The following is a 523,945-nucleotide window of genomic DNA, read 5'->3' as shown; positions in this document are numbered from 1 at the left end:
GCAAATACTACACTTAAAAATTACGTACACTGGATTGCATGTAGAACAGGTTTTTTCACTCTTCTGGAGAATGGACAAATATATGGCTATACCTCTTTGCAGCAATATCTGAGTGCCATTAAGAGCTTCTACCCTCATACCACTCCTCTGGCCAGGGCGACAAGATGCTGCCCCACAGACGGGGAGCTGAGTCGCAGGGAGCGTGGAGCAACCAGCCCACAGATCATGTAAACATAGAATCATAGAATGGTTTGGGTTGGAAGGGACCTTTAAAGGTCACCTCGTCCAACCCTCCCTGCAATGAGCAGGGACATCTTCAACTGGATCACGTTGCTTAGAGCCCCGTTCAACCTGACCTTGAATGTTTCCAGGGATGGGGCATCAACCACCTCCCTGGGTGACCTGTTCCACTGTTTCACCACCCTCATTGTAAAAAATTTCTTCTTTATATCTAGTCTGAATCTACCCTCCTTTAGTTTAAAACCATTACCCCTTGTCCTATCGCTACAGGCCCTGCTAAAAAGTCTGTCCCCATCTTTCTTATAAGTCCCGTCTAAGTACTGGAAGGCTGCTATAAGGTCTGCCTGGAGCCTTCTCTTCTCCAGGCTGAACAACCCCGACTCTTTCAGCCTTTTCTCATAGCAGAGGTGTTCCATCCCTCTGATCATTTTCATGACCCTCCTCTGGACCCGCTCCAACAGTTCCATGTCCTTCTTATGTTGGGGGCCCCAGAGCTGGATGCAGTACCGCAGGTGGGTTCCCATGAGAGCAGAGGGGCAGAATCACCTCCCTCGACGTGTTGGCCACACTTCTTTTGATGTCCCAGGATACAGTTGGCTTTCTGGGCTGCAAGAACAAATACATAAGAGCAGAAAGCAAGTCCTGATTGCAGTCGCAGCAAGCTGCAAGACTATCCTTCTCCATACTCTGCGATTGAACCGATCACCTACCAATCATTACCCATTATCAAGCCTGTGGGGAGCACTCAGGGAACAAGGAATCTCTACAGAGATATCCAGTGGGCTTCTGGAGGTAAAAGGATGCAGATCCCCAAAAGTTCAGGCTACTTATGGAGGGTATCCAAGGAGCACATGTTGTAGCTCAAGTTTTAGGAATCACCTTGGATTCTGAACTGAATATAGCTCAAATTAAAAAAAAATCCTCCATGCATGAGTTAGAGAGGAAACAACACAAATGTCATTTAATTTACATGACAAAGTGCTGCCATTATTTCAGAATGACAGAATGCCACTAAGGGCAATTTCTGAAAATTATTTAAACAATGTAATGAGTTAAATGTCAACGTTAGCTAATTATGTTTATGCTAATTGTTAATTAGCCCCATAATGGAGACAGTCTTAATTAACAATAGTTATGTGTGTGTGTATATGTGTGTGTGAAGAAGAGTGTGTATTGAGAGTGAGAGGCTGCAAAAAAAAAAATATTGTAAGTAATTTAATTTCCTGTAATCATAAGTATTTCATTTCAGACATTAACGAGAATTTTTCAATATACTTTAGAAAAGATGTGATTAACTTACAATGTATCTGTAAGCAATCCTTTCTATATAACATCTGTTCTGTCACAATAATAGCAGCATCTTTTTTTTTTTTTTTTTTTTTTAAACTGTAAATACTGGAAAGCTGGTTCCGTCTCTGTTGCTACAGATTTCTTCTGTGACAGAGAAAAACATACACTTTGGAAATATAGGCATGGTTATGACAGAGAGGTCAGTATAGCTAAATCTCAGACTAAAGAAGATCACTAATTTCCAAGATAGCGGGAAATTCTTGTTATATTTGTCAGAGGAAAAGTCATTAACAGATTGATGGTCTTATCTATGTATAGAGTTGACACTTTTTTAACAACAAACCTCCTACAATGTGGCCTAATTCTAACAATGGTCTAAATTTAAAAAGCAGTAACTTTTTTCTTTTTTTACTTATCATATAACGTGGGAAAAAACCCACACTACGATGCAGGCTGCATACTCACAGTCCATGGGCTTAGAGCACACACTGGTAAAGTAGTTAAATGCAGGTTTTGGCTTAAAGCAGATACTTCAGCCTATCCCTGGCCTGCAAAGCAATCTGGAGCATCTTAAAGGCTTTGCTGAGCTGAGACTTTCATCCCCAAGTTCTTGCTCCAGTTTCACCTGGGGAAGATCACATCAAAGTCTTAAAGAGCTGTGTGTGTTTAGGGCACTTTTAGACTAGCCCCAAAATACCTAAAAGAGGTCTTAAAGGAGAATGTATAAAGGCAAACTGGAAATACCCCTTCAGGAGTTTCATAGTCCCACTTGGAAGCAGCTCTGCACCTCCGCGGCAGCTCTGCCTGACCTTCGACAGGACTTTTGGAAAGGAATCACTCTGAACCAGAGAGGGGATGAGTACATTAGAGGAGAGCTTGAAAGAGCTTACAAGAGAAAATTAACACGTTAAAGACTGTTAGATTTCTGCAACCACACACACACACGTACGTAGTGAGATGCGTCGCATACCGGAGTGCCCCAGAGCAAGTACAGCCAGCCGCGGGCATCCGTCGTGGAATCATAGAACAGAGCAGGTTGGAAGGGACCTTGAAAGACCATCTGGTCCAAGTCCAACCTTTAATGGGAAAGGGAGCCTAGATGAGATCCCCAGCTGTCCTTTGGGATTGGTGTGAATTATAGGCTTTCTAATACCTATGAGGAGATCATCAAAATGATGGAGCCAGATGCTTCGTAGAATTTCGTGGTGGGAGGATGAGAGAAAATGGTCACAAGCTGAGACAAGACAGACTGGAAACAAGCAGGAGCTTTTTCACAGGGACAGTCAAGCAGGGGAACAGTTACCCAGGGAGGCTGTACAGGCTCCATCCTTGGATGTTTTCAAAGCAGGACTGGATAAAGCCGTGAGCAACCCGGTCTGATCTCAGACATGGCCTTGCTTTGAGCAGAAGGTTGGACTAGAGACCTCCTCAGGTCCCTTCTAACCTCAGTTGTCCTTTGGTCCTATAAGCCTACATTTTGGATGTGCAGTTTTAGTCCACAGGCCACAGTGCCCACTCCTGTCCCCTAACTTAAAGCTGACAGTGCTTTTTTTAAATCCAAGTTTGCTTGGAGCTGAATGGAAAGTCATCATTTGGACATATACTGGGCCAAATTCAGCTCTGAGAACCAGAACACAAACCCATCTATCCTAGCAGAGCTGCCAAGTTGTAACTGAGAAGAGAGGCTGGCCTGGAGTGTGTTTCTTAAATCCAATTAAATGTCCACGATGCTGTTAATAATGTCAGCGCTTTGATTTAAGTTACACCACTACTAAATATAGATGCAGCCAGTAGTTCAGTGGCTCGCCAAAAACTAACAGTGGGCTATTAATGACATTCCAGGTCTTCAGGGATGGGAGACCCTCTGGGAATAGCACCGGTACCTACAGCTAATCCCGCTGTGTAGTGCAAGCCTGTGTTTTTGACTGGCCTCGTGGCGACAGCAGCTCTTGGCTGCTGTATCGCTCCTCAAAATGAGAGTTAAAACCCTTTCTGAACTCTTTTGTGGCTTCTGTGGGGGAAAGCATTCTCACACAGCCATGAAGAATATGATGAGGTAAGAGCCCCCAGAACAAATACAGGACTCAAAGTGTCTGTGGAGCTGAGGAGAGCTTGTAAAGCCTAAGTCATCTACATAGATGATCTATCACTACAGCCATGGCTTTCTGTGCCCCTCTTCAACTTCCCTATGTCCAGCCCCGAGGAAGTCTCATAGAATTTGGCCTTGAGGAGTTCAAGAAGATATATTCACAAATGAACATGACATAAAACTGCATACAAAAAAAAAAAAAAAAAAAATTCCTATCCAACATGCCAAATTGTCTGCTTTGATGCCTTTATTCCATGAATGAGAACATGAGCAGATCCCATACTTTTAATAGGCTTAATTAGTATCTGAAAAAATTACTGTTGCCTTAGAAATACAGTTCTGCACTTCAGTTCTGCCATATTTATGCAGTAATGAGTATAAATGCAAATGATTAAACATAGAAGCCTGCAAAATTACCTTTGTAGCTAGTTGTATATAACATAAAAGCAGCTTTCACTCTCTGAAACATCAGTTTATAATTACATTCATAAAAATAAATTGCAAACATCAATTAATTCTACAGTGGTTACATAAAAGAAACCAGACTTCCCTTTCAGAATCACTTTTTCCGCTTTTTAGCCATTCCTTAAACAGTGCAAGTTATAAGTTTGTACACAAGCTTTTCTAACAGCAAACTCTCAGCCTGACCTGTTGCAAGGAAGTCAATGAGAAAATTCTTTATTTCTGTGCGAGATGAAGGCTGAAAGGTGGGAAGTGAAGGTGGTAACTGTATTATTAACTGATTAACACACATTGGGAGTCCCACCTTCTGCATGGCATTTCCAGCCAAAAAAGGTACAAAAAAAGGAGGTGCACATGCTACTGAAATGGATGTGCTGCTGGGTAATGGGGGAACTGAGTTCAACTCCTGCCTCGCCTGCTGACCTGCTCTGCAACTAGAGCTCTTAGGGAACGAAGTGTGGGAGATCAACATTCGCCTTCATTCAGATTGGGAACAAAACTTGAAGAACTGCAGTTCTCACTGGGGAAAAAAAAAAAAAACTCTGAGGGAAACAAGTGCTTTGGTTCAAATTAAACGTTTCATTGTAGTTCCCTCTGTTTTTATTTTATATAAGACAATATCAGCTTTTCAAAATGAAAAATCATTTTTAAAGTAAACTTACAAATTAAAAAGTTCTGTACAGAGATGGTATATTTCACCATTGCCAAGACATGGGTATCAGGAGATAACTCAAGCTGATACTGTTCTGAAAAGCAGTTCAGTGGCAGTCAGCAGACTCCATCAACAGAAAAATGGATGTTTCCCTTACCTGCGCTATATTTGCCCTTCAACACATCCATTAGCCTATGGATCAGTCTACTCCCAGCTGAAAATCATGGTACTCAGCTGGTTTTTTAAGCTTCACTTATAGGACCTTCTGCAGTTCTTGGGCAACAGGAGCTCCTTAAGACTAAACCTAAAGGCATCTAATTAATTTGTGGATGGCCAACTCTCTTTGAGACTCAGGTTCTTCAATACAGTTAAGAATTGGGACATTGGTGGCTTCATTGTGGAAATTTTGCCTGTGTTAGGACTGAACCCATGCTGCCTGTTCAGATACTCAACCAATTTATTCTAGTAAAGTTCCATTATGGTGCATATAGCTATTCTGATTTCTGACCCTTTGGGATCTGGCCCTTAACTTTGTAGAGAACTTGAGATGCTCGGGTAAGACATGCTATTTCAATTTAAATTCTTGTTTAAAATATGTCATGACTACACAGTCTGTAGATTATAAACTAAACCTATTTGCAAACAACAAGGAAATAAAGACACTTCTCAGTTTTTCCGTGTCTGCCCTGTGTCATGACACCTAGGTGCAGAAAGGACATGCCACACACCCAGTTTGTCCTCTTTCTGCAGTGGCTGTGCTGGGGAACAGATAACTAGGATGTACATGCTCTTCTCCATGAATTTCATCAAGAGCTATTGAGCAAATGCAGTGTGCCTACTCCAGTCCTGCCAGGCTGCTATTACAGACTCCAGGACCTCATCCCCATGCTGCTATGGAGCAAGGGAGAAGCAACAAAGTTATGTCTACAGCAGCCGTGTCAAGACCGCAAAGAGATAAGTAGGCTTGGAAGCGAGTGTGGGTGTCTGACTCTCACAGCAGAGGCGATACCACATCTGGCTTTGAGGCTGGATCTGAGGGCTAGCAGCCATCCACACCGCTCCCTACCAAGGGCAAAACTTGCCTATACCACACAGGCCACATATTCACAGAGCAAGCAGCTCCTACTTGAGCCATGTCCAATTAGCCATGGACAAATAAGGCAAAAAGTCCAAATCAGGAAATAAAATAGTATGATAATACACTACTGGTATCCAACCATCCTTAGTTTTGGCCAGGAGAGCTATGACTTGCTGCTCTTCTCACGGGGTCTGACACAGCTTTTTATTGCTAGGCAGCTTTATTGCTCCTGGCAGGGGAACACCTTGCTTGGGAAGGCCAGTGAGCCCAGTGGACTTTGTGTTTGGAGTTGAGAATGCACTGGTCCCCATGGCTCTCTGTTGATGAGCCCCCTGCCTTGCCTTGGCCACCGGCAGAGGTTCTGAAGAAGCCCACCATGCACCGAGTGCAAGGGAGCTGCACGTGGGGCAGTGGTGTAATACGTGGAGCCTTGCAGGCTCTGTACCTGTGGGGTCACTCCAAGGGGTGAGGAAATTCAGATTTCACGAGGGCACGTCCTGGAAGGCAGGGTAGGGACTGAGCATCCTTCCTTCCCCTCTGTAAAGCATCCTTCAAGCACAGGCCCAGGCACTACGGAAAGCCCAGGAAGTTGGCTTCAAGGATCGGAGAAATGCAGCTGAAGCGCCCACGCTGAGCCAAGAAAAGGACAAGTCCAGGACACACGTCCCTGTGGTGGGAGCCAAGTCCCTGTCATGTGTCACCCAAGCGTGACCCACTGGCCACAGTCTATCCGGATTATGGAAAGGCAGATCCTGGGCCTAGGCTATGGCCTCAAAATTCTCCCTTTCCAGCCCAAGGTGGTGCCTGAGCATCAATTTGTGTGCAACTACGTGGCAGTCGATGATGCGGGACAACTGAGGCACGTCGGTATTTACCCAAGGCTGCAATCGTATCTGCTGTGGCTGCTGCAGGAGGAGTTCATCGTGCACCGCTCCGGGTCAGGGCTGCTCACAGAACACGTGTGCCATCACATCGCTCCTGAAAGAAAATAGCGGCCTTTTCTATTCCGACATAGATTTAGTCACAACTCGAGGTACCTGGGGCAGATAGGAGAAATTGGTCTTAATTAGCTAAACATACTATATGTGCTATTGCTCCACATTTATGTGGTTAAGGGAACATATGTCCAAGGAAACAATTTTGTTGTCGTTTCCTTTGTACGTTAGTTTCTAAACAAGTGGGTTATTGTTTTATTAAGGTGGCGAATTCCCTGATTGATGGCCGCATTCGCAGGATGACCTTGTCATTGTTTTCTCAAGTACTTGTAATTGTTACAGTGGAGAACATTGGGCTTTAATTATCTGTGCTAAAAACTCATACACTCTGGTTACACTCTGCTGATTGTATTGGATACACTATGATATTTATTTGCCGAAGAGGGAAAAATGGCAATGGCAAGTCAGTCTAAGGACTCTCACAAGAGAAAGTAATGGTGGATATTACAGGTTCCTAAAATACTGTAATAGCATATAGTAATTCAAGCAAGCCTGGTAATCAGTTGACGCTCGGGTTCAGTACAGATTACCTGCTATTATATCAGGCGGTCTCTCAATCTTGAGAAAATATCTGTTAAGGTATAAACATTTAAGCGAAAGAAGTATAGAATGTAAATACCATGGATTGGCAAACAGTGCATGCTGCACAAACATTATGACTTCTTCCCCTTATTTGAATATAATGTATTCATTTCACACACGCAGCCAGTGGCTAGCATTACAAGGCTTCAATTGCCATGCATGCTCATTATAAATAATTTAATTCAGATAGCCTTTCTACAAAGTTCAGTCCCCATGAGGATTTCCCACCAGCAGCCTGAGCCCAAACTTCAGAACCAAAGTCTGTCAGCAACTACATGGGGGCGAAGCAAAGAGCAGGGCTACGAATCGAGGTTCAAAGACACTAAAAACTTACAAACGTACATGAAGAACATCACATCATCACAGAAAGACTTTGAAGAAAAAAAAAGCATAGATGTACATGTGTGTACGTATATATGTGTGTGTGCGTAAATCAGAGAGTTCTATGCCATGCCAGATCCTCACTGTTATAACAATACTAAAGCCTTAGGGTTTCTGTTGTCAACCTACTATAGAAAATAGCCAGATAGTATGCTGAAACAATAATGCTATATAAAATACGTCATAAAAGTAGAGCTATGAAGTATTTCCCCAACATGGATATATAAGAACAGATCACTCGGAATGCAAATAACTTGTGCATTCCAGAGTCCCTGAATGTAAAATGCCCAATGACTTTGACAGAATATATATTTTCCCCATGCTATATTGCTTCAGATACAAGCAGAGGGATGAGTAAATGAGAAGAGGATATCAACAGGTTGTTTTCTGGGAAAGGCCCTCATCTATGGCATCCTCTCTCCTGCCTTGGACTAAAACACCTTTGTTTATCCTCAAGAAATGGCATGAGACCCATCTATTTTCACTGGCTTTGGAAGAAGGAGAAAAGTGGCAATGATTAATTCTCTGAAGGACAGTCAGGTAGTTGTACATGTATAAGTTGTGGTTAGTAAGTAAAGTTGAAAGAAAACTGTCAGATGCCTAAGACCCGTTTAGTCTAACGAAGAAAAACAGAACCTGAGCCACTAGTCAGAACTGAGGCCAAAAAAAATTCAAGTTAGAAATAAGGCTGACTTTCCCTCCTCCTCTTCCAATGAAGGGTTGGTAACCCTTGGAGGGAACTGCTACTTTAAGGCAGAACTCAGGTGCCATCCTCAGACACAGGCTTTAATCAAGCCCTAAAATCTGTCATTTATTCAGGGACCATTTTTCACAGAAAGTGGCATGCAGGAGACTAAAAAGAAGGTGGTCTAATAACTCTATCTTGCTTTCATGACTTTGAATTAATAAAGAGGATGAATTTCTTAAGAGGGTTGTGGCTGAGAGCTGGTGACTATCTTTTAGAAAACCTGTATTTGTAACACCAGAACATAGCTTTTTTTCCAGAAATCCAAAGAAATATAATCCCTAAATCCAAAGAAATATAATAGGTAGAACCAACTGAGAAACATGGAGCTGTCCATTATAATCACTGTTATTACCGAACTCGTGCTGGAGGGAAGTATGGAAATATTTCCACACAGAGATACAGAATACGGAAAGATACAGAGCATGTTAAAAAACACATTAGCTGACATTCAAACTCTGAAGAAGGTACCGTAAAATGTATCTCGTGAAGGCAGGTGTATACATAAAGAGATAAATGCCGCAGCTGCATGTTCCCTCCCTGATGCCTCGTTATAGGTGTAGTCGCTACCGTAATAGTACTGATGCTCTTGCTTACCATTGTAATATAACTTTGAAGTCCATTTTGGCCATATTCCCCTGCTTTTCCTCACAGTCGGTAGTGTTTTGCTCTATAAGCAGCCCAACTGATTTCACAGAGAGAAAGAAGAGTGGTCTCATCCGGTATTATTTAAAATGCAGAGGGACATTACAGACCAAATTAATCCAAGTGCTACAGAGATGTTGTATGGGAGCAGGAAACATGCAACATATTTTGGAGGAATCTAACTCCTGTTTGAATTTCATTACTGAGTTCATTTTTATTCTGATTCCTGCATGTCTTCTACCTCTAGAAGGCCATTTTCAAGTTCATGTCCCAAATGAATGTATTATGTAAAAGCCTATTATTATTTATAACGTAAACATCGCATTTATTACAAACAAAATATTTTACAAGGCTATTTTAAAGTTGCTTCAGTCCTTAATTAATCCAGTTAAACTTGTGTATATCTACTAGGAATGACTTATGAGCCATCATTTCAGCATTGTAGTAAGGAGAGAAATGTTTGACATGCAAAAACACTGATGCAAAGTGACTTCATAGTTAATTCATTTCAGTTCACAAAACACACATCCAATAGTGAGAAGTGATTTGGGAATATTTTCATTTGTTATTAAGTTTAACATAATGTGGCAGTATTAAATAGAGTGCATATATTCAAGCCAATTCTTGTCATTTTAATTCTTTCAAGTAAACTGAGAATGTATTACAGTGTGAACTGAGCAAAGCCACAGCGAGATACTTGTGCCAAATTCTGACCTAAAGCCCACGGAAAGATGCTGCTTTCATTTTGCACACCTACCTGTACCAGCCTGCCACCTCCAATTCCGGAAAGGAAAGAACAGCTGAAAGTTATTTAAAATGAAAAATGGGCATAGTCATTGCCAGTGTACACACTTCGGAGTGATCTGTATTTTTCTACTAATGTGACAGACACTTAAATGAAAGAAGTGAATTCACAGCTACAATAAAACAGTGGCCAAGTCTCCCTTACCCTTATTTTATTTCTAGCAACAGTAATAAAATGGCTGTTTATTGAGCTTTTCTTCACTCTTTCTTTCCACTTTGTTTCACAATCAAACAAAAATGTTATTTTTTGAGGAAGTAAAATAACTTATGTTATTAAATTCTTTTTCCTGTTGTTCCACAGTAAACGATGGCAAGATTTTATATATTAGCTGGTGCTGATGACAACATTTTCTGCTTTGAGAAATGCTTGGACTCACCTAAAGGGCTGAGGTTTTACTCAAGCATTAAGGAAAAAACAGCTAAGGATGAAAAGTAAAACTGTGAAAACTCCATAATCACTGAGCACGTGGTAATGATAACGAGGCTATGCTAGTTAGTTTAAAATACCCACGAAATCTGAAACACTAACAAAATAAATACAGTGTGTGCCTATGCGTGGCATATGGGTTTACCGTTGTCCCTCCATCCTCGTGAAGCCATGTAAACAGTCTCAAATGAAAAACCAGTATATGTGCACACAGAGCGTATCTGTGCACACGTTAATTCCCTGAGGGCTGCCAGAACTTGCGTGTCACTGAGCACCCACAACCCCCCCTGAAGTCAGCGGTGGACACAGACGATCAACACTTTGCCTTGAAGGTCATCCCAGAGCAGCCAATGCTCCTCAGAGCTCCCGGCCACGGCGAACAACCAGCGGCAGCCCCTCGGTACACCGGATAGAGTCATCCAAGGACAAGCGGAGAAGCCGGGCGTTAGAGGAGTCAGATCTCCGGCATTTGCGGAGTCATTCCAGCAGATACATCCCGGTTCCTTAGACCTCTGTGCATGTTCCTCGGTTGGACCAGACAGCCTTGTTGAGCCCAGCACGCCCTGACACTGGACCAAACGTTGCTCATCTACTTCTCTCGCTCACGTGTGAATTAACCCGACTGGGTTCTTATATGAACCAGCCATGTAGAATTTGACTCATTTCCACAACAACCCTCTTCATTTAATCCTTCTGCAGAAAGTGTCACCTCAGATATTTGTTTCAGTAAAGTTATTGATTTCATATCTTCACTACTTTTGCTACAGTATTTTAGGTCAGTAGGTCATGTGGCCCTGCCTCATCCAATAGCTGGCTGGTCGATACCTTAAAAAACCTCAGTATTGACTGCTGGAAGAATGATCATGCAAAGAAATGGACTCGACATCAGTCAAACAGAATGTGTTTGGCAACCCAAGGGGGTACAAAGTGAACCTAGACTGATAACTGGGTCAGTCTAATAAAGATACATGTGTCATCAGCTTTAAAGCAATTGATTCTCTTAAAAATGAAATGAAGATGTGACCGAAACAGTCTTTGGGGCTGAGCCAGTGTCCACTAAGACCAAGATTCCCTTCAGTTTCAGTGAGGCTTAGAATCAGGGCATAGGACTCAATTGATGGATGAACTAAGAGGCACATGTATCTGATCGGAACGCGTCATCTCGGTATTGCAGTTTGGAAATAAAAACAGGTTTAAGGCAAAAAGAAAAGGTCAGAACCACCAATTTCAGCAAGGCTTTTGCCCTTCACTCAGTCTCCCAAAACACTTGGGAAACAGTTATGTGCATTTCTATGTTTAAACAGCAAAGTTGTAACCAGGAACCTAGGCTGGTTTCTCTGCCTGAAAAGGCAGAAGGAATAGTGCTTGTTATCACCTGCATGATTTTTCTGTGTGCCTTAGATCCTAAGGCATCCAAGACACGTGGAATGAAATGCACCATGGAAACATTTTCTTCTATACAATAGTTAAGGTGCCAGCCTAGACAACTAAGGCAGAGTAGACAGCAGAATTTTGACATGAAGCTTGTAATTTGGGAAACTTTGTCCAATGACTTTTGGACAGCAGAATTAAGACATGAAACTTGTAATTTGGGAATCTTTTCCCCCTTCATCTATGTTTCATAACTGTTCTGATCTATTTTTCAAACAAAGTTTATCATCAGAAATAACAGCTAGAATCTGGCAGTTGGGAGTTTTGTTCCCATTCCTGGTTCAACCACAGGTACAGATTATTCTTGTTGCCTGTATCTGCAGTTGTTTCAATAGCCAGAAAATGGGAGTCACATTTATGAGAAAGAACCATTGTTACAGACAAACTTCTATTTATGACTTTTTTTCCTTCAATTTATGATATGCTTATCAAAGCAACTTTATATATACAGCTCTTCTTAAATTCCCATCATCCCATGATAAAAACACGAGTAAATGCTGCTTTCCATGAACAAATGTTAAGCTTGAGCAAGGGCTCCAGGTTTGACACACAGCTCTGCTTGGTAGAGAACGATATTGTTTACAGATGATACTATTTTCAAAGCAAAGTCCAGTACACTTCAGTTATAAATAGCTGAGGGTGTAGTTTTGTTTGTTATTTCTGTAACTGCAATTACTATACTGGCTGACACGTGTTTTTAATGTTCTGGCTGTTGATAATTTGCTACAAAGGCCAATAAACATTATCCTTTTAACTACTCTTTTTTTATATGTAGGGACAGGACAGGATTCTTCGCTGCTTTGGACTTTAAGCTCAATTACTTTTATGTCTTATCCACAAGTCTTTCCCTAGTTTTCCCCAATCTTCACAAACTGATGTCCCACTGATATCAAAAAGGGTAGTCTTCCAAATGTCACAGTATTATCAGCCATTGACTTACCACACTTCATGATGTTTTTCCATCACATTTAAGATTCCTGGCCGATGGAGTTCACAAGCCTTTCGTCCTGTTGTATTGGCTGGCCATGCAGTTATCAGCTGCCAGGTGCCCCATAGATTTCCCTGCAAATACACATCAGCCTATATTGCTTGGAACTTTTGCAGCAATCAGTCAATCTGCTTGATGAATATTCCTGTTGTTAATTTAAATAATTTTGAAATTATAAATCAGTCTAATTCAGAATCCAAGGTGCCTGGCTGAGAGTTCAGGTCCAGACTTTCGTGTTGAATATATAGCTAAAAAGGGACTCCTAACAGGCATTTGAAAGGCAAATCCACAAATTAAGAAACATTTCTCTCTAGCACTGAGACATACAGCATTTCTATTGCTTCTTGCCTGATGCAGTTTTTTGCATCTATTCTAAGTGCACAGCAAATGGTTGCAAAATGCTCTAGTATACCCACATTGTTGGGCTATAAATAGGAGGACATGCTTTCAATCTGCATTTAGGCAGCCTAAAAAATTACCTTCCCTCCTCCTCAGTCTGGAACTGAATAGTGAATTGCCACATCTCAGCTGGGACCATAGTATTAAGGAGAGGAGTAACTGCATGCCAGGCATGCCTTAAAACACTCCAACCTGGTTACAAAAGCACGTTGGGCAGTGCCGTCAATATGCTTATTTGAATATGCAGGAAGTTGCTCGGTACTGACAAGACTGGGATTTCAAGTATCAACAAGGTCTTGCAATAAAGCATCAGGCAATTTTTGCATTAGATCCCCTCCCGGTGTAAATCAGCTGAGGGAGCTAGCCTAATTTGCACCAGTTTGTAGAGCTGGCCCTTTGACTTAACTCTCTAGATTAGATCTAGAAGGATAGCCTTTTTATTTTCAGCATGTCTTACATCTCTATCACCTTCATTTCTAAATGCTTAAATAACAAAATCACGATAGAGGAGTATTGCTCCCCCATCTGAGATTGTCTTTGACAAGAGTGATTCATAACTATATGGGCAACCTGTGTGCCTCCTCCAAATCAAATTAATCACAAATAGTGTTGCAGGGACTTCAGTGAAGTTCTGCAGTGGAGGGCAGAAATCTGGGATGTAGCAGAAGTTGGTCAAGTTCGAAAAACTGGGACGTGACTATGGGAACACCTGGGCACCATTTTCTGTAGCTCAGAGTATCGGCAACACGAGCAGCCCGGAGCAGCCTGTCAATATGGGCAAATTAGGGATGTGGCAGCCTTTATTGAATTCACCAGGTTTATTCTACTGAACAATTAAGCTAATAGGGCTGGTGTTTTGGCTTCTAGCTTTGCTCCTGAACTGAAAAACTTGGAGGCTCAGTTCCACCTCCCACCAGCTGCCCCACACACACTCATGCTTCCCCAGTTCTGCCAGCATTTTAAAATCACACAACCATCCACACAAGTTGGGGACATTTTCACTAATCCGTCACAACTGCTAAGTCCCGGCAGTATGGTTAACCTCTTGTCTAAATATGAAGAGTAAATCATTTAGATCTTCTTGATAATTTACTCCTTTACGTATAAAAACAATGAAAGAAACAGAAGAATCTCTTTTTCTCCCTTCCTCCTGGGCTGGTGGGAGAAGGACCTTCATTTGCTTATAGGGTTGCTCCTGCCTAAGAAGGTGCTGTGAGCAGTGCCTGCAGAAGTTGTGTCTCCCATGTCCATCTAGCAACTTCTCAGGTTTGCCTTCAATTAGCACCTCATCGCCTTACTAACGGCCTTGGTTAGGCACTGGCTGGGGAAGAAGAGGGAAATATCCGTGTTGGATGCAAAGGAGACATAGGGCAGGGTAACGTCAGCCTATTGCTGGCGTCTTCTGCAGACTCTGCTTTGGGTTCCAAATAATGACAGAGAATAGTTGAGGAAGGACTGAATCCCAACAAACTATAACAAACAGTTTCCCAGAAGGATCTCTGCCATTGCAAGCATTTTTTTAATACTTCTGTGGTTTCCAGATCTGAACAAGGACTATCTTATAGGTAGAGTGCTGAGAGAAGTACGACCAAGAGAGGCCTATTGAAAATGATGGAATTAAGATGTTACTTGGGAAAAGAAAGGATTAATACCCTGGCTAATCTAAGCATAACTAGAAAATGTGGTTTTCATCATTCTGTACGAAAGGATGTTGTTCAACACACCCTCCTGTAAGTAATAAGGGTAGAACTAATATGATAAATAATATACCCCTAGAAAAAGGATTATGGTAGCAGTAGAAGCGGCGATGTTTATAATCGATGTAAAATAGGTAAAGCCCTGAGTGTCACACCTAGAATATTGGTTAGTAACGCTGAGCAAGAAGAGAGTTTATAATTCACAGGGTCTGACTTGAAGTTCATTTGCAGGGAAGGGAATAAAGCCATTTTATGTGGCTGATATATGCAATGCACACAAACATTTTAAGATAGATAAATAGATATATTTACATACGTGCATTACAATGCAGTTAGTTTTTATTCTTTCACGTGTGTATTTTGTGCACATTCCTTATCTAAATGTGTGTATCCACAGAAAGAAGTATCCGTATATAAGGTATTCATAGACATTGATATTTACGCTCATATGCATGTGCCATTAGTGCATGGATGTAGGCATACATCTTAAATAACGGCACAACCCCGGGCACCGCCAAAGCTGTTCAGATGCCACGGCCAATGTCAGAAACTGTACCCGCAAGGAGGAGCTTAGCATTATTTGGAGGGAGGATTGAACTTCATAACTGCCTGAAAAGTCCCCACATCCCAATAATAACAGAAACTTGCTCCTGGGGTGGGGGGAATGACGGGAGATGGACGACTTACCACGGTTTATTTGTTTTTTTCCTTTTTTTTAGCGTGAATTTCTTAATACAAGTCAAATCTTTTTTTCCTTCACTAGCTTCCCGGGGACCGTAGCACCTCAGCGAGAGCCAGGCCTCTGCCACAAGTGATAGGTGCCCGCATAAAGGAGCAGGGGGAGATGCTATCGCGGGCAGCCCCTCTGCCTGGGAGATGAGAAGAGCAGAGGTGTGTGCACTGAGTCTGCAATAGCCCCTCTCCTTCCCTCTCGCTCTATCTGAAGTCTGTTGTATATTTGTTCCTTCACGGCTCCTCGTCCTTAGATTAGATTTCTCCTTTCTCATTACCAACCTTAATAGACCCTTCAGACCTCATTCCAGCCCCAGATATTATCTGACCCGTATAATTAATTAATTATAGCCCAAATATTATAGATTATTAAAAATAGCATAACTAATAGTGTAATATCTCAAGCTGTCGACTTTAATAGTCAACATTGTCTTGGTCTCTCTTATCAGGCTGGGACACCCGGTGAGAATATTGATTTCTGGTAATTTTAACCATCATCTGCCATCCTGATGGGTAATTGTCAGATTTTCACCAGAGTCAGAGCTCATTTGAAATCGTTAAACCGTCGGCAAGGCTCACAGTTGATCTTAATGTTTCCTTTTTCTCCCCCTTCAATATGTTTCAGCAACAGAGAGGAAAATAAATAGAAAGAGAAAGAGAGAGCAAGCGAGAGCTGCCTGCGTGCTGGCCATCTGATTTCTCTTTTATTTTATTTTTTCCTTTACACGTATGGCCCCCGCGACGCAGAAGGGCTGAGTGTGCCCCCTCCAGCACCGCTTCCACCCCTCTTTCAACCTTTCGTTAGAAATAAAAATAATAATAATTTAAAAATAAATGAGCCGCTTGTCCCTGAAGCACATGTGTGTCCCCGGTGCCTCGCAACCGGGACGGTGCAGCTCTCGGTGCAGCACCCCAGCTCGGGAAATGGGGGGCAGAAGGCAGGGGGGGTTCTGCTCCCCCAGCCAGGCTGGCCCCCCCACCCCCAGGCTGCTTCCCACGCGTGTCTCGGCCCTGCCGGGGGCTGGAGCCGCGGGCAGGGGAGCTGAGGGTTGGTACCCAGGGAAGAGGGGGGGTCCTCCCCGCTGTCCCGTCCCCCCTCCACCTTGCCCAGCATCCCGGCGGGTGGCCGGGGGATGCTCTCGGCGGAGCTCCTCCAGCCTCCTGCCAGCAAAACGGATCGGCTTTCGCGAGGTGTGTGAAAAAGCCCCCGCAGAGGCGATCCCAGGCGCGATAAGTGACAACCAGGCACTTTATTAGTATTTTATATAAACTCCCGGGTGCTGGGAGATAAACGCCCAAATTAGGGGGGGGGGGGGGGCGGCTGTTTAAACGGGGAACAGCCGAGCTGAGGCTTGAAGGCGACAAGGGACCGTGGGTGCCCCTGCCCCTCTCTCTGCCCCCCACCCATCCCAGGTGACACTCGGGGCCATCTCTCCCTCCCTCCGTTGTCCCCGTGTCCGCCCCCCCAGCAGCACCCATCCCCGGCCGCCCCCGGGGCTCCCCTCGGGCTGCCGGGGAGCTGGGAGGGAGCCGGCGAGAGGGAAGGGAACTGTTTAATAGATCCTCCGAGGATTCCCCTAGAGCATTATTTAAACTTCTAATTATGATTCATGTGTGTGATAATATTAATTTAATAATCAAGGAGCTGTGCAGGAAGCATTAACCTCAATTAAGCTCATTACTACCCTAACCTGGAATCCCCAGGGCTTTTAAATCTTCTACTATGAGGACCTGACACTGCATTGATAGAGGGCGAGATCCGCTTCAGAATCTTTTTTTTTTTTTTTCCCCTAAATCATTTGCCTTCGTGGGTAGAGTTAATTAATTCCCTGATTTTGGCTCGGAGGGGGGAGGTAGGGGCTGTCCCACCTCCCCAGGGAGAGCCGGGCATCCCGGGGTGACCGCCTGTCCCCGCTCCTCAGCTCTGTCCTGAGCCGAGACACTCGCGGGGCACAAAACCGGGATGAGACCAAGAACCATGTGCGAGGCAGGGGCTGGTGGGACGCTGCCAGGGGCGCAAAATAATAATAATAATAATAATAATAATAATAATAATAATAATAATAATAATAATAATAATAATAATAATAATACGAGAGGAACCCACTCAAAGCAGGACTAGATGAATTTTGGAGCCCGACTGCGTTTGGCAACAAAATGGGGAAGGCGAGAAGCCCAAGGGACCTCCCGGCCCCCCCCAGCCGGGCAGAGGCGGCCGCGGAAAGCGCCGCGCCGGCGGGAGCTCGCTGTGCCGGGGCTGCGGGCAGCGCGGAGGGACGCGGAGGCTCTGCGCCTGGTGCAGCCACCGGAGTGACCTTCTCGACGCAGCGAGGGCTGCTAAATTGTTTTACCGCGGCGATAAATGCCCTTAATTACCCGGAGCTCCACACTCCCCAGGGACGGGAATGAATGGTGAACCGTCAAAAAAAAAAAAAAAAACCAACAAAAAACCACGAAGAAGGGGAAGAAAAAAAAAAAGGATAGTTCGTTGATCCGGAGTTTGCTGAAACCTAATTTGAAATTCGGTATTAACTAATTAAGTTCGAGGTGGAAAACCGCTCGTAGCTGTAGGAGAGAGGGGGACACCCCCCCTCCGACCCTGGCACCCCCTCCGAACCGCCCCAGGCCTCGGCTTCGGAGGCTGCCAGGGGCTGGAGAGCAGCGGGGGCACCCCCGGTCCCCGCAGGGTGCCCGGCCTGCCTCCCCCGTGGGGCGGGGGGGTGCCCTGGCACCGGTGGGATTTGGGGCACAGCCCTCTGGGGGGGGGGGGGGTGTCCTCCCTGCCCTGTCCTTGCAAAACCAGGGTATGGGAGCTCGTCCTTAAACTCGACATCCCCAGGATGTCCCGGCGGGGCAGAGGCCTCCCCCGGTCCCCCGGGGGGGCACACGGGGCTCGGTGGGGACCGCCCGGGCTGGCGGAGGGACCGGCGGTTCCCGGGAGATGCTCTGGCCACCGGTGCCTCCAGGCTTTGGAAATATCACCTCCCCGCAGGTATAATTCAGCTTAACTACAGAGATAACTATCGCTGCGGCGGGGAGGCTTGTAAAAACGCGAGGGTCTTCCGTGTGTTTCTCTATTTATTTCGGAGAAGGAAACGTTTCCGTGGGAGTTTGCCCCAGCGAGGCAAGGGGTCCGGGCCCAAAATATGGGGACCTGGCTCTGCACGGCTTCCATGCCACCCTTCTGGGGGTTCCCCTGCCAGCCCCTCACCCCCCAGCACCCCTTCCAGCTAGTCCCGAAAGGCAGCGTCTCCCCGAATCGCTCGCCCGGGCGAGGCTGTTGCTCGTCCCTCCCGCAAGGAAAATAGAAAGGACTGTCTTCACCGGAGAGAGAAACGGGACCGGTCAGCCGGCCCGATCACGAGAGAGATATTACATGTCACAACTCATCTAGGGCTCCATAATCAGCGCTAACTTTCTGGTGAACAGATAACCAGAGATGGCAGATGGATGGAGATTGCACAAATGAGGCTCTAATTGACAATCAATTGTGATTAGGAGCAATAGAACATCTTTATAACACTCGCTTTAAACCGCCAACAAACAAAAGCGCCGGGCGGGCTGGGGGTCCCGTCGGGATGGGGCCCGGTATTGCCTCCCCAGTATAACTGCTGTGTCCCCCCAACTCTCCCCCCCCCCCCGGGGGGGGTGTCTCTCGGTGCCCATGGGGCCGGTGGTGCCTGCGAGCACTTCGGGGTGACCAGGAGGTGTCCCGGTTTGGGGGTGCTCCCTGGGGATGTGGCTCCTTCTCCCCCAAACCCCCCGGCGCAACCCCGGGAATTTGTGCTAATTTAGCCGCTCTGGACTCCGCACTCTTGAGAACTGTCCCTGCCCGAGCAACCGGGCACAGAGATTTAATTAGAATTAGGATAAATTTTTTTCTAAGATGTACTGACCCGGGGAATAAAAAATATCCCTACCGCCGCCACCCCCCAAAAACCCCATTTTCTCCGAAAAAGGTGGAAATGCAGGCGACTACCGCAGCAAATCTGATGAAGCCAAGTCAGTGGCATCTACCTAAACTACCACCTACTTTTCATAAATAATATCGTGGAACCGCGGACAGAAGTAACGGGAGGCAAATTTATCTGAAAGAAGAGATGAGATCAGAGGCACGGCCGGAGGAGGAGAAGGAGGGAAAGGGGAGCTGCTAGCACCCAAACAAACAGATGGGTGTGTGTTTGTGTAAGTGTGTGGACACGCAGATTAAAACTTCGCTCTCGCCGTGTGTTCGTGGCAGCCCTGTCGGTAAGGTCAGGGAAAGGGGGAGAGGTAATTACCTACACATGATCAGAGATTATACATACCATTTCAACCCAGGAGGTGATTTATAATTTAAAGATAAAGCATAATAAAGTCATAAAAGGGAAAGGACACTGTTGTGGTGTCTGATTAAAATCTAAGGGCTGGTGTATAATATATGAGCGGGGGCTGTTGTGGGCTCCCGCTCAGCGGGACTCCCCTGGGCCCAGCCCGCTGATGGACTAATCATGTCCAAGCCCTACCAAAATTACAAGCTGATTGTTTTACCCATTATTTCTCCCAACTTTTAATTTCTGCTTTCTAAAGGATCATTGCCCGCGGTAATTGCAAAGGACCTGTCCTTGTATGTGTCACCAGCCTCAAAGACAAAAAAAATCTAATTTTCCTTTTATGCTTTCTCTATTTTCCTACCCCCCCCCTTTTTTTTTTCCTGGCAGCTAATTCAAACTGAGTAGCGACTGAAGCGTCCAAAACAAGAATGAAATTGATATGATCAAAGCACACACGGCTATACACGAAAGGGAAGGAAATTAGGTAGGGGAAGAAATTCGGGGTTTTATAATTGGCAGATAACTTTTATTCCTATCTCTTAATTTTCCATAATTAAAACCACTTTTAATAAGAGAGTATTTTTTTCGGAAGTGGAAGTTGGGTCTGGTTATTGCTTTACTCCTGCACGGGAGGGAACAGACCTTTTCTCCCAGTTACTCAGAATTTATTGATCGTCGTGTTTTGTCTTGTGCCGTTTAAACGTATTAATTTTCTTCCAGCACTTTCCTGGCACTTACATTTGATATTTAATTTTAATTAATTAGCTAAGGGAGAGAGAGAGAGAAGCGCGTGTGTATCTGCGAACACAAGCCCCGCTCCAACCACTAAACCTCCGTCTATAATTTTCTCCTTTTGTTCTAATTTAATAAAACCAGCAGGGAAGGGAAACAGGTGCTGGGGGCTGACACCTCTGGGCCCACACACACACACACACATAATCCCCTTTTGATCATCTAAGTCCACTATTAGGGATGGAAGACCTTAAGTTCCCATTTTCTGTGTATAATATCTTTTTTATATTGATCCCGCAATTATTTAAAAGAAAGCGTCATCCCCTCCCACTTCTCCAAATAAGGCTATTTAGATGCTTTCCAGATGAGTGGAGGTGTGCTGAAACAGAGCTGACAGCCAAGTATATCACAGCCAACACCATCCTTCATTCGCTCTCTCCCTCTCTGCCCCCCTCCCCCCGGCACACACTTTCACCGTGTCTCTCCTCCAGTGATGAAGATTACAGACTATTATGGGCAAGGGATTAATTTGTAGCCAATTACAATCCAGTGCTAAATATGAATGCATAAATAAGATACAGCCTTGCCTCTGTGTGTATGTGTGCGGGGGTGGGGGGGGGGTCGGCGGAGGGGGGGGCCAGGATCGCCTGGGCAGCCTGGTGAGGATGATGAGAAGGAAGAAGGAGCAGCTGAGCGGAGGCTCTGAGCCGAGCATCACCTTGTGACTCCCTGCCTCCCCCGGAGGCTCCCGGCCGGCTGGACCCAGCGCAGCCCCGGGGAGCTGAAGGCAGCGGCTCGCCCCTGAGCCGGAGCGGGGGCCGGGGAGGAGTTTCCAGCTCAACTTCGCCGGAGGAAGGAGGGGGGGGGAAGAGAGAGCAAGGAGGGGGGGGGGGGGGAGAAGTTGCAACGGAGAGGGGCTCTGCAAAGAGTCATGAATGTGAGCAGAGACAAGGTCGGTGACATCTCCATCCCGGCAGCGGCAGCCGCGGCGGTGACAGCCCCCGCAGCCGCGGCTGGCATCGGCGGGGAGCCCTGCGGCTTGCACGGGGAAGGCATGGACAGCCATGGGGAGCAGCGGCTGTCGGCCGGCGGCGAGCTGCCCCTTTTCTCCTGCCCTGGAAATAGGGACAGGCAAGGGGACAACCAGAGCAACACCCCCGGACAAGAGGGGGCAGTGGCCGCGCTGCCCATGGTGCACAGAACCACCTCCTTCTCCGTCCTCGACATCCTGGACCCTAACAAATTCAACAGCAAACGGCGGCAGTGCGCGGTCTTGTACAAATCGGTGGGCTCCGAGTTCCCGCTGGGGGCGGAGGATAAGCCCGAGGACTCAGGGACGGAGCTGGCCCAGCAAAAGGCTCTCGCCGAAGATTTCGACGCGTGCAAGAAGTCCGCTGACCTGATCAGTAAGTAGGTCTGGGGGGGGGGTCCCAGACCCCCACCCCCGGGATGGGGAGGGAGGAGGAGGGGGGCTGCACCCGGCTCCCCGAGGAATGCATGCTTGGAAAGACCGTCCTTCCCCCGCGGGCAGCCCCGGGAGCTGGATGTAAAGAGGTGGAAAACGGTGTTCGGTTGGGGGACGGCAGGGAGCGGGGGGGACGGGCCCGTCACCCCGGGACAGGCCGGGGCTGGCGGCGTGCCCCCCCCCCCCCCCCCGCACCGGGCCCGGCACCGGCGGGGCTCCGCTCCCTGCGCTCAGCCCCGCTTGTCCCGGGCTCTTCGACCTGTGCATCCCCCGGGAGCGGCAGGATCAGTCCCGGGGGTGCCGGGCCGGCTGGGATGGGGACACGTCCCGCCATCCTCTTCCTCCTGCCGGGAAGAGGCAGCCCGGGGGTGTGAGCTCCGGCTCCGGCAAACTTGGAAGCGGCTCCTGGAACTGGGGCTTCGGAGGGCCGGGGATGCGAAAGCCTCTCTCCGTACCCCCACCTCGCCTCGCTCTCCCCAGGCATTTATGACTTTTATGTATCTTCTCCCCAGCCTCCAGACCCGCTCCCCGCCCCCCCGCAGCCTGCCGACCGTTGCTCTGGGCGACAGATTCAATTTTCTCTCTCCCCTTGGCTTTTTTAGGACAAATCAGACTAATTGTGACAAAATGCTGGTTATCTCTGGAAAAACAATTAAATTCCTTCGATTACATTTAAGGTAAAATGTGCTTAGCAGCGTAAAGAGGCTGGATAATGGGGGAAATCGCCCCAGAGTGGCATGTAGGACTGCCTGGATCGATATCCTATTATCGAATTGTGCATATCTCTTTCAAGCACCTTGCAAACTCTTCCCTAACATCTAAATTATAGGGTCAAAATTCGGATAATTACTCGATTAAAACCTATTACACTTATTAGGGCTCGCTATTGATCGGGAATTGCATTCGACCCAGGCTCTAGATTGCTTTTTCTTTCTGGGTCCAAATATCCCAACTTTCTCACCTCTAAACACCGCGACTCTGGGGACAGCGGAGGGTTTCCAGGAAAAGACGGTAGTTGTGAAAAATATCTACAGCTCTTCTGTGTTCTGAGAGGGGAGAGAAGGGGCGGCCAGCGGCGGGGGATAAACTTCTCGGCGAGGGAAAAATAATTTCTCGGTGTCTGGGGCGGGAGAGGAGGACTCGGAGCTTTCTAATCCCGCTATAGCACGACTCTTTCCATTAAAATTAGGCAGCGAAAAAGGTCTGGAATCTGCTCCAGCCCCGGCCTTTTACGCATTTCTAATCTCAAAAGCAAAAGCAGGAACGGGACATTAATAGAATTCAAAGGAGATTTTTTAAAAGCAGCGCGTAGCTGGGGTAATTATTCGTCTAAACTCATCTGACTTTTGTCATACTAAATAGACCTGGGCGATCAGAAAGACTGACGAGGTCAGCCTGTCGCTAATCTCACACTTTTATCTCCAGACAAGGAGAGAAATGCGACCCTATCACTGCTCTAAAAATAAATATATTTGGAGGCATCACGAAAAGGTTTGCTTCCCCTGCTGACAAGTTCCCCGGACACTTGGCACATTTAGCCCTTCGGTCCTACCGCCTTAATGGTATGGCAACAGATCTGGGACTGCTCGAAAAATCATGAAATTTAATTCCTCCCTTTCCCCATCGTAATTAATATTAGCTCAAGCCGTGGTTTAATTTAGGAGAAGTGTTCCGAAAAGTGGCTCTGGCCAGAGAAGTACCAACACCCGGAAAATGCAAAGGCTTTCTGGCAAACAGAGTGAAGACAGCGCTTGTCGCACACCGCTCGTTAATGTAACTCATTTAATGTTAAAAATAACGGTTAAAACTCCGTATTAAAATAACATTTAACGTCTTGCAGAAACCAAGTCGCAACTCCAGCGTCAATCTCCTTCGCCAGTTGTATTCGCGCTGCATTTTTCTGTTTAAAGACAATTTTAGCTGAGCCGCGGCTGGGATTTTCTAGAGTTTACTGGAAAAAATAAACTCTAAAATACCAACGACGCGTCCCCTGACCAGTACGTGCGAAAGCGATGTGCGCTGGCGTTGCGCTCAGTCCCCAGATCTGCCCCGCAGGCGTATCTACACAATCTATAAATTGTTGTTGCAAAAAAAAAAAAAAATTACGCGCTGCAATTTATAACAGATCCTACAGGTTGCAGGATGCTCGTCCGCACGCACTGTGTCAGATTGGGGAAAATATCACCAGGTTCACAGGGGTGTACGGCGGCCGTCACCTGCTTTTTCTGCGCGCCGGTTTGACCAGAGAGCTGGAAAGGACTCTTGATGAACCCCGAATTATCAAGGCATATTTTCCTGGTGAAGAGGATTCCAATAAAGTTCTCTGCCCCTTTTTCTCCTAACGAGCCAGCCCTACCCGACGTTAGTCGAAATCAGCTCGTCGAACAAACCGCACTTTTTGAAAACACCCCTCATCTCGTATACGGGCTTTAGGGTGTCCGGCGTTAGGGTATGGACCAAGTTTGGGGTGCAACAGCGCGTTCAGATTTTTGAGGAAGAAAAAAGTACGCACGGGCTAAGGGTGACAGATGAGCCATTCACTTTCTCTTTGCATATCCCGGTTGAGCAAGTTAAAGGAGCCCGGGTTTAGGGGGTTCCCGGAGCTGCACCCCCGTTGCAGCTCCGAGCGGAGGGAAGTTTAGGAGTGGCTGGAAGCACCGGCTGAAAAAGAGGGTATTTGTGGGCCTCTGCCCCCCCCCCCCCCCGACCTGGCCCCGGTGCCTCCCACGATCCCCGTCCCCGCGGCGGGGGACCGCGGAGAGGATTTGCCCCCCGGAGGAGTCCGAGCCCCCGATCGGGGTCAGGAGGAGCCGGCTCTCTGGAAAATGCGATTTGCTTTCAGGCTTCGTAATGACAGAACCGTCAGCAGAAGTCCAATAGCCTTAAATATCGGATAATTACCCTGTTCTCCGATGGAGACCCGTTAATTGGAGCGTAATATAAACCCAAATAAATTAAATGACCGTTAACTAGTTTGTACATTACACAAAATGAGTTTAATTAAGTTTGTATCTGCTCTGCTAATCAATACAAGTATTTACTCCACTTTAATACTTCCATCTCGGGAAGTGACAAGAGGTCAAACCAGGCGGAGAAAGGGTTAAAAACGCCAGAGCGAAAAAAACCAGCGGATCTCCCATCGATGCGGAGATTTCCGCCGCCAAAACCGTTAAAAGCGATGTGACATCTTTGCTGCCCGCTGCCAAAGCCGGGCTGGCTCGGCCCGGGCGGGGACGGCGGGGGACCCCCCCCCACTGCCTTCCCAAAGGCCTTTCCGGCCCCTGAGTGTTTTGTGGGCGCACTGGCGGCGCTGGGAAAGCGGGGGGGGGGTGCGGGATGTGCATCCCCTGCCCTGGCCACGTCTCGGTGCCGGCTCCTGCCGAAGATAGGGAGCTGCCAAGGGGCAGCGCTGGCAAGGCCTCCCCGGGCTGGACGGCCCTTTCCCGGCGCCCCCCCACCCCGGGACGGTCTCGGCGGCTGCCCCGACCCCCATCCCGGCCGTTTCCGAGCAGCTCTTCGCCTCGTCCCCCCCCCAACCCATCCCCGGCGCAGGGCAGCAGCCATCGGCCGAGCGGCCGGCCGTTCACTCGGCGGGGGGCACGGACCGGCCGCATCCCCCCCACACACACACCTCTCCGCGGGCGGAGGGTCCCGGGGGAGCCGGGCAGGGCAGAGGGTCCCGCTCCCCCCAGCACCCCTCTCCCTACGGCAGCGGGGGTGGCGGCGGCGGGCGGGTCAACCCGAGCCCCGCGGGGCCGGTTCCTCGCCGCTGCTCGTTCACCCCGTCGGGACCGGGGAGGGGGGGGGGGGACACCACACACGCACATACAGGGGGGTCCGGGGTCGGCGAGGCCTAACGGCGGCTGTCGGTTGTCCGCAGAGGACGGCGAGCTCTACAAGGCCGAAGAGTGCGACCTCGACTACGGCAGCCGGCCGAGCCGCAGCCCCGACAGCGAGCCGCCGGACGACGAGGAGCTGTGCAGCGAGGAGAGCACCAGCACCAGCAGCACCGGCAGCACCGGCAGCAGCTCGGCGGTCCCCGGCGAGCCCGAGCCGGGCCACCTCCACGCCGAAGCGGCCGAGGCCGGCGGCGTCCCACCTCCCGCCGCCCCCCCCGCAGCCGCCGCCGCCGCCGCCGCCGCCCCCTCCGCCGCCGCCCCAGCCGCCGGCTCCGGTGGCCGGGCAGCAGGGCCAGCAGGCCAAGCCGAAGAGAAAGCGGACGGGCTCGGACTCCAAGTCGGGGAAGCCCCGGCGGGCGCGGACAGCTTTCACCTACGAGCAGCTGGTGGCGCTGGAGAACAAGTTCAAGTCCACCCGGTACCTGTCGGTGTGCGAGCGCCTCAACCTGGCCCTCTCGCTCAGCCTCACCGAGACGCAGGTGAAGATCTGGTTCCAGAACCGCCGCACCAAGTGGAAGAAGCAGAACCCGGGCGCCGACACCAGCGCGCCCACCGGCGGCGGGGGCGGGGGCGGCGGGGCCGGGGGCGGGCTGGGCGGCGGGGCTCTGCCGGGGGGGCTCAGCCCCCTCAGCCACTCGCCGCCCATGGGCAACCCGCTCTCCATGCACGGCCCCGGCAGCTACGCCGGGCACCCCGCCGGCGGGCTGGTGTGCGCAGCCCAGCTGCCCTTCCTGCCCAGCCCCGCCGTCCTCTCGCCCTTCGTCCTGGGCTCGCAGACTTACGGCGCTCCGGCTTTCTACACCCCGCACCTATAAGCCCGACGCCCCTTCCTCCTCCTCCTCCTCCTCCTCCTCGGCCCCTTCCCGCTGCGCCCCGCCGGGGACGCCCGCCTGGGCCACCGGTCGCCCCGCCGCTTCCTTCCCCCGAAGGGTGGAAGCAACAACCGCCTGGCAGCGGCACCGGGGGGGCACGGGGGGGCACAGGGGCGGCCAGGGGCTCCCGTCCCCCCCCAGCGCCCACCATCGTTTCTACGACCCTTTTTATACGGGATGTGTCCGGACTGCGCTTCCGAGGGGGAGGAGGAGGAGGAGGAGGAGGAAGAAGAAGAAGAAGAAGAAGATGAAAACCTCCCTCCCCCGTGTACATACAAGTAGATGTAAATCATCGTTACCTGTATTTTTATTTTCACCGTCCCCCGTTGCTATGTGGGTTTGGTTATTTTCATTATTTTTGGTTTGGTTTTTGCCTTCGGTTTTATTCTGGTCTGGCCACTCGTAAAAGACTTTTGGAAAAAAAAAAAAAAAAAAAAGATTACGTACCCATTTGACTCTCAGGGTAAAACAGAGAACTATCGGTCCTGTCCCTCGACATTGCTGAGGCAACGACGCGCCGCTCCCTCCCGTGACCTCACGGTGACGAAGGGTGTTTTTTTACATACGTCACTCTTCAACGAACCCCGAACCTGGACGAGCCGCTGCGGACACGCGGGGAAGGGGCGGCCGCTGGGGCGCGGGGTTGGTTTTTTACGTTAATCATTTCTGTATATTTCTGGTTGTTACAAAAAAAAAAAAAGTTTTAACTTTATAATTAATGTATAAGGTATGGGAGTAATGAGCAAGAGATGATACAGAAAGCACTTTGTTTGCTAAACACTTTAAATCAATCAATAAACTTTAAGGAAACGGCGGCTTTCCGTGGTGGCGAGTCCCTGGTTTTCGGCGGAATTTTTGTAAGACAAGTTTCCTCTGGAAAACGCCTGGCTCCTGAGGCGTTTCGAGGGATGTCTTCCCTCATCCTTTTTTCGTTCCGTTTACTCTGAGAGCGTATTTCTTATACGCAAATAAACTTTATTATTCTTGTACGAGAGAGGGTATAACCCTTCTTAGTTCCCTTGTTTGCATTTTCTTAATTGGCTTTGCCGATTGCTGTTGGGCAATAGTAAGGAAAAAAAAAAAAAGCAACCACCCCAAACCAAAAGCCAAACCCTCGTCTTTTTTTTCTCTCGTAGAGAATCTGAGACCTCTCCTGGGTTTCCGCAGACGGGGAGTCCGATATTTTGGATTTATGTAAATTTAATAAATCGGCTCTTTCATTCAGATTCCGCCACTTTAAAAAATAAAGTAATCTTTCCATCGCCTTTCCGCTGATTACTTTTGAACTAGTATCAAAGTCGGTCTTGTATAATCCTTATTGCATTTTTTGCTTAATTTCAAAGAAAAAGCCTGTAACTGCTTTGACCACCCCGAGCTGGCTACAGCTATAACACCAGCTTCTAGCCCCATGCCGAAGGGACGCTTTTATCCCGTTTCCACACTCCCTGCGTGATCCCAAAGTCCACGCCGGGGAAGAGCTCTCTCTTTCCACTAGTTTTTGGTGAGTTTGGATTTTTTTGTGTCTTTGTTGGGTTGGTTGGTTTGGTTTGTTTTGTTTTTAAACTTTCAGCCCAGAAACCTGACGACTGCCTTCGCAGGGACAATTTTAAGAAACCAGCGTTTTCCGGAGCGATTTTGGGGAGCAAAGAGAGGGGACGCACCCTCCCCAAAACCCTTCCCCGCGGGGCCGGCTGCGGGTCCCCCTTCTCCGCATCGCTGCCCGACCACCGGGGTGCTCGGGCTCCGGTCCCCCCCCCCCATCCCCATCCCCGGCTCCTTCCTCCCAGTCCCGTCCCTGCTGTCCCCAGCCTGGGACAGATCCAGCAGCAGCGGAGGGGGGGGAGAGGGACCGCGCTCCGCAACCGCATCCCCCCTCTCGCACACCCGCTGCAGAAAGAAAGAAAAAGTGTTTCAGCCCTCCCGCGGAAATAAAAATCTGTCGCTATCTCTGATGTTCCAGGCAAGGGGCGAGTGGAACCGGCTCCGCGGTGCGGAGCCCCGAGGGGACGGTGATTGCCATAGCCCGGGGCGGGGGGGGGGATGCTGGAGGACGGCAGCTTGCAGCGAGGATGCGGGTACCCCCAGCTCCGCTCCGGGTCTTCATCTCCCCTCCTTCAGGAGGGTGCAAGCGGCAGAAGTCTCGGACCAGGCTCATTTTGCATTTGTGAAAAGAAGGACTTTTTTAGGATAAAAGATGTTCTGAGGTAATTTTTCAGGGAAAACATTGCAAGTGGTGCTGCTGGGAGTACAGCTCTGCACAGTTTTTACTGGTAGGAGAAAACCAGCTAAACTGGGAAAAGGATACTCGGAAGACTCTTCCCCACTGTAAAACTAACCCGATGCTGACCAGGTTTGAGCAAGTGCTACTAGCAGTCGAACGGTTAGCTCAGCTGGGACGTGACCCAGCTTAATTAAGAGATAATTCAAACCCTGTCTACACACCGGGAACTCCGAACAATTCCCCCAGGTGGAAAATAATTCAACTCCAACAGGGAGCTGCTCAGAGCTTCGGAGTAGATGATTTTCCTACTCCAGGTCGGTTAGCGTCCTGCCAGTGAAACTTGTTCATGTGAGCGTTATTACTCACAGCTGTTGGATGAAGGAGTCAGTTAGCCTCAGATTCCTAGTCATTAAACTCGATTTAACAAGGCTTCTCACATTTTATAACAGTGCCGCAAACAGAGCCGCAGGTATCTTTCTCAGCATAGTTTCGGAAGTTATCAATAATCCTTGCTCGGATGCCTCATCCAGAGCTCTGATGTCAGAGAAGTCATGAGCGAAGCTGCAGAGCCCCAGCTCTAGCGCCCGTCCTCCCCGGTGTGAGACCGTGCAGCAGCACGGAGCACGCCGTATTAGACTATCGGCACCGGAGACCTCACTCTCGAACGCTCCCTGGACCACGGCTCTGCAGCTGGGTCGTGGCGTGAGATCAGACCGCACGGTCCCAGCCTCGCCGGTGAGAATTTGGTGACAGCAGCACAGGGCAGCTGCTGAGAAACATCCCCGGCGTGCTAAAGCTGGAAGTGCCTGAACGTCCTACGTCCGTCATCCGTGTTCCTGCCCGTCGATACTCTGGCTCGCTAAGAGAATGAAACAGGGCTTGGCGCAGAAGTTTGAGGTTATCGTAGTAGATAGTCACGAAAAGCCCCCAAAGCTCCCACCCTGACCCCCCAGCAAGGCCCAAAAGCTGATTCCCATACAGTACCCACCTGACGTACCTGCTGCACTCCACGCAACGGCCTGTGCTCCTGCACGCAGCTTTTTGGAGGGATGCAGCTTCTTTTCAGTGAGTCATCAATGAGAAACAGAGACCCTGGTACAGTGTGAGTAGAATCTACTGACTGAGGGAAAAAGGTGATTATGCACAAGCATAATCACAAGGTGTTTGCAAGCAAGGAGGTGTTTGCTCTGGTTCATTCTGTGAGTTAATTTTTTTTTTTAATTACTTTATTATTCATTCATAAAATTTAGCGTTAGGGGATTCAGAATGCGGAACCCATTCAAGAGGGCATTTAGCAAAGATTTTGCCAGAGGACAAATTCTCATCTCAGATACACCGAGCAGCGCATTCGGAGTCCAATTCAGTATTTTCAAGTGACGTCTTTGGCACGTACCAAAGAAGCTCTGGGGCATCAGCATATTTTTGAACTAATTCCAATGAAGTCAATGTTAAATCCAAGGCTGCAAGCCTGTATTAGTGAAAAATTATTTGGATATTAATTCCATCTTACCGTTGTTCACTACGTGACTGAATGAGGTAAAAAGAGAAGGAAACTGCATCTATTTTACTTCAAATATTTCAACTTAGACTGAACAAGTTTCAGTTGCTCACATTCATTGAATAAACAACAGTAAAATGTCTTATAATCAAAGTAACAGGAAAAAAAGCACATAAATACAGATATTTTCCAAGTGATTGGCAGATAACTGAAAACATTTTGAAATATTTTGCATCATTGCTTACACACAACAGTCAAAGGTGTTATACCAAATCATTGGAAACCAGTGTTCTATATTATCACACCCCCAAAATTTCTTGGTGTTATTTCCAGTTGAGCAGGGAATGTAGATTTAGTGAGTTACTTTTTTTTTAGATAGGGTTTTTTCACATGTATTGCAGACCTTCTCTTTCAGACTGAACTCACAGTCATGTTACGTGTTTCTATTCTTATATTACATAAGCAAAAAGTTAAAAATAAAGTTTTGCCTGTTTGAACTTAAATCCATTTCCCAAAAATAAACCATGATGTCTGCTTGTAGTCTGCTATGTTGGCAAATATCCATTAACTCCTGTATTACATGTATAAAATTGTTCTGCTCAAACGTAGATGTATTTAAATACTCAAAGGAACATTATTTTATGATGTCTGGGCAGTTCTGGTCTTCAGGTTCTGCCTCAGAGGGTAAGCAAGAAAATACGGTTGTCGTAGAGCCTTTCTTAAGAGCAAATAAAGATGTTTTATGATATTGGAAGATTTGCCAGACTCTGGGAGGTAAACCAATGCACAGATTCGAGTGGACACTGAAGGTGAAGGGGACAGGCGAGTACACAAATGGGATCCTAATCGGTTTGTCTCACAAAGTGGGTTTATATAAACCACATTCTTCTCTATCTGGTGCATTTCTGTAAACTTTTTTTTTTCCCCTTCTGCCCATACCGTTCTTTACCACATGCTCACATTACACAGACATCTCAGGCGGACAGAATGACGGTTGTCACAGTGAAAATAACCCTGACAGTAAGAGCTCTTTCTACTTTCCTGATGCTGTCTGGCAGAGATGTGAATTCATCATACAGAGTAAGCTTCAAAGAAGCTCGGGAGGTTATCATAGCATCGGAAATCTAGAGCTGCTAAGTCTGCAGTGCCCATTCAGGAGAAATTCTGCGGATGCTGGAAATCCTATGGATGCACCCTGTATCAATGAAGAAGGACCAAGGACACAGAGGGCATCTCAGGATGGGGACATGAAAAAGGCTGGGCATGCAGGGTCAGGCAATGTGGCAAACAACAGCTAAAGCCAAGATACTATTTACTAATTTAACCTCATTATATGACAAATCTTCATTTAGCTAAAACTGTCACTCCACCCAAAGTGCTAGACTTTATTTTAAAATAATCTTTTATATTTTCTTCTCTGTAATATCACAAACCAGAAACACTTTACGATGACAACAAAGGAGAGATGACACCACAGCGAAGAACTGCAAGTCACAGAAATATTTATGTGGGATGATGACTGACACAGTAAAGGTTCACCCCCTTCGGTAAACTGCTGCTTTTTCAAGAGAAGGAAAATAAACCCACTAACCTCAGTACAAATATCTCGATTATTGCTCATTTTCTTTCTTCCCCCCCACACCCCCAACACCACACTTACATTACAAGAACTTGCCCTGCACATAAAGGGACACTTTCCTGTCTTTCCACCCTTGACGCAGGCAGGGTGACAGGCTTTATTTCCTCTGCCTTGGTCCCCAGAGGCTGCACGAGGGGAAGAGAAGTGCGGGAGGAAAGCATTTGGATGAGCTGCTGATCGGGCTTTTTCAATTCCTTGTGTTGACCCGGAGTTTGTAGTACCAAGCTGCACTCTCTATGACCTGTTAAATATTTTGAGATTTGCAATTAAGAGTGCTCTTCGGGACTTAAAGCCCAGCGGTATGCCTTGTAGGGATGATTTGGAGTGAAATACTGTGTTTGCTTTGAGCACGCTCTGCAGCATACCTGTTCACGCTCTCGTTTGCCGCTTCTGTTTCAGCGTTGGGGAAAATAAAGGCTCATGCACATGTGGAAGCAACATCTAATTTCAGCCCTAGTAAAAGCGTGTGGCAGATTCTCCTCCTCCTGGTGCTGTTAGCCTTCAACTGCCAAGAATACTATTACAAAAATTCAAATATATCCAAAAGCAATTTCCAAACAAGCAGAATCATATATTTCCATATACCTTTTATAGTGCGCAAGGATAAGAGTGGCTCCATAATGGCATTATAAATATAGCAAATTAATGGTGGATGCAATGCCAACACCTTGTCATTATGCAAATTGGAATGTTGGCAGAAATGGTTATTCAACAATCCCTTTCAAAGTAACCAGACGCCTAATGCTGCTCATTACATCTAAACTAATTAGCACCACATTTAAACAATTTTAATAAGCTTTTTCCTTAACCCCTTGACAGAGGGGATTCCTGATGCTAATGCAAAAACATATGAGCGCTTGGCACAGGAGCGCTGGGGTTTCGCTCAGGGCACCGACAGGAGGAAAAGCAAGGGGAAGTCTACCCCAAAAGCCGAATGACAACGTTTACGTTACGGACATTTAAGGATGGAGAAACAGATTGCACTGGAGTAAAGTCTAGTTCCATTTGCCCAGGCTGTGGTGCAGCCTATCACTAGCACAACCACCAGCATGCCCTCCTCCCAGTACGTCAGAGCCTGCTCCCAGACCGCTCTCCTGAGCTGGTACTCCATTTGGGCTCTGTACTACCCAGACCTAGCTAATAGGAAAGGCTCAACAAGGACATGAATTCATTTCTTTCTCCACTCGATCAGCTTTGAAGGAGAGGAAGAGGAGGGAAAGCATCAACTCAGAAACACGAGTAACTAATAGCTCTCTCCCCTTCTTTTCCTTCAGGGGCAGCATCTGGCTCCCGCAGCAGCTGGTCACAAGTTGTCCAGCTGCCAGGCAGAGCCAGCTCTCATCCGCATGTATTTTCCAGGGGATGTGCTAAGTTTTGGGATCTCTAGCATCTCTCCCAGCTGAAGGGTTCACCAGTGCTGCTGGTTGGGAAGCAGCCAGACTGGTCTTGATCTAAGCTGCTGCTCTGAGGCCTTAGCCTCTGTTGGAGCTCCCCACCCTTTAAGTTCTTCAATTTCTGTAGAGGGTTTTGCGATAGAAAGGACCATCACCACGTCCGTTTAAGAGGGATGCTCCTAGGGCTCTGGATGTACCAACAGGCTCTAATTTCTCTCATTAGCCTTTCACCATCTTTCTCTCTTATCCTCATCCCACACCCTGCCAGGCGTTCAAGGTCTGCACTGATGCGGCACAGCTGCATCACCTTGAGTCAGGTGGCCATGAAACCAGCTAAACTGGGAGAGACCTAACTGGGGTCTCCACCCTGAACCCTCCAGCTGGTCGCAGGAGAACTGCGTGTAGGTAGAGTCCCTCGCCTGAGCTGTGGTGTAGGCGCTTTGTACCTTACTGACCCTCCCCTTGATCTTTCCTTGCTGACTTGGCTCCAGGCCTGCCTTTTATCTGGGTGGGCTTTCGGGTAATCGCTGACTGGTGGGTGGCTCTGTTACTGTCACCAGGCTTGGTTTTTGTCTTTGGGTGCTGTGGGATGGTGTCCCTTGTCAGGAAGGCCATGGCCTCTTTCTGTTTTCACCTTCTGCTCCTGGCTCACCTCTCCCTGACACCTAGAGTCTCTACCCTGTTTTTTCTTTCTCATCTTGCTACGGACTTGTCTTTGCTCCGCACTCTCAGCACTGCGGAGTTTTCCTCGGGCACCGCTTGGGGCAGAACTCTCTTTTATGTTTCCAGATGCAAATTCAAGTATTATTTCCACCCAGGAGCAGGATGTTGTTAATTGTTTTGGTTTTATTTAAATGTAGCTTGTCCCAGTGCATCCCAAAACAGACATACGGAGAAATTGCTCTCCAGTAGTTACCAGAGTAACACCCTTCTCTCAGGTTTGTGTCCAAGAGGTCCTAAGGGCTGATCTTCTAGCTGGTGACAATTGCTATGAGGGAGGTTTTTCCTGAAGCTGTGAAACTCAGTGGTGTTTTTAATGGTAGGTGTCTAGGGAATGAGGATCTGGATCCAGCCCTCCCTTGCCCCAGTCTGGGGCCTGTAATCTGGAAGGCTCTTTTTTACCTTCTGTCTCGTCTCCTACACAAAGCATTTTTGGCTCCACTGTGGTCCAGTTTCAGTTCCCACAGGAGAATGGGTAATGTGAACCATCTCCTTCCAGCTCCCTTGCATTTAAGTCGCCTGTGGTTTGGGCTCTCTCTTGAGACAGGACATGGGACTGTCACCTCTTCGGCTGAGAAGGGACCTGAAACTCCACCTCGCCTGAACGTGTGCTCCAGCATTGTAGCTGTTACGTGCACTACGATTGCCACTGCCTATTTAAAAACAGTGATGTTGTTAAAGGTATGTGTTTGGTGGGTGTTAGGCAAGGTGTGAAAATCCACGCTAGATCAAGCCTTCTCAAGTGCTCATACAATTCTCTCCCTGGGTCTTATTAGGCCTAAGCAAGAACTCCGGTCTAGGTGGGAAGGCCAGTGCAGCTGGCCATTAGGGGCCCAGGAAACCTAAGCATTTCTTGGGCTGCAGTTTTGGACAGTTTTTGGCACCTAGACCCGTCTCGGGCCAGTTTGCAGAAGGTCCCTTTCTATGCCTATTTGCTACTATCCGTGGTCAGACTATACTCTAAAGGCATGAAGTTTTCCTATATGGTAGTATCATTTGAAAAGGCATGGTTTTAAATGACCAGTTTTCATCACTTAAGTGCTGCTGTAACATCCAGATGACCTCACCTTTTCTGAGGCATAACCTACAGACACATTTATATCACCTCCATGATTAAAACCATTAATGTGTTTAATAGCACTGGACGAGCTACAAACACAGCCGCACAAACCGCCAGGTATTTGCACGAGTGTTAGAGACCACCAGATGGCTATCTCGGCTCAACTATTTTGATACATACTGAATTGAGGTTTTGCTGCCTGGGTTCCCAAGATTCAATACTTCTTCTTGCTTCTGGCTAGGCCACTTTAAGTGGAACAGGTTTCTTTTTTGTTTTTCACAAAAGAAAGATGTTTTTTTTCAATAATGTCCAATTTGAACTCACTGATGTCCTCCCCAACCTGCAAACTGTTTTACATGGCATGATGCATTGTCCATGGAGAACCACTTACAAACCATGTGTCTGTCTTGCTTCCAAAAAAGACCCAAACAAAACCCCCAAACCCAACCAATCCCCAATCAAATCTTTTAAACATAATTTTTAAGAGCTTTTAAGGGTTATGGTTTTCTAACAGAAATCTTCAGCCAGACCCGAACTGCTAAAGCCAAGCCTCAAGTAAGGTTAGAGAAAATGAAATTGCAAGGTATCATGCAAAAGATGAGTATGAACCCATCATTCTGCCTCAGTAACTTCAGAGGGGATGTGCTGAAGGATTGCTTTTATTCAGAAGCCCTGCTCACAAACTCCATACCAAGCCCACTTATGTCAGTAACTGCGTCGTGCTAGAGGGCCAGACCCTTCGTTCCAACCTTAAAGAGCACTAAATTGCTACACGCTGTAGCCTTTTCCTTCCAGGCTTTTACTTCCGAGATGCAACCGTATGCTCACGTAAGAATAACCGTGGACAAGTCTTTGCTTTCAGTCCTTGTTTCACCACTGAAACAGCACTAGTTATAAAAGGATGACTTATATGCATCAGCACTGCTCACTTCAGCTCAGAATTACCGTGTCCTTTTAGAAATACAGAATATTCAACCTATATTACAACTATTCACCTTAACAACGCTCCAAGGGCCAAATCAGCCAAGGTGTTTAGGTACCTGGAAATCATATGCAGTATCCCCAGTAAGAAGTATGTTATAGTACGATTGCAAAGGCATGAGTGAGTTATAAAAAAAAAAACCAAACAAAACAAAAAAAACACACAGCAGAGATGATGTGAATGATGCTTGTATTTATTTTTTTTCCCAGAATCCCTGAGGACAGGAATAGAAAAATTCCAGCAGAAATGTCACACAGTTTAGCAACTAACATGTTTGAATAGCTGGTGAGCTCAGAGACTTCAAATTTGTAAACTGCTTTAAGTAAAGTAAAGCACAAAGAGGTGTGATGTATCTAAGAAGTAGATTGATTTATTCTGAACTTAAAAGGATTTCTATCTAATGAAGGTATGCTGGATCTTTGGAGATAGGTGCCTTTTTAAAAATTTTCCTCTAGCAGAGCTACAGATAAACCCAGGAAAAGAAGAAAGCTCCCTGAATCCTCTAAATTATGTCTGACCAGGTCTACTGAGAATGCTTAATGTGGCAAAATTCAAGACCTGTTCTGTGTATATATGCTGAATTGCCCTTGTAGAGAAATCATTTGATTAAATGAGGCAATCATTAACACGGGACGGGAAGCACGGGTTTCTCAAACACTGGATGAGGGGAAGATGCATGCTGGTAAGAGGTCAGGCTAGCATAAAGGCAGTGCTACAGTGAATGGGTGTTTAACACATTCTCCTATGAAGAATCTATGGTCTTTCTTACTTCAAGGCAGAAAGAGGAACAAAAAAATTCATATCCAACTGGGTATATTCCCCACCTGACACAAAAAGTTACTGCAACAAGACCAGAAAAAAAGAAAAGTAGAAGAGCTCTAAAAAAGGTTATCACTAACCTGGTCCAAAGTCCATGCACCTGTGTCTGAGTTAGCCATCTCCAAGTCACTTGCTGGGAAACCTTAATTCTGCAAATTCTCCTTCTGCATGAAAGAGGCACTCTAGAAAAAACACCTTTTTGTATGCATGTGTGTTTTTAATAAAGAAAGGGGGGGAGCATATAGATCACACAATAGGATCAGGTGGATTGGACACTCAGGTCCAGATAGGAAGTTTCAGCTGATAATTCTAGAAGTGATGTGACTGAGTCATAATGGAGCATTACTTGCTAAGCACACTCTTTTCTCACAGATTTCTACAAATTCCCTTTCCAATCTTGGTCTTTGGGCTTTTTTTTTTTATTATTTTACTAAAGGCCCAAAATGGGAACTCCATGGGGTAAAGTGCACCTACTGTTTGCTGGAAATTTTCTAGTGCTGACATCTCACATCCACAGCAAAGAAGGGTTAAGTGCCACTGCACAATATAAATGCCCACTGTTTTTACAAGGAGAGAAAACATGTCTTATGAATGAACACCTTCAGTCTGTGCAGGCTCAAGAATCTCTGGAATAGTGGCACGATGACCTCTGCGGCTCTCTTGAATGTTAATCTCCAAGATCAAACAGTTTCATTTAGACTGTTCTGCGATCCCAGCATCCAATGATCTACCTTACATTCAAATATGCAGGGTTGTGGTGGTGTTGGTTTTGTTTTGGGGTTTTTTTTGTGTGTGTCTTTATCCTTGATAAGAAATAACATCAGTTTAGCAGTTGATTCAACTGACCTAGTGATGAACTTGGTTTGTCCTTGTCTACATTTTCACCTGAAGCCTTCACTACTAAGTTAGCTAGCCTGATAGTAGAAGTGGTTTTTCTTTCCAGTGCAGCAGATGATAGCTTTTGAAATTCTGGCTCTTTATTATTTTATTTCTGGTAGTTTAGAAGTACATCTTCTAAATACCTGTGTTGAAGAGGAAATTGTCCTCCAAACTGCAGAGCTCTCGCAAAATAAACTATCAAGATTCAGCATTAATTGCCTTCTAAGCAGTACTTGTGCAAGTCAAAAGGTATTTGGCAGAACTGTAAATTAGCTTTTGACTGAGGTGGTCAGAATCTACACTGAGGAGTTTAAATTTTCTCCTTTTTTAAAGTCTTATAGTCTCTTGATGCACGAGGAAAGACCTCCAACAGGTGAGTGACTAAGCACTCTCAGGCTTGATCCCGATGTAATTTTAACCGATTCAAGCCAGGCAGTTCAGTAGTGCAGTATGACACTTGAATGATTTTTAAAACCTCATACTTTCGCTTTGTACTGGAGCTTTTTAGCATCAGTTAAACTACAGCACATTCTGAGTATCTCTCCAAACTTTCACAGCATGCTGTCCAGATACAGTTCTGAAAGATACTGGGATACCATCTTGGGAAGACAAGCAGCAGACCAGGATGACCTTTGTCATTTCAGCTTCTCCACTAGTGCCACAGCTATCAAGTTTGAATTCATTCCTGGATTTCAGTTTGCTGAAATCAAACTCTACTCCATTCATTACCTGTAGGCATCAGTTGATTTGGATTTTTTTTTAGCGTGTACACAAAAAGTCTTTAGAGGTACTGCAGGAATCACTGTGCTGCTTGATGTGGTACACCTTCTAGAGTTGTAGGCTGAGCAAATACTCTGTGTGTTGCTATCTCTGGTAGAAATCTAAGTGTTTCTAAGGCATCTTTTTTCTGAAGGCATGAAAGTGGAGGCAAATTACAACACACATGTTGGCAAAGGAGGTATAAATTACAAGAGTCCCTTAGGAAGGAAAAAAAACCCCAAACTTGAACATATTACCCAGATTATGTACAAGTCATAAAACATGCTCTATTTCATCTACAGTTCAAATAATTATCAACTTGTTAAATGCATTTCATTCTATACCACCATATCTTTGCCAAAATTAATATTCATTATCAAATAAGTTAAAGTTGAAAACAAATTAAAAAATTACCCCAGTAAAAATGCACCTAGCACAGTATTTTAGTGTAAATATGAAGATCTGTGATAAAGGTTTTGTGCAGTTGCACTCTTGTACTAAAATGAAGGGTAAAGAAGATCAACAATTTAATTCAGTGCATAGTTAAACTGGTTGGCAAACTTCTCGTGCTTTCTTTGGTCCACTCGGTTCATTGCTTTCACCACCCGTTTCATAGCACCTCTGAAAGAGAAACAAAAAAATAATAAAAACAATTATGTTGATTCTACACAATCTCAGAGAATGTTTATGAATGCTGGGGACAAAAAAATGAACTATGATTAATCACTACCAGGCTTCTGAACACTGCACTGATGAGGCTGAACAAATTTGTCTTGTTAACCAAATTAGCTGCAGCAATACAAATAGTTTAATTCAGCAATGATTTTATTAACAGGAATAAACAAATTAAAGTCCTTCAGTTTAATGGCTGTGCATTCCACCCTCTTAGCATTATTTCTGACAGTCACACATAGCAAGTTTGATTTTCAAAAGCACCTAACTGCTCTCGGGGGAAAAAAATAACTAAAAGTATCTAACAGGATCTAAAAAAACTAACACTCAGAAACCCTTATGAAATCTGACTTGCAGAATCTAGAAAGTTTTTGTGAGGGAAGGGCTTGCTGTTTGGTTTATGTAACTATAACTCATTTAGCTACTTTCCTTTCACAGGTTACTAAAAACCCATTTCATCAGCTGTGGGCAGAGTAAGACTCTTTTGCTCACACCAGCAGCATTCCCATTCCTGAGCAGCAACTATTTAATCCACAAGGACAACACTACTTTAGGAAGACACTAGAGATTGTCATGTATCTCTGTGCAGAGAGGTAAATTACTGCTGCAGAACAGCTAAGTACTTAGAGTTTAGCACAGGTGGGACAGTATGTCCAATACCTTATTCTTACATAAAGTGGAATGGGATCTGTGCTACCTCATGATGGGCAAGCATTTTAGCCGACCCCTCTGCAGTGCCTGCTGTGCTTGAAGAAGGCTCTAGAGTGTTCTTTAGATTCAAAAAGGAAATAAAGGAATGAACTTGGGAGCTCTTAAGCTTTCTGGTGCTCCTCAATCTGGTGAGGGTTTGCCCCCATGTTGCTGCTTTTTATTTGCTGCCATTGTTTCCCCCCAGTAAAGACGGTACCCAGAGATTTCTCTTCTTTTGGGAGTGACTGCTCTGCTTTCGAATGGGTGAATGAAGACACCTGCATTTTTTTCCCTCCACAGACTTTTGAGTGAAGATCACACAGCCGAGATTTTGAGGGTGAGGAAAATGATGACTAGACAGCATGAATAGGAACTGGAGATTCTCATAAAAGGCATACTATATAACCTTTAACTGGTAAGGCAGATGAATGCGTTCGTGATTCCAGAGGGGTAAGAAAGCAGAAAAGAGGCAGTAGCAGAAGTCAAGAGAATGCTCTGTTGCACACATCTGCACCCACAGAAACTTACGGTAGCTGTTGTGCACAGCTGAGTGCCTCTTGCCTAGGTAATTTTGTTCTTTGCTGGATTCTAGCGTTCCCATTTTTATTGGTTACTGCAGGTACCTCTAGCACAAAAGGTCAGAAAACCTGAGGCTGGTATTTGCAGGTGTGCTCAGATGTCACCCTGCCTCTGTTTACGAAGAAGGAAGTTATCTCCTACCACATCTCTGTAAAGACCTGGATGCTCTGCCAACCTGGGAGGTATACCAGCTAAGGGCTTGGTTTGAGGGACTATGTCCCATTTAAGAACATGGCGCTGATTGATGTCTCCTTTGATTTCTACATCAGAAATGCAGTTGGGAAGCTCCATCACGCAAAGCAGATGGTTTCAAGTCTAGTGCTGTTACACGCTATGTTGTCACTGTCTGCCTTTATCACTGCTGAAGATGCTGCAGGCTGTGCAGTAAAATGAAGGCAAGACATCCACCTGGTAGTGTGCACCAGCCTTTTTCAGGATCAAGCCCTACACACTATTCCAGCTCTGCTCCTGTGGTTATCTCTGAGAGGCAAGTTGACTTCTGTTTTAGCTAACTGCTCTCTGTAACAGCTTCATTTCAAAAGCCATTTTGAAACATCTGAAAACAGAGGATACTTCTTAATAACGCTTCTAAATGGTGGGGTTAGAGATTTTCTCAGCAGCAACTGTAATGAAAACCAACATTCGAAAAAACACCTTGGAAGAGGTATACTTTTAACAAAATTCTGCCAATAAAGTTACCAGAGTAAGGAAAATGTGGTCATGGTTTTGCACTTCAAATATTGCCTAATTGGTAGGAGAAAAGTGAGCCTTTAGCAGTGCAGAGTGGCCTTGACACTTTCACGTCATGTAGGTTTTACATTAGCACCACTGGATTGTGCGATACTGTAAATGAAATGAGATCCCACTTTGATGATCTGTGTGCAATTTCACTTAACTTTATTGGCAGACTAGAGCCTGGGTTTATCACCTATACGTTTCAAGTAATTTGGGGTTGTTACAAGGAGCCAAGGTTATCATCTTGCTTAGTGCTGCAAAGCATGAAACCTATTAAAACATGACAGGTTTGATTCCCTATGCCTGGCACTAACACACACTCAAAATCATTAGCACAAACCACAGTAAACCAAAAACAGCTTTTTAAATTTATTTTGTTAAAGCTGATATGAAATTCTGACCATTAGAACTGTATGTCTTTGACTTCTAACTAAGATCAGGTGACATGAGAATTTCACAGAAAACGTGTTAGTTCTGTAACTAAAAGCAATGTGGATTTGGCTTTGTTATTGTAACAATTACATCAGAAAAGGGAAAATAGAGTTTAAACAAATATTGTGCTTTGGATGCTGTTCAACTCATCCAGTATGCTTAGAGAATAACCCACCATTAATGATTTTTATAATAATAATTTTGCTTTTTTGATTTGACAACTTTATACTTTTCACTCTCCTTGACTACTTCATTTTGACATGTGAAACTTTAAATATCTGCAGCTACTTCCCATTTGATAAAGACCAGAGCATGGCTAGGCAAATTTATGTTGCAGCCACATCTAGCAGAGACTAGATATCAGAAATGGCATAACAGAGTGGACATGTGGAGCTACTATACGTTCTAAAACCCATTTGGCTTGGTGGGTTGGTAGGCTCCCACTTCCATCTGAGCTAGCATGCCTGCTTTAAAAGTTAACTCATATATGTCTACATAAGTCACAGACACACCTTTGTTCGACATGTCTAAATGCCAATGCCATCCAAACAGTTTCTTCTCGAGCTAAAAGTAGGCCAAGAGCTACTGTTTGCACATGTGCTGAGAGGAAAGGGAGACATATAGAAACAGCACCATCACGGGAAGAATACTGTGTCCACATGCCTCTGGTACAGGGAATAATCATCTTCAAACTCTTACACTGAAAAGAGACCTGCAGCAGGTTCCAGTCCTTGACATTTACAAAAGACAGCAGGGGTTAAGTGAACAAGGACCGTAACACAAGGATCCAAATGTTTTTCTTAGCCAATTGAATGCATTCTCAGTAAAGGAGGAGAAAAATGCAATGGCAGTGTATCACTGAATAATTACACAGGAAGGGATCACTGTGTGTACATACTGGATTGGAAGGCACTGCATCAGGCCCAGCTAGCAATTTAGTATAGGCAAGAGTGAGAGAAAGTACAAAGGAAGCCCAGGCAGCAGTCAAAAGTTTGGGAAGGTCTCTGAGCATACACCAGAGGCTCAAGGGCAACTGTCAAGACAGTGTTACATGCCAAAAGCCAAGGGTCTGACAGATCCTTTTATTAATTCAAGTTCTGCTCAGGATAGCCCATCTCAGGCTTTCAAAAGGAAAAACTTCATTTTCACTCCATCTACAGTACTACAGTGTGTCTGATGCTGTAAGCTGTGTCACTCTGGACACATCACCTTCTTTCCAGATCCGGTACTATTTGTATGCATAAAGCAGCATCCATGTGATTAATAAATGATCATCCAGAGAAGCCACTACAGCAATTAAAGGATGAAAAAAAAAAAAAAATTGAGAAGGATGGAAAAAAAATCTTTCATAGGGAAATTTTGTAAATCAGCTGAAAATTACTCTCAAAGAAATAACTTTGGTCATCAGTACCTTCTACTCTTTACCCTCCAGAGATATGGAAGGTATTTGTGCTCTGCAGTTAGTGAAGGAAGTTGTTTAGTAAGTGCATGTTAATGTAGAAACAGAAAGTACCACTGAAACAAAGGGAAACAGCAATTTCACAGGCTTTAGAGAACATAAGCGTCTTACTTATTGAAGACTTTCTTCTCAAGCCGGGAACGAGAAGTGTTAGCCTGCTGCTTCAGGTCTGTCAGATTTGGATATTTTTTCTTCTTCCCTTTCTTTTTCCCTCCTTTTCCATTATTTTTAGAGGAACCAAGATCCACTCCTGTAGCTGCTTCAACTTCTCTCATGAATTCTGGGTCTCGCCACTCTGTGTAAAAGAAAAAAGCATGCACTTTGAAACTCCAAACCCAGGTAGAATTTGCAGTCTCCTAAGGTACAGGTTCTTGACACCACTAGGCAAGGGCAGACTCACTGTGCTGTAAGTTGCAAACACAAAGGAAGGGGAGGATAAAGCAGTTAGCCAAAATGACAGATCTTGATGAAAAAGCCCTGCCAGTCTGGGGTTAGTACCTATTATTAGCTGCTGTAGACAAAACTGTTCTGTAGGAAGACTTAAGTCAAGTTTTCGCAGTGGCACAGTAGCAAAATTCCAAGGAAACTATTCCATGTAGGAAAGATGACATAAACACAGTGATTATTATTTAGAAATTGAACAAAATGCCAACAACGTAGCTGAGGAACTTATTTCCCAAAATAAATTCTCAACAAGCTTAAAAAGAACCCCCCCAAAATGGAATATGTCAACTTTTGAACAGAGTAGGGGTGACGACATTGTAACTTTTCTGCATCAAAGAATCATATTTGCTTCAAAACATGAAGTGGTATCTGACACCTAAACAGCATTCTTGAATTAGACAACATGACCCTGTTGCCATGAGCCCAATTTTGCATCTGAAAAAGACACTACCTTTTAAGTATCCCACAATTCCTCAGTTTAATTATCTAAATCAATTTTATTCTCTTGACAGTAGCACAAGACTTAATTTATCTCATCAAAAGCTTGTTTTACAGTTTTATCAAAATCTTAATGCTTCAGAATCCAACCATACACTATAAATGAAATCTGTTCATAGATGCCACCACAAGAAAAAGCATGAACAATTTAGACCGTAAACTCTTTGAGGAAGCCGTGGTCTTTCACCTTTAGCATAGAGTCTTGCATATCAGAACAAGGTCACATAGTACAAAGTAGAAAGTAAAAATGTGGCTAGAGGATGGAGACCTTCAAGGGGAAATTTAGAAAAATGGCATTGCATTAGAAAGACTTTGAGCATACGGGTTGGAGAAAAATGTAGCAAGCACTACTTCAGAGCAACATGGTCCAAACTCAGCATAAATGCCAGAATCCTGTATTTTAACAACCAGTAATTGCCGGTCATTTGTCATATAGTTTCCCATATGTCAGTCTGCCTTTCTTGCCTACAGAAATTGTAACACCAAATGTCTACTACCCTTATTTAACATCTATGTAGACAGAGAAAAATAAACAGTCTTAAACGACTATAACAATTTCACTTATACACCAAGATGGTTACTGAGTGTGACAAATATTGGTAACAACATTTCAGGAAAGTCAGAGGCAATGTCCTCAACTTAAGAACACAGTGCTCAGGAATACGAGAGCAATTTTCCAAGGAAAGGTTAGATCTATCCTACTATGATACGTGAAAGCAAGGACTGATTAAAATCCAACACACCAAAAAGCATGAGGAAAAAAATGAAGCTGTGCAAGAACTGAGCAGGAGAAGCATAGAGAGAGAAAACAGAACACATATACTTGATAGATCATAAGACCTCACAGACTTTTTTTTTTTTTTTTTTTTTTTTGAAGTGAAGGAATACAGAACAGCACAATTCAGATACAGGAACGATTAATCCAAGATTAAGGAAAACTGTCTAAACAGTTTATCTCCCAGTAATAAGAAGGCGTCACAGTTTAGGAACCCAGTGAATGGAGCAATTGTTTAAACACAAGGAAAAAATGCCGGCATCCAGTAGAGATGAAATGAGCATTTGAGTAAAATGAAGGAGCAATTTAAAAGCCTTTGAGAAAAATCAATAGAATGCCAGGGAAGAGCAGCCTTTTTGAGCATTGATGGGCCCCTAAAGCTCTTCATACATTGTTACTGAGTTTAGCAGCAGGGAAAAGAAAATTACACAGTTTGCAAGGGTAGGCGGGAATCAATACTGTAGTTAGTAAAGAGATGCTATTTCACATCTGACTGGCCAGCGGCCTGCCTTCACCAGCCTGTCCTGATACCTGTTTGTTAACAAGTCACTAAGGGCTGAAAAACCAGATACTCTTCAGGGTTGACACAAAAAATAGGCACTTAATTTGCTCCTGTGTGCGAACTATTGGAAAAGGATGAACACTGCAGATTAGCAGGTCAGCGTAATCCCACCTGATTCATTGTTTCAGGACTGACGAGCCCAAAGCACCATTTTGTGGACATAAGCTAGAGTTTAAAATTGTACACTAAGTTAAAAAATGCTCCATAATAACAATGACAGTGTTGTCAAAACATAGTCATTATCACACAAACCTCCCCTTCAATCACACAAGGATGAAAATAAACCTACTATCCAATAGGAAAAAGATGTAGGAAGAATTTTGGTGCAATTTAACCATGCAACTGATCCCCAAATTTTAATGTTTTTTCAAAATTTTTCAAACAGTCACCATTAGCAAATGATGTTGTCAATTGGAAAACCAAAGTACTTACTGTACAGAGTGGGTTCCCACTTGTATGTTTTCCATAGCAGTGCTGCTTAGACTTGCTTCAAGTCCTTTGTAAAAAAAAAACCAAACAAACCCCACTGCAAACCAACCAAATGCCTACCCCAAACCACAAGCCCAAAATGAACAAACAAAAGACCATTTTAAAAGGTTGATGAAAATATTATAAAAGAAATATAAAAATAGTGAGTCACAGAAAAAAAGAAAGAACAAAAAGCAGCAGATAGAAGTATTTAGTGACATCTGGTATACGTATGGCTTTAGAAACCTGTAAGGCTTTGTCCAATAAATTAAGTGCCATAGCTTGTTCAGTATCTCCCCAGACAGACGGGATGGACCTTTGTATGACATCTCAGCTTAACAACGGCTCTCAATAATGCAATGCAGCAATGTCAAAACTGGTTTGGGACTAACATACACATCCTTGTGGGCCAGAGGTGAGAAGCCTCTAACAACACCAAGCTGACACTGTAATAAAAATAAATATTATGTCTAGCCTCAAGCAATGGCAATTTCACAGGGGGTGAAAAAAAAAAAAAAATCAATATTTTTTCAGTGCAAGTGTTTTATATACCAGAGTATTAGTTTCTAGTTTGAAACTAGTCCCTCAAGAACACCTGCTAGTTTAATTTGCTAGTTTTAGTTTGTCATAACTAAGTTGGGAACTGTCCTTTTTAGCACAACATCCACACCCCTGCCCTGGTTTCACTGTGACAGTCCAGCTGTGCCCATGCTGTTGGCTGGATGCCAGTTTAGAGCACTTCACTCCACCTGGACAAGGATGGAAACTGCCTACAAACATAGCACTTCTCGACACCTGCAAATACCAGAAGGTGTTCAGTAACTGCTGCATTTGTGTGGTGCTGGTAATCGCCAAGCAGTGTCACTCAAAGATAGCCAAATCAGTACTAAAGGAAACTGGGTTGGTTGGTCAATGGTATGTTTAAATGCACATTCATCTGACATAGACCTTTTTGGACAACAGATCAACAACTGTTCGTTATGCTCTGAAGGGGTTTCATGGAAGGTTTAGTAGCCTCGTTAACAATATATATGACTGTGAAACTGGTGAAATACTGAGTCAGAGCTTACAAAGAGAACTAACTCCTTAAAGGGAGTATGCTACAAGTTATCAAAATGATAAAGCCTATGGGTAAGTTTAATTAGAAAGCAGAATACTCACCTAGAATAAATAACTTAAACCAGAGAAAACTAAGACCTTCTGGAGGAAGGCAGATTAAATAAAAGCTTTGAAAAGCTTTGAAAACAAATCTGTCCCCTCTAATTATACACTATGTCTTTGCTGGATAGACCCCTCTCTCCCATCTTCCTTTGCAGTCCATCAACTTCCAGTAGCTTCCTGGTTGCAGTCACCCCAGCACTCTATGAACATCTACCTTCTGTCCATCACTAATGAGGTTTAGTTGCATTATTGCAAAAAAGTCTTTTATTTGCCTCTGTATTCATTGCTTGCTGCCTTTCTCATTGCCTGCATTCCTTACCTGGCAGTCCAGAGCTTTATCCTGGCTAAAAATGCCCAAATAATCTTGCGGAAGGATGAGCCTTCCCTCCACGCTTGAAAGCAGTGGCCAGGATGCAAGGAGAAGGCTATTAGTTTTGTTGCCCATCCCCATTGTTTAAAAACAAAAAACCAGAGTATTGCACAGTAACATGTAAACAACTAAATAGCACAGGTCTGCTTGTTCCCTTCCTCAAGCCTATCACAAACACCACACTTATTAGAACATCCAGACTAGTTATAATGCCAATAAAGTAAAGCCCAAGGTGAGGGCTTCCCTAGTTCAGAGTATTTTCTAGCGATGCTGCACAGATGCACAGCACAACAAGGCCAAGGATTCGCTTTCTAAAACACAAGTAGTAAGTGAGTAGATATAGGAAATATAGAATATGATAGATATGAATAGATATAGGAAAAACAAGTTCCTGCATCGTGACAAGAAATCCCCACTCTGTCAATATTCGCAGTAACACAGTGATACTAATAATATCATCATTACATTACATAAATCACAACTGCTAGGGACAAGCAAGATTAGATGACTTCTTTTCAGAAGCATGGGAACTGTTACTGTCAAGCATTTCCCAGGAAAGAGGTTTAATTGTCCTTAATAAACATGTTCCTTAAGATAAAGGCTATAATTCGTCTGTCTGAGAAGTGTTAGGAACATTGTGATAACTATTGGAAATAAAGAACAAAGGCAATGTTAACCTTATTCTGTGTACACATGCATCCATACCTACCACATAAGCAAGAATCACTGCAAATGATCTGCAAATTAAAATCAATGGGAATTTAATGAGAGGATGTGGTTAGGAGCAAAACAGAAATATGGTCGAGCCCTGTAGATCTCAACCTGTGCCTTTAGCAACAGAAGAATCGGCTCTCTTCCTCCATAAAGCCTGTCACATTTGCTGTCCAACTGCATACTGACATTGTTGCCCACCTTGTATCTACACTGTATCTAGATAGAGATATAATATATACAATATAGAGATACAATTGAGATACAATAGACTGTAGCTGCAATATGTGAAATATATAGATACAATATATACAATTATTGTATGGATTGTAAATACATTGTAGATATTGTAAATATTGTATACTATATATATACACAATAAAGATATCACACTTACATTTGAAGCTTATCTCCCACCTCTGTCTAGTTTTTTTGTTTTTTTTTTAAATGCCATGCAGACACAAACCTGGCTGAGCTGCTTGCTTCTCAAACCGCATCTTTTCTTCTCTGGCTCTGTCCTCCGCATTAACGGGAATCCCAGATTCATCCCGAGGAATTATCTTACCGTGGAAAGGGCACTTCAGAAAGAAAGACGAAAAAAACATCTCAAAACTTCTGAATGAAAAGAAAATGCTTACATGTTATTCAACATAGCTTAAAGCCAGACACTGGAATCAAGCAACGAAACTCTACACTTGATTCCCAGTCCCCCTTAGAAAGCACCAGGATCCCATAAACATCATGTGTTTAATATATTCAGAATCTCAAAGAAATAAGCTCTTTCTGGTAAGAATGTCCAATTTCAAGATGCCAGGTTGCACATCCTGTCAAGTCTGGAACAAGGGCACCAATGCTGTGTCATATGTTGTTTATACTATATCCCTATCCTGTAACAATCCCATTTAAAGTATTTTAGTGCATTCAGATCCTTCAATCTCAAATAATACAGGAAGAACAGGGATATTACAACAGAGTATTTAAGCAAAGTATTTCTGCTCAATAGGGCTCATAATTGAAGGCTGTGTAGGATTTAGCTTTCATAAAACCTAATTTGTAAATAAAATCTCTTTGCTCCTCAAACACCCAAGTTTCTAAAAACAGTTAATATCAAATATGCCTCTGAATGAGGAAAACTTTTCAGCAATCAACTAACTGTCTCTGCTTTACTGCCAGGTATTCATATATCACAGTAACAAATAAAATATAAATACCTATGATGAATGCCAAAGATATTTGAGAGTTCCTTAAATGTTTACAGCTTCCTTACCAAAAAGATGCTTCCCATATGAAGCACATATTAACAGCAAACTTCTCCAGACACAATTTTCTTCCAGTCCCTTGAGCTATATTTACAATGTGAAATACACTTTTATGGACATGTTTTAATGAGATCTTCTCCGTATAGCACATATCCTGGGTGTTATGTAACTTGGTGCCCACCTTAATCCGATCTTGTCTTTCACACAGACTTCCATCAGGCATTGGTGCTCGACATTTATGTTTCACTGGTTCAAATTTGCCAGCAAATGTTATGTATCTAGTTTTTAACATTTCAGTTATTTCTTTATTTTCCACCTCTTCCTCTACTTCACTGGGTGCCCAAAATCGATGCTCAGAAGTAAATCTGGGAAAACAACGAATGAAAATTATACACAGACAAAGTTGTAAGAAAGCACATAAAGATGCCAATATCATCCTGTGGTAAACTTACATGTAAAGGAAGGGAAAATTTACTAGTGAATTGGAAAAACCTAGGAATCTACCATTCTTTCTTATGACTCCTGTATTATGAAGATGTTTTTAAAATATCACCAAAGCCTGTCTAGTATTGATTTCTTGTTTAACCTGCTAACCCATTACAAGTCTTAGCTCTAGTTCATGATCTGACATTCAGAGTCAGTTATCCAATAGCCAGTTCCAGTGAGTAACTTTGTAATTCTGTAGTTAATGTTCTTCATAACAAAATACTTCTATGATTAAACACAGAAGATAAATCGGGGAGGAAACAGTTTGATCTTAACTTTTCTGATCTTATTCCTGGTAGCTGTACTCCTGTAGCAGCAGAGAAGCAGGAGCTGAAATCAGAGTATGTTGCAATATACTGAGACCAAGGAAGAGAGCAAACAATTAGCTGAACCTTAGAGAGATTCCTTCTTCCACGTTCTCCTATACAGTGTGCATAAGTCTGAGAAACTTATGGTGTGTTCCTCTAGGAAATTAAGCTAATCCATTGAAAATCTATTTTAAAATCAGAGATCTTACTTATATTTACAGACACATATAGGCAAATATACAAGAAAGATTAGTACCATGTCAGTGCACATGGGGAGTGGGAGAGAAGGGGAGCAAGGACCCTTGGGTGATGTAGTACTTTCAAATTTTCTCAACAATATTCATATAGTTTCATTTTAGCCAGCCTAGGCTGCCAATAGTCTATAATGAGGAACAGGCAACCCCAGAGAGTAATTACCTCACTCATTTTAGATGCTAATCTTAGGATGCAATGAATATCCCTCTGATGGTAAGTGTTTCTTTCTCCTAATCATGAAAAGAAATTAGGGTGACCAGCTTAAGCTTAGGTATCCAACTTCAAGACATCTGAAGTTAAACAACAACAATCCTATCCCAAATTTAAGGAAATACAAAGTTAACAAGAAAAAATACAGCTAACTAAGCAAAAAAAATTCCAGCCTGCATGTCTGCTGCTTATTACAAGCAAAATGGAGATATCTAGATGACAGATGTCTTGATAAGGACTTAAAATTCATAAAGGACACTTCACAATCCCTTTCTTCCACATAGCTCTTCCACCCAATCAGTCCCAGACTGATTTGAGAGGATTTTCTCTATCCATATCCAATTCCTCTCACTCATTAATATCCTTGGATGTCATTCCTACTTCTGAGACTTTGCCTTCTGTAGACTGCAGAGCCATATATACGTGAACACTGGCTTCACTAATCACAATGATCTCAATTCAGCAAAGCACATAAGCCAATACTTAAAGAATTACTTTAGTGGGCCTGAAGAGTTTTGATTAATTTTATCTAAGTAAGTTTTCAGCAGATGATGAGGAAAAAAAAAAAAGGAAGAAATTATCTGCCCTTAGCAACCTACAACATATATAGCTGCTGGTTTCACCACAATCGTTGACCATTTAAAACTACGTAAAGAGATTAGAACTAGGTTAAAAAAGGGATTAAGCAATTTTGAAGCCATTCTATGATTTGCCAAATCATCAGAAAAACATTCAACAAGTTAAATCCTTGTTAAAGAGATTCATGCTATCCAATAATTTCTTCATCGAATATACCTCACTAGTGCCAGAAAAATTCTAACCTGTCATAAAGTACAAATAAGTTTCTTCTGGTAAATTAGGGGATAAAAGCAAAAGAGTTAGAGTGGAGGCTAGTTCAACATTAAACATAGTACTATGTCTCCACAATTTTTGGTTTAAAAAAAAAAAAAAAAAAAAAAAAGAGTTTTCAATCACACGATTTTGCAAACTATAGCCTAAACAAAAAAGCTCTAAGAATCTTTATAATATACCAATATGACTTTAGTCAAACCTTTGAATGGTACAGTATTTTAGCTTCAGAAATTATGTGGCAAGATTATACAACAGTCAGTAAATAAAAGAATGAAATAAATTTCTTATTTGCTTAGTTTTAATACAATCGTGAAAACAAGACTGACTGCTAGCTCTGTGTTACTAACCTTGCAGACACAAGGAGGGGAAAGCATTCCTAAGAAGACACCATACAGGATGTCTATGTGCGAGGTAGCCTTATAGAATGTCTTAGTAAAATTCTAGCATCCTTTGGTGGTCTGAACTCCCCTCCCCCTCTAAATTATCAAATTACAGTTACATGAGAATGAAGAAGCATTTAACAGTTGTGCACGCCAACCCTTCCAATTAGGACAAAGTTCTATTTAGTATTTTTTCCACTCCCCCCGCTCCCCCACCCCCAAATCTGCATCCAACAAATCTCAAGGAAACTAAAATTATGTTTTATTCTATGTATCATTGATCAGTATTTGGGAACTGGACTTAAAATAGCCTGATTCCTACACAGATATTCATAAATATTATTGTTTACTACAAGCATATACCTTATTTTCTCCCAGCATGAATTACAAGCAGGTAAGAAAAGAACAAAGCAGTGCTAATTCCCAAAGTTTTCTGATTTCCTGCTGTTGTAATTTAAGCAACATTTAAAAAAGGCAGAGATCCTTGTTTGAAAAAAATGATGCATGTGACAAGTAAAACCTTTTTGTAAGAGAGATCAGAAGGGGAACACCCCACTCACACTCACAGAAGGAGTGTTACTGATTTAGACAAATAACAGAGGCTTTAGTGGAAATTACATAGCTATACATTAGGAGGAATAAAAGATAACTAATGGTTAACTGAAATCTAAAAGAAAGTCCAGGTCCTGGAGAAATGTCACACTCTTTAAAAAAATTTATATCAATTTCATTCCTCAGATGATGGGAAGCTTATAAAAAACTTAAATAAATATAAATTCTAAAACCAGTATGATGGATACAGAGATCCCGGAGCAAGCACCCAATGAGCTAATTCAAATACCCTAATCACAGTCATTAAAAATGTTGCACCAGCTAATTTACTCTGAACCTAAGAGTAAGCTAATTTAATTCAAGGAGGAGCGTAAATGAGTTTGAAAGGCCCATGCTATCCAAAATAGTTGGTTAAGCTGGGATAGCAGTATCTACACAGTACAGCACTGTGCAGTATACCCCCCTTCCTCCTCCCCCCCAAAAAAACCAAAGTACTACTACTACAGCTTTATAAACTCATTTTAAGAGTTCTTAAACTAGCTTAATGAGTTGTGTGAGTGAAGGCAGAAGTAGGGAAAATGGGTTGGCCCAAACTTTTCATGAAGCCCACAGTTACTGTCACCTTCTAGAGAAGGTGATGGTTCACCATTTACCAGCTAAACAAAACTTCTTTAGAAAATTGTCTTCCCAGTAGCTACATTCTCACTATCAAAATCTTAATTTATTGTAAATGCTGTAATTAAGTGTAGTGTTAAATAGGTGAAGAAGAAAGGTTTTTTCACTTCAGATTTTAAAAATTCAAATTCCATACACATTCCATATGTGTTGTCTGGTTTTGGGGTTTGATTATTTTTCCTAGGCATCTTACAGAGGCAGTATGTGTGCATATAGAAAAGTTAAAGGAGTTGGCCAATGACTACCTTAATTTTTCAATAAATATATTTTATACCCGGGGTCAATGGTATTGTGTGTGCAGAGTTGCTTAAATTATCTTTAGTTAGACTGGCATACCTGTAGTTATAGACTGTAAGGTTCAGAAGTGTGCCCTCTATTTTATTGGAAAGCATAAAAATAAAACAGTACAGCACAAGGCAGGCAGGCAGTGAAATATGCTTCTGATTTCACTTATGACTTGAATAACTCATTTGCAATGTAAAATAAAGCCTTACTACCTTTTTGGCATTATCACAGACAAATCCTTCTTAAAGCCCTGCTGAAAATCTTAACCATTTTATAGGCTTTGAAGAACTTACACCACATGAGACAGAACCCAAAGCTTGAAGTGACTGTTAAAGCACTATTATATATCAAATTTCACTGGCTTTCAGTGATTTAAAAGATATTCAGCATTTTATGCAATCAGGTACAGGGGCAAAGCTTTCCTCTTGTTTCTTTCTGCAAACACTGTCTTAATAATGTGATTATGGGTTGGGGTTTTTTGGTTTGTTTTGCTAAGAAAACAAGCTAAGTTAAAGTAATACTGCTCAGAATATAAGAGTTTGATTTGCAACCCAGCCAGTCAATGATTTTTGCCTTTTTCAAGCCAGGTATGGTACACACTGATACTAAAGTTCTGGTGGACTTAAATGAAATTTATACATAGCAGGAGGGTGGACTTTGCATCCCAACTTTCATATAAAAATACTAGTGCTAAAAAGGGGTTTTAAAAACTGACTGCTAGAAACAAGTTCCAATATATATCTACCATCTTTTCCCCCCAGCATGGCTAAAGCTTTCCCTAAGTCAGCAATGCTTCATGTCCAAGAAACACAAAACCTTCCCAGACAAGAATGGAAAGTAAAAGATCCAAATTCAAATCCTGTAACTGCCACCTATTTCTTGTGTGACTGAACAATCATATCAATTTCCCCAGTTACCACTCTGTAAAGTCAGGAAAAATACCCCGACACCTCCCTAGCCTTTCTCCTGCCTTGCCTGCTATTTATTTAGACTGTAAAGTCTCCAGCAGAGGGAACATCTATCATGCACTTGCATAGCACTTTGCATAATGAGATACCAATTTAAATCGGAGTAAGTGATGTCATACTGCCAATAATACACAAACATGAAAAGAGCAGAAAAAAATGTGCTTTGAAGCATCAAAGGATATTTAATTAGTACCACACCTTCTGAAAACAAATAACATTTAAAGGTAGAATTTCTGACTTTGTTTATGGGTCCTACAACACAAGGGAAAGAAGAAAAGTAATTATCAAAAGAAATAGCAGTTACCCCACTGCATGACCTCTGAGTACAAGTAAATCTATATATTTGTTTAATTAGTCTTAAAAGAAAAAGAGCATTACTTGAGAATCTTCCCAGCACTTGGCTGATCCTGTCCCCAGTAGTGAAGATCTAATCCAAAAGGCATGAGGGGAGCTTTAGCTCTTTCTTCTTCTAGTTTTCTTCTCTTACTGTCAGGCTCTTCCAAGGCTGCTGGCTCAGTAGTTGCACAGTCACTGGAGAAAATTGATGAAAAGTCAATATGGAACAGCAATGATCACAACAACTTTTTCTCTTTTTTCATTAGATTTTCACACCAATGCTAATATTGTCTTAGATCTAGGACTACAACTACCTTTACGGGATTGTGCCTTTTTTTTTTTTTTTTTTTCCAAAAAAAAAAAAAAAGGATACAGACCGTAATACTACACACTCTAAGTACAGCACATTGCACCATGAAGCTTAACTGCACATTCACCTAAAGCTAGATAAAATGTATTATACCATGGGTGTAGAAGCCTAGAGATCTAATGGGGGCAGTAGTGGATCACACGTGCTGTACTCTAACAGGAGCTACTGATGTGGTAAACCATTTTTAGGAAGATCTTGCTTCTGTAAAGTCATGCTCATGTTTGCATGGCAGTCACACAGATTGCAAAGTCTTTGTTTTTGTTGACAAAATTCCATCTTGCTGATTTAAAATACTCATTGTGCAACACTGCTACAGTATTCATTAGTCCTCAAAAACCACAGTAGTACTACAGAGACCTTGGTTATTCACTGATAGAGCTACAAATTGTCTAAGTCACCTTACTGTAACCTCAACTTTTTAAAGATTAAAAATAAAAACGTATGCCTGAATACTCCAGTGTTCTAATGAAGCAAACCCCTTTCTTTTTCTGACATTACATTCCAGTTTGCTAGGTTTGGGGGGCTTTGTGGCCAATGCAGAAGTCTCTTTTCAGGAACATGCCACTAAGTAGATTACTCCAGTCTTTTCCACAAATCACTGATAAATGCTAGACAAGGCTGGAGTTTCACCAAGCTTTGAATGGGATTGACAACAAATACCTCTCTGGAATCAGTATAACACATCTCCAGGCAGCACTGACAGCATAAGTCACTAGAAACCAAGAGATGGTTGAAACTACTTGCTAATTCAGTATTAGGATATGTTCTGTTTAGTTGCAACCCAAGAATTACCCTAACAAATGGGCATGGGTTTTTTTGTTAGGAGAGAAGGGAACACTTTATATTTTCATACAGGCCATTTGCACCAAATAAAACCTAAACCAAGTGAGTACTAAAAGGTTTCTTAAGATCCTGGTGCAGTCACTAACAAAATCTCAAATATTAAGCAGTGAATGTACATCTCAGTAAAAGAATTGTAACTTCGAAATGCAACCAAGACAGTCTTAACAGTTTATCTAATTCATGAGTGCTTTTCTGTGTGCTTTCATTACTAATAAATACAAGTAAGAGCAAGAGGTTTCTACAAGAACTAAAACAAAGATAACCTGGCATGTGGCGGTGGTAACTTTGGTAGCTTGTCTCTAATAAGTTTCAGTGTGGCAGCTGCACAGGTTGGATCAAGTTCGTCTTCATTCCCTTTCAGCTGGGTGCGGGAGCTCAGCGGAGCTGTCCCCATTGATGTCTTCCCCACTGGTGCTTTTGGAGGTGACTGCGGCTCTAGCCCTGCAAAAAACCTCAATGTTTAGGAGTGGTTCACTTCTCCCACCCTCAACACTTCACAGCGGGGCCAAACAGCTCAGGACACTGATTATGTGTCTTACTGCTTTCAGTTTGCATTAGACATCAATCCCACTCATAGACAAGAGTGATATTTCTGCCTGTAAAATTTTTTCTTATTTTGGGACAGAAACCTACTGAATAACTAACTACAGCAAATCAACTTTTAAATTTGTATGACATGGTGTGACAACAAAGAATGATGTTACTTCACCTTGGAAAGAAGGATTTTAACAATACATGTTTGCCTAAATTGCAATAATGCTTTTTGTATATCAGTTTCTAGAGTCACATCTGCTTGCTAGTATGTCATTTCTGTATTCAAGGTTACATCAAAGTAAAATAGAAGAAAGGAACTATTGGCACTACTGTATAACACCTAGAGTCCCAAAAGAAATCCAAGAGCAGTAGAAAGCAAAAGGAAAGGCATACATCCATATCCTCTTGTGTGCTAAGATTAATTCTTTGTGGTGTCTTAGCAAAAATTCCTGCTGAAACCCTTATAGCCTGGCAAAGAGAAACCAATTCTGGGTGGGGGATTCACTGCAACACATGACTGATGAGAAGAGGAACCATCATCACCCAGCATGGCTGGTGGGGAAGCACACGCAGTGAAAAAAAATTAAAAGTGTGTGTGAGGCACATCCCTGTTCTTTGATGATTCTCAGCTACCATAATGACCCCTCAGAGCTGAGAATATAAAACAAAATAACTTTTTTTTCTTCCTGATTTGTTAAGGGGCAGCACCACTGATAATAGCTGAGGTTTGATTCCTAAATATATCTGCAAACAAAATTATCTAGAGAACATTCTTCTTTCACAGATACTAAACCACACAATTTGTCAAGAAAAAATATCTTAAGTGCTGGCAGAAGCAATGAGTATACCCACAGAGTACGCTCAAGAGACAGTAAATGCCTGAGCTACACCTGAGGAACAAGCCCACTGCAAGGCAGTACCAGGCAGGCATTGATGTTCAGCACCAGCAGCTCAGTGGTGGGGCAACTTAATTACTTTATACAGCTAGATTAGACAGTCAGCACAGACTGTAATGATGCAATTAGAAAGGCTGAGTAGTTAGACAGCACATGCCTCTACCTGCTGAGCTAGAGAAGCAACTCTATTAGCTGGCAGTAGTAACAAGAACTTTGCAGCCAATGATAGCTAAAAATGGAAAGACGTGATCCCTCACACTAACGTAACAGACTACATTTTCCCCAACAGAAAGCCTTTTTATAAAAAAACTGATTGAAATGCAAGGCCCCACCCCCCAAAAAACCCTTAAATCAACACAAAAAAGTCATGGTTTCAAAAGACTAAAATTTTAAGCAAGTTATCTCAGCCTTCTTATGAAAAGCAACCTGAGTATACCTGACATGTTTTAGCCATTATTTAATTAGGACTTCTAGTCTCTTGCCCACTTCTAGCCAGCCCTGAAGCTGTATCCAGAAGTATTCTTGCTTTGCTAATTTGGTTTGCTAATCATTAAACATATCACAAGATGTCAACTAAAAAAGGAAAAGCTAACGTGGTATGACCTGCCCTCTGAGTGGGAAATTGCAGGACCCATAGCGGCAGATAGCTTTGGTACACAAAACATTTTCGTTTCAGAGAAAAACCTTTTTTTCCCAAACAAAATCAGAGCAACTTGCCCTGACCCCTTCTTTCTACCTTATAAGGTCTTGCAGTAATTCATTCTGACCTTGATTGATTTGTACCACACGTTCCCTGTAACCTTCAAGATCCACCGCCTAGATACATATGGGTCTAAACTTTCTGAGTACCTAGATCAGGAGCTGAGTCCTTGCGCAGGGAATGACCTCTCCTCCTCGTTTTCCAAGGCTCCAAGCTCAGGGCACTGAGAATTATGCTCTGTCAAGCCCCTGCTTAAGCTAGTTCCTGGAGATCCTCTCCCCGGAAGGAGCCAACAGTCCCAATTCAAAATCCACAAAGCTAGAGCCCCTCAGAAGGAGAGGGGAAACAAAAGCAGACATCCAGTTGGATCTGGCTTGCGTGCATGTAAATCCGTTACATTTTGCTGCATACGGTGAATGGTCACTTCAGTCATTCCTAGATCTTAATACAAGAGACTCCAGAGAGGAGAAAGAGCCCCAGAATACTCTCAAGGATGAGGACTCTTCTAGACCATCCGAGACCCCATGTCTCTCTCTAGTATGGCTTACACTGGTAACAATGAAGAAAAACGTTTTGAGGGCAAGGCAATTCAGGGCAGAGGCCAGTAACAATAACTGTGGCAGATGGCTTACCTGCCCCTTTCAAAACAAGAGAGGGAAGGAAACAGGATCTGGAGAAAGAAAGAGGATAAGAGCACTAGCCATCAGCAGTTAATAAGCATTCATGGAGACTTCTCTGTCTTCTCCTCACTTTCCCACAACAACTCAATACATTCCTTCTGCTTATCCAGTGTATGACAATGAGATACGTGCACAATTTTAACAAGACGGTTGAGGGGAGGCAAGTATATCCATGATTCACCTTGTGCGTGATAGTATTTTCCCATGTCCATAGAGAGACCAGACTCAGCTCTGGCAGGCTGATGCATTCCACCTTTCCTAAGAAAAGGCTACTTGAGCGTCATGTAGATACCCCGCAGGAATGAACACACATCTGAGAATGGGTATTTCGGTAGTGCCAGTCCTGAGGCTGTCCCAGAAAGACTTCAGCAAGTACCCAACTGGCCAAACGTTTGCAGGCAGCAAGCACTGCAGAGTGGGGAAAAAAGACATTCACCACAGTCTGAAGCCAGTGTCAAACCCAGCTCTTCCCCCACTCCCTGTTCTCCTCTCTGGAAAACACTCCAAAACCAAAGTCCACATTCCTAAGGCAGGGCATCTTGAAAGACAGTGCTGCTCGAGCTGTCCGGTGCTTCCTGGGAACTGAAGTTAGCATGGACTGTGATGCAAAGAAGGATCACCCTTTTTTAATTTTTACGTCCTCAGACTGGAGGTTAGAACCAGCTGTAGACAGACACAGGCCACCTTGCTGTTGGCTGGTGATGCTGCTGAGCGTGTCTGACACTATGACTCCCTTCCTCAGCCATGCCCACATCACATACTCTAATGAAAGTGATGAACATGCCACATTCACCTTGTTATCTAACTTCCTTTCCCAAAGTCAACAAGGCTTTAAAGAACATTGTTAAAAAGTCATTTAAAGGACTAATCTGTGCGTTGGAAAAGGGTCTCAAAATTAGCAGAAGAGCAGCAATAAGGGAAATGGTAATTGAGCATAATAGGATGGAACTAAGCAGAGAAGTATCTAGGCTAAATAGCAAAAGAAATGATCTCATGACATTTATTAGGCTGTGGACTTGCCATTCAAGAGAGATAATGGTGCTTCCACAAAAATGTGTTTTGTTTGTTGTTTTTTTTTTTTAAACAGCACTTCAGTTAAATATTAAGGGAGCAATGTTGAATTTATCTATCTGGAAAGGGGGCAGGACAGGAGTCCATCTCAGCTCCTATCATAGGCTAGAAAGGGAAGAAGCCCTCCTCAGGTGCTTTGTATCAAAGTGAAACAGAATTAACCCAAAAGATTCTGTTATAACCACACTTTAGAATCATCAGGATTTGGAAGAGTAAACTTCCTTTTACAATAGAAACAGCTACAAACAAACAGTCCCTTTGGCATGAACAAGGTTAGCTGAGAAAAATATGTGATAGACTGTTATCTGTAATGTAGAATTGCTTACACTGTATTTAGCATTTAAAAATTGCCTTTTCTCTCTCTTTTTTTTTTTTTTAAAGGGCAAGAATATCTTTGTGAAAAGCATTGTTTAAAGCAACAGTTTTGAGAGCACTTGTATGCGTACTATTTACAAACTGTCTTCAAGTCAGAAGGTAGCAGGTCTGTGTCTCACCTTTTTTCCTCTTCAGAGAGAATATGTGCATATGTGTTAAAAGTTCTCAGGAAACTTTAGTTTTATTCCCATTTTTTCCTATGATGTTTACAGAAAGCACGATTGCTCATTCACTACACTGATTTTGTTGAGGGGGAGAGGATGTGAACAGCAGAGACAAGCAGTCAGCAACACACAGAAAAAGGCAAGAGAGATAAATAGACAATGTGACATTTAGATAGATAAAATCACATCCAAAAGATCAATATAGGAATTCTCAAGAGTTACAAGAACAAAATATTTTCCCATTGATTTCTTATTTTAAACCATTAACAGAAAAAAATGGCTAAAGGTAAATACATGACACCAGTAACACCACCTCTACCATGGATTTTTTTAAAAGGTATTTGTTTATAAAATTAATTTTTGCTAACAAGATAAAGACAGCAGTCACCATGCAGACAGCTCTAGCTGAATGGTATCCAATGTCAGGGTGGGGTTTTTTTGTTTTGAAGACATAGATGGGATTAAGTGCAGTTTTAAAAGTAAAATTCCTCTTCAGAATTCTGCTGTTCTGTGTATTTTATTTAACACAAGTACGGTACCTGGGTTCAAATTGTTCCAATAGCAGCTTTTAGAAAGAATCATAAAAATGTTCAAATCCCCTTTTTTGTTTAAATTGACCAAATGGCACCTATTTGCCTGAAGCAATAAAGTAGACCGTGTTCACAAGATAAATCGATAGAAGGAAAGAGAGAGGCTGGGGTTTCAGCTGAAGTTAGGCTGCTGAATGCTGACATTATTGATTTTAGCTAGTTCAGCTGGCCTTGTAATTAAAATGTAAATTTGAGAAAGAGATTATGTCCTGACAGAAATGGTGGGATTAGGGGGAGATAAAAGCCCCTCAGTGAAAATTCAGAGAAAGAGCAAGCACAGGTTTCCTCAGCTGTGTGGATTTAGAAGAAATCTAGCTACTTCAGATTCACTTAAGTTTAATTGAAAAAACGGAGATAGAATATAAACAAGTATTATGGACTTCAACTTTTCTGAAAAGAAAATGTAATAATTTCTGTTTCCCATTTGCTGAATCTTAGTCAAGCTGAATGTATGTGATTTATATTGGTACAGACACTCTGCAAGACTGTCAGGAAAATCCAGCAGTTCAGGTACAGTATTTCCCCACTTACCCTCTACTGTGCTTATAATGAAAAAAGCTGCATGTATTTTACTCAGGAAGCACAATAAGCTTTACTGCAAAGTGAACAGAACTTTGCAAGGATTACTTCATACGGGCTTGCAGAGCAGAGGGTTCAAGGCAATGTCTGGGGCATTGCTTCCAAACAGCTTCAGTGTTTCAGGATCAGTTCTGGTATACCTCTCCATGCACAAATGTGTGTGGGAATAAAATTAACATAGGTGATCATACAGTAGGAAGACTTCATTATCTCTGAAGGTTCTGCTACTCATAAGGGATGGAGATTTGAATGATATGTCGTCCCTGACAGAGATCTGATCTTTATGAAACCATCACAAATTAAAGGAATATTCAGGGTTGGATTTTTTTTTTAATTAGGATCAAATTTCATGTCTCTCTACTTAAAAAAAAAAAAAAAAAAAATCAGGCTCTTTTCTTGTTAGTATCACTTCATCTACACAGAAGTCTAAAATAAGGAAAAAAAATAATAAAAATATCTGTTATGAACAAAACCTTACAAGCATTCAAACAAGGGTAACACTGATTAAAACACTTACCATTTATTGCGGTAGAAAACTTCCTCTTTTATTTTAGATAGACACAGTTTCTTATCTTACTCTTGAACGCCACTAAACAAATTGCTATCTGGAGCTGCTAGGGGAGGATGCTGAAATGCTAGAGGTGGCTTTAGCAAATATTCTCACAACACACATAAGCTGTGTGTGCACTCAAAGCAACTTACCACAAGGACAACTGCACAAATTAATATTTCTGTATAAATTACACTACTTTTAAAAAGTTGTCAAGGGGTCTTTTATAATCAGAGGTTTTAAGCAACAAAAAAGTATCCCCCCCAGCACCTTTGAATGCAGCTATGCTCATTTACATTTCTCTAAAAATTTTAGAATTCTACTTTGGAAATTCAAATTAAAGAAAAAAAAGATAACAACTACGTTTGTTAACTAGAAGAGTTCATTATCATTACATAAATACTTTGTTTGGCTTACTGGTGTTACAGAATATGTTATTTTGTTATATGTTAATTCTCATTAATTAACACTATTTATTGTTGGTTTACAATCATAGCTAAGAATCAGAATAAATCAAAGAAGCAGAGTTTAGATTAAAACCTTTCTACACCTTACATTTTGATCTTTTCAACTTCTTGCTTATCATTTTGCAGTCCCTGGCCATCACACAGTTCCTATGAGGTACACTACTATTGCAAACCACTTGGAAACATTATCAGCATCCTGTGCAGTGACTATTAATTTCTAAGAACTTTAGTAGGAATCAAATATATCCCATGTCCCGCCAGATTTTCTGGGAACCTTATTTACATAGAAGGACCTTGCCTGAGAGCGAGGAAGGGTCTTTGCATGACTAGGATCCACCAGAAGAAATATCTACAATCAATACTTCTACATGGATGCAGAAGCATTTTATTGAAGTGCTAATCATGTTTTTTCGTAAATGTGCAAATTTATCTTCATTCCAAATACTGTATTATAAGTTTTACTCAATTACTGTCCTAAGTATAGCTATATAGAAAATGTGTTTGTCCATATGCAGATATATTCAAGCATACTAACACAATGAGGCAATCTCACTTGTAAACTTATAATTATGTATACACAACAACAACAACAACAACAACAAAAATTGAGACCACACAACACATAATTGATTACAGCAGTTCAGGACTGGGGTCCTAACTTCAGTGCTGAATATCTTTTATCTATACATTTATGGTAAATCAATGCATGCTATCTCAATCATGTAACAACTGTCTGATTATTTTTTTTAAAGGATTTATGGTAATATTAATAGAAATCCTGTTCTAAATACTAGACTCTTGTCTAAGGAGAGGAACACAACTGTGTGTTAATTGCATTTTCCAAATCTGGAAAAAAGGAACCCAAATTTCACAGGGCAGTGAAAGGTAAGGAGGTAATTCTGCCTGTACTTCCCCCTGCAAAACCTGATTTGTTTCTTCCCCTTAAAGAAGTCAAGTAACACCCACAAGTCCTTATTTAGCCTAGATAGTGTAATTCTAAGTCTCAAATTCAGTTCCTGAGAACTGTGCTTCATACACTCTGAAGTCTGCAGGTTTGTTTTTGCTGTGGTCTCCATTAAGCTGTTTGTCCATGTTCTTCACATGCAGAAAGAATTCCCTCAGGAAATTCCTGAGGTATGGAGACCAGACAAACCAAACCAGACCAAAAAGCTATTACACTTTTAAAGCAGAACCAGACAAACTGAGAAATCACTGTAGTAAGGAAAGAAAAAGCTTAAGTATAATTTTTAATTTCCATTTAGCCAGCACATGTGTGTCTATTTAGTGATTCAACAGTCAGTAGAACCTCAGCAACTTCATTCCCAAATAATAATGTCATCAAAACCACTTATTTTCATTACAACTAAGGTAGGGCACAATCATTTGGTTAATCATGGTGATGCACATTTTTATGGCCTGTAGCTGATGAAAGCAATTGGCCAGACTGCTCTTCAGACTTATATCTTGCCCCAAATAAACCCACCTTACATTTTGTATGAAATGAAGCTACCTGTTAGCAACAGAAGCTGCTGTACCAATCCCACGCTTATTTGCATTGAGCCAGCCTTGAGTCAAGTCTACTTCATGATCATTGACATGATAATCAATCTCTCTATTGTGGAAGCCTAGACTTGATCAACACCCTATCATTTTAAAAGCTATTACAAAATGACTTTTAGTAAGTTTTTCAAATATGCCTGCCAACTGGGAACCCTAATCAATCCTAGTAACAGAAAACTAAACAAAGTATTTTCCTAAAAGACTAATAAACACTGAAAACAAGTCTTTCACTGAGTATTTCAGAGATGTTTAGATGTAGTTAGGGATGTAAACTCAACACTTAAGATTTGTGCTTTTCCCCTGTGATGTCCAGAAGATTTTCACGGGTACTGTTAAAAACCCCCACAGAATAGAGGAAAACCTAACTGTAGAATCAACAGATAATCACTCCATATCCACTAAATCTGTTAGATGATTCTATGGAAGAAAACAGACCAGCATGAAAGCCATCTCTTCTTCACAGCCCAAAGTAAGTCGTTTCTATTTCACCTTATCAACACTTGCATACGTGCTCTTTTTGCCATTTTTAGCTTTAAATCTGTTACATAAAACAGCGAAACGGTGTTTTTATGGGAGAAACTTCATTTAGATGTAGGATAAAAGAGCACATTACTATTGTACGCAGTAACTAGAAACACTGTTTTCCTACTTCCTACATAAAAAATGAAGGATATAAACAGAGCTAAGAAAGAGTCAGTATGGCAAAGCTACGCAGCAATACATGTGGTTAGATAACATGCAAGGCTTCATATTCAGTGCCATTGCTCTCGACGTGACATAGATGAAACATTAGTACTTGACCACAAAACCAAAAACATTTAAAAGCATTTATAAAATCTTTTCTGTAGGGAATAAAAGAATCAGATTCCAATAAATCAGTAATTAATTTCCCTATTTTCTTAATCCGTAATGATGATTCTATTATATTCCACATTTCCAAGGCGGTTTTGCTTTTAATCATTGTGTCGCCTCCATGTCTTGATGGATGCCAGTCAAGAGAATAAAGCTTTTAAAAACAACATGCATGGTAGTCTGTTGCCTAGGTACAGATTAAAGTATACCTAGTCAATACAAAACAAGTGCAATTTTCTGAATAAATGCCCCAAAATGCACGACTTTTACTGCTTCAAATCTGAAAATTCAATAATGCATTAGTCTATACAATATTTTATTGTTATTTCTAATACAGGCTCTTTAATGTTCAGAGAAAATGCAAAAGCTGTAAAACCCCCACACATTTAATGAATGGCCGCAATAGGAACTTTATGCATGTTTCTAAAATGCTCAGTGAGAGCTGCACTAGGGGAGTATCTTGTGTAGCCTGAAGCACTCCTAATTCTATGCAAAAAACAGATGGCAACTTCTCTACTAAGGAAACAGTTTGGTTTTGTACACCTTATTTGTTCAACTGGGGTATAAGCCTTCTTTCCTGTGTTGCTATGACATTTCATACAAAAAAAAAAAAAAAAGCTACTTAACACACAGAAAAGGCATGACCCAGACACCATCAGATTAGGAAAGGCAGCGTGGGGACATCTAACCAACAAAGGCACATCACTCTGTGATGCAAAGAGGGAAGAATTTCTGAATGAAATGGATAGAACTAACCCTTGGGATTTTAAAACTGCAGCTTTGATCCACATATGAAAGAAATCCCAAGCAGGCTTTAAGATGCAATGCGAACCACTGAAGTAGCTATCAGGGACCTAAAAACATTTTGGCTTAAGGCTCACATACAAGAAAAATAATCTGATTAATCAGATTTGAAATAATGGTTTGTGTTCTTGACTGTACAGTCATTTCTCATCTAATTTTGGATGAGGATGAAACTTGATAACCAGTAGCCTGCTTCCATGCTAATATTCTCAAATCAGATGGCTTCCTCATGTCACCACTTGTAAAACAAGCAATAGCACTTCCCTGTACCTCAAAGAGTGCTGCAGAAATAAGTTCATGAATGCATGCATTGAGACACAGACAAGAATTATGAATTGAGAAAATCCATTAGTAGACAACGGTTGCTGGAGGTGGATGCTTTGAACTAGATCCAAGAACTGTTCCATTTTTATGTGGCAAAGCACATCTCTCAAAATGGATCACCTCCCCATGCGGTTCAGAGCTCAGCTGCAAGCTATGCCAAGACCACCAAGGGCAGGAAGGAATCTCTTATCCTGGCATCAGCACCAAATTCTGTCTATGGCACGAGAACCACATCAGAATATGCACAGTTCCATCCCTTACCTTATCCACCTTAAGGCGTTAAGCCAATGCAACTGACAGCTGACCAGTAAAGGCTGGAATGTGGGAAATCTCAAGTGGAAGCAAGACTCTCTCTCTCCCAAGAGCTTTCTTTTAAATGAATAACACCTCAATTTTTAAGGGGTTAGCAATACCAGCCATACAAGAGCAACGAGTCTAAGCAACATCGGTGCAGAGTGCTGAGAACCAGAGTAACCCTAAGAAAATTATTTTCACAGTACTGTTTCTTTTTCAGCCCAATATTCCTCGTTTGCAACACAACGTATTTAAAATGGCTCTGTGGTACCACACAATAGCTAGTCTCTTGTCTGTTGCAGACATCAGGTGCAAGTGTAAATAAGGATTATACAAATGGGAGGTCGTTAAAAGTCTGGTAATGCTAATTTGGCATGACACCCCTAATGGGTTATGTCTTCACACTTCAGTTATCTAATCACCTAAATTCTTTTAACAAATTTACATTTCATCTTATACACGGAGATTCAAATTGACTTGTTTAATTCTCCCTCCACCCAAACTGCACCCATGCTCAGTTCATCTTTTATATTAAATATCATCATCAATTTTGAGATCATCATCAACTACATATACATACAGATAATACAACTGCATATGTCTATATACCTATGCATACAAAACTTCCCCTGTCTCTAAATATCTTTTCATTTTCCCCAAACTTTTCAGAATTCAGGAGAACCTCAAATACATGTATGAATCATCAGAAATAGCATCTCAGCTTGAAATTTACCTTGTTGGTAGGATAATTCCATTTTCCTGAGAGAGGTGAAAGGGAATAAAGTTACTTTTAAACCAGTAATTTAAATGTCACATTTCAATCCATTTCCACAGTCATGTTTTACAACTTTGTTTTCCTGTTTAGTATAAAAAGTTAATCTGAGGAGCTGTTCACTTTTCCTGGTTTCTTCAGGAAAAGTAACAAGACAAGGAAAAAAGCTTTAAATTGTTCACACCTTATAGATAGCACTGAGATTTTATTTTACATAGAAGGTTTAATGTTCCAGTTAGGACATTCCATTTGCAGAGACTTTCATTTTCTTAGCTCAGAGTCCTCATGAACTAAAGAAATGTAGCAAAACCCCACCTGGATTGTATTAAGATAAAGCTAAAGTCGCTGCTATGTAACTGCACTTGCACATGGAACAAAGAACCATATTTAATTAGAGAGGTGGCTGCCTAACACAGCCAGCTCTTGATGATAACATGCTACTATGAAATCAATATATTCTTGTGTATTTCAATATGATAATTCACTTTTCCAAACAAGATGTGCCAAAGGGATGCTTATTTTGGTTTTGCTTATTAAAAACACGTGCAGAACAGAATCTAGTAGAGCAAATAGAGTTCTCCATTTTCTTCATGTAGACCTGAAGTAATTACATAGAAGTCAGCTATTTATGCAATAGTTATATATCAGCTTCTGAAATAGATTTTGAACTAGTAACTGACCAGTTGGTCCAAGAAAGCACTTAAGTACATGAAGATAGAAGAAGGCACATGCTTAAAAGATTGGCTGAATTATTTTCAGGAATTCTGAATTCTTTTCAGACTTTCCTGAACTGGGAGTTTACATAATAACTTTAAATGGCAGCAAGAAAAGCTGAATGACTTCAGGAACATCAAGAATGGTTCATTTCTTTCAAAATGCTATTTTTAACAAACACATCAGATAAAGAACAGCCAGGTGTGACCATTAGCTCCTACATAACTACATGTATACAAAATGAGAGAGAGGTTTTGTTTTCTGATTGATCGGCTTCTTCACTATAATGTATTTTCCCATCAGCAATGGTTTAAATACAAATTGGGAATTTCTTAATCCATTTTATATAGATTTTTTTAAAATATCCTTGAGTAGCTAGTAGGCTATTCTTTTACTCTTTTCCATGAGGAAGAATTAAAATAGCAGTGAAGTATTGTGTTAATGTGATACAAAGGGTGGTAAGATGCTTTATTTTTTTAAAAATGTGTGTCCATGAAGAAGACAGGGGAGGAAAGGTAGAAAGGGAGAGAGGGAAGAGATGAGTACATTTCACTTCCAGTGGAAGTTGACAAGTATAAACAGAACTTTCAATGTTAGGATTCATCAGGCTGCTGTTAAAGATACAAAAAACAAGTTCCAGTGCCTGGAAGTATTAAGAAAATACCAGTTTGGGCACAAGGAATACTGCCAAAGGAAGGGAAAAAAAAACCCAAAAGAACCATAGCTGTGTAAAAGTTAACCTCATTTGCTCATTCATTTACTATCACTACCAATGTTTTTGGACTCTTTAATTAGCCGAGTGTACATAAGAAGCTTTTCACAACTGTCTGGAAGACTGCTACCCCTCTCTTCCACTATATTCCTTTTCTGAAAGTCCTACTGTTAGCAATAATTAGAACTTATTCAGTATTTATTGCAAGACTGAAAGCCAACATATGCTGGTATAATTTTATCAAAATATAACACTTTTTTCCATGAACAAAAAAATAAAAAGCTGCCCAGTTTCTAAGTTTGCGTCCTACAGTCCTTCACCGCTGTTCTGTGTTCTTGTCTTACGCACACATCCACTTCCCATTTTACTATCTCAGTACTCCCAGTTCCACTTCATCTTCCCCAACTCTTGCTTGGACAAAGCAAGTGCCTACAGACTGTTTCAAGCAACACATATGCTAAGGGTCATGTCAAACCACATTGCAGCTACCAGCTCACCACTGCACTAGTCTAATCTCAGTCCTCTATATAGTTGCTAATTTCCACAATTTTTTAAAGACATGGAGGAACAGAGACATCTACCTCCTTCAAACAAACTGGAACCAGCCAGTTGGGCTCGCTGCAAGTCCTTAGGTGGGGAACACGGACACTTAATAAGCCAGATGTACAAAGGACAAGGAATAACGCACTCAAATTTAATTACTTGAGATGAACTTTCCTCAGTAAACTCCCCTCTCAATTTCACAAAAACACAAGTATATACTTATTTTTAAAAAAATCTTTAGAACGCATTAAAAGAAGGCAAGGCCAAGATTGTATTTTGTCATCTGGTATGTGCTTAGTGACTATAATTCTGCACTTGAATGCTGAGCTCCGTTTAATGTCTTCTGATAGCAACACCCAATGAAAAAAGAAAAAACAAAAAGCTGCCTTTCTGAGCTGTAAGTTGGCCACCCTATGTGGCTGCAAATCTCCAACTGCTATTAATGCAGGTTATAGTACAAAACCTTATCCCATCTCATCAGACTGTTACCAGTATTTCTAATATTCAGGTTCATTTACAGCTTTACTTTGCAATCCCTTCACCCCCAGTAAGTGTGTGTTTAGCACACTTATAGGCATACACAGTGCTGCTTCTGGCTCTAAACTACAGTGGAACATGATGGAATGAAATAAGCTTCTCGTCTCAGTTGCTCTTGCTCATAGAAAGTATTTGTTTATCTAGAGCCAATCGCTGCTCCTGTATCTGTGTAATGACTTCCTCATAGCAGTCAGAGATTACCCACACGGCTGATCACTTTATTACTTCAGAATGGCTGTTTATTTACTTTAGTGCAGCAGTAACATGCAGGGATAAAGCTTGTCACAGCTGGGCAAACTCACCATATTCCTTACGCAGGTGGTCTGGAATGTGGGGCTCATAACCTTCCTTCTCAGGGACCTCCACAAATTCATCTTCATCCTCGTCATCGTCATCATCCAAGGCTTTCATCTACAGAGATATTTTTGTTGGTTTTTGTTGGTTTTTTTTTTTTTTTTTAAATGTGAAGACTGCTTTTCATTTCCCTTCACACTGAAAATATTTTACAGACATCTTGATAGCCCTACTGAGACTGCTCTATGTCAAAAGTATTTCCCTAATTATGTATTTAATCTTTATTTAAGATTAGGCCTTTGCTTAACATTTTATCTCTAAAGCCATACTCTATCCTAAGGGCTTCTTTAAAGCCCCTTATATCCATTAGAACACATGCAGTTGGTGAAGTCTGAGAAAGTGTGAAGCTATAAAATAAGACCAAAAAAATCTTAAAATAACATCAAGATTTTGACTTAATGAGCAAATTATAGCCTTATCTCTTCTCCTTTGGTTGATTTTACTCATTTAGCTGTACCCAAATAGTCTGTGGCGTGTTAAATAGTATCACAAATTGTTTAAGAGCTCAAAACCAGAGCAGGCAAACAGGAGGAGAAGCTGATGGACTGGCAAGGTAATACTGATGAAAGTAAGAATATTCAGATCTGTATACTACAGTGTTTCACTGTGTTTCTTCACAATAGCACTAAAAATAATTTGATACATTCTTTTCTTAACTAATTCGGTGCATCCTAACCATTCATACCATTAGACTGCACACATTACTGTGGTCAAGGCCAACAAAACGGGTTTTTAAAAATGTGCACTTGGTCTACATTGCTGTTTGAAATTGAATATCTATGACTAGCTAAAAAATAAAAATGGAGTTCCTGCCAACTAACCAGGGTAATTCATTCACATAAGTGGCTTCCTATACATCATTTCAGCTAGCTACTACTGTATATGTGCCAGCAAGTCTCTACTTTTTTTTTTCCTAAGCTTGTTCCATACCTGAAAATGAATTTTCCTTCTATACTACACATAAGCTAGAAGAATCTGTGCCACCTCAGACATGGCCTGTACTATCAGAACTTTAAAATAGCAAATGCTAACTACCCTAAAAAGGCAGCAATGATGGAGGTTTTATGCTTTATTTCCTCTGCCCACCTTGGGAGCCACCTAATTCTTAAAAACAACATAATTAGCATATTATTGTATGTTTGCCATGCACTTTTACAAGTCTAGGACATAATAATAAGGGTATCCACTAAAACCAACCTTACCACAGGCTATCACTTTTTTCAACTTCACGGCAGCAAGCCAAAGCAACGGATAAGGAATGGTATAATTTTTACTATTTTCAGCCACATTCTTTACTACTCTTACTGCGCCTGACTTACGTTGATATTCATATCAACTACTCATTGTTACAAGCACCGGAGGATACTGCAGGTTTTGCCTGCAGCAGAATTTTCCCAATTTAATTCACTACTCTAATCGTGTGTCACAGCTGCACAGCTGAGTTCCTTTAAATCACACACGTACTCTGAAGCCAAAAAACCTAGAAACCAGTCTTGGTTTGTTGAATGTCGTTAAAAATTTAAAATTAATAATTTTTAAAAAATAGCATTTCTCTTTGGTCAGTATTACTTGAAAGCTGGACTGAACTAATTTCTAATAAAGATCATTAATTGATATTACAACACATATTGATACACTTTAACATATAATGAATGGATGGCGCAAGTTAGAATTACAATTCTTCCCTCTGTTTAAAAAATGACTTTAAGAAAGCTGCAGTTCCAGTGAAAAAAAAAAAGACAAAAAAAAATATTTACTGTCCTGAAGAATAGAGTAGATTTACTACTGCTTTCTTACCAAAGAACACCTAACTAGTCTTCATTTTAAAATAAAGTCCCAGCATAATCATGTTTGAAAGTACCCTGCTGCCAAAGACATGTAACAACCACAATGTAGTCTCTTCAGCCTAATCATCACTACCTCGAGACTTGCCAACCTTTAGGCTATGCTGGAGGATCCTGCACGCTAGTTTACTTTTTGTCTCCCACTGCAATCATTTTTCCTCATCTAAAGGAAAGAAGAAATTCAGGCCCTACCTGGCATGGCCAAGACAGATGCACACTGAACCTGACCTCCACAGCAGAAACAAAAATAGAGTTCTAATGCAAAGACAGGGTCAAATATTCTACCACTAATCACAAAGTCACAAAGGTACTAGACATGAAAGAACATCTGTGTTAAACTGCAACTTTTAGAAGACCTTCCCAATGGCCTTTAGAAAGAAAAACATCATCAGGCTTTGTACTCTGTACAATAGAAGGCAGCTAGAGATTGAAGAGAAGTTTGTTTGTATTTTGGTTTCAAAATTCTGCTGGTGTTCTCATCCCCTTTTTATCTGTTAGGGACAATTTAATTAAGTTTGCAAATAACATCAACTCCTACTTCTCCAGCTAGAAACAGTGCAACATTGTATTTTCCATACTCAGGTTCCATTTCTCATTTAGCTATTAAAAAAGATTTCACCAAGCTAAAACTCGTCATGGATGACCTTAGTTTACCACTTTGTGCCATAATGTAAAAGCTGACTAACTTTCACATTATAGAACAGGGAAAGTAAATTCAGTGTATTTCCATAATTTTTTACTCAGACATAGTCTGTGAACAAATAAATAGCAACAGGTTTAAGGAATTGAGAAATAATGTCAAACTAGTAAGAGAAAGAAAACTCAGTTCAGAGTGATCATTGAACTTAAATCACCAGATCATACCTAAAATATCAGTGGGTATAATACAAGTACTCATGTGCATGGCATATCTGAGAGGACTGGAAAGAATTCAGAAGAGTACTATCTTTAATTGAAATTCCTCCTAATTTATTCACGTGCCGTTGCAGGCACATAGCACTCTGTACATTAATATACTAAAATTCAGTGGGCTTCACTAATCCTCAACTTGAAAACTGCATTAGAAGCAACTTTGCTGTATTACCTGCATGGTCTAAAACTTTAAAGCATGTGAAAAGCCTGACGGAGAAAAGGCATAATCAGATGCAAATTCACTTTGTTTAGGTACAATCCATGAACTGTGCATTCAAGTACTATAGAAAACATTAATCATAGGAAACTGTAATTTTTGTTATCAGTCTAACACTAATCAAAAGGGAAACCTGTCACTACCGCTGACCTGTGAAACGTCCCAATTATACTCTTCGGAAATGACAGGAGCACTTAACTTCCTCACTGAGTAAATGACGACGATCAATCAAGTTTGAATAACAATGAGCCACGGAGCTGAAAATTATTTTTTGTATAGAATCTACCCAGGAATTTATGAAAGGTGAAAAGCAACCCAAGGTTTTAGGGGCATTATGGCTTTCAGCTAGTGCAGCGCATATCAAACACTAAACAGAATTTATGTGTTTTAATTTTCTAAAAGGTAGATGTGGACTTGGTGCTACAATGCATAACATATAATGCCAGATTTTAAATATGGGGGTCATTTTCATAAAATATTATGCTTATTGTTCACACCCTTGAATTTCCCTGGGGTCTTCTATTAAATTTAGATTTCCTGTAAAAAAATTAACTGCTTAGCTAACTATAAGGAATTAAGCCCCCTTTTCCCTTCAAACAGACATAAAGTCTTTATTTTGATATAATCTTTAACAAGATAACTTATTTATCTTTTTACTTTAAAATATTAAAGTCATCACTGGTGGAAATTTAAGAAGTTGCATGGTAGTAGTGGGTAGTTATGTCTCAATTTACTTCTTTCTAGTGGTACTTCATCAGAACCATCCCATTTATGCTGTTTTGTTCTATTCCCTTTCTACAGGAAGGGGGAGAGCTCATGGGCAACATTGTTAGTCAGGAAAGTATCTTTTTATTTCTAATTTTACTTTTCAAACATGAAGAAAGCTCCAAAGCAACCTCTACAGATGCAGTATGGAAGTTCAGCCACCCACCATCTACTTTTCCATTATAGGTAAACTTTTTCAGTCACTTAAAAAAAAAATAAAAAAAAAAAAATCAACAATCCACAATCAAATCAGAAGAAATAAATATTTAAGACAACATTTTGAGTAGCAGAATTAGTAAATTATAATCCTTTAGGAATGAGTGGTTAGGTACTTGCAAACAAGAAAAACAAGACTATGATAAAAACAAGCAATATGCCATTTCTAGTGTGCCATATCTGAAGGGAAATAAAGTATAAGCTCAAGTGATAAATACTACAACGTAAAGCTTTTCTTGTAGTGTATAAAATAATATACCTCTAAGATAAGTAGTCACGCAACTGCTTGTTTCTCAACAACCTGTCGAAGAACATGGGAAAAAATGTCCCGTTCTCAAATCCATTCTCATTACCAGGTAACACGAGGAAAGTCACTAATGCAGTTTGCAGTCCTAGCAGAGACGAAAGGTGAACTACCTTCTCTCTGTCACTAGAGGCTGGTCCATCTGAAGGGAGACCAAACAGAATCCCAGACATCAGAAGCTACTTGCACCATCATTGCTCTTCAAGTTGCGTGGAGAAGGGAATTTTTTCTGCTCGGTGTTAATCTGCTCTATAATGCTGACATTTATTTATTTATTCATTTATCTAAACGAATCATGCTTTTGCAAAACTATGTGGTGTTTTTGTTTGGTTTTTTTAATGTGGTAGTATTCCTGACTAGATATCTCACTGTGAGAGGAAATAGGATTTAGCTAGACAATTTCCAGATTCTTGGGCTGAACTTATTTGCATATGAGAATACAGTAAAAAGATGCAGAAAATATACATGTATTATTTTCATTGTAATCGGAGTTAGAACAATGGCTCTTCAATTCTCCTAATTCTCATTAAAACTTAAAATAGTGCTGACTTTTCCAGCTAGACAAGTGCAATCAAACCATTTGCTCCCTAACTCATTAAAAAAACCTTGAAAAAAACAGATGTTTCCTTATCAGTCTCCATCTTATTAAAATACTGAAAACAAATATTGGATGCCAGTAGAAATGCAATCGTATCTTTTATTTTGGAGTCAACACTCCAAGAGCCTCCAGCTGTTAGTGTAGCTCAGCACAACCACAGCTCCAGTTAAATGCCCTGCTCATCCATCCCAACCAGTAATCAATGCAAAAAAAACCTCCACCCACCACACAACACTTGCAAAGATGTAAAGAAAAGCCTTTGGTCCTTTTCCCAGTTTTATACAAATTGATTGCTACATTCTGTTAAGAGGATTTAAAAACCTTAGCCTCTGCAATCATAATTAAAGCAAGCAATAAAATGACTGAGATATACAATGCAATCAGTTTATAGGACTAGATGTACAGCGTTTACTAATTATTTTAGAAAAAGAAGGAAGAGAAAAAGATAGCACATGAAGAAGTCATATCTACTTACTAAAACACCACTCGCAAACTACAGCTGGGACCATTAAATAAATTTTGCATGGTCTAATTAACTTGGTTTGCAATCTCAATTACTTTTCACCCAAGAAATCACTTTTGTTCAGTTTTATGCATGTCTGTTTCCCTTTTAAAAAAAAAAAAATGATGTAAGGCATCCTCAGACAAGTGAACTCTAAACTTCATTTGTCTTTCAGCAGGCTTGATGGCTATGCATTTAAAAACCCATTCTATCTTATAAACTAAAAATTAAATGTACTCAGCTGTGATGGTCGTCATTGCATCTGCTATTTATATGCTAATATCCTCACTGGAAGATCTTGCAAATTATTCCACCATGCCAATATCTCATGTGCATCTACTCAAAGCCAACTAAATATTTTTCTAGAGGCAGAAGATTTTGGTTAGGGAACCAGAATATTTATCGCCATAGAACCTAGTTAAAGGGGCAACCTTAAGCAAATACATTTTTTTTATTCGACCGCAACACAAAACATGCTTCAGTCATCTTAAATGAAATTTGGGGATATCTATGTAAGCAAACACTGACTGGATAAAAATAATTTCTTCAGTGCCAGTAATAGAAACTGAATAGTCAAACAGTGACTTACATGTAAGGACTTCTACAAGTTCCTCCTTTTCCATCCTTTTATATTATCCAACACAGGATGAAAAGGAAATAAATGCTGGCATTTTGACAGATTTCAGAACCGTGTTTGAATTTTCCTGTGTGCAAACACGAGGAAAACAAACTACTAAAAGAGCTGTATTTATAGGGACCTCCCACACACACTCCCTCCCCTTTGCTCCGTGATTGGAGCATAAATTCAAACCTAGATGACTGCAAATTAGATATGTGGTCCAGGCAAATCACATTTTATGTTTACCAGTAAAAGTATCACTGTTCATTCTATTTGTAGTTGCTCAACAGCACATAGGCTACTTGGCCACTCTGACTTTTATTGAGGAACGCACTTTTCACAGTATTTCATCATTTCCAGAAGTTAGTAAAAATGCTTAAAGGGTTCCAGCCCAACAGTTAGCCTAAGTACAATGCTAGAGAACCAGTGTATCTTGCTCCAAATTGCTTTAGCAATATAAGCCACCCAATGAACCAGTTTTTCTTTAAAGCAATGTACACCAGCCAGAGCCTGCGAGTACTGTTGCAGTCCTGGAAATGCAAGCTTGAGGCTCACCCAGGACTTGTGCCAAAGCCCTCTCCATCCCACCCAGCAATAAAGAGAGCTTGGATATGTACCTTGGAAGGTCAATAGTGATGAGGCGCATTGCACAAAACCTGTATCACTCTGTGTTACTAGCTACTGCATCTCTGCACCCTAGCAGGCTCAAGGTCCCACATAAGCTTAGGAAGGATTTTAATAAAAAGCAGCAAAAATTTACTGAAAAAGACCAGTAGGTCTCAAGGTGCAAGGCAGTTCAAAAAGCTCTGGATCTTAATGAATCATTGTTCAGAAGAAATTAGTATGTCCAATATGCCCAATGGACAGACTAGCACGTGCATTTACAGTCTCATAGAGGACAGCAAATAAAGGTAGTCTGGAAAATTGGCACATTTAACAAAACTATTACCTCAGGAAGATATTGCAAGGCAAGTTTAGTACTTCTTTAGCAGTCACCACTCAAGATATATCCTCAGATGTATTTTCATACCTCGCTACTTGGGCTCCTACCACCCACCAAAATCAACAGTAGTTGGTTGCATATATATATTCTTAAACCTTAAGAAAGTACATGAAAAAGGCAAAGTTCTCTTGCATAATCCAAATCGTTCATAACATAAATACCACATTCAGGGGAGGTGTAACAGTTTTATTTAAACTACCAAAGATCTCCAAGTCTAACAATGCCCTTCCTTTCCATACATTCCAGAGAGCTAAACCAGAAGTCTGCTACCCTTCATTATTAAAGCTAATAAAGTTCCCCAACATAAAAAAAAAAAATTGACTCCTACAAAATTTATGCTGACCACCTACATTTGATATCAATATTTAATTTGTTTTATCAAAAGTGAATGTAGTGTTAGTCCCTTAAATGTCTTTGTGTAATATTTATAGAAAAATAAAGGTTACATCTTACTTTTAGAAGTATGGGAATGTACTTCTCCCATGCAGTTACTATACATACTTCAGGCACTACATCTTATTACACAGTAAAAAAGAATGTATTTTAACAGTAGTATCTGGCATGTTTTTTTCATCCAGTTTTTCATTCACACTGGGAGATGAGCTAATCATCTATCACTCCATCAATCCGAGTCCTCTGATTAAGTAAAGATTGACCTTCATAATCAGATCTGTATTACCTAGGTTTATTCAGTTACTGAAAGGGACAGTCTCACTAACTGAGCTTAATGGTGCTACAGAAATCTTCTCTGGATTAGGTGCCAGTCAGTTCAGGTCCCTGCTGCAACATGAGCTCTATCACTAGTACAAGGGAGGCACTGGGAATCATCAGGGGAGAAAATAGAGAGAGGACTATCCCTTTTGATTGCTGCTCCTGTTTAGATCATCTTTAAGCCAACCCTAGAATCACTACCAAAATATATAAGCCACTTCCCCGTTCAGCTCCCACAAGTAGTACAACAGCAACCTGTACAAAAAACCTGCCAAGAAGTAGATTTGGTAAGTACGTAACACACTAAGAAATACCTGGTAGAATTTCATTTTTAATGTTTCAGGAATTGTAGAATGGATTAAACAATTTTAACAAAAGAAGAGGCAAGCATAAAATAGTGTTGCACACATTACCTGTGCTTTAAAAACCAAACTTGGTTTCTTCTTAATTCATGGATAACCATGAGTAAGGAAACTCTCTAAAATGCCTACTCCGTTTACATCATCTTAACATAAAAGGAAAGGTTTGCAGGTTTGAAGACTGAGGTGTGATGAAGCCAGCAAAGCTATAAGCCAAGTGACATGAAATCACATTTAGAGTCCATGCTCAGACAGGAAGGTACCCAGAGCAGAGTTCCCAAGATGTTTCCCGTTCCTAAAAGCAGAAGAAAACCCCTCATTTTTGTCACTAAAGAAAGCAGCTGTCATACAGCCACCATCAAGGTTACAAGTGTTACCTTATGCTTCAACCACCCCTCCCTTCTTTCTGGACTAACCCTTCTCCTCTACACACTATTCCCTGCACACCAGTCCAGATGAAATTGTTTAAAGCCATTGTTTAAGGCTGTAGTGAGGTCCAGGACTGGCTACACCCATTCCTGGACCAAAAAATTGTTTTATGGTCTGAAAACTCAAAGGTCAACCAAAAATACCTCCTTCTTTCCCGCTCCACAGAGAAGTCTTTAGGTTTTCCAGCACTTTTCAGCTAGTCCAAGTTATTTACGAGATGAACAGTATTCCTATGACTCCTTGAAATATTTTGGGCAGCATTTTGAATTATTTAATTTCTTTATGATTCAGAGGCCTATACATGATAAAAACTGAGTTTTAGAGCTGAAGGGAAAAAAATATCCCATTACTAGTCATCATCTTTATGAAATTTTAGGAAATGTGATTTTCATTTAAAATGTGATGTAACAAGATTCCCATTAGCACTCATTCATGCAAAAAAGTCCTACTGTATTTGATGGATTACCACCTATCGCTTAGACCAGATCAAACTCATGCTACTAAAACTTTGTATCCACTGCCAATGTATATATGCCCCTGTCTCATGATATAGTCTGCACACACATACACTGTACAATCAGTAACTAAATTGCAGCTTACTTCAATGGTCACATTTATGAATGAATCTGAACTACGCATTTGTTAAAAATTATTCCAAATGCTATATTTTTAACAGATAACTATACATCTCAATTAACCTAATTTATTACAGGCAACAAGTCAACAAAATATCCTATGCAAGACACACATAAGCTTACATATATTCCTGATTGTGGATTTTAGGCACAAAGATATCATTAGAAGTGAATATATTTACTTTAATATTATTGCATTAACTAAATTCAAATAAGTTAGTGTGTGTTCCAAGCCTGAAAATTTTCTTCCTTTTCCATTTTTATAAATATACATTTAGCAATGAACCTTTACCGAACCTCACAAATACATACAATTCACTTCGATATACTGCTTTCCCCTGCAAGGTAGGATGAATAAAAAGCAGGAAGCAAATTTATATCTACTACTTACAGAGTACACACTGCTCAGTATTCATAGATGAATCAAGGGAGATGACCCTTCGGCCTGAAAAACTTAAATACTTAACATAAGGGTTAACCTGATGATAGAGACATCCTACTTTATTTTACACTCTATTAGAAGAGCTCCAAATTGCATTGTGCGACCTGCGAATCAGATAGGGATCAGAGGTCGTCACAGTGACAACTTTAAGAATTCATGGCTAGATCTGCATAACAAGATATTTTTAATAACTCTGTAACAGCAGCAGGCTGAATAGCCAGCGCAAAGCATAAAATATATCACAGCAACATTCAGCTCTAGAAAAGAAAAAACCAAAAAACATTACACTAGCCGATCAGACACTTTAACAAGAGAGTACTGTTTTGAGGGTTAATTTTACAGTCCTACATCCTAATAAGACTTACAAAACCTGAAAAGCTCTTTTAGCTGAAAAGTGATTACAAAAGAGACATTTCATGGATAGAAATAATTGTCATATGATGGTTAAAATGGGGGAGGAGAGAAGAGGAAGCATAAGCATCTGTATAACTTATTAAATATTTTGTGTTTACTTTTACAGTTATGGTTGACCTGGCTTTTTGATAAATATTAGCTAGACACAAGAAAAAATTTTAAATGTTGCCTGGGCTACTACTTTGACCATACAAACATGATTAAACTTTATTTATTCTGAACACATTACATGCTAATGATGTATACAATCTGATAAAGGACATCTTTAGCTGTAATGCTGATTTAATTATCAAATATTCCTATATTTCTCTTAAGTTTTAGAAAACATACCAACAATCAACATCAAGTTATTATTCAAATCTCAACATTAAACACTTCTAGTTTTCAAAGGGCAACTTTGTTAAGAGTTAGGGTTTTCATTTGTGTGCAATTTAAAAGCAACACCTGAGGAAAAGACTTCTTTTAGAAAGGTGTCTCTCTTGCTCCTTGGTCTGAGTATGTTTTAGCAGATGTGGGTTCAGGCATGGTGAGGGATCACTAAAGACAACTACTTACCCCCAGAAACAACTTCTCAAAAATGAAGAAAAGAGGAAAAAACTAGGATGCGAGTACAAGAAGCTGTTATAGAAAGCAGAAAGCAGTCAGCTGGACTGGATTCTCTATGGCTACAGAAAGAAGCAGAAAGAGAAAACAATATAGCCTTTGCTTTTAATCTAAAATTCAAGTGTGACTTTTTTTTTTTTTTTTTAAAGCAGGCACTAACTTAACTAAAAGACAGACTTAAAAAAGAGCTGGTTATAAAGCTACAAAATGATTAGGTAGAAATAACTCATTAGCATTGATAAAATGCCAAGCTGTAGTTGAAGATACAGGGAAAAAAAATCAGCAATAGTCTTGCAGCCAAGTAATTGGTAGAGCTCTTGGCTTAATTTATTACATATTAAAATTTTAATCCTTTTATGTACTAAAATATTTTAAGACTAAATTATGACCAGCAAATATTTAACTTGCAAACATAATTTGTAACAATTTTCTGACATTATTCTTTCAGAAAAAAATCTGACTTGTATTGCAGTAAGGTTTGGGGATCAGATCAGGTTCTGGACAACACAAGGACAGCCTCTCTCCAAATCTAATTATTAATGGCATTATTGAATTCAACCAGATGTTTCACATGGATAAAATTAAGTACATGAATAAATCAAGATCCAAGTGCACACTTAGATTTGACAGAAGATAAGGAAAGGTAAAACAAAAAGTAATGAAGACAGTTAATGAAGAACTATTTATCCTTGGTTGTTAATATAACTTGAAATTAAAAATTCAAAATGTAATAGGCCTGTTAAATGATCACTCTGCTGACAGACAAATGAGCTGGATGTTTCTCACATCATATTGCCTACTAGCTTCTATCTGGCCAAGTTATAGCCAGCCTGAATGGTAAACCTTTTTATGGCTTCCCAAAGGTAATTAAATAAGAGATAAACATACTCTCAGTGTACAAAATATAGCTAATGAACTACATTTCCATTAATAATGTAAGAACTTTAAATATTATCCTAATTGACAATCCTTTATGGAAATTATGTAAGTGAAAGGTAGCATGCATGATTTAAAATACGGTACACACTTGTCCTCTCGTAACTTTTAAAACTGCAATATCATTTGCATCTAATCAGCTGCAAATCAGACATTAAAGAAGAAAAATAATAGTATTTTAAGAAAAGAGGGAAGACATTAACAAATGAAACTATTTCTAACCAGGAAAAATTATTTTTAAAGGAACATTTCAACCGTAAGCAAGTTATTTCTACAAAAGAATTTCCTTTGGAAACAGGAATTTCTACTTAAATGCCAGTCTCAGCCAATAATTACAACGGTACTTCCATAATAATTCATCTAAATAGAGTCAAGAATTAACTCGAAGTGTCTCTGGTGTATTACTGTTGTAGTAAGTTTACCTGGAAACACAGACTGAGGTGATGGCTAGCTTTGGACAAAGGTGGCGTAGAGAAAAATGTCGAGCATGCAGTATGCACTCCCTCTACTGGGCACTGAGATTATCCTGAGCAGGCATTCAGAGAAAGAAAGGGCTATGTCCGGGCATCCAAGGTACCGTAAAATAAAACCCCTTTTACAGCTTCTGCTTCTTTCTCCAGATGCAGCTAAAACTCAGTTTCACAGAAAAATGGATTTCAAAACTCTTGTTTATACTTTCAAAATACATTTCCTGTCACAAGCTGACACCCGATTCACACCCCAAACAAGTATTTAACTACAGTGAACATAACTTGTGTAAGCACACAAAAACTCACTTGCCCTTGACCAACACAGTAAGACTGTCATTTTTCGTCCATCCCCCACCTCTCTGAAAAAAAACAACAGCTCAGGAAGAAATGTCTTGATGACTTCTGATCTGCTGGGGGCACAGCAATGGGAAGAAGGAATGTATAGTCTGGGCAGCGGGGACGTATTAACATTTATAACATTTATAAAATTTGCTGCAAGGGATTTGTTTCTAGACAGTCAAAGGGTAACCTTTGTCACTCTTTTTCTTCTCCTCCCTCAGCTCCTGAGAGGAAAGAGCAGAAAGGTGCCATAGCCTGCTTGTCTTGACAGGGTTTAAGCGTTATGTAAAAATGACAGCCCTCCTTATAATTAAGGCTTTCCGATGGTTTGAATTCTTCACTGTTACAGAGGAGAAAAGAAGCGGTTATATCTTATGTCACTATAAACCATTTCAAGTCAAAATGTTTCACTGTATAAAGCTCTGTGCTTTCCTTCAAGGGACTTCATTTAAGTTCTGTAAACCTACAGAAAGTTCTCCTATAGTTCGCAAAGCAGTGGGGCTTTTCCATTTTTCAGCAAAGATAAAGGCAAAAAAACTCCAGAGAAAATGACTTGTGCTAATTTTCTAACATGCTTTAATTGCATAAGGATTCTGCCTTGCAGTCCAGTGCTCCGTGATCTGCAAAATGAAGTGAGAAACAATAGAAAGCATGGAGGTAACAGTGAGGATTGCCAAAAGCAGACACCTTCCTGCACCAACCAAATGATTCTTCCGTGAAGGCAGCCCAGGTAACCACCAACTTCTTCCTCTCAATGTAGTTCACATCCAGCTACATTGCTGGTGTATTCATATCGAACCATAGCATCAAGAATTACTCCAAATATATATGCCTTATATATATATTGCACCTCAGCCATGTGCACGTGTAACTGCTCAGCTCAACAAGAGTAGCAATGACATGTAGCAATGGTAAGTGACTCCAGCACCTTCCCTCTTTTAAGTGGAAATTTAAATCTCTGCAGGACTGAGAGGTATAGTAGAGTTCATAGTAATAAATCTCCAGTTTCACTGTCTCTCACTAAACCCTCCCCTTTATCAACTTTCTTGATCTCAATTTAAGGATGGGTAAAGCCTTTACTCCCCCTGTCCCCAGGCAGAACAGAAACAAAGCACAGAATAGAACAGATGAAAAGGCAAGAAATTAGAGACCAGAGAAGCACGGAGAACGAGCACGAAGGAAAACTAGAAAGTCTGAGGAGACCGGGCAAGCCCAAGTCCCCAGCCAAGTTTCCAAGTGCCTATCGTTCTGGTTTGTATTTGCTGTTAAAATAAAACCACTTTCTCCCTGAAGGTAAGGCTTGCCTGTGGTGCAGGACCATAATTACACTCGAAATGAGCAAGTACACAAACAATTCTCCTTTGTGTTCTCCAGCTAACAATATAGGTACCTCAGATTGCAGTCACTAGTTGCCAGGAAAACTGCTATCATATCCAAATGTAGAGATGTCACAGACCAACTACAAGCTAGACAATTTACATGGGACCCTCCACACTCACACACTTCATTTACACACTCTTTCTCTCCCTGCTTACTAAATGCTCCCCTTCATTTCTAGGTGTGCTCATCTCTACACACGAGCAGGTAGCAGCACTCATTGACTCCATGCGCTAACAAATAACATCTGTAAAGCTGAGCTCTGTCGGGACAGGATGGCTGTGAGCCAGTGCTTTGAAGGACAGACTATCAGTACTTCTTCTCTTGGATCTAAAGATACAGAAGACAGCAAAACTTTGGCATGGCAAGAACTATAGCTCCAGTGACACAAGGACATACAGACAGAGGCAACAATACATAACATGAGCAGCACTGCTGAATTAAAGAGGAGCTACGTGTAGTGTTTCATATGCTGACATGTAAATATTTGACAGATGGGGATTTAATAATCATGGTCTCAGAGATGCTGTTTATTTTGTTCTATCAGACTCTCATTTTAGCATGTTTTTATGTTTCAACAAAGTCATCTGACATGCAAATAAAAGATAATTTATACAGTTTCCTTCTGCAGTGCAAAGCTCTCTATGTTCACCTTATAAATTCAAAGTAACTCAGCACTAACACTAAATTTGGGTATTTTCTACTGGAGAAAAACCCTAGGAATAATTATATACTGTTTTCAATGCTTAAGTTAACACCTCAGTCTGCATTGCTTCATTTTGAATGTATTCTTTGTGAGCACTGCTATGTATTTTCTTTTTTTTTTTTTTTTTCCCCTCCTTCTAACAATGGAATTTATTAGCTTTCAAACCTTATATAGATAGCATTGATCAATCTCCAGAAGTGGTAACAATACCACTTTAAACACATACACATGCATGCACTCACACACGAAAATCAAGGCTTCAATGTCCTTTATATCTTGCAAGAAATATAGCAACCAATATTCCATGCAGAGGTGCAGCAAATGAAGTCCTGTCAAGCAAATGGCAGGAATGACAGCAGATGTCTGGATTCCTTCATAGCTGGTTGCATAAAGGTAGCACACATATTTCACTGGAGGGAAAAAACCTCTGACAAGACAGTCTTTCAGTACTTTTCATTCAGAGTTGGCATTTTTGACTGGTGTGGTACATCAGTAGGTATTAAGATTATGAACCAGATTAATCTTGATAAAGCTTCATTTGCACAATGAAAGCAAAGTCTACAACACTCAGTCATGGCTAAACGAGGCTACCACAATTTAGTCCAAGGTATAATGTCCAGATCAAATTCTTACAATCCAGTCATAAACCAGACTCTACTCTGGACCCTGACCCAACACACTTATTTTCATGTCAAGCTATACAGTAATATTGGTTGATCGCAGCAGCCAACAGAAATTAGTATTATGCAGCTCTGCTTTTTAGCTACATAAAGAAGCCGCAGACTCCTTTTTGGATCTGAATAAACCATTTGATCTTTCAGCCTCCATTTATTTACAAGTTCTACCTATTTCACAAAACCTGGGTAGCTAATATTTGTGAACTATTTTGATGCTTTAAAGCTTTATATAACAACTAATTCTCTTCAGATATCCTCAATCATGTTACATGCTCACTAGAAAGAGTAAATGCTCCATAGAAGAGACACTACTTTCCTGAATTGTGAGACACTAGCATAGTTTGGCAAGTTATAAAAGAACATGAGTAATACAGTGTTTACTGAGAATTATGCACAAAAGAAGCTGAGGACATAACAGTGTTACACATGAACTAAGAGTAAATAAAATCTGAACTTAATCGCTTCTCTATCCTAAACAACAGTGCTGCCTTACGTGGTTTTGTCTAATAACCAGGCCCCTGGCATACTGTACAGGTGTTTAGTGAAACTTCCTTGAGTGAAGCTACAACCAGATGAATTAGTGTACTTTTCAATAAAACTTGTGTTGAAAAGTTTCCCAGATTAAGGCTTAAGAGAAAGTGCATTTTTTGTATACAAGCTAAGCACTACTAATGGTCCCCTCTAGTAAAATAGAATTTTAAGAAACTCACCACTTTTCTTTTTTTTGCTTTAAAGGAAATGTTCATTTCCTTGTATTTCTTCATAGCAGTCTCCAATTTATTCTTGAGATCAATGGCACATCTTAGGCGATCATCATCTATTCCTGCTCTGGTAAATAACTGCAAAGCAAGAAATCAACATTCTTGTTCTTTTTTCTAGGCATCTGAGCCAAAAAACATTTTCAGTTTTCCTTCATAATTAATGAAACAACATTGTCACAAATTCCTTTACTTTCCAAGTAACAATTAGTGAAGCCACTTCTTTTCCTATCTAGAATATAAAAGCTAATAGCAACTGCTAAAGACAAACAAAGAATGAACAGCTGGTATAAACATCTCCCGAGAGTGTCCTTCCATAGGCCAAATTCCACGCACGAGGCTCCTGAGCAGTAATATCAATTGACAGAAAGGACATACTGTTTTTCCGATACAGACATGTCTGACAAAAACAAGCTGTGTTTTACTTTAATCCTTTGTGAAGAAGTCCCATTTTACTATATCTTTAAAAAAAAAAAAAAAGTATGACTGTAGGTAGCATACCTAATGCTGAGAGCTATCAAACAAGTCATGTAGCTCCTGTAGTCTGCTTTTGTCCATGCCTACTGAACTAGAAATCTTTTCTATTTGCACCAATGTTTCTTCAACCTTAATTTCCTTTATGCTCACTCTTTGTCAAGACTTACTGTACCCCAGCCCTTGCTTCTCCATCTTTTTATAAAAAGAATGAAAAAAAATTGTCTCTTTATCCCACCTGAATCCAGGACTGCACAGAAGGCCAGAACTTATTTCTGAGAAGTTTGTGAGCATCCATGACATTGTTTATTATGGCAGTATTATCTTCATTCTCATGCACTTTTATTTCTGCTCAAAACAGGGGAAAAAAGAGTTAGTGCACAATGCTTATATTATCTTCACTGTAAGAGCTCAAGAAGGTAAGCAGAAGAAGTTGACATGAACTTTTCTACAATATTTGATGACTTCAGGAAAAGTTACAAACATCAGAATGTTTCTCTGTTCAGTATTAATTATTCTACCATCACCCACACATTCAAAAAAAATCAGAAGAAAAGATGAAAAGCTTTCAGTCCAGTGATAACAGAAAGAGTTGTTAAAACCATCACTACTAAGGAATCGCCAAATAAACCACAGACAAGTGCAGCCTTATTATTTACATTACATCTTGTCCTAAGTTCAAATGAACTGGGCCTTACTGTACCAGTTTCAGCATATTCAGTATAAAATAATCCCTGCCCCAACGGCAATAGGGACTTGATTGTCAAAGAAGCCAAGTATGACACTATCCAAGTAAAAATGGTACTTTTCACCCATTAGTCATTCATAAGCCGCACGGATACATTTCCAATTCTGTTGTCTGCAAGCACAGAAGTAGATACCTGCCTTACTGACTGTTTGCACATGAAATTGCATTAGGACAGTATTTGTAAGAGACTTCACTTAGACTACCAAAACACAACCATCCTAATTTTCTAGAGGTAACTCACATTAGCAAAGTTATATAAAAAAGGTATAATCATAATCCTTAGGAATTCCTAGCAAAACTAACTGCTTCTTGCAAGTTGTCAGTAGCAAGGAAAAAAAAAAGTTTAAGAAACACTCAATTGTAAGATTTTAAAACTAGCAGCTTATACCCCGGCTATAGAGAGCAAGAGGTGAGTAGTGAAGCGTATGAGAAAGAAAATTATACATGGTAACCAGATTTTTTTTTTTTTAACACAGGAAACTCATCTTATTTTAGGTACTATGTAGTGCTATAATGTGATTACAACTAATACAAAAGTTCAGTCTCAGAAGGTAATTAATAAAATCTGTTAATCACACACAAGGACACCCAGCCCTAAAAATGGTTACTAGATGAACCAGAAATAAAAAAGAACTCCAAAATAAATCAAAGTGGTGTCCAGGAACCCCAGCATTTAAGTCTTAGAAAAAAACTCAAACAACCAACCACAACTACAAAGCATTTCAGACAAAGGCTGCTTCCAGCTATAAGTGAAAAATTTTTCCAGGTACCTGTGGAGATTTCAAGGTCTAGAGTATACTTATGTGAAATAAGCCCATGGTTCCTAACAAAAGTCTGGTAATCGTCATCACTGAGAGCTGGGACACTAGATTGAGCTTCTGAGCACGAGCCTCCATCTAATTCTTCTTGCTCAGGCTTCTCCTGTTTCTCTTCTAACTCTTTGGTTCTATCGGTTCTAACACACTGAGAAACAAGAAGAACGTCCTTGCTGCAGCATGGCTGTTCATCATCCATGCATCCAAAACAGGACTGGTTAACTTCCATCCGGGAAGACAACGGGGATGCAGGTCTGTCCTCATTAGCAGACATTTGTTTGTTAGGTTCCAGTTCCGTGTCATTTGCAGTGAAGTCAAAAGGATCTGGCATCAGAAGCCGGAAACAGTTTTCCATCTCTGTCAGTGCGTTGGCAATCTCTTGGGACATTTCTATCAAGACACAATTGTTTTAGAATATTGTTATATACTGTAAAAAAGTTAATGCCTCCAGAGCAGGCACAGATTTACAAAACAAATATGACTGCCAAAGGGGTAATCCACTTATCCAGTAATCAGTGGTAATTTAGCCATACAGATCTCTCCGCTGCAGAAATTGTGACAATACTTTTCTTAAGTAGGAATTTCCTGAGCAAATAATTTTGAATCAGTGTTCCTCCTTTCCCTATCCTCTCTAAAATTTCACTACGCAAAGGTGACACAAGTACTTCATAGAATTTGAAGGAGAACAAGGTTCAATGAGGATATTCTTAGTGATGTTGGTGCGTATTCATTCTACAGCCATGAATGTTATAGTTGCTTGTAGGTGTAGCCATGAATATATACTATTGCTCAAAAAGGTGCTACCAATAAAAGTGACATTAAGACGGTTAAATCTCTTTAAAATTCCACCCTCATGCATGAAAACGTTCTCAGCATGCAGAATAAATGCAGACACAATTGGATGCATTGCATATACTGAAGTAATTTAATTAAATAACCCTTTGTAACTGCAACATAATATACTTGCTATCTCTGTTCTTCTTTCGTATTACAGCAATATGTTTGCTAGGTACATATCACTTAGAGATTCAGCCCCCAGTTAGACACATTTTTTAGCAGCAGTATGACACTATTCATAGATAATCCTGCACCCAGGATTCCCGTGCAGACCATTGCCTATACTTCTGGAACAGGATGACTGTATATACAATGTAATTAAGGTCATGAGCCAACAAGGTGTTGAGAAGTCTCAAGTTGAGAAGTTGAGTGCCTAGTCAATGACACAGAACTTAAGGCACTAGCTCTGAAAAGTCTCATGATATGCTTGCTTGAGGTTGTAATTCAGAAAAGTATGAATGCATAGACCAGACCCTTACCAGCTACCTTTTTTTTTTTTTTAAAAAAAAGAAAAAAATCTCTCCACAGTACCTGAGCTCACAGGACTGTCACTTGTTTCCCCTGATATTCTTTAGGGGAGAGAGACAGAGGGTCAAGCTCTATGTCCTGGTTTCAGCTGGGATAGAGTTAATTGTCTTCCTAGTAGCTGGTATGGTGCTATGTTTTGAGGTCAGTATGCGAAGAATGTTGATAACACTGATGTTTTCAGTTGTTGCTAAGTAATGTTTAGTCTAAAGTCAAGGATTTTTCAGCTTCTCATGCCCAGCCAGTGAGAAAGCTGGAGGGGCACAAGAAGTTGGCACAGGACAGAGCCAGGGCAGCTGACCCAAAGTGGCCAACGGGGTATTCCATACCATGGGACATCATGTCTAGTATAGAAACTGGGGGGAGTGGGGGCAGGGGATCGCCACTCAGGGACTAACTGGGTGTCGATCGGTGGGTGGTGAGCAATTGCACTGTGCATCATTTGTACATTCCAATCCTTTTATTGTTACTATTATTTTATTAGTGTTATCATTATCATTATTACTTTCTTCTTTTCTGTTCTATTAAACCGTTCTTATCTCAACCCACGAGTTTCACTTCTTTTCCTGATTTTCTCCCCCATCCCACTGGGGGGGGGGGGGGGCGGGGAGCGAGTTAGCAGCTGCATGGTGCTTAGTTGCTGGCTGGGGTTAAACCACGACACTAACAAATGTAGTACTCCCACCCTCTCTGGTCAGCTATTATTTGAATAGCTCTTCTCTTAGAATTTGTTTTATATAACCTTAAAAAAGGTTGCTTTAAATACCAATAACAACAACAACAACAACAAAAAACCCTAAAAGAACCAAAGCAACTCACCTTCCATTTCTTTTTCAGCTCTTTTGGCTTTTTCTTTGTAAATGTTATCCAATCGTTTTTGCTTCTCCTCTTCCCTCCTCCTTTCAGCCACAGTTCTGGCATGCACATCTTGAAAATCCACCTAAGGAGGAAATGAAGAAAAGAGTGTAACATTCCTCCTAAGAAATATATAGAAAATCCATTTCCTAAGATCGTTATCTGTGGTGAAAAATCCTCTAATGTCAGCGATCAGCCAGAAGCTCAGCAGTACTACCTTTTATCTCTTCTCCTCCTAGAATCAATAACTACAGTAATTCTGAATGGAGTTTTTACTTCTACTAATAAGGGACTGCTGAGAATCAATGGCTTTCAGAAAGGAATCATAAGGTAGAAAACCAAAATGCTTAGATTTCCACATCTAAATTGCAAGAACAAACTAAGCTTTGGGAGACCTGTCACAGCATTGGAGACATGGGGTTAGGGGGAACCGGCAGGAAGAGACTACACAGGGTAAGTATTCAAATTACATGAAAACGTCACGCTAGGTCCACTATTAGTAAAGGAAATTTAGGAAATTTTATAAGCACTATTACCACAAATATACATATCACTTACTGAAGAACTTTGTAAGCAAGGGAAGTAGAAGAGAAGACATTCAAATTCATTAAAAAAGACCAAGTTTTGGATTTTACAATTACATTTGTTGGATTTGGGGATTGAGAGAAAGGTTATCATTCAGTCTCACTTTAATTTCTTACAACTAAAATATAATCATAAATCTGAGTGATTCAAAATGGTGTTTCTTAAAATATTTTCAATGGGATTTTTTTTTTAGTTTGCTCTTAGAAGGGCTTGAAAATATAAATATTTTTCACTTTTATTTTAAGGAAAGGAGTCTTGATTGTGTTACTGCATAAGGAAACCCCTTCAAAAAAGAAAAACACAGTATTTCCTTTTGATTGCTACCACATAACTTTCATTAACTTCAATACAGCTTACACCAAGTGCTGAGCAAGCCTGTACTTTTCTGCTAATAGAGTCCCCAGACTCTCTGGTGCTCTGCCTATATCACAAGCACCCATTGAACATTTGTTGCTATTGCCACTGTTAGATGATAAAGCTTGTCAACATACAGTAATGGTTCCCAGATACTGATATCCTACACCAATGTTTTGGAGCCACACAAGAGTAAAACAGTGAAGTTGAATCTCACTTACGAGGTACACGTCCAGACAACATTGAGATCACTCTAAGCAGGACAAGTAAGTCTCACTTTTCTGTCTAGTCCCAGAAGATCTCTCCTGTAACATGTACATGGACTTACTAGCCATGGGTCAAGCAAACCAAGTACATCCTACAACTGAAGTTTGCTTATTTTTGCACAATCAAGAATTTTGTTGGTGTCTCATCTCAAATTTACTGAAACTTCTGAATATTTGTTCAGCATTAAGCAAGTAGGTAACTGCATATACAAGTTAAAAAACAAATGCTTGAACTTGGGCTTAACCACGTGCTAAAGTAAAGTGTCTTGCTATATAAATGTTCCTACTGCTGAATAATCCCTTTTTTACAATACTTTTTACAAGTAGTATTTATGCAAACACTTTAAAGACAAATTGCTTTTATATAAAAGCCTCTAGGAGCAAAAGGATACTTCAGCTTTCACAAAACTGGCATGGAGAGTCTCCATCAGTTTAGGAAGAAAGGCACACTTACCGATCTCTTTTCTTATTGGGGAATGGGGGCTGCAGAGAGAAGGTGGGTAAAAGAGTTACTTTCACAACTTACAGCAGCACTTGGATCATCAGGGTGAGGTTTTTGATTTTTGAGATCTGACTTTTCTACCAAGTTTGCATAGCTCTCCACACAGTAGCAGGAGAAAACAGATCTTGCCAAAGAGCAACATCACCCACAAAAATGGAACAAAGACACAGAACCCAGGAACTACAGCTACTGTTTCTAGGCAGTCAGATTGGACTTGCACAGAAAACAAGAAATTAGCTAGAGTTTCCTAAATGACAACTTCTGCTGCATACCAGAATGCCTACAGTAGACTCATTTGCTCATTCTTTCCCCTTCTTTGTCCCAAAAGGACCAGCCATGTGCTGCTCTGCTGCATTGTTTTATGCTTTGGCACTTGTCGAGATGCCCCTCTTACAACTGCCAATCATCGTGGTTCGCCATTGATAGCAAGAGTGCACCTCACATACTAAATATATATCACCAACCAAGTCTACAGCATGCACAAAGCTTCGAGTTGCCCTTGCCCAAAACAGGGCACACTGGCCTCTTACAGAAGCCTCACGAGGTCAGAATAACTTGGGGCCTGAGTTACGGATGCGTGCACGGACTCGTTACCTGGGGTCAGCACTAACAGACTTGGTCAGAACCCATCCAACCTCATTTACGTGATATGGACTGAGACCAGAGTTGTTGTTCTACCCCTGTATTGGTGCAGACTATATGAAGCCTGTAACTATGGAACTGGATGTGACGAGGTGCAAACAATTGTTCTTGATTTAAATGGTGTAAGTAGTGGGCCTAGACAACTACTGCAACTTTTGGGAAAATACTGAAGTACAGCAGTAAGATACTCTATATTGAGCTGCTCAAAATCCTGTTCACTCCATAATTGCAGCTCACTCTCTAATTCCATCCATGCACTCCTCTAATGCAAAGATACTATAATATGACTCAGTTGCCTAAATGTGCAAATATTTGGAAATATTTGAAATCTTTGGGATTTTTTTTCCCCTTTCTTCTTTTTTTAAACTTTTAGACAGGAGTTTGAAAACAATTATTTTCAGATATACTGAAATATTGTTTGTTCTTAAAGTCAAACATCTATATAGGTACCTACTTGGTACCTACTAATATGGACCTACTAACATTAAAACAGTGGGTAGCTCTCCAGGTTTATACCCTAAAACGGCAACAGTTGTCATCTTCCAACCATTTATAAGGTGATTTCGTTGATTAAAAAAAAAACCCACACCAAAAACCTGCCAAAACCACAAACCACACACAGAGCTAACACTCCTCTCAAGTTGCCCTATACTACTGTGCCAAACCTGTAACACAGAACAGCAGATGTACTTTACTACTAGGAAGTACAAATGCCTCCTCAAATCTTTTTGTTGTTTCTCAAACTTCAAGTATTAAGCTGGCAAAAGGTCAGTTAGGTCAGTTGGCTCATCTCAATTCTAAGTACAAGAGTTAGCAAACTAGGTAAGATTGTTTCTATTGGTACTAAAGTTTCTAGAAGAAATATACAAAAAGTGATCACCCAGTCATAACTGGGGGCAGGAGCAGACAGACATGCCAAACTTAAGCAGACTTCTGGTACGCTTGTGTGCTCAATATGGTAAAACTGTATTATGTGCTAAAGCTCCCTCGTCTCAGTCTTGCATTTTTCCTTGTCACTTTTGTTTAGTTTTTTTTCTTTATTAAACAAGACAATAAGGGAGGATTCAAAGACAATCACCTTTTGAGAGCAGATGCCAAAAACTGTATAGAAAAAGAACACAAGATAATAAATAATACAAGTAAGGTACACTATTAGTTTAGTATGGAACTAGAACAACAGAAATTCATCATGTATCACAAAGGTTTTTCATCTACTGTTAAGAACACTGAACATTTGTCTTTCTGAAGACAAAGAGAATCAATGTTTATTGAAAGCCTGATATTATCATTGTAGACAGCGTAAATGCTGGAATATCATTCCCAATTTTATTGTTTGCACCTCAGAAGAGATACTAAAGCAGAAGAGTGCTCCAAACATAATAACTTGAAGCCTAGAAGGGAGATCTAAAAGCAAGTGTTTACATAAAAGAAATTTCTCTTTATTAAAACTTCTTGTATGACACACTAACGCTGCAGCTGAGGGGAGCTAGCACCTACACTGACCGTCTCTGTCGTACAGCAGGAGGACACTAGAACTGGACAGCTCAGTACAGAAATCAGGCTAGTTTAAACTGGCATAGAAAGACTTAATGGCTGATTATCCTCAGTTTAAGGTGTAACATTATTTCCCTTCTATAAAGGGCTAGACTTTGGGGCTTGGGGTAGGAATCAGTGGGTGATAACCTACTGGTGAGCAATACTTTTTGCACCCTGAGAAAAGGCTAGTTGAGCCCAGCTCTGAGTACAAGCCTGGGGTTTTTAATACTGCAAATTGAACAAAAAGTTTGGGGTTTGTTTTTCAAAGACCATGCTCAACAGGATGTCTCCTAAAGACAGTGTCATTTCCAACAGCTTTTCTTTTATATTTATTGGTTTCCTCACTTTAAACATCTCCTAGTGATCACCACCTAAAACACACATAGAAGTAAAAAATGCAGAGTACCTTCTTATTCTGCTTTAAGAAGTGGTATCCCAGAGAAAGCTTCTTGTAGGCCTCCCCGTATTTCTCATGCCAGTCTTGCACTGACTTAATGGCTGCTTTCCTCAGTTTCTGTGCCACCTCTTTGGGTGGGGGAAGAGGCTGCTCATGGTCTATCCCCACCGTGAGCTCCAAGAACTCTTGGAAGTTGGAAATAATTAGCATCCGGAATTGATGTGATCTGACGAACAACTCCTGCATGATCTGGAAAGCTGAGAAGCGCATCTCAGCGTGGTCCTCATTGAGCCGCGTCATCAGCAGGTGATAGGCATGGCTGATATGTTCATCTGAAGACCTGAGAAAGGAGAAAAAGGAAAAAAAAAAAAGGAGCGGGAGTTATTAAAAAAGAGGCTCGGCACATAAAAACACAACTTTTTTTTTTTTTTTTTTTAATGTATGTTAAATTTTAAACCAGCAGCTTCTCTGCTGGCAGCACCCAGCTCAGGCAGCAGGCCCCAGGACGGCCCTCGGGGGCAGCCTCCGCGGCTCTCCGGCCCGGGGAGAAGCGTCGCTTTCGGGGGGAGGCAGCGAGGCCCGGCTCCCACCCCGCGCCGGGCCGGGCCGGGCCGGGCCGGGCCGGGGGGCTCCGGGCGGCCGTACTTGCAGATGTTCTTCAGCTCCTTCAGCCTGCCGGGCTCCAGCCGCTGTTCCCCCGAGGTGGTGAGCTCCTCCACCAGCTCGGCGAGGCGCTGGTCCATCTCTGCCGGCAGCGAGACGCCGAGCTGACGGGACAACCGCCCCGCCGAGCCCTGTCAGGACGCCGGGCCGGGCCGGGCCGGGCCGCTGCCTCAGGGGAAGTCCCGCCCCTCAGGAGAAGCCCCGCCCCTCGAGGGGCTGCTCCCCCCGCCCCGCGGCGGGTGGTACCTTCCTCACCCCCCCCCCCCCCGGCGCCTACCACCTCCCCACCTCGCTTTACGCTCTTCCCCCCCCCCCCCCCCCGCCTCCCCGCGCTTCCGCGCTGTGACGCCCCCGTGACGTCACACCAGCCGGAAGCGCGAATAGGGGAAGGCGGGGAAAGCCTTAAAGGAACCGCGCCTCGTTCGCGGGGGTGGGGGTTAACCCCTTGTTGTCCGCAGGGGGCGCAGAGGCCCAGCCCAGGGCCCCCCCCCCCCCCCTCCGCCAGCAGCACCCCGTGATGACAAACCTACTTCGGCTATTCCCAAAGAATCGCTCAAAAAGGTTATTTTGGCAGCAACTGAGGCCAGGGCCCGGCCTGGAGGGCTGGCAGAGGCCTGGGGAGGGGCTGGGGCTGCGCAGGCCGCAGAGGCCGCGGGGAGGTCGGCGTCGCGGAGGGCTGGGTGCCGAGGCGGGGCGCTGAGGCGATGGCAGGCGCGCGAGGTGCTGCCCCTCGGAGACACCCCCCCCCCGGGGCGAAGGTGGTGACAGGTCAGGCGTGGGGGCCTCCCCCCCCCCCCGGCCTTCACGCCTTACAGCAGGGCTTCCTCGGAGCGGTGAGGGGAGCCAGACCTTCGGCCTCCCTCTTCTTCCCCCTGCCCGCCGCCCTCTCGCTTGCCAAGAAGCTAATCCAAGGCAGGGAAGGAAGCGAGGAAGGCAGGGAACCAGGCCCTCATTCGTGGCACCCTGTAACCCAGCCCCCCTCCTCACTTCTGCATCGGAAAGTGAATTTTCTTGAGGAGCTGCTGCTACCCAAAGCCTGGAGGGTCTACAGAGTTTTTCACAGTAGCTTGGATGCCATTCTCAGGTGGGGTCTGTATACACCATGTGAAACACAGTATGAGGTTCTTATCATGGATTTGTAGGTTGCGGATGCAAGGATATGGTGGCATGAGCAAATAAGCAAGCACAGTCCAGTGCTCACTAGCTGAAACTACAGTGTTTTCTTCCCAGCACTTTGTGACATTTGGCTTCCAGTGGTGTAAACTATGGATTTTTCTCTTTGGGAAAGATCCTCCACTTTGCAGCACTTGGAAATTACATTGGCTTTAGAAGATTACAGGGATGAGAGGATTGTTACTGTGTAGCCCTAGCTAAATGGTACTTCTAAAAAACTGGAAGGAAACACAATGGTGAATAGAGCCCAGTTGTCAGGACTTTCAAGGAGAGTATTAGAGCATAACTGTGTTTGTACAATACCTTCCACTTGAGAACATCAGACCGCTTGATGAATGTTACAGGTAACCCATCAGCATATGGAGAGAGAAGCTGATGAAGGATCACAGCAATAAGAGAGAAGCCGAGGTACTGAGCATAGCAGGGGAGTGTTACCTACCTAGGTCCCACCCTTAAAGCATGGTATGTACTCTGTTGCGGTCGGGTAATGTGGTTAACCAAAGTGCTCCCTTGCCTTTTCCCACATGCAGGAAAGCATCCAGCATTTTACTCTGCATGCAGCTGCACTCTGAGGGCATGTCCCTGGCATGTGTCCTGCTGCCCTTAGGGTCACCTATGGTGAGAGAGAGGTTAAAAGATTTGTCTGTATTCTGGTCTCCCGTTGCACCAGCCACACAAGCATGGTTCAGTTACTGGAGATTGTGAGACTGCCCTGGATTCGCTCGTGGTAGCGCCTGACCTGCTTTCGGTTTTGGGTGCTCAATTAGAAATGTCTGCAGACCCTCATCTCTGAAAGTGCTGATCAGCCACTGGGAAAGATCGAGCCCTTGCAGGTACCTGCTCTGAACATCCTGAAGAAGGGAGACATCTAAAATATCTATTCCTGTTTGAAAACGTTACCAGATAATTGAAAGGTATTTCCATTAAGCCACAGTTAAGGCATGTGTTGGAAGTAATGTACGTGAATTGGTGTTGCAGCTGTCTCTACTGGCTCCTGAGGTAGGGGAAGACGTCATTAAACACTTTTTACAAGAAATGAACTTGTATTTTCAACCAAATTTACTGCAGTAAATGAGTACATACGTTTTGCTGTGGTTCTGTTATTTCTGATTTGATATGTGAAACCAATGACATCTTACTTTTCAATAATGTTTCTCCTTTCCTCATTGCCTTCCATCGAGTAAAACGGATTTCCATGTGAAAGCCACACAGAATGGCACAGCTCATCTTTAAAGTTTAGATCAGTTTACTCTTTCAATATTTCTTATTTTTCTATTTCTTTTCTTAATTTGATTGAAAGTGCCTGAACAACTGCTTTCTATTAGGTTATTGCTTGCAAAATTAGCATTGCTGTACTATCTAGAAACAGTATTTCAAAATAAGCCTCAAGCAACTCAAGACTTAACATCTACAAAGGCACCAATTTCATATCCATGCATAATGTTTAAAGAAATCCCTGCAAGGAGCCATATGGTTTTGCAAAGAATCAGTTGATGAATGCTGAGTTGTGTAACTCATTCATGGTAGTCCCTTAGGCAAATCCCAGCAAGAGCTAAGCTTTTTTTTTTTTTTTTTTTTAAATCAAAGACAATTACATAAAATCGTGTTTGCTCAAGTTTCTGAGTTTCTTTCCCCTTCTGCTTTTTAATGAACATGGTAAATATCCACCATTCAAATATTTCCATACTCTCTTCATCTGGACCAAACTGATAAAAGTCTGAAGAGAGCCAGAACACCGAAGAATTAATTTAGCTGCCAAAGTCACAACCACTCTACACCTGTAATGATTTTCTGTTGACATGACTGTTCTGGGCCATTCAGCACAGGGGACCGCAGGACTCTGTGGAGTGCAGAGGCAGGACCAAACACCACCTGCTATCCCTTCAGAGCCTTAAGGTTGAACGTTACTATCAGTTTACACCTGATGTCAGCAAAGCCTGAGTCTGCAGCTTCATGTCATGTGGATTGTGACAGGTTGTTGATTCAAGAAGTTGCATTTCTTACCTCTGTGCTGACAGATCAGCAAGAGCAACACAGTTACACTTTGCGAGTTCTCCAAAGTGAGTGACACCTTGCAGAAGCAGAGACTCTTCCAGAAACACTGTCCTGTCCACCACCTCTTGAGGATAACCAACGTTATCAGCATTGGCAGGAGGCATTTGCAATGGGAATGTTCTACAAGATATCTCCAGGCATCACCAGTTGGTCCATCCAGAGATCACCTCCAGTTGGTCCAGTATCTTTGGCCAAACACATAGGCAAAGAAAACCCTAGAATTTTGTCCACTGACACCAATTATTTGGGTCTGGGTGTTCCATCACAAATTTAAAAGTCAAACTGATGGCTCTAGGAAGGATTGTTTCAGACTTTTTTGTAATACTAAATTTTATGGTATAGTCTTTTTATAAAAGAAGGTTAGGTAGGAGAGAGTTCCACCATTTTACTTGATGATTCTTTGCCTGGGATTGTTTTCCAACTTTGCAATAAAAGTGCATGTCAGGCAGAAAGAAACCCTACTGAACGTTTGAGATAGCTGTATTCAGCTTAATGATATGAAATTAAAAAGGAGGGTTTCTTTTCCTGCCAAAATGGAACTTGGGCAAAAAAGCTTCCCTTCAAATAATTTGGAGTTAAAATAACTTTGGTTTCAGGCCTGAACATGCAGAAACACGATAAACACTAATATTAAATTGTCACAGAGTTTGTGCCACTTGGGTTGCAAAGAAAATACTGACCTTCTATGTGAGATGAATAGATGCTTAACCACTGTTTTGATTCGAGCAAAAGGATGACAGTTATTTGAAAGCTCTGAACTACCTCATAAGGGGTACGGACTATATTTAAATAGATGTTCTCAAAGCAGGAATAGTCTATTCATTAAACCATCAATAATGCAAGGCCAAAGATACTTGGCGACCTCCTCTAATTATGTGAAATATTGACTGTGACAACACTGCAGCCTACTGTAACATTTTATAGTTCTGTCATAGGAGGAGATGAATGAACCTGCTCTGTATGGTCTAGATCACTAATTAAATAACCATTTGTAAGTTGGATGGGGCAGGAATAGCTGTAGGAGAACCATCACAAATCAAGGAGCACCTTCCTACACATAGCTTATATTCATGTCTAGAATAATTAAAAAAAATGATCCTACAGCGTTTCCTGAAACTGCATGCCCATGTTGACAAACTTGAATAGTATCAATGAGGGTAAATTGCTTTTTCATCTGTGGAAAGATCTATGCAGACTCTAAATGGAACCTAACGAGCATTTTTCTGTGTTAGACGATATATGTCCCACATCAGAAGTTAGTATTTCTACATGAATGCACCCAAAGAAGATCAAGGCATGCCCCATTGCACTGCATGCAGGTGTCTTTGGGGGTCTGGGGCATACCAGCCTGTAAGGCAGGACTCTGATCAGGTGGTTCAGAAAAGGAAGAGCTTAAAACTTGTTAACCTATAGAAGAGGAGAGTGCAGAGGAAGAGAAGAAGCCCAAGCTTCCAATAAGAGGAAATCCAGCCCAAATTCTGCTTGAAGACCCTCTGATGCTAAATCATACAGCGACAGAAATACCATTTTCACACATATGCAAATAGGACTGCTTTCAAACATACGATGTTAGCAGAAGTTTCTTAACTTACAGAGACTGGTTTGGGTGTCACTTTGACTCACTGGTGGTATGTTTTTGAAGCTCTTTCTGCCTGATGCCTGAGCTGTCCCATCCTTGGAAAGCCACAGCCTGTAATAGAACTGCGGTCGCTTGAGCTGGTTTCTCTGAATGAGAGACTGCACAGAGCTGTGGCTTCAGATACCCAAAGGAATTGTTTTTTAGTTCTTTTCCCAAGGATGTGGAAAAGGATAGAACTGCTCTGAAGCTGCTAAAAGCTGTAGCGCTGCCTCCAGTCACAATGGGAGTGATGAAGTCCATTCCTGATGTGAAACTGTTGTCATTGCTATCGGACCCAGACAGGCGATGGATCTGCATGTGTCATACAGCCATTGCACAAAACCTGCCCGATCAGTGGTTTTCCATTTCAGATGTCTCTGTCCTGTTCATGCACCAGGTAGCTTGAACCCACAGTGATACTGTGATCAATAAAAAAGGAGTGAGCCCTCAGTCATCCGTCAAAATCCACTGTGTTCCGTCAGCACCAGGAGAGTGCCCAAACGAGCATGCTCTCAGCCTTCAGGCAGTTTTGGTATATCCATCATCTTTTATAAGCAGTGACCAAGAAAGCCACATGGATCAAAACAAGCTTTTGTAGGGAGTTTCTTTTACTATTATGATAAAAGAATGCTTTGTTTTTATGAAGAGATTATTTATACAGGTCAGCTTTTGCAGGCTCCTCCCTAGCTTAGGAGATTACAAGGTAGTTGGGAGAAAAACAGAGTGCAAAGACCACAGTTTGAGAGAAAAGGAAATACTGAAGTATAACTAAAAGGAAGAAGGAAGTGTCTTGAAAAGAAGGTAGCAAGTCTTGTGAACTGTCTGGAGCCATTAATTTATTTATGCTTTTAAGGAGGTGTTTTGCACTTCTGTGGCTCGATATGTAGGTGGGAGTAGAATAGGAAAATATTTATTCATGTTTCATGTACTAGGTGCCCTTTGTGTGCCCTCAGTTTCTGCAGCAAGCGCATCATGACAGTCCCACTGACCAACATACAGCTATTCATTTATATTGTGCACTACTAAGACTCCCAAAATGTTTCACAAACTTTCAGGCAATTGAACCTCAATACAGCATGGAACAAGACTTGCAGATACAGTCAACGCATACGAAGAATAAGTTGATTTTAAGCAGACCATGTGCTAGCCTCCCAGAAAAGCTGAGTGCAGGATTTGGGCTGCTGACTCCATCCCTTGAGCTGCAGCACCTCCAACAACACGTCCCTGCCCCAGCGCGAGCTCAGCGGCGTTACTCATGCAGCCACCCATATTCTGTGTTTCTGCTTGTTTCATGCAAGCATTAAAAGGCCTCTTAAATGAATCACTGCTACTTTTCCTCTTTTCACAAGTCGTAACTGTAAAACTGATACAAAATACAGAAAAAGCAGTGGTGAATATGCCTCTGTAAACTATACACAAAGTTTTCTTGGCTTGCTATTAAGCGCGCCATAAAGGTCAACCGCTCCAAGAGGGACAGTAGATGAAAGACCAACCTTTTTGATCCCCTAATAATTTCCTCCATAAAAAAAATGGGTCAGTTATTCATACATCAGTAAAATGTAGCCAGGGTGAGACTTTTTTTTCTGGCAGAATCTGTGTGAATCTGTGATCTGTGGATATGCATGAGTCTGCTCTGGAGCAACTCCTTCAACAGCCTCCGGCAGGGGCTTGCAGAGCTCCGAACGTCCAGTTCTGCTCCAGATCATGTAACTTGAATTCTAGGAAACTGTTTGGGTTTTTTAAATCTAAACACAAAACTTGCACTCAGTAATTTCAAAGGGATAAGATAGATCTATAGGGATAGTAAAGGAAACTGCGCTGCCAGCAGCGGTCTGAGCTGGGTAACTGTGACAGCCTTCTTGCATCTTAAATCACAGAAAATACTCTAATGTTGCTTTTGTCACCGCATTCTTACATGGCCGCGGAAGAGGCACAGCCACTGAAAGCCACAGCTTCCTGATTGTTCAGGAAAAAAATTTTCTAAATTTATTTTGAAAATACTTTATTTGATCTAAAAAAAAAATTCTAAAGTTCTATCTTTTTGGGGGGAAAAAATTATATAACTGATTGCTCATGCTCGCAGAGCTCTGAGAAGTATCAAGCACCTTACATTTTCGGAGAAGAGCAAAAATGACCTTTATAAAGCTCTGAACTTCCTCGCCCTTCCCCCAAAGCGTGCCTACTTAACTACACGCACAAATTCTATTCCGTTTCCCCTCCATACGCAGCCGGCGCGGCATTTCGACCGCTTTTTAAAGCACACGCAGGAGGAACCCTGGAGACAGGGCTCACTGGAGGAGAGAGCATCCCCCATCCCCGCCGAGCCCCCTTGGCCGGGAGAGGACGGGCCGGCGGCCGGGGGGCGGCGGGGGGCGGCGGGGCTGCGCTTGGGCGCAGCTCCCAGCAGATGGCAATGCAGGAAAACCTCTAGCCCGTCCGGCAAGGCAAGAGCTGGATGGTCTCGGGGGGAAAAAAAGCACCGCCTTAGAAAGCCTGCTCGGTATTTGTAAGGTGTCCTGCAAGGGAGCACCTCGTTTTCACTATCAGCAAGTTATTTGCTTTTGTTTTCTTTTTAAAGTGTAGGATTTGAACTTACAGGCTTGGAGCGTTGATCTGGGGCAATGGGTTTGATGGCTCAGATCCAAAACCTTAGGGGTGACCCGTGAAGATCATAGAATCGTTTAGGTTGGAAAAGACCCTTAAGATCATCGAGTCCAACCGTTAACCTAGCACTGCCAAGCCCACCACTAAACCGTGTCCCTAAGCACCACATCTACACGTCTTTTAAATACCTCCAGGGATGGTGACTCCACCACTTCCCTGGGCAGCCTGTTCCAATGCCTGACAACCCTTTCAGTAAAGAAATTTTTCCTAATATCCGAGTTAAACCTCCCCTGGTGCAACCTGAGGCCATCTCCTCTCATCCTGTCACTAGTTACTTGGGAGAAGAGACCAGCACCCACCTCACTACAACCCCCTTTCAGGTATTTGTAGAGAGCGATAAGGTCTCCCCTCAGCCTCCTTTCCTCCAGGCTAAACAGACCCAGTTCCCTCAGCTGCTCCTCGTAAGACTTGTGTTCTAGACCTTCACCAGCTTCGTTGCCCTTCTCTGGACACGCTCCAGCACCTCAATGTCTTTCCTGTAGCGAGGGGCCCAAAACTGAACACGGTACTCGAGGTGCGGCCTCACCAGTGCCGAGTACAGGGGAACAATCACTTCTCTGCTCCTGCTGGCCACACTATTTCTGATACAGGCCAGTGCCCAGGGGTTTTCAGCAATCAAAGATGGAAATTAAAATTTTTGTATACACACACACATATAAAAAAATATATATGTATATGCCACATACTTATAAATACGGCATGCTATATTTGTATATACACATACACACACGCACGTTTACATATGTATATATAGAAAAAAAAATGTCGCTTAAGAACTCCACTCACAACACATTCTCACATATTCTCTTGTTGCGTCTTCTATGTGCAAGGCCATACTGTGTCCAGGCCAGGAATAAGTCTTTAAACAGATCAGAGTCTTTAGCGTGATCAGAGTCTTGCAATAAAATAGGCAAGGAAGATATTTAATTTGAAGAAGGCATTCCTGAGCATCACATCAAGCAAACTACTTTTAATGACAATTAAAAAGAGAATACTTCTCTCTGAGAAAGCACTGAAGACGGAGGTATTTTCCAAGCAGAATGACTCACGGCTTTCCCTGTGCTTGTAGAGGAAAATGGATGTAGTAAAACTTTCAGAAAAACATAGAAGCATTAAAAGTTTCTAGTGGCACACTTTGCCTTTTATCTACCCCTCCCCCCCAAAAAAACCCCAAACCCTAAAACAAACAAAACCACCACCCTCCAAACGAAAACCAAAACCAACAAAAAAAACCCCAAAACTTTTAAGCCAATACAAAAATGCATGGAAGATATGTGGGCTTATTAAGAAATTCATGAAAAAACTTGATAGCACCAAAAAGCTGGTGAAAAAAACTCTTTTTCCTTTTGTATTAGAACTAAAAGAAGTGCACCTGGCAGAGAAGTGGCTCGCTCTTGAAAGACCAACGATGGTGAACTGAAATCACAACTGAGTTGCCAAAGTGCTGCCATGGGCACCATAACCACAGGTTGGTTAAAGTGGCTCCAGAGGAAATGATGGAAACGCTGAGAAGTCCACTCACATGTGTGTAAAAGCAGTGTAAGTTTACTTACTACAAACAAGGAATCCAAATTATCTACAATCAATATGATTTCTCTCATCTCCATATGCTTATATCACTGCCTGGACTCTGTTTTAAACGGTGCAATAAAAACCTGTTTGTAGTGCTTAGCAAAACAAATGTATATGTTGCAAAAATACACTATGTTGTCTCTTCAAAAGTATCCTAGGTCACTGGCCTCAAACTGCACAGGAATACTTTAACATTGATCCATGTTCTGGATTTACTGCTTAGAAAAGCGGCAGTTCTTACTATTTCAGAACCACCAGCTTATTTCAAATATGTCTATATTATATTGAATCATACTATGGCAACAGCAGGGTTAAACAGTTTCAGAGCGATAACAAAAAGCTGTAAGTAGTGGACATTTACCTCTGTAAAAAGTGTAAACAGCAGAGCTAATACTAAAATAATATAAATTTTCCAAAGTTCTTTAAAAAAAATCAGTGACATACAGGAAGGGTACAAGAGCAAACCGCAGAAAAGAAATGGTTGCAGTAGTGCCTATAAGTAAAGATTTAAATAGTTTTGAGAGGTAACTGATTCATAAAATAAAAGGATCTTCAGGGAAAAATACCACATATTAAATGATCTTGAGTATAGCAGCGAAAAACACAAGAAACAAAAGATGAATTCAAACTGGAAACCAGGCACATATTTTACCAGTGAGGAAACAGATTCTCTGTCTCATGATGATGTTTTTCTGACAGATGTGCTCTAGCCAAACAACTCTGGATTGTAAATAGTTTTGAGACTCGACATCTAAAATCAGGACACTGGAGATCTATTGCTCCTGGCTCTTTTGGAAGGCATTAAGTTACGGAGACTTTTTACACAAAACAGAGGTGGCAGGATATAAAAAACCTAGTGACTCAGTTAGACAGTAAATGTTAAAGCAGGAGCCCCGACTACCCCTGCTATGAAGTTGTCAGTGGATCCTGGAGAGAGGACAGGCTGGAGGGAGAGTATTTTGCAAATAGAGCTTAAGAAAAAGGATATTAATGGCACTTCGAAGAGTCCTTGAGTTAAAAGCAACTACTGTAAGTTTCCGAGAATGTTCCCAATTTCAAGACTCAATTACCTAAGGACCGATACGGGTGATAGGAGGGTTCCTCTGAGGGTAGAAGCCGTCAGAGCAGCCCCTCTAACTGCCCACAGCAGGGAGGACTGCTTGGAGCAGATGGAGCTGTGAGGTTGCATTTTTAATCTTTGGGATTTTAAGAGACTTAATCCATACCGGTATATTTAAGGGGATTTGCACAAAGTTTTAGAACATTCAAGAAACAGTTGCTCTATGAGAATTTACGTTTTAGCCTACACAATTTAGTATCACTTCAATTGAGCGTGAGACTTTCTGGAGGAGCCCAAAGCTCTGTTTTGCTGCTTTCAATGTGCAGCCAGGCCATAATCTTTATCCTAGCTGCTAGAACAATTTTGATGTTTTGATTTTTTCTTATGGGGTGAAATAATGAAAATAATGATTCATTTTAAACTTGTCAGATTCTAGATGGAGGTATTATTTTGCATAATAATTTTTAAATAGACACCTGAACGTTCAGTGCTAGGTTTGTTGGCCCGAAGGTTCTTCTTGGCTTCCTCAGCCTGGATGACAAAAATGGTACCAGCACTCTGATTTCTTTTCATGCTGTGCCTGGAAATACAAGGTGTGGAGGGAAAGAATTCAGACAAATACCTTATTCAGATCAAAATTTAATCCAGCATCTCACATCCTCAAACACAGAAATCACAGGCTATGTTATTTATGGTTTCCTGATGCAAAAGAAACCAGTCATTATCCTTTGCTAATTGGTTTAGAATAAGAGAGGTATTTCTGGATGCGGCAACTGCTAATCTTACTTCAGTGAGGAATTCTTAATTTTACCTCCTCAGAGGAGGGCTCCAAACATAGAGATGGGGAATATGTTTTGGCCAAGAGTAGGATAATATCTCTCTTAACAGGGCAGGTGACATTTTTCCCAGTGATTATAAAAATTAAGACACTATAGCTGTTACGTCAAAGAAGGTCTGTTATTCACTGAAGGAGCAAAACACAGCGATTCAGCAGTAGCTACTGTGCTTTTTTGTATCCCTAGCAGTTAAGCTGAATAATTAGCTCTTCTGTAAAAACAGCGCCCTTTTTATTCACTGCTTTTAGAATTGGGATAATGCATCACTGAAGATAGATGGCTGGCAATGGATATGGCAGTGAAATTCAAAGTAAACAGATACCACAAAGTCTGGATCATCAGAGCATATGTATATCTGAGATCAACATTTACAAAGTGCTTCTGAAAAAAAAAAAACCCGCAACAGATTTTCATCAGCAACATCCGTTCCCCTCTATTCTTCACTGTCTGACCGTCTAACAAGATGAGATCACACACTTGATGGTATTCATCCCGCTCCAGGGCTGTTGCTCCTGGAGCTGGCTCTGTCTCGGTTTCCACACATGCAGGTGAGCAGCGTAGCTGCTCTAGGCACCCTCCGTACCCCGATGATGGTCAAGTTGCAGACGCTTTGAGGACAAGATCCATTTACAGACTCCAGGCACTTCAAGGCTGTTCTGCTCAAGCCTTATGCCAACTCCAGAAAAGAGTTGGAACCAGGTTGTAATACTCCTGAAATAGGAAAATTACACCAGACTAAGTTGATCAGAGCTGTGGGTTACCCTTCTCTACATAACATATATCCTCATACTGCTCAGGTGTCTCTCTGCACCTGGCAGAGAGACAGCACAAGCCAGTGCTGCTTCTTCGTTCGCTCCAGCAGCCGCCCACAGGGACACTCTCCTGGTGCATCACCTCACCGCCCGGCCTGAATTCTTCTCCGTTTCCTATGGAGGAAGTCAGCCCTATAAACTCGTGTTCTTTATGGCCACGAATAGGATCAAATAATTTCTGGTGGCCACGAGATCTTGTGCACAGACGAGCAGGAAAATCACGTCACAGTCCTCACGGAGAAACAGACTCTTCTCCCACACCATGCAGCAAAACAGCTTATACTGAGGAACCAGCCAGTCTTCCAAAATGAGGAGGGGCAGCAACAAGCAGGCGGTGGTTCAAAACCACCTGCCTGTTGGGTTTTCACCCTCCTGCACAGCAATTTTGTCAGCAGGGGATAGAGCTGGGGGAGCAGGCCTAGTTCCAGCTGAGAGGTTAGCTTAGCTGGGTATTACAGCACAACACCACGGTGATGGTCTACCAGGAAAGAATTAATGTAGAGCCCTATATAATGTTTTCCTTAATGACTGCATCCAGGCCAGCATGAGCTTTCCTAAGACCAATTCCCCCCTGACCCCCGTTCAATATTTAATAAAATATTTCTACGGTTTGAGTCCCTAAAGCTGCTACTTTAAACAGAGGAGACATCTCCATATGGGGTATGCATGTGCACCCTGGAGAACTTCCCACAGCTCTGGTCTTGGCTCTTCTGAGCCATTTGTCTTGCTGTGGTTTGCAAAGAAGGAAAAGGAAATTGTCTACTGATTTTATTATCTGTTTATTTCCTTTTGGGGAGTTTGTCTATATGATTGTGCTTAATCTCCATGGGTGGGGAACAAAATATTTAAGTTAGTTAATGATCTTTTTGTCCTGAAGTGAATAGACTTTATCATCTTTCCTCATTCTTCCTTCTGGCTCTGTCAGGAAAAAGTCCTGGCTGGGAACTCAGATGAGCTCCCTGGGAAAATCTGCTCCTCTGCTCTGTGGGGTAGATAAAACTGTTTCCTTGAGAAACACACAATATAAAAGTTAGTCTTATGGGATAGGAAATAGGGTCAAGGTGTAGGTACAGATGTAGGTTCCAGCCCCTCGTGTGTTATGCCCCACTTAACCAGCCTTGGTTTTCCATATTAATTTGGGAATAAAGGAAATGTCTTATCCCGAGCCAGCTGGGCTGGGAAGGGATTTCTAGTCCACTCCACTGCCCAGCTCAGTGCTCCCTCTGCTCCAGCTTCAGCGTTAAGAGATACGGACATGAGCAAGCAGGACTGCACTCTAGCTCCACCAAAGCAGCACCAGGCCCCTTTGCAGCCCTCGCTCCTTCATGCCGATGGTAGCACCATTTTAGGGTTGCATTTCTCTGTTTCAAAGGTGCAACACATGGGAGGCCCAAAGCCCTCCACGACCGTGGCGTATAATGAGACTCTTTCAAGTGAGATCCTAACCAACAGCTGCGTGACCTGTAATGCTAAAACAATCTCGGTTTTTTGTTAGTCTAGTCCTCAAGGTTACCTGTTTTTCTTCCTGATAATGTTCCAGCATCCTCTGGGCTGAGGCTATCTACTATTTTTATCCCATCAGCACATTCCTGCTTATTGTGGAACAACTAGCATCAGCTCCACGACAGATCCCTGAGGAACCCCATCAGCCACCCTGCCCTTCACGCTGCCTTTTATCCCATCTCCCTTAGCCAGATCCTCGTGCAATTTCTAATTCCCATCTTCTCCAGTTGTTAGCTAATGTCCTCACACGTAATACTGCACTGCAGCTGGATTTTGTTTGAGAAGACTCAACAACAGGGGTCATCAGGGTGGTATGGCATAATTATCTTCAGTAAACATCTCCCCTTCACGCTTACTTACAGTTATCCTTCAGGTTGATTTTTTATTCTCCCCTCCCCTTAAACACCAGCGACTACACTAGAGGCTCTCCATTCATGTGATACCATCCCCAGGCTCAATACTAGAACAGCTTCTTTCCCTTAGATCTGAACAATTAAGAATTCCGGGAGAGTGATCACTTGATTTCTGTGACTTGCACACACTTTTTTTCAGTTGCATGTTGCTAAGTTATTTCAGTTTTTCTCAGTGTTATCTCCCTTTCCACCCCACCCACCCACGCTGAACATTGCCATTTTTATTAGGAGCAAGCAGCAAGGTGCTGGGTGTAGTTTTGTAATCAAGGCTGGATGTCTACCACATAGTAGTTTAATGTTAATTTTTTCCTCTTACTTGCACTTTTAAAAACTCCTGTAGTTATTTTAATCTCTTTGAAAGATAGCTGGCTGATAGCATTTCTTAACTCTACCCTGACACTTGTTCTCATGTTTAATAAGTCAAAACAAACAGCTTTTCTTGTTCAGCAGCTTTTTTTATTTCTTCTTGTTCTGCTATTTCCTATTGTTCTTCTTGTGGTGCTAATTATCCTACAGCTGACTTCCTCTGGCTTAGGATACAGATCTCTGATAATTTTAACGTGGTCAAATAGCAGGATTTTATGGTGGAGTCTGAAATATCTTATTCAAAACTGTGAGCTCCTCAGTGAAATTAACTTGTCGCTAGCTAGCAATGATAAGGAATAATTGCATTTTTGAAATGAAGAACTTCTGTTTAGAGTCTTAGAATTCAGTTCAAACTGAAATCAGGACTAGATCTCTTCAGATGAGTTTTTTTCAATGACTTGCTCAGACACGTGTTGAACTTCTCACAAAAGCCAACTGCACCGTAGAACTACTTTGCATTGGCTCTACAGCTATTGTGCCAAAAACCTTTTCAGCCTTCACATCCAGCAATAACTGGGCTATAGCTTCTTGCTCCCTGTTGCTGGCCATGACTGCAGATTTTCTTCCCCTGACTGTGTGCCAGAGATACTTTATCCTACTTACAGAACCTACCTGGCTATAAGAAGATACGTTAGTAAAGAGATAAGAAGAGATTCTGCTGTCCACCTCTGCCCATCCTGTATCTCTTCTTAAAACAAGGAGAAAGTTAAGCTGCTGAAAAATTCTCAAAGCTTAGCTAACAGAGCCAATTCTTTAAAATAAATGAATAAATTTAAAAAATTGCTCCTTTTCAGCATGCCTGATGCTTATTGCAGAACCAGCCAGACACTGCATCTTTGGCAAACATAATGGCAGGGAGATCCTGGTGAGTATCTAACCACAGATGCCCCTCATCATCAAATAGAAACAAATAGTTACTATAGAATTCAATGACCAGAAGAAACTACTTGCAGTTTACCTGTTCAAAGATCAGATAAAGATCAGATTTGATCAACTATCCTGTTGATCTGGGCTGGGGTTTATTTGGTGCACTAATTCAGACACCATGGAGCGGACAGCATGTTGTCACTAAAGCCTTGTTTTGCCTTTAAAGATGCAGATTATTTGTACCAAATGCCAGAAAGTCACACCACAGAAAAACCACTCTTCACAGCCAGGTAAACAAAACAAAAAATAGCCTCGGGGTGGAGTACGCTGGAGAATACAACCCAAAACCCTGGCCTAAGGATTACAAGACTGAAACAGGGAAGCCCAAAAGACCCATTAGCCTGCCTCTGGGACAGAGTGTTAATTGTGCTGCAGACTTCGGGACATAGCAGGAAGAAACTACATGCTGAGCTGAATCTGATACCTCATTATAGAACATGGAAAAACAGGACAGAAGAGATTTAAATACTCATTTTGTTACACCAAGTGACCTCTGTATTGTGCTACAGGAGACAAAAGTGCACAAGAACACGGTGTAGTCATGGGTCTCAAAGCACGCCCTGATAAAAGTGTTTGGTGCGTCTCCCAACACACTCTGCTCAGGCTACCCGAAGCAGGAAAAAAGAAAGCCACGGTATTACTTTTTTTCTGAACGGTTGTCTATTAAGAATGTTCAAAGGCTTCCTTTTGGCTTATTACCAGCTGTACATAGTTTTGTCATTCTTCCTCTCCCAAATAATCTTTTTTTCCAAGAAGTAATCTTATTAATGAGTAGGAAAGGACATTCTTATAATATTAAAAAACCCCAGAACCATAGCAGCCCATCAGACTTTAAAGCTTCCTGCAAAATGCTTTGCCTGAGCATGGTATCAGCTTCACTACTTCCTGCCTTCAAAGTGTTGCCATCTCAGCATCTTGAACCCTCCTCAGCCTGGCACATAATGGAATACTTCAAGCTGAAACAGGTATCGAAGAAACCCACGGCATCGTGAACAGTCAAGATGGAACAGCTACCAATACAAACAGTTACCAATACCTCTCTCTCCTTTCTCAATATTGCAGAATCTTCAGCATTTAGGCTAGGGGTTTGGACCACATCAAATAGAAGGAAAGGTTAAAGGAAATTCTCAACCTCGGTGTTAACTGTGAAAATCAGAGGAACATGTCCTGGCCACAGCTGGAACAAACTGTCGCCTTCAAACAGCAACACCATAACCAAAATCCAGAGCCTCAAGTCTCATTTTGTTAAATTGCTTGGTAATACTGAAAACACATCACAGTAAAGGATATTGTTCATTTACAGCTCACCCGGATGTTGAGGAGATAGTCTTCACTTTACTAATCAACCTCTTCCATTTCGAAAGGATGTCCTTCATTGTACAAGCAGTAACTTGTACCCTTAAGGACATAAATGGATTGTCTTTTGTCTTCCACCTCAGCACACTGCAGGCATTTAGATGACGCAGGTTATCCATAAAAGAGATGAGGAATCTCACCTAAAGTAGCTGATGGCCACTTTCTGATTGATATGAAACAGAGGCATCGCTGGTAACACAAGATGTACAACTGGCAGAAAAGGCCTGGTTTCTAAATAGCAGGTTATGGCCGTATTTGCTGAAGTTTTGACATCAGGTTACAGTCAGGTTGTATAACTGATTCCCCGTCCTGTGTTTACAATCTTACTGCTATGCGAGACATTGCTAGAATGAGACAGGTTTAACAAGATCTTCACCCAAACTTTGAACTGTTGAGGAAAGCCTCTGTAAGCCTGCACATACTGCTCTTGGTTTGATGTCTGAAGCCACCTGTGATAGGAGCTATGAACTGACACCTCTGGATTCTGAGCTCAAGGCTGCATGGAATACAATCCAGAACTCCAAGCTGCACCAAAGCAATCCATCCCTGCCACCGATTCTGACCCTTATAAAGCCGGAAGGCTTCTTAAGTCATGCCAGAGCAAGTTTGAGAATGAAAGCCAGGCTATAGGTGCATGTCCTGGACACAGTCCACACGGGTCAGCCAGGAGCCAACAACTGCCTGTATCAAACGGGTCTTGCTGTAGTCAAAATAGGTTGGTTGATTAGAGATTTCTAAAGCAAGCAATCATGGCCAACAAAACAGCTGAAGCTCCCCCAGGCTCTTTCCAGAGCATCTTCTTTAAAACATACCACATCAGGGACTCAGACCTTATCTTGGCACCTGGCCCTCTGAAATGTCACTTCCCATAAAGAGAGGCCCCCTCCTGTTGTAGGACAGCTGCTCTCCTCCCCTCCCTTCCCAAACTAGTTTTTTTGGGAGCGTGGATTTCTCCACCACTCTGCTGAGGCCACAGAAAGCAAAAAGGGCTGAAATCTCAGGAAGCCACAGCTCTAAATAGTACTTAGAAAAGCAAAAGCAACAATTTCCATGCCCTACAATTGTTGTGCAGTCACCATGCATTTCCTCAGGGCTGATAAGAAATCTACCCCTTCCCCCCCTCCTTTGGCCTTTTATGCATTTCTATAAAGTAGGGAAAAGTGAGGTTGCCATTTTCAAAGTTAACCATGCCCTTCTGCTACAATGCTGTGAATAGTCTGCCAAAGAAAAACAGATGCAGTTCCACTTGGGTTTCAGCAACGCTGCTCCCCAGGGTGATGTCCTCCCCCCTTTTGAGTTGATGATGCTTCAACTTTTACCCCAGGAGGAAGGAAAAAATCAGTTCCTGCTTAAACTGAGAGCCAATTACTCCAGTTACTGATGCAAGTTCGCTCATTATCTGCCTCGACCTACTCTTGGCACATTGCTTTTGTTCTAAGGAATGGCTAAATCTGCCACTTCAGAAAAAGCTGAGGGAAACAGGCCCTTCCAGCAGTAAGTACAGGAACAGTGGTCTCTGCCAAGCTGGCAGCTCTGCAGTGTTCCAGATAGAGCTGTTCCAAAGCATCTGAACCTTTTCAGACATACCTCACTGGAAATCCCACTGTATTTACAGTTCCAGTGGCTGATACAATCAGTTTATATATTTGTGATCTCTGAGTATTGAACATGAATAGAAGGTGTAGTCCCTCCACTATTATTTGTAAGCATTCTTTAAAGCACTCAGTCACGCATCAAAAGCTCACACCTAGCATCTCCCACAAAATTTTATTAACAGAAAATCTCTAGGACATTAGGTAGTCTTCTAAGAAGTGACAGGAAAAAAAGTGACAGGAATGTAGATTAGAGTGTACTTTCATATATGAAAAGTTTAAACAAAAAAAGTAGGTATTTGACTGAGATGCTCTGATGTCGGAGCCTGAAGAACAACATTTATGGTTGTGGGGTGGTGGTGGTTTTTTTTGTTTTGTTGTTTTGGTTGTTTTTAATCTTACAGAACACTAGAAAACAACATTCTGAAGTGGCACTCCTTTCAAGAGAGACCCTTATAAAAGAGTTAATTATTTTACATTTAAATACAAAGCAGCTTTCTAATTTTATATAATCAAGAAATGGAAAACAATTTTTATTAACATGTTTTACATTTACAATCTTTTATTAGCTAATCAACATCAACATGCAAAAATAAGCGCTAAATACAAACCTCTACAATATGGTTTTGTTTAAACTACAATGGTTTAATTCTTCTGAAAAGTCATAAGGATGTGTTCTGTAGTTGTTAAAATTGAACTATTAGTTTCAGTAATGAATACTATTTAGACCCTAAAATTATGTAATCATCCTGCAAGGCATCTTCAGAAACTTCGCCCAACACTTAAGAATACCAGCTCATTTTCATGTGAGTACATTCTCAAAGCAAGAAATAAGGCAGTAGCACTAATGATTTCATATTGAACCCTATGCACATAACTAATAACTTTAGAAGGACTTTAACACTATGGTAGACTGGAAAAAGAACATTTAAACAAGCATTGGATTTTGCCTGAAATGTTCTCAGTTCCTCTTGATACTTATGCAACCTCCTTAAAATATTTGGGTTTGGAAAAAGACTTCATACTCCTTCAAACCAGTCCCTAGTTGATCCTCCAGAGAAGCCAGTCTTGTGTCAAAGACACCAATATCTTCCCATGGAAATAAGTTACATAGTTCACTTTCAGGATTACTTCACGAGAGGATCATAAAGAAGGCAAAGAGGAGATTAAAGGAGAACATATTGATAGTACTGAAATCTTTGATAACAAAAGGGTCTTGGACAATTGTGAAAAAGAGGGAAGAAAAATGGATTTAATTTCAAATCTGTTGTAACTTTTCCCCCAGTGCAAGTGTCCATCTTTAAAGAAAGTTATCCTTTAGAAGATGAAAGTACTTTTGAGAAGAGTCCAATTTTTGACCTTATGTTACAAAACCTTAACAATCAAAATTTGTTTTTGTTCAAGTACAAACTTAAGTCATAATTCCCCTCTTTTTTTTTTTTTTTTTTTTTTTAAAGAGTGTTTTTTGTTGCTCATTGATCTTTGGTCGCAAGAAACAATAATGCCACCGACAGGTCTGATCCCCAAGGTGGCAGGTTTTGCTTCTTTGCCACACATTAAGGCCCCCCCCTTTACAGGGTATGCCAATATACACTGTGTCAAAATTCCAGCGGCACTTCATCATGTGTTTTATGGACCTACATGATGTAGACTTTCTCAGCTTGTGAGAAGTTGAAGACTTCTTTGGTTCTTGGGCAAATTACTTTGTCATCTTGACGAATAGAAAGCAGAGACTGAAAAAGAATGAAATCAAAAGATAATATTCACAATAGTAACCCAAAGCATTATTTAACTGTTCAGCAAATAACCTTTTTTTATTAAAAAAAAAAAAAAAAGATGTTATAGTCTGAGGTCAAAATTTCTTTGCCCACAGAAGTTACTTATTTTACGTTTTCGCTCTCCAGAGGGAAAGATTTCTAATGCCATTTGATTTCTTGTTATAAATTCATATATTTGATCAGACATTAGCTTCGTTGAAGACCGATTTAATCACATAGATATACAGTCCTTTAGAAATTACTGCAAGAAGTTACTTTTCTTCTGTTAATATAGAAGATACTTCTAGCTTTCCGAATGAGTTTATAAGCTGTTATTTTGATATAGAAAGTTATTATAACCACTGCTATTTTAGACTTCAGTAAGTCATCGATTTCAACACTTACATTGTATCCATAGACATATCCATTTGGTAACATCATAGGAGGATTATTTTCGTTCATTACATCCCCCGAAATCTTGCAGACTAGTCGGGAGTTGGCACAATGTGCCATAGGCAGAGGCTGAGCCAGCTTGTTCAGGGATTTGCTACACACAGGGCAGTCTGGGTTTTTTGAGCTCCCATCCTCTTTATAACACTGTCTGTTTAACAGCAAGTTAAGGAACAACCACCACAGAATGCAAAACCAATTAGTTAATGACATACACTGGAAAAAAGATAGTAAACTGTGCAAATATAGCCTAGCTTATTAGAATGTACATGACCATTTAATTCAAGTTTAAATGTGTACATACAAGAATCAAGCACTTCCTTTGTTTCAAGGAACAAGAGTGAGCAACAACTGTCTGGCACCCTCTACAGGTAAAGTTTCTGATGTGGAACACTTTAGTAGTGCCAGTCATTCTCTAATACACCATAGTGTGTAGCAAATCCAACTAAGTTTCAAAAGATGCAGGATATATTTGAATATTCACATAAAATCAGACAGGGTAAATTTGTGTGTAAGTGCTTAAAAAAAATAATAATTCTGACCCAGCGCACTAACTTTTGCAGATATATTCACTAACTTAAGACATATGGAAAGACAGCCTAGTATGCAATGACAATGTAGATTTCACCTTAAATTTTGGTGGTTTTTTTTTTTTTTTAACCATAATGCCATTTATTATAATTGCCCCTTAATTTAATAGGGAGACCCATTCATACTCCATTTAAACAACTTATGAGCAAAAAATATTCAAGTGTCACATTTCCTCTTTGAGCTCTGAAAAGCAGCCATAGAACAAAAACAACCCACAATGCTTTTTTGCACTCGACAGTAGTATCTGTGTTAAAGGATACGGTGTTTTTATAGCTGAAAGGCCTGCCTGGAGTGTTATAGTAAAAACAGAATTGTTTCCCAGCTGATGTAGTCTGTAGTTATCATATCTAAACTGTTGGATCAGCATTCTCCATCGAGCAGGGTCCAAGAGATCCTGTTAAAAAACAACACAACTATAAGTTGTTTTCAATCTAATTGTCCCCAGGGGGGGAAAAGCCTGGGAGTGGTAAATTCTGCAAAACTCACTAGACTGAATCCATCACAACATAAAAGTATACATGCTAATGCATAGTATGAAAGTACTTGTTTAGAGAGTACCTTTTAACGCTACTTTAGTAGAAACATGATTTAAATCAAGTATTACTTAAAATAGCTGGCATAACAATATTCAATCTCCCTCTGCCATCTACCAAATGTTATAATTAAGGTATGTAAATCCTGGTAAGGCTATTTCTTGCATTTAGTTTTCTAGAACACCGGCCTACTTATGAAGCAACATTAGTATTGTGGAATGTTTACTCTATAGCCTCTGAACCATTTAACATCGAGAAGTCAGAAGCGTTTTTTACCTGAAGTCAGGCTAATTCTGCTGATACCTCTTTGTTTACAGAATTCTGTAAAAAGGTTTTAATTTGAAGAATTGGCACAACCCCAGATTAGAGAAAGCTTAGGTAAGCTATGCATTTAAGGACAAAGTTCTTTAATATCTATTTTAATGCTGTGCGTTACCTAAAAAACAGGGAACAGTAGTTAAAGTAGGGATGTTTTTTTCGTGGAGGCAAGAACTAAACCCACAGGTCAAGGATATAGTGAACCTTAAAAATAATGCTGTGAAAGAGTCACATAAGCAGCGAAGACCCTTTGAAAATACACTTGTTACCTATACAGGCAAAGACCTAATCCTGTCTTCTGCTAGTACCCCTTTTCCTTTGTATCCATAACCTGCATTTGGGTCATGAGAAGTGACAATGTTTAGTTACCTTAGAAATAAGTTCATATTATCAACTGTGCATGCTATACTTTGAGGCAACTAGGAGAAACAATAATATATTTTAGTATATTGTTGAGTTTATAGAACAGGCATTTAAAGAAAATCAAAGACTTAGTGACAGACAATACACTGAGTAGCAGCATCCAATTCAAAACGTTATACCAAAATTACTAGGCAGTGACTTTACGATGACGTAGACACTAGTCTTTATGCTTTGCTCTGTACTACTGTAGCCCACTCTGCCTCTCCTCAGTTCCATGTTCATTCAAGTTAAGACACTGGAGATGGAAGGACTGCAGCATTACTTTTTGTTGTAGCCTGTATCCTGGAATTCCCCCACCCCAAGAAGATCAGACTGGCCTGAGAACTTTTATCCAAATGATTTAATGGTACCATAGCACATTTTTCTGTTTAGTGTTCTATGAATAAATTTTTCATCATTACCCTAAAATTACATGTTAACAGAACTATGTTTCAGATATACTTGGGTAATACCTTGTAGAACTATAAGAGGCCAACATTTAAGGATGTGCTAAACTGGATTTGGCAGCAGTTGTTTGAGTAAGTGCAGAATTATTTCTCCATCCCTTCTCTCTAACTAAAGACTGACTACTTGCACTTCTCCCCACTGTTCAACTAGGAGATCTTAGCTGAGATTACGAAGTTGCAGGTCTCCATGAACACAGACAAAACAAGTGTTGGATTGGAGACAGGATCAACAGAGTTTTAATAGCTCCCATTAAACTGGGAACATCTTTGGATGAGGGAGGGAAGAGATGCAGCTCACGAACCAGTCCTGGTGTGTTTTTCTGACAAGCCTTTAGAAAGTGGAATTACACAGAAGCTGAAAAAGGGCACAAGTATAAGTGATGGATTTCAAGAGATTCAAAAAAGCCACCAGGAATACTAAGATGAGAGAGAAAAGGAAAAAGTCTTGCAGCAGAAACAGCTGGATCAACTGTGGGCCTATGGTTGAAGAGAAACAGCATGAAAGAAAGAATTCGTATAAGGAAGAGGCAGAAAGATTCAGAGGAAAATCCACAGGTAAGGAAAGAATCCTGGATATCAGCAATATTTGTCTGACTTCTAAATGCTCCAAACCAGCAAGCAGAACAAGCAGAACTGAGGCAGAGAACCCATACAGATGGGGGCAAAAGTAAATACATACATGTATCTTGCCTTAACTAAAGCAAACCGCACCGTTTCTGCCACCAGACTGCATGTCTGTTTTCTCTATCACCGGCCCCATCTAAGGCCAGAATGTTCCCAGAGTTCCAGGATGAAACTTTTGTTCTAGCTTTAAGGCAATTCTGGAGAAGACTGAACAGAGAGCGCCTAGGACAGATCCATAATAAAGAGACACACTACTACTCTATGATTAAGGGCCTATGTGATGGGACACAAAGTAGCAGCTTACAAAGCATCCAGTTGGAATAATTCCAGCCACAGTACACAAGCTTGTTCAAAGGATATCAAAAAAGAAAATAGTTTGTTTTGCCACATTTAATATGTTTTCCTTTAAGTCCTAAAAGATAGGACAACAAGCTGGAGAAAATTCTATTCATTGGTTATAGAAGATGCTTCTTCCCCTGGATTAATAAAAATCAATTGAGGAGAGATATTATGATCTGACAAACTTTCTCACAGATTTAAAAGTAATTTTACTTTAAGCCATTTTAAGAAGCCATTTATGCACAGAACTCTTGGTCAACATATTAAAGGTATCTCCAAACAAGTGTGCACTCTATGATTCTGTTTATCTAGGTAATTATTAGGGGACCCAAAACATAACCTCCATAAACTAGAATGTTTTAAGTCAGATCCATAAAAAGTAGTAGGGAATTTGTTCCAACTGTATGGTTGTATGTGAAACAATACTAGCTTTTCTCCTTGCTCTCCCTCATTGAAACATTCTGTCCAAACTAGCCCTTAGAACAAAATAAAGGATTTTTATTTCCTCCTATTTCTTTCTAACTACTAAGACAATGATAAGCTCTGTCTTACACCCAGTCTTCTAAAACTTCTATCATTTATGCTCTTAACTCACATCAGATGTAGAATCCAAAGTACCAGGATCCCTTCTAGGACTCCAGGATTAGCAAAGAAATTAACATTAATTCTGTGGCTTGTTTGTTTGGGGGTGGTGGTGGCGTTTGTTTTGTTAAACCATTGATTTTATTATCAACTGTTTAAAAAACATGTTTATATACTGGCATTGCCACATGTTGGCTTGGCATTTCACATGATTCTTGTCTTGCTTTGCCAGCTCAACTCTTGCCTACCTTCTGCCTCCCATGCCAAGTTAAAAAAAAAAAGAAAAAAAAAATGTGAAGAGAATTAGCACATGATCACAGAACAAACTCAAAATTGGTAGAAACAGTACCTACCTATGAATTTTGCTTGATTCAAATTTAGATGTAGATATTACCACTAATATCTACATTGATTTGTATAATACAAATAAATGAACACTTACTTTTAAGCATCAAAAATACTGCTTTCAGATCATTCAAATCATCTTTCCTTTCTTCATCCCAACCACCGCAAGAACAGTAATTTGAGAAGCAGAATTAAGGCCTGCTACTAGTGTATTAAGGCCACAGCCTAGAATGTTGAACTAAACTATCTCTTCCCGCCCCCCCCCCCCCCCCCTTTGTACTTCCCCATCTTCTGTCTCTTGCTGTATATTCGCATATCATGCTTCCGGTCCCACAGATCTTTAGTGCTGGGTTTGTGGCAAGCCCAGCTCAATGTGAATCTGCCTGTTACTGTTAAGATCCAACTGCAACAATACAAATACTACCTGGATTAATGTACAGGCAAGGACTGGTTATTAAAATTAAGGGCTATTATAAACGTGGATTTTAGAAAGTAAAATTAGAACAACATTTGATCTTCAGATTATCAATGCATTTTCTTGTAAGGAAAAAGAACTGCAACATGTATTTTATTATTCTGCTGTACCACTGAATTTCAAACAGAACATTACCTTATAGGGGGAGATATGAGTGTCTGAAGGAAAGGCCAACATTCCCATCACTTGTCGAACCTCATCCAGCTGGCTTCCCTCAGCCTGACTGAAATGCTTTCTTGCATGTCTGAAATACAGAATTTATACCTTTATAAGTTAGATAGCCTTGTTTCTAAATCAAAAAAATTTACATAATTATGTTAGATTTCAGAGAAAAACTTTAGATTCTGCTCTCAATACATGAACTCCAAAAGGTGATGCATTTAAAGGGCTTGAAAACATACATCCTGCAAATGTGAATGCAAGAATGACTAAGAATTAGCAATTTTACACCGTAATTTCTTAGGAACCAGAACTTCTTACTGTAGCATGAAGTCTCACCTCACCTACATATAGAATAACAGATCCATGATCATTAGAAGAAATGTCTCTGCTTACGCAAACTAAATATGTCAGACTCCTTTGGCATACACTCGCAAGTAAGACAAATGCAGTCTGATAATCAGCTATTCCAAACCATTAAACATCAAGAGTGTTCAAATACCTACCTTGTTTATACTGATATTTGAGAGAATGTTTACTTTTGAATAAATGTTTCGGGGGTTTTTTTGGTATAGGCTACAAGGCAATATCACTTTCTGTGCAGACTACAAGAAATTGCAGGGTAATGTAGTAGAAAACACCTTGTTAAGTGCAAGTGTTTTTGCCAGGGAAATAAAAAAAATTAAGTAGAACTTCAGTACAAGTTTTTGTACTTTAATGCGTACTGATTATAAGAGATACACACAAGGCTGAAAACTTGGATATTTGAAAGAATTGACAGAATTACCAGAAACGTAAGTAAAAATAGAAACTTTAATATTTTTTAGAAAATTAATACTAAGAAACCAGAGAATTCTTATCAGATTATAAGGAAATGCAACTACTATAAAAGCCTGTATGAAAGCCTCCACTACCTAGTCTTTCCAAGATCATAAATTTTCAAGTAAGAATTTAGGTGTGCAGGAAAACCCTCCAGCCTTTTAACTGGATGATTAGTTCAGCATTTCTGCTAAAAGCTCCTGTTTTCAGTGGTGCACAGATGTTGCATTGTAGACCGAGTACAGAATCAGCCCTATATTGAATTTCTCACATTGTGTAAGTGTAGAAAAGTCTTCCCTATGCCGTATTTTCTCCACGGTTTGTATTATGGGGAAGGTAGCAAGTCATCTCCGAAATACTCTGGTAAGTGTTTGCTCTTTTTAACTTTTAAAGAGTCTTGGTAAAATCTAGTTAAAGTTACAAATTACTTTTAGGAAGATACAGTATTTTCCAACTGCCTATTTAATGGGTTGAATTAAAAAAAACCCCAAAACACCAACAAAAAACCCTAGATAATTCCACCCCCCCACCCCCCAATTCTGTGTTCCACTAACTACACTTAGGTCATCAATACCATGAGAACAGTCTCTTTAGCAGTGTTTCAGTACTCCTACTTCCTCTCCCACCCAAACCAGGAAGCAATGGAAGTTATGCAGGACAGACTGTTTCCACACAACTTCCTATCTTGGGTGAGCAATTCAGGAATGTAAATATTGTTCCCCAGGTGATTACTGTTATGAGAGCAGAAGTACAAAACCCATGACCTGACAGAAGACTAGGCAGCCTGGACATACTGGAAGAAAGCTAAAAAAAAAGTACTAGTGCAGAGCCACAGATGAAAGCAACAGCTATTTAAAAGAAAGCTTAGGCAAAGCAAAAAATTGAGACCTACTAGTTAAGCTAAATTACTGTGTGTGCACGCATAAAGGAGAAGAGAAAAAAAATCCTCTTAAAAGAACTGATCACTGTGCACTTCATGTTCTCTGATGTTAAAACAGAAGTGGTACTTCAGTTTTGCCCCAGCTTCGTTATTATTGTGGTCCTACTCCCCATCAGGCCTTGACAATTTGCTCTTACAGACAGCATTTCAACAATACACGCCCCTTGCTTATAGGAAGACCCTGAGCTGCAACAGGCAAATACTGGCCGTGCTTACTGTATGTGTTCAAGAGCAGCTAGAATTAACACTTCAGTTTGTGTATGTACGATATATAACTGCTGTGTGTGCGCTAGCCATTCTAAGGAGAAGTGCTCAGCAATCCAACACTTCCATCATTTGCAAAGTACTGAACGTGCTGGGATGTGGTGGCCATTCCGGGTTCAGCCAGAAGGAATTAGGTTTTCTAACATGACCTTCTGTTAGTCTTCATCTCCCGACTTTCCCTTCTGCCTGTGCCCCTTAAGAAAACAAGAAAGTTTTCCCACAAAGCCTGCCATGCTAATGTCTGAACTTCATCCTCTGAGCGTCAACACAGAGAAATTAAATTGAAGCAAGATCTCCTTTAAAAGAGAAGCAAATTAGTTAAGTCATAGCACTCAAGTCTTTTTTAGATTGGGAAGCAAGAAACAGTAACAGTACTCAATGCACAACATTTAAATGACACCTTATTTGCCCTCATGCCATTATTCACCCTTTCCCTTTTCTTTCAGTTATTTCCATCTCTTCGTGCAAACATTATGCTCTTGGAGGTATATATGAACCTCACGATGCTTATTTGCAATGTTTTTACCACCATTAGCACACAACAGTCAGTATAGCTACAGCAGAGGGCTAAATATTTTTTTTTAAATTATTTTTTTAAATCATGACCAGTGGACCACCACTAAAACTATTAACTAAATTCTTGTGACAGATCAGAGTAATAGGTAGAAAATTTTGGTTTTTCAAATCCCAGAACAATTCTGTAAACTCTGCGGGGACAAAGTCCATCATCTTTTGTTTGCAATAGCTGTTTCTCTAGCCCACACAGGTACAGCAGATGTATTGTACTTGACAAATCCATGAATGAAAGGATATTTATGAAGACTTGAAGATTTACATTTTGCTGTCTACTAAGGGTACATTAAGTTGTTAAAAAAAGTATAAGCTATACAGTGTGTATGTGGATATCTACATATCCCTGAATATAAGAATGAACATATTTATCAGGAAGTAATAATAACTGAATACAAACATAAGGTGTTATCAAGAAAGGACTTGTTCTTTCTGCTCAGTCTGACCAACACCTGAATGCCTTTATCTCAGAGACCATGATGACTACTAGCAAAATTTATACTCAAAGTGCTCAAAAGTTTTATTATTATTTTTCTATGCCTGTTTCAACCCCATCCCCTCCCCACCCCGTAATAAAAATAAAGGAACAAACTGTGTTTATTCACCCTTATAGGAGAGAAGTTTACTAAAATGAATAGACTGTGACCACTTTCTCCTAACTGCCATCATCAGCTATTTTTATTTACTCCTTTTGTCCTTTATATCCCAAGAACAAGAAGTGCACAGAGTGTTTTGTTAAGCTTTTAGCTAAGAACTCTGTATCTCTAGCATCCCACAACAGCAAAGTAGCAGAATGCTCAGATTTCCCAGAATGAAATTAGTGAGAGCCCCAAAAGTGTGAAATTAGTGTCATCGGTCATTGTTACTGTAATGGTATGAGCTTCAAAAAAAACCAACCTAAAGAGACCGTGGGAGTTAAAGGCCAATGATACTAGGCAAAAAACTTTGTGATGTACTTAAGAGATTTACTCTTTGTATTCAAGAAATTTTTTGTACATTCTTGAAACTTACACTTTCAAAACGACTCTGGTAAGCTACCTTCAAGGAAGGTCCGTTTGTACTCATAGTCCAAAAAGCTACAGAAATTCAAACACTTACTTAATAAGATGTATAATTTTAAAGCTCACATCAATTTTAACCTAAAAGCAATATGTCACTTCAGAGGTTCTCAGCAGGCAGTAAGCAAAGCTTTCAAACTTATTTAAACACCAGCTGCGTTTCAACAAAATGTCAGTTCTCCGAGTTCCACTCATACAGGAAACTACTTGGTAAACAGCCTCTTTCTCTGCTTTCTAATGGATGCCTGACCTATTTATTGCACCACGGACACAATACTGAAAGAATCCTGCTGCAGGCACTTAACAGAGGCAAGCTAATAAAAACACAAGTTGCAACGGTTTGCTAGAAGCAATGAGATTTATGCTACACCTTCCCAAAATATATTTCCTTATTCATTACATGTTTATTTTGAAGCAAAGTAGAATGAAATGGTGAAAAGTAATATTTTTAAGCCACATTATTTAAGGACAGCATTGAGATGTTGAACTCCGAATATACAAAATTATCAAAAGTCACCCAGTTAAAAAGGAGTGAATTAAGATATAGAAGGACTTCTGTAGCTCCTTTCCATTTTACAAGAAGTTATGAAGTTAAAACAGCATTGTTATGACTGGCAAGTTATAATTGCTGAGTATAAAATATATGTCAACCCTGAATTTCAATCGATATATGGAATATACATGCTTCATCCCTAACAACATTCAGTGTGGATGCCTGTTTGCAATGTAGATAGGAGCTGGAAGTTTTAAACCTCAGAGGCTATGAGAGTACACGTTATTCCATGCCAAGAGTGCTGGGTCCTTTTGAGGCTTGACAACTTGCAAATTTTACCAGTTCTGATGTGGAAAAGGGATCAGAGGGAAACAAATATCCAGTAACAACAATAAAATACAGAATGACCTTATCTACTTTGTCCCAGTTCTCAGCCTATCTCCTTCTTTCAGCTTTATGCCTGCCCTCTGTTTTCCAAGCTACATAAGGAAGCTGCTGCTCAAATAAAATAGTTTTTAGAGCATGGACTACTTATTTTTAAGATGCATGACTGTACATTTGGCAAAGAAGCACACTTAGCAGACAATAAAGCTAAAGTCACAAAGGCACAGTATTCGTTGGATATAAAGAACACCATGGGCTCCTGAAGGCAGATAATGTAGTTGAGTCTCTTTCATCCTTTACATAAGTACCTGACAATTCCTTAGGATTTGAGAACTCTATCAAAGGATAAGTGCACGTATCTAAATGCTAGCATGTAGGTTGGGCATTGTGGTTTGTGGTTTTTTTTTTTTTTTTAAATTATTAACATTAAAATTAGCTGGACTTTATCAGATTGTACATTTGCATTGGCTGGGGTCAACACAACAATGATTTAGGCGCAAGCAGGGCAAAGTAGGAATGATATGAGTTAGCTCAAAGCAAGCAACACTTTTGAATGAAGTTAGAAATAACAACTGCAAATAACTAAAACTTAAGGTGAGTAACTTTGGGGGTGGTGTTAGTATTACACTGGCCTCACCACATACTTGTACTACCTTTTCCTTTACTCTTGTTTTTAACCAAGTCTTTCTCACCCATTCTACTCAAGAAAAGTTATGTGGTTTTCCCTGCAGGAGAATTTCTACATCTAAAACTTGGGAATGCACTAGAATGCTTTCAGTCTGTGCTTATGTTATGATACTTTGTGTGTTTTCTATAGCTCTGTGCTCCTCTGACCAAAAAGCAGCTTTGCCACAAACACAAGCCTCCTGCTGATTGCAATTTCTGGAACAGCTAGTATGGTTTTAAAGGCAGTATGACTTGCAACTTCCTTAACATAAAACTTGTCAGAAATGTTAAGTGGCAACAGTGTTATCACCAGAACGTATCAGCAAAGCTTCAAGTCTGGCCATAAATGTTGTCATCTCTCCCTAAGGTTTAAGAACAGAGCCTGCTGTGAGCTGCTCTCTCCCTCATCCATGTGTAAGCTCCAGTAGCTCTGCCACCTGTATCATACTTTATGGTGCTGGCAAGATCACTGCTTATCAGAATTATCAACATATTTTATAGTCCCAGTATTGAAATTCCACTCATTTCAGCAGAACTGGTTTCCTGTGTTATCCTGGAACCTTAAATATGCGTTATCCAACACCTTAAATGAAATCAGGACCACTAACTAAAAAGCGTAAATTGCTTCACGTGCTGATATTACAAGTATTGCCAGAAAGACTGTCTTGTGGTTGAAGTCAGACAGTGATTAGGTTTGACTCTATTTCTGTTACTGATTCACACTACCTTGGGCAGTGTTACTTTCTTCCCGAAGTAGTCCCCACTGAACTAGTTCAAAAGAGATGAAAATGGATATTGAGTTGGTTTCTTCATCTGGGGCCAGGGGAAGGGAGTGGAGGTAACACCACATAGCTCATTCTCACATACATAGCAATACAAAACTCCAAATTATGCATTCAATAGAAAAGTTGAACCTGGCCTAAAGCATAACTTGTAAAACAAAAGTTTAACAAAGATAGTAAAGCAGAAGAGAATTCAGTAAAAATTGACATGTTAAGCTTTAGATAGGTGTTTCATTAACCTTTTAGTACTTTTTGTGATTAAAACTCCAATAAATTCCTATGAGAAGCTAGCTGTACCTCTTGAAAATTAGTTAAGGGTAAATATGTTCATTACATTATATGCCACCAGAAAATACAATTGTTTTATAAAAACAGATTAATTTTCTAAACCTTGATTTTGAAGAGTAAGAAGATGCAGAATTTCAGTGACAACATTAAGTTTTTAAAAAGGTGCATCTGTGGAATGATGCCTTGCCTTTAAAAAAATAAAATTAAACCCCAGCTTAAATCCGAAGACTGATCACAACACTCGCAAGATCCTTTACAGCAGTGAGGCATCTGGGTGTTGCAATAATAGTCACATGTTTCTAATGAAGCATAATACCAGCTTATTAAGAAAATTGTTTGGTAAGCATCCTAATTTCATACCTCACAGCATCCAGTCTCTTGTTCTGTCGAATGAGTTCAATGAACTCCTGAATCCTTAGGCTGAACTCCAGACAGCTCTGAGATTAAAGACAAGACAAGGTCTTAGTTGGTGCCAAAACTGCACTGCACAGTATGTTAACTACTATGTATGCACAACAAAAAAGAGTGTTAATAACATGCAACCTTGTTTGCTTGCTTTTAGGCATTCATGCAAAAAAAAGTTGAAATGCTGACTTTATGGACAAGACATCAACACAGAATTCCCTAAAAGCAAACAAAAACCTCCTCTTCTTGCCTCCTTCAAAACTTCATTATTTAGCAGGGATGAACTTTTTCCTAATGACTGAAAGCATTGTTACCTGAGATGCAAGTGAGAGTAACAGGTGGTTTCTTTGTGCTTTCTTACAATTTAAAGTAGTAAATTCAACAGAAGTTTGGGGCTATGTGAAAATTTAGACAAGAGAGGTCTACCCAGAAGACTGCAAGGAAGAAACAAGTCTTTGAACACTATTTTGAAAGTCTTCAATATTAACAAAAAACAGCACAGAGTTAAATTGCTGCAATCCCCTCCCTCCCTCCCTTTCTTCAAACTTCTATCCCACTCTTCTTGTCAAACATCTAAAAGCCATGCTGGAAACAACTCTCAAACAAGAAAACCAAGTGGCATTTACCTGTTTTTGGAAAAAGGTAAAATTTGAAGCCTAATGAAGTTGACAGTGTCCCTTTAAATCAAATTCCATCACCAGTTCACAAAATCTATAAAAAAACTTTGAATATGTGGAATTAAAAAGAAAAAGATTCTCCCCCCATAAAAGAACAAGTCACTATGCTTCTTTACAGGGACACAGTCAACTGTTTTATTACCTTAACAATTACCTTATGAATAAAAACCCGAAGCCCTCTGAATCTTGAAAAGAACTGTATTCCTTGAGTTACCCTGTTCCATTTGGAAAGTGGTTTTTTTTTTTTTTTCTTCCCCATGCTTCTAATGAATAGTTGCCTTTTGTTTATTGTCTGTCAGCACAGTAATATCAAAATTCCTCAGTGACTTCAGTAGGAATTTGAGCAACTCCAAATTTGTATCAGTTAACTGCCTGGGGTGACTAATGCGTACATTGCAACAATTGCTTATTTTAAGATTTGAAATAAGCCATTTGAACATAAAAATGATGCATTCTGTCATATGTTAAAATATACTCATTTAAAGAATAGCAAATAAATTATTTTCCCACTATGCATTTTTCTGTACTCAAGCCCATGTTTAGCAGAGAATAAAAATTTCTTCTCTACTTTATTTGAAAATTTCAAATAGGACTATTTTAATATACCCTGTTATTCAAATCTGCACAAACACCTCAGATTTTTTAGCTAAGTTCATTTCTACTAAAAAATTGATCAAGCTTTTTAATTGTTAATGACACTAAATCCTAGGGCTTAGTATTTCATTAAAATGTTTCAACAGCAAAAAAACCACATCCCAAAACAATCTTCAGAGTTTCTGTTTTGTTTTTATGATTCTCCAAGTAAGCTGCAAGCCAATGGCTGTATGGGTTCTGCGGACAAGTGTAATTAGAAGAAAAGAGTCCTAGAGAATCAGATGATGCGTACATTTCAACTTTGTGTATCTCCACACAATTCCACAGTAGCTATTCACAAGAGTTTAGATAGCCCTATAGTCTTTGCAGATGTGAGCTATGTGCTTTCCCAGGCCAACATCCAGTTTAATTTTTAGGTTAGGCTTGCATTAAATTAAGGTGGTGGCTGGGATTTTAGAACATTAACACTGATGAGTAGCTAAGCAACCAGAAACAGAAGAAATGTTTATTTGTGTTTCAAAAAGAAGCATAGTGATTTCTCTTCTTCCAACTCTGATCTCTTGCAGCCTTAGCTTTGTTTTTTGTGTTTTAGGGTTTTTTTTGTGTTGGGTTTTTTTTTTTTTTAAAGCAAAAAAGAAAAAAAAAAAAAGAGAGTAGGGCTTGCAGAAATAGATTTTGTTGTTGTTGTTGTTTTCCAAAAAGAGGGATGGGGAAGATTTTTCCTTATTTATTGTTTGTTGAAGATTGGTGATGAAAGAGTAAGATGTTCAGATTTTATTTCTTATATTACTTAGCATATTAAGATTACGCATGGGGGATTTTTTAGCAGTATAATTATGCAACAGTGTTTACATACCAATTCTGGTTTTCCTTTAATGGTTTCCATAACAAGATCATCATTTTCTTTAGAGTAATCACTGGCCGATTTACTTTTGCGTCCCATCTTCGGTTCATTCTCATTTTGGCGCCCCTGAGTGACAGAGAACGTCACTCTTTGCTTATCATTAAGTGCACTCAAACATTTTTGGTTAAAGAAAGCGCTTAGTTTAAAAAATAAGACACAAACATCTTTGAGGGAGGCAGGGATTTTGGTTAATATCAGTTAAAAACAGATTTCTGCAAGCCCTATAAAAGATTACAGCATGTTTTGAAATGCAAAATTTAAGAAACAAGGAAATTTAAACCAAGTGCATAGGAACAAGTATACAGCATGTTCAGGTCATGGTATTCAATAGCTAGAAAAAGACTTACTTTGTTTATTACTTGTTTAGACTCAGCTTTTATTTAAAAAAGAAAATTTCAACAGTAGCTTCTCACAGAAAGTTAGTTCTTTGCTCAAGTTTTATTATATACAACAGTTAAAAAAATACTAAGGCAAAAATCTGTATGTAATTTCTCTCAGTGTTAAGTCTGAGGACATAGGTTTACCAATTAATCTCACTCTTAAGATACCTTCATATATAAACTGAGTTATATTCTCAGCAGGATGCAAAGAGTTACAAATGTAAGTTCACATGCATGAAAACACTACATACTTCTACATTTAGATGTAAATCACACTAAAACCAACTGAATATTATTATTTTATTGCGTGTAATTTGTTGAGACAACACTTGCATCTATAAGACGACCTATCACTCAGTTCCAGGTTTGGCATTTGTGTCAGCTAATTTAGCTCCAACTACCTATGCCTTCTTAAAAGAAGAGTTTTGTACTTACTGTCCTTACTTTTATACAAGGCCTCATTCAAGACCTGTAATTTAAACCAAATTGACCACATCAAATATCCAAGTAGTTTAGAAAACCAAAATTTAAGCAAAACATGACCATGTTACATTTTCGTACCTTCATTTTTCTGAGCCTGGATTTGTTATCATGACACCAAGCCAAACAAGTCATAGTCTCTTGTCTTTCCAATGACTCTTCCACTTCTTTAGCAGTCAAAAACATCTCAATATTTACCAAGTCCTTCAAAAACAAACAGGAAAACAGGTCTTGTTAAATTTTACTGATAATTTACACAGCAATCCGTTCTTCAACAGAGCTGGAATAGAGAGAAAAAAAAAGGCTCTGTTCTAGAGACCTTTGGTTTTTAGGATAGCACTTAACAAAAAGACATTACAGTATATTTTAAAGACTGCATTTCCATGCACTGAGATATTCTGATAGTGAGATAGTGACAATATTTTTCCGAGTCTACTTATACAACAGATCTAGAAAAAAAGGAGTAAAGATTAAACCTAGGAGCTTTGCCCAGGAAATGACCAGATCCCATGATCACTTCAGTGCAGTTCACACTTCTAGGAGTATTTGGTTTCCTTACAGCTTGGCCTACTACATCAATTGGACCATGAGAATGCCATAACATTTGCTAAAGTAAGGCAGAAGAGAATCTAAATCTACCTCACCTAGCCATCTGTAACTATTGAGTTTTAAGCAAAGTCCTACAATGGTCCAAGGTCTCCAATACATTTTCTCTCACTTGCTTAAAGTTGTAAGATCCAGACCTTCAATTGCTTACAATACTTCTTTCTACAACATCCGACACTGAGGTGATAAAACAAATATCTATAATACTATAATTATAATACTATATTAAAAACAGTTAGGCAACAGGAGGGTTGCAAGATTCCTCAAGTGCTTATTACAAACAGATGTTTTCGAAGAAAAAGCAGCAATCTACTATCAAATTTGCCTGGGGCAAACCTGTAATACGCCTATGCTACTTTGTAGTTACCAGCAACTTCACACATTCATACCAACCAAGGCAAACACGACCGAATACAATTTAAGATCTAGTAGCGTATCAAATAATTTCTTTTTTTCCATGTATTTCTGCTGAAAAAAAGGCTTGGGTAGATGTTCCCAAATGATATAAACTGGATCCATTTTGAACTGGCAGCACCAGAAGTTATTTCAGAGCTGCATAAATACATTATGCTGTGACAGTGCATACCTTGTGGAAGAAAATACACTGTGGGGAACCATAATTCACTACACAAACAGAAATCCAGTACTAACGTATTTGATTGATATGCACTCTAATTTTGAACAAGTTCATTTTTATGTAGACTTCACAGCAAAATGCTGAAAATTATACAACTGAAATGCTGAATATCACAAATATTACAGTAGCTCTAGTGAACAAAACCACTCTGAGAAATAGACGGCATTTATAGCTGTTAGAACAGCTGAATATACTTAGTCTTAGAATTTATACCTCCCCAAGACAAAGATAAAAAATAGAAGTAGCATCAGGCATATCACATTCACATCTTGCATTGCATTATCCAATTTTTCCTTATAAATACAATAAGTCTAATACTGTCGGAAAAATGGACCAGATCATGTTAGGTTTGTCAGAATGCTTATTTACAAAAATGCAAACAGGCCACATGTATTTCTGAAGTGCAACACAAGTTGCAGCTTTTACTAAAGCTTTCTCTCATGACTAGAACACAAGCTTAAAACCAAAATATTAAGGATAGTTGACATGCAACTACATTTTATAGATTGTATAAACACAGCAACAAAACCATTATACCATCAAAAGAATAAAGGGCCTCATGCAGCTCTAGTGGTATCAAATCCAGGCAAATCAGACTGAGGTCAGAGCTAAAGCAGTTACAAGTTTATAGAACCAAATTAAGATTGGACTTCGACTCCTCCCATCCCCTTAAGGATAAAAAAATAATGTGTTTTATCAACATGTTGGCAAATGGACTGAAAGAATTTCAACCTATTCCACAAATGGAATTTATTTACTTATTTTTAAAGTTTTCCTACAAGACCATGAGAGTAATCTTCCTTTTTGGTAGTCCGAAGTCTTTCTGATGATATTCTCAAGTGGAAAGAACAACTGCATTATTGCCCTGTGCGTGATAACGTGACCACAAAAAACCTCTTGCCCATGTAACTCATTTGTATAAGTAATTTGACATGTAATGCAACCATATTCATTATCTTGCTTGCATATTTTTCCTCATTGCTGCTGAATGGAAAGACCATTCAATTTGAGTTAAAAATAACAACATCTCCATATATCTCCTCAAGCTTATTTGAGCTATGTGCCCTCTTAACGAACAGCATTTGCTTTTACACCAGATTAAAACAAAAGCATTTTCTTCTACATTAAAAAAAGGACTAGATATGCTAGGCAGACAACAAATCACTGGTTTCAACTCATTTGTTAGCTTTTTATAGTTTAAGCCTCATCACAAAAAAGAAAAAATTAATTTCTAAAGCAGCATAAGGGCAGCATTTGTTTAAAGTCAATGAGCTGGTGAGAGAATCCCAACTATATGCATTTCTCAATCAGGTGTTAGTATAGCAACCCTCAACTATGAGCAAAAAGATTGTAGTAGCTGCAGAGGCAGACAAAACTCTTAAATAAAAGGAGAATTCCTACGTTCCTTTTGCAAATTTAAAATAAAAAAGGTTCTATTTGGTACAGAAATGCTAATTAGATTTGCAGTTGCCAAAAGAAGTCAGAGCTTGGCAGCCGTCTCTATTAAATAGACGGTATGTATCCAGAAAACAGAGAACATTTTTAATTAAAAGAGTTTCTTTCAGAACTAACAATCACATTTAAATTGCGCCAATAAATAGGATTTTCTTCTCTGCTGACTAGATAGAAAGTAAGGGAACAATATAAAAAAAGCATTAAGAAATCCATCTGTAGGAAAAGAACTAGCTTTAGCATTTGATAAAAAGTAGTTAGAAGTCTTAATCATGCAGATTGATAGAAGAAAAATACTAAGACACAATTAGGCAATAAACCTTTAAAAAACCCACACATGCTCATGTCACCCAAGTTTTCTTAATCTGATCATGCTTTCCTGCCTTCCTTTTTTGGTGGTGCCTACTCTTGATGGTTCTCCATGGTATATTTCATTAGCCAAGACCAAGGAAATAGAAGAAAGGAGTATCAGAGAATTACGTGGCTTTATCAAAAACAGCACAGCTCTTCTACACAGGCCAGTACTGGGGAAGTACTTGTCTGCCACATCATGTATGGATGGGAACCGGTTAACCGTGTTGGCAGTTGTAAGAAGTATCTCATGTCCGTCAGAAAAATCCCCATAAGACCCCAATCCTCAATAGTCTTCTGAAGGCATTCTGCAATTCAGAGTTGCATAGGCTGTAGACAATACAGAAACATTGTCTTTCTCAGTTCCCAAACCAGCATTAAGATTTAGCATGCTATTACAAAAGGAGTATCTTATATAATTTGTTTACACATAAAATTGAGTGAAAGTAAATATGCAGTTTTAGAGAAATATTGCCACCAGTTTTGCAGGTAGAGAAAAAGCTGAAGCAAGAAATCTGTTGCCACACACCCCCCCTCCAACTGACACAGCATTCAGCATCACAGCAAACGATTTCTGACTTGTATATAAATTAAAAAGCAATTCTAAAGTCTTTAATTACCATCTTTTGCAACACTGTAAGGTCTTCCTTCATTTCACAATTTCAGTCTTCACATTGTAAAAGCGATTGCAATACTTTAGTTCCAGTACTGCAGAAGTATAGGAGAACCCTGCACACAGATTATTTCAGTATTGTTATCAAACCATAACTCTTCGCACAGACTTTCCAGCCTCCTGTGCATCACCATGATAATTTTGCCTAAATTACCTTGCCTTAACTTGCTTACAAATGCAGAATACCTAACATTGGGTAGGAAGACTGATTAACATCAAACTTTCATTTAGTTAGGCTTCTACAATTGTACTGAAAAATAGTTTCAAATGGCTCAAGGAGAAGAATTCTGTCTGTAAGTATTACTGACAACTATCCAAACACTAGAGAGGGGGAACACAACATAAGCATTCTTCTTCCTTCCAGTACAAGCAAGAAAGTACCACCTAGATTTTATCATTTCTGCTTAAAAAACTATTGGACTAAAGTGAACTAACCTTCCCTTCTATTCAGCAGTCACTAACCAGGTATCAGAAGGGTAGCTATTAAAGCACTGGATGAACTTTATCATAAAAAGACTATTTCATTCCATTACAACAGTGCAAACTTTAGAGAAGAACATGTATTATGAGAGAAAGCTGCACATGTAGGCTGAATACACTTAAGTGAAATCAGAAAGACTTACTTAAACAAAGAATACATCTATCCATCACTCTGTGCTCTGCCTGATTTACATATAAATAGCTTTTAAAATATCACCACTTCTTTTTAAGCTGCAAGTGCCTCCAGGGAGGGAGGCTACCAACCCTATGATTCTGCACAGAACTACAATTATTAAGATATAAAATACTATGGAGAACAAGGATTCCTTTATGATGATTATTGCTACATATGTACTCCTGGCCAACATAAAAGCTATATCCCTATATGGCATTTCCATTTTCTGAGATGGGTTCTTATTAAGAACATCCCAAGCATGTATATGCACATCCCCTCCTTTGAACAGCTTTTGGACTCTCTGGTCAGTGTGAGCAGGAGTTGACAGGGGCCAAATTCTCTGGGGACCGCTCTCCTTGCCAGGTTGCTCTCCTTAGCAGTTTCTCGTTTTCAGGAGACTCCAGCACCTGCCCTCGCTGGAGGGAAAGGTTGCAGCAAACACATACTGTTGTCAGATACCAAGGAGTCAACACTGGAAAGATCTGCTGAAGTTTTTCTCCACAGAGGGGCCATTCAGAATATACCTTACATCAGCTATAGGACAAACCTGCAGGAAGACACGCTCCATGAGTTCTAGAAGTCATAGAATAACTGCTTTGTAATGAAAAATGATCACTACTTTAAACAGTAATTTCAGACACCAAAACTAAGAAGAAAACAAAAATGGGCCCAGAATTTTATAAATTCACATGGTTGTGCTACAGAAAGGAAAAATGATTCACAAAAATACAGTGAAGGTTATATGAAGAATAATAGCTGTGAAATAATGAGAAAGTGTGTATAAAGGTAGTAGGGTTAATTTGGTTTTAACTAGTGGATTATTTTAGCTTCACATGAATTTGAAATTAACACACACCTATGTCTATTACAAAGTTATGAACCAAGTGAGAAATTGGCAGCCATATAGCAAAGTGTGGACTACCTTTAATTTAAAGCCAAAGTTTAAGGTCATGCACAATTAATAGAATTCAGTGGTGAATTGGGAAAAAAGCCGTAGTGGTTCCACATATTTACAGGACCTAAGTAAACAGAAAAAAAGCAGAGTCTTGCTAAAAATAGTGAATGCCTATCAAACTTGTTTGCCTTTCTTCTTTGGTAGGACTTGTGCAACTACTGATAATAGGCTCAAGTATTTGCACAGAATTCCAAAAGACCTCAAGCAAACTTTATTCACTTCACTACAAACTAACTGATTCTCAGTAGTCAAATAAAGATATCAAAGTTCAACAACAGTAACTCCACCCAAGAGTTCTGTTTTAGTCACATAGTAGAAGTGACCTCTTCAAACACGGCAATTTAAGAGTGCCCCTAGGATGCGTTTAGAAAGCCCTGACTTTATTTAGAAAACAGCACATACACAGAGCCTTCATCCAACTTTTTTTTTTTAAAAAGTGAAACATCTTTACATTGTAACTACACCTCAAGCAAACTAAAATTTTTTGCTTGTTACAATCATTCATTAGTTTCACAGTCATAACTAAAAGACAGCAATATGCAGATTAGTATGAGAGGTAGAGTTTCTGTTTCACAGCAGGTAAAAATTTGAACTTCGCTACAAATGTTTTTTGAAGACTCAGTAATGATTTTGTCTCTTTAATATGTAAGACAGTGTTTTGATTTGTCCATTCTCAAATATAAAGCCTAAACTCCTCAATATGCAGTTTCAGATCTACACCTGTGACTAAATTCACCAATGAAACTGCTCATACATTTCAGCATCAGACACAAAAAATAGCAATTTGCATCTGATCCTATATAAAAAATGGCTTAAAAAGAACAAAAGCATCATTTCTCTAGCAGCAATATAGATTTTGCTCAAAATTTATGTAGTGTTCATGTGAGGGTTTTAATTTATGTAACATATTTTAAAATTTGGAGCAGTCAAGTCAAGTCATTCCTCTCCATCGGTCTCCACGCTGCACACGAGTTGAAGTACTTCTATTTTATGACATCTCCAGCCACAAGTATGGAAAGCTGTCAGAAGGAATGTATGATAAAATCCCTTATAATTCACATGAACATTTATGTATTAAAATAAAACCCAGAATATTTCACATACAAACTGTGAATCTTTATCAAGGCTCAAAACCAAATAGAAATGAGTACTAAAACATGCAGTACTTGGTATTTTCAAATCCCCTGTGAGCTATCATCAAAACAAGGTAATTCATCAAAAAAGAAAAGTTAGGCTTTAGACAAGATAAAAAAAAAAGACTTGATTTAGGTGGAAGAAGATGGCGTTTTATAGAAAAGAAAGCTTCCTTTGTGGAAAAAAACAACAGTCATAAAATAGGCTATTTGTTGTATAAAATAGGTGATTCATAATATCATAAGATGCTGTTTCTGTATTTTTTTGAACATGCAAATTGTTTATTTTTAATTGCTTACTAGCATCAATACGAAATTGAAAATAGGCCAGTATGCCTCAAGCTATCAGTGGCTTGTTACCAAGAGTATGTACCAATGACAGTTTTAATAAGATTGACTATCTATTGTACATATTACATGCATAAGAGCACTACCTTCATATTAAAAAAGGCTTTGCTGATGCACTTTAGCATTCAGTAGTACGGTAAGCATTCATTTAAACTACTTGTACATGAAACACAATAAACACTTAGACCACTAAAACAACAACATCAAAAAAGCTGTGTTAAGCTTTCAATGACTACTCACATACTGAACTACATACCCTCAACTTACAACATAACCTTCAATATAATTTAGTTCTATAGAAGTGAAATAGAAATGCAATATGAACAGTTACAAACAAAAAGGTCAAATTAGTCTTCTATATTAATTGGTTAAAATTTCCTCTGTGATGAATACACAGCAAATCCAGGGATCAGCTAGATGCCATGACTACCATTACACAACTTGGGAAGAAGGTGGACACGAGGAGCTACAAGATAGACAAAAGGACCATCTGGGGAAGAAGAAAGAGGTTAGCATATTTCAGCAGTGGGGAAACAGCAAAAAAGACATCAGTTGGCAGGAGCAGGAAGACTGGAACAAACCACAGTAACACTGCCTACTTGAAAATATGTGCAGAAATAAAAAATGAGGTGCAGGTGAAAAGTGGGACAGTGCAATAGGTTTTGATGGCAGTAACATGAATCGAGACCGCCACCCAATTCCTCTGCCTCTATACAAGGGGAGGAATAAAAGGCTGCTGGTTACAATTCCTTCAAAGTCAACGCAGAGTATGTATAAACTGCATTGAGATCAAAGGGAAACAAATTATTAAGAAAACAATGGCATAGGTGATGACAATAGAGCAACATCGCAGTTACTGAAGATCAGTTAAAATGAGGCGCAAATTAACATTAAGAGGCCACCTTACTCTCTGCTCATAAAATAATGTTGTCTGAAGTTCATTAAACTACTATTAAGTGTTATAATGCTACACACATTAACAGGATTACAGAGAAAATAAACAGAGTAATTGACGGAATGTCCTACTCAAAAGCCAGCTGCAGAGCTAGTTGTTAGAAAAAAGCAAAGGCAGACAGCCAAACCACAGATTCATCAACAGAAGAGCCAGAAAAGTTTTTGTCTACAAAGTAAACACAGTATCCCATGGTGTACAGTCGAACTTTCATATGATAGCATCTTCCATGACCTCCATACAGCACAGACCTTTTAATTGTACCTGGTTACTTTGGAAAGACCCCAGTAACTTACATTGACTGATTATCTGTCAGAAGATTATTGTCTTTAACTAACATTAGGAGATGCTGGTACTTGTTTTGGTAGTTGGTTCTAGTGATTAAATCATGTTCTAACCTTGTCTCCTGATCTCAAACTTGAATTTTTCTGACTTCTGATTCTGTGCACTGTTTCCTCCCTAAGCCTCTCTGTACTAGATTATAAAGTTCCTCGGCATGTAATTTTTGCTCTCACACCTAGGAAAAGCACCCACCCCCTTCCATTTTCCAGTCATCTTCCTCCAAATTTTCTAACAGGTTTCCTAAGGTGTGGTTACAAAAACTACACATATTCTGGTACTGACTGCTCCAGAGCCAAATAAAGAGAAATGTTTAATCCGCCTACTTATGCTCATGCATATAAGCCACTTCGGTAGAGCCTCACAGTTGCAGCTAGCACTTAGGCTGGTTATTAGCAAGCTGTTTTCCCAATGCATCCTTTACTCCTGCCTCAGCAATTTTTGTAGCTCAGCAAATGGCTGCACCTTATCCAGCAGTACATTATACCACGCTAAACGCAGTAATAAATGACTACGCTAGAGTAATGCGACAAAGCCTCTAGAGCTTAAGATGCATCATTGGGCAGGGAAAAAAAAAAAAAGCCTCTGGTCTTAGCTCTACCTTGGCCATTTTCTGTTGTAACCTCTTCTAGTGGAGGAAAGGCAACTAATCCTTTGCCAGTTGAGCAGGAGCTCTGCAGCTTTTGTCCAAGCAGGATCAGTCTGTATGAGCAAGCTACACACATTCACAAAAAGCAAACTCCTGTCATCTAGTACAGTAATAAGAGAAAGTGTTAAATGTAAAGTAATATTTACACTTTGAAGGAATGTCTGGCAGGAAGAATGTACAATAAGAAAAAAATCTCAGAGGCATAACTGAAACCAAACCTCTTCTATATCTAGGCAATCTACAGGTGATAACACCATTCTCCCTTTAGATAAAATTTCAATTCAAGAATCTTTCTTGAATCACTAGCCTTCCCGACTAAGCATTTTGTAATAAATTAGCTCTTATGATACACTATAGGTAACCCATTTTGCCTAAAAGGACTGAAAAAATAGACATTCAACATCACAGCACACTTCATGTTGTTGGCTTTTGAGGTGTCAAATGATTTGTAATGAGAAAGTTTGTTATTCTGCATCGATCTTGACTATTTCACATTTACATAATTCTAATTCCCAAAGATGCTTCAGAGAAACTGCAGATGTAAGGCTGTTCAGGAATTACAGCACTTTGAAATTCAGATGAACACACCCAGACATTCATTATACCAATCTACTGAAAGTTGCCATGCCTACGCTAAGAACAGCCAAAACACATTTAAAGGAGTTTGAGTTGCTCGTCTATAGCCTAGTGCTGTAAGGTAACTGAAAACAGCACAAGTTAACATCCCGGCACCTTTAAATACAAGCTCCAGTTTAGGAGCTCCTTCAGATGTAGCTTTCTCAAACATCTCTAGTGTGGGAACAGCAGCTCATGAGAGGGACACATATAGCTCCAGACAAAAGACACCTTTTGCCATTCAGCCCAAGTTTAAAAAGTCAGCTTGTCTACCTTCTGCATGACAGTGAAGCAAAGAATACACTCAAACATTATGCTGAATATTATCTACCTATTTAAAAACTGAAGTGTTATGAATATAAACTTGTTTTGATGAATTAATTTAATACATATTTGTATGTTTGCCTACAAGCCATTCTTGGACTATGTGTCTTAACAGGGAAGACTTCTAAGGGTATGCTGGTATGACTGTTAAGAGAAGTACTTATTTAGCTTTTAACTTTAAGATCATATGGCTTCCTTCACCCAAACTTAAGTTTTTCTAAATATTCGTATGACTTTCTTACTGAAGCAAACACATATTACTGACATCCATCCTGCTCAAGTATTAAAAATTTACTCATCCAATGCTCTTGAACTGTATTATGTAACTTATTTGTTATGACTACTTTAGATTTCAGTCTAGATTTAAGTTTCACCTTTTTTTTTCTTTTTTTTTAAAGTTTCTAGCTTTTTCAGTTTCACTCTAGACTTAAGTTTTCACTCGTACTTCACCTAACCATGGAAGTTAAATCTGAATAGCCATTTCAGGCTTTTGAGGAGAAGACTGGTAACAAAGCCGTATCAAACAAAGCACGTGCTTATTTCCTCCATGCATATATACTACTATCAGTCTGCTATGGTGATAGTCTATTCATTCACAGAGTGGAATGCAGCTCTAGCAGTGTTAAAAGACTCAGCGGAGCACAGATCAGTCTCCAAAACACAGAAGCCGTATCGTACTTGCACATCTGCCTGCAGTTGTGGACATTCACTGACCACAGAATGCCTTTATCCTGCACAACCCTCAGAGAAAGAACATGAACTTCACAGGCATAAGAAACTTACAGTCCAGTGGGACAGGCAAAGACAATCAGCTTCTTAAATGTGGAACTTCCCTTAAAAATCCAAGCAGCTATGGGTTCAATACCACCTGCTCTCCTCTGTCAACAACCAGGAGATGAGCTTCAGAGAGACCTAAGCAAACCTAAGCCTATCACATTTTGATTAGAATAGTACTCTTGGTGGGCATTTTTCATTCACTTTTTGAGTTAATACTGTTCCTGTCTGTGGTGCTCAAATGTGCAGGTCATTTGCCATCTCCCACTTTTTGAGAGAGTTATCAAGTAGGAACAGTTATTCAGGGAAAGGATGACTTTAAAAGTGGTAGCTTCAGTAAGATTTTTGCCCTGTAACAGACAAAGAAATCATTCAGCAGTACTCTACTGAGGTCTCAGCTGAAGGATCCATTTCACAGTGTTGAGGAATACTTTTATAAAGCAGGAAAAGAACTTGTAACTTTGGGGTTGAAAAAAGGAACAATGATGTAGATTAGTACAAAGTAGAGATCAAGTACTTGGTTAAAAGCCATGCAGCTTGACTTGAAGAATTCAAGTTTCTCTTATTCCAAAGGACATCAAATAAGATTTCATGACTTTCCATAACAAAATTAAGACGATAGAACACACCTGAATTTGTTGCAGGTATCTTACCGAATACTCAGGCTAATCCATTCAAAATGGCTTCTGAATTATGAGAACTGAAGCTGTGTTTAAGCAGTAGAAAAGAGGAAGAACTAGACCAAACTGGAGAGAGGGAAGAATGGAGGATACCTTTTCCTCCTTTTCAAGTGACTACTATTCCTTTTATTTATACTAATAAAAATTTATTTTAAAAGAATATATTTACTATACCAGTTTGAAAGATAATGAAAAGCTTTCAGACTGGCTTTGCAATATCTGCCCTGTTTTGATATTCTCCAGGGAATAACCACTACCACATATTTAGAAGTTCTGCTCAAGAAGGAAACCCTTGACAAAAACCAAAGATCTGAACTCTCACTTCAAGAAAACTGTTATCTTTTATAGGACTATTGTCAATTGGTTTAACACTGCTTGAAGTGTCAAGAAACCCTTCTAATACAGGCCAATGTTTAGAACAGTCACATGTCTAGACAAAACTTTTGAAGTCAATGGAATACTCAATTTTCCCCCCCTCACAATTCTCAAAATCAAAAAGCACAAAGCACACTTGGTATTAATGCAAATGGCTAGTTAAGTGTCTTTGAAGGATGATGCACCTACTGAATTACTGATCTAAGAACATTAATTTGCAAAACTTTGATTGGCATGCATAATCCGTGATGCAAGGTCAAGTTAACCAGTTTTAAGCTACTTAAAAGAGTCATTTCAACTCAAGCATTCTCTTATACCTGCAACCTTATGGTGTCACTGCCCACCCCCCTTGGGGGTGTAACAGTTCTTCTGTCCCTCAGTGGTTTATAGATGTCTAAATCATTTGTGCCCTACCCTAACACACAGGCTCTTGGTTTAAATTTATGCTGTTCTTCACAGAAAAAACATTGCCACTTGTACAACTTTTGTACAGTATAAGCATTAAGGCAAGGACATATATTCTTTTAATAAACTAAGCAAAGACGGAAAGAGGATTTACAGCATACGGTAAGAAAGACTGGCAGCTTCAGAATCTGCGTTTGTTTTCCATCACCTAGGCAAAAATCACTACGGCTGTTACATAATTAAGCAAAGAACATAAGGACATTATACATACATTTTTTCTTCCTAGCCTATTAAAAAAGGGGCTAGAAAAAGCATGAAATTTAAAAAACAACCACCCCTAGAAACTACATACCTAACCTAATTATAAAACTTACCTACAAACAACAACCAACTTCCTACTAGAACACCACATTTCCAAAACTAGATTTGCCTATCAATTGATGGCACAGAAATGAGATAGCATTTAATGTAGCAGAACACAGAATTGCAAAGTTTAAGTTGACAACCCTACCAGCTAGCTGAATATATGAATCTGGAGATGAAAATATGCATTTTTATATTGGTCTTGCACTCCAAGGTCATAATGGAGTCAAAATAAGATCATTATTAAGTGTAACAAGCTGATACCGATGAGCTTCATTTATATGCAATAACAAAAACTTAACATCTAGTTTATATCTTCAACCCAAACTGTTTTTCACATCATTAGGGAGCCAGAAGACATCAAGAAAAAAGTCTACAGTAGAATCTCCCCCCCATATTTACTTTGGCACAAACGTGACATTTCTGTCCTTGACTGTCAGCTCTTATTTTAATATTACTCACATTTTAGTTTACTTTCCCAAGCAGCATTACTCTTCTTTAAAGACATATCACACACATTACATGTCTGCAATTGATTTGTTATATTGCCATATAACATTATGCTTTATATGTGCCACATGCCAGAAGTTATTCCTAACTTGAGGTAGCTCATAACTCTAATATTAAACTTCCCTATAATTTTTCACATCCACCATTTCTTTTCACAGTTGTTTGCTTCCTAGTTTATAACCATGGCTTTTAAGTGCTTATCTTCCCTGACAAGGATTCAAGAATATGATTCCTGTGAAGGTAGTTTGATTTAGAAAGCAGACACGAATTTGTCAGCCCATCAATGATTACTAGAATCGGACACTATGGTGCATCGTCACTCTTTGAGCAAACCACCTGCTGTGTATTACTGGCAAACATATGAATGATTTAATGATTTGCTTTGGTCACTGAAACAGAATGCTTTCTAAACTGTTTCTACCCATGAAGTACCTTAACAGCTCTGCAGGCCTCCTAGCATTCAGAAGCCATGCAAGGAACTTGAAACAAGCAGGTTGAGACTTGCTCCCAAGACTGGTCTAACAGCTACTGAAAGACGCTTAATCTAGGATCCACAAGCTACAACTGAAGTGGAAAGAGCCATTTCCTTCAGCCTTTTCAAATAGCGGCAAAGGGCACTTTTAGCCATTTGGCCTGCAGTCACAAACAAATCACAGAATGGTTGAGATTTGGTCACAGAAACAGTCACAGAATGGTTGAGATTTTGACCTCTGGAGGTTGTATAGTCCGCTTGCTCGAAGCGGGGTCATCTACAACAGGTTACTTAGGACCTTGCCCAGTTCAATCTGGATTTTAATATCTCCAGGTACAAGGAGATCCCACACCCCAGTGTGTCTGCTGGGGAGCCCAGAACTAGATGCAGTACTCCAGACGGATCTAACCAGTGTTGAGTAGAGGGGCTGGATCACCACCCTTCCCCTGTTGGTGATGCTCATCCCAATACAATCCAGAGTGCTGTTGAGTCTTCTTTCCACAAGAGCGCATTGCTGGGTCACACTCAACTTGTCCATCAGCCTCACCTCTGGCTGGTGGACAAGCTGAGCAAAACACCCACCTTTTTTAAGGTTCCTACATAGGCTATAATGACTACCCAGTAGTAACAATATTGTCTTGATATTAAAAAAAAAAAAAAAAAAGTCGGGTAATACACATGACCAGGTTCACTATACAGCAATGTGCTTCTGAACCCTGCAGCGGTGGAGATATTTACCAAAATTACAGTTGAGACTACAGTAAACAGAAAGATTACTTTGGATGAAAGAAGAATATCATCATATTTTGTAATCTCTACAGCAAAGTTATATTATTAACCATTAAAGAACATTTCAATGCTCACACCCTTCAGCAAGAAAGGAACAAAAAGAAACAGAGAAGTTGTCTTATTAAACCAGAAAACCCACAAATTCTGTCTAACAATCAAGTCTCAGTATCTTACCGTTGTCAAAGCTGTTCACAATGAGAATCACCATACAGTAAGAAAGACTGAGTACAATGTTGAGAGACTGAGGGAAGCTTATCCTCATTTAGCCAAAATGTAAACTTTAATGTTGAGTAAATTGCATCATTTTAGCAAACTAGAAGAGAAATATGGCCTCAGTGCATTCAACAACATGCAACTAAGTTTTGTATTATTTAAGTTACTTTGATGTTATGCAAATAAAAATACTTAGGCTTGAAGGCAGAAGTTAAATAAGCTTATTTAAAACTTTTTTTTTTTTAAACACAAAAGTTTCTATTCAGCAAACAGAAAAAAAAGCTTTAAGGCTTCACAAGTGCAATGCTTCATACCACATGGTCTTGCAGTGTATCATGACTGACTTCCATGCTCATGTCTAAACCAAAGCGGAACATTACTGAAATCAGGCATAATAGAACTTGCTATGAAAGTGGAAATATTTCCATAGTGCTTTTTCAGCAGACCTAGTAGGTACAGTAGCATGATGATTCAGCAGGAGATGAGCTCCTGCTCGAAACAGAGGGAAACATCTACCAGAAGTAGAAGAGCTGCTGACCATTCAGCTGCAATTATCCCAGAATAATTGTCTTGGTTTTTTTTTTTTTTGATTCACATGCATGGGCTATCTTTAGTGAGGCATAGCAGCCTCTTCAGTGAATTTCTTCAGGACTATTTTGTATTAATAGTTTGTAATCCACTACCCTTCTCCTTTCCATTCAACCTCTACTTGCTGTTTCCTTTCTGGTATTTACTGAAATCACTGCTGGTTGAACAGGATCAGACTGGTAAAGCAGCCAAGGAGTAACAGAGACATGTGACAAATATGCTCGTTGTACAAGACAAAGAACAGGTATATATGCTGTAATTTGACACCAGTAACAAAAATCTCTTCCCCTCAACTAGCTCAGAGAGATGTGTTCAACTACGTCACCTAAGAAGGGCAAAGTACGTAAGTCACATAGCACAACTAAACTATCAACATCTTTACAGGAGAAAGATTTTAACCAGAAGAGTTGCATACCTTCTGTAATCAGGACTATCAAAAGAACTTAAGATTCAAGAATCACTGAGGATCACATAGCAAATGCTACCTAAAATTAGCAAAACATGATTGCTCTAAATAAACAGCAAATTCTTAAAGAATCAGTTTTAATATCCTTGTGGCTATGAGAGAACCACAGTATGGATTCGTTGCTCGGTATAAAGAGGCTATACCAAGGCACACAAACTCCAAACACTTCACAAGCCATTATGAGATGGAAGCAAAACCAACTAGATAACCAGTAAAAAGGAAAGTGAAAGCCACAGAATCATAAATGACAAAATAAGCAAAACAGCAAAAAGTTTCTATGGACCTTGCAAGATATACTGGCTACTAAGACCCCAAATTGTATCAAGATTTACTTTCCAAAGTATAAGCCAGCCTTTCTCTCCATGCATTAAATAGTAGAATGATACAATAAAACAGTTGTTCCTGCAATCAGCATATGCAATTCTGCTCAGTCTGGTCACCTACACATATCATTTAAGTGTGGCTAGACAGATGGGAAGCTCCACTAACTGCTTTATCAGCAGCCTAAAGGCCTCTAACAAGAAATTCTGTATGACATTTGAGACTTATTCTAAGTTTTAATAGGGCAAGGTGTTTATCTACAAGCATTTAATTCGTGACTAGAAGTTATGCCTTCAATTTTGACTTATTTAATACATTAAAATACAATTTATGTCAAGTAAGGAGAACAAACTCAGGCCTAAAAAGATTAACAGATAAACATAAGTAATAAAGGCATGCTAATACATAAAAATAGCTGCTACAGGGCTAAAGCAGCTTGTTCTTGTTTGCCAACTTCCTCTTTACTACCATTTTGTTACTAAGTTAGCGCACATTGCTACCAACCTCAATACCACTTTGTCTTGCTAGTTTTACAGCTGTATTATAGTAGCCACAGCGTAAAAGATGTTCCACCATCATACGATCCATACGTTTCTTCTTCCACATGTTCGCAGCAGCTGGCTGGTCACTACTATGTTCTTTCAGATGTTCAATCCTACGTTTGCAGAGTTTTGCACTTTCATCTTCAGCCTGGATTGATTCAACTGCCTAAAAAGTAAAAATTAATAGGAACAAATAAGAGCTATAAATTTTCAATTTGTTTTTAAAGCAAAACACAGTATGAATTGTTTGTAAGCATTCTTTACATACTATACAGTCACTCCCAATAGCATTTCTTTCATTTAGAAAGATGCTACCTATGGCAGTGTGTAAGTTCCAGTGTGGCTGGTCCAGTTCTGAGATATTCTTGCATATAAGTAAGTTTTGACTTATTTGACATTATGAGTACATGCCTTTTTCTGCTTAATGTGAGTTAGTCCAAAACCAGCAACATAACAACTACAGCAGCAACTGCTGTAATAGTCTGCAAAAACCTTTGTGAAGGTTTGCAGTCATCTGGTCCAAACAGTTGAAAAACATTAATTTCTACCTCTAACCTATGCACGGCTTCTTCCTCAAGCAGCTGTCCTACTGAATTAGTTCTACTGAGGAGTGATGCAGAGTAAACCCACATTACTTCTAATACACTGGAGCCATTTTAATCAGTCATGCAGTAACGAAAATTATATAAGCATTTGGCCTCTTGGCACCTTTTAATTCAAGGATCTTAGAGTAGTTTTAAAAAAATTACTAGCTTTCTTAAACTGGTATTATTTTACTTACCTCTGCTACTCTGGAAACATGGATGTACTGTTAGGAGCCTTACTTAGGAAAATAAATTTGTCCAGAGGAAGCAGAACGACTTTTTTTAAAGGAACATATTGGCATGCCTGGTGCAAAACACACACCCCAAAAATATCTCCACAACTTTTTTTTAATTAAACAAACACTCAGGTCATACTTTCCTTCAACCTTAAAGTTATATGGCTGATTAGTTATGTTGCAAATTTTACTAGGCAATTTTATTACAGACATATCATAATTCAAAGCTAGCTGACTCAGTATACAGCACGTGACAATTGTGGGTCATGCCAGGCTACAGAACACTAAGAAAGCTTGCAGTACTTTTATATGCTTGCTAAGGTAAAAGCAAACCAGAAGACGATGGAGGCTTAGTATCTTTCCCATCTGCAATACACCACCCAGTGATGCAATTTCAGGTTGGGTTGCCTTACTTGCGGTGACTTTAAACTCACTGGTTTGTGTTTGAATAACTGCACAGCTATGGCAACAGGGAAGCCCATGCAGGTTTGCCAACCAAGCACAGACCAAATAAGCTGGTTGGCTTATGGCAGCCCACTTTGCACTCCATGCTGGCACAGCTATCTTCCCTGCACTCAAGCTATCGAGACTGCAGTATCACCCTTAGATAACAGCTCCAGCTCTGGAAGCACTGGTTGGTTCTGACTGCTTGTACCACGCATGCTCATTTACAGATTTCTTCTGAAAGGGTCAATATTTGAAAAGCAAAGTGAAATAAATGAAAACTTGTGCAAGAAAAGCCTACTAAGCCTTTGCCCCAATTAAGCCTGACTCTGATCTGGTCCTTAATACCAAATTCAAGTATCTAAACCCCTAGTCACTATACAAGATACTATTTTACTAAAATTAATGTAAACATCTATAGCCTGAGTTATTTTTATTACTGCAGTCTGAGTTACTTCTATTACTGAATTTAGCTTTATTTTGTAACATATGGTTTGGAGATCAGTATTTTGTTTAAGTTATTAACTAAGCCTTTTCCTATTCAGCAAGCAAACACTAACTCAAGCCAAAACTCACTTTCACTTCTTAGATGTCCGCAGTATTATCAGACATGAAGGCAACCTCGAGAATTATTCTGAATACAGCTAGGAGAATTCAAGGCAGCCAGGCACAAAGGTTGAGCCCCTTCTCACTCCAAAGGGCTCTCCTTATATGGTTTTGTATCTGGACTTATACAGCTCTTGCTGTTTTTTTGATCCTTCTAGTGCGTTCAGAAAGGTTACAGATCCTTTTCAAAACCCTCTGAGGCAAGTCTATCTGGACTTGCCCTGCTGGACATTAACAGAATTGAGGGAACAAGCATACTAAACAAGATACAGAAGGGAAAACACAAAGGCCTAGGTTTCTGCAGGATCATTTCAGAACCCAAGAAACCTGCTGTGTTGAAAAGCTCTTTTTTAAGAGTGCGTAAGGTGTTAAATAAAGGAACCATCTAATTCTATTAGGGCCATCTCAGCAGTTCATCGGATCCTTGTCTAAACACAGGAGGAAACAGAGATTCCACATGGGTCCAACGGCCCTAAAGAAAACAATCATTTTGCTCGGGGCAGAGATTACAGACAAGACAGTTGGAGTTGAGAGTTTGGAGCCGAAACAAGACCTTTGTATTTCAGAAGACTCTTACTGTTGAACAGATTTTTTTGCCTTTTGTTCTTTCTGAGCAGCTACAAGATTCCCCACAGTCTTTCAGGCAGTCAAAAACAAATGAGCAATTACACTAAAATGGAGCCTTGCACCCAAAACATTCAGCAATGCCTTCAGACACACCCCCGCAGTCAGCAAAGATTTAACAAGTAAATAACTTACTCCTCCACATCATTACTACACACCTACAAGCAAAATCTAACACCTCTTTCAGAAATAGCAGTAATTTCTTTCTGTAAGTAGCAGAGAAGTGAAGAAAACATATCCTTCACGACCTGTTTAAGTCTCACGAACCAAAGATGAAAACAGCAATTAGATTTATGAAGTCTTTTGCAGAACAGCTTTTCAACACCTAGCTAACCTGTTCAAGCAGAAAACCCCAAATCAACATACAAGACAGCGTTATTTTCATGTTACAAACCTCCAAGGTATCTTGACGCTTCGCTTAATATAGTCTCAAGATTTATATCTGTTGGTTATTTCATTTAAGTTTTAATGAAATGACTCTGCTACCATTTGTTTCACCTATTTATTTTTGGAAAAGCACTGCTCTAAAGGCAGGCGACAGAGCTATTTTCATTTTTCTGCAAGATTTGTTTCAAGAAAGTGTTCTGATGAGTCTCAGGATGAGTAATATTCCCATCCAGAATAAGGATGGCTTATGCTATATAGTTTATGTTTTTAACTCATTCTTCTTGGAAAGATGTGGTAAAGGCATGAAAGTTTGGCTGTATTCCATACAAGCATTCAAGCTTAACAGCTAGAAGCAGGTTATCCTGCTAAACTTTGTTTAAAATGCTTTTAGTAATATTCCCTAGGAACTTTCCAGCCTGCAAGTTTAGTGTTTATAAAAAACGTTCAAGTAACAATCAAGGACAACTCACACTTTCTTCTGCAAAGAAACCTCAACACTGCGTACAGCTACCCCACCCCCACCCCGCCCAGGGGTTTAAACATTTTTCAAACTCATTTTCTACTGGTTTTCGCTCCTCAAGTGATCAGTTAATGCAAATGCACAAACCTTTCCATCAGACAAGCAGGAATTGATACAAATCAATTTATTTTGCTACTATTTCTTTTCTGTGGGTAGAGAAATTCCTTTTCAGGACTATAAATTCATATTAATTTTACCTCTCAACAGAGGTTTGTTATACTTAGTCATAGAACACCAAGTCACATTTCACAAGTGCAGTGAAGCAAGATACAGTAAGTTTTGGTGTTTTGCTGTGCATTCTAAGGCCTTTGTTCACAGTGCCAGTAATACCCATCTCTTGAAAAGCAAATCCAAGCAAACAGCATTGCAGAAAACTACTTCTGTTAACTTTGTAAAGACAAAGCAATCACAAGGTAGAACACCACGTACCTTTCGTTTCAGAACACTGAGTTTTTCAACTACTCCATCCAGGAGACTAACAACTGAATCCACAGCAGGACAACTGCTCAGCGTCTTCTCCAGCTCTGCCACAACCATTGTAACGTGGCTAGTCTCTCGATCAATGTTTTTCTGTGCAGCTCGAAACCGTTTGTTCAGTGTTTCATATGGCACCTAAATGAGAAATATCAAGTCATTAGAATTTCTAAACTAAAAAAGTCAGGTCTTTGAGAATTTAGAGACTGATGATTTTTTCTGATGCAGTCAGAAGAAAACCCAGGTTCCAGGACACTAGAGGTCATTAATTGAACTTGAGTTCTTATATCAAAGCCCTTATTTAAGCCCCTTTCAGCAAGGAGCTAACACTTTAAAGATTAAGAAAAAACAGTGAGAGGAAATAAAAACTGCTAGATTCTTTTCTGATACCAATTTCACCTATCCTGCTTTGACTGTAGTAAGCACTGATGGAAACAGTTCAGGAAGAACAGAAAGCAAAGACAAATGTGCATCTAAAGAAAATCTACAAGTTAACTACAACTAAGAGATCACCCTTCAGAACATGGCTTTTTAAGTTCACGTTTCTTTCCTTCAGGAAATGATAAAAGAAGAGAAGTTACCTTTGAGAAAGCATGTATAATGCGTATTGGCTACTGAAAAATTTATACATAGTACACCAATGGTTATTCAGGAAATCTAACAGGTCTCCTACCTACTTGCGCCCATGAAGGACTACTTTTTAATATTAATTCCAGTAGGACTAGAATGAATGCTAAGAGAAACTCTATGTAAGTTTTCTTTTAGTGAAAAAAGCCTACACTGTATGACTAAGTTTAAATTCCTCTAAGGCTCCATTCCTTAGCTTAGAGACTAATCAGCCTTGAAGGTCTCCTGTCCTACTTGTCCCACACCTTTATGGGACAGCTATATCAAAACTGCTACTGATGGCCATTAAGGGCACATATATGGGAGCAGTCTACAGCCTGGTCCAATTTTAGGGTACTGAATGATTTGGGGAAAGCTTACACCAAATGTTAAGCTGCTCCCATCATGTTGCTTCCATTACAGTGACAGCATAAGCAATTTAGACAGGAAGTTCTATTACTTCATGGAAACAGGAATTTTAGAATTAAAAACATTCCAGTGTTATACACTTAATTCACCCGTATCTTTTATCTTGAAAAAGTCCACGAGAAATTCTTTCAGGCAGTTATGATAATCTTGATTGCTTTTCCATTAATCAAAGGCATAATTTAGCTAGCAATCAGATTACATATATTAAAGGTAAAACAGGAAATGCAAATCAGTGTTCTGTTTGGTACGTATCACACATATGTTTGATTACAAATCTTTCAAGTATATCACTTCTAATCAATTATATCAAGATTGCCTCCATTTTCTTCCTTCTAATCATCTGCATGCAAGAAAGTATCCCCAGGGTCCACTCTCCTTTTGGGCTCTATTAGGAGAGACGTTACTACATAACCATCGCAATTCACAATTAGAAATGCACTGAGAAACAGTTTAGGTTCAGAGTGAGGAAGATGTGCCAAAGTACTTGCTTTCCAATACTTTTCATGACCTACAATAGGTTGTTCTTATTTGTAGTAAGAGTGTAACACAAGAATACTCCTGATAAGACATGAAAGGGCTCCTCTTCCTCTCAGAAAGACTGAAATGATCTATTTAATGTTTTTTTAGCATCTCAAACTAAGACCTAAACAAATGACAGAACAAGCCTTTACCACAGGAAGTATCAAACTAAAACGATTATTTTCCTTATACACCCACACCTAAAATCCCAGCACCACACACCCCCAAAACTCAAACTACATAAAACATCACAATTAATAGGCTTGATCACCTACTTGATTGGCTATATAACCATCTTTTATTCCATCTTTAGATCTTATTTCCCTTCTCCATTTCCACAAAAAAGATAAAAGGTTTTAAAGCCCCACAGACAAACTAGGTGTTTGGGGGGCGGGGGGCATTATTTTGATATCTCATGCTTTTGAAGATGGAAGCTTGTTTTCAACTCCAAAACAGCATTAAAACAACGTCTTCCCTTTTCCCCCTGCATTCTTCTTACTATTAATCGAATAACAGTTTCCTTCAGTTACTTGCGTCTACTGAATTTAATTTCTGCAAGTACTTTGCTAATCAGCTTTCCATACCATACTGAAAAGCTACATCAAGACTTTCAGAAGCTACTATTGATCTGAGGTATCTGTTTGACTACAAAAAGTGTTTTTGTTAAATTTAGATCTGTATATGCAGTTCAACTGACTGCTCAAGTCAGTTTGAAAAAAAAAAAAAAAATCTAGCTTTAATCTCCCTTTTCCCTACTTTCTTACCTGCACACAAGAGCAATAACAGTTCCTGTTTCCCATGCTCAGTTTCTTTAGCGTGCAAGTTTCTGGCACAGTCTGTGTTCATATGATGTTTAGAACAATTGGACTTTCAATTTCAGATCGTGTCATTATATATAATTTATAATGTGTCTAGGTGCAATAAGTTTTTAAATCTTGTTTTATCTCCCCCCCCCCCCCCCCCCCCCCCCCCCAAAATATCTGAATATCCTGTGTGGAAGAAGCCAGGAGTTCAACTGTTTTACTATATACTCTGAAAGTAAAAACAAATAAATACATTGCTAAACATAGTTTTAGTGTACCATAACAAGGGAAATGACTTTAAAGGTACAATGAAATCATTTGCACAACTGAAACTGACAGTAAATACTCTTTACCAGAGTTTTTAATAATTTGCACAAGCACTTGTTTCTTACCACAGAGCCAGCAGTTTTTTAGAGAATATTCGTAAACCATATCCAGGTGCAGCTTTTACACTTACTTTACAGGACTAGATTCAACAAATGCCAAAATTTAGGAATTGCAACCGCTATGTTCCTTACTGAGAAAGCATCTTATCCAGACTCTGCATCTTGATCCGCTGGTTCTTTTGGTACTTGTACTTTGGAGCTCCTATGCTCCAAAAGTGACTCCATTTCCCAGCACTGGTTTTTGCTTTGCCACAGAACTCTTCAAAAGTTACAGGTACTGTATCAATAAGTTTATTTTTTTTCTCCAATAATAAAAGTAAATGGAAGGAGAAAGTAAGAAAATAATGCTCTGGAAAAAGTAATTCTAAAATTTCTTAATTATGGTTCACTTTAATTTTCTGGTACCAGAGTTATAAAACAGAACACCAAACTTTTTGCACCAAGAGACAGCTGCAAAATTTACATATCACTAGCTGCCACAAGCCTATTAGAGACTTTCAATTTTTACTGCCAGTACCATTCTGTGACCAAGCCTGGATTACACAGTTATTCTGTAAGGACAGGAGTGACCTACAGAACTCAGCCTAAGGAAGCATTACCTTAAGGATAACCAGCTACTAAACACTGGAAAAAATTTGAAATAAAGCAGCAAGAACCAACCAGAATGTATTCTGTAAAAGCACAATACCAACTTGTCCTACTCATTAGAGCTAGAAAAACCACACCTCAGTTGGCTCACACCATAAGCATACAAGAGGATACACAGGAGAGATGTAAAATATTATTGGGCAGCACATTTAAATACAGTGTCACTAAATAGATTCTGCTTCTTTTGTTCATCAGCTTCCACAGCTGCAGACACATTATTCAACTTAAGCATGTACTAAACCAGGTCAAACTTAAACCTAATGAAAGGAATTTGACTTATGTTAGAACAGCCTACACAAGGGGTAAAATTATAGCAACACAGGTTTTTCAAAGATCAAAATTTTGCTACTGTGATGTGAAGGAAAGTCTGCTTGGCTGGAGGCTTCTACAAGTGTAGCATGACTGTTTCCAGGTGCTAAGTGCTAACAGAGAGGCAAGACAACTGAATAACCTGATCCAAGTATTTTCTTCATTTTAGGAGTTAGTACACTCTGGTTATAGAAAACCAGAAAACTCTGCTGTACTGTCCCAGAACATGTTCCAACAACCTCTAGCTGTGGAGACAAGACTTAGGAGGATCCTTCTGGGTCTAAAAGCTTGAACTGGTGGAAGAAAAGGACTGCCATGAGAGCTATACCTTGGTTATTCAGTTGAGTGGAGGAAGTAGAAAACAGCAGAGCTAAGAATGTCAGAAGCAGTGTTTAAGCTTACACTTAGGAACTCAACTGTGATGTTTACTACCTGGCCTTCAGCCCAAACACAGTCCTCTTCCAGCCCGTGAAAGCTAATAAAGTACCAAGGCAAGACTGACTTAAAGTAGCCATAACTGTTCAAATTGTGCAACTGTAGGTAATATTTCTTTTAATAAGCCACATCAAATTTAAGTTGAAATACCCTTCAATATAGTGAATTTAATAATAATACTAAATATATTTCCATCAAAATAAATTTTTCAATAAGCCATTCATTTACTAAGTGATAGTTTTCCTGATTTTTCTGAATACATATTAAAACTAGAAAAAGAACAGCATGTATTAAATGCTTGCATATACTGTATTCTGACGGTTAGCAAATTGTATATACTCAAAGCGCTTATTATCAGTCTGTAAAAAAATATTTAAAGAAATATAAATAATATCAAGTTAAACCAGTCAGTCTTCTACATAGGATCCTACAATGTGTATCTACCTTTGTTTTTACATTCGCTATCAACTTTTTAACGAGATTCTTAATTTTTCTTTTTTTAAGGTTTTCTAAATATACATATGTGCACACACTTAGTACTTCACCCATAAATCGAATATATAGAAACAGAGTGCCGATAAATACTCTCACCTTAGCTCACGCTTATCTTTACAGGCTCAGAGAAAATTTTCTTTAAAAAACATGCCATGAGAACATACCGTCAGTATACCTTTATACCTTTAACAATATCGAAAGTGAGAGCAGAATGCAAATCATTTTCCCCTCACAGAAGTTCATTAATTATAATGATCAAAGCTTAAAAAGCTCTGCTACCTCAACGGTATTTATGTTGGTGGGAGTCAGACAACCAGCCTGGACTTATGCTGGTTTTAGCACCTTGAATTCCACTAAGCAGCTTAATAGCATCTCGAGAATGTGGCAAAGTTTTAGCCTCGTCACACACTCACAGCTTCCATGACAGACACAGTCACTCACTCACTCAGCACCTGTGGTTTCCAAATAAAGGGAAGACATACACTGTTGAAGGGCTCTCTGATTAGGAGAAAGTACAAGATAACAAAAGAAATATGAATTGTGGCAAGATCTTTGTTGCAGAGGTGTTATAGTCCTCCAGCCATGATGGAGGAAAAGCATTTTGAGTCACAGCTAGAAATCCAGCATTCGTTACCATCACGGCCAACATGTACATCTACTTTATTCAACTAGAATTCAAACTAATAATCAATTGTAATTACAAGAGCTTTATAGACAGATGACCAACATAAGGAAGATGAAGAAAAGCATCTACAGAATTGAGTTTGAGACCTAGCAACAAAGGACAACAGAAAGTCTCAGTTCTAATTGCCTTCTTTGTCTTTACTGGTAAGGTCTTCTCCAAAGCCTTCCTGATGCGTGTGAGCAGGTGAGTCTGGGGAGAGAGGTACTATCTGCATGTGAAGTCTAAAGCAAGCTGAAGATATACAGGTACATGGGACCAGAAGGGAGGGAGGGAGCTCACCAATGACACTGTAAAGCTCCTATCATCTCTGAAATGTCATAGTGAACAAGGAACGTCCTCAATGACTGAAAACGCTAAGTTTCTTGTCTCTCTCAAAAAAAGAGAACCTGGAAGATCATGGAAGCTATAGGCTGGTCTGCCTCATCTTAGTTCTTGGGAAAGTTATGGGGAAAAAAAAAAAATTCAGATGGTAGCCATTTCCAAGCTCATAAAGGTGACTGGGAAGAGTCAGCCTAGATTTGCCATAAGCAAATCAAGCTTGACAACACTGTTCGCTTTCAGTGATGAAGTGACTACCTCTGAATGGCAGGAGTGCACTGGTAGTCTTTCATGCTAAGTTTAGCAAGGTTTTTGATATTGTCTCCCACAGTACCCTTGGAGCCAAACTGGTGAGATGTGGACTGAATGGCTAGAATACAACACAGGTTAGGGACTGACTGGACAGCCAGACTCAAAGAATAGTGGTCAGTGGTTCAAAAGCTATCTCGTGGCCAATAACAAGTATTACTTGACTCCAGAGGAATGTTATCAGCTCCAACATACATGTCGTCTTCAACCATCTGCACTATGGAACAGAACACACAATCAGAAAGCTCACAGAGGACAACAAATTGGCGGAGTGCTTGATAATGCTGGGTGGCAGAGCTGCCATTCAGAAGAAATGACAAACTGGAGAAACACACCAAAAACTTTACGAAATGCAATCAAGGCAAAAACCAGAGCCTTGCACCTGGCACAAAACCACCTCATCCATTAGCACAGGCTGTGGAATAACTGGCTAGGACCACTTCTGCAGAAAAAGATGTGGTGGCTCTGATAGACAGCAGGTTGGACGTGAATCAGCAACAGACTCTTGTGGCAATGAAAGTTAACCACACACTAGGCTGCATTAGCAAGATTAAAGGCAGTGGGTTGAGAGGAGTGATTGTTCTTTGTGCTCAGCGCTCACGCAGACTCCTCTGGAACACTGAGTCTGGTTTTAAGGTCACTTCCCACCCCCACCAAAGAAGACAAACCGGAAAGAGTCCAGAAGGCTGCCACCATGATGGTTAACTGGTTGGAGGATACAAAATCCAAAGAGAGGCTGAGAGGGGCAGGCTTGTTTCACTTGCAGAAGAGAAGGGAGATGGGAGTGGCACAATCTGATAGAAGTCTTCCACTAGCTAAAGGTGAAGGTCACAGATAAGAGCTAGCCAGATTTTTCTCAGAGTTACAGGGCAAAAAGGAAGGAGGCAGAATTGACAACTGGAAGCAAAGAAAATTCCAGCTGGACAAAGGCGAAAAAAAAATATTTTATCCAGGAGAGTTGGTAAGAACTGAAACAGCAGCCAAGAAAGGTGGAGGAATCTCTACCCTTGGAAACTTTCAGAACTAGGCAGGACCCTGAGCAACTCAAATCAGCTTTGAGGTTAGCCCAGATTCCAGGAGAAGCCTCAACTACACTGTCTGCAGAGGTCCTTTCCTACTTAATTTTATGAATTCATCTAGAAACAGACTGGATCATAGATCCCCACTGCTAATTTAGACACCAATTCATCTCCACATGAAGATATGAATGGCCATACCAGGTAAGACCAAAAGTCCTCCTCTGACAACATCCTTTCTCTGACAACATCCTTTCTCTGACAACATCCTTTCTCTGACAACATCCTTTCTCTGACAACATCCTTTCTCTGACAACATCCTTTCTCTGACAACATCCTTTCTCTGACAACATCCTTTCTCTGACAACATCCTTTCTCTGACAACATCCTTTCTCTGACAACATCCTTTCTCTGACAACATCCTTTCTCTGACAACATCCTTTCTCTGACAACATCCTTTCTCTGACAACATCCTTTCTCTGACAACATCCTTTCTCTGACAACATCCTTTCTCTGACAACATCCTTTCTCTGACAACATCCTTTCTCTGACAACATCCTTTCTCTGACAACATCCTTCTCTGACAACATCCTTTCTCTGACAACATCCTTTCTCTGACAACATCCTTTCTCTGACAACATCCTTTCTCTGACAACATCCTTTCTCTGACAACATCCTTTCTCTGACAACATCCTTTCTCTGACAACATCCTTTCTCTGACAACATCCAGAAAGGGGATGGCCCTTGAAAAAAAGGCAAGAACATAAAGTTACTAATCCAAGATAGTCTCTTTGGGCTTCTCGAGCCAGACGCGGGAGTTTTATAGTAGAAACACCACAGGGTGTTTCTCATCCATGAACTCTGCTGGTTGCTGTTGACCTGTAGAGTTTTAGCACTGCAACATCCTGTGGTGAGATATTTCACAGCTTCATGCATTGTGTGAAGAAACACTCCTTGGTTTTTACTTGTCAACTGCTAGCCTAATTTGAAACCCTTTTGTTCTTGTTTTGGAAGCAAAAAAGGGAACATTCACTCTCTCCTATGCCTCTCGTGTCTCTTGAGATTGAGGAGGCTCTTTCTAAACCATTCTTTGAGGAGAGCTGTTCCATATCTCTAATCATTCTTGCCCTTCTGTAGACATTTTCCAGTTCTACTACATCCTTTTTCAGGATGACGGAAGGGAGAAAATAAGAGTAACTCATACTACTTGAGAGAAGAAGAAACCATGGATTTTCATTGCTATGTAATGAAATTCTCCATTCTTCCCTTTCCAAACACTTCTGTCCTAAGTTTGTCAACGTTAACCTGATCATTCCCAGCAAACATTCACTACAGCCCCAAGATCCCACTAAGCAATGATGATCATTCACGTCTCAGTTACTGTGTATATAAGACTACGATTATTTTTCTTTCCACCATACCTAAAAACTGTATCACACTACACTTGTCTATATCGAATTTCATCTATTTTAATACCCATTCAGTCTTTCACTACTCTTCTCTAATGCTTCACACTTGGGTTGTATCTGTAATACATCTACTATCTTGGTATCATCAAGGTAACTGGATCATCTCAGCACTCACTCTCTCTTCCAGGCTGTTCAAACAGCTGAATATCAGCAGTACCGGCAGAGACACCAGCAGAACCCTAATGCTAACCTTCTTTCATTACAGAGGCTGGCTACTAAATCTTGATGTTTGTTTCTTATCTTGCCCAGTTCCCTATCCATGTAAGGAATTCTGTCTTCTTTCTTTCAAGAGTTCCTGGTAAGGGATATCTCCCAAAAAGCATTCAGTAACACAAATAAACTATCAGCCAAATCCACTGCCACCTCATCACCTCTTTTTTTTTTTTTTTAACATGTAAGTCCAATAAGTTTGCATGGCATGACTCTTTTTTTAAAGTCACATTAACTGATGTACATTATTCCATATTTGAATAGTCAGGATAGTATTTTTGCATCAATAACCCATTGGTTGGAAAGGAAAAATCAATTACATGTATTAAGAATCTCTCTAAGATTTTGCTTAAGAAAGTAGGAGCACTGAAATGAAGTCTTCTACTTTGTCTTTCTTCCACAGCTATTCAAAAAAATCCTCAGACTACTTCAGCATTTATCAGAGAACTTCCAGAGAATTAAGGGAAGGTCTGGACACAGGAGAAAAGGATTTTCCCTAAGCCAAATAAGCTTTTATTGATATATATAAAAAGTATTACATCCTGCATTTCTACTCCTTTAGAGGTGTAGGACGTTAGGCCAAAGCGTAATGGTTACTGTGTGAAACTTCAAATGCCAGCCTGATGTTGCCCACAAGTTTTCCCAACTGGTACATAGTAATACTGAAAGACTGACTTGCACATGTTTCTTTCATAATTAGAGTTTTGTGAAAAACACAAGCCTTTATCCTCCCACAAGTCTTTAGCCTTAATCTAGACCTTTCACACACCAGTTCTCAAACTGATCTGGTCACATCCTACAAAATCGACTAGATTCCTTCTTCACTTATGCAGATTCAAGCCTGAAGAATTCCAAATAAAAATGGAAACTAAAACCCAATCTCTTTCAGACCACAACCTTGATCAGAAAGTTTCTACCCCACAGTGACTGCATATAAGAAACTAGTTCAGATGTAGCAGAAAGGTATACAAACTGGTTTTTACTTTCTATCATTTGGTTGTTGGAAATTATAGACTGAGTGATACCTCACAAAAGTCATCACAATTGAAGGAAAAATTATTTGGTGGTGAAAGTAAGACCATTAATCATTCCCCAGCCTCCTGTTAACAGAACTTTCAAAGGTTTATTTTCTAAAAACTGACTTTCACAGAAGACAGTATAGGCAACAGAAACAAGCATCTTTAACATAGGTTTGCAATTCTGTAAAAGAACATCCAATTTCCTCCTGTATTTGAGAGAAAAGTTAATCCAGTCTAATTTGACAGCAGTACCAACTCATATGCAGGGAAGTTTTAACTATATATCCTGACTTTACTGATGTCTGTGTGAATCATCCTTCTTTAGTGTCACAGTCTCCTAGGTGAAAGCAACTCATTGCCACATAAAGCGTAGATTTCTTTAAAACACAAATACATACATTGTATATCTTCTCAAATGAACTGAAACATGGGCAGGAGGGAATTTGAAATGGATTTAAAAAAAAAAAATCTTTTCAGGTACATGAAGTCAGATAACTAGTGGGAAGAAAAAAAAGTTTGAAGAAAAATAAAATGAGTCCTACCAGATTAGGTGGGGGAAACCATTACAGAAGTATGCTCTCCTGTCAAGGGTCAGAAAAATAATGTACTTCCTCTCCTCAATTGTGTTAGTTTATAAAACCTGAAAAGCACCAGAGATTTGTATGAATCTAGAGGTCTGGAAGATAATGCAGTTGAAGACTGTGAGGTATAAATAAGCTTTTTCAAATGCCATATATTGTGCCCTTATATGAAATTAAGCCTAGTCACAGATAGGTAGAGAAAAGAAAGTGAGAAGTGCAGTGATGAAACTGCCTTTCAAAAAAATAGAAGCAAAGGCAACTTAGCTCTACTTTATGCTAGAGGAAAGAGGAAGAATGGGAATATGGAATAAAAATTAAGCATCTCCTAAATAGTTTTAATAAACAGTGTCAAGAAAAGGTAAACCCAGCAAGAAATACCTTTGAGCATTAAGCTGTTTCCTTGAGACTAAATTAGATCACCATGCTCACCTTGAACAAAACAGAAAAGTAGAGGACATCTAGTATACATGATGCCAATTGAAAAATGAGGCAAGGTACAATAAACTATTGCAAGTTTTCCCTCAAACCAATAACAATTAAGCTTTTCCATGCAGAATTACTGAAATTCTGTATTTTATACACTTTATTTCTTCCTCTATTAACTCTTGGATGATTTCAGAACCAAGTCAGCATCATTATTTGTCACTGAACTCATCCAAAATGTAAATATCACCACTTATGCACAAAATGAATTCTTCTGATGTGTAGCATTTATCAATCCCTTGAAATAGTAATATTTTTTCCTTGTTCTAGGAAAAAACAGAAAAGGAAAAGAAAGTTAAAAGAAAGGTGAAGTAGTATATTTCAGGAATGAGAGGCTTAGAATAATGGCTAGATTTAGATTTAATTAGGTACAAGGATTATATATATAATATAAATTCTTGAATACATACAGATCAAAACAGACAAAATAATTTCATAAGCCTAAATGCAGTTGCAGATCATTTAGATTTAAAAAAAAAGTCCTTTAAAAACAGTTTCAATGCTTTTGAAGCGTAAAGCCTAGTAGTTTCTGCTGGTTAAAAACATGGCAGTCTTACAACTCAAGACAGTACTGCATATTCTAGAGCAGCTGTGTCTAGAAAGAAAATATCAGTATAATATTCAAAGCTGCTACTTCAATACAGGAGAGAATTAGCAGCGAATATTCTTGGACTACCCATCTGCTACACACGTACTTACTCAACAGAAGCAATTATAATACTTCAAAATATTATACTTTTACACGAACTGCTAGTAAATTATTACTGAATACATTATGAACTTTTGAACAAGGCTTCCAACAACAAAATTAAGTTCTTTACAAAGCCATTTTACAGTTATATAAAACTGTCTTGCATCCTTATGTAAGCAAATTGACAGCCATTTTAGAGTCTTGTCTAGAGCCACATCTTATAGCTGCCATCTTGGACTCATGCCTCAAAAGAAATTTCTTTGCTTTTCTCCTTCTAGTAGAAATATCTGAGTACTAACAAAAACCTAAACATTCCTCCCTGCCCAAAGAAGCAGTCGAGTTGCCAAGCTAAGGTCACACAGCAGGTTTGTGTCCTGAGTAAGTCCCTTCATTTGTGTTGATCCTTCTTTTCCTCCAAATATTTGTTCATTTTAATTACAGTATCACCTCTTTTAAATGAAAGAGTTGTCATCCTCCTGTGTGTTTGCACAGTTCAGACACCATGATACTGGCTGAAGCCTTTAGGCTAGAGATCCCATTTCCAGTCAGATTGCTCCCAAAATAACCTATTCCAGCTGAAGTGACAGCATTTCTCCTAAGACAAATAATTAAGGATTATTGATTCAGCAGACCTGTATCAGAATATATGAACGACCAAAGTTCTACTCAATATATTATCTGTTTTACTTTAGTTCTCACTAGTTTACAACTCAAGGTAATCCACAGAGCACTCAAAAAAAGCTGAGATGAATCAAAAGTAGGTTGTGAAGCAGTTAAGTTACTGGCTATCAAATTTAAATAAGCAATAATGTATTGTAAATAATCAACTAATATAGTGTATTTCACATTCTGGGTTAGCAAATACTTCCTATATAGTGTATCTCCAGGCTGTAAACTATGGGAGGCCAAGTGTACAATGAAGGCAGTTTCTTAAGTTTACAAGGACTGATGGATTTTGCCAGCATGCCCTTATAGCAAAATACCTATCTGCCAAAACAGTACTTCGCTAAATCTATGGGCCCAAAAGGTGCACTACTATGCTGACTAATATAGGAACTACTGAATTGTAAGACCATGGGAAGAGGTTGAGAGAGATAAGAAAAATTGACACTGGGTGGTCCACACCATCCAGTAAGAGCTCCACTCCTATAACACAAAGTTGTGAAGCATTTTCCTCCTATTACAATTATCTAGCAAATGTTTGAAGCTCATCTTCACTCTTGTTTCCCAGCTCTTGAAAAACATTCACTATGCAAAGAATCAAAGATTTCACAGATATTCTTGCTTTACGTCAAGATTTAAAGACCCCAACATGTTAGCTACCACACAAACATATTAATTCTATACCAGAAAACATACACAAACCAAACTCACAAGATGACAGGGCACTGTCCTGTGAAACACTACAAATCAAGTGTGCTGCAACTGTGAATTGCAACATCAGGTAGGTATTCACTTTGAAGATACTAACAGGAAGTCTTCTGTAAAATGTATGAGAGTATTTTTCTTGAAGTATTTTCCTACAGCCACAATGGAGTACTAATAATCAAGGAACATCTCTAGCTCATGGCCACACACTGTTACTTACTGCCTTTTATTGTGTCTTCTTCCTTCGTTAATCCCTCTAAAATGTGTTTTATAGTGAGTGGGCATGGGTGGAAAAGTGACCAACTCCCACAGAAGCCAACTCCTACTTTTGCTACTTTCCAATGTCAAACTTCTTCCGAAATCCCACAGTATCAGATTTTTCTTAAAACAGTGGCACACAGAGCCCAGTGCAGAAGAACAGCAGCAGTACAAAAGACATCATGCTTGTTTGCTGACATGCACACATGATGTGTCCAAACAGGAAGTGCATTATTCAGCAACACACGAATGCTTGGTACGGACATTCAGTGTACACTTGGTGAGTCAGAGCACCCAGTTTGAAGATGGATTTAGCATGATACATGAACGTTCACAATGAGTTACTACAGCGCTGACTGTTATTAATATCCACGTTTAGCTTATTGTGTCAACCTTCTACTTGTAAAGCACTTTACAAATCAGGTAACTATCTAGTGCCATATATATATATATTTGTACACTGATGTACTGACAGTGCACTAGATGTTACAAGTTGTTAATTCTCTCCTTCTCAAGTTCTGTGTGAACCACTTTTACTGAACAACTTTTGCTGCTATATGTTCAAAGTTTTGTCAAAAGTACTCTGTGGCTCATAATATCAAAGTACAAAGCTATGTTCAAAACCAACTTATAGCAAACCTTATAAACAGGGGAAAAAAATAAAGTAGTGCAACCAATTATGCAAAAAATTGATCTTGCACCTTTTCTGCTTCAGCGGGAAAAGAAGTTGACCTGAACTGTTTGACATCTTCATCAGTGACCTAGATGATGGGTCAGAGTGCACCTCCCAAGTCTGCAGATGATATAAAACTGGGAAGAGTTGTTAATATGCCAGATGGTTGTGTTGCCATTCATAGGGACCTCAAAAGGCTGCAGACATGAGCAAACAAGAATCTCATGAAATTCAGCAAAGGGAAATGCCAAGTCCTGCACTTTGGAAGGAACAACCACATGCACCAGTACATGCTGGAGACCAACAGCTTGGGAAGCAGCTTTGTAGACTAGAACCTGGGAGTCCTGGTGGACAAGCTGCCCATGAGACAGCAATGTGCCCTTGCAGCAAAGGCAGCCAACATCACCCTGGGCTGCGTTCGGGAAAATTATTGCCAGCAGGTCAATGAAAGTGATCCTTCCCCTCTAGTCAGCATGAGCTAGACCCATCTGCAGTGCTGTGTCCGGTTCTGGGCCTCCAGTACAAGAGAGACATGGACATACCAGAGTGCGAAAAGCAGAAGGCCACAGAGATTACTAACAGATTGGAGCATCTGACATATGAAGAGAAGCCGAGAGAGCTGGGATCATTTAACCTTGAGAAGAAAAGGCTCGGGGGAAGTCTTATCAAGGGGTATAAAACCCTGATGGGGGGAATGAAGATGATGAAGCCAGACTACTCTCAGCAGTGCCCAGTAAAAGGATAATAGGCAGTGGGCACAAATTGAAATAAAGAAAATCCCATGTAAACAAAAAAATTTTTTTTTTTTTTTTTGTAATACCATAACAGCAGACAAACACTGGAATGGGTTTGCCTAGAGAGGCTGGAGTCTCCATCTTGGAGATAATGAAGAACAGTCTGGATGTGGCCCTGAGCAACCTGCTCTAGTTGACCCTGTTTTGAGGGGAGGCTATTGGACTAGACTGTCTCCAGAGGTCCTTTCTAACCTTAGCTATTCTGCAATTCCATGGACTCAGGATAGAAACAACGTACGCTTCGTATAATCCTATTCTCCTGTCTGTCCCCCTCTTTAGCAGTCAGGTAAACATGTATTTCCATGAGAAATTAATATCTTATTAAATCTGCTGCCAGTATTTCCCCTGCCACAGCTGCCAACACAAGAAGCCAAACAGCAGCTCTGAGAAAGTGCTCAAGTATTCTATGCTTCTACAGCTCTCCTTTTGATCAGCTGTTTTTTAAAGTGGTTGCAGCCCAGCTAACCCTAAACTGTTCCCAATGAACAGCCCAGATGAGAATATTTTCACAAGTGATCATCTCTGCTTTCAGGTCTTCCACCTTCCAGTTTTAGGGTCTTACTCCATATAGTTTGCTAGTTCAGTTTAATAATTATTCATACTTCCAAAGACATGGATGAATTACCTAGCTTCCTGTCATCACTTGTTTATTAGCGTTTCAGCAGAGAACTACGATAACAATGTTCGCATTCATTCATTTTTAAATTGCCAGCTTTCACATTACATGCTCTCAGATGAGACTAGCATAATTCTCTATCAGTAGGCTTTTTAAAAAAAAAAAAAAAAAAAGATTCCACAGCACTTTGGAGGAAGAATAGCTGGCAACCTTCTTGTCCTTGAGAAGGGACTGAAGTGGGGGGGGGGGGGGGGGGGGATATTCAAGTACTATTTTGTACACTTTAATAGCTTCCCTAAATTCAGCTGAAGAAGTCTATTTACTTCCCCTGAGCTGAACTGTTGAAGAATGGCTGAAACACTTCCACTCCTGCAGCAACCAGAATTTAGCTATGGAAAAGGGATTTCCCTTTGCAGTTTTAAGCATTCTTTCACATGAAAGGCACTCTGTGGAACATACTGTAAATGTAGAGCTATTACACAACTATTATCTAGTGATGTTGGCATGAGGAAGCTAGAGGGAGGAAACAGGAAGGATATAAATACAAATCTACAATCTTTTATATTTTACTCGCATCAGGGAAAATCACCAGTGTCCAGAACTCCAAGCGAAACATCTGAGCTACTGTGTTGGTTAAAAAACTAAAAGTGATATGCATTCATCTCACACAGTGTTTGAATAAACTGGAAATAAAAATTCACAGAGGCTCCGTCCCAGAGAAACTTGTAGGCACCTGCCTCCTAATGAACAAAATGGGATTTGATATCAACTTACTTCAGTAGACTTTAGCCTTAGTGTTCATTTCTCCCTGCTGCTTTTTCACCTCCACCATTAAAATTTTTTGATATATGACTCACAGTTAAGAACATTTAAGGGGATACTTTCAAAAGATTTGAGCAGACACTGTTCTGGCAGGTTTTTTAAACAATGAAAAACGCTATTAAAAGATTACAGGAACAACCCAGAAGTTGAACGGGTTCTGGGAAGAATCAATAAACAATTGTCTTTGCTAGGAAATTAAAGAGTTTCAGTGCAAGGGTGTCTCACCCTCTTGCTATTTAGCTTCCCAACTTTACAAACGACATTCCATTCTCTTATGTATATTTTTGTTAAGATATTTCAGGAAAAGAAGAATGCTTGTCGAAATAAAAGAATTAGTCCAAAATATTCTCTGCCTTTTAAATGACTGGCACCTTGACAATTCATCTTAAGCCATAAGCAACAAAACAAAAACTCACTGATCCCCACTGTCTGTAATTTTTCAGGATTGTTAACAAGCAAAGCTGTGATAACAACCGGAACACATCTCAAATGCAGTCTTAAAACGATCTTCTTAACTTTAAATGCCTTCACATTGTTCTGGCTGTGGAAAGTGCTAGAGCGCTCTTTCCAGCTATTTTAAAATTTAAGCCTGATGCTGTCAGCTTTAAAGTACTTCAGGATGATAGAAAGAAGCCTTCATACGTCAAATGGGAACCAACACTTCGTCCTTCTGCTCCTTGGATCTAAGCAAAATGAAGGTAGGAGAGTGGAAAAGGAGGACATGCACAAGAACATGGCTAGAAAGCCTGCAAAACAAACACTGCAAAGAGCACACAGTACTCAGCGTGTGAAAGCGCAGCATGATCTCAGCACAACAAAGTTTACTTTGCATAAACATCTTCTATAGATGAAAAAATGTTGATACGCTGACATGAGAAGTGTTTAAATAAGCATTTTGCAATAGAGATCCTTCTCCTAGTTCCCTTCCACAGCTATTGCTATTAATGTGGTAGACCTACTGTATATGCAACACAAGACTCCAAACAAAGGTTTCCATTGATTCCTATGAGCATCATCCTTCCAGTTCAACAATTCTTAGAGGCGATGACCTTAACGCTCAGTACCGAGTCCTTCATTTGCTTTACAATACCTAGTTAAAGCCAAAGACCAGCTATGCAGTCTTGGGAAACTACCATCCTTCAGACAGACCCAGTACCTTAACGAACGCTCCACGCTTTTACCAAACCGTAAGTATTTCGCTTATTCGTCTCGACAGGCCTCCAGCCTTTTCCAGTACGTTTGTCCCTGTTTGTATTTTAAGCTCATCTCCATCTTCGGGGGACCGAGACGCCAGGGAACCATATTCTACCACCTCCACTCCCTCCCCTTTAACACGTCTCCTAACAACGCCACGTAGATTCAGCTAATCAGCCGGGATGAGCACCGAAAGCGACCCTCCGTCCTCCCGAGCCATCCCTCATACGCCCCTGAGCCCCCTCTCTCCCCCGGCCTGACTCCGTCCCAGCCCTCTCCCCCCCCCCTCCGACCACAGCTCCGCCTCGCCACGGGGACCCGGCTTCTCCTCTCCCTCCTCGGCCAGCTCCTCCGGCTCTCAGCCGCCCTTTCCGTGTCCCTGGCGTGGCCCGGGGAGGGGGGGGGGGGGGCTCCCCGCTATCACCTCAGGGCACGGAGACACCCGGGGAGAGCGGCATATTCCAGGCACGTCCCTCACCCTCAGCCGAGGGGGAGGGGAGGAGGAGAAGCCGTAGCGGCATAAGCCGAGACGTCAAGGGGAGGAAAACGGGGGACGGGCGGGCAACTGCGTGGTGGGAATCCCTCCCCACCCCCACCCCGCAGCCCCGGGGGCTCCTGAGGCGAGGAGGGGGGAGGAAGGGAAGAGGGGGGGGGGGGAAAGACCGGGGCGCCCGGCTCGCCAAGCCCTCATCTCCCCCTCAGCGCTGCTCCGGCGGGACGCCAGCGGCTTTCCCCGTCTCCTCCGTGCCGGGGGGAGGAGGGGGAGGCTCGGCACCCACCTTGAGAGTGGGATACTCCTGCACCTTCAAAGTCATTGAGAGCTGAGCAGCTGATTCCTGCACCGCCATCTTGGATTAGGCACCAACCTCCTCCCTCCTCCTCCTCCTCCTCCTCCTCCCCCGCCCTCCCCCAGCCCGGACCGGAGGGAGCTACCTACAGCGCGCGCGGCATGACGGGCAATAAAGGCCTTCCTCCGCCCCATCCCTCATGGAGACGGGACGAACCAACGCCGCTCAGCTCCCGACCGCGGCCCGCCCCCTCCACCCCTAGCCGCCGCGGCGGCGTGGTACGCTCCGCGGGACGGTGGTGGCGGAAGAGCAACAAGCCGGGAGAGAAGGTGCCAGCCAATGAAGGCCGCCCTTTCGCACGTTCCGTTTGTGCGCGTTGACACCGCCTTAGAGCTTGAGAAGCCGCGTCTGATTGGGCAGCGGTCTGGAAATGGGCGGAGCCGCCCGGATGCGCGGACAAATGAAACGGCATGACGGCAGCGAGATAGGCGGGATTTTGGGGGGTTATGGACATCCGGCCATCCAGTCGCGGTAGAGTCGGCTTTCCCATCGCCCAATCAGAATCTCCGCTGGAGCTCAGTAGGCGGGACCTAAAAGTAAATTTTGATGGTGACTTAAAACGGCCGTTTTAACACCCCCCTGAGGTGTCCGGGAAGGGGAGGGGCGGGACGAGGGGCGGAGCCCGGAGGAGGCGGTGCGGAGCGCGCTTTGATGGGCAGCGTCCCCAGCCAACGCCGTTGCGCCGCCCCGCTGACGGGCAGGGAGCTGCGCGAATGGGTGGCGCGTCTGCGGAGGGCGGGCGGGGCAGCGGCGGCGGCGGCCCGGCGTGTGGCTGTGTGTATATTGGCCGGGGAGGGGAGGGGGCCGCCCCTAGTAAGTTCCGTGGGGAGGAGAGAGTGAGTGAGAGTCAGTGAGGCGGAGGCGGCGGGAAGAGGTTTAAATAGCGGAGACAGCGTGAGTCCCCTTCCCCTCAGGTCCCTCTCCCCGGCGCCGGGCCGCCCTCCCGCGCTCGCCGCCGCTTCTCCCTCAGGCGGGAGGCGCCCGGCGCGGCTTCCCTTCTTCCCTTCCCCAGCCCGCTGCCGAGCTGCCTGCCCTTACCGCTGAGGCGGGGCGGGGGGGGGGGGGGTGTGCGTGTGTCGGGGGGGGCGGCCCGGAGCCGCTTCCTCACGGCGGAGGGGAGGCCGCGGCCCCCCGCTCCCGGGCGGGCCGGCGCTATAAGTTTCCCCGGTGTAGACGAGGCGCGGGGCGGGAGCAGCTCCCTCAGCAGCCGGGCCGGTCTCGCCTTCCCCGCGGGGGAGGGGGGTGGGGAAGGGGGGGGGGGTGGTGGTGTGTTGGCTCCCGTTCGGCCCTTGAGGAGTGTGCCCGGCCGGCTGGCAGCTTCTCCCGCCGGCCCAGCGCCCTCCTTCCCTCTCCTCCCCTCCCCGGGCCGGGCGTGCGCGGGCGGCGCAGCCCTGCAGCTCCCTCACGGGGGGGAGACGTCAACCCCCGCTGCCCTCGCAGTCACGCCGGGGAGCGGAGCTGCCGCTGCGGCTACTGCTGCCCCCCCCCCCCCCCCCTCACCGCCCGCTGCCCGGAGTACCGGCGTGCGCTACAAGTTTAGAGCAGCGGTTTTCAACTTTGGGGGTTTTCCTCTCTCTTTTTTTTTTTTTTTTTGGTTGGTTGGGTTTGCGGGCTGCCAGCTGTATCTGGAGGGAGTTGTGGATCTCTCTGGCCGGTGTAAGGCTGCACTCAAAAGGCTCGCTTGTCTTGCTGACCTCTCTTCAGCCCCTGAGGGTGGTCCACGGGAGTTGGTGGGCCGTAAGGTGAAAAGCACTGGTTTAAATGAGCAGTAATTCCTCTGCTGAGCATACGTGAATGTTTCCATATAAAAGGGGGGGGCTGGTCCTGCAGACTGTCTCTACTTGTGGGTCTGAGGGAATAAAAACACTCCTGGAGTATTAATCCTCTGGCCGTTGACATAAAAGCTGCTTTCTTGATAATATGTAGGGTGCAGCGTCTGGAGACTCAGCTGTAACGTGTACCCTACATGAAGCTTCTCACTGTGATTTGAGCACCTTAGTGAGACGGAATGCACTTTGTCAGACTTTGAAGCTATTGGGTCTGCAACCTAACAGTAAGAAAGTGGAAACGCACTGATCAGGAGCTGTACGTGCAGTGATGTAAACTTTCTTTTGGTGTTGAAGCTGGTGGCAAAAGTTCTGTTTCTCGATGCAGGTGCTTGCCATTGTCAGCAGATATATTTCAGGTAGTGTGCTGTTGTGGTTTGAGGCTTTAAAGAGACCCCAAAACCTGTATCCATTAATAATCATCGTGGGTTTTGCTGTCCTTTCTAAACTTTGTGGTTATATTATTTCTGGTCTACAGAAGACTGTAGAAGAATAAACACAAATATTTCCAGGAAGATAAAACACATTTAACTTTCATGGTTTGAAAGAACAAGTCATATTTAACAAGTGTGTTTCTTAGAATAGTTGGTAACATTGTTTATTTTCCATGTGCATAGGCTCCCTGGCACTGAGAGCATTTTCTATCCATCACAAAGGGCTGGTGGTAAATAAAGGAAAATGTGTGAAGTCATGTAGTTGAGTGTTAGATTCTCTTCAGCTTTGGACTGCAAACTATTTACTTGTGTTTACTCTCAGCTGCCCTGACATTCAGTCTGATACTGACCATAATCAGCAAATGTATGCCTACACATAATTTGCCAAGCCCACACCAGGTGCGAAGCCTTTGTTTAAAAAGTATATTAGTAAAAATGTTTGTGTTAGTTACACCTGGGATTAACATTCATGTCTAGGCATGATCTTGGGGCCGGATTCTGCAAGAGGATTTGTGTAAGGAGGATTTTGACTCCATTGAGGCTCTGTGCAGGGAACGGTTCACCTGAGCTTGTCAAGTGGAGGACTGAAAACTTAGCTCAGTTTTTGCTGTATTTACAAACATAATTATGTGGCGTTGTAAATTCTTCCTGTTGTTCCCGTCTGCCTTAAATATTCCAGAAGCTAATATTTAAAAGGAAATTTGCTGTTCAATATACCATATCATTGATGTTACTGAGCAACTTGAACTTGGCATACTTTAACTCTTCAGGCCTGTGATGCTTATAGGGACTGAAGAAATGTGACTTTCCATGTAATTTACCAAGTCATATATGTATTTGTCCAAAACACTTACTTGCAACAGATTTTTTTTATATGTAATTTCTTAACGGTCCTTTCTGATAATACAGTAGCTAATTTAATGTAACACAAATATTCTATGGATACAGGTTATGTGCTCAAACTGTATCTGTCTTTAAACGGGAGAATTATTGGTGAGGGTTTGTCAGACGTTAGTAGCCAAAGTTAAAGGGTTTGCTTAATGGAACAGATGGCCAAGCAACCATCATGTCAGAGAAAACAGCATGTATTCCGTGTATTCTTAGTTTAACACAAGAGGGAGCATGTCTAATCTTTAACCTTTAAATATTGCAACTTCAGAGAGGAAGCTTTAAGTGTTGAGTGTCAACTAATTTATGTTCTAGGCTCCATGTGCAAATATTGATGCAACCTATGCTTATTTCTGGCATGTTTTCAACTTCAGGTTGCAGCTGTTGATTTATAATATAAATGTTGGCGTGATAAATGTGGAGATAAGAGCTATACTAATGATCTTTTGAACATGTTAAAATCTGTAGTTTCCTGCTGAATTTAACAAAATATTTATGGTTATTGTTATTCCTGGGTATGGTTATTCATATACAGAGGTTGTACTTTGTTCTTTAATATTAGGTTAATAAATGTCTTCTGCTTAACCTACCATACAAAGTTATAAAGCCGAGGCTTAATTTAATTAAATCTAGTTTAATTACCAATACAACTTTGCTTTTACAGTTCTTATAAATTCTACTGCTTTATTCTTAAATAGGGAATACAAACTTGGATCTGCTAAGAAGGTTTGTGTACTCTTATCTTGTTTATTTTTCCTTGTCCCCTAGTGGTGTAAAAGGAAGAATAAAAATCAGCTTCCATTTTGTATATCTTGGCATTGTCCAGTTGAATCATAATCTATTAATGTTTGTCTTCATTTAGTGTCTTATTAATGTGAATTAGCAATTAGTTAAAATTAAGCAGTGCATATAGAATACTCCAGACCTTTAGGAAAACCTTACTCATTTGACAGTGTCTTAAAAGTGTTTCTAATAGTCTTCCGCTTTGCTCCAGATTAATGATTAGAGAAAAACATCTGTCTACCATTAAGCATGGCATGCAAATTATGTATCTTTCGAAAACATAAATACTCTGTATGTTACTTGGTGGAGCAAAGCAAGAAACCTTAGTGCTCTGCTTCCATGTGCTGAAAGAAAATGCTGTGGATTTGAGATTTTACTACACTTACTACTCTGTCCTCTTTGAGGACATTATAACCTCTGTGCCAGGGTGGCAGAAGTGAATGTGTGTCACCATCGTTTCTCATTTATCAGATGAGACTGGCATAAGCCAGTGATATAAACTCCTATGTTGAATCAGGTTGGAGCACAGGTTGCCCCACTGGCCAGAAGGGCTCTCTTCCCCTGAGCGGATGGGTGGTGATTGTACTGTCCATCTTATGATGGAGAAGTAGAAACCTTCACTATATTCTTCTGGTGAGTTATGATGTTTGTGAAATATTTAGGATCTTACCTTCGGTCTGTGTTAATTTTTTCCTCTGAATAATGGGAGAAATTTTGGTATTTTTTCAACAACTGCTGTGTACAACATTGACAGAATAAGGTGTTAATATCAAAGCAGCTTGTATTCAAAATATGCCAGGCAGCTGCCTGTGTAAGATAGAAATGCGAGATGACCTGTAGTAATATCAGATACCTTGAGACAGATATTCAGTAAGTGTTATGACTTTTAGAAGATAATGAGGATGAGACAATTCCTACTGGGGAAATGGTTGCTTTACTGAGTTATTCACAGCAACTGAGTATTTCTAATGGATAGCTCCATTTTAATGGATGCTACTTGATTTTATGTAATAGATATGAAACAGTACTGCAGAGCCAGAAATTCCTGGAGAGCAGAGGGACACCTTTTGATAAACAAGTGTTGATATACTGAGTTTTGTAAGGATCAAATGAGCTGCCTGTTGTCTTGGCTATTCCATATCTGTCAAAAGGGGTAAAACTTACGCTTTGATTTTCTTGCCCAGCAGACTTAGGCCATTGCACAATTTTTACATTAAATGCATATTTTTACTTTAAAAGAAAGTAATTATATGACTGTATAGTTCTTTTCTTGGTATTGTAACTTTAAGCTTGTAACTGAAGAGTGTGCTAGTGTATCTGGCTTATGTAAATAGGCTGGAGAAGTTGGTGTTTTTATTTCTGTATCCGAGAGGAAATTACCAGGAGTGTAAAAAATCCAACAAACAAACAAAAACCCAAATCCCACCAACAAAACCCAGCGATCAACAACAGCAGGAGAGATTGCCCTGATGTGCCACAGCTTAGAGTATCGTTGTAAAGTAGTAATTGCAGATTGAACGCTTTGTTTCCTTATTTTAGCATGATTATAAGGACACTTTCCTTATCAGGGGAAAATGTAGATGCCCTCAGCAATTGAGGTTACAAAGTTGCCATAATGGATTAGAGTTGAGACCTCAGTAGCGGCCATTGTCTGTGCTGAATCAGCTGTGTGAGCAGACAATTTCATATCTCTGTTACTAATCTGGTACCTTTCAGGCAATGCATGTGTGTAAAAGTTATTTAGAAATTATTCCATGTTTACGCAAAGCGGTTTTCAGGTGTCAAAGTATTTATTAATTTGCTGTTATAAAAAAAGGGGGGGGGGGCAAAATTCACAGTGTAGATCAAATTCTTGTGAAATCTCATTTAAAAAAGAAGAGTTGTATTTGCATAAAAAATGGCATGTGGGGACTTAGTGATAAAGTGCCCAGACTCCTGTAACTTTCTGACTGGTCTAAATGGATGTTTTAAAATGAGAAGGGGAGGGGGTTTACCTGTGAGCAATTTTTTGGCCATGAGCAATTTTTTTTTTCTTTCCGAGTTACAGCCCCCTGAAAAATGGGGGGCTTTAGGAAGAAAGTGCTGACACAGCCTTAACTACAGAGCAGTGCCCTGCGTGCTGCTGCAATAATTGTCCAGGCAGTGTTTTCTGCTTTCCTGCCATTGTGCTTTACATTCCTTTAATCCATTCCGTTTTTAACTTTCTGAAAGTTTGATATTATTTAAAGCCCACGGTGTGCGTGCAAAAGGCAGAGGAGTAAGGTTGTCAGAGTAGCATGGACTTGTTAATCTCAGCCTGATCTTGTCAGTAACAGCAGAGCAGAGGGAGAGGAACTCCGGCTGGGGCAGCGCTCCAAAGGTTTGTCTGTTATTTTTATACCTAAATTACGTGTCAGTAGCAAACTATTCAGTATGCGGAGCGTTGTTCGCGATCTGTAGATTCCGTAGTTGCGAATATGTGTGCGTTTAGCCGTGTTGTTTGTTTGCAAGAGAGGAGGTTTGCCTCTGTGTGTGTCGGAGAGAGCGAGTGTGTGTTACGATCGGGGAAACGCTGAAGAAGAAGAAACCCTGTTGGTTCTCCATGCAAATGACCGCTTTGGTTGTAACAAAAGCCTTGATGTTGGGCTTGGAAAAATGATCTGACAGTGTAACAACCCCAGGCCACTTTCGCCATGTTTTTGTTTATTCATGTTTCATTCCGTTTTCCGTAGCTATCTCGCAGATGTTTCCAATTTCACTGTTTGTTTTTTTTTTTTTTTTTTACACCGTTGAGCCTTTTTGGAGTTAGCAAGAAAATGTGTGAAAGAATGTTAACAAAACAGAGAGGTGTTGCAGATGTTTATACTTTAGTTCTTGCGTTGTGCCTGACGATACTGGCAAAGGGATACAGTGCATATGAAGGAACGTAAGAAGCATCTGTTTTAACTACCGAGCTTGTAATTTCGAAATGTGCCCATTGTAACTTGAATATTAACATAAACAGATGAAGTGAGCACGTTCCCGGTACGATGTGGCTAGTCGAGATCTCATTTGTTTGCTACTGTTTCTGAAGAAGAAGAAAAAAAAAAAAAGGCGAGGAAGAGCAAGGAAAGGAATATCTGTGACACAACATGTATGCTCCTAGATAAACTCCTGCCATCTCGGAGTGCCTTTAAATATTTGAACAGCTTCTGTTAAGTCAAATAAAATTGGTTACCATGAGAAACAAAAAAGTCTAATAGAATAGTTGAGCATGCTAATGGAAATCTGAATGTAAAATTGTTTCAGAATCATTCAAAGAATTGAATTAGACAGAAAATCTTTTTAATAACAGTTGTAGTAACACATTTAAACATTTTAGCTTCTGAGATCCTGGAAAACAACACACACAGTACAGAAATAGCAGAGGTGGATGGTATGTTATCTTACGGTCGCATAAATGGAAATGTAATTGTGTACTAATGATATTAAAATCAGTCTGCTTTTAGGATTTTATGCTTGTTGACTGTATCGAGGCATATACAAATAAAATCTGAAATCTTAAAGGACAATGATTCAATGTCCGGAGCCAGTGGTTAAATCAGATGTGGTAACTATGGTGAGAGGTAAAGTTACTTAGCTTCTCACAGACCATGCATATGTGGATTTCTTTTCGTATAATGGAGATTAAGGAGAAAAGGATTAGAAAATCTAAAGAGAAATTTTGAGCAGAGGACCTGTAGCCTTGCTCTGGGAATTAACACTGAGGAGGCTTTTAGAACAGAGGCAGGGTGGAAGTAAACACTCCCTTGTAATATATATTGATGATAATTCTAGAAAGGAATCTTTCTGGTTGGGAATATCAACAGCAGCTCACGCATACAGGAATGAAATCAATCCTCTCCATATTAAAATAATCCTCCTACTCCAATGAAACAAAACCAGAACCCAGCATAGATTTTTTACAGTGCCAAGCGACGGCATAAAATCAGGTGAAGTCTGATATTCTGAATTAACTCATTTTAGGTTCTTGCAGAATTAAGCGATATTGATTTATTTGGATTGCATAGCATTCCTATTTTTAAGCATGCATATGATAGGTATTTAAGATTTTTTTTTTTTTAAACTTCAGAAATAGTGGTCACATGAAGTGGAAAATAAAATCAGAGCTTAGTGCTCTAGGTGGTAAATATTGGGGGAGTTTGAACTGCAGCCAGAGAGTCTTTGACCATGTTTCTGATTTTCCTTGAGTTGAGTTTCCTTGAGTTGAGAGGGTTCAGCGTTATCCTGAGCTTTTAAGGGAAGAACTTCAGATTATGCTGATCAGCTCAGAGGGATATGGGAGGATTGTCATGCTTGCACATAAAAGTCATATGTTCTGAGAGAACCACCAGAGATACTAATTAGTGATTAGCTGTTTGGCATATTTAGGAAACAGAAAGCGGAGAGGTCAGGTTTAATTTCCAGTATAGAGGGACCATTTCACTTTAATAGTGAAAAGTACATTCACTATGACAGTGCAGAGATATCTTGGAAGTATAAGGTATGTTCAGCTTTCTAGTAACAGAGGTTAAAATGTACTGGGGTTTTGGCAATGTATTAGAAACATCTTTAATAAAATATTTAAAAGTTTTGAGTTTCCCCTGTTCCCTGCCCCCCCACCCAACATAGTGGTTGAAAAACACTTGCCTTCTGAGAAGCCCACAGGGGAACTAGTAGTTCAGCATAGTCTAGACTCTTGGTGTTAAAAGTTTTAAGGTGTTTATGGATTTGCTAGGAAACACTTTTAGCTTTTTGTGGGTCATAATCTCACACTTCCCTTTCTCAAGTGTTTTAAGAGTGTGTTATCAGATACCTGTTCAAGAGACTGCGTTCACTACTACGGTGCAACAGTGTGGGTTAAACCTGTGAATGGAACGTACACTTTTGGATTTCAGGCAAAATCATAAATAGCAGACCCAACAGCAATGTAATTCACATTTGTTACAAATTGTTTTCACAATAGAAATTATCAACTCAAAATTTGTTGATTTTTGTTTTTAAATTGTCATTTCTTGAAAGGTATTAAAAACTCACTAATTGTATTCTGCCGTAAAAGGGAGGAAGAAGAGGAAAAGGAATTCCATTGCTGCTGTTAGTGGACAACATTTTGATTTTTTTCCTATTGTTGGAGTTGACATTTGTATGGCATGGTACATTGTTATTGCATTAATAATGGATTATTATTTCAGATGAAAATTTTTATTTATATAAAGATTGCTATTTTAGATTGAAGCAGAAAGCTTCCATAAACTAGAGCAAAATTCAGATACAGCTGTTGATGCGTGACAATTCATTTCATTGTTCAATGTATTTTGAAATTGTTTTATCATCCTCCTTTATTAGGATGTACTATATTTAAGAGCGATATACCTGATGTTTCAGGCACAGGATGCTGTACAACCTAATGGATAGAAATACTGGAATTGGAGCAAATAGTGTTTTCCTTGCTTTGCTATTGGATTAGGGCAAGTCAATTCACCTTTCTGTTTCTGCTTTCCATCTACGGAAGGGGTATAATGGTAATTCCTTTTTAAAGTACTCCAATATCTACTGATGAAATTTCGAGACAAGCAATATTTTGTCTTACAGCAGCACACGTGACCAATGGATGGTAGATACTCACATGATATTTGCATCAAAAGTCATAAAGGGAAAAAAAAATCAGATCACTAGTGATTTGATAGAAGAAAGCTCAGGGATAGTGCTGATGAGGTATTTCCAGACTGTTGTTGCTAATTTAGAAGTTTTTAAGGTAGCTGAGTATCAGCTGGCTGGTTAGTACCTTGATATTGAACATTGACAGATTATCAACCTCTGTTTTAAAATTTTGAACAAAAGATGGGCCTTCATTGACGTGTTTGGCTGTTCTGTTCCAGATTCAGCTGGAAGTGTAGTTTTAGCAGCATCTTGGGATGTTGAAAAAAAAAAAAAGAACCCTCCATTTCCCCAATGAGACTATTTACATTAGTATTGGAGAACCCTTGGCCTTCTTGATTAAATTTGTAGATTGCAAACCGAAGAAATGCAAGATTGAGAATTCCAGTGCAAACAGCTATGTTTGTGCTCAATCTCAAACAGCTGAATAGTTTCACTAAAGTCACAGGGTCTACTGAAGTGAATAAGGGTTTTCAGGATTAAGGTTTACGGTATTTATCTTGTTCTTTTTGTGCATAGTCATGGCAATTCTCCAATGCAATGTGAAGTCTGAAGTGTTCTAAGATCTTTGACAAATGATTCTTGCTCCATTTGCACATTGTATGAAGCTATGTAAATTGGTTTCAGGTGCAGTGTAGGGTATATGGGATAGCTTAATGCTGAAAAGGTGTGAAACAAAGTTTAGAAAGAATTAGATTGGACTATCAGCCTGTACAAGTTATTCATCACAGTTCATAGTAAAGCTTATCATTTATGACTTGCCAAGGACTGATTAGTTTAATCAGTTGCTGGAGAGGAGCAGTTAAATATTGATGGTAAAATTTAAGAAATCATAGTTTGAAGTACAAATAGCATCTTAAATTTCCACAGTGTCCTTCAGGTGTTGCTTCAATTATCTACTCGTATCTTTATATATAGCAGAGTCAGTATTTTGTTACCGAAGATGGCTATTTGCTGATTTCTATTCTTGGATATAGTTGAAACAGCCCCAAAATATACTGTTATTTTGTTGTTCAAAGAACAAGTTTTTAGAATAGAAAGAACTTTAGAATCTTAAAAACAAATTTCTCCAACGGTTTTCCATTTGACAGGAATATTTTTCTTCATCCAGAGAACAAGCCAATATGGCTTAGTTTGTAAAATTTGTTTGTACAATGGTATTTTTTGTCTACACAGTGCCTGGAATATGTCTTGGCATGTAAATAATAGGATAAATAAAAGGTTTTGTATCCAAACAGCTTCTGTTTATAATTCTCAGTAAGAAGTGTGCATGTGGAGAAGGATTCTTTTAGCTTTGAGAAACTGAGTGCATGCTCTATCTTGTAAATTGTCATTTGTTAGCTTGGTAAGTCTTAGAGCATCAACTACATGACAGCTTCCCTTTAGAACAGTAAAGATTAGATGGGATTTCTGTGGAAATCATTATAACTTATGCTATGTTGTTAATGTATTTCTCTACCTTTCTCAGATAACTGTGCTTGGGTTTTGTAGAGGAAAGTTAACCAGTGAGAATGGTGTGAACTGGTAATGCCTGTGCAAATAGGAATATCTTCCCTGCATTTTGCAAGGAAATAATGACAGTTTGAAAGCCTTTGCATGCCCTTTTTTGTAGATCTTTCATCATTTTCCTGCTTTGCTTCCTGATATGCCTCCAGAAAGAGTACGGCATGACATTTTCTTATATCTCCTCTTAAATCGTAAAATGTATGTGTGCGCCCTCTTCTTTTTTGTTACTTTGTTTATGCTACACTCTGACAGACAAGTAGAGATAGAAGTTGATATTTAAAGAATATATTATTCTAAGTATTTTTAAGCATAGTGTCCTTTTTTGAACATCCACTCTTCTTTCACCCTCCATTTCCTCAGTGAGGGAGTGATACCAGTGTCATAGTCATTCTGACTTTTCCGTGTAAGTGATGTGAATTTCGTCTAATGCAGTTAGTATATCATTCCTCAGGCCATCTGGTACAAATAGATACGAAAAACAAAGTCCATGATATCCTTCAATGTGAGTTGAGAGAGAACGTGACCAGTGGAGTTCAGACTGTGAGACACAGCTGAAGAGATCTGTTACACTTATGTTGTTGTGCACGGGTTGGTGAGTTTCCCCAAATGCTGGCATAGGAATTAAAGAAAAGATCCTGTTTACTTTTAGGGTCAAAGTATCTGGGAAAGATTCTCTGGAGAAAAAATTGCCATTTCCCATTCTACTCAATAACTGTGGGACAGAAAATTGATTTTGCAGGTTTTTACCTCCTAGGAAGTCAGCTTCAATAAAGTAAAGATTGTGGTAGAGTCATTGCACCATAAAAATTAAGCAGATAAAAAAACTTTAATCTATTTAATATATACTTTATTACTTTCAGCTCTACATTGTTACACTGGTGAAGATGTCAAAAACAAGCTGATGTATTCATCCCTGTAGGAACAATTAAAAATTTAACTTTTCTGATCCTGACGTGACTATATCGAAAGAAACACACTTGCATCCTGATTGTGTATCACGGTTTCTGGACCTTATTGATACTTATTCTGAATAAGACTTAATTAAATGTAGGTTAAAATTGTAAAAATTGCTTTTAACTTGAGCATCTCTGCCCGCCCAGTTAAGGGAAGACTTAACCTGCTAAAAACTTGTATGGAAAAGATTGCCTGCTCCTGCTGTGACTGGGGGGAAGCAGTATAAACCTATAGAGGACGAGAATTTAGTAGAGTACACAAGTTGTACGAATAGATAGTTTCAAGTTTCTAATTAGCATTGTACTGCAAAATTAGCACGTACATAGATAAGCATGGCAGCTATTTTAAGCACTCTTTAATGTCATTCTAACTTTCGAATGCTTGCATTTGATTTTAAGCTATTTTGTTCTGTATTTGTCTACATCTTTACCTCTGTTCCTCATTATTTTTTTCAGTGTTTATGGTTGGTTGACAGTGTTTTGCCTTGCACTAGTGTGTTCTAAATGTATATATACAATTTTTTTTCCTTGATTTAGAGCCCATTGGTGATAGCTTTGCCGGCTAGTCACAAGTTTCCTAGAAATGCTAGTAAGATTTTCTGTTCCTTTGGATGTGTTTCTAGACAGAGCAATGCCTGATTTAGGTAAGGAAAGGTACAGCAGTCTAGTCTTGAGGTGCTTCATAGATTGTGATGGTCCAGATGTATCTTGGGAGAAATGGATAGTCTGTTAGCAAGCCTGAAGATGTAAGCAGGTGTTTTCTGGGTGTAGAGGTATATATAGGATAAAATGCTAAACTGACCCTCCTCCTAGCATATGGGCAGCATGTTCTAATGAAAATGATGAGTACAGTCTTGAAAGCTCCTCAGTGTGTTTATGTTCACTTCTGTCTCAAGAAACAACTTTGTCACCTGTTTTCTATCCCCATGCTTCAATTGTTGTAGGCATTTTTCTATCTTCATAATATTGATGAATCGGAGTATTGTCAGCTGGAGATCCTCAGATTATATCGATGGGGGTAGAGCCATCTACCATCGAGCCATCGAGTGTCTTTTCTAGTGTTCTGAGAAGACGCAATGACATGCTGACACTTGAAAGGTAAGGTTGAAGTGTGCAGAGCATCATGCTATGTATTTCTGCTGTATGTTTTGGGAGTAGTGTGAACACTTGGGCTGGTGTCATTTTCAGGAAGCCACTTGTCTGAGTGACAGCCATTTCCATAATGTTAATTACTGTGAATTCTGACAATGTCCTAATTAGAAATTAATGTTTGAGAAGAAATGATCTGGACGTGGAACAGTAACTTGTTTAATATCCAGTGTCAATTTTTCAACTCTTCCTTAAAGTTAGAGTACGTCTCCTTCATAATACGTTTAATAGCTTTGTGTTATAAAAAGTGAGTGGTTTTGTATAATCTTAACTGTAACGTTCAGACTGGGATAACTTTGTATCCTGAAAGGTGTTGACTTAATTTCATCATTTGGCTTTAAACTTTAATTACTAAAACATGTTACCATTTGCCATCTTTGTTAGTGGATTCATAGGGGACTTTTTTAGAGGTGCAAGCATTAATTTCTAAGAGTATGCCTGCTGTAGTTTCAGCATTCTTTCCTGAATTTGTAATTGGTATAAAATTGGTCTTAGTTGGCAGTAATCAAGTTTGTGTCGTTCTGGAAGAAGTTCTTGTGTGCATGTGTTGAAGTCCATGAAGCCAAAGTATACCTAAAGTTGCTATGAAAGCTTTTTTTTGAGCCAACAGTTATTTATTGTAAGTATAGAAAGTCTTTTATGTTAGTAGGCTGTTACCCAATGCTAATTGAAAATGACAGTTACTATCGTTGCAAATAGTAACCACTGAATATGTAATAAAAACATCCAAAGCAGCCTATTAACTGCAAAGTGGCTAAAAATATGCAGTGCAGATATGAATTTGTCCTATCATCTTGAGAAGTTAGCCTACAGTAAGGAACCTATTTGGTGATGTGTTTTTCTCTGAAATTAGCTTTTTTGCTATTAGCAGTCCATGCATGTGCTTTAGAGCCTTGACATGAAAGGCATGATATAAACAATAGGTATTATAAAGATCAGATAATTTTAATATGATTTTTAAGAGGTATTTGTAGAGTTCTGGCATAGTGCGCTTTGACAATAAAAATGTTATATGTTTCATCAGCTTGGGTTTGTAGTAAAATTTTAATTTAGAAATAGTGTTATGCCCAGCTACTTGTCAAAATAATCCATTTCTCTTTATCCTAATGGCTGCATTATTTAGTTTCACTGCCATGAAAGTTTTACACAGTTTTCAGCCTGATTCAGTGTTTTTTCAAATTGGTGTTCACATTGATGTCAAGACTGACAATAAAAATAGGTCTCATAAAAAGAGTAGGATAAGGCACTAGATTATATTTCAACATTCCATTTTTGTTAGTTGTTCAACTTCTGGATACATACCTCTGGATAGGATAATTAACTCTAGCTTAAATTAAAACTGAATTCAGTTTAAATTCTAAATGAAATAAAATATTGGCACATTAACTATCACTATACAGTAACAAAGAAATTGTCTATTATTATGTGTGTGCTGATTCTCTAAGGAAGAATATAGATCTTTCATAAAACTATTATGAGTAATGAAACTGGTATATATACAAAGTGAGTAAAAATAAGTGATGTATCAAAGAAGGTGGTTTCCAGCAATATTGTCTTGTCAAGTGCTGTGTATCCCTTAAGCTTTATGGGTGCAGCTTGTCAGTAAAATAAACAAACATCTTGTCCCCCTAGTCTTGCTACCAAAATAAATAACATTACATTCAACCAAAAATAATGCACATAGTCAAAGACAAACATGCCATGGCAATTGGCAGTTGCGTGTCCCAGAGCTGACTTTGTGATGAAGGTTTCCCTCTTCAGCATTGACTCTTGAGTAATTAGGAAGGTTATGCTAAGTAAGCACCAGGGGGAATTTCTGCTACAGTTCTTGTGTGGGAAAAGAATTTGTGATATGGCCAATTGCAAACCCCAGATCCAACAAGAATCTGGAATTTGAATTGACAGGCCAAAAGCTTCCATTGTTTGAGTTTTCAGAGATCCTGGTACAATTCAAAAAGGGTCTTGAGTTTTCTGTTTTCAGAAATATGTGCTAAATCCTGTGTGAGACTAATCTATCCAGAATTTATATTTAGCCTAGTTATAGTGCCTTATTAAACCTAGTTATAGACCAGTTTTCTGTTCTATTGGACACTATGTCAATCTGAGAAAAAAAAAAAAGTGTGTCCCTGAAGAGTCTGTTAGAGTATGAAACAGGAAACAGAAGATGGATTCACACAAACAGTAGTTAAGTAACTGTGACAATTAACAGAAACTTCTCTGCAAGCCTGACGAGTGGTGCAGATGAACTACAGTGATGCTTGGAAGTACAGCAAATGTGCAATGGGTATGTTGAGCTGATTGGTAGTGAGAGGCTGTCTTTCATGGGCCCCCATGGACTAAAAGAGAGAGTGCAGGTAAGATGATGATAGGCTGTAGTCTCAAAAATATCTACCTTTCTTTTTGTCGTACTGGTAAGAGAGAAGGTTCAGCCGTGTCAATGTCTGTGTAGCCTGTAGAGGCTTAGAAAGGAATGTTTCAATGGATCTTTCTGCTCCTTAGCAGAAAGTGTCCTATAGCAAGTTGTGTAGTCACCTGATGATCTATATGTCTTCCTCTTCTCTAGAGAAAACATCTGGCATCTTTTCACCAACCGCTTTTAGTGCTAGAGCTCTAAACTTTACAGTTTTTGTCTTCTCCCTTCCATGTGGTGTGTGGATGGATTGCTTGCTGAGACTCAATACCTATTTAAGCAGAGCAGAAAATTCACTGTCTGAGCCTGGAAATACAGTTATGCATTTGAATAGCGAGAGTTGGTGCAACATATCCTCCCCAGTGAGAAGTCTTCCCTATTCATTCTCTGCATTACTTTTCTCTAGTTAGTGGTGGTTTTTTGATATTTGGAAGTCCCTTATCTAGGGAGCATGTGTTAGAGTTACTTAGATGAGAAAGCAGGAGTGAATGTGCCACCTTATTTTTGTGGCTGCTGTTTGTCAAACTAAGTATGATTCCCTTTTATTGTTCTTTTTGACTGTGGATTTACTATTGCAAGAAGATTTGAAATAAACTACTAATCATTTGTATTTGCCTATTTTTGCTTTCTAAACACAGGCTTATAAAGAAAGACTTCATGATATAGTTTGTTTGGAGATGTATGTTGTAAGATCAATGATGTACTAAAGCATTTTGGACACAGTCATGCTTAACGTGATGTTTTATGACAGGTGACTCACCATTCGGTGTTAAAGAATAAATTTGGTGTTGACCCAAACATTTTTTTTTAATATTCTTAATTTCGTGGGGGGGAGAGGAAAGGGGATAGAAAGAAGACCGAATTTAGTCAACTTTGTTAACCCTATAATATACTTCACATGTAAAAGCAGAATAACCAAAAAAGGGATGCTGTCAGTTTTCAATTCTCCATGTTTCAAATGTAAACCATCTTCATTGTGGGTCATTGCATCCATGTGGGTTGTATTAAGAATTATGCTATGATATTCAAATTATTAAGCAATGTAACTTTTTGCTTTAAGTGTTTGAGTGAGCTTTGAAACAGGGGGAGGAGAAAGGGAATTTGTTCCCTCCCCTGCCTGGTTTTGGAGGGTGAGGTTTGTATTTGATTTTATATCATTGAAACAACCATTACATTTAGTTCTAATTCTAGATAAAATTTAGGAAGATGGTTGATTGTGGGCATGTGTTTTAGGTGTATGCTTCTGGGGGGAAAACCATGCTTTTTTGGTGAGGAATTAATGGTGGAGATCTTTAGTTTTTTCTTTGATCACTGAAAAAAATCAGATGAACCCTCAGATGTTCCAAAAGTTTGTGTTAAAACAGGATTCTGATACCTTGGAAAAGGCTAGAAGCTCCTGGCTGAAGTGGTTGCTGCTTTTATGAGGTATAGATCTCTGTACTTCAAGATAGCAGTAAGAAAATGTGTGATTTAAAGATGACATAGAAGTTTTTTGTTCTAGATTCAGTTTGTCCTATAAAACTATTGTTGTATCTGATGCTGATCAAGTCATAGGTTAACTTGATAGTCACTTTTATATCGTGTTTCTAGCTTTCTGTATAGTTTGTATGGTTTTAATGGATTTGGATTATAGTTGATGAACTACAAAGATGACGTAGACCTGAAAGGGAAGGCAATAACTGCCACCTCTGTCTTACGTCTTAGTCAGCTTTACAGCACCGTGAAACACTGCCAAGCAATATAGAACATTGTTAACATCTGTTTGGTGTTAAAACATATCACTGGTACTGTAATGGCTCATTCCTCTTAAAGCTGAACATTGTTTCTTCCCTGTACTTCCACTGGAATCAGTAGGGGATAAGCTCAGTGATCTAAAAAGCTTGTATTGTAAGTCATGGTATGGCCAAGCAATCACTAGGTTGAAATTAAGATAAAGCTTTTAGGATTCCTTTGTATTCCTTCTCAGTTTAATTTTACTAGGTATTTTTTTTTAACAACCAGAAATAACTTGTGCACTTTGCCTTCTGATGGGTTTTCTGGTATTGCCTGTTACTGTCCAAAAATATAGGTCTGAATATTGGTGATATCAACTGAGGTGTTAAAGCAAGTTGTTTTTTAATAAAATCTGGCTGACACAAAGTCCTTTTCTCAGCTAGCACAGGAAATAATTAGACCTATTATTTAGAGACCAGATTTTCAATTTTGATAACCTAAGGTTTGCAAATTATCTACAGCAAAAGTTTTCACTTTTGCTTCAAAGAAACTTTGTAGCTTTTTCTATTTTTCTGTATGATGGTTACTGGAAGAATTACCTTAAAAAGTAACAGCTGCTTTTGGCTTTTATTTGGGTCAGGTGTTTTTGTAATACAGCATGTTTGATGTGGAGACAAAATCAAGGAAATTAATCTGTAATTGAAGAAATGTCTTTCTGTGAAGTGACATAGACTAATATGGCTAGTGAGAGGGACATGTGAGCTCCACACCAGACATGAATTGTGAAACTGAAGCAGTGTAGGTGGTTGGTCACTTGGGAAGAAACCATTCATAGTTACTTTTTTCCCCATCAATATGAGTACTTTAGGATAGGTGAGCAAGGAAAGTAAGAGGGTGCTTGCCAGTGTGATAGTTGTATGAGAAAAAGCATCTGGCTTGTCACTTTGCTCATGATTTTATCAGTGAAAGTTACTGATAAATTGTGACACATTAATTCACCTGTGATGATGTTGAGGTTGGCTAAAATACTGAGTCCAAAGAAACCCTTTAATGTCTCATTCGGCTTTTTAAAATGTTTGTTTGGCTTGGGATTGTTCTAGGATTCTTTCAAGATTTTATTTTTTGTTTCATGGTACTCCATTTTACTCTAGATTTCATTGCAAATAGCAAGATATAAAATTATATTAAATTGTATGAAATTTTATTAAATTTTAAATTAAATTGTATTAAATTGTCATGTAGACCTAAGTCTTGGAAAACCTGACTTGAAAGGGGGAATAAAAGGACTAATTGGAATTTAATCTGAAGAGAAAGTTACTAAGGGTAGATGTAATGGCTTTCAGGTGTGCAAGAAGTTTTTGTAGAGTCATGGTGGAGAGTACAGGAAGTAATGAACTTAGATCACAGCAAGAGAGAGTCAGGCAGGTTGAACTTTATTAAAATCAAACCAACAGATTTTTTTTTTTTTTTTTTTTAAAGCATAATGATACAGAAATTCTGGGATCAGCTGCCTGGAAATCCTACACAGTCTCTGTTATCTGAGATCTTTAGCTCCAGTTTAGACAACTTCTTTCAGGAATGAGAGAAGTATAGATGATCTGGGCTTGGGAAGGGAGCAGGCCAGATGACCTTTTGAGGTCTCTCTTCCACTTTCTTTTTCTATGAACCTAAGAATAGAATAGGACAGCCATGAAAAGTTTCAGTACCTCTCACTTTTTTTTTTTAATTGTGGTTTTTAATGAAAGGGATATAATTTCCAGTCAACATTCTGTTTGTTTGTTTGGCATATGTATTCTTGGGCAGTTAACTCAGCAATAACTAGCATGTTTAACTACTTTCCAGTATGAAGCTGCCAGTACTATATGCTATCGGTTAGTTTGCCAGGATTCAAGTTGTATGTTCATTTCAAAGTGTTCTTTAATACTTTCTAATGTATGCGAGGACATTAGTATGCAGCTGTTTAGGAGCACCAGTCAATGAGTTGGTGTGATCTGTGTTTCGTTTTTTGTTGCTTTTGAAAAATCTTTCTTCAGAACATGCCAGCTTTTCCTATTCTGCAGTTTGGCTTTAAAGATACAAGAGACAGCTCTGGAGCATTTTCATCCTGTAGGTTTTTTTTTAATCTGGTGCGGCCTGCTATTTTATGAACTCTCTAAGTGCATTTGTGTAAATGCTTATTCAGCCCTCATGAGTTTATTCATGACTATATCGCTAAAGCATTTGGGAGTTCATTATGTTCATGCTTCCACATGAATGAAGCTGTTTTCTCTGAAAGTGGAGTTTTTAAAGAATTTTCTTCTTAATTTCCAAAGCTGTTGACCTACTGTTATGTAATTGTGCAATTACTACTTATGCAATAAAAGCTCAGCATTTGCATACCTTCTCATTTGGCCGCATATACTGATTTAGATGGCTGAATCTCCAGGAGAGGTGGGTGGAAATTCAGGTGAATGGACCAGGTTCCAGTATCACTGTTTGCACCCGTTCACGGTCTGCACTTCTGGAAATGTTTCAGAGTCCCCTGTTTTTTATGTTTTTGGGTTTCTCCCCTCCCACCCCCCCCCAAAGATGAGAGATTTAATGAGAAAATCTTAGTGTCCTCCCAGCATAGTCTTAGTCACATGTAGTAAACCAAATGAGACTCTTCAGGAGAATGACTGTATTTACTGTTCCACCTGAAACCTGTGCCCAAAAATTTGATACATAGGTTTATCTGTATTTGATCCGTAAGGACAATTCTGCCTACAGTTTTAGGGCTGATGGATTTTTTTTTTTTTTCTTTTTTTTTTTTTGGGCGGATGGGGGAGGTGGTGGGATGTATCTCATGGTGTGTCTGGACAGACGACTCAAAGTTATGCTGGAGAAACAGTAAGTTTTCTCTCATTCTTCATGGCCTGAGTGTTTTGTGAGATCTAATTAAGTTGGATCTTGAGAGGCCCACCTGCAGAAATAGTCTGATGAAATTGTTCAAATGAACTTTTAATTAAAGCAGGCACCCACTAATGACTGTATTTTTTTATTTAAGGTTTTATCTACTGCAAATTTGTACTCAAAGGACCTTAATTTTTTTTTACAGCAGATTTGCTTCAAAAGTGTCTGGATGGAAACGCATTCGCTTGCTATTTTAAAAAAAAAATCAAACTTTTGATGTGGAAATACTTAAATGTTGTTTAGACTTTGCAGTTTGAACTGTTCATTAATCCAAAAGTTTAATAAGACTATTTCCCAGACTATTTGCAATGGCTGATTGGCAGCGAAATTCTTAAGTTTTACCATAGGAATGAAAAATTTTTTGTACTCTCAAACCTGGTTCTTTTTATCTGCCTCTTTCTCAGGGTCAAATTCTTGAAAACTTCCTTTTGGATGATTTGAAGAACTGTCTGCTATGTGTTGCCAAATTAGCCCATGGAAACATGGCAGTACTTCATGTGGTTCTGAAATCGAAAGCAAGGCTATGTGGAATGTGCTATGTTAGCATGGCAGGGACTGGGATTTGTTTGGTTGTTCCTAAACTAAAACTGATTTGTGCCCACAGAAGCAACTAAAACTTCTAAGATCTATCTGTCTTTCCCCCCCCCTTAATTTGAAATTTCCATAGAAGAAAGCATGTTTCTAGATATCCAAACAGGTGGAACCACTTACACAAGAAATTTTAAAGATAAATCAGTAGAATATCTGATCTCTTCCCCTAGAATCATGAGGGTTTTCTTAGCAGTCTGTTCAAGTTCAGAAATGAATCTGGGCTTTTTATCTTGTATTCTGTTGAGGGCTAGTGTGTCCTGTTATCTCACTCATTATTACAGACTGTTCTCTGGATTGATCTAAGTGGTACTGTTGCTTGAAATCTGAGTTCCCATTAAGTCCACTACGCTATATTTTGCATTCCTTTCTGGCATGTTCCAGACAATGGCTCTGTGTTGCAGTAGTAGATTTGTGATGCTCATTTACCTATTTTGTTTTCTACTTAATAATTCACAAAGAAATGATATGCAGAAATTCTTGTGCTACTTTTGAAGTAGTTTGTCCCCTAATAAATCATGTTAGGCTATTAGAATGATTCTGAAAATCTTCCCTGTAGAATGAATTGATATAAAATAACTTTAACCAAAATAATATGTAGGTGGTATTACTTCATTGTTCACTTTGTCTTTTTTGTTACTTTTTATGTTGCAGCTGAACCTCTTTAGTATATTAAAAATGAACCAAGAATATATATATGTAGTAACTAAATCTTAAATTATAGCTTATATTGTTTAATTCCTATTCTGGAGAAGCTGGAAGAGAGAATTCGCAGACTGTTTTATAAATGTTCTTGCATGTTGTAATTTAAAATAATGAGTATCTCATTGTATTACTAGAATTACTCATAAATTTACATTCCTTGTTTTTCATTCTCAGTGTGTACATTGCTACAGGGAAATTGCAGGACCAAGTATGCTGAGTCTCAGAAACATTTATTAAGTTTTCCTTTCTGTGATTAAAATTTGTCTAATTCCCAAGTGCTTGAAATTCAAGTTTGAACATATATTTTAATAAATATATATTTTTTAATAAATAAAGGATACTTTAAATAGTATACCAGAACCTTTTGTAGTTTAAGCATTTGTAGTATCTAAGTATTTGACACTAAGAAGCCTAAATAATTCGTTGTTTTTAAAGAGGAGGGGAAAGGAGGAATCTAAGAGAGTGCTTTCATTTCTTTTGAACTTTTCTCTCACTCCGAAATATTTAGAATGGCAACACTTTTATATGAGGATTATACATTTTTTGCTAAAAAGGAATTTAGAAAATAAACCTAAAGTATTCTAAAATGTCTGTCAAGCATTTTCGTGCTTGCTTAGTCTTCCAGGAAATAGAATTGTAGGAGCTCTGAAGAATGAGAATTGCTCTTTCATTGGTGGCTAGTAAGAGAGATGGTTAGAGTCAACTCAGCACAACTGTGAGTGAAAAGTAGGATAAACCAACTTGTGAAACTTTGCAATACGCTGCTGCTGCAGCTTTCTGGAAGTACCTAAAGTATATGAAAAGCATTTGGATGTTTAGGTGTGTGAAAAGCTGGCTAACAAGTTGTGTGTTTCAGTATTTACAATACTTAGATTACTATTTCGTTGCTAGTTATTTTAATTACAGCCTGTAAAGTAACAATAAACTGTCAAAAATTGTACAGAATTGAATATTGTTTATTGATTGCCCGACAACAGCATAGGAGCTGATCTGATTGACCATACCAAAGGTTGGACAAAGGGATGGAAACAGCAGACTAGAATTCTTTCCAGTATTTCAAACAAACATTTTTTGTTTGTAATATAGCTCTGTCAGGGATTTTGCTGTTAAAAAACAAGTAAATGAAAAAGCTTTAATTTGATTTAAAAAGAAATTTTGCAGCTTGGTCATTAATGTCACCTATAATATTGTTGGAACAAGCAGTTTGTGACTAACAAATCCATCATAAACATATTAGCCAAGTGTTAATTTTATGCTAGTGTGGGATGCTGCAAATAAAAAAAAAAGGAAATTTTTTTTTTTAAACAAGGCAACTTAAAAATTGGCATTAAAATGAAAGTGCGTGTGGAATTAGAAACATCTCAAGAATATTTTCGAGAATTCCATGGACAAAGTATTTCTCTATCTCAGAAGGTAGTAAGGAGAATGAAGCATATCTGCAACTGAGGCATGATTTTAAAAGCAGGAGAGTTGTTCAGACTCTCCAATGCTTGTCAGAAATTTGGGATGATTGCTTTTGGAATTGTATCTGGTTATTAGTTTACTGGAATTTGCCCCACGCACAAGTATTTTGATCAAAACCTGAAAAAAAAGAACTGCTTGCAAATACAAACCTCAAAAAATCAGTGAAGAGGTTCTAGCTATGAACCTGTAGTCCATTGAAATAACATTGCTGTCAAAATAAGAACAAAGGAGTTGAAAATAACAATAAAGTTTGGACTATTGTATCTTTCAGTTACTTAACCCTTCCCATTGTCAATGAGAAGGTCACATGTTGAATCGAGACCAGGGAAAAAGAAATACATGGTGGCATGACTAATGAAATAGTGTTCTGATGTTTCATATGTGAAAATAAAATTTGATGTTCCTTCCTCCCTTATCCTCTGCTGAAGTCTAATTCCTTTTGGCTGTATAAACTTTACTAATGAAGTAAATTGCTTCAAATGTTTTGGGGGGGGGGGAGTGTTGTTTGTGTGTTTTTTTTTTTTTTAATTAAAAAAAAAAAAACCCAACATTTCAGTATTGTGTTCCACCATGCATTCCTGCGAACAGTTGCATCAGCATAGCTGGGAGTATTTATGGAGTGAAGCCCTAAGGCCTGGTTTTGTTGCCCAGAGACAATTTATATCTGTTTGTTTTGTAGTCTCAGTCCGAAGCTGTCACTGTCCATGTGGCATAGCTACTATGGCAAGTATGGAACTTTGCACTATCAGTAATATTCCATGTGGCGGAATTTTTATTCCTTCATTTTAAAAAAGGGTGCGGAGAGGCTTGGTGGGTGCATAGTACGTATTAAAATAAGTTACCAAGTTTCCAAAGTAAAACCCTCAGAACTTGGTAAATGTTAGAATTCTGATTAAATAAATTGGATCTGCTTTTCACTATGATGACATCTTTTATTATTTATCTTTATATTCTGTTGTCAACAAGATTTCTGCTTTATTCAGTGCATGGGAGGTGTCATTGTTCTTGATTTCTGTGCAGCCTATTTGTGGAAGTCCAGCAGTGTGGTGTGTAGAAGGGTCAGCGCAAAACTATGGTAAAAAGTTAATATTATGAGCTCTCTTACCTTATGTTGCAAAAACTGGAATGTGTACAGTTTTCCAAGAAGTAGGTGGTTCTTGTGGATAGATCTGTTCCTTAGGAATACAGCAATGGTGGGTATTAGAGTTAAAATCAGAAAATCTGTTTCCTGGGGAAATGAGATGGATTTTTCTTCCTTTTCCTGATGCAATGCTAGAAAGGTTTGACTGCTGGTTTTTTTCCTGGGGTAGTTGCCAGCTTTGGCAGTCTGTTCTTGAGCCATTGCAGGCCTAGATGCAAAGAAGCCAGTCACTTAGCTGGGTGCAACGTGTGACCTGATCCAACAGATGATTGCCTCCAAGAGGGGAAATCCCATTCCCCGTCCTGTAGCTGTATCGCTTTTCTTCCTTTGCATCAAATCTGTGTGCCAGACTGCTTGACAAACTAGTTTAGCTCACTAAGTCAGCAGAAGCTCATAATTTTTTGTGGTTATCTTAGTTTTATTTTTGTTCTTTGGGATATATTGATTTGCCGACTAGTCAAATATGAAGCTGTACAAGTGAAGAGTGGAATCTCTTGTCTGGAAGAATGAAAGGGAGAAGAATGAACATTACCTTCTTTTAGCAGCAGCGAGCTATTAGGTTGACTTATTAGCTGACTGACCATACCTTTGGAATGGTATTGTGTACTTTAACAGAAAGCTTTAATATTTGACTATATGAATCTCTGCTCAATATCATGTCCTTTGAGAAATCAGATCTAGGAATCTTATATTGGCTATTTGAAGTCATTTAATACCTTTGATCTTAACCTTCTTGTGCCTTAGTTTCCTTATTTTGCAGATCGGAAAATACCCCTCCTTCACCATACACATTGTATGAAAATAAATGATTGTATGAGTATTCAGGTATTACAGTGAAAAATGCCAAAGAAAAGCACATTAGGAATTTCTTTCTTCAGAGCAGGATTTGAATAGTGTACAAGAAGCAAATTCTTGCTGAATAAGGCAGGATCTCTCTCATAATGTTTCTTCACATTTAGAAAAATGCAGAGCATGTTACTTTCTAATTTTAGTGTTTCCAAACTTTGGCATGCCTGATTTTGCACCCTTAATCGTGTTCATTTAATCTGATGTAATTGTGTCAAGTAAGTTTTCTGTGCAATAAAACATAATTGAGAAGAGACACTAAGAACAAGCCTTAAAAACAGAATTTGGGGTACATGTGCTAACCATGTTATTTTTACTAATCAGTAAGTTTAATGTCCCTTTTAATATAAGCTATGCAAAATACTGCTGGTTCTTTGGTTGAATATTATGTCTCTGTTGATTCTTTAATCACCTTAATCACTTATCTCCTTAATACATAGATGCTAAATATGAGAGTTTTCAAAAAAACCTAAACAATATATAACTAGAATTAAAATAACTAAAAAATTATGGTATAACCAGTGGTAAAGTGATTTCAAATAGAAGTTTCATTACTAGGGAGCTCTCTCTTGATTGCTTACAAAAATCAGTTTAAGAAGTTGTTGCAGGATTTTATACTTGATGACAAAATTGTGAAACAAAGCAGGAGAGAGTAAAACCATGCTCAGCTTTTCCGCTCTCTTGTTCGTTTAGCCCCCGTCTCCTCTTCCCTCGCCATAATTTTGGATTCTCATGCTCTTAAACCCACTGCTTCTGCTTCTTTTCTGTTCTGGGATTACTTACACTGAGCAAAGCTCACGGCTGTAGCAACTGCTTGGGATGTGTTCCTCTCATGACCAGCCTGGTGTGCAAGCTTCATGCCTTGGATTTCCAGTAATTTGAAAGGCAGAGATACTCAGAGCTATTGCTGCTTAGCAGATGTTTTGCCAACTTCTGTCTGTATGTTCTCTGGACAAGAAGTTTTCAGGAAGTTACCAATCCAGCTGCTGCTTCAAAAGTAACCCTAGACCACTTTTTTTTGGCCAAACTGCCTGGAGTGTTTTTGACCAACTGTAAGTCTACCAATAAATAGCCTAAAAATTGTAACTTCCTACTTAGAATTGATTAAACACATTTCCTATTGCAAACATTAAGTATATAGAAAAATTCATTTGAGCTCTTGACTTTCTGTAGTGTGTAACTACTGTAACTGGAGACTACCAAGAGACGTAGTAATAGAGAGAGGATTACAGCCAGAGGAAACAAATGCTGATTCTCAGTGTTGATTTTTTCAAAAATCTTCTGAAGACAAAACTGTGTTTTCAGAACCCAGATATCTGGACACTGGGAGTATGTTCGATCATGCTGAGAGGTTAAATTTAATTTTTACTTTATTCACTGGAGAAATTGTACAAGTCTGACATGAACTACAAAAACTTTTTTTTTGGATAGCATAACAGAGAGACTGATCCAGCAATTCAGGCATAACAGATGGCAGAGTTTCAGGAATGGAATGAAAATTAAAGTGAGATTATAAACTAGGTAAAGTACATCCAAAGATTTGCTGAGAGAGAAAATAGTAAGAAGTGCTTCAAGGGTCACTATTGGGCACATTTAAGAATTTGCTTTTTCAAGCTCTTTATAGTCCTATGATGATTATTCTATAATAGCGTTCTGTGGGATGAAACTGTATTGCTTTGTGTTCTGATCCTTGCTTTGATAACAGACAGATAATTTTGGGGGAGGATGGGACACCGATGTGGCTCCCCTGCTGAGAGAAACAAGGTTCTCTACCTTTAATTCTTCTCTAATGATATCAAGGAGTTACAATATACTGTAAATAGAAGTACAATAGAGAATAATAGAGTAGAAGAGTAGAGTAGAATAACAAAAGCCATGTTTACATGGGGAATACTTTGAAATAGCAGTCCTTGACTAGCAATCCCAATTATTTTCTGCACAGCTGCTCACATTCCAGAAAAAGAATGTCTTGTTTTGAATTAGCTTCATGCGCTTCAACGGGGAGTCTTATTTTTAGATCAAATGTATTTGCATGGATCTAATCAGGAATGATATAAATTAATGTCTCATCATAAACAAGGGCAAAGACTTGTAAAGTTTCTCTAATATTCCCTTTGCCAAGTTAGACAAGTAGTTTACAGCTACTACGCGTGGTACCAATAGAGACTTGTGCTACTCTTTCTACAGTGTGCTGTGAACAGTTGTTTCCCATTTCTAGCAGGTGGCAACATGTATTTGTTTACTGGTTTAGTGGGATACTTTTAGGAGAAATATTTCTGTAGCCTGAGAATAAGGCACTGGGAATGCTGGCTTTACAGTAATTGTCTGTATGCCATGAAGTTGGAAAATGAACACTGCCTCCTTACCTTTAACAGTATAATCTTCTTGAATAACCTGCTTTGGAAGTTGAACTGACAAATTTGCTTATTTTTGAATATCCTGAGTGCTTTCTGCAAGATGGTGAAATTATTTCAAAAGCAGATAACCAAACCTGAGGTCTCTGTCTTAGCTGGATGTCCTTTTTCTTACAGAATAGTCTTATACTTTCTCTCCCACCCCTTTCAGCTTTGAATTCTTACCTGTGCCATGCCTCAGATGTAACCAGATGGGTGGAAGATACCCTATTCTAGACTTCCTTTGCCCAGAGCACTTTTGGTAGGTGAGGCTGTGGGTTTTAATCCTTCAGCTAAAGTAAAGCATTTTGGTATGCTGTATATAAAATGTGGATGGTGCTAAATCTTTCTCTACCTTTTTCCTTGTGGAGCATCTGGTTTTATAGTTGATCTCTGAGGGTGCCTACTAGCCACTCAGGCATCGAGGTACTCTAGATTTTGTTTGGATTGGTACAAGGTTATGAATCACAATAGCTAAGTGAATTTGTTGATGTTTATGTCGGAGCTTTTCCCACGCGTGAAGGAGACATCTCACAGCAGAAAGCTCTGATGTGCTTGTTTGAAAATGCCACAGGTGTTGTTGGTGGAGTCTGGCTTCATAAGTCTGGGAAAACATAAGTTAATTCCATTTTATTGAGTGAGAGGCAGTAGTTGTCACTGGGGTATGCTACAGAAGTCTTCAGAGTGCAGTCTAATAGTTTGTGTTCAATGTAACGGAGAAGTGGTGGCATGCAGGAAAAGGGATGCAATTTTCAAAAGTTAAGCCAAGTAAACTGTATTGTAGCATGCTGGAGGCTATAAGAAGGGAAGGTCTGTATTTTCAGGTCAGAGAAAAACCCACACAACGAAATAATGAAAGTGTCTGTTAGTAGTAGCCTGGACTAGAATCTCAGTTACATACGAATTTCAAACCTTTGAATCAGCAATATTTAGACCTAGCTTGAATGTGAGCACCTGGAGAGACCTGAATCTAAAATTGGCTCCAGTGTTACAAGCCTAAGTCATAAACGTGATGTTGATGATGTCTGCTGTGACCAAGACTTAATTTTGCCTTTCCTACCACACAGATACATATTAATGTTCAGCTAAAATAAAAGAAAAACCCTAGTCAAGGTTTGTCCTCAAGAGACTGAGATATTTTGCTGTGCCACAAGCCAATAAATCAATTAATCTACGGTCAACCTTTCAGTTCGTGCTGAATGCTTCTCACAGACAGAAGCTTTGGGAGAGGATGAGGAGGCACATTTGCAGTTCCTTCTTTTGCTTGGACATAGCAACTGTCACAGACATTCCTTTCACCCAACAGCAATATTGCTTTTAGATTTAGGGAGATGTTACTGTACCGGTTACTGAACAGCTGAAATCTGGAGGCATTTTTCTCAGTAACAGTACTTGAAACAGTTAACAAGTCTAGCTTTAGCAGTTGATTGTGCTTGCATGAGAAAATCTCTTCTTACAGTAGGTAAATTTGATGTGAAAATAGATTTCTCTTGGCTAACATAGAGAACCTTGGTAAAGGAAAATGTCTTGTTAAGATATGGAAGAATTCTTGCAAACGGCTCTTGCAGATCAGAATCACACACCCGTGGTGTGTAAGGGACCTCTGTAGAATATCTCATCCAACCTCCCCATCAGAGCAGAGCTGTTGACCGCACAAGGTCATGCCAGCTCTGGCTTTGTCTGTCTCATTTTGGAGACCACCAGGGTACAGCTTCTACCATCTCTCTGGGCAACCTATTCCACCGCTGCACTGCCTACCCCCTGGGGAAAAAGTCGGGCCAGTTTGAACCTTCCAAGCTGCAAGTTTTCTTTTGACCCCTGTTCTGGTCTTTGCTGCTGAGAAGAGTTTGGCTCCATGATAGTTGTTGTTCCTCGAGATGACTCACATTCATCTTGCACCCACAGCAGTAACCTGCAGGACCTTTCCAGCAGGGCTGCAGTCTGTTCCCAGTCTGTACTGGTGTGTGGGGTCATTCTGGCCCAGGTGTGCAATTTTCTACTTCTTATGGGTGCCCTTCTGTTGGCCCAGTTCTCTGGTTTATCAAGGTTCCTTTGAGTTGTATCTCTACCATACAGCATATCAATCTCCCCCTTTCCAAGCTTGATATTGTCACTGTATTTGCTGTAAATGCATTCTGTCTTTTCCTCCAGTTTACTGATAAAGGGATCAAACAATAATAACTCCTGGGGTTGCTTGGCTTATTACATGCCACCAGCCAAGCCACTGATTTAATCTCTTTGGGCTTAGTGGTGCAGCCAGTTTACAACCCATCTAACCCCTTAACGCAGCTCGTGCTTCCTCACTTTCCAAACGAGACCGCTGTGAGATGTGGTGCTTTGTCCAAACCGCAGTCTTTTGCCCCAGGAGGGCATTTGGGTCAGTGAAGCATGATTTGTCCTTGGTGAATCCATGTTGACTGTACATAAATACCTTCTCCTTCATGTGTTTTTGTGCTTCTGTGTCTTTATACTTTAGTGTGAGATGATTGTCATATTAGTAAACACTCAAATAATCAGTGCGTGTATGTATGATCTCTGTGATACTAAATCCCTCCCTGCACCAATTCCCCTTCAGTACAAAGCAGCAGCAGGTTATTGCTTGGATTTTGTAGGGGAATTTAGAAAAATCACCTAGAACATATTTCTTTGTTGTTTTTATTATAAAGCAAAATGTTTATACAAACTAAACTGTAACTGAAATAAGCAGAATTCATATAGTAAGTCAAAATCTCATGCAGAAAACTGCATGTTAGTACTGAGTAGCTTCGTTACTGTAGTGGTGTAGCTTGTTATGGTTTGTAGAAGTTTTCCCTGAAAAAAGCCCACAACCAAACAAAGAATTGCCTCAAATTTTGCATTCTCAGGATTGGGAAGAAGATTTGGATGTATAAAATAAGTATTACTGTGTGGGGAAGCATTTCTGTAAAACTTAAAACACAGTGTTGTCTGGCTTGGCTGCCTATTGTCTTGTTCTTACTAAAGCAACCTTGAAAATTAGAGGAAAGCAGGAATTATATGAAAAGAGAAAGAACAGAATTTGCCTCTAGCAAAACATGTTTACAGTAACAGCTGCTCTCAGAGGAACTGCAGGATGTTCATAAAATAGTTTATTTTTATTTTTTATCTATATAGCTGGTAAAGAATCAAATCAATTGACTTAGATATATAGGAACCTAGTGTTAATGTTCTGATAAACAGCTACATTTTCCCACTTGAGGGTTTTTGAATAGTTTATGAATGCTTTTGAAGAGTGAAATGTAGCAATAGCTAACAGAAGTAATCAGGATGGTATTTCCCACATAGTTATGGGGAAGAAGGCTTATATTTTTTTGATGCGTCACAGGCAGGCACTTACTTTTTGGGGACATTTGCATGTTACATCTTATTTCGGTGACCTTTTTTCCTGTCTTACGGGACAGAAGGTAAGGTGTCATTGATTCAAAGTCAATTAAAATTTACTGATTTTTTTAATCAATTTTTTTTAAAGCCTCTGCTTTTTTTTGCTGCAAGATTTGTCTGTTGTGTCTATCTTGTATAAATGCCATCAGCAAAAAGCTAAATCACAAGCAAGTTTTTTATAATTCACGTATTCAGTACTGAAGCACTGGCTAGATATGGTTGTGACTGTGCTTCAGAATCAGAACAGAAAATAAACTGAATTGAGTTAAGTCCGGTTCTTTGAACTACATACAAAATGCTGAAGTTTAGCTAAAAGCATATCTAGTATAAAAAAACCAACCAAACAACAAACAAATGTGTGAAGACCTCCTGAATGCTGTAGTAGATACATGGGTGTCCTTGTGGTTATGTACGTCTCTTGAATTTTCAGTTCCAGCCTTCACACTACTGGTAAGTTCATAAAAGCTGTTCTATTACGTTAATCTTTGCCCGTTATTTTAAACTCAATAAAGCTGCATTACTTTGTCACAACACACTCTAGTATCTCTGAGAAGGCAAGGTAAAAAAAAGCTCCAAAAGATACAACAGCCTAGTAGCAGCTTAAGTTTTGGTTGTTCTTTCTTTTTTCAGTTTGTATCATCTGAACTTGTGTGCTGATGCAGCATGATAAAATTTGGCTTGTATTCATTCTGTTTATTTGCTGCTAGAGATTAAATTTGTGAATCCCAAACCTTTTGTCAACTATTGAATATGGGAAAAGCCAGTGCTTGAATATACGTTTAAAGTTCTCATTCATTTTACTCGGAAAACCCTGAAGAGGTTTCAGACTGACATGTATTGGGAGGATTTGCACATTATTTCTTGGTGACCTTTCATACTGTTTCCACAATTGCATTTAAAGGTGGCTTCATTTGTCCATCACTGTGTTTGAGAGTGCTTCACCCCATTTTCTGATCTTTTTCTGGACAAATAGGGTTTATCTGTAGAAGATTGCGGTGCATTCTTCACAAAGAATGTGTAGTACTAAGTTTGTTTTTTGACTGAATTTTTCTAATGCATGTGAGATTTTTTTCAGCAAAGTCCCACTCACTTTGGCAGCATTGAACACCTAATTTGGCAATTTTTTTTTTTTTTTAAAAAAATCTTGTACCCTGGACGGAATGTTCCAGGGGTGTGTTTATTCTATCAACTTACAAAAAAGAAACATATTACAACATCAGTCTTTGTTCTTCACATTGAAAACTGAATCTCATGCTTTCTACAGACATTATGTTGTTACACATTGCTATTGTATGTTGCAATGATGCATACTGACTGCTGTCTTTTAAAGCCTGTATATTTTTAGGTATGTATACAGAAAAACAACTTAGATGTTCTAAGTACTGTACTTCTTGAATGCAGTGTAAAAGCATATAATGGGTTGAGGAACAAAAAGCATGTGGATTAACATTTAACAGCTATTTAAATTAAGCTGTGGTAAACTGTATATGAAATATAAATAAGAACATTTTGAAGTGGAGAAATAAGGTGTAGCTCTCATACTACCTCCAGAGCTCTATGCTGAAAGTAAAATAGCTTAATCCACTGTGACTTAAAATATTTGTAAAATATATAATAGAAGTAAGGTATAGAGGTATTTCTTGTGTTTTATGCTGTATTTAACGCTGTATTAGGTTTTGGTGCTGCAATACTTTCCATTTTCTCTAATAAATCCAGAATGTACATTCAGTGCTATATTGCATATTTGTTGCTTCTGCTTATGACCCTTTTACTATCAGAGTCAATGAAATGAATCTCTTGCAGAAGACACCCTAGGGACAAGTTCTCTATTAAGATGACTTAACAGGTCCTTCATGTCTCTGGGTTGTACAATAAGAACAAGTCTACAGTCATCTTGGGTGGAATTTCTGAATGCAAAGGGTGTCTGAAATGTCTTTGGTAATTTTTTTCTTCTGAATTTAATGATTTAGTGTGTTGTAACTATGAGAGAGAGAAAAATATGTGTAATTATTCTAATAAACAGAATTGATGCCTATAACAGAAGCATGTGGATTAAATTAGTTTTATCTTCAAAGTGGTAGTGCATTATTAGGTGCGTATGTACAACTACATGTCTCCAGAACTGAGTTTTTTGTGCTCATGCATGAAAAATTGTATTTGTCTGAAATGGACACTATTAAGGTTTTTATCAGTGGTATACAGCTATAATAATTTTTTTCTGGGTCTCTCCTAATTGCACTGTTCTATAAATTTCCTGAATACATGAATATCTCACTTCCCCAAAAAAGTGTAATGACTTTATCTGCAGTATTTCCTTATAGAAGTAATCCATCCTTATGAAGTGATTTAATTGGAGTTGATTGAACAGGTCACAGAAGTTAGACATTGCTTTTAAAGACCTTAGCTAGTTTTAGACTAGCCTTGCAATATTTTGTTTTCTTGCAGCACATACCAAATATAAATTATATTTGGACAAGGAAGAGACAATAAATATGTGCTAGAAGTGCTTGAATCGGTAACTGTTATAGCTGGGATTTTTTTGGATTAAGAAAAACACATCTGTCTGTGTAGAGATACAGTTTACTTTGCCAAAAAGGAAGTACTACAGGCATTTCTGCAGTGTGATGCAGTTGTGAACAATATTCAGCATTATTACATTGTAGTTTATGGTGGGAAGTAATGAAGAAAATACCATTTTACAGTGCTTCACAGTTACAACTGATGTTTTCAGTTCTTTGTAGCTGAGAGGAACAGGACAGATGGGAAGGAAGATATAACAAAAGGTAAAAATGAAATGTGGTTAACTTTTTTCTGAAAGGGAGAAAAAAATCACTGAAAATATTACAAATACATTTCTGAGGTCTTTTCCTGGAAAAAAACTGCTCTAGCAGGCACAAGTCTATGACACGTTTGTCAATAGAGGACAGCTGAGTTAGTGTGGCTGTCAATAGAAGAGAAGACAGTATATATTTTATCTTCAAGAAGAAACACTGTCCTTTGGAACAACTGTAAGAGGATCGATATCAACAGTAAGGGTCTTTTTTTACTGCTTTACTCAATTTTTTTTTTTTTTTTTTGTACACTGAGTGAATTTATGTTGTGCGAGACCAAAGTTGTAATTATTGCAGAAATAGTAAACTGAGATTTTAAACTGGTGGCCTCCAAGTTTTTTCATGACTTGTAGATTCAGTTTTCCTTGTTGGCAATGTGAGTATTATGAGACTAATATTTGAACATAAATGTTTCTTTAAGGGTTTTTTAATGTATCATATATAGCAATCCGAAGTTCAAAGTTTCACCATCTTAAAAAAAAAAAAAAAAAAAAGTGAAATATCTCTCTAGGGATAATTATAGCTGAATAAAATGTCTTTGCTGCTTTTATGTAAATGCACTTAAAGGAAAGAAGTAAAAACTTCATGTTTGACTTTGCTGTGTTCAAATGAGCTTAAATCAGTTCTAGTAGATAGGCACTGATACAATGTTTATATTTTTTTATTATATATTTGATGTCTTGGGCCTTTATAAAGGGACTAGTTTTATTTTCATTTGTATTAGTCTCTTTAGGAACTTCCATATCTCACTCAAGGGCTGGGAAAAAGGTATCATCTTCAGCTTGTTACTGTCAAACTGGAGTAAATGCATTATAGTTGGAGCTGTACAAATGTATTTGAGATATGAAGACCATATAAATGTTGTCATAATGTTAAAAAGGAAGAATTCTGAAACTGGTCCATGCCTCTTTGGAAGACAGAGCGGATCTGAAGTAGTAGTTCACTTGGGGTACACAAAACTCCATAGGTTATTTTACAACATAAGGCAAATTACTTAAATGGCTTTCTGGAGTTTTCAGTGTTTGCCAACATGACGGGGTTATAGTCAGCTTAATTCTAGACGTTGTCTAAGCAAATTGTAGATTGTATTAAGTTATATTGGTCTGGGCTGTGCACTAGGAGTCCTGCAACTTCTGGTCAACCAGCAGTCCTTTTGCTTACCTGTAGCAATAAATGGGAAATTGTTTAATAGCTAAAAACTTGTCTCCGTTCTGTTGGAAAGGAGACAGTGTGTCACAGAGCAGGGTTTTTGAGCCATTTTGCCTTATGCTTATCTGCTAATTAATTCTTACAGCTCCTCCCTGGTTATCTCAGGTGCAACCTCAGAGCAATAAAGCTACTCTGCTTCTGATTCTGTTGGGTATAATTTTTATTGTAAGGATTGCAATAAGATTGCTTCAGATACCTTGATTGCCAAACTTATTTTAAGTCTTAAAACCATGCGACATCATTTCTTGTACATTTGTTGTTATATATTTGAGAATTAAACCAAAAAATGTTGTGTGTGGAGGAGGGGAGGCTGCTAGTTTGTAGCTATAGGAAATACTTTCTATTTTCTGATATATGTACTTATTTAGAATCTATATAATGTATTTTCTTTATTGCTGTTTTAAGAACAAAGGACCTTTGTATGAACTTTGTTTTACGACTTTAGTAAAAAGGTTGGCGCAGATAAATTAAATGAATGCCAATATTTTCTCATTGTAATTTTGTAACTGGTTGTTCCAAGTTATTTTGGAATCATGAATTGTTCATTCTAATTTAACTTTCAGAGTAAGCAGCAGGTATGATAAGTTCAAATCCAATATACGGTTCCTTCTTTCAAGCAAATATTTTCAGAGGAGAAAAGCCTTCTGTGCTTTATATTCCAATATTCAGTAATAACCAATATTCAGTATCCCCTGTAATTCTTTAAATCATTTTTCCATATTTATTGGTTTCTTCCTGAAGTTTTTCTAAAACAGTTGTGTTTATCCTGGTTATTTGGTCTTGCTATTTTCATCCTCTGAATGTTGAAAGTTGACTTTAGATATAAGCTTTTTTTAGAAGCATCATTTTTGCTGAATTTTTTCAGGTATGTTATATTTTAAAGAGTAGTTTTGAGTAGTGATTTGCAAAACCAGTAATAAGAACAGCTCTAGTCTTTAAAGCTTTAAACAAAAAGGGTTTTTTAAGGGCCGGAGTTTGATGGAAAGCCAAGCGTAATGCACAAACTAATAGTTGATATGATGCAGATGGTCTAAATTTCTTCTTGTTATAGGGTCTAGATTTCTAATCCTTGTAGTTAATCTATTGTCATCCACTTTCAGCTGTAGAAACTTCTGAGAAATTAATCTTTAACTTCTCTATTTCATGATCTCATTTTAACCTTGATAATCATAAAGTAGCATTAGAGTGAGAACTGTCTAGATTAATTGATGCACATTTCTTTTAATAACATAGGATTTTTACAGTTACATTTATGTTTTATATGGATGCTTTATTCTTATCTTTTGTCCATTTGAAAAACTTGAAGGCAATTAATGATCTTACTGTAGGAAAGTCCTTTTCTGAAATTCATTATAAGTTTGCCTTTGGTTTAAATTTAAATTTTGCAATGGAACTGGAGAACTTCCCCATTAAATCTGTATTCATTATTTAAGCCTTTCTATTAAGTGATGTGGTACCTCAAATGTTCACATATTTCCATAATGGTTGTCCAGATGTATTTCCAGGTTAATGTCTAGTTTAGAACTACACTGCCTAGTACTAAACAGATTATTAATTGTTCTTCATACCATTTCTGGAAGCTATATTTCTGCTCCAGAAAACAAACTTGGTTGAAAAAGTAAGCTTTTTAAGGGAATTGCTCATAGAAGGGAAACAATACTGTAAGTAGTACAAAATTAATATTGATGTGAAAAGCAGCCATGTAAGTTCTTTGCTTTTTGTTTTTAGATACTTTGGTTTCTGTCCCATCTTTGAGTAGCAGGTATGAATCTTGAAATGATCATATGTATGAATGACCATGCGAATCAGCTGGTCTAATGTCAAAATTAGAATGCCTCTGGATTTAAATAGCCAGTAAGTTTTTTAAAAGTGCCTATTGCATAAACCCACTAGAAAATTTATAATGAAGATATTTGAAGAGTTAGGCCCTTTATGCATATACATATATATATATATATATATATATATAAAAAATATAAACCCAGGTTATTTTTGATTAACATGTTAGCAGCTGATCAGTAATAAGTATCTTCAGCCTGCTTTTAGATCATGGCAAACATAAGGTGAGGTGAGTTAGTTGAGAATCTTATTTCCATTACTTCTCAATTTTTAATTGAATATTCCATCATTCAGGTCATACTTTGTCAGTTTAATTGCTTTTTAAAGTGATATTTGATTGACACGTGACAGTTATCCTTATTACTGCCTGATATCATCCACAAGCAGGATGTGTGCACAAACAGGATGTGATCTGAGCAAAGGCGGTTTGCAGAATTGGAATAGGGATATTTTATAATGCAGTTAAATAATAACCTTTTTTCACTTTGTATATATTACCTTTATTATATGCATCTTATCCAATTTTATTGGCAAATAGGATTTTAAAAAGTAATTTATTGTTTAAAAGTGATCAATTTTGACATGCGAGCATAAGTTTTTACAGTTAAGACATAATTATGTATTCCATCCTTCCATTATCTTCAGATAATAACTTCTGTTTCTGCAAAACTCAGGTATAAAGAGTATTACTTCTAAAAATGTTACTTAGAGAATAGCTAAATAGTGTTAGTTTAAAAAGTTTTGTTTTATCACAACCCCTTTGTTTTGCATACAGTATTTGTTACATTTGATGGAAATCAAGTTTGAAAGGGATTATTTTTTTGAAAATTACACTTTTAAGAATGTAAAATCTTAAGTTTATAGGATTTGCTTTAGTTTTCACACGCAGTATTAAATCATTATTGCTATTGATGTTCACTTAGCTATGATAATAGTAAGTTGCATATGGAAATAAATACTGCTGCAAAATGCTTGTTTTTTTTAATCATCCAGGAAGTTGAGCACAAAAGAGTTACAGTTAATTTTTTTATAAAATGTTAAAATATCAGTAGTTGCTATTGCTACTGAGATGCTGAAAAGATGCATTTAGTTTAATATTATCTACTTAATTTTGATGAAATGACAATTCGGGAAGGAAGTTTTTTTGTAATTGAGACTCCGAACAATAGTTCTTGTAATTGGTTTTAGGCATGGCTTTTAGTGTATAATAGGGGTCAGATATTGATCTCAGTAAAATAAAACTTTCTATGGGGATCATTAAATCATTTATTCTGTGCTGGCATCGGTGTAAGTTATTACTTAACTTGTCATTGTTATAGCCAAAATTTCCTTTGAAATAATTTACTGCTCTATGGGATTTTTAACTGTGCTAATTAATATGATTATTGGTTACTTCCTAGTAATTAAATATCAAGGATGACTTTTGGGATCTCATGCTTTTGTCCATTAATCTGTCATTTACAGTAATAATATCCAAGATGTCAGTATCAATTCAACCTTTATAGACTCCCTATTATTAATTTATGCTGTAGCTATTTCAGTCCTTAGGATATGCAGTAAAAAGTATCCTAACTCCTGTGATCAAAAACTGCATGCTGGATCTATAGGCATGCATTTTTGTTTTCAGGATTATAGGATGTTTTATTGATTCTTCATTTTCTGTTGTTTCTTCCTATGTTGTCAAATTTGGTATTTTTAATAAACAATAGAATATTTAGAACTAGAATGGAACGAGTGATTTGCTTTTGGAACAGTGGCAGATGCTTTGTTGCTTTCTGAACCCGTTGTGTTTCCACCATGCACTTCTCCCGTTTAACACACTGGGGCAAACAGAGCCCGTTACAAATGGCAGTCTAATGTCAAACAAAAAGCAAAGAAACAGCAATTTTATCCTTTACCACGTCTGACCAATATAACTTCTAGTATTGCATAGATAGCTTATGTTATAACATTAGATCACTGCTTGTACATGGATAGGAATCAAAATGAAATGTGTCAAGAAGGATTTATTTTAAAAGGACACATTTTTAAAAGTTGATTGTTGTAGTTATGTTTTATTTAAAGTGCCAATAAGTGTAACTTCTAAATGAAGTGAAATACTTTTTGAGGCTTATCTTAAAAGGTCTGAGGTTGCTGTGTTTGCCTTATACAGAAGTCAAAGATATCCCTAATATTTAAAAGTAAAGCAGTGCACTACAGTATTTCAGAGTGGTGTTTGGGTCTTTAGTTGTTGTAAAGTAAACAAATTATAACAGTTAGTGGATTGCCAAGCTTAATATTTCCATTTCCTTCAAATGCATCTTCTGGCTACTGTTAAGTCTATCATTGCATAGTAATACTTGAAAATCTTGTACTGATGTAAAATTTAATTTCCTTCTATTAAAAAAAAGTAATTGTCTTACATTTAAAGATATATTATCGAGGTTGATTACTGCCTAGTTGTATTTTTTGCAGGGAATGTACATCTAATGTAAAGTGAAAGTCTATTTAGTGGTAATTTTTTTTTTACTTTCTAAAATATGTTAATATTTTTAGAATTTATAAATACCCAGTCATATAACTGCCAACCGTTATGCATTCTTGCATATAGATTTCAAAGCATCAGGTAACAAACTGATGCCTCAGGAGGGAGCAAGCTTTAGCTTCAAGTTGTTTGAGGAATTGCTTCCAGTGGTAATTGATGGTGAAGTGTTCTTGTCACCAGTGCAAATGTAGACGAGTTGAGAGGAAGTGATTTGGGGGAATGTATTTCCACACAGAGGACACGGGATAAGAGAGGGATTTTTTATTGTTGTGTAGGAACTACGTGCCATTTGATTTTCCTCAGTTATAGGATAACTTGGATATAATCTAGGATGATCTTGGCTTTAATGAACAAGTGTACTGAATTTTGTCTCTTTCAGGTATTTCACTTTTCCTTAGTTGCTTCCAGTGCAATAATCTGTTTGTGTGTAGCCCATTTAAGTGTTACATATTTTTGAAGTCTGTGGCATGGCAATCCTTCAACTCCTTGTTGGGATAGTTCCCAAGTGAGGATGTGGGAGAGTGCGACAGGGACCTTTCTCTGGGTGGCCTAGCGCTGCTCTGAACAGCTTGGGGCAACTTATGGTGGTCTTGAAGTTAGAGAAGATCAGATGTTCTGTTTCCTGCTGCAAGAGGGAAGAGGAGATACGGCGATCCAGTGCCGGCATGCAGGGAGGCAGGCCCTATCTGAAGGAGGACAAACTCAGCTTTGTGATACAAATGATGAGTGAACTCCTAACCTAAGCTCCAGTCTGTGGTGGGGAAAGACTGACTCTGGATATCTCTTCTGCAAAGCAGAAGTAGTTGCCTCTTGTCACCCCTCTTCTGACTTGCTTTCCATATCCAGAGTGTGCCCTCTGGAAGAAAGAGACTGAGCATCTGAGATCTAGGCATCTTAAACTATAAAATATATTGGCATGTGAGGTGAAGTGGATAGGGTCAAGCATTTCTGCACTTGCATACTGCCAATATTTACTAAAGGCAAGATGTGGATTTTATTAAAACAACTGGAATTTTATTAATCAGCCAGAATGGAAATTCTTGCACAAATGGAGAGCAAGCTTTATAAAATCTTTAGCTGTGCATTTTCTAATATTTCTTTTTTCCTGATGGGCATTTTACAGCGAAATAATAGTTCAAAATTAAGGTCCTTAATTAACAAGTAAAGAACTGACCCAATGCCAGCAACAACTGAATCACTAATATTTTAGGCCATCTGTTGTAGAATTGTCAGATAAATCAGAATTTGACATTTTACTCCCTTTATACAGATAATTTTTGTCTAGATCTTGACACAGAGAAGCTAACAATCTCAATCCAGATATGCAACACTATCACATAAAACAAAAGCTCATGTTGTACTTTTGGTCTATTTTAAAACTTGAATTTTCAGAGGACAGTTTTTCATTTGTTTTTGAACTGTAATATAATTGCAGATATACTCCATTTGGAGTGTTGAACTCCTAATTTATTTGAGCAAAAGACATTTACGTTTTCAAATCTAATTATGTATAGGGAGACCCGTTCTTCAATTATATTGAAAATATTCAGGAAATGGTTGCAGGGTTTTTATCTTTGGTGGGCAGTCTTTGAACTACTTCTGGAGAAATAATACCAGCAGTCAAAGCAAGGTTAACGTTTACCTATCCTTGATAGAAATTAGTGCCCCAGTTCCCATGTTTTTCCATATATGCAGATTTCATAACTATTACATTAGTTTTACCTGGTTTAAAATGCCTTTATGTACAGTAAATTAAAACATAAAGATCATAGTGTTTATTATGAGACCATAAGATGTACTCTGCATTCTTGGATCTCTACATATGAAAATCCTATGGTCGTGTTGTAGACCACTATTTGCTTTTGGTTTAAGTCTGTTTGTTTTAAGAGGGTTTTAAAAACAAAGACTTATTCAGTTGGCTACTTGCTTTGTTTGTTGTCTCGCTCAGCGAAAAATAGTAATTGATCAAAACATAGATAAAGTTGTGATCAGGTGAATAAAAAGTGGCAGGGGCATGTGAGCGTACTGAAAATGGATTGGAAACAAGAAGCTTAACAATATCAATGGTGATAATGGTTAATTTATGAAATTATTATAAAATTGCATATACGTGCTAATATAGTGCTCAACAATTTTGCAAACTAAATCCATTAGAAAGTAGTAGAACAGCACATCATTTATTCCTTACTTTTGGGGAGGCAAAGATGGAAATGTATAATTTTTCAGCAGCTCAACTAACTGAAAAATAAAGTTGTAGCTGCATATATTTGTAAACCTTTCATTTGCTGCTTACAGTTTAAGTATACTTTGTTACCAACCTCCTAATCAGAGCAGATACGAAGATGAGAAAGTTAGTGAGGCAATGTCTCTAATGTTCCTTTATGAAACACCTGTAAAAATGTATTGGGCATCTTTGATAAAAGATGAAAAGAAAATTCAAATTTTGGTGGTATTGCTACTCTTGACATTGTAGGATTTATTGACTGTTATTTCACTTCTTGCTTCTAGGAGGTAAAAGCAGAATATGTCAGTGAAAGGCTTTGAGGGCTAAGCTTCCATTCTGATGTTTTTATGTTTTATTTAACATTCTTTTTTTGAATCAAGAGATCTCTTACAGGATTTTTTTGGCATCACTGCAGTTCTAACTAGTGAAGTTGCCTCAACCTACTCAGCCATGGATTCCTGTTACAATGGTCTTCATGCTTGGTCTGGTGGCTGTTGACCTCTTAATGTATTTGAGTTTCTTGTATTATTTTGCCCCAAATGACAGTTATTGAAAGTTGGGGTTAGGCAACTCAGAGATCTCTCTAAAGGGATGGCAGATACTCTTCCCCACATTGCATGAAGTGCTGACCCATTCTATGTAGAGTATATTTTCAGAGTTAGAAAGTAATTTTTTCCTTCTTCCTGTAGAGCATTACAATTAATTAGTATACAGACTGGGAAGGAAAATGTTTTGTTTCTCAGTAAAAGTGTAATACTAGCATCTCCTAGGCTTTGTTTTAGAAGGAGCATTGGGATTGTCTCCTCTGAAGTTTGTTTTGAATTTGGTATTTAGAAAAGCTGCTTTTGGTTTTTGTCTCCCTTTTTTTTTTTTTTTTTTTTCTGAAGACAGCACAGTATCATCGGGCTATTTAGATTCTAACATTAACCTTTGAAATAGTTCCAAGTATTTTAGTGGAGATGCTAATGCTATGAAGTGAAAGAGAAGAGGCAAATGGTAACCAGTTCTGAATCATGTCCATACAGGCTCCCATAGTTAAAAGGAGAATCAGAGTTTCACTCAGTTCTTACGTCTCCTTACAGAGAACTGAGTTGATAATTCAGGCATTCTGCCAGACTTAGGAGCTTTGTTTTCCTAGCAGTGTAGCTAAAACCCATGAAGGCGCAAGGAGGAGTAAGCAATAGCCTGTGTAGAGTTCAGGAGTCATCTTGAGGAAGAGGTGAGGAAGTTGTAGTGAGGAGAACAGAGGACAGCAAGTATTGTGAGGCTCAGGAAATAAGGAAAATGTGAAATACTAGGGTTTCCCAGCTATGAATGAAGATTCCAAGAGCAGTTTTTTGCACAGTGATCCCTGCAGATCTTCTGATGAACACTCTTTATGAGTAGTATTTTTGGAGTAGTTGGTCTGCAGAAGAGTTATGAACAACTTGGACTACTGATAATCAAAAGTAGCACAACGAGTCTTTCATGGAAGAAATCTGTGTTTTTTCTCCTGGATGCAGTACAGCAAAACTCTGTTTTTTCTCCAAGTACTCTGATTCCAGCCAACTGTCATTCTTTTGACATTACTGGAGGAGCTCTTACTACACCAGAAATCAATGGGATGTTCATCTAATTTATGTGAATTTTTATCTAGACCTTTTTAAAAGTCGGCATTATGGCAGAATGTGCCTTGGAAAGCAGCATAGGGTACTAGCTACTAAGGGACCTGCTTGATGGGTGGTGAGTGGACGTCTCCTCTTGTTCTCGGTGAGAGCGTGGCATTCTCATAGGCGAGAAATGTCATACTTCTCTCTGACAGGAGTTCAGTACACTAAAATGATTCAAGAGTTTCTTGAAGCAGCATATTCAGTATATAGTGACACAGTATGCCACCACCATGTCTCTTCCACAAGAAATCCTACGAGGAATAATTCTTACTTCAGTTATAGTCATCTGCCTGATAACTGGTTAAAAGGTTTGAGGATGTGAACTAGCAGCTTGGGTGCTGGGTATAATCTGCAGTGCTACTTCTCTTGTCTCACATCCTTGGCTTTTATCCACATTTCTTGAGAAATGCTTACTTTGTCCATGTCTCGCTTTCAGTCTTTTTACATATTTTTTAAAGTCTCTGCTTAGTTTTGAGAGAATATTATATTCAGGGCTTTGGCCTTATCTTCAAGATGTAAAATGTTATGAACTTGAGATAGTTTAAAACTTTTAGATAAGAACTGCCTTCTTCACCAACAGGATCATTCTAATTAACTTGAAGGTTAGCTCTTCTTGATTAATATGGGCTGGAAATTTTATTTCCTAGCGTAGCGTAGGACTGAAATGAATTTCCATTAGACTCTTATGGTCTTACCACTTTCCAGACCAGCTGCCAAGTGCACTTCTTGCTTGATCTTTCTTCTGTAACAAGATACAAAACAGCATATATGTTCAAATAAGGAAACTAAAAATAGCAGGCTGCATATACAGCTCTCTTCCCAGATATGAGAGAGAATAAACTGTGAAAATTTATAGTTACATCAGTTATATTGCAGAAAGATACTGAGATGCTATGACGAATGTAGTTGCACTAAAACCTTTTTGGAATAAAACAAAATAGCTTGTGCTATATGTAATGTAGGGATCTTGGATCCTGATGTGAGCATGAAGAAGCTTTGTAAGATCTCGAACACCTACCTAAGGATTCCAGTGTGTGAAAGCATAATCGCCTGTTTGTTCCCTTCTGCAAGTTTCAAAACTCTTTTACAGTAAAGATAAAGTAGTTTTGAAGTGCATCTTGAAAACCAAGCAAGCTGCTGCTCTGTGACATTTGAGAGCTCTTGAATGGGGCTTTGGAATGTAGAGATAAAGAACATGATTCCCAAATTTTTAAGGTCCTTTCTCTTGAGAGACACTATATCTCATCACTGTATGAACAGAAGAGGGAAAATTCAATTTCAAAGCTATACCCCCCCATACCTCTCTGAAAAGCAAATTTTGCAGAACTCCATAGTGAAGAAGCCTGTGGTAATTCTAGTTCTCTGCCTTCACACTACTGAATAAAAGAAAGAGCAGATGAGCTTAAATGCTGCATATAGACAAAACAATCAATTTGGAAAATGAGTAGTGTATGCTAGTGTTGGTTATAATGTATTATATCATATACAATAGTCAGTCTCAGATGCATGAGACTATCTAATTGTACTTTTAATTCTTTGTTTACCCACACTTAATTGCGTTAAAGGATGCTGTATCCTAGCCACTAGCATTAATCTTCTACACAAGCAATTCCTGTAATTGCGACGGAGATTGCTTATAGAATTTAGCAAGGTGTAAAAATGCTCTATATTACTGTGATTGAGATGAGAGTGTAGTTGGCTGAAAATTTCTTAATGAAATGTCATGTCAGGAGATGTAGATTGACACCCAAATGTAGGGAAAAGAATTACCAATTAAACCATTTCTCTAGTCGGGTATGAAAGTTGTGATTGTGGGAAGACGGTCAGTGATGCCTTTGAGGCTAGATAACTGTTTCCAGGAGCCCAGTGGTGAGGGAGCCACAGTGGGAAATAATCTGGTAATTATACTGTTAAGTATTTTTGTTGAGTTCAGTAGTATTTTCTGTTTTGCCAAGTAGGTATTCTAATAGCTTGTTTTTTTTATAGCTACAATTAGAGCACTTGCAAGCTGATCTTGATCTGTAAAATGTAACATTGTGTTGTGGATGTGCATTCATGGATTCCCCATCATTGGAATATGTCAAAACCACCATTTTATAATCTTGTGCCATAAAAATAAGGGCTTATGATTATCTCATTATTACACTACGTTTTGGAATGTGTTTTATTTGGTACTAAAGTAATTTGATTAAAAACATAGAATAGTACAAAAAAGCTATTCACAGTATCAAAAAATAGTGGACAATAGGTCAAAACCACATAAGCTTTGTTTTTAATGGCATGCTGACAAGGGGCATTCTTGGCCTTATTTTGAACATTTTTATCAACATGAAAAAAACACTTCACTGATAAATATGGTAAAAACTGCTGATGCGATTAAAAAAAAACAGATAGAAGTGCTGCAGAGCAATCAAGTTTGCTTTGATAAGCTGTCCTTTATCAAATTGTGTTCAAATTTTAGGTCATAAATAAAGAATGAGAGACTGTCAGTTGTACTCACAGGGCAGAGAAACCCATCCTAAAAAAAAGTGGCTGTGCACTGGTGGTGAATAAACTGCTGAACCAAGTGCACAGTCTTTTTATCTTAGATGTGGTCCCAGAATTTAGCCGAGGACTGTGAAGGAGAACCATAAAGGTTCTTCTGCACTGGACATTGATGTAACTGCTCCTGCAAGGCTTTGTCTTGTTCTAGTACTTACAGACCAGTACTTCAGTGACTTGCTGTTGAATTTAAGGATGCAAAGATTTGACACAATTTAGGACTAGAAACGTGACTTTCTAAGAGAGTATCAAGGAGCTTGGTCTCTTCTGCAAGTAGATCAAGGGATGGCTTAGTGATACCCAAGAGGTACCTGTGCAAAGAACATCAGAGAGTTCTTCCATCTGCCAGGCAAAGCTGTGAGAAAAGCTGATGACTGGAAGTTTAAGCTAAACTGACAGTTAAGCAAAACCAGTCAGTTATAAAGGACACTTGTTGCTGGAAGAGCTTACCATGTACTATGGTGGAGTCTATGGCAGTGGCAGTTTTTTAACTATGATTATTTTCTAGGTGTCTATTATGATCTATATTGGAGAGACTGTCAGTTTGATGATTCCAGCAGTATCTTTTAGGCATAATAGTACTAACTCATTTCAGTTTTATTTTGTGTAAGGATGTTTTTTGTGCATCCCTGTGAGCTGTGGACCTCACTTTCTGCATGGCTGGATCAGTCCATTTGGTAGTATATCTCTGCATTTCCTAAGAATCTAAGGTGTTCCCATGTGTCGAAAGGGACTGCTGGTCCATCTGTCCTGTGTCCTGTCTCCAAGAGTGGCCACTAGTGGATGCTTAAGGAAAGTATTGTGTTTGTTCTGCTCTTGCTCTTCATGAAGCATCTCATTTCATGGCAACTGTTGGATGCTGAGCTGAACGGACACTTGGTCAGCGTAACATAGCGCAGACATTGCTATGTGTGAGAACAAAGCAAGCATGCACTGACATTTTTTTTGCCTTTGGTATTTACCAGCTTTTCGATTTCTGACCTGGGTTTGCATCATGACCATTATTATAAGTGACCACTGATGGGTTTTCCATAAACTTGTCTAATTCCTTTTAAGAACCACTTAAAGTTTTGGCATCCACGATACCTGTGACACCAGATTTTACAATTTAATTACATACTCCATGACAAAGCTTCCTGTTTTTAATGTGCTGGCTTACTATTTCACTGTGTGCTCCCTAGACATTGAATTGAGACATGGTGCACATTTTATACGCATTCGTTGTATTCCCCACAGTTGTGTCTTCTTCAGACTGGGGAGTACCAGTGCATTTCTTTTTCTTCTTTTTCAGCAAGCTATTCCATGCCTTGGACTGTACTTACTGCCTGTTCTGGCACTTTTTCTAGTTCTCCATCTTTTTTGAGATAGATGCATCTCAGATTTAGGTAATGCCATTATAATGTTTGGGGCTTTAGTCCTTTTCTGAATAGCATCTAACATTCTTTTTGGCATCTAATTCAGTAATCACTTCACTTCTGTGATTAATTTATTGATCTTGAAGCTCCCTGTACGGTTTCACTTAGACTGTACTGACATCTAATGGTAAGGCAAAGTGGCTTAATCACACTTAATGGCAAGATAAATTGTCTGACAGGCAAATATAATTATATATTTTCTTCTTAATTCAGTATTAATTTTTGTAAGACAAGATGGAATAATTTCAATTTTTGCACAGAAAGTCTAACCTAATACTTTTTCTTCTGGCAATTAATCTCTTTTTGTTCTGCTCTTTGGGTCACACTTATTTTTAAATGCAGTTTAAATCTTTGCAAGAGTAATTTTGAGTACAGTGAAAGTGATGTGGTGGTTTTATACTGCAGAAGTTTTTAGTATAAGTCACAGTATCTCCAGAAAAGGATAGCAGCATGAAATAAAATGTAAGAACAAACACTGTCCTGCAGAACTTTGGAATAGGATGTTCTGTGTTGTTGTAGCAGTCTTAGTATTGCTGCGTTTTGAAGAAACATGCAAACAAAAGTATTTGTCCTCTTTTTCTCATCCTCCTATTTGAGGTTCCTCTATATTTTTAATTGGGCATTTTTCAAGCTCCTAGTGATAAGTACTGTTGAATAATACTTTTGAACTTTAGAAATAAAAAAATTGAGTTCAGATATCTTAAAGTTATAATATATGTTTAGGTGTACTATACTGTAACTTCAGCGAGACACAAGTATCACCTAACTTCCAATATGAACCACCATTCCTCTGGTTGAAATTTTTTCTTTTATACAGAACCAATACTGCTGCTACTGACACTAGAAATGTTCAACTACAAATTGTAGAGCTTTTTGGAGTAGAATATTTCTCTCGTCATCAGCTTTTTTTTTTTCCTTTTCTCAGAGTTAGAGCCCATCTCTTGCCATAGCCCCAGAAAATTGACTTCTTTACTATGGAAGTGCATCTTTGCTTTTATTTGAACATTAAGCTAATTTCTCTGACTTAGCATTTTTACATGTCACTTTGCTTTCTGCTGTTTATCAACTTGATACTATCCTCTTTTTTGCCAAACACAAGATATGTTGTTCTGTACTAGAGAAATAGTTTGAAATTTAGATAGACTTCCATTTCCATTCTCATTCCATAGCTTTCTTGCAGTCTAAGTTGTCTTCAGCATATGTTGTAGCCTGTACTTCTCCCCAAAAAAGGGGAAAACCCGAAACTTAATTTCTAAGGAACATCAGTAATTGTAGAGTGAGTAATTCTTATTTGTGGGTTGTGCATTGCGTTAGGTTTGCAGAAAAGCTTACTACTTCATGCTTTGGGAATAGTGAAGTCCATAAAATGGATTTCAGAATTCCAGAGCATATGGTTTAAATTTGTACTCTGGTGCTCTGTTTTTAGCTCCACAAGCTGGAGAAGCAGTTGTAGCACAGAATATCTCAGATGCTAGGAATATCTGACATCCAGCCATGAAGCTGGTGTGCATCCTGCGAGTCTTTCTGGTCATTTCACTGAAGAGATACTCAAACATCCATGGGTGGAAGAAGATGAAAAAAAACCCTAAAATCCCACAAAACTGGTTTCTGTTTCTCACCTGTTCGGGTGAACAAATTTGAGGTAATGTATTCATATTGGTGGTCATACAGTTGCAACTGTAGTCATTGCAGAAGTCATCCTTCTGCTTGGTGAGCAGTCCCAGTTGCTGTGAACATACTGTCCAGCTCACTGATGACTGTGACAATTTTGCCATGAAATTTTAGGTATGGTTGCCTTGGATATAAGGAAGAAATTTTTTACGACGAAGGTGATGAGACACTGGAACAGTTGCCTAGAGAAACTGTGGATACCCCATCACTGGAAGCGTTCAAAGTCAGGTTGGATGGGGCTTTGAGCAGCCTGATCTACTATAAGATGTCCCTGCCCATGGCAGGGTGGTTGGACTAGATGATCTGTTTACTATCGGACTCAAAGCTGTTTACTATGTGAAATGAACAGTTACTGCATTAGGATAATTAAAATATTTATAATAAGAGGAACAACATTTTCATTATCTTTACTTATTGCTTCCAGAGCTCTACAGAATGGACATTTTGAGGCTTGTGAGGTGTCATGGAAAATAGAGATCTTACTGATTTGAGTGGGAAGAAAAGAAGTTTAATTTGTCATCAAAAAACGATGGCAATGGAATATGGAATATAAACCTACTTACAATTTTTCTTACAATAGCCTTATTTTATACCTTTGAAAGTCGATAGTGGAAAGAAAAAATATTTCAGTGATTTAATGTAGTTTCAGACCGAAGAACATATATTAGCATTGTTAAATTAAATGAAGATTGAGATTCCCAAAGGTAACGTGAAGCTTCACAACCTTATTCTTGATGTGTTAATGATCTATCAGTCTGTTCTGTGAATTTCATTTCTGTTTTGGATTTCTTATGCTTTATCATCTGATTTGGGACACCTTACAAATCCTTCCATACAAAGGAAGCTGACAGTGAGGTGAAGGTAGAAATCAGCCTTTTGCCTTTCCCAGCTGTATAGGTGAAAAGTTTGTGGTCAGAAGAGTGTATACTCTGAATCTTTTTGTAATTGGGCTAACTTATCGGAGGTTATGCATGATACAGTTGACAGTTTTTTCTGGTAGGCTTTCCCCTGTTCGAATTTAGTAGAAACATGATCTGGTCCACACAAAATTCTCCCATTAGGCTGATGCAAAGGAAATGGTCCTGCATAGCATGCTACAACCTTTCGGGTTTGATGGAAGTTCTTCCTTAGTAATTTGGAGTTTGTTTCAACCTACAAGTATGTCTATAATTAGCCTACTGTTTTGCCTTTTTTAAAAATTTTAATTTCTTAGTTTGCTTCCTTTTTATCCTCTTTCTCTGGAGAGAAGATTCCTTCAAATCTTCTCAGTTGTAGCTTATGTTTATCCTTTACTCCATTATCAGTGTTATCTGTTTTGAAAACTGAAATCGAAGTTGACTTATTTACTTATCATTCCTGTTTTAGCCTGTAGGATTTGCTCACTCTCATACAAAAATGCTGGAGATTCCCTTTTCCTTTTATCTTGAAGTCTTAAAATGAGTAAAGCTCTTCCTTTCTCAAGAAAGAGCTAAGTGCTCCAGGTTGCAATACCCAGAGGCATATTCTCTTTAAAAATATTTTCAAACTCTGGAATCATCTGCCTGACTGAAAGAAAAAACTAATAATCTTTTCAACAGTGTATATTTTAATCTAAAATTTGTACTGCTCAAAAGGGTTCCATACCTTGATGGTATCTCAGATGGCTTTGTAGCTAACGCTTGACATATATGATAAGCAGTATATATTCTTAAATCAGTTGGATTCTCACTTTGTCTTAAAATATTGAACTACAGAAGTCTGATCTTAAATACTACTTGGCATTTTGTGTTCTGATTTTTAATTCATTAGGCAGTGTGCTTGTATTTTTAGTGAATTTCTCAAATACAATTATTCATGTTGTGGTTTAGTAATTGCAGTAACTAATGCTCCCATAATTATAAGGCTTTTGTTTTGCTGGGAAATGCTTCCCATATCATCATCTTCTCTTTGTGTTAGAACATGAAGTATAATAAAACTGTATGAGGGTTAAATTTAGAACTGTGTTAACATGTTTAATTTTTTTCTCAAAAATGTTTTTTTGAAACTTATGACAACTTACTATGAATAAAAATAATTTTAAAACAATGTTTAAAAGAAAAAATTACTTGATTTATATGGTACGCTTTGAAGCTACTGTAGATGGATAGAAAACATCTGGTGACACTTTCAATGGCAGGTCAATAGTTACAGATGGTCTGTTTTTTACAGCTGTCATCCAGCTTTGTATGTAGAATGACTATGGTGGAAAAACCTTTTGCTGAATGGATAAACAAAACAGCACAAGGAGGCCAGCAGGCATGTATGTTTCTACAAGACAGGAAATTAAATAAGCTATAAAAATTTAAACCAAGACTAGTATTTAAAATGTTCATTATATTCTGGTTTCTGTTTCTTATCATCTAGATCTTTCCATGTGACTATTGAAGGAAGTACATTATAAAACAGAAGTGATAAGCAAATAAATTAAAGACTAGTTTAGGACTGATCCTCTACACAAGTTTGGGGCCTTGGCTTAAGCAAAGGCAGGTGGCTATATAGCTAGCTTTTAAGGTTTTAAAATGCATGTTAGGTTTGATGTAATGCTTGTGCAATCTTAGAGCCGCATTCATATTGAAGAATGTTGTATTTTGTAAGAATAATCAATGTTTGGAAATGTAATAGAGAATTTCTAAAATGGAAACTTTCTTTTTGTTTTTTTTAAAGAGGAAAAACTGGGCTTCTGCATTCTTCATTGTTTTTTCCTCTCCCATTCATAATGGGATGTTATATTCAGCTGGAGTCAGACAATATGCAAAACAGCAGAAGAATCTTGAATTTGAGGATAAAGAAGAGGTGTGGAGGGAAAGTGAAGAAGAGGATGAAGCTGAATAAAGCGTTAAAAGCATGATGAATATTGCGTATCAACTCCATTTTTAAATGAAAATAAACACAAAGGAACTTTTGTTAAAAGTCCAAATGCACCAAGCAGGGTAGTGCTGGTAAAGATACCTATTTTAATGCAAATATGCAGTTCTTGATATTCAAAATATTTTTCTTTATCATTTCACTTGGAATGCATGAATCTTCATATTACATTCATGAAATGTGCTTATATTTGGTTTTAGAAAAGTTTAGCCTCTAGAAAGAAACAAGCAGATTTCTAGGTTCAGTCACTTGTAAGGCCATTTAATGCTATCCACTGATGTTGAAAGCTGTTGGGCAGGAATGAAAAGAAACAGGGAAGTGAATTATTTGGCTCGTTTTAATGTGCACTGTGCTTGTAGTACAGCGTTCTCCGAGTTTGTTTCTCAAAGTCTATTGAGATATTGAAATGTAGATAGAAGTGGTGCTCTGATTATGCTTTTTAGAGGATCTGTATTCTTAGTTTTACCCCCTCCACTTGCTATTGTGCATTTTATAATCTACCGCTATGATTAGATTCTTGTTGAGGGATTTTTCTTCCCTCTCTCCCCATCCCCCTTCCTGCTTCTCAGTGGTTTGGCTTAAAATGCAGACTGCTTGTTGCAATACCCTTATGCTGTCTTGCCCAGCTACACGGTATCTGAAAAGTGCTTAGTTGTATTTGCTGCCAAAGAGCTTGCCTAGTCATGCATAAACCTGCTTAAATGCCATTTGGTTGATATAGAGGTTGGCATTCTGTGTTGTCACCATGATGCATTTCCTCGGGTCTATGCCCCTTGAATTGTTTCCTTCAACTTCCAAGTATCAAACTCTGGTTATCATCGAAAGCTTAAAAGTTAAGAAAGGAAAGAGTACTTTCTCTTACTGTGAGCATTATGATGCAAAAGTATGGCTTTACAGTTTCATTCCAGGTGGACACATTTCTGTCTTTTTATGGGAATCGTGTACTTGTGCCTGCCCAAGATACCTTCTTTAGCTGGCGGTGTGTTTAGTGAAAGGGCGAAAAAGTATTTGAGAGTCAAAAGGCAGAAAACAGCAGCTGTCTTGGAGCATTTCTTATACTGGCTTGTTGGAGCTGTGTCGTGTGCTTTGCATCTCTACATGTTTAGAAGGCAGTTTGTTGTGAAATACCAGGTTACCTAATATGATTTCAGAACTTTATATGTTTTCTTAATTGTTTAAATAACACGTAGATCATCTTCCTGGGAAGAGGTGGAAAAAAAAAATCTGTGTTTTGAAGTTTAAGATGTTTATCTTTCTGTTCACAGGTGAAAATAAGTTTATAAAAGACAGTAAGCATTTCTGACTTGTGGCTGGCTTGAGAAGACTATCACCAAGCTGTGTGGAGACGTTCTTTGAGCTTCTACTCTTATGTCTCTAATGGACAAACACAAAGTGAAGCGGCAACGTCTGGATCGCATATTTGAAGGTTAGACATTTCAATTTCTCATGTTAACTGCGTCAATTAATTTCATGGGTTACTGATATTTCTGGAGACTGGAATTCTTTTCTTTTGGTCATTTAGTGTATTCTTAGTTGAGTTGTGGTTCCTGTTGGGATTATATTAACTATGCACAAATGCTGGTTTTGGGTGAAAATAGATCTAGACAAAAGCAACTACTGTGTGAACTCTGTACTATTCTACAGTTAAGTTTGCTTTCAACTTAGTATTTTACAGTATTCTACCTGAATGTTGTGAAAGATCATAGTTTTATATGAAGTAAGAATCGCAAAAGGATAAGATGACCACATAATGCTCTCTAGAGTCTTTCTCTACAGGCTTGCTTCCTATAGATTGATTTAACAGCCTGTACCTGATCCTGGGAAGGAAGTAGAAAATCAAATGAAAACAAAACACAAAAAAAATCCCAGAAGACCCCCAAACTTTAATGAGTATTAATAAAAATATCCTGAATTCTGGTGGAAAGGAGCGTGATCATTTGTGTCAGTCATTTTACCTTAAGTCACAAATGACCAAATTCTATATACCTGGTATTCTTTGTTCATTTGCTTTTAGAGTTGGTGTGAAAGCAGGTTGAGGGATAAGGTGTACTATTTTTAAGAATATACATGAATGATTTTGGCTAAATGAATTTTTATATTAAAATGTTAGCTTCTCCTTAAAAGGCCAGGGTATAGTTAATTTCTTTACTAACCCGTTTTGATAGGACGGGAGAAAGTGCATAGACTTCTGGGCACATGGTCTCTGCATCATGTCTAATACTGAAGCACTGAACTGCAGTTGAAACATTTGCTCTTCCACGCATTGGTCTTGAGACTTTTTTCTAGCAGCTGTGTTGGTGTAAGCAGTCCCTGGCAGCTGATTCTGTCCTTTTTTTTTTTTTTTTTTTTTGCCTTTCTTTGTGCCAATATGAGTGTAACCGTATAATGAGCTAGATTGAGAAGATGACTCATACTAAAAATAAACTTTTTGTTGGTATATTTTCCATTTAGGTAAATTCCTCAGTCTAGGCCACTGTTCAGCTGACAAAGCAGTTGCATTGAAGGGGGCAGTTGGAAAGGATCAATGTGGGGCGCTGGGACCGTTTACCCTGACGTAGCCAGAGAAAGAGGCTTTTCATCAAAGTATCAAAGGGTGCAGTTCCACATTTGGTTTAGATGACTAATCTCCCTGTTAGTCTCTACTAAAACCGGCCAAGCCCGCCCCTGATTGCCAGGTCCAAACTGTTACCATGTCCCACCTAGACTGGTTGGCCAAGCGGTCAGTTGAATCTGCTCACTGGAGACTAATCCCTGCTCAGAGAAATGGGGAGCTGGCTTCTGAGGACAGGGAATTTGGGAAGGCTGCTCCTCTTTCTGGGCAGCTCTGCAGTCAGCTGGAAATTACCTAGGAGTGTGCTGGTGCAGTGCATGGTCCTCCTCTCTGTTCCCAGTCTCGGGTCCTCATACTAGGGTCTCTGTGTCTGACCCTTCAATAAAAAATGCCTGTGTTAGTCAGCTGAATTGGCAGATTGTGAAGAGGACAGAGAAACCCATCCCTTTTGATGGCAGCCAGCAGTTAGATCAGCTCAACCCAGTTGGTGGAATTTCAGCCTCCTTTTGGGCTTATTTTATTGATCAACAGGACAACTTAAGAGGAAAATACAGTCTGTGATGAAGTGGCAAGGAATGTTGTCAGGGACAGAGGTGACAGACCAGTAGCCACTGTGACTCTTTAAAATAGCAGTGGCTTCCCCCAGACTTCATGTTCATATTTAGTGATGCTGTTTAATCAGCGCCTTTTGTCTGGCTTGTTTTTCCCAGCCCTGCACAATTCTCTGCATCCTATGGTAAAATCTGTGTGGCCATGCAGTGTAGGGAATTGATCCAGTTGAAAAATAACATAGGAAAAGTTTTTTAGCTACCTCTGCTTCCTAATCCCATTTACCACATGCTAGACAAATAGCCATGCTGGAAAAATAGAGTGGGAGGACCAGGCAGAAGATAATCAAGAGGAGAGGGGGTGAAACAATGGATATGGAAAAATGCTTGAAATTTTATGGTTACGGGAATCCAATTTGGCTCTTTAAAGCATCCGAGCTGTATTCTGCTCCTGAGTGTCTGTGTGTTCAAATGTCCAAGAGTTCTCTGAGGTTTGTAAACACATATCTTGCTGATGTTTTTAAATTACTATCCCTGCAACTGTGTAAAGTGGGATAAAAACTAGGGGGTTGGTTTGTTTTAAAAAGGCTTTTCCCTACCTATGGTCCTGTTCAGGTTTAAAAAATCAAATCTGCAGAGTTGTTCTCTGATATATGTCCCTTTCATAACACAACCTAAATATTTTATATTTTAGAAATACACATAACATTTTACAAAGCTCAAGAAATGTAATGAACTGTATAGCTATTAAAGGTGGTTTATCTTCTCTGCCAGCTTTTTTGTTCATCAGTTTGTGTATAGCTTTCTCACTTAACCTTTGCCCTCAGAAGAGAAATACTTTTAAGATGCTTTTTTTTGTTGTTGAAAGTTCCCCTTAAAAATGGGCTACAATGATTTACTAATTATTACTATTACTAACTACGTGTTTTTTCATAAATTGTTTAACATAAAAACTTGTAATGGGCAGACATTAATACATTATTGTATCCAGAAAGAGACACATGGTGACATACAGCATTCCATTACTGTCTGTATCCTTGTTTGAGGAGGGGATGATAATCAGTTGAAGTTCAGTTTCTGAAAAATGAGTGCTATGGGCCTGATTCTCAAAATGAAATGCTTATGTTGGGAACATGTGCACAAGGTTGCACACAGCTTTTTCTGTGGAGTTAATGGATTACCACAAATGCTCCTGTGAGTTAGGTAACTGTGCATGCACAATGTTATTTGAGTTGAACAGCTTTCATGTGGCTTTAGGTAATTTGCACACTTGCTTATAGTAACTAGTCATGCAAATTGAGCAACAAATTGAACAGGCATCACTGGATTTACTATTACCTTGGAGTTAACGATAGTATGGTAGTAGTATTACTAAATTTCAGTGATACTCAATGCAGAAAAAACCTGATTCTATTACTTTGGGAGCAATTACTTCTCTCTTAATGTAGCTGAGTAATTAATTTTGTCTCTGCGGTACCTATGAGTCCCTTCAGTGATTTCTTAAATACGGAATTGAATATTTGCTTTTAATCCTGAAGCTGTTTGCAATTATATTTTCATGCACATTTCAATGGTCTGCCATTTTCTTATGCATATCATCTCAAAACGGTGGTATAAAATGTGCTTTGACACCCCAGTTTATATAGCTCTATAAAGTAGAGTTTACTTAGATGATAGAAATTGAAGACTGTCACTTGAAAAAGCCAGATATTAGATTCTGGTTTCTGACTTCTACCAGTAGCTGTGAATTATACTTAGGCACAAAGACATGATTCTAGGCACTCTGAGATGCTAATATTAAACTTGCTTCACAATTTATAAAATAACATTTAGGATTCTTCCCTTGAAGATAAATAGTATCAAGGCATGTGAAAGATTAATTAGTTACTGATTATATTGTTCTTTGTCCCCCTCTCCGGTGATGCTGGTGATTGCAAAGCGTAATTATAGTAGTATACATTTGGCAGAACAGTTGGAAGTGTCACAGTGCAAAAATAAAATGTGTTCATTTTGTGGGTAATTTGAAAAATTCTAAATGTTTTTGGCATTTTGAAAAGTTGTTATCCCTAATTAAGGTATTATTGTACTTTATATTGTAACAAAACTGTAAACAATGCTGTGTATTTGCTTATATTCTAGAAATCTTTAATTAAATGTGTGTATGTTTCACTGACCGTTGCTTGGAAGTCACCTTGGGGATGTCTGACCTCTGTTGAATTTGCTGGGAGCTAATAGATGAAGTAGGAAGGCAACAGAAGGTGGCTGCAGTGCGAAGAAAATGTTACTTTGTCTGAATTGTCTGTGAACGGGCTTGATAAAGTGAATTTTCTGTAAATACATTACATTGTACAATACATAGTGCTCAGTCAGCCACTGCTTTTGGTGGGTTTCCAAGCTTTAGGAAGCTCCTTAAAGGAGAGAGCTTAGGGACATTGGTGGAACTAGGAGGAGGAAAGGCATGTCTCCTCTTACATTTCTTCTTGCTTGTTTACACAGATATTGGGGATTAGACTACAGCACATACTGAAAATGTAACTGCAAAGTTGTGAGAGTGCCTTTTCCAGTTTGATTGCTTGAGAACAGAAATTTCTTTCCAGAGCACCTTGTATGTGGTATTTATAGCAAAGACTGTAGTGTAGGCAAGTACAACAAGTCTGTGAAGACCCTACATGACCCCAGAACGATGTTACATGTTTTTGTAGTTCTGGTTTTGAGAAAGCAAAAAGCATCTTAGCACAGCTCAGAGCTTCTCAACAATCATTTCAAGTCTTTTTTTGTTTTTATGCAGCACTGGTGTACATCTTAAGGTTATTCTTTATTCACAGGTTGCCTCTTCCTTTTTAAAAGTGCCCAGAAGAAAACTTTAAATGTATTTTAGCAATTTTAACAGTGCTGCTTTATTACCTAAGAAAAGAAGAGTTGGCTGGGATCATAAATTGGAAAAGAAAGTGCATATTAATGGGATGAATTTCTGAAATTTCAGATAAAATCTCTCATCTTTTGATTTTATGAAGGGCAGCCTTTCTTTGGGAAGGTCCGATTACTGGCAGATACCCAAGCGTTATGCTCTTTGAAGGACAGTAAAAGTGCACAATAAAGGAATAGTTTCTTTTCAAGGATATGGTCTAGGCTTTCTTTCCCTATAAGAAAACATCTGTTTTTAAAGCTTCTTTTTTCTGCTTGTGGTGCTATATAGCATGAAATGTAATAAGATGAATCTTCAATTCATAGTTGATGTGGTATATTGATGGTTCTAGGAGGAATGCAGAGAAAAAAGCAGATATAAATGGAATTCAGTTTTCTTCCTTCCAAATTTATAAAGAAATCTTGAAATACAGAGTGACTTAGTTTAAAAAACGCATTCTCTTCCCTGATTTTTTTTTTTCCTTGTGCATGTAATAGAGAGCTTGGCTTCTTAACAAGTGGAAAGTACCAGATTGACAAATACCAAGTGTTATTTCATGACCACCGATGGAGCCTATCTGGCTTGTGTAAACTGTGATTTGAGCCATTGCAGTTGTGAAATTAGGCAGTTAGGTTTTCTGCATATTAATGAGGGAGATGGCCTACTTTGGCAATGCTTGGGTTTTCCCTGCATTTAAAAAAGGATTTTTACTAAAGTTGGTATGTACTGTGTAAGTTGATCTGTAAATAAAAAGGAGGATTAAATGTTTCCAGGCAGTGAGTACACTTAGCTCTTTCTTATGTAAGTGGGAATTGCAGATGTCAAGTTCCTTGGAAAACGAGCTATCAATTTTCTTAACTGACATCCGAATTTGAAAGTGTTCATAGTTGTCTCACTCGCTGCAGATATCAGAGAAAGAAAGGAAATAATAAAATGTGCAGACAATTGTAAATCACATAATACTTTATAGAGTTCTCTTTATGCATACTGATCTTAGTACTAGGCATACTAAATATGCTAAGTGTTTCTTAAAAAGAGATTAATGGGCTGCCTAGTTGCTTGGTGTCTTTGACAGACTTTAGAAGAAGGCTTATTGAAGGATTAGGGCAGCAGAGGGAGCTAAAAGATTCCTAATATTTTATCATTTGTTGTTTCCTAAGTGCAAATTGCTCCTTCATAAAATACCAATTAACTTTCACAAAAATGTGATTTTTCTAACCTTAAGTGCCTTCAGCAAATAAATAAGGATTTTGATCTGGGAAAATTCCTTTTCTCCCTAGCAATCCAGTATAAATTAAATTAGGAATCAGGTAGTAAAAGCTACCGAAATCTTTCTGCAGGAACAGCCATCAAATCTTTCAACTGTAACAAATGAAAGTGTTTAAGCAAACAGAGTTTTCTATGAATAACCCAAGCAGAATATTCTATGAGTAAACCAAGTTATTTTCAGATACAAGTGTCTTAAAATAAAAATGCATATATTCTTGTGTTGCATAGAAGGGTGTTCTAACAATTCAACACTTTTTCTGTGTTTTGACTGTAAGAACTTTGAAAATATTTTTATGAGCTTGAAATATAGAGAATTTGGAGAAATATTTTATCTGTTATGTAAGAGTTGTCTTCAAAGAACAGGGAGGCTATCCTAATGACTAAGATAAGTTGACTTCGAAATAATAAAATGAAAATGATGCTCCCGTGAATCATCACATAACAAGATCATTTGCCACTTCCCACACATTAAGGAAAGTTATCTGTATGTATATTTGGGGTATGTTTGCCCGAATGCAAAAACATCTTTATCGCATTACAATTATAGTTGAAATGCTTATGCATAGGCTTATGTTTGGTTTTTGTTTTTATCCTTAATATTCAGCATTTACGGTGCAAGGCGTTTTTGGCTTTCTTTTGGATTGCTGCAGTAACCTGCTTTTGTAATTTGAATCTTCGTTATGTGCTACCTAAACAGCTTTCGAATTTGCGAGCACTTAAGCTACTACAATGTTACAGAGGTATTACTAGTAACAATGCAAGCTGTATGAAAAGAAAATTAGCTTAAAAACCCATTTTGCCCTAAATGATGCTGAACAGTAGCTGCTAATGAAAAGCATTATTTTAACAAGAAGACTGGGGGGGCGGGGAGGGAGGAACCTGCAGAGAAAAGAATCTCAGTGATATTTATAAATTTTGCTGAAATATTCAGGTCACTGATTTAAGTTATGAATGTTTTAAAGAAAAGCTGTGTTTTCGTGGTGTCCAGCATTACATTTTGTCTGTATAGTTACATTTTCATTGGTATATTGAAATAAAAAACACTGCTTGCTTGTGACAGACAGCAGCTACATTCAGCTATGATATATCCAGTACACTACATCCTACTGCTATAATAAAGTCAAAATAGTTTTATTTAATGTTAGTGTCAAAGTGTTAAATACAGTAAACAGTATAGCCTGATGCTGGGTGTACAGGGTTGTAATCATTGTATTTTTACTATCATATATATTTGAATCGGAATCCAATACTTAACCGTACCTCATCATCTAATTCCTGAGTAATCTTCAGAGAATTAAAAAAAACTTTTTGGACTAGATATTTAGCTTTTATACAGTGCAGATGAGCTCCTGGTAAAACTTTTAAAAGCTTTAGAAGTCTAAGTACTTGGTGGTAATATATGCTTATTTCTGCCTGGGGTCAGGGAAGATGCTCTGGAAGCCCTAGATTTATACATTGTTATACACTGTGTTCTGGAAAACCGAACTGTGCAAAGATTAAGTGTCTAGGTAAACATACTGAAAAATTTAAATAGTCATCTAATTAAAGCAGACATGTTGAGCTTTCATAGAGGCAGTTCCCATCCTTAGGGAAGTGCAGTCTGAGATGCAAAAAAGGATTTTGTTTTGTTTCCTCCCTTAGTGCAGTCAGGATGGGAGTGTGATTATGCAAGTGGAAACACGAAAATAAAAGTGGAGACAGTCTTCTAGTGCTGAAGGCATCTACAGCTCCGTCCTTGTGCCCTTGTTCCACAAGGTCAGTACTGAACTTGAAGGGTGCCTCTCCTTAAACAAGAGGAATCGCATGGAGGCTTTGCCAGGGGAAGAATATCTTGCAGACATCTCTGCTCTCCTTAGAAAAGTCATTGTGGTCTGATGGACAGGTCATTTGGAGTTCAGAAACCTGTGTTTTATCTTTTAGCTTTTCCGAAGTCAGATAGTCGGTTAGAAAACAGAAGTTGCCTCTCCGCCTCTGTGCCTTTTCTTTTTCTTTGACAGAAAACAGTCAGTCAGAGACTTTCAGAGTTACTGTGATATAAATAACAGCCGGCTGTTGTAATAATCTTGGAAACCCTTTAAAAAACGAGGCTTTGCTAACTGTGAAAGTACCTGGCATTTGCAGCAGGTAAAAGCACACCCATTGGTACCACTGTAGATCCAGAACTCTGCAGTGGTTTGTGACCCTGCTCAGATGCTTAAATAAGAAGATTCCTTCTTCCTTCCTTTTCTGTGAGAATTAAATTTAAATTGCTTGTGACTTTGAGTAGATGTGTTTGGGTTTTTCTGAAGCCAGAAATTAGCTGTTCAAAATTACTCATGTCTCCCTTTTCCTGATGCTTATTTTTCAAAGTATCATCCTATGCACTGAATTTTCAAACCTCTCATTCCACCAATTAAATGGAGACACACCAAAAAAAATGGTAAAAATTACAGGCAATGGCAGTAGGACAGCAAAAGATGAAGAGGAAAGACTTTATTCTTTTGATCCTACCTGTATTTTTCAGAAAGTTTCCTTGTGTGCTAGATGATGACACTCAAAATACAAATAGACTGTGACTCCTGTTAATAGGTAATTAAGAATAATTGTAAGTGTTAATTTAATACATGATAAATGTCTCTTTTTGTCAAGGAGTGTACATTTGAAGAAATAGTTTTATTAAATGCTAATAAAACTTTTTCCCAGGCAATTTTATCACTATTTCTTGTTCCCTGCTGTTCCTTTCTTTCTTGAAGATTGCATCAGTCATACCCATGTGGTTTTTTTTCCGGGTATCAAATACCACTTAGGCAGGTGTTACTTAGTTTCTACAACATCTGCCAGTCATTTTTTGTTGTTGTTTTTAGTTTATCTAACCTGCAGATGGTCATGTTTGCCTGTTTGTGTAGTGCTCCGCAAACTCCCATGGTTGTTCCCCGAGTGCTGCTCTGCGCTTGCATGCAGGCACCATCAATTTATCAAACTCAAATAATTTAGTAACAGTTACTTCTTCTTGCAATAAACAAAAGCAGCTGCACTCTAGCTATCCTTATCTGCATGAATGCATAGATTGTAAAGGGCTTTTCTGACAAACAAGACAAAAGTTTAGAATTTCAAACTGGAATTTAGGGCATGTAAGTCAGAATGACTAGACGCTGATGTTTAGAAACAATATAATAATGCAGAGAATGAATTAGTTACCATAGTAACTGCTTTGTTTTAATAATTTGGTGGGGCAATGAATAGAAGGAGCTCAGAAAGAAGTAGTAGGAATCTTAATTACATGTTGTGCAATGCGAGTAGCTTTGTTCATTAATATTGAAATTAATTTGATTTTATAACAGATTGAAAAATGTGTGTATAAGTTTTACTTTAGAAGGGCGATAAGAATGATTTACTGGTTTTTTTATTCTTATTTTTTCCTCCCCTGGGAAAAATATGATCACATTTTACATTTGATTATGGCAATGCAGATTATCGATTTCTTAACAATAAAACACGCTCAATATGTTGCATTGTAAGCGTGACTTCAATCTACGTGCTGTGATTTGTTGCCTGGCAGTTGTTGGCAGCCTAGCAACATGCTTCAGTCCAGATCTGCAAAAGGATATAGACACCCAAAGTTAGGAGTTATGGGGAAGGCAGGTGTCTCAGTACTTCAAAACCCATCTGAAATCATCAGCACCTTGAAAGCCCTTGGCACTTTATGGATGAAATTTAAGTAACCTCCGCACTTTGAGATCATCTTCATTTTCTTTCCTCTTGCAGGTTTGAGCAGTTTAGTGTGCGTTTTGTGCTTAAGACAAGGCAGGATCCTCAAACAGAATTAGCTCTTTTGGAGGCAGATGCGCATCAAGCAGGCCTTCTGTGATCACACACAGCACGCATCAGCTGGACCCCACTTTGCAGAACGATAGCAGGCATGATGGTGCTTTATTTAAGAAATTCATCTGCAGTGCCTCCTGTCCCAGCATCTCTCATAAGGCAACAGTTGGCTGGGTCCGAGATGCCTGTGCGCTGGTGAGTCAGTGCGTGTCTGGGGACCGGCTGGTGTCACGGAAGGGATTACTGCTGATGTCCTACCGCAGCCTTTCACAAAGCGTGGCCTCTAATTTGAGTCTGTCTTCTCATCTGGATGCCTTTTTTTTTTTTCTTTTTTTCTCCTTAATGAAACTTGCAGGAACTTAATTCTCTTTGAGACTACTGGCAGCTCTTGGTTGAAATTTGCTAGTGAGTTAAGGATTTAATTAAGGAGGGCCCAGTGGGTAGATGGACAGACACAATTACGTAAGCCCGATTTCCTTTGAAAATCTGTCTAAAAGGTGCTTAGATACTACATACAGGAACAAGAAGTGCTACCTGGTCATTCCTTGGCTAAGGAAGTGCCTTCCATCACCAGACTCAAATCATGTTCCTTCCCTAGACCAGGGAGTCTTTAAAGTTGTTTCTGCAAAGCGGCACTGCTTTTAACAGTGACTCCTCAGTAGGTAAGAGTGCCTGCCCGGGAATGGGGAAACTTTGTCTTCTAGATCATCATCCATCCCAAGATTATTAGTTTTTCAAAGGGAGGTTCATTACCCTTTCTGCGTTGTTTGCTGCTATGTATGTTCCAGGTAATGCAAAATCTTCATTGTGCCAGAATGAAAAGGGATAACTGAGCTCAGTAACGAGTGCTCTAACTCAGGAAGGGAAATTCAAGCTTCTCTTTGCTGTTTCTAGTACTTTTGTGTATGTAATTTTGTGGACGGAGACTTAAAACTGTGGACTGTTTCTTTTCTCCAAGGTGAGGCCATCCCATCACTGGGATGTTCTTGTCCCTGCCTCCTCACCTCTAGCCTCATAAGAAATTTGCCCTGATGAAGTATTTCTAAAATCACCATATCATACCTCCAGATCCACGTTTTCTTCATTCTTCCCTTATCTCTTAGCTGTATCTTAATAAAATTAAATTGCAATGTTTTTGAAATAGACACTAGCTTGCTTTGAACTTTTCTTGGGTCCTAATCCTTCACTGGAATTATGAAATGCTTGTTAATCTTAGAGTTTACAAAATCCTTTCCTGTTTAATTTTTGAGTGTCAGTTCTGTGAAACTTCCCAAAATGTCAGAAGATCAGATGAGTTTTGCGCCTTGTCCAAGATGTTGATGCATGAAAGTAAAAGGGAGTTCATTCCAGAACTGAAAACATCCAATGAAGAATTTTTTAGCTAGTTGCTTCCTTTTATGTGCGTTGACCATAAATCAGTGGTTATTTTATAGGTTCCTTGTAATTACAGTAATCAACAAATGCATGGTTGCATCCTGGAATAGTTGGTGACAGAAACTTTAGAGCAAGTCCTTAACGGCCTTGGTATATCAAAGTAATAGCACTAGTGCATCTGGTGATAAAGAGAAGAGTCTGGTCTTGCAGTCAAATGTGGTCTTTAGCTGCCTTTTTTTTCTGCAATTCTGAGTCTCATTTTCCTTGTTTTTCTGGTTCTCTCTTCTAATGAGGAGATAAAATAATTTCTATTTCATTTCTTGTTTTCTAGTGTTTCTTAAAATGTTCTTTGTGATCTATTCATTTTGCAAGTGGATTTCCACTGGAAATCAATTAGCGTTAAATGTTAATTTTTTAATTTAATGTTCAACTCTATTTCATTTGCTCTCATTTTTTATTGCATTAGTCCTTTGAATGGAAGCACCTGCAAATACATTCCTAAAATAATAGTTTTCTACAGAATTTAAAAATGTTTAACTGTTTACTGAGTGGTCAGTTATAGTCCTTTTAGATGAAGACAACTTGAAGCTTTTTTTGCGAACAGTGGCATTGATGCGATTTAGCTGGGAAAACACGAAGTAGTATGCTGAAACAACCCTCTCTACTGACATAGGCTTATGTCTCCAAACACTAGCAAGTCTGGAGACTTGTATGTCAAATATGGTAGGTCATTCCATCTCTCATTCTGTCTGGGCATGAGTAACTGGAGGAAACCCTCTCTACAGGCATGTGTTTCAGTTTCTACTTCTGAGTTCCTCATGGGAAGTGTCCTGCCCCTTAGTTGTAGATTCCTCTTTTACGAAAGAAATACGAATGGGGTTTCCATGTCAGCTCTGCTGGTTGTGTCAAAGGCTTGTTGGATACAAGCTGTGGTCTTCCCTGGGTCATGAAGTGCTCCAGAAGTGTGATTGACTTGTACCTCCTTGACATGATGTAATTATCTAATTGGAAAACATATTTGCAACACAAAGATTGTTGGATTGTTCCAAATAAAAGCCTTATATTGTATGCAAAAGCTCTCTTTTAAGTGATTTACAGGAAAGTTTATCCTTTTGTGTTGATAAAATTTGACAGAAGATTTTCAGGTAGGAAGATGGAGTTCAAAGAAAGAAAGTTCTTTCTTTAGCTTCATTCTATACAAGTCACTTATGAATGCATGATTGAACAGGAAAAGTTTATACTAATGATAGTGGTAAATGAGCCTAGTTAGCACAGACAAGAGAACACTATTAAGTTTTGGCATACTTATTCTTAATAACTTTATACTTCCTTTAAAACTTCTTTAAAGTATATGTGGGTATACATACACAATATAGATCACTTGAAAATGTAACCAAATATTTTGTACACCAAAATGAGATGTTTTATTAAAAAAAGCTTGTTTAAACATATAGTTATGGTATTCCTGCTACCTGTCTCCTTGGTCTTGGAGTTACTATGACTTCTGATTTGCTTTGAGTTTGTTCAGTTTTTTTGTCCTTTTGCTTGTGCAGTTTTCTGGTCTGCGTGCAGTTTGTACCTGTTGCCCTTCCTGTTTTTCCTTCATGCCCGAGTACTGCAGAGCTTGTTGTTTTATCAAAGCTAGCACTTTGATTCCTGGAATTCATCTCCTATTTACAACACTTCTGTAGGTCAGAACTACCGTGAAGTACAGAAATTAAAGGCTTATCACCGTTCCTTCATAGGAGCATAGAGGTATATTTTCTGTTGAAAAATCTTACTTTAATTTGGTGTTACAACTGAACTACACTTACATGCCACACAATAGGAGGATGATTTATTAGTAGCAGTTAATTTAAAAGGCTGCTGGATACTTTCCCTTTCCTTCTGCAGTATGAGTGGGCTTTTTACAAGTTTTCAAACATAGCTGAAGCATGGGACGGATCCTGACTTAGGTTGCCAGTTTTACAGATGCCACCGCTTTTGTAAACCTTAAATTGTCTTTTAAAGTAAACACTTTATAAAGTGGAAGCAGTGTTTTCATGATTTGTCAAAAGTCCATAAATTCATATTTAATTTAGCTGGGCTACTTTATGAAAGGTTAAATTGATCTAAAACAATTTACCTTGGAAAAACTGCTAAAACTTCAGATTTTAACTAAAGGTATTGAAAACTGGAAACTTCTAGGGAAGTAATTTTATGCAGACATTTGTTGGCTGTGAAGGACAGAGCGGGGAGCAGGGAGGAAAAGCTAAAATTATAAATACAAGCAAGTTCAAGCTATCATCATATCCTTGACATTAGTAGAATAATCTGTATTTGTAGATTGGCAGTAACGCCTCGCTATTTTGCCTAACCATCCAAAACCAGATGACATTGTTCTCCCTATTGATATATGCGTAATGTTTTTGGTGTTTTCTGTTAATGATGCATTTGCCTTTTTATCAAGTACATTTTCTTTACATTATGTCCTTCTAGTAGCTTTAAGGGATTATGGGGTGAGACAATAAAAACTTATTTGGTATAAAAGTATAAGTTTGAAGAAGGAAGTTAATTTCCCCAAAAAAGCAGTATTCATCTACTGATGACCATTCAAGAAACAAGAGTAATGCTGACATTATTGTCACTAGTTTGTCTTTTATGACATCTAAAACCAGGACTTTGAACCAGGTACTTTCAAGCAGAGGTTTAGTGTTCAGCTGCACCTGCTCTATCATCAGTCATGATTTGTGATGCTAATTTTTTTTTAAAATATGTTGTCCACAAATAGTAAAGTATTAACAAATGTGTTTTAATAATTAGCTCAGATCAGGGACACTGATCTAGTTTTATTTTATTTGCTGAAAGGTTTTTTGTTTGGTCTCTACAGAAGGTAATGGTAAGCTAGAGCTTTCTCATTCTAGGCTTATTTAAGAATAATATTGATCGTATGATATCAGCAAGTAGAGAATCAGCATAGCTGTTACTAAGACAATAATATATCTAGACTGGAGGTTTCAGCAGTTAGTAAGGTTATTTTAAGATACAATTACCATTTGAAGATGTTCCATTAATGCTTAAGATTAGCATATTTTTTTAAATGGCAGAAAATTTGATAGAGGCTTGTATGCTGGATGGGATGTTTTCAGAACTCAGTTTCTGTGAAGCTTAGGTATAATCCTCCTCAGTTTTTGTTTTTTTTTTTTCAAGCAACATGACAATACGTCTTCTCCAAAAGCATTTAACTGGTTGAAAATAAAGTGGAAGAAAATTAAAGATTGCATGATTAACTAGGATGTCATTCACTGAATCAGAAGTGATAGTGGAAAATGCGGTTATTAGAGTTACAGAAGTTTTAGTAAGATACCTGTACCTACACCATGGTATCTACAAAATACCATTGAAGTTTTGTGTAGCAATTGAGCATAAGCATGGCTAGCTGTCAGCTAAATCAGGTAATTAGGAAACTCTTAATCTCCTTTCAGATATTTTCTCTGGCCATTTTATTTTCTTCTAGTTCTCATTTTCAGATTTTTTTTTTAACCGTGTTTCAAAATAAGGATAGAACATACTAACCTCAAGTTTTGGGGACACAGCAATGTCCATGGTATTTTAATTATATCACAAATTGCTCGCAGTATATTGATTATTGATCTTGTAGCTGGAGCCTGAATTGAGACTGTTAGCCTATCTGTGTTCTGGCTTCTTCAGAGTTTGCTACCAGCCAAATGAGGGAAACAAGAATTTAAAAAGCTAGCATGGTTTGAAGATGAGAACTTGTACCAGAATTAACTTATGCACTCAGGATTTTTTAGGTTTGCTGATCTGATTTGAAGGTTGCCCACTTCAGATATCCAAGCTATGTGTGGCATCCCGTAAAGACCAGGGAGGTTGGTGAGGGCTGTTGTAGTTGAAAGTTGGTGCCTTTAGGGAGCAGTTCAGGACTTGCCTGGAGTTTCTGATGTTCTCCATGGACTGTATGTGGATCCAGCTGGCAAGTGGGCATAGGGAGCAATAGTGTTTCTCATGGGGAAACTCTTGATGACCTATGCTTGTACCTGACTCGGCATTACACTCTATACTATTGATAGTCAGAACATCAAGTCACTTTCTGGGAGTAAGCAAGAATTTTGACCTACTTTCATGAAAGTGTAGCAGTTTAAATACTCTCCTCAGCCCTGGGTTAGAAAGTAGCCCTTCTACTTCCCGCAAATGTGTCCAAAACCCGTCGCCTGTTATCTTTGCAAATGTGTTTCCGTTCTCAATGGAATAACCAGCAGGCATCAAGTGAAACTGCTGCATGTAGGTGTAGAAAGCATTTCTTCACACATCAGGTGAGTTATGAAACTCCTCGCTGCAGGACATCATAGGTTACTGAAGTTTCATGAGGGTTGAAAAAGTGAATAGGTGCGTTTGTAGGAGAAGAATCCAGTGGGTTTGCTGAAACACTTCTGATTCACACGCCTCCTGAATTGCAAATTGCTAGTGGCAGGGAGAGGTTCTGGAGATGAATTACTAGTCTTGCCCTTTTTTCATATTCTTTTTCTCACTGTTCTTTTCCTGAATCTAGCAGCAGGAAAAAAAACACTGTTGAGCAAGATGGACCTTTGGTCTTAACCCATCACAAGCTTTTATTGCACCCTTGGTTGTGGAAGGCTTCTATTTTCCCTGTCCAAACTTAGTACAACTTTGGAGGGTCCTTCTCCTGTTCTTTGAGGCTTCCAGACTCATTAGCTTCATTATTAGAGTAAAAAAAAATAAAGTAACACTGCCCACTTGCAGTGCATCAGTATACTAACCCAGCATATCAATGTCTAGGACCTCAGGTAGATGCTGCTGTGCATTTCTAATACTTTCCTATTAGGCCTGTCAGTGCAATAAATAATAATGTTTTTCACGAGTTCAGATTTATTTTATAGGTGTCATGGTTTAACCCCAGCCGGTAACTAAGCACCACACAGCTGCTAACTCACTCCCCCCCACCCAGTGGGACGGGGGAGAGAATAGGGGGAAAAAAAGGGAAAACTTGTGGGTTGGCATAAGAACAGTTTAATAGAACAGAAAGGAAGAAACTAATAATGATGATGATAACAATAATAAAATGACAATAATAATAAAAGGATTGGAGTATACAAAACAAGTGATGCACAATGCAGTTGCTTACCACTCGCTGACTGATGCCCAGTTATTTCCCAAGCAGTGATCCCCCCAGGCCAGCACCCCCCAGTTTATATACTGGGCATGATGTCACATGGTATGGAATAGCCCTTTGGCCAGTTTGGGTCAGCTGTCCTGACTGTGTCCTGTGCCAACTTCTTGTGCCCCTCCAGCCTTCTTGCTGGCTGGGCATGAGAAGCTGAAAAACCCTTGACTTAGTCTAAATGCTACTTAGCAACAACTGAAAACATCAGTGTGTTATCAACATTATTCTTATACTGAACCCAAAACATAACACTGCACCAGCTACTAGAAAGAAAATTAAATCTATCCAAGCTGAAACCAGGATGATAGGTGTTATAAGAAATATTAATTTGAGAGACCACTTTTAAGTTTGCTTTTTTGTCTAGCTCAGAATGGCTGAAGCATTTAAAGAAAGAGAAGCAGGATACCTAATAATAAAAATAAAAAGTAGCCCTCTGTGTATTAGGTACCTGCGGTAATGCACAACATGTGGATGATGTATGTAACAAATCTATCATCGGATCTCTAGAAGTGGTGTGGTATGTGATTAAAGATACGGGAGATCAGAAAAAGGCTTAACCAGCTGTGCTTAGAGTCCTTGTGGAAGCAATTTCCCACTGTAGTTATTTCCTTACCTGTCAAATGATGATAATACTTACACTGTCTGAGGTGTCACTCATTACTGGTTTTACAGCAAGGTGAAAAGTCTATATATAGTTAAAAAACCCCAACAAGCTATTATAGAATAATGCTGCTTAGTATTTAATAATCCACCTATCCAAGTGACTGTCTCTATTAAGGAATAATTGAAACATATTTACAGAGAAAATTTGAAAGAAAATAATAACATCAAGCTAAAAAAAACTGTATCACATAATTATTATATACTTACTTCATGATTCAGCAGTTGAGCTGTTTTTGTGCATGTAAATGATTTTTACTTAATGGATTATTGCAGCACTTCTGAGCAAGCAGCGCAGGACTCTCCGAAGGGCATACCTTGAGGACACTGCAGCAGCAATATTTTGCTGTGTCACTAGATTTTATCATGCGTAAAGGACAGATTCTTTTATACTCGGGAGTTTTCAAATGGAAACCACTGTTACATTTCTGACTGATTTCATATATGCTAGCAGTGTACAGTAATTCAAAAAGTTCTTAAAAACAAATTGGTTCTATTAGTACAGGGGTTTTGTCCTTTTATTTAAATATTGCCTCATCAAGTGTCTAACTATAACAGCAGTTATATAAATGACATCAAGAAAATGAGGAAACTTATGACTACTTCTTACAAGAATATTACGAGTGATATCTTTTATTTCTTTTTTTGAAGCAGGAGTAATAAAAATACAAGTGGATTTTAGTTTACTGTTACAGTGCTCTATGGTTGTCAAGTGCTATTACTAAACAAATAGTAAAAATACTCTGCTGATTTTATTGCTTTAGTAATACAGTTACAAGAACCACTTTACTAGACTTCTCCAAGATTTCTAACATGGTTGAGGGTTTGTACATAGAAGTAATTTCTCGGGTTTGGACTGCATCCAGTACTTTGTGAAAGTGATCTTTCTAAACAGCCAGAGATTTAGGTACTACGTAAGGGAGGTATGGTTTCATTAGGATGAGATTTATCTCTCGAAAAGAAATTAAAAATGTAATTACCAGTAAATTGCATTGAACTGAGGATCACACCATAAAATAAGGACTGTGATGCAAATATTAACTAACAGGCATCTACGAAAAAAGGGGGTGATGTGTCATTTCTAGAATGGTTTATCAGTCTCAGAGATGGTCTCAACTACAACTGTGTCTGTGTCAAGCATTCTTTATATCCCTAAACATGTAAAATCTGCATGATGGATTTATAGGCTGGACAATATAGTATTGTGTTAACTTGTGGGGCTTTTTGAATAACATCTTTATACTGCACTAATAAAGTCGAGGGAAGAATGGGGAAATATCCGGTAAACTTGTGGCATTTCTGATTGAGCCTTTAATGTCAGTCCAAGAAGTAACAGAGCTACAGAGAGATGTGAAGATGCATAAAATGAAGCTGGTATAACTGTTTGCTTTGGCCTTCCCCCAAACATCTACGTGATAAAAGGAAACTATTTATTGGACTTAAGAGTCAAAGAAATCAAACCAAACATGCCTACAGAAAAGAATCTCATCCCCAGCTAAAGGGTAACTTTCTGGTTTATTGAAATGTAATCTCTCAAGTTGTTAAAAGATAATTAATACTAATATGAAGTTTTGGTTTTGACAAGATGCCGTTTTTATATTACCAAAACTGTATGGCCATTTTCACTACTGTTGCTAGCAGTTGGTCATACTGCCGGCAGTTTCAGTGAGGAGGCAGTAGTTTAGCAACCGTGGGGGTGGAAGTATCTTTTGACTCTGATCCACAGAAGAAGGTTTCACAAATTCCGCAGAGACCTGCTGTATGAACTTTTTATTTCTGGTTTGAATTCAGAATATTGTACCTGTGTTTAGCAGTGATGTGATGAGCCACAGTTAAGCTAGCTTCCTAATGAGTGGAAGAGGAAAGGTAGTCTATAAAGTGACTAGGATTTTACTTGAGATGACGTGATCTGAAAGTTTCTATCATTTCCAGTCAAATATAAAGGAACTTCTAGCTTGAGTAAGGTACCTTGTTTAGGTTCTTTAGGTGGTGGGAAGGATCTGAGCCTAAGAAGGGCTTAGATTAACTTCTTTGCACCTGAAGTTCAGATGGGAGAGCAGTTATTCTTGAAAGCTACCCTGTTGGCTATGTTACTGTATCTTTACAATAAAGGTAACTCTCTTATTCCTGTGTCAGAGTGCATTAAGGAGCCCAAGTGTATCTTAGGCTCTTGGTGTGCTGTATTTTTAATACTGAGAACATTACTTTCTGGAGCTCTGAAAGCAACACTCCTTAAAAGCAGTATGTGGGCTTACTTTTCAAAGGGGGGTGAGGAAAAGTATGTTGTGTGTTTATGCCTAAACCTAGGTTTTGCAGTCGTGTTGGTATTTGTGTCCACACTGCAAACAATTTTTCAAAATTTAGCATTCAGAGGTTGAATTGCTTTATCTTTTAATTTAAACCCTTGTATGTTGTGATGGTACTGCCTACAATTATTCTGTACTTTAATTTGCATTTTGAGGTTTTTTTTGTGGTTGACAATTGCATATTTCAGTTATGGTTTATATTCCCTTGCTTTCCTAAATACTAAAATGTTTCAAGTTCTGAAATACTTTCCCCAGGTAGTCAACATACAGCCATTCTTGGGTGTTCTGTCTACCCTGTTCCCTTCAAAATAAGTCTTGTATCAGATATTTTTGTTTCCCTTTAAGTCTGATATTTTGGTGGCCTTTCTTCATCCATGGATCAGAATCCATTTGCATCATCTCAACTGATTTTACCAACATCCTGATTACTTATGCTCCTTCACACACTAAAGTAACATTGAATTATGTGTTGCATCAGTTTGCTTGACAGATAAAAGGAAGAACATTTCTCATGTCTCGAAAGAGGAAGTTAGTATGGTTAAAATATTGTAAAGGCATGCCATCTGCAAATAAAGAGGACGGTATCTATTTTCTTTGAGGAAGTAAAAAAAAAAACCAAAACCCAAACCAAAACAAAAAACAGTGCATGCCCTATCAGAGCACTTGCATCGCTTGTACAAGGTACAAAAAAAAGCACCCCAAATATACTTCAGTTTTTCAGCTAGATATGTCATTTATAATACTGGCACAAAATGAAAAACACCGGTACAAAAAATTTGCATATTTGAAGGTACACGAGGACAAATGTACAGAAACAATGCTCAGAAGCTTCAGCCTCTAATTAGGTCCTTATCTCGGGTACCTGCTTGACCGGATTCCAGAGCTGCATATCTCCTGGTCTTTATTTCTTCTTTGTGTGTTATATTTTATATATATTTTCATCTGGGTATATCAATGAGGCAGAATGCCTGCTCTGAGTAAGCACTTTCGATTCCATCTCCAAACTCTGCTTTGATCAATATCGTTTGCAGTGATAGAGTGCTGCGTAGAGTCTCCTTTTCTTGTCCAACCTTAGCCAGGAAATACAACAGATGGGTTTCACGGTGCTTTTTTGGCAAGGAGTAGCATGAAAATAGAAATAAACCTTATTACATATGTGCTTCTCAGCACGATGCTTGTAATGTGCAATAAATATCACTGAAAAAGTGCAGACTTATTGCCAGTTAACCATTAATCAGGGGAAAAAAAAGTTTAATAGAATGAGCTTGAGAGCAACTGCATCTTAACCTTTACATTAAAAACTGGTAGTAGTGTGGTTTTTTTCTTGTATGTAGACATGCACTTGCACAGAGACAGTATATCTCAATGTACTGTGATGAAATAAAAGAAGATGCAGTTACATGTTTTTCCAGAAACAGCAAATCCACTGTTGTGTGAGCAATATAACAAAAATGTAATATATAACAGACTAAAGCGAGTAATATAAATAGAAGACAAAATCACACGTCTATAATTTTATTATTTTCAACAAAACCTATTTTCACAAATTACCAATTAACATTTTAAATAATCTGAAATCTGCCAATACATGTAAACCATGTAGGCCTGCTAGATATTCAAGAAAACTGTAACATGTTTTCTGAGCTTCAGATGATAAAACTTGGCAAAGCATTTGAGGTGATAAAAGTTGATAAATCTGTAAAATACTTCCGGCTGAAATGGAGACGATACAGGTTGCCTTTGGTTGCGTACAGGGGTAGGAGTCCTGGATACATTGGTATCTCTGCTGTGTATGCTGTCACGTCGGAGATGCACAGTGGAGAGTTTCAGTGATTCAGCTGCCCTGTAGAGTTTTTGGAGGTCATAGGTGGGGATGTATGTTTATCCAATACTAACAGCAAGATTTTGTTTTAATAATGTTTCATTCAGCCTATTGTGCAGCTCAATTCTTAGACTAGTTTCTGTATGTTAGTATACCAAGTGATTTTTTTTTTTTAAATCCTATCAACTAAGATAAATAAAAGCTTAAAAATACCTTTAAATTTAGAGATTAATGGGCACTTGACTTCTTTGGATGAGGTTAGATGTCTGGACTCTCTGTGAGATGCTGTATTCTGTAGGATAATGCACTGCCATTCTACACAGGACTGGATAGTATGTCCGTTTTCCTAACAGCAATTTCTTTTTAATCTCTGAAGAGACGTCTTCAAATCTCTTCTTAAAGGAGACACTAATCTCAGTGCCACCTAGAGCATGTCATGAAATTCAAGACCTTTCATGTTTTCCCTTTATATATAGGAGGTTATATAGTTTCTGGTGATGATCCTGGTCATTCTTTATTCCCCAATGGCTGGTACAACCTTCTCTGACCCAGCATAGACTCATCAGCCATGTCAACTGTTCCCTAAAAAAACAACATGGTCTCTTTAGGTAACTGGATAAATGTTCTAGTCTGAAGGAAAAATTGATGTCAACAGCTCATCCTTCCTGTTCCATGCTTTCATCGTTTCACTGATGTCAATTATGTGCTTCTACTAACATTAGTGAAGAAAACAGTCAAGGTTCAACCATAGGGATTCACATAATCCAAGAGCAAATGAACCTTATAGTTCTTCCTATCAGTTCTAATCAATATCAGATTTTACATTCATATGCAACACCTTCAGTTACATAGTTTTGATACTGGTTGGTTTGCTAATATCAAAAGAAATGTGTCTGTTCAAATCCAGAGTAAGTCAATAAAACTTTTGAGAAGCATAAGAAAACAGAATGAAAAAAATGTTTTCCACACATGTAGTATTTCACAGCCCTCACTAACTCTGGTTTCGGGTTTCCTTGACTGTCAGAAACCTTAAAGCGTTTGAGACTAAGTTGGCTTCCAGAGGACTCATTTAGTTACACTCTCACCCTCATCTCCCCTCATGCTTGAGGGTGCTACATTCCTTACAGACACACATCTCTCTTCTTGCTACAGACTTCAATGACAAGGAAATAGGAGAACCCCAAAACAGCATTAACTAATTTAATGCAATCTCTGTTTACTTACACTTTTCTAATTCAGCAGTAGTGTTTTGTGGTTTTGTGTAACTAATAGGTAATCCGGGCCTGTTTCTGCTCTTCAGCTCTAGTAAGACCAGAAAATTTTAGGTAAATGAGTATTTTTTTTTTTTAAATCAATATGTTTCTTCATTATTTTTTTTCTGTTGACAGTCAGTCCTTTCCAAGACAATTGTTTTGTCATGGCTAGACAATGAGCCATAACAAGTTGGTTTACATATTTTATTGAGACCATAGATGTTATCTTAAACACAGGCTCTGTATTCTTATTCTCTTTTTTGACATACAGTTTTCTGTTTTTGTAAGAGCTAGACTGTAACGTGGTCTAAATTCAGTGGGGAAAAAATGAAAGAAAATAAACATTTAATGTACAGAATATGCATTGGCTTACACTATGTGGTCCTGAACTCTTTAATTACTAGAGAGATTAGAAGGAATTGTTACAAATAGTGTTGCAAGGTCAGTTTTTGTGATCTTACAGCTTCTTTGCTCCTCTTCTTACACCCTGTAGCTCTGGGCAGGAGCTCTGCTGCTGGGCTCTCCCTGCTGTGGATCCTGTTGCTTGCTGATCCTGTAGATCCACTGAAGTTGAATGTCAGTTTTGCTGCTTCTTTAAGAAGTTGTCATAAATATTTTTGTCCATCTACTTTTACATTAAAAAAGTATAAAGCAAGCTTAGAGAAAATTTTTCTTTTTTTTTTCTTCTTCTGTTAAGGTGTTTATCACTTGCTAAAGCACTAGCTGTATGAGTGTGTTAGATCATTTTTGTCCCAAATGAAAAGCGATTACATATATTTTTAATTCCCTTATTCAGCTGCACTAAAAAAAAATTTGTATTTGTTATTCCATTGTAACAATACCTAGCTAATTCATTAAAAAAAAAATCACAAATAAGTATATTAAACCTCAAATCTTTTCATGGTATGTCCCTATTGCCTCGTACTGTATCTTTTTTGTTGTTTTCTTCCCATCCCTTTTGGTTGACTCTTCAAATACAGAAAATCTACTCTTCTGTATCCTTGTAAAATCCTATTTCTGTAAAACGTTACATGCTCTAGTGAGCCATTTAATACAGATATCTCTTGCTTTTGTTTACTGATGCTGTAAATTTAAGATATTTTACTCTTCCCCCAAAAGCCCACTTTAGTCTATTCAAATACAGTCATTTTTAAAGAACAAGTTTACCACTTTGTTGATGGGATTTCCTCTTGGGGTGTGTGTGGGGGGGAGTTTCAGGTTCAAAATATACTGTGCTCCACAAATGGAATAACTGAACAATTTTAAAATGAGAACTTGATTAAAAATAGTTTGAGGAAAATGAGGGGGTATCCCCTATATGCTTAACTTCTGACATTTTTTAGCGTCTTTTGATTTATCTGATGTTACATAATTAAATGACATGTCATTATAATGGTGTTTCATGTCTGAAATGTTACTGTGATATGAAAATAGTTTTCTTTTCTCATTGCACCCATTGCACACTTTTAGAAAATAAAGACTTAAGTCCAGTCTTTCTAGACACAATTCAGAAATTACTTAGACACAATATTAATAATATTTCATAATAGAAATAAAAATCCATTTTTGTATATTAATGCTATCTTATGATCACTAACATCAGTACTGCTATTGCTTATGGACATTTGAAGTATTTATAGTAGGAAGTGTGTTAGTGCTGGATATAAGACAAGGGATGAGACCAAACTTCCTATTAAGATATCGTGGATGTCAGTCTTGGAAGGCCACCATACTGTATGGTGGTCTGCAAAGATTTTTCTGCACAAAATGCAGTAATTTCAATGAAGATCGATTTTTATTCTTGCATCATCATTCTGCTGCTTGTCATTAATCAATCCTTTACCTTTTTAATTTTGTGCATGTGTTATTGTTAAATCTGATTTTTTTTTAAATGACTCCTGCTTTCTTATTTTAACATATTTGACACTTAAAATGATTAAATGGCTGTTTAAATGGCTGTGAAGGGCATTTAGTTATGTATACCCTGTGTAGTTTGTATGTGTGGAGACTGAGTCAAGTGATATGGACCCTCTCATGGGACTAAAATATTTCTTCTAGCTTCTTTACCAGTGCAAAACAATAATAGTACTTCCTAGCGTTACCCAGAAAATTCTGGGTGCCCCAGATACGAGGTGCTACAAAATGACAAAATACTGTTGAACATATTTGTTTGCTTTGTCACTTTGGCTTCAAGTGTTCAGGTTATTGAAAGGATAAGGATGTTTGCTTAGTTTGTGTAGGGAGTTTCTAGTTCAAACAAGATGAAACTAGTTTCTTCTTGAATGGCTGTTGCTTTTCAACCCTAGTTAAGTGTTGTCCATGCCAAGGACTGCTGCAGTGATCTTTTCTACCTTGTTAAACTACTCCCATTTTTTCTTTTTTTTAAACTTGATGGAGTTTTTTTCTGTGATTAAATCAAAAGTAACCTTGTTCAAATAATCTAAGTGTTGTAAGTCCTATGTAAATCTTTGGGATAAAATGGAAGCTGCTCTTCCTTGTCTCTTCAATCGTAGGTTCATTCAGGTGGTTGAGGAGGAGAGACGTGCGTCAGGAGTGGGGATTTACAGCTGGGATTAAGTTAAACACTTCTATTTTTCCATTGTCCCAAAAGAGTGTACAAAACACGTTTTAGCTGATACCTTTAAAGGAAGGTGTTTAAGCTTGACCATGGGGCAATACATAGGCTATATACACTCCATGTAAAATACATATGGAGTCACTGAGAGTCACTCCAGTCCCTGTGTTATTTCACTGTAAATAACATACTGGGTACTTCGTAAGCAGCTGATTCTAGCAGTGTTGCCTTTTGGAGAAAGAATAAGGATGCACGCTCCCGTTACAGCAAGTGACCTAGACCACGCGTGCCGTACTGCAAAATGCTCCGGAGGATGTTTATAGCCTACTCTAGCTTCATCTGCCACCTTCTCATTAGATTAATGGTGGAAAAAGATGAATACAGCTAGCTGTTGAGCTTTATCTCCTTTTCCAAAGGTTGTAAAATGCTTATTGCATAGCGTATAGAATTGAGGTCATGTGGTACATCATTAAATGCTCCTACAAGCTAAAGGTAAAATCATGTAGAAATGAACTTGGGCCTGAAGTATGTTGGTAAACTGAAATGTATTTGTGCTTCAATACGTTTTAGCAAAGAACTGAAATTGGATGCTTCGCAGTATGGTGGATTTCAGTCTTTGTTACGGTATCAGTTGCTGTTTTTGTAGAATTAGAGGTCTTGTCTTCACAGAAAGAAGCATCAAGTACAGGCAAAACCTCGTTTGAAGCCTTAGGATTGCCAGTGCTTCTAAAAATGGTTAAGCCCATTTATTTTTTTGGCAGAACCATTTTTATTGCTTCTGAAGGCAACTAAACTCTTCCAAAAAGGCACATAGGAATAGACAAACTTAAAAATAAATTTTAAGCTGTTGTTTCTGATCTACCCATCAAAACTGCTCTATTCTTACTCATGTTGCAAGATAGGCTGTACGAAGAATTCTTACTCTAGCGAGAATGTGAGTGCAAAATACAGTGATGGGTGTTAATGATTGCATATTTTACCTAGTTTTATATCTTCAGTTAGTGGATTGTTTTCTGTATTTCACACAGCTTTGAAAACAAACTTATCCCTTTCATTGAAAAATAGGTTTATACTATCCAAATTGAACAGTATTGTCATTCCAGATAGGCTAAATAGGTTCTGCGTTATCTGTGATCCAAAGAGCTTACGAAGGACTAGAGGAGTAGGAAAAAATGTCCATCTGCTTTTGTTAAAGAAGCACAAATTAATAACTAAATATAAAAAAACCCAAACCCTTCCTCATGTATGCAAAGCTGTGATGAGCAGGTAGGCAAGTGAAATGAGGTGTGTTGACCTCCTTGTGAGCAAATAGCGAAGCTCAGGAGCATTTTTCAATTGTGGTGTTAATGCTTAAGATCATTCAGGTTTTTTAATCAACGGGTAGTTTCTTTCTGAGTCAAAACAATAGCTGAAACCAAAACAATGTCAGCTCTGCAGTCAGTTTATTATAGGATTATGATAGATCTGAAATGTTATCTTAAGACTATTATTAACTGTTAATTGACATTTAATTCTACTTAGTTTTAATATAAACACTTTCCTGTTAAGAGTTTGTTTTGCAGAACAAAGGGCAAAGCGTATTTGTATACATACATACACAGAGGCAGTTTTAGTGATGTCTGATCTAATACTACATCAAGGGGAAACAGCTGTGATTTAATGAGCACATAGCTAACTGAAGTTCATAACTAGGACTGTGTTATTGATGTTGTTGGAAGGCTCTAAGAAAAATCTTCTCGCCCTGCACATGGCTTCAGAATTTAACTGCTGGAGTAGCTTGTGCCAGGAAGGAGGGTTGTGTCTGCAAAACTTCAGAGCTGGGTCTCTGAGTTCTGTGTAATTGCGTAATTAAAACACAGCGTTTCACTGAACACGCCTCAGCAGAGGTCCTAAAGCTACCTGACGTCTCTCTGCAGAAATTCCACCCTTTTGGCGATAAGTATGTACATACGCTGGCCTGCTCAAGCCGAGGATCTTCCCCTTGAGAGAGACAGTGGGTTCATTACGCCATGACTGCCCGCAGATCTGCTGCTTTTGCGTCCAATGCCTCCGGGGCGGTCTTGAACTGCTTTAACTGTACTGTGTGATTTAACGATACTGTTTGATCATCCTAGGGATAGGGAGACAGGTACAGGCAAAGGCTCTGGTTTGATGCCTTGGTATTGGCAGTGCTTCTAAAAATGGTTAAACCTACTTAATTTTTTTTGGCAGAACCACTTTTTTGTAGAGGTTCTGAAGACTCCGGCGTGCCAAAGGTGGCTGTGTGGTGTGCGGGGCAGCCTCTTGCACCTCCCTGGGGGAGTCTTCACTCTTCGTTTCTAAAACACCACCGTGTTTCAAAATCCAGACATTATCTCTTGTTCCAAAAAACCCCCAAAGCTTCAGCGCAGCCCTCAACACTTAAGAGTGTTGTGTATTTTATAGAATACTAAGGAGCTTATTGTGAATTAATTCAAGACTCATAAAAATTAGTATTTGCTGCTACCAAGAATTATAGGCTTCTACCTTATGAGCTACCAGAAGTGAAGACTCAAGCTAAGGTTTGGTTTTTGCCTGCCTCTTGAAGGTTGGTGAGACCTTGGTGTTGGAGTAAAGCATCCACAGAGCACGACAGTGTGTGACTCCAACCACAGAGGCCAATTCCTCAGTATGCACCCAGTGTCTTTAAAAGACCTTGAACCAGAACATGTTACTCACAACCATCTGCTGAATAATGATGTCGTGGAGGCCAGATGCGGTCCGTGTGTCAGCGACACTAGGCATGATTTCATTCTATATATCTTAACTCTTAGCCTGAAGACGATCCAGAAAGCAAGCAGAGTGGTTGCAGCTGGAAAACTCAGCTGAAGAAGAATTATTTCTTCCTGCATAAATTCACTGAGAGGTGTTATTCCAAATGAAATAATATTTTTCTAGAAGGTGTGGTGTGCAAGAGAGGTTACCAGTGGAGAGTTGAGCCTGACTTGCTTAATGTGGATCACCTGGCATCAGTAGAGGGGCTGTGCTAATGACAAAATTGGAAGGCATCCTAAATATAGAAGAGAATCAGGGTATTGTACAGAAATAACTGAGATGACATTGAAAACTGGGCTAATAGAAGTGGACTCAAATTCAAAATGCAAAATCGAAGGTCATATCATATTACTCAGTGAGTAATAGCAGAGTTTTGTAAAATAGGAACTTGCAACAAGATCCTCATTATAGATAAATAGTACTTGAATGATCAGGGGATGTGCTTTAGCAGTCCCTGTAATATGCATAAAAACAAGTGAACAGAATTTTCTGCTCTATCAGTGTGAGTTTGTAATTTCTGAACAGTAATGCGTGAGGTGAAGAGACTATCACTAAGAGGGATATGTGAGGAGTATAGAGTATTCATCCTTAGAGAGATAGAGTATGGAGCAAAAGTAAAAGAACTGAAAGTCAGTGGCTGCAGAACAAAAAAATGGTACCAACAAATGCTGCATGTATTGAGGCTGAATGCTGGAAGAGGATTCCTGATGGGTAGAGCACCCAAGTCCACCACAGTTTTCCAAGGAGAGAGGTGGCAAAAAAATGTAGGGGGTTCCTTAACAAGGAAGTTCAAGTTTGTGAAAGGAATTGTTTTGCATAGCTCCTATAACATCCCAAGGGAAATCCTTCTCAGACCTCTGCTTCTAAGAAATGTGTTACATCAGTAGCACTCTTAATGCTTTATTCAAACTATTTTCTTTATCTGGGAAAAGTGTGGATGTTCATGACTATACTTGAGACAATCTGCTCTTGGAGAGAAAGCCCATTGTGATAAATGTTGTGATACAAGTCCCTTGTTACACGTTTAGCCTATATATCGTTAAGAGAATAACATATTTAACTAATGTATTAAATATGTCATCACAATAGAATGTACAAATAACCTTCAAAAGGAGCTCAAAAGTTCCAAAACAAAACTCCAGGGAGGAAAATTTAGGAGGAAGTAATAGGCTAGAGATCCTTATTTCTAGATGGTTATCATATTAGTTACTGATCTGAGAAAGCTGATAGATTCTTAAAAGCCTATTTTAGATTTTAGTACGGTATCAACTGTTTTCTTAAATTCCTTATGGTCTCAAAGTTACACCCATGAAACATCAGCTATGTTTACCAAAATATTTTCAAATTTAGATGAGGGTTGCAACACAGGGAGATAGTTCAAAGAAGGAAGCATATATCTAGTGTTGACAGTTTTGCAAAATGATGTGAATGTGCATGTAGAATATTCAGAATTTTCACTGTAAGTTAAAAAAAAATAATATAGATCTCTACTCTTCCAAAAAAACCCCACCCCAAACCCCAACCCTATCATTATAACAGATTTTGACTTTAAAAATAACATTTGTTCTTGTGCTTTAAATCAGAAAGTATCAAGGCTTTTTATTGTAGCAATATATTCTATCACGATTGAAAACCAGTGTGGAAAAAGACAACTGTATTGGGTTGCCATCTTTTTCTTAAGTTTCTGTGCAGAGCCTAGATCTCTGGGAATCTGGGATTTTTAAGCCCTATAAAACTGCAAAGAATAATAAGAAATGCTTAAATAACAAAAGAAATAAACCTGAGTTCATTGTTGTATAATGTTCACTACATAATGAATGGTGTAAATACAACACTTTAATAAGTGAGTAAAAGAAATGTTCATATCACTGAGAATACAGAGATTGCCTAGCTCCTGCCCCAAACCTGCCCATGGTGCTACCTCCCGGAGCATCTCCCTTCCCTCACCCAGCAGGCTCTGGTAGGTAAATGGCCAAATGTGAAGCCATGCAGGTAGGACCAGAGGCTCTGAAGAGCTGTGGGAGTTAAAACAATGCCCTTCTGTTAAATATCTGCAGCGTTAGCCCATATCTAAGATGACTATCTGGATAATTGGATATATGAACAAGAGAAATGCAGCTATCTGTTTGAGAGGCAGCACTTTGCAGCATGATAGAGATTTAGCAGAAGCGTTGGTCTACCAAGTGGTCTACCAAGACCTCTGGCAAAGTGGAAGGTGCTTGCTTTGAGTCAGAATAGTAGTGCAGGAGTAGTCAAATTTTAATTTGCTTTTCATTGAGTGACTTAAGATATTCAATAATTCCAGTTTCCAAGAAAAGAATGAGGCAACTTGGTCTTGAAGTATCCAACAGCAGCTAAGAACAGACCAGCTATGTATGTGGTATTTCTAATACTTCCAGCCTTCACGTCTTTTCAGGGTATGGACTTCTGAACCTGATGCAGCTTCTGTGTTGCACTCAGTGATATATATATATATATATATATATATATATATATATATATATGTATATAAATTTTTTTTTTTTTTTTTCCTTTTCCTGGAAGCCTGGCTGGTGCTCCTTTTGACTCCTGTCAACTTAGGTCTCTGCACTCTTGACTGGGAAGGAGGAAGGTTTATTAGAAGAGGATGCACCAGGATCAAGTGGCTGGTACCATACAGATAAAAAGGAGTAGTGGGCGTTTTTGACCACTGGAATGGCTTACAGATATTTAGCATAGAAATGTTGTCATTCTGGGCGATAAGGTAAAGATGCCCTGGTGTATTTGATTATAATACTTAACCAGTATGCATGCAGATACATTTTAGAATAGACTAAGTAGGTATACATATATGCGTGTATGCAGTCTTAATATCAGGGATAAATTTGCGTAATTGTAGCTCATAATTTGTCTGCGTTGCAGCTATTTTTGAAAGTTAAATAATTGCCGGTAGAAGGGAGTGGTAATTTATGGCAAGAGAAAACGCTCTCGCCTCATCTTATCTTGAGGGTTGTGGGTGTAATTCTGAAGCTGGTCCTGTTTGCTGCTTCTCTAAAATATGCATTGCTGCTATCTGTAGTCACGTTTTGGTGACTGAAAAGATTCATAGCAATGTGGATATTTTCTTAGTAAATGAAATGATCACAGTGCAGAAAATTTGTAAAATATTGAAAAAAATAGTGGTTTGTAAGTGGGAATATTTGGGTATGTTTTCCAAATAAAGATATTTCATTCTGAAAGAATGTAACATTTTATAATAAATTTCCAGTTACTAATAATATGCCAGAGAATAGATTTTTTTTTTAAACTGATCTAGGTTGCCGTAGATAAGCTGCTGTCTTCCCTAACTAAGTAGTAAGCCATTTTTAAGGTGCCATGTCTGTTTGTTAACTTAACAATGTTCTATAAATGATTAGATTGAAACGTGGATATGGCCTTTCAGAAGATGAATGTCATGAGAAAGAGCTGATGGAATTATAACTTCAAATATGTTCCTGTTTATGTGTTTAATGTATTATTAAATGTCATTTGTTTAAAAAAGGAATTCAATTCATAATGGATCTAGTATAAACAAATATTGTTTTTATATTACTTAGGCTCTATTTGATTTTTGTTTCATGACGGCATTTCAAAATTAAGATTCCATTATTTATTAACTAGAAAGAAGGACGGGAAAGACCTCGTATCATGTGTTTAGCTAGGAAATCCATGGAAGTTTAGAAAGTGGTGAAATGTTATGGATGTAAAATACTCACTGACTCACTGGAAGTATGACAGTATGCTTCCAGGAAATGCTGGATGGTTTACTATAAAAGAAATATTTGGAAGATCTGACAAGGCTTCAATCATGTGAAGACTGCCTGAGAGCGCGCCACGTATCTGTCATTATAGAGGATTAAAACTAATTTTAGGACAGCCTTCTAATGCTGGTGGTATGGCATAGGTAGCCTGCAGAGACCGAGTACTGAAGAGTTTCAGGAACTAATAATGGTAAACTTTAATAAACAGGATCTTGGTATTTTAAATTCTTCCTTTAGGACACGTTTCAGAGCCATGTAGCGATAACCTAACCAGGATAATGGAGACTGAGGATGTGCCTAAGTGCTTTCTTCCCTGAAGGAAAGCCTTTGCCTACGAGATGCCCTGTCTTCCACTCTGGGGAAGGAATGACTTCTCCGATACCTTTACAAGAGGTTACAATGCATTTCTCAGTAGTGAAAAATATCCATGCAGGAGAATACTTTACCACATGTATAGCTTCAGACCTGCAAGTCCAATGGGGTTCACTGTATTCCAAAGTTCAAGCAAATGCTTGAAGTTATTCAGCAGGCACAGAATTTTGATAAGCAGTGTCCATCTATCATGTAGGACACTTGCCTTGTATATTTAAGTAACTTTTCCGTCATCCTAAATGTACCAGAAATCTTTGTGTACTCCAATAATGATGACTGTTGAAGTTGGACTAGTTAAGGAATTAATTTGGTGTAAATATTCCCCTATGTAGGTAATCTGTTTTTATTACTTTTAACACCAAAATCAGCAACGTATTTGAAGGAATAAATTACAAAGCAAGGAGAAGTCTAGAAAGTAATTATTATGGATATGGTAGAGAATTCTCTAACCACCACTTCAATGATTTTTTTTTTTTTTTTGTTACTTTTGGTTATGCTTTATAAAACATGTTTATAGACTATGTCAGCAATGTTCTTCCTCAGTTGCTGTTGCAAAGACTATTTTCGCAGTTTATCACAAAATGCCAGATTTGCTCAGCATGTAATTTAATCTTATGCTTGGAAGCATCCACATTACTTGGTTATCATGAAATTATTCTTTAATAAAAATGTATGCTTTGTGATCTATATTTTATTAATTTGGTGAGTCAGTTTATCGATTGTTGCAGATGTCATGAATGTATAATTTGTCACAGTTACTGGTTGCCTGTCAGCAGTTCGTAGCACCACAGAGTTCTTGGCTCTTGGGGCACCTTAGAAATAAGCCTTTCTTGATCTGCAAAAGAAAAGCTTTCTCCTGTAAATTATCATCAAGACTTGGGTTGATATCAGGTTTATCACTTCACGGCACGTATTATCCTGTATTAGCCAAACGCTATGAACAAATTAGTAACATGGCCTGTTCAGGCAAGAGTCTTCAGCAAATACAATTTAGTGATTTTAAATGCTGGGGATGAGGTCAGAAGGAGCACAACATTAGAAATGGGAGGCGCAGATTTTCACTGTTTTTGTTCACTCTAAACCTAGGAATTATTAGGGTCACTAGACCGCAAAAACAAAAGAAAATTCTGAGCTTTTTTTATCTCCTCTTCCACAGTTCGTAGTTTTTCTGCTGTAACATACAGCAATCATGAGTTTTGTAGATTGAAAAAGTTTATTTTTATGAACAAATATTAATTAATTTCAATTTTAAAAAAACAACCTATGTATTCAATTTTTTATTTTTTTTCTTTAGTAAATCAGATCTTTATTTCCAAAATTGTCGGACTTAATAAGAAAGTTTACTTTGCTAATGATTTCGCAGTGGTGGTACAGCATAAAGCTTTGCGTGCTGAAGTGAAGTTGCGTGGTTGGAACATCTGCTGGTTTCATTTTGGTATTTTTAAAGGCTGGGTTCGGCACCCCGGGAGCTTGTTCTAGTCGGGCACTGGGTTTGTGTATTGTCTTACTAAAAACCAGTGGCTGAACAGATGCTCTCCTGAGCCTCCTCCGATTTTAGCTGGAGTAGTTGGAGGGGTTTTCATCCCTTCACCTTTCTGGATTCTCTAAAATATTAGTCTCTGGTGCGTAGTAGCCATTGGCGTCGATTGCCGCAGGGGTGTCCTTTCACACTTAGCACAACAGGTTCCCTGGGGGGCTCCCGAAGTTGTTGGTCTGTGTGATGTGCATTGGTGGGGGGGCTATGTAGAAAAATATCTGGAAAAAGGCCCTATTGAAAGAAAAAAAGGAGGAAAAGAAAAAAAGAAGGGAAGGGGGAAAAGAAAGGAGGAGGAAGGAAAAAAAAGAAAGGAGGAAAAAAGGAAAGAAGGGAGGGAAAAAGGAAGAGTAATGAAGGAAAACGGAAAGGAAGGGAGTCTTCAAGATGTGAAAGGAGGAGGAAAGGAGGAAAGAAGGAGGAAAGTGACGGAAAGTGCGAGTGCAGGAGGAAGGCTTACCTCTGGAAGGATGAAGGAACGGAAGATGGTTCTCGGAGGAGTTGGAACTACTCTGACCCTCAGGATGTAAAGATGGAAGGAAGGAAAGAAGGAAGGAAGGAAAGACGGAAGGAAGGAAAGATGGAAAGGAGGAGGAAAGGAGGGAAAGAAGGAGGAAGGAAGGAAAGGAGGCGAGGAGGAGGAAGGAAGGGAAGATGGAAAGGAGGAAGGAAGGAAAGAAGGAGGAAGGAAAGACAAGGAGGGAAGGGAGGAAGGAAGGAAAGACAAGGAGGGAAGGGAGGAAGGAAGGAAAGATAAGGAAGGAAGGAAAGATGGAAGGAAGGAAAGATGGAAGGAAGGAAAGATGGAAGGAAGGAAAGATGGAAGGAAGGAAAGATGGAAGGAAGGAAGGAAAGGAGGAGAGGAGGAAGGAAGGAAGGAAAGGAGGAGAGGAGGAAGGAAGGGAGGAGAGGAGGAGGGAAGAAGGAAAGGGTTAACAAAGGGAGGAAAAAAGAGGAAAAAAGAGAAAAAAGAGGGGTTGTGTGGGAGCGGAGGGCGGGGCCGGGGCCGGGTCCCGCAGCACCTTCCCCACCTCCGCGGCGGCGCTCCGCGCCCGGCCCGGCCCGGCCGGGCCCCCGCCCCGCCCCGCCCCGCCCCGCCGGCCGGGTAATGAGCTGCGCTGGGGTTGGCGGAGGGCCGGCGGCGGGCGGCCGCCATTGGCTGCGGGCGGCAGGCTCTCCGCCCCGATTGGTCGCGCCGCCTGCCCCGTATTTTCAGCAGCGGCAGCGGCATATTCCGGTGGGGAGCCGGCGGCGGGGATGCAAGGTGGGTGGATGGGTCCCCGGCCCGGCCCGGGCGCGGCGGTCGGTGCCCCGGCCCCCTCAGCGCCCTGCGGCCGAACCGCTCGGTTCACCTTACCCTTGCTGCTATTGTTGTTATTTAATACTCATTTTATCGTTTTATCCCCCCCCTCCCCGCTCCGGCGGCGCGCTGGGCGGGGTGTCTGCGCTCCCGGGCTGCGCCGGGGCGCGGTGGGGCCGGGCCGGGCCGGGGCCGGGGGCTGCCGCAGCCGCAGCCCCGCCGGGGAACGCCGCGGCGGGCGCCCAGCCCAGCCTCCGCCTGCCAGCCCTCCCCTCCACTCGGGGTGGGTTTTTTTGGGGGGGGGGGGGGGGGCGTGTCCCTGTGGGGAGCGGGGTTGGGGGGGGGGGGGGGCACAAGGGCCGGTGTTGCGCAGAAGTTTGCCCAGCCAGCTCCACCGGGACGGGCTTAAAACTGCGGGATGGCGCCGGCACAGCTCCAGTCCGTTATTTCATTTGAGAGGAGGGGAGCGATCGCGGCTGCCTGCTCGCACCCTGCTCCGGGTGTCAGTGGGAGCACGAAGGGAGCCCGGAGGAGGTTTGTGGGTGCTGCGCGGGGTTTGTTTTTTGGGGGGGAAGGGGGCCGTGGGCTAAAATTCACTTTCTGAGCGGGGAGTTTGCGCTGCGGGTTCCGCTAGGTCTAAAATCGGGGTTATGCGTGTGGCGAGCGGCAGAAAGTCGATCGGAATCGGCTCGGGCTGGCGTCAGATCCCTGCTGAAAATCCTGGATCCTTCCCATAAGTTATTTGCGTGGACTTGCTAAATGGTAAATTGCTGTTTCCCCTTCAGCCCGAGATTGCAGCTAATTGGAAATCAACGTGATTATGTGTCCTTATCTGAACGTACTTTGTTTTGTGTAAATTTAAAATAACAAATATGAAGGGAAATACCCTCCATTTTTATCTTGCCTTGTAAATCTGTTATATGGTTCAGGGACAAATTTGGCTCCGTATTATTTCGTAACGTATCTAATCTCATCTCCTTTTCGTGAGGCGCTTTACAGTCAACTGTATTTATTATATTTCTTCTGTATATTTCATCTTGTATTAAAACCGCATCCACCTTTTTACGTTCGGAGTTTCCTAGTGGTTTTCATGGCAAAAGTTATTTCTGACTGAGATATGCTTTAAGGCAGAAAAATCTTCTGACAGATTTTGCAACTTTTCTCTGAGTAACGTTGCCGTTACGGTTGGGTTGCATGCTTTCTGTGCCATCTAGTAGTTAGCTAGAAATTTAAATATACCGTGTAGCATCCCTAGATGGAGGCAGTACTTGAAATTGTAGTATATTTGCATGATCATTTCTGTGACATAAGTGAACAGTGGAAATTTTAGATACAAATACCTGATTTGAGCAGGTTAAAAATCGGTGCCTGAATCTTTCTTTCAAATAAAATTGCCACTGAACCGTGAAGGTGCCTTATATAGAAATTTGGGTTAAAGCCAGTGGTGCTGTCAGTGAAGTCAGCGTGATCTACACCTGAGTTTGCTCGTGATGCTGTTAACCCCTTGTTGTGCGTCATAGAGGCAGAAGGATGCTTGTGAGTCCAGGTCTATTGCTAGGCCTGAAAACTTCACGGTTTTGTTGCTAGCCTGAAGCCATAGGAAGCAGTAAAGGTTTTTCCGGTGAGTGACGGAAGAATTTCAGTCTGGCCCCACCGAGCAGGAGCAGCCCCTGTGCCTCTGGGGTGTGGGAAGTGGCCCGAGGAGCTGCGCTGCTGCAGGTTCCCGGGTCCTCGCCTCTCGCCCGTGCGCCCATGGGTGCACAGGCAGCCTGACCGCCGAGAGGGACTGCGCCAGTGTGATCCTCTTTGTAAAAAATAATGATGAATGGAAACGGCACCTGTTGCACCACCGGTGATTTGTCAGCTCCTAGACAAAAACTGCATGCCTGCAGTTTTATGATTATCTACCCAAATCACTTAGACCGTCTAAAATTATAGATATCTAGGGAGTTTAAATTGATTTTAACAGTGTGTTATGTTCAAATGATTGTGAATACTTGAGTATATGATAAATGTAGATAGCTACATATGAAGGATATTTTTATTGTGAAATAAATACTATTTATACAAGCGATATGTACTTTTAAATTGAAGCCGGCTACAGTTCAGTAACTACTGTTTAAAAGTAGAAATATCCATGTGTACGTTTTATTGTATTTTGATTTCATTACATAACGGCATGCATAATTTTCATATTTTATGTCATTTTTTCCAGAGCATCCTGAGAAAACAGACAAAATATTATCTATGCTTAGTTGGTACCTACTGAGACTTCTTTAGCGTAATTAGAAAATTCTGATTTCTAATAGCGTGTAAACAAACTGCAGCCAGGCTGGCAGGCGTTGCCTGCTTGTGGTGCTAACTGAAATAGGAAAGATGACGTGAGTACTGCAGAACTGAATTACCCCTCCACGCCTCCTGCTTGTTTTCTCACCCAGACAGGTGAGAGAGAGCAGATGAAGTCTTGTCTTTTCCTTTCGCACAGTACTGGATCGCTTATCTGGTGCCACGTACAGATCCAGTGGCCCCACAGAGCTGAAGAAAACCTCATACTTTTTTATTCTTGCCCTTAAATTAGTAAATGTTAGTAAATGTAGGCTATTACCTAAAGGACATGCAAGTTATTAAAAAACAAAATCTTTTCCACATATAAATAGATAATAAACTCTTAATAAATACTTTTCTGAATAACCAAACATGAAAAAAAATGAAGCTACAAGAAGTAAAACTCAATTATTTGGGGGTTTTTGGTGGGTTTTTTTTTTCCTAATTATAGGAGTTGCATAACAATTTAGACTCCAGTGTATGCAAGAAGATTCATATGGATATGATGAACCTGCTAGACATAGATTACTGAAGGATCAGTATCAGTAAATACATAAATCATAGATTTATTAAAAAACAGTCTCTGAATTGCCTCTTACCTACCTATACGTCTGAATCAAGGGATCATGGTTTTAGCAGATATCGTTTAGTTGTTTTGTTGCTGGTTTTTGTTTTTTTCCTTTATTGTGACCTTGTTGGATGGAGAGAGAATATTTCCTTGGTAAAGTCTGAGGGATTATTGACTCTTTAAGGTGGTAGTTTCTGTCTAATAGTGATGCGACTTTTAGTAGTGCTTTTCCCTGATAGCAGCAATGTTTATTTCAAAAAGTATAATTTTCATATTAAAACACATGCAGTGTTAGATTGGAAAACTTTTAACGACAATTGCATGGTATGTTTGTTTTTAAATAGTTATGTTGAATGACGGCAGAAAAAGTAATTTGTAGTTTTTAATGATCTGTGATTTTTATATCTGTTATTTAATAGAGCTGTAATGCTATCACTGTGCGCTGCCAGTTCAGTATAAAGTGCAATATGTAACATTTTCTGGTGGTAGAGTTGCTCTAAGTGGAGAAATAATTTAAGCAGTACAAGGATTTTTATAGCCCTCTTGTCACAATTAACTGTGTTTATGAAATATGAATTTACACAACATCTGCCTTTCGGGGCCGGCGTTCCCATCGGAGCCTGCTCGCTTCGCAAACCAGCAGCGTCGTGTCTAAAGCACCATGGCAGGGCAGGATGGACTGGAGCCTGCACGGGGGACGGGCAACCAGGGCAGCAAAGTGATTCACCTGCTAATACATTGTTGGGAAACTTGTGCAGGAAATACAGATGTTTTTAAGTATAAAAACCTTCTTTTGGTTTCGTTTTAGGAGGGTGACTTGCTTAGGCGCAAGCAAGGTCCCTGACCCGTAACTGGCTCATCCTGTTCTCACTCCCGGCGGTCCCGCCTCGTCCCCCTAATTCCTGAGCTAGTACGCAGGCAAAAAGGGTGGCACGTGTGGCTCGCTGGTGGGGTGGGATTTGGCGTCTGGCACACACCATTACAATTTATTTTGGAGAGAACAGCACTCTCTTTCCTGAAGCTGAAGATGAGGATTTGCAATGAGATGGATGAATCCAGCTGGACTTTGCAAGATGTGGGATTCATCATCAAAGCGATGGGTTGTCTCCTCGAGGCCCTCCTCCTCTACGTTCTGATTAGTGGTCACTCCCTTAATGGAGGCTAGGGCTTCAGGCAGAAGGAAAGAGCTGGCATTTTGTATGGCCACATCTACCAAATTTGTCTTGTCATGGACCACTGTGTCTTTTACGGTTTTATTTTCCTCTAGCACTTGGTGTTCTGCTTCTCTCCCCTCCTGGCAAAGCTCAGTGACGGTCATTAATGTCTAACTGGTAAAATTTTTGCAAGTGTCATAGCAAAGGCAAGTTTACAGGAGGACAAAGTAGCTTTAGAGATATTGATGCTCTTCCTCAGTAAGGGATGACTTGCGGGGGGAAAAGATCTGGAGGTGCTTTAGGAAAAATGCAGTTTCCCATCATGGGCCAACTTGGGGCACAGGTAGCTTTTCATAGCAGTGAAAAATGGGCACAATGGTGAGAGACTGTGAAAAACCTTAAAAATTAATTCTGTGCCGCTTCTCCCACTTTTCATAAATCACCTATCTAGACTAGTAAACATTTCAGATCTGGGCAGGAACTCTGTAATGTGTAAGGTCTCAGCCGAGCTGGCACGTTGGGATATGCAATATTCAGTACCGGGAAATTGTTCTGAAACGTTCACAGTAAGTGCTGTTGGCACAACTTCCTGCAGATTTTGAGGCACAATATTAAGAAATGACTACTCAAACTAGAGGTTGTACAACTTGGAAAGTCTGGTGTGACCGTTCGCTTGGGCTGTGGAAGCGATCTAAATGCTCACTGCTATTTTTGCCATCATTATTCATGGCAAAATAATTGAGGCCGTTCATAAAGCAAGCTCTTTGGTCGTGAAGAATAGCAGCAGACTGTGCCATGTGTTACCTTTACATCTGAGTTTTAGAAGGTGAAGTAAAAATAGTACCAAGTGTTGTATCTTGGTGAAATCATCCAGCGAAACCTCCTTGTTCTTGTACAGGTATCTAGTCCAGCCTTCTGCTGCTGTCTCCTGAGGCTTTACAGCTAATTCTTCTCTTATTGGTATTTGCAAATTACTATGATTGCTAGGTCAGAGTGAAAAATTGTGTGCAACAGGTAGTGTTGTAGTGGAGATCAATCATATTATCTTAGAGCTAGTTTAATCTGGTGAAGGAAAGAGTCTAAACTAGTTAATTATCTCTTCTTTGGGTTATCTTCTATAAAACGGGAATAATCATCATCATAAAAGGTGCTTTAGGACTTATTAAATATTTCTCAAGCACTTAGGAATCATAGTTAAAAAAATAATTGCCTAGTAAATTGTCTACTTAATAAAATGTAAAAAATAAAAGATCTGGAGTATGTTAGGCTTCATAATCATTTAAATAGATGCATGTAGTTTATTTACCTACTCAGCGAGAACTAACAGCCATTGAAAGCAAATAGTTCTTTAGGAGAACTGTATTTGCAAAATCAAATTATTTAAATCAAGGTTTCCAGTTCACTAGTTTAAATTACTTTTACATTTATTATTTAGGTTTTGATTTAAATCATACTTTGTACTGTTAATGTTGAAAATTTATCATCAACACTGAAGCTGTGAACACAAAAGACATTCTTGGCAACACTTGCAGAACGTAATGTCAGTATATTTCTCTGGAATACTAAAAATTTAGAAAACAAAACCTTGTTCTCAGCACTTAGGACATTTGATATCGGGGGGGGGGGGGAAAGCAAAACAAGCTGCAAATGATTGTATTTTAGTCAACAGACTAAAGGGTGGCCGTTCCAGTGGCCTTAATATAGGAATGAAGGGGCTGGGTAGAGGTACTGCCAGCACGTGGCTTTGTGGTCATCGGAGGAATATTTATAAAGATTTTCTTGAATAAGTAATGTCAATCTCTTAATCAGATATAAAAGGACTGATAACATTTGCCATTGCTTTTGTTGATTAGGAGTAATACCAAGAAACAAACTTGTTCTGCATTACCAGTAGAAATACTGCAGAGTCGAAAGGTCTTCCTACAGCTTTTTATTCGTTCACTGTTCTGCCTAGCAATTAGATAAACAAAACCTCTTTAGATTGTCTTTACACTGGACAGATTAGTGTTTGTTTTTCTCTCTGTTTAAAAAAAACCCAACAACCAACAAGCTGAGATTTTTTTCAGTCAGGAAGGAAGTTTAGACCAAAGTTTCCAGAATTTGTGACTCTTACTCTTCTGTTACCGCAGCTGGGAATATGAAGGGGAGGGTGCGTGCCTCAGATCAAAATTGTGTGTAGCCTTGCAAGCTGTGCAAGGCTGTAAATCCTCAAACTGGCTCTGCTTCCCAGCAGTTTTACACGGATCCCAGTGCAGCCACGGTGCTGCGGTCCCAGGGATGTGGGAGCTGTAGGTGATGCTCAGGCAAGCGCATTGAGAATGCGGTGCATGCTTCTGCCTGTTCTCTTTCAGATGGTGAAGGGGGAAGGACTGCTCGCTTTTTTTCACAGGACCCATATATGCTCAAGGATTTCCCAAAATAAAATGCTTGTGAAATCGGAAGCAGAGGAATGGCTCTGGGCAGGGACTTACTTAGCCCTTCACTTGCCTTTAGGAGAGGTTGCAAACAGGGATCTGATTTGCACCCATTAAGAAACGGCGATTTCAGTTTTAAATAACGATGCTTTAAGTTGTGATTTGTATTTGTATCTTTAAGGAATAAATACCAGATTGCATACATAGGTACTATAACTAGTTACATAAAAATTAAAACCCCACCATTAAATTAGTCAGTTTAAAAAAAAAAAAAAAAAGAGAGAAAAATAGTCTAGTAGGTTACCACCGTTTGATGTATGGATACCTAAGTTAGATTTTTAAAATTCTTAGTATTTTGAAATACTGTAATGTTTCTGAACTGTTGAATTGGTATTTGAATGATCCATATTTTAATTGTAGTTTTGTACCTTCCCATTTTCATTCTTACTTAGAATATCTTTAAATAGAATAACCTCTGTGTTGTTACTATGGTATATTGGTACCGTACTTTGAAAACCAAGATGAAAAATCGTGTTTCCCATCTTCTCCAAAGATGATAAAAAAAAAATAATCCACTATTTGCTGAATTGTTAAAAAATGTTGTTTGGCTCATTTTGTGTGTACCCACTTCAGTGACCAGAATGTCAGCGGAGGCTTTGTTTAAATGTTTTTTTCTTTATTTTTTTTTTCCCCCACTCCCACCCACACATACACCTGTTCATCTAAGTCTTCTGGGCCAGACATTGGTTTATTTGGTTGGGCTTTATGGCTTCCCCCCCTCCCTTCATTCAGTTAACTGCTTGTTGTCAGTAGTTCTGGCATATCTCCTTGTTTTCTGTAGCCTGCCCGTGGAAAAAAGGCTTGTTTCCAATGGCAAAGAGTTAACCTGGCTCGGAGTTAGATTAACTGTTGCAGTAGCTCATGATAAACATCTGTTGCAATACTCCCAGATGAGAACATTGCTTTCAAAAGTATTTACTGCACATTTTGAACCCGTGCACTTTACTTGTGGTTTTATTTTTTTGCCCTTCAATTACTAAATTCTTTTGAAAGGAAATAAATCCAAAGAGTCTATCTCAGAGACTGTGTTTATTTTATGATAGAGAGAAGGAAATGTGATTATTGAGTTATTGTTCATGTGCTAGAGCCCCCGAATATTTCTGACTGGAGCGCAGAAGCGTGTGCGTTCCTTAATAAAAACCAACTGCGGGAGCCGGCTCCTGGGAGCGCTGCCATGTGTGTCCGTGCTCTGCCTGCGGGCGTGTGGTGGAGTCCTTTGGATGCCAGTCCTCTGGGTGTTTTCCTCCTGCTCTGAATTTGGCAAGATAAGACTGGTGGGGAGGAGTGGAGTTTTACTCGAACTTGGAACCCAAGGGCAGGTATGTGGTTGGAAGGGTTTGGCCAATGGGACTTGGGACTGCGCTGTTGAGGAAACCTTCTGTTTCTTTGGAATCTTTTTTTAAAAAATTTTTTTTAAAGTTTTTAAACTTTTCTTTAATAAGTTTTTAAATTCTAGATTTAGTGGATCAAATAATGACAATTTCTCCTGCAGCAGACCTTTGAAGTTAGGTCTTCCAGCAGCCACTTCTTGCTGTAGCTGAGGATCAGGCGAAAGCAAGCAAAACACGCTTTGGTAGTTTTTTCCAAAACATCAACCACCTTCTCCCCCACCCCGCCCAAACCACAAAATGTACCTGTGCTCGGCATCTGTGGGAAAACAGCATTGGAAAACAACATGGAATATTTTAAATGGTGGATGTTTCCCGACAAATTGTTTTTCTTTCTTATGCTAAGAAGGATGATGCTCTTAATGAAATCATGTTCAAAGCATTTTCACCCATATTTCTCAGCAGGTGAAAAATATTTTGCACTAAATTTCCTACACTTAATATTTCCTACCACTACCAAGTAAAATACCTGAGTACTTTACTTACGTGCCGATCGTCACCAGAATTAACTTTCTTTGCATAGTATTCTTAACAAACGTAGATGATGAAATGGGGGACTTCCACACAACAAAGCTACTTGTAGTAAAATGCAAGAGTCTGTAATTTTAGTTCTTGCTGATTTTTCTTAGATCTGGTGGAAGCACTTGTTTTAGCGATAAATCTGTAAGAGCAGCCGTACCGATTCAGATTGAGTGTGTCTAATTCAGTATCCTGTCTCTGATGGTGATCAGCAGCAGATATCTAGGGAGTGGTACAAGAACAGTGATAAACTGATGAAATCTAAGGTGAGATTTCTTAGTTTGCCAGTTTTATGGTGGTACCAGGATTTTCAGAATCTGCTTCCTAATCATAATGCTGAAATGACAGATGTGTGGTACTTGACAGTCTCAGCTTTTTCTTAAGGACCATGATAGCGATAGGAGGATAAAAGAGGAAAAAACCCTGAAAAATAATGGATAGTACGTAAAATAGAGAGAAATAATGGGATAGACTGGGAAAAGAAAAAAAAAAAAGGGGTATAATTACTGCAGAGTATAAAGAAATAGTAGAAGAAAGTTGGCTTGTTACCCAAGAGGAGAGGGCCTCCCGTACTGGAGCTCGCCGAGACCCTGCTCTGACGGGTTTTCAGCCATCATCTGTGTCGCATCATTTGGGCGTGGGGAAAAGTTGGGCTTAGCTGGCATGGGGAGAAATAGTTGGCCCGAGCCTGGTCCAAGGAAAAAAAGATGGTAGAGAGCAGAAGAATGAACTGTGAGAGACTAAACAGATGGGAAAGGGGAATGGGGGTGATGGGAGCGTCAAAGAAACCTGTAGAAGCTCTGGATTATTCTCTGTCCGTAAATATCTGTCCATTCCAATTAATGTATAAGAAGTTTCGCATGTGTGGGGAATATCTTCTGCGGGTTTGCACTGAATCCCTTGTAGCATTGCCCTACTTTTCCCAGGCTTCAAGACACCCAGGTTTTATTTTTAGTGCTACCCTGGGTTCTGTTTTATGGCAAACCTGTTCCAGCTTGCTGCAGTCATTACTACTAAGGCCATCTAAATAGCAGCTCGAAAATACTTAAAGTAATGCAAATAGTAATAAATTATTTTGTGTTTGTGGGGATTAAAAGGTACACCTAGGATGGACTTGTTCTTGGGTCAGGTTTTTTAATGCTGTAGAGCAAAAGCAGGATGAGCCTTACATTACTGGCATACAGATGTAATGGTACTGTGCTTTAAATAACAGCCATGAAGGCGTTGTGACTAGGATATTGTCTCATTAGCATTTGCTTCTTAAAAGCAGATTTTTAGGGAGCTTTTACAAAGGTGTATGGAAAACTGTTATTGACCGTCTAAAGTGAATTCAAGAATAATACCGATGAGGAGGTGTTACAGTGGATGAGGAGGTGTTACAGCGATCTGGTCTCCAAAGTAAGTCATATTGCAAGCTAGTATCAAACTTGACAAACTTGGGATTTATTGTATGTATCAGGATGAAGAGAGGATGATGCATTTGAGTACAAAAGGGTGAAACCATCTGGAATTTAAACACAGTGTACATAATCCCATGAGCAAGGGGGTTTGGTAAACCAGAAAAAAGTGGGTGCTTTATGGTGACCTTACAGAAAGGTTAGCTTTATCTGTAGATAAAGACCAGGCAAAGGAAACTTCTCAGCTCGTAGACAAGGTAGGTACAAAATCAAAAAAATACAGGCTGGTCATTAATAAATCGATATTTTGATGTATACATATATAAATAAATGGATTATAAATTAATAGTGTTGATAGTATTGTGTATATATAATATTGGAACAAAGTTTCATGTAATTAAAGGAAAACAATTTGGAAACAGCCTCACAATATAGGAACGTGAGGCACTAAGAAACACCATGCGTTTCAGGATTGAGCTTCATTTACCTTTCTAAAAGGATTATAGGAAATTGATCCTTTCTCAGTTCCCCAGAAGGCTCTTCCCAGCCTGGCATTCTCAAATCCAAGGAGCCTGGAGTCTGGGGCTGGTTTTCTCAAGTATGTGCTGTGGAAGGTGCTTTGATTTACACCCCGTTATTACTGTGGGAGCTGAGGACAGGAGGAGCACAGGAGTGAATTGTGCTCGCTCTTTCTGCCAAAGAAGTTCACCTTTTCCGCTGATAATCTGTGCTTCTGAAGAACCTGAGTCTTTGTATGCTTCCTGTAAGTAAATAAAATGAAATGCAACTTCCACCGTTCCTACTCTTAGTAGGAAAATAGGAGCTCTAACAAGGTCTATATAAAATAAAATTTTTCAAAATATAATAATCTGGCATATGCTTGTTACTCTTACTATGTAGCCTTTTATTAAAAAGTTTATAAAGCTAACATGTCAATGTTTTGCCTTTTCTTTTTTTTTTTCCCCATCACAACAATCTTTCTTTTGTTTTTTTAAAGATATCATACAACCATCTTAGAATAAACAAACATTCTCCAGCTTGAGTCTGGATGTGTCTTTAAACCACACAGAGGAATTTTTTATCGATGGTTTTGTATTCTCTGTTCTGATACATATCTCCACATTTGCCTACCGGCTTTCCAAAGTCCTTTCTAAACATCCCAATGATTTCATTGTCATGGACAGATGATGGATGTGCTGTGTCTCTATGTTATATATTTAACATAAAAGAGAATTTACCCTTGAATTTTAACCTTCACTTAAAAAAATTTTACTTTTCCTATATCCTCAGAGATTGCCTTGACTTTCAAAAGAAGGTTCCTCAGAATCGAAGAGGAATCTGATGGCACATTTGCACATCAGTTGACAGTAACTTTTTACACTCAGACTTTACTACTTTCTATATTTTTGTTGTGGTTTCTTTAGTAAACAGAAATAGTCCTACAATTCTGTTTCTTTAATACCTCTCTTGCTTGTGCTGAGCTGTTAATGGGTCTGTTAGTATTGTTAAAGTATTAACAGAAGAATAATAATTGCTGTGTTGTAATTGTATTGAGTCTAAAAAAGCATTCTCATAGAATATTAATGAGAGCCTTTTTAGATGGATGAATTATTGTTCTTCGGACAGAAAATTAAACTACCAAAAAAAAAAAGTACTATTCTGGAGGAACATAATAATAAAAATCAATAAGCCTTCGATTTAGTCTTTAACTCCATCGCTCCTCCTCTCCTAACCCCATTTATGCTTCCTGTAGGTATCCCAGCATCTGCCCCGCACCATATGTGCTCCGGTACCTAGGCACAACGGGGGGCTGGGAGCCGGGTGGCAGTTTTAACAATGAGTTTTCTTTTTCTGTTTATCTCAGCCTTACATTACTTTAACCTTATTTAGTCTTAAAAACTGTGACTATAGAGCTAATATTTTATGCAGCATTGAGAGGAACTGGAAGCGCTTTTCATTGCTATGCAAAATGCAGCTGGGGGATGGTGCAGAATTAACAACACAGAGCTATGCTGTTGAAAATGTGAGCAGTAGTTTATTTTCATTTCTGTCATTAAATATCTTATTACCATCTATTTGTTTGTTCTTTCCTCTCTCCTGCAGTGCAAAAAAGGGCGATTACTAGAAGGTAGGAATTGCACAACTGCTGGAAACTACCTTAAATCAGTGACCTTCGGTTGACCTCTGCAACCGCTGGTGTGAGCCGTGGTATTTTTTTCAAAGCTAAGTTAGTACCTCTGCGATCCTCTTTCTTTCATCAGATCTTATTCAACTTTTATACCAAGTTGCGGACTTGGGAGCAAAATCCAAATAAAGGAATAATTAAAAAAAAATTTCTCTCTTGTAAATATAAAGACCGTGCATCAGTACATAATAAAGCTATAGAAGTGTTTCCTGCGACTTGCTTGAGGATTAAAACTTTGCAGTTTATGTAGCATAATATAATTCTCTGAATGTTTTTGGTAGCAGTTATTTCTAAATAGGCAAATGAGGTGCCGTTGCAATACTTGGCGTTTTGCGGACCCGTTGGTCTGAATGAGAAATACGGAGCAAACTCCAGGTTCATCATTTGTTTTGTGAGATTTCAAAGGGACTTCAGTTTATATTCTAAACCAGGTAATTTCTTTTCCACTCTCACGTACCAGCTCCTTGTCGTCATCCTTTATTCTCCCCTGTCTAACATCAGTTTCTCTCTTGTCCATTGAAAACTGAAACTTGAAAAACTGCAGTTTTATACTTTATATTATTCTTCTACCCCGGAGCTGTTTTTAGTGTCTTTATTGCAAGTAGACAGATGGTGATATTTGGTTTCCTGTCAGTTTTAATGAATATAGATAGGAGCGATAAGAACATTTGCTTCGTTTAGCAAACTTCCTTTTCTGGCTTTTAATTAATGAAGTGCTCACTGGTGTGCCGCTGCTTTTGTATGTAGTACAGTTAAATCTTATATACGATTCAACTTGTAGTGTCAGATAATGAAAAAGAGGATGAAAATAACTTCATCTCTCAATATCCTTTGAAGTTTACTTACACAGACTTTGAATACTGCAGACATCAGAAATGTAACGTGCTTGTACGAGCCACCATAGCAGCATCCTTTGTTTCTTTGTATTTTGGTAATATTTTCTTTTTATAAAAAGAAACCAGAGGAAATGGCCTGAGTTTGGTGCAGTTAACCTTGGGTGAGGTTCAGCTCGGCTTCAGAGCAATTTGCTTCTCATGCAACTTCTTAAATAGAGTAAGGTCCACAGCAAAAATTTGATAAAATAGAAAAGAAAACCTTGGCTTTTCAAGCTTTTTAGCTGCATTTTGTCCTGCTTTGGAGAGAACTGGAACATTAATCCTAATATTGATTTTCTTTTCAGATAGTTTGATTTCTGTGTTAGCTTAGCACAGACATTATTTTAGATTCTTGTAAACTATTTTAGAGTCCATTGTTCTGAAGATCTTTCTCCAATGTTTTACGCTAAGTTTTTTTTCCTTTCTTTTTGTGTATATTGTGGTTTTAATAATTTCTGCCTTGCCATAGCAGTCTGAATTCTTTACTGGTAAAAGTAACCATGTCTGTGCGTATAAAAATATTTCAGTGGGTAAAGCCTGAATACTGCCTGTTAGATATAAAATCTCTGCTTTAGCTTTGTAGCTCTAGTGGGTTAAGATCTTACTAGATGGAGAGGAATGATTTGGGGTGAAGGACAAGAGGGTGATCATTGGGAAGATTATTTTCTTAAGCATCTGACCGTTGCTAATTCTGAAGAAACTGATTTTAAACTTCATTGTATCTTAGTATTCCTGTTTCCCAAGTTAAAAAATGGACTCAATTTTGTACTTCTTTTCAGGACTTTTGTTTTGTTGTAACCATATAAGGATAGGATTTGGTTCCCTGATGGCAAATCTGTGCAGGAAAAAAAGTTGGATTATTTTAGAAAGCTGTTTTAAAGTACTCCAACAAGCCTGTCAGGAGGCAGAAATAAGAGTTATTTTGTATTATTTCTTGTGTCTTTCTGAAAATGTCACTAAGTGCAAACCTTGTTCGTCTGGAAAACTTTTATCTCAGTGAAAGATACCTCTAATTTAAATGAGTTAAAACCAAACAGAAAATGTTTTCACTGATGCATTTAGTTGGTGCAGGCAAATAATCAGGTGCTTATGCTAGGTTTATTGCACGAGTGGTATTACCTCTGCAAACAAACAGCGACTGAGGTTTTGAACGTGTCCTTCCTTCCTGAAGGTCACAAGTAAGAAAACAAAAATCACAAAAGGATGCCCCTTATGTTTAAATAAATATTCACCTTCTGTACTTGTATTCAGTGGCGGTAGGTTAACAGTTCTCATTCCTGTGTTGCTCTTTTTGCGAGGGTGATGAGGAAAGACTTGCTAGCCATTTTAGAGGGAAACGAGGATCTCTGTTGGCAGCTCTAGCAGGGTGCCTTCTGCTTGGGTACCTGGAAAATGACTCGCATGCTGCAGGAATAAAACCTGTGTTTCAGATCCCAGGCATGTTCATGCACCATATTTTTATTCTGAGGGTTCTTTCTTCTGAATCAGAAGTTAACCTTGTTCCAGACAACAGTGCAGAATGCCGGAGTTGGTTTTAATCTATATAATTGACCTTGCAAAAATCAGTGTAAACAAAAAGTGCATCGTGGTGCCTCAGAATTTGTAGACAAGAACATTTTAATGTTGTTAGTTACAATATTAAGGTCATGCTTTTACTTCTTTCTGGTTCCTTGTCATCTTTCAGGAAACAGAACTGTGTGTTTTCCCTCTTACAATAAGAGTGTTTTCTGATGCATCTAAACCGGTATGCACTGCTGTATTTGACATATATATTTGTGAATTCTATATGAAATCCACACTTGAATTAATGTGAAAAATAAACAGATTTGATTCAGACCAAGTAAATCCTTCTCCCTCTGGAAAGAGACTATAGTCTGTATTTGTGGGTTTTATTTTTCTTTAGCATTTGCTTCTTATTCTCCAAATAATTGTAGTTGCATGTTTCTCCTTTTTCAATATTTACCAACATCTCCAGCAGTTCTTACTCTCTCATATCTCCTTCAACCATGAGACAGAAGGAGAAAGTCATCTCTGGAAAAGCAAACCCACATGGCTCCATTCCCTTCCCACGCCCCATCACTTTCTCTCCACATTTTTGAAGATGTGAAGCAATTTAGATCAGCGTTCTCCACCGTTCCTTTTTCCTAACCTGATTCCTCTTCTTGCAGAGAGAAACAAAAGGAAGATACAGAAGAGAAGTTGAAGAAGAAAGGAAAGAAAGAGAAAAAATAGTGGAGAAAATCAGAACAGAGTTGGCTTTTCTAAGAGGAGTTATCCAGGAAGCAAAACGTGCAGCTTCCCTCCTCTTTTTTTTTGCTGTTTTTAGTGCATCCCAGATACTGCTATTTCGAGATAAGTGGGTTAGGTGAAAGGGCGTAGTTAATAGTGGTTTCACAGTTGCTGTGGGTATGGGAGAGCATAGTAAGAAGGGGGGATTCAAGGCAACGTTGGCAGGCTCTCAATGGGAAGCTCCCAGCTGAGCCCCAGGTTGCCGTGCCCATCTTCTGCCGCAAGACTTTGGGCTGTGCCAGCCAGGTGGGAGCTGGATTAAAGTGGGAATAGAGCAGATGGTGAAGTGCGGTGCATCTAGACTTACACATTTACTATGGGACAGTATGTATTTGTGGGAGCACTTGGGGAAAGGATGGATCAACCCTTTGAACAGGGCCGTGGGGAAACGACCAGTAAAGTACTTTCACCAGTGACGGTAGGAAGCGAGACATCATTTTTTTTTTTTACGTCAAAGATTCTGAGTTTATTAGCAAGCAGTATTTCTTCTGGTCCACATGCGCCTCGAGTTTTTATTATCCTGCAGTGCTTTGTTTCCTCTGGTTGGGGATCATTTAGCATCGATGAGGCTTGTATGGGATATGATGCACCTGTTACAACGATGGCAATCTGTGCTTTTCTGCTGAGAGATTAACTCAATTTTAATATCTGAAGAGAAGGAGAAACAGATAACACATGCAACTAGTTACAGGTTGAGTATGTTGCTGCCGAGGAACTTTTTTATTAATAGGTAGATGTATGTCAAGGAAAGAATGTGAGCTATAAACCATATAGTTGAGTGATGTTGCTGTAGTAGAAGATGGAATGACAAACTACCTGCATTCTTCAAATCAGCTTTCTGCAGAGTTTACATTTCATTTGCTTTTACTCTTCTTTTCCTGATGGAGCAAGGTTACTATGAAACAGCCATACTGCATCATGGTCAGGGCTAGTGCCGAGTTTTCGGATGCTCTTAAAGTCTCAGCAGTCCTTTCCGAGTCCTGGTGCTCTGTCTTCTCTTGACCAGCTGGAGCCCGTTGGATTAATATTGCCAACAGTCTCTGTGCTTGGATTATATATCCCCAAGATCACTTGCTTGTGTTGCCACCAGTACCTTTTTGTTCTTTTTCAGCTGGAGAACACACTGCAAGAAAAGCTTTTATCTTGTTGAAAAGGCAACGCCTGAACAGGAGCTTTTTACATCCCTGTGACACATTGAACTCGGGCACCTCGGAAAGTCGGTCGGTGGGAGCAGCATGTCCTGGTGACTGCGGTACAGGCTCATAAAGATTTACTTCATCCAGCTGGGACCCTTCAGGGCCGGCTGTTTGGAGACCACCACATTGCATCCCTTGCTGGAGATGGGTTGTTTGGGGGTGTGGACGTTGTGCTTGCGGAGGACAGCCAGTGTATGAGATGGCCATTCCCTCATGCGGAGCGGGAGTGCGACACCTTGGGAAGATGCTGTTTTATTTTGTTTGCCTCCAGGAAAACAGTAAATTAATGCTTTTAGGTCTGTAAATCTGCTTGTGGGTGCTAACGTATCACAAAGTAGCTGTCTACACGCATCTCTTGCATTAAGCTGTTGAATGCAGATTATCAGGTAGAAGAGTCCAAGAGGCTGGGGTTTTTTTTTGTTTTGTTTTGTTTTTTTAAATCAAGTCTATTTTTCAGATTTTAGTACATATTAGTAAACTCTGTCCTGTCATTTCTCCATATGGGTCTAATTTTATGGTATTGAACCTTTCTCCTTTTCATGGAAAATAAAAAGACGATTCTCTCTGTGGCTATACCCATGTTATGATATATTTTGGTTAAATAACCTGAGATCATTTTTGAAATATTTTGGAATTATTGTTAAAAAAGCCAAAACAACTTTCTGAAGAATTTTGAAGGAAAAAAATAATTTATCTGAAAGCAGTAGCTCAGTCATCAGCAGGTCTGTTCTGAGAATGAGAGTGTACATGCCCACACAAGGGCACATTTGATTGTGTGACAGGCATCAGTAACTGGTACTTTCCTTCACAAAAGACCTTCTTGCTTACTACTGAAGACCTTTATAGTCCATTCTTTCAAAAACAACATTCTGAAAAAGTGCTTTAGAAATGTTAGTTATTATCGGAGACAAACCTTGGAAAATTTAATTTTTCTAAATTATGGTATCAGTACAAAGGAGATAAATGGGAGCTGAAGGATGCTTTGCATTTTCTCTGTGGTTTACACAAAACATTTGTGCATCTGTATTTTTTTTTCCATATGTTGAAAGTGCCATATGGAGAGGTCACTCTATATTTCAACTTGCAGATGAAGTAAGCTAGTAGTAGGAAACTACTCTAAAGCGAATGATTTTTCAGCAAAAAAAACCCCCAGAAGTGCATTTGTCACTTGGTGGACATTTATGCTGTTGACTAATAATAATGATTTGTGGTATTGTAACAAAGAGACATTGGTGTGGGATTTTTTGTTAAGGGAAAAAAGATTACGTACTTAGGAATAATGCTGTCTATAAAAGCCAAAACACTTGGAGGCAAATACAGCAAGCAGGCAAATGGTATTGTGTATCCTTAGTAGATAGAAAATGGAGGTGAGCAGCTGTAATTACATCTTTTACACGCACTGGGGAAAAAATCTTGAGTTGTGCCTGAGTCGCCAAAACCCAGTTAAATGCAGGGGCTTGAAGAGAGAGGCGATGAAAAGAACAAGGGAATAAAATAGCCAAGTAGTGATATTTGGCAAAGGCTTGATGGGGGAACGTGGTTTTCATCATTGGGAAAACAAATAGTAGATGACTTGAAGGTCATGAGAAAGAACTGCATTCCTCATCAGTTTTTTAATTTGTGAAGTAGAAGTAGCACAACTTGCATCTAGCCAAAAAGGCCCAGGAAGAGTGGGAGGCAAATTTCTGATGATGCTCTGCTGTGAAGCAGCGGCCTGATGGCATTATCTGGTGAGAGGAATAATTGGAGACCACTGAAGTCTCAGGGGAGGATGGAGAGTGAAGTGATAGTTCTGCTGTGATCTTACCGAATGCACACTCTGTACCTCTGCAAAATTTAAAATTAGTTTCATCTTGGAGAAACACAGAGGTTGAGCTGTCAGCATAAAGATGATGGAGGTTGCTCAGATCAAGGAATAGAATGGGCAGAGGGAAAAGCAGGATGTCAACATCTGAACCTTGGTGGATGTGGGAGGAGGAGGAGGACTTATTTCTGGGAAGGGAGGGATGTCAGAAATAAAATAGAAATAGGAAGGGATAGCCTTGGGAAAGTCAAGGCTGAAAAAACCAGAAGTGGTTAATACTGTGAAAGGACACGAGGAGTTTGAGGAGGGTGAGACTGTTACAGATGCTTTGGATGAGGAGGAGTTTAGCACTGACCACGGTTTGCCAAGCAAAGGTAGTGGAAACTGGAATATAGGGCTGGAAATCAAAGTCTGTTCTTCCTTAAAAAGGATTTCTCCTTTATGTTTTTAGACCTCTAATGGACCCTTGGTTTGAGAATGATTGTGGTTATTTTCTTTTTCTTTTTTCCCACTTGTTCAGGCCGAAAATAGAACTTTATGTAACAATAAAAGAGATGAAGTTTATTTCTTAAAGGAGATGTTTAATGCTAACACATCAGGACAGTGTGTTGGTTTTGTTTCTCTTCCATTCCTCCAACCAAGAAAAGTCACATGAAATTTATCTTTAAATCAGAGGGACAAAAAGGTTTTCTCAGCAGAACATGGTGTTGGTACTTTGACTTAGGAAGGAATTGCATAATTGCACGTTGTATTTTTCCTCTTGCAATCCACTCATCATAATATATTGTTCCCATTAGAAGTCCATGCATCTGGAAATTGTGTCACACTTAATTTTTTATTTTTTTTTTTTTATCACAGGTTTTTCAAATTGAGTATATCTGCTCCCTATAATTTCAAATCGGAAAAAGAGACTTCCTAGGGCATGTTCTAGCCTTTCTATTTCAATAACAAAGATCTGCAACTTGGTGGTAGAAGGCAAATGATTCATTTTGTCAGGAAAATGCCACTTTTCTAAGTGGTTGTCAGGGCACATCTAAAGCAAATACATGAAGATTAAAAGCAGTCGTCTTATGTAAACGTTCAGCGGGAGTATGGGAAGCAGATACTGAATCAACAGTCAAGAAACTTTGGATGGGTTGTAATAAATATCTTGCCATATATATTTGCAAAGTGGTGTGGGCTTGTAAATTGTGGGGCTGGTTGCGAGGAAATATCTGAACGTCGTCGTTTTATATGGGGTTTTGGATACCAATAAACAAAATTTTGCCTAGGTTTCCATGGCTTAAAGAAGCATTACATAACTGCAATGTAATTTTTTTCAAGCAAACCAGGTTGCAGTGAGAGGGAGTATTAGTTAAAGCTCCTAGCGATTTGAGGAGTTGTGGAAATGCCTTGGAAAGTCGCTGCAGTTTATCAGCAATACATTTTGGTGAATAAAGTGTGGGGGTTGCTTTATACTTTCCTCACAAGTCAGGAAAACCCCTATAAGAGGCAGGGGAATAGCAACTGTATTTTAAATCTTATCCATTTTTCCCTTTTAGTTTGGCTCTGTGTCTTTCTAATTAAAAATTGGTTTTATATAAATTTATATTGTATAAATATATTTCTATATATATGTAAATTAGGTCAAGATAACAAATGCTCTTGGAATTGTACATTCTTCATGCCAAGATGTGTTCACTGATAAGCTGTAGACAAATAATTTTTCAGAGATGTATTAGAAATATTTTAATAAGCCTTTTCCCCTCAGTTTTGGTGCTTTTCCAGAAAGAAGTCATTGCCTCTTTTATTCATAATTTAGTGTGATTATCTGTCATTGTCACAAAAGGGTTCAGACAGAAGGTTGTCCTAATATGAAAGGCTTTTTAGCTGGCGGTGGTAGGAGTTTCCTGCTGCTGGTCCATCAGGCTGCAGGAGGGGACTGAGGCTCCAAACTCCTACCCGCTCGTGGTGGAAACAATCCGACAGGAGCCTTTGAACTGGGGTCGTCGAGCACTTTCTTGGATGTAGATCAACTCTTCGGAAATTACTGTTTAAATTTGGAAACTCCAGTTGACTTCCTTCCCACCTGGACCAGTGCTAACCCTTCGCGCTCATCCAGCAGCTTCAGCATTGCTAGTCCCCTGGTCCCTTAGCAAACATGAATTTTTATTTTCATTTTAACTCTTTGTAGACCATGTAAGAGAAAAGAAAAACTGTTACAGGCTCTCCATGGTACGATTCTGCCTTTTTTAACACCAGAAATACACAACTCAAGGACCGTTAAGTCAATACACATTTTCTTCAGTTAGCTTTGTCACAGCACTGGTTTATTCTTTTGGGGGTGAGGATGTCAGTCCCTATAGAGGAATCCAGCATTTTTTGCCCAGCTCTTCATTTCATTTATTAGGTCTTTTTGCAAATCTGTTTTTGTCTTGATCCAACTAGATCACTTGATGGTCTGTCAGCAGTTTGGCACCTTCTTCATCCTATTTAAGCCCAGCAATTTCTGGGCGTTTCAAGGAAGTTTCATCCCCTTGATAAAACCTACTGTTGCTAACAAGGCACTAATCCACTCTGATTTATTTAAACATTGTAAATGGCTTCACATCTCTTGACTGTTTTGATCACTAGCTGTTAATGAACCTTGACCACAACCTGGATTTGGTCTTCTAGTTACTTGTGTTGCAGCATCTTTCTATCACTGCTGGTACTATAGCTTCACGGCATTACCTGGACTTCTTGACCAGTATATATGTTTCCTAAATGATCAGAAATGAGTAGTGCATTTTGGAGCCCTGTTTTGAGAAGGAGGCTGTGTTGGACCAGGTGATCTGCTGCGCTCCTTTTCAACCGAAGTTATAAAATTTTATGCTAAGGTTTTCTCTTAATCCTTAGTTGGCTCTTTCTTCTTTCCAGGTTGTTGCTGTTCCACTGGTTGTTTCTGGTGGTGTGTGGATCCAAAGCCATTTCTGGGTATCCAGCATTGACCATGAGTTCAGTAGACCAGCATTTATTTATTAATCACTATTAATACTTACTTTGCCCCATTACCAACACAACCAGAGGTCTTCTCTCATTCATTTATCATAGACTTGACTGAAAACTAGGTTCGCCACTGACCTTCCTCTACCCGGGCTCCGTATATCTGATACAGTATTTCCTTAGCTGCATGCCCTTGTTGTATGAGATCCTTATGGCATCTACTACGGAGCCTGGAGTTAGTTTCTTGGGGGGATTACAGGTCTCTCCTTGTCAGGTTTTGCTTTTCCTTGATGCTGTCAGTCCCTCTCTCAAGCATCCCACCTCTTCACTTCCACAGCTCTAGCAGTTGGAGTTGGTGGTGTTCGTGCATTGCAGCAAGCCAGCCGATTTCATTTCTTTGATCTGGCTGCAGCATTTTTTCGGAGAGATGAAATTTGAAATTTAAATTTACACTTGTTTAGAGTTTGTCTTGTTAAATGTGTTTTTAGTTAGATAAATCACTTTTCCACTGAAAGCTGTAACGTAGGGAATCTGTGAGCCATATCTAATGGCAAGCAGGGTTTTGCAAGGATGATGATGAACACTACACAAAAAGGTGAAAAACGTTATCTTCTAATAAGGGTGGAAGTCCATGGAGTGATTGGGAAGCACTGTGTTGCCTACTCAGTATATAAATGGGGAAAGAGTGGCTAGTGAGGGTTTGTTAGAAATTGAACTGGTTTGTTCCTCAATTTTGCTGGCGGGAGATGTATTCCCCATCATCTACACAACAGTCTGTGGCCAGATGATTTGCCTCTCAGGTGGGGCAATGGGTAGGTTCTTTTGGCACATCAGGGCCGTGTGGGACAGACAGCAGAGGGGAAGGTAATGCCTCCTTCCCTTAATTTTCTGAGTCTATTTACTGTTTAAAAAAGTAATAAAAGTTGACTTTGGCATCTGTTAGAATTTAGAAAGTGATAAAATACAAATGAAGAGACCGTTGCTGACAATTTAAGGTTGTTGGGTATGTCCCTTTTAGTCATATATGTAGCAAACCAGAGAGTCACGTTTATTTTTATACCCGTTTATTCCTGAAAATTGCATATCTGGTTTCTTTTAATTTCTTAGAAATTCTGTGTCTCTTGCGCAGTGGGTTAGTCTCTAGAGGATATATAGGTTGGGTGACTTTACTTGATAGCAGAGATTTCAGAGAAGCAATGCCTACCAGGGACAGGAAGAAAGCTGTGTTTTAGTAGTTACCTTATTTTTGTGTATGCTTGTTTCAAGGGAGGTAGAGAAATCCATATCTGTATTTGTTGTTTTCATGAAGGAAATGGAAAATCTTTTTATGGTAAATTTTGAAGGAAGATACTTAGAAAAAAATTAATCCAAGAAATTGCAGATCCTTTTACTTTCCTTGGGTGTTGTAAGCTTGACCTAGTTTTAAATATCTTTGTGGCTTGAAGTAAAAAAAAAAAAAAGAAAAAGAAGAAAAAAAGTGGAAAAAACTTCGTATTAAGAATTTCATTCTGGAGACATTCCAGCATAGGCTACTACTTCACATACATATTTAATATACTTAATTCATATTGAGGGCAAAAAGAGCATTGTTATAATGTTACATGTGACTTAGATTAAATATGCTGTTTAAATGGAGCACTCTAAAGGACTCGAAAGTGTTTATAAGTTTATTTTTATTCTCAGTTGTTACTAAAGCTAGTTAAGGGGGTTGAAGAATGTCTCATTTGGAACTGTTTTTCTTCTTATTGCCAAATATTGTCATTCCCCCTTCTCCTCCCCGTGCCTCCATGTTTTGAGAGGAACCAAAATTAACATGCCTGTCCTTATTAATTATGTTTTCTATTTACACAGTGTGATATAATGACAAAACAAGTTTCCTAATGTACCAATATCTTTATGTCACCACAGCTCTATGAATATTATTGTGCCTTTCTCTTCCTCCACCGAGTCCTAAACCATTTTTTTTTTAATTAGCGAGGTGGGATGTGAGTAATAAAGAGGCCAAAAGAGATTTTTTCAAGATGAGGAGTCATCTTCCTATTTGGAATGACAGGTTTGGCTGCAGGAGCATGAATGGTGCATCAGGGGAGTCACTGGTAGAGGTAGATGTTCTTAAAATGATGTTATAGCTGCAACTCAGGGACCTGTTTTCAATGGTGCCCAGTTGAACTCTGAGGTTTAGCTTCAAAAGGTTTTGAGTAATTTTCTTCCTTGGTGTAAATTACTTTCTGCTGATTACAACTTCTTTTTGCCCCTACTACTAGTTTGTATGCCACGTGTTAAAAAAAATAACTGCGGGTTGAAACTGTAGAAATAAAAATAGTAGTAGTCTACACAGATTTATAACATATAAATTATCAAACTGCCGGGTCTTTTTATAGGATTATTTTTAATGAGGATAATAGTGTTGATTTAACAATCTAGGTTTCTCTGCGACATTTGACTTGATACCATGCAACATTTTAATTAGAAAACTAGAGGGATACAAAATGAACACTGTAAAGATTAAGTGGATAAAAACTGGGCAGTTTGTACAAGAGTCCTGTAGAGAATCATTTTTTGTCTTAATCCTTGTTGACATTTTTATCCATGATATGGAAAAAACCTGTAGAGACATCATTGATGGTGTTTGTAGTTGAGACAAAGATGGAAATTACTGAAGAGAAGAAGTCATAGGCACAGCTGGCTTTGGATCACCTGGTTTAATGTGGTTAATTTAATCTATGATTTAATCCATGGAAAGATGAAGTCTGATGCAGAGAAGCAAAAGCTACCTGTCGTACTTACGATGGTGGGTTATCTCGTTAAGCAGCGACTCTGAATTAGGATGGGTTGGCAGATAAGTGTGAACTTCCAGAGGTTTCTTTGCAGAGCTATGGCCAAAATGAGGTATCGCTTCTGTTTCAGGCACAGGGAATTGCTTCCCCAGCAGGACTGAGTGGGGCTGGGGCAGGCGGGTCCTTCAGGTGGGAAAAGTTTTGGAGAAGATGCACAAGAATGATTTTAAGGCCTTGGAAACATGTCATCTGAGAAAGAAGAGAGATACTTTGATACTCCAGGAGGAAAAAAAAAAAAGTCCAAGGTATCATAAGTTAGACAAATTCAAGCTAGATATAAGGTGGTAATTTTTAACCCAAAGATTAACCCCTCAGTTTATCAGTGCTGAGGGTTGTGCAGAGCATGACGAACACAGCCGAGAGAGCATTGGGGTGAGCGTGCAAGAGTTTGGGGATGGAGCCAGATGTTTCTGAGCAGCAGAGAGCAAAGGTCCCGTTATCTGCAGTTCCCTGGACAGGAGCTCTCAGTGATAGGAGCATCGTCCGATGGGTTCTGCACAGAAAGGACTGGAAATGCTTTAACGTGCACTGTGTGTTGTCAAATGGAAACAGAAAAGATGAGGGAGGGTGAGCTCTGCAGTGGCAAGCGGGAGAGGAGGGCTGTGGGGAGATTTTCTGCCCTTTTCTGACTTTTTTTTGAAGAAGAACACTTGATGCTTTAAGAAGAAAGAAGCAAGCAAAAGCCAACAAAAATGACGTACATTTTAAATAGTGACACTTCCTGGATGTGGGGGAAAAAACCCGCTGTGTTTCAGAATATAACAAGAAAAAAACGAGCACCCAGGCACTACGAGTTGTGTTTCTGTTACCTGCTGTACCTCACTTTGGGAAGCTTTGTGACCATTCCCCCAAAATCTTTAATCTTCAGAAATCATGTGTAGTTTGGCTGTTCTTACCCTGAATTGCAACAGCTGAACACAGCCTACTGTGCCAGTGCTGGGACCGCTTAATTGTGGAAAGCAACTGAGTTCAGCTGCCCAGGGGTTGGGGCGAGGAAGGCTCCATTACGGCATCTTCAAATTTGCAGAGAGTTAAGAAAACACGATGGGAACTGATGAGCGGATTCCCACAGCCGGTCCCTCCCCTGGGGTCTGCAGCAGCATGGGTGGTTTGGCATGTGAGGGAGATTATTATTTTTATTATTGCTTTAAAGCTGATATTAAATCAGAGATTGTCCAGGGGCTTCTGCCAACCAAAACAAAAACATTTACAATCTAAGTGGGGCCCTTCAGGGGTGCGTCAGAAATGAAAGTTTCCAAAATTATTCAAGTACACATGAAACAGCTGGAACTGCTTTGGGTTATGTTCCTGGTGTTTTGAGGTAATGGTATAAAAATCAAATATGTTTATTAGTTTCTTAAGCTTTCTGCAAGAATTTCACTAGGCCTATTTAATAAGCAGTTTGCATTCAGAGATCCATCCTTTTGTAAATAATATCTCTCGCAGTTTTAATGACTGTATGACGTATATCGCTGTAAACAAGTCTGAAAATAGAGATGGAATCTTATACTGAAAATTAAAACCCAATTAATTTCAATTGGAAGGAAACAAGCACTTCAGAGAATGGTATTTTGAGAATGAAGCGTTTATTACTGTTTAAAAGCTTGGGGATATCCTGCTTAAAAGACGTTGGAGTTCACTGGCACCCACCCGCTTTCCGTTCCCTCCCTCCCGCCGGGGAGTTTGGTCTTGTTTTCAGTGCAGTCTTGTTCCCTTTTTGTTTCTAAGGGATTTTTGCAAAGCAGAAAGAGTCCTCAGCATTTGTATTGAATAAATCCGATAGTGATAATGCAAATGACGTGAGCTTCGCAGGTAGGTGTAACCTCCGGATAAGTTCAGATCAATTTGCAGAGAAGAAATAGGCTGTTTCTCATTAGACCTTGCTTCAGACAGCTCTCTTTATCTAATTAGGAAAATAAAAAACCCAAAGCAGATACATCAGAAAATTGGCGTAAGGATTTTTAGTGGAAGTGCCATAAAGTTTGCAGTTAACATTTTAGAAGGATGGTCGATACCCGGCATTCATCGCAAGTCTTTACGGTACAGGCAAAGATTATTTTTCACTTTGTGGAAGTAAATGCCATCCGCCGTTTCCTGAAAGCACCTTTTGTAGGTACGTTTTAAATAATTGGAAAGCAAGAAACACAATTTTTCTCCTTTTTATGGATTTCCTAAAATACCTCTCGTGAGCTATTTCTTGTTGTCTTGAGGGAGGAGGCAGTAAAGGAGTTGCCATGGCGATGTGATTTCGGTTCCATCACCAGTCAATACAGCAGTGCTGTGTTATACGCTTGGCCCATCTGTTCCCCTCGGTGGAGACCCCATTCAGCTGGAGGTTTCTTTTGTGTTCGTAAAGTGGGGTAATAAGTGACCTTTTATTATAGGTGGAATTGCTGCGTGGGTGGAAAATAACTTTTCTCAGATGTGGATGCTTTCTTTACAATGAGGGGGGGAAATATATGTTTTTTTAAATTCAAAATAAAATTATGAAAAGCTTCACAGATACAATTTTTTTTTTTTTTAAGGAATAATCTGCAAGTCCAGTTCAGAATTGCAAAGTGCCCATTGAGCCCAGTGCTTGAATGAGCAAATGTATTCTGTATCATAGCACTGGTTTCACTGTCTTACTTTTAACTAGAGCTGTCTTAAAGAATGTCAAGTCATGAGATTTTTTTAGTTGCCAGTGCTAGTTGTAACTGAAAACCAAAAAAAAAAAATGGGAATAAGGCTTTTCCCACCAATTAAAACCCAAACAGTAGCACCATTCATCGCTAACCCGAAAACCTTTTGCTGTTCCCTGAGGCTTTAGCTTGAGAAGGTGAGAAGCGCCCGATGGGGGACGGAGGCATGCCCGGGACTGCCGGAGCGCTCAACCCTCCCCGGCTGGAAGGAAAATCAATCACCGTTTGCCAGAGTTTTGTAACCCTGACCCTGGGTACATCCCACTTATTGCCTTTTGGGGAAAGACTTGTTTTTCTCTGTGCTAAAACATCCTGTGCTCCTTGCCTAATTTCCCAGAAAGGGAATCAAGGCATAGGTTTTTTTCTTCCTGCATTTGATACCATCATATGGTAAATGTTAAGTTCTTTGGTTTTCTACTTTGGAAAAAAGTACTTTATTTTCTTAAACTTAGAGTAGTAAGAGTGTGCACAGTAATGGCGCCATGGCAGACACGGTGCAAAACAAGCCAAACAACTGGCAAACTTTTGATAAAAAAAAAAAAAAAAGAAAAAAAAGAAAAATCTGAATTTAGGCAGACCTTAAAAAAATTAAATGTAAAATACAGAAAAGTACATTTTTTAAAAGCATTCAACTTGATGCAGCTGAAGGGAAAAAGGGATTTCCCTGTCACTTCTCCATCTTTTACATCTCTTTGCCTATATGCTTTATGGCTGAAGAGGAGATTGAACCCAAGTTTTCTGGATCTTGTTGGGTTGCAGCACAGAGGAGAGCGAGCCAGCCCCATCTTCTGTAGGTTTGGGTTTGGACCACGGCGGCAGCACTTCAGCAGAGGATGCACTGGTTGCTCTTGTCAACATGATCTCTAGCGTTCACATGGGCTGTCATTGAATTTGCTCTTTCATCTGGGTGCAGATCCCTTTCGGGTCAGTGGGGATGGGCACTGGTGTACTGCTGTATTAGTATTGACCCACGCAGGATTGGGGGCCTGACTGTGAGGGTCTTGGTAATGAGCTACATGGGGATCGAGATTGAAGAGGAATGGCTGTTATTTGTTATGAAGCGTTAATGAGGAATCATAAGCACTATCTCCGTTTTTTAATTTTCTGATTTATAATAATAGAATCTGCATAAACGGAGCATTATTGTATAGCAGCCTTACTCATCTAATTGAGCCTCCTGCTCATAAAAGGTAATTAAATACAGACTGCGTTAACTGTAATTAATGAATAAGGGTGGAACGTCAACTGCAGTGGATCCATAACGAGTTGTGTCGGTTGTTTCACAGGTCACCAGTTAATGCAGACACTGATGTAGATGTAGAGCTGCCAGGGAGGTACCAGCCGCTTCTCACTGTCGTACCGCATGTCCAGTCGAGGTGTAGAGGTGTTTCGACTCCGTCATTAGATGAGAGTTTTAACAGAAAGCAGACATGCTCGGTAACTTCAGCTTTCCCTAGCTGGTCTTTAAATCTTCAGAGAATAGAGAATCATGGAGGCACAATGTAACTCAATTTCTTTGGAGATTCTCTTTTTAAAATGTAGTTGACTTAAGTTACCAAAACCTTAACTTTCCTGCAAAGGAAAAATGAGGGTCACACTAAGGCATTTCATGCTTTTTTGTTAATTCATTTGGAAGTTAATAAAAAACCTGATGTTTTAGTTGGATGTGTAGTGCTCTTTGTTAATACCTCCTTGGTTTTGGCCCAGATGAAGGAAGACTTGGGTAGTGAGGTTTGGAATTGATTCATCTCTCACTTTAATATTTCATACCTTCTTTTTGTTTAAAAGCCATGTTGTCTGCACAAATCCGAGTTGTCTAAAAGTCTTCCAACAAACTGGTTAAGTAATGACTGTGTTAATATTCACATCAAGGAACTATATTTCATCCTTGATATTTTTTATATTTTAAAAACGCACAAGGGTGGATAAATGCATCCCCCTGTGTTCAGAGAGATGTGAGGCTTGGGTTGTGTTCACTGCAGCACTTGCTCTGAGCTGTACTGTGGCGGGACCTTTGCTTTTTGTTACTGGTATAGAATATCTCCATTGAAGTGAGGTTAATATTATAGTTTCTGAGGCAGTAGTTAGTTGCTCATTTGGTCACTGAACAGAAGAACAGATTTTTAAAAAACTCCCCCAGCTCTGGGTGGATGCTGGTAACTTCTGGTGATGTCTGTTGGTCTTAGACCTAACTTCCATTCAGTAGCTGAATGCATGCTAATAACTTAAATATTCAAAAAATAAGACCCTTGTCCATAGCGTCATGACACCTGGTTATATGGCAGGTTTGGTTGTTTGTTTTTTTTAATATTTTATAGTAAAAATTCCTAATTATTATAAAGCAATTCTGAACAGTCAAGAGGCATTTTTCTTCTTTTTCTTCTCCCAGTTCTTTTCTATGAAATGAAGTTCTGGTTCTATTAGGTATCTTTGGAATTTATATTTTTTAGTTTCTCCGTGCTTGTATCCAGGGTGCACCCAGAAGAAAACTATAATGTGCAATACAGTAGCGTTTGTTTTTTTTTGATAGCTTCTTAGGAAAAGAATTTCTGTTCGTTCTCTTATGATTTTAAAGTTATACTTGTCACTCTTCGTGGGCATTGGGAACCAGCAGCAGCTAAATGCTAACCAAAAATACTTGCTGCAGGCACTTGGTTTTCTTTTCTTTTTTTTTTTTTTTTTTTTTTTTTTTTTCATTTTTATGCCATTAATTCCTTTTAGTTGCAAGGAAAATGAGGCAATGTATACAGCGGAGGCGTTTTCAGGAGGAAAGCCAGCTGTGGAGCTAAACTGCAAAGCTTTTAGCCTGTACAGCACGCAGTGATACTGTTAACTGGACTCGTAATACAAGATCCTTCAGTTGTGTTAATAAAAAGCACAGCAACCACACAAGGAAATACTGTATTTTTTTTTAGACAAGTGCTTAGGCATATGCTTCAGTATGATTAAATGTGGACTGAAGATGCTGAATAAGGATGAACTGTAGAAATAAGCTATTTGAACATTCTTGGGAGTGTATTTTCCGCCACTCCTCGTGGTTGGTGTGCAGTTGTTACTCGTTCCGAGCGTTGCTTCTACTCTTGCCATTTTTGTTCCCATGTTCTCATTCCCAAGAGTGAGACCCATTTGGCAGTATTATTTAATGGTTGAGCAGATAATCATTTGTTATTGAGAAGTACTTATACAAACATTCGTTTTCTAGTTTTGCGCATCGCTCCAAAAGAGCGGCTCCCGCGCGGGCACGCGGAGTGTCTCTGGGATAACTGGAGATGTTGGCGTTCAGCGAGGGCCCCGTGGCACGAGCTGCCAGCTTCGGCATCCCGTCCGGCTGCGGCTGTGGTGGTGGCTGGGGTGTGCGAGGGGAGAGCCGCCGGGGACGTGGGTGCCTGTCCCCTCCTCGGGGACCTGCGTGCCAGGCTGGGCGGCAGGCGCTGCCGCCGCGGTGGTGGCATTTAGACCGCCTTGACTTGGCAAACGTTTTTGACTGGTTGCCACTGTTTGATTTAATACTATCGATTTCCCGATTATTTCTTTTTAAGAAATGCTAATTCATTCAGAACATAAAAACGTTTTTTCTTCTGATGCCTGTGAATTCCTATCCATCTCCGACTGCTGCTCAGGAGCTGTTTGCCAGTGGCTCCTTTGTTTTTGTCATAGAAAAATTTGTAGGTGTTAAGATCACTTCACCAAAAATCAGTTTCGATTAGTCTTTGCTTTGTTACCTGTTAGTACTTTTGGGGGAAGCGGTTCAGCAAGAGAAACGAGAGGTTTTTAGCTTCGCTGCTGGATATTGGTAAAATTGTTGATGGACTCATCACGAGGATGGACATGGAGAAACAAATAAGACTTTTCATTGACCTAACTTCTGTCCAGGGAATCTCACGTGACTTGTATATAGCTGTTTACACAAGGAAAGAAATCATGCAGCCTGGCTTCTGTATGGAGAAAGCACATGGAAGATACATTAAATCATTTTTCTACTAAGTTCATGACATGGTATTTCAGCTCAGATGAACTCACTCGGCAGTCTATTGAGAGCAAGACGGTGGAGATCATGAAACTATGTCTAGATGATAGTACAGAGTTTGATTCAATTTGAAAATAAGGTTGTTGAATGGCATTACTATAGCACTTACAGAGTTTATAAAAAATGAATTGTAGATCAGATGGGGGATTATATTTGGAAATGTGCACTTATGCCTTGTGTGCTGTGGCAGTAAATACTTCACAAATGCAAGGATTTCAAATTAAACGGCTGGTAATAGAAATGTGATTCTATAATGCCAGCTCCCGCCATTGAGTTCAAAGTGAGAGACTTCCAAATACCTTTTCTTTCTACATATTATTAAGTAAAAGTAGTCTTTGTTAAGGAAGTAGACAAGAGACTCTTAAATACTTTGTTAAAACTCTTAAATAATCCCTTAAGTCATTGCAAGTACTTTTTCAACTATGCTCCTTTGCATGTTACAGATGGTTTTTTTACAGTTTGTTATTCTAGAATTTTACAAATGTTGGGGATATGTATACTAATCGCTAGATTTCATAGAAGTTACTTAAAATGTGTTTTAATGAGGTTTTGGGTTTTGAGTGGTTCTCTCCAGTATTGGAAAATCAACAGTTTTTACTTGCAGTCTTGTCTGAATTTTCTGCCAGCCTTTCCATCCGAAAACCTGAAGCTGTGAAAGTGTGAGCTATAGGGTAATAGAAATGTCTGGCTGATGGGGACCCCACCTTTTACAGTGAAGCAAGCCCAGATGCAACTGAAGTTTGCCTGAGCCGTTTGCAAAAAGCTCTTGCAGAAAGTTTGAACGCAGACCAGACTCTTATCTAGCTGGAGACGCCCATAGCACAAGAAAATACCGTGCCAGGTAACTGGTGCTGGCAGCAGTGTAGGAGAGTTACGGTGGGTATCCCTGCATGGTATTTATTAGGTGTATTTTGCAGCTCCCATAAGCATACTGAGCTGGTTTTAAATAAAACAGCTTAAATGCTGCAGCCTTTCAAACGGCAGCGCTGGTTTCAGTCTGAACGAGCAGCTTCTGCATTAACGCAGCTTCTTGGGTGGCTTCTGCACTTACCGCTGCCCTCCCTGGCGATGCTGTTACACGTACCTGGGCTAATTCATGTACGCCCCACGTACGTGAAGGAAGGACGTCATTCGTGATTTATGAATACCGGTATCCTGTTAACATTAGCATGTCAGTTGTTCATGTAAAATGAGCACCATGGGCAAAAGAAAAAGATATTGAACTTATATACATGTATATATATTTTATGTATACATATATGTGCGCACACACACACATAAAAATTAATATACATGAATATATGTAACCATTTATATATATAAATATAGCCATTTTAGTATAGGAAACAAGAAATTATTCTGCCCCCAGAGCATGAATTATTACAAGTAACATAGTCCTCTGCAGCTGAATTCCTGCTTTGATTGTTGCTTGATGTGGAAGATAAACTTTATTAATCAATGTTTTTATTAAGTTACTTGTAACTTATGATGAAGTCCTGTGATACCAGGTTTTAAAGGTGGGAATTTCAGTTACCTGAGTTTGAAGTATTTTCAAGAGATTTTTTTCATTATAGTTAAAAGTGCTCTTATTCCTAGTCATCTAATTTAAAGGAATAGTAATGCAATTAGTCTTCTAATTTAAGGGAATAACAGCTTAGATAATAAGAAAAATCTGCTTTTCTTATTGCAAAGTTTGTAGTTGAATATTGGCGAGTTTTCACAATTTCATCGTTTTTTCTGCTGAAATATTAGACCTGAGCGGGGAGTCCATAGCAGAAGAATACCTGAGCAGCCCCAAGGGGCCAAGTGGAGCGTTTCCAGATGCTGCAAAATTTTTTTTTTTATATTCTTGTATTTTGTAAGGCACCAGTTGCAGTACTATAATTCTTTTGTATATTTTAGGAAAACTTGTTTTAAACATAACGTTTGCACATGTGGAATCTCTTCTTCTGTACCTTGAATAAAGGCGGGCTAGGGGAAGGGGTTCTTTGCTTGAAAAAATAAAATTTTTTTTTAAAAAAGGAATAAAAATCTGTCTCATGTTTAAGACTTTTTTGAACCTTTAGAATTTCACGTACGCTATCTTGTTATTTCTGAAATTACTCTGTGTCAAATTTAATTCCTGACCAGATTCTTCATACCCATACCTACTGCTTTCCTTTTAAACCCACGGAGAGCAATCTATTTTATATATACCACCCTCTTCAGTCATCGCAGCCCCTGCAAGCAGAAATAAGATGCCTCAAAAAGATGCAAAAAGAATGAAGAAAAGCAGATTTTCCGCAGGTCTCCTTGTACCTCTTTCTGCCACGAGACCAACGTGCTCCTGCCGAGGCTCTGTGGCCGAGTTAAGCTGGGCAAAGCTTTTCCTTCTGAGGTTCTCCTTTCTTGTGGGGTGCTGGCATTTTTTTCACTGGTCATCTATGACAAGTACTTGGACATTCCTGTTTTCCCACAAGTGCTTGACAGTTCTATGCATTATAGCTAATTTGGGCATTACTCTATATTCTATATTATTACAGGTAACTCCTCAAGAGCTTGGGTCAACACCATATCATTTTCCTTTGCTGGCTAGGAGCAAATCACTGAGGTTGCTTATTTTTACTTTTTTATAAAACCCATATTTTTTAGTTTTTATATTTATTAAATTGGTATTACAAAATGCAAACTAAAAGTTAAACTTTAACTGAAGATGATTACACTTTTCTCAGCACTTGGATGGTGCATACAGGGGTGCAAGGTGCAGAGTGATGGTGGTAAAAGTTGTTGAACATCTCACACCAGACACAAGCAAGCAGGCGGGACCAACGAATAAATAGCTGTGACAAAAGAATTACTGATGTATTTGTGAGCTGGTGTGGGATAAATAATTGTTGTTCTTGTTTTCCAGCGTGTGTGGTTTTCCGGCATCGGCAGCATTTGGCGGTTATTGGCTGTTCTCGGTGCGCGGTGGGAATGTAGGTATAACCCATGCAATAGAGCTATGGGAAGCAAGTGAAAATGCAAGAGCCGGTCTGATGCTCTGCGTTCAGCTGGACCGCAAGTTGCCGTGGATTTCTCTTTGGTTATGGGTGCCGTCTCCATTTCTAGGGCTGTTGGTCACACACACCTCTGCTTATGTTGTTTCCTGGTTAAGCCAAGACCTTGACTGGCTCACTGGGTCGGTCACAGAGGTGGAAGTCAGGAAAAAGCATTTTATATACCTGTAATTAACATTTTTGACACCTATAACCTCTGAAATCTGGTTAATCAGGATCTTGTCTGGTTTATTAGCTGCTTCTGGCTTTTTTGTGTCTGTAAGCATTTAGGTTCCCAGCTCTGGCGTGTGAGCTGTTTAACCATCCCGGATGGTAACTTTTGGGGTTTAATTATCTTCCTAAAACCCAGCATGCTGTTACCTTTTTAGAAACACATGCTCAGTTCTTACGCAGATGTTGTTCTTAAAATCTATTTTTGTAAACATCTTTTTTTTGGGCCAAGAGGTTTCTGATAGCTATATATAGCTATATGTGATTTCCTGGGGGACAAGCAGCAGTAAATCAAGCTCTGTCAGTCAGGTATGCATCCCTCCTGCAGCTCGCAATTCTCATGAGAAAGTTGAAAGAATCATGAATTAAATTATACTTAATTGGTAATGAATTTAAATTCATTCAGTTTATTTCAATTTCTTCTGCTGCTTGGAAAGTAATTTTAAATAAAGGATGCAGATACTTGCAGAGATCATGTTGTCTCAGAAAATGCTAAAATAGGGATGTTGAATGATGCATTTAACTGGTGATTGAAAAATTGGTGGAATTTTGTGGAATGGGTGAAAGTACTTACACGTTCTCCATCTGTGACTTACAAAGCCAGAGAGCTGTAGACTGAGAGGTTGGTTTTACATCTCTGTGTTTCACGCACACAGGTCAGCAGATTGCAATTACTCCTAGTAGCTACTTGTTGCTTAATTTCTAATTTTTTCTTTGGGATATGTATTGCTTCTTACTTCTGCTCAAGGACACGGGGGTAAAAAATACTCATTTGTCTGTCCTGGTTGCTAAACTTTTTTGTTAGTCATCTGTGCTAAGGCATTGGTTTGCTCCAATTAAAGCTTGAATGTTATTTATCAACTGAGATGTAACGGGATTTTGCAGAAGGAAATACCCATAATATATATGTATTCCATTCAGGAAACTTATATATGCGTTTGCAAATTCCAGCTGTGTAAGAATGACTGTAGTGGTAGGACAAGGGGTAATGACTTTAAACTGAAAGAGGGTAGATTTCGATGAGGTGCTAGGAAAAAATTCTTTACTGTGAGGGTGGTGAGGCACTGGACCAGGTTGCCCAGAGAGGCTGTGGCTGCCCCATCCCTGGCAGTGTTCAAGGCCAGGTTGGATGGGGCTTTGAGCAACCTGGTCTAGTGGAAGGTGTCCCTGCCCATGGCAGGGGGGTTGGAACTAGATGATCTTTAAGGTCCCTTCCAACCCAAACCATTCTAGGATTCTATGATTCTGCAGACCTGAGGTTGAATCTTACTAGCATAAAAATCTCATATCTGCAGAAGTTTTCTTTCCTGTATATACAGTTGAGGAGAAGCTTCAGAAGTGAAAGGCTGCACATATAAATCTGAGAAGTGGGTTGGGTGGTTTTGGCACCACACATATGTCTTGTAAGTTAATCCTCCCCAGCGTCCATGACTGCTCTTGATGGATCTGTGCAAGTTGTGTGCCCTTCCAAAATAAGTGAAACTTTCTGAAAGTGAAACTCTTTGAAAAAAGTAAAGTTTGAGCCAGACGTCAAGCGCTGCAGTGAAGGTGTTCTGGCGTATTTAGAGAGCTGCTCTTGTAATTCCACTGTAGGTTGTGAAAGAAAAGTGAATGCATAAAAGTCCTATCTCCTATTTGAAGTGGGTTTTTTCATTGGTTACCTTCTGTTTATTTGAGGTGGTCCCATGAGCTTTTACAGAGAGGGGAAGCTGATAGAGCACTTGTAACTCACACGTTGCTATCGTTGGAAATCATACTTGCTTGGTTTTATGCTTCTCTTTCTTCTAGGGTTTTATTTTTTAAATCCCATCTTTGTTTTTATTTTCTGTTATGGAAAATCCACTGTTTCATACAGTGAAAGTTAAAAGTTTTGAAGCTGTGAATCGTGGGTTACCAAATAGTTAAGATTTTTTTAAACCCAGGCAAAACGCAAAACAAAAACCAGCCCCTCTTCCCAATCAGCTGTGCTCTCTATTAACTTCTTTAGGCTCCAACTAAAACGTAACAGGCAAATCAATAATTGCTGTTTAATAATGTGTTGGTAATAATACAATTGCCGGACCGTGAAGGCTAATAACAACCTTTCTTCCTTGCTGGAATTGTATTGCTTATGTGCCACAGGTAACTATTGAGTGAGTTATCTGTCGAGATCTACAGTTTGTTTTATGGATGAGTCTGATGGCCAAAATCAAAGAGAAAGCTTTGGATAAAGGGCGAGCTGGCATATTCAGAGATGTGAAATGAGTTTATCAACTCCTGCGTCATGTTATTCTATCAAACAATTAATGCTGTTACAAAAAATTCATGTATTTAAAAAAAAAACTATCCCAGTTGCCCTGCAGCTGGATAAATAGCGTAAAGCTTGTGCAGTTACTGGATCAAGTTACTTTAGGCTTTTTTAAATATAGCTGGAGACTTTGCGTAGTTCAGCATCAGTGCTTGTGAAGTGAGCGGTGATGAATGGGGTTTTATGTGCTTTCGGAGCGAGGTTTGGAAGAGCGTTTTGAGTTTCTGTGATTTTATTCTTGAAGTTCTTGATAGAAAAAGCTTCTTGACATCTTGATGCGGTGCCAGAAGCCTGTGCAGGCGGTGATCAGCTCACCTAGGGAGGGGGTAATTCAGGAGCCCTTTTTGGCTGCGCCTCGTGTCTGGAGTCGGCTGGCAGCGTGATGAGACGTCAGCCTCATCGCCATCCCTGCTGAAAGGTGGTTTTATCGATATAAAATGAGATCCTTTTTCACATTCCTGTTCCGAACCGAAGTCTCTAAAATACAGTTTGGATTTCCCCTTGCAAGACCGTTCTTCCAAACGTGCCGTTTCAGGGAAGACCCTCAGGCTCACAAACATCACGTGCACCCTGAGAACTTGTCCAGCCGTTTCTGGTAGCTGGATAATATGACTGCAGTTGCGCCGGTCTTTTTAGAGCTACGGCTTTGCTGTCGTAATTAAAACCAGTAACAAGTAATATTTGTCTCTGTAAGCACCAGCCAGGCATTAGATGCTGTCTTGGCTTCATGACTTGATCTTTTTTGGTACCTTTCTGTGTATAATAGTGACGTATTTGATTTTTTTATTTTGATGATACATAAATTTCGAACTTGTTTTAACTTCTCGTTATGCATCAAATGAATGCATTACTGCATACATCAAAAACCTTTTAATGAGCAGGCACTGAAGCTAACACTGATGAAGCTGCTTTCTGCAGAGAAGCAACTTCCAACTAAATCACTAGTCAGTCCGTGCCAATAATGCTGGACTGTTCTGGGGGCTTTTGGGGAAGGGAGGGAGTCAGTCAAGTGTCTAGGAGTGGGGAAAGGAACATTTTCTGAGGAAAATTTCCAAATGACATTCTGAAGGAGAGTAAATTTTTGCACAGATGTTAACGTTGGCTTCAGGTGATTCCTGGGGATATGCTTTCACATTGTGTAAAGAACAAACTTGGCTAGTGCAGTAAAACAGTATATTTATTATATGCAAAAACTGAATGTCGGTGCTAAATTAAGGTTGAGAAACGAAACAGATAAAAACTTGCGGCATGTAATGCTACATTAACTAAAACATTAGCATGACTAGTTAGTGTTTATTTAGAAGTAAATATACTGTGTTAAAATTTAGTGAATGCTAAAAATATTGCTGAAAATACTGCATATATGAAATGAGAACGGAGTTAATCTTGGTCTAAGATTACATTGCCAGGCAGGGTTTGCATTTCATAGATTGCTTTTTGGAAGCAAGCATTTGATAAACTTTTAAAAGATTTTTCCAGTTTATGCCGTTTCTTCTGTGAAAGTGATTCAGAGTATACAAATGCATGTTGGATGTAATTACAAGGAGATAAGTAATTATTATTATGATGCATCAGAGCCCATCAGTATGTGCTGCAGTAGGCTTCACTTAAGTACCTGTGATTAGAAATTTTTCATTTCCTTTGCTGTTGCAAAGTTTCCCTGGGTTTATTTCCAACTTTCAGCACCTCTTTCCTGAATGCATTTTAATCTTTAGCACTGTCTGCATTAAAAAAAAGGGGAAATTTCAAAAAAAAAAAAAAAAAAAAAGCTTGTAAGAAGTGTGAAACATAAACAGTATAATTTAACTGGGGAAGGGCCTGGCAAAGGCTTCCCTGTCTGCTTATGTTGCAGGTGGCTTTATGTTCAAAGCACGGAGAAATACCATGCAAAAGCTGTTTCGAACTTTAAATGTAATCAGGCCAATTGTCTAATGATATCAGCAATCATCCTTTTTTTAGGAAATTCTGTGAAACAAACCAAATGCAATGTTGGTTTAGTTTTTGGGGTTTTTTTTTCTTGGTTGTTTTTTTTTTGGTGGTTTTTTTTTTTTTTTTTTTAGTTGAGCCACTTTTTAATTCTGTAAGCAGTTTCAATTGCACCGTTACATTCTATCTGGGGTGAGTGCAAATAACTCTAAAAAGTGGTTGGATTGATTTTACTCAAATTTTCCAAAGTGTTTGCTTCAGATGAAACTGTCTGTCCTCATAGTCCACAGATCATCTCCATCCGAATGCCTGGGGGTTGCACAGCAGCAGGGGTTGGATGGATGATGGTGGTGGGAGCTCCAGCTCACGCTGCAGAAGAAGCCACACTCTTGAGAGCATCTTCTTGAGTAGGAGCACAGGGCAATATATTAAGAGTATGTGTCTCTCTTCTGCTCCCAGGAGCATGAAGGACAGTGGAAACAAAGCAATATTAGGTACAACAGCTGTTTCCAAGAGGCCAGTTCGCAAATACTGAAAAAATTAGATTTCACCAAAGAAGTTGCAAAGTCGTATCTAGTTAAATGCTAGTTAAAAGCAATGGGGACTTCAGCAGGATTTTAATGACTTGTGGTGGGGCTGCCCGCGGGTGAGCCTGCCCCAAGACAGGTCCCAGGCAGCAGTTGTCCAAGATGCTGTATCATAGGCAAGGTTATAATTTTTGTCAAAAATATTTCCTCACGCAGTTCAAAATCTGTTTTTTTTCTTTAAGCTGATGAACGTATTTCTGCTTTCAAAGTATACGAGGAACGGAGGCTGATGGCAAAACTCTGCTCCCGCACAGTGCGACCCCCCAGCAGTGCAGTTGCGATGCAGTAAATGCCCCTCTTCAGAAGGATGCTGTCTGTGGGAATTGAGACTGGGATGTGGGAGATGAATTATTAAAAGCAAGTTGGCAACAGAGTAACGAGCTCTGTGGTCTACAGGAGTGCAGCAGTCCCTTCTTTACCTTTATCATGGAGCTATTTCCCTAAAATGGGTTATTTATTCGCAGCCATGTGAGGCATTGAGCAGGATTGTGTAGCAAATGAAAGCAAAAGCTTGTCTGCGAAAGGTGCATGGCTTAGAGCAGCGTGTTACTGTCATTATCCGTACTATCGGGTGTCTGCACTTACAGTTGTCATGTAAGTGGTTTAAAAAAAAAATTTAAAAAAAAAGCTGCTGTATTTGGGCTCTGCCTGTCACTTGTAGCTCAGGGTTTGGCAAATGAAGATTTTCTTCTTCGTTTAAAAAGTTACTTAGAACAAAGTAATTGAAAATGAGGAGTGGATTTATCAGCCGGGTTGTGGCCCCTGAGGCTTTGCCCTCTTTCCGTCCCCGCTGCCTGGCTCCGTGGGGGTACGTGGCAGGCTTTGGTGCTGCAGCTGCAGCCAGCTGTGCTGTACAGCTCCACGTCCAAAATGTTTGCCCTGATTGTTTTTGCTGATGTTATTGCCTATTCAAACAAGGCAGAGCTTTGGCCTCACAAAACCTCCTGTGTCACAAATGATTTTTTTTTTTTTCTATGAATGTTAAAATTTTCCAAGCAGAAAGAGTAGTGTTTTGGGTTTTTTTTTTGTTTATTTGGGTTTTTTTAAGTGTTCGTGCTGGAGAAGTTATAATATCCTCGAACATAACTCTCATACATACTCACATCATCAGGCTGACTGACAGTGAAAGGGGCTGGTAGATTGGAAAGACAGATTCAAGAGTAGTCTCTGAACTGTTGCATGTCATGTCCATGTACTTAGAAGTGATGGGTTTAAGGGGCATTGCTGGGCTCTCCTATGTCTTTAGTGCAAACGCCCCCGTATTAGCTGTAGATACGAAATTTTGATGAGAAGCTTATGGGAATAGGCAGTAGTGTAAAAATCAAAGGTAAATGGTAGTGATCTGGAATGACAATAAAAATGAGTTTTGTGTGTGCCAGGCTAACTGTGTGGCTGGAGCTGTTGCAAAGATGTCAGCCTGGGGAGTACAAGAAAATAACAAGATAAAATTAATTATTTGAGTTTTATTTTTCATTTTTGTTATTGTGCAGTATTATACATGTATGTCTTCCTTACACTCCCCCATTCCAGGCTGATATTTCTGTGAGTATTTTAAAATTTCATTTGTTTCCAAGTGTAAAAAGCAAACAAAAGTGCATCACTTTAAAGTTACCTTGTGAGACAATTACATATAATTCATTGTCTTTTATAAACTCCTAAGAGGAGCAGTACAGTTTCACAAGTTTGTTGCATCTCTTTCATCAATTGCTTCATGGCCTGATGTCCAGCAGGATACAGGTAGCAGGGAAGTGTCATGATGCAAACAAGTGCTTTGCCACTCTGGCCTTAGGTCATCCAAAAATCTTATCAGACTAAGTTGTCATAAACATTGCCTGACATGGGAGTGATGGCATAGGGAATATGTTATGTATCACTCTTGCAGTTACAAAATTATGGAACAGTTTTATCCTAGGATTGAAATACGGTATTAATCACTTTCCATTATCGGTACAGAATTTAGCAGTCAAGTTTCTTTCTTGATTAATAAACAAGGCTTTGGCTTCAATGTTTTTCAATTGTCTACCCTTGTTTGTCTCAATGATAATTGTTTTTTATCACATTGGTAGACATCCAACAAAAAAAAAAAAGGCACTCCGGATCGTCAGTGGTATTAGTATCGCATTGTCTTGCATTGCCTTTATTAAAACCTTCTTTGTCCTATTGTTGCTAAGTGATCTATCCATCTTAATATTTTCCCGATGTCTAAGCTACTGTCTGTTAATGGCATCCTAATGCATTCTGAATTGACATATTTTACATCATTTAAACTCTGCTTACCTATTTATCACGCAGAGGTCATAACTTAGTAAGTGAAAGTCACTCAACGGATTTTTCTTTCCTATTTCTCTAATTTTCCGTTGCCACGCTATAAGGAAATTACAGCTCTTCCACTCACTTATTGTACAGTTGTGATAAAGGCTCATCCTCACCCTGGCATCCGATATACAGAGGAGCTTTGTAAGTTCTATCTCCTTCTCTTCTATTTGTGTCAGCCTGACGTGATATTAAAAACTGGAAACGGGGATGTTTTGTACAGCTGTTCCTGGCCCTGGGAGGAACAAAGATGACCTGGCTGGTGTGGCATCCATCCTCGCACAGTGAGACTATCAAGTCGGTGCTCGCTGGGGCTGGGATTACGTGTCACTCAATCTTGTCAAAAATTCTATGAATATTCAATGAGGATTTTAATGTATTGTCATCAAGGAAGCAATTTCTGTGTAGTCATATTAAGCATGTTGTCATCTCTGCAGTTTAAATACATTGTTTTGCCCATGAAGTGACCTTAGGCAATTTGAAAATGGTCTTGGTTTTTTTCTATTTGCCTTATACCAAATAAATTAGTTTTACCTAATAGGAACGAACCTAATATGGATCTAACACATTTGTATAGGGAGAAGCACATTCTAATAAATAATCAGGGTATTATTCTACATATACCAGGATTTATCTTTTCCGCTTACGCTTACACAAAAGGTTTGAGGTATGGTCAGGTAGGCTGCAGTCAAGTTGTTCTCTAACCGAGGTTTCGTAATGAGTTCAATTTTCAAAGGGGAGCCCGTTAATTTAGCTCCATACTTCCACTGCTGATGATGTTTAAATCACTGTATGCTTCATCGTTGTATGTTTAGGTGTCGTTTAAGCTTCATTGCCCAGGCAAGCTTCTCATTTGCATAGATAGTGTATGAGTATATTTTGTTGTATACAGGTTATTGTGGGAAAACTAGTTGGGTCCTAGTAAAGTACAGATTTTGAATTTTATTTTCCTGTGGACTTTCTAAATTGCAGAACTTTTATAGTGCGTATCTCTGTACATAGGTGAGAAAGTGAACATTGTTTTTTGAGAGAAAATTGATGCTTATAATGCTGTGATGATTTCTTTTTGCAGTATGCCCTGAATAACATATTTTTCTTCTGAAATCAGAACAAACTATTTCAGGATATACTGAATGTGGCATTTTAAACTGAAATGTGAACAGCAGACCTTTGTTAGTCACTTCAACAGTTGTACTGGGAACAACAGGTATATTGTCAGATGGACTGGAACGGTGGGACGTCTGATGTGCAGTGAAATCAAGGGAGAAAACATTAGGATATGAAAGTACTTTGTTACTATGCTGTTCATTAGAAAACCTGAAAATCCTGAAAAGTACAGAAAAGTATATTTTGTTTTAAAATTATTTGAGAAGTAGACTACTTATTAACTCAATTAAACAGCATTTCAGGCTGGGAGGGGAATGGTGTATTCATAGCTCCAAAATGTACCTCTGGGCCAATGCTTTAAAAATGAACTGGAAATTTTCGGTACCTTTTATGTTTGTGTGAGAACATGAAAGTATGTGATTTTTCAGAGGATGGTTTATCATCACTTCCAGGCCCAAGCAGTAGTCAATTTTGAAAAATACAGTCATTGTGTCTAAGCATACCAAGCCATTTTCTTAAAAGTGATTCCGTTCCTGCATCAAATGTCCCAATACTGGAGGAGAAGTTTTTGCCAGTTTTGCAAGGTGACATTCACAGCCTTCAGCTTTGCAGCTAGACTTGAGAAAACTTTCCTTAGTACCTTCCCAGGATTGTTTCCTCTATTCTATAAAAGCTATCAAAATAACTTACTGATAAGAACCTTCCACAAGTTTATTTTACTTAAGTTACTTCATGCATTAGTTATGTGTGTGACCAGTAATGCTCTTTGGTCATATCCTTTGCGCATGGATAAATACACTGAATATATGGATAAAGCCGAACTGTGTTTATGGGTGGCTGCATCTATATACTTTTAAAGACAGGCTGCAAGGTATGTTTAATTCAAAGACACAAAGATGTCCATTTGTAAATAAACCTTGTTGGAAAAGCATACTTCTTGTTTGATAAAACCAGGAATGACTGATTTAAATCATCATTATAATCCATATAGTTTTATTTTCTGTTCAAATTCAGACTGGACTATAGGAGAAGAGAGAACATAAAACCTCGTGTGCTTTGATAGGAGTCAATCCGTGGTGTCATTGATATTTTCTATAAATGAACTGAATCTTCAGAAGCAGGTGCCTGCTCTCAGGAGCGAGGCGTTAGACGTGGCGAGGTTGGCCAGGTAAGGTAGGGCTGTCCTTGTCCGAAGAGTCGGTAGGTGATGAGTCCTTCAGGACTGCCAATTAGTGCTGCTCTATGAACATATGAGAAGATGAGTATTTTTTGTGGGTTAGGCCAACTCCAGATGAGGGTTAGTTGAGTTGTATCTGGGACAAGAAATTTTAGACCTTGTTTGCACTAAAAGCTAACATCTGTGCTGCAGCCATGCCTGGAGGGTGGGAAGGGTCAAGAGCCGGAGCAGGGAGGGAGCGATGCCAACGTTAAGTAAGTGGTATATCCAACCTCGACTCATGCATTACTCTCGCTCTGCGGATGACAACTTTTCTCCCATAGTCCAGACATTAGAGACATTGAGAGAAAGGGTTGGGCTTTTGTAGTGGAAAATACAAAGTTTCACTGGGTGTATCGGCTGTGCTGATTTTCATAAATAAGTAAAGGGCTGGATTTTCTAAACGCGACACATCCATATTTGATCATCTTCATAAGAACAGCTTTATGCACATGTGCATAAACATATAACATATAACTGCTGTGGCAGTTATAGTGATTTTCCATCATTTCGGTGAGTCTTCTCCAGTGAGCTGTTCTGCAATTGGAAGTGGGTTAAAGGAAAAAGGAGAGAAATTGTTTGGACTGATCGTTGCCAGACAAAAAGGGAAGCACATCAAGCATCCCCAATTCCTGATATAGGATATTTACAGTATAAGGCAATATGAGTTTTCTTTAAGCTTTATGTTTTCAACCATTTCTTTTAATGTTTCAAAAGCCCCGTGGTAAAGTCAAAGCAGACTAGCGCAGAATTAACAAATACGACTCTAGTACGCCTGCAGGGCTTTGGATATACATATAAAGTAGTAATCCTGTCTGAAGTGATTTCTTCTGAGTTGCTTAGAAAGTCTTTTGACGACTTTGTGTGTTTAAAAGCCTTTATTGTTGTGGTCAGAAGAAACGATATTTTTCTTATGATTTCCACTGAGAAAAGACTCTGTGGTTTTCTGCCATTTCTAACGTCTTGCAAAGTCCACAAGCAATTAGTACTGAAGCCCAGGAGAAAGAGTCGTGCTTCATGGCTTTACTTTGTTTCCCCTGAAACGTGTGTTAGATTTCAGTACTGCAAAAATTAATTTCATGTTGTTTTGTATTCTAATCAAGCTCAATCGTATTGTTTTAAGCTGGTTGTATTACACAGTTGCACTCGGGTTTTAAATGAGTGCATAAGTATTTGCAGGGAAGAGGGAAAAATCTTTACTTGTAGAAATGACTTGTCACTAATTAATATAGAATCTATATGCATTACTCTTCATTTAAGCCTGTAGATAATTGCTGTCTCTCTGACTTCTCAAAGACAGACATCTGTACTACCATCAGCTGAAACTCTGGAGAAGTATTTTAGGGATGTGCATAAATAAAAGTACCGAATAATTAGCAAGCAGCGCATATATAGTATTATATTCTAAAGATATAGAAAGTATTGTGAGCTTTTTTTACCACATGAGAAACTGAGGAACAGGGGACAGACATGAAACTGCTTAATGAAGACTGGAATTTAACTCTTACTGTTGATATATATTTTTAAAGTTGGCATTTGTCATCCTTTCCTCACTCGCCTCCCTCTCCCTGTGCAGAATTGCTAGGGGTCCGGTAGGTAGCACAGACCCTCTGCTACCCTGTGACTCTAAGAGAAAGATCAAAACAAACCCACACGTTTAATTTTTTTCCTAAGTACTCATTATTTAATTTACAGCTAGTGTCGTGAACACCTGTAGCTGCATGATGAGGTGCTAGGAGAATGCTTGTCTGGAGGGAGCCAAATTCTGAAAGAGGCAAATTCTGCTATTGTGCTGCCGTATCCGCACTCTGTTATCTCACTAAACAACACGGTTTTGACTGTTATTCAATATAGTCCTCTGGAACATTGTTCTGTTTGCAGTGTTCTTGTGTGACCTAAAATGAATAACGCAGGAGCTGTCAAAGTGTAAAATTAGGCACATTATTAAAAAATCTGTGGAAGAAAAATTTGTTAAGGTCAGGTAATATTTCTCCCTGTACTGGCTTTTAAAAAATAAAATTCAAGGGTTTTTTTGTCTATTTAGAAATCACACTAAGCTGACAATAGATATGCAATTCTGATCTCTTTACGTTGACATCCCTTGTTATTATTTAGCTGCCACATAGATAGATATATGGTACCTCATGTGGTCTGCATATACTTTGAGATTTGAGTTGTGCAATCATCTAATAGTGTAATTTGAAATATTGAATGTTTGTTTTCGCTTTCCAAAAAAATGTCGTTAATGTTCTTTGTACGTTGTTTGGCAACTTCCTCATCTTAAACTGCTCTGTCGGAGGATGCAAGGTATGTTCCCCTACCCCTGAGAAAGGCATCAACTAATACGATCTGAATGCAAAATTAGAAGCTTCATCTTTTTGCAGTATTTGAACATTAAGAAGTTATGAATGGCAGCACCCTGTCAAACCAAAGTACCGAGTAACTTGGCTCCTTGTCTGTAAGAAGGATCAGATACTATGGGAGGAATTTCTGAACAGAGCAAGTCTGTAGTGGTTTATTCCACAAGCCCCAAATTTCAAGGAGAACTAACTTTGGAATAACATTGAACTTGATATCATAAAACTTTTACTATCTGAGTTAAGATCCTATTGCAGAATGGATTTTAAACTCTAGCTTTGGGTTTTTTTCATATTTTTTTCTTCATGCTTACTTTAAAAAGAAGATTTGAGCATTACTGGAAGATTCTCCCTATGTCTCTCTTTCACAAGAATACCAGAATTCTCAACCTGTACCAGGCTTCTTTTTAGTCAAATTTGTATGTGCTTTTGACAATTGAAAAATGAAATTGCAAGACTTAAATAAAAAGTAAAAATCCCCTACTTACTAGCTATGCATGTGCTTAACTTTGAAGAGCCAAAAAGTTATCGGCATAGCAATTAATTTATTTCGTCCTTTACGCCAGCGTGAATAGTATTTAAAGAATGTATACAATTTCCACTGTGCATCTTAACCTACTTAAACCTGTGCCATAAGCTCCGGGTGGCAGGAGAGTATAACACACTTGACCTCTGCTCACCAGGGCTGCAGGTTGCTCCATTAACGTGCTAAATCGGGTACTTCGGGTTTGCTGCAAGCCCAAAGACGATATACTATCAGCCACCGAAACACACTGCATGTGTTCGTGTGTTATCCGTCTCTGAGTGTGGAACATTGTGTTAAATTATAGCTTTAAAATGATTAAGTTGTTCAGCAAATTTGTTTCAGCGCTGGTATTACTGTGGAATAAGTTGCTTCAGGAGCTGATGGCATTTAGAGGTTTTTCAGAGGGGTAACTTTTGGTGTTACTGTAGGTGGTGGATGGACTAAGGACCTCTTTAGATCCCATCCAGTCCCAGTTCTTGATTCTACAGTGGAGTATGATTCCCGCCAGGGGAGTAATAGAAACGCCCTGTAAAGACCCTTTTCCTTAATAGAATTTGATTTATTAAATAAGCACCTGTATCCATCTAAGTCTATATATAGATAATCTATTTGAATATACAGACTTACTGTGATTTCTAAGGTGTAAGAAAATCCTTCTACTTTTCATTTTTCATTATATCATCGAGAAATAAAGGAGTTTGAACTCTGAAAACTCTTCATACTCATAGTAAGATTTTTCGGTTGCTTGAATGTATAAGTGACAAAATAGGTTTTTAGGCTCACAGTATATAGGGGGGGAAAATGACCCCAAAAGCTAGAATAAACTCATTTAAGTAAAAGATAAGACAACTAGACATCTATCTATAAATGCAAAGACAATATGTGGTTAAAAGTTCATGAGGTAGACTCTGATAAATATTTTTTCACTATTATTTTTATATTCATTTTTTTATTGGTATTGTAATTATAGTAGGTGTAGAATACGTTGCCTGCTGTTGCAGAGCCAGCAGATGGAGCAAAAGAGCATGATACATAGTTGGATAAAAATATACTGAATGCACTCATTCTGAGCTGGGGGAGGGGAATTGTCGTCAACCTTTTTTCACTCAGTATTTGATCCGTGCTATGGTTTCCCATCGGTCTAATCTAGCTCCCCTTCCTGCCTGTAGCAGTGTGCATCACTTGCTCTAACTTTTCACGTAATGACCATATCACCCCAAAAGAACCCAGGTTGACTTCACTTTTTCGTGTAGACTGACTTAACTTTTTGCCAGTCTACTTCCATAGGAAAATGCCCATGGGAAAGGACTGACTCAGTTTTCTCTTCCAGAAGAGTTGGCTTTCAGATACTTCGGAGTACAAATATTGTCCTGTGAATGTCTCAGTTGATGAATTCAGCATGGTATCTTTTTTTTTTTTTTTTTTTTTCGGTGTCTTTTTTTATTATACCGCAGGAAGACTTGCAACCACGAGGCCAGCGTGAGCTTCTAAACTGAGCTCCAAATCCTTCCTGCTTGTGCGTGCTCTGGGATAACCACTGCACCGCATGCACGTGGCATCTTGGTAAAGCTGCTCTGGGGTTTGGGAAGGCTGCGGAGGGGGAACGCTTTCCCACCCCCAGCCACCTGTAGCTGGGGAGCCTCACTGCACACTCTGCAACGGGATTTCGTCATTACGTCTCTTGAATATGAAAATATTACATTGCAGATGAGTTTTGATGTGCCCCCAGTTCGATGTTTCACCTGCTAAGGTTTAAAATTAGATTGTTGAGTTGGTCATGCTGGAATAAGATCAGGTTAGATGGGCGCTGCGAAGGATAGCAGGATGCTGCTAACAGCATTACCAACAAAAGTAAGACCTTTTTTAATAGGAGAAATGAATTTTTGTTCTAAGGAGAAGGTTAAATCTGTTCTACTAGGTCAGTGGTAACCGTTTGGGTTTTTTTGACAGTTTTCAGCTCTACAACCACTCATTGTGTAAAGAAAGGACTATTTATCTGAAATATTGATAGCATTTTTAGTGGAATAAAATGGTTTGATCAGAAAAAAATTATACAAATGCATATGGGAATGGAACCTGTCTGTCCTTGTACATAAGAGTAAAGAACGGGAGGCTTGTTGGGATTTTTTTATATAATTTGAGCCTATTGTTCCAATTTATTTTAATACACTGTGTGCTTAGACCGGTTCAGAGACAATGTCACTGGGTGGTATTTTATTCCTACTAACTTGGGAGCAGTTCTGTGTGGATACACCTATGTTGTACTATAATTTGTTGAAGACAGGTGGCTGAACACAGATACGTGGAGGACTTGCCATCGATAAACCATGACAAACACTGTACTTTCTTCTGTGGCTGTGAATTTAGTTCTTACTCTCTTGTTACGCAACACAGGAGTAAATTACTGGAACAACCGAGGAAATGGGAGTGCTGTCTTTTAGGCACAGTATTAACACATTTATTTTCTGGCACTAAGCAGTTTTATATATATATATACACAACCTTACCTAAAGTTTCAGTCTTGGTGAGCTAGTATGAGACGTCTTACTCAAACCCAACTTAAATATCACAGAGGACTGTTCGTGTTGCGACTGGTACTTTATAGTACCAATAGCAAATTCTACCAGGCTGAGTTAGTATTTAGTAAAGATCCTCTGGAGACTGAAGAACTTATCAAAGTCTTGCTTTTCAGGCTTTCTCCCAGACATTCTCCATTTCTGCTAATATATCCTGCATTTTTTGGCTTTTTTTACATGAAACGCTCCCCCTTGTTCTGTGCACCATTTGATACCTAGGCAGCAGTCTCCCTGCCTACCTAAAAAGAGAAAACAGGTACTCAGATTACACATGGGTTTTGTGGAAAATATTTTTTGCTGTCTTAGCAAAGTGCCGTGGCAGTCCCCTACAAGCAGCTGTGCTACAGCAGTGCAAAATACTGCTATGAAAGAAGATACATCCCACCTTCAAGTTAATATTCTTGTTTTATCCTCATTAGTAAAATGAGATGGCTGTCCCCTTGCAATTTATAATAGTGATCACGTACCCTTAACTTACGTGAGGGTCTCCCACAATGCTTTAATTTCTTTTGGCCTTCCTGATATCACTGTGTAATATTTGCATGGAATTTAGTAGTACATTGGGAGCCACAGAGGTAACTACAACCACCTGCTTTTGCAGGTAGACTGATTTAGTTCCTTTCTCAGTGAGACAGAAAGCAGCGTTGGAAATACAAGCCAGTGCTTTAAATGCTCCATTTTGTGTCGTTTTTGCCAGTAGACCTTATACGGATATCTGCAATAAAACTGTTGTGAAGAAATGGTAACTGAAGAATGTGTTAACTTCTGACTGTGTCAAACAGAGTTAAAAATGTACACGGCATCCTCTGCTACGTTTCCTCTTTTGGAAAATATTTGGGGCAGAGGGCTGGAAGCAGAAGACTGAAGCTGGTTGATGGAGTTACGCGGTCAGCAGCGTGGCAGGAGACGGATGCTCCCTCGCTGTCCGTGCGGGGCATGGGTGCGGATCTGCGCTGTCATGTTGCTGGTCCTGAGGATAATAAAAAACACAGGTGTGAGGTTTTCAGCTCAGAAACTTTAAAAGAACAGCTTGGCAAGGTGAGCTGGGCCAAGGTGTTTGAGGACTTCAGTTCGGAGGTGTAGAATATCTGGAGGTCAGAGTTGTAAAGACTACTCCTACCTTATGTCCTCAACCAAAGCGCAGGTGTTCTGGCCTGGCAGAGATGAAAAGCAACATCTAGAAGGGTATTGGGAACGAGCAGCCTCCGAGGAATGTAAAAACAGACTGAGCAGGGAAATCCAGAGCAAGAAAAGACAAAGTGGCATCTTAGAGGTGTAGTAATTAAGAGAAAGTAAGCAAAAGTCAAGCTGACTTAATCTTGCAAAAGAAAGTTTACGTGATAGATAAAGGTTAATAAAAGCGGGGAAGTAGAAGTGGGACTGCCTTAATGCCGGATGAAGTTGAGATTAAGTGCAACTGGTTATCCCCAAGTTACCTCTTCCCTTGCCTTTCCCAAAAGGGTAATGATGGACAAGATGGCTAATGGCAACGAGGCTAGAGAAACAGCAATTACTAATAGGAAAATAGTTTGTGTGCAACCAAAATTTTAAGAGGAGGAGCAAAGCTTATTAAAAGGGCTGCCAACCTGTTCCATCCTTTGGAAAGTGTTTTGAGGAAATAGTTTCTGATCTAATAGATAGAAATGGCATAAAGTATAGTCTGAGGTTACTAAAAATAAGTAACTGATACTTCTACTCAGTCTGGGCTTCACTGAAGTGCTTAATAAGCATCACTTCAGGAAATTGTTAGTGAAACTGGAGATGGTGAGAATTACTTAAAGAACGGAGAGTGTGACAGAGGACTTCATGTAGAGGAAGGTAAGGGAGATAGAGGATTGTTAGTGATGTGTGAATTGGTCTTGGTATGTATTTTATTTAATATTTTCATTAGTGATCTTACAGGAAGGTTGGTCGAATGAAATATGCTGAGAATGTGGGTTAGGACAGAATTATCAGTGTATAGTAAATGATCAGAATATCTGGGAGGAAGATGATGAGGATGGGTAAAATACAAATGGTATCGAATTTCATACCATGAAGTGCAAGGATCTGTACTGAGAGACTGCTACTATATATTTTTTTAATGATGCTCTTCCCAGTTCATATTATTCCGCTGTTTGAAATGACAAAGGAAGAGAAAATACTGGTTGTGGTAGGTGACTGCAGGTTAACTGCAAGCCCCTAATGAAATATAGCCATGAGAGAGGTCAAGTATGATGCCCAGTGTAAGAAACTTCCACTGAAGAGAGGGAAATCATAATGTCATTGAATAAGGCTTTTGTCTCATCTCAGATCCTGTGTCACTCTTGTCATCACGTTCACGAATGAAGAATTCATACCGGGACAGGGCAGGGAAGATTTGTTAACATGATGGAGGGAAACCATGGACATGAGTGTCCTGAGAAGGTCAGAGTGGCTGGGAGCGTAACAAAATGTGGGCTGAGAGCATGGATATGTTTGCTCTCTGCAAGAATATCAGAAAATTAAAGAAGTAGGGAGTGCAAGGCGTTACTTCAGCTGAATGCCAGTATTAGGACAAGAAATAAATTGATATAAACTGTCAATTACTGCTTTTAGGCTTGATGCTGGGAGGCTTCTGACCGTGAGCGATTGCTCTGACAGACACAGTGGGTCTGGACACCAAGCTGACTTTAAAGTGGAGCGGGATCTGTTTTTTAAAAGGGCTTATATGAATTAAGTGTGAATAGTAGTTGAAAACTAGAGTCAGTGACTCAAAAGGTCCCTTTCAGGCTTTTGTGCCTCTATTCCCAATAGTATCTGAATTACATTATAACTTAGACTGAGTTAATATAAACCTTTACGCATTTATTTATCGCATTTCTGGAATTTGCTGAACCGACTGGAACAAACAGAGAATAAAAACCAAACAATATTTCAGAGTTCAGCCGCCCATTACTAACTCTAAGTATGGTAATGTGACATTATAAGGTAGTCATACATTTTGCAAAGGAATTGCGCTTTCATGCTTCTTTGAGCAAAGTTTCAGGTTGTCTTTGCCTTTAGGATATGGGATTTTTTTATTATTATTATTTTTTTTAAGCCCTAAACAAAATGGTAGAAAGCACCACTCTGTATTAGGATATGTCTGTGCAGCTGTGCAAAAAGAGATAATGGTATATTCAGCTTTTGGCTAAGATTCAGTACTTTTCATCTGTCATCAGAGGTTGAAGCAGTAATGCAAAGCGATACTGGAAAAGTATTATTCTGCTACAGTGACAGCACCATTAAAATCAATAGAATAGGGGTTTTTTATAATCCCTATTACAGTAAAAGAATTAACATGCCCATTAGTTGTACGAAAGCAGGAACTTATCTGGTTGTGCGCTTGTTTGCGGTGTGTTTGGTTTTAGAAGGCTTTTCCTTTCTTTTAAGAAACAATGTATCCTGCCTAGGGCTCTGAGGTCTTAAAAACATCAATATTAAGTTAAAAATCCATCCACTTTTGGGAAGGATGGATGTTATGATATTGTAAATCCCTTAAACATACTGGTTATAAAGATTACATTGACCACTGTGCTCTACAGTATATATAGTCATGGGTGAATCTGAAGTTAAAAGCCATGGTGATACATATCCGTGAGCAAAATGATTGCCAGATAGAGCTGTTACAGGGTTGCCAACTAACTCTTCGCCAATTGTAAGGTATCCCAGTATGGGTTTGTTTTTTTTTTTTTAACAAGCTCTATTTTTCACACCTTTATTATTGAAAACTGGAAACTAGTTTCAAGTTGAAAATCTGATTTTTAACAATGTTTTTTTCTCCCTATTCCTAAAATAAGCCCATTTTTTAGCTCTTACCTGAGCTAGATGTACATTTTATTTTTATTGGCCTATCAGCTATTTTACCTGCTGTGAACCTATTTATGGAAATAATTTATAGTTATTTCATATCATAGCTTACTTTATCAAAGAAGGTAGTTTTATTTAAACCAGACTTAGTAAAATCAGAGTGTTAGATACCTAATTATTTTCAAAAGCTGGGTTTAATTAGCTTTCTTGAGATTACAGAGGAAATCTATGGCATAAAAGAGAATTGCCAACTTCTTATCTTTTCCACAAGGTTATAAAAATATTTTGTTACAGTTCTTCAAACACAAGTCTGTATTGAACTAAGACAATACTACATTTATTACCAAAGTAATTCAGGCTGTTGAACTGTGCTTTCCAAAGGTGAAAGGCTGATACATTAACCCACTGATCTGCAAGTGTATGACAGTTTGTGAAAAATGTTATATATCATTCTCCTCCAAACAGCATGGCAGAGAGCATGATAAAATGGAGTGGAAACAAATGCTAATGTTAGCTGAGCCTTTTTAGCAGAAAGTATATTTTTAATGTCAGGAGGCACACAAAGAATCAGTTATGTTTTTTTGGTGGTCGTGTGTGATTTTTCTGAAGAAATCCTGGAGGTCTAAACCATCAGTTATCCAAACCTGTCTTAGTTAGCCTGGCTTTTATTTCAGAAAAATGTGTCAGTTTAAAGCAACAGACGTCTGAAGAATGGTTCATTGATCGCAAAGTTTTTGAATGGCCATTCTGTTTGCTTTCCAGCATTTCCCCAAACCCATTTATTTAATTTTTAAAATAAACGCTCTCCATAAAATGAACTTTCTCTTCTAGGGTGTGGTACCTTCATGCCCTGGCACTGAAAGCTGCTCTCTATAACTGAGTCTACATATTGGATGTACTTGTCTGCTGGACGTTTGGCATTATTTTCACTAGCCATAACCATTGTAGCCCCATCTGTATTTTGACTACCCTTTTATCTCCCATCGAGTACCTCAGGGCAAATGCTTCCATCCTTCAATTAGTTCTTATGGGAGATGGATATAACATCAGAGCTTATAACACATGGACTTCGGAAACTGTGTGCAATCCTCTTTTCATATGTAAATGTTGTAAGCAACTTCAGAGAGATGGTTAGTCATTCATCAAAGTTTTTTTTTTTTCATAATTTCTGGTTTCATATTATTTTCCTTATTTTCTCCGTGCTGCTTTCCTGTTTATTAGATTTAGATCATAACTCCGCTTTAGATGATAACTCTGCTGGCAATGGATATATGAGATATTTAGCAAGTCATTATGTAAGGCACATTGCCATTTAGAAGTCATATCTGTGATAACCCTGGAAAAATGAGAGAAGGGAGGAGAAAATCAGTTCTGGTAGAGAGCTGTCCTCTTTTTTCAGATCCAGTAATAGTTGTAAAACCTCAGCATTTCTTCCTCCTTCCCAGTAAAGGAAGTTCTTGCACCCTTATTTCAGGGGATTATGCTTCAAAACAGGTTTTGGTTTTTTTAGCTGGTGGCACCGAGATGGTGCTCTTTCGAGAGCTGCTGGACCTCTTGGTGCGCAAACTCAAGATTCCCATGAAATCACAGTCTTTTACTTATTGCATAGTCTCTTCTCTACTTGTATCTCCACAGACACGTTTTGAAGCTAGCTCATGAATTAACAGTTGTTAATGACCACACTTCATTATAAAATCAGATTTTTTTTTTTTCCTGGAGCAATGCTACTAAAGGTATAGATGAATTTGCTGTATAGAAATCCTAAAATTTGGCATCTCTGATTTATGAGGGAAAGGAAGTGATATGTGTATCTCTTCAAGCTCTGAAACAGAGGAGCAAACAGCAAAGGAAGATCTCTGTTTACATTGGTACTCACAAAAGGATCTTCTAGTTTATAATATTTCATAATATATAAAAAAGCTGATGCTTGCTTTGTTCTTTGAGGGATGTGCTTATCATGAAAGATCTGACTTGTTTTGGGCTGGGACTTCTAAAGCTTCTTGGTATATCACTCACATTTCTGGAATCTCAAAAGAGAAAGCAATTTAGATCTTAATCTTGGTTCAATTCATTACTTAGAGAATACCCAGAAAGGCAGGTTTGCGCAGGAGAAGGAACATTTTCCTTGCTTTGACTCCTCCTCTGACATCATCTCAAGGCCACAGATAGGATTCCTAGAGCTGATAGAAATGAGATATTCTCTTTTCACAACTCTTTTCATTTTGCCCTTCTGTATCCCCTCTCAGTGCCCTCTCACAAGAAGAAACTAAATAATTTTTTAGCTTCAGAAATGGGCAAGAAGTGCTTTTGAAGGATGTTATATCTTTTATTGGCTGCCCAGGGAAAATAACAGTTGGTACCCAGTTTCTTCAAGATAAATTCAAGATCAGATGGGCTTTTTTTATGAAGCCCAGGACTTGCAGGTAATTCTTGATTTTCTGAATACCTGCTTCCATATAGCTGCCTGCTCTGCTTGTAGGAAACAGTTTGTAGCTCCTGAAGGACAATTCCTCTTAAGTACAGGTATCTGATACTTATCTGTCAACAACACAGTACCAAATAGAGTTGGTAGCTCTGATCATGAGAGATTCTGCAGTGGTTGGGAAAAAAAAAAATCCAAATTTGGTTGGTTGTACGTGCATATTTACTAAGGGATGGAAGGGTTTGAGGTGATTAGTTATTAGCATTGCTAAAAGCATTGATGCCCAGTCTTGGAAAGGACTGTACTTAAAATGTAACTGCTTCATGGGTGCCTGTTTAGAATAGAATAGACTAGAATTTATAATTAAATAATTGAGTAATTAAACAGTGTATGTAAATGAAAATTTTAGGAGTGATAAAACCCTCCGATTTCATGGTATGAGGAGAACTGACAATGCGAGTCAGAAATAAATATATTTTTTCCTTACTTGCAGAAAATTTGCTTTTCAAACATCAGGTGCTTGGACAACTTCCAGAGTCAGGATGTGGACTAGATTGACCAATTTTCGTCTGATAGATCTTCTGATTCCATTTTTACTGAGTCTTCAAAATTTTAATGATTTGCTATCTGCAGGCTCAGAGTATTTCTCAGGGACCGGAATACTGCCTAACTTATGCCGAGTCTGAAAAAATTATTCTTAAAGCATTTCAATTTAAAAAACGATAATTCATCTGAATATGATTGGGGAAAGTAGACCATAGCATATTGCAGACAACGAGAGCTCGTAGCTGTGCTGCTGAGGGATTGATTCCCTTTGGCCAAGAAAAAGGAAATCTCTCCTTAACGATTCAACATAAGTGGTGGAGATAATGATTTAAGAAATTGGAGACTGGGGCATTTGATTTGGGATACTTAATGTATAGTTTTCACCCATACGGATGTGATTAATCCAGTCATTTTAATGATGCAATTTATAAGTATTTGCATGTCTAAGGATGTGTAAATCTCTAGGTTAGAGATTTACAGGTAAGGTGGGAAGGAGTTGGTCTTGCTAAGGCAAAATTTTTTTTCTCCAGGCAACATTACTAAAAATAGCTAATTTTCCTGGACTGAAGAAGCCCAGCATTTGGGTGTGGTTTTTTTTTTTTTTACTTTGTTGTATGAATAGCAGGTGATAAATAGCATGTTCTTCATAAATATGCTGGATTACACAGGTAATGCTGCTCAGTGTCTCTGCTATCTAATATGAAGTTGTCATTCCTTCATCTTTTTTAATTGGGAGTCATTTTTGCATTTGGGGCAGGGAGACATAAGAGGTAGAAGACTGAAAGTAGAAATGGCTGAGTTTGACTTAAAGACAAGTCAGCCGTTTTTCTTTTTAGGAAAGTATAGTTTTCTAATAAAAATAGAAAAACTGTAAAAAAAAATTTTTTCCTATACAGACTTTACTTAAAATCAAATGTTAGGGTTTTTTTCTAGTTAAATAACCAAATATGCTATAGATGACATTTTCACTGCTTAAATTACCTTTAGAAATTTTGTATTTGTCAGAAGTTCAAATAATTTTGTCTTGGTATGTTAATAATGATTTTGACTTCAGATTGCTGTGTAGAGAAATACGTGGTTCTTCTTAACAAGTCTTCTCCCAACTTTAATATAAGTGGTTTAAAACTATTGTCCCTATTAACTGTTCTTATCTTAGAAGGGTTACTTTATTTCCTAAATTTAAGAAGGTAGCTACTTACTTATCTTGATTTTTCTAGATACGTGTAATAAGAAACTGCAGTTTTGAAACATAACTTTGTCATGCAAATATTAAACATTGGTAAATGAGTTCCTCATTTCCACTTACCAAGGGTAAAGAGCAATACATAGCAAATATTTGTATGGTGAAAACACATATATTGCCGTCTCGTTGGTAGAAATTCTCACACTGATGTTGATGCACAGCTGAAAATCTCATAAATCCATTAGGTCTACAATACGCAGTACTGTTTTATTTGCCCAGTTTGATAAGGAGAACCCTTAGGGACGTAAGCGGTGCTACACCGGCACACGTTTCGGTGGTGTCCGTTCTTCTGGTTCAGTCGCGCTGATTTGTATCCTCCAGATCTATTTCCAAGGCCAAATTTGAAAGAGCGGTTTTTGTACAAGAGGTAATCAAATCCATTGGGAGTATTTAGGTGCAGTATAAATACCGAAATGATGAAGTCTGCAGAGTTTTGTGGTCTCAAGATTTGTACAGTCAGCTAATGAAATGCCTGGTAATCAGATGTGTGAGGCTCAGCATCCATACCAGGTATATACCCGCTGAGGTCAGGCCCTGGCAAAATCAGGGTCCAAAATCGCATGGGAGTTACCTGGCTGTCTATAGGTGCCTGCAACATATATATCTGATACAGCCGCCCCCGATGCCCCTATAGTCTGTGCAAGTGGCACCATGGCCACTGCTTGTCTCATGCGATCTGGAAGTCACTGATCAAATAAATTGCTCCCCCAAAATGCCTGTTTCTTTCCGCATCTGCAGATGAGCACCAACCCAAAAGCTTACAATTACAGCAGCCAGGGCTGACGGTTACACCCGATGCCCATACAATAGATAACGTATATTGATTACATACCTGCGTGTATAAAGGAAAAGAACATTTATGTGCATACAGAGAGATCCATTTATTTTACTGTTCTAATACTTTATTGAATTGAAATTAAAACAGATCTTCTACAATTTGAACTTTTAACGGACTAGTTATTGTCATTCTGCTGTAATTGCTCTTTAATGTCATTTGAATAACAATCGGAAAGGGGAAAACAAAATTTATGTGCAATTAAACAGCTGCAGCTGCACCAAACACAAGTGTGTGAAAGTTTCCAAATAGGAACTTTAATTTGGCAGTGATTTTGGCAAATAATTGTCCTTTTAGTGCAGCTCAACATCTGTGTGTAGTTTAAAAGTTTTGTTACCTCTTAGATAATTAGCTGCCTAGCTTTCATTGTGTTTTAATGTGGTAAAAGACCCCAGTATAAAATATTCCAGCTTTAAAAATAGCAAACTGTGTTGTACTCTTGTTAAATTTATGTGGATTTCCACAGTTAGCCATCGCTAATGGGTATGAAAATATCTAAGCTGTGTTCCTTATAAAAGAGCATTTCAAGTAGTAGTGTACCAGAAGATACTTGGGAGAAAAGCAATATACACATACATCCTTCCCACATTTGGCTAGAAAAAAATGTGTTATTGTTTGAATTATCATTGAATCCCAGTGTAAGGTGCAAGCGTACAGTTTTACTCGGAAAAAATACTGTGTGATTCTCCAGAGGTGGAGACTTTTTGCTTAAAGAAAGTGAGCTGCAGTGATTTTGGGGTGTATGGCTTTGTGAGTCCCATGTGTACAACAGCCCCTCTCAAAAGCGTTAATTTCTAAAGTATGAACTTTGACTTTTAATCTGCCATTTTTATAGAGACTCTTTACAAGTCTCAGTAAATACATGGCTGAGCAGAGCTGTTCTTCCATCAATCCTTCCATACTAGAAGCAGGGGGGCAATTTAATGAATCTAGTGGGAGACCAGCATAAACCAGATGAAATAAATGAGTTATACAGCAAGTGGTGAACATCTAGACCTTGCTGCCTTGGGAAATCGTGGAGGTAGATTATATCTGCCAGTTAGACTGAAAAACGGACAGAACAAACTCTTGGACATCTGATCCACGGGCACTGAGAGCAGTCGGTGGGGACGTATCCTCTAATACCCCCAAATGGAGCAGCTACGGATGGTGGAAGGTCAGGGCAGTGGACTGCAGCAAGCTGTATTTTGAGCAGGCATCTAATTTCCAGTGCCCTCGGTAATCTAGTCCTTTCTAACGAACGAATGTATTTCAGTGTTGTGTATATGCAAATTTTAAAACATCTGATACTACTGATGTGACCTTTCAAATATGTAGGAAATATATAACCTGAGATGCCAGTCCTGGAGTTCTCCACTTAACCTTAATCAAAACGTCTCAATATTTCAATCTCTAAACCATTTTCTTTTAAACATCTTTGATGTTAATAGCTTGCGCTAAGAACACCTGTGACATTAACACTGGGTTTTTAGGCTTTTTACATCCAGCATTCATCCTTCTTGGAGGTGGACGACCTTTCTCTGACGTCCTTCTGGCTCTGTGAGTGCAGGGTGAGGGGGCAAAGCCCTGCGTGAAGGATAGGCTCAGGTCTGGAGGTAAAAATGAATAAAAACCTCTGTCAGGGTTAAAAAAATCAACTTTCAACCATACTTACGTCTAACTGTTGTGAAGTGTTAAATCTCTTTGAATACTTTGTAAATCAAATAAGCAACTATGCAATCTGCACAGACATCTCTAGGCAGACCTTCCTTCTCTTTGGATATTTACTGTGGTCTAGCCAGAAAATTTTGGAAGGGAATTGTCTTAATCTGTTTTTATATGTTTATTACTGCCAGGTGAAGAGATTGTTGTCTTGTGCTGTGGTTCTTTTAAGCCCAAGAGTAGAAAATAATTAAAGTTGGCCTTTCAGGCTATATGGTTTTTATCTGTGTGCAGTCCTGCTCCAGAAAATTGTTTTAAGCTCAGTTAATTTCACCATTATTTAATCTCTTGTTCACGTGTGATAATGAAAAGAAAAATGAAAAAGCAGACTCTAGTGAGAAGCTTTTAAGAGGTGAATAATTCAACTTTTAAAAATCAGTTGTAACTTGATTTCTTGGCCTCAAGTGTGCTCCATCTGTGCAATTAAAGCACCTCCCAGTCTGTCCTCCTGATTCCCAGATAACGTTTAAACTTTTTATTTCTGGCCTAACTACACATATTTCCAGAACTAATCACTTCTTACTAGCTGAGATAATTTCTCCTTACTTAAATATTATAGTTGCTGAAAAAGTGCTCTGCTTGAAGAATCTGGGTGACTTTTTGAGTCTTAAATGAAGTTAATTGATGCTGCGTTTTCTTCTCGTGCTTTTGAAGTATCACTGGGGTACCAGGAGAGCTCAGCTTTCTCCCCCTTCTTTTACCTCAAAGAGTAGCGTGTAGATTGTGACCGAAGATCTGTGGTGGGGCTTGAGGCAGAGGAAGATGCATCTTGGTGGTGACATGGAGCGCTGGACTATTCTGGCATGATTTGGGCAAGTAAAAGTGAAATCTCTTGGGTATTGGTAAACCCCCAGCCATCAGCTCTTGCTTTGGAGATTCCCGAGCACGAAGTTAGTGCACATTTGGCAAAGTATTACTATACGGATACTCTGATCTTCATGCTTTTTGGAGGCATTCATTTTTGGCCATGGCCAAAGGCAGCATGCTGGGCTGTCTGAGTCTTTGGTCTGACCTAGGACAAGAATTCATCTAGTTTTAATCAGAGTTAGATATCAGCCAGCTGTAGGAAGGGAGGATTCCCAGGAACCGAGGAAGACAAGCAACAGAGTGTTCAAACACAGGTCAAGAAGCACAACTGGAAAATACTTTGAAGTATACCTTTATGCTGTTGGGTTTTTAAGAAATAATTTATCTTCCCCTTAGATGCTTTCATAGCTTTACTTTAATTTCTGTACTTAATGGCTTGATGCTTAATTTTAATATATTTAGTTGCAAGTATTTTGCTACACTTTCTGTTTAGACCAATAGAACCGCAGTTTCTCAAAATTATGTAGTAAGTTCATTTTCAACATATTTCACTATTCCTCAAAAGGTTGAAATGTGCAATTATATATGCATGTGACAGAGTCATTTCATGATTCCACCACACAAAGATAGTTTTGTGATGGATTTATTGTGTGGTTTGAGTCATTTTGGACAAGAGTCCCATAGATTTTTATTTGATGTATTTTTAATTTAAAAAATGTCTTGGATTAAGTAGGAGAAGTTATTATATATTAATGCATTTTTAAAGTATTACACTACTCTTAAATCATATTCTTTCTCACACACATATTATATAGACTTTGTAATATCAAAAATGAAAAACAGCTTATAGGCTTGAGGAGTAAAGATTGCCAGCATTTATCTGGATGTGACGGAGAGAAAAATTAATTGAAGGCAATGAAGAAAGTGACAGTATATGGTAATATTTTTATCATATCCAAAGTCAGTAGATTTTCTTCATTGGGAGCTGAAAGTGTAACGTATGCTGGTTTTCTCTTTAGCTATACAGAAGACTGATTTACTTAGGCCTTCCTAATGCTGCTCTTCAGAGACATTATCGTTTCCCATCAGCTGAAGTGTGCTTTCATAAATTACAAAAGGCGAAACAGGAGGTTTGGACTTCTAACATGCAGCTCCACTTTTCTTGTTTGTTACGCTGTTAAGTAGGCAGTAGCCCTGACATGCTTCGAGTCTGATTTTCATGGAGTTTGTGCATAAAAGACCCTTCCTAAATCTTTAATGTGCATCTTCGTATGCTGCCCTCCTTTTTTATTTGCTTTTGTCAGGCTGCAGATAAATTTGTGTTTGATAAAACACAGGACATTTTTTCCTCCTATTTTTCTTTTTCGTTGATGTAAATTATATTTTAGCAACTTAATTTTGAGCTTTTTCCCTCTACAAACACACACAGGTCTAGGACACTGAGAGAGAACCATAGCGTGCAGTCCTTTCGGCTTACCAGGCTGGAAGAAGGAGGCTGAATTTCTGGGATGGTTTTCAGCTGTGCAGTCGTGTTTCTGATGCGTCCTTGTACCGAGATCTCTTGGAAGCCAACTCAACTGGCTTCTTGTGCCAATGCTCTTCCACTCCTCCCCTCCTCAAACTGGTATTAGGAACAGCAGTGCCATAACCAGCGTTATTTTCCCTTTTGAGCCCTTCGCAGTGAAATGCCTTGCAGAGGTCCGAGTCTGCTCCGTTGGTACCCAGCGTGTTTGGGGCTCTGGGCTCTGCATACGACTGAGGTCAAAGGAATTGCTGTGTTTCATAAGAGGGCTACCTGGTACTGACTGTCCACCCAGAAAAAAAGTAAACTAAAATTATCTGAACCAGAAGAACTTTTAAAATTTCTCGTTGCTAACTTTTTCTCTTGGCCTGGTATGGTTGACAATGTAAATGCCTCTGTTGATTATTGTGTGAGTGGTAACATGGGTGATTAAAGGGTTAAGGACAAGAAATGCAGAAGAAATGTTATTGCTGTTTGTTTTTACAAAAGTACTTTTTATTTTTAGATGAGTGGGGAAAGGCATGAAGAAAAACATTAAAAAATAGTCTTATCGTTGGTTTCCAAAAACACAAATCAAGTTTTGGTCCTTGGTTTTCGCACAAGTGTCCTCAGGGTCTGGGGTGGGGAAGGAGGGAGAATTTTGTGCACAAGTAAATGGGATGCCTAGATACCTCGGTTTGTAAATACCAGTTTGAGGGGTCAGGTTCCTAACTACGCTGGTGTAGGAAGCTGACTGGCTTTACATTATTGGTTTGGCCAGTGATGGATTTATTGACGTCAGCCAAGTCACTTCAACTGGCTGTGTCTTTTTTTCCCTTTGTCTTATCTACTTCATCTCTAACGAGAGACATTTGCTCATTCCCAGTTCACGCCATGGGGCTATGATTTCATTTGGCATGTTTAGATGTTACTAGAATAGGGATAATAATAGGTTGTTTGGAAAATTTTTAAGATACCATATTTCTCAGCCCGTTGATTTTCCAGCAATAAATGCAGGTTTCCAAGTTAATTTTGGTTCCAGTGCAGTGTAAGTGCCTTCCACTACATGCAGAAGCTTCAGTTCTCTTAAACATAGAATCTGTACATATATATACCTTCCAAAAACCTGCATGTGCGCATTTTTATTGGATGAGCTTTGGCTCAAAAATGGAATCATGCCATCATTGTGTGCATGTGAGAGGTAACGTATCTATGAAACTAAAAAATGATACGTCTCATTTGAGGGCTACTCACCTTTGCTGTCTCTTCAACTGCAAAGTCTGTAGTTTACATGTACTTTTTTTCTCTGTTGGCAGGGTAGTGGTTGAGTCTTGCATGCATTCACTGCAAGAAATTCTAGAAGCTGTTGAGTTTTACCATTACAAAATACAGTACTCACTCTCTTTGGTACCGTTCAAAATATTTAACAAAAAGAAAAGTTCGTCTTAGTGGTGTTCGGCATTTTACACTCTCAATGAAAAGCAAATAAATTTTAGTTGTACCTTAATACTGGCTGGAAAGTAGAACTTAGTAATGTGACTTCTAAAATATATTTCATTATTTTATATACAAAATTTCTCCTAATTCTTTAAAGACAATATTGACAGAAAGCAAAACTCGATTTATAGTTGTACAGTTGTAAATCTTGAAACTGTTGCTGTAAAAGCGTCATGTAAAATTGATGTAAAACTAGTATAAAACCATGTAAAAATGATAGAAAACTAGTTTGAGATTAACCACCTACTAATATTATGTCACTCTAAACATAATGGACCAACACCAGGGCTCAAGAATAATGTTAGTAATTAAATGTGTTTGCAAATACAGTAAATGTATTTGTGCATGCTCATAGCACTTTCAACATACGATTTTTCCATTTTTCATATTAAATAAATAAAGTAGAATAGCATCTGCTTTTAAGGGAAGTTGTTCTTACCAGGAAAACTAAAATAAAAGAGGAGGACTCTGGAATAGCAGCAATGTTTTATTTTTTTACTGTAATTTTCCCTATAATCAAATAAGCTATGAGTGCCAGGACATTTATCTCATTTGTCAGGATGTCCAAGATGTTTGTCATCACCCACCTCAAATAAGCCAGCCTGTCCACTGCATTATGTTAACTACTCAGCTGGTCAGAAGAAAACCTTCTTGTTACAGAAAGATGGTAGAGATAGTAGGAATTAAATAAGTAAAACAAAACCGTGTGAAAACTTGTTATTTATAAGTACCTATTGGGGTTTGTTCCAGAGGTCATCTGGTTTCTTGTAGTTGCTGACTCAATAAAAAAATAAAACGGATTTTGTTTATTCTACCTAACTTGCATCAGACACTACCCAAAGTGCCAATTTTCGGTCTGTTTTCTTTTGTTTTTTGCAAAAGCAAGCAGGACAATTCCAGCTGCTCTGTCATTATTTAAAAAAAAAAGCGTGTCCAGAAAAACAACCCTACTCCTCCTCAAACCTGCTTGTGTTATGGTGTGAAAGTATAATAACCCTGTTTGTGTCAAAGGGCTGATGAAGCACTATATAAATGACCAGTTGAAAATACTGTCGTCTTGCCAAGTTTTTATTTTAAAGATTGTATTCAGAGTCGTGCTGACTATAGGCAGTGTGGAAACCTGACGCCGAGGTCAAGAGAAATGGTTTTTGGAGGGAGGCTGATGTTTCCACCAGTGCTGGGGGCACACTGTGCTGTTTGCAGAAAGCATCCAGAATAGGTTTATAAAGGGTGATGGTCTTTGATTATTTTATAGGTCATTCTTCATTATGGTGTGTCAGCCTTAGGCAGAATCATCTTTATTTACAGTGGATCAGAAGCCATTCTTGTGGCTGTTCTTACAGTCACAGAACGGCTTGGGTTGGAAAGGACCTTCAAAGGTCATCTCGTCCAACCCCCCTGCATGGGCAGGGACATCTTTCACTAGATCAGGTTGCTCAAAGGTCCATCCAGCCTGACCTTGAACACTTGTTCAATGATAATTAAAGCAAAGAGATGCCTTCATCACTGATCCTTTTCCCCCCAAATTTTCACGACAGCGTTCCCACTGCAGCAGAACATTTGTTTCCCTTCCCTTCCTCTTTCTTCCCTCAAGATCTTAAGATCGGTGTTTCTGGGGTTTGTGATTTTGGTTTGTTTTTTTTCTTTTTTATATTTGTATATTGGGGTTACAGCATTCTTCACTTCATCAGTACCAAAGTCTCGATGGAAAAGTTTTATGGATCTTATGTTGCACTCTAATAGTCAACCACGAACTCCAAATCCATTTCACGTTTTGATGGCCAAAGTATTTCGTTCTTCTCTTCTCGTAAAAGCTAACCCAGGTCAGGTCCAGTTGATCGGTTTGGTAGTCCCGGGAGCACTTGTTGGCCATTTAGATATCAACGCGTTTGGGGAGCTCAGTGCAGGCAGCCAGGCGATGTATGATAAGTTCTGCTTTTCGCACCTCGCTTCTGCAGATACAAGAAAAGAAAATTCATGACAAAAACGCTTTGCACCTTTAGAACTTTTACCTTTGGCAAGTAAACCATTGATTATCTTGTTATTATTGAATTAGTTTGTCTTCACATAGATACTTTGTGTCAAAGTAGTCAAATGTTTGGAATATGTACAAACTTCAGTGACTATTTTATTTTCTATATAACACACAAAATGCCATTTTTTAATAATTTCATCAAATGCATATTCAATATTTAATTTCTAATTTCTCATTAGTATTTTAAAATATGTAAGTTATTCACATTCTGTTGATGCTATTTATCCCATCTGTTTCTAATTTTTAAAATTTTTTTGACCCTTACTCATCTTTTTTATTTAATAGACTAAATTTCCTCTCTGATACTGTCAGTGCTACTTCTTAAAATAGTTTTTATTATCATTTCTGGAATTTTTGTACTGATGGAATGATGGACCGTGTAGGCCATTAGAAGAAGTAAAAACTCAAATAGTAGGAGTAGCATTAAAGATGTAATTAGGTGAGACAGAGACATTTGGTACCTTTCGGTAGATGTGTAATGAGGAATTCTTTCTAATTCTTCTTTCTTTCTAAGAAAAAGTATTTAGTTCTATGTATCTGGGTCAGTACTTAACTGCCCCCCCCCCTTCCAGTTGAACTCTACCATTTGAATATTACTCAGTATTTCTCAGTCTGTTACCATGTTTGGATGTTGCAGATGAAAATAATATTCTAGCACCTTGTGTGCCTCTTGTGTTCCCTAGTCTGGGAAAAACTGACATGCTGGCCAGAAGAGTTTCAGGGTTTGAATGTTTTAGATATGGATTTAAATATTTCGTTGTATGGTTTGACAGATGAATTTCATTTTTATTTTCCACCTACATTTCATATTGCAGCAGCACAAGCAATGCTGCACCAAAGCTACGTATCTCCAGAAGCTAGCAAGAAATGTGTTGAAAGATCTGTTGAATTGTATTTTTGCAAATGACACAGTACTAATACCCAGTAAGATTCCAGAAGGGAGAAGCGTTAAATTTGTTTCGCAAACACTATTTTCTTCCTTTTGTATGCGTTGTCAGTTTAGCTTCTTGATTTTCCCTTGGTGAAGTTAAGAAAAGAAACAAAGATTGAAGTGGCGATTACTCTGGCACATTGCCTCTTGCAAATGTCTTTAGTAAATAATTTAGGGAAAATAATTACTTCCCTGCATTTGACTAGAGGACAACTTAGTAAGATTGACTATATTTTAATCATCACATTTGTGCTTTCGGTTATTAGAAGTATTTTGGTACATGGCTATAAAGGCTAGCAATTAAAATGTCATGCTTCTGTCTCATACCAGAATGACAAACACCGATTTAAACATCCTTGAGATGGCCTAGCTGCATCCATTGAATTTGTGTTTTAGTACCCAAACAGTGAGTTTGGTTTTTGATGTGTCACACACACAAATATATGCATATGTATTTTTTGTAGTCTGTTTCACTTCATCTGCTATATGGAGTTAGATACTGAATGTTGCCTGTAGTGTCTCATCTAGTCCAATATTTCATTTTCAGTGGGAGAAGCTGCTTGCCCCCATGAGGTACCATTTGGCCATTACTGTTCTACATTTATTAAATGTCTGAAGCATGGGGAACACTTTTTATTTTGGTTTATACTTAAATTACAAAGCTTTTAGGAGTCCTCTCCTTTTCCCCTTGCCTTCCACAACATTCAACACAATGGTGTTTTGGTCTGGGTTTTGGGAGTGCTATATTCTGTGTCCGTACAAAAAGAGTAAGTCACTATATAAATTATTGTTACATGCCTGGTTATACCTTCTAAGGAAATCACTCCTTCTTTAAATCCCTTTTAAGCTCCAAACGTGCTAGTTATTCAGCAGAGAGCAAATATTCACTTCTTGGAGATGTTTTTTTAATCAAATGACACAATTGGATTGCCCTTCCCTTTAGTTTGAACATGAAATGGCCATTCACAGGAAGAAATCTCCTTGTTCAAAACCAGACAGAAAATTCAAGGAAATCTGATGACCTAAGGGTATATTGTTTTCTTATTCATGTGTGTTGACATGAAATCTGTTCATCTTCTTTGCAACCCTTGGTGTCAAAATGTTTGTGCTGTTAAAGTGAAGACAGAAATGATGAAAATCCTGTTGTCAAGTACATACTGTAAATACGAGAATGGAGACGTCTGTTATTAATTTCCAGGAGATGAATACATTTCAGTTACATGGGTTCAAATACGTTTGTACAAACCCAAAATGTAGCAGGTCTTCAGGACCTTCAGCTTCTCCTTGCCTGTCTGGGACATGCTGGTGGAAGAGGTGCTCAGGGTACCAGGCATGCGGGCTTGCCTCACCGCATGGTTTCCGTGGGGAGGCATACAAATATCCCTTTGTAAATTGATTATTCTCAGCTGGGTCGATGGAGACATCCCGCTGGTCCGGGTGGTGCCCTGCATGACCCTGCATCAGTCTTGGAACTAAGCGGTGGGACGGGATGCACCGGTGATGGGTTTAGGGTCATGAAACCCCGTTAGCCCTGCAGTTTCACATGCAAGGCTTCTAGAGAACGTTTTTCTATGCTGAAAACCTTTTCTGCTCCATTTTCTGGAGAGCAACATTACAAAGTTAAGGCTACATTTAAAAAGCAGGAGGTGGGAGGACAGAGAAGTTTGAAGTTGAGTTCTCTGGATGATGTTCAGTTTGAAATGTAGAAGCAGGGGTTTGCAACAGATTGGTGTAAGCAATTCCCAGTGGTACCTGCAGCTGCCAAAGGACAGAGGAGAAAGGAGTTAGCAGGAGGACATGGTCCTGAGCTCTGGAACTTGCTGGTTTTCTGATCCAAGTCCAGAGTTTGTTATCCCTAGGATGCACTTCAAAGCTTGAAGGGTGTTTTTGTGAGAGGACTGTGGTGTTTTCTTCATTATTATGTTGAGGATAGGGAAATCTGTGTGGGTTTTCCAGAGTTACTGTGATGTCTATGATTGTAACTCATGAATTTGTTATATAAATTAACACTTTAAAAAAATTGTGATCAAATTGCAGAATAAATAGAAGGCGTAAATCTGTGTGTGTTTTGAGAAACTGTCAGGAGAATTTTCAGATTTGTCTTTCAGTCTGGTACTACAGGAGATCAGTGCAAATGAAGTCAACTCGGTAACATCATCAGGCTTCAACAGATATCTTGCATCAGAAGTAGGACCTAGAAATGTTACTTCCTGCAGGATGATTTTTTTTTTTTTCCCCTCTCCTACCATCTCACAGAGATGTCAAAATTTGCAATTAGGTCATTTTCACCATTGAAGTTAAAAGGAGCAAATCATTAGTGTTTCAACGTGGGAAATGCCGGGGAGGAGTTCGAGGGTAAGGGCAGACCAGTTGAGGTTACCCAGAGGAGGACGGCCGAGCTCACCAACTCCTCTTGCAAAGCAGCCAGTGACACCCTGCCCAACTCTGCACTAAAAGGCAAGGGGGGAAAGTCCTCCTTCAAACTTTTTCCTCTGAAGAGAAATCTAAATAAATCAACGTTATTACAACTTACAGGTGTAGTGATTTCAGGTACAAACCCCTCCTTGTTGTAGTGCCCTCCTACGTTTCCCTGCTCAATTCAATGGTTTATGTCATTATTCTTACCTCTTCTGGGCTGCGCTCCTGTGATTTGGTCTATGTGGTTTGAGACGATGAACATCAAAATCACTTAGGTGAAAATGTACTTTTAAAAAATTACCTGAAATTACTGATTAGGAATGAAAAGGCCATCAGTTTAACAACTGTCATCAGTCTAATAACATTTTTATGCATTATTTATGAACAAATATTTTGATTATCTGGCCACATTTTTCATCTCTAGGGCAGTTTATTTGCCATTAAATAAAACAAAATGTGAAAAAATGCTAGAATTTTATTTAATCCAAGCAAACTCCTTACTAAACAAAAATCAGTTCGTCAGCAGTTATACTTGATGGAGTTTTAAATTATCTTTCTTTCACAGGAACATTTAGCAGACTGAACTATATTTAAATCACAAGGTTTGTACTTAGAACATCCAGAAATTAGGTTATTATTTATTAAAAACCCCCACTGCATTCTCTTTTCAGCTGTGATGAATGCAAGAAAGAAAAAAGTTGTTTCCATCATCAAATTTTCAAGTATAATTACTTAGCTGTGCTTGTACAATTACTACTAAAATGTCATATATAAATGGACCTATAATCACATTTACAAAAACATACCAAAGGATGATATTTCTGTGGCTGCTGGAAGAGAAGACTCTAGGAAATACTGCTTAAGCCGGGTGGTTGGTTTTTTTTAATTGCCCAAATTGCACCTAAAAAAATAAAAATGGGTATTTTTTTCTTAATAGTCACCTCGTTGCTTGTATTGTTTAGCACGGATAAGAATGTAAGAAGAGGCCTAGGCAACAGTTAAATTAAGTTTTAGAAGCCACACTCTTCTTAAGAGCTGTAATTTTGCTCCCAGTAGGCCTTTAAATGCTACTCATATGCTGCCATCCAAGTCCCATTATAGATGTCAGTGCTTCTTAAGTTAGGCTTTGTTTAAAGAGAAAAAAACCTTCTTTTTGAATGAAACGTGGAAGCAAATCATTAGATTAAATTGCTCAGGAAATGATAAGTGTAAATTGGATCTGTGGAGTCGTTACACAGCCTCCAGTGAACTTGGAATCTAAGGGCATCGTATGGGTGGAAGGAGGGAGAGGCTACTACAAAGGAGGAATTTAGAAATATTGCCTTGGCATGCAGGGATGGTGTTAGGAAAATCTAAGCTCAAGTTGAGACTTGAATGTCAAGGGCAAGAAAAAGTTTCTACCGCTGCATTGGTAGTATGAGGACTGGGAATGTGTTTCTGGGGACACAGAAGGAGGTGACTGGGAACAGTCAGCGTGAATTTAGCGCAGCTAGATCCTGCCTGTCCAAGCAGATTCACTTTGGTGAAAACCTGGCTGGATTTGGGGATGAGGGGAGACCAGTGGACGTTGTTTCCCTCTGTTCTAACAAGGCTGTCGGCGCTCTCTCCCACAGCGTTACTCAAGTTGGGAGGTTGTGGTGGGATGGTTGTGGTCTGGTGGGCAACCGGAGGGGTAAAGCTCTGGTGGGGTGGTGGGCCTCAGAGGTCGTGTTTAGTGGGACCTACTCTACCTGGAGATGGCAGCAAGTGGAGGATTGCAGGGATCTGTCATGTTAGAAGATCCTGCTCGTTTACCAGTAACAGATGAAGGCACCCAGTGATGCTAGAGTTGAACTGCAGCTTTTGACTATAACCAGTATCTTCAGATTTCGAAGCTTGTATGTATTTCTGAGTCTTACTCGTTTAGTTCTGTAATTGGCCTTCACCGAGAGGAGGTTAGCATCGACTCTGCTAAAGCAGAGTCAGGAGTGTAGGACAAAGCCAATGAAGATTTTACTCCACCCAGTAAACCTATTAACACCTTCCTCTTGGAAGCTTTTTCAACATTCAGGGAATTTGCTTGCTAATATTAACCAATCCTCAAAGTATGAAATCTGAGCAAGGTGTCAGGTTCTGCTTAGCCCTTGCAAAACGATGGGACAAGTGTACGCAACTTCGCTGCCCTCACCTGATCGTGGGCAGAAGGTAAATCCCGGTGGCGGGTTGGCTGCAGGAGCAACGAGCTCTGGAGCTCAGAGGACTTTCCTGGAAAGGATTACTGCATTGCAAAAATCATCCCCTTCTGCCTTCTGAAACTTGTATACGCTGCCCGGCCTGATGTCAGCAAAGACGCCGACTTCTCATCCCACAAATACCTGTTTATAGCTGGTGTTTGGTTTTCCTATCATCTTGCCTGTAGCTAATTTGTAACGGGAGAGAGAGTTTAGCCAAGAGACTGTGCGTGGTAAAAGACTGTTGTTCTTATCTGTATTTTTGTAAAAATCAGAATGAGTTACAGAGAGAGTTGATTTTAAGGCAGGTAATATCCAAGACGGTGTACAGTACTGATTTAAACATTTATTTTATGATGGCATATGTTATTCCTTCAGCTGTAGCAAGCATGTTAATAAAATATGGATTTATTTTACTGAAAATCTTTCAAATTTTTAATACAGCTGTGAGCTGAAGTTTATTTTGGCACACTGAACTGTACTGTCCTCTACAGTTATTAAATGTTTAATTGAATCCCTCTAGTCTTTCAGTTTAACCACCTGAAAACTACTGTCTGAATAAGTGATCTTTGTTTCATGTTCATAATTATTTTAGAGCTCTGGGAAGCAGAAATTAGGTTGTGTTAATTATTATTTTGTGTAGTAAATAGTTACAAATTTAACTTGAAACTTCAGTCTTATTATGCTGGGGTCTTGTATACTTGAATGGCAAACATTCATTGATTTCAATAACATCAAGGCTTGGTCCATAAAGAAGAAAAAATTACTTCTTAGTTTTCCCAATAAATTGGAAAACAGAAAAATGCTGTTTTCAAACTAAATTGATAGTGGAAACTGCAGAGCAATACATAGTTCACACTTACTTCATGTGCCATAATTATTGCAGAAGTGATTAGTGTATGTTGTGCTTCTCAGGTCCCAGAAAAAGATTTACTTTTTTTCTTCCAGAAGTGTTTTATGCAATTAATGGTAGCACTGCGGAGGAGTGAGGAGGAGTCAACTTTACGGCAGACTTTGGTTTAAGCAGGATTCAGAGGATCTGTGTGTGTGGACCTGAGTGGTGGGACGTCCGCGGCACCACCTACAGTGCATGTTGAGTTAAACACGCGCACAACTTTGCTGGATAAAGCCAAAATTCAGGATGAGAAGAGCATACAGGCAGATGGAGGCACTGACATGTATTATTAATAAGTACGGTTGTGATTGGAGTACAGTTACACAGATTGCTGAAAGCAAGGAGCTGAGATAGCCATCTCATAGGAAAACAGTATTGTCTTACACTCGCTGTGTTTAATTCTTCTATATCACATAGGTATACCTATCATTAAAAAAATAAAAGGCTGAGGTCGACAGTCTTATTCTAGCAACAGTAGCTTTTTTGGTGGTGGAAATGTTTCATTAACAGAGGAATACAATTTTTATTGATCTTAATTTCTCTTTTCCATACTTCATGTCTCTAGATGATTAATTTATTACTGTTTTGGTGATCTTTCAAGAGTTTGCCCAACAGAATTCTACCGTCATTTTTACAGTTTAGCTTCCCAACTGGCTTTTTGTGTTAGAATGAAAGTAAGTTTTTTTCCTAATCTGGACCTGCCAGGATTATCTACCTTACAAAGGAGCACTCCTCTCTCCTCAGCTCTACTCTTCATGGAATAGTAAAATGTTCAGCTTTCATAGAAGACACCAAACCGTATGTTAAAATATGCATGTGATTCAGTTTGCGGCTGCTCTAGGTGATATATCCAAAACACAGTATTATGTTTATTAAAACAAATGTAATTTTACAGGCCTGCAAATTTCTTTTTTTTTTCCTAGCAGTGGGAACTTCAGTTAATTGAGCATAGGGAAATCTGTTGGTGCATGAGACAGATCGGGGGGGAGTGCAAACTGCAGGTTAGATAGTCAACTTCCTACAGATTGTTTTAAGATATTTCTTTATAGGGTAGCACAATCTAATCTTTATATATCCACTTTGAAACTAGAATGATGACATATTGCTGACACAACTAAGATCTATATCATGGATCAATGTATACTTGTCCTTGGTCTCATTAGATGTACTGAGAGTGACTCTTCAGTTGTAGTAGGATGTCTAAATTTTTTATGGTTTTGCTCTGACAGTAAACATGTGTGTTTAATAAGCAAATATTATAGATATTTTAAAGATGAGGAACCTGGATACATAGAAGGGAAGTGGATCAGGATGACAAGGATGATAGGAGGCTGGTGACAGAATCAGGAACTGATTGTACTTTTCCTGAATCTTGGCTAGTGCCTTAACCCTTCTAATTTCTCCCAGTTACGAGACGCCTCAGTTCCCTTACAGAAGCACTTGCCAGCAGAATTCCTCTAGGCTCCATCTTGCGCAACTTTTTTGCAAACTGAATGGAAAAGACTGTGCTGTGTCATCAATTAAGATGTCAACAGCTTAAATACCAAAAATTAATGGGCAACATCCAGTTCAACTTGTCAGATACAAGAATAGTCTTGCAGTGCATTATAGAGAATGTGCTTTAAGAAGCACTTAACCGAGCTAAACCCGACCAAGGTGGCGGTAGCGTTGGTATTTAAGAAGTACACATTGCCATCTCACTACCTCTTACTGAAACACCTCTGCCAGCAACATACCCTATGTAGTGTGATGAAGGTGCTACGGAAACTTCATCTCATTGCAGACGATGCTTCGAGCACCTGGCACGGTGATCTGTTTATTCATTGCTAGTCTCCAAATGTCCCTATTTCAGTGCACTTGGGTAGACAAGTGTGTGAACCCCAAAGTCTTTGAGTTATTTAATGACAGTAAAACCAACTTGTTATTAATTTAGTACTAAAAGTCCTTGAGTTCAGTGTTTCTTATGCTGTGTGGGACTTCCTGCTGAAGTCCAGTTGGAATCCATCTACTCTGTCCGTGGTGCTCTCAGTGGGATCGCTGCGAGCTCTCTCCTGGAATTTAGCTGTTTTACGATAAGATATCCCTCTTCATCACAACTTCTCAGTAGTAATTGCTTCCTGTTAATGGACGTCATGAGCAGGGAGAGATTTTTATCAGTAGATGACACTCAGTGAAAGACAGATCATCTCTGTTCATTCCTATAGGTAGCAGAGCAATGACCAGTGATTAGTCATCTTTAAGGTTTTGGAGCCCCAGAGTGCAGGATCAGGAGGGAATTTCCAGGTTACCTTGAACCTCTTTGTATCACATATATCCCTGATACAGTTCAGCCCCAATTTTTTTATTGGACTCTTTCAGAAAGGCATTTGAAGTATTCAGGAGATTAAGATACCACCATAACCCTTGATAGTATAGTCAATAACATTCACTTTAAAAAAAGCTAGAAAACACAGATTTTGAATGAGCTTCTAAGTTGCTTGTTCTCATTATGTCTTCCTCTATGATTAGGCAGTCCTTTGGTGCCTGGTGTTTCTCCCTACAAAGCATAATCATGTTATCTCTCAATTTTTTGTTGGCAGTCTGAATACATAGTGTTCTTCAAGGCATTCTTCCCCAGCATCGAGTTTTTCTTTTTGCACCCTCTCGAACATACAGAATATGGATGCCAGAGCTGGCAGCAATAGGTAACTATTTATAATCTCAGTAATCCTATCCGCAATGGCAAAAATTTCTTCCATACTTGAATGTAACTATTTCTTCAAGGAAAACGTTATCTCCTCTTGTCGAGGTGTGGTTCTTAGAGCTCCCACAGATGTAACTATTTCTTCAAGGAAAACGTTATCTCCTCTTGTCGAGGTGTGGTTCTTAGAGCTCCCACAGAGTCGTACATCACTTTTAAGGCTCTAGTTCCCTACCCTGTCAGTGTGACAGTAGTCTTTTCTAATGGCAAAGCTTTCCATCTTGGTTTTATTAAAGCATGTTTTGTTTCTGTGATCTTAATTTATCTGTGATCCAAAATGACTGTGTGATTGCTCTGTTGCTATTATTTTTTACAGACAGTTATTATTGTTTTTGTGATGTTCACAGTCATTTTGGCAAAGATTTTCTATCTATGTCCACATCATTGGTGAAGATGATGACAGATACCCAATTGAAACATCTCTATTGAGAGAGTTTTTCACTGACAAATGTGTCCTAAGCTAACTGATTCATAATCGTTTTAATATGTGTTTGTTTTTATCAGTTTTGTGTAGCACTAACTTTTTTAACCAGAATGTCAGTAGTGCTAACTCAGAGACCCTGCAAAGCTCTTAATTTATTGCATCTTCATGGCTGCCTTAGATGAATTTGTTAGATGTTTACGAATCCTGGTGATGAATGTAGTATAAGAATCAAGATGATTCTTTTCTAGTGAAAATAATTCGCTATTTGGTAGAAATAATCAATAATGTGTAAGTACACAGTGTCTGGATTTAATCAGTCGTTAATTCTTGTTCTACTGCATTCTTGTTGGCCAGATCAAGAAATTTAGAAATGAATTTTCATACCAGATCTGCCCAATGGCCCGTGAGTTTATACAGTTGTAAGTTATTTATTAATTGAGATCATAATCCAGTACTAGGAGAGAGAGATAAAAGAAGAATTTAATAAATACCCATAAAATAGCCTTCCAGTAGAGAAAATGGACTTGGAATCTCTTTGTTAGTATTTGGCTCACTCCTTCGAATATGAATGTGCACAAAATTAGAATTATTTTTTCTAATGCATCTGTGTGGGTGTTCTTGGTTTCTGTAGAGAAGAGATATTACGTTCCCTACTGTAACTCTATGTGTAGTAAGTAGAATATGTAGTACAGCTTGTTTGGGTCAGAATGAAGTAAAATTATACTGTGATGTTCTTACATTTCTGGTAATGTAAAAGGCTCAAAATTCTATTTTGCAATTGTCTTGATTATTTAAATTATTTGAATGTCCTTGTGAGAGTGATATGCTGTTCTTTCTGGCTAAAATTATTAAGCTGTTTCTTTCCTCAGTTAATGTAGGGGGAGAAAATCAATATAAAAGATAATATTTTAGCATTAGTTGATCCTAGGGTCTTATTTGATTCCAGCATAGCAGGCTAAGTAGCAAATGCTCTTAGCAATTGTTTCTGTTAGTGGAATTTTGAAAGCACTAAGAGAAACCTTGATCCATGGAGACAGTACAATAATTCACATTGACGTATTTTCCCCATTCGCCACAGGGCAAGTGGAACTGTTAATGCTCCTGTAAAAAACCTTTTTCTCCTTTTCTCTTTTTTTAAGAGCAGAACGGAAACAGTGGTGATGGTAACGGTGGATTATATGTAAAAATTTAGGCTACCCTGCAGCCATCAAAGGGAATAAGATTCAGAAAATTTACTATCAGTGTATCTCTGCTTTTTTTTTTTTAAATAGAACCCCCTGTGCAATAAGTATATGTAAGTATTTACATTGTGGGGTTTTTGTAGTGTTTTGGAGATTTGATGGTTGTTTTAAGCAAGAAGGCATCTCTGGGGTCAGGGAGCAGGTAGCAGTGATTGTAAAATAAGCTGTTTGAATACTGCATGTACACATGAACTGATTCAAACAAAAAATCTTCTCCGAATCCATTCTGTGCCCTGCAACGTACAGTCAGTGCCCAATGGAGACAGCCGTTCCAGTCATGTATACACAAGGAATATTTGTTATCCATTGTAGTATTTTGCCTGCAGCTTTGAGAGACCCAATTTTATCTTTCCTTAAGCAGCAGAAATTATGTCAGCATCAGCGTGGCACTTTTTTCTTGGGATGTTTCAAGAACTGAGAAATCGTTCATTTATTTATCGTTCATTGATAAATAAAGATTTATGTAAAATACTATAAATTTAAGCCATTTCACCCACTTAGTACAGTAAAACTGCCTTTGAAATGAGATTTAAGCATGAGTTCTCGAAAAGTTGCTTGGTTAGATGATCAGGAAATAATAGACAGTTGCCTGCTAATAATGCCAGAAACAATAAGTACACTGTGAGGAGTAGTAACGATAGATGAGCAAATATATATCTTCTCAATGTGTATCATGTTGGCCGTATGTTACAAAAACCTGAGTGTGCTATTAGATTAAAAATTAACTAGAACAAATTTCTAGATAAATTAGCAAACAGTTTCTTTGGTGTCCCTTCCATCGCTCTTATACCCCCCCCCCCCTTTTTTTTTTTTTTTTTTTTTAAGAGAGCCAAGAGACTAGGTTTAGGTCACAAATGAGATGAGTTTGATGACCTCAGCCTATGGCCTCGCAGACATCTGTCTACATCTCAAAACATCCATAGATTTTAGCACAATTGGAAATCTCTTGTCAGGAAAGATCCAGGAATAGACTGAGAACACTTAGCTCTGGTTGTGATTGTAAAACCTCAAGAAACAAAAAAAAAATCACCCCTTCCCTCTCAGTACTTGGTGTTTAGTAGAAATTACAGTTGTGGTGCTTAAAAGGAAAAACATTCAAAATACACTTATTGAACCAAGGTAGGGTGGGTTTTTATTCTCCTTAGACTATTTATTATCTACATGAATTATTGTTCATTCCTCTCTTGTGATGGTTCTTTTCTGATGTGGGTTTCTCTGTAATGTTAATCATGTAGGTGCAGCCTCTGGGAAAGACACAAACTTTAACCTTTCTGGGTCATGGGTCTCAGAAGCCACTTTAGTTACAGATCGGCACAGTACAACGATACACAAAGTACCCTCATTTGTTTCCAGGTCTTTCAGGAAAAGCTAATTAATTATTCATATATTATCTATATACATTTACTTATTATTACAGCTCAGCTGTCTTTAGCCTCCACTAGTTAATTTAAAGTACATTTTTCCTAAGGTAACTTCATCATCTGTGATATAACTTGTACTGTTCATAAGGCGTATCAAATCATTTTAATTAAGAACCCAATCTGTTTGCATGGTAGTAGTTCCCTTTTTGTGTATGTCTGCTGAACTTTACTCTTCCCAAGGTGATGTACAACCCTGTACTGTGATCATTCTTTCAGATACGTAAAGTAATACAAATTAATAAAAGCTGATTCTAATATCAATGACTCTTCTGCTGGTCATAGGAATAAATAGGACCCAAATAAAACATGAGAATTTGAAGCAAGTTAAAAAATAGTTTTTGTATACCCTAAGATGTTCCCTAGAATTAGGCAATGAAAATTAAAACTTTAAAATTTTTAATTGCACCAGTGTTGCAGATTTTTAATTGCTTACTGTGTTTCTTGTGACCTGGTAGCTCAAATGGCACATCAGTGTAGTGAAAAATCATAGTTCATTACACAAAAGCAGTATTAGGTACCCTGCTTCATAAAAAAGACAGCATATGTTGAGAGACCGAATAATTGTCTTGATAAAATAAATGAAAAAAACCTGAAAAGAGTAAGATAAGCAGCATGGTGCATTAACTGAAACTGGTTTCAGAAGCTGATATAATGTTCCAAATCCTCTTCTATTCAGTAGCCTGTTCTAGGAAATTTACCTTCTAAAACTATCATAGAAAGTTCTTTTATTTATTTTAATGCCTTTTGTTTATAGCTCATGATGAACTCTTTGTGGGCTTTCCACAGTGTCATCATGAATCACAAATACTGCAGATGTATCAGCCCGGCCGCCTTGCCAACGCCTGCCTGGCACAACAGTAACTATCTTTAAAATTGCACCGACAATTCTGCTGTTGAGAGTAATGGTCGTTATGAGATGATGGAGTTCCCAAAAGACATTTGTAGGACCACAGTTGTGCTGTGCTGTGATACAAATGCAACAAAACATCTCTGTCAGATGGTGTTTTCCTGTGTAGAGGAGTTGAACCATTCCAAAGGCAACGGTTTAGCAAACATTTTCATGAGATGTGTTATCTCCGCAGCATTTTCTTCATGTAATTTGGTAAGGCCTTTGGAAAGTCTATCCAATAATCTTTAAATAATACCATCCTGTCATCATGCACAGTGCTGCCTTAGTCTGTAAGTCAGGGCATTTGGCAACAAAGATAAACTCAAGGGGAGCGTTTTCAATATACAGGAAGTTACCATCTCGCTGTGTAAGCTGGCACATAAACTGATGGTCCTTTAGGATTTGAATTGTATCTTAAGAGTCTTGCATAGGGATAAGGATTTCTTGCAGTTTACTTTTTAGCTATTGAGTTTTAAGTCTTAAGAATGAGAAGTAAAAAAGTTGCACAAGAGTCTTTATTTTGGTTTAGTAAAAGAAAAAAGATATACCTTCCAATAACTGCCTATAAAATGTTTGTTAGAAAAATATACACATATTAGGAGGGGTATAAAAATACTAGTATGTTGCTGGACATATGGAGGCAGAGAACATGAATTGTGTTTCTGTGGCCAATGGGATATGTGTTTTACGCATGAAACCTTGCTACTTTCTCCTTACTGTTCTAAAATCATCAACCATTCACTGTTATGGATTGCCTAGCCTGTATATTGTTCCATATGTTGTAAGTATGGAATTGATTTTCACTGCCTGTCTCTTTGCTACTGTTTTTCTCCACTCTAATTTTCCTGTTTTCTTAGAGCACAAAGGGCTGCTCATGGAGCTTATTATTATTTTTACATATTTAATAGGATGTTTTTCTTACTTTATTTACAAATTTCTGGATATACTACTTTTAAAATTAAATTAAAACAAGTTAAAAAAAAATCCAGTTAGAGCTTACACTTCTTATTATAGTCCATTAAATTCTCTAATAGGCAGTTTTTATTATGTTCAAACATATGCGTTCAGGTTTTTTGATGTGCAAATGTTTTCTGCTATTTGTTATAGCTTCTGTGCAAAGTGTGAGTTACTGAAGGTACCTGAAGTGCTTGGCCGATGGTGTACAGATGCTGACTACTGTTACGGTGTAGCATTACCAGATTTTAATTGTATGTGGATGTGATCAGTCAGTGAAAGTCAAGGTGCTGCCAGGGAGATGTTTGTCTCAGGAGCTGGTGTGATGATTCACTAGAGGTCACTTTTTGCTCACGAATGAACCATTCTCTTATCTTAGCACTAGGTGATAGTGGAGTGCTGGTAGTGCAGTATTTCATGAGGGTACAAAGCAGTGTTCAATCTGGAAGAAGATGAAATTCAAGACTGATAACTTGTAATCATCCCAAGCAAATTAGACAAAGCAGAGAGTTCGTTTCAATGTCATAAATGTATGTAATCCCAGTACGTGGTTGTGCTCAAGGTCCTTGACAGCAAATGGACATTTTCACGTAACAGACATTGTTCTGCTTTTGGCATCCTTTAGTGTCCTTGCTTGTTTTTCAGTTTGGTGAGCCTCGTGGTTAGTTTGAGAGAAAAGTCTCTAGATAAACGCTTAGTGATATGTTGCTTTGATTTCATACCTACCTTTATTTTTCCTGAGGGGGTCTGCAGTTTTGTGGTATGTGTTTCAAACAAGGAAGTATGATGTTCTCTGTGCCACCTAGTGAATGAATGACATTTCTAAGTGTGAATATAATTGTTTGGGAACTTTAAAATTATCTCCAATACAACTATAGCTTTTTTTCCTGGCTACTTGTGCAACTTTGAGAAAAATAAGATGCCAAGTATGTTATAAGGGAACTAAAGAGGAGGTAGAGGGTAATAGACTGCAAATTACATGGCAGCACAGAGACCACAGAGCACTAACTTACTGCCAGTCCAAACTGGTGTGACCATACAGCATCTCCTAGAGATGCCCCTACTGCTGCTTTAGCATGGTGCCAGACCCAAAATAATTAATCCCACTTCTGAGCAGATAATCACCTCGCATTTGAAGTAACACTGGCAAATCTGAACTGCTTACGGCTTCAGAGCTAGAGCAGAGATCAAGCCTCCAACCTGAGCATCTCTCTCCTTTCTTCTGAAAGTGGCATAGGCAGTGGCCTGCCCTTGAATCCGTGTAGGCGAAGGTACACCTTGCACATCACTTTTGAATTAGATTTTCTGCATCCGTTGAGTTTCTCAGCAGACTGTCCTAAGACTGAAGACATACCCACAACAGCAAGTTCACTCAGGACATCCACTGGTTCTGCTTATGCCACTGGATGGTTAATTATTATCCATATTACCTGTGAAATTACTACCACCAAACAGGTTATTGAATCTACTACAAACTTGCAGGTTTTGATCCCTTCAGTTGGCTTTAATATGTATGTCTCTCTCTTTGCATACAGAATGCAGCATCACAAAGAGTATCTGTTTTTCATTATAATTTTAAAGAGACAATCAGATGTCATAACTATTCTGTACAGATCTGAGCCTACTGCCCTTAATCATACAGAAAAGAATACATGACCAGGCCCAGACTGATTTAAAACTTGAGAAGTAAATTACTGCTCAATAGTAGCTTGCTGCAATCCAGTTCTGTAAAGGTGAATGCAGAATGTTGTTGTGCTAGTTTGTTATGTTGAAAGTATATTGTATTATAATTTCAAATGAAATTTTTAGTGTAATACATTCTTTCCAAATGCCTTCTTTAACACCTTGGGAAGACAGCTGGATCAATGGTCTCGCTCATCTATTGAGGGGCTATCCACTGCCCACATAATTTTGGTACTAGCTAAAGTTAAATTTTTAAGGACTTCATCAGTAGTAGGAACCTCAGAATAGTATCTCTGCAACTTACAGAGTTTGAATGAGCTCCAGGATTTCAGACAGGTGAGAAGGAGAAAATCTTCCCCTGGGTTACTAACCCACTTTTTGTTCTTTCATGTTAATTGGCTGTTCGTTCCTGGGAACACAGATTGCATTGCTTCTCCTTTACCTCATCCAATGTCAAATCCCCAAAGAAGCCCTGCCAGCGCAGAAGGGAGTGAGCCATATGGGGCAGGTTGCAGTTGTTCCTTCAGGTCTGGATTTATTCCACTGTGAACAGATGGACAATGGCTGACATCCACTAATGGTTCTCGATAGGTTTCTTCTGCTGTTCATCTCTATCTTCTTTTTCTCTTCAGCCAGAACACAGACTTTCCTGGAAATGGTCTGTTAACTCCTCCTGCCTAGATGGAAAACGATACCTCTCATTTCACGATAACCTGAAAATGCAGAGGATTTAATTCCACCCTGGTTCTTGTGTTTTTAGCACTTGTATGAACAGGGTGAGATCAAGAAGAAAATCCCTTAGTCACTTAATACAGATAACATCAGAGGAGAGAGGGTTTTTGTGTTCACTGGTTTGAAGGGAATTTATTCTTCCATTCATTCAGCGCACTGCAAGCTTTTTCACTTTTGTATGGCTGTTATTTCCAGCATAGAGCTAGTATTGCCATTCCATTCTGAGAAAGGAGCAATGCGCATTTGGCATTTCAAAAATGACTTTGAATGTTTGACACAGCTGAACTTCTTGTTCATTAAGTGGAACTTTAATCTACGACTTTGATCCCTCAGCAAACCTTCTTTTTTACAGTAGATGAAGGTCATCTATTTTATTTCATGCTTGTGATGACCACCATTTCTTAAAGATGAAGTGTTTCTCTTTTGTCAATTATTCTTTTTTCCATTTTCCCCTCAGAACCTGCTGAAAATGTTTCTCCAATATGGCCTTTCTCTTTCACATCAACCAGAAAGCATTAACTTCCTACAGTGGGAAGTTTCACACAGAGGAAGTTATACATAAAAAAAGCAGCTGTAATTAAAATATGCAACTGCAAAATGAAAGTAGACTGATCTCTATGTGTGTGTTTTATGAACAAATGCTTTTCAGGATCTGAGCAAAAGAATTAAGGAAAGATTTAAATCCAAACAAAGTCTTCTTTCCAGATTTTAAATAAATTGTATTGACTTATTTTGATTACACATTTTAAAGATCTATTTTTAGGATAAAGTGTAAGTGTTGGGCCTGCTTTATCCAACCATTCTTTTCTTCTGACATAAATCCCTTTTAGGATCTCCTAATAGCATCTGCAAGATTTACTGTTCACAAAAGTTAAGATATTCCCTTGAAATGTAATCTTACATTTTGATTAAAAAATGCACAAAGCTTTTAAAATTATGATTTTACAATGAATGACGCATATTTGATAATGAAGCAAAACATGCATGAAAGAGCCAGCATGCACAGCTATGACAAACTAAAGAAAATCTGTAAGTACACAATCTCAGTATCTAGATGTAAGAATATTGTCAAACCTCATTATTCACTTTAGAGAGCATTCAACATGCATCTTGGCTCGTTGCTTAGACGATACAACAGTAAAACTTCCTCTTTCAGTATCTTCAAAGTCACATCTGCTAAAGATATCGTACCCTAATGTATCTAATTTGTGAAAGCCCAAGGTCATGCCCTTATGATTAGACATTCTGAGGGGAATAAAACTTGTACTTAAATTATACATATGGCTGTTAACAGATACACTTAAAACAATGTATTTACTCTTCAGCACATGTGCTCCTCCAGCTGACTCTTAAGAAGCCAAGAAACAGTTTGGGGGCTTTGAAAAATGCTGTAATTCTTAGTGCAAAACACAGAAGACACTCAGCTGTGTAACATTACTGTTAAAAAAAAAAAAAAAGTTGCAGTGACAGCAGTGCCAAAATGTGATAAAAGGATGGGGATTGTTATGTTTTGTGGAAGATTTAGTTATATTGTACAAGTCATAGTCCAAAAGATTTGAAGGTGACAATGTTTGGTGACCCAGAGGCGAGCTGGAGAACATAGGAAATAAAACGGATGGGGGCAGCGGAAGGCTTGACTGGAGTCAGCTGGTCTGTGCCTGGGTTTTTCTCATGTCCAGTCTAAAACCAGGCCACTGGAAGCCGTGTAGGGGAGGAGGACTGAACTCTGGGTGAAAGCGAGCTTGACTTTCTTAAACAGAAAGAGCATTGCACTGTGTTCTGAAGGAAGACTTCAATCACTCTTGGGTTACTTTGTTTTCTTTTCCATCCCAGAGTCTTCATAGTTTATTCTCTGGAGCAGGTGCCTGGTGGCAGCTGTCAAAGAGCAGGGTGGAGAGACCTTTCGATTGGGGAGACAGGGTCAGATAACCTCTCTCCTTCAGCAGGTGCAAATCGGCTTTCCGCTACTGAAAGGAACACAGTTGGTCCAGTTACAATCAGCTGAGGATCCAGCCCTTGACGTTTTCCCAGGAAACATGAATTTGTGATGCGTGTGTGCGCGCGCGCCAGGAGGGAAATAAGTCCGGCATTACCTACAGTACGTGTATTTGTTAAGTCTGTGTACAATCAGAAAGGAAAAAGAGCAAGCATATGAATCCCTTCATGAAGTAGCGTAGAGAATACCAAACTGCAGTATTAATAACCTCCTGTTATTGAATACTCCATCTGTTCATCATGCCAACTTATCCTCACTTAGAGCACTCCCCTTGTCATAATATTTTGTACCACACTCCCCTCCCTCCTCGAAGCAGCAGTTCCAGTTTAGAACTAAACATTTGCCCAGTCATGTAACCCCACCGAGGAAATGGTCTCATTGCCTGTAAGTGTTTATCTTTCTCCATAAAAAAATGTAACTGAACCCTTAACTTCATTTCTGAATTTTCATTTTCTGCTATTAATTTTTCCTGGAGATATGTCCATATCCATATTGGTATTCACAGATATTTCACTTGCGGTTTAAGTATGTTCTACTCCTAATGCTCATTCCTGCTGATGGTTTGCCACATGGCAACTTAAGTAGTGCAAAAAAAAAAAAATCATGATTTTCTTCTTACAGCTTTGATATGTATATATTTTTATATTTGCTAACATCTATAAATGGCAATAAAGTGGTTAACCACTTTAAAGTGATTAAAACCAAATTTGTTTATTTATACAAACCCCACATGAGGCGCTTGGCTAGATGCTGCCCTAGTGATGCACAGTGAGAATCTACAGAAACTGTTGTTTGAGGGATGCCTGAGACGTCTATAGGGAGCCACAAAAGGCTTTCCCATGAATACAGGAGGAAAATGAAGAAAGTCAGGGGCTGCATAAACTTGTCCTGGGAGTTACCTCCCGATCCTGCTGGATAACCCTGTGAAATGGACACTACCTGGAGAATGATGGGGAAAAACAAGTTATTAGGGAGCTGGAGCCAAGTTGCTAAAGGCTGCCTATAAGCTAAAATCCTTTACTTGTGCCCCAGATGGATTCCTGAAACACAACTTGGGAGGCTGAAGCCACCCTTTATAACCTTTGGGTTCAGATACTCCCCTCTCAAACAAACCAACCAACCCCCCCGAACCCCCAGGAAAATCTACAGCCTGTGCATATGGAAACACAGAGGAGATGATCCGCTCCTAGTATCGGGCGTGTCACTTAACGAAGTGAATTACTAGTGAATGCTGCCCAGGAGTCCCTATAACTATTTCTATTAGCTACCTCTGATAATACCCGTCACCGCGGGTATCCTAAGTGTTGCAGACCAATCCTGCACAATCCAAAAAGAAAAAAAACTCCAAAATCTTCGTGTCTACCCCCTCCCTTTCTGTACGCTAGTTTTGAAAAATCACCCACGGCCGGTCCGGGAGTTCAGTCGGCAGAATTAACTCTCGGATCATCCCGCTACACGATTAAAAACGCCTTGAGAGGAGGTACCGAAACTTGGCGCGGGGAGCTGGGCATGGCGTGAGGCGGCGGCACGGAGGGATGTTCGCCGAGCCCGCTCCCCCTCACCGCGGGCACCCCCGACTCCTCCGGGGCCCGGCTTGGCGGCCCGCTTGCCCTCGCCTCCAAGTTGGTAAGAGCTTTGCCATTTCTCTCCTCCTGAGGAGAATCGGCGCTTGTATCTTAATTTTACCAGAGCCTGACCTCTCGTGTCCCGTCGTCCCCCCCCCCGGCCCTCAGTTGTTATCTGAGGGGGCGGCGGGTCCCCGCGCACCCCTGAGGTGTTGCCGTGGCAGCGCGGGCTTTGGGGCCCTTTGCGGCGTAACCGCTGACAGAAACCCAGCGTTTTAGTTCTAGAAAAAAAAAAAAAAAAAAGCAAAAGATGGGGTTTTCGTTTAGCCGGGCTCGTCTGTGGGGAGGGGACGGAACGAGCGAAAACACCCTGTCATCTGCTTCCCGGCCGCGGATCCGAGGAGGAGCGGGGCGGCTACGCGAGAGGAGTAAAAGTTTCTCAGATGGTGGGACCCGGAGCTCCCGGTGCTGCGGACAGGAGAGGAGAAACCGGGGGGAAAGACGGCGGCGCGGGGCCATGGCGGCGCTGCGGGCCTCCGCCACCCTCACCCCCCCCTCCCTCATCGCCCGGGCGGGGCGGGGCGGGGCCGCCGTCAGCTGACCCAGCCGGCCGCGGGGGCGCCGCGTCGACTTTGGTTTTCGTCCGCCGCCGCCGCCGCCACCGCTGCTTCGGCGGTGAGGCGAATGGCGGGCTCGGGGGGGAGACACACACCCCCTCCCCCGTGTGTGGTGGCAGGGAGCGGGGAAAAAAGGGGGTCGCCGGGGTTTGGGCGCTGGCGATAACACCTGGTTTTGACCCAAATCTCGGTTTCGGTTCCGCTCGGGGCAGCGCAAAGGCGAAATGCTGCGTTTCTGTCCGTCCCCCTCGTCAGTGGAAGCAGGCGTTATCCCGCCCGAGGGGGTGAGAGGGGCGCGGGGCTGCGTGTGGAGGCCGGGTTGCGCAGCGGGGACACCGGTGGCCCGTGGGGCTTCTGACCCCGGGGGGGGGGCTTCAGCACAGCCGCCGGTTTTCGGGTGCATCGAAACCTGGCCTTTCTTGTCCCCAAAAAGGCGCCGGTTGGCTCCAGCAGCCGTTTCTGAGGATCGACCCCGCGCTGGAGTGACGTTTTGTTAATTATGCCCCCACGCAGGATGGTGCGAGCAGCTTAAATACGGTCAATAAATTGTGATTAATTTGGTGCCACCGGACGGTATTGTTACAGTAGAATTTGGTCCTTTTTGTAGTCTGGCGGGGCTTTCCAGGGCAGCAGATCCAGGTGTTCATCCTGAGGAGCTCTGTGTGGGAACCGGACACCTGAGGTGTTACAGGGGAGTTTCAACGAGGAATAACTTACTAATAAAATGGTGTTTTCGCATTTAGGGACCGAGGGTGAGGATTGAGGAGGGTCCGGCACCGATCGCCCAGCACGCTTTGGGCTTTATGGGAATGTGCGGGGGACATCCCCAATGGGAAAAAATATCCGTATTTGGCCAATTTGCTGTTTTTCCTTTAAACCTGTCCCCACCGTTGGCGGTTCCGACCCCAGCCCTGCTGCTTTCCGGCTGGGACCATGGGGACAGTTTTGGGCCTCGAGTGTGGCACGGGGGCTCCGAGGGCGGATCAGTGAGGCAGGAGGCAGCAAACCTCGCTTACACTCGCTAAGAGCAAAATTGGATCGTTCTGGGGTTTTGGTTTTTTTTTTTTTTTTCCATCCCTGTTAATTTATAAGCGGGAAAAGCCTCAGCTGAATCACAAAAAATAAAGAAACAGCAGAAGTGCCGACGTTTTGGGATGCCGGGGAGGGCGTCGAACGCAGCTAGCGCTAACTTTGTTGAAGTTTAAACAAAAAAAACCCCAACAAAACTGAACCCAAAGTAGCTACGTTAAGCCCTAAAAGCAGTTCAAGGTTTCGGTGCACGCTTTTTTCTCGCACCACAAACCGTACGCCGGCGAACGGAGGGTGAGGCCCTAGGCCCGCTTAGCGCCCGCCCCTCTCTCTTTCTATCTTCGGTGCCTACCTAGAACCAGGAGATCGAGCCGGGGCGCGAAAGCCCCGCCCGCGGCGGCGGCGGAGGCAGCGGCCTCCCCCCCCCTCCTTCCCCCCCCCCCCCCATTCCCCCTTCCCCACCCCAGGCCCCTCGGCGGGCGGCGCGCGTGCGCGCGGCCGGGGGCGGGGGCGCGCAGGGGCGGGCGGGGGCGCGCAGGGGCGGGCGGGCGCGCGGCCGCGCGCGCGCGCCGAGGCGCCTCACTTCAGGGGCGCCCACGGAGTAGCCGCCATATGCCGCGGCGGCGGCGGCGGGTTGTATTTTTATTGCCAGCCTCGCCGTCGCGGAGCTCCGGCGGTGCCCCCCCGGCCTCCTCCCCGCGGCGAGCGCGGACGTAGCGTTTCAAATGGGAAGTTCTCACTTACTAAACAAGGGCTTGCCTCTAGGTAACGATCTCGCCTCGCGTCGCGTCGTAGCCGGCCTGGTCGCGGCGGTGGGGGACCGGGGGTGGGGGTGGCGGCGGTGGCGGTGGTGGTGGTGGTGGGCTGTGTGGTGGTGAGGCTGGGGGGGGGGGGGAAGGCGATCGGCCCCCGCCGCCACCGCGCTTTGTGTGCTCGTCACCGCCGCTCCCGGCCCCTCCGAGCACCCCCCCCCCCCTTCCCCGGCCGCCGGCGGGGAGCGGGGCTCCCCTGACGGCCGCATCGCCGGCGCAACTTTGCCTGGTGGCCGCTGGCGGTAGCTGGGGTATTTGAATCAAGAAAATAAACAGAAATAAAAATTAAAGGCGGGCGAGGCGCAGTCAGGGGACTGGAGAGTCGGCTGCGGGTATAATTCATCCTTCAATAAAAAAGTCCAACGGCGCTAAAACTGCATCCAGAATGTTAATTTGGGGTGGGTTCACCCCCCCCACCCCGGTCCCGTTCGCTCTTGGGTTGAGCGGTGCCCTGGCTTTTAACTGCAGAGAAATGCTGGTAAAGTGCCACTGAGAAAAAAAAAGCCGTGCTAATATTTCAATAAACAGGAAGTTTAAAAGCGGCATTTTATTGCTGTAAAAAGTGCTTAAGGCCTGGCTGTTGAAATGATTTTGCTAAATCTGCGGACGGGTTATGTATCTGAGAGGTAAGGCTCTCCTCCGTAAATCTGAATTTCTCTTTTTCTTTCTCTCCTCTTCCCTTTTTTTTTTTTTTTTTTTAAAAACATGTGCTAGCAAATGCATTTATGGATTGCTGCTGGTTTTTAAGGTAACATGAATAATATGTATGGGGTGATGTTACAGATATGCCTCCAGAATTGCTTGGCATAAATTACCATGTTAATCTGAAGGTGATTTTTTTTTTTTTCCTTCCCCCAGACATAAGGAGACAGAATGTCGATTCTGTTTATAAACATTATCATTTTGTAAGCAAATGATACCAAAAGAAGGCTACAGAGCAGAGAATAAGCTTGTTTACTGTGTAGATGCGAGTCAGTCTGTTATGCTGCTTTGTTTTCCTCTAAAAAATTAAATTCAAAAGTCAGGATTTCAGTCATAGTACCGATCTGGACAGAATCATGGTAGAAAACGCTGTTATCGGCCATGGTTTTCAAAATTTCACCTGTTGTAACTTAAATTAAACATTTTAACGTCACCTTATATTTTAATAACTGTTGTCCTTATCGGGAAGAATGTTTGCTTTTAGGCCATGATGGAGCAGCTAAAGATAATCATCCCCTTAGCCTCATTGAAAATAATGAGGCCTAATAAACTGAAGTGAATGTGTACTTTTTTTCCTAGTGAATTAGAACTATTATATTTGCGATGTACATACATGTTTCAAGTGCATCGCACTGATTCCTTCTCCTGGCTCTTAGAAGATGTAAAGATTCTTATTTAGCATTCGAGCCCGTTGGCAAGTAGCCTGATGCCCTTATTAAAATATTTTAAATCTCATTATTGTATCCCATTAGGAAGGGAACAAGAAAGTACTAAGAAAAATAAAATACATTTAAATAATTTCAGTTGTAGATTGAAATCCCATTGAGTATCACTTAAAAAATCTATATCTTTTATAAATAGAAAAGGTTAAAAAGCTCACTATAGACTATGCCAGTAGAAAGATAATTGTCCAGTGCATCTCTTTGTTCAGTGTTCTTATCTGTTTTATCTATTTTTAACTGTGCGTTGGTGAAACAGGCATGTAAAATTAGCAGCCCAAACTGCTAACTTTAGTATGTTTTGTAACGTTGCTCTTTATTGACCCCCAAAGGCAGCAAGATTTCAATATTGGAAATCCTTAACGTTTGACAAATAATATCCTCTTTGCTTTATTATTATGTCAACCACCCTGAGAGTAAGCAAGTGACAAAACAATTTGTCCGCTTGCGGTTTGCTAGTATATTTCAAACCAAAATGAAACAAACAACCCTCTCCCCCGAACCTGCCACAGTTTTGCAGTCTGAACAAGGAATAGATGTTTATGAGGTAGCTGCAATTCATAAATAGATGAGAGAAATTGAGGGACTTAAAACTGTTCCCTCATTTTTGTCATTGTTAATGTAAAATAATACTTGGGATGTGAATGGAGTTTCTCTGCGTTTGATAGCGTTAAGGGCATAAATTGGTGCAGAGTCAGTGGTGTGTTCTGTGTCCTTGTCCTTCTGTAAACACCCACAGCCCCCACATAGTGTAGATCCAGTATTTCTCCATTAAGGGGTATGTTATTTCCTTACTGAATTGGCAAATAAAATAGTAACAATCCTGAGAGTTGCTGTAGTCATGCTCATTGGAAGAGTTTAGTCAATGAAACTACTATTTTGAAATGAAACTACTACAGTCACCTTTGAATTTTTCAGTTCAGTGTTGTCATACATAGTTAAGGAGTAGCTGGAGCATGCAGCTTTTGAGCGCACAGTATGCTACATGTAAAAAGCTCATCATCATAAATATTGTATACGCTATGATACTTTATCATAATGTGGAGTTCCTGATAGCGTGACAAAACAAATTACAAGTGCCCTTACGTTTGTCAGTTTGGTTAGCTCTTGACTTGTCCTTCTGTATCATAAAGATAAATAGCATCTGCCCTTTGTTAAAAATGTGCGATGCTTCAATTTACTAATCTCTCTGTTTCTAAGAATTAGCGTTTTATTTACAATGTAAACGGAGCAGTCACAGTACTTAGCTGAAAGTGTGATCCGAGAGATTAGGATTGGGCTGGATACTGTGAAGTGTTACCATACAGATACGGTAGTGCACTTGCCAACATTTTGAAACCTAAAGTCAATCCCTCCTTATCAAATAAGAACATTTACTGCAGATTGGTGACTAGGCTGGGTAGTCCCTTTTGGGGAGAAAACTGACATTACACCAAAGTAGCTGTTTACGTTGACGCAGTAAGAAGGAAGAAAAAAAAATTTTAAAAAGCTTATTTTACAAGAAAATAGTTTGAACGGCGATAAGTGTATGGAAAGGCACGGATTTAAATGTCTTTTAAGTAAAGACGCTGAGAAGCAACATGATCTTTAATTTGCTTCTATGAAATATAACACTTACTCGAAACCATGCAAATATTTTTGGACTACGATTGCTTGTTGCCATTTTGTCTTTCCTTACCTACCATGCATTTGTAGTGACTATGTTTCTTGAAGCTTATCTGGAGAGGTTGGCTACTTGTGTGTTAGAGACCTGCCTTTAAGAGTAATATTTGGGTTTTCGCCTCCCAAGCCAGCTGGGAACATTGATGAGGTGATACTCTCCAGCATGTGTCAAGCTTTCAGATCCCATAGCAGTTGGCAGTATAGCAACATAGCAGCCTCATCTGAGGCTCCCTAACCTTCTGGCCCCATAATTATTTATTTAGTGAGAGAGCAGAGATGGAGTTACACTTTTAATACGTGTCCTAAAATTGAAGGTGAGGATAAAAGTTGTAGTACATAGCCCTTTAGCCTTAGTTCCTCTGCCACACGTGCTTTCTCACTCCCAGACAGCGTAGCAATGGATTTACAGTTTGGGAAGACAGAAGTTCCCAGCTGTGTTTTTGGGTCTCTTTCTCCTCCGCTGCCTTGAGAGCAAAGATGATGATTCATTTTAATCTATGTATTGATTGGGAAAAGATGGCAAACATGCATTACAAATAAATCTAAAATTAACATTTCCTGCTGAAATACAACCCCTTGCTCCCTCACCAGTATTCCTCTGGGAGAACTGGAGAAGTGCAGCAGCGCTTCCGGTTGTGGTGGGCGTTTTAGGATCTCTGAGCTGTGATTACGATAGGATCCTTTCCAAGGCACAGTAATCCTCAGCCCGTCTCCCCAAATGATTAACGTGCTCAGAAGGGTTTTGGGAATCTGGCGGCATCAAAGCATTGTCTGGCTGAAACTGATGTACGACCTTAAGCGGCGGTATTGCGGGGAGGGGGAAGCGGTGTAAGTATTTCAAATTGTTTATGATGTGAAAAAGGGTGCCGTGAGTCCCTGGATTAGACTTTTTTTAGGCGCTTGTGGGGCCCTATCCTTTGATGTTCAGCTTTGGTTTGATGGTTGAAATGAGTGAAAACTTCAAATCGTTTTTGAACCTGACCAGAGACCTAGCCGGTTCCTCGAGGAATACGAGACAGTCCCTGGCTTCGTCTCAGTTGTGCCGCCTCGTAGCTGCTATCTGCGGCCACGTCGGGGACGGGGAGTATCTGGAGCAGAGCGTGCCTCCGCCACACCCTCGGGCTCTGCCTGCCGCCAGCACCAGAGCCCGGCGGGAGCTGGCAGCGCTGCTCGCTTGGCTGGCAGAAGGACGGCTACCTGCACTGACGTCTTTACCTCTGTGGGTGCTGCAAAAGTAGAAGTCATGAAATAATGATTAAACCCCCCCTCACAACGTAAAATTAAACTCCAGATAAAAAGAAATCGCTCAAAAGAAACCTCTCCTGAACAATATCTGTATATTAGATGAATAGGTTAATTATTTTTTGATGTGCAAAACGTAACGTGTTTATGTTTGCTGCAGAAGAGCAAGAATTTAATTTTTGAGGAAGATGATTATAAATTAACTCGTCTCTTTTATGAAATATTTTTGTCATTTCATCTCAAACATATCGTGTTTCCTGTATTATTATTCCATTTACTAATTATCCAGTTTGTGTCTAATCAACATAATTGAAAATTGACATTGTTTGATTTTTTTTCTTTGAACTAAATGTTGCTAATGCTATAGCATGTTTCATGTTGGTGTTTATTTTGGATGACTGTTGCTCATCTCTGCATTTTCATCTTTTATTATACCTGCCTTTTTCAAGGGGCTTTTGGAGGAACTTCTTGCAGTGTACCTGCCAGGGTAGTCAGCCAGAAGGGATTCTCTAGAGAGAGCAGAAAAAGCTGGCCTCAGGGCTGGGGACAATTGTTCAGAGTAATTGTAAAGTTGAGGTTTTAATAGAAAGCTTTTATTTCTGTTACATATGCAGCCTTTGTAGCCTCAGTATTAAAACACGAGGTAATGTGATTATATAATTTTGCTTTACATTAGGTATTTTAAGGCATATTTTAATAGTTTGATTTACAGGTCACTGAATGTCCCTTATCCGTGCCCAAATCGCTTTCCATGAGTTGTGCCACCACCGGCAAAGTTACATAAGTCTGCAGTGAAAGTTGTTCATGCTTTCTGACTCTCTGTGTATGCCAGAACTCACCACATTACCCCTCCTCTCCTTTTAGTCTTTTTAGGGGAGCTCTGATGCCAACTCACAAAACAAGGAAGGAAGCAGAGAAACATCTCTTACTTGACTTGAGACACAATTCCAAAGTCACGTATGCAGTCCAAGTTTCTTATTGTTGGATGTGCACTAAGGGTCTTCCTCAAGAGCCCCAATATTTTTTGATAAGATGCCATCTTCTGCTGTTGTACATGGACACACCCCATGATAAAGAGTAGTGAGAGGTCCGTCCCAGCAGGGTATTCTGGAAGCTTTGCAATTAATTCTCACACTACCGTGTGGAACGTGATGAGCGTGTAACTGTTTTGCCGCCTTTTAAAGCAAGTGTTGCTTTTGCCCCCTTCAGTGCTTGGTTGAGACAGAAGCAACAAATGTCTGTAGTTGGGAAACTACGATGGGCAGCCCGGTGTTACGCACGTTTACCTAAATGTGCCTGGTCTTGTGCAGAAGGGATGTTGGCTCTCATCCACACTGGACAGTTGGAGCAGAGTTTAACCACAGGTAAAGTAGACAGTGGTTTAGGAAAGCTGAGTTCTAGGGGTAGCAAAAGAGGGTGGTCCTGCTGTTTATTTTGCTCCTGTCAGAGCCTCTGAAAGCCATGCTGACTGCTGTTGCTGCTGCCATGTGGCGGATTGTTCCCCTCTCCCACCCTCCAAACGTGATCAATAGGAATTTGCCCATGGCAGCTGTCTGATGACAGCAGGAATGGCAAATCCAACTCTCTAAGGCTCTCCCTGCTGCGTTCTTGTCGAGCTGTATTCCTTTCCTGTGGCAGGAGCATACACCCTGGACCATAAAGCCCTGTACCTGGCCAGGCAGAGGAATGGCCAATGTGCTGTCCTGCGTCACGCTTGGCCAGTGCACTGGCAAGTCAGAGCTCAGAAGAAAGCCAGGAGAGAAGCAGCACTGCAGGGTATTTTCATCATCTTCTACTACACATGCATTTTTTCACTCTGCAGGATGTCATCGTAGCCCCTGGGTGAGTCAGAAGTTGGGAGAATGAGCCAGAAAGGAGCTATACTAAGATGTGTGCTCTCCAGTCAGATTGGGCTGATCTGCAGGAGGATTTGCAGGAAGGGAGTGCTGCCCCAGGCAGCTGTTAGTCATACCCATAGTCAGCGAGAGGTGCTGCTAGGGGCTGACAGACAGTAATGTCTTTGCCCTTGGTGCAGATCCCAGTATCTTTAATTTATAATTGCAGAATTTCTGTTGGCTTCTGTGGGATTTTTACCTGAATATGGTTTTTCAGAATTAGCCCTCTATTTTAAGCCGAACTGTCCAAAATTACCATTGCTTCTTGCATATTTGCAGCATGGCACTCTGAATCCCATAAAGAAAATGTACGGCTTAGCAGAAACAGTGGTGTGGAGCACTTCATCAAAATTCCCAGATGAGTCAAATTTCATTAGATGGTTCCAGCCAGTTTGTCTCTTGCTGAGTGTGTAGCTTTAGTCTTTGCAGAGTCATGCAGGACAAAAGTGTTTAACAGAGATAACCACAAGCCAGTCTCCAAACTCTTAAACTGATACTTAAATATTTTTTCTCTTTAATGTGTTGTACCAGATATGTTAAACTGTTTATTTTCAACCAGATAATGAGCATTTTCACATTAGTGGTCTACCAGCCATCTTAATGCGTGTCTAGCGCTTCACTGAATAGTATTAATGTGTATCACAGCCTTTCTCATGTTGTTGATTTTCCCGTTCCTATAATCAGCATTACTGAGAAGTGATCTTCAGTAATTCAGTGTTCTATGTGTACGTTCCCATGCTGACCGGAACTGGCTAGCTAAGTTTTTCTCTATCTTAATATACTATTTCTTGACTAAGAAAGGTCATTAAGGTACTGACCAAAGCCACTGCAGCATTTTAGGTTTTGGTTTGCGTCCTCACCAAATTCTCTCTCTCCTGCATGCTAAAAGTCTACCTCTGCTAGTTGTGCTCCTTTCCTAGGCTGCCTTGTGCCAGGATTACTGCCTTTCATTTCTGCTGCCAGCTTTTGGTGTGGGAAGTCTTGTTCATTTTGGTTTGTTTGCTTTAGCTCTCAGCATCCTTTAAGATGAAAAAATGCAATATCAATTTTCAGTACTTCTATAAACCAGTTACTTGCACCTAAAGGACCTACTACCTTCACCCTCAATCAAGATTTGTAGTTAATACTGCAGTCACTTTATTCCTTGGTTCTGTCAAATTTTCGTTGATTTTTCAGCTCCTGCGAGACTGTCAAAGCCTGTTTGAATTGTGTTGAATTTGCAGATAGTTCTTAATGTGGAATCTTTTCTTGTTATCCTAAAACTAAAGCAGCTTCCTACATCTGCTCTGTTTGAGATTCGTGGTCAGCAGTTTAGCCACCAAAGCACTACTCCTTTGTGAACTTTGAACTCAGCACAACCAGACAGCAGATTTTTATTTTTTATTTTTACAAGCAAAAGCAACATCTAAGAAAATAACCTTTTATCTGTGTAGACCTAGATGTATTTTAGCCATGCCAGTCTAGATAAAAAGAATGTCTTGCATTTTTTAAAAGCTTGTGGGAGGAGGCTCACAATAGAGGCTCCATTGTACTGTTAGTACTGAGCGTACAGGAAATCACAAATTAGCTATGACGAGAGTATTGCAGGGGAGTTTTAAGTTTACTTAATTCCCATAGTATTGTATGGTTTTGAAAGGGTTTCACAATACATTGCCTTTCGGGTTTGGTTGTGTATGTTGTTTGTATTTGGCATTCCTCTGTTCGAGGCTTTCTCTTACCATGCCTTTGTTCATGTTTTGAATCCTTGAATCCGGATGACTTTCTTTCTTACTGTAAATACAGAGGCATACAAATACACTTGGTATTTATCTCATGACTACCCTGCAGCCATCTAAAATTTAAATCTAGCATTATGTATTCAGCAGTGAGAACTATCTCCTTAGAGCAAGCAGTAAAAAAGGATTTTAAGTAGGAATTTGGAGAACAGTAAGCTGCAGGCACAACTTTTCCTTTCCTAGCAGATTTTGATCCTGCAGGATGTTGAGTTCCTCAGCTTCCAGTTGATATTGAGGGGGATTGGATTGGGCTTACAAATCCATAGGATCCTGGCTGCATCCTACATACTAAGCCCAAGTTATTACAGGATAACCTTTTGTTAAAATTTTGTCCGAAGATTGATTTGGCTCAGTACCTGTGGTTCAGGAACACGTTCTGTCACTCAGTTGAAAGAACTAGGGTTATGAGGACTCACCAAAATCATGAATCTTATTTTCTTAGTCCTGTGAATAAAGAAAGTACAAAACAGTCTATTGCATTGAGTTGGTAATTTAGAACCTGAAGTACTATGAATACTACAATTTTGCATTTGTTTTCATAACTTTGCTAGCATCTTTCCTCTGGACTTGTTTTTAAGCCTGTTAAATTGTGTTAGCAATTTTTGTGAGCTTTGTGGCTTTGTTTTCAAAAAATACATTAAAAAATCTGTTAACAAATACATAAATAGAAAATACTTTCTTATACCCACAAAGAGTCAAAGGAGAAAAAACCCCCACAAGAAACCCCCACAAGAAATTGAAAATAAAGATTGGAGTTTTTGACTGTCCTGGGGACACTATTTTAGAGGAATGATGAATTTTTCAAAGTGTGGTTTACACAATTCTAGCAGCTATTGAAATGCCCTAAAGACGTATTGGCAGGAGGGGATTTTTCTGTGCAGGAGAAAAAGGATCTCAAAAATAATCTAATTCTCTCTCAGATTTTCAAACAGAATTAGTAAAAATTCGTTTTCATTTTAGAAGACTAATTCCAAAAAGAACATTAAACAGTGATTATTTTTATAAGTAGTAAATAACCTCATCTGTTACGTCTAAGATTTCTTTGATCACAAAAGTGCATAGTGAAAGAAGCAGTCCATGAATAAGCCATGTGATACCTGGGAAAGTGCTCACATTTAATTAAGTACAATTTTAAATCAAGTTAGTTAAGCTAGTGCAAGCCTGTTTGAACTCTTGTTTAAGTGTAAACTAGGCTTATTTCACATTTGCATTAAGATATTTAGGAATCAGCAAAACCAAATCAAAATGGGGTACTTTGCAACAACTTTATATTGGGCATTTGTGTTCTAGTTTACAAGCATACTTGAGCATAAATACAACTCCTTTGTGTGGATTCGTACCGCTCTGAAAAAGTAACTTCGCTGAAGCACCTATGTTAGGAAATTAACATCCTACCTGAGAACTGAATCACCTTCTTGAAGTCTTCTTTTTTGTTTTTGTTTTGCAAGAAGTTGCCCGTTACTAAAAATCTTAGGTAAGTACTGAAGTAAAGTGAAGTGCAGAGTAGCTGACTTTCAGGGGAAATTTGGTCTAATTATTGACAGGAGAGTTGGGAAAGAGAGGGGAGCAGAGACAGCAGTGCTAGCAAATGTTCTAAGTGGCAGTGGAATGGCCCAGATGATCTTGGTGGTCTTCTCACACTTGTGAGTAGCCTCAGGAGTGATCTGGGATAATTAATTTAATTTTTCTGTGCCCAGTCCGGCTGTGCATTCAGTGCGGGTAGTGATGGTGAAGTTACCTGGGAAAGCACTCTGGGATCTGTTAGAAATGGCACCAAATTAGATTAGGATTTTGTTGTTAATGGTGCTTTGAGTAGGTGCTTGGTGGATCTTGTTTGTGTCTTGTTTTATCCCAGAGAAATGGTTTGGGAGGCAGTGTGCTTTCAGCTGTGAACTGCATTAAGGTAAATGCACTTAATAAAAAGACAACCTGTAACTTGACTGAACACAGTGCCACACAAAACATTCTGCTGCGGTTGAAGGGCTTACTTTTTTCACATTAAAAATGTACTTTCCACCATTAAAGCTCTTCCTCTTTAAACAGCAAAAAACCCCTCCAGTATATTTGAATTGGGAAGTTGTATTTCACCAGTTAGCTTGACGAGACATGCGTGCAAACAAACCAGCAAAATACTGGTAAGTGATGAGGCTGCAGCTCCACGTGCTGTGCACTGAAATACGGGGATGTTATGCTAGCACTGAGTACTCTTGCTCCTGCTGAGATATGAAGGCTTGGAGCGGAGACATGATTGCGAGCTATTTTTACTTAACAGTTGAACTTTGGAAGAGAAGTAGTAAGGGATAATTTCTTTCAGTTTGAGTTTGCACGTTGTACAACTATTAAAAACTTCAAGACGACTGTTAAGTAAAGACAGCTACTTGAAGTGCCAGATGGAAAAGAGCAAGAAAAATGCCTTCTGTTTAAAACAGAAAGGGGATTTTTGCTCGTTTTGTTTTAGGGTCTTCTCCAGTCCACACAGTTGCCGTGCTTGGCCCTCTCCAGTTCTATTTAATAGTTTGATCAATGATCTGGATGAGGGGATCGAGTGCACCCTCAGTAAGTTTGCAGGCGACACCAAGTTGGGAGGCAGGGTCGATCTGCACGAGGGTAGGAAGGCTCTACAGAGGGATCTGGACAGGCTGGATCGATGGGCTGAGGCCAATTGTATGAGGTTCAACAAGGCCGAGTGCCGGGTCCTGCACTTGGGTCACAACAACCCCACGCAGCGCTACAGGCTTGGGGAAGAGTGGCTGGAAAGCTGCCCGGTGGAAAAGGACCTGGGGGTGCTGGTCGGCAGCCGGCTGAATATGAGCCGGCAGTGTGCCCAGGTGGCCCAGAAGGCCAACGGCATCCTGGCCTGTATCAGAACTAGTGTGGCCAGCAGGAGCAGGGCAGTGATCGTCCCCCTGTACTCGGCACTGGTGAGGCCGCACCTCGAGTACTGTGTTCAGTTTTGGGCCCCTCACTGCAGGAAAGACATTGAGGTGCTGGAGCGTGTCCAGAGAAGGGCAACAAAGCTGGTGAGGGGTCTAGAGCACAAGTCTTATGAGGAGTGGCTGAGGGAACTGGGTCTGTTCAGCCTGGAGGAAAGGAGGCTGAGGGGAGACCTTATCGCTCTCTACAAATACCTGAAAGGGGGTTGTAGTGAGGTGGGTACTGGTCTCTTCTGTCAGGTGGCTGGAGATAGGACGAGAGGAAATGGCCTCAAGTTGCGGCAAGGGAGATTTAGGTTGGATATTAGGAAAAATTTCTTTACTGAAAGGGTTGTCAGGCATTGGAACAGGCTGCCCAGGGAAGTGGTTGAGTCACCATCCCTGGAGGTATTTAAAAGACATGTAGATGTGGTGCTTGGGGACATGGTTTAGCGGTGGGCTTGGCAGTGCTAGGTTTATGGTTGGACTCGATGATCTTAAGGGTCTTTTCCAACCTAAACAATTCTATGATTCTTCTGTGTTGCAGTTTCTGTTACGGGCCCCATTCACGTATTAGATTCATGGCAAGATGCATTTCTCTCTTGTTAATTGTATGACAGAATGCAGGCTTCAAACGACGTCTTTGTCATGTGGTATCAGGTGTGCATCACAGCATCGGGCTGCATTGCTGAAATCGGGATGGTACTTTTTTTAGTTGCTACTTTCATTGTCCAGTAAGTGCTCTTACGGACATTGCAAACATTTCTGCTATTCTAGAAATGCACTGGCTTTTTCAAAAGCTGTCATGGTTTGTGAAATATGATACTGGCTGTTTGGTTTGGATGTGAGACCCCTTGATTCATTCTTTTGCAGAGTAGTTGATCATCTTATGTCCATTTTATATGGATTTAGTTCAAAGTCTATGTTAGTTTATACATAACTTGGAATAATTGGAAAATGTGAAAAATGTGGAGTATTCTTAAGTTGGCTAAAATTTTAAAAGGGCGTCTTTTCCTGCCGGCATCTGGAAGTCAGCCAGGTGAAAGTTAACATTCCCACAATACCTTTTCTGTGGGATAATGGGCAAGTTCAGGGCAGCATTCTTTCTTTCATTTATATAAACAGACTGTGCTGGCCAAGGCTATGGGAGAAGTGTTGTTGAACATGGAATTGTTGCTGTTTGCCCTCCCAGTTGTTGTTCTGTTGACAATGATTTATTTTTTTTTTATTTCATTATTGTTCTCCTGTTTATATTTAAATAACATGGAGTCTTCTGCTCTGTTACCATTTAGGATCTTGCCCAAGGCAGTGCTGTATGAAAAATCAATGCACTCTACGGGTGATTTCATACGTGGTAGTAAAATGATGTAGCTAGTATAAAACTAACTTTCAGAAGCTTCCAAAAAGTAGAAAGGTGTTTGTAGAACAGTAGAGTCTCTTTGACAATAGATGAAAAGAGGTGAAGGTCTGAGAAGCTGAACTGACCTTCTGTCTTACTCAGCTTTGCCACTCCTGGTCCTTCCAAATCATAGCAGGAATAAACTGTCAGGGAAGCATGGAGCTGGGTGTGCAGGTACTGTCCGCTTTGTGGCTGGCTGACAGCTTTCAGTTGCTGCTGCTGTTTTGAGTAGGGGTAATTTTTATAATACTAAAGATGGGTAGGAATTTATTAAAATACATTTTTCCCCATCAGAATTCATATCTTTGTACTTTAAGAGCTGCTGAACAGTTTTGCGTACTGCAGAGGTTATCATGAAGTGCATAACTTCTACATAGAGTTTTATCGATCGGGACTATTCAGTGTGTCTGAAGTGTATGTGTAGATATTTAAAATTTTTCTTTCTGAGGATCCCAAACAAGAATTTAGTGTGTACTGCCTCAAAGTAGTAGTTTATACATGAAGAACTCTTGCAGAAATCGTGGCCTCTCCACCCAGATGAGTTATCATTTTTCAGCTTCTACAAAAACTGCAGTAATGCTGGGTCAGTTAGGTGTGGCCAACTTTAGGTGAAGGTTGGGGAAAGGTAGCGAGAAGCATCAAGAATTTCAGAGATGCTAAATATTTACAGTTTTCTTGGGCTTTGATATAAACACTGTTCTTATTAAAAAATCATCTTAGTGACTGAAGAGCTTTTCAGCTTAGGTATTTTCTACCAGAAATTTTTTTTTTTTTTTTTTTTGCCTTTAAATGGCAAAGCTTTTCCTACAAAATGCATGGGTTTTGTTATTGATGCTTGTTTAAAAGGGCAGCAAACAACTGTCACATCTAAAAATTCAGTTCTTAGTGAATTCTGAATTGACAGAGGAAGAAAGTCTGGTGAAACCCTTAATCTTTCATGCTATCTGGATAAGCTGGAACGTGGCCATATACTTACTCCCTTTCATCCACTGATGTCAGAGGTCCCTACACAGACTGAAGCTAGTAAATGAACCTAAAAATCATTTTATGTAAACTTTGCATTTTTCCATGCAGTGTGAAGGCCCATTGTCATGTAATCTGTATGTTTACATAAATGTGAAGTCAGTAGGATGGGTACGGGCACTTGTAATTTTCTGTTCTCTATTCATGCAGAATGCAGCAAAATAATAAAACTCAAATGCACTGAAATGCATTAATGGTGGGATTTCCAACTTCCAGTTCTGTGACCATAATTTTTCATTTGTTTTAAACCTCTTAATGACTTTTAAGAACTAAATAGGAGGAAAAGCACTGTTGCTTACTTGATAAAATAAAGACGTATTAAGAAACAGAAATTTATTGTCCTGTCTTCAGTTTGTATTCATTTAGAACACAGGTTTTATGGAGCTTTTAGTTGGAGATTATTTAGTTCTCTAGGTTTTAAAGAACAAATACTCTAACTGCTGGTTTTATTGCATGTAAATGTCAGTATCGTGGAACCGGCTATATTTAGGTCTGTAGCATTCTTTTCTATTCAATATTTCTAAGCTTCCTTGCTTGAAATGAGTCTATTTTTACCACATACAAATGCATACATGTGTGGAACATATATGCCATGATTTTGTGTATCAACTTCTAACGCATTTTTTTACTGTAGTACACAAAGTGGTAGCATCTTTTTATCGATTGTGAAGTTGAAATCGCTCATACGCATACAAAATTTTAATTACATCACATACGTATATGCACATTATGTGAGCCACTTGTGTGCAGATATATATCTGCTCATTCCTAATGCGCTTGATTTTGCAACTAACACTCAAATAGTGGGCTACCTTACTCTGCAAGCAGCTCTGCTGACAGATTGCAGAACGTCAGTCCAACTCTGTGTAAATGAGGAGCAAAGCAAGACCTTCTTAGTTAAAGACAAAAAATAAAATCCTAATGAAAGATGTGCCCTGAATAGTAACTTGAGCTTTCATGTCTACCAACTGTGAAACCTCCATAAGAATTGCTACTATTGTACGAATGTTCCCTCCTTCTTAATAGAGGTGTTCTGTATCCTGTTTTTCTTGCTGACTAGAGAATGACAGCTTTTAGAAGTATTGTAATGATGAAGTGCCATTAGCTGTATACCATTCGCATCTTAAATTGCATCCTTTGTTGTGTTCTTTCCTGTTCTTGTAAAATAGTTGGTTATGGTCAGGATCTTGATTTCCAGCACTTCTGCTTTCTTTTTATTTTCTTGTTTTGCAGGTTATTCATTTTTTTGTTGAATTATATGTATTTCTGTGATCAGTTGGCATGGAAACATGGCTCCTTTATAGGCCAGTTGCTTTTAGCATTAATTTGCAGGTACTTGTTTTTGAATGTGAAAATGGAAACCATTTATGTTCTTCATCATTCCCCATCATTAATACTTGCGTGCTTTCTGATGCAATGTAAATTATCTTTCCTTCTGTCTTAGAGGGGAAAATGTACTCTTGTTTTAAAGGGCGGGGGGGGGGGGGGAGGATAATACTCTGCTGCGTCATATACACTGTATTAAGAAGACAGTACTTTGTATAAAAATTATTTTTATACATATAACTCGACAGAATTAGTGAAACAAAGATTAACACCGAATCTTAGTTTAAGCCCAGAAAGTATGTAACACTTTTCAGTAATGGAAAGTCACACCACTCAATTTCTTTTTTATTAATGTATTTATTGATGTTACAGTTCCTTTTTTTATTTGAAGAGCACCCTTTTTTCTTGTAGGGATTTGCTGAATTTCACTTGAAAATGTTAGAGATTTGATCAGTACTGACAGAAGTGTGGGAATACTTTCATTGGTATTTGTGACTTTAGTTAGTGGAGTTTGCAGTTTCTGAAATACCTCAATAGTGGCAGAAGTGAACTTCTAGATGTTTTTATAATTACTGCAGCAGTATTCATGGTGACATGATGGTATGCTGTAGCGACTGCTGCTTGGAGAAAAACAAGTAGCATTATTACACGTCTTCATCATGAAGAATAGTTAGACTATTAGTGTTTGTTCACTTTTATAGAAAATTGAAACTGTATCTGAATACATACTATTTTAAGTATAGATAACTAGGTACCTAATTTAAGCCCTGCTATAAGCAGGTGCAGACTGTCTGCTCTCGGTGTAGTTGCTTTCAGGTTCTTTAGGATGAGATTCAATCTCATTCTAATTCCTAATAGCTACAGACCATTGTCTGAAGAGCTTTATACAGATTGGATATGCAGAATAAAAATAAGGTTTGAATTAATTTACTTTGGCTCATACTTCTCCATCCCGTTCCAGACTTCAAACACTTTGTTTCACTAAGCATTTCATAGGGAGCATGCAAAACAAACAAATTCACTTGATACTGCTCATAACTCCCTTTTACATATTTAATAAACAGTCAGTTCATCTGGCCTATTTGAGTGTATTGCTGCACTGCTTTTTCTTTATTCCTTAAGTTAAGTGTACGCAGTTCAATTTAAAAAGCATAAGTCTATGCAGGATTTGACAAATCTCAGTGAAAGAACTACAGATCTGCAGATTAGGAATACATTGTTCATGCCACTAGTCCTATTTTATGAATTTCATGGTATTACTCAGCAACTATGTGGCTCATTCCCTCTGGACAGTTTAAAAAAAAAAAACAAACAGAAAACAAAACAAACAAAACCCTATAGGTGTAAACCCCATGTTTTCACATTTAATATTGTCTTTAAATAACTTCAGTGGAAAAAGAAATGGTTTGCTTCATATCAAACTCTTCTACTGAAACTGTTCAGAGCCTCCTTGTAGTTACTTGCAAGTGGTTTTCTCGGAGATTGAGAGTTTAGTACAGAAGATGAGGGCTTTTTGTCTTGCTTTCAACAGCTTACAGATCAGATTTTTACTAACCATGATGCAGCTGTGAAAAGAAGTTAGGCCGTGCCACTTCCTGTGTGACAGTATCTCATCATACACACAGAATAAAACCATTTCTCGCCTCTCCCCGCCCCCTCCATTCTCTCATAAACAAATGGGTCTGTTAACAGAGAATAGTGAAAAATAAATGGATGCTACCCTCTTATCATCTCAATGTGCTTGTCAGAGTAACTGGAGACAAGATGCACTTCTGTGGCTGTTGTAAACTACTTTTTTTTTCCTCCCCATCGTTCCCTGAAGTGCCTAATGGCACTCCTGGTGCAGGAAGGGCAGCAGTGAGAACCATGTTGGGCGAAAAAAAAACCCACTATAATTGACTTAATCCCCAAACTGAATTGTAACTTTTCTGGCTTAGATTGATCTCTTCTTTCATGTTCTCTCTGGAACTAAATTTTCAGTAATCAGCATAGCCTTTTTCTACATAGTTCTAATTCTTTAACCAAATTGTTTTCTGTGGTTGGTGTTCTGCAGCACTCAAAACTCATTAGTTCTGACCGACGGCAAAACAGCAGTTCACACAGCACTTGCCAGTTGTGTTGTTTTGTGATAAGGTGGCCCCCAAAATTCAGGACAAAGTGAATAAGTTAAGTATACTTGCTGTTGCATGATCCCTGCTCTCCTACAGTGTTGGAGGAGAGCGTCTTTCTCGAATTCATTTGTCCACAGGTTGGGTACAGTACTCATTGAAATCAAAGGTTTCCCTTCTGTTGGGGAGCTCTCCCATATTCTGCTGTGGGTGCTTGCCAGACCTCTCAGAGAATTAAGCTACTAATTGTGGTGTTCTTTAAATATTTTTGACATAAAAGTTTAATTACCTTTATATGAAGTAGTTAACATGGTTTAAGGAATATTTAGTACTGCTCAAGTTGAGTATTTTATCTAAGTGTTCTGGAAAGTACCTATAGAACAAGTATGAAAAGAAATGGATGAAAACATAGACGGTGTCAGAATGTCACTGGAAGAATTTTATATCCTTAAAGGAAAAAAATGACTAAAACTTTTACTAGCTGTGCAGTTTTCAGTAACTCAGTTCATTTTGCAAGTCATTTGGCTGCTGTGAGATTGTGGTAGGCATTGTATAAAGTTAGAAAACAACAAAGTTATTTGTCTGCAAGGTAATATTGCAATAAAAAGTGTCTTAATGATATTTTGTTAAGAAGTTGATCTGTTGCAACTTGCTGCAATATAGTCACTAGGATTCAAAACTTGGAAAGGAGCTTTCTGATGAGAATACTGGTGGGAAGCCTGGATGCTATCGGTATTCTTAACTTTGAGTAGCACCTCAGAAAAGCCGCCAAGGGTCACATTTCACAATGTATTGTAGTGGTGTAGACTTTTAAGAAATAATGCTAATTAATTATTTTTCAAAAAATATGAGAACACACAGGTGGAGTTGCCTCTTAAAGCACTCTAGCTCTTTGACCAGCACCAGCTTATTCACTATTTGTATGTACCTTATTTTAATCTGGTTTACAGTGCAGACCTAATAAATGACCCTCTGGGCTACTCATGGATGTAGAATTCTCACAACAGAGAGTTATTTTCCGGATTTCATTTGCTATTCTCAGAACTCATTTCTTCTCTTCCTTTTGTCACTGGGATGACAGTCCTGACCCAGGAGGGGTAGAAAGAATGAAAAGATTGATCTGAAGAAGATATTGCAAGAGCTACAATTTCCTCTGAAAGTTGAACACCTGCACTAATTTGGTTTGCTTTACATCCATAGAATAGGGAAAATAATGTGTTATGAAGACCTGTTGCTCTGTTGTTGTTTCTTGATCTCAAGAGCAAGGATTAGCTTCCATGACATTCTGGAAAATAGTCATAATGCTTTCTTGGTTTCTGGGAGTTATCCGATAGCTGTTGTCTTGCACTGGGCAAGCACTAAGCTGTCATTTCCTCCCATTTTTTCAGAAATTACAGCCAGCAGGAAGCAGTTAGACTTGCTTTCCAGTATCTTTCTCTATGCCGTGTCCATTTTCTGAACAACAGAATTAGTTTCAAGGTATGCTTTGTGTTTACTTGCATGAGGTTGATGATCCTTTGATTATCTTTGGGTGATAAACTTCCAAGTAATTTGATTTTTTTCCTGTGGCTGTCTGCTTTTAGAGATATAATGCTCCTGCATGGCTTTCAGCATGCTGCTGTTTATCCTGCTACTGACATCCCTCCTGTTTCTAGTTTCAGAAAATGTAGAAAACCCATAGAGTAAGGTTTCTTATTTTGGAAATTCTTTATTGCATCTAATACATTGGTCTGGTTTCCATTCAAATTGCTTCTCAATCTGTTGTCAATCTATATTTTGTTTTGAAAGGAAGTTGCTGGGGTCCGTTTTTTATAACTGTCCGTTTTTCACAAACTGTAACGCTGCAGAAGTCTGAGGCTGTCACTGTGAGAGGGGGAGATGACATTTGTGTGACGCACATATGTGCCGTGGGCAGATTTTGTAAATGTCTCTGCCTGCAGATCGGGGGACACAGGAGCTGTAACAAGTTTATTTTTTTAAGATAAAGCATACATGGAAAAGGCTAGAATAAAACTACAAACTGACATCTTAACTTCATTTGCTGAGAAATGTAATAGTGAATTCATTTTCCAAAATACAGTGCTCAATCAAACCAAGAATATACAGTTGGAGGGATAACCTGTTAAGAAATGTTACCTGTGTGAAGAATGAAGGGTAGCCCTTTGCCTTAAGATTTTGTAACTCTTAATAATGGAGTCAATAATTCCTTTTATAATACTTTCTTGCAACTGATGTTTTTAGCACCAATAAATGTTTTATGCAATTTACAGAGATAGGACATGATTTGTGACAAAGTAGACAAAGCATTTTTATGCATGTGAATAGACCATTTTCAAGCTGAAAGTGGTTAAACTACAGAGACTAAAAGAAACATTATAAAGCCTAGTGAAAAAATGCAAATATGGGTCATTTTTAAACACTTCTGACTTTTCACCAGTTCAGTGGAAACAACTTAAAGCGTTCAAAAACCTTCTCTAAACCCCTTTAGTATGTGGTATGTGTGGGAAGAAATACTTTGCTTCTCTCATCAAGTCATGGGAATAACTCCTGATTTTAACTGTGTTTTTCAGTACAGCCTTAACTGTAATACTGGGACCAGAGCCTTTGTAATTGAAACTCAAAACTCTACTTGAAGAAAAGCTCAGTAGAACAGCTCTCTTACATCATACACTTTTATTATATTATGATTAAATGTAACATGATAATATAAACCCAGCTTTTGCCTTAAACTGCCTGTTTTATTTGGCACTTCAACTGTTGTTACTGGCCCGTTCTCAGTGAGCTTGTCATTTTTATACATCCTGTTTGCTTACCTTCAAAATGAACATCTTTTCAGAAAATCCTATTTATTAAAGCTTGGTTTGACTGCAGAGGACCCTGGATGGGAGGTGCAGGACTTTGATTTCGGTATGCTCCAGACTTTCTCATTTTTACAAAACTGTTCTCTAGTTTGTAATCTTCATCAACCATTTTCTTAATATTGACAGAGAACAGCAGAGGTCAGTGGCTGTGGGAGGAACTGAAAAGGGAGAGAGAGAAAAAAGAGCTTTAAGGAGCCCTTTGCACTGGTTCAGTATTTGTCAGAGTTGCTTTGGTTTTTCAGAAGAACATAATGGAGTGTAACTCAAAAGGGAGTTTTATTATCCTCGTTTACCAGAAACCTTAATACTCTGTTGAATTATTCCTTTCGAATTATGCTAGTCTTAAAAGTCTGGGGTGGTTTTTTTTTTTTTTGACTGTAAGGATTGCTGACATGTATAGCACCATGATGTTCAGCTGAGAGAATGGTGAATCACGTTAGATGCTTTCCCAACATGAAAAACCAGAAAGTTATGTTACAAGGAAAGTGGAGAGCTCAGTGGTCAATATGTAAAATTGAACAGTACTCCTGTACTGTTATTTTTAGTGTCATTTGACTGTGTTCTGCTGACCTTAAAAAAAAAAAAAAAAAAAAAAAAAATTAAACCCTGTGAAACTAATTTGATTATCCAAGGCCCCACACTTGCTTATCTAAGACTTTTTGATAAGGAAAATAAGGAGTGCCCCAGGTAATAGTTTAACGTTCTTGGGTCAAAGTACAGGTGTGCTGTTAAAGAAATTGCTTTCAGTGTTTGGGATCAGAATAAAGGAAGCCTTTGATGTTGGCTCTGCTCGGGTTATTGGGTTTCTTTCTCTGAGACAGCATCCTGTACAACATCTAAAATAAGGGAAAAGAAGCGCAGAGAGTAGTCATTAGGACAGGCAACATTCAGAAATTATATTCTGGAATAAATCCTTGGCAGTGTCTTTAAAATATAATGTGAAATTAATACTCTGAAAGTGGTTGTATTGACAATGCTAAAAAGTGGTATTTTTTTCCCAAAGCATACTTACAGCTCAGACAGTGGTTTAAAAAAAACCAAAAAAACCCCGAACCTGCTGGAATAAAATAACTTGCTGTAGGAGAAACATTTTTGGAGGAGAGAAAAAAAGTAACTGTTTTCTTCATTTTTCCTTCATAGTTCGAATACATAATATTTTACAGCAGGCAAATCAAGAGTTTTTCCTTGAGGGTATTACATTTTAAATTAACGTTATATGGCTCTTCAGCTTTTATCAAAGTCACAGCCAAGATGCCAGTTCTGATAACATGATTTAAAAAAGAAAAAGCAGTGCTTGTGTGCTTTTTTTATATTGAATACATGGGTAAAAGAGCAAGGATAAGGGCCATGGATGTACTTCAATTCACATGGCAGTAGCACAGCCCTGTTTCACCAACCTGTTCTATAGGCTTGTGTTCTGTATCCTAAATATTGTCCTCAGAATCTCCAGGACTGCTTCTTCTGTGGAAAGTGTTTTAGTAAGTCTTGGCATGATCTGTATTGTTACTGGAATGGCTTGGGAAGTTAATCATTCTGCTCCTATTACAGTTGTTGAAGCAGATTGTTTTTCCAGTTCCTGTCAGCAGGAGTTTTCTGGGGGTTTTTTTGGTTTTTTTTTTTTTTAAAGTCACACCCACCAACCTATAAAGTTTATGGGCTGAAATATAAGCTCAGTTTATTTTAAACTAGAGTTTGGGTGTGTGTTAAGGTGGGTTCCCCCCTGCGGAGTTGCCATTATCAGCCTAGTCCATGGTCACTGTCTTGTGAAATGATGAAAGTGGATGTATACCCAGCATATGGTGCGTTGTGGGAATGCCTTTGATGCAGACTTGATTCATGCATTCAGTCTGTATTGTAGAGACACCGCCCCATCAGTAACTGGGAAATTGATGTCCATAGTTAGTTATGGGTAAACGTGGCTGCTGGAGTGTTGGAATTGTCAAGTTCTTTGATTCTTAATTTGTAGGTACTGTCCTGAGCTTCACTGCGGTGATTCCTGTAAGTTATCAAGTAGTTTGTGGTTTTCACCACAGCGTGCGGGCAGGGGCATTTTGCAGTCACTGTAAAACTCGTGGGATAAGTAGCAAAAGTTGGCAGCCTTAGCCAGAATTTCTCTGAAGCTGGGATTAATGGGAGTGTACTCAGCTAGGGCAGCTCTAGCACCACTGATTTATTTATCCCCCCACCCCCCCCTTTACTTATTACTTAATAAAGCTAAAAATGCTTGAAACAGTGAAGTATTTGCTGTGGACAGGAACTGAAATGCTGGATATCCAGGGAAAGCTCAGTCCTTTAAAATGTTTTGCCTTTCTCTGGGGTTTGCTTTCATGTATCTGCTACTTGAAAACAGTGCTTCTGCAACGTTGTGTTTTGTGTATGTTTTATTGCTGATACTTACGCTTTCTTGTTTTAGTACTTGATATAGTTGTTACTGAATATTGTCGTTTGATTTGCTTTTTAAATGGTGATAGACAATTAAAACATTTTACAGTAACGCATTATGCTATTACTGCTTGCTCATTTGACGTTAAATAGGTGTGATTCATATTGTTTTCATTCTTATTTTGAAAAGTATTAGTTAAGATAAGGCATATCGTTATAGCATGCTCTGAATATGTAATTTGAGTAATTTTTTGACAGATGTGAAATACTTCCAGTTTTCATGTGGATGTTTGAAGTACATGTATAATAATAGAAAATGTTGCCAGATTATTTTGTTTCCCCTTAACAGAACTTTATTTCTGATCATAGGCTTTCAAGATGCGCCTTGCAAGACCTTTGGTTTTTTGTACCCTGACAAGCATTTAGGATTTTGTGTGCATACTAACAGATGTTAGACAACTAACAGCAAAATTACTAGAGGTTTAAAAAAGACTGGTTAGGGATCACTATTGAAAAACACAACAGAAATCCATATGCTCACAGTTATCGGACTACTAGCTGAGAATGGCAAGTTTACTTGCTATATGAATATGGAAAAGTAATGAGGAATCGTGACTCTCAGGTTCCAGTAACAGCAGGAAAATGTAGGATTTTCTAAATAGAAATCATTGACTTATTGTGTTTCAATTGTACCAAAAGGGAAAATCACATAAGGTAGTTGTCTCAAAATACTCTGTGTTGAGGCCTTTGTGTTGTGTGCTGTAGCAATTGCTTGGATACCCAGGCTCATTTCTCACAGGTGGTAAAATAATGATGTGATGTGTGCATAAATCTGAGTACCGTGGAAGTCTGTGGACCAGGGTGGTAATTACATAGCGGTACTGTTGGTTATATATTTTGTGTAAGGGAATGAGCAGTGAATGTCCTGGAGAATGGCTGGGTGTATTTCAGTCTTCGCAATTAGCAGGAGGATATAAGTGGGTGTGACTGCTCTGCACATCATTGGGTCAACACAGCGCCGGAAACCACTTTTATTTTTCTTGGTCTCCTGCAAATTAAAAAGAAAAGAAGGAAGATGACTTGTTTTTACTGAGTTTGGGTAAATAAAAAGCATAGACCGCAACGGTATTCATCAGCTGTGCTCTTCCAGTAAAGTTTCGGTGTGCTTAGAATTAACCTCTGAGCTCTGTAGACTTCAATAGAGACTGCACATATGCCTTAAGTGAAGCTTATGCTTAGTTTTCTGTTGTATGTAAGTGAAGTGTGAATGTATGTGAAGTCCAGATCTTGTTCCTTTGAAAATCGATTTGGGATTGTTCCTATTCATTTCAATAAGACTTGCAGCAGGTTCCTAAAACCTTAGGAAGCATAGTTAGAAACATTAAATGAGAAAAGAAAAGAATGAAATTCAATTTAATCTGCTAAGTAATTCAGGCTTCTGAGGGTAGCTGTCACCTTTTTGTATGTGCCTCTTGTTGGTGTTCTTTATTTAAAAATATTCTCCCCTCTCTCCCCTGCAATCCCACATCCCAGATCATGGGAGATTGCATTCTGCTCATATTGAAGTTGGTGGCCAAAGGTGTTGGCTCTGATTCTGGTGGAATCAGGAGATTTTTACGTTGCATATTCAGCATCTAAATATGCTGAATATCAAAATACCGAAGGCCGGTAAGCACTCTTTTTTTTTTCTTGCATCCATTTACTGATCCATGTACCTGCATTGTATTTTAAAGTTTATTTCTACTTGACTGCCTTTAGAGTTTTGCTCTACCTTGAATCTAAATGTCACTTGAGGTCATGGTGCACAAAACAAAGTCCGGTACTTAAAAATGCATGATGTGTCAGGAACCTTAAAATATTTTTTTAAAGTATGGCGTTTCTAGGAATTTTAATAGTGCATATTGGCAAATCTAATTCATAACAGCTTCTATGTTCGTCTTATGAGTGGGATATTTTTTGTTTGTTTTGACAACTCGTTCTTTACTTGAATTAATATTAGCATTTATTTTTAAAAATATGTAAATTTTTTGAGGGCTTATGGTAAATAAGTGACAGCTTTCACTTTATTTACAGCCTAGGTAAGAATATAAAGTAAAGGTAAATGCCACAGGGGATTAGTCTCATGTTACATGTGCAAGATTGTAAATTAGTTGAATGTCCAACCTGTCATTTTCAGGTCTTGTTTTTGTAAATATTGATTAGATTTTTCAGTAGTTTGCATTTTGTTAAAAACTTAAATCACTTTGATGTTTCACAGTGCGTAAAGGAAGTTTTCTAGGGCAAACTCTTTTAAAAGGACATTGTCAAGGGAGTTTTCCTGCTCATTTAATCTTTGCACTTGTAAGCATCCCCAGAAACATGAAAATGAAAACTCTCCTTTGCCAGGCTGCTGTCCTCCATTTCATGTGCATATTGGTTTGTCATTATAGGGTTACTGATAAGTGTTATGCTTTTTGGCATTGATGTATTTTTCAGAAAAAAGAATTGAAGCATTTGTTTTGAAAAAAGAAAAACACATTTAAAGAATTACATGGACTTTGCAAACAGATTTAAGAAAATGAAAGGTAGGTCAAATTTTGGGCCTACAAACCTGACAATGTCCTTTACTTTTAACATGTGTGCCTTATTTGATACATTCCTGATCCTAATGATGTTATATTAATCAGCGGCAGAAAAAATGTGAAAATGACATTGTTAATAATCATTAATCTTAATAGCTTACCTTGTTGCATTTTGGTATGTTTTCTAATGTCAGCAAACGGTCACAGCCTACTTTGAGATCTATGTTACTTGTGCAACGCGATCACCTTAGTTACTGTCAGTTCATAACATAAAAGGTTGCTTTACAAAAGGTTTAGAACACATCATAACAGCCTAGAGTATGTCAGGGAGAACTTTCTTATCCTCCGGTTGTGAGTATGCCTAATGATATCGGCTTCAACTCTCCCCATTGGAGTGTAGCACACAAAGATGCACCTTTGTTTCAGGAGCGACAGGAGGGAGGTGTGGGTAGGATTTGGGAGCGGGGAGGAAACCAGCCTGCTTTAGGTAGCTCTTCTTCTTTCCAGTTTAAAAATTACGTCTTGCGCTAAGGTTGGTCTGATAATTTGTAAGTTCCTGTGCTGCCAGAGGTATAGAGGTAATAATTCACAACCCTGCCTCTCCTGTTTTAGTTACAAAGCTGGATGATAAATTCATTAATCTTCTTGTTTGCAAGACCCACAATGAGTTGAAATGCTTGTGCATGGGACTGGCCTCTTGTTGGGTTCTGTAGCTGAAAGCTGCTTTTTAAATTTCCAAGATTTTTTTCCATAAAAGCTGGGCTAGAATAAGGTTTTGATTCTTTTTTTCTAAGAGCAGCTAGTCCAGGTTGCAGCTCTGAAAAGGCACTCTTCTGTTAGCCGCATGGCAAGTAGCTGCTACATATGGACAACTGCTTTGTCTGTGTGTGTGTGTGCCCATTATACCTGGTACTATTTTAGAGAAATTCCAGCAGTCAGTGGCGTGGTGGCTGTTACTGGGGCAAGAGCTTCACCACCAGATTATTTCCATATTGGAGGGGAAAAAAAACCCCCAAACTAATAGCTGGATTAGAGCTGTCATGGGAAACATTTTTTTTTTTTTTTCCTTAAATACATTTAGATAACCTTAAGGGCCTGACTTATACCTAACAAAACCAGCAAGTTCAGAGTTAAGGCTTCTCACTCCATCTCCAGTACTCACTGGAGTGCTTGGCTCTCCCGCACGAGTGGTATTGGAGATCACACACTATCCTCAGATCCCTGCTCACCTAGGCAAAACGTTTGCCGCCTGAGTGGTGCCGACTGTTCCAGGTACGTCTATTTACAATACACCTGCTGTCCTGCGCAAGCTGCCCTGCGCGTCTTAACAGTCCGCTGGTTTCCCTGGTATGTTAATGGCCGGTGGCAGCACAGCAGGTGTGGTGGAAAGCCAGCAGCGAAAGGGGGAAGGGTACAGATGCAGTGAGAAGCTTTAACTTTGAGTTTCCTGGCTTCTGTGAGCACAAGTCAGACCCTTAATGTTGTTTTAATGTATTGTTTGTGTTTAATTTTTAGTAAAAATTTGAACACCATCCAGGCTACAGAGGTTGCAGTGGATAAGAAGTTTAAAAGCTTTGGTTCAAGATTACAGGAGGCTGCAAGAAAAATTAAAGACATGGAAATGAGGATCGAATGACAGGCTGCTATTTTGCCTCAGAATACTGAAGATTGTAAAGCATTGAGAAATCGAATTCATGACCCTGGAAATCAAGCTCAGATTAAGAAATGTCAGGTTGGTAGGGGTTCCTGAAAGTCTCAAGTTAGGATAAACTGAGATTGTTTTCCCATAACAAAGGTTCTAGGATGTGGGGGTGGATGGTATAATTTTTGTTATCTGTGTTATGTGAAATGCTATACCATATACTTAAATAAGCCAGCTAAGTGAAATTGTTGTTTTTTTTTTTTTAATTAGTTTCACATTTGTGGTGTCGAATGTCACTTTTGACCGGTTTACAGTTATTCCTCCCTGGCACCAAGTTGCATGAATTACTGTTAATGCAGGCATGGAAAATACTGCTCTTAAATACACATTGCTTTATCCTGCTACTCCAAGGGTCTGCTGCAAAGCCAAACACATGGTGCAGTATGACATTTCTAGATAAGAAACAGGCAGAACATATCTAAATGGTGGAAGAAGTAGTTTTTTGTTCAAAGGATTCTGATTCATAGTGAAACTGTGTCTTTCCAAATGTAAACTTTTAAATAGTGACTGCCACTGTGATTAAGTTACTGTAAGTTTACTTAAGTGTTGAGTTATTGTCTGCGATTCAGTGATATGGCATTTAGACAGAAAGATTGTGCAACAGGAAGTCTATGCTGAAGTTCAAAAAGGATTTTGGCAAGCGAAGGTCTGTAGGGTTTTCGTGGTCAAGGTCACTGGATGTATTTGAGTTCTGGGGACTCTTGAAGTCTGAGATTCTCTCTGGGAGGGTTTATCCTTCTAGTTGTTTTTCTGACTTTTGTTTCTGTGCTTTGGAGCTTGGTTTGGCATGTCGCTTAGCACCAACATTAGACACAAATAACTTGGTTGAAATCAATAGATACACTGGCATGAGGGGAAAACCAGACCACACCTTTATGTATTTCAGAGAAATCATTGTTTTAAAGGGTTGTGTTTTGTGATACTGTATTTCATGTTTTTCTGAGATAGCTCTAGCCAGAAAAGTGTTTCTTAAAAGTGACAGTTTTTACTTCTGTAATCTGTCCAGACTATATGTACTCTTTCATTGACAAAGGTGCTTTAGCTGTAGCTCTAAGGGAATCATCTGTACCATATTTTTCCTCATTCATCTTCAACAACTTTAGTATCAAAGTTGTGTTTTCTTTTTTTAATTTTATTTTAGCTAGCATTCAGACTTGTTGTTGAAATCCTGGGTTTGCTGGACTGACAATTGAGATGATGACCATAACATTTCACTTGTAAAATGAGCGCAGTTATTCGATGCAATATGAATAGGACTTGCAATGTCATTTTTACATTTGTTTCAAGACATAATTGCATTTTATTAATGCTATTACATATACTATTTGGAAAGAATCATGAACAAGTCTATAACGTGCTTTATTCTAGGGTGTTTCTAAGTAAATTTAACGTGGGTTTTTATAATTAAATTCCCATTAAAGGATAGTAATTATTCTCTGGATAACTATGTAGCTTTACATTGTGTATTCATGTAGTGTTTGTGTCCTGTACCACATTATTAGTGTGTGGCTTATTTACTAAAAGTGACTGTATGAAGGTTATGTGCCCGTTCCTGGTTCAAACAGGTAACAATAGTAAATTAGCAAGATGCATGATTTTTAAAAAATGGTATTAAAAAGGCTTCCATTTAATTTGGGTGGCTCGATATTACTGAAAGAATCTGTGTACCAGAAGTATTTTTAAGCATGTCTATCACAGTAGAGGTTAGGAATTTAGGTTTTACAACAGAGAACAGTTTTCATGGGTGTTATACCCATGGAAAACTTCTGGTGAATACTTTTCACGTCTGAATGCCTGTCTGCTGTGGTGAGAGTACTGCAGAGTCAGTCCATTGGCATCATCAGTTGTTGGGAGATGCTGGGACTAGTACAGAAAAGAACCAAATGTAGTGACTCTTCTTCTATCTTCTTCAAGTGTAAAAACTGTTTGAATAGGTAAAGAACTTAAATGCCAGATTGTAGTAGAGCTGGCCTATCATTATGACTTGGTTAGGGGTGGACGTGAAATTTATGGGTGCAGGCTGGACAGTGGAGACTATGAGGGTAACAGTCTCTTTAGCAGTACTCCTTCAGTCCCGGACCTGAGCTTGGTCCCAGTGGGGAAGCAATATGCTGCTTCTGTTGACTTGTGAAAATCTCTTTTCCCAGCAGCTGTTTTTCTTCACCAGGTATCTTGTACATCTGGGATTCTACTGATTTTTCCATCCACTTAGAATGCGGATGACAGTCTTTCAGGGCTTGCTTTTTGACACAGGCTGGGACTTTAGATGCAGGGATTGCTTACAGAAGGTAGCTGGGGATCTTCAGTCTTTTGCATTAATGTTGGACTAACTTGTATTATCAAGCAATAAGCAATGTTTTTAAATTCACACTGCATACAAAAAATATCTAGCCTGCTTCACTTTGGAGTGTTTAAAGCTATTTTAAAAGCGGAAAAATATAATGTATTTTATTCTTGGTTTTGCGTTTCCTTATCTCTTCAGGAAGTCCCTTTTTTTCCACCCATGCTTAACTACTTTTGTGTAAATGTAATGGTTTAATATTATTCCCTTGAGTACTTTTGTATATTTATAGCATCTATACTGTTAAAAAGATGCTCTCTAAATATCTTGTTTTAATGATTACTTTTCATTTTAAGTCTCCATAAAGAGGATATAAATGAAGCCTGCACTTTCAACTGATTTTCCTTCCCCCAGACATTTAATGTGTATTTCTTTGTCGCTCTATGATGTTCCAGGCATGATGTCCATTTAGGGAGGGACATTTTTTGTTCATATTTTATAAGTTTTCAATGGTGGATTAAGTATGATGTGTGTGTTTGACTAAGCTACACAGAATTGTTTTGTCTAAGCACACCTACATAGATCAGCAATTAGCCTGTACACTTGTATATTGGATCTTCAATAAATTCAAAATTTTGCTGTTGTAGGCTTTTTTCCAGTTAAATTTTAGTCTTAGCAGACCATCATCATATATGTAAATTGATGTAAATCAAATTCTCACTGAGTTGCTTATGATATTCCATAAGCTATACTCTTACAAGCCTGGACAAGATATTTCTCACTCTAGGGCTCACAAAGGTGTGGAATCCAATCAAAACATAAACCTTGGATAAGACTGCACAGACACTTCTTAATAGTGCAGTAAGGATGTATCTTTAAAAAACAAATATACTGTTCCCTTAATGGGTTTATCCATCTTCCATTGTTCAGCCTCCTGAACCTCCATGGCATTTTTTCTTAGGTCTTCTGTGTTTGGTTGATTGCTGACTGTAAACTTGTTCCTGTTTTACTAGCTTCAGTCCTTGAAATCTTTTTCTGCCATCAGAATAAACAGACTAGCTATAATCTATTTTTATTATTACATTTACATGGCTTGAATAACAAGTCTTCTCTGTTTCCTTGTAGGCATTCGACCTCCGATCATGAATGGGCCCATGCACCCGCGCCCTTTGGTAGCGTTGCTGGATGGCAGGGATTGTACAGTAGAAATGCCTATTCTGAAGGATGTAGCCACGGTGGCATTTTGTGATGCTCAGTCTACACAAGAAATTCACGAAAAGGTAATATTTAGAGGTATAATTAAAGTGGTTTAGAAAATGCAAATATGTTCATGATTATGAATAGATACAGTGTTGTGTTAGCTATGGCAATGTGTTTAGCTATTGCATTTTAGTTAATGGTCGATTACCTTAGTGAGTGAGTTACTGGTCATTTCCAATAAATGATGAAACATGATGATGAAACAAAGATGAAAATACCTGTGTTGAATTATGCTTTTGTGCAGTATATCTTTGGCTGGATGTTATCCGTGTGCTTACCTGCTGAATTAGATTGATGGAGAGCGTTAGCTGTGGGAAAGTTGTATTATTACATGATATTTTGAAATGCTTCTTGGAAGCACTGTTGCTCAGCCTTCAGCTGGAAAGCTGAATTTCGGTATTGGACTGGCCACGTGAGGAACTTTCAAGCTTTTCTGTTTAGCCAAGGAATTGTACAAATCAGGTTAGGAGGCCTTGTGCACTGACAGTTGACACTACAGAAGAGTTTTGAAATAAATGCTAACACAAAACTTAATTTAGAAAATTAATTTTTAAAAGTATTCTAATTGTATGTTATTCCAGAAGTTTGCAGCCTTCTGGAGTTTTGGGAGCTGTAAAACAAGTAGTTCTTAATGTTGTCAAAGGTTTTCTCATTTTCTTAGAAGGATACCCATTTTTCGTGATTATAGGCAAGGCAGCCAGCTGGCCCATACACCTACATTTTCTCTTCAGTGACTTCTTTCAGCATGAAGGCCTCTTGTCTAGCCCAAATCCTCGCTGGTCCCTAGACAGCAATAGAACCTTTTCACATCCATATTTCTGTAGAGGTAGAATTAATTTTGGTGAAGTTTTTGGCTAGCAGAGTAAGGCTCAAATGCCAGATACTCCTTCACCTGATAAAGGATGAAACCAGGCCTTACAGCTTCTGTGGAGGTGAAAAAATGTAGTAAGTATGACAGCAGAGGAGGAGCCAAGTGCAGAGGAGGGTGTTCAGGGGGCCCTTCCACAGGAATTTATTTTCTTCTACTCCAGCAAAGATCCATGATAGATAAGTACAGGTCCAAGTATTAACTTAAAGGCTTGTTAGCTAAGTGTCTGTATCCACTTTGTGTGTGTAGTACCATATACTGCTGGGTGTGATTCAGGTGTTAAGGAGTTTTGTCAGCTGAAGTGAATTGCACCGGTATTCTTGTTTCTCTACAGATACCTTGTTAGACTTGTCCTACACTAATTATAGCAGCCCTTGGGTTTGTGACAGGTTTTCAGAAGCTTTGCACTATCTTGAATTCATAACTGGTTTAATTGTTTATTTACTTTTCATGTTCTTGTAATATATAACATTGTTAAACATTTTAAAGTTGCTGTATGTGATGAAAGATTTAATCTTTTCTTTGATGACTTTCTTACAAAGCCAGCTACTTGAAAATAATACCAATACTAACTTCCTTGCTGTTATCAGGTGAATAAATCAAGTTTTCTGTAGTCCATTTCATGTTAACTTCTTCCTGGTGAGAACCCATCGACCAAATATTCAGCTTGTTATTTCTTAGGAAAAATATTTTTATTCTGAAAAAAACCCATTTTCATTGTTAAAACTTCGAAAATTTGTAAGTGGCAGATTTTTTTTTCCTTGTGTTTTTTTCTTTTTTAAACAATAAGGAGAAGACTGAAGAGTTGTATGCTCTATCAACACAGCAAACTAGAACTGCCGATTCTCATGGTTCAGGCAAACACAAGAGATGACCCCTCTCTGAAGCCCTATGTGTAGTTCTTGGTGGATATCTCTGTAGACTTTCAGGTTTCCTGTCCTACCCTTCTGCCCCTCTCCGCGCACAGGAATAGGCTGATATTCAAGGTTGTTCTCTGCCATATCAGTACTAGCTTAATAGCACTACCTTGTTTTGTTCAGCTGTGTTTTAGATACCATAAAATTCTTATGTGAATAGGAAAATGGAAAAAAATAAAATTGTTCCTACTAGGAAATAATCTGCATTCCAAACACCCTTTTTCTCAGTTGGCTGCATGTTTCTCTCAGGACAGTTAAAACTATTCTTTTTAGATGGTTATTGAATTGTAAGCTAGATTCAGAGTTGGCAATATTATAGTTCTGATCTCGTGTCTTTTTTTAATGTGTTTATACTGTCATATAGAAAACCATCTTTACAGTGGATGGTCAACAGGATAGCATAAATACCTGAACTTGATTTTTGTTGTGACATTCTATTTTAAAACATTAAGATTTTAGCAAAACCTAATGCTAATTTCAACCTTGTCTTTAACATCTGTTGAAAAAGACCAGTGTTTTTTCTGTGCGGTATTGTGGCAGTGAATGAGAACCTAAAAGTAACTAACTGGAGAACAAATGCAAAGTAGCAAAAACTTCTCTATCTTCATTGGTAATTGGAGATGCATAGGAATGGTTACTGTTATTTTGGGTTTTTTTAATTAAAAAAAAAGCTTAATTTGTAAGGTTCAAGGACAATAATAATCTAAGTATAATACTTTATTTTTTTAATTTAGAGAAATATTCAACCCAAGCTTTTTTCTCTCAATTCCCTTTTAACTTTTTATATATTGAGAATTAAAATGTGATATAATGCCTTATTTCTGTGTATTTCTTTTTAATCACGTTGAAAAGTTGCTTTAATCTTAACTGTTTTCCTTTCTCACACCACTGTCAGAAGTTTAATACATGAAATAGGTGGATTCCATTTACAAGGACTACATAATGTGGAGAATAAGTAATATAAATGCTGTTTCACTTTTTTTAGTAGATAATAGCAGTCTGCTTTTCAGGTGAACACTGTAACATTGGCAGCTGCACCACCTGTGTAGTTTTATGCTTTGATTACTGAAATCAACATCATTTACTTCTGATGCATCAAGACTGGGGAATTCCTGTGTGACATGATTGCCTTGCCTTAGAAACACTCAATATTTTCTGTTAGCAGTGGGGTGTAGTAAATGAACTTTTCAGATCTTGGGACTGAAAGTCAGTGTGTGTATCTCAAATTGTAACTTTGAAAAAGCATTTAAATAACTGATGAGTAACACAGGTAATCTGTTGTTGATCTTCACAAGAGCGTTATGTTTAGTGGATTATAGTAAAGCTTGCATTCTTTGCTTTTTATTGTACCAACATAATTCATTCTCAGTGAACTCAGTAATGTATCTGGAAAAAATATTTTCACTAGCTACCAGTACACTGCCATAATACAAATTTTCACTAGTCAAAGGATGATGCAGTCCTAAAACATTTGGGTTTGCAAAGTACCACTGTTCTGCCAGATAATAAATCTCTGCAATAAAAATCACAAACCTTAATTCATTATCATATTGTTGTATTACTTCATCATAGACTAAGAGATCACTTTTATGAAGTGTTGAGCGCTGTTCACTTCCATGTAAAAACTGTTCACTGTTCATCTGCAGTGAAAAGTGGCTATTTTCCACACATCCTTAGAGTTATAGTAGAGAAATACCTGTATTTTAGTACTGCTTGTATAATACCTTATTTGGGAATGGTGCTTTACTAAATATAAAATTGTTTTCAGGAAAAGTTTTAAAATTAGAAGTTGCATATTTAAAGCAGTATCTAAAATGTTCATGTATTTATGAATGCACATTGCTGGCCATACTAAATGATGTCGTCCTGTTAATTAAAATACAGATTTTGATAATGGATGTTAATTTGCAAAAGACGGTTCCCCATTGTGAACGAAGAGATGACTGAAAATCAAGAAAAGGTTTAGTGTTGAAAAGAACTTGCTGAAAGCAGAAGGTGAAATTTAGTTTTTCTTTCATATTTCTTGTCATTAACAAAAGGTACTGAATCTGATAGGGTAGTAGATACAGATACATTCATATAGTCTGAAGTTGCAGGAGGCAGGCCAGAGACTGGGAGATTTAGGATGGGATTTGAAAGAGGTGATTGGCGTTGTTTCATACACACAGATGGGTGGTTGTAGATGAATGTAATGAAAAAAAAAGACATGAACTGAGAGTCAGATGAGGAGGAAAGGAGTGAAAGACTACAAAGGAATGGCTAGGAAAGTTAAGAGCTGGTATGAAGTCAGCTTGCGCAGTTGCGGAGCCTTGATCACAGGGGTGTGAGGAGTCGGCGTTTGAGGAGTAAACATTTTGGAATGCGGAGAAGGGATTTCTGCTGGTCACAAGAAGGTTTCAGAGAGAGGATGATGGTTTAAAACGCTGTCTTTTAAGATGGCTAGACAACAAAGGAAGTAGAGTGGAAAAGGGGAATTTGTAGTAGTTTGTGAGACAGCAAAGCACAAGCTAGATATTTTTTCATAGAGAAGCAAGTAGGCTGAGAGACTTTAACACATACAGAAAGGAAGGAAAAGAAATGAGGATTTGAATGCTGTTTGTATATAGGGACAAAAGCACGACATTAGCAAACACTATTACACCTTACTATGTGTGTTAATTAAAGAAAGTTTTCTCCAAATTGGGTAATGCCTGAGTTGCAGTTCTGTAGCAATTCCCTTATGTCAAAGAGTTAATTTGTCATTCTCTTTTTATGGCTGAGGAGATTGAAGTATGGAAAAGAGGTAACTTGTTTAAGGTCACAAGTAAATAGTAACGTGTATTAAAACTCTGCTTCATCTCAGGTCAAAGCATTCATTCCCCGTGCCACTGCTTTGGAAGGCAATTTGGGTGACTGAGATATGTTTCCTTCCTTTTGAAAATCAGGCTGTCGGTACTTAAGTGAATACTGACATTTACTGAGAGTGACCCAAGGTTTTGAAATAACTTTGTAGTTAGAGGACAGTTATTACATTTCTACAGAATGTGTAAGGTTTTGCTGATTTCTTGTTTTGTTTTTTTCCCCACCCGCCCTAGAAAAAGTAGTGTGTTTTCAAGCCAGTCTGAAGGCTGCAATTTATATGTTTATGCTTTGACTCCTAAGTTCATTTCATTGTAGATGTTGCATATGGCTGTGTGAAGTTGAGCATTACGTTTGTCAAACTGTATCATGGGGTAACTGGGAACTGGATTCACTGCGTCCTATCAGGAAACTTCTGTCATTTAGGGTAAAAATTACTTTAAGATTTTGGTGGTTAAATTTCTCTCTTAATAGAGATTGCATTGCTGTCAATGAAAGTTACTCACTGTGTTTAAATTGTTTTTATTTTGCAGTTAATCGTGTAAATCGGTCTTTTCAGTAACCATCTCACACTGCCTCCAAATGTACATGGTGTTTTGGTTTGTTCTGCCAAAAATATAGATGCTCATCCAAAAAAATTATTTAAAAATAATTAGCTTGTTTCCATCCTCATTCCAGGTCAACTTGCTTTTTTCACTGTCTTATGCTCTGTTGTCTCTCCCCCTCTTTTTCCCAAATCCCTCTTCCTTTCACTGCTATTCACGGTTTACTGCTTTTCCTGGCTCCTTGGCAGCCTACCCAGCACTTCTGATTTCTGCTCCTTCCTTCTACTTCTGTACCTTCAAAGGCATCACAGACTTAAGCATACCCTTGAGGTCTTTGTGTTGCCTAAGATTTTTTTTTTAGTCTCTGGGCTTCCTGACTTCTGCTGTATATTCTGTAACATGGAGTGCGCTGTGTATCTCCAAAGGGCTAAACATAAACATAATATGCAAGATCTGGTAATAGACATCTTGGCCAAGCAGAGAGAAAATAAAGTCATCCTTGCAACCCAAATGAAAAAGACAGGAAGCACAGCTGATTAGAAATGATCTTTAAAGCAAAACATACAGGCTGGAAAGAAGTCAAGAGTTTGTTTGAAGCAGTGTACTTTTTCTCATTCTCTCTTCCTTTAATTATGTGGTTTCCTACATCTTTCTCAAGTCAGCTAGAAGAAAAAAATGGGTGTGTTTTTGACTGGATTTACTGCTTCATGTAGCTACCCAGCTCACCAGAACATTAAAGGGAGTAGGCTACTTGGTTGGAAGCGGGAAAGTAGTCTGTCTGGTAAACCCTATGCTCCAGCCTTACAAGTGATTAAGTTAGAATGTATCATATCCCTTGACTCCTATTATAAAAGCACAAAATGATCATCACAGGGATACTACATTTCCGTATTTTTAGTTTAAGTTAAAAAAAAGTTAAAAGCTGAACTTCTTATTCAGTAGTGTAGGACTTGAAACTTTTCAATTGCACTTTCACATATGAATTAAATATAGAAACAGTTCCGGTCATTACAGTTTCATGTAAGGCTGTTTCAAAGAAGAGCTGAAGAGCTTTCATAATACAACAAATGTTTGAAACTGATACAAACAAATCAAGAAAGGTGCTGTTGTTCAGCTGAGACTTTGATTTGTTCCTGTTACATCAATGGTTAAGTAAGATAATTTTTCCAGCTTCAGAGTCTTCTTTGTTTAACAGTAAAGCCGCAATCTTGCACTTGTACCATCGGTGCTGTTTATATTCATGATGCAGTTGCAGCATTTTAGTTTTCCATCAAAATTAAATTCTCGAATATAGATTGAAAGGAAGCTGCCTTGTTCTAAACAGTAATGTGTACTTGAGAGTAAGTTGTCACCTCGGAGCTGATCCAAAACCTTGCAAATTTAGTGAAACTGAATGAGCCTTGGATCAGATTCCTTATGAAAGACTTTGAAAAAAAGAACAAAAGGAAATCCTAAAAACTTTCGTTACACCTCGTTATACAACAAAGTAGTTAACACACAGCTATCACAGTAAGGATGTATGCAAAATCAGTGTTTGTATTCAGTGACCCTTCTGCCAACATCTGTCAGATTTGCCAGTGGCAACATTATAGGTCAAGTGCAGCATTACAGGAAGGGGCAGGTTGCCAGTGTCTCCTCTGAACTAATACCCTTTGAAAAGCAGAATGGAAGTGCTGCCGTACCCGGCAAGCAGCATATATCAATTTTACAGACAGATTAAAGTCTCATATAGTTGGTTATCAACTAGCTTTTTCTTTCCTTTCCCAGTACCAGGTAAGGATCATTGGGGTTTGAAAATTGCTGGTGATTATTAACAGGTGTTTTGAGACAGTTGTGTGGGGTGATACATTGTCATCAGTGACTTTCATAACATAATGATCCTTTGGTATAGATGTTCAATCCATCATAGCATCCGATAGACTTGAACTGAAATGGAACACAATTCAGCCTTATTTATAGAACATACAAGTTAACACACAGAACTCCTGTTAAAGATTTTTCATTAAAGCCTTTTACTTAGTAAAAGTGTTTTCAGAGTCTATATTCTCAAATTGACTTCTGTCATTAAACTGCATATAATTGTCAGTAAATCCTGGGTTTGAAAGACTGACTGCAATGTAGTTTTTAAAAGGAAGTTTGCTATAGGCTATGCAGGCTATTTATATAGTTGTGTGTGTATTTGTATGTATATATTTTTCAACAGTATATTTTAAAAAGACTAGAAATACACTATTATATATGTCGTGTGTATATATATGTAGTTTATACAGTGTGTGGATATGTAAGGTTTTAGAGAGTGTTTTCAGGAGCCTTCAAGGAAGTTTTGTTCATGTTTGTGTAAAATATTTATACTTATTTGTATTTGTGTGCAGTATAAACTTAAGTATTAATATTTAGGGTCTACACTAGACCGTATCGTGGCTGAATAAAGTGCATATCATGAAATGGGTAGGTTACTGACAGCGCCATGGATCATAGGAACCTAACATTGAGCTGATAGTCTTGTAAAGAGAGACAGGAACTTGTAAAAAGTAGCACAAACCAGCAGTTTTGGAGACCTACTAAATACTGTGTGAGGACACTGGCTTTTCTTTTTCGTTTTAACGGCACTAGTTTCACATGGACACTTTGTAATGTTGTAGTGAGGCTTTGAGAGCAGCTACAAGTCTGCTGCAGCCTTCCCCTGTGTGGCAGACTATTGATTACAAATTTGATGTGCAGCTGCTTTTTGCAAGTCAACTAATGCAAGGCCTACTCAGTTTGGATAAAGTACATTTTTTCCACCCAAATGTGCAAAATATCTCAAGTCTGTTGGTGACAGTGGAACATATTTTTTTGGAGATGACACATCAAACTCCAAGTCCAAAGAAATGCAATACCCTGTAGTTTCTAGAACCAGATAAAATACAGCACTTTCTAGTGATGATTTTCTGGAAGTCTTTTGTAAAAATTATGATATATTGTCATATTCAATGTGTAATTTATAAATATGTTCTGTCTCTGCATTGAAGTAGTTTGGCATTTTACATACTGTGTTATGTTTCTGTGTTCTGGATTTGACCTGCAAGCCTTTCAGAGCAGTCTCTCATACTAAAATCTAATAGTGTCTGTTTAGACGACCAAAGAAGAGGAGGCCTCACTGTTCTATTCTCAGAATGTTATGTTATGTTTATGCTTTTTTGTAAAAATAAAGATGATGCTAAAGTTCTTCCCCAAATAATATGAGGCATGTGTGTCACAATGGTAATGGTGATGCGATGCTTGGCATGATGGCTAAAATATCTGGTGCTGAAATAAGGTGAAAAAAATAGACAGGAAAATGTTTTAAAAGGATTTCAACCTTCAGTATTCACTACCTAAGTTTTGTTGAATTCTTTGAAATAGAAATGTCTCCTACTATAGTGTCATCTGTTCTCTAAGAGCCTTGGAAACCTGGCATGTTGGGAAAGCAGAGTAGTCATTCTGAGGTTGAAGGACAGCAGAAAGACCTGTCCAAGCAGTTGTGATTGGAAGGGATGTCAGCTCATTGAAGAGGGTATGAAAAAGGCTTTCAACAAGCAGTGTGCTGTAGCTTCACCTGGAAGTCAGTCTGAAGGCACAGAAGTTATGCAGATAGGCTACATAATCATTTGGGAACAGAAGGAAGCCAACTCATGTCCCATGTTTGAACTTTTATCTCAGATCCTTTCTTCCTGAAAAGCACAATTGTAGTCTGATGAAAGCAGGAATGGTTGTTGAAGGTACACAGCTAACTCTGCTTGTTCTCTATCAAATTTTGCCCATTGCCTTTCTTTGCAAGCATCATGGAAGAGCATTGTCTGACTGCCACATACTTGGGCTGATCTGAAATTTCTAGCTTGCTTGTTAAATATGTTATCACACTCAAATTGACACAAGTTGATATCTTTGTAATAAAATTGTACTAGAATTCGGTGAATGTTGAATCAATTGAGTTCATTATGGAAAATGATGAAAAAACCACAACCACTTCCTGTTTCTCTCATGCATCGACCACTGGTTGTGCTTCTGTAAGTGATCAGTAGATTACTCCTATACACAGTTATTTTTTCTAAATATTATTTCATGTTCTAGAACTGTTCACATTTATGCTGGATTTCAGTTTCATGTTCAAGTTTTGATTTTACTCATTTGTAAACTTGGAACTTCATTCCTTGTGCACATTTAGTATATGTAATGACTGAGACTATAATTTATAGAAATAATTCCAAAATACAGAAACTTTCACTATTAATTTTTTTTAATATGTAAGTGGCATTATTAATATTCATCAATGCTGAATGTTTCTAGCTTCAGATTTTCTTTTATTATTTTCTGCCTTTTTGGCATACTTCAATCACATGGCCAGTTGCAAAAAGCAGTAACATAATTTAATTATCAAATTAATGTGAAATAATACACAGTCACAGAAGATTACATTTTTGGCAGTGCATTTCCTTGCTAACTGGTCCATAATCCTAGAAGAGGCTGAAACACTCCAAAGAAAATTTAAAAAGATTTTTCATTTGCATCTGTTTGTTCCATATCCCATATGATGGGTAAATAACTGCCTGTGGAAATGGCTAGTATCAGCATTAAGCCATAGCTGAGAAATATTTTTCCTTTTATTGAACACATTCCCAAGCTTCCCTATACTTTTCCATCTCCTCCTAGTGCCAAGCCATAACCTAGATGGGCCCAAAACTGTAGTGTAATGGGTCCAGGCCGGCCCTCTTAGAGTCCAAATTACAGTCTTGACTGGCTGAGTTAATAAAATATGCATGATTATGAAGTGAAAAGCTGCTTCCCAAATGAAACACTGTGATTTTAAAACACAAATATCTGAGCCACTTCAGCTGTCTTTTAGCCCCCATTTAATGCAGTCCTTAAAGTAGTGGCAGCTCTCTGTCTGCACACACAAAACCACACATACCGTTGGCCTTTTCCAGTCTGGGAGAGGAGAGTCTTGGCTGTCATATTTTTGCTCTTCTGACAACTACACAGAGGGTGTTTTCTCCTGCATCACAGCCATCTAGAGCAACCTTGGAGGGGCAGGAGGAAATGTGCGTGATAAAACACAGAATGGAGGACATGGGTAGTTGGAGAGAACCAGGATATCATAACTTGAGGACCTTGAGGCTTGAAGTAACAAGTGCTGCGACTTGGAGAAAGAAGTCCTACTATAAACTTGGGAGTGTGACAGAAACACATGCTTCAGGGAGAAGGGTTCAGATTTATGCCTTAGACAAACGATCAGCTGGCAGCGTGACGATGGCCATGCAGAAACGTCACATGTCGCGTGAGACTTCATTAGGAGGGATTTCCAGCACACGTAGTCTTGGTGATGGAGGTGGTGTTGGTATAACACAGCGGGGAGTGAGACCTCCAGTAGCAAGCGCGCTGGGTGCAGTTGTGATCACCCACAGAAGAGTTGGGCTTAGACTTCTGTAAGCGCAGTGGAGGAGTGTTAGACTGATCAGGAAGGTGGAAGGGCATCATCCTAGACGAGACTAGAAGGACTAGGCTTGTGAAGTCTAGCCAAACAAATGCTGGGAGGGGATATGATAGTTGTGTATAAATACATTTAGATTGTAAACACCAAGGAGAGAAAGTACGGTTTAAGCAAATGGCCAGAACAAATGGATACAAGCTGGGCTGTGAATAAACTGAGGCTGGAAATTAGAAGAGATTTCCATATCATTGGAGCTGTGAGATTTTGGAAAATTTTCTTTTAGGAATTAATGGGACAAAAAAACCCTAAGGGCATTTTAGGTGGGCACTTAGGTTATAAGAGGGACTATTTCTTGCATAGACTGCCCCAGGTATGGGCTTTGACTTGGTCCATACCAGCTGTAATGTTGCTGTAGAAGCAAACCCAATAAACTGTTCTGTTTTGTTTTTTTTTTTAATCCTATGTAACAGCTCAAGGAAACACGTTCTGATGAGTGCAGTCTTTCTGATTGGTGACTGCTAGATGTAATCTCCAAAGGACTTGTTTGCACCATTAAAATCAAGGAGTTTTGTGTGTATATAATCGTTTATAAGATCAGAGCCTACAGCTGTTCTTTGAATTATGTTGTAGCCGCATTCTTTAAGGATGTAAAATTTCTAGGTTTTTTTCAGTTCTTACTCTTACAAGTAAATCTAAATTTTGCTCAAAGGATTCTGGTCTTTATCTGACTTAGAACTGGGGTTACCAATCCAGAAACACCTGTTGAAACAGCATAAATAATTTTGTGAAGTAGTCAGTAAGGAGCGGTTTTCTTTCATTTTTATGGAGTTTCTTTTTATTTTCTTTTAAAATTTTTCTTCATGTATTTGAATTTTAAGAATTACTGCTGCAGATCTTGGGCTCCAACAGTTGTAATCCTCTGTGTGTGAGACTGTGTTTTGCTGCAGTAGTTTTTTTTAAACTATTTATACTGGTCTTGCAGTACCCTAGGAAATGCTCATACAAGCAGAAATAATTCAGGTGACAGAGTCTGTACATGTACCAGACCCAAAAGTCTATTGAATAAGAAATTTAGAGCCTCTGTAGAACTTCTGTGAAGTGCGTCATAGAAACCTCTTGAGGTCATTACATCTAGCTTAGATATTGAAATGATTTATGTATGTCTTGTATTTCATATAACTATTAGGGTATTAGGTAGTGCAGTGAAGGTAGAAACACAGAGGAGTGTTTTGAAGAAGTTAAATTGTCCAATTTGCATATAAAGAGGAAAATATTTTCCACTTTCTGAACGATAAACTTGTATCAGCTGTGTGGGGTGCAGTGTCACTGTATGGTAGCAGAATTTGAAACTGCTGGGCATGGTGTGCTAGGCTCTCTTCCCCTTCTCCGCACCTCTTAACCTTTCTTGAGTAGGTTGGATGCACTGTAACATAATTTGAAAGATATTCAGACCTTTCAGATCCTGTCAATTTATTTTAGCTTTTTTGGCTTTCTCTCTCATGTGAAAGTTTTTTTTTTCCTTTTGCAATATTTTTGCTTTGGTTAATTTCTTATTTCTTAGAGGTGCTGTTTTTTCCAGATAATGTCTATTTTGGCATCTCAGTTATACCAATTCATAAGACATCTAGTTTTCCATCAGTGAGAGCTTAGTTGCAGTATCAGTAAACTAAGGGACAAACACTTTGTTCTCATGTATGAATTGACAGATTTCAGTCTCTGTTGTCTAAGGGTTTTGTAACGATTACTGAATGTTTTCTATTCAGGTATCAAGTGGTTTTAATAGCGCAGTGAATGCCTGTACCACTGTGTGTATGGTGAAGAGATACTGCTCTGTGACTCCATTCAAAACTGAATGTCAGCTGCCTAAGCATAAAAATACTTAACTGTTTAATGTGAGTGCTTGCTCCCATGTTGTGTTTCATCTGCATGTGCAGATGGAGTCCGGTGATGTTTGTACTTAGGGTTTGATATTGCAGAGCATCTCCTGTGAAATGAGAAGAGTTTTCGCTCTTAATAAGAACACAAATACAGGTCACTTAGTTCTTCTAAAGCAAATCTCATGCTACAATGGATACATCAGATGAAAAAGACTAACAAGAGGCTGGAAGATATTTGGAGAAATAATGCTTAAAACAAAAGACCTGGATTGAATGCTTTTACAGTCTTTTTATACTGGAAAATATGTATACGTGATTAAGCTGAGATCCTATGAAAGCAAAAAAATAAGTCTTTTTTCTTCCTTTTTATTTATAGGTACTAAATGAAGCAGTGGGTGCACTGATGTATCACACTATCACTTTAACACGAGAAGACCTGGAGAAATTTAAAGCACTTCGAATAATTGTCCGAATTGGCAGTGGTTTTGATAATATTGACATCAAATCTGCTGGAGATTTAGGTATGACTATTAAAGACAGTATTTTACATCTTATACTTGCCTCCAGAAATCTGATAGCATCTAAGTCTTTTTATGAATGTTTTCTGTATAATTTATACTAACATAGTATGTAAGCTGTGTAATTTTCTCATCAAAGTGTTTAAAAATCGTTATGGAGATACTAGCATTAGTTAATTAAGTGATAATATTAACAGCATTGTGACAGGATGACAATCTGCCTATTCAATATCGACCCAAGGAGTAAGACCATAATTTTTCATCTCTTTCTTTTTTACCCCAATTGTATATTTTAACTACTACTGCTGTAATCTGATCACAAAATATAATTCCATCAGCATGGCATACTTCTGTTTGAATAAAAAATGAGATCATTATCAACTGTCTGAGACTTACTTATGATGCATGAGATTCAGTGCTAAACCACTCCATAAAATAGAAATATTGATTTTATAGGGGAATCAGTTGTTGCTGTTTCAGAGTAGATTCAGATGCTGGAACTATGAAGAGATGGTGATTAGTGTTTTGCTGTAAAAAAACAACAGTCTGATTTGTACTTTTTTTACTGTAGGTTAAACCATGTCTTGTAATCTACAGGTCAAACTACTACTTGGAATAAATGTCTACGTTTTCTTTGTTTCTTTTCTAAGACTGAGGTTGACCAACTGTGTTTCCCATTATGCTCTGGGAAGATCTTGGAAACATTTATTTCAATGTGATAGTGCTTAGTCCTAGTAATAACCCCACTGATGTAGTGAGGAGCTGCTATATGGTCTCTTTATCAGTAAATGTTAGTAAAATAGTAACCTGTTTCTAATAGTGGTGTAGTTTGCACAGCAGGTAGGGGCTAACAACTTCTTCGATAAAGAACAGATCAGGTCTGAAGGCATGCAAGGCTGTGTCACCACATATTGTAACTGGTGCCACAGTTAGGCGCATGCGTTGTGAGCCCCAGAAAACACATATATGTGTAGAGATTGGCCTGGGGTAAAATCCTAGATCAAAAGCCAAAACCTAGGTACAGATCAAAGGCCCTGACTTGTCAGGAGTCGGACTTGTGCAGAGAATCCCTGATAAGAGGAAAATCTTTGCAGGTTTGTTGGCTCTTTCTGTGAGTCTCCATGCTGGATTGTAACCCAAGCTTATAATTTAAATGCATCCACATAATTCTTCAAGCCAGAGTACAGCAGATTTGGGAAATTCTGATTCATGTGAAATGCTAAATGGCGACATTCCTAATCATTCAGTTCCTATGTTGTGATTAGACTGAGTTACGCAGTTAGGATCCATCCCGTTTCTGCGTTCCAGTATTTACAAAATAGAATTGTCCTCTCTGTCAAAAGCCAGTAAATACTGGAAGGTTTGCGGTGTAAAATCTCTGATTTTAACAGTTAGTGTGAAATGGTTGGAATTAAATACTAACTCACTACTACTGGGACAAATCGCTTTCCATTTGTTGAACTACTAGAAATAATATGCATCTCAAAGAGGTAATATGAGAGTTGATTGCTCTTTCTAAAAAGCTTTGATTCACTCTTGAAACATACTGTAGAGTTAGACCATAAAGTCAGACATATTCCTGAACTTCCATAGTAACTTTCGGAGTTATTTTTCATAGAGCTGGCTCGTGGTGTTGTTACCAGCTTTTCCTATTATTTTCCTGTTAGCTCTTTTACTCTCCTTAGAATGCATGAAAACATATGTTTCTTGGATAAAATCTTTTAAGATCTGGTCTGCTTTTTCTTCATTTTATTAATTGTTGGCTAGAAAATATGTACAAGTTGTGAGTGTAACTGGATGCAAGTGAAGTGGGAGTCAAGGTGATGCCCGTTGACTCCTGCATTTTTCAGCATTGAACCTATGCACAAGATCACTGAAAGCGGTGGGAAAAGGAGAAAAGGGAGGGAGCATAGAAGCAATGGATATGAGATGAGAGTGCGTTGTCTTTTCCTATGTGAAATGTCTCTTTTCTTCATATCATTGCCTCTCTCTTGCTGCTTTTTGTGGTTCACCATGTCTCTGCCTTTCAGAAATTAGCTGTTTTTAAAGTTGGGGGGAAATAGGGAAAAAGAAATTCCTACAGCTTACGAGAGAAACTATCTGACTTTTGTTCCCCAAGTTTCCTAAGGAAACCTATTAGGGAGGAAGGTATAAGGTGAGTTCAATTCCTTATTTCTCTTCCCAAATATGTAATATAACTCTTTAAGTGCCTTTTAAATAATTTGTGATGCCAGCTATCAAGAGACATGCTTATTAAATTTGTTTTGCCATCTAAAACCTGCATTTTTGCTCCATGAAAAAGACTTTGTATAAACAAATGCATCTCTTCAATATGATGCCCTTAAAGGGATGTTATTTTTCAGTCTTTCACTTTTCTCTCCACTTGCGGTTTTTTTCCCATTTTTAAAAAATGGCGAGTTCCATACTACCATTGATGTTAGCAGGTTGCCAAGATTAATATTCCAGCAAATTATGCTGTTTTATCTTTTTGTAAGTCTAAGAGCAGGGACTCAGCAGACACTATCTCCACAGCAGAGGAAAAAAAAATAGTTCTGCAGGTCCTTATGTTGGTTTTTACTGATCTAAAGCAAGCTGTAAAAAAGTACTGGGCAGCAGAATGAAGGCATTTGAATGTAAACCATAGATAAATACAGTATAAACTTACTATTTGTCAATTATTGTTATTACTATTATTGAAGAGAACGTTTTTTCTTCCTTGCTTCTTAAGATACACTGGCGTTAGCTGAGGACTGATTGAATATTTATTTATGTAAAAATCCAAATAACTAAACAGTGAAAACAGTATTAGGGTGTTTTTTAGGATACAAAACACTTTTTTCCTCCACCATGAAATTATACTGTATACTGTTTGTGATCTCAGTCAGCAGAACTGAAAGGCAAACATTTGTGGGAGCTGATGATTAGAGAGAGAACATGTAGTAAATAGAAAATGAAGACAGACAAGTCAAAAAGGACACAAAACTTTTTCAAGTAAACATTTTGCTTAACTGCTGTACATGGAGTCCTGGAAGGTAGAAAGCAGAATGGGATAACTTGCATGCAATTACAATCACTTGTTGCCTGATCTGTTTTTTGAAGTAAAAAAGGAATATTGTGAGTCTTGAATCAATCCACCTTCCACAACTGTCAGTGGAAATCTGTAATGGTCTTTTAGCTGCTTGTTGTTACGCCCTTTTCAACTAGTAAATTTTCAGCTATTAGGAACATGGACTTAATTTTGCATTATCTTTCCATGCCATGCAGAAGCGAATTTTATATTTTCCTATTGACAGTTTGATGGATTATGCCTTCAATATGAGGGACCAGGAAGGGACTTCGATTCTGTTTGTCGGAATTCTGCAAACGTGCAACACGCAACAAATTGTCTCTCCCTGTATCATGATTACCCATACATGAACGGAAATACTAATAGTCGTCCTGTGAGGGCTTTATGAGAGTTGCTGTCATTATAAATTATTTTATCCTTTTTATAACTTTTATAGATAGCTTTTGGGAGGGTATCTGCTCAGTAGTGGAAAGCTAACTCACTCAGTTAAATCTAAACCACACTGTTGAGAGCAAGGCAGATTTCTCTTTGCTATTCAAAACACCTAGTTCAGTGTGCATGTAAAACGCTTACCAAGACTTGTGTTCTAAACTATCTGACATCTTCAGTACTTTCCTTTTGTGGTTTCAGTGGTCTGTTTGCTGTTTGCCTTAGTTTGTAAACACAATAAATAGTAATAAAAAATCAGAAAAAATACATTTGCACATATTTATCAACTATTACGTTAAGTATTCTGTCTGTCATTACAGTCAGAAACTTAGTATTTGTGCAAAGCAGGTGTTGAAGTATCTGTAAATTTAACCATCATACTCCTGAATTGCTGTTAAATCGGAAAAAGTAAGAAACGTTTGGCAACTGGTATGCTTTCCCCCCATTCTTTGCAGGAATCGCAGTGTGTAATGTGCCAGCTGCCTCGGTAGAAGAAACAGCAGATTCTACCATGTGCCACATTCTGAACCTGTACAGGCGAACCACCTGGCTTCACCAGGCTTTGAGAGAAGGCACGAGAGTACAAAGCGTTGAACAGATTCGGGAAGTGGCTTCTGGAGCTGCCAGGATCAGGGGGGAGACCTTGGGCATTATTGGATTAGGTATGTTGGCTTGAGAGGTGGTTTAATACTCCTTGCCTTCCGTTGCTTTAAAAAAATCGTGAAGATTTGAGCTATAAAAATGGAACACTTTGTTCACTCCTTTCCATGTCAAGCATGCTGTGTAATACCACTTCATTCCTGGTGTTTATATGTCTCAAATGTTTTCCCCTTAGACATCATCATTTCCCTCAGAAAACATATTTTGTTGCTGATATTCTCTCAATTCTTTGAATTCTGTACATCTTTCTGTTGCCATATTGCCTGGTGTCAGTCACGCTGGTTGTAAGAGAAGTAGACACCATCACTTCCCTTTTCCAGGACAAGGATCCTGCTACTTCAGCCCGGTGTCACGTGTATATGTTGAATTTCTCATCTGTTGTCACATCTGGTTCTGTTTGTGCTTTTTTGCTTTTACTGTTTTTAACGTATCTGAAAAATCTTTGCTGCAGTAACAGCCTGCAGAGCAGTTATTTCATACGTTTGGTTGAGTTGAATCAGAAATTTTATTTCAGCTCAAATGAGAGGAAAAATATATGCAAGAAAGTTTGAAATGTTTCCAGACCTAATAAAATCACCTACTTACCTCTCTGAATGGCCCTAAATGTGTTTCAGCATCTAACAGATGGACAGGCTTGCTTGAGATGAATTAATTACTGTCTATTACAGAAGTAGAGAAGAAAAACAAGCAAGTCAGTTTCTATATAAAAATTATTCAGTCATGTGCTTGTCTTATCAAAGATCTGATAGATTGTGGATGTAATTGCTGTGGTATTCATCCACAGGAATTAATAATATGATTTTGACAACAAGGCATCATACTTAAATGACTGTTCCAGTTACACATTGCTGTCAAATAACTCAAGCCACGAACTCTTACTTTTGGAAGCTGAAAATAGCCTTGCGTTACATAGTACTCATTTAAATGAGTATGCAACACACCAAAAACATCCTCACAGTCAAAGAATTGCCTTTAAAATACGACTTTCAAGAAGTTAGTCATGAAGTTGCTTTCTCAAATCTATACCTGTGTAATTATGCACCTCATTTAAACACACAGTGATTATTGCACTCCCAGTCACAGCATCTGTACATAAAAAATAGACAATCACCTGCAGTGTTTTAAAAACGGAAATGCATACCTACTTTTTGAAACTTAAACGTGTGCCATGTGCATATTTGCCAGAGATACCTGTCCTGTTGGCATTGCATTTTTTGTATTGCACAAATTCCAGACTGAGATTAGAAAAAAAATGTCATTCATTATTGACTTCCTTAAGTGAATTTTGTGTGTGTTGTTTTTGTTGTGAATGACTGAAAAGCACGGGGAAGCAAATGGATAATCAGATCACCAATATGTGTGTAACATTACATAAAAAGCTAGGTTTTGGTTTTAGTTTTAAAAAGCAAGCCTTTTGTTTGCATAGTATATTAAAAGGCTAGTAAAGTCTGATTTTAAAGGTACACATCTGTTGCAGTTATTAAGCAGTCATTTTCTCTAGCCTTTTATCGTTTCTATTTCTTTTCCTACAATAGAATAGTCACAATTTCAGGGAAAATTTTTTAAAGTCAGTTGTAAAAACTTCCACTGTTTTGTTTTTGTGCATGTATCTGAATAGCCACAACGTTTTGATTCTGACGTGTTCTAACAAACTCCTGTGTAGCTATGTATGAATGAAGAATAAAAATGTAGTCTTAGAAGATAGGGAAATGGGGCTGTACTAGGCTTCACATTTGAGCACTTCAGGCACTTAGGCTGTGATATATGCTCACTGCAAGAGGCTACCTGTCTCTAGTTTTAGACTAAAATGTGTATCTATAACCACCTTCAACAGACTGGTGCCCTTAGGTTATCTTTCTCTACTAGTGGCCTCTTCCCACATCTGTAGTTTTTCCTCGATTTATTATTTTATTATTTAGACATGTCAACGTAAGAAGTGATGAACCGTTAAGAGGCTATAAAGTGAATGTATCGCACACAAACCAAACAATTCTCATCATCTAAGTCCTTCTTTTCTCTAGTTCCGCGTAGTATTGCTGTTTCTGTCCTTTCTCATTAATGTGTGTCCAAGATCATCTCATATCTCAACCACAGCTATGTTTCTCTATTCTTGTCTTAAACTTGTGGTCTCTTCGGCAGAGGGTTGCTTAAATTTATGACTTTGCTGCTGCAACAGCTAACTCCAGACCATCTTCACATCTGTTCCTGGGCTTTTCTCTTGTTTTGCCAAAGAGAAACACCCTAGTTCTTGCCTATCTCTGTGCTAGGGAATGACTACGTCATTCCCTCCAAAGCTTCAGCTACTCACTTCCTTATCCGCTGGTCTAGCCAAGTTTCATGACTCACTTGCCTTTTTCTTTCCATCACCCATCACTTTTCTTTGCCTCCTCTCATGCATATTCCTGCTTTGACACTTGGTCTATCCTGCTTAATCCTATTACTCCGTGCTCCTCTAAAGTTAACCCCATCTCTCATCCTCTGCTTGTATAGAGCTTGAAGATAAGCAGAGACTCAACAGCATAATGCCTCCTTCATGTGCTTGTTGGATACCATCCGTCATTGTTTTGTTGTTTGGTTAGCCTCTGAGCTCCTTAGGGCAAAGCCTGTGTTTCTTTCTGTCTTTGTGAAGTGTGTGATTCTTTGAGCCTTACATAAATAATAATATCACATCATTAAACAGCTGTCTTTGTCACTTTCAATCTTTATTACTATCTAGTGTCCTATATTTCAAGTGATGCATCACAAGTGTGGGTAGTAAGCCCTGCATTAAAAAAAAAAAAAAGCTACCTTTTCACGTTATATCTAGAAATTTAGGGGTTTCTTTAAAAAGAATACTTACGAGCAGCAGCATGTAAGTACTTCAATGAATAGCTAGCTGGACCTGGTGCTGCTGTAATGATGATTTTACAGCAGCAAAGGCAGTGAAGTCACACTCCCTTCCCCTTCCTTCCCAGTTACAAATGCTGATGACTAATAGCTAATGCATTTCCTCACTCTGAGAGGTGAAATTCCTCCAAATACATTTGTCTCTGCATCTTAATGAATGTCATCGCTCAGTTTGTCTTTCCTCACCTGCTGTATTCTCTCAACAGGCCCAGATGTGGCCAAAATACTGATCTACATTATCAGACGATATTAAAGCTTAAGAGTTGGGTGGTATTACCATGCAATAAATGATGTACTCTTAGTAGTCCTACTAGCTCTCTTAATGTGCTCAGCAGGAAATGTAGCAAAATGGCACTCTCCATATTTCAGAGTTCTCCAAGAGGGAGGAAAAATTACCCAGATTCTCCATTACTGTTGCGTAGACAGGAAGGAGCTGCTAGGCAAAAGCATTTTTTCTTTCTATGGAAGTCTGCAGGCAGGGCATCAACATTTCCACGGTATCGAGGGCATTTTATAAAATTTTGTAATACCAGCATAGGATGCACATTCTTGGCCCAAGGTCTGAGCCAGGGGTCATTGACAACTGCAGCCACTCTACTGTCACGCTCAAATCGGGTCATTGGCAAGGTCAAGGTCAGAGACACCTACAAACTGGGAGACTTGAGGGGAGTGGACGGGTCAGACTGTAACAGGAGACCCAGGCGTTTTTGATGAGTCTCTCTTCACACTTCTGGTGTCACTGAAATGATGCACGGGCTTTGCTAGAGCTTTGTATAAATCTCTATTTTCTAAAATAGGATTTTGTTGCTTTCTGCTTTTTTTGCAATTGTATGCAACATGCATTTTCTGCATTCTTCCCACACTACAGACTAAGAAGTTTGTTTAGTATTTTGAACTTCAGAATTTGCCTTCCCTGGAAACAGCCATGAATATTCATAGCGATTGTATATGCTTTTAAGATAAGAGTTGTCCCAAAGGTGAGATGCTTTGTATGCTGTTCTGTTGTTCTTGATGTGCTGAGGTAGGTTTTGAGCCACCCCTCGTGCCCAGGAGAGTTGTAGATAATAAAGTTTTTCAGGAGAGGAAAAAAACGTCGTAGGTTTGTGGTTATACTGTATTGTCTGACTGTAGTTTAAAAAGGAATTGGCAAATTACATGTGTCCACCTGTGTATTTGTCTAACGACTGAGACTAAATATGAATTGTCAATTGTGGAAGAGTTTTATCCCATAAAATAATTGTAATAGGACAGTTCTGGCTAGAAGTACAAGTATGTGGTTCCCAAGTGTTTCAGAAGGAAACTTTGTGCACATTGAAGAAAGCTTTGGTTTATTAGCCTGGTTGCAATGAATGGAAAGCATAGCTTTAACTGGAGAGTCTGTTGTAAGAGATTTCACTGTCGTGAATCCCCTCAGGTATTAGTGTTGTAAGGAGTGTAAAAAAGAACAGATGACAGAATGTTGCATGTGAAAATGAATGGAGCTGGAGTAAAAGTGATATGCTTCGTTTAAAAAAAAAAAAAATTGTTTACAGTTGTGTGACTGATTCCTTGAGCTGTGAACATGCCAAAATTTGAAAATAATACAGTGTTTGTGCTGAAAATCGTCTAATTCAAGTTTATAGAAAAAACAGCTTGGAAAGCAAACAAATAACATGTATGCAAGTATTGAAATAAAAGATTTTGTAGAGTATTTTAACTTGGTGTCCCCAAAGAAAAGCAGACAGCCCCCATCAGATTAGCATACTGTTTAATATTCCAAGCACATCTGTCACTAAGCACTGCAGAATTGCTGTGTTCAGGTTAAATGATCAGCAAAAAACCTTTCTTTCTGTGGCTTCTTGAGTTTATTCAGAGAGAAACTGAAAAGCAAAGGGAAATCCCTTCAAGCACAATTGGAACGAGATGGGATTTCCCTGTGTTAACTTAATGCTTTTTTGAACAAACTCAGATGTTACAAAAGAAAACTTGTTGACTTCTTTTTTTTAAATGAGACATGATTATTATGGCGTGTCTAGTGATGCTTTTGAAATGTCTTTATCTAACATTTGTAATATTCTCACGTGAGTATTTAGCGTGTAGTCTTCTAGCCTGAAAAGTGTAGGAGTTCTTGTTCTTCAAAATACCCTTGCTCACTAGATGTACTCACTTTTTTTCCTCTGTGTTTTACTGGTAGTGTTTCAAAGGGACATACATGCCTCCTGACACATGTGGCATGGAGTCATGCCCAAAGAGCAGTTTCAGTCACAACTCTGAAATATGACAGTAAGGAAAGAGGAACAGAGAAAAGCTAAGGTCAGTGTGAATACCAAATGGTATCACACTCTTCTTAACTAGGTGCCGTATGAGGGACTGTATTTATTCATCATTTAGGTAGATGGATACAAAATTTTAGAGCCTCAGATGACAGGTTTCTTTTTAGGCATTATAATGCTGAAAGGATGTTATTCAAAAACGAAAGAAAATACTAGTTCAGAAAGGAGATTCCATGCATTGAGAGCGGTTGAGCTTCAGATTAAACAAATTGTCTTTTGTTGCATCCATTTTTGAGGATTAATTTTATAGCTTTTTATTAAAGCCAGCTGGTCCAACATGGGTAAGAGTAAGTCCTGGGCAGGATGTTCACAAGCAGTAGTGTTTTACCATAAACAGGCCCAGCAGGCAAGCCCTTGTATTACACAGATTCTTGCAGATTACGTGACATTTTTCTGGCTTTTCAGATCTCCAGTTGCAAAAGGTGCAAACCTCCTGCTTTGTTTTGAACAAAGCAGTGTGAAACAGCCCAGATGTAATGTTTCTGATCTTAGTGATGATTTCAAGTGGGATGGGAGCCACCTCTTTTTTTATCCTCTTCCAGTTGCTGTACGAAACGGTATGGCTTGATACAAGCATTTGCAGTAGGAAGGGGGAGGCTACCTTACACCAGCTGCTTCACATCTGTTCTCATTGCATGTTTATCTTGTTCTAGGGCGTGTTGGGCAAGCAGTAGCACTACGTGCCAAAGCCTTTGGCTTCAGTGTGATTTTCTATGACCCATACCTCTCAGATGGCATGGAGCGTGCTCTGGGACTGCAGCGGGTGAGCACTTTGCAGGACCTGCTGTTCCACAGTGACTGTGTTACCCTGCACTGCAACTTGAATGAACACAATCATCATCTTATCAATGACTTCACCATAAAGCAGGTAATAATCTCTGTGGGCACCTTCCACACTGGTGCTGGTGGCTGACACTGTATAGCGTTTATTTATGTAAACAGGCAGATTCTCATTTGAAAGAAATTTCTTTCCCTTTTGCTGCTTTAAGATCAAGCAGATTTATAACTGATGAGTAAATAGCTGGTGGCTTATGTTTTGTTGCTTTTATTGTCTTTTTTGCTCAGTAACATTGCACTTGTGGAAATAATTTGTTCTTCTTAATGTTGCTCAAATTTAATAAAGTTGCGTTTATGTAAAAGCACTTTTTCTATGTCTTCTAGTAGCTACTTTCTTTACCTGTGTATTTTCAGGTAGCAATTCTGCCTTTCACTCTAGTTCCTCAGTTTGAGTTCTTTAGATGTAATTTAAGGATTATGACTAAATGGCTCCCCCCTGTGCTCAGTCCTGATGCTTGCAGAGTGCTTCATGGATGGATCACATTTACAGCATTGCATTATTTGGAAAAATAATGTTTCTTGGAATTAGTACTAACCTCTCCCTAATGTTTTAGGTAATATTAAAATAATTTCAAAATCTAGGTGTAGTAACTGCTCTGTTATTGACTAATTTGATAGTAAGGTTTTTCATTAAATGTCTAGCTTCTGACTCCAACCTCAGTGTAGATAACAGCCAGAAATACAACATTGAGATGTAAGAATGCAGATAGTGTACAGGAAAGAAACTTTAAGATACAGTAGTTGATTTTGCTGTTCTTTATATATGTAGTGTTTGTATTTGTTGGTAACAATGACGGTAACACTCTTTTGCAGTAAAATCATTGCTTGGCTTCTGAGAAATAGTTTGTACCTACTACTCTTGAACTTTAGGAGAACTGAAGTAATGACTGAACATGTTCCACAGTCATGTAGGATCATGGCAGAAAACTGACAATATAACACACTTCTTGATTTGAGAGTTTAGGGATTTTGCCAATCCATCCCAACATAAAATCAGGGTTTGGGAATTGAAATTCTAAAAAATTAAGAAGTTTAAAATGCAAATGTCTTAAGAGAACAGAGCTCTGTCACCCTGCCCTGAACGCTCTCTTTTGTTGTGTGCTCAGGTACATTTAATGGTTATTACATGGTTAGATGTCTTTGCAAGCAGACATGTAGACCCAAACAGGATCACACTGAATTCAGTGGGACTGTCTGGACGCTTAGCTGTGGTCAATCATTATACAGGGGACTGTGAAACTTGGGCCAGTGTACCACAGGAAGGTTTTGAGTGGAGGTGGATAAATGCAATGTACTTTGGAGAGAGCTTAGTGCATTAATCAGAGAAACAAACAAAACAAAACATGTTAAAACTGAGTGATACCATCTGAAATGAAATGCATATAATAAAGTCTGTACTGGAAGGGACATCATAAGCATTTACCTTGCTATTTGTTATCCTTCATGATTAAAACGAGGATTAAAATGTTAGAAGATAGTTCTTGCTTTGGATAAAAGTTTGGATAAAGCAGTCTGTATTGTAACAGCTGATGTGAAAACCATAAAATTGTAACACCTCTGACTGCTTAGTTTGCGTAGAGCAGATCTTCTGAATATGAATCAAAAAGAGCAGAATAGCTTTTTTAGGCTGACAGATGTTAGAGTTGGCGTAAAATTTTTAGAGAGCGTTGCATGCCGTTTTTGTCCAATACTGCATGCTCATGTAATAACCAGTTTTAAACAAAGGACAGGGAAATATGGTGCATCTCATTTCACTGAAGTCTCGCCCGGAATTATGTTCAGAATCTGAAATTACATAACCTTAAAATGTCTTTGAAAATTTGGTGTCAGTCTTCTCTTTCAGTAGGTTTTCCTTTTAATTAGTCAGCATTCTGCCTAGCCATTGTGCTTGGCCTTGTAGTCCCAGAGGAGCTCAGAGAAGTCTTTCAAGCTTGTGTTTATTGAACCCATGGTAATCAAGTGCTCTTAAGAGAAGCTGAGGTCATCTTTGGTTTTACAGATTTGAGAAAAAGGCGCTGCAATTAAAACGCTATACATTTTATTTAAAGCAGCTATGCAGGTTTAGTGTAGGTGAATTTAACAGCAGTCAGCAGTTGTAGCTGTGAAGCTCTTTCAAGCTTCCACCCATTGTTAAGGGTCATCTCCAGCTGCATCCACCCTTATAGTTTATCATGAGTCATGTAATTCATTCCCACTAGAATGCATTTATGCAGCCATGTTCTGTTTGATTTGGACTTAGTACTAGCTTTAGAGTTTTGTATATAGTCCTAAAATGAAAACTCAAGCAAGGTTATTAAGGTTGGGCAGAAGATTTTAGCAGGGTTCACTTTGATTAAAATTTTGAAGTCCTTCAAAGGGCATATAAGTACACTAGGCTATACTTAAAACTCAAATTATCTATTTGCAAGAGCAGAAAAGTAGGAAGGGTGTATAAGCTCCCAGAAGCCTATATGGGATGTCTGCACAGCAGGTGTGATTGTCACTTGGGTGAGCCCTCCTGTGCTAGTTTTGATCTAGTTCTCTCAGCTGACTTAAGTAGTGGAGATGCAGTGATAGTTCCCATCAGGAACGTCTTGTTATTACTAGACCACCTTAAGATCATGCCACCGTTTTTCACTGTTCTAATTCCCAAGTTAATTAGATAAAACTAAAAGAAGTATCCCTTAGTTTTGCTCCTTAAGTCGACTTTGGTTTTGCTATACAGACGAGTAGATGGTTCTCCTGTGAGCCCAAGAGTCTGCAAATGGAGAGAGACAGGGCCACACTAAACCCAGAGTTGGCCAGTAAAATACAGTCATTGTTTTTTCTTATAGCCTTACTGCAAGCATATGCATGTTAATTGTTCAATATTTCCTATGATTTCATGTAAAAAAAATTCTCGTAGCTGACTTTCATCCAAACCTCCTTGTTGTTCATGAATTTGGTATTTCAAATCAGTCTTTCAGAGTAAGGATCCATTTACATAAGTTTTAGTTTGATGTGTAGGTTTCAACTAGTTGACTTGGTGTCAAAATGTTGGGGTTTTCTTGTTCTTGCAGTGAGAGATTGACTCAGTACAAAATGAGATTTTTATCATTCATCTTCATGTTTCCTGCTCTTCATAGGCTTACTTTCATGCACAGAAATGCTTCTGAGATCAGAAGCTGTGTTTGAGACATCTGGTAAAAGGTGAAGTATTAGGGTGGCTGGAAGCAGGATGTAGTAATTTATTTTTTTTCCGTACCATCTCTCTTATTTAAACCGCCACTTTGTTTTCATGTTGTGGATATATTATGGTGTAAATTATTGTAGTTCTCCCCACACAGTGTCATCTACAATGCTAATCTGCACAATGCACAGCACAGCTTCTCTCCTGGGCACACAGCGTTCTCAACCAAATTCATTTTCATGCCTTTTAATTGAATAATATACGAGTTCTTTAGACCTTTATTTGAAAAGTCTCACAGGGAGGAGGAAGCTGAAGTAACAAAAATAAATAAAACATAGATCTACTGTGTTTTGGCAACTAAAGGGAAAAGTGTTTGAAAATCCAGAAGCATTGGTTTTTCTTGAAAATTCATGTAGGCTTTTATTTGTGTGAAAGTTGAAAACTACAAAATATGAATTTGTTTAAGAATGTGCTGTAGTTTCTGTCTCATGCAATTTCACAGTGAAATAAAAAGGCATAAAATGATCTGTCACTTTCATATGCACAGTTGTATCTTTTGATCATGTTACTGCACAATATCTGAAACAACGCTTCTATTAAAAGACACTGCTTACAAGAAACAAAAGGTTATTAAGTGCTGTGAAATAGCATTTTATGTTAGAAGCATCACATTTTGTGGTACTTTCCAATGGAAAGGGAAGACAACTGTTACAGGTTAAACCAGCTGAATAGCCTTTGTTGTAATGGATGCTTCTTTTGAGTAAAAAATAATGCCACAACGATTTTATTTCATTTATTTTTATTTCATCATTCTTGTTTTTAACTTTCCCTAGATGAGACAAGGGGCTTTCCTGGTCAACACAGCTCGAGGTGGGTTAGTAGACGAAAAAGCACTTGCACAGGCCCTGAAGGAAGGAAGGATACGAGGGGCAGCCTTAGATGTACATGAGTCAGAACCATTCAGGTGCTTTTCCTTTTCTTTTCTTTTTATTTTGTTCACTTTCTTATTTTTAAGTCTTAGTGCATGATACAATCAACAACAACGAGTAAATTGAGTTTTCCCTTCATTTCCTAGCTAAATACTCCTTAGTAAAGCAACATGAATCTGTGCAGCACTGGACTAATGCAAATGTAGATGGAGCTTGTGTATGTGGTCAGAAGTGAAAAAAGTGACATCCAAGATTTAATTCCTTAAAAAAAAAAAAAAAAATCCAATGGGTTTATTTAGTAGAAATAGCAGGGACTTGGGTTCAAATCCTGGGCATGGCTTTGTATCATAGTTTTGAGGGGAGTGCTCCTTTGTCATTGATGCAACTCTGGAGGCAGCTAATGTTGATGTCTGAACAGACTCTTTCAGAAGGCAGAGTCGAGATTTGGTGTGAGAAGTAACTACTTTATGACACCTTTCTGGAGGAAAAGACATACTTTTGTTCAGATTGCCTCTGCAGGAAAGCCATAAACGTAACAGGTTGCAAAAAAAGTTAAGATAAGGAAAATGGTCAGAGTGCAGGTTTTGTTTTCTTCTACCCCGTCAGGGGAGTAGTAACTCTGCTGTCATTAGCAGAGCTGGTAGTAAAAGCCTTAGTTTTTGAATGACTGACTGAGAAGTCCAGTGTTTTAGGCAGAAATGTACCGCTCCCCAAAGTGGCATTGGTATTATGGTATCAGCACTCCTAATCAGAAACGAGCCTATTTGATGTGTCCTTGAGTCTTGAGCCTGACTTCTGAGTTAGAGTTACGAGAATAGACTGCTGTAGCTTAGTGCTTGTATGTGAGAAGCCTTTTTCAGTTGTTCAGTCTGGGCAGGGAGAAATGTTAATTTTATCTGGAACAATCCACATAAGTTTTTGAAGAGGAACAGATTCAGGACTTGAGGGCAGGTTGCATAGACTAGAGAGGACAGTCTCTCTTGTATCAGCTTGGGGGTGAATAGAAGCTCTAAAAAACTAGAATAGTATCCGTTTAGGTAGAATTTCTATGTCTACTGAGACACAATGCCACATCACAAATATTTAATTTTATTTATGCATACCCTGCATTCATTTACTTCTAAATGTAGTCATTACAATGCAGTAGTACTGTGCAAAGCCAGAGTCTAAACAGCTCAAGGGACTTTCAGCTACATACATTCTTCCCAATTCAGATCTCGGATCTGCACAAGCAGACCATTGCACCTATAGGAAGCCCCATTTACTGCATGGAGATGCCATCTGCAGAGATTCAGTTGCAGGATTACAGCCACAATTTCCTTTGGCTTCTGTGCTGCATGTCTATCTGATCGCAGCATGCAGCTCCTTATTCAAGAGTTTTGCCAGATATTCTGATGTTTATTGAACTACAGATGAAATCTATTACTTTATGAATTATGACCAACTCTGAAAGCACGCTTTTGTCTTAAAATATTTGTTCTCCTGTTGTTACAATTGGCTGTAAGATTATTAAAACTGGAAATAAACAGGAGGAGCAAGTTTCCATTATTTTCAGTTTCTTTACTCTGTATCTGTGATAGCACTTTTACACAGATTTATTGCTTTCCCTGAAAATCAATCTGTAAAGTAAATTTCCTTCTTTCCGTGGAGTTTCTATAAAGGAACAGGAATGAAAAAAACAGTTAAAAATAACAGGAAAAAAAACCCCTGAATTATCAAAAAAAAAAAAAAAGTTGAGGCTGCTGATGGACACACTTCTTATTTGGAAATAATTGTAAGATTTTGTCTTTAAATGTCACATTGACAGTGACTCTTGAGAGAACAGCTTTGTTGGCTAATGCAGTAAAACTGTGATGAAATGGGCAAATGGAATGGCAACCTGAATTGATTTGGGTCTTGCTTTATGCATTTCTGCACCAGAACTGGAGTGACAGTGCCTGTAGTTAGCAATAAGTGCATTGGACAGAAGCTAATGTTGCTACTAGACTTAGGTTCTACCCCTTGAGTCTATGAGAGGTGATTGTTGGTTATTTGTACCATGAATAGTGTATTAAATTAACTGACAGAATTAAAAAACAAACCCAACAAGGAATAGAAATGCAATTCTTTTCTGTTGTAGAAATTAATCTGTGTATGTACAAATCCATCTGGATCCCCCTCTTCTTCCCCCCCTTCTCTTCCCCCCAATATTTTTTGTCATTTGATCTTGTTTTAAATCTTCATTTAGCTTTAGTCAGGGCCCCTTGAAGGATGCACCAAACCTGATCTGTACCCCACATGCAGCCTGGTATAGTGAACAAGCCTCAATTGAGATGCGGGAGGAAGCAGCACGAGAGATCCGAAGGGCGATCACAGGTACTAACTCACCTTATTAGCTCCTTCAGTGTGTATTTCTTTTTAACAAACCTTTTCATTCTTCAGTCTTGAAAGATGCTGGAAAGAGCCAACCTTAGGTTTTGTTTACTGCTTCTAATATATGGGACATAGAAACAAGTAAATACCCACTAAGTCTATTCTCAGAACTAGAACAGATCATTTTGGAGGTTCATTGTAATTACAGAGAAGTCAGGCACTGCAAAATAAGTACTTTTTCCATATAACAGAAATGTACTTATATGTGAAAAATCCACTGCTCTTTTGTTGCTTGTAAATATTACCCATCTGATGGGTTTGACTGCAAGTCATCCAGATATTGCTGGTATTTTTCATACGTTTTCCTAGGTGCGCCCTTATACTTGTCATGAGCAGTTCTGTTCCCTTCAATCTTTTCTCTTTGGCTCCTTTGCATTTTCCAAAGTTCATCCACATTTGTCCTAGAGGACGGTCTGGAGTTTCAGTGTCTTTAAGGCTGTAATGCTCAGAGATAAAACACCTAGAGCTTCATGCTGTTCCTAGTAATGCTAATATTTCAACAACACATTCTCTACATCAAAACAAAGTTTTCAGTATTTTGTTGGGAGGATACTGCATTTTAGATGTTCCTGTCTTTAAAGCATTGCTAAAGAAGTCTGGCATTTTAAAGAGGAAAGTCTCTTTGTTATATAACTACCATGTAATTGTAAACTGTTCACATAAGAGAAAACAGTTATGTCTTGAACATGCACTGCTAATAAATAAAATGAGGAGAGTGAGCCATTTGGCATTGGTTTGAATCCCTTGTAGCCTAAAATAAAAGGAAGGATTTTCATACTGGAAAATGATTCATTAAGCACTAATGTTCTCTCTTTAGTAGGACTTTGCTGTTTTCCCCTTGGCAATATAGACTGAATGCTCTGCAGACATGAAGGGCCATCTGTGTCACCTTGAGAGTAGTTCAGTGCCAACACATTGCTCTGCTATACAAAAAGCACTAGCAGTAGCCTTTCCTGTATCTTGTGCCTAGAGAGGCTAGGCAATTTAGTTTCGTTTATGGCCTGTGCAGAAAGAAGACTCTCCTCTGGATGGTGATTAAAGGCAGCTCTTAAACTCCTGATCTGAATTGCCCTTTACAGTACTATTTCTCTGTGTTTTAGCGGTAACCTAAAGAATCTGACCATCCCTTTGCTGGAATTGGTCCTTGTGTTTATACTCCAGAAGAACTCTAATAGTACATTAATTAAGTTGTATAACTATTGCAAGCTCCCAAATAGCTCTGGGAGAGATTGCACAAACCAGCATACAATACCTACCTAGGGGAATGACTGATGTGCAAATAAGCATTAATAGACTATGGTCTGAAAACTGAATTAGAGTCAGCTATACGGAGCTAATTTTATGTTAAATATTGTGCAATAGCCCAAACATATGTGCCTAGGAAGACAGACCTATATTTTCTTAAAGTGTGTGATTGCGCTATCAGCGATCTGTATCATTGATTTGTATTGAAGCTGTCAGCACTTCAGTGTTTGCACATGGTTTGTAGTAAGATCAAACTGCAGCCAATGTTAGGGAGGTGAGAATGACATTGAATTGCAGTGAAACAAATGTAGGAAAGGTACAGGAAGTGTGGGATAAAGCTGGGTATGTGAAAGCCATAGGGGAACACAGAGGAGAGAGCGTGTAGAGAGAGAGAAAGTAATTGGAAAAAGGTGGACGATGAAGGAATGCAAGCTATGACTACCATCTGATGATAAAGATGTTAGGTGGTTCTGCTGTTACCAAAAAGTCAATGATGTTCTGATGTATAAAATAAAAATAATAAGCAGAGATTAAACATCTTTAAATATATTTTTGAACATCGAAACATGCAAAATATTAAATAAGGAGGACCACTGAAAACAGTAGTGGAAGAAACGGGAAGGCAAGCATGGCAAGTGAAAAGGTCGTTACAAGTTTTAAACAAATAAATAAATACTGTTTTGTAAGGGGAGACTAGTAGAACATGCCTACAGAAGTTAGCAAAATGAAGAATGAGAGGGGCAAGGAGGAAGACATGATTGCAGTTTAAAAATACTTGAGAAGGATAAACATCAGAAGAAGAAAGATACTGTTTAAATTTATGGACGATTTTGGCAGAAGTTTAGATGGCTGTATATTTCAGCTAAATTTAGAAGATGATTTCTAATCAGGAGAATGGTAGGAATTCACCCATAATGGGGCATTTACCTTATCTTGTCCGATATTGAACTAAGAAACCCTTTCGGCTTGTGCATAGGAGACGCAGGAAGTTTTAATGACATAAGCTCAAGTCATGGAGTAACAAGTATTTGATGGTATCCACTAGACAAAAAGCAATTCTGGGAAAAGTCTTTTTTACAGCCCCATTGTGGCCAGGCTGATGGATAGAAAGAGCAGGCAAAGAGTAGTGAAGTCCTTAATCAAATTTCCAGTAGGAAGTTGGAGACAAAAAGCCTGAATTCTTTAATGATGGAGCATGGTCAGTTTTTGAAAGTGTTTCTGGAGTACTGTTGCCAACAGTAGCAGTGGTAGACTCGAACTTACCTCTTTCTACCTCTGTGTGTGCAAATGCACAGTAAGATTAAACTATAGAAAAGATACATTAAAACAGATGTCGGAAAAAAAACAAAGGCTCCAATTGATCTCCCATTGAAATAGGTGGAAATATTCCTGTTGCCATGAAGAAAATGTGTGTCGTATCTGTTGATGTCATGTTTTGCAGGACTGGAGGTAGTTCTGCAGAAGACAGTCAGAGGCTTGTCCAGTATGTGCTGAATCAGGTTGACAGATTTTCCAGTATCTGTGTCTTAAAACTTCAGTTATACTTCAGAGGTTAAGCAAAAGTTTTGAAGAAATGAAGAAGGGAGTTTTCTGGTGTATTTTAATTTTTTGTAGGAATGAAAGAGATGGCTGAGGATTAATACATTATAGTAAATAAATGTGAAGAGCAATTGAGATAAAGAGGGGGAAGATCAGGAGGACAGGAAAAAAGTGTCGGTCGTATTCAGGTTTATGGCAAAATTCCATTCAGAATCCTACATTCTTCAATAAGTGTTTTTATTGCTGTTACACGTGGAGAGAAAAGGAGGAAGGTGAAGTTAAAGACAGAGAGCAGGAGGCTACATTACTGAATTTGAGTGGCAGCCATGCTCTGTATTCAAGTTTTAGCTTCTTGGAAAGCATGACTCTTGTTGATTATGGTTTTATTGAGACCCTGTATACAAATGACAAGAGAGACAGAGAAGTAAAAATTATGCAGAACATTTTAACCATTATTAACTAGGTCCCAGACAAAAGGAGAACAGCAAGGATCAAAAATAAGCTCTTAGTGTGACTTTATGTATTAATTTAAATATGCAAATATTTATAACTATTTTTAACATAGATACATTAAGAACATAAAGAACACAATTTTTATGTGTTTTTATTTTCTCTCCCTCGCTTCATCCTAGGTCGTATTCCAGACAGTCTGAAAAACTGTGTTAACAAAGATCACTTGACTGCAGCTACACATTGGGCCAGCATGGATCCCGGAGTTGTTCATCCAGAGCTTAATGGTGCTGCATACAGGTAAGTGTGCTGCAGGTGTAAAAGAAGTACTTCCTTAATTCAGAGGTATGTATTCCAGAATAAATAAAAGACCTTCCTCTTAATAAAAGGAGTGGTTTTGGGTTAGGCCCCAGCTATATTGTTTTCATAATTGTTGCATTCAGGAGAATGATCTTGTTTTGCTAGTTGAAGTCGGTCATGTAGTGCATAAGTACGTTTCCTTTTCTTATCTTTTTTGTGTGATTAGTAATACCTGAACAATATACAGTGTTTTGTATATTCCAGTAAAACACTTCTGGTCATCTCCAGTGAGTGCAGTGAAAGTTTATGTTTCTTTTGCTGAAGGTAATGATACAGCAGTGGGTTACAGAAAGACTTTTCAGTAATAAGCTATTGTTTTGCGGGTTTATGACCTCCAGACATACGAGAGAACAAATAACTCAGTAGTGAATACAGTGGAATAGCCTGTGATGATTATGAAAATATGTTTAAAATAGTGTTTTCTAAATTACACATCTAATTTTTAAGCAAAAGCATTGAGGGGCTTGATCTATGTATTCTCAATCAACTGTGAAAGCAGCTCTTAATAATTAATAGAAAGGGGCAATTTTTTTATGTCTAATATGTACGTTCCTTAGCTACTTTGTTTGCTTAAGAGTCTTTCTCTGTCCCTTTATCCCTAGCAGCTGTTCTAGCAGCAGACTTTTCCTAGTAGCCAGCTTCACACAATTTTTATTTATGAAAAATGTCTGCAATTTTTTATCTTCCAGTATGGTATTTACTCATAAATAGGATGAAAGTGGCCGAGAAAGCTACAGACAGCTGCTTCCCTCAGTGCCTTGAGGGAAGGGACAGTGCAGTACTTGCATTATTTTTTTTATACCTCTTTGTCCTAATTTTTCCACTGTCCTCCTTCATACATTTTTCTTATCTTTGTCCTTCTTTAGGAGGGGTGCCCCATACTTTTAATAGATAGCAGGATTTTTTTGTGTGTGTGTTACCCGGTATGAGAACCCAGCTGTGCACTGCTGAGAAGTGAAGCAAAGCTCTCGTGTCTCAATGACTTTTAACAGTCTCATCAGAAAGTGATGGAGAGATGACGGGGGGAGCGTCACCCCCCCTTTGCCATAATCTCCTTATATCAGTAGCCATAAGTGCACCAAAGGGAAAGAATAACTTTGATTTGATCAACACGCATATATCTCACATCACGTCAAGATGTTTATTTTTGGAAAAAGTACCCGTAGCCCTAAATATCTGAAGAACGGTGGTTTTATTTGCTTAAATGAAAAGTTCAAGCACATGTGCTCTCCTCCACAGAGCATGTGGTTTCATTGACTTCAGTTTGGAGTACTGAGGGTATAGCTGAATGCAGTTGAGGCTTAGAGGCAGGTGTTGCTGAACTGGGGGTAATAACTCCAACCCTGTCATGGCAGTTAGGAACAGGGTTGCGTGCCCAAATAAAATGCAGTTGTTTGTTCTCATTTTGGGGGTCACAAGTTGAGCAGAAGCAGGCTTCACAGCTAGAAATGGATTTTAACTTAGGAATGTTTTGGGAGTTAGTGATTTACAAGGTAAAGACCATATGTATTCAATTTAAGCAGGATAAAAACAGAACTGAATGCCTTTTTTAGACATTGTTTCAGTCAGTTTTTTCAATAAAGAAACCTCATTTTGGGAATTTTGAGGGAGAAGTTAAGGGTCATACAAAAAATATTGAAAGCTTCTTTTTGGGAGGGGTGATAGAATAGTGTTTGAGTGTGGGTAAAGGTAGTTACTATTTTGTGCAGTATAAAATAGGCGGAACTTCAAGCTCAGGCTTTATGAAGGAATTGGTTTCAGTAGCAGTGTTTGCTGATGCTTAATTCCTACCTGGATTAAGTATAAAATTTGAATTGATTGTTTGAAGCAAATTTTTCTGTCATTTCTTTGCAGTCCAAGATTACGTTCAACTAACTGAGTTCTGGAGTCTTTCACAGGCAGTATGATGTTTCAGATATGCTAATAACTGTATCATAGTCATGTAATTGCATTAAAAGATAAGACCTGGGTTAATAATTTCTGTGTTAAAAACTGCAGATAGCTCTAAAACTAACTAAAGTTTAAAGTTTAGTGAACTAAAGTTTAAAGTTTAGTGAACTAAAACTAACGAGGCTATTTTATTCTGGATGTATCACTCACTTGTATTTTGATGTAGGACAGAACTCTTAAATTATCAGATACTATCACAAGCAAAGAAGATTGAGCATTCATCAGCAGAATATAATCTGGGTCTTCTGAATATCATCGTATTCTGTGGAATACAGAACCATTTACTATGTGAAATGTAAGATGCCCTATCAACACAAAAGGTCAAGCGAACGGGACCTATCCCATGAGTAAAGATTAATGATATTCCTGAGAAGGAACTATTTGTAGTAGTCTCGGTGAAGCAGCATAATATACCCTGGTTTCGTGTTATTACTGAGCTGCCTGTTAAATAACCCCCTGCCATTTCCTCTGTCACAGAGCGTGCAGGTTATAGGCAAAGTGAAATTTGACAGCCAGTAAACAGTGATAGTGCAATTTATAGACATGTTGACATATCTCTCTGCCTTCTAACAGGTACTGAAGAGGTACTTGGATAAGAATAGTTACAAGTTGGTAATTCAGGAGTTAGTTCATGTTGAGGTATTTCACTGGTAATTTTCAGACTCTGTAATGTAACATAACAGCATGCACTTATATTTTTAAGCTCTTTTGGGACAGACTCAGTTTCTTGAACAGAGCTTAACATACTGAGTTCAAGGTGCTTCTGTAGTTTAAAAAATACAGGAGTTTAACACAGAAATCAAAGTTGCCTTTCGGTTGTAATTAAGAGTGCTACTGTATTTTTCTTTATAAGTTAAGATTATGTGGGTGAAGGGGAAGGAAAAGTATGAAGTAGCAGAGGAGGTGTAACTGATCTCTCGCTTCTGCTTTCACAAAAATTTTAATGCAGTGGACATTTTACCTGGAAAACGTTTCAACTTATGGCTGCCAGAGGAGGAAGATTGGGAGCAACTTCATGAAGTGCTAGAGGGAATGTATTTGCTGGTTAAGAATAGAAAAGCATAGCAACATAAGGGAAGGTTATGTAGGATAGAAATGCCCATGTGTAGAGGCTGTTGAGTTTATGTGCCCTCCTTTCAGGATTTGAACAACACTGATGATTCAATTAAAAAGGGACAAAAATTATGAAAAAAGAATGGCAAAATAAGATTAGGAGTTGTCAAGCAAACTACAGTTTCTGTAGAGGGCTATGTTGTCTGTCTTTTGGCTACTGCCACTGTGTAGCTTTAGGACGAGAAAAACAATTGTAAGGCTTTTGGAAGTTACTAAGTCTGTAGGAAGCCTGTATCTGAGGAGAGCTGCTGGCAGGTAGAATCCCAATTATTATAACTTGGTGTCCAAGGGGAATATTTTTATATACAGAAAGAATATTTGGAGTTGAAGAATTACAGATGTGTAGTTTGAATGGCTTAATGTGCTCATAAGGTAACTGTTGACACTTCTGATTCAGCACTGTCCGTTTTCACAAGGGGAGGCTCTGACTTTTCTTCCTGAGGGAAGCGCAGTTACAGAATTTGCTCTCTCCTTGATTTCTCCCAGCTCCGGTGTGTTGATGCTCAGGGAATATGTTGTTAGAAAGTAAAGATTGTGTTGGAAACGGTTGCTATGTTGGGCTTTTAAATGGAAGGTTTTGTCATTTCATGTGGTTTTTTTACGAAGCACCTAGAGTAACAGATAAGCTGTTTCAAAATTAAATTTGAATAAATGAAACAATAGCCAGTCTGACAGTTTTCACAGGAATTGAAGCAAATTTGATTAGCAAGATTCAAATTAAGGTACTGAAACAAGCAACTAATTCGGTTAGAAACTGCAAATTAATTCTAAGGAGCCTCGGGAGAGGAATTAGCATAGGGGAAGCCCTGTAAAGATGTATACAATTGAGAACAAAGTTCTCTGGCCTACAGGTGGTATGATCTTTCACATACTGGTTATCCATCCTAGATGACAGTCGGTGTTATGATCTGTAGGAGTCTTTCCCAGGATGACCGGGCCAGCATATGGTGTCTTTGTTGTTCCTGTGCCATGTCAGATAGCCATGCTGAGCCCCTCTGGCACAGTGTTGGCAAAAACCGGTTCCCGTGATATTTCTGTGGTGGAAGAAAAAACAACAAGTAAATGTGCTTTCATCCAGCTTTTTTCCTCCTCTGAGTTTTGCATAAGTTCTACACTAATTTTCTATCAGTTTGAGGGAACTTGGGATGAGCAGCACAAACACGCATTACTTTAGAGAAGATGGTACTGAAATGGGGTAAAATTCTCTGATGCATTCAGTGTTAAACTGATGAGAAGAAAATCAACAGCAGAGTAATGTGATAATTGAAAAAAGCTTGACAAGACTGCAAGTGCCTTTTCTCCCATTTAGTTCTAAGTAAATACTAGGGTAGCAAATACCACAGTGAGTAAGTGGTAGGTTTGTGTGTTCAGGTTTTTAAATGGATAACGGTCTCACTAGGATGCTTGGGTGAGCAGAATATAGCAAGAGAGAACAAGGGATGAGTGTGCAGCACTATGATGGGGAGGGGAGGCAAGGCAAAGGGCCATTGTTAAGTGGCTAGCGTGAGATCACTTGCAAATGGGTATTGAGGTATTTGGCTAAAAAGAAAACATTTCTGTTAAGAGTGTTCATGTGTAGCTGTTGTTTATATACAGTACTGTGAAATACCAGTGTTCATCAATTACAGCTGAACTTTGGGATTGAAACAGTAGATTTGCAAGATAATTTTTTTAGCCTGATAATACCAGAGCCATCATAAAATCAAGCTGAATCAGAGGATGATTTTTTTGTTGAATTCATAAAATATTTAGGCCTCGGTGTTCATCCAGGTAGAGTAAGAAATCTTTAGAACTGTCCATAGTTTTCGTGTTTGCATCTCTCTCTCTTGCAGTCTGCCTGAAGCACTTGTCCTCTGTATAACTAGTATTGGTTCTCTTTCAGACAAGTATAGTGGCAACTTTGACACTGAAAAAGTTACTCAGGTGCAGTAGGTTTGAATTTGTCATCTTAAGAGTGTGTGGGTATGATTGGTCTTTTGGGGAGCTATCAGAAAGCTACGACTGCAAGATTAGTTTAAAGAAATATTTTTCCAAACCACAACAATGAAATTTTAAAATTTCTGCATGAGAAAAAAAACTTCTGAAGGTCAACTTGAGGAAGAGTCATAGAGAACAGATAGGTGTTGCACGGAATTACTTCTTGTTGAGGTATACTTTGAGAGGAGCAAGACTTCCAGGTTGTTTCCTTTGCTATGCTGTCACTCATGCTATTAAATCTGAAATCTGAAGAAGCCATCTAGCAAACCTTTATTTCTCATTTGGGTAAGATACAGCATATTTTGCTTTCTTTAAGCAGCATCTGCATATGGTATCTCATCTGGAGCTTAACCAACTGTCTTTCTCCCTGGTCTGAAAACAAAAGAAGCATCTCTGTAGCTCTGGAAGGAGGCAAGGTGGGCTTTCCAGTTAGTCATCTCTTGGTTTTAATGTATGTTCTCGTTTTCTTCTCTCAGCAGGTATCCCCCAGGCGTTGTAAGTGTGGCTTCAACTGGCATACCTGCAGCAGTAGAAGGAATAGTCCCCAACCCTATGTCTTTATCACACGGCCTCCCTGCTGTAGCCCACCCGCCCCATGCTCCTTCTCCCGGCCAAACTGTCAAACCAGAAGCTGATAGAGACCACCCAAGCGACCAATTGTAGCCTACAAAAACAGCATTCCCAACATCGGAGATTTCAACTTCAGCGTGTGGAAAACAAACAAAACAAAACAAAACCCTGGATTTTGATTAAAGGCAAAACCATGAACTTACAGGAGGAGACGATTATTGGTTTAGAAACTGGTCCAATATACAGTATAAAAGGAAAAGGTGGGAGACAAAAAGAAGATTTGGAAACATTTTTTCCTCCGTATAAATTGTAGTTTGTCCCTGTCCAGTGGACTGATTCACTGTTTCTGTGTCCTATGGGTTCTTTGTTAAGCAAGAGAAGTTAGTAGTTAATTATATCATGAATGTACTTGTCTGTGTACAGTTTTTAGAACATTAAAAAGGGTTTGTTTGCTTAGCTGTCAACAAGGAAAAACATAAGGGAGGCATTCAACAAACCAATTTTGAGATTAAAAATCCTTTCTTTTATATTTTAAAACATGCCCAAAAATGAGGCAGTTGGCAAACTTCTCAGGACAATGAATTTTTCCCATTTTTCTTTCTACGCCACACAGTGCATTGTTTTTTCTACCTGCTTGTCTTATTTTTTAGAATAATTTAGTAAACAAAAGAAAAACAGTTTCTCCTAATTTTGGCATGAATTCCCTTATTTCAAAATGAAGACAACCTTGCAAAGAGATTTTGAGGAAAAACAAAATAAGGTTTTGTATAAACGAGCATTGTGCTTTTTGTCACCAGTTAAAGTATATATTATTGGTGGTATGCGAAAAAGGCACTAGACTACTGAAAAGTAGCAGCATTTCATTGCCTACATTGATTCCTTCCTGGTAATGTGGTAGGCTAGCAATATTTTTGGTTAAAATCATGTTTGTGACTGTAACCATTTGTATGAATTATTTTAAAGAAATAAAAATCCCAGACAAATATCATATGTGTAAAAAATTTTTATTTCTAGTAACTGTTTATTCAACTTTTATTAGGTTTCTTAGCTGTAATTTTTAAACAGATGCTGTCAAGTATTTCATTTCTAGCTTTACTTTGCTCTCTGTTGTTTGTAATACTGTCTTGGAAGCTTGAAAAATAAAAAAAAAAAATTCTTTCCATACCATTTTTCCCTTTACATTTCGTAAATGTTGATCTTTTTTCCTGTGTTTCTAATGGAGTTTGAAATTAAGATGGATTTTGATTTGTACACCGGCATCATCAGCTACAATATGGTAACAGCATTTATGCCACCACTGTGGGCAGAGCAGAGGAGGTACAACAGCAACACAACAATAATAATAATAATAATAATAATAAACGTCTTTTGCCGAAGTCCAACATGAGAAGTGTCCATTGTTTTATTTGCTTTTGTGATGATGGAAGCGTGCAGCAGGACGTAGTTGTATTTGCTACGTTGAAGGAGTTTGTTTCTTTGAGCACAGGCAGAAGTGTTTTCAAGGCAGGTTGGATTTCAGCTGGAAGCTGGTTTGGCCTTTCCTGTGCTCCTGGATAAGATGTCCTTCATCCCTACGCAGTTCACAAAAGCAAGACAAAAGTGTAGCTGCTGCAAGAAAGAAATCCAGGATGGGCAAAAGTGAACCTGAACGCAAACCTCCTCGGTGGTCTCTTGTCTATTTGTTCGCTATTAATCTGAACTAGTAACTGTGCACCTAAGGTTAGTGAGCTATTTTTATGGGATCTATGAAAAGTTACTGTCCCTCATTTCCCGCAAGTCTACAAAGTGGCTTCCACTTCTGTTAGGAAAATGTTAGGAGGCTGCAAATCAGGAAAGACTGAAACTTGCAGGTCTGTACCCAAGGAGCCCTATGTAAAGTGTAATTTTGTCTCCATGGAAGAGTGGAAGGTTTTTGCCTTGGAACATTTAGAGCCAAAACCATCATCCATTACAATTTATTTGATGGTAAAACCATTCCTATTCCCTCCATGAAACATAACAGAAAAGAGCCCTAAAGCTGCAGGTTATCCCAGCAAAGACACTTCTAGCAGCTTTGTGGCCAAAAACTTGGAAAAACCAAATGCAGTCTCCTGCAGTTGAAGTAGCATTTCATATTTCATTGATAATTCATGTTTTAAGTTGCTTCTTTGTCAGGCTGAAGATGCTTCTTTAACATATGTAAAACAAACATTTAACATCTGGCTGCAAAGAATCACTGACAGTCTCATTTGCAACTAAATTTCCTAAGGAAAACCAAGAGGGTGGGTTTTTTTTTTTCGTTCTCTTGCATCGGTTTGGATGTGGCTTATGTAAGTAAGCTTTGTTTCCAGTGAATCAATAAATTGATGAACTAGAAATGAAGGCACCATTATTTATTGCGTGCAGTTCTCAGGCTCAGTTCTGAAGCTTGCTGTCCTTCAACTGCATATTTTTGAGCCGTCATCTGTGCTTGCTCAGGCACAACCTTCTTCAGGATTTGAGCCTGAAATACTGCACTGATGGGTGTGATAGGGCATTGCCCCTGAGGTAGTAACGTGTTCAATATTTTTTATGCTAATGCTTGAAATATATCTTTCGGTCTGACTGGCGGAGAGTCATCCAGTTTCCTGCTTTTGTTGGAGCAGAAAGGAAAAGCCGTCCAGGCAATGACAAGACTGATGGGTACTGACTTCTGGGTTATGGTCTGAAAAGCTGAATTAAAAAAATTAAAGGCTCGGAGTAAATGACTATTAAGAAAAGTGTACCATAATAAACAAAGGCTGTTATGCCAGACTAACCTTATATCTTTTATGACTGCTTTTGTTGGATAGTGGAAATGTGATTAGATTTCCTTTGTCTGGTAAAGGATGTGCTAAATAAAGTTCAGACAGAAGAAGATGCACTTGGTGAGAAAATATAAATTGGGGAGGTGATGGCAGCAGAGGGCCACAGATGACCTGAGGCAGTGTTGAAAGGTGAAAAAGGAGGTAATCAAAGTGCCTGCCTCAAACAGGATTATTTTTTTTTTGGTGGTGGTATTTGAATTAAGGATCTTGGCCAAGAAGGAGGCCAACCACTGAAACTGCTGCTAGCTGAAAGATTGTAGGTATCACCATTGCGCAGGAGGCTCTGGAGCCTGCACAAGAATTTGATGGTATCAAAGAAGCGGAGAGATACCAGTTGTGCAAATGCGAAGTCAAGTTGTTGCAAGTCAAAAAGTTGTTAGAAAAAGGAGCCGTAAGCGATTTCCCATGGTAGGACTGATTTTTTGCCACTGTGGGGCAGCTGTGGAAAGGAGCAGTGTGATGGCAGATGCATCCGGCACTTCTGGTAGGGCTGAGAGTGGATCAGAGGTGCTACGCAGGACCTGGAGCATTTGATGTCTAGATTTGGTCATGCATTTTCAAAAGGGTGAGCTCGAGCTGAAGTCATAGCAAAGACCGGCTCTCAAAATGACTGAAGGTGTGGAGGGCTTATGTGAGAGGAAATTAGAGTAACTTGGCTTTTTCAGCTTAAAGTGAAGGCTGAGTTGGGGACATGACTATAAATAGTAAATGAAATGCTGAGGAGGAAGGAGAAATGTTAAAAGAAACGCTGGTATATGAACAGACAAGCATAAATGGGGGTTAGGAAAAGATCTCTGTCAGCAGGGAGGTCCTGGGACAGGTTTCCAGTTGGGGTGACTGGGAGTCAGTCCTGAAGGCCTGGCAGCTTGGGTTGGATTTTTTGTTTTGTTTTTGTGTTTGGGATTTTGTTGGGGGTTTTTTTATAACTTTGTTTTTACCATCCAAAATGTGAGAACATTGTTTAAAGGTCATACAAGGTTGCGACCAAACCAACAACTAGAGGCCTTTTCCATTCAGGGTAAAACACTTCAGCTTCCTTTATAACAAGCCTCCAGGCTTTTTCCTTTAGTATGTTTTTTTGAGAAAATGCCTTATTATTTTCTTGTCCAGCCTTCCACCTCAAATGATTAAGGCTGACTTTCCAAATGACTGTGACTGCTGTAGTCTGGCCGTTACCAGTTTACTCCTTGCCTCAGACCAAAGGCTTTTCTTCTCCTCTCGTTTAATCTCAGTGGATGCTTCAATAACGTCCCTTGTTCTGCTTGAAGAAGGCAGCGCTGCCAGTATTTCCTTTATTCAGTTCACGCCAACCTTTCTACCTTTTGTAAATTGGAAAAAAAAAAAAAGAAAAGGTGGGGGGGAGCGAGAAAGAAAAAAAAAAAGTCATTGGTTTTAAGGGCAGAGAGTAGCATTAGATCATTTTGTCCGACCACTTAGTAAAGCCATTAAATGTGATATGCTTCTTCATTAAACCTGTTACTATGTTTTGACTTAAGTAAATCTTTCAGAAAGATTTCTAGTCTTTATATTAAAATGTCAAGTGATGGGGTTTTTGCTATTTCCTTTGATAGTTTGTTTAAATGGGGGATAACCGTCACTATAATTTTTAAACTGCTTTATTTAATTTGGCTTTCCCTCTCTCTAAATTCCAGTTATTGTTTCATGTTGAACATGAGGTCATGTGGGCTGACTTGAATTTAGTGAGCATGTCACATTTTAGCCAATTTGCCTTTGTACTGAGGTCAGTGACACATCTTCCAGGAAGACTAAACTGTGTTATTCATCTGTTTTCTTTTCCAGTTTCTTTCATTATACTGTACATCCTTTCCTTTGTGGCTCTTTTTGAATGACATAGTCCAATATGGTTATCTTCTGCAGACGAAATTACGGGATTTTGGGTCTCTGACTTTCAGCTATTGTCTTCTTGCTTCCATTGACATTCCGATTTCCTTGGTAAGCTATTTTCCTGCAGTGACAAGAGCTTGAAGAACTTGATTAATCCTCGTCTCAGTCTTCAAATTGCATTTGCCTAGGTAGAGCTGAGCGCCTCATTAGTAGCAAAAGCTCCATGTTGAGTAGATGCTCAATGCGGTGGTCCCGCTCTCGTAGTCCGAGTGCTCGCTTTCATCCCCCTGTCTGCACCCGTTGTGTGACTGCCTCTTGCGGAACGGAGCTTATCTGGCTCTCGTACCTCTTATCAGGCTGCTTGTCCCTCAGCATCTGCCTCCTGTCCTTCTTCCTTGTTTCCTTCTAGCATTCGGGGGACCTGGAAAGTTACTTTTAAAACTCCTCTGTTTTTTAGAAAAAATGTCCTTTGGTCAGTTCTAGTTTTCATCTGTGAGTTCCAGCTCAACACAGACCAGTTGTTTTTCAGCTCTCTCCTTGGCTGACCTCCATGCACACTACCTCGCTAAACCCATATCCAATATTCTGGTTTTTTACATCTACTTTTGGGCTTGGGATTGCCCAGTTGGTCTTTTTTTCATGCAGTTCCTCATCTGGAGTTTCTTTCCTACATTTTCTGTAACTACAGAAGCAGTTACGGCTCTTCAGGTCTAGTCTTAGCACTTCTCTTTGCCTTTACATTTCTGCTCAGAGCCATAACAGAGTGTTTTCTTGAAGGAGCATCATTTGTTTTGGGGGGGTTGTGACACTGTGTCAAGGCTGCCATAAACAGACTAAAGTATGTCCTTGGGATGATTAGAGGCATTTGAGACATTTCCAAGACGATGTAGATCATTCTCTGAGCATGCCAATCCATTGAAGACATTTGTTACTTGTACAGTCTTTAACTACATATCTATCCCCTTTCTTTCATGTGCTGCCTAAAAAGGACAAGTGGTTGCCGGTTGGAAGCGTTGACGATCCGCTCAAGAAATAAAGTAAGGAAGTTTAAAAAAAAATATTTAAGTACTTGAATATGTTTTGAGTTGCAAAGATTTAAAGCAATAAAAAGGAGCAAAATTATTAGCTTAAATTGCCACAAGAACATTTTTTACGTTATCAAGTTTGAGATACTAGAAGTAGACCATTACGTGTCAATGTGACAGTGCTGTTTCTTCGTCTGTGCTGTGAAAGCAGAGTCCTCCTACAGTTTGGGAAAAGCTGGTGGAGCTGGTCCTCCCTGGATAAACCCTAAGAGTTAGGGCAGCAAATCAACATCTGAAAATAAATCTCCCGAGGGGCTGACATCTCAGACTTGTGTTTCCAAATCCCTCCAGCCACTTTCAAAATGTCCCACCCGATGCAATGGATTGAATTCTCAAGCCAGTTGCCTCCAACACAGCTGTCGGCTTCCCCAGCATATTCCCCTTCCCGGGAACTCGGCACGCAGCAGTACTTGCTCTGCAGCACACCTAAAAGCATCAGAGTAAATCTCATTTAAGTCTCCGTTGCTGTTTAGTAGGACTTCGGTTAAGCCTCGTGTAAAGCTAAGTCTGCGCTGTCTTTTACTGTTCTTAAACCACAACAGAAAGAGAATCTGCTTTTGGTGTTTTCCAGTAACGTATTTGCTGTTGTCAGCACCAGTACTTTTCATATTAAAATGGAGTCAGGGGACTTCCAGCTTCTTCTTGCTATGGGTTTTCGGTCACATGCTGTTTGCTTGCCCATGTTTTTTAAAAGCCTAGTGTACGTGAAACGTGTTTATCGTGTTATAAAGCTATGGTGATAGATTTATTTTGCTCTCTTAAGTTATAGCCATTTGTAATTAGCTCCAATGCCATCACTTTCCATTCCAAGCATGAAGTGGAAAGCCTGTCCTTTGAAATGGATTGGTGAAACTGGAGGTTTTCAAGAATTCATATTCTGAACAGCTGTCATTTTTTTTTTTTTTTTTTTTTTTTCCCCTCCTGCAGGCCAGCCATTTTAAGCGCAGACTACAGCCCTCATATTGCAAGAAGCACAGGTAAGAGATGAAAAATCTCCATTGTGACTCAAAGCTCATTTTTAGAGGTTTTCAGTCTCTGTAAAGTCAAAGGATAAAGGCACGGTTTTGCATCATGTAACTAGTGGCTGAGATCGGATCCCATTTTACAGAAAAATAAAACTCCTAAGTCTGTTGAAAGAGCAATATTAAATCGTGACCCCTTGGATTGTGGCACACATCCCACTTGAATTTTCATATGCATCGCAGAGCAAAATGTGTCATTCCAGTGAATGTCTTTCCCGACGACACAGGCTCTGGGACCAAACCTCACCATTTGGAAAACACTCTTCGTGTGTTTTGTCCAACGTTGCTGGAAGTAGGGTAAGGTTTCTGATGTTGCTGCGATCCTCAAAGCATTCGAGTTTTCATCTGCAATTAATTGTCAGTGGAGCTGCAAGTGATTCCCAGTAGTTTGTTATGTATTTGTGAAAGACAGCTGTGAGTTCAGATCTAAGCAGACACTACAGGTTTTCCTTTGGAAAGGCTGTTGACTAGCCCTTGGACGGTGGCTGTTCTTAAAACTAGATTCATCTGTCTGGGCTCTCTCTTCTGCTTGTCTTCAGTGACCTAAGTAAAGCTTAAGAGGAATAGTTCCTCGTGTATATAGTCTTTCCAATTAAGTGCCTGGGGTTATAGTAGAATAAACCAGGGACCGTCTTTGCAGATCCGAGCGTGTCTGGTGTAAACTTCTCGTGGCAATGAATCTAATTTTCTAGTTTCAAAGTGGCTTCATTACTTAGGAAAAGCACGCTATAGAAGTGCAGTGCCATCTAAAAGAGATACCTCTGTGTACTGCTTCTTATCCCCTCTCTCTCCAGATATGTACAGCCCACTGAAAATCCATCCCCAGAAGACACAGGATGAAATTTCTCCAACCTGTGGTGCTCTTTTTGAAAAACTACTTCAATAATCCACATCTGATAATTCACCACCAGTATCTATTATAGTGAGGTTTAAAACTCCAAATGTTGGAAATCCTCTTAAACAGACGCTTAGGCTCAGCTCCATCAGCCTCTGAAATTCCTTTGGGGAGGTAGATTGCTGGGTAGAAAGGGTGATGTTTTGTTGTTTGTGGTATGTTAATTTTTTTTAATTATCTTTTAGTATGTTCATTCCAGGGGTCTGGACTTTCAGAAATGCAGTGCCTGCTCAGCCTGGGGAGGGAAGGTTTGCCTGCTGTAGCCTTCACCTGGTTGAACGTGTCAGGGGATAGAAACTGCGGTCTGACCCTCGCGGTAAGTTAAATATATGAAAATGTAATAGAAGAATGCAGCGTAATAATGTGCTTTCCCACCTGACAAGCCCGAGCTTGTGGAGGTGCCGAGTGGCAGCTGCTGCGGTACCAACCCAAACCTTTGGCTTCAGTGAGGCGGATGAGCTAAGCTTGTTTCATGCCAACCTCTGCATTTTACAATAGGAACGAAGTCAGACCCTCAACTGTTGTTTTCTCAAATTCTCTTCTCAGAAATCTGCTCGCTGTTTCAAGCCAGGGCTGTATTCTGGCTCTGGAGCACCCACGCTGTCATACATTAACTTTTCTACTGATTTCTCTGCTAAATTTAAGAACTACGGGTGATCTGGTTTGTGACTGTTATATATGCTTTTTTTTTTTTTTTTTTTTAAATTGCTGCTGTCTCCTTCTGCTATTTTCCCCCAAGACCTGGGAGCTGATGGGCACTGCGGATGACAAAGGCACAAAAATACCGGCGGTCCCCCCGCAATAGCCACTAGGTGGCAAAACAGACGCTTTGTGCATCGAAGCGACATTGTGGAACCCCCGTTAAAACAACGCGCTCTGCTTTCCCTGCGACTGTTTTAAGCCGCCTCTATAAATACTATTTTTTTAATAAGCTATTATGGCATATTTAGATACTGCGCGTGGAGAATCTTCACTTTAAAAGTCTGTAAATGCTCCCATTCTTAATTACGTATCGATCGTTGAAGGTTTAAGCCCGCCCATTGCATTTCAGTGGCGGAATTTGCCATCGTCTCACAGAGTTTGAAGAGGATAAGGTATTAAACAGTCTGGTGAGACTGTTAATAAAGCTGTGTCAGTCCTGGCTCACCTGTTAATCACAGTACGGGCGTCGTTTCCCATCTTAAGTTACAGAAGGCTCAAAGATCAGGGACCTATTCAGGATAGAGGCTCTGTAAATGCTTTCTTGTATTTGTAAACATGTAAATGAATATTTGAAGATAGTCCCTGCTCCACATATTTTACAGGCACAGGTATGAAGGCTCATTAAAAAACAGAGTGGAGACGTAGACACCCTAGGCATTTTCTAAAGCCTGGGCGTAGATTACGCTGTTTGTTATCCTGACTCTATGAGATTTTGTCCTCTGTGGAATACGACCTTCTGCTTTTGCCTACTGGAGATGTCTCAAGTTACAGATTTCCATCATGGTCTGTTTTTTTGTTTTCTCAATAGCTTTCAGGGGCCCTCACAGGGAAGTTTCCAGTTCCCTCTCTATGGTGACAGCAGTGTTTTTGGCTGGCTCCTTTCAGACAGCTTTCACGCATCCAAGCCTGTCCTGCCCTTGTCCTGTTCCCTAACGATACTGCTTGCAGCCATGTACCTTCTTGATCTGCTGATTGTAGCTTTTTTGGGTAGTGGTACCTCTTCTTCATAGGTGCTGGGACGCAAAACTCATCCACTGCACACCTAGGTCCTGCGACGGCCTTCAGTGGCATGTTCGCTCCCTCTCCCTTGGCAAAGGTTTCACTTGGAAGAGCAGAGAATTTGTTTTGCCCCAAAACGATGATCTGAAATACCATGTTTTGGAATGTGGTGGGAATCTCCTGTTCTGGAACGATGAGAAACATGGCAGAATTAGGTTTCCTCTGCTTCTCTGTGTCTCTGGCAGACTGGACTTTAAAGCCTATGTGTTAAAATTAGGCACAATAACAATGGCAATAGGTCGGGTCTAAGCAGAAACAGTGGGTGCGAGGCAGATTTTTGACCAGTCATTTATTAATGGAGCATTGGTCTTCTGAATGGAAGGCTATATGTAATGCTATGGAAAATACAGCACGATACTTGTCACTTAAACGTCCTAATGTTCATGTGGTCACGCTGAGGTTTCAGAAAATTTTGGACATTTGGATTTTGCTAACTTTTGAGTAGTTGCTTTCAGAATCTTAGTGCTGATATTCTAGTATTTGTGTTCATAATGTCACTTTTAGTTCTCGTGGCTTCAAGGAGTTCTGGCTATTTTAATCGTGTGATGGGTCTGGTGAAGATGAGTCTCCCATTACTGCTGTCTGGAGGCAGGAGACTTCATTGTAGGTGGAAGGATAGCTGGAGGTCTGAAAAGTTCTGCTGGGCACTACTCTGATTTCTGAACGAAAAGCACAGGGTGCTCAGAGCTCAGTTCAGGCTGCCCACCATGGTCCCTTGGATGCCTACTCAGGTCAGGCCAAGTGCTACCGGGTCCTGTTTCCATGTGCCGTAGCAGAGAGCTGCAGTTGCAATGCCCGGGTCAGGCACTTTCCATAGAAAAACTGAGTATGACTCACTGCATGATAAGAAAAAACAAATATCCCCAGGCCTTTCTTGTGACCTGGCTGTTTTCAGCCATAAAAGCTGACTTCAGTTTGCAATAATTTGCTACGAGGCAAAAGCAAAAAAAATAACTTCCTAATGGAGTAACAACATATTTTCCAAGAATGTTAAATATATAAAAATAGTGCTGGAATTACAACAGATTGACAACATGTATTTGTCTTTGATAGACACGAGAAACATGAATAGCCATGTAATATAACCTGGTGGTCTCAATTTAAGCAAGGGTAATGTATTTGTTATTTATAAAGGGTTAATCAATGATTAACAGATGTTACAATTAATGGTTAATTGATTGTTGTAGACTTAGTTCAACCATGGCTTGCAGCTATCTGTAACATTGCATTCCCACTGTAATGTATTTATAGCAGTTATTAATCATGCACTAGTGTTTTTTAAATATTCTCATTTTATTAGGTGTAACCAAATTTTCAATAGCACATCAGTGAACTGGAGTTCTGCCTTCACATTAGCAAAAGGGAACATATAAGAAAGTGGTTAACTTGGCCTTGCTTTCTTTAATTTGAGGAAACCATCAGCTGCATAAACTGGAGGCACTATCACATTATGAAAGCAATTTTAAGTAAAATGTGCCATTTATGGAAGAAGCACACTTAACGATTTTTGTAATTACAAATATTTGTACTGTTAAGTGAATTGCATTAAAGTATTTGTTGTTGTTGCTTTATTTCCCTGGAGGACTCTTCTGTAGCAGGAGCTTTGTTATGTTGATAAATGTGCCTGAAAGCTTTATAATGTACTGATGCATTGTAATGATAAATAGATCTGGTTAAGTAGTAAAGATCAAACACACAATTAAACAGACTGTAATATACATCTTGCTGAGCAAGGGAAAACAATAGTGGAATCAGTAAAGATGAATACAAATGGTTTTATTGAACTAAGCAAAAAATATTTTCTTATGCCTACAAAATGAGGAAATCTGGCCTGATACTTGCATGAACAGGCTTATAAAGTGCTTAATCAGATATGAAATATCTTTAAGATGTTCAGCATTTATAATCAATGGACGGGGCTTTCTCTGACCGCTCAGAGTAATAGAGATGTGCAACAAGCCAGAGGTTAAGCAAATCAGCACGGCGTGGGATTGCTGGGAGAGGAGCCTGGGCACAGCAGGCAGGGCTCGCAGGTCTGACGCAGCAGTAAAATTAACAAAAACATGTTGCACTTGACAAAAAGATTAGAACTGAATATTGGCAGCGCCTGCTTCCATTGTTCAAAATGTCCTTTCCTAGAACCTTTCCCAGCAGGGAGGCTGGTTCACACTTGGCGAGGCCACAAAGGTTTCACACTTCTTATTGCCGTTTGTTCTTCCAAATACCAGGAGAAAATGTGATTCAGAAGGGGCGTGCTGGAAAAGGGAGGTAACGCTATGCATTACTTGAGAGTCACAAAAATAAACCTTTAACACGAAGGCACTGAGAGGGACTCTCATTCAAAACTCAGAGCAGTACCCGTGCAACCTGCTTGCAGATTATCCTTGTCCATTCCAACTTTGAATTGCTCTGAAGGGTGTTTTAAGTGAATTTCCGTTGCAGGGGTACCCATAGCCAAGTCAGCGCAATAGGAATTTCATAGCTCGTTGTACAGATGCTGTGGTGGAATAACTCCTGGAGGAGTTAGAATTAGGCAGGATATAACAGCCAGAAGAAATACTAATTCTCCTGGATCAACTTTATGTGAGCTCCTACCCTACACAGTGCTTTGCCCACCTGGAATAGCGTAAGCCGTTTAGATTCCTTTGCAGTATCTGGGTATTAGCAAGACTCAGGGGAGAGCCCAAATCCTGCTTCACTGATGCCAACAGCCCAGCTCCTAAGCCTTGTGCACACTGGCCAATTATCATGTGAAATCCCCCCGGTGCTCACCAAGTTCTGTTATACTACCAGGAACCACCTAGTAGACAGAAAGCATCCGCTCGTGACGTGGACTGCTGCAAACGTATTTCCCAAGGATGTACAGCATGATACAGTCCAGCCAGCAAACCCGTTATTTCTAATTTACCGTGTGCTGCTAACTACTAAAAGCTTTGCACGGCCTCCAGGAAGTCAGGCTTATTTAATGAGAAGCAGGGGAGTAGTAAATGCTTCCAACTTCTGGAATTTAAGAGAAAAAGGAGTGGCCAGGGAAGGTGGCGTGCCCCCATACATCTGGCTTCTCACAACCTGAGCTACAGGTGTTGCTCAACGCAAAGAGCCGCATAGGAGTTCTCGGCAATATAAGTGGTAATACAGCTGGTTTCTTCTCTGTAAGAAAACTTCTTTGTGCCCCAAGAACGGCGTGTCTCTCCGCAAAGATATTTAGATGTCTAACTGCCACTTAAGCATCTAAATACCTTTATAGATTTGGGCTTTGGTCCTAATTGTGTTGCTGCAGTCCATAATGTCACCGGTTTTGCACGGCAGGCACCAGATCAGAATTGACTGCGGAGAGACGCACAGCCCGGCAGCCGCTGGGTTTGATTTAATTGGGTTGAGCTGGTTTATGGTCCCTCGATATGCGTATTTTTTTCCTTGTTGAAAAACAGCGTGTCTGCCAAGGCCGGAACGAAAGCGGGAGCTGTCTGGAGGTGAAATTGCAGACTGACGGGGACAACCCTGCTCGATGGGAAGTAGACTCCGAAGGGTTTTGCGATGTCTGTCGGTTTATGCCATCTCTTTGTCACAGAGTTTGCAGGCCAAAGATTATTTTGGATGCTTGCCTATTCCCAGAAGCTCCACGTGCTCGGAACAATTTCAGCTCTGCGTTAAGACAATAATTATAATCAAATCTCATGCTCCGCTGCCTCGGCCAGTCACCTCCATGGAGCAGATGGGAAGGGGGCTCGAATCAGCAAGGGTTTTCCCTCCCAGTGTACAACGGGCCTGATGTCTTCAGAAAGGGCTTTTTTGTTTTTCCCTTTGGCTCCCCTCTACTTCTCTCATGGCGTCAGGGACAGGCTGCAGCTGGAAAATCGTGGACAGGGTTTGAAGTGCGGGGAAAGGAGAAAGTTATTTTGTCTGCTGCCTGTCTGCCGCTTCTTGTTCACACACGCCAGCTGCAGAGAAAGCCAGGCTGGGAGCAGGCAGGTGAAGGAAACTGGTTTTTTTGGTAGTCCCTTCTGCATCTGCTGACCCTCAGCGTCAGGTCTGAGACCTGCCTCTGAGCTCAGCCTGGTTGGTTAGTCCAAGTCCTACATTCCCAGAAAGCTTAGCTCGGTTGTTAGAAGAACAGCCATCGACCTGCAAATAGGTGTTGTGCTTTCCACCGTGGCAGACGCGGCCATGAGCACACGTGGAAGTTGCTGCTGGTGTTGAAAGAGCTGTGCTGAACTGATTATACTGGTACAGCATAAACACGGGGGCAGATACAGGTTGTGAGTCCACCACTTTGGAAGGGTGTCCCTCAGGGCGTCTGTCCCTCCAGCTTCCTCTGCAAGTCAGGATTAAGGCCAGACGTGATTAAGTCTCTTTTGTTAGATGGTCCCTCTGTGCTTTGTCACCTCAATCAGAAAACCGTGAGGGTGCCTGCTCAGCTCTGGTGCCATTTTGACCCCCAAATGATGTGTTAGGTCTTCGGAAAATCACAAATTGAGGAAAGAGGTGTCTTTGGGGAAATTTTCCTAGAATGGGGACAAAGCTGCTGAACTGACTGGGTGCCTGTTTTAAAACACACACCTTCACTGCGTGTTGGGTGGCTTTCATTAACAGCCCAGCCTGTGTTGTGTCACTGGTTTGTACTGGTCGCTGAAACGCTTGAGATGGAAGAGCACCTCGCAATCCCCCTGTGCATTTGGTTTCCACGCAGAGCTCCTAAAACAGGCTGGGAGCAAGGAGCCACTGGTTACCAGTGCTGGTCAGACCCAGATAGGATAATTCAACTCATTTGCCTGGAGCTGGGGGTGTGGGATTGCCAGGTGCTCGCAGGGAAGTCGAGACACAGCCTTAGGACTTGCGTGTTCTCTTCACTCACCCCCTTGATGAAAATTACCAAGAATTTGATGGTTTATTTTATTTTTGGCAATGGCTGGCAATAGCTCCTTGGTACCGTAGCTTTTCTAGATTGGGGTTTTTTTTTTCCATTTTGGCTTATTAGAACAGGAAATTACATGTAAATGTTATGTGGAATAGCTGCTGAACGTTTGAATTTTTACTGCGCTCTCATGCTGTATCTCTAGCTGTCACCGATTCCCCCCCCTTTTTTTCTTAAAGGCCAATGAGGCTGATTGTGGGTTTCTGCATTACAGTAGTTACAGAGGTTGTTACTGCATCCTGTTGTACCCCGTGACTGCTATTAGTGAGATGTTTGTTCTCTTGAAGGTGATTGCAATGATTGTTGTTAAAGTAAAAAAACAAGCTCTGTGCAGGCTCTTTTCCCAGTTTTGGGATCTTCACCAAATTTATGATGGTGTTTTAGATCTGGATCCTTGCCTTATTCACATGGCTGCCTGATTCACAAAAGCACCTCTGGGGAGTATTTAAGAAATGCTCTGTGTTTACAGGAAAGGGACAGGCAGCACCCACACGACTGCACAGGACCATATTTATCCAGTGACTCAAAAGCCCCGACTTGGCTGTCTTTGCAGACTTTGCAAGACCTTCAGTGGTGAGCTTCCCTTTTACAAACCCAGAGAATCTCCTCCTGCCCACCACAGTGCCCAGCCACCAAGTTGATCTCCTCGCTCCCGGCTGTTTTTCACATCGCCCAGTTTGCATCCCGCAATCCCAAAGAGGCGACCAGTGAGCTGTGCCTCAGGGATGGACCTGACGGAAACACCTCCAGGAGCTGTTTACGTAGAGGTCTGTAAAACTGTAGCATTGTGAGCTCTCTTGGCTTCATCGGCCGGGAAAAGCTTGTGGGATCTCGTGGTTATTCCGGCGAGGAGGAGAAAATGAGGACACCGAGGAGGAATGCAGCTCTCGGCCAAGGCAGCGCGCACGCTCCCTCGCTGCTCTTCTCCGGCACGTGATCCCCACACACGTTCACGCCAGGCTACCGGCCTCCTTCTCCTCTCCCGAATTCTCCCATCGTTTCTGTCCTCATCCTTTTTCACAGACCCCCAGGCTGCCCCACACGTGTGCTCCCCGTGGGGATGCGGGGAGAGGGCTGCGGCTGGTTTTAGCTGTTGCCTTCGTGGAGGAGATCAGCTATTTCTCGCTCTTTTCTGAAATGGCGTGCGGCAGGCTCACATCAGCGCTTGCAGAAGCAGCTGTCTTGATGAATATTTGCCCAAATCATTACGCTATCTAGCAGTTAGCCTGCAAAAAGGCCCAGCACCATTTGTATGGTAATGGAAGGCTTTCTCAGAAATGTTTTGGAAGCAATCAGCTAAACTAATAGGATTTTATGTAAACCAATCTCTTTCTTTAGATCAGGGTGGTTGTTTTTTTTTTTCTGGAGAGGAGGGTAAGGGCTTTTTAATAAATGCAAATTGATATTTCAATGAAAATGGAAATGAGAGAAAAAGTTCATCGCGGGGGTAAAATGCTGCGACTTTGCTCTAGCAGCAGCTTTGCGTGTGATTCTCTGCACATCCCCCAGCAGCCACACCGAATTTCTGAGGTGCTGAGGCATGGCGCAATGGGGAGGAAAGCTTTCTTCCACCTTCTCGCTATAGTGAGACATCAGCTGGGTTAGGCTTTTCATCAGCCCATCAAAGCTGTGGTTTCTCCAGTCCTGGACCTCTGCAGAGGGTCATGGCGAGCGGGCTCAGGCTGTTGTTATTGCTATTTCTGCTGTGAATCAGCAGCGCTGCTACTCTGCAACTTGAGCTTTTTGTACTTCTCCAGCAGGATTTGAGGAAAGTAAAGGATGAGAAGCACTCAGAAATCTGATTTATGTCATGTGCTCAGAGTTCTGCTTTTAAGAGAAGGGCTTTGCACTGGGAAATTGCTCACTGCATTCACCTACTACCAAGGGCTTTTGCTGCAAACCCCAATTGCTTTCTCACTTGGGACACAGCCGAGGTAACTTTCTTGGCCCTGCTCCCGCTTGCCTCGCTGTAAAAGGGCCTGATACATGACAGCAGATCGTCTGCATGGAGCGTGGGCTGGCTGAGATTGCTGCAGTCAATCATTTAGCTGTTTTCTTGTTTATATGAAAAAAAAAGAAATTCAATTAAACTCTGACCAGTCTGTAGACACGGTGGTACTGCTGGAAGGGCTGTTTGAGGAGACTCAGGCCAGCGAGGGTCAGGTATCCAGGAGGGTTTCAGGTGCGAAACTCTCACCCTGTGAGGCTGAACCTGAATTTGGAGCAGCAGGTTTTCGGGCTTGTCCATCCTGTGTAGCAAAGGACAGCAAATGTACGTGGCAGAGAGGTGTGTGATGAGTCCCTAAGGCCTTGGAGAGCACCCTCCAGCAGCACATGGGCAGCCGAGCATCAGCCTGGTGGGATCATACACTCGCGAGCCCTGTTGCAGGATGCCGTTTGAACTCGTTGACAGTGTAAAAGCGTCAAACAAAAAAGCATGCAGGGAGTGGTGTAGTGAATACCTGTTTTCCTCATTTACTGCTAGGTGATACCAGCGAGGTATGCCAACCACAGTGGGGGAAAAGTAAATACGCCGAGGTGGCGTGCGGTCCCTTGGAAAGTCCCGAACATCTTGGACGGGCGGTGGAGAAAACAAGTGATTTTTTACCCTGCTGGGCTTGATCTTGTGGTGTGCTGGGACTCTGGGTGCAGCAGCAGCCACAGAAATGGAAGGCAGTCTGGTGTCAGGAGGGACATGTTTTGATGAGGCGGTGGTGGTTGAGGAACGCAAGTAGCGGTCAGTGCCTTATCACGCTAACGCTGATCTAAATCTACCTGGCCTGCCAGTGTCTTTAATCAAGTTCACGTCCTGCTGTGCTACCTGTCAGCTGCACTGTGGGTCGCTAATGAATTGCTTCTGCAGTCGTGTCTGGAAGCCGGTACCCGAGGTTGGCTCGAGGTGTGCTCGTAAACCTCCTGGGGAGTAAAGACGGGTGTTTGTCCACACTGCGCTGGCTTTGATGGCAAAGTTGGTTTAAGAAATACCTTCCTCCCTCCGGCCACTTTTTCCCGACCCTTCATTTGTGCCAAGACAGCTGTTGGTGGTGCTATCCTGTAACCGGATCACTGAAACGATTGGGGATAAAAATTCTTTAAATAATTTTGGGCGTTTATTTTTAGCATGTATCACTTCGGTGTCAAAGGCTGGTACAGAATTCCTCCACAGTAATTCCTCCTTTGAGATGGATTCACTCAGTGACCTCAGAAAGACCTTGCTCAACTTTTGGTCATGTACAAGAAGGCAAGGTCTAGTCAGTGTCACATGAAGTGAGAACAAAGATCTGACCTACAAATACACCTGGTGAGTTACCATTAGGCTTGCCCGAAAATACTCAAGTCTTAATCCAACAATAGAATCCAACTTTACAACTAGAAGAGTCAAATGTAAAATATTAAACATGCGTGTGGTCTTTTTCAAACCTCCCTAACTGAAGACCGTCCCAAAAGAGCAGAAGAAGAGCATGGTGCTTTGGTATTGCACATTCCTGGTTAGACGCTTTCCAGATATAATACTGCATTTCCAGACATTGCAAATAATACCAACTAGATTATTAAACTAATATTTAAACTGTTACATGGTTTAAATGCTTTGTGAGTTTGTCTGGGCTACATTAAGTTTATATGAGTAAAAAGTCATTCTGAATTACAAAATCAAGTAGCTTTTGCTCGCCTGACGTCTCAATCCATTCCTGGAGATACATTCACTGGGGCCTTGGAAAGTTTGTTTAAACAATTCAGTCTCTGGCAGCAATAATTTTTTTTATTTTTGATTTATAGCATTTATTGAATGCTATAATCTCAGCATTCAATAAAAATACTACTGAAGCTTCAAGCTGCATCAGGTTTTATATCTTCTAAGAGAGAAAGTAAAATAAACAGAGTATATCCAGAAACCAATCCTGATACTGACAGGGGACGTTAAAAACAATTTTAAAACCAATCAGAAATGTTCAATTGAAAATTTCTTCGATGGAAAAAGCAGTTTCTGCAAAAAATAATATTCCAGCTTTGATTGGTAAAATTGAAACAAAATCTTTCACTGTGGTTTGGATCTACCAGCGTAAAAAAAATAAATCTCTTTTTAAAAATGAATCCAAATGCTTTCAGGGGTGGCTGCTTCCAGGTTAAGCTTTTGTGCTTCAGTTGGCTCCTGTTAGCTGTGGATCAATGCCACTTATAAATGGGGTATGCCAACAACGCATGGACAGTCCTGGAAACTCTCCTTCCCACTGCTTTTTCCTTACATCTCTAATTTACTGCTCTCAGGAGCTCTCTGCTAGCTGTGTGAATGGCAGACGTGGGGAAGGAATTTTCTATTAATCAACCAGTCGCTGATAGAAACACCTGAGCGGTTAGTGTTTGTGCTTTTCATCATGGCATGATTTCATCATCCATGGAATTTTGGAGGAAAAAAGGCAACCTTAAGTCTTCCCATCGGAAGGGAGAAGCAAGGAAGGTGTGATGTTCTCCAAGTACAACAAGCTGCTTACCCACTAGTAAGGTTTTGTATTTCATAGCAAGTTTTCAAACCTGAATCCAGGTGTGGTTGTGCTGAAGACCCTCAATAACGGGAATGTGTGCACCTCTGTGTTGCTCGGAACATCTGCCTTTGAAATTTTGAGATCTTTTCCCTACTTGACTCAACATTCATTTGTGTCCCTTTGAATTGTCAGGGTGTGGAATTGTCCGCGTCTAGTTTGACCGCCTCCCTGGATGAGAGGTGTCTCTCCTGGTGCGGGATGATTGTAGGACTCCCAGGATATCCTGGAGTTATTCCTCCAGCTGGAAGGAATCTGTCAATGCTGCATAGTCCACACAAAGAACCTGGCCAGCAGACACAACTGGAGTTGTGAAGCACCCCTTCCTTGCTTCTCCCTTCCAATGGGAAGACTTCTGTCACAGTTTAGATGAAAAAGATACAAGATAATCCTACAGGATGGAGAGGCCACTTTTTAATGAAGGAATGGCTCAAATCAGCAAATCTTGCTGATCATGATACAAGCTTCTCTTCCTTGCTTTCTTCATGTAATACTGAAGCAATTTAATACATGAAAACAATATTCCAAAGGTTGCAATTGTAATATCTTTGAATCCCATTACCTCCTACCTAACTTTCTTCTGCCATAGCCTAAAGTTGCTCACACTTGTGATAGTTCTAGCTCCTAGCCATGTAAACTCCCTTTATGATCAATGGAGATGAAAGCATGTCATGTCAGAGCACTTCATCCCATTCTTAAGGGGTGCCTGAGAGTGTCCTGTTTGGCCAGACACCTAGACTGCAGATGTTGATGTCTGGTGAGATGAAGACACTCTGTTCCATGGCTTTTTACCCCACCTATAGCTAGTTACAAGAGGATGGAACAGGTCTTTTACATTATCTACCCCAAAATTACTCAGTAAAGTTACAAATTTCATAACACTTTCTCGCCTTTTTTTCTTATAAAGCAATTATTATCCTCTCTTAATTAAGTTGCCACAGACTCCAAGGTGTGTTGATAACAGTTTTTCAGGTTGTCATTCATGCTCTAATCATGTATCAAGGACTTTCTCAGCTGTCTGGACTGAAGAGTTTGCCTGTTTAAAATATTTTGGAATCCATCCACTTTGGCTTTTCTCTAGATTTTTCATGGCATTGAAAAACACAGTTGGACACTTATCCTGCTCAGTGGAGTCCTCAATTTTGTCTCCATCTGGAATCCTACACCAGTACTTGTGGGACAGTTAACTTGGCTTAAGAAAGTATTATGGAATTGATCCTCTGAATTTGGTGAAAATCTACTTAAGAGGTAATTCCAGTTGATCACAGTTTCAATATCTCTCTCTTTTTGGGTTGCTTTTTTTGCAGGAACACCAAGTTTTATTTGAACAGTTTCCACTTAAGTTGTGCATATTTATTATGCATAGAGGACTTACTCTACCGGTCTCCAAGTGCATCTCAAAAGCAGGTAAATGTGATTAATTCAATATAACAGTAGACACTAACTTGACACTGATGCTGGAAACCAAACAGTGACTACATCAGTGTTCTGCTGTATGGATCGTTGTGATTACTAGCGTTATAACAAGTTGCAGCAAACCCAATCTGCAAGGATCTCCACAAATGTCTTGCAGAATTCTGCTTTGTTTGCAGGATTGACCAACTAGCTGGGAAGAGCGGATGTGTTAAGAGTGAATCCAGGCTGGTTGGGAAGATTTGGGCTAAATAACAACTTTTTTCCATCGTGTCTTCCACCAGGCTGGATCTGCTCAGAGCTTTGTTGGCTGCCCTGGAGATGAGAGGCACGGCTTGGAGCAGGGTCCTGCTGGCGGTTCACTGAGCAGAACCAGCAAGAAGGACCCATTCTTGGCCCCTCTGATGGGACAGAAAGACCAGCAGGATAGGAGACAACTCTTCCACTTTCTCTCCTCCAAGCCACCGCATCAGAAATATTAATGAAAGGTGGTAGAGCCTTGGCAGCCTCTCCTTGGGACTGGCTCATATACTTATCGTCTAAGGCCAGCCGTGACCGATCAGTTTAGTTTGTACAGGGTTGTGTAATGCCATGTTTCACATTAGGTAAGTATTAAGCGCTGATACATGTGTGGCATTCCCACTAGTGCCTTATTCTTAACCTATATTTTAAATGTCTTTTATTTTACTGGTCTTTGTATTGGTGTTTCCAGATGTTGGGATCTGGTGTTTTTTTAGTGCCTCAAATAGAAGTAAGTCTAGTATGCAGATTGCTGATAAAATAAGCTGCCTTTAAATGGAAAAAAATGTGATGTCTGCCTGATCTCAAGTGCTTTTATGACCGTTAACACCAGAGTCCTATCTCATTGCTATTTTAAGTACAGGTCAGAACTGGTACGCAGGAGCTGTAGACAGCAGGGACAGAAACTTGGGTCCAGACTGTCTCTTTGTGTTGCCCAAGTGTGCTCCTATTTATGAGATAAGTCAGGAGCAAGGGCCTGACTTAAGTTGGCTGCTATCTTTCCCATGGTATTGTGTCAACAAAACAGCCTTGGCTCCTTCCTGAAGGCTTTGACACAGTGAGCAGAGGAGATGTGGGATATCTCTGCAACGGAGGCACAAGTGTCCGAGGGCTACTGGTGGTACGGGGACGCAGAGTACGCTGTGCTTCACGTAGCCTGTTTGTGGTCTTAGATGCAGCTACACTGTAGAAGTGGAGCTGAGGTGGCTGGACCAGACAATAACTGCTCATCCTACAGCACCTTTGTGAGTCAGGGAATTGCTGCTCCCTGAATGAGTATAAATGACTTTCTGCAGGGTCATCTAGAGATGTGAATTCTGTTTTCTGAAGTCATCACTATCAGCAGAACCCCAAGAGCGTTTGACCTCATTCGATGCACATGACACTTCTGGCCATGATCTATATTAGGACCCAAGAGATGGTGTAAGAGTGTTATATTGGCAGGTGCATTGCCACAGTCTATTAGGTCTAGGTTGTATTTGCAAGGCTTTACAGAAGATGTGTCTGCTGTGATTTTTTTGGCCTTTATTGCATTCACCGACCCCATCTGTTATTTTTCTGAAGAAGAAACTTGCATGAATCATCTGATGACCATTTTGGAAAGATTCAGCTGTGGGGCTGATATTCAAGTTTGCGGAGCGGGGCCGGTACTGCAGGGATATGTAATTTCAGAGTGGTGTCAGTATTTCATACAGCTGCAGCCCTCTCTGCTGACTGGGATTTATAGGAGTAATGAAGCGCTCTAGCATTTCCATGGACTTCCAGTCTGAATCGGAAACGCTAAACACTAAAATCTGCCCTTTGTGCTGTTGACATCTACAGCCCAAGTTCCCGTCCAACTAAACTCCAAGCCTAAATTTCAGAGTGGCTAGTTAAATTAAATAGGCATTGAGGAGCTGAGTGGATGGGGAACGGGAGGTAGAAGTTGTCTGGGGTTTTGTAAATTGTCCGCAGTGGTCCCTCGTGCATGGGATGGCCCCTTCTGCGCTGCGGAGCTGTGCTGTGTCCAGCCAGAGCAGCTCCAGCTGGGTAGCAGGTGTGCAGCAGCAGTGACCTGGTTTGGGAGCGACCTCCGCTAACCTCCCCAGCATGCCAAGATAAAGATTGGCCATATGTTCCAACGCACACTTTCGTGCCGAAAGGTCATTTTCCAAGTGGTCTTGGAGAGAAGCTGCACTCCTGGGGAACAAACATCTTAAGATATCCCGGGAAAAGAGAAAGCCACTGCTCAAACACTTTTCTGCATGGATACATAATGTAAAACAAAGGTGTTTAAACATCAGGGGTAGTTCAGTTCTGCTTGATTCCTAGCTGTGTCATTGAAAAGCATTTGGATGCAAAGGGAGGATAATGACGCATGTACCTGAAAGTCCTGGTACTGCTGAATAAACCAAGAGACAAGATGTCCTGTCCCCCCGCAGCCCTGCTTGAAGTAGTGTTGTAGGGTTTCAGGGCACTGAGGTGCAAGTCCTGAGAGACTGTTAAAAAGTCCTGGCTGCTGTGGTAAAAGTGGGAAGGTGAGTCTGCAGACCCCATGGTGACGGATTGTGTCTCCATTTTTGGAAAACAGTTTTGGCTCTTCAGAGCCCTTTTCAAGCTGAAGACCATTGAGACTTAGACTCCTAAAACCCTGATACAGAAAGATTCTTGCTATCTTTTTCCTATTTAATCATCCCACTTTGATTTTCATGAATATTGGTGAAAGTTGAATGCCTTACCAGAAGTTAACTGCCTGAATACCCTGCAGATTGAGAGCCAAGCCATATCTGAAAAGGAAAGCGTTTCTACCTGACTTACGTGCCTTTGGAAGTGTTAGCTATCACCTGAGCAATAGAATGTCATACAGGCACTTGAAAATTGCACGTGGGAAAGGACCTCTTATTGTATTAGTCCCAATTTCTGCATAGCTGGGAGAGACACCAGGTGATATCTAATTGCAGCTAGAAATAAAAGCCACATGATTACAAAGGCAGCTAAACACTCTTTTCCGTTCATTCTTTGGAAGCGGGACCATCTTTTCAGTGCTGCCATTCATTCTCGCTTATCACATTTCCATCAATAAACCTTGCAGTCAAGTCCTTATCTGCAGTTTATAAAGCACTGTTCTCTGCCTCACCTTTCCTGCGTGAGAAATCTGCAAGCGTGAGTGCACCAAAGCAGTCCGAAAAGAATTTATAGGCTTCCTGCGTATTCATGTGGTTACTTACACCACCTTAAACAATTTTTTTATTATCCTGTCTGTGCTTTTTGTGCTTGCGGAGCTGGGGCTGTGTACACACAGCATTTGCTGTGCTCGTGTCAGCCCTTGGTGGAGAGCTTGCTGAAGTCCCCGTGGGAACATCAGCAGTGCCTGCCCCAGCTCCAGGGGTACAGGGACCTGAAGCTGTGGCTGAGCTGCTGGCATCGGTGTGTACATGCTTCTTGCCCACCCAATCTGGTGGAAAATGGCTCTGACAACTCATTTCTCACACGGTCATTTTTATTTAGCAGTCCCAGTCATCCTGAAAGAGATGCCTACAAGCCTCTGGAGTTGCAGAAATCTCCCCCCTTCCTCCCTCTGCCACAGCGGAGGGAGGATTTGTGTCTGGTGGGACATAGGAGGGGGCAGCTGTGGTGCCTGGTGAGCTTTGGTGACCCTCTTTTCTGCTGGACTTGCAGTGCCAGAGGGGAGCTGGGGCTCTGCTGCAGGGTAGTGAAGGACACGCTTGGCCAACGGATCGGCCAGCGGGCTTGTTGCAAAAAAAAGGGAGACTTTGGCAAAAGATGTTTCTGAGACGTGTGTTCTCTGTTGGTGGAACAACTGAGCATGTTATTCTAGTGGTATAAATTAAAGCTGCACATTGTGGCTTTAGCTTGTACCAAAGCCAGGCAGAGAGCAGGGAGGGAGCTCTGAGTTAAGCACTTGATCAGTCCTATTGTAAAACCTCAAAACTAAGCCAGAAGACGACCTCGGTTCAAGCTCCAGAAGGGAAGCAGGAGCACACATCATCTGTTGGCCCGTCTTTGCTGGACCCGAGGTTTCATTCATGTGCTCTGGACACATCAGTGCACGACAGCCCCTCCACCAACAGATAATTCAAGCTTGTTTTCCCCAAAGTGCAGTGCTGGATGTGTTGAACTGAGATAACAGCCAGCAGTGGGAAGCACATGGGCCCTGACATGCTGAGTGTGCTTTTTAAATTTTAGGATTGTGTCCCTCTTGGCCCCTGGCACTTGCAATGAAGGTGCAATGAAGACCTGGAGTCATAATTTCTGAAAGTCCACGTAAATCTGTAGTTTTCCCATCTGCAGACTCATCTGCGGCCTCAAGTACTTGACATGAAGGTGTCTGAAGGCAAAAGTATCTGAACACCTCCAGGCGAGGTAAAATGACCCTCATTTCACTATTGTATAAAGCCATATTATGCTCTCGGCTTAAATGCTTCCTGCAGATCCGCCCACACTCTCTCAAGAGCACCAAGTAGAACTGGAGAAGGTCCAAGGACTGGTAATGGCTATGGAAGAACAAGGGCCTTTGGAGAAGGTCCTCTCCGGGGTTAGGGTTTGCTCAGCCGAGCGTGCTGATCTTGACTCATTGCTATTTTGCACAAAGCAAGAACTAGTAGCAAGGAAACAATCTGACTGAAGTAGTTTTCACCCAGAATATAACTGAGGTCACTGACCTTCTTGGCACAGGCTGTCGCAAAAGCAAAAGCGGATTCAGAAAGGGCTTTGAGAAATTGAGAGGAGGTCAGTACCTGGTGGCAACCAAAACCAGCAGGGGTCCAGATGCAACCTCCTGCTCAAGCTGTTGCTAAACTCCTGGTTTGCCAGAAGCTTGGGGGTTTGGCCAAGAGTTATGTCCTCTCTTTCCCCGTGCAAGTCACAAGACACTGGGCTCTGGATGGACCTTTGCTCTGACTAATGTTCAGGCTGTAACACTTGGAGTTTACCTGGCAGCAAGTCCCAATGACATAAGTTAAAATTCAAGTGCCAGCACTTGTCAGGGATGTGACATTTGTTTGGATTGTCTTGGTTAGTGGAATTTTTCTTCTATATATTGAGTTATACTCCCTACTATTGTTCCTGCAGTAAAACAGTCACACCCTGCTAGCATTTTTGTGGCCTACAGATCTTCTGTTTCCTTGAGTCTTGCTCATATATGGTCATGAGACTGAGCAGCAGCAGCTGGGGTTTGAAAAAGCAAGTAGTGATTTTCTGTATGAGCAGGAGGATAACTTCAGTGAAGTTTCAATTTCGGAAAGTGCTGACCTTCAAAGCCTTTTTAAGATTAGGTCAGGCTGGACAGCTCAGAACAGAAAGGTCCAAAATCACCAATCACTTGAAAAGCTGGCGCCGAAGCCACCAGAAATAAGTCAACCCTAGCATAAATAATTATTACCTGTGTAATAATGTGATTCGCAACTTTGCTTTACTCATTATGCAAATGAAAGTTAAGCCCTCACTTATGGCGTGATAGATTTGAAGTCATTTATCCTGTATAACAAAACCAATTCATTAAAGTTTCCCGGCATTTAGCAATCAGCAAAGGCCTGATTTTGCCTCCGTGATGAAACGACTCAAGGCATAAATACAGCGTATCTCGATGTGCGTAATAATGCTGGTGCGTAGTTCGTGGTTTTAAGTGTTCTTCTAATTAGAGAGAAGTAAAACAAGAAAACTTACCATAAACTTTAGACCTCTGTCATTGAAGATGGGCTAAGAGGCGTTTTGGTTCCTCTGTGACTACTGAGATAGCGTTATCAGCTGTAGCTGCCTGGGTTGGGCACCCCGACCGTGCGTGTTGTGTGGAGATGTGGAAGGTGAGGTGTGTGTCGGGGGCTCTGGGACACGACCCCCTCCATTTGCAATCTTCCCGCTTGCTGGCAATGCTGCCAGCCACTGCCATTCTCTGCTGGCAGTGCCAGGCCCTGGTCAGCCACGTCTCTCCTGGGCTTCTTTTTGCCTTTGTCCCCGGGGCTGTGGGACAGAGCCTGACCTGGGGGTGCGATTGCCCGCACCCTGTGTCCCAGCAAGCACCCGCCAAATCTCTAAAGCAAGATCTGCTTTGGATGTGAACCAGAACTAGCGAGCTCAGTTTTCCTCAGGATGCGGAGCGGGAGGCAAAGATCTGCAAGCAAAACTGCCCATTGCCTCTGCAGCAGACCCTGTTGAGCAAGTTTGCTTGCTCTTGGGGCAGACGCAGCATTCCCATCCACCCCAGTGTTTCTACATTGCCCGCACCAGAGCTGCAAGGACAAGGTCAGCAGACAACCTTCTTCCCTGCTGCCAGACTACAACAATTTAGAGCAGCATGCATCACTTGCGATCAAAAAGTACCCCTAGATATCATCTGTTGCCACTCAGTAGCCGGCTAGCTCGGTGCCCTCAGGGTTTCTTCTTGCTGGTCACTGCTGGTGGTACCCACAGGTCTGGAGAAGGTCAGAAGGAACCTCTGGCAAACACACGGACACAATGCTTTGTTCCTGGGCTGTGTCTTCTCACTGCTTGTGCCCTGTCCTGCAGGGCTGTGAATGTTTCCTGGAGGTATTTTAAGTAAGTCAGTGAGTACTGCACGCCTAAATTAGATGCCTAAGATCAGAGCTTGATTTCCCTGTGGAGAGTGGGAAGGACTTGCAGGGCCTTCAAAGTACTTGGTGTGCGTGTCCCTCCGTCGCAAGGGAGATTTTCCTTTCCTGCACGTCCACATGATATCTAGCAGAGTAGCACCCCAGCCTCCTGAAGTGCTGCGATACGATGCTCACTCACAGCTGAAAGGCCAGGTTAGCAGGAGCACCGGCAACACCTCCCAAGGGAGATGCAGGTGCTGCAACAGAATTCACTGTACTTATTGAAAAATACCATTTCCAGCCGCGAGCCGGTGCAGCTCCAGTCGGCTGCAATCCTGACAGCGTTCGCAACACTCCGGTCGATTCACCAGTGCTGTTTGTTTGAACGAGGAACTCTTTCGTTGCTCTGTCAAAGTCTCGCTGACATAGCCTGCAGCTACGAACAAATGTTTCGTGGCTGCAAGCTGGAGCATCGAAGAGACAGGAAGTTCAATATTGATAAAGAGCAGAACGGGGGCTTGTTTAAATTGTGCACAGACAACTTTTCCATAATTAAGGGAGCAACAGACGCGATCCCTTGCCTACAAACGAAATGACTAACGAAAGCAGGAGACGCACATGACACGCAGCCTGATACACGCCTGTGGGCAGAAGTGATGGTGAAAGGGACCTGAGAAGATTCCTGAGGACAGGCCATACGTGCCCGTCGTTCCTTTGTTTCCAGCTGGCAGCACGGGTGTACGGAAATCTGGTGCTATGTTATCAGCTATTAAACGGTGTGTGCCTCGAGCCCTAACTGGAAGTGGAGCACCCTCACATGAGGCCCTGTACCCTGTCTAGTGCTCTTGTTCATGCTGGAATGATTCAGCCTGCAAATGGAGCAGGTGGAGTAAGCGATCGAACCAACCTATATGCGCGGTCCCTATTCACAGGGGCTAATGTGTGTACGTGATTGCTTCCTTCCTATCGGCAGCTTTATCCTGTCTGTTCTTGGGAATGTGTGCCTGCGAAGGGTCCGGTGCTGTGCCTTAATACTTAATAAAATACTGGGCAGTGAAAAATGGGATTGGGGAACTGCTGGGAGAGGTAGCTTGGATGTTGCTGGATTTGAGTCTGGGATTTACGTCCAGTGCTTATGAGTGCCTGATGCATGTAGGTTGCAACCACAGCATCAGAGACGTGCCCACCTGCTAGCCATCTTCTTCCAGATGCCACTTGCTCTGTATTCCCCCTGGGAATGGTGAGGTGTTTCTTCTTTCTAGGTTTTGGGTGCCTTTCCCCAAGCAGAAACTTTAAAAAGAATTTGCAGAGCCCTGTAACCGCACCAGGCCATTTTAAATTGTGATCCCACGGTCCAGGCCGTACTGATGCGTACACGTCTCACCCTGGAGTCCCCACGAAGTCACGGGGGTTTCGCTTCAATGTTCTTCTGGTCACAGAGCGTTCAGGCACACTGATCTGCTCCCAGGAAGGGGACCAGCACGGGCAGCCTGCTATCTGCGCAGATCTCATCGAGCGCTGTTTAAAATGGGCACAGGCATCCAGGTCTGTGCCAATGTTGTAATTTAGCAGCTGGCATATTTAAATGCTTGCAAGTGGGATCAATCTTTTTTTAATCATTTATGCTTCATTATTGTTTCCAGCTAACTCTCTCACGTTTTATTGCTAGCAAGTTTCTAAAGAACATTTTTTCATAGAATCGTAGAATCATAAAATGGTTTGGGTTGGAAGGGACCTTTAAAGGTCATCTAGTCCAACCCCCCTGCAATGAGGAAGATACCTGGGCGGACCTCTGCTTACAGCTGGGCCATGCTTAAAGTTAGCTGAGGTTGCTCAAGCCTTGTGCAGTCAAATTTTGATTATTTGCAAAAAAGAAGATTTCACAGCCCTAGTTACAGTACCAGTCAGTCCCTATGCTGTACTGCTGTATAGGGTTATCCCATCCCAGATGCAGGACTTTGTATTTGCTGTGTTGAACTGCACAAGGTTCCCATCAGCCTGTTTCTCCAGCTTGTCCAGGATCCTCTGAATAGAGCCCTGTCCTCCAGCGTGAGAACCACTTAATCCAGTTTGGTGGTGTTGCGAACTTGGTGAGAGTGTGCAGAGAGCTGGCCAAACAGGGGTGATGGCAGGATGCAGCGTGTTGCTACTTAAAGTAAAGTGTCTGGCTTAAAAAAGACGTAGGGAAGTAAAGATTTGGGTTCTCCAGCACCCTTCCCTTGAAGAAAAGGAGCTGGTGAGCTTTGCTGTGGTAAGACGCCCTGGGTGGCACGTCTCTCTGGATATTAAGACATGTATTGCCTTTCTGTTGTCCTGGAAGAAAAGCGTTCACCAGGGTCACTGTTCAAAGGTCCCTGCTATTGTATGTGGCCAAAAGGAAACACCATGGACTCACAGAGGTTTTTGGCACCCCCTTATTTCCTAATAAACCTTTAATTTCTCATTAAGTAATGAGCATTTAATTGTTATTGCTCAGTATAACTACCTTTTCTGAACTCTCTATTTACCTGGCCTGTGGAGAGAACAAACATTAAAGACTGATTTCAGCTGCCTGATATAAGCCATTCCCTTCCATTTTGTAGGATAATTCAGGTTGGAACAGGCCTCAGGAGGTGTCTAGTCCAGCCTCCTGCTCAAAACAGGGTCAGCTATGAGATCAGAAAAAATTATTCTATGTGTTATGTGTGTGTCGAAGAACATGTTTTTATCACAAGCATTGTATTTGCTCATGGTGCAAACACGTCCAGAGTGTTTGCATGCCTCCCCACGCACGCCCACACTATACAGGGGTGCAAAGATCGATCAGGCTCCTTGCTCTCACCGTAATGTCCCCACGGGTTGTGTAATGTGGCGTTTTGTTTATGAATGACTTTGGATATCAACGCGTTCAGTTGCAACATGCATTACTGTATCAGCTTCCATCTATTGAGAAATGAAAAATTACAGATGCCAACCCCTCCTTCACTATTCAAAGCATGAAGGAAGATGATGCTGGTAATTGGGTGTTTGCTGTCTAAAGGAGGAAGTTTGTAATCCATTGCTATCACTGACATGATGCCTCTGTAAACCCCCAAGCCACGATTTATCTCCGCCATTTAATATCTGTGTGGAGGGACAGAATGGCATATTCAGGATGAGCCATTATCATCTGTCTGTTTGGGAATACAGAGCATTTTATAATCTTCTGTGGATGCTTTTTACTCTAAATGAAGGAAATTAATGGCTAAATTCTGCAGAGAAATAATGCCTGATGTGAAGCACCGTTTGAAGGACAGTGCTACACGAAAGCTGAAATTGTCTTTCTCTTTCAGCATGATATCTGTTTTCTTTTAATCACAGGAATGAAGGACTAGAGTTTCAGCCTTAACTGTTAATTTCCTGTCTATTGTCTATTCAAACAAGATCCTGCTGTATCTCTTATAAGAAATACATTTAGAGACGGGGCTGAAACCTGGGCCTGCCCTCTACCCCTCTCCAAGGGCAACTAATTCCTGCAATCTGGGCCACCCTTCCCATGCGGTGCTCTGAATGCAAGGGCTAAAGCAGCCCTCCGAGTACAGAGAAAACGGGGGCTGAAGCACCAAGGAAGGGGAAATAGAGGATAAAAATGGCCGATAGAGCCATTGGGAAATTGAGGTGTGAGGAAGATCCCCAAAGGTGCGGAGCCCTGGGCACAGTCACTGCAGTAAGTGTTTTGGCACAGCACCCACACGGGCTGCATTCAAGAAGGAATTGCCTGAGATATTGTTTGAAAAAGGCTACTTACAGTAGCCAGAGGGTGTCCTGGGCTAGCCCAGTATGCTGCCATTGTCCCACATTTACGGCAGTGGTTAATGGTAGAGCAGGACAGAAATATTTAGGGCAAATTGTTAAAGAAATTTTTAAAAAAATTAGAAATTGAAGGCGATACCTATTTTTTATTTCTCATCAGGAGTTTTGCTGCCTAGGAAGTAGGTATTTTAGAAAACTATTGCAAAAAAGTACTGGTTTTGGTCTGACACACCTACATTTACTCTTATTGGTTATGGGGAGCTACTAGTGGGGGATAAAATTTTTTTAAGATGAGCTAAATAAATGTACAAGGCTTGATGTGATTTTTTTTCTTTTTTTTTTAAGCTTACAATTCTGGAAAAAAGAACAGTGATCTTACAGGAATCCAAAACTGTGATTCTGAAGCTCTTGAATTATTCATATGATCTTATTCAATGCACTGTGATTATTTCTGATGCTTCAAACTCCTGGATAGCTTTTGATGCCTCTATTATTTCTATGTAAATTCCAGCCATTAGTTGGTTTTATCAATAAGGTTCAGATTGAATCATGCCTCCCCTGCAAATTAATGCAGGCTTGACGAATGGAAGAGAAGATTTAAACTATCAAACCACAGACTGTTAGACGTGGGTTTAGAACAAAAACATATATATGTTATTTCAAGCTTTAGAAGGTGGTATCTGAAAATATTAGCACGTATAGGGACATTTAGCAGATTGGTACACATGGAAGAGTGAGCTAAACTGCAGGCTTGAAAGGCTTTTAAGATGTGTAGATAGACTCCTAGCTCTGCCATGGACTCAGTACTTCACTGTTTCCAGGCTGGAGACCAGAAAATGTTAGCCTGGCTATTGACTTATTGTCACTATATCTAATTAAACCACAAAAATTGTTTTCAAACAAAGTTAAAGATCAGATTTAAACTCATAAAAGCAGGAAAATCAGGATAGGGTTGAAATTGTCTCTCTAATTCACCCCGGTGTGCCTTTGGGCTGGCTTTTGCAGAAATTGCATGTGTCATTGATTAGAGCCTACCCAGTGCGGAGGCCCACTGGGAATGGCGTGGCACTCTGAACACTCAATTCTCCTGCCCTTCTGCATGAGACTCTGCCTTTAATATAATTTTATTTCATTATTGTAGCGTTAATTTATTTCAGACTACTATTTTTTTTTTTAATTACCCTTTCTTTTCTCAGCAAAGGAGGGGGAAAGATACGATCAGCTTTAATGGATGAAAAGTTTTCTGAGCAGAGCGCAGTCAATGCAGTGACCGATTCAAGCCTGCAGGCACACAAAGTTGTACCTGCAAATCTGGTCAATCAATTCGTTCCCCTAAAGCAGTGATGAAACTGGTTTAATTACTAATGAAAACTTACATGTGGTCTGGCCCAGTAAACTGTGGGAGGCGCTGTTACGGAAAGCAAAGGAAACATAATTTCCCCTCGTATTGACCACTACAATGTGTCAAAAATAAGTAGTAGAAAATATTAAACAAAAGCTGGAGCAGCAGAGGCCAGTATGAACTGCCAGGAAGAGCAGTTTTGACCTCTCGTGAAAATAGAGGACAGTAGCAAGATCCAGACATGAATCTGGTCTCCTCTAAAGCAGAGGAGACGTTTGGATCCATTTTTACTGCACAGACAAGTTACACCTACCAGGTGGGAGAACCAGAGGCATCCATAAGCCTGTTCTCCCCTTAAAACATATCACCCTCCTTCTCCCTTATCCTCCCTCCATCTACCTGTCTTTTAATCAGATATTTAAATCTCCTCATTAATTTTTCAGCACACTCCTTCCCCAGCTGGAACGAGAGCTGCTGTGGAGAGCAAGTGGTAACGAGAAGAACAAGTTTATGAAATTTTGGTGGAGCAGTGATGCAGGGGGTGGGATAGGGAAAGTTGCTTCCAAGTCGTTTCTGCTTACACTATTTTTCAGGGATTTAACAGACTCCCACTGGCAAATATTCCACAGTTGGTGGAAGATGGGGCTTGAGCTATCTCGGGTTAATTTAGGATTTATGCCCAAGTCTCAACTGAGTAATATATCCAGAGATGACTGAGTAAAGGGAGTCACCAGCTCCCCTGGCTGGACTTTGTTCAAGAGAAGACCATCTGGTGTGTAGGTGCTGGGACAGAGTCGGTAGGTTCAGTGGTACACATTACTGGGAAGGAGGAAGAGGAGTTTAACCCAATTCTTCCCTTGATATTCTCCCGTGGTCAGTGCAGGCAGCTCTTCTTGGAAGGGCTCAGGTTTGTTGTCTTCTTAACATCTGCTGTTTCCTACCATCTCCTTCCTGGGAAACATACACAGGCGCACTGCTGCTGCTGGACCACACAGCAGACAGGGGCTAGAGATGCAAAATATCAGCTTACATTCGCCTGCTGTGGACTGCTGGGACTCATCTCACCCCCTGCACTTTTTTTTCTGCTCGCTGCTGCTTGGAAACGGACTCCTGCATTTCTTTGGTCCAGGGGGAAAAATTCTTGGCTGCAAAGCTGAGTCTCGCAATCTGGTCTGCAGGCCAGCAAGCCCTGGCCAGCTTCCAGGCACAGGATCTTTGAGATGTGGGGATTTTCCACTGAGGGTATTCTGCTGCCTCTTCAAATGTTGAGAGAGATGCATTTTGAGAGTGGCTCTTGCTGATAATCACCCCGAAAGGAGAGAGAGAAAAAAAAGCATGTGCTTTCCTACAGAGGCTGCTCCCAAGCCCTGCAGAAGGCTGGGGACTGAGATCAGCCCCTGGACTCCCGCCCAGAAATAACTGGCCATTGGTGTGCCTACAATGTTTTGGGGCTCGTCTGTCCAGCCAAAAGGGCAGCTGTTGCCTCTATTTCCACAGGCCAGAGAGTAAAATGTCTATCTGCACAAAAAAGCGAGATTTTTCTCTTAATATGTTTTTAGGCATATTGAAGAGAAAGGCTAACGCTGTTCGGGTCTTTCCAACTTGATTTTTTTTATTATTTTACAGGCATCCGAAACACCCGCATCCCCATTTTCCCCTCTTTCTCAAAAGTCATAAGCCTTGTGTTAAGAGGGGAAGGCCTGAAACAGGCATCCATCTACTGCGGTGTTGAGGGCACCCAAAGAAATATCTCCACGACGAGTGTGCAGTGCGGTGTTGGAGTATGCTACGTGCTGGAGTCAGCTCTGCTGACAGACGCCATCTCCATAGGCATCAGCTGCTGCATGCCACGCTCAGTCCTTTACAGCCTCCAAAAGCCATGTCCCTTCCCCATCAGCCAAAAAGTGGTCTCGGTTCTCTCTCGGCAGCATCAGGAGGTGAGACGACTACATGTGAGCGAACAGGGTCAATCCCACAGGGGATACGCAGAATAGCCAGAGGGTTGTTGTACATCTGGGCTTTGTCTTTCTAGGAACGAAACCTCAACGAGGAGCTGCTTAGCTGCCAGGTAGATTGCAGGTCCTGCTCCCTTGAGAAGATGATGAACCTGTATCGCTGTCCATAGAGAAACGGCAGCAGGTCCAGGAAGGGAAGGCTGGTATGGAGTAAGTAGTGCAGAAGAAGGGGTTGGTGTCAGTGCTGATTTCTATAATGAGAGGTCTCGCTGGGTTATTTTAGGCACTGGGGGATGCTGTTCCAAAACCACAGTTGTTCAAATATCTGCTTCTGGGTGGTGGATAAATGCTTGTGAGTCAAAGGCTTATTTGGACTAATTGCCATGTTTTCTGAAGTTATTCCATTTGGGCTTAAATGGCCCATGAGGGGAAGCTGTGTCCTTAAGCAAGTGCTTAAAATCTTATGTGCCTACTCATGAATGACACCTCAAAAGAGATCCGGATGAGCTCCCTTTCTGTGCTGGGGCACAGAGAAGTGCTTTATTGCATACATGAGTCCTAAGAAGTTCAAGGTTGAAAATTTATGCTTTGTCCACAGAAGAAATTGAAAGCTGTTGATGCAAAAGGGTACTGAGAGTGTGCTGAAGTACGGTGCCACTGCTCAGCGAGAGGCATCATGCTCATGCTTTCTGTATTGGCTGCACTATTGAGATTATTACTTTGATTTTGAGGGTAATCAGAAGAACAGAACTTTATGATTGAGAGAGCATGACAATCAGAAAATTTCTCATTATTTTTCATGGAAACAGTCTCCAAGGCCCGCCGAAGCTGTGGGTTGCTTTGACACCGCATGAGCACACACTGGTAGATTCCCATTTCTCTTAAAGCTTCCCCTCCTAAGTATTGTTTCTTCCTACTTGGCAGCTGAAGTGCTACATTTTGTTCCTCTGTGTATTTAACTTTACTGTTATACTTACTGGATGACTTCTAAATTTTTTTTTAAATTGCTTCAGGACTTCTGTATCAGAAGGGGAAGGTGGGAGAGATCACGATAAAAGCAGTGGGTTTCAAGAAGACGGATATCAATAAACTCAAATTTGGTAAATAAGATCTTCTAAGAGGTAAAGGTAATGGAAGATAAAGTTGCCAGTTCTTCAGAGTAAGCTAAGGGCTGAATTCAGACTGTCCAAATGCAAGAATGGGAAATTCAGTAGATGCCAAGTTGGGTAGATGATGAAGGGTTTTTCTGTAACTTTAACACCATACAGAAACACACAGAAAAAAAGAAGAGGTCAGATTTCTAAGAATAAATCTGAAAGAACAGCACAAGCATTCAGGGATAAAACCAGAAAGGCCGAGGCACAAAATGAGACCTCAAAGATAACCAGAAATAATTCTGTAAGAACTATTAATAGAATGAGGAAGATCAAAGGGGGGATTGGTCTGCTACTCAATGGAGAATGAAAGCTGTCTGCAGATAATTACAATAAGCTTGAAGAATACTGGAGAAGAAGAAAAAATATTTTTTTCCCAGAGTAGCTTGGGAATTATAGTCCAGTCAGATTAACAACAGTTCTAGAGGAAAAAAAAGTCAACCATAACAAATTGTCTGTAACATTTACAAAAATAATTGGAATATGAATAGCAGTCAACATAGGCTGGTCAAAAATAAGTTGTGTTAAACCATTTTAATTTCCTTTACTGAAAAAAACCCCTTGCGGGTTGGATTGGGGAGGAACAAAGGTCACATAGCTTGATTTAAAAAAAATTAAAGTTTGCTTGGTAATTTTTTAGCAGGCATAAAACTGAGGACTGCAAGCATATTGGAGGAAGGCGTTATCTGTGTGATAAATTAAGGAAATGTCTGAAAAAACAGGGTTAAATTCAGCAGGGGACAAGTGCAAAGTACTCTTAGCCAGAAACGCTTTGCTAAGAAAATAGGCTGGGAAAAAACTGGCTAGAAAGCAGTTCTTCAGAAAAGAATCCTTCGTTATAACAGATCAAAAATTAACTGCAGGTAGGCAATTGCATGCTGTTGTGAGAAAGACAAACATCCCACTATCAGGTTCAGACAGGAGTGGTCTCTGCTCTGCTCAGCGTGGGAATACTATGGCCAGCTTTGATCAATGAATTTTTAAGAGAGTTGTGGATGGACAGAACAGAGTTCAATGTCCCCTTCTGATAAAGGTTGTGGGGTTTTTACCATTTTTTTTTTTTTTAACCTCTGATCTGTGAGTAAAAATCGAAAGACCTGGGGTTATGTGGTGGCACAAAAAAAGGCTGAAGCAAATCCCCTTCAGGGACATAAAAGGCCGTTTTAAAGAGGACAAGAAGGTTTTCTGTGTTCATGATGGTTAGGACAAACAGTGATGTTCATAAATTAACATACGGGAAATTTAAACTGAGCATTAGGAAAACCTCTCGAAGGGCAAGGGCAATAAAACACTGGAATAGGTGGCTTGAAGAGGTTGTGAAGTTCCTATGACTGTAGGGTCTTTAGGAACAGATTGGACAAACATCTGTCAGGAATGACATATGCCGATACCACCTTCAAGTAAAGGCAACTTTGATTCCTTCCAGGGCTATTGTTTGATGACTCTGTGCAAATCTGGAGATGTAAGTGACTTACTGGGAGAAATTCTTATGGCCGTGTCGTTATCTCCTTCCTGAGGGGGTACTGCTTTGCATAATGCAGTTCGTTTATTGCTATTCACTTATGTGTAATTAAATTCCTGAGGTGAGTAGGGAGAGGGCAGTTGTCAGACGCCGTTATGGGAGGGCTTGGCTCCAACTGATCAAAGATGCCATCATTTGGATGGTATGCATTCTGTTAAGGCAACGTGATGCTGTTCATCACTCTAACTCTCTTACTTGCTATTCCCTTCTCTAACTATGTTGTCTTTATCTGAGAGGGCCTGGGGAGCTGTAAATCTCTGAAGAAATCCTCCATATGCTGGTGATTTTCAGGGAACCCTGCCATACATAATTTCTGATAGGAATGTTTGAATAGAGAATTCATTTACTTTGGGTCCTTGATTATTCTGTCTTGCAATAAGAAGAGTATTGGCATCAGGCTGGAAGTTAAACAAGGCACTAGTTTCCCTTTTCTCTCTCTGATCTTCACATTCACAATAGGACTGTTGGAGTCAGAAAGAAATGCAGATGGGATGTACAGCGATCACAAAAAAAATCAGTATCATGTAGCTGAAGTAATCTTTTTATTCCAAGAGCTTCTAACGAGTAATGAGACCATGTTTCATATAACTGCTGTTAACATGGCAACATATGAGCATGCATCCGTCTACAAGCAGAGAGGCTTTAATAACACACAAGTATATTACCTCACGCATTTCTTTCTGTGAAATAGCAGACTTCTCATAGGAGAGATAAAAGGATCAGGCAAGAGCCCTGCAAATTTCTTAAAAATGTCATAAAGAGAGGAGAGGGATGAATTAATCAAAATCATGACACTTGAAAAGATTTAGATTCATGGATTTTCAGTCTAAAATATATCATCAAATTATAAAAAATCACAACTCTGCCCATCGACCCTTGCCCAGTGAATCCTTTCTGCATAACTTCTGTTTGATTTCTGACCAGTATCTGTATTCGCTAGGGCGCTGGAGGAGGCAGAGTTTACCACCACTGTTCCAGCTGTTTGAAGACACATGTTTATAATGATGATAATTATTTTGATTTGCATTGTCTTCAGTTTCTGAGCAGTGAATCTTGCTACATTGCAGTGAAAAGCTCTGCTCTGTTTTTAGTCCTGTGGATGTTTGCAGACTGTACCTCTGCTGAAGCAACATAGGGCACTATAGCAAATTATGGGCCATATTCTGTGTGCTTTCTTTTGGAAAAAGGCTTAAATTAAGACAATGGGGCATCGTCTGAGAATACAGCTTGACAAGTGGTGGCCTTGCGTGATACGACAGTCTGTTTACAGGCACAGTGCCTTCCTGCATAGTAGTGTTTTCTTGGTGTAGGAATTTGATGCAGGAATTGGGAAGCTCTCTAGATAGTAGGTTTATACCATGTTCTTGTCCTCCAAGGAATGAAAACTCCAGCGTTTGTAAGTGTTTTAACATTCCTATTCTGATTTATCTTTAATAAATCTATCTTTCTTTCTTCTTTTCTTTTTTCTTAAATGACTACAAAAGGGCCCAGTTAAATTCTATATTCACCTTTTTGTTAGGATTTGGGATACTGCAGAAGTAAATATTTTCTGGGCTTCTCTTATGAGGAATTCCACAGTCTCTTAACTAAGAATATAGTGTCACATCTCAGTTCTGTCAGACTTGATTTAGCTTCAAACGTGCAGGCCAGCAGCACAAATACAACCACATGTAGATGAACCATTGGTATTAGCCGCATTTGAAGTTTAAACACATGAAGCAAAGTTTATTCAAAGTCAGGGGATGTCAGTTTTTGCCATAATTTGGCAAGTAAAGTCGCCAACTATATTCAGCAAATATTACAGCACCTTTAAAGACAATCCAGCCCATGGATTGCTTTCAAAGGCACTATAGATTTTGTAAGCAGTACACTAAAATAGATCAGAGTGAACTCTTAGCTATGTTAGAAAATATTTAGATAAAATTTTAAAGGAGCTGCCGTATTTGGCTATTCATTAAACGTGTAAATCTGCGTGATCTGTCTTCGCCCATCTGGAGACTGCAATGTTAATGAGTTAACTGCCTGAACATAGTCTCTATAGAGTCACTCAGATAATTTGAAGCAGTGTCATTTCAAACTAAGGATAAATACAGCTTTGTATAAAATGAGTTCTTGTTCCAGCAATAATTGCTTGTGTGCTATATAAGATGGTCTTGAATCACCCCATCAGACTTATTCCCAGAGCAGTAAGTGATACGGGTTTCCATAAAGGGGCAGTGCATCTACTAGTAGATTCACTAATTTCGTGGGGGTGTTGGCACATGGAATCAATTTACTTTAGCAGTCAGAGACTCTTTTTATGGCAGAGAAAGCAGTTAGGGGAAAAAGAAAATGTACAAAATTTATATTGCACTTCCACGTTTAGGGTACCAGCAAAGCACATTTCCTAACACAGGCAAGGTAATCTGTAGTTATTTTTATATCGTTAATGATAACACTTCACAAGACATCATTTCTTCTTGATGAAATGAACTGTTTGTTACTGTAGCAGCTATTCTTCATGCTCATAACAGGCCTGTTTTTCTAAGTCTCAAGTTTCGAATATGCAAATCCAGATTCACCAAGGATGAATCTGACCAAAACTAAACATCTACACTCCTGATGCTGTGTGCCTTGACCTCATTGTCAAAGGGGAATAAGAAGTACTTTAGGGCATGAGATATCTGATCTGTTTGTGGATGAGCAAGGAAAATATTAATAGTTAACATTTTAAATAATGTACTAAGAAATTAATAATTTTATAATAGTAATACTAAGAAAATCTATGAATTAAAAAAGAAAATCTAACTGATTGGTCCAGGTGGCATTTAAATCTGCTCAGGTGAATTGGGTTACCCTAGTTAATCCATAAAGAAGAAGAAATGTGCTTCAGAATTCTTGGATGGAGGAATCCTATGCAAAGGGAGTTTTGATACAGTGGGATCTGGCAGGCCAGACAAAGGTAAATTCTTCCCACAACAGAGGGAAAATTACTTTATAATAAAGATAAAAGTCAACTATATTCTGGGGATGAGATCTGGCATTGAAACTTCCGAGGTAAGATCAGATACAGTGCCAATTTCCAGTGTTGTTTCAGCTAGGTGAACCTCTGTTCTGATGTAATCCTGGGCAGTTGGGGAGCAAGAAGATTTCTCCTTCATATTGCTTCTTCATCCCTTTTAATTATCAATAATCACAAAAATTAAAGAAGGAAATCTCTTGCCTACAAGAATTAGAGCTAGAAGAATCTGTTCTTCAAGGTAAACATCTTGAAATACAACATGAAGTTGATGACGACAAAATTCAGATGGTGACTAATGCTCTTCTAGGTTGGAGTCTCTCCAGAAGTCTTGAAATCAAAGCTCGTTGCCAGTCAGTGCGTGTTATGGCAAAATGCAACTAATAAGTGAACAAGACAACCAATGCATTTAATGTGACAGCACCACTTGGGGCATTTACGTCTGCCTTAAGAGAATTCAGTCAAGATTGGATCAAGCATTTAAATCACAGGCAAACCTGCAAAACATTTCCATAACCTGTCAGAATAACCCTTTTGTCTCCAGCTAAAAGAACGCCCTTTATTGAGCCTAAAGTGAATTAAGCAAAACCACTTTCCGTCAAAAGTAACCATGACGTAAATGGCTTTATCTGCATGTAACCAAGGCAAGAAAACATTAACCAGCTGGTCCCCATCCAGAGGCATCTGTAACCATCTGGAGGGAGACCCAGACTGCAGTGCAGTGGCTCAGTGTGGGACCAAGCATGGCTCAGTTTGCGCCTGCCAGAATCAACACTCAGTGACTGGAACGTGTTCAGAACCTCCTTTTAACAATTCTCCAAACAGTCGTTACCAGGCATTAATGTAGCCTTATTTCCATGAGCCAAATGGGACTTGTATGGTTCTGGCTGGCAAAGGCTGGCGTTGGGTGGTCCTGTGATGTTGGTGGTCTTGGCTTATCGATTTCAGTTCTGGGAAGAAGTGATCTTGGGATCCGTTCTGCGTGATGGCTGTTCTTGCTGAGATTGGGTGATTACTGATGTTGTGGGGTCAGAAATGAGAGAATGCCTATCTGTGTTTTCACTTACCCACTTCCATGCTCTGGGAGCTTCGTATTTGCATTGTTGATATTTCAGGATAGGTCTGTGGTTAACTACAAGTGGCTCCTGTTACCTCTGTCTTCCTGAGGGTGATGAAGGTACTTTGCTTTGGCTTTACTATTTGGTAAAAGTTTTCTTGTTTCTTTTTGAATACGGAGTTTGTTCATCAGATTAGTTAAGACGCGAATCAGACATTAGCAGATATGTTGAAGTTCACCCAAACTTGCATCAAACAGCTCAGCTCAAGTAGTGTACGAGATCTACCTGCTGTCTGATGTGAGTGCATGAAACCTTAAAAGATGCTGTGCTAACCCTCAGGCACTTAAAGGGCTTTCAATGCATCTTACCATTTATCCTATTGGTTTTGTACCTGTAATTAAGTTGTGGACAGAAAAGAGGTGATGAAAGGTGCACCTTAGTTATTAATCTACACTTAATTTTCATGTTACAATGCTTTTTGGTATCTCCAGAAAGAGCCTTCAAATGTCTCTCTAAAATGTTGGCATGGAGAACTGCAAAAAGAATAGTGGCGCCTGGGCCTTATCTGTTGCATCAAGCAAAATGAATTAGGCTAAATCAGACCTGAAGAAATTTAGTCCAAATGATTAAACCTTTATTCACTTTGCTGACCAGTTGTTCATATGAGAAATCAATCCCTCTGAATCCAGTGGGACTGCTTGTAAGAGTAACCAGTTATTGATATGACTGAGAGGTTGTCTTAACTAACCTGACTTTGGAGAGTTTCTGCTTTCTCTGGAAATACAGACCTTTATGTATGTTGCAGTCACTTTTCCCAGTGAATTAAGAATCTCTGTGTATCTTCTGCTAACTCCCTTCTTATTTAAGCGAACAGAGTTGAAAAGATATACTATACACTAAATAGTCATATCGTGTGGTAGAATACAATTTTATTCAAGAACAAAACCCTGCGCTCAGGTCACTTCACTCAAAAGGAGCTGAATGAACTATATATTGTTGGGTTTTAATCATTAAACATCCTACTTGCCTCCTTCCACGTTCAATTATTCAAGACTTCTGTGCGAAGGACTGCATAAAAGATAGCTATATGAATGTTCTTTTCATTGTGCCACAGACTTTAAACAGGAAAACTATTGCCCCTAAACTGTTTGTTCCCTTTTGAATTTTCGAGTCATCAACTCGAACTTTCTCTGGTTTTGCATGAGTTTGGAATAATATGGTACAATTTATCTGTTGTTTTGAAGGGCTTTTGTAAACCAAATCACTGGACCTCTTAAAAAAAAATTACAAAAAGCTTGCTGCAACCTGTAATCATAGAAGAATTTGTATTATAACAGAGTAGGATTAATAATGCATGTAATTATAATATACAATTTTCTTTAGGCTTTTCTAATTATAAAAAAATTACAGATAACATCAACAGTGTGATTCTGAAATGCCTCTCATTTATTATGTAGCTCTCTTAATCAATGCTCTGCCACTGGAAATCAAGTCAGAATGTTATTATGGCCTCTCCTTCTGGATTTAATTACAGCAGTAACTCATGGCTCAAAGTCTGAGCAAACACACCATGCAGTTTATAGCTTTGAAGAACAGCTATTAATCCTGCCGTCTACCTCCCGGTGCAGGCCAATGAAAGCATTTTAAAAATCTTCATGCCTGAAGATAAACACACGCTTACACGCAGGCTTAAGGCGGGGGAGCAGAGAGCCCAGCCGCCGTGTCTACTCTGCGCACGGGCAGTGGAGCATCTGCACCTGGGAGATGATCTCAAGGTGTACAAATCTCTGAACTTTTTGCCACCCAGACTGAGATGTTATCTTGCACCCCTAACATTTGTGAGAATGGTTTCAGGATGTCGGCTCCTGTCCATCAGTAGCCTGGAGTTAGGATAGGGCTTTTGCCATATAAATAGGCTTGCTGAAGATGTGCATCTGTGGCTCTCGTATTATTTTGGAATCAGTTTCCATCATGAATCTCTAACCTGACAATTAGCTGCAAATGGGAATAATGCACTCTTCCAAGAACTTGAATTAGTATCAGGAACTGCTTTTAGTTTTGGCAGCAGCCAGGGAGAATGTTTCTCTGTCCAAAGCAGAAACATGCTCAGCCATATGCTAGCGACCGGGAGGACAGAGATGCCAGAGAGGTCTGGAGAAGGGTAACGTGGAGCATGCAGAAGAGTGAACATGAACACGAATGCTTATGTTTTTGAACCTAATTCTTTTTAAGAAAATCTTGTCATCCAAAGGAAGCACAGTTAAAATACCCTGGACTAATATCTACCAGTGCCTATGTCTTTCAAAGAAGAATCTAAACCATGATTAAAGAAGATTGACTTGTCCTCTCAAGCCACCATCTTGAGCACCAGCTTTCTATGCACTCAGTGTTTTGCGAAAAAGTAAATGGAAACATAACCAGCCTGGTTATTTTATTATGTGCTTTATTTGAACTCACCAGGGGTGCAAGGGCCCCAAGGTCATCTGCTCACTTTCTCGGCCGGCTGGACGGACCAACAGCCATTTGATATGTGTCGTTTGGGAAGCTGTGGGAAGCAACCAAGGAAACATTGGCACTTGACTGATGTAGCTTACATCCATGCTGCAGTGTGCTCTGCAAGGTTGTCAGAACTGGTCAGAAATGTTTTTTTTTAACCTAAATATTATTTCATCAGGACCTGCCAATTGTTTGAAGTGGAACGTACTGGCAGGAAAGGTTAAGCTTCAGCAGATTTGTCAGTTTGAAAGACAGTGACATTTCAAAATTGATATTCTGAAATTGCCATATGCCTTCTGGAAACAAAAAGAATAAAAGATTGGTATTTCACTGAAACTTCTCAAAAACATACATATGAAGTACCGTGACTGACCAGTGTGAGTTTTGTGTGGTTTTGGTTTGCTAGCCCTTTCCACGCTGCAACATTTTGGCCTTCGTGGAACAAGTTTGTTTGGCTTTGGTTTTTTTTTTTAAATTTCTGAGAGTTGTCTGGGACAGCAATTTTTTCCCAACCTTGGTTTCCAGCTTATGTTCCAGCAGAACCTGGGACCCTTCTCACCCCAGTAAGCCAAAGAGGAGGGGCCGAACGCACAGCAGGACTGGGTACAAGATATCTTGTGTCAAACGGGAGAGGATAAGAGTAGAAAAAGCACTTGGGGAGGAGCTCAGGCTAAGTCTGCAGTAAAAACATCCCTTTACTCTCATCTCATCTAACATTAGCCTTCCAAAAGCACGATCTCTTGGCAGGCATCGAAAAAGGTGGTGCAAACTTCCACTGCACTGCCCAAGGAGAGCTGACTGCCCACTCATAGCAGTGGGCTCTGCGCTGCCCTTTTTAAGGTATTTGTCTCTTTTGGCTACAGGAGGGGCTCTAGGCAAGACTAAATATCAAGGATGTTTAAATGGCATGAAATGAGGTGGTATGAGCACCTTTGTGCTCTGTCTTCTTGGCAGTCTATTAATCTAAGGGAAAAGCCTGAGAAAATAAGACTAATTAATCCCAACTACGGGGGACAGTGTAATTTAATTTTTTTCAGAGATTGACATTGCTTAGGCTGAAATCTGCCTCAAAAAGCCCTCAGCTGCCATCCCCAAACACAAGAGTGTTCTGTGTTTTATAGAACAAAATATACAGCCAACTGTATTTTCTAAATTTGCTTTCAAACTCATCACAGGAAATAAGCCTTACAGGAAACAGAAGAAATCAATAACTCTGCCATATTCCCAGAAAAAGCTGTGGGAAGAGCCTCCCGTATTATGGATTGAATTCACTCTGCTGTCTAGCACTGCGGATATGTGGAAAAAAAAGCAACCTCCCCTTCCAGCATTCAGATCTACTGCTGTAGGGAGCTGTGTCCTTGATGGCAACAAGCCGTGGTGTCAGCTCGGAGCAGAAGAAACTGGGCTGGAGGAAGAGAGGGCTTCTGGCTGCAATGGTGTGACACGGCCCCATGAGGCTTTAATTTCAAGGGAGGAAGTGGAGCAAAAAGGATTGCAAAATCTGGTTCCATAATGGTCTGTGATTCTGCTTGCTGTGCTTGGTATCATATTTGTGGTCTCGGAGGAAACGTCAGCTGGTCCTCCTTGGTTCAAAGCAAGATGGGGAGGTGGGTGGATTGCAGCATTAAAGTGAGAACAGGGAAAAGTGGGGATCCTTGATATATCAGCAGGGACATGAAGAGCCCTTTCCTCTCATCCTGACTGAGAAGAAACAGTAAAGCATTTCTTCGCACTTTTTTTTTGAAGAAAAAGGCTCTTCTGTGTTTGTCTGTGAATACTTTCTCTGGGTTTGCGTGAGTTTGAAATAATATGGTACAATTTAACTGTTGTTTACAAGGGCTTTTGTAACTTTTTGACGTTTGTTTTGCAATATGCACATGAAGACTTACGCCCCAGGTTGCACGTCCAGGTTCTTAGCAGACCTCAGCCTTGAGTCGCTATGTTCCAGGGTATCCCAAAACCATCCGACGAGATGGCTCACAGGCTGCGGGAGGTAATTTGCTCTGGTAACGGAGAGGAGAGCAATCTGTACAGCATCCTTAGAGCAAAGCAACACAAAGAGAAACTATTGCAGAGAGTAATTACTCTCTCGTAATCCTCCAGGCTCGCCTTGCCACAGCGCTGTGCTGTGAGACCTGTATGAATTCAGAGGTTTCTGTAATTCCCTTTGCCACTCTCTGATGTGGCGGGGAAGGTTGTTTTCATATGAAGGCAATCACTTACCCTTTATTTACTGTGAAGGATGAGGACGGGGGACTCAGACTCCCAAAGCTTTTCACAGTTGGTTTTGTTGTCTAATTATTCTGCGGAAGAGCTTTTCCCGGCAGCGGGGGGCTGTACGCTCTGGAGCAGAGCCTGGGGGACTCCTGCCCTTGCAGAAGGTCTCTCTAGAAGTGAGTGTTTCGCGGTGGGATAATACTGCAGCCCACGTGCCTTTTTCAGTTCGTTTATTTATTTTTGGTGGCATCACATGAATAAAGAAACATGTCTTCCATATTGTCTTTTGAAGGCAGGTAATTTTGTTGCTGTTGCGTTCACTATCGGCTTGTCATGCCCAAATGAATTTACGTATATCTGTCTTTTCCTTCAAAAAGCAGCCCTGCCGACTTTTCCCAGTTGTTCAGTCAGTCAAAAAACACTGTTGTAAAGCAAGTGCTGCTTTATGTTGTCTAAATAGATGTGGCTCTTCTCTTGTTCCTGCTGTCAGTCTTGCTGTTAAATTGCTTTGAATCTGCAGTGAATTGAAATTCTCCGTTCCAAGGAGAAAGAAGTTATTACTTGTAATTAGGATTATTGGATAGTAGCACTTTTCACTCTAGAGTTAATGAGTTATGATCAGAACATATTCTTTCATTAGTTTAAAATATTCCCATTGTTATTCTGATATTGTGATTTTTTTTAAAAAAAATATTTAAATAGCAGTCCACTTAAAACAGGAGGAACACACATGGCTTCACAGGCTCCATTGAAGTTATGGATGGCTGTGTCACCACTGAGGCTGAGAAAGACTCCCACCATGATGGGTTGCACCAAGGTAAAAAATACAGCGTAAGATCAATTATCATGCAGGATGTCTGAGACTGAGCTTCACAAGAGACTTCCACTTGGAATTGTCACTGAGCAGGCAATCAGTATGGCAAACTACATTCCTACCTGTTCATCTCCCTGGAATGAAAATGCTCTCCTTCAGAAGAAACCTTTGTGGCACCATTCAAAGTTTTCTACTGGATGAGGAGATTGCGGAGGCACCATGGCATATGGAAATGGTGCTGGACAATATTGTGTGCTACAGCCTGGAGAGACTCTTCTTTCCCCCACCTGCTTTTGCATTGCAGGGTTCCAGCAGGATGATTTTGGTGACCGAGCAGAGGGACAGGCATCACATTTCATCAACTGCATCTAATCAATGGTGAGATTAAGATAGGCATTGGGCTAGTGTGGGTCAGGGAGAGAAGCTTATAAAGGTAGCATAGGAAGCCGGGATGATGAAAAAAACTCTTCCAGTAATTTGGAAGGTAGATTTTAAAGTGGTGAGCTTCAAAGGCTAGAAATGATTCTTTGATCTTCCAAAGCCTGTAAATGAGAGCAGTGTCTGCAGGACGCAACACATGTCCAAACAATCACAAGAAATCTAAATGGAGTTTTGAAGCAGCAAAACCCTTAAAAAAGAAAGGAAGAAGGACATAATTCAGAGAGTCAGCCCACACAACAGCATGGTTGTCTCAGATGTTTTTAGTAGACATCGTACAATAACTTATTAACTCAAAAATAAACTATTTGAATTGCCAGCTGAATTCCTGAAAAATGAGGGAGGTGATGTTTTTTAAAAAAAAAAAAAAAAAAAAGAGATGTGGACCTGGAATAAGAAAGATTTTAGTCTGTGCAAATTTCTGAAAAGATCACAGCCTCAAAACCAGAAGAACATTTTTAGGTGGGAGGAAGTAATGAAAAACATTCTGAAATGTTTTTGTTGTGGTTTTCTGACCTTTTACCAAGCGCTCCAGGCCTGCATGAAATGTCGAGCTATGGGGTGTATTTGTTTGCTCTTAGGTAAAGCACGCTCAGAGAACATCTTTATGATCACAGCTGTGGGCAAACGACACTTGGAGTCCTTAGGTGAGCCCTGCCATGGCCAGCCAACCTTGGGAAGGCTCTTCAGGCTGACATTTGACTTGATGTATAAATCTGGGCTCAGAGCTCTAAGCTCTGCAATGATGCTTAGCTACCTGGTTCCCAATGGAATAGAGTTAAAAACTTAAAATACCTCTGTAGTTTTGGACCTGAATTACTGAGAATGCTGGAAGGGGAGTATGTATGAGCCGTATACTCATATTCTTTCCAGAGATGTTTTTGGCACATCAAAACCAAATTGCTGAATTCATTTGTGTATTTGCTTATCTTAGAGTGCAGTACATGACTGGAGGATATATCCTAGTCTGTGTGTCTTTCCTTCCTAATGTCTTACCATCAATTGCAGCATTAGTTACCCATGTTTTCTATTTCTAAATACATCTTGAGTTTTGTTTTTAATTATTCATTGAGACAGAGACTTGTTTTTCACCGTAGTTTCTAAATGTGCTCTTAAAAATCTTGGAGCCAACCTGTGACAGCCAGAGGAAAAACAGGACTGGACAACAGAGTCTGTGGTGTCAAAGGCAGTCGTGTAAAGAAATGAGGTAAGATTCAGCGTTTGCTTCTAATGTGCCATCGTGGAGTATCCTATTGGAATTTCGTAAGACAATTGCTTTTTACAAACGGGTTGTGACAAGCAATTACACACCGCTCCACACATCTTAAGAAAGGAAGAATAGAATAATTGAAAATAGGGCCGGGAGAGCTCTCGGGAGGTCACCCAGTCCATCTCCTCACCCAGGTGGGATTGGCTTCACACTAACTACTCCTGGCACATGTTTGCCTCACATGTTTTCAAAAACCTCCAGTGACAGAGGTCCCGCAACCTCCCTAGGAAATGCTTTCAGGGCTTATCACTGCTTAATGTTAGAAACTTCTTTCCTACTGCCTTGCTCATGTCCCCCTCGAGGCCAGCGTGACACCGTTGCTTCTTTCCAGGCTCCCAGGGAGCACAGGGGATGGTAATTTCCTTTCTTCTGCAGCTACAAGTCCATCTGGAGATTGCTATCATGATTCCTCCTAGTTTTCTCCTTTCTAGACTAAACATATCCCATCCTTTTAATCTTTCCTCATAATTTATGGGGTTTAAGCCTTTCCTAATTTTTGTTGTTTTCCTCTGGACTCAGACTAATTGATCTGTGTCCTTCCTGCAAGCGTTGGCCCAAACCTACATTTGAGTGGCTGCATTTTCTCATCCTGATACTTGTTTTGCAAGGGGTGTGTTGCTCATCGCAGCAAGGATTTTTCAGGAGCCTTTGTTAAAACAGTCTTTGGTAAATGCCCAGTCTTGGATCTGGTCTGGTGTTTGGGTAGGCAGTACAGACTAGAGGAACTTCAACATCTTTGCTGAACTCCAGTACCCTAAGGAGTCCTAAATTTCAAATGGGAAGAGGAGGTGAAAGGAAGATGGTGAACATACATAGTGGCACCATTCTCAAAGATGTCTAATTCTTAGAAATACTTTTTACTGGTCTATATTGGTCTCCAACTGTCTATGTCAGCTGAAATTTCTCAAGCAGTGCATCTACAGAAGTGACTTCCCAGTGTGAGCCTCTGAGCATGACAGCGGGTCAGGAGAACCAGCTATGATGCAAACATCAGCTAAACAGCCCTACACGATTCGTGATGTATGTTTTATTGGGGTTGATCAGGGGGATTCTCCCCTCCTGGAAGAAATACTGACATTTTTGGCTTGTATTATGTTGAGCTATGGGGTGGATTTGTTTGCTCTTAGGTAAAGCACGCTCAGAGAACATCTTTATGATCACAGCTGTGGGCAAACAACACTTGGAGTCCTTTGGCTTCGATCCTGAAACCTCCATTGATGGTGGCAAAACACCCACTAGGGGTCATGGCCAGGGGGTCTTACAGTAGGTTTCTATCCAAGTTGAGTAGGGTTAGGATGGAAAAGGGTTTCTCTTCCCAAAGCAGCTGAAGGACTAGATGACTTTTCCAGCTCTCAAAAAAGCCTCCAAAGCCCTTGGGGTTAGGCAGCCCAAACATCATCGTCTGAGTGAAGTTTTTTTAGGAAAAAATGTCAGCAGATAATGGTTTGATTTGATAGGGACTTTACTAATTTGAGAGGAAAAAAAAAAAAGTTCTCGTTGGCTATCATCTCCACTAGTAATGTTAAGTGTGAGATAGGCGTCCCTTCAAAAATAAGAAATTATAATTGCATGAATATAATTTTTTAGGTGCCTAGAGATTTTGCTGGGAACTGAACTGATACTGCAGCTTGTGTTGGGTATCTGGAAAATAAAATGAAGGGAAATAGCCTTGCTTTGAGTATGTGAAGTTAAACTTGTTGCTACCTCTCTCAGTTTGGGATTTCTGCATCCAACAGATTGCACGCTCTTTTAAGTAAGCACGGTTTCAGTGTTTTCTGCCATGTAGTGTAATACCACAGAAAGCAAGAGAAAGAAAAGGAAGTTGGCTAATGCTGGAATTGTTCTGGTGTTTTCTCATACAACAGAATGGTAAATTGTTTTCCTTGGCTTTCTGGAAAAAATCTGACCTTGATACTTCATATTGAATTTATGTAAACAATTACAAAAGCATCTGAGCCAAATAGAAAAGGCTATTTCTTGAAAACCTGCAGGGAATGCACATGGGAATTTCCCACATGCTGTGGCAATCTTAAAAATACCTCCTTGTAACCCCACAATGTTAATGATTAACTCCGGAACTGTGAGTTTTTCCAGACTTCCAGTGAACCCAGTGACTTGTGTGTTCAGCTGCATGTATCAGGGAAAGGTAGTAAAAAAAAAGTCATTTACCACTTTTAGTAACTTGCATTTAACAAACAATCTGCCACATTTTCCCCTTGAAATTCAGGGAGTTCTGCAGATTGCTTGGCTGATAAATATCACAGTACGGGAAATGTTTTGTGGCTAAGCTGTGTGCTGAGATGCTCTTGCAAGAACGAGCTGGAACCAGTTTTGTTCTTCGCAAATTACTCAAAGACGGAGCTGCTTTGCTCAGGACTCTCACCCACACATTGCAGCACGAACCTTCAGAGATATGCTGAACATCATTGATATCTTGTTTATATACATCTGAAATTCGGTATTAATGTTAGCTTTGAGAATTGTTTCCGTTACGTTTGCTGAAGAAGAGAGAAGTAGCAGAGGGCCCCTTGAGAGGTGATTTCCCAGAGCTAGCAGGGCTTCTCATGCAAGAAGATTCACATCACATGAAGTCTGTTCAGCTCGTGGCATGGTGGGCAGCACCACCGACAACAGTTTGCAAGTGCAAGCTGTTGCATGAAGCTTTTGAAAGATGCTGAGTGCCAAACCCTCACCTATCTACACCAACAGCCTGTCCCATAATAGTTAAGAATATTCAGCCTCTTGGATCACTTTTCTTTATCTTTACTGGTCTTGTTTAATGTAGCAATGTGGTCTATCAACCATCCCACTGCACTGCTTGTGGTGGTGATAATATTTTTATCATTAAAATTTCTAGAGTGCAGCTTTTTAATTAATTCAGCTTGAGAGACTGGAGCATGGCTGTCATGGGTGCCAAGTCAGTATTCATCTTTACTGGGCCAGAATAAAACTGTTTTGGAGCACCTTGTGAACCAGCACACCTCCATTTTGGGGTGTTTTTCATCATATCTATCTATCTATCTATCTATCCATCATTTAGTTGTATGTATATAATTTAATCTCTCACTACTTATCATCTCTCTCTCTCTCTCTCTCTCTCGTGGCTCCTCTGGATGCTTCTTGGGTCATTATAAGTCTTTTTTTGCTAGCAGGGCAATCCCAGCATCCTAATGACACCATCACACACAATTCACAATCAGACCATCAGAGCTTTGCTGCAGTGGATGCTGTGAATTTACCTGCTGCAGTCAGAAAGGCTAAATATCTCTACTGGACTGGGAAACCAGGCAGCTGGAAGCAGCTGGTAGTAAAAAAAGAATCAAGCTTTAGCTGCACAGAGAAGGGGAACCTGCTTTTCCTTCCGGATGGAAAGATATGTATGTGTGTGTACACGTGAAAGACAGGGATGATGTAGAGGTTAATTTCTTTCCTGTGATTATCTTCTTTTGGGCTAGGACAGAAAAGAAACAGAAGACACAGCCTTGCTAGACCTACAGTGGGTGAAATGGTTTGTGCTTGTGGGGAAATAGCAGGAAGTCGAACAGGTAGGGCGGTGGGTCTGTATGCACAGACTGGATCTCCAGCAAGCTGCACTGAAAGCTGTGTTTGGCAGTATCAAAGTGATTAAAATAACTTAATCTGATAAAGTATTGCTAAGAAATGATTCTAGTTATGAATCTTGCATTATTTAATGACCATTCTTGAAACTTGAGCTCTTGTGAGCAGTTCATTTAATGAAAACACTGGTTTCTAAAAATCAGGTTGGCTTCTGCTCCTTCCAGTCATGAGAAGTGACCTGGAAATCAGACCTGAGTACACCTGAAAGATTCAAAACTCAAAAAGTCATGTGGGAAGAATAGACACCAAATCTTTAAAACCAGGATGTTTCCGAACACCCTTCACATCACCTTTTAAACAAAGGGTGGGGACTTTCTATCTTCTGTAATATTTAAAAAAAATGCATTAATATGAACCTGCAGTAGTTGTTTAAAGGAAGAATATGTATAGATGGGTAACTGGCAGGCAATGAAATCTCATCTGAGAAGATGCCAGCCCTTTCAAACTTTACTATTCTTGGGCTCATAATGTTGTGGGCGTAATTCACTGCTTAGCATGTATGTGCATGCTTACAGCTATATATATGTGTGTATTAGGTTTCCCATCTGTGCCTAATATACCGAGGATGTGGCTTTGTTTCAGCCCTGCTTTGACATTTACCTTTCCGTCTGGCTGTAGAGGCTCACATGTTCAGCTTGAGATGTGCTGGGTTGGGTTGTTGTTCTCAAGATAGACGTTGGTTATCCTTTTTGTGGGGTTTGGTTTGCAGTTCAGACTGTGCTGGGGCACATGTAGTCGGCACATCTTGCCTCTGTAGACAGGAAGCAGATAACCAGCTGGTCAGTACGGTACATCTCTCTGTATCATCTGCTTGATTAATGCAGGATATGGGTCTGCCACAGCTTTTACCTTCAGATCTTGGCTCTTCAGTTGACTCACGCTTTCATCCTCAGAGAGCTTAATTTTCCTCCCAGATATGATTTATTTCACTGTTTGTTTTTTTTTTTCCATTAAAACGCCCCCCAACAAAACCTAAACAAGCTTAGAAGTATCCAATTACTGGCACCAAACTCATGAACTTTTGCCCCATTCAGTATTTTCCATTTCCCATTACGTTCAATTTGACTGGAGCCACATGCTGTCCCCGTTTCTAAGCTGGCCGTTTCCTGCTGGAAAAGGCAGGGAGAGACTCTGCATAGACTGGGAGAGGAATAATACCTGCAGTTCTCTCTATGAATATTATACTACTGTATGTGTTACTGACATTTGTAAAACCCTTGAATTTTGAAAAGCGAGACTTGGAAAAAACTTGTTTACATATGGCACTCAGTGTACTATGGAACTATGGCTCATTATTATGGTATTGTAAGAGCTTCACCTTACTGTCAGCTGATATGATAAAACCATATAATTCAGAGTTTGGAGTTCAGCAACTGGCTTTTGTTCTGTACCCTGCTACAGATCGATCTCCATATGTTTTATTTCACTTAGGATAATTGCAGATATAAATTTAAGTGTCTGCCCTCTTTTAAAGCTGTTGACTCCTTATTTCCTCCAACATTTTCATAGCAGTTAGGCAGTGTAGAAAATATTTCTTTGACTCATTTAAGAATTTTTATGTTATAACTACATTGACCTATAGGGAAGCCTCTAGGAAAAACTAAACACCCAATTTTACCCTATTTTTCCCAAGCTGTTCTTTATGTTACACACCTCTGTTCTGTCACCTTTTACTTGCTTCCCTCTAAATTGAAGGCTGTTATACTGCCTTAAATCTCTCTGCCTATGGGAGTCTTTTTAGGCTGCTGAACATTGTAATTAACCACTTTGGACTTTCCAGGTTTTACTGCATGTACGCTCTGCTAAAATTCAAGCCCAGGTATGGCAAACAGAGTTCCAGATGAAGGCGTACTGTTAACTAACATAATGGCATTATTCATCCAACAATGCTCTTTTTTAATGACTTTTCTTTTTACTGTTGCTGTGCAGCAGTCAAACACACCTTTTTCCTATGTATTTTGGCAAACTACGGGCATTAACCTTGAAGCTCAAGGCACTTGAGCTTTTAAGGTTGAGTGTCCACATTTTGTGAAAACCATTCTAGTTACCTGATTGTAAGTCTCGTAAGGACTGAGGAACCCCCAGATTACCTTTTAAATTCACGAGCTGTGCCTGTTGTTCCTGGGAGGAACTCTTGGCCAATGCGACTGGGGTGGCCGTGGTCCTCCTCCCGGTGGCAGTGGGTGCAGGCGAGCCCAGCTTTACCCTGTGCCACCGACCTGCGGGTGAGGTTTGCACAGGGCTGAGGAGATCCCAAGCTACAGAGCAACCAGGCTGACAGAAGGACGGGTCCTACCTTCCTGCACTGCAGAGCTGTGCTTTATTTGGGGATGGGGTGGGCTGCAGAGGGTGTGCTGCCCGCTCGGGTAGGGAGATGGTGCCTGGAGGAGATGCTCCGCTATCACCACTGAACTGGATTTTGTTGACACAGGGAGAAGCCATGAGCCGACATGCTGTGTCACAGCACCATCTGCAAAAATATGCTGTATTACACAGAGACTGTAGCAGAATTAGGCAAAGGTGTTGCAAACTGCGATAAAGTACACATTAAACACACAATACTCTGGGAAGGAATCTAGCAGTTCTTGCTGAAGGACTCCTGAAATGATCCACCCAGCTTATGGTTGTGATAAAACCAGGCAGATAAGACCCTGGTGTGTCCTACCAGGTGGCTAGACTATGGATTTGAAGAAAGACTGGTGTTGTGCCTGTACATGAAGTACGGGCTTGCTAGGACTTATTAAAGTGCTGTGTGTTTGCTTCTTCGTGGTTTGGTCATGACCAATGAGTGAGACAGCTCAGCCGAGGGAAGCCACAGAGATTTCAATTCTGACAACATTAACTAGGGAGAAGACCTGAAATGATGCTGATATTAGTCATATAGAAATCTCTGGTGACGCACAGTAACTACGTATGAAATTACAAGGGATATGGAGTAATCAGCATGAATATGAGAAAATCATCATCTAAGATGGAGAAACTACCAGATGTAAACCCAAAACTTTGATGATGAAGGCACAGCCAGATCAATAGTTGTATTAAAATTCTAATCTGTCTATTTGTACAGTGAAAGATGTCTTTCCCTTGAACAAGTCTGGAGGGGCTGTGCAATGTCTGAAAGTTCATGATCCATAGCTGTCAGAAGAGCCTCTGACTTTTAAATAAGCCAGCTGGTGATCAGATGCTGCGACTTGCTATTTATTTTGCAAATCATACCTGCGGACATGTTTCCTTAGCAAAGTCACTGATTGTGACAAATGTGTATAACAAGTGCAGTCTTCTATTGATTCTCACATTCTATTTTCTGCTTTTGGTGGAAACAGATGGAATTCAATTTTCTCACAATTACTATTAGCCAAGAATAACATCACTTAAATCAGTGCGGGGGAGGTGGAAAGTTGCAACTACAAAAACACACAGCCTGAAAAGCTGGATATTGAAATGTAGCTTGCAAATAACCATAACTGATGTGTTATCCAGGCCCCAATTCAGAAGCACACTTAAGCATTTTCTGGACTTAAAGCGTTATGTCCCACTGACATTATACATGTGGCCTTCTGAAAAAAGGATGATCCAGATTGTTCTTGTAGGTCAGTCTCATTGCATGACTGATGCTTAAATTATAAAGTCTCAGAACATTTTCCACTAAAAATAAACCCACGGTGAGGTTGGATGTAGCTAATGCTAATGTAAGGATATGCAATCATACAAAATCATTGCTTACCTTGCAAAACATTAAAGGAAATTCTTAAGACATTAGAATATTAGTCCATGATTAGAAAAGAAGTCAATCATTAGGCACACAATAAATCCTTTCCAAATATTCAGGCTCTTTTAGATCAAAATGCTGTGAATTTAGAGAAGGTGCACTGCATAGCTGATGTACGAGTACAAGAGAAGATCCTACACTCTGTGAATATTAAGGGTAAATCAAGTGCTTAAGGTTAAGAAATACCATAATTAAAGATTTTTTTGGAATCCCAGCTTTACCCGATTCTTTTGCATCGTGCTGAACTCTCAGATGATGTGATCACAGGTATTTTAGTCCCATTATTAAGTGTGGCCTCTGGCTTTGTTTAGTAACTAATATGGGATTATTAGTTTCATCCTAGGGTTCTTTCTGTCCTTTTCACTTTTACACTATCTTAACAATTCCCCCAAACTACTACATTTCTGTTCACAGTGGCGCTGTAAAACAGCTTTATTAGATCTATCGTACAGATACTGAATGGACCCGGACACTTCTGTGTCAAAAAGGCACCAGGATAAGATGATTATGATATTCTATTTCAGAGCCTTTAGTACTTTTTAGTGCTTTATGTGTTCATAGCAAAGATATGGGGAAATCATAGTGCTGGTGTCTGTAGTAAGGCATCCAAAAAAATAGGATGACCTGCCAGTGGTCATCCGTGAACGACTTGTCCTGTAATACATGTGAAACCTATGGCTTAATGCCTAATAAACCCATTTTTTTGAGGGCAGCCTACAATACCTGGCAGGAGAAGCCTGAGGAACTCCAGTTCTGCGCCTGCATACTGGGACTGGAGTTCCACTTCCACAGTTTTTTGGAAGTTGCACCTTGCAACCTTAGCGAGTTGACTGAAACTGTGTAAGATGAAGTGGTTGTTTTGGGCAAGTTTGGGCAAATATTCATAAAAGTAGCAAAATGCCTTTGCTATCCCTGAAATGATGCTCCTGTCATATTTCAAGCCCCAGAAGCATTGGGGCGAGCTGGAATATTTCATTTTGCCTTTTCACATGGCCAAACCAATATTTTTCCTGAAGAAACAGCAGAGCGGCTTTTGATGAAAGCTTTTCCCCAGAGATGTCAAGGCAAAAAAAAAAAAAAAGCAACCAAAATTTTTTAGAAGTGAATCCACATATTTGTGAATTATGAAGTGCTAATCAAGCCGCCTCTGTCCAAGCAGTCACATTTTGTTCACAGCCTGAATGCGGAATAATTAAAAAACAGAAACCTATATTCCTTTGTGCAGCATTTATCGTTTCTAAAGGCACTCAGCCGGTACGAGTGATTCCTCTTTCAAATTGGGCAAGGAAAGCATGAACGAGGTGGCTGCTCCAAACCTACAGCTACCTCCGGAGCGGATGATTCGTGGGGCGGGAAGGCTGGGAAGCGCCGGGCATGGGAAGGCAGGGTGGTACGACAGACCCCGGACGCCCGTCCGCGCTGGGCGAGGGTTGCGTTTGGCTGGCGAGACAAAGCTCTCGCTCGCGGCCAAGTTTGCCGCATTGCGGGAAGGGATGAGTCAGGCTCTTCACACCTGATCCACCGCTGCTAGTTCATCCAGTACAGAAACGGCTGCATCCCCGGCTCCCAGCTGGCACGGGCGGATTTTCCATCCCTTCGCGCAGCCGTTTGTGCTGGAGCGAGGTGGCTGCATCGGCGAGGAGGTGCCGGGGCCACTGACGTTGGTCTCTGCGGGTGCGGGGTGACAATTCTGCAGCCTTCCTGCACCCGCTTCGCCCCCGTGGTTCTTGCGGTGACACGTCGTCCCTCTCGCAGAGACAGAGCCGTGTGTTGAAAGGCTGTAGTTTAAGCTGAGATTGCATCTTTGCTCTCCCACTGTTTTCTGTCATTTGAATGTTTCTCAAGAAATTACTTTGTGGGCTTAAATTTATCACATTAAAACCCAACCATGTATCAGCATCTGATACATATTTAAATAAATTTCCAGTGCCCTTGTTTAATTCACGGCGCTGAATATTCACTGAAGTCAAATTATGAAGCACATTGGCTTCAGAATATTTCCATACCTCCCTTTTTTTTTTTTTTTCACTTGTAGCTTCCAATTCTAACAAACATCCTTGTTAGAAGAAGCAAGTAAGGACAAAATGGTTTGAACAGTTCTTACTGGGAAGGTATTTCTAAGCAAAGAGGTAACAGGCTTAGGATCTAAGTACACAAGACCTGCAAAAACTGAGATGTTAAAATAATCGCAAACCTTACAAATGAGACAGAAGCATAACTCTTTTACTGCTCTTGGCATTGGTTAAATGTACAGAGGAAATTGAAGATTTTTATGATTCTATTAAAATTACAGTTCAACACATTTAAAGGGATGATAGTGAAACATAAAGGGCAGTGTCTCATACGTTAATGTTAACCTGGCAATATCATTTATATTGAAATTTGACTTGACTTTCAAGCACCATTTGAAAGGTTATTGCATGTGAAACTGAATTAAGCAATACAGCTAAAGTTTGCCCTTTTATAATTTAAAATACGAACTGTATTTTTCTTTCTGTAAGTCCCCACTCAAAAAAGAAAAGTAAAAAAAAAAGTGCCCTGGGATTATGCCTCGCCCTACTTCCCACCAGCAAAATCCCTAGTTTGTTAGGGGGAGGAAAAAAAAAAGCAGGTGAAAAAGGCATACCCTTAGGGCAGGGCTCTGATGCCAGAACTGGCTTATGCCAGAGTGCGCATTAATGAGGCTTCTTCACCTTTACACTAGAGTGCCTGAAATTAGATACTCCTCCACTCTCTAGTTTCTAAGACTTCTATTTCCATCCCTGCCTTTATTAATTTTGGGCTGATGAAATCCTTTCCCATGCCGTCCCAACCTTTACCTCTTAGACTGCTCTAGTTATTTGAAGCACAATACCTCGTTTAGCTAAGCTAGCCCGCTACGTACGTATGAGCTGGATCAAATAACCCTGCTTCAGTCACCTCTTTAACTTTTCCAGGAATTATATTAAAAACTAACGTCCATCTCCCTGAGGGTTTGTAGTACAGAGTCTCAGCAAGCCTACGTAGTTTTGGTAAATAGCTTGGAAATTTTAGAATTTGCATGAAAACATCTTTTACTGAGCGGGACCCCCAGGAAAAAAAATAAATCCCAGTCCTCCTCATCCTGAGATGACCCCAGCAAATGCAACTTTTTAATGAGGCAAGCTAGTTCAACAGAAACCGTCAGGCTTTTCTGAGAATCTCTCCACTGCGCTGCTGCCAACTCTACCACTTTGGGCATTAATCTACCAGATTTCCAGGCAGCCGGAAAGTGCAGACAAATGGTCACTGTGCGCGCAGCGAGGAGTCAGCCCGCGCCTCTGCACAACAGCCGGGCACGCCAGCAACTTGAGACCTGTGAATATTGGCATGTTTGTGCCTGCTGTCACTAACAGGGGAGGCAGGAATGTGTCAGGCAAACAGAATCTCTCACTCCGGCAAAGAAAATGGTGCCTTCAACACAATGCAAAGATGGGATGGAGATAAATATAAGGATTTATGGTCACTACAGCCAGACTCTTTAATGGAACAGGGAGGATCTGTCAGGAGTTGTCTTTACGAAGAAGGATTTTTATTAAACTGGGAATGGATTTTCCTAGTTGAGGTGTTCAGCACAAGCGGAGGGAAGATTTGGAAACAAGAAAGGCTTTCCCTGAGGTTTATTTTTTTCTGCTTTGCCTATGGCAGTATTTTTCAAAGAATGGATTGTGTTTCGGGGAGAAAAAGAGGGGCAGGGAAGGTAGCTGGGGAAAGGTTGTAAGAATTAGGTAAAATCTTCTTCTGCCCCTAAATATGCTCCCCATAATTGAAATATTTGGAATTGCTACCGGCAGATATATTTGTATTTTTGAAAAGAAAGTATAGATGGATCAAAGGTATTAAACTGTCTACTTAACTTCCCAACTCAAATAACCATGTTTCCATTGTGTATTTTTATAACTGTAAGTGTGTATAAATTCATCTATCTCTATTCATCTAATTTTTTTCACGGTGAACAGTCCTGTCTCTACTCCCACCAAAGTCATGCTTCCTGTGATTTCAAAAGTAAACAAGTTCAGAGGACATGAATGGCAGCAAACAATGTAAACAGGAATTCTCATGCTAATTGTACCTGTGCTCTGCTATACTTAGAAGTGGAAGTCAAGTCAGTGTTTGGTGAAGCAGATCTCCTGCAACCAAGAAGGAAGCAGAAAAATAATTGACATATGGGTCGGTCGGTCTGCAGAGGAAATCCGAGGTGCAGTTTCACAATACATTGAGTCCACAACAATATCGGTTCAAAAGTTCTCCTTCTGCCTGACCTTGGCCTTTTGGGAAGGGTTGTTTTAAAACCAGATAGTCCAGTAAACTCACTTGTAGTTTGGCCTTACAAAAATGTGTGCTTATACAATTGGGAAGTGGTACAGAAAGGAAACAAGTCTGGGCATGGAAAGATCTCCATGATGGAGCCATGTGGGTAGAGTTTGCTGCCAGAGCCAGAGGGGTGTGGAAGTACATACCAAGAGTAAAACAGGGAGATAGCTATTAGCATGTTCTTTGATTTCAGATAGCATATTTAGTGAGAACTGGTAGAGTCAGAGTTCCTGGACAGCCTCATTTCTGGTGGGATGGACTAATTTCTTCATGATGAAACAGTTCTGGTGTCATCTCTGGTTGCCCCTTCCCAAGTGATGTCGCTGTGCAAGGACTGTCTACCAAGCTCAAGTCTTGCATGAATTGGGACTTGTGAAAAGACACAAGGATTTGCACGTTAGGAGAAGGTGGCAGCAATAACCATGTAGTTCAAGTTTTACTTATTATGGTTAATGCCAAATTGTGCTTTGCCATACAGATTTTTATTGTCCTTGGTTGTGTGTTATTTCTCGGTTTTTTTTGTTAGACTTACTGAATAAAGCCCAGTGTTGACAGCCACCCTCAGCAACATCTATAGATGCTTCTTTGCAGGTAAGAATAATAACATTCAGCAACACTGACATCTTGTGGCTGATGAGAAATGACTCAGACATGCCAGATTAGCCACCAACATACCTTCATCAATTGTGTATTCAGCATCTCCTAAAATATGGTGATGCCTAAAGGGATGAGTATCAGAAGTCCGGAAACCGAGAGGTTAAAAGGCAGAAAATGCATAAAGGTGCTGGTTTATTAGTTGAATGAGCTGTGCGTGTGGATAAGCGGGCCGCACGCTAATCCTTTTGGCTAATCCTCTCCATGTGAATGATTCCCTCCAGAGGACAGGGATAGAGTCTGGGATGTTTGACATGACAACCAGAAGCTGTCGGTCCCTGCAGATGATCTTCTTTCTGTTTTCCTCCTCCATTGGGAAGCTGGGAGACAAAATACCCCTGAAAAAGGCCCCAGGAGGAATCTCTTATTACTTATTGTTGCCAGCAGAAATAAGATCAGCAAAGCCAAGCTGTGAGTCTCTGCCTCTCAGCCAGTGGAGATTTTTGGAAAAAGGTGTGGTAGGCAAGACTGTTTGTATGGAAAGATTTGTAGGAGCAAATCCTGGTTGGCTGGAAAGTTGCAAACTCTTCTGCATGCTTAGGCCACTGAGGCTTAAATATACGCTGTATAAATGGCCTTGTCCTTGAAGTGTGGGTGGGATGAGAAAATCTAATTTGGACTCCTACAGATTGTGGGGGATCAGATTTCTTTTTTGGTCTAAAGATAGATGTTTGTGACTCTGCAACATGTGATGGTCAGCAGTGGACTTTTCAGTTGCTAGCAGCTTCTTGGTTTGCTTCCTTGTTTGCATATGTTTTTGTTGCTAATGAACATCTGTATGTGCTTTATCATCTGAAACCAGTGATGAAATGTTTACTGAACATGAAATTAAATGTTATGCAATGGTCTTTTGCAAGTATCTAGAGAACTTTCATGCTTCCTTGAGGAGGCTAGGTCTGGGATTGCAAGGAGCAATGACCGTATGCTCTTTTTACAGCCTGTGCTCCTTGAAATCAAAGCAGTTGTCTGATTTGGGGCCCATATTGCATAAAATGGTTATAAAACCTGGGGGGAAGAACTATAAAAGGCCACACCTAGCTGGTGGTTGGAATTAAATTGATTAGGAAAATCTTAAAACCCCAAGATAGACTGAAGCTTGTTCAGGCTTGGGGGGTCATATTTGTTAATTGTTTTGGGAATAACATCCTTTTCCTAGTCCTGAAATGAATTTACTCCCCCCCGCCCTTGCTCTTGTTTAGAACTGCTTTGAGTAACTTTACCTAGTGAGACTGTGAAAACAAACAATAGAAGCGAATGATTCTGCGATTTGTAGTTTGCTTGGCTGTACTACATATTGTACCTTGGCACCTTTTAATTCAGTGCATTAAGTCACCTTAAAACATTGGCATACACAAATGCTGTAGTTTAGTATACTACATAAAAATTCCAATTTAAAATGGTTGATACCATGTTTTGGGGAAAAAAAATACCCTTTTATTTGCTCTGTGGACTTCACTTAATAACACAAAAGATTATTCTTAGTTGATAGGAGTAATCTGGAGAGAAATCTATTATTCAATATAATTTAAAAGTGGGTATTGTCGAGCTTGCAAGAACCATTCAGTCATACTGATGTTTTCCTCTAAAACACATCTTGTTGTATTGTCTAACTATATTAAAATCTATCACACTGAATCACAGATGTTTGTTTCAAAGAACAAAAAGTGCTCAATTCAGCAGAAACTTGCAGCAGTATGCTGAGTTAGCACCTTTCAAAATGCCAGCCAACTTGGTGTGAATTTTGTTTATTTAGTCTCTGAAATGTATTATACTGAATTGAAGAAGAGTAAAGATCTCTAATTTGTACCCCTCATTTCTTGAGCACAATTTTCATACACGATTTTCAGTATATGTTCTTTTTCATCGATCACTGACAAAAATGAAAGATATGCCACTGTGTAGCACTTGGTGTTATGTAAAGCAACATCTTTATTTCCTATTTTACATTAAGACATAACTTTTTTTTTTCTAAACCACTAGAGGTATTGCTGTTTTAACAGCCCACACTGTAAGCTGGGCCTATAAAATTCATATGTCTTTTTGTGAGCTCAAATAGGGAACAGCACAAGTAAATGATTTTAAGCTCATGACCGCAACTTTGACATTAGGATTTGAAAAAAGGCATCAAACAGTAAATTATGAGTGAATGGAGGGCTTCAGTCCTTTCATAACTCACTTGCAATGAATTTGAATGGATGCATTGTTTCCAGAAATGCAAGCATGGGAAAACTGGGATTGATGTTGAAAATTGTAATATGCCCTAATTTGATCTTGAACAGTTACACTGTACTCCGTTGAAGCTTGGTGAAACAGTTGAAGGTACTGACGTTAGACACTTTTGGTAAGCTGTAGGTATTTGCATTGTAAACTATTTTTCTTCTCATCTTCAGGGAAGGTGAAGCAGAGAGATCCCTGAGGTTTTCAGAGATATTCAGCCTTCAGCTCAACTATGTGTTGGTCAACAAGTCAACAACATTTCTGCATTGCCCAACAGCCCTGTATCATTCACCCCTTGTTGGAGCAACATTGGTGACAGGATTGGATTGCTGTTAGCTTTGACCCCTGCTCATGTATTTAGCCTACAACTATTTTTTCCCCTGTCACACTATATTTTTTTAAAACATATGGTCTTTCATCTGTAGGACTGGAAAGCCAGATGTCCACGGCTCTTTTGGTCAATACAATCAGTTATGCTGCCAATCATAAGCCCTTTAAACACTGCTACAGAAAATTACAGAGAGTTTGTTTTCATATCCTTAGTCTAAACCTATTTACCAGACTCATAATGATCCTCTAAAACAATATCTGTACATTGCCTAGTCATACACAAACTGCTGTATTTTAGTTGTTAAGTAATGGACAAGCAATGAAGCAGCTGTTGAAACATTGCACTGGGTTTTTCTCTCTCAAGCTGAATGACAGAATTTGCCAGGTCATTTAATCAATTTCATACTGATTTAAACTAGATAAAATCAATCATCTTAGCTCATAGATTTGGTAGCTGGAAAGACTGTGTCATCTACATTGTAATTCCATACTTTAATAATTTTTGAATTAAAAAGGAAAATATCCCTTCCAGTGTCCACGGCGTAATAACCCAAAACCTGTTAAACTGTTGTATGTATGTGAGACAACTAAAACTATAATTCTGAAATGACCAACTTGTAAACTAAGAGGTTTTGTGGAATAGTTAATCAAAATATGGATCTGAATGGTCAGTTGTCCTCAAAAGTGAGTTAAGTTAATCTAATCGATAGCTTGATAAGTAGGGAGAACAATCCATACAATGTTTAGAGCTGTTAATTTTTTTGTGTCTGTTTTTTAATAAACCATCTGCTTTCTACATTTCCCAGGCAACCCATGCATTGAGAAATTAAAAAAAAAAGGAAGTTTCATTCTCTATCTACCATGTAAGCCAAGCTCAATATAGATTATATTTACAATCAGATATAAAAGTGTTTGTAATGTTTTGAAGGAAAGTCGCAAACTTAAACTTTGATTTGCACAGTGGGTCATAAGGGTGTGAAGAGGAAGAGCCAAAACCCAGCCTTATTAATGTGACTTTTGTAAAAGCCAACCTCTGTCGCCCTTCATTAAGCAGGGTTTCCTTTTGGATAAAGGGAATTTTGCCCAATTTGAAACTTAAAGCACAGCCATTCAGAGCCAGTGTGTGCCCTCACTGAAGGTAAAGACATGATGGCCAGGCCCTGCTGACTGAAAGGGGTCAAGTCATCAGGAAGGTATGTACTTGTCTAACATTTAAGCACAAGAGTGCACTCTTAGGTACCCGGCCTCCTCGCACGTGGGCGGCAGAAGTCATGTTCGGATGCTTCAGCTCCCTTTACAGTGGGAATTCGTGGGAATTTGGGTGCCCCAGGGTGACCTCAGCAACAACCAACAAGGTAAGCCAAGAGCCGAGAACAAACTCTGAGAGAGAGGTTGCACCTTGAATCCCACCTCCCCAGGTGCCTTGCTTCAGGCTGCAGTGAGGTGCCTTCATCCATTCTCCAGGACCTGAAGATAGGGATGCTGCCCAAGAGTTTTGGATATTTCCGTTCTTTCATGGTTGATACCTGCCCTGTCTGTATGCTTTTAACAAGATGCCTGTCTCAAAAACAGCCGCGGTACTTCTGAGGATAAATTTGCATCCAATGATCAGAGCAGAAGACTTAGCTTTGAAACATGCTCATTCAGCAGCTGCAATTTAGTTTTTCTAACACTACGAAATAGCTTGAGGTCGGAAGACACTTGCCTGGGAAGTGAGACACCCAAATTCAATTCCTTCTTCATCCTCTGGGGTTAAAAGACCTACTCTTACCTCCTCTGAGAGCAACGAACTGAGAGGCTCTTGGCTGATCTGAGAGGTGGGATCTTCACACCTCCTCCTTTTCACTTTTCCTCTTCCCCTGTCCTGCTGAAGTTGTGCCATTATGAAGAAAGAGGTTTAGTAATTAGAGGAAGACCTGGAAGATCCGTGGCTTTTTATTGCACTGATCAGGGCTTACACTTGAGAGAGGTTTCCTCTGCTGTGCTCTGTAAACCTTCCTTCTGCAAATTATCAGTTGTCCCATAATGAGTGTCCAGTTTTCAAGAGCAATTTATGATTTTTGTCAGAAGAAGGAGGTCTGCAGGAGAAACCCACAGAATAGCAGTTTTGCCAATCATGCTTTTTCTCTGTATTGTACAGCTTATTATGGAAAGATCCATACAAGTCACCACATATGACTATGCTGACAAATTTTTTTTCTACTAGTGTATTTCATGCCTGTTTTGTAGTTTCTTTGATTTTTTTTCTACTACAACTAGAATTTACTTAAGATTCTGAACACTTTAGTATTAAAATAATTTCACAAACCAGTAATATATGCTCAAGACTTGTGTTTTGAGTGCAAACCTATGGCATCAATGAAATGGAACTTTCAGGGAGCAGATGGGCATGCGTTTCCAAGTCACATATCAGGGCTTGGTGTACTTTTCCTGTTTAATTTGATACTTATCCTCAGTGTGGACTTCATAAAGTCTGTATTGCCTCCTGCATGCTTCATAAAGTCCACGCCAGGGCCACACTCCAGAACAATGCCACACTTTATAAAGTGCAAATTGGCTATGCAAACTTTATTAAGTATATGAAGCTGCTATTAATGTCTAATCACTCCCCAAAAGTTTTGCCAGGCTGCTACTCAAAGGCATTGCTTTTCATCATGTCCAGCAGCTTAAAATACTTTTTACTTTCTGATTCCAGAATTTTAATGTTTCATGAGCCAAATAAAACTAGGAAAATATCAATGAGGTGAGAATACCTCTGTTGTTTGACTCCCTTGGTGCAAATATTCAAACACATGGCTTGGTTTACCTCAAACTGCAGAGAAGTCCCATCGTGGTGATGGAACTATACCTGTGTAGAATTTAAGGTTAACACATTTCGATGAGTTGAACCAGGAGATGGGAATTTTTCAAAACATGCAGTTCTGTACTTAGGATGGTAATGCCTGTTTAAAGATTAACATCTGGCCCTAGATGCACAAGAAAATGTAAACCACATTAAAGCTTCTACTCTCAGCACCTTGAAGACCCATTTTGTTGTCGATGGATACTTCTGTAACACCTGTCTTTCATACAGAAAATTTCACAGACTTCCAGACATTTGCTTGTAGCCATGTACAGAAGAATCGCCTTAGTCTAGAAAGAGCACCATGCAGAAAAGAGCTTAATTTACTTAAACATGGGGCTTCCTCCATCTCAGACAAGCCCTCTAACCCATCTAGTTGTGGAGTAAAAGTGAGAAATGACACAATTCCTCCAGGCTAATTTTGTGCTAAGCCCAGCACAGCAGATACATCTGGAGAGTACAACAACATGTGGCCCTGAAGCCAAGTTAAGGGATTGGCTTCTTTGCAGATCTTATGGTTGCAAGTTCTGTGCTGAGTTGCTTGGTATTTTTCAGACTTAAAAAAATCTAGGTGTGATCAGTAACAAATATTCAAATAAATTTGTAAGTCCTAGGAAGAACTGTGAGTGTTGCAAATCTCAGTGTAGATCTATTTGAAGCTCCACACAGTCTGCTAATGCCATTCCATGATATATTTTTGTCTGAAATGTTATTATTTGTAAGACTAGATGGTAAGTGGTGGCACTTTGTGGTTAGTGGCATAGAAAATTTTCATTTTTTGAGTATCTGTCAACTCTCCCTAATTTTGGGTTTCCATCCTACAGGACTATTTTATCTGCTATGGCTGTCTGGAGATGTTCCTTTCAAGCTGGCAGAGACAATCAGCATCTAAAGCCATTGCTTGCTACCCACGGCTTTTGCCTTCTTCCAATAACAATCATTCTGTTTCGTCTGTCTTACTGTTGAGGACTTGGTGTATTCTTAGGATTTTATCTATGGGTATGGTAGCCACATATATACAGCATCATTCTTGGTGTACTACTATGGTAGTTGTACTCAGTTCTAAGCTACTGATTACAAATATCTTTAAAGGAGAGGAAAACCTACAGGTAAAACATCAGAAGATTTTGAGAACATCATCTTACGTGTGAAGTAGGATCTAGAGTTTTGTGTAGTTCCCCAGTACGAGAAAGGCATGGATATATCAGAGTGAGTGGGGAGTCCCCAGGATGGTCAAGGGGCTGGAGAACATGAAGTATGAGCAGAAACAGAGAAGGCAAAGGGAGATCTTATTGCTGTGTCCAGCAACTTAATTGAGAATAAAGAGAGGACTCTTCCTGGAGTCCTGTGGCAATGGGCACAAGTTGAAATAGAAGAAATTCTGATTAGATGAAAGGGGAAAGGTTTTCACCATGAGGCTGATCGCTCACGAGCACAGAACTAGAGACGTTTTGGAAACTCCATCTCTGGAGATATGCAAACCTCAACAAGTCCCTGTGTAGGCTGATCTAGCTGGACCTGCTCTGAACTGTTTTTTGGGCTAGATGATGTCCAGGGTGCCTTCCAACCCATATAGTTTTCTTTGATTGTATAAGAAAAAAATTCTTTATTAACTCAGCATTTATCAAGCACAGAGTTACACAGAGTACTATACAAACACACAGAAAAGTGTTTTCTGGACTGAAGAGTTTATGCTCCAAATAAACCAAAGCCTTGTGTGTGTATGCGTGTAGGGACTGGAGGTGCACTGAGGTGAAGTGATTTGCTGAGGTCCTACTGAAATTCAGTGATGGAACAAGAAAAAGAATTATCTAGTCTCATTCTTTCTGCTGTCTTGGTTCAGACCATGGTGTACACAGAAAGCATTGCTAGGTTACACAGGATGGAAGGATTGCAAAAGTAGGATTAATGTTTTGTTTTTTTCACTTACAAAAGATTTTTCTGTCTATGACATTTTGCAGCAGTTAAGGAAAAAGTCCCACTTGCAGCACTGTAATATCCAGATAGACACCCTATCTCTGTTACATGACCCTTTTCTGCTGAAGATGCAAAACCAGTCTTTCTATTTCTGTAATTTCCTCTGATTACTCCAGATGAGTTCTGGGCAATGGGCTCCCAGTCAGTTGTCTGTGAAATCCCTAAATGTGTATATTTAGGCAGTTCCAGTGTTACAGGGAGTGAGAATAAATTTGTTTGCAAAAGTTATTTGAACAAAGTAACTCTATCTGTATGGGCCACAAGTTAAAATATAGTGTGAATATTGAATAACTAATTTCCAAGGAGATTCACAGTGGCTTGCAAAAGACGACAAGTAAAAAATGACCCCTTTACATATATGATGCATTCTGATCCACCCCCCCCTTTAATAATTAGAAACATGGTTTCACTGATACACTTTACAAAACCATTCTGGGGATTCATGAATTTAAAAGAAAAAAAATAAACTAGATGTGAATAATTCATACTTAAATAGCTCTGGGCCAAGATATTGCTTCAGTATTTCCAAGTATGCAGGTTTTATTATTCTCTTAAAGTATGAATAAAAACAAGGTTGTTTTATCACACTTGGACTAATCAATGATATGCCCGAAGCACAGTTGGCAGTAAATGATCCGTTTTAGTTTAAAACATTTTTTAAATCGATGTGTATTGTAAGGGAGTCATAAAAATCTTCAAATTAAAGGTTTTTGAGCCATAAAAACAAGTAATATATTTAAGGGTTTTTTAAGGCAGTAATGTTTCCAAGTAAATAGGAGATGGGCCAAGCAGTTCCCTCTGAATTACCGTTCATCAGGTTTTCACACTCTATTAAGGTAACCTTCATGAAATATTTCTACATTACACTTCATGATGTAATTTGAATGCATTAGAATTAATTTGCCAATAAACTGCAGGGAAAATATGGAATATGCTACCCCCAAAAGCTTATGAACTCTCTCTGTTTAGCTTGGGTCACATTCACAAGGGTTTCCAATGTAAAGTTTGCAGGCAAAAAATGACCCCTGTGACTACAACGCCTTATTCAGGAGCGAGCTTTTTGCCCGGGGAGGGAAAGCGATGTCGTCTGTGGGTCTGTGCACTGGCTTCAGGGCTTTTAGTTTGCTCAATGAATGCAATACACTGGGAAACCAGTGAGTCAGGGCTGACTTTGTAGGGTAGAGACAACTTCTTAAAAACAGCCCTTTACCCACCCTAGGCAAGCTCCTCCATGGCTCTCTTGACCAACCAGCTTTCAACGAAGTGTGGTGTGGTGCCAATCTACCACTGAGTCCGCTTCCCTGTCTAAAGCATGGCTTACTTGTTGGAGAAGATCCAGAGCTGGTCCTTGTCTGTGTGGATGAATTTCAGGCAACGTGAGCTCACCCAATGACATCAGAGGGACTGCAGGTGTGAAATAAGATTCGCAGGGCAGTGCCCTTTAGGACAGGGATTTTTTCTTTGTCCAGTTTTTTATACTAATGCTTAAGGTTGCTTCTGATCTCTGCCACCCACCTTTGATGCTGAGGATCTAACACAACAGCCAGGGAATCACCTGGAAACACAGAGGAGAGAGGTTATTAAGTTTTCTCATTCTTTACTTCCAACTCTCATTCACATTGCTGGCAGCTTCACCGTCTGCTTTTCTAAAGAACCTCTCACTGTAGTTCAAAGGCAATAGATGTTCCATATGCGTTCACGTCAGACATGCCGTATTGAGGTTTGGAGAAAATCCACTGAAGGCAAGACTATGCTTCCAGGGTTTACACTCATTGCCTTTGCTTATAGTCAATGAGAGTGAATGGAAATACTGACAACAGGACATATTTTGTAGTGGAAAAAGTGGCATGTGATATCTCAAAATCTTCATAATTATTATTTCCTTTTTAAAACTTACGTAAAAAACATGAGCTAAGTACGTCAAGAGCTGAGTTCTTCTAATCCTCAGCATTTTGTGCAAACTAACTGGGAAAAACCCCAACTCAGCAAGAAATCTTTCTCACTAAGGAGGACTAGAACTGGATGTGTCCAAATATGAGGAGACAAAATCCCGTTTTGTCGGATTTCCATACATTAGTGGAAATGAAAGCACAGAGAGCCTCAGAACCAGGACTATTCTCACAAGATTTCTGATTTATTTACAGACCCAAGAGGTCTGCATCACCAGAATGAAGCTGGAAGTCTCTCTTTCTTCCTACTGTACTTTTTCTACAGCACTCTTTCTTTCTACAGCACAACCAATTTCCGTTGCAATCTCCCATTTGTAAATGGAGACAGTGAAGAAATGGTAAAGCTTTTTGGCAGCTGGTTGCCTCTCTGTGTTTGAGATCCACTCTGATGCCCACAAAGCCTAGATTTAGTCAGGGCCAAAGTGTTCAGGGGTAAGCTCACCAAACCAGAGCAGGCTGACCTGTCTCACAGCTCTTTGAGGGTACTGTAATTTCCCAGCTTCCCTGGAAATCTGGGTTATACTGTTTGCCCAAGGTCCCACAGGAGCTGGTGGTAGAATAGGCAGCTGAAACTTCAAGGAAATTACATTATGCTACATCAGACAGAACAAAGGTCTGGAAGTTGAGAATAGCTAAAATTCGAATGACAAGGTGAGAGATACTAGCAGTTACGCAGTCCACTCTTTTCTAGGATGGATTTGTGTGCACTGTCTGTCATTTCACCGATAGGGTTAAGAAGCTGGAGGGCCAAATTTTACTATGTTTGTACAGTTTTTCCCTCCTGCTGAAGGCAAAAAGAGAAGAGAAGGTAGGGCGTTGCATGCAACATTTGGAGGTGTTGTAATGGGCCACAGAGCAAGGATCCTAGCTTTTAGTCGTGTCAGTGGGAAATGTCAAGGAAGCAGATGGTATGAGAGTGTCTCCTGGCCAGTCGCACCTTGGATTCTCTTCAGGTTTCTACTCCTATCGCCAGCTCTTAGAAGAGCACTTTCTGATTTTCACATCTACAGTTCCCTCATCTAGAGGATGCTGTGGGGTGTGAGAACATCTGGTTTATTTTGGATGATAACATATATTAAAATAAATAAGGCTGTGTGATCAGAGTAGAGAGCTGATTCTCTTATCCATTCTCTTGTTCTTCTGGCAGAAAAATCTTGGCACTATCTTGAAGGAATATACTATGTTTCCAGTGAAAGGAAATAATGCCGGTCATTCTAGAGTAATCCCTCTATCCACTACTGCATTAATACTACAGGTCCTTAAAAAGAGACCCATCTAACTTTTTTTTGGCTAAGATGTGGTCACTGAATAGAGAGGCAGGAAATTAGAGATTTTTTTTTTTCTTTGAATTTCAGGAGAAGCTATCTCCTCACACTCACTGCCAGAAGTCCTGAGAAAAATTTCAAATTAATAAATAACATTATTCTTATTGAAAATTTTGCAGAAATATTTGGCAGTAAAGAAAGACCAGTTGTAGATTCTTTACAGTAAAAAGTTTAAAATGGAAAGTCTGACACATTCTTAAGCTATAATAACACAAGTGGGATCACTATAATTTTCAGTTCTGATTATAGGTTATAAAATCACTGCCAAATACCCATATATTCACAAGCCTGCAGAAAACAATCTGCAAAATGAAATATGGAGAACTGCTGAAGGAAAGTACAGGCAGCTGTAAATGTAGGAGATAAAATGATAAAGCCAAACCTAAAATCAAGATACTGTTGATAACTAGTCACAGAAATTTCACTCATACCCTATCAAATTGAATTTAATCACCAACTATTTCCATTATCTAAGAACACAGTGATTTATTTGCAGAAATTCTAAGACAAAAAGATTTTCTAAGATGGGATTAATTTTGAGAACATATATCAAGTACTAAACAGGAAAGAAATTATAGGGGTGTTATATCCAAACTGAATAATATAAACCATGGAAATTGAGACTCAAGGTTACATCAAGGAGAAGGAAACAAGCTCTAAAAATTGCATGTGGAAATATTCATTAGTTTTAGTCACATGAAAATTAATAATTTTCTTATTGGAAAAGAACTATTTTGTTGACAGTGCAGTTCAGAATACTAGGATTAAATACATAAAGATAAAGGGAAACTAAGGAGAGTTGGGTTTGCATGAATGTACTACAACTGCTAGAGATAATATAAGCATATCTACAGCTTCATATTGAAGTAGATGACTGTGAGACTGCAAGATGGATGAACAAAGGGACCTCCTCCTGCTAGATTTCATGGTCCTTTGTAACCGTGTGTAGTAGGAGTTTGCAAGAGGTTTGTTGAGACAAAAAAGTAAAAACATGGAGCTAATAGAAGATGGAGACCTGACCTCTTTGTGGGCAGAAACAGCACAGTAAACTGCTAAACACAAATTTCTGGCATTACTAATAAATTGAGACAAACAATCTCCCAAATGTCATAAGACACATAACAAACGTAAGGGGAGGAAATTTTTCCAGTGTGAATTAACAGAAATTAAGAGTTTGAAATACAGTAAGTATATTATTTTGAGCAACACTGTCTCTGGATTGCAGCTGTTCATGACATGGTCTTGGGTGCTTGAGTTTCCTCAAGACTGACACATTTGCATTTCTCATTTTTCTTCTGTCAGTCTGTAATTTCTTTTCAGTTTGTATTGGCTTAGCAATGAGCATCCTTAAAAAGTGATAGCTGCAGGAATGTAGGCATAGAAATGTGACTCTCAATCTTAAGACATTGTAACTTCTCTGCTTAAGAAACTAAGCAGTTCAGGATCTAATAGCTAAGGAATTATGCAGCGGAACCATTTCCTACACATTGGTGGGCTTCCTAATTAGAGTAATCAATAGCAAATACAGACTTGAAAATGGTATGAGGACCATATGAGGTATGGTCAGCCATTTCTCCCTATGTGATAGCTGTGTTGAGAGTTTTATAACTGAATTGAAATTATTAAGGTCTCTGTGGGGTAATTTTCCATGCATAGGTCCGGCACAGTGTCTGGTTTTCACTGATATGAATTCCGCTTCCTGAACCTTCCCCCACCCTAAAAGGCTATTTCCAAAATTTCCATTTCTTCTTCCTGCATGACTGACTGTGACTGCTTATGGCTTGTGAATGCTGTCTGTAGAAGCACTATACACTGAAATTCATAAGCAAAATAAGTGTTTTAATAGCTGTAATTATTACAGAGCTGTAAGCCTTGGTGGGGCTCTTCAGCTGAAAGTTTGAAAAGTTTCCAAACAGTCAAGTTAACCTCAAAATGTTGTGTCTGTTGGGTAAATGTAATCTCACCATTTTACGGGGTAAATTAGAAGTACCAAGAAAAGAAACCTCATGATTCTGAATTTGGGTACTTGGAAGGTCATATTGGCATCTAATGAGGTGTGCTTTCTTTTTTTTTTTTTTTTTTTGGAAGCAGAATCGGGCTTCTGGCTCCAGCACACTTCATTAAAAAGGTCTTCAGATTTTCACTGGAAGGTGAGGATGCCCACCAGCTGCTAGCGTAAAAGCGTCTTATTTATTTTACTAAATGTGGATGTTGCTGTTTAATATCAAATCTTCAAATAGTCTTGAAGGGAATTGCCCAAGATCAGACAATGCCTTTGGGAAAGACCTCAAGCATTTTGACTCACTTCTTTACTCTGTAATGCAATGAGCTAAGTGAATGGCTTCTATCTGGGAGCCAGAAGGTCATGCACAGAGAAATTTCCTGCTGAACAAAGCCACCAAAAAATGAACTGTGCACGCAGACCTGGAGACAGGCCTTTTTGGTTTTCACTGGCCGGCTTTGAGGCTGCAAGCTTCTTCATAGAAATGATGCAATTCCAGAAACACCTCAGTGTTTGGTTGGCATAGTTTGTTTAGTGACTCACTTTTTCAGTACATATGAAAATGCTGTTAGCTAAGGAGAAGCCCAGACCTCTTCATCTTCTTTTTAAAATAGTAGTTCAGGGGAACCCTCTGTTATAACTTTTTATCTTGCTCATTTTTCAGAAAGAAGAATTTAAGTACTAATTCTGTATCCTTGACCAGTCTGAAATTAAAGCTACCCTTCCTTCTCTCTACTGTCTTGTGTAATCTATGGAATAGACTTCTTGTTTCTTGAACATAGCTGTAAGACCTGTCCTTTGCAGACCTCTTCTAGTGATTGCTACATACACAGGGTCTCTCCTCTTTTTGTGGGTGGTAGAGAAGGGAAAGGAAGACTTCAAGGTGAAGAACAGGGGATTTTGTGATCGCTGTGGGGCAGGCGATGCTCCAAACCCAGATGCAGTGCAGAAAAGGGTGGCTGGAAGAAGGTGGAGAAGACTCCTCTGTATGCCAGGACGTTCGGCTGAGCTGCTGTTGTGGCCGGAGAGGGCATCTGGGCAGCGTGCTGTGGGGTTGTTTAACAACTAGTCAGCAGATCTGGACTTGAAGGTGATCTTAAGGTCGGTCCTACACACTGAGGGAAGCTTTTCCTCCCTGCATTTATGATTTCATTAGGTTGTAATTAGCTGAACAAGGACAGCGTCTTCTATGGAACAGAAAGAAAAATGCTTCTGGTTATTAGATTTGGGGCATTAAAGCAGAGTGCTTGCATACCAGCTACAAAACTTTATCTGTTGGCCTGAAAAGAGAAATCTGCTGCTCTCAGAGACACACAAACTCTGTGGCGTGGCAGCTGGGGCACTACATGCCTCGCTCTGGCAGTAAAAATAGTGGTGGGAGGCAAGAAATGCCAACATTTAGATCCAGGCAAGGTGTGAGCAGTCAGTGCTAACCCAGCCTGGTTAAAAGTGAAAAGCTTTTAGACAAAGCTCCCCAAATGTCAGGTCTCTGTGATTAATCTGTCATGCATTGTTTCTACTGGAGACCCAGAAGCAAGTGAAAGACAGTGATGGATACTCATGTTATGTGATTTCTAAATTACTATGGCATTTTTAAAAACGTTGTAATTATCAGAAGTTTCTATGCATTCTAGAAGGATTAAGTCTAGGAACCTAAGATTATGACCTCCAAAAGCCATGCATAGTGGAGGGTTGCAGTTGGCACGGCTGGGTTTAGTGTTTGGACTCATCCCACTGGATGCAGGAGGGCAGACTGGGGGATCGTCACAAACATAGTTGGTAGAAATATTAACAGATTAAAAAAAGGGGGAATTCTGAAAAAAAAAAAAAGATAAAAAAGAGTGAGAAGGGAGGTTTTTTTCATCTTGGAAAAGAAGGGTGATGGTTCAGAGTGGAATTTCAGAGACAGGCAAGGCAGGCTCAGCTTACCAAGTTAATTTTGGAGGATGATCCTGAACAGTAACACTCAGGAAGTGAACTTTTGCTGAATTTTGCTCTCAGCTTGCACTGCTGGGTGACGGGGGAAATCCTAAATGACAGTTAGGGGAGGAGACTAGTTTCTGTGTTCTCTATGGGACTTGTTTCCAACTTTATCGTCATGTATTTCACTGTTGCTTCACTGGGTTGAAACTTACTCATCTTTAAGCTGTCTGATGAAAAGAATCATTAGAAATGAATCTTAAAAGCATAAGGCACATTTTTTTCCTGTGGGAGTAATGAATGCAAGTAAAATGATTTATAAGAATAAAACCTTCAGGAGCTTCTGCCCTTGCTGTCATCTAGGCAATCTCCCACTGAACTGCAAGGATCTGTTTGGGGCTGATTTCAGGTACCACAATGTGATGGTGTATCTTTCTAAGTATATAGATATAAGAATGTAATTTCCTGTAGTGGGTGATAGCCAGTACCTCTTTGGCAAAGTGTACACGGTGGAGAGAGATCCCCCAAAACTGAGTAACTTCTAAGCATCATAGTTTATACCGGCAGAGTCCTACACTATTGGCAACGGTTGCTGCTGCTATTTTTCTTTCTTTACCCACCAAATTCTTACTAAAATAAAACTTGTATTAAACTAACCTGAGCTCTCTGGACTTGAGTTGCTCTCCAAAGTCATTATGAGTGTTGCCCAGCTCAGTTCACTGTATGACATAGCCTTTATTTAGCTCCTGCCAAAATTAACTCTGTTTAATTTTCTGTAAATCACAGTACTACATCTGAGTTTTTTGGGACTCTATTTCTTTACATTTCTTCCAAAGTCTAGGTCTGCACTGTGGTTCTCTACCAAGAAAAAGGAGACAGATGTTAGATGAAAGGTACTCTGGAGAAAAAAATTGTAAGGACAATGGATATCAAAAGATGAGAGAGCATTTCTGAGAGCAGTTGGGCAACTGAACTCAAGAATGATACAATCTTAAAAAAATGCACCTTCTGTTTTCAGTTATAAAGAAACAAAACTGGTAACCTTATTTTGAACTTTTTTTGTTTTTATACTTAGAGGTGCTATGTTTAGGGGAGGAAGAGAGAAGCGATTTTATGTAGCCTCCAGCAAGATGCCATGTTTTTCATACAATATTTTCCTGTTCATTCTTTTTTACATATTTTTTTTTATAGTTTAGTTTTTGGGTTGCTCATACAAATGATTTGAAAGGAAATATTCTCCAACAAATCTCAGCTGTGCCTCCAGTTCCTAGCATTTTAAAAAGAAAGGTCCTCTGTCTTGTATATTTACATAAAGCCTGAATGCCAGATTTGGAAGATGTAATAAAAATATGCTTTTCTGGGATTTGTTCTTAGCGAAAGAGAATTCCCCATGACCAAAAATACCCCAGTAATAAGCATTTGGTCTGGTGCTGGCACCACTGTGACCTTAAATTATGAGCTTGCCCCCATTTGTAGCCAGTTTCCCCTCTTTAAATGTACAGTTAAGTCATTTGTAAATATCATAACTAAATCTGGAAGTGTAATTTAGTGACTCTATTTGAGGATTAAGAAGAGGAATAACATTACTTAGAACCATATGTAATCTTTTCTGCTTTGTTTAATTTAGTTTACACTATGCATGCCTTATCTTATAGTCATTCTTCACCCCAGCTCATTTGATATACTTGAAATGCTGTTGATAATACCATCGAAAAATAGCTAAATGTTCATTTCTTTGTGAAACAAAATATATATACTGTGAAGTGCATTGACATAACATTAGTGACGTGGGATCATTGTCCCTAGGACGGAAAAAGGTTGCTAGATCATACTGTTCGTTTTCCAACTAGAGAAGATTTAAAACTGTAGAAAGAAGGTATTAGATTTTTACACTTGATCATACTAGCTGGCTTTATTAAACACTTGGAGCAGCACTCTAGTTTCCTTTACCGAGAATGCCAAAGAATTGAAATTCTCTACTAAATACAGCCTATGTCATGGTCTTTATTACATTAAGGTGTTATTCATATATTTTTTTTTCAGTGGGACTACACCCCAGGTGCTGTGGGTATCTGGTGTCTGATTATTGTGCCGAAGTGACAATTGCTGATTAATTTGTATATCTTATTATTCATTACAAGCCTCACAAGCTTTATTCTTGCTGGGCCCACCTTAAGGTCCCTTACGGTAGTTGAATTCACACCTTCTTATTTCCTCCAGACAGTATGGATGGTGAAATAATTTTAAAGTCCTAAGCAGCTGCTTTTGAAGTTATTCCGACTGCTTTTTGAATCAAATAGTCTTAATCTGAAGCCTTACTTTTTATTCTTTTTCATGAAAGCCTACCCATTTCTATATGAACATATTGTACTGTCAAAGAACATAATTCTTTGTCATATACTTGGAAGCAACATGGGGCAGATCCTCGCCTGGTGTAAATACTCATAATTTTGTTGATTGTGTAGAGCCTTTTGAGTGAAATTTTGCAGAGGACACCTTCACCCTTTGCTCGGTGTAGAGTTGAGGCAGGCACACAAGAGGAAGTGCCTGAAAGATTACTATGAACTGGGCAGAGCAAGGACATCTCCTAAAATAGTGGTGTCCCATGTCATCAACAGCTAGCTTTGGAAAATCTGAGAGGTAGGTAAAAGGAAGACTGAAAACCAGGCTCTGGAGCTCAGCAGAGCTGACACAAAGCCGTTCCCAGCATTCCTTACCTCCCAAACCGCTCCTTTAGTAGTCTAATCCAATGCCCAGAAACAAATAGCCACACACAAATAAATCCTCTGGCACAGCAGGGGCTAAGGAACAGAAATAGCTGTGTCTCAGTTACAAGAAGGACAGATCCTCAGCCAGCAGTGGCCCCCAACCCAGAAGACAAATTAAACACAGAGAGACAAAAATGAAAAAGAGAGAACAATGTTGCATTGGGGAAAAAACGATCAACCATCAAAAAACAGCTGTAAGAAAAATGACTGGGAAACATATACACACACATGTGCGTGCACACACACATCGATACACAGGACCAGCCTCATAGCAGAACATGAAATATATATAAAAAAAGAATATATTAGAAAGTTTCAGCCCAATATAAGGTCCAGCTATCAGGTGGCCAATTTCTACACTAACATCAAACAGAGATGCATTACGATGTAAATTCCTTGATTTTCCTTATTATTTCCTGTGATTATTTCTTTGAGATCTTCGTCTATCTTACATTAAAACCAGCAGGAAGACTTATGCTTCTTTTGTTAAGAGGTGAATCCAGATTCATGTTTTCAAGTGGTCATGAAACATAACCATGTACTTGTAGTCCAGTCCAAGACTTTTAAGAACCTTTACTATTATTGACGAGGGAAGAAATACAATATAGAAAAAGGCAATGTACCTTGTTCTTGAATCAAGAGAACTGTAATCAGGATTGCTATAGTCTTGCTGTACCTGCAAAGCAATTTGATAGGCACTGGTCATTGTGCAGTTAGTAATTTTACACTTTTACAACATATGGAAAATTGTGCTGGTAGAACTGGAAGTGAGACTGTTATCTAATTAAATATCAGGGTGAATTATCTGGTGTTCAGTAATAAAGTTAGCTTTAATTAAATTTAATTTTGACAATAGAAATTAATTGTTTCACTGGCCACAGGACTGAACAGTACATTATAAGGACATCTAATCAACAACAGTCCTAACGCCGGAACTGGCATACGGGAAGCATTTGTCGACATGTAATTAGGACTCAATCCAACCCTCATTGAAATAAACTTTCCATTGATTCTAATAAGAAATACATTAAACTCTGGACACCACAGTTCACCATAATGCGGTATCTCTGCTTTTAGAATTTGGCACCAGATCAAATTCTGTAATTTAGCTTACAAATTTGCTACAGGGAGTGACCTTACCCATATTATGTGGTATGACAGCTACAAAACAGCTGCTATCAGCTTTGAAGAATGGTAGTTTTATAAGCTTGGAAAAGAGTTTGTCGTGGTAGATTGTTATATCGAAGTAGATACAAGTTCAGGAAACATGGCAAAAGGATAATTGCCCAGTAAAAAGAGCACTGAAATTTGTTGGTTTCCTACCTATGCAAAAAAGCAGCAGTTTCAATGACTAAATAGACACTCTGAGGAAACTTTTCAAAGCCACTCATATGGCATAAAAATTCAAAGGCAAGTCTTTGAAGTTTGTTATATTCCTCATTCTCACAGTAATTGACAGCTTAGCAATCAACAGATAAATCAATTATTTGAATCAGCAGGAAGGGAGATATCTCTTTTATCATCTTAATTTAGTCCAAGTTTAAAAAGTTACTTATTTTCAATGAATGTACCCAGAGTGCAATCTGCACCTCTGTGAATATAACAGAGCTCTTTGGGAGCTCTTTGCAGTTCTTCTGTAGGATTGGCTACTCTTCCAAGCTCAGTGATTAAGTCAGTGCTTGTCATACTTTGGTGCATGGAAACAGGTATCTGCATAAAAAAGGGCTTCATCTTTTTCTAGGCCACCTACAACTACATCCTTCAGAAAGTCACAGCATTTTTGCAGCACTTAAACATCTGCTGTGTGACTGACATGGGCTGCCTACATAATTTTATTAATGCTATTCAGTAATGATGTTTTGGCACATGTCCTCTCAACCTATTAAAATGGCAATTGCTGGAGACAGCAGCCACACAGGCTGATCAACAGGAAAAGTTTGCAGTGCAGATGTCTACAGCGGAGCCAGTTGTAAAGGCTTTTTTTATAGCCAGTGGGGAGAAATGGGCACTTTTAGGTTGTGATTCATCTCACCCTACAGTAGACATCTAAAATAAGGCAGATTAACTCAGTCTTAAAACCGTGTAGTGACATAAAAGAAACTGAAGGTGACTGGCTTTGATATAGGTGTTCACACTGTAGATATATACAGTTAAGTGAGATGAATCTTGCCCTGCTGGAGGGATTTTGAGCTGGCGGCACTTAGTGTCTCCCTCTGATGCCAAGCAACCAACCGTAGTGCAGTAATATTATATAAAATATTGTGTCTAATATTTTTCATACAGGGCGAAGATTTTAATTTACTTTCTGGCCTCATGACCTGCTGTGGATATGAGTCATCAATAAAATCTCCCTTACTGTAAAAAGGTGCATTTTTGAGGTCATAGGAAAAAGTGTATTATTAAGTCATCATTTGTAAAAATTGTCCCTGTATATAAGGATAACACTATAAATAAGGATATAAATGTAAATAAGGAAAACACTAGCAATTGCTGCTGTCTCTCTAAATGACTTATTTAACCAAACCCCAAATCATTTAAACCATTTGCCTGTCTCAGAGACTAAGTAATGCATGCAGAATTATCAGTTTAGTCTTATCTCGGTGTGTGCTGAATGGTGATGAATGTGTTCTTAGTTACAGTCATGGTGCAGAAAAAATTTGGTGCGCTGAAGTCAATGCTGCTGCCCTAGGGTACTAACGGAGTCTGAAGAAGTTAGTTTAGAGCAGGCTTGGGTGTTTCTGTACAATCCTTTAGTTACGCCTGTAACAAAGTGTAGAGGCATTCTAGGAAGAATGGGGTACGCGGGTGTACCCAAATGGGACAGGTGTCTCAAATGTATACTTTTCATGGAGTGGCTACAAATGCTGAATGATGGTATTTGCAAATTAAAATATTGCATCTTGAGAAAAAACCCAGAAGGTAAATATTCTTGAGCCATTAAAACTTGATTGGAAGAAAAACCTTTTTGCTAATGACAATCAGGTCTTAGCTAGTCTCTTGCAAAACCCCAGTGTGAATAGATTTGTGATTACTGGGGACAGCCAGTGAGAATTATGCAGAAGTTCTGCCTTTAAGTGAAGAATGGATGATCACATTCAAGCATAATGGGCTGAAGTGTTTCTTATTCCTATTAGTGTCAGGTTGCTTATATCGCATCTTGAAAATAACGGTACTGTGCTTATGAAGAGTCAAACTTCATAGTCAAACTACTGGTGGATTGGCTTGTGGCTAATTTGTGTAGTCTCTATGAATAAATTACCATCCATGCTCAGACTGGCTTCTTCAAGAGCACTTTGAAGTTCAAACCATACATAGTTCTCAGATTTATAGATGGAAGATGAATTTGAGCTTGAGAACGGGCTACAGCCACATTTGGCTGTCATTGTTACTGCAAATGTGCTCCACAATGTGGCTGATGCCCCAATACCCACAAGGATTTTCCAGGACTTGCCTTGCTGCTCTAGGATTTGGGCTTTCCTTCTAGACGTTGCGCTGACATCTGACGAGCAAGTGTCCTGTGCATGAGAAATGGTAGCAACTAAATGAGCTTTGCAGGGGTTAATGGTATTTTTAATAGACCTGCCTCATGTCTAGGTGCCTGAGAAGAAAAATCTACAAGAACTCAAGAATTAATTACCTCTGACGCTGAGAAGGAGTAGAATTGAAAAGGTGATCCCAGAGAAGGGGATAGAAAGATCTAATTAATAGATTGTAAAACTAAAAAAGACTACTGTGACCATCTGATCCCATGTAGCAGAGGTCATAGGTCTTCCCTGAATTAATTTTTGCTTGAACTTGAGCATTTCTTTTTAAAAAGCCATCCAATGCTGATTTATAAGTTCCTAGTGATGGAAAATCCTGCAGACATCTTTAAGCTGTGCCAGTGATTAATCATCTTCACTGTTGGGAAAAAAAAAAAAAAAAAAAAAAAAGGCATAGCTTTATTTTTGGTCTGAATTTGTCTGATTTCAACTTCCACGTATCTCAGCTGTGAGCTGTTACAGAACAAATTGAGTCAATTTCCATTCTTTTGCTCTTCTTCCAGCAAAAGATATGGTCCTGTTTTCCTTGGACTATCTACATTGTTTAAGGTCATCAAGAGAGAGAAAATGAGAGAAATTAAAAAGGAAAGGAAGAAAATGATGGTCAGTGCCAGAATGAGACTTGGGATTTCTTGCTCTGACACTCTCCACTTCACCAAGCTGACAGAAATAATTCAGAGCCACGTTTTGGAAAGATATTAAACACTACACGATGCAGCAGGCACACAGGGAGCATTTAAAAGCACCTCTGCACCCAGCTCCTTGTATTTCTTGTGGATCTAGGCACTTCTGAAGACCCAATAACAATGCTTTGGTACCGAACAGTTCTCACTCCGCCTTCCCCCTTGCAACCTTTAATCTCTCTGCCTCAGTTGCCCAAGGAAAATCTATGTAGAAATGGAGAAGAATGCTATAAGGTTAAATATTACAAGACTGGGAGGTGTCCATGTGCAGGAGAAAAGAGGACTGTATGAATACGTAAGATAGATGTGAGTGTTGGTTGGTAACTGTGCAAAGGAAGAAAACACTTCCATATCATATTTCTGGCTAGGAATCTTTGAAATCCACAGCTTTTCTGAGCTGTTGTAAGCCTCTGCTCAACCATCCATTTGCTTTCTGAATATCCCAAGGAAAGAACATAACCACTGCCTGCTGATCCACACCGTGGATTTGGAATCTGCTCTATGCCCCTCTGAAGACGGCAGAAAGGCACTTCTCGATGGCAGCAGGCACTGGGTGGCCCTTTCCCCTGGCATGTTCCCCTGACGTCCTCCTGCTGAGATATGCTTCTTGCTGCTAATCACTGGGCCATTCTACGTTTCTTGGCTGGCTGGTGAGTGTTTGAACTTCAGTTCCCACTCTTGGGACCTGCAACCGTACTTCTTTTACGGTAGCAATGCCATGTGTAAAAGCAGCATAACTGATGGGACTATTTTTCAGGTGGACTCAAAGAAATGAGCTCAGGTGTGACTAGATTGTTCCAGTCAGGTTTGCTAATTTTGTCTCTCTTTCTCTTGTCTTCTTTTTCCCTCTTTCTCTTTCCCCCCCGTCCCTCATTCTTTTGAGAAGAATAACCATGCTCTTGAATTTGAAGAATTCATTTGTTGATTCTCTTTAATTAAGCTCCAGTTCTTCTAGTGAGAAACAAGGGCTGTAATATTTGATGGAGAATTTATGATTCTAAGAATTACTTTTTTGAATAATCTGACACTGTATTTTCCTATTTAAATACCAGAACTGAATCTGAAATAAAGAAGTTCATATAATGAATAGATGCTAGAAGTTCTGAGAAAAGAAGAAGTTTGACAGGAAATAGAAAAATTATTTAGAATAAGAAGACATTAGTATGGACCTGGTAAAGATCCAGCATGAATGGGGATTAGCAATTAAGATCATTTCTTGTTTTTTCCTCTTCAATTTTCAATCTGAAGGAAATGCTGCTTTTATAGCTTTTAGCTCAGCTGTTTCATTTATCTGCGTTGTGCTGCAATGATAAAAATAAGGAAAAGGATGTTTCAGATTTTTTTTTTGCCAACTCTTTTTGTTGTGAACTGCCTTTGATTATGAAGCGGAATGAATTATTGATTTTTGACAGCTCAGGATTATCAAAAAGAGTGCATTTGTGCTGTTTCTTGTCATATATTTTAAACACAAATAAGTTTTAGAGTTACTTAATGGAGAAACTTTGTGGGCCCAACTGTCAGTTCCTATGCACTCAAAGACATCTGAAATCCTGCCTACTCTTCTTAGTCCCTCTTGATTACTCAGGAAAAGGTCCTGTTTTTCTTTAATGGGAGCCTTGCCTGGGAATCTGCTTTAGGATAAAGGTCTGTCTTTTTATTCAGCTCTCGGTTGGACTCCGGTTGACTAATATTGCAAGATAATATTAATACTTTGCTGTCAGAACTTGTCAATCCAGAGAAAGCAAGTCTGACTCATTGGAAAATATCCCCATGAGAAAAAGACTTTCACAACTGCCTATCTGAATGCATGGAAAGATAAATGCTACGGTTCAGACTTTCCCTCCAGAGAGAGACTGTTCTTCAGGAAAAGTCAAAACAGACACATGCTCGAAGTAGGCTCAACAGATTTTACAAGATATGACATAAACGACAAAGAATTTCTAGCAGTGGCTCTCTGCAGACAGATTTATGGAAGATCGAGGGCTTCAGGATTAAACTCTCTGTTGGCTGGGGTGAGACAACCTAATTATTCTGTCCAGCTGGAAAAGAGACTAGTAGCAAGGTCCATCTCAAGAAAATTAATCTATTTAAATGGTGCAGTGCTGTCTTCAGCTGGCAGTGCTGGGGTGACACTGAACATAAACACTCATGGATTGTGGCTTGCATTGATATCCTTAAGAGAACAACAAGAGGCACGAGGAAAATGGTACCAGGTGTTAAATTCATCACCTCAGAAACTGAACAAAGTGAACAAAAAGTAAATTGAAGGGATGAGCTTGTATAGCAGGGAGCTACGCAACTGTAGGCCATCAGCAAGATGCATCCAATATGTGAAATGAAGATTAATGCTACATTTAACCCAATTAAATGTTTTTGATATAAAAGTACACTGGGAGAAATATACCTCAGAAGTTTTCACTGCTAAAATTGTGTTTTATATTTCATACACTGCTGGTTTTTATTCTGTATTTTCACTGAAAGTCACACAGCCAAACAGATCTCTTCTGGCATCTAGAAGATTCGTGTGGAGAAGCAAGGAACTGGAAGGATAGGATGGGAAAAATTATGTGAGTAAAAATAAATGGGGACAAATTCAGTGTAATGGCATTTTAAAAAGATGCAGATGAACCTTAGCTTCAGATGACATGCTTTTTTTTTTTTTATTATTATTTAAACAATACCACCCTGAAAAACAGGAAGATAATTATTTGTGCAGTTCTTTTCAAGTGTCACCTGACAGAATGGCTAAACTATAATTAATTTATGGACACAGAACCAGAAGATGTTAAGGAGAAACACATTTTCTCAAAAGTAATGCTGAAGGTCATGTCCTGAATATATTTGTATATCTGTTTCTTTCTAGCACAACTGTGGGCAGAACTGACTCAGGTCAATACTGGGATGTTGATATTGAAAAGTCTTTGTCTAACTTTTGCTTCTGTGAATAGTCCTGATGGCTTCTGTGTGGCTGTCCACAGCAGTGGTGGGCAGTAAATCTGTTGTCCTGCTCCAAACCATGCAGCTTTCTAAATACCTATGCAAGTTGTACATTGTTCTCTCCAATGTTCTCCCTCCTATACACTCCCCAGTAGGAACTGTTTCTCTATGGATCATCCTTGAAGGCCACTCAAGAGTAGTACCGTCGTGGTGATGCAATCTGGACACACACCCTTTTCTCTGGCTTATTTCCATGGTGTCATTAGTAAAAGTAATGTGCGTGGTCCTGCCTACCCCGCGTCAGTCTGTCCCTCTCTGTCCCAGGGCATGTTTCCATTTGGCCAGCTGCCTTTACCCCATAGGAGATGAAGAATTACAGACTGTTGGAGGAGTTGGACTGCTTTTGGGTAAGCTTATAAACTTTTACAGCAATCACGTCTGTTATTGTTTTGGGGGGCTTAGGTACCTCTAAGCACCACCGTCCCCCTAAGGCACCACCATAACTCTAAGGTATGAAGGGTTACTGTTGCAGGGGGTTGGGGGAGCAGCCTAAACTCCAGATTTTTCATTCACTACTGCTGGGATTGGCCTGTCCTAAGGATGTGGAAAAGGAAGAAGTCCCCAAGTCAACTTTCTGTATAGCAACAGGGAAACGTAATGTGCAGGATTTCCGCCATGTGCTTATCTGGGGGGAATGATGTGGAACAACTATGAGTAATCTTTCTTTTTGCATATGATTTACAGACCTTAATGAAAATGTTTTGCTGTTACCTACTGCTCTTCACCAATAAACCCCAAAGTCCCTGATGAAAAAACATTGGTATTATTATCCCCATTTTATAATGCAGATATCAAGGTCTGGATGTCATATGGGCTAGAGTCTATAATTTCTTTAGCTGGAGTAGAGGACTATATTGCTTCAGAGAACTGAGTCCAGCATTATTTAACCAAGGCCAAAGGCAAGTCACAAGCTGGTTTAGGTTTATAATAAAAATTTCCTGGTTTTCAAACCTTTGCTCATTCCACTCAACCATACTGGCTCTCTGAAGTGCTAGCAGTGCGGAAGGAAGAAGATGCTTTATGATCCTTGATGACTATAATGTAGCAAATAAAGCTCTAGGGTGCTTTCAAACTCACAGTGATCTCGTGGGGTGGAAAATTAATCATGCTGCAGCTACTGGAGAATATATTTTTTTTACATTAGCTGCTTGGGTCTTTTTCCAAACCAGAAGATGATAAAGCGCTTCCCGCTACTGGATGAAGACAAAAGAGAGTGTCATCAACACAAGCAGTAAAATAAGCTGAATAAACTTGTTTGGACTCCTGGTTACTAATCTAATTATTTTACAATCATTTTTTGGCTCTAGAAATAAGAACTATTTGCAAAATAAACAGAGGGTTTTTTTAAATGCCCCAGTCAGATTGTTGCAAATGTTGGATCTCAAATCCTTGATCTAGTCTCTCAACCTAAGTTGCCAGTCTTTCCTTACTACAGAATATTGGTATATTATGTATAAATGCATAGACAGTTAAACTTTTGGAAAGTGCTTAGAAATTGTTCCCTGCAGTCAATATGTATCAGATGCAGCTAAAATAAAACACAGACAGTGGTTTGAGGTTTCTTGAGGCTCCCAATATTCCTACTGAAAAAAATCTTAGTCAGCTTTGTTTTTTCCACTTCCTTCTCACAGACTAAATTTGTGTTCTTACACCAGAGATCTTTCCAGAGACCTTTTTCATACTGCAAATACTGGGGGGTCCCTTTATGGTCCCAGATTCACTATGCATAGGGTAATTCACAAATGCTCTAGGTTCATACTCACAGGGTTTATTTTCCAGCTGAAAGCTTGCCCTTATCTAAATGAGGCCATGTGGGGTTTCCAGCATGGTTGCAGTCTCCTTGTAAGCCTGCAACATTCCCCTTTTCATAGGCTGCAGCAGCCCACGAGCATTGGGATTTCATATGCTCTGAGCAAGGTCAAGCTTAGCATTTTCCACCTTGGTGTCATTACATCACTGCAGGGATCAAAAAATGGAAATCATGTAGTTGTCACAGCAAAGCCAGCTCTCCGGTTTTGCAGTGCTGCCACCCTTTCATCACGTTGTACCTCTGCCACCTTCTTGTAGCCTGTAAGTCAAAAACTAGGTCAAAACCTAATACTGAACTTGGAAGGGAGGATAATTTTCTTTGACTAGCACCTGCCTTCAACTTAACCGACTGCTTTTTCTTAAGACAAAATGGAGGCCTGTTGCAAAACAATTGATATTTACCTGTTCTTTGAATTTCAGCAATGGAGGAATGTTTCTACCCTAATTAAAATGCTAGGATTGGGGCTCTATAGTAACTAATAATTTTCTCTTTTAATTGCAGTCTGTTGGTCTCAAGAAGGTGCTGCACATCATCATCTCGCTCCACTCCCTCTCACCAGACCACTTCCACTGCAGGCTCCTACTAAGAAAAAATTAGAAAAAAATTCTTAAAAATTTGAAGAAATTTCTTTACTGAAAGGGTTGTCAGGCATTGGAACAGGCTGCCCAGGGAAGTGGTGGAGTCACTGTCCCTCGAGGTGTTCAAAAAACATGTAGCTGTGGCACTTCATGACATGGTTTAGTGGACATGGTGGTGTTGGGTTGACGGTTAGACTCAATGATCTTAAAAGTCTTTTCCAACCTAAATGATTCTATGATTCTAAGGGGGAAAACTGGAAGTTCAACAAGAACAATTTTAAATAGGAGGAAACAAATGATCAAGAAATGAAAGAAGTACTGAAAAAACCACACTCAGAAAAGCCTGTTGGTCATCATTAGGTTTTTCAGCTCTTATTGTGTAAAGCTGCAGCATTTGCTAGAGTGCTGAGGAGCTGCGTGCAGGAGAAAGGTCAAGAATAATTGTGAGGGTTGGCACCCACAGAGTTGCAAAGGATACCATGAAATATTTTGTCTTGCAGCCAGCTGTTTCTGACATAAACTGGGCACAATCCTTGTTAGCCCACTGCTCTACCACAAATTTAATTCGGAGGCTCATGAAACAACTCAGCAAGATGAAAAAACTGAATCATAAGAAAAATCATTTTTGATGATAAATTTTTATTTTTCTAACATATGGATGCAGAACAAGAACTCAGGATGCATTTTATTACAGACTTCTCTTTGTGAAAATTAGTAAAAGCAGTTCAAACTGTGTAAAATGTTATGGTGGTCTCTGAATTGTTACTACAGGGCTTATTTTCACTATATATCAGGTTCTTTATGCTTCTTAGAAGCGCAAATGGTCTTTGGAGTTGAATAAAGAGCCTGTAGCTCACTGTCATAGCTGGGTTTTTGACTCAGAAGTGAGCACCATCTAAGTGCAGACTCTTATCCATGGGCTTATGGCTACCTTTGTTTATTCCCATTAGTTAAATAAGTATAAGTGAGTCAAATGAAAGTCTCTGCCCCAGTGCCTGCTTATTTGGGCAATCTCTTTCATTGTGGTATCTGACCCACTAAGTATTCAAAACTAGCTAGAGCAGTAGTACTCTCACTCAACCCTTCATCTACTCGAGGAAACGTGGTTGCTTCACTAGATGCGTTGCTGCTTGAGCTGTTGTTGTTGGGGTAATTTCCCAGCTGTGTGTGGTCCCCGAACAGTTTCCAGTCCTCCCTAGGAAGCGGTGCCCCCATTCACTCGTGTTTCCACAGAAAAGTAGATGTCCTTGGACAGCCGTTAGTGAGGAGGGAAGGAACTGCTAATTAGAGTGAAATCCAGGGAGGACTTTAAATGTCAAGACAATATTCAGTCTATTCAGTGCAGTGCAGTGAGCAAGTGCAGAGGATGAAAGCCTCATGTGGCTCCTGTGGTGACTTCTGCTGCTGTCTCAGTAACTGTTTAAAAAAACCAAACACAACAGATTTCAGGGATAGAGCTGTGATAGGAAAGCTTATGGGGAAGTGAAAAAGCTTTCCTCACTAACTGTGGGTCACTATCTGGATTCCTGCAATATTCGACCCCATTTCAGATGCAAGTCAGTGTTTCTTATGCTGTCGTTAAATGAACTTCCAGAAGCACAAGAGGCACAGAAGACCTCCAGGGCTGAAGAGATACTGAACAATCTGAGGATGGATGCTTAAATAGGCGATACTGTGGAAAGTATTTGTTTTGCTTGAAATGATCAGCATCACCGCAATCTTCTCTATCATTAACAGTTTTAGCTGTTTTCCCTCTAGGCATATACTGAAAAATATAGACAATGATATTGTGATCTGAAGCAGAGAGAAACTTGAGCAACAGCGTGTACCACTCTCATTCTGGTCCCATCCCTGTGGTATCTGTCTGTCTCTCCTCTTTACTCCATACAGATGTTGAATAATGCTGGAGATAGGATTGTGGTTGAATGGAGTTTGCCACTGAGGGCTGTGGAGAACTGAAAGGAAGGATCCGAGACATTGCAGGGCATCTTTTTAATTTCTGCTGTCTCTTGGTGGTGAAATAAAGCACAATGCCAGTAAATAACAAGATTCTATAATAATTTGTCTTTCAGTGACACAGAACTTTTCCTTCAGAGTTGCTCAGTATGCCATTTTCTTTCTCATGCTTTTGTTGTGATACTATATTGAATTTCTGTTTCCTCCCCACTTCCAATTAATGCAAGATGAGCCTTTTTTCAAAGGCCCTGTGGGAGTTAGGCACCCATTTCTCAGCAATTTTCCATCTGACTTGGCACCAAATTTACTTAGACAATTCTCGAAAACTCACCCGTAGAGTTTGATCGTTAACTAAAGAGTCCTCATTGGAAACTATGATTATTACAAAACTTACCAGCAATAAACATTACTTTGTTATGCCTGTGACGTGTGTGCAGTTGATTCATAACAATAATGACACTTTCACCTAGGTAGCACTTTTCATCTGAACTGAAGAATCAGAGTCAATATTTCCATTTTGCTGGTGTTTCATATAAATCTCTGCATTTGTCATTGACAAATGAAAGAGCTTCAGAAATGTTTTCCCCATCATTTGTCTCTTGGATCATAAGCCAAACAAGGAAAGTTCATGTTGTATCACAAAGAGTAGGAAAAAAACTGAGTTTGTTGGCTCTGAGAACTTAGTAATGGCAGATATGATGAAATAGCTGGGGGACATGCTGGGCCCCACACTAAGTGTAATGGAAGGCATGCAGTCAGTGCGTGGACTGAAACGCCCTTTATAGGTCCTGGGGCACCGTATGCAGGCCATAATGGCATAGCCTGCCCCTCGCCTTTTCAATGCTATGGTACGTAGATAATAGGGTTTTGCTTGTGTACTCTCCATGTATTCACTCGAAATCAGCATGTAACAGTGAATCATTGTGACATGATGTTCCTTTTTCAAGCACAGTGAGAAAGATATTTTCCAGATAGAGCTCAGTTTGTTTTCTTTTATGTGTGATGGGAACCACACTTGGTATTTACAGACTTTTAACATTTCCTTGCAACCACAACTATTCAGGCTTTTATTACATGCGAATCAAACGTGTCTGACAAACTCCTCTGTCAGCAAGAATGCAGGTAAAAGGAGGAATAAGTGCAGGAGCAGCTCTCCGGGTAAAGACAGTGTGAAGTACTTCCTATGCCACCTATGCTGAGTTTTCTTCCCTTGGAACAGCAAAAATATAGTAATAGAAAGTTCACGAGTAGGATTTTTGGTTTGGGTTACTCTGTAAGGAAAATTTAACATAACAGCCTAAAAGTCCTTTTTTTCAGGCATCAAATAATCAGTTCCTAAAGACAACACATCATTTAATCTGTTTGTTAATGTGTCTAAAGCTATTAGAACTGGCTGTTCTGGGAGGTGCACAGATGCACAGTCCAAAGAGACATATCTCAAAAGTCTGGGAGGGAAGGGGACTAATATGTTTCATCATTAGGAACTGTATAGAAAAAAAAAGTTGCAAACTGTTGTCTTAATCTGAGAAATCCTTCCCAATGTTTCTGGCGGACTGTGTCTGCTTCCCCTTCTGTCCCTGGCTTTTAATGTAAAAAAGAAAAAGTGATGTCACAGAAGTAAAAGCTACAAGAAAACCACAAAGTAAAGTAAAAAATATACATAATTAAAAACATATCAGTGAATGGCTGTTCTGTGGTTTCTGTAATGCGGACCCCATAGGAGAATGCAGTGTGTGCGACTCTGGATGTAGCTATAACTCTGGAGCTCTTTTTCCTAACTCCAGTGATGTGTCCTCAGGGCAAAAGAGATTCTTCCCAAGGATGGTTTAAAAATATTAAATGGAGTTTTCCCATGAGACGATCTACAAAAAATACCCTTCAATAAAATGAGCAAAGAGCTCATGACGGGACGTTCTTACTGAAAAAAAGCCCCCAGCAACAACAACAAAAACTGACTGTGGAGGCAGTGATGAACTGAAGCTCTTCAAAAGCCTAGAAAAATAAAATCATTCAAAGACCAATGGGTCATATGAACCTTAGCTGCTTGCCATGAACTTGTATTACATGTCTGAGATTTTGAAAGGCTCCTGCTGTTGTCACACTGATTCTATAGTTTTAGGTCTCTACTCTTCCAACTGTGCTCTGCAGAAATTAGATTTGTATCTATCTGATCCATCCACTGCCATTGTCACGCTTACTTCAAGTAAAAAAAGTTGCAAATTTTACAATTTTTCCTCACTTTTAGTCACAGTTTTTGGAACAAAAGACAAGAGTTACTAAAGGACTTGGATGCTCTCTTACAGGATATCAGAAATACAGAAGGAACAAAGTATAACCTAACGAAGTTTGGCATATGAAGATGCTTTAACACACCAGATTTTATCAGTAAAATTTATCAAGCTTATTGAAGTTTGCTTTGCTGAAAAGTTTATTCAACTGGAAATTTCCAAAGCGGCAGCAAATATGGCAAGAACTTCTACACTGTATCTTAGTTCAGTTGTCCTGGGAGTCATTTAAAATCTACAAGCTTAGAGCTGTGCTTGGACACCACAGCTGAGGTCCAGAGGGGTGCAGAGCGGGGTCGGTCGGAGGAGTGCGCAGGTGGACGGAGTAGTGGTGGAGGACAGGGTTGGCTGGAGGGGGTGACACCTTGTGTAACTGTGCTCACAAAGGGCACTGTAGGACGCTGGGGCAGACGTGCCCGTTGTCCTTGTAGGCAGCCGGGACTAGAGCTGGGCTCCCCGGTCTTCCCAGTAGCATTTCTGCGAAGGCAGACAGGAGCTGTAGATGTAGCCCCAGCAAGGACAGAGCAGGTAAGAGGGAGAGCATCTTGAAATACTGGGTACCTGAATTTAATTTCCTGGGTGCACTAGATGGGCTCATTCCACGTCGGCTCTGAGGACACTTTAGCAATATATAAACATGCATAAAAATGTATGAATGTACATATAAATACATAAATAATATGTATGTTGGGGGAAGTTGGCCTTGATCCTTGCTTTGAGGCTGCTATTACACCTACCGCCTTACAGCTAAAAAGACGGGTGTAACCAAATACCTTTATCTGCTTCAAAATAAATTGGGAAGGAAACAACTCAATGAGTTTATTGGCCTTCTCTGATTTTGGTCCTTTTCTTTTGAGATACTATGATAATCAACCCATTGATTGGAAGGGCAAAGGAATATTGCCTCTTTTATAACTGATGGTGAAAAATAGTTCACTTTGAATGAAAGTTTTACTGTGAGGGAGAATCGCTGTTTAGGGCTTTTGGTGTGGGAGATGAGCTGTCAGCCTACTGCAGCTTGTCCTGACAACGAGTTTAGTCAATGCAGCTGGACCAGCAAATGGTCATTTCTGTGGTGTCTTTCTGGGGCAGTCATGTTGTGGTTAATGCACTCCTAACATTGTTTTACCCTATCTGATGACACTAGTCCCTGAAAGAATCCAAAGAGCTTTTTTAAAAATAAATATAATTTAGCTTAAATGGAAAGTCAAAATATCTAATATCCTGTTTTATTTCTTTTAATCTGCCTGGGCATCAAAAGGCAGAAAAATGCAGTTTCTGGCCATACGTTACATATCTAGGTTTCTGATTTTAGTGGTGCCTATGACAGGGAAGGGAGTTCAGCTGGCTCCATGAAGTCTATTAGAGGTATTGTTGTGCAGATATATTTTACCTGGAAAGCGCATTAGTACATGGGTGGAGGTAGCTAGAACTTTTGGAATAAAATATGCAAACAACTGAGTTTTATTCTGAACTCACTCTTCTTTTGCACATTGGAATATTTTTATTTTTCTTCTGTTTTTTCTTGTAAAGCGATTCCTTGGGATTTTTTTCCTTTTGCTTTTTTGTTTGTATTTTTCTCCTTTTTATTCACCACTCATTGTTCTGAACTTAAGATTTGCATATTGACTTTCTGAATATAATATGTGTTTTAGAAGATTGATCTAAAAGACCCCTTTTATTAGCATATTCCCTAATTTTTCTAGTGTATACTCAAAACCCCTGCATGAAATGGAATCTGTCTTTTGCATTCCTTTGCCTCTGTCACTTAAGCACTAGCTTCATGCACATTGGGTGAGAGCTTTGGTTGTGGTTGCTTAGACATATATCACTACATTTCTCTTTCTCTTAGTTAGTTTTACATCTTCTGGTATCTTTCTCTGCTCATCTGAAAGAGATCTTTCCAGTTCAAAACAAGCACTGTTGTGCAATTTGTTGAGAGTTGATTTGTGGTAGTTTGGAGGGGATGGGGAATGGTTTCACAACATTGACTGGAAACAAATATGCATAACTTTTACCTTTCTGACCTCTCTGCTCACCCGCTTCCTGTTTCCTTTATTGCAAAAGTTAATCTCATTAGAAAAAATAGCACAATATCTTTTAAAAATAAAACAAATGTTTCCGGGCCTCCTGTTTGTTTTTCTGGGAGACGGCTGTTTCACACAGAGTTACAGAATTGAAATGTCTTGTAGGATGTCTAATGCTCTGAGAAGAAAGAGTTGAGGAGAAAATGTGTATCATCTGCTTTGCATAGCAGACAGTTCACAGTATCTTGTATTTATAGATAGACAAGCAAAGAAATCTTCACCAACAGGTCATCTGGATCTTGATTATGGATTTACAGTAACCTCCAAGCCAGTGAATGATTCTGGCTTCCTGCAATGACATTGAACTCTGTCAGGTCACTCCATCTTGCAACAAATTTTATGAGCTCAGTAAGTCATCAGTGGTACTTCTCAATCTTTTTATCATTAAATATGTGTTTTCTAGATGGATGCAAGAGTGGGGCGTGTTCTGCAGGCTTGAACTCTGTGACATTTTCCTCAACTTTTGCAATCTTTTGCTCAATATTTGATAATCAACAAGTTTTATCAGCTGTCAGTTACAGGAACTTGCTGTGGGAGTTTCACAAATAAACCACAGTTCAGTGGTAACTGGGAGACGTGAAAACTACATACAGTCCTGGAGTGCTCATTCCTTTAAATTTCCTTAAGGCTTAGACTGGTAGACTTTTGCATACAGAGAAAGCTCCAAGTGATATAATCAAGCATTCTGTGAACGTGGTGTTCTGAAACAGCTGTATATCTGGATAAACTGTTTGATAAGTTACCAGGGACGGTTGCTGTGTGGTGTTTGTGCTCTCTACACGTTGTGCTAAGTGCTGTTCAAACTGCCCTTGACTTCCAGCCAACAGATGGGAAAGTCATTAGCCATCAGATTTGAACAACAGTTGCTTTCTGTGTTTACAGAGTCCTGTACATGATCTGTATGTTGACGAGTTATAAACTGAATGGGAAATGCCTAATGCCTTCTCAACGCAACTTATGCAAAACAGCAGTAATCAGCACAGAGTTAATTTAGCATACTGCAGGTCTCTTGTCCGGCACAGGGCTGAGGGCTGTAGCAGCTAGCTGAAAGGGGGACAGTTACGTGGTGAGACAACAGGAGCCATCTGGAACAGCAGCACAAGGCCAGTTTGTGACTAGGACACAAAGTACATCCTCATAAAAGCACGAGCGTTTCCTGTGCTGTCACCGAAGTCAATAATCTTGGTATGTGTAAGAATAGCACCCCAGGTACATAAATCTTACTAGTCTTTAGTCTAATTTATGCATCTGTAGCACATAATCTACTCTGCTCAGTCTTGGCAGAGTTGCTGGGGTAATAATTTCTCAAAAGTAAACTTTTGTGGACAATCTCTAGAAAGTATTCTGCACAACCGATATGTTATTGACACCAAGTTTGGCATCACCTTCTTTTTTTCTTACTGCCTACATTCCTCAGCAAATAAACACATGATCAACTTAATCCTAGCATTCAGGGGTTTATATTAGGGATTGAACTGGCTCATTATATTTAATTTATGGGTAAAGGATCTCCATTAGATTATAATGTTTCCCTGTGCGGTAATAATGTACTCCACTTTCTGAACTACTGTCCAGAGGCAGAAGCTGGTTAATGCAGAACCAATATTTTGTCAAGGTACCTGGGGGGCTGACTTGGTAGAAGTAAATCAGTTCAGATAAGAATTACTTCATCAGTGGCAGTTAGAGATTAGTTATTTATTTACTTTTTGTAATCATAGTATTGCAAGTATATATTGAATTCCTTTTGTATTGAAAAAAAATTCAATGAGAGGGGAAAACTTTAAAGGATTAAATAGGTCAGCTAACAAAAATTTTCGCTGTGACTCAAACATCTCTTTGTTCCTCTATAATTCACTTTGTTACCTTGTAATACCCACAGATGTGACTGTCTCAGATCCTCAGAGGATCTGCTGACCAGGTAATTATTTGCAAAAAACCTAACAGAATGGTTAGCTGAGAGAGGTACAGTTTGGAGACTCAAGTTGCAAAGACCTTATGAAGGGGAATTAAAAAACTTAAGAGGTCATACATGGTATAACCTGGCTTTGAATCCCTACCAAATAAAAGAAGTAGCATTTCAGCCTACTCAGTACAGTGGCTACACAAAGTACAAGGTAGAAAGCAGTCAACAGCCTGGAATTTCTCAGTTGTTTCAGAAAATTTCTGCAGATATTTTTGTACTTTCCTAGCAAAATGTACTATGAATGCATTGCTGTAAACATGGATTTACCTTCTTTAAATCAACTGGAAAAGACCATTCTTCTGTTTGTCATGGGTGTTACATGTTTATTAAAGGGAAAGTCAGTCACAGAAAAAGCATTTTCATTTTCCTCTTATATGTTAATATTTTTTTAGGAGCAGGACCCTGAAACATCTTGGAAAATGTGACTGAGCTTTACATTCTTTCTGAGTACCTACAACATCAAAAGAAGTTGGTGGGCATGACAGTCAAACAAAAAAAACTAGCAAGAACTACAGTATTACAAAAGCAGACATGTATGTGTGAAATTATTTTCCATTTACTAAAAAACATGTTCTAAATGCAGTTGTCAGAAACTTTGATCCTGATACTTCACTGCTGAGGTCAATGAGTATTTTTCTACTTGACTGATGATGAAGTCCTTGGTCAGAAATAATCTGTCTTTTCTTTCTCCATAAATATACATACACGCGCACTCATACATGTACCTACCTACCTACGTGAAAGGGATTAAGAACACAGATATTTAGTTATTGCCCTGGCCTCTTGGTGAGATGGGGAAATTTCTGAAGACTTTCTATTTTTCAAAGCAGAAGCATAAGCCCAACGATGCACACCTCATCCTCCATTCAATCATGGGCCATCATTTACCTCTGTGAAAAGTGAGTGTAAAATGCTACCAGCATGAGTAAAGCAATTTCTAATTTCTTCACATAAGCACGACACTATAAAGCATAAGGAAGTGGAAAAGCAGGTCCTCTGTGTTGGCAGGATCAGGTCTCTAGATGCTTTTCCCTCATGTGCCAACTTTTTCTTGCCATATTTCTCAGGTAATTAAGTTTGTTTATGGGAAGCCTTGTTCCTTTTCCCTCCTGCCCCCTTTTTATAGCGATTTTGCCCTGAAATCCCATGCTGAATAGAGATAGGTATCAGGACTGCTACACCCCTCTTACAAAGCGGCAAAATGAGTCAGAGATGTGGATAGTTGATATCAGCGTGAATTGAATTAAAAGTTTCTGGTTTCATGCTAGTGGCCATCCTTTAACACAGATTGAAGGACTGTTTTTCTAACTGGTGGTTAGTGGTCTAACGGCTTTGCATTTGTATCTTCAGCACCTTTTCTTTAATGTATCCTGTGACCACAGGCTGACACATCACATCCAATACTGTGCAAATGAACAGCTAGAGGACTGACTAAGGCAAAATTTTTAAATCAAAGGTGTTTATTTATTTAATGAAAGAGGGTAACATGGGAATATTTCCAAAGTAAACCTTTCACTTCATCAACTTTTCTATCCAAACCTTTGGAGTTAGCATTAATTTTCTTATACAGTTTAAACAACATGCCCTAAAATTATGAGAATTTTCTGAATTCGACCTATCACTAACTAGACATAACATAGCATCACGCTTATTTTTTTTTAATTTTTAATTATTAACTTTTGAAAAATGCTGATCATATTTCTTTCTTCATGCATTTCCCCCTAAACTTCCTGGTTCCGACAGAAGACCCTTCTGCTGATCCTTGTGTTGTTACATGAAGGAATTAGGCCATTTTCTCTAGGTATAAAAAGTATAGGAAATTACCCAGATCCTAGTCCCATATAGTGCTGAATGTTCCAGCTGTTATCCAGCAAAACACTTAAGCACATATTTAACTTTCAGCACCTCACGAGTCTCATTCATAACAATGGGTTTACTCAAGAATTTTGGGGGTTTAGGGACAGAACTCTTAGCATCCTGCTGAAGGAGGAGATTTGGATGTGAGGAACTAAGGGCAGACTAATGAGCAAAGACCTGCTCATCTCCTGATCTTTGAGATATTCTGACATTTTATAAGGAAGAGAGTGAAAGCCAAGAAGTATAAGTCTAAATAATTTGCTCCTTTTGATTGGGGGTTGTGCAAGGGCTAACGAGAATTATTACTGCTCCTAGGAGACACTGATACACATAAAAATGGCAACAAAGAGAAGCCTGTATTTGGATGGCATTGACTTGGAAATACAAAAGGAAAAACTGCAGCTCCACTGAGCAGGGTGGGGTAAAGAATTGAAAAGAATAAAAAAAGTCAACATTTCTTGACGTGAAATTCAACTGTATTTTCCCCAGGAAAGACGAAATGTAATACTGGTAATTTATACAGACAGTTGAACAAATTGAAACCATATACAGAAAATTAAGTTATGTTTTTATGGAAAGAACAGAACACATTTAACAAGCACTACCTAGAGCCAGCAGTCTTTCACTATATAACTTGCAGGGTGTTTTAATTATGCTGAGGTCAGGATGTCTGTTTCCAGCTTTAATCAGCTAATTCAAGATTTTATTTGGTCTGAAAAAATCTAATAAGTTTTTTGTTCTTAGATTTATTTTTTTATATTCCAAATATGAATTAGAAATAAAACACAATATATCCATAGATTTTTGAGTTGCTAGGAAACATTTATGAAAATATCCTCCATTATCTATTAAAAGAAAAAAAAATAAAACTACTTACTTTGCTAAAATGTGCTTGAATTTTAGTGTCTTGCAAAATCCTTTTTCTTAACCACTGCATTTAAGCCTAATTTTATGTTGTATGGTAGCTCGGTTTGTATTACAAAGAGATGGTTAAAAAAGAAGGGAGCAATCTCTTAAAACCATGTGTGGCCAGAGTGGGTTCTTCATTGTAGGAACTGAGCTATATTCTGTCAGTTGTTAATGGATATTTTTATTGCCTATTTTCAAATATTGGCTCACTGATAGCAAGAGTGAGTTAGATGTAGATGAATTCCATGTTTTTTTCCATGCTGTTTCTGCAAGGAAGTGACATGTTGCTCTACTTGTGCCTGTTTCCTTATACAAAAAATGAGTAAAGAATGAAAACTGAATGGATCCTTTGTTTATATGGCAAACATAATGTGTATTCATAACGGTAAATATATTTTACCTGAAGCAGGCACCGGATAAAATGCAGAAGCAGGCTTTGACGCTGGGACTGAAACTGGTACCTGACAATGTTCCCTTCCTGTGATGGTCCTGAACACCAGGATGAAGAATCACTCTTATGTTTTGCTTTTGCTGTTCCAATGCATCTTGATTTGTTTGTTTATTCTTGCGCAATAGAGCCTTTTCAACCAGAGTAATGGAGAATGTAACTAACTGGTTCATAGCTGCCTTGTGCTGAAGATGCCCTCCAGAGAAGTTGGAGGATGTGGTTTGAAATGTCCTCAGACAGGAGAGAATTTGAGTCTGTCTCTTCCATATCCTGGTTGAGGAGACTAATCAGATTTGTACTGGGGGTTACAGTGTGAGGTGGAGGGAGGAATAATGGTGGTGTAATTTGCTCCTGTTGGACATAAAAAGAATAATTCTGCTCGTCTTTTTGAAAGAGAGGTGGTAGGTATGTTCAGGAAATGACATGTTCCTATGTTCAGGAAATGACCCCTAACTCAGGAGGTATTTTTCTGCAGGTTTAAATAAAAGGCAAGATTTAGAACATGTTCTTAGGTATTCCTTTTTGCTCAGTTCTAGATGGCTCCCTCCCCAGAGACTTCACTGTTTTGAATCTCATTTTGAGATGTCTAATACTTCCCTGGCATCACTTGGAGAGTCTGGTCACCTAATACAGGGTTGTGAATGTGGCTTGGCCAAAAAAATTAGATTTATGATGCTTCATTTTTGCAGCTCGTAAATCATTTTGCGGCTCTAGCTCAGACTACTTTTTTCCTTTATACCTGGTGATTCTCTGAGCTGGATTTTATTTAAGAGAAGCAGCATGGGCAGGATACCTCCTAAGAAATAGATTCAATCAAAGTAGCATTTGAGAGGAATGAAGATGTCCAAGAGTATTTTATATCTTGTAATTAAGGTATGTGTTTGCTCAGATTAGTCCCAAGGTATCCAGAAGGATGGCGTATCTTCCGGCTGCTTTTTGCAGATCTGCATCTTCAACAAATGTCTGAGCCTTTGCGCTGAAGACCCTACGTTTTTTGTTACCCACTTTCTCTGCTTAGGTATGCATAGAGTATAGCAATCACTGCATGTTCAGAATAACAATAGCTGAAGTATACCTATAACTCTATTCTCCCTTTATAAAAAGAATGATCTTGCTGCAGCTCAAGAGAGACTGGCCTTACAGAAGCCACTTAGCTATCATTATGTGTGTGTATATACATCCCAAAACTATTCATAATCATTTCCATTCCTTGATTGGATGGTAGCCATTTGGTTAGTCGTCATTCAAGTGCAGGGAGACCATGTAGCTTATGAAAGCTGTATTTGAGACAGCAAAACTGCCAAAAACATCCAAGTACGTAACTTGACTATCCAATTATATTAACAAATGATGATGGCTAGAGCCTGAGATGGTGGAAAATGAAATGTAGAACCAATTTTCTACTAGTAATACCTTCTAAAATGACACTCCACTACTTCATGTTAGCTTTTCCCCTCCCTGTCCTATTTTCCCCCCTCTTACTTCTCCAGAAGCCTTATCAGTCTCAGCTTTTCTGCTGTTGAATGGCTGTACGGTTGAGCCTCATCTCCATAGATAAAAATCTCTACCACTGCAGAGGGTATTTCTTTTCATTTCTCCTCTGTCTGGAGCAATTTTTGTCTGTAGGTTTATTCCCCACCTTTGGAACATGACCTAATGTCCATCACACTTGAAATAAATAAAGCCTGGTTCAACATTATCTGCAAATCCTGGCATGGCAAAAAAAAATCAGCATGCAGGAAAAATAAGAAACTGTTCACCCTACTAGCAAGAAAATGGAAATATTGCCAGCTTTTATTATGATACTGTGACTAGTATGATTCTCATTGTCCATGCTCCTGAAAGGAAGGAGATAGATAAACTTTTGTTAAAAGAGTTTTATTTATAGTCTTCCTGTTTGCACAAAAAGTTTGAAAATTTGACCTCAATATGCCCTAAAGGTTTTAACCCAGGAAATGAAATGTCCTCATGTATATATTTTTAGATTTCATGGTTTTAAGCTTCACCATAGGACTTTTGGGGTTTTACACACAGTATTTGAGTGCTTGAGGTTAGCAGCACTACAATGACTAATAAAATCATGGGTTTTTATAATCAGCAAAATATAAGATTACATTCAAACTACAAGTCTAAGTGCAAAGGATAGAGAACAGATGTATTTCACATACTGTTTTTTCCTTCTCACAAACCATATCTTAAAATACTTCACAGAATTAAAAACACAGAAGAAAGTCTCACCCCAACCATATTTAAATGATAGCCTGAGGAAATAGAAATTAAGAAGACAAGAAATGTGATTTCACCTAAGGTTAGAAATGTGATCAGGGATCAATGAGACATAAAAATAAAGATAATATGGATGCAATAAAGTTATATGAAACAACCTCTAAGATGCTCACATTCACAGTGCCTAGACTCTAAACAGAGAAAGACCACAGAGCAGAGGTCAGAGAAGGTGACAGCTACATCTGTGAGAAAGGCTGCAGGCAATCAAGGCAGCTGGTTTAAAAAAACCCAGAAAATAAAAAAATGTGATTGGCAATTTTTACCAGATCATGAGATGCCTGCTTGTGACTAGGGTGATGTGTTCAGACAGTGTTGCTTGTTAGGTAAGCTGAGTTTAATAACCATTTTGCTCTTGTGAGTGAACACATGAACTGAAACTGCTACACCATGGAGATCCTGTTACCATTAACTGATGTGCAGCACCATCAGCAGATTTGTATTCTGCAGGTCATATCTGTCTTGAAGTTGACATGTTATACACCCTCTTTACGTCAAATGAGATGTAAGAGGCAGAATTCACAAGCTCCAGTCTTCCTGAGGCAAGGGGAGACGGTCTCCTTGCCTGCAGGAGCTGTGCATGGGTGGAGGAGCTGTGTCCCCAGGTAAAAGAACCATGGGAGGACGTCAGCAGACTGCACAGCATCAGATACGAGGGGAAAGGGATTGAGCAAATCTTCTCAGAGATCCTGCAGAGACAATACCCTGAGCTCCCAGCTACACTGAAGGAGGGACAGGCAGAATCTGTGTTCATCAGGTTGGGAAATGGAGACTCCCATGATGGGAAAGGCTAGAAGCTGGTGACTTCTGGCATCAGGAAGATAGCTTATGTTCCACTTGCAGGTCTGCAACTACGGAATGTGTTCAGTGCCCTGGCTTCAGATGAGGGAATAGGAGCTCTCTCCAACAAAGCAACCAAGTCTGATGAGCCCGAATCATGCAGGAGCACCAGGAGGAAGCAGCAAGTGATAGTAGTAGGCAACTCCTCGCTTTAGGGAATGGAGGCTCCATCTGATGGCCAGACCTGCTGTCCAGGGAGGTTTGCTGGTTGCTGGGAGTTCAGACCTGGGACATTGTAAAGAGGCTGCCTAGGCTTGAATGGCCCTTGGATTATTATCTCCCTCTGCTCTTCTACATGGGCACCAATGATCCTGCCAGGGAAGATCCTGACTGTTTCAAGCGTGACTATGTGACTAACCATCTGGAAAGTGAATTTGCAGAAAGGGACCTTGGTAAGAGCTGCATTAGGAAGATCATTGCCAGCAGGTTGAGAAAGGTGATCCTTCCTCTCTGCTTAGCACTGGTGAGACACATCTGGAGTCCAGAGTCCGGTACTGTGCTGCCCAGTAAAGAAAGACATGGACATATTGAAGTGAGTTCAGCAAAGGTGAACAAAAATTATTAGGGATTTGAGCATTGGACACTCAAGAGGAGGCTGAGTGAGCTGGATTTGTTCATCTTGGAGAAGAGAAGGCTCACTGGGGGATCTTACCAATGTGTATAAATACCTGATGGGATGATGTAAAGAGGGTGGAGCCAGACTCCAGTGCTGCACAGCAAAAGGAAAAGAAGTAATGGGCACAAATGGAAATACAGGAAATTCTGTTTAAATGTAAGATTTTTTTTTTTTTTTTTTTTTAAATTGTGAGAGTGGTTGAACACTGGAAAAGGTTGCCCAGAGATGTTGTGGAGTCTCCATCTTGGAGAAATTCAAGATGAAACTGAACATGGCCCCAAGCAATCTGCTTTAGCTGATCCTGCTTTGAGCAGGGAGGTTGGACTAGACGATCTCCAAAGGTCCCTTCCCGCCTCAGCTATTCTGTGAGTCCCAGCCTTTGAAAATGACATTGATGGTGGCAGCCAAAGATTTGTTCCTTTCTTAGTGTTCAAGGCAGGACAATTTAGCATAGTTTGTAGTCAGCTAATGGAAGTTCTTCAGGACCTACAGGTACAAATAAGAGTTTTCTGGGGCAGATTCTTCATGTTTTTAATTGGAGAAGGTGATAAAACACTTCCTCAATACATTACCTGGTCATTGTGCTGAAAGAAACTGATGGAAAAATTGAATATTGATGGCTGGGAAAAGGAGGGAAAAAAGGCTTCTGAGCCTCATGGAGTGGTGGAGAGTAAGGATTCTGCTTCATTTTTAATGTTTTCTCTCAGTCAGATTTTAGGCCAGATGTGTGCAATACAGACAGGAGCATAGCTTCAGAATGATCCATGTTACTGTGTCAGTAGTGTGGAGAGGCCCTGGCTACCACTGCAAAGTATCTGCTTTTTTCCAGTACTGTGAAATCTGCAGGAATTCAAGAAAGCCTTGAAAATCCTCCATTTAGTTGTGATATTTTTGCAACACAACCATTTTAACAGGACAAACTGGTTAGAGGAATATTTAATAATCCTGATTCCCAGTACTATGGTACTAGCTATGTCCCACCACAAGTTTATTTTTATTTTGTACACAATGGGCTACAGTTTGGCTGAAAAAATTTTATACCAGCATTTCTCTTGGATGAGCTGATGTATACGAACAACACAGTGGCTTTATGAGGCAAACATATTTTGTCAATTTTCAACTGACAATATTTTCTCATTCCTTTGCAGAGTACTGCCTCATGAAATCTGAAATGCTGTTGCCTACTGATACTGACAGATGCCATAAGAAAGAAACTATGGATGGACAAGTCATATGGACATGGCAGCTATAGGGAAAAAATTTTGAAGGTCTTAGCAGTCTATTTTATTCACTTAATGAGGTTGAGCTGAGAAAAAAAAAGTGCTCCAGCTGAGTAGCCTCATACCATATATAAAGCATGTTTCAAAATACTGATACTAGAAACAGACCTATACTTGATGAACTCCAGATGATTCCACTGATGTTAATACAGAGAAGAAACCCCAGCATCTTCCCTCCTCCATATCCTTCCCCTGCCAGAGGTAATCCAGAGATTCTTGCACTGTTAAAGTCATTATGACATATTTTGGAACTAGCAAAAATGAAAATGATTCATCTCCTCTTTCCTATGATGTTTAAAAATGTATTTTGCAGTAGCTGTAAGTACAAGGCAGCTAGAAAACTTTCAGCAATTTATATGAATAAATATTGTAGGAAAAATCTTTGAAGTGGAAGATCATGAGTGAACACATCTGCTTAACAGCACTGAAAGCATAAGAGTTTGAGACCTTTCCCTTCTGTTCTACCAAACAAAATTAAAAAGAAAGATGTGCTTTGTTTTCATGTTTTACTCATGAACTTTTGTCATTGTTTTGTATTTTAACAGTTACAGAGCAAAAGGAATGTGTAGATAAACAAATGTTTCATTTATCTTGGTAGCAGAAGTATTCTGGTTTTTATTTATTGACATAGCATAAATGTCATCTTTGATAGTAAGACTCCCATTCACTTTTTGACTAAATAAAGCCTTTAAGAGATAATGTTAAAAAAAAGACTTTGGTTCTTTAATTTCAGTCATGAGAAAAAATTTTGAAGGTACTACAGTTTAAACAGTTTAATACAATATCCAAGAATCTGACCTTGCTTTACAAAGAGTTGTCTCTCTTGGTCAAAAGGATGGAGCACATGAATTAAGAAGTCTTTTCCATCTTGAAATGCTAGGATTCTGTGATTCATTCTATTCATAGCACAGCCTGAAACCTTTTTCCATTATTATCCAGTCAGTAATGCTGAAAAAAACATCCTTAAGCCTAATGATCTTGTTCAAATATTTTTTGAGAGGAGGAAGGGATGAAATAGACAAAATCAAAGAAAATTCAGACCTCAGTAAAGATTTTCCCTGTAGAGGAAATGAAAGAACTATTTTATAACAACTTTTCCTCCTTTTTTTATACAAATGTGTCTTTTCTTCAGACAATGTATAAATGCTAGATTGTTATAGGGTCTCATATGTTATTGCCTGCTAAGGAGCCTGTGACTGTTACTCACAGGAAGATGTCTCTTCCAAGCTGGTAATGACCATGACCAAACCTAGAGGCTTCTGTGCAGAGAAGTGGGTGAACTTCCTTTGTCTCCTGAATATTGTATCGAATACAGAACTGTACAAGACTGCTGTGGTAACTTGGCTTTAGGGAGTGCCACACTTAAAGAAATGAAAAGCCTAACACGTGCCAGATCAGTACGAGCCAGCTTTACCGACAGACACAATTTTTAAACATTTTAAAATTGCTTACTATAAAAAATAGAACAGAGAGTTAAAAATGAAACTACAGATTTCAAGTAATCTTAACCCACTAATGACAATGGTATGACTTAGATATTCCAGCATCTCAGCTAGTTTGTGAAATTGGCTGCCTTTTGCAATTGATGTTAAATTTGACATGTGTTGGAGACTGCTCGTGCTACATTTTCCTTACTAGAATCACTGATGGTAACTGCTCCAGGCGCTTCTGTAGTCCAAAATGGAATGATTGCAAAATGGGACAATTCGAGTAATTGCTCTTTTTTCAATTCTTGCGCTTGGGTTTTGGACATCATGTAATATTTCATGTCCTTGCCTTTTCCTCCTCTTCCTCAAGTCTTTCACAGGAAATATTTCTATTATATATCCTGATTAGATTATATGTTTATCTTTAAGCTGCCTTTGTTGTGATTACGGCATCTTTAAAACACTGTGGTATAGTGATACAAAATATATATAATGAGAAATATCAAAGGTACACATTTTTAAAGATTTGTAATATGCATTTTGGACTATATATATATGTCTAAACAAAATTGACCTAAGTTTGAAGTTGCCAAGACTACATAAGGTATCCCTTTCTGAGATGGTGTTAGATTTAAGGAACCCTGTCATACTGGTAAATTCCTATTATCTTCTAATACCCATCTAAACTTGTAGGCTCTTACCAAACATATTAATAAGAGTTTTTTTTCTGGCATTAAATATTAAGCATTAGTATCAAGTATGTATAAAGAAAAATGTCATTTTAATGCATTTCTTAATAGTGCTGTACATCCTTTGCCTTTATGTTACCTCCCAGTGTGTCATTATATGGACCCTCAAGGTCTCTGTATTTCCAACTTTTACAGCCTCATATTTTAGATAAAAAATTGTAGTCAAGAGAATTCTGGCAAGAACTTTCTCATATGCCCACTAATACTACTATTCTGTAAAAAGAGAGGTCAAGCTTAAATAATACAAGATATTGCCTCTTTGGCATATAAATGATGAAAAAAGATGTGTATTTTTATTTTGGTTGGGAAGATGAGAAAGGAGAAAGACTGACAGTGTGTTTTGTAGCCCTGCCACCAATCCCATGCAAGATTTGCATAAGAATTTTAGTAATGTCTACAATTAATATTTAAGTGTTTGGAAATCTTTAGTTTTTGCTTCTACTTTTTGAGTGGTTAAACGTAAAACAGAACAAGACTAACAGCTACACCAGATTTCTGATTATTATTGTTACTATCCTCTGGATAATCTCTAGCTCAACTTCAGCCAAGTGGCAGCCAAAACCAAAAGCAGTGAAGTGTTACTCTATTTCCTTAAGACTAGGGTACGGAGGAATAAACTACTGAAACATCCATGAAGAACCAATGTTGCATGAAACATTTATCATTCATGTAACTTTGATGCAGAAATCAGTAGTATTTAGTGTGCTTCTACTAGGCATACTTGTTTCCTCTACAGTTGCCTCAACTGTTCCTGAATTTTTGCAGAGTCTCCAACTTTCTTATGTTTTGAATTTGAAATGACAGTGTAATACCCTGAAACAGAGGTAGTGGTAAGCTGGAAGCAACTTACTGAAATTGTTTTGGAAATACAGAAATTTAATTCAGAAAGTTCTAAGTCCAAGAAAGGTACATTCTCCTCACTTTATTTAAAAGAGCCATGGTTAAGAAACTTGCACTATGTCAGGCACTTGTCCAATTTGCTGCTCCAATAAACATTTATTTACATAATGTGGAAGAGCTGCAGTCAGGGGAAATGAGAATTCCACTTTACAGTAACCATGGTCCTTGTGGTAGAATGCCTACTTCAAATAGCTCCTGATTCAAGTCCCTAACTGAAATCAGGTAAGCTTTGATTGGGTGTGCCACAGGTGAAATGACTCATTTGACAACAACTCTCCTGCCTATTATGAATTTCATTCTGCACCCCAGAAATGGCTTCTAATAAAAAGTTAATTAATTAAACTTGTACATTACCAACAAAGTTTTGTGTTCAACAAATTTACACGTTATAGTAAAGAAGCCCAAAACAATGACAAAAGTATTCCTGATGAACTGTTTGGATTGAATGGAGGTGTTAAAGGGAATGGTAAGCATTTGGAGGATCAGACAAGTTGTTAACCTCTTCAAACAGTGATGGAGAATCACAGAATCATAGAATGGTTTGCGTTGGAAGGAACTTCAAAAATCATCTAGTCCAACTCCCTGCCTTGGGCAGGGACTTCTTTCACTAGACTGGGTTGCTCAAAGTCCCATCCAATCTGACTGGACATTTCCAATAATGGGGCAGCTACAACATCCACCTCTTCCAGTGTCCCACCACGCTCATTGTAAAAAAAATTCTTCCTTATATCCAATGTAAATCTACCCTCTTACAGTTTAAAACCATTTTCCCTTGTCCTGTCACTACAGACCCTGGTAAAAAGTTTTTCTCCTTCTTTCTTACAAGCCCCTTTATATATTGAAAGACTGGAATAAGGTCTCACTGGAGTCTTCTCTTCTCCAGAGTAAACAACTCCAGCTCTCGCAGCCTTTCTTCACAGGAGAGCTGTTCCATCCCTCTGACCATTTTCATGGTCCTCCTCTGGACCTGCTCTAACAGATCCATGTCTTTCTTGTACTGGGGACCCCAGAAGTGGAGACAATACTCCAGGTGGGGTCTCATGAGAGCAGAGTAGAGGAGGAAAATCACCTCCCTCCTGTGACCTGATGCCCATGCTTCTTTTCATGCAGCCCAGGATATGAAAAGCTTTGATGTAGAAGGTGATGGTAGACAGGGATTTTATAAGATTTCAGTGCTTCCCCTTACAATAGGAACAGGAAAAACAAATCTCTGGGACCTATATATTATAAGTACCACAAAAATATTCAAGAGCCAAAAGTGCAAGTGTGCAAAAGTGGTCCTGATATCATTTGTTGTAGCTTACAGTTGAATTGATAGGTTAGATGCAATTACTCTCACTCACCTTTAGCTACCTATATATGTCAAGCTTATTTTTAGTTTTTACAAGGATTTAAGTATGTTCATGTTACTAGCTAGCAAAGAGTAAGTGAAGCACTGTGACAGTGCTCAATCTAACAAAAGCATCAGCAAACAAAAATGTAGTAAATGGAAACAAGTCAGCACTGGAAACAAAGCTCAGAAGTATCATGGGAAATCTCAGATCACAGGGAATGATGAAGTTCTAGATAAAGTTCTACTTCTACAAGCATGAAAGCAGTGGGGAGGCAGGACTGGTGTCTGTACAAAGACAATGAGGGATATAGACAGGAAAATGAAGGAAAATATGAAAAGGATAAGTTTGCAACATGTCATTATCTGGAAAAATACCGAAAAGGCTGGGAAAGATATTTATATAGGACTTTAATTTCAGCCATCTATATCTATACACATCTATACTACAGTTAAAGGGATTCTACAAAGCTGCTCTCAAGTCTAGGTTCCATGTCCAAATCAGTGAATTTTCAAATTTGACCCCCAGTGTGGATGCAGCACAGGGGAGCCTGCAGGCCCAGTCATCTAATACCCTGTTGGTAAGGTATTGGGAAATTAGTATCTTTGCAAGGAATACTCTCAAGTGGTGGTAAGGTCCCTCATCTTTATTGGAAGAGGATCTAAGATCATACCATTCTAACAACACACATGTAGTAAGAGTATAGAGGAACATTGGATTCACACCCTCAATGAAGCAGCTAAAAAAGGACTTCTCATTGCTGAGAAATCCAATATCCACAAGTAACTTTGAACATATTAAAAATACTTAACTAGTGATAGGATTGTACACAAGAGATGTCATTCCAGACAATGTGACATTAAATGTTATCCCCAGTAAAAGGGTCAAGACAATGAATTAATACAAAATAAAAATTAATACCAACATAATTACATGGATAATAAATTCAAAGTACAAGGGTTCAAACCATGAGAATCAAGAAGGGAAACAGGTGACCTGAAATACAGGCATACTTATCATGGTGCACATTATGTGGAAAACAATGTGCAGAAAGGCAGAAAGAAATATGCCCTATATTTAGGCAATAAAGCACAATGTGTGGGAAAGAGAATCACTTTATCCTCTACAGTCATGCTATCTCAGGAAGGAAAAAATAAGTGACAATCACCAAGGCTGTAAAGATTTCTAGCAAGGGGAAGGATAACTTCAGTGTAATTTTAGAAGACTAAGAGACGCTGAGGATGAAGTTTTCCAGAAGAATGCCAATAATTCCGTTTCTATGTTTGCAGCTATGCTGTTAGACCAATGACTAAATTCAATTGCCACTGGTTTATGGAGCCAGGTGCAATTTAATGCCAAGAACACGGGTAAACAGCAACATTAGACTAGAAAAGTGAGGCCAAGTGTTGTTCATCTACAGTAACCTCATTCAGGAGCCAGTGGACAAATACAGAGCCTTGGTAAGAAGCCCATGAACCAACAGACAAGGAAACCAAGGAAATGGTACACCTAGAGGCAAGATGAAGCTAGAAATAGTTCCTCACACAGTCTTTAAAACTACAGGAACACAGAATGTCTTTAATGTTGTTGTAGCTAATAAAGATGGATGTAGCTGCCTACAAAAAAGGCATCATTTCAACCCTTGACATTTTCAGCGCAGCTGTCTAGAACTGGTAAGAAATCCTTCAAGTAAATTGTCAATTGCTCAAACCCCAGATCTTTTAAAGAAAAAAAAAAATCATTATCATGACCACAACTCTAAAATGCTACTATCCTGCAGAATGATTAGAGTCAAAGAGTAATTTTCAATGGCAAATCAGCAAAAATGCTCATCTAAAACTAGCAGGCCAAAGCTCTTGTTAATAGATACATAATATGCTCAGAAAATGCATCTGGAATAACTGCATAATTTGGGTTAGAGTCTTATCTCCGAGTCATTAGAAAATGGTTATAAAAAAGCCCTACCAAGTGTACCTGAATGTTTACAAGACATGCTTTTGAAACTTCTGTGCTGTGAGGTTAGAATAAAAGTTACTCAAAAAAGCCACTTATGGTGGAAATACAGTGTAGGGCAAACTTGCCAGGACATGGAGAATGCAATGGAATATGCGATAATGTTATCAATACTCTATAAAGTCTCTGCGAGACTGAAGACCACAACAGAATAGTGGCAGCCAGCCAGAGGGCCTCAAAAAAAGGACCAAGAAGACTCTTGGATATCACTTGACTTTGTGCAGGAGAAATATAAAAGGTAATGTATGTTAAGAACCACTAGGATACCACCAAACACTTTGAAGACATAAAAACTGTGTGACTCCCACTGATAACGTCACAGACATGAAACTCTTTGAAGACTATCCGGTTAGAAGGATTGTGATGATTAAATATATGCAGTGTCAATGTTTCACACCATCTACATTGCAGTAACCTGTAGTCCCCCGAACTTATCAAACACTTGAAAAAAGACACAGAAAAAGCAGTATTTAAAAGGCAATAGATGAAACTGTAAGGAGCCTGGATATCATAGAATCATAGAATGGTTTGGGTTGGAAGGGACCTTAAAGATCATCTTGTTCCAGCCCCCCCTGCCATGGGTAGGGACACCTTCCACTAGACCAGGTTGCTCAAAGTCCCATCCAACCTGGCCTTGAACACTGCCAGGGATGGGGCAGCCACAGCCTCTCTGGGCAACCTGTGCCAGTGTCTCACCACCCTCCCAGTGAGGAAGTTTTTCCTTACATCTAATGTAAAGCTCTCCTCTTTCAGTTTAAAGCCATTATCCCTTGTCCTATCACTACATGCCCTTGTAAAAAGTCCCTCTCTGGCTTTCTTGTAGGCCCTGCTTTAGGCACTGGAAGGCTTCTGTAAGGTCTCCCTGGAGCCTTCTCTTTTCCAGGCTGAACAACCTCAACTCTCTCAGTCTGTCCTCATAGGGGAGGTGCTCCAGCCCTCTGATCATCTTTGTGGCCCTGCTCTGGACCCATTCAAGCAGGTCCATGTCTTTCTTATGTTGGGGCCCCAGAGCTGAACACAGTACTGCAAGTGGGGTCTCACAAGAGCGGAGTAGAGAGGAAGAATCATCTCCCTCAACCTGCTAGCCACACTTGATGCAGACCAGAATGCCATTGGCTTTCTGGGCTGTGAGCGCACATTGCTTGCTCATATTCAGTTTTTCATCCACAAATACCCCCAAGTCCTTCTCCACAGGGCTGCTCTCAATCCACTCATCACCCAGCCTGTGTTTGTGCCTGGGATTGCCCTGATGCATGTGCAGGACCTTGCACTTGGCCTTGTTGAACTTCATGAGGTCTACACGGGCCCACCTCTCAAGTCTGTCAAGGTCCCTCTTGGTTGGCATCCCTTCCCTCCAGTGTGTTGACCGCAACACACAGCTTGGTGTCACTGGGAAACTTGCTGAGGATGCACTCGATCTCACTGTCCATGTCGCTGACAAAGACGTTAAACAGCACCGGTCCCAATACTGACCCCTGAGGAATGCCACTCGTCACTGCTCTCCACTCAGGCATCAAGACGTTGACTGCAACTCTTTGAATGTGACCTTCCAGCCAATTCCTGTGCAATTCAATACTTTCAATCCAGTGCAATTCAGTACATCAAGAAGTCTTAGTGTGCAGGAGGCAGCTGGAA

At 39.7% G+C, this 523,945-nt stretch overlaps 4 protein-coding genes and 1 long non-coding RNA gene across 24 annotated transcripts; 3 read left to right on the top strand and 2 right to left on the bottom strand.

Annotated features, from left to right (window-relative positions):
- Nucleotides 1–21,613: 21,613 nt before the first annotated feature.
- Nucleotides 21,614–26,861, top strand: NKX1-1 (NK1 homeobox 1). The gene is made up of 3 exons (XM_030007970.1): nt 21,614–22,088; nt 26,028–26,230; nt 26,334–26,861. Exons 1-3 carry the CDS (start codon nt 21,614–21,616, stop codon nt 26,859–26,861), a joined length of 1,206 nt encoding a protein of 401 aa, XP_029863830.1.
- A 9,743-nt stretch (nt 26,862–36,604) lies between these two features.
- Nucleotides 36,605–95,525, bottom strand: UVSSA (UV stimulated scaffold protein A). 2 transcript variants are annotated; one of them, XR_003923037.2, is made up of 14 exons: nt 95,314–95,525; nt 94,678–95,008; nt 90,351–90,471; nt 88,125–88,559; nt 86,845–86,954; nt 86,085–86,213; nt 70,245–70,353; nt 56,488–56,665; nt 55,054–55,206; nt 49,886–50,069; nt 48,912–49,023; nt 46,168–46,231; nt 43,568–43,751; nt 36,605–39,510 (listed from the first exon to the last, which is right to left on the bottom strand). XR_003923037.2 is itself a non-coding variant. In XM_030011944.2 (13 exons), the coding sequence occupies exons 1-13, from the start codon at nt 95,409–95,411 to the stop codon at nt 39,417–39,419; spliced, it is 2,238 nt and encodes a 745-aa protein (XP_029867804.1). In that variant the 5' UTR covers nt 95,412–95,524; the 3' UTR covers nt 36,605–39,416. The 2 variants fall into 2 exon arrangements, 1 of the variants encoding a protein (XP_029867804.1); XM_030011944.2 differs by lacking the exon at nt 46,168–46,231 and having other exon boundaries at nt 95,314–95,524.
- Nucleotides 95,526–95,806: 281 nt separating this feature from the next.
- On the top strand, nt 95,807–104,562 carry LOC115342269. Of its 2 annotated transcripts, none has more exons than XR_003923699.2 (3): nt 95,807–95,892; nt 96,849–96,966; nt 104,197–104,562. It is a non-coding gene; the product is annotated as an uncharacterized LOC115342269 (long non-coding RNA). The 2 variants fall into 2 exon arrangements; XR_003923698.1 differs by lacking the exon at nt 104,197–104,562 and adding an exon at nt 101,233–101,481.
- Nucleotides 104,563–113,427: 8,865 nt separating this feature from the next.
- On the bottom strand, nt 113,428–168,366 carry MAEA (macrophage erythroblast attacher, E3 ubiquitin ligase). 7 transcript variants are annotated; one of them, XM_030016300.2, is made up of 11 exons: nt 168,002–168,093; nt 160,285–160,382; nt 150,042–150,224; nt 146,174–146,377; nt 130,106–130,228; nt 129,117–129,230; nt 126,945–127,021; nt 120,297–120,405; nt 116,337–116,470; nt 115,441–115,636; nt 113,428–115,011 (listed from the first exon to the last, which is right to left on the bottom strand). In XM_030016300.2, the coding sequence occupies exons 3-11, from the start codon at nt 150,147–150,149 to the stop codon at nt 114,916–114,918; spliced, it is 1,161 nt and encodes a 386-aa protein (XP_029872160.1). In that variant the 5' UTR covers nt 150,150–150,224; nt 160,285–160,382; nt 168,002–168,093; the 3' UTR covers nt 113,428–114,915. The 7 variants fall into 7 exon arrangements, with proteins under 7 accessions (XP_029872160.1, XP_029872136.1, XP_029872130.1 ...); XM_030016276.2 differs by lacking the exons at nt 160,285–160,382; nt 168,002–168,093 and adding an exon at nt 168,160–168,366; XM_030016270.2 differs by lacking the exon at nt 160,285–160,382 and having other exon boundaries at nt 168,002–168,156.
- A 510-nt stretch (nt 168,367–168,876) lies between these two features.
- CTBP1 (C-terminal binding protein 1) lies at nt 168,877–413,532 on the top strand. Of its 12 annotated transcripts, none has more exons than XM_030016178.2 (10): nt 168,877–168,964; nt 220,906–221,066; nt 373,120–373,274; nt 386,125–386,269; nt 390,218–390,424; nt 396,274–396,488; nt 400,439–400,569; nt 402,762–402,889; nt 406,363–406,480; nt 412,057–413,532. In XM_030016178.2, the coding sequence occupies exons 2-10, from the start codon at nt 221,009–221,011 to the stop codon at nt 412,241–412,243; spliced, it is 1,344 nt and encodes a 447-aa protein (XP_029872038.1). In that variant the 5' UTR covers nt 168,877–168,964; nt 220,906–221,008; the 3' UTR covers nt 412,244–413,532. The 12 variants fall into 12 exon arrangements, with proteins under 12 accessions (XP_029872038.1, XP_029872099.1, XP_029872106.1 ...); XM_030016239.2 differs by lacking the exon at nt 168,877–168,964 and adding an exon at nt 369,527–369,743 and having other exon boundaries at nt 220,901–221,066; XM_030016229.2 differs by lacking the exons at nt 168,877–168,964; nt 220,906–221,066 and adding exons at nt 343,185–343,397; nt 369,527–369,743.
- The last annotated feature ends 110,413 nt before the right edge of the window (nt 413,533–523,945 follow it).

Source organism: Aquila chrysaetos, chromosome 1 (genome assembly GCF_900496995.4).
Source record: "Aquila chrysaetos chrysaetos chromosome 1, bAquChr1.4, whole genome shotgun sequence".
Taxonomy (NCBI): Eukaryota; Metazoa; Chordata; class Aves; order Accipitriformes; family Accipitridae; genus Aquila; species Aquila chrysaetos.
The sequence above is the reverse complement of the archived record's forward strand: the minus strand, read 5'-3'. Positions and strand labels throughout refer to the sequence as shown.

What these genes read in the sequence shown, in the direction of transcription:
- UVSSA (XM_030011944.2), bottom strand. Translation starts at nt 95,411, where the DNA reads ATGGACCAGCGCCTCGCCGAGCTGGTGGAGGAGCTCACCACCTCGGGG. An exon ending in AGCTGAAAAAGAAATGGAAG is followed by an intron (nt 88,560 to 90,350) that starts GTGAGTTGCTTT and finishes GTGTCTTGATAG; the next exon opens with AAATGTCCCAAGAGATTGCC. An exon ending in GAGAAGAAAGTCTTCAATAA is followed by an intron (nt 39,511 to 43,567) that starts GTAAGACGCTTA and finishes TTTCTCTTTCAG; the next exon opens with AGGTGCTATGAAACGGGTGG.
- MAEA (XM_030016270.2), bottom strand. Translation starts at nt 168,070, where the DNA reads ATGGCGGTGCAGGAATCAGCTGCTCAGCTCTCAATGACTTTGAAGGTG. An exon ending in CCAGGCTCAGAAAAATGAAG is followed by an intron (nt 129,231 to 130,105) that starts GTACGAAAATGT and finishes TCTGTCACTCAG; the next exon opens with GGGCGCCAAAATGAGAATGA. An exon ending in CTCATATCTCCCCCTATAAG is followed by an intron (nt 116,471 to 120,296) that starts GTAATGTTCTGT and finishes GTTTTTTAACAG; the next exon opens with GATCTCTTGGACCCTGCTCG.
- NKX1-1 (XM_030007970.1), top strand. Translation starts at nt 21,614, where the DNA reads ATGAATGTGAGCAGAGACAAGGTCGGTGACATCTCCATCCCGGCAGCG. An exon ending in GAAGTCCGCTGACCTGATCA is followed by an intron (nt 22,089 to 26,027) that starts GTAAGTAGGTCT and finishes GGTTGTCCGCAG; the next exon opens with AGGACGGCGAGCTCTACAAG. An exon ending in TCCACGCCGAAGCGGCCGAG is followed by an intron (nt 26,231 to 26,333) that starts GCCGGCGGCGTC and finishes GTGGCCGGGCAG; the next exon opens with CAGGGCCAGCAGGCCAAGCC.
- CTBP1 (XM_030016163.1), top strand. Translation starts at nt 340,957, where the DNA reads ATGTTCGCCGAGCCCGCTCCCCCTCACCGCGGGCACCCCCGACTCCTC. An exon ending in CATGAGTCAGAACCATTCAG is followed by an intron (nt 400,570 to 402,761) that starts GTGCTTTTCCTT and finishes ATCTTCATTTAG; the next exon opens with CTTTAGTCAGGGCCCCTTGA. An exon ending in CTTAATGGTGCTGCATACAG is followed by an intron (nt 406,481 to 412,056) that starts GTAAGTGTGCTG and finishes TTCTTCTCTCAG; the next exon opens with CAGGTATCCCCCAGGCGTTG.